General features: G+C 57.1%; 2 protein-coding genes and 3 long non-coding RNA genes across 13 annotated transcripts; 3 read left to right on the top strand and 2 right to left on the bottom strand.

Moving 5' to 3' along the window:
• Positions 1-57,922: 57,922 nt before the first annotated feature.
• Positions 57,923-62,262, top strand: LOC123599883. Its single transcript, XR_006713335.1, has 2 exons — positions 57,923-58,343; positions 61,908-62,262. It is a non-coding gene; the product is annotated as an uncharacterized LOC123599883 (long non-coding RNA).
• A 44,857-nt stretch (positions 62,263-107,119) lies between these two features.
• Positions 107,120-402,529, top strand: HDAC4 (histone deacetylase 4). Of its 6 annotated transcripts, none has more exons than XM_045482343.1 (27): positions 107,120-107,324; positions 144,078-144,302; positions 249,844-249,915; positions 286,132-286,376; positions 305,675-305,825; positions 315,336-315,456; positions 319,430-319,551; positions 328,927-329,058; positions 332,310-332,422; positions 337,355-337,471; positions 337,614-337,761; positions 343,976-344,196; positions 347,078-347,335; positions 349,131-349,317; positions 352,397-352,530; positions 354,943-355,048; positions 361,827-361,873; positions 365,549-365,656; positions 367,527-367,582; positions 369,305-369,392; positions 371,897-372,016; positions 372,777-372,874; positions 381,768-381,886; positions 383,630-383,763; positions 396,700-396,784; positions 397,216-397,357; positions 397,815-402,529. In XM_045482343.1, the coding sequence occupies exons 2-27, from the start codon at positions 144,281-144,283 to the stop codon at positions 397,852-397,854; spliced, it is 3,186 nt and encodes a 1,061-aa protein (XP_045338299.1). In that variant the 5' UTR covers positions 107,120-107,324; positions 144,078-144,280; the 3' UTR covers positions 397,855-402,529. The 6 variants fall into 6 exon arrangements, with proteins under 6 accessions (XP_045338299.1, XP_045338298.1, XP_045338297.1 ...); XM_045482342.1 differs by having other exon boundaries at positions 354,943-355,063; XM_045482341.1 differs by having other exon boundaries at positions 337,563-337,761; positions 347,093-347,335; positions 354,943-355,063.
• Positions 240,802-244,170, bottom strand: LOC123599882. Its single transcript, XR_006713334.1, has 2 exons — positions 243,203-244,170; positions 240,802-242,526 (listed from the first exon to the last, which is right to left on the bottom strand). It is a non-coding gene; the product is annotated as an uncharacterized LOC123599882 (long non-coding RNA).
• Positions 402,530-423,823: 21,294 nt separating the features above from the next.
• LOC123599880 lies at positions 423,824-426,479 on the top strand. Its single transcript, XR_006713333.1, has 3 exons — positions 423,824-423,972; positions 424,319-424,568; positions 425,059-426,479. It is a non-coding gene; the product is annotated as an uncharacterized LOC123599880 (long non-coding RNA).
• A 56,056-nt stretch (positions 426,480-482,535) lies between these two features.
• TWIST2 (twist family bHLH transcription factor 2) lies at positions 482,536-561,018 on the bottom strand. Of its 4 annotated transcripts, none has more exons than XM_045482338.1 (2): positions 560,288-561,018; positions 482,536-484,186 (listed from the first exon to the last, which is right to left on the bottom strand). In XM_045482338.1, the coding sequence occupies exon 1, from the start codon at positions 560,803-560,805 to the stop codon at positions 560,323-560,325; it is 483 nt and encodes a 160-aa protein (XP_045338294.1). In that variant the 5' UTR covers positions 560,806-561,018; the 3' UTR covers positions 482,536-484,186; positions 560,288-560,322. The 4 variants fall into 4 exon arrangements, with proteins under 4 accessions (XP_045338294.1, XP_045338291.1, XP_045338292.1 ...); XM_045482335.1 differs by lacking the exon at positions 482,536-484,186 and adding an exon at positions 509,832-510,528; XM_045482336.1 differs by lacking the exon at positions 482,536-484,186 and adding an exon at positions 540,031-540,987.
• Between the last annotated feature and the right edge of the window lie 1,343 nt (positions 561,019-562,361).

The raw sequence follows: 562,361 nt of genomic DNA, 5'->3' as shown, positions 1-562,361 counted from the left end.
GCAAAACGGCTGTCACCGAGTTGGCAAGTGCGAGAAAGCTGCCTCTGCGGGCGGGGCTGGGGCTGGACCCCGCTGTCCCCACGCTGTCCCCACGCTGTCCCCAGGCAGCTCAGCCCGGCAGGCGGGTGAGAGTCCCGAGAGACAGGAAAGGGGCAGCCGCTTCTCACACCCGGGCCCACAGCTGCCCGGCATTGCCCTACTTTATTGGCCAAGTGGTCCCCGGCCCGCTTTCAAGGGGAGGGAACCCTGACCCCGTCTCTCCACAGCAAAAGTGCCACAGAATCTTGAGACCAAGTTTCAAGCCACCGCATGAGCGTGAAAGCCTCTTTTGACCAGACGCTGAGCAAATCAGTTAGTGTGTCTACACCCCGCGTTGCCAACATTGTTCAATCAGGTTAATACCAGCCAGCGCTTCCGTGTCTATTCCGTGCACATTCCGTGGTCCCCACGGTAACCCTACGGAGCCACTCACATTGCGCACCCGAGCAAACGGGGGCTGAGGCGTGCAGTGACTTCCCGTAGCCACGTGGCCGCTGTGGGGTTTGAAGCCAGGCAGGGAGGCCCCAGGCCAGACTCCGCCCACTCCCCACGCTGCTCCTCCCGCCCGTGCGCAGAGCTCGGGACGCACCACCCGGTTCACGGGCTGGCGGCGCAGTCGAGTGGACGGGTGGAGAATGAACCAACCAGCGCCCAGGGGGGAGCAGGGCGCCTGTGTGGTAGAGACGCACATCCAGGAAGGAGGGGCGTGGCCCTGGGGTGGGAGAAGAACAGTCACATCCCCCAGACAGGAACACGGCATCACCGGGGGGGCGGGGCGCGCTCACTTATCCCGCAGGAAACGTTAACAAGAGCGTCTGCCACCAGGGAGGACGCTGCCGCGTGGACTCCGGGCATCCACAGTCGCCGTGGCTCGGCCCGCCGTTTCCGGGTGCTTTGGGAGGGGTGGCACTGGGGGCCCCCGAAGGGGCTTGGGGAAGGCGTGCTGGAGGAAGGGGCCACGGAGGGGAGGCAGAACCAGTGGAATTTGGTGTCGCTGGGGAGGAGGGAAGTGCGTGCTCCCGCAGACGGAACCGTGTGCCGAGCAGGGTATAGAAGACGCGAGGGTCACGGGAGGCAGGAGACAGCCCCTCGGGGCCAGAGCACAGAGGGCACAGGGGAGCAGGGCCTGAGCGGCGGGCGTTCAGCGCCCTGCCCTTCGCAGGGCTTCGGCAAGCCCACCTTCACATGCTTCCCGCATCTGGGCAAGAGGCACGAACCCGTCCACACCGCGAATCGGCTGAGATTGCACACCCGCCCTCCACGCCTTCGGGTCCCCACCCAGCTCGCCAAATTCCAACTTCAGGACACGTTTTCCAGTCCTTCGACAAACCACCTGTAGTACACAGAAGTAGTAATTAATCCTCTGTACCCCAGATTCTCCAAGCAGCTCTACACACTGGGAAACCCAAATAACGTGAAGCAGTAATGCTGGGGAGACAGAGGGAGGCCACGTGGCCTGGCGCGCTGCCCAAGTTCTGGGTCACATGACAGCACCACGCGGAGAGGGGAAAGTTGAGTCGGGGCTGAGAGGACACGCGCGAGGTCCCCAGGCGGGACGCAGGAAGGGTGCTCCAGGCAGGGGCGAAGCACACGCAAAGGCACCAGGGCACGTAGCCGGGACGGCGTGCCAAGCTTCCAAGTGACCTCGTAGCCCCACCTGAATTCCTTTTGATCCCAAGAATGTGGAGAAGCAGACGGAGGGAAACTTCTGAGCCCTTGATAGTAAGAAGCTGCTCGGGCAGCTTGAGCTCACTGTTCTGATCCGCATCTCATACCAGACTACTTCCCGGGGTCCCCCCGCCCGCCACTGCCTGTCGTAATAGAACGAGCCTCTTACTGATTCTCCAGACACAGTCTCGCACGACTCCCTTCCCAGAAGGGCGCGTGGCCTGCTGTTTGGGAAGAGTGCCTCATGCCAGGGGGGGCTCTTGCTCCACAGAAAGAACCCCCACCCCACCCCCACCCATCCCAGCCACCCCCAGGACGCAGCAGACACCCGGGCCCATCAAGCTCTGCCCGATGAGTGCGAGGCCTTTTCGTGTGCATGTCTGGGCCCGGTTCCCCCGTCTGAAATCAGACGATGAGACCACATCCAGGAATCTCAGACTGTCTCCCAGAGACGCTCAGAGGCCCAGGAGGGAGGAGGCGAGTGGGGGGCAGGTGGGGCCCCACGGACCGTCCGGGTTCTGCCAGCCCAGCCCCTCCCTGATTGCTCTGCTCACCGGGGCCCTGCACGCGCGCACACACACGAGAACACAAGGGCGCTCTGGTTGGACGGCCGCTCCCCGGGACCCCTCTGACCCCGCTCCTTCGCCCTGCGAGGCCGTCTTCCAGTCAGAGAGTCACAGCGCCGCACGAAATACGAAGAGAGGCGAAAGTGCTTTGGAAAGGTTAATAAGAAATGCATAATTCAGGAGCCCGCCTCCCCGAGGGACCCCGGACGGAGGAGCCGCGGTGAGAACAGGAAGTAGGTTTTCACCGCAGGAGGAGACGCCAGCCCCGCCTGCAGCCTCTGAGAACTCGCAGGGGTCCAAGGGCGCAGCCGGGCTCGCTCACCCGGGTCAGCGCCTCGGGCCGCTGGGCAAGGATGGGCGGAAAGCTGGCATCCGGAGGGGAAGCCGGCTGGCTCCCGCCTCCTGCTCGCGCACCCAGCTGTTGCCTGGCAACAACAGCCGGAGACACGGGGTCGGACGGGGCCTTTGCTCTTCCTGGGTAACCAACCAGCTTAAAAGTCGTTGGTGTTGCCTGGCCCGGCTGCCCCCAGCCGCCCAGGGCTGGACCCCCGGGAACTCCGCGCCTCTCGGCTGAGTCGGCACAGTGTGCGGGGGACAGAGAAGGGACCCAGGCCAGCTTTCAGCCAGCACCGAGAGCTTGGGGAACGGACTTAACCTCCTCTGCAAGTCAGCTGACTGATAGCGCGTGCCTCCCTCCCGCGCCCTCCCAGGGGCCGTCCGGTAGCCAGGGATGCGGAGCCGCCGAACGCGGCAGGAGGGAGGGGAGGCTGGCCGCCCCTGGCCCTGCGCCTTCGCCAGCGTCGCCCCTCGGGAGCCGCCACGTGCCCGGCCGGCAGGAGACACGAGGCCCAAGATTTTTACGAACGGGTTGCACTCCACTTTTCTCTGCAACTTGCTCTCTTCCGCTAAGAACGCGCCTTGGGGGTCGCTCCGAGCCACGACCTGCGTGGAGCTTCAGTGTCACAGCTCTGTGGTACTTTCTAGTGGCGACGCCACCAAATTTTCTCCTCTTCTTTGCGATTCAAAGACACGCTGGGGTGTGTTTCCCTTCTGCCGAGGACACACGTTTCAAATCTTCACACACGGCCTTCTGCAGCCAGGCGGTTTTCTTCTGTCGTGTCTTTGACTTTTGTTTCTCCTGTTTGTGGAAGAGGAGTAGCTGACGTGGATGCTCTCCATCGGCCGGGAGCTGCTCTAAGACCCTTACGCCTCACAACCGGCCTAACAGACAGCTATTAACCCTCTCCAGATGATACTCTGCAAGCACAGAGAGGTCAGGGAACTTGCTTGAGGTCACACAGCCAGCGAGTGATGGGAGGGCATCCAGCAACCCCCCCCCTCCCCCCCCCCCCCCCCCCGTCTCGGCCAGGACCCTCTGCAGCTGCGTCTTGAGGGCCAGCCGTGAGCTCCACGCGGGACCCTCTCCCTCGGCCCCTACGGTGGACAGCTTTTCTTCTTCCGTTTTCATCTTTACTCTTCCGCGGGCGCCCTCCTTGGGAGGCCTTCCACACACTGCAATCTTCTCTCCTGTGACTTTATTCCCAAGTGGACCTTCTCCGCCCCCTCGGGGCCACAAGCCACCTGAGGGGACCCGCGGCTTTCCGCCACGCCTTCCTGCTTTGCTCCAGCCTTCTTCCTCTCTGCCCCCGGCCTCTGGCCGGGCCCCACCGGTGTCAGTGTCCTGGGGCTGTCGGGACAAGTTGCCACGCACCGGATGCCTTAAAACAATGGAAGTGCGTTCTCCCACAGTTCAAGAGGCCAGAAGTCTGAAACTCACCCTCCCTCCAGTCGCCCCCGGGGAGGGGGGGCGTTCCTCCCTGTGTCTTCCAGCAACTAGGGGCTCCCGGCGTCCCTGGCTCGTGGCCGCGCCCCTGCAGGCTCTTCCCCCCTCCCCTCTGCATCTGTGCCCCTTCTCTTTATAAGGACGCCAGTCCTTGGATTTAGGGCCACCTCTACCCAAGATTCTTCACTGCTGACATTTCAAAGACCGTATTTCCAAGTAAGGTCACGTTCTGCGGCTTCAGGAGGGCCTGCGCTTGGGCGGGACATCATCCCACACACCAGTCCTTCTCTAGCTCTCCCTGAGCAGAGCCTGGAAAGATGAGAGGGAGGGGTGAGGGAGAGGAGAAGAGCCCACGCAGGGAGGACTCGCCGCAGGTGGCAGGTGGGGAGGCCGCCCCGGAGGCGGGGAGAAGTGCTCCCTGACTCTTTTCAGCGTCCTCTGTTGGTGAGGCGGGGCCTCCCAGGGGCTTCTCCTGCCCGCCCTCTCCTCCTCCTCCATGAGGCGAATCTGCGCCTCCCCACCAGCAGGTGCCCCGGGGATGGGGTGTGCCGCCCCTGGGCCCCCATCCGGGTCACTGCTGCAAACAGGACTTGGGGCGCGTGTTAATGAACTCGTTGCTAACTGTGCTCGCCGCACGGGGATACACCTGTGGGGAGCACAGAGCAGCAGCGGCGGGAAGGGCCCCAGAGCCGCCGAGGGAGGGTTTCCGGGATTCGGTCACTCTGTTTTTGTGGAAGCGGGTAATAGTGACCGCCTACTGTCTGACAGACTGATGCCACCGACTTTGCTCAAAACAGCCCTGGTTCCTATTCCGGCTTCGGCTGAAGAAACAGCTCCAGTGACACAAGCCACTTCCCGGGGCCACGTAGGCAGATGGGAGAGCCCAGACGAGCCGAGGCTCCCCGCACACGCGCACGCGCCCGCCGCGGCTCATGGACGGCCTTCCGGGGAGGGCGAGTCCTGCCGAGGAGCAGCCGGCCGAGGGGAGGCCCCCACACGTCCTCGGGCCTGAGCCCGCCCCGCGCTCTCGCCTCTGCACACCCACCCTGGTCTCTGCAGGAGAAGCGCCCCTGCGTGCGACCTGCACCATCGTCTCCCCGCCTCCAGCCGCAGGGACGTGGCCGCTGCGTCCTCGTCCTCGGGACACAAGGACCTCAGCAGGACGGCAGGAGAAGCGGGGTGGTCCCGGCGCTCGCCCCGCTGGCAGCCTGCCCTGGACATCAGGACCCGGAGGTGAGAACAGCGAGAAGGAACCAGAGGCACTCCCCAGGGGTCACTTCCACGGGAAATGTCTCACCTGAGGCTTGGAGTGAGTCCACGGCCAGCTCTCGGGACGCAGGCTCCCGCGGCCCCGAGCCGGGGGGCGCGTGGTCTCCTGCTCCCTGCCGCCGCCTCTCACGCGCGCAGAGAAGCTCGGGGAAGGCTCGTAGCGGCTTGCACGCCCCACGCTCCCACAGGCACGGGGTCCGCCAGTGTGGCCCGCACAGCACCTTCGCCCCCCGGGGCCGGCAGACGCACCTCGACTCGTCAGACGTCCCCAGGGCGCGATCGCAGGAGTCAGCCCGCGTCGGATGAGGCCCTGGAGACGGCAAGTCCGGGCGCCCTGCGCACCATCGGCGACACCGTCTGCCCATGCGTCCGCTAAGTGAGCCCGAGGCCTTTGCAGGCGTCGACCAGCGATGCCCTCAGAGGGTCGCGGGGCTGGAGCAGGCCCTGAGTCCTCGGATCCCCACACCCTCTCCGCCCGGGACAAACGGGCTGACCTCCCGGTGTGCTCCTGTCCTGATTAGGCTGGGGAGCCCTGCCGCGAGGAAGGTCGGACATCTGGCCACACTGAGCGCGGGTGAGGGCAGGGCAGGAACGTTCGCCCCGTGAAGGTGCACAGGAACCAGATTTCCGTGGCCTCTCCTGACTCAGCACCCGGCTCAGCACCAGGGATATCCCTGATCTGCTGCATAGACGCGGGCCTGGGGTGCAGAGCCCGGAGCCGGACAGGAATCCCACCGTGTGTGGGTCAGAGCCGAGCCTGACCCGTGACGCCCCGTGCCACCCCTGAGCCCCCGTGCGTGCTCCACCCCATCCCCCGTGCTGAAGCCGTGGGGGATGTGCCATCGGAGTGCGCTGGGCTGGAAGAGGCGCGGGGTGAGCCAGGCCGGCCCCTGATTTCACAAGGTGCAGAAATGGAAGCCCAGCGAAGTCCCTGCGTGTGACCACACAACCACACACAGTGTGACCGCACTCCGAGGGCCTGCCAGCGGCACCGGGTCCCGGGCCAGGGCCTGCTCGGTTATGCCTCCATCGCAAGCATCCTGGGAAAACATGTTTGCCAGCTCCCCGAGGAAATTTGCAAGCTTATCACGAGCAAGCATCTTGTCCGCAGAAGGCGCTGTCTGGGGCAGTCCTGAGGGCCACAGGTTCACACGCCCCAGCACCCTGACCCACCCACCCCTGCCTGAGGCCTCCCCAGAGTCCTACAGGGTGGGCAGAGCAACCACCCCGTTTCAGAGAAGGGCCACGGAGGGTAAGAGTTTCTCCCGGGCAAAGCAGCCGGCAACGGGGAGCCGCCACACCGGCTGACAGCCACCAGGGCCGCTTACTCTGTTCCGGGCTCTGTGCCATGCACCCTGCAAGCGTTACCTCTCGACACCCTCAAACAAGCCTGTCAAGTACGCACTTGTGAATGTTTACGCTCATCCCACGGATAAAGAACCAGGCTTGGAGAGGTTCAGTTCCACGCAGCACAAGAGGCAGAATGACTTCCAGCTCTGCAGGGCGGGGGTCCTGCCGCACACATCCTCGGGCCCTCGGGGGCGCGGGAGCAAGGCACGGCGGGACCCTGGTACGTGCAGCTGGGTCACAGGCCCACGGAGACGCCGACGCAGGCTGCCCTGCTCTGCCCAGGCGGGCAGGGAGCTCGAGCTGGAGGCAGGGCTTCTATGAAGGTGAAAATGTCCGAGTGGCGACAGACTCCCGACCCTGCTGCGGGCTCTGAGGCTGGGCGCACGCTCCCCTGGTGTCCCCAGCACAGCGATGCGCCAGGACGTCCGGCCGGAGAGCTTTGTGGAGACAGAGCGGAGTCAGGAGGCTTCTCTCTCCAAGGCGGCAGAGCTCTGAGCCTGCCTGTGCCGCCCTCGGGTTGGCCACTGGGCAGTCGTCTCGCCTCCCTCCTGCCGGGGCGGGTGTGCTTTCCAGAACCCTGGGTGCCCAGCAGATACGAAGCCCTGAGAAAGTCTGTGTCTCCCTCAGGAACATTCCAGCAGCTCTTCCCGGAAATCCCGAAGTGAAATTCCTGAAGCCCCCTTTGAGATGGCTGTTCTGACGGTCTTTCCAAACAGCCTGGGCCACTCTGACTCCGGATGGTTCCGGCAGCTTTTCCCCTCCACCCTGTCCCCAGATTTTACATGTGTACTCCCATCTGCATAGAACATGACACCTGCTCCCTTTGTGGACACAGGCCCCTTTCTGCGGGGGTGGGTGCTGGACAGGACCCCCGGGAGCCCCTCCCACAGAAACTCCAGGGCCAACGGGCCCCTCCCGGGTGGGTGGACTCACAGCGTTTGGACAGACAGACAGCACAAGCCTGCATGAAGCCTGCTCCCACCTAACCACCGTCCTGAGGCAGGTGGGTGATGGCAGGAGGTGGACCCTTGGGAGAGTCCGGTCACCTCCCCGCGTGGCAGCCCCCAGGGCTCCTGAAGGGAGATAGACAGGCCGCCCTCCCCTCCCCGGACGCCAGGCGTGGGGTGAGTTACACAAAACCAGTGAAGAAGGCATCGTGGTGCTGGTGGCTATGGAAAACAGGGGTGTGCCTCCGCGGGGCCCAGCCCAGGCCACGTTCTCGCCCCAGAGGCACACCCACGCCGCTCCCACACCACGGGAAGAGGCCACCCCGTGCCGTGGAGCAGAGCACAGATGTGGGGGCTCAGGCTACAGCCCCCAGTGCAGGGGACGCCCACAGGAGCAGCCTGGGACCCTCAGAGTAGGCCCTGGAGCCCATCGGAGCAGGACGGAGGCCACACAGGCCTTTTCCAGATGGCAGCTGCCAGCTGGGTCTGCCCGCCACACTGCGGGGTGGATGGAGGCTAGCTTCATTATAATTGTTAATCACTGGGTTACAGCTCCCTGAAGGAGCTGCCGTCATTGTGCCCATTTCACAGATGAGGAAGCTGAGGGTCAGAGGGCTGAGCTTGTACAAGTTTATACAAGAAGGGATGGAACCAGTGGACAGGCTGGTCTCAGGCCGCCTCACAGTGGAAGGAAGCTCAGGGCCGACCAGCCCTCAGAAATAGGTCACTCAGAGGCGCCTGGGTGGCTCAGTCCGTTGAGCGTCTGACTCCGGCTCAGGTCGAGATCTCAAGGTCTGTGAGTTCGAGCCCCCCATTGGGCTCCGTGCCCACAGCTGAGCCTGTTTCAGATTCTGTGTCTCCCTCTCTCTCTGACCCTCCCCTGTTCATTCTCTGTCTCAAAAAAATAAATAAATGTTAAAAAGAAATAAAATAAACTTTAAAAAATACAAAAGAAATAGCTCACTCAGGCACCTGCACCTCCCATCCAGCAGATTGGCGGCTCAGGTCCATCGTCCAGCAGATTGGCAGATCAGGACCATCGGACCTCCTGGGACACCCTCCGAGGGAAGGCAGAGACCAGGAAGGGACCTGGAGAGATAGAGACGCTACACAGAGCAGGGTAATTGTCAAGTAATTTGCAATGAAGATCTTCAGCAAAAAAAAGATGTCAAATCCCTGAAGCAAAAAGGATGGCTATAAAAAAAGACATGCAGAGAACAAAACAGGTTTGGGGAAGCAAAACATACAGCTGGATCAAGAAAGGCTCAACAAGGGCGCCTGGGGGGCTCAGTCAGTTAAGCGTCTGACTCTTGGTTCCGTCTCCGGTCGTAATCTCACGGTTCGTGGGACTGAGCTCCACGTCGGGCTCTGTGCCGACAGCGCGGAGCCTGCTTGGGATTCTCTGCCTCTCTCTCTGCTTCTCTCAAAATAAATAAATATTCATTTAAAAAAAGGCTCAACAGAAGGTTTGAAAGAGGAAGTTGGGCTGATGTTGCAGAAAACGGTGATGGGAAAGAGGAGGGAAAGATAAGAAGATGAGAGCCTCTGTTAACAGTTGACTCGTGGAGTCCAGAGGAGGAGACGACAACACGGAGGGGACGGACGGATCATCCAAGAATATTTTTTTCCAAGATGTCTCAGAATCGAAGGTCGTCTGTCTCTGTATTGAAAGGCCCCCAAGCCTCACCTCGAATCGTGCGGGGGACCCACCCCCCGTCGGAATGGAAGAACCTCGGACATAAAGAGAAAACCTCCAAGTCACCACAGAGACAGAAGCGCTCCTGCAGCGGGAGCCTTCTGCATGCCACAGACTTCTCGAGAACCCGGGGCTGGGAGAAGGCCCTGAGGGGAGCGGCGACAGCTTGATTAAATAACCCCGGACGCGCAGCTCACACTCGGCTCCTGTACTAATCAAACACGAGAGGAAAAGTGTCCAGACATAAAAGGACCGTCCGGAAACTAGACCGTCCCCAAGGCATAGACCTCGAGAAGAGGTGGCAGGGCTGCTGCGTGGGGGGCTGGGGCTGCGTGGCCCAGGAGGTGCTCAGGGTGGCCCAGGAGGTGCCCAGTGTGGCCCAGGAGGTGTCCAGTGTGGCCGAGGTGCCCAGTGTGGCCCGGGAGGTGCCCAGTGTGGCTCAGGAGGTGCCCAGTGTGGCCAAGGTGCCCAGAGTGGCCCAGGAGGTGCCCAGTGTGGCCCAGGAGGTGCTCAGGGTGGCCCAGGAGGTGCCCAGTGTGGCCCAGGAGGTGCCCAGTGTGGCCCAGGAGGTGCCCAGGGTGGCCCAGGAGGTGCCCAGTGTGACTGAGGTGCCCAGGGTGGCCCAGGAGGTGCCCAGTGTGGCCCAGGAGGTGCCCAGTGTGGCCCAGGAGGTGCCCAGTGTGGCCAGGGAGGTGCCCAGGGTGGCCAGGGAGGTGCCCAGGGTGGCCCAGGAGGTGCCCAGTGTGGCCCAGGAGGTGCCCAGTGTGGCCGAGGTGCCCAGTGTGGCCCGGGAGGTGCCCAGTGTGGCTCGGGAGGTGCCCAGTGTGGCCCGGGAGGTGCCCAGGGTGGCCCAGGAGGTGCCCAGTGTGACTGAGGTGCCCAGTGTGGCCCAGGAGGTGCCCAGTGTGGCCCAGGAGCTGCCCAGTGTGGCCGAGGTGCCCAGTGTGGCCTGGGAGGTGCCCAGTGTGGCCCAGGAGGTGCCCAGGGTGGCCCAGGAGGTGCCCAGTGTGACTGAGGTGCCCAGGGTGGCCCAGGAGGTGCCCAGTGTGGCCCAGGAGGTGCCCAGTGTGGCCGAGGTGCCCAGTGTGGCCCAGGAGGTGCCCAGGGTGGCCCAGGAGGTGCCCAGTGTGACTGAGGTGCCCAGTGTGGCCCAGGAGGTGCCCAGTGTGGCCGAGGTGCCCAGTGTGGCCCGGGAGGTGCCCAGTGTGGCCGAGGTGCCCAGTGTGGCCCGGGAGGTGCCCAGTGTGGCTCAGGAGGTGCCCAGGGTGGCCCAGGAGGTGCCCAGGGTGGCCCAGGAGGTGCCCAGTGTGACTGAGGTGCCCAGGGTGGCCCAGGAGGTGCCCAGTGTGGCCGAGGTGCCCAGTGTGGCCGAGGTGCCCAGTGTGGCCCGGGAGGTGCCCAGTGTGGCCCAGGAGGTGCCCAGGGTGGCCCAGGAGGTGCCCAGTGTGACTGAGGTGCCCAGTGTGGCCCAGGAGGTGCCCAGTGTGGCCCGGGAGGTGCCCAGTGTGGCCCGGGAGGTGCCCAGTGTGGCCCAGAAGGTGCCCAGGGTGGCCCAGGAGGTGCCCAGGGTGGCCCAGGAGGTGCCCAGTGTGACTGAGGTGCCCAGGGTGGCCCAGGAGGTGCCCAGTGTGGCCCAGGAGGTGCCCAGTGTGGCCGAGGTGCCCAGTGTGGCCCGGGAGGTGCGCAGTGTGGCTCAGGAGGTGCCCAGTGTGGCCCAGGAGGTGCCCAGGGTGGCCCAGGAGGTGCCCAGTGTGACTGAGGTGCCCAGTGTGGCCCAGGAGGTGCCCAGTGTGGCCCAGGAGGTGCCCAGTGTGGCCGAGGTGCCCAGGGTGGCCCGGGAGGTGCCCAGTGTGGCTCAGGAGGTGCCCAGTGTGGCCCAGGAGGTGCCCAGGGTGGCCCAGGAGGTGCCCAGGGTGGCCCAGGAAGTGCCCAGTGTGACTGAGGTGCCCAGGGTGGCCCAGGAGGTGCCCAGTGTGGCCCAGGAGGTGCCCAAGGTGGCCCAGGAGGTGCCCAGTGTGACTGAGGTGCCCAGTGTGGCCCAGGAGGTGCCCAGGGTGGCCCAGGAGGTGCCCAGTGTGGCCGAGGTGCCCAGTGTGGCTCAAGAGATGCCCAGTGTGGCCGAGGTGCCCAGTGTGGCCCAGGAGGTGCCCAGTGTGGCTCAAGAGATGCCCAGTGTGGCCAAGGTGCCCAGAGTGGCCCAGGAGGTGCCCAGTGTGGCCCAGGAGGTGCCCAGTGTGGCCCAGGAGGTGCCCAGTGTGGCCGAGGTGCCCAGTGTGGCCCGGGAGGTGCCCAGTGTGGCTCAGGAGGTGCCCAGTGTGGCCAAGGTGCCCAGAGTGGCTCAGGAGGTGCCCAGTGTGGCCCAGGAGGTGCTCAGGGTGGCCCAGGAGGTGCCCAGTGTGGCCCAGGAGGTGCTCAGGGTGGCCCAGGAGGTGCCCAGTGTGGCCCAGGAGGTGCCCAGTGTGGCCGAGGTGCCCAGTGTGGCCCGGGAGGTGCCCAGTGTGGCTCAGTAGGTGCCCAGTGTGGCCCAGGAGGTGCCCAGGGTGGCCCAGGAGGTGCCCAATGTGACTGAGGTGCCCAGGGTGGCCCAGGAGGTGCCCAGTGTGGCCCAGGAGGTGCCCAGTGTGGCCGAGGTGCCCAGTGTGGCCCGGGAGGTGCCCAGTGTGGCTCAGGAGGTGCCCAGTGTGGCCCAGGAGGTGCCCAGTGTGGCCGAGGTGCCCAGTGTGGCCCGGGAGGTGCCCAGTGTGGCTCAGTAGGTGCCCAGTGTGGCCCAGGAGGTGCCCAGGGTGGCCCAGGAGGTGCCCAATGTGACTGAGGTGCCCAGGGTGGCCCAGGAGGTGCCCAGTGTGGCCCAGGAGGTGCCCAGTGTGGCCGAGGTGCCCAGTGTGGCCCGGGAGGTGCCCAGTGTGGCTCAGGAGGTGCCCAGTGTGGCCCAGGAGGTGCCCAGGGTGGCCCAGGAGGTGCCCAGTGTGGCCCAGGAGGTGCCCAGTGTGGCCGAGGTGCCCAGTGTGGCCCGGGAGGTGCCCAGTGTGGCTCGGGAGGTGCCCAGTGTGGCCCGGGAGGTGCCCAGGGTGGCCCAGGAGGTGCCCAGTGTGACTGAGGTGCCCAGGGTGGCCCAGGAGGTGCCCAGTGTGGCCCAGGAGGTGCCCAGTGTGGCCGAGGTGCCCAGTGTGGCCCGGGAGGTGCCCAGGGTGGCCCAGGAGGTGCCCAGTGTGGCCCAGGAGGTGCCCAGTGTGGCCGAGGTGCCCAGTGTGGCCCGGGAGGTGCCCAGTGTGGCTCAGTAGGTGCCCAGTGTGGCCCAGGAGGTGCCCAGGGTGGCCCAGGAGGTGCCCAATGTGACTGAGGTGCCCAGGGTGGCCCAGGAGGTGCCCAGTGTGGCCCAGGAGGTGCCCAGTGTGGCCGAAGTGCCCAGTGTGGCCCGGGAGGTGCCCAGTGTGGCTCAGGAGGTGCCCAGTGTGGCCCAGGAGGTGCCCAGGGTGGCCCAGGAGGTGCCCAGTGTGGCCCAGGAGGTGCCCAGTGTGGCCGAGGTGCCCAGTGTGGCCCGGGAGGTGCCCAGTGTGGCTCGGGAGGTGCCCAGTGTGGCCCGGGAGGTGCCCAGGGTGGCCCAGGAGGTGCCCAGTGTGACTGAGGTGCCCAGGGTGGCCCAGGAGGTGCCCAGTGTGGCCCAGGAGGTGCCCAGTGTGGCTGAGGTGCCCAGTGTGGCCCGGGAGGTGCCCAGGGTGGCCCAGGAGGTGCCCAGGGTGGCCCAGGAGGTGCCCAATGTGACTGAGGTGCCCAGGGTGGCCCAGGAGGTGCCCAGTGTGGCCCAGGAGGTGCCCAGTGTGGCCGAGGTGCCCAGTGTGGCCCGGGAGGTGCCCAGTGTAGCCCGGGTGCCCAGTGTGGCCCAGGAGGTGCCCAGGGTGGCTGAGACAGTGGGTGGCAGGGTTCTGAATTTCGTGGCCATCAAAGCAAATTAGGCACAAGTTTCGAGTGGGGCTGGGGGGAGTGACAAAGGAGTGACGCATATGCTCACAACCCTTATTACTCTGGCCTCCATACTTGTCCCCAGGGATCCGACCCTGTAGTGCCTGGGCCCTGGGACTTGGGGTGTCAGTTCCACCTGTGACCCCAGGCCTAACCGTTTTCCCAGCATGCCTCTGCAGTTGCAAAGGGCACCGTGACCCCCGTGAGGCAGAAGGCGATGGAGCATGTGGGTGACAATGACGATCAAAACCCTGGCCCTGGGTGGCCTGGTGAACAGGACCCTGCGGTGTCCCGGGCTTCGTACCAGGACAAAGGGCTGGGGGAGGGGCAGCTGCAGTGGGGAGGCTCCGTGGGGGCCGTGGACTTTGGAAGAAATTAGATAGGGAGGTGGGAAACCAAGTGGAAGGGGTGGGGTGGAGGGAAGCACTCGTTCACCACAGAGAACGTGAAATGTGCAAGGAAGCAAACGTCACCGCCTGGTCGGCAACAAACGGCGTTTGGACAGGCGTTATGTGCACACTTCACACGCGTGTGCGGCAGAGGCTGGCCAGAAGCTCCCCCAGCGTCCCACTGTCCTCTCCCTGGGGACCGTGGGTGGACTACAGGTCCCAGCCTCCCTGCACTTAGGTTGGGGCATGTGACTGGCTCAGCCAATGAGCCATGCTTTCTGCAGCTAATTTTCCTGGTACCCTTCGAGATGGATAATCCCTTTATCCGCACTTTACAGATGAGCAGTCTGAAGCATCCAGGTGACTCAGTGGCCCTCAGTGGCCAGCCCACAGGTCTGAGCCCGGCTGTCACAGAGCCCACAGCTGCTTCATCACCGGGGACCTGTGGGTCTCGGCAACCCCGAGACAGACCGCAGGGTGTCCGTTCTCCCCCTGCCCCAGGAAGAGGTGTGGCGGCTCACCCGGGGCCTGCAGGGAGGGCCCTTGACTCCCCCCTGCATTCATTTCCCATAAGCAGCAGCGCCTGGGCTCTCCCCGCCCCCACGGAGGTCGGAAGGCTCGCTTGGAACCGGGCAGACTCCGAGCCCCTCATTTCTGTGTGAACCACTGTAGTTGGAAGCAAGCTCAGCAGGCCACCAGCTCAGAAGACACAGAAAGTGTCTCCCCACCTGTAGGATTTGCCCATTTAACAAGTTTGTGACTCACATGTTTTATGGAATAACTTTGAAATCCCACGACCCCATGACAAGGAATATGAAGCCTCCTCCCGTGTCAGCATTTGTGGCCGTGCTACGGTCTCCGTAAACAGTCCGGCTAATTTAAGCATATGTCAGTCGCATGGGCCTGGCAGGGCACGAGCTAATTCTTTATGGGCCCCAAACCCAGGCCGAGTCCGGGTAATTACACTGTCAGCACCGGGCGACCCGCTCATGGGTCGCCTGCAGCAAGCTTATGACCCAGGCTGCCTTTCCTGTCTCCCAACACACATCTCGCTCGCTCTGGCTCGACAAGAGGAAAAGGTTCTGGGGTCACGCAGACACGCTGGGTGGGAAACACCAGCTACCCGCCGCAGAATAAACCACGAGGGTGCCCAGGGCCCCTCTGAACCTCAGGGTCCCGAATCAATCCCTCAGTGAACGTTGTGTATCAGGGGTGAGTCGTGTGGAATGTGCTCAGATGAGCACAGACTCATATGAGTTCTTGACTGAGGCTTGATTGACGGATTGATTGGTTCCCCTTGCTCCATTCACAAAGCGAGTGATTTAAAGCCACTTACAAGTTGAGGATTTTGACGAGAGACCAACATCTCCCCACTCCCCCCCACCCTCCTGCCCCCCGTAACTACAGCTCCGGGCTCTGGTTCTGTGAGTGGGCCTTTTCTAAATCCCACGTAGAAGTGAGATTGTGCAAGGATTGCCTTCTTTCCGTGGCTGAGTACTGTCCCGTTGTACACGAAGGCCACGGCATCTGTATCCGTCCATCAGTGGACACTTGGGTCACTCCGTCTCGGCTCCTGTGGATGACGCCACAGCGAACATGGGGGTGCAGGTACCTCTCCAAGGTACTGATTTCATGTCTCTGGGTTGAAGACCCAGGGGTGGGATGGCTGGATCATATCGTAGTTCTAGTTTTAATTTTTTGAGGGAACGTGACGCTGTTTTCCACGGCGGCTGCGCCATTTTGCATTCCCGCCAGCAGTGAAGGGTACCGAGTGTCCTCACGCGGGATGCGCGAGTTCTGGAGATCCTTCGCGTGCAGCGTGCTGTCGCTAACAACACCGTCCGGCGCACTAGGAATGTGCCAGGAGGGTAGGTCTCAGGTGCCGTCACCACACACAGAGAACAGCGACGGCATGAGGAAATGGAGATGTTCTCGGTTCTGTCGCGGTGATCATGTCAGAGTGTGAACGTACCGTGGAGCACCACGTTGTACGTCTTCAATATTCACAATTTTCATTTTGTTTTATTGTTTTGGAAAACGGACCTGGATGAAAGGGAAACAAGAACCACAAACAGCGGCCAGGAGGTGCCCAGTGTGGCCGAGGTGCCCAATGTGGCCCAGGAGGTGCCCAGTGTGACCGAGGTACCCAGGGTGGCCCAGGAGGTGCCCAGTGTGGCCCAGGAAGTGCCCAGTGTGGCTCAGGAGGTGCCCAATGTGGCCCAGGAGGTGCCCAGTGTGACTGAGGTGCCCAGTGTGGCCCAGGAGGTGCCCAGGGTGGCCGAGACAGTGGGTGGCACAGTTCTGAATTTCATGGCCATCAAAGCAAATTGGGCACAAGTTTTGAGTGGGGGTGGGGAGGGTGACAGAAGAGTGACGTATATGCTCACAACCCTTATTACTCTGGCCTCTATGCTTGTCCCCAGGGATCCGACCCTGTAGTGTCTGGGCCCTGGGATTTGGGGTGTCGGTTCCACCTGTGACCCCAGGCCTAACCGTTTTCCCAGCATGCCTCTGCAGTCGCAAAGGGCGCCGTGACCCCCGTGAGGCAGAAGGCGACGGAGCATGTGGGTGACAGTGACGGTCAGAGGCCTGGCCCTGGGTGGCCTGGTGAACAGGACCGGGTGGGATGCCTCTGGAAGGAAGGTAGGCAGGAAGGAAGGTGGTTGTGGTAGGAAGTCACAGCTGCAAATGCCCAGCCAGACAGGGTGGGACCCCAGCAGCAGAGGAGGACCCCCAGGTCCCCACTCCTATGGACCTCGGTTCTCCGGCTGCAAGCCAAGGAAATAGGACGAGATGGCCTCAAGGCCATCGGTGCCCTTGCAGAAGCCGCTGTGGGTCAAAGTGCACCATCGGGCGCTGGTAAGGAGGGAATCGGGACGTCAGGGGACCCCTCCTTGTCAATAAGGTCACACAACTCCTTCCTTATCGCTGCAAGACGGCCCAGGACCATCGCCCCCGTCCAGGCGGCACCAGGGCGCGTTTCCAGGAGGCCGGTCCCCCTCTCTGTGACGGGCCTGGGGCCCAGACCTGGCTTTTCCACCACACTCTGGAGGCGACAGGGCTCAGTGGGACGGTGAGAAGGCGCTCGCTCATCCCGGGCTGCCCGCGCTCTCCCCCCACCAGCCGCTGCCTCAGGCCCAGAGGAAGCCCGCCCGATGAGAGTCCTCGCCTCATACTTTACAGTCAGAAGCTATTAAAGATCCAGAACACAGAAGAGCCGCCGTCTCTGGGGGGAGCAGCAGCTTACGTACAACCATCGTAGATCTTTGCTCTTGACAAGAAGAGGGGCAGCTGGGGGCAGAACAGAAGCGATCCCTCCTCGCGCTCGGATGGGTCCTGATGATTCCCTTAGACTCTGTCGGATGCTGAGCCACGGGACGTATCCCTTGACATTATCCTCTGGGGGTCTCTGGAGGTGGCTGCACACGGAGGGAAGCCGGGGAGACAAAGGAGCCCCGGGTCAGCAGGACTGCACGGCCACCCTCGCCCTGCCCACCTCGCCCCGCACATTCTAGCGGCCCTGCCTGCCTTCACCTGGTGCTGCCACAGCACTGGGGACACCTGCGAGTGGAACCGAGGACACATCAGACATCTGGCAGGTCACCGGGCACCTGTCAACTGAAGTGACGTCCCGGGGTACACAGCCCCCCCCATCACTCACCTCTGCATGCCTGCATGGCCTGCCCCCGGTTTTCCCTGTGGTCACTGGACAGCAGCCTTGGGGAGGAGTGAAGTCCTCCAGCCCGGGGCGGTCTTGGGGGACATCCTACAGACGCAGTCTCGGCGGCCTCTGGCCCCAAGCCCAGGGAGGACCTTATTCTTTCTGGGAAGAAGACCGGGAACCGGGCCCCGCCTGGAGGAGCCCGCCCGCTCACAGGCCCGTCACCCCAATTCTCCACAGCATCCCATGGCCGCAGCTCGGGACCTGTGTCGAACTCTGAAGCCCGGGGTGGGTTGGGCAAGGGTGGGGGGTTGCCGCGGGGAGGCCCCAGGCTCTGGGGACCACAGGGCTCACACACCGTGCCCACGGCCTTCCCAATTCACGCAGAATTTCTGTCCACGCCCTCCATGCACGTTGCCGACAGCTCTGAGATGGGGAGCAGGCTCAGGATTGACAGCGAGGGACGGAGGGCGCTCTCTGGCCACATCCCAGAGGCGGGCTGCTCCTTGCGGGGCCCCCGGGGGCCTCCCCACCCCATGAGCCGGGCTGAGCAACTCTGGTTCCACAGATGAAGGCATGGAGGGAATTTTGTTAATCCACAACGCTTTTAAGAGCCGAAAAACAGGTTCTCAGGTTTCAAGACGTCCCCCCACTGCCCTAAATGTGAAACAGGAGTCCTGAGTATAAAACGCACGTTCTAAGGGTTAGGATGACAGAGCCTGTGCCCTGTAGGTCCCACCCCCAGGCCCGGAGCATCCAGCACAGCTGTTGGGCTGACAGGGCGGCTCCTGTGGCCCCAAGCCACAAAGAAGAGTCTGCAGAAGTTTCTGGAATCGGCTGCTTCCTCCTCTGCCCATCTCAGCCATGCCCCTGGTGCTGCCTAGTGAGCAGCAGAGTCCCAAGCACCCCGCTGTCCTGCCTGTGTGGTTGGGGTCTCGTGCCCCTGGGGTGCAAGGAAGCAGGGAGATAGCCTGTCCACTCAAGAGGCCTCCCCAGTCCAGCCAGGCAGGAAGCAGGGGCAGAGGGTCACCTCACCCTCCCCCGAGAGCCCCAGGACCTTAGCACAGCGCCATACCCTTGGCTGGTGATGCTCCTCTCCCTGCACGACCCCAACACACACACACACACACACACACACACACACACACTCCCAGCCTTCTTAGAAATATCTGCCCCACCGCTGGAGAAGGCCATTGTCGAAACCCAATTAACCCCTGTGGTGGTTGATTTTATGTGTCAGCTTGCCTGGGCACGGTGCCCAGTTGTTTGGTCAAACATCTGTCTAGATGTTGCTGAAGTTAATTTTTTTAGACGTGATAAATATTTACCACCGGTTGACCTTAAGTGAAGCAGATTAGCCTCCACAATGTGGCTGAGCACCGTCCACCCAGTTGAAGGTCTTAAAGGAAAAGACCGTTCCCCCCACAGAAGGAGAGGGTCTTGCTTCCGGACCACAACATCAACTCTCATCGGCTCTCCCCTGCCAGCCAGCCCTGCAGATCCCGCTTTCCGGACCCCACAATGTCGGGATGTCCGTGTCTGTCCTGTCGGTCCTGTTTTTCCAGACGACACTGGCTGATGCATCCCAGGAGGCCCTGCTATTCAGTCGTAGATGAAGGCCTAGACATACAGACACTGGCACAAGGAGGCTTCGGATGTTTCTGTTTTCACGAGACGCCTGGGGTGGCCCAGGCGAGAAGGACCTTGAATCCCGTTGGGCCTTCGTGGGAAGGTGCCCTAAGGCCCCGGTGACGCCGGCCATGGAGGCAGGGGTGGGGCCGGTGGGGGGCTCTGTGTCAGAGCAGGGGGGCCGTGTGGGGCTTTCTCCCTTGGGAGGCCTGGAGTCTTGTCCGCACGCTGGTGAGCAAAGCCCGGGCCGCCCCTCCAGTGCCTCAGCGCTCCGGAGGACGACCCCTGCTCTAGGCTGAATGTGTCCTCCCCCAGATTCTTGTCAAAGCCCCAGCCCCCACCGGGATGCTGTTTGCACGTGGGCCTTTGGGAAGTAATTACGGTTGGATGGGGTCCTGAGAGTGGGGCCCGGGATTAGTGCCCTGGTAGGAAGAGGTCCCAGAGCACTTCCTCTTTCTCCCCACGGTGTGAGGACACAGTGAGAGGACAGCCGCCCGCAAGCGGGGAGGAGCCCTCCCAGGAACCGAGTCTGACCTGGGCCCCCAGCCTCCAGAACTGAGAGGTAAACACGCGTCACGCAGACCCGCGGATCCAGGCCGAGCCTCTCAGCCCAGCTGCCACGCGGCAGGAGTGCTGATCCCGGGGTCCAGGGAGAGGGGTTGGGACCAGACTCCGGAGCCCCCCTGGCTGGTGAACAGAGGCCAAGAGCACGTTCTGGGACCCCCTGTCTGCCCTGAACAGAAGGAGGCGAGGGGTCACCTCTCCCATTGTCGTTTGTGGATCAGACGAGGGGAGACGCTTTGTAAACTGGGCTGATGCTCTCCCTGGACACCGCCCTGGGCCCAGAACTGACATCTCAAAGGCACAGAATTTCATCTAAGAGGAGCGGCCAGGAGGCCGTCCTGCTCATCACCAAGGCGCGCCTCGTGTCCAGGGGAGCTGCCGGCCGTGGGAAGGGCCGCCTGGGAGGCAGCGAGCTGTCAAGGGGCCCGTCCACTCCGCCCGGCACCCTCCCCACAGACACGAAGGGGAGGCCATCCCACCCTGGGTTCCTGTGTGATCGTGGGGGACCCTGGCTGGGAACAGCACCTGCCACGTGGGGCCCGGCACCGCGGCTGGCCAGGCAGTGACGAGGGACCATCTGACCCTCTGCTCTCTGACGGAGGAAGCCCTGGAGGTCATCTCTGAGCCCATCACCTCCCCGACCCAAGCACCCCAAGGGCCAGGACGTGGGGAGGGGCAGTGAAGAACGGGACCGGATGGCTAGTGCAGCACAGCCTGGTCCCGTATCGCTGGCGTGGGCACGATTCGCCAGAAATGACGTGCACTCGGAGGCGGCCGGGTGCAGACGTCACAGAATCAGGAGCCACTGCCCCTCGTAAGTACAAACCCGGGGCAGCCAGTGCCCGTGAATTCGCCGTTCGTCCCTCGTTCAGCCTGTCGGGGTCGCGAAGGCCCTAAGGGTCCAGCCAGGGTGGCCGTGTCCTCGGCAAGTGTGGCAGCCGGACGCTGAGTGCCGCGAGCGAGTAGAGGAGTGCAAATTTACACGCTGGATGTGAGCGCCACTAATACCCACCCCAGTCAAAAGCCAGTATTTGCAGGCCAGCCATAGAAGCCCCTGACTTTGGGCAACGCTGTTTCATTCAACGGACATTTTGGAACGTCCGGCGGGCGCTTAGTCCTTGCCCCTTCTTACGTTCTAGTAAGCGAGTCACCAAGGGCATCCGTGACGTCACTGCGCGCTCTGAGGGCGAGGGGAGGTGGCCCAGGGCCGTCCGAGGCGCGGAAGGCCATCACCTGGGTGTTAGAGCCCATGCGAACCGCCACCCCTTGCCATGAGGGCGGACGCCTCCCGGCGCCGCTCCCGGGTTGAGGTACAGATAGAACCCCACGCCCCGTAGCTGCCTTCACAATAATCCCTTTTCACCACGTCGAGGGCGGCCGAAAGCTGCCACCTGCCTCCGGTTACATCTCCCTGTAACGCCGTGGGCGGCCGCATTCCGCAGGTGACAGATCACCCCTGGGGCCCCGGCTGTGCAGTTGACCCCTTTGGGCCGGGGGGACGTCCAGGAGCCCACGGGTCCGCTCTAGGGAGAAGGAAAAGGTTCTCTTCGGATCTGGTAGCACAACTTCAGGCTGAGAGACCAAGCCACTCACTGCTGTGGCTTCCGGTGACCTTCAGGACAAACTCGAACTCCACAAAACGGCATCCACGGTGTGTCCAGGGGCCTCACTGCCTCCCGAGCCACGGGGACACAAAATATCCAGCCTCAGACAAGGTGAACCTGACAGCGTCTGCATCCGACCCAAAACCGTCAGACGTGCAAACAAGCAGGAAAGGAGCGGCCGCTGTGCAGCTGTGCGGCGGGCCAGGGGCACCCCTGGGGTGACCAGGAAACGCCCTGGAGGGAGGCGCTGGGGCGGAGCTGGGAGCCCTAAGAAGCCTCGTGGGCAGGCGGGTCCGGGGCTCTGAGAGCCCGTTGGCCAGGGCAGGGGAGCGGAGGGCCCCTGCCGTTTCGCCTAGAACAGAAAGGCACACTTTCACAGACACGCGCTTCCGGGGACGAGAGGTGCCACACGGCAGTCTTCTGTTACCACTGCTCTCGATCAGACTTCACACTGTGCCCTGCGACAAAAATGGAATTCGCTTCGAATCTCATTTCAGGAGAAACGCACCATGTAAATAAAGAGAAAGAAATGAATTGCTAATTAAATCCTCTTTATATTTAGTATGAGATTAAACGGAAACTTATAGAATCTGCAAGTTGGCACGCGGTAAGTACCCCCCCAACCCCCAAAACTGCTAATTTGGAAGTGATGCATTTACTTAGCCGCGACTCGATATTGCTATTCTGAATAACGCGCCCAGGGAGATTCCGAGTGAGGCCCCGAGGGTGAGTTTTATTCCTGGAGAACGTCTGCCTCCCCCAGAGGGACAGGCTGCCAGGAAGGGGGCCAGGAGCACCCTAAGGTCACAGCAGAAACCCTTTCGCCCCGGAACACGGCGTCCAGAAATAAACCCAAGGGAAGAAACCAGAAGAGGGACAGGCGGGCTGGCTGTGCCTCTGCGAGAGGGGCGGGCAGTGGGGTGTTTCGGGGTGCCACGAGGGGCGATGAGTGCCACGGGGACACCTGCACTCAGGAACGCTAAGGCCACTCCACGCAGACATCATGGAGAGGGAGCTGGTCACTGGGGCGCCTGGGTGGCTCTGTCCGTTAAGCGTCCGACTTTGGCCCAGGTCGTGATCTCACGGTTCGTGGGTTCAAGGCCCGCGAGGGGCTCTGTGCTGACAGCTCGCGGAGCCTGGAGCCTGCTTCGGATATTGTGTCTCCCCCTCCCCTCTGCCCCTCCCCTGCTCATGCTCTGTCTCTGAAAAAAAGGATCCAGTAGCTACACAGCCTCGTGCCCTCCCTTAAGAATTCTAAATGGACACAGGGCTCCCGGCGGCTCAGTGGGTTAAGTGTCCGACTTCAGCTCAGCTCAGGTCATGATCTCAGTTTGTGAGTTCAAAACCCACATCGGGCTCTCTGCTGACAGCTCAGAGCCTGCTTTGGATCCTGTCTCCCTCCCTCTCCACCCCTCCCCCCCAAAAAAATAAACACAACATTACAAAGAAGAATTCTAAGCGGGAGGGGAGTCACGCACCGGGCCCTCCCTCGCTATCCAGCCCTCCGCACCCCCGGGCGACCTGGGCCCCTCGCTCTGGGCTTGGGTCCTCCAGCTCTGACCCAGCTCTGCACACAGGCCCTGCCTTGTGTCTTCACCCCTTCACTCCCTCCGCCGACTCGTCTCTTGTCCGCTTTCGATTCTGCATCAGCCGTCCGGCTCAAAGCTGGCAAAGACACGTGTGTGTGCACACACGTGTGCATTTGTGTCCGCGTGGGGGTGTGTGTGTGCACAGGGTTGTGGCGCTGTGTGCATGGACATGTGCACACACACATTTGATCAGATGCTTTATTTAATCAAATATGTAAATTAGGGGCGCCTGGGTGGCGCAGTCGGTTAAGCGTCCGACTTCAGCCAGGTCACGATCTCGCGGTCCGTGAGTTCGAGCCCCGCGTCGGGCTCTGGGCTGATGGCTCAGAGCCTGGAGCCTGTTTCCGATTCTGTGTCTCCCTCTCTCTCTGCCCCTCCCCCGTTCATGCTCTGTCTCTCTCTGTCCCAAAAATAAATAAACATTGAAAAAAAAAATCAAATATGTAAATTAAAGATAAAAATCAGGCCATATGCATTGTTCAAGGCACTTTTATTTATTTTCTTTTTAATTTTGTTAATGTTTATTTATATATTTGAGAGAGACACAGAGTGTGAACGGGGGAGGGGCAGAGAGAGAGGGAGACACAGAATCCGAAGCAGCTCCCGGGCTCCGAGCTGCCAGCACAGAGCCCGATGTGGGGCTCGAACTCATGAACCGCGAGATCGTGACCTGAGCCGAAGTCGGGTCGGAGGCTCAACTGACTGAGCCCCCCAGGTGCCCCTAGTTAAAGGCACTTTTAATCCAAAAATCTAAATTATCTATTAAAATTAATGGCCAAAAAATTAAATAATAAATAAATAAGTAAATAAATAAAACTGAAGGCAAATCCAACCTACCAGAAATGTTGACAGTGTTTCCTTCTTTGTTGAAGTGTAGTGAACATACCTGAGTTATTATCCGTAGGAGTCTCAGAGGCACCGCGTAATGGGTCCACAATTCTATGCATCACCGTAATCACCCTGCTAAGTGTTCCTTTCGTCCCCTTCACCCATGTCACCCGCCCCCCACCCACCTCTCCTCAGGTGACCACCAGTGTGTTCTCCATATTTAAGTGCTTTTGCGTTTGTCTCTTTCTGTGTTCGTTTGTTTCATTTCTTAAATTCCACGAACGAAGAAATCACGTGGTTTTTGTCTTTCCCCGACTGGCTTATTTTGCTTCACGTCATATTCTCTAAATCCAACCATGTCGTTGCAAATGGCAAGATTTCACTGTTTTTTATGCTGAGTGATATTCTGCGTGTGTGTCTATACGCACACACACGCACACACACACACAACCGCCTCTTCTCCACCCACTCGTCTATCGATGGACACTTGGGTCCTTTCCATGTCTTGGCTACTGTAAGTCATGCTGCAGTAAACATAGGGTGCGCACACCTTTTTGAACTAGTGTTTTAAATATGGAAATCTTGACGGGAAATCATTTCAACAAAGCTGACCTTTTGTTTAACTGTTTGAAAATTAAATCACTCCTTAGAAATGACACTTTGTCTTGCGAAAGTCACTTCCGCTCATGCTGTCTGAGAAGGAAGGCTGGACCAGCTGGGTACTCTGTCTCGTTTGCCTTAGCACTTAGGCCCCCAGGCCGTGCCGGCCCCTAGGAGGGTTCCATCCCCGCGGTCCCCAGCTCTCCAGCCACACAGCTGGGAGGGGACGGCCTCTTGTTCCCGGGACACAGGACAGGAGTGAGGGGAGCGGCTCCTCTGGGGCCTGGCTGCCCAGGTGTGCTTTAATACACGGAGTGTGTGCACGTGAGTGTTCACTGAGTGCGTGTGTGTGCGCGTGAGTCACACAGGGTGCCCGCAGTCGTGCAGAGCCCAGGCCAGTGGCCCCGGTGGCCGGGTGTAAGGGCCACAAGCTGTGCGTGCACCCGTGCACACGTGTGCGAGGACAGGTGCCCGCGTGTGTGTGTGCACAGGTGTGCGAGGACATGGTGCCTGCGTGTGTGTGCCCGCACGGCTGTGGGTGCACGATGTGTGTGGTGCATGCGAACATGTGAGGGGCATCCGTGCACATGTACGTGGGTATTGTGTGCAGAGTTTGTATGGGTCTGGGGGGGGGTGTGCACACTCGTGTGTGCAAGACACGAAAGGTGACGGACGCCACCAGGCAGGACCCCTCCTACTCTGCTCAACTTCACGTCCAGGGGTGAGGACTTGTGTCCCCGGGGCTTTCCGTCCAGCCCTGCGAGTGTCCTGGGCAGTGTGACCTGGGAAGGAGTCGCCTGACCCTGGCTGTCCCCTGAGGGGCTGGGGTGGGGGAGCACCAGCCGGCAGGCGGGCGGGGTGAGTCTCCTCCCCAGCCACCAGGGGTCCCGGGGTGGGGGGGGGGCTGTCTGAACCCTGGGACCCTCCTTCCCCCGCGTTGGTAATTTCAGCCTCGGGGGAGGCCGTGTTTTCTGTTTGGCTTTGTTTTTTAGCTCTTGGTAGTACTTATTAGTGGTTTTCATTTCCTCAAAAATTACAGCTGTTGTGATGTTAATGGAGCTAATTGTTACTATTCAGCAGCTGGAGTGCTAATCTAGCACCTGCTAATAAAGACACGTCCCGGGAAGTTTGGAGAAAATGACCGGGTCATCCAGTGTTATCATGTCACTCTGTGACAAGTGGAAATTATAAAGGCAGAGCATGGGGGGGGGGGGTCGGTGTCTGAGAACCCACAGGGCGTGCGACACGTCCGCTCCGTGTGCATGGCATCTGCGTCGCACGGACGCGGCTGGTCTTGTGTGGAACACTGCTCACCGTGACGTGTTCTACGAGCGGCAGTCCCACACGCTGAAGAGTGTCTCTGTGTGTCGAGGGACAGAAACGAAGCCAGACCCCGGAGAGCACCGTGCGTGGGCCTGCCGGCTGCCCCCAGTCCCGGGCGGGCAGGGACCCCAGACCCAGGCTGGCACCCACCCGTCCTGGCTGTGGGGCCAGGCCCAGCGGGGAGGAAGGCGAGCGCAGCATCCTCCGTGGTCCCGGACAGCTGGCCTCCCCCTCCTGCCTTCCCTGCAGGCTGAGCATCCGCCTGCTCCCTCCCTCCCTGCAGAGGCCCTCCCCTCCCCTCCCCTCCCCTCCCTGCTCAGGGACCTCCGTCCTGAGTTCTCAGGGAAAGGAGGATCAGAGGATGGGCAGAAAAGTGACACGTGTGGGAACGGGCCATGAATTCCCTGGACAACTTTGCTGCCGTCCTCCCAAGGGGCCTCTCTTCTCTGGGGGCGACTCTCCTCCTTCAGACCCCCGCCCGGCTCCCCCTGGACACACGGGCTCTGTGCAAGGAGCTCACCGCCTCACTCCACTTGGCAGGGACAGAAACGGATGCCCGGGGCCGCGGGGGCCACCGGCGGGGGGGGGGGCCGAGTTCGTGCTGGACCCTGCACTCATGCCCTAAGGAGCTACCACAAACAGCGTGGCCGAGACCGATGGGAATGTCTTGTCTCGCGGCTTTCGAGGCCAGAGCCTGAGGTCCAGAGGCAGGGCTGGCTCCTTATAGACCCAGCTCCGTGCCTCTGTCCTGGCTTCTGGGGGCGTCAGTAATCCCGGGTGACCCTGGGCTTGTCCGCTCTCCGCCTCGTCTTCACATCCCCTCTCCTCTCGGTGTCCCTCCCCTTCCTTCTAAGGACACTTGTCATCGGACTTCGTGCCCACTGGGTAACCCAGACGATCGCATCTAGAAATCCTAAATTTCACCTGCAAGTTCACAGCTCAAGTCCCAGGTGGACCTTCTTTGCTGGGGCTCCACCACTCAGCTCACAAGACAACCCCAATGATCAACTGCTCTGGGACGTGGGTCGGGCTGTGGCTCCCCACAGGCCCCGGGATGGAGCAGAAGCCGAGCGAGGAGCCGGGACGAGGAGCCGGGGGACAGGGCTCCGCAGAGTGACCCCCACCCTTTCAGCATGGGCTCACAGAGCTGAGACCCCGGGGCTCTGCGCGGCTTCCTCGCTGTATCGTTCAGGAAGCTCTGATCCAGGACGGCATCCGGCCATGACTGAGTAAAGCCCAGGGCTCCAGAGACAGGAAAGGCCGGGCAGGGGCAGGACCCCGAGGGGCCCAGAGCCAGGCCAGGAGGAAGGAGCAGGTATGTAAATGAATGGCCACAAAGAAGTCACTAACGTGAACCTGGACCCTGTCTAAGATACCTTCAGGCCAAGAAAATCAACAGTTTTCAGAACAGAATTTTGTCTAAGTGAATCCAAACCCAAAACGCTCTGGTCTTTGGATCCTGGTGTCAAGGTCAACCATGACAGGAAGTGGTCTAGTCTGCGGCCGTGGTTACCCAGGTGGGCCAGGACGGGGCCCGCCCACAGTCGTGCACGTGGTCAGGGGTGGCTAGGACCCGGGTCTGCCGGTGGCCTCCAGGACGTGCCCGGAGCCGTCGGGGCCTGGTCAGAACACCTGCTCGTCCGGGCCCCTGCCTCCCCCGTTCTGCCTCTGCTGTCCAGGAAGACTCTCCACAGAAGGTTCTGGAACAGGCTCAGGCCTGCAGCAGCTGCTGCCCCAGGTTAGCCTTTGTCGCCCCCGCCTTCTGAGCCCTCTGAGCGGTGCTGCTCACACACCTAGCCCCGAGGGGACAGTCCTGCCCAGATCAAAGCCACCGCTTGTGGGCCATCTGCCCTGGGACCCCCGGGGGCTGGTGAATCTGGCTCTCAGAATCTGGCTCTCGGTACCTGCTAACAGTCTGGGCTGGGCCCTGGGAACCTGGAGGGCCCTGCCCCCCAAGCCAGCCTCGCTGAGCCTCAGTGCTGTCACCTGTGAGATGGGTACATAGGGAACCCACTTCACAGGCTGTGGTGAGGATCACTGGTGGCCGCAGCGCCCAGAGCTGGCTCCATCCGGACGTTCGTCCCGGGCTTATGGGCAGTGGCACATGGCCTTGTGCCAAAGGCCCCAGATGAGAGGGACATCTCCAGTGCTCCTGTTCCTACTTCCAGTCCCCCATCCGGATGGCTCTCGGGGAACCACAGAGCCCTTCCCTCTCAAGCCCCTAGCTCAGTCTCCATCCACCTCCCCTCCCCTCCACTTCCCTGACTCCCCCTCCCTCCCCCTCTCCTTCTCTCCCCCTTCCCTCCCCTCCCCGCCTCCTTCCCTTCCTTCCCCCTCCCCTCCTCCTCTACCCTCCCTCCCCTCCTCCTTACCTTCCCTTCCCCTCCCATCCCCTTTCCTACCTCCTCTCCCCAATCCTCTCCCTTTCCCTCCTCTCCCCTCCTCCTCCCCCTCTCCCCTCCCCCTCCCCTTCCCCTCAACTTCCCTGCCTCCTCTCCTCTCCCCTTCCCCTCCCCTCCCCTCCTCCTTCCTACTTCCTCTCCCCCAATCCTCTCCCTTTCCCTCTTCTCCCCTCCTCCCTCCCCCTTCCCCTCCACTTCCTTGCCATCCCCTCCCCATCTCCTCCCCTCTCCCTCCCCTCCCCTTTCCTCCCCCCGCCTCCTCTTTCCTGCCTCCTTTCCCCAATCCTCTCCCTTTCCCTCCTCTCCCCTCCCCTGCCCTTCTCCCCTCCCCTCCCCCCCTCACCCCCTTCCCCTTCCCTCCCCCCACCTTTCCTCTCCCCTCTCCTACCCCCTCTCCTTTCCCTCCTCCTCCTTTCCCCTTCCCTCTGCTCCCCTCCTGTCCTGGCCTGGAGACGCTAGCCCCACTGTAGTCCCCCCACTGCCTCCTGGACACAGGAGTGGAATTCACTATCCAGATCAAATTATAAGCACCCCTGAGCAGACACCCCAAGAAATAGGAGAGGAAAGGAAAAGAAACACCAGCACACTAACACAGCCGTTTCTTTCTCACCAAGAACTGGGGCCGCTGCCTTGTGGGACTCCGGGGACAGGGTAAAGCCCAGTGGGGCTGGTGCCGCCTGGGATTCCTGCCAAGGAGGAGCCCCTGTGGGTTGTCCCCAAGCTTGGGGAGGACGGGGCCGTCCTGATGGGTTTCCTGTTCTGAGGGGCCCCTATGTTCCCGTCACTGAAGACACATCCCTATCCCACCACCCACTACCAAAGTGATTTCCAAACAACAGAGAGGCTCTCCGGTGGGGAGGGAAGAGTGGGCTCATTCTGGCTCTTAGATCCGCAGGGCTGGAGATCAGTGAGCTTGCTGCAGAGTGGAGGGGAGCAGGTGTGGTAGGGGGAGGCGGGGCGGAGAGTGGTCTCCCATGCCAACTCCAGCTGGGTCTGGGGTCAATCCTCAGGGCAATACTGAAATGTCAGCTTGAACGCAGCCACGGTGGGCATATTTAAACCACAGACAGAGGTGCACGGCTTCCTTTATGGAGAGCCGGTTGTGAACCACTCAGCAGCACAACACTGGCCCGGCCTCCCTGGAACGTTCTGTGCCTTCTGTGCGGGCATCCTCCACGTAAACAAATGCTATGCCCTCTTCCTGATTTAAAGAGCACGCTGAGCGAAATCGGAGGCTTCCAGGAAAACCAAACAGAACAGGAAAACCAACTTGTCAAATAGAACATTCTAGTTTTCTTGCGGGGTTGATAAGATCTGCCCTCAGCATGATCATGTTCCTGGCTCAAGCCCTGAATGCTCGAGCTTTGTGCAGCGTTCCGGACCACCGGAGGCCCCGTCCCCGTGTCTCCCCGTCTGTGGCTGCGTCCCAAAGGCCAGCGTCGCTGGGACATCAGCAGTGGCGTTTCGACACACAGCAGTTTTTTCTGACAATAAAATGTTAGTGTTAAAAAGCCCTAAGAGGGAAGGTCCATGTTGAAGAGACTATCTAACTTATCACCTGTTAAAGCCATTCTATTGTTTGCACAATGAGGGGGTAAACTTACAATTTAAAATATAGCTTAGACGGCACCTTGGGAGGCTGAACAGCCACGTCTGTGGTGAGTGTGCCTGTGTGTGTCCACAAGCATCACTGAGTCTGTTTTCAGCGAGCAGCATTCAACGCGCCGGCCGGCGCAGACCTGTTTGTGTGGATTCGCTGTGCGCGAGGGTGCTCGCCGCGTGTTCACCACACGGCGCGTTGCATCTCTGAAGGGTAACCCCTCGGAACGCTGCCTGTTAGCACCTTGTACAGGTCTCCAGGAGCGGCCTCCTAAGTAAGATCAAGGCAGGAAGTGCTGGGGAGAAAATTGAATCCACCCCAGCTAAAGCTCGGGCTAGTATTGGATTTTCTGGGTGAATCAGATTTGCTTAGGGCTCCGAGGACTCAGAGCTGTGCCTGGGAAGAAATCTAAGGAGGGAAACTAGCAGCCAGCGGGGCGTGGCGGAGTCAGAAGCCTCACAGGCTGGGCAGGGTCTCCCGGTCACCGGCCACGTGGCCTTGGACAGACCGCGGACCCCCCTGGGACACGGTCTGTGGACACAGGCCATTCCGGGGCAACAGGAGTCGGCCCTCCGCACCCCCCCCAGCCCCGCCCGCTGCTGGGCTAAGGTGCCAGCAGGGGTTGGGGCCACTGACAAGTATAGAACAGTGGATCTGTGTGTCAGCTCAACAGAGCGCTCAGAAATTTGGTCAAACATTATTCTGGGATTTTTCTGGAGGGTTTTGGAGGAGATTAACATCGAAACTGATAGACAGAGAGAAACAGATCGCTCTTCCGAATGTGGGTGGGCCTCATCCAATCAGCTGAAGGGCTGAAAGGAACAACGAGACCGCAGAAGAGAGAGTTCCTCCTGCCCGACTGCCTTTGGAACTGGAATATCGGGGCTTCCTAAGTGTCGAGCCTCCGGCCTTTGGACTGGAACTCACACCGTCTGCCGTCCTGGGTCTGCGGCTGGCTGACCGCAGGTCTGGGGGGCTTGTCGGCCTCCATAATCACGTGAGAGCACTCCTTATAAAAAAAATGCATGTGTCTGTATAATTGTCTGTGTATATACTACGTATATAGCGAATCGCGAATATATAGCTCTGTCTCTCTGGAGAACCCTCATCGACACAGGACCCCAAGGCTGATCAAATGCCCCCTGGCTGTGGCCTCAGCCCTGGCTTCTCACATGGGTGCCAGCAGGACCTGCTTGGTACCCACCTGCTCGGTGCCGTAGGCCCGCCCCTGCCACCCACCGGAGGGTGGACACCTGTCCCTTCGTGCACCCAGTGCCCCTCTCCCAGCCCCTGATGCAGTAGCTGCTGTAAAAATACCCAGCCCGGCCATTCCCCGACACAGACCCACCATCCTCCCACGGGTGGGCACCTGCGCCCCCTTCGGGCCTGGCCTCCACTCGGGGTGCATCCAGCGGCCACACCCCCCATCTGGGCAAGTCCCGCCTGGGATGGGACAGGGTGACTTCGGGGAACGCCCTTCCCTTCCCCCTGCCCAACATAGGGCTGCAGTCCTACTCCTGCTCCAAGGAGCTCGTTTCCTAGAGGACACCCTCCCAGGCAGAGGAGGGCAGACCCCCAGGCTCCGGGCTCTGCCTTCCTCCTTCCGAAGCTACCCCCTCCCCCACATGTGCCCCAAGGTGCTGCGGGAAATCAGGGCGATGTCAGGAGATGCCGATAAGGGTGAACCCCGTGTGCACATCGACCCCACCTCGGATGTGACTCAGACGCAGAGACGGGACCAAATCGGGGTGTCCTCTGGCAGAAGCCAGCCCCCCAGGTTTCCTGGCCTCTTTGGGAAAAGTGACCAGTCACACAAGAGCTGTTTCTGCATGGCTTCTGTCATAGGTTAACCTGGTCACCCGGATCCCTGGGAAACGTTTCTCAGCCTCTGGCAAGTCCTGGTAGAGCGCCCTGTGGGCGGGCACCTCTGGGCGGAGGTCCCCAAGGGGGAGAAGAAGCCACCGCCTGGTCCAGGGATGGGGACCACGGAGACTGCCACCCCCACCCTGGCTTGAGGTCAGGAGGAGGCATGCAGGAGGGGCCGTGGGCTCTGTGCAGAGGGCGTGTGGGCTGGGGCACAGTGGGGGTGCGGGCAATCCAGAAAGTGTCACTGGGAGAGCTAGCTGTGACCCCACATGCGGCTTTAGAACAGCCATGCCAAACCCCTCCCGTCAGACCCTCACCTCCCGCTCCTGAAGCCGATTCCAGTTCTAATCGACAGGTCGCTGATTAGGATTTGCGTGAGCTCCTTCATTCGATTCTTACTCTACTTTGGAGTTGCTGCTGAAGTGAGTGAGCTTCCCGTCTGCGGGAGCATTCAAGCAGCAGAAGGCAGCCAGGATTTCAGCCAGACCTCTCTGCATGGGTCAGGATGTCGGGCCTGGTGGCATGGAAGGGGTCCTCCAGAAGGAAAATGTACCTAGGCCGTCCGTGGGTCAGACGAGGGGTGCTAACGGGCTGGGGGTGGCAGGGGATGGGCAGAGCCAGTCGCCGGGGCAGCGACGGCTGAGTGCTGCTCCCCATGCCTGGGCGGGATGACTCCGGGACCTGCAGACCTGTCCCTGCTGTCCCTAGTCCTCAGCTCAGCTAGTAAGGCATCTCCAAAAGAACGGGAAATCCAGGAAGGAATCCCCTCTTTCACCTGCCTTCTCAACCCCCTGCCAAGAGGTGGCTCCCCTGCAGGGGGAGAAGGGGAAGGGCTGCAGCAGACTGAGAGCCTGCCACCTGCACCCCGTCCCACCTCAACCCTGCCAAGTAGGGTTACTAGGAGCTCCCTCGCCCAAAGTCACCCAACCGCCAAGAGAGGAGAGGGGAGCCCGTGGTGCCTCTGCTGGTCCTGCTGTGCACGACGGGGCGGCCCGCGGGGCTGCTGGGAACTCCCTGGCTCCTGGCTGCTGCTCCTGCCCCGCCCTCACCTCCCACCCTTGGGGCACAGGTCCTCATTTGGGGGCAGGAAGGTTCGAGAGGGAAGTTAAAAAAGTGCTTCCAGTCAGCGTAACGGGTGTGGATTTTCCTTTGGGGAAAGAAGCGGGTTTGGAGCCGGGTAGAGGTGGTGGTAATGTGTTTCGTGATTGTGCTAAACGTTGCTGAAATACACGCCTTGAAACCCTTCGTTTTACCTTGTGTAAATTCCGCCTCAATTTTTAAAAAGAGGGAAGGGGCGCCCGGGGGGCTCAGTTGGTTAAGCGTCTGACTCTTCGTTTCAGCTCAGGTCACGGTCTCAAAGTTCGTGAGTTCGAGCCCCGTATGGGGCTCCGCACTGACAGTGCAGAGCCTGCTTGGAATTCTCTCTCTCTCTCTCTCTCTCTGCCCCCACCCTGCTTGCTCTCTCTGTCTCTCTCAAAATAAATAAATAGGCTTTAAAAAGAAAAAGAGGGGAAAACGGAGACAGAGTAGCAGCCGTGTAAGCGGACGTGGAAGGGGCCAGGCCCGGTGCGTTACATCCCTCTACGTGCACGAGCTGAGCAGGTCGTAAGCCACCTGAGAGCCGGGGCCTGCGGTGGCCGCTCTGCACTGGGGAAAAGGGGATCCAGAGGCCCCTGGGGTCAAGCGTCACCCCACCACGTCCATCAGCGCCCCAGAGCAAGTGACACAGCCCTGGACTCCCTGGGGATAAAGCTCCAGAGGACAGCGGGAATCTCACGAGTCGTCCTTCGGGGCCGAGGAGATGCACGTCGGCAGCCGTGTCACTTGCACCCTGTGACGTGAGGGAGTCATGTGCCTCCAGCACTCGCAGAAAGTCCACCTGCCTCCTCCCCCATCCCCCTGAGACTCACTCAGGCCCAGCCAGGGGCCATCCTCAAAGCTAAGACCCTGGCCCTGCGCGGGGACAGAAAAGGTCTCGGCATCCAGACAACGGAAGAGCAGAGACGGAGTCTGAAAACTCCTCTTGGTCCAGAAATCTGTGCTAAAGAAATGACTCATTACAAACAGCAGAGCCTTCAAGGGAGACAGATGGGGAAAACTCTCTGAAATGTGCCTGTCTGCCATATTTAGAATAATTGCAATCCACTACATTAGGGCATCGGGTTTTCAGCAGCTAGCGAGATGCTTGGGGTAAGAGGGGCGCACTTTTTTGGCAAATGAAGACGATGCTGAAAAGGCCAGTGTGTTGGCTTGTACTCAGTGCCTGTCACTCTCCCTTCGTCTCCGTGTGGCTGTATCCAGCCCCTCGTCGTATACCGCTCGCTGGTCAAAAACAAACGGCCAGCAAATCGAAGCCTGGAACCCTAGACGGGAGAGAAGAGAAGCGGGCAGTCACGGCCTTGATGGGCCCCAGAGGTAAGCACAGCCACCCCGGTGCCCTCTCTGCCCCCGCACGTCCGGAGAGCCTTGGCCCCAACTGGCCCCACGCCTTCCATGCAACGGGGTCTCCACCCAGGGCTTGGCTCTTGACCCGTTCCTGCGATACCAGAGTCGTGTTTCTCCAAAGATTCGTGGAGGGAGAGCTTCACAGCGGGGACAGGACTTGCATGTGCCAACAACCTCACGCTACAGATGGGGCAACGGAGTCCCCCCACTCACGCCCAAGGGAAGGAAGCTGGGCCAAGATCACCAGAATCAGGAAAACCCAGGCTTTCTCCCTGATGGTCTAGCTGTTGAATTCTGCTCCGTGAGGATCCAACGGAACCAGGGGGCTCCAGTCCCGGCCACCCCTTGTTCCCGTTTCACTTGGCCAGATTCCCACCGAATCCCAAGTAACTCAATCAGTGCCGTGGAAATAAAACCAAGATGGCTCACCAAGCCGGTCATCGTTCTGGTAAGCTCCAAGTCCTTCTGACTCCTAGAGACTCGGGGTCCTTCCATTAAAACCCAACGCTAGGGAGTCCCTGCGGCCCGCAGGGTTCATGAAGGGTAGCAGCCACTGACTGGAACGCTGGTTTCAGCAGCTCGGCCAACGTGAGCTACAGGGCAGTCACCTGTGTCGTTTCCACGCACTCAGGGCCCTGTCCCTGTCCTTTCGCATTCCCTTTCAGTCAGGGCTGAGCGGGAGTCTGTCCCTCTCGAGTTCCCACACAGCTGTCAGGTGCTACAGCCACCGCGTCCCAGGCCTCAGAGCCCCCCGGACCAGCCCCCTATAGAGTTCAGCCTTCCTCTGTGACGGGCTTAGCGTCGGGCTCACAAATGTGAGCAAGGCGTTAGTCACACCCGAGTGTCTACATTTCTTCAAACCTTGCTCTAAATTCCTTGGCGGTCTTGTCCAGATTGTTCTCAGGACCCCGAGCGGGGCCTCACGCGTCGCACGTGTTGCATAAACGCCCACTGAATTGAACGTTGCCTTAAATGCATTTCTAATTACCATTCAGTTAAATCATTTAGGGCCCCGTTTAAATTTCATTGTTATGATTCCACCGTCAATAGCTGCCAGGTTGCCAGGCTGGCTCTACCCAGGGTCAGTTCCTGGGAACTGCCTGAATGGGTACTTTTACGCACAGGAGGACGACGCACCCCATCGGCTTTGCCCTCCTCCATCACACGGAACCCAAGTGTGTGTGCCACCCCACCCTCCGCAGCGGGAGCACGGTGCCTCAGCCACAACCCTGGACGTTCGTGCGGCCACTCACTGGCTCCAAAGGGCCCTGCACCTCCGCCTGGTGGACCGTCACCATGAATTTGGGATGCAGGTGGGGCCGGTGGGGCGTCCCCTGGGATGGCTGAGACCCTGCCAGGAAGGAGGCGCTGGGCTGAGGATCCAGGGTCAGGCTGCAGGCCAGTGCCTCAAGGGAGTCAGCGGTCAGCGGTCAGATGACAGACGTGTGGGATGTGACAGATGCGTTCGGGTCTTCAATGCAGAGGCCAGTCCGGGGGGCCACCAAGGCCTTACAAGCACGGCAGGTGCACAGGAGCTCCGCTGGGACATCAGAGTTCCAGTCTCTTCCTGGACTCCAATCCCAGCGAGACTCTCGTCGGCCACTGTGGCTTCCAGACCACACAACGTGGCTACGGTGGTCACAGCCCCCACCTGTGTCTGAGCGTCCCTCAGGTCACCCTCCTGGCTGTTCCCCGGGCTGTCTCAGCCCCTGGACCACTGGGAGCTGCTGCAGCAAACCATCGTGTGGAATCGGAGGACGTGGGAGGGCACCAGGCAAACTACAAACGCCAGAATACTTATGCATGAAGCGGGGAGGAGTTTGGTTTTTGTTTGGGCTTCTACAGGGTGTTCTTTATCACCGGTACTTTATCCTTCAGGCTTTTTGGATAAAATGGAAATATCTGACCTGGTAGATTTCCCTATAAAGCAGGTGTTCGAGCGGCTGCCCCCACCCTCTCTGGAAGCCGAGGGTGCTGGGAAGCGGTTGTCTCCGAGGTCCTGGCCACTAGGAGGAAGGGTGGGGCCGGGGAGCACTTCAATGTCCCAGTTGGTCAGAGCGGGTCTCCCTCTGCCCTCAGCCCTCGGGCACATCCTTTGCTCTGGCCATAGGTCTTCGGGCTTCACCTGAGAGCCAGCCCAGCTGAGAGCCAGCCCCTCCTGAGTCCCACCAGCCCCACCCGGGTCCTGGGCCCCATCTCCAAGCCTGACTTGCTGCCTGCCGGCAGGCCTCTTGGGGTGGGGCCTCAGCATGGCACAGACCCAGTGGAAGAGGCCCCTCAGGGTCAGAACAAACACCTGAATGAAGCGAGGGACAGCAGGCAGCCTCCCTGAAGCAAAGAGCCTGGGTAACGATGTCTGGGGACAGGATGACCTTCAGCCGTGGCATCTCAGCTACCCAAGCGAGACTGCTCCCGTGGCTTGGGATCATAAGAGCTGGGCTGCAACTGAGCGGCTGGCTTTCGGAAGGATGGGTCTTGTCATTTGTTGGCTGCGTTCAGAAGGCAGAGCTGTCACTGGCTGGCTGGCTGGTCTTCAGAAGGAGAAGGTAACCGCTGATTGGCTGGCTTCTGGAAGGGCGGGGCAGTCACTGATTGGCTGGCTTCTGGAAGGGCGGAGCAATCACTGATTGGCTGGCTTTCGGAAGGGCGGGGCAGTCACTGATTGGCTGGCTTTCGGAAGGGCGGGGCAGTCACTGATTGATTGGCTGGCTTTCAGAAGCGTGTGTACCGGTGGGAAGTTGTTAACCAACTAGGTACAGTTTAAATGCAGCCCCGATGGTTAGTTGTTTGCCGTGGCCAAAACATCACCAGACTTTTCCTGGGAGGAGAGCTCTTCTTGTTTACGCGTAGCCTTCCGACAGGAACACCCCAAGCTGGGTCCGTGGACCACCGGGAGAACCGTGAGCCCTCTTGCCCAAGCCCTAAGAGGTACCTTGCTCTAGTGCACACTTGGGCCAGTGCTCACCATGACAGCCATTGGAGTTTGCTCTACTGTCACGGCTGCGGCCGAGTGTGACCCAACACACATGCACTCTGGGAGAAAAGCCTCAGTGTCTCCAGGAACCTGGGTTCCCTCGTCCGCAGGCGGTGAGATGGCATGGATCTCTACCGGGACTGTCACAAGGACTCGATAAGACCACGCGTGTGAGGACTTAGTGGAGGAAGCCAGCGGAAGGCCAAGCCACCAAGGCTCACGTCTTCGGGGAGACATCACCGAGGAAGCAGATGTGGTAGGGCTGGTCAGCCCCGTCTGCCAGAGGCATGTAGGGAATCCTACAGACCCCCAGCTGGCTTGCCCCGAGGAGCTGTTCCTCCCACGAGATGTGCCCAGGATAGGTCTCCTTTCCCTCTCTTTCTGTTGGTGAGCAGTTTGGAAAACACTGGGAATTCATGCCCCGGAACGTGATGTGCAAGGAAGGTCTCTCCTCCCAACAAAGATGTCCCCTTGCTTCCCACCACGCCACATCTGAATTCTGTGTTTGTGTTGGATCATAAGTAAGGCTGATCACGTTTTGTACCTAACGTGGAGTGACATCTTTTGAATCTCTGCATATTGCTGTTTTCACTAAGCCACATGTAACACTTCAGAGCGCCAAATGCTTTTTAAAAAATAGATCTGGCTCTGAGAGAGTGCTATAGAACAACACTGGTGGAATATGGCTTTTATGAAAACACAAAATGTTACCAAAAAAAAAAAAAAAGAAGAAGAAGAAGAAGAAGAAGAAGAATTGAAAGAATTCTTTGGAAAGAGATGTTTTGCAGAGACGTTCGCTCCGGGGCGTACTCCAGGGCTGAGTGCCCCTGGACACGAGTCATTCCCTTCAGCTCTGGATCTTGAAAACCTGCACAGCTCGGTTCCCCAGACTCAGACCAAACCCCACTTTCCACAAAGCAGAAGCGTCCCAGGTTCTTCCGTGTTGCGCAGGTGTGGTCAGGATTAGTGAAAGGAGACGCGACATCAGAGCTCTCACAAGTAGCCCGGCTCTCGCTTCTCGAAGCCCCTGGTCGACCTCGCCTTCCCGTCGCCACAGGCAGCCCTGACCTTGCCCTGTCCTTCTGCCACACCAGCCTGGCAGTTCCAGGCCTGCATTCCAGAGGATTTGGTCCCTTACAAAGCATGGTCCCGGCCTCAGCACGTGCTCCCTGCCGCCCGGCCAGGCATCTGCGTGTTCCTCACCTGCTCCCCGTCCTGTCCCTCCCCCGACTTGCTTGCACCCCCACACCTGCCCTGCAGCAGCCCCACCGCCTTCCCCGAGCCCCTCGCGGGGCCATCGGTGCCCTCCTGGGTCGCAGGCAGCTCTTGGCCTCCCCTGCACACTCTCCTCTCCAGGCTTCCCAGGGGCCTTGCTCCGCCAGGCAGGCCCTCGGACGTGTCTCCTGACATCCCACACCCTCTTCTCTTCTGCTGGCCCCCCGTTTACACACACAATGCATTCTCCCATCCTAGAAGACGAAACTACAGACACAGTGCCTGGACCGGGGGTTGCCAGGTTCAAGGCGGGGCACAGAAGGATATGGAGGAGGCACAGGGCACCTCCAGGAGATGGGCGTATAATAGCGGTTGGCAAAACCCATGCCACTTTGGGGCACAAGGCGAACCCTGGAGTAAACTGTTGACTTCGGTCAGTAGTAATGTCTCTATCTTGGTCCACCCGCGGTTGATAATGGCAACTAGGGCGGGTAGGGAGGACCTACCACAACTCTCTGCTTTCTGTACAATCTTTCTGAAAACCTGCAAATGCTCTAAAAAATAAAATCTATTTTAAAAAGCCCTTCCCTTGCTGACTTTCTTTTTTTTTTTTTTTTTTTTAATTTTTTTTTTTCAACGTTTATTTATTTTTGGGACAGAGAGAGACAGAACATGAACGGGGGAGGGGCAGAGGGAGAGGGAGACACAGAATCGGAAACAGGCTCCAGGCTCTGAGCCATCAGCCCAGAGCCCGACGCGGGGCTCGAACTCACGGACCGCGAGATCGTGACCTGGCTGAAGTCGGACGCTTAACCGACTGCGCCACCCAGGCGCCCCCCTTGCTGACTTTCAAGGAAATGGCACAGTAAGAATAAACGTCTAGCTCACAAAGTCCAGTGGCAAAGTCAGAGCCGGGGAAGCCAGTGCCCTGCGCCCCGGGATCTCTGCCGGGAAGGGGCAGGTGCGTGTGTAGAGGCTCCCAGAGGAGCGGCCTGGTTCAGGTGGACAGATGGCATCGCCCCACTGACACCCCCTGTCTCAGAGGGGTGGGACAGGCGATAAGGGACCGCACAGGGCAGAAGGCGCAAGTGACAGCCAGGAGCCCTCTCAAGCCAAGACAGACGTGAAAACAGCCGCTGCATCCCGCACAGAAAGCCGCTGCTGCTAAACTGGGGCGGGGGGGGAGGAAGGATCCGCGGGGCCAGGTTCTCATGCGCCAGAGGGACACCCTCGGATGTGCGAGGTTCCCCAAGCACACCGCCCAGAGCCTTCCCAGAAGACTCTTCAGGGGGCAAACGCAGCCCTACCCGGAGCACAACCACGGGCCATGCAGGGAGCCGGACGTCACCATCACCGAGTCAAAAGTCCGCTGGGAAGCCCGTGTCCCCGTGTCACCGTCCAGACACCATCAGCACGGCTACACAAATGTTGACCAAGATTCCTTAAAGAGCATTAAGCTTCCCAATTAAGAGGCAAGACTCTGCTAGAAATAAGTCCAGGATCCCTCTCGGCAATAAGTGGGTAAGATCGCTATCAACCTGAAAAACCCCGATAGTAAATTGAAAATTTCCCCAAACGCACAGCTGTGCCAGCTGAAAGACCAAAAACATAAAAATCATGAGCATTTGCATATATTAGCAACATTAGAGAAACCGGAACCCAACATCCTGTTACTGGAAAACGGTATTTAGGGATGAATCTCCCAGGAATTCTGTAGAACCTGTTCATACCTGCCAACGTGACTGAGAGACACGAAGAACATTTGAATCAGCGGAAACCCGTCTTTCTCCCTGTGGGCGAGGGCTCAGTGGTGAGGGGATACCTAGACCCCACCCGGCACGGACGGGTCACATTTTGGGACCAACTTGACAAAATAATTCTAAATTTTATCTGAGAAAAGTGAACTCGTCCGATTGGCCAAGAAACAGAATCTCGGAGGAGGAGGGACGACGAGAACAGTCTAGAAAGACGAAGAACAGTGCCAGCTATCAACTACCAGAGTGCTCTTCAAGTCCGTGATAATTATGTCAGTGGCCCTGACCAGGCCAGCCCTAAATCCAATGCCAGATGTCCTTGTAAGAGACAGGAGAGGAGAAGCCACATGAAGACAGACAGAGACCAGAGCAGTCAGAGTGAAGGAAGCCAGGGGCCCCCAGAAGCTGGACGAGGTGGGATGGATCTTCCCGTAGAGCCTCTGGAGGGAGCACAGCCCTGCCCATGCCTCGAGGTACACCTTTCAGCCTCCAGAGCTGGGAGAGAGTAAATTCGTTACTGTAAACCTCCCAGTTTGTGGCCATTTGTCAGGGCAGCCAAGAAAACTGAGAGCATGGTCTCGGGGACAGGTGCGTGTTAAAGGCCAGCTGGGTGGTGTTCCTATTCTGGCACGTCCCTCCCCGTCCCTCAGACCCTCAAATTCCCACAGAACCTACAGCTGCCTTCTGTCGCGGATGTTTGCTCTTGGGAAGGGTCCTAGCAAGGACCCACACACACAGGGTCCACGTGGGGTCTGTGGACCACACAGTGTCCTGGGGGCCCCAGAAAGCATTCTGCACCCCACAAACACTGCTCACGAAGGCTGCCCCCAACTCAACACCAGCGCCTCCGCCCATGATGGCCTGTTCATCACCTTTCGGGTTTCTCAGGAGGGATCGCTCTGACCCCCACATGCAGGGACACCCTTGAGCTCTCTGAGGTGCCTCCCTGGCTGGACCAGGCTCCAAGCCCACCGGGGGCATTTCCAGACATCCAAAGGTCATCCTCCCAGATCCTCCCACCAAGGCCAGTCTTGCCCTCCTCCCCAGACAGGTGCCCACTCCCTACCAGTCCTTCGGGGGGCAGGTCTAGCCTCAGTGTTTAACATCGACCATCGTAACCGCCTGCAACGGACATAAACTTTCACTCTTGATGAAACTGACATCGGTGAGGAAAGGACGGATTAATCAAAACTGATGCTGGGGAAAACTGCCTTACTTCTTTGGAGAAAAAGTGAAGTCCATCCAGAGACGACAACATAAATCCAGACAGATGCAGAGTTTAACACTAAACATGAAACCACACAAGAAGCTCATAGCACGTAGGTGGGTATCAGTCTGCGTGATCGATCTGGGTGAGAGAAAAGCCTTTCTATTCCCAAAGTCCTAAAAAGAAAACCACCAAGGAAAACACTGAAAACCTGGCTACATAATAACGGAAAAAAAAAAGCCACTGTTGGGGCGCCTGGTTGGCTCAGTCGGTTAAGCAACCAACTTCAGCTCAGGTCATGATCTCATGGTCTGTGAGTTCGAGCCCCGCGTCGGGCTCTGTGCTGTCAGTTCAGAGCCTGGAGCCTTCTTCAGATTCTGTCTCCCTCTCTCTCTGCCCCTTCCCCACTCATGCTCTGTCTCTCAAAATATGAATAAACGTTAAAAAAAAATTTTTTTTAAAAGCCACTGTTAACTTCAAAAGTAAATTAAATAAAAAGGCAAGGAAAAAATACCTTCTGCAAACATAACGAATACAGGTTTAATACCATTAATATCGAAAGAAGCCTCGGACGTGAATAATGTGGTCAGCAGTGTCTAAGATGGCCCAAGCGACCCACACACTGGGGTCCACCTCCTCCTGTCATCTCCTCCCGCTGAGTGCGGGCCGGTCCTGCGACTGCTTAGAAGAAAGATGATGCAACGAATGACGGTGGCGACGCTCTGGTTATGTTTCAAAAGACTGCAACTCCCCCTTGCTAGCGCTCTTGCTGCCGCCCGTCGGCTAGCGTGCTTCCGTGAAGCCTGTGCCACGTCCGGGGCTCAAGGGACTGGGGGAAGTCTGTGGCCAACGGTCCACACAGCTGCCAACAAGCAAGTGAGCAGGGAAGCAGATCCGTCCCCAGTGGAGCCTTCAGATGAGACCCCGGCCCGGGCCTGCATCTCGTCTTGTAGCCTCGTGAGACCCTGAGCAGAGGACCCACCTGAACTGTGCCCAGAATCCCGACCCACGGAAATAAATGTGTGCCGTTTCAAGCCATTCCATGTGTGGTGATTTATTACACAACAATCAATATCCAGTTGACTAGTTGGTTAATTAGAGCCAGACGACCTCCCACTTCCCACCAGGATCCCTCTCGTGCTTTACAGGTGACCCCTCTCCTCTAAGGGAGAGTCCCATGAAACCTGCTTCCCAGAAGCGTCTGTGCCCACCCGGAAACGGCCTCAGCAGGTCAGGGGCATCTCAGCACTCAGTCTCTGCAGAGAGGGCTACAAGGCAGCAACTAAACCCAAAAGGGGCAGATTCCCCCTCTCTCTCCAGGAAGCGGGCCTGCGGGAGCACTTCCGGGCTGTCCCAAGGGCAAGGACTTCAGGGACCTCCCCTCACTATAGGGTACAGAGAGCTTCTCGGCAGTGGCGGGTGGGGGGGTCGGATTCCCAAAGTGGGTGGTGGGGAGAGAGAGACACGGCAGCACGCCCAGGAGGAACCCAGTCCGAGCTCGTGGGAGACGGTCTGGAGCAGCAGAAGAGGAGGGCAGGGGTGGGGGGGCAGGTCCCCGCCTCTGCTGCCCAGGTGCTCTCCAACGGCTCCCCGTTCTCCTCGGTGCCCCAGCCCCACTTTCCACCCTCTTAGGGCAGCGTGTGCCCCTGTTGGCTGGGGTGGGGGGGCAACACGGTGGCGCTCTCCGGGCTGGGAGCGTCGGGGGCTGGTGCCGGACCACGGACGCCGGGCTGGAGGACGTCCCCACGGTGCAGACCGCGTGAGGTTCAGGATTGTGTGTTTGTTGGGGGAGGGAGCAGGGCCGTGCAATGTGAGCTCATCTTCCCAAGATCCTAGGGTGGAAACACATAATCTTTTAATTAATATTTGACTGAATTTTAACTTGAATTTCCCCATCTGCTCCCTTCATTATGCCTAACCCTAAACCTAACTCCAAGCCATCTGTGTTCCTGTCTCATTAGGTTGAGTTGCTGGAGTGTTTGTCCGATTCCTGCAGGCGCCGTGAGCCCCTCGCAGAGAGGAGCTGAGCTGGGGATGCTCTGGGTCTTCGGAGGCACACACACGCCCGCCTCGCCGGGGGTCTCAGAGAGGCTGTGGCACAAAGGCTTTATCAGCAGCGATCGGACGGGTGGACAGAAGCCTGGACCAGAATCAGTGCCAGCAAGGGCTCGGGCTCAGCGTGGATGCCCTGCTCTGATCGCTGAGAACGGACGAGGCAGTGGGTGCGTGACGGCGAGAAGCAGCGGGGTGGACCGAGCTGAGGGTCCTTATCTCACAAACATGACACCGGAAGCCACCCGCCCGTCGTCGGGACGATGCCCCAGAAGCCGCTCGGCTCCTGGCCCGCGCTCCCCGCCGTCTGCCGCGTGCTTGCCCCAGCGAGCGCCCCACGCGTGCCCCCAGTGCGAGCCCCAGCGGGCGATCCTGCCGTCAGGCTGCCGCACAGGAGCCGGCTTGCAACCCCGCCTCAGACCCGCTCTCTCGCCAGGCCCGCGCTTCCTGTCCGAGGCGGGTGGGCCCCTGTGCTGCCTGCTCCTCGCGGGACAAGGGGCTGTGGCGGGGCCCACGGGGCCTTGCCCCCCCGGAGCGGACTCCTTAAGCAGGCAGACCTCACAAGCTCTTGGGCCGGAACCAGAGAAAACACACGCGCTTGCACAAAACTGGGCATCGTGGCTGGAGGATAATCCGACGCAAACGCACACACTCATGCGTCGTGACAAGTGGCTCCCGGAACAGAAACATGTCAGCGAAGAACAGAGCATTTCTGGAAATTCTGGAGACACCGCAGGGAGACCTGGCTTGATCGTGGGCAGCGTCACGGCTCCAACCTGAAACGTTTGTCTGGAGCCACTGAGATGTGGGCAGGAGCAGGAAGGGGAAGGGGTGGGGCTCTGCGGCCTCCTCCCCGCTCTCAGGGGGTCGAGGCTCCCTCCCCGATCTCTCCAGACGCGACAGAATTAAGTGCCGGGCAAAACAGCAGGGCCCTTGACAGGTGCAGCGCGAGCACGCGTGGGACGCGCGTGCATATGTGTGTGTGCCTGCTCGTGGCACTCACCCCGTGCCGGACCGCCTGTAGGCACAAACGCATCTCCCCCCTCTCGGACGCGGGCACCGTCGGGTCCCTGCTTCGCGGATGGAAGGATGGAGACCCAGGAGCAGCCAGGTGGCCTGTGCAGCCACACGGGGTCCCCACGGCTGGGTCCCCACGGCTGAGGGCCGGCCACTGGCTCCATGATGGGCGTGTGGCCCCAAATCCAAGTCTGGCTGATGGCGGCACCCTCCCCCCACCAGGCTCCTCTCCCCGCCCCTCACCACACACACGCACACACGCACACTCTTAATTCAGAAGGGTAACGCAGAACTTCAGGGAGGGAGCAAGAAATGACTGCTTTAAAATCACAAACGCCCATCAGTCCATTAAAAAACAGCTTATCCCCCGAAAGTAGGAAAGACATCACCCAAGAATAAAGATCGGAGCTTTAAAATCAACCCACATCTTTCATGGAGCACTCTTCAGGGTCCTTGTCTACCTGTATCTCACTGCTGCTGGCTTTGGGGGGGTCCTCCCTGTGGGCAACAGGGGTGACTGAGCCTCCAGACAGGCCCGCGACAGGCCAAATGTGCGTAGGAGGTGGCCCTCCTGGCCAGGTGGTCGAAGCAAGTGGGCACTGGCCGGCTGGGTGGGGGCGGCCAGGGACAGACAGGGACCACACAGGCTGCCCTGGCCCGTGGAACCTTGGCGACAGTGGGTTCCAGGGGCCCGGGCCGCGGGCTATGGAGGGGACCCCGTGCCCCGAGGCAGGTCTGTGCCTGACGCCCTCACCACAGCTGCCCTGTTCAGTCCCAGAGGACGATTCAGGGGGATCCGAGGCCACGAGGCCCTAACCCTTGGGCTGGATCCCAGCCCTGTGCCTCTGTGTCCCATGTTGCCCCTGAGAAACCAGAAGTAATTTCAGGCTTTGGCTGAAGAAAACCTCGCTAATTATGGAAGAGGAGAGACCGTTTCTGCTCTCGGCAGGAGGCATATTTACTTCTTTGCATGAAGGTATTTCTAAACACAGGTAATTATAAAAACCATTACCCTCTCGAACCAGCGTGGGAAACCATATGGTCGGTAACACATTCATAAATAATTACCCTGTGCAAGTTCTCTGAAATGATATTTCCTATTTGTCTTACACCTTCTGCAAAAAATGAATCTTTCAGCACTCTCTCATTCGGAAAACAGGCTGACAGCACCCCTCTATCAGAAGAGAAGGGAATGACTAGAATCTCAGGCCCACCCACCCCCTGGAAGAGAAGCTCCAAGGCCTCAGGGCCCAGCCTGGGAGCCTGAACCTCGGCCTCCAGCCCCCCGAGGGCCCGGCTCCTTCCTGCAGGAGTTAAGCCTGATTAGAGCCCGTCGGGACCAGCCACGGGGCCTCTGCTGGTTGTTTTGTAGACGATGTTTGTCATACGTGACGGAGAAACGTCAGGCCTATGCCAGCGTGGCTATACGAGCCTCAGGACCCCGGGTCCCTCCTGCGGTGCCCGGGGAAGGGTCCAAGCGGTGAGAAGACGGTGCACTTGGGCCAGGTCAGGCGCAATGGTGAGTGAGCCACTCGAGGCTCTGGCCCCTTTCCACCCCACCACACCCTTCCCGCCACCTGCCTGCTCCCCACGGTGCAGGGTCCCGCTCTGGCTTTCTTGGATCACTGCCGGGCTGTGTCCTCCTTCTGGCTGTCCCTTCACCTTCCCAGGGTCTCGGTGTCCTGTATTTTTTGCTCAAATTCAGATAGCAAATACTATTTGTAACTCCGCTGGCGAGGACACAGGAGCATTCTGCAAACTTTTTTTTTTTTTTTTTTTAATTTGTTGAGACTTGTTATGTGGCCTCATATGTGATGTGTTCTGGAGAATGTTCCACGTGCCCTTGAAAAGTATGTGCATTCTGCGGATTGAGGGTGGAACGTTCTGAATATGTCTGTTAAGTCCATCTGGACGAGTGTGTCATTCAAAGCCACCGTTTCCTCGTTGATTTTCTGTTTGGACGGTCTACCCACTGACGTTAGTCCCCTCCTGTTATCGTATCCATTAGTTCCTCGTTGTTGGCTCTGACCTGTTTTGTGTATGTGGTGCTTCATGTTGGGTGCACAAACACTCACAACTGTTTTTTTTTTTTTTTAATTTTTTTTTTTTTTCAACGTTTATTTATTTTTGGGACAGAGAGAGACAGAGCATGAACGGGGGAGGGGCAGAGAGAGAGGGAGACACAGAATCGGAAACAGGCTCCAGGCTCTGAGCCGTCAGCCCAGAGCCCGACGCGGGGCTCGAACTCACGGACCGCGAGATCGTGACCTGGCTGAAGTCGGACGCTTAACCGACTGCGCCACCCAGGCGCCCCTCACTCACAACTGTTTTATCCACGTGTAGGGTCATCCCCTTTATGTTTATGTAGCGTCCTTCTTAATGTCTTGTACAGTCTTTGCTTTAAAGTCTGTTGTGTCCGGTGTTAGGGTGACTTTCTGTCCGAAACGAGTCTCTTGTAGGCGGCAGAGAGATCGGTCTTGTCACCCATTCTGCCACCTGACGCCTTTTGACCAGAGCATTTGGTCTGTTGACACTCAGAGTAATTATTGACAGATATGTACTGACTGCCATCTTGTTACCTCCTTTGTGGTTGTTTCTAGAGATTTTCTCTGATGTTCTCCTCTCCTCTTGCTGTCTTTCATGGTTCGTTGGCTTTCTTTAGCGGTATATCAAGCTTTCTTAATTCTCTCTGTAGATCGAGCGTTCACATTTAATAGAATCCCCCCAGCCTGCTTTTCGTGGGAAACAAGTCTGCACCTTCGAGGCTCTCCCGGCCCCTCCCAACACCAGCGCCTGGCCTCCCCGTCTCCTCAGGGCCGCCGCTCAGTGTGGGCTTGTGTGGTTTGCCCGGAGCGTGTTGACCTCTGCCCATCCCCTCATCCGTGGCAGTGTTCACCCAGGAAATTGGCGTTCACGAGAAGGGTCCCTGGTGGATAACCACGTGACAAGATGGCCACCCGGTCTCTGCATCTGGATGACTCCTTCCGTGGGCAGAGGCCCTCTTTGTCCGCATCCTTCCTCCAACTTCTGCTGTTGCAGACCTTTCCAACGGGTTCAGTCTTCACTCCACAAACACGTGTTGCGGGGTGGGCTAGGCTAGGGGACCCAGCAGGGACCAGTTCATCACACATGGCTTCTGGAAGATTCTCTGTGACATTAAACTTTTTACAAGGATGCATCTTGTCCCATCAGCCTCTGCCGACTCAGTACGACAGGGATTCCACAAGCCCTCTTTTCCCAATTCCAAAAAAGTCCCTTAACGATGTCACTATAATTTCTGAGCTTTCTGATGTGGTTCTTTTTTTTTTTTTTTTTAACTTTTTTTAATGTTTATTGTTGAGAGAGAGACACAGAGTGCAAGCAGGGGAGGGGGCAGAGAGGGAGGGAGACACAGAATCGGAAGCAGGCTCCAGGCTCCAAGCTGTCAGCACAGAGCCCGACGCGGGGCTCGAACTCACGAACCACAGAACCCGATGTGGGACTCGGACTCATGAACTGCAAGATCATGACCTGAGCCGAAGCCGGACGCTTAACCGACTGAGCCCTCCAGGTGCCCTGATGTGCTTCTTTTGAAGGCGCAGCCATTATTAGCCGGTTGGCTCTCTGTGTGCCAGGCTCAGAGCGCTTCCAAATGCGGCTCCTTTGTTTAAATTTATTCTGACTCCTCTCTGTCCCGGATCTGCGGCCTGAGGTATCTCCTGTCTCGCTCACTGAAAAGGGGCACTGCTGATTCTAACCACGGTTGTGATGGCCGCCGTTACTCCCATGATGCACCTTTCCCGTCCAGACCCTCTGCTGTTAGCAGGTGCAAAACACACCTACGTTTCTTTTAGGATGAATTATGCCCATCCTCCAAGAGGCTTTTGTTGGAGAAACTTGAGATTAGCGTTGCTGGTTCCAGGTTCCAAGGGACTGCTTTTCTTCTTCCCATTTTACGGGGGAAAATTATCCAAAATTTTCTCCCTCTCCCTCTCTCACTCCTCTCTCTCTCTCTCTCTCTCTTTGAGGTTTCGTTGTTGATTTGCATGTGGTTCAATATTTCAGACACGAGTCGGACGGTCAGATCCTACTGGACGGTCAGATCCTGACGCACAGTAGGTGTGCGTGCTCATCATGGCACTGGGGTTGTCACAGAGCATCTGTTAGATACTCTAAGGTAACTGAAGGTCAAGCTCTTGGCATTATTATCCATTACTCCACCCCAGGGGCCTCTGGGTTGACCAGCTGAAATCCTACTTGGAGAAGGCTCTTATGTGCATCCCTGAACTGTGGGTTTCTCTGGACTCGGTGGCCCCAGCTGAAGATGCTGGAGAGAAGACAGCTGAGGTGGCTTGGTCTTTGGAGCCCCAGGGGCAGACCCCACCAGAGGCGACTATTGGACCAGAAAGCTGCAGAGGGCCCCCACTGTCCGGAAGGGCACATACCACCAGTACCTTAGGAAACGGGCATCTGATGCGTCCGCTGGGCAAGCAGATGTCCTGTTAGCAATAAGCCCGGTGCCCGTGGGTCGCAGCCCCACAGAGCCGTGTGATGAGGTGGTCTTGTGACTTGTAGATTTCTGACTTGGCATGTTTTCCATTGGACACATGGTGAGTCTGACCGAGTGTTGAAGGGGCCTTGATGCCCGTTTCATGTTCCATCGTCTCCTTTCTGCCCTGGTTGCTTTCCTGCAGGTTCGTCTCAGGGCTGAAGATTACGACCGGCGAGGCTGCCCCTGGCCAGCGAGACAGCAGCAGTGTGGCTGCGGGCCACCCGGATGCACCGTCCGTCGCTGACGTGCCATCTGACCTTGCCCTCCTCCTGCCGCGGCCCGCACTTCGTTACGCGGCACATCTGACAGCAAGATCGAGCTACGTGAGCGTTGCTCAGAAAGTGACTCACACCCATGAAAACGAGGGGGTCTAAATAGCACTCATACGCTATTTTTAATGCAGTATGAGCGATACGTCTGCTGACACAGAGATTGTCAGGGAAACAGATTTACTTAAAGTGTTGCGTAAACCCACCATAGCTACGACTTGGCACAGATATTGAGTATCTTGTATCAATGGGACAAAGTTCAAATAACCACCGTAAATGTGAGTTTCGCCAAGACGAATCCATCGAGTATTAGCAGACTGATAAAGCAGGGCAGGACAAGTTGTTTTTCCTGAGAGGAAAGGGATCTAATTGATTGAAAATTTTCTCAAAAATGTTTTTAGTACATTAGTACTATTTTTCAGCTTTTCGAGGTCTGAGAAATGAAAAGAGTGCTCGTTGAAGGGGGGCGGCGTGAGGTTTTGAAGCACATGCACAGAGTGACAGGGTCACGACCACCAAGCTAACTGCCTCTCCATCCCGCCACGCCGCTAACGTTTTCTTTCTGCCCGTCGTTTTTCGTGGTGAGAACGCTTAGCATCTACTCCCTTAGCAAGTTTCAAGTAGACGACACAGGGCTGTGCGCGTCAGTGAGCGCGCTGGCCGTGGGCCGCCCCGTGCGCGCCTCGCACGACGGGAGGCTACACCCTTTGACCAACGTCTCCCGGCTTCACGCCTCCTCAGCCGCTGGCGACCACGGCCCTGTCCTCTGTGTCTGTGACTTTGACCATGTCAGATCTCACAGTTAAGGTGACGGTACGGAACGTTTGTCTTTCTGTGTCCGGCTTATTTCTCTTCGCGGAATGCCCTCAGGGTCCATCCCTGTTGGGGTAAGTGACAGGATTTCCTTCTTTTTTCTAAAGCTGAAGAAAATCTCATGTGTGCTATGACATCTTTTGTTTTGACAGAGAGAGAGCATGCACGCGCGCGTGCACGTGACTGGGGGAGGGGCACAGGGAGAGACAGAATCCCAAGCAGGCTCCACGCTCAGCCCGGACCCCCACGTGGGGCTCGATCCCACGACCCTGGGATCACGGCCTGAGGTGAAACCAGAAGCCGACCGAGCCACCCAGACGCCCCTTTCATGGCATCTCTATCCACTGACCTGCCGAAGGACAGTCGGCGGTCTCCGTGCCCGGCTGTCGTGGATGATGTGCCCCAGCGGATGTGGGGGTGCTCGGCTCTCCGGGGCCCTCCTCTCCTTTCCTTCGGATATGGACCCCGAGTGGCGGTGCCGCTCACATGGCCGCCCTGGACACACTGTTCCGGGACCGCGGCTGTGCGTGCCAGCGGCCCACGCGGGCTGCCCCTTCCCCACGGCCTTGAGGGCACTCGGCAACCTTCTGGCTGTTTGAGTCCCGCCACCCTGACAGGTGCGAGCTGGTGTCTCATCGTGGGTTTGATTCGCATCTCCCGGATGAGGACTGATGCGGGGCATCTCTGCAGAGCCTGCCGGCTGTGGGAGGTCTTCCCCGGAGAAGCGTCTAGTCAGCCCCGTGTCCATTTTTCACTCAGGTTATTTACGGGTTTGCCCACTATTTTGCTACTGAGCTGTAGGAGCACCTCACAGGGTTTGGATGTTAACCCCTTACCGCACAATCGGTTTGCAAGCCTGTTCTCTGATTTCGCAGGCCGCCTTCTCACCCTGTTGCTGCATTTCTTATTAAGATGTTTTATTTTATTTTTGAGAGAGAGAAAGAGAGAGACAGAGAGAGAGAGTGTGAGCGGGGGAGGGCCAGAGGGAGAGGGAGACACAGAATCCGAAGCGGGATCCAAGCTCTGAGCTGTCAGCACAGGAGGCCCACGCGGGGCTCGAACCCGCGAACCAAGAGATCATGACCTGAGCCGAAGCCAACGCTCAACCGACCGGGCCACCCAGGCATCCCACGTTGCTACACTTCTAACAAGTTCCCTCGGTGCTGGTGCTGGGGGCCGGGGACCCCACTTCGAGAACCGCTGGCTCCCGGGGGGTTCCGGGCTCCGTGAGTCCTTACCCCCCACGTGTCAAACACACTCTGTGACGCGTACTCCCTGCTTCAGGTTGTTCTTTTTAAGTTTCAAGGAGAAACTTGCGGACGCGAGTCCCCCAAGGGTCCCAAGAGAGGCTGGTGGCACCTCACACCCTGACCGGGGTGCTCCCTGTGTGCACAGGCCTGTTCCTCTGTCACCAGCAGAAGGGACAACAGGCGTGTCCCAAACAGCCGGCGTCTGTCCTTGCGGGGTGGGAATGGGACCTGAGTACAGAGCCCCCAGGGACACGGACCCCAGCATCGCACGCACCCTGATGGGACCCCATGCCGAAGACGGACCTGGTTCGATCCGGCCCCCAGGGATGACTCTGCCACGAGAGGCAGCAGGGCAGTGTGTTGGGGGGGACAGGGGAGGGGACACCAGAGCCTGTAGGAGACCCCTTGGTGGCTCGGAACCAGCCAGCGGTCATTAGGATCCCTGCCCACCGCCTCCCCAGCAGTGACCCCACACAGTCTCTGCGCCCCAGTGACGCCTCCGTTTGCCCCAAGCCTGTCCCCAGGCACCCCCCCCCCCCACCTCTTCGGTTTCCAAAAACGCTCAAAGAGCCAGGATCGTAAACTGGGTTTGGGGAGGGCGGGTTTTTTTTTTTTGGTAACTGAAGTGAAATTCACACAACATCAAACTCACCATTTTGTAAAGTGTGTGAGTCAGTGGCATTTAGTGCGTTCAGTGCCGTGCGAGCGACGATTCTGTCTGGTTCCAAGACACGTCACCCGGTCCGTTCTCTTCCCTCCTCGGCCCTGAGCGGCCACTGGCTTGCCTTCCGTGCCCACGACGCCTCCCATCGCGCATCCGTACCCTACGTGGCCTCGTGTCTGGCTCTTTGACCAGGCGTCGTGTGTCCGAGGCCCCCCCACGGGGCACCCTGCGTCCACACCTCACTCCTGCCTGTGGCTCAACGGCCGCCCCCACGACGGGCAGTGCGTGTGACACCAGGACCCTCACCAGCCGCACTCCTGCTCCTCTGAGGCGAAGGCAGTCGCAATACTTTTAAATTTGACAATGGGGGACGTGTTAATGACCGACTCGTGCTGCTTCCACTTTTAACTTGTGACAATTAAGGTTAGCTTGGTCGTGAGAGTGACCTGCTTCGGCAGACCCGTTTAGACGGCCCACGAAGCCGGCCGCGCCGCACGGGGACACGGCCCCGCTGCACGCTCGGGCAAAGTGCCAACACACAGGAGCTGAGTGTGAGGGCCACGGCCACGGCCACGTTCCACGCCCACCCCGCTCAGGCGCAAATCCAAGCCTGCGCTGCCGGGCTCTGAACCTTCGCTGGCTCCCCGCTGCCTTCTCACCCCAACCTAGCCGAGCCCTGTAGCAAGAACTTCTCGGGCCGGTCCGGCTCGCCCGCAGCTTTTCACAGAGTCCCCCTTCCTCCCCGCCCTGCAGCCCAGGGTCTCCCCCACATTCCCTCGGCGTCTGCTTGTCCGTGCTTCAGCCCGTCCAAACCGCCAGCCCCCACCCCACTGTGTCGCCACCTCCCTGTGGGTCCCTCCTCCCACCCAGAGCCTGGCAGCGTGGACCCACCGCTGACACGCGTGCCGAGTGTCCACCTTGTCCCACGTCACCGTTCTCCCTGCTGGCCTGGGACATTTCTCTGCCGACCTTGGGCTATGCCCCTGATGACCTGGGACCGCCGGTCTCCTTGCCTCCAGCTCAGTTCCCAGGCTCCTTTGATCCCATAGTTCAGGTGCATCCTTCTGGCTGCCTGAACCCTGCAACCTGGGGAGAATAGAGCGTTTGGGGAGCATCTCAGCTCCCCCGACTCCTGACCAGTGACGGGGGCACATGGCGTTTGGTGGGAGTCAATGACCCTCATGCCCACTGTTGGGTCCACACAGCGCCCTCCAGTCGCTATGTCCACGGGCAGCTCAGTGCCCTGGGTGTGCTGGTCACGCAAAGGTGACGCTGTTGTGCCCCGAGCGCGCTGTCAGCCGCCCCGCCCCCGCCTCTCCAGGGCTCTCTCCTGCCCCGTCTCCAGGAAACCCCAAGTCCGTCAGGCGGGAGGAAGGACCACCCAGGCCCCACGGTCCGGAGCCTGGCGAGCGGGGCCTGCTCCACACACAGCCCGTGGCCACGCTCCTGCCGGAACGCCAGCTGCACGGGCCCCGGGCTTTCTGCGGGCTCCGGGCAGAGCCGGCCCCCAGCGGGCATTCGTGGGGCACATAGGTGCTTGTCCCTGTCTGCCCAGGTCACCAGTCCTGCCAGCTCAGCTGCTCAGCCCGCCGTGTGCCCAGCTCCAGGGCCGCCACGCGGGCTCCACCAGGAGCAAGAACAAGTATGGCACCGTCCACAGTGCGTGCCAGATAGCAGCCAGTCGTGCAGGATCGTGGACAAGGGAAGGACCCCAGTCATAGGAGGCCGCTGACAAAGGAATCTGACCCCAACCGGGAAGCTTTGTGAGGGTCCTCCAAGAAACCAAGACTGAGCTAAGATCTGGAGGAGGAGCAAGACTCACACAGAAGAAACTGAGAGGATGGAAGAGCAGTCCCGCGAGGGTAGCCCGTGCAGAGGCCCTGTGGTCATGGGGAGCACAGCATGCCCCAGGAAAGGAAGAGCCCAAAGTGGCTGGGGTGCCCAGAAAAGGGGAGTCTGGGGTGGGAGATGGGGACAGTCAGGCAGAGACCGCGTCTGCATGGCCTTGTCTATCAGGTCAATTAACGGTGTCAAGCATTTAAAGGAGGACACCTTCAAAGAGAGTTTGGAGAGCCTCTAAGAACCCCACGAGCAGATGTCGCACAGGCGGTCGGGTGAGGGGTGGAAGCCCACAGAAGGCATCTGGGCAGGAGGGTAAATGTGGAGCCTAGCACGCAGGCACAGGTGGGCAGGGGGCACGGGTTAGCTTGCCCAGAGAGACGCTGTCAGGGACGAGGGAAGGATGTGGCCGGTGCCTGGCTGGCCTCCAGCCTCCAGCCACCGGAGAGACAGAGACGAGCCCACGGGAGCACAGAGAGTCGGGAGGCAGGAGAAAAGCAGGGTCACCACTACCTACCCCCCACTAACTGGGCCCCCACTTCAATAGGCTCTTTCTTTCTTTGCTAAGTTTATTTTGAGAGAGAGAGAGAGAGAGAGAGAATGGGGGAGGGGCAGAGAGCGAGGGAGAGAGAGAATCCCAAGAAGGCTCTGCACTGACACCACACAGCCCGATGCGGGGCTTGAACCTACGAACCGTCAGATCGTGACCGGAGCCAAAATCAAGAGCTGGGTGCTCAACCGACCGAGCCCCCCAAGCGCCCCCAATGGGCTCTTTCTACGACCCCCACACCAGCCGGAGTCATCCTCGAAAAACGTGTCCCCCTCCTCAAAATCCTTCCAAATGTTCCCACTGCAGGTGGAATCATTCTCCGTTTTCTTTCCCGGGCCCCCAAGCCCCGCGTGTCCCGCCCTCACGGTGTCGGTGGCCTCGTGCTGCACACCCCGCTCTCCAGGCCCCCCAGCCTGAGGACACAAAGTACCCTCATCTCCCCCAGGCCTCGCGTTAAGGCCTCGGCCGCCACCCCCCCCCCCCCGGTGGGGCTTTGATCTCGCGCACTTTGCGCACGGCAGCCCCCCATGTTTGCTTACTTAATACACGTCACATGCGTCCTTGGTAATGGCAGGCTGCTGTGGCTGCGTCTCACCCGCAGTTGGAAGGTCCAAAAGCAATTACCATGCAGCCCCCTGCGCTTAGGAAGACGGGGGCAATCACTGCTAATGACACAGCACTTACTGTGTGATCGCCCCGCCGCTACGCCGTAATTACTATGTAATTAAGTGGTCACCAGTTGCCATGTAAACACGGCTGGCGCTGGATGCGTCTGTGGCTTAAACAGCCCTGCGCACTCGTTTTAATTGCAAAGCGCCGAATGGAAAACAGTGGGCTGGCATACGCAGAAAACCCAGGACTGGAAAAAACGTAAGGAACCTCGGGAAAGAGGAAGATGTCACTTCGAACATCAGCTCCGCAGGTGTGGGGTCGAGAGGCACAACGCGGGCCCTGGCTGTCCCCGCAAGAATACTGCCGGTGCCATATGCAGAGCACTTTGCAGACTGCAAAGTGCCAGCCAAACGCACGGACCGGACGATGGCTGGGTGGTCCCTTTGGGACTTTAGTTTTAAAGAGAATGCATTCCAGACCGTCCAACCAAACGCCCTAAGAAGGACCCTCTGTCTCCCAGCATAAAAAAAAAAAATTCCTGCGTCGGGCAGTTCGCAATCTCTGTTCCACGTCTTCAAAGCCCCAGGACTTCCAAAGAGCAGAGCAGAGGGTTCTTCCCTACATCCCGATACCCCGTGAGTGCCAGGACGGAGGACGCCCCAGGGACGATGTTTTGGGGGGGGGGGGCAGACACTCCTTGCTCTACTGCTTTGGATGTAAAGAGGCAGCCCCCGGGGATTCTCGGTTCCCACGGCACTCGCCAGGCGAGGAGGGACGCACAATGGAAGCCATCTCCTCCCACGGCACAGGCCACCGGGCGTCCTCCAGGCGGGGGGGACGGAGCCCCGTTCTCCTCCTGAGACCTCCACACCGCCCGTGTGCAGCAGAAACTGGGGTCTCCTCCTGGGGCCTCCGGAATGACAGAGGTCAGAACAGACCCCGGGGGACCAGGTCCTTCATATCCAGGAGGACCTCCTGGGGCCGCGGCACGGCCTGGCGGTCAGTGAGGCAAAAATGCTGGTCAGCGGACGACCTCCCCGTTGGAAAGGCAACGCCAACGGCCACTCCTTGCTTCCCTCCACCCTCTGGGGTGATCGCTGACGTGCGTGATCACGCATCCAGATCACGTGTCCAGGGCCGGAAGCTCCGGCCGGACACACGCCCTCTAGAGGCGGGGAGAGAACTCTACCAAGAGACAAGGGCCGGGGACATCAGTTCAGTTTGTGGGGATCCAGTGACCCGAGCCACGCTGGGACATTCCCTCCAAAGTACAGACCACGGATCCCGTGCCTCCCACCAGGGAGAAGAAGGCCTCTCGGGGTTCTGGTCCTGCTCACGGTCACGGCCGCGGCGTCACTTTGGAGAAGCGTGCGTCCCATCCTCGCAAACTTCCGCCGCGCGTACCGGAGGTCCTGGCCCAGAGCAGCGCGCTTCCCCCAAGGGGCCAGCAGGCAGGGAAGGAGCCACCTCCCACCGGGGACCAACCTTGCCCCTCAGAAAGAGGGGCCCTGCTCTCACATGTGCGAGTCAGGCGCTCAGGCGATGCCCCGGGGCGGCTCGTGGTCTCCCGGCAAGTGGTCTCACGGGTTCATCCTGACACCCTTCCCCTGCGTGCCCCCGGGAAGCGGTGTGGACGCGGATCTTAAGGACGCGTTCCCAAACGGCATGAGCTCAGCCGAGGAAGCAAGGGCACGTGAGCAGCGGGAGCGGAGGGTGGGGAGCGCAGGGGGCACCCCCACGTCCCCGGAGGGCCGAGGCCCTTGCCCAACTGCCGCCGCTCTGCACCCACTGTGCGGAGGCCGCCTCTGCGCCTGGGGACCCGACCTGCTATCCCAGCCTCCCGGGACTGGTTGAGGCCTGACCACCTGGCACCTCCCTCTGCCCCAAGGCTTTCCTCGCCCCCTGCACCCCTGCTCCGGGCACAGACCTCCTGTGCTTTGCAGCCTCCCCGGGCCCTTCCGGGGGACCCAGAGGGGAAATCGTCCAAAAGGGACACTCGCTTTTCCACCCCCGGCCTGTTTCTCCCCCGCATCTCCTCTGGCTCAGGGGGCAGAACCTCTGCTCATCCTTCCGTCAGACAAGACCCCACACCAGTGCCTTGTTCCCCGCTCACACTCGCGCCCCCCCCCACGCCCCTGTGCCCCCTCTGCCCCCACACCCCCCTCACACCCACGTGCCCCCCACATCTGCAGCCCCCCCACACCCACACCCAACACCCGAGCAAATGTTCTCAGGCCTAACCTCAAATCAGTTTGGACCTGCATACCTTTACCTCTGACTCCTCCACAGACCCCCTCATGTCTTACTAGGACCATTGCAGTAGCCTCTCAGCCGGCCCGCGTCCCGCTCTTGACGGGCACCATGCACGTGCACCAGACCAGCTGATGGCAGGGTGTCCCCGGGGGGTTATCTTCCCTTTTCTGGCTCACTCCGATAGTACCCAGATGATCCTGCTACAAATAATTAACACCTTGACGTTTACCGAGGCAGGGACACGGGATCAGTGGCATGGGCACACCCGGGGGACCCCCGCTCCGAGATCAGAGATGACGGTGGCGGCGGGAGGGCACCACGGGCACCCGCCAGTCCACGTCCTGAAACGAAAACCACACCCAGCAGTGGCCGGGTGCCCCCCGCCCCCCACCCTCACCCTTGTAATTAGCGGCCCCTCCCCCCATTACAGGCTCTGCGACCAAGGGGGACCAAGGGGGAGCCAGGTGGGCAGGATGCTGTGCAGCTTACGGGACCAAGAGGAAAGGGGCCATAAAGGGTTAAATAAAGGGGCGCGGGCATCCCGGCCCCTCGCCGGTGTGGACGTTCACAAGCCTTTGTGAGGGGCCCCGAACATGAGAACTGCGGTCCTAACGTACCCCCTGTGGCTCACCTAGCACGGAGAGACCAGAAATGTCTGCCTGCCCTGCTCCCCCACCACGAGCCCTCTCCTCTCAATAAGGAACTGGGTGGTCTGGGTGGGGGTGGGGGTGGAGGGAGAGGTGAGATCTGCAGACGGGCCATCCTGGGGCCTGCCAGGTAGCCAGATCGTGCCCCACAGGTGCCCCTCAGCGGCACCCCGGCAGCCCACCAGGCCCCTGGGCACTGCTTGTCACCCGCCACTGCCGTTCCCAGAGGCTGTTATCTCCTCCGCCCCCCCCCCCCACCCCGGCACACAGAGGTGCATTCCAGAATCTCCTACTCCAGACATGGTTCTTAATGACCAGTGACGTTGCCATCCAGGAGCACGTTAGAAATGCCACCTGTCTACGCCCCCCACCACCGACCTGCCCCCATCTTCCTCCCGCTCCCAGGCAGCAGCACGCACGGGCCTCTCCCGTCAACCCAAGGCTGTGCCCGGCTGACCTGGGACCTCCCAGTGGGCGCTGGCACCGGGCCTCTCCTCGGAGGTCACCCGACGGCCCTGCCCGAGGGCCCGCGGCACCCAGACCTGCTCCCTCTCCGGGCTCCTTCTTTGCTGCGGAGGGCTGTGGTCAGGTCACAGCCGCACCCTCCCCTGCATGGCACGCCCTGACCTGTCTCCTCAGGGATATCAGGATGCAGGCAGCGCCTCTGTCTCTGCTGACATGGCTGACGGGTTTCAACTCGGCTGCGGATTCTGATTCATCGGGAAGGGCTTCCTAGAGCATTACGTTAAGAAGGATTCTGAGGCGGTATCTGCTAGGCTGGCCGTGCACGTCCTGGGACGGGGCTGCCCTGGGGTCCAAGCGGTCCAGCTCTTAGAGCCCATGGCGGCCACAGGACGTTCTCACCTCCGCGGGCTCCTCGCAGGCCCCTCCCGCCTGTCTGCCCAGCAGAGCCTCCAGGTACGTAGCTGAATAGGCAGGAGGGACCAAGGGGCCGCCCTTCGCCATGACCCTGCCAGAGCAGTGGCATCAGCCTGAGACCCCGGTAGGAGTCCACACTTCCTCCATCCAGGAAGCAAGGGGCGGGGGTGTCTCCTGCACCCCTGGGAGACGGGTTTTTCTCCTGGGTGTGCTGTGCTCCCAGGAAGCGAGCCTCACCCTCTCCAAGGAGCAGGTGGGATCCCTACGGGCCAGGCGGGGGGTTCGGGCCTAGAACCAAGTGTCCCAGGGTGGTGCCCAGCACCTAGGAGATGCCTGCACCGGCCCTGCCTCTGTCTGGGAGGTCACTGCCTACCCACCCCACTCCTGGAGCCTCCCTGCTCTCCCGGGACCACACGGCTTTGTGTAAAGGGCGCCTCTGAGACGCTCAGTACAAACCCCTCATTTGACGAGCGGCAGAGGGGAGCTGCGTGCGGTGCAGGCCGCGGGGAGCAGAGCCCCAGAGGCCCAGAGAGCTGCCCACGTCCAGCTCTCCCCGCAGCCGGACCTCCGTCTCCCCGAGGAGAGCACACGCCTCTTGCACACGTACCCGGCCTCCCGCGCGTCCGAAACCCACTCACGCTGCAAACAGCCTCCCTGAGCTCCACGCTGGGAGCCTGAGCGCCAGCCCCGTGTCAAAGAGCCTATTTAGAAAGATGACCTATTTTTAGCTGAATCTTCTGCCGGTTGCTAAATATCTGTTTAAATACATGAATTAACACATCTGTCAACAGTACTTAGAGTGGGACTAAAACACGCTCTCACGGAGGAAGGTAATTTAAAACAAAACACGCGGCATAATGAGCAGCTTGGAGCCGAGGCCCCGGGCGAGGCTCCCGCACGCGGCCCTTGTTCTGTGCTCCTGGGGGCCGTGCCCCTGGCAACCCGGGCCGGGCCGCCCCTCAGACAGGGCCACGGGCGCCACGGGCCGTGCGATGGCGGAGCCGGAGCCGCCGGGGCCCGGTAGCAGCGTGTCTGTGTCACCCGGGGCCATGGACCGCGCAGGAGCCCACGGCTGCCCGGAACAGCATTTGGAGGGCCGGAACATCCATCCCGCCCTGCAGAGCTCGGGCTCATCCTGGCAGCAGGCGTCGGGACGGCCTGGAGCCCGTTGTGCTGGGACCCGACAGGAGCCTGCAGGGGGACAGGCCGGAGCCCTTTCTGGGGACCCCTCCCCCTTGCCTGTAGCCATCTGCCATCCTTCCAAGGTAGCACCTTTGACCACCCCACGGCCAGGATTCTCAAAGGATGGACCCTGGCCGGTGGGGTCTCATCCTGCTCTCGATGGGGGTCCTTCCAAGCACCAACGCAGCCGGCATCCGAGAACCCGACTTCACCCAGACGTGCCACTTCCTTGTCACATGACCTCCAGAAAGGCACTCCTTCACCCGCTGCCTCAGTTTCCCCTATGGGCTGTCGCACTGATTGGAAGCACAGGGAATAGTTCCAAGGTCTTGGAGCGGGCAAATTGGAACATCGTCAGCGTTCCTCTGACAACATGTTATGAAGCCACCTACCCCACCCCTTCCTTGCCTTAATTTCCCTCAATGGATATTGGGGCTGGAGGATGCAAAACGGAGAGGGACAGGCGCGCCTGGTGGCTCAGTCAGTCAAGCATCTGACTCTTGATTTCGGCTCAGGTCATGGTCCCACGGTTTGTGAGTTCGAGCCCTGCACCGGGCTCTGGGCTGATGGCTGGAGCCTGCTTGGGTATCTAAATAAATAAATAAATAAATAAGCTTTAAAAAAAAGTGGAGAAGGACAGACAGCGCCCTTGCATGGTGGGCAGCTGTGAGAGAGATGTGTGGGCCCTGGTGAGATAAAGAAAGACCCAGAAAATCAACAAAGGTGTTCCTGGTCTTCATGGAGGACAAGGGACTCCGGGCCAAGACTGGACAGACAGACAGCTGCTCCAGGGGCTCTGTAGGGACCTGGCCCGTCCACGGGTCCCTAGAGACAGGGGAGTCCCTTGTTCCAGGCTGAGCTTTGAGCCAGTCTGCTGCCGTGGCCCCCACACCATCCCCCCTCTCCGTCCGCCTCCAGCCCCCTGCTGACGGCAGCAAGAAGGCCCCAGAGCCTCTCAGATAGGAGATAGATGAGCACGGGGTCTGCAGGTGCCCCGGGATGGCAGAAAAGTGACCACTCGCCTTCAAGGGGCTGCCAACGTGGCCCGTGGCACCGTTAGAGCTGGCCTCTCCCAGAACTCTGTCTGCCTCTGTCTGGTGCCCGAGCCTTGTGGCAACCATCTGCTTGGTGGGAAGCCCGTAGATCGATACTCCCCAGCTCCCCCCCGACCTAGCTTTGGGGATAATAATCTCGTGACCATTGTCTTCAGTTGATGGGACAGGAGAGATCCGTGAGGCCACCAGGGGGACCGGGGGAAGGTGTGTTCTATCTTTTTACAATTACCTACTGTCATTTCTGAAGATGAGGGGTGATTTCCAGAATTACAAAGACGTTTAGTTACGATGCCAATAGAAGTGACACTGATGGGAGACATCTTGGCTGTGTAGACCTTCGGGAATCCAAAGGTAAGAAAATCCACGTACGATGTTGTCGTCTAGAAAACAAGAAAGCTACACAGCCGGGAGACTGTTTTTGAACAAATATACCAAATCTGATGTGTGTGCGTGATCACGAGAAGAGCCAGGACCGCCCTTGGGAACCACCGTTCTTCACGAAGTTCTACCAAGCGATGAAGAGGCTCCTTCTGAACCTTTCGTGCGGTGTGGTCCCCAAACCAGCAGCATCAGCATCACCCGGGGGCTTGTTAGAAAGGTGGATTTTTGAGCCACACCCCAGGCCCGTTGAATTAGAACCCACATTTTTTAACATTTTCTTTTTTTTTTAATGTTTATTCATTTTTGAGAGAGAGAGAGCACGAGTGGAGGAGGGGCAGAGAGAGAGGGAGACATGGCATCCAAAGCAGACTCCAGGCCCTGAGCTGTCAGCGCAGAGTCAGACGTGGGGCCCAGACTCACCAACCGCGAGATCATGACCTGAGTCGAAGGGACACTCAACCGACTGAGCCCCCCAGGTGCCCCCAGAATCTACATTTTGATGAGATCTCCACGATGCTTGCGTGCACACTTGAGTTTCAGAAACACCAGTCTAGAGGACCCCGCTATGTCTTAACTGTGGGTAACGCCTCACCAGATGGCCTGGAGCTGGCCAGGTCTGGTTTTCCAGGTCTGGGGTCATCTTCTCCCACCTCCCCACACGCCCCTGGTGAACAGAGTCGTGTGTGGACAGTTCTGTTCATCTGTTTCTGTCTCTCCTTGCTGTTCCTGCCCAGAACTCATGTGGCTTCCAGAGACACTCTTTGGAGCTTCGACGGGTTGGCTCCCCGGGCTTTAGATGGAGACAGATATGATCTGAGCTGACAGCTGTCTGTGGGGCTTGCCCACTTTCTTGATACAAAATTTCTTCTCCGATTTCCCCTGTTTCCCATTAAATACCTCTCTGGCAGTAGCAGCTAGGATTGAAAACAGCCTGTCTGGGCTTTGCCTCTTAACTATGATGTTCCCCTCGTGCGCATCTCTGCAGGTGAAGAGACAGGTGAACCGAGGCTCCAGGGAGGGACGCAAGACAGAGAGCTGGTGCTCAGACGGGACTCCCAGCCGTCTCTCCACTCAGAGTCGAGCAGCGTGTTGACACTCCATCTCTCAGTTCGTGTTCGGTGATGGAGGGTTTGTCTATGTGTTGTTTGTTTTTCTGATAAGAAGAGAAGAGGAAAGGAAAGAAGAGAAAAGAAGAGAAAAGAAGAGAAAAGAAAAGAAAAGAAAAGAAAAGAAAAGAAAAGAAAAAACATACCAGACCTCAAACATCTTGTGCCCATGTGTGTGCCTCCCCTTTCTGAAAACCCACTGACGTGATCAAATAAAGGCAAACTAAAACATAATCTGTAGCGATACCTGGAGACAGAGGACTGTCAGTGAAACAGACTTCTAGAAATCCTGGAACGCATGACAGACACGGGGTTGGTTGAGCACAGAGTGGGTCGGGGCAATCTGACCCGTGATTGGGTGCAGGCCCAGAGGGGTGCACGGGGAAATAGCCACCAGAAGACCCCTCAGCCCAGAGCAGGCAGGACCGGAAGCCAGGAGGGGCTGGGGACGGTCTGAGAGATTCACACGGACAGACTTTGTGAGCCATGCCAGGCAGCAGGGGCCGTGGTGGGGGGCTCCTGTGTCCCCAGGCAAAGCCCCCTGTTGAGTGAAGACAAGGCAGAAGTGTGGCCATCCTCTGGAGGAGAAGGCACCAGAGCAAACACAGGAAAAGCAAAAGGGCCTCCTCATGCCTTTGGCCCCCATGTCCGTTCCTCCCTACCACACTTCTGCAAGTACGAGTCATTTCAGACACAGAAGACGGTGAGGTTTCACCAACTAAGGGCAGGCATGGAGGAGGAACGGGGAAGCAGTTCATGGGGAGCAAAGACAGGAAGCAGGAATTCTACCAGCGACCCATGTCCAGGGCAGGTGGCCAGCGTGCTGTCACCAGGACTCACCGGGAATGGATAGCACAGTGAGTGAAGGGAGCGTCCGTACCTTTCCGGCCTGTTGATGAGCTGTTCCTGGCCGTGTAGAACAGCCACCCCCGTAGAAGGTGGAAGCAGACCTTCTACGGTCTAGAAGGTGGAAGGACACCCCCAGCAAGCCCACCCACCCATTCAGTGCATCTGGACACAGTCCAGCTATGCAGCCCACGGCACTGGGGGCAGACGGGGGAGATGCAGCCTGATGGGGAAACGCAGTAGAGCCCACACCACGTGCCCACGTGGGCAGACGAGGCAAACTCAGCAGAAGCACGTGCACAGCAGGAGGGTAAAGAGGGGGCAGGTGGGCAGCGGTGAGACGAGGTCGGTGTGAAAACAGGACAGAAGACGTATAAGGAATGTAAAACTTCTTAATGAAGAAGCCAAATTCATAGTCGCCAAGACATTGGAGAGGTTAGACTAATTCCGAAAGTCTGGCAGACAGGGCACATTTAGGAATCTACTGTTCTAATAGACTACTCTCTTAACTCTGGTTTTATCTATTTTGGGAACTATAAGGAAATTTTGACCAACTTGATGCTACTAATCTTCAATAATACCTTTCTTGATTATTAATGAGCTAATAAGACTAAAGTTAATAGGTGTACGGAGTATTTTAATGCCATCATAAACATGCCTCGTTTATAAGGCACATGTAAAAATCTGTCCTTAACAATTAAAGAAGACATGTTTTCCCCAGACACACATGAAGCACCTATATAAAAATTAACTGTGAATTAAGTCACAAAGCAAGTCTCACCAAATTTCAAAAACTGTCATGTTTCTTAGCACAAAGCAATTAAATTACAAGCTGTTAACCAAAAGACATGTGTGACTAATGGTCCAATAACTTACAATACCAGAAAAGGCAAACTAGGTGATTCTGGAAAATCCTCCCCTCTGGGGACAAATGGTGACGCTGAATAAAATTTAAGAAAAGCGTCTGTTTAGAGACATCAGCAGAATAATGAACATAAGATAGTAATTATAAGAATACGAGGTAATATAGAATTATCAGACTATGATCTGGAAGAAGAAAGACTTCCACAGGAGTGAGGACAACATTTGGATACACTTTCATACTTTTGATGACTCAGGGGCTAGGGATACAGAAATTAGAGACAGGCCAACTGAGAGCAGAGGCATCATTAAGCCCGCCAACCTTTAGAACCGAAAACGCCGTATCTGAAAGTAAGGGTGAATGAGAAGGGACAGAGCCCTTGAACAAACTGCAGGTGTTTCTGAGTCGTCTGGATAGCCCAGGAAATCTCATGCGAGTCCCATTGCTAGTAAGTCTTTCCACAACTTTTCAAACACATGTCTAGCACAACATCAAATATAAGCAGGCACAGGACATAAGACAATAGGAACAAAACCCAGAAGAAAAAACAGCCAATTGAGAAAGACAAGCATGTGTTCCAAACATTGAGATAAAAAGACACAGCCTCTGGGGCGCCTGGGTGGCTCAGTTGGTTAAGTGTCTGACTCTTGGTTTTGTCTCAGGTCACGATCTCACGGTTCATGAGTTCAAGCCCCACTGTCTGACTCTGAGCTGACAGTGCAGAGCCTGCTTGGGATCCTCTCTCTCCCTCTCTCTGCCCCTCACCTGCTCACACTCTCTCTCAAAATAAATACATAAATAAACTTAAAAGAAAAAAGACACAGGCTCTGGAATAGTTATGTTCAAGAAGGGTAAAGAAAACATTGAAAACTTTGGCAGGGAACTGGAAAATATTTTTTAAAGACTTCAGAATTGTGGGGTCCCTGGGTGGCTCAATCAGTTAAGTGTCCAACTTCGGCCCAGGTCACGATCTCACGGTTCATGGGTTCAAGCCCCGCGTCAGGCTCTGTGCTGACAGCTCAGAGCCTGGAGTCTGCTTCAGATTCTGTGTCTCCCTCCCTCTCTGCCCCTCCCCTGTTCATGTTCTGTCTCTCTCTCAAAAATAAATAAACATTTAAAAAATAATTTTAAAAAAGACTTCAGAATTGTAAAAAGTATTGAAAAATCAAATAACCAAATTTTTTGCATAAAAAACAAAAACTAAATGGATGAGTTTGACAACAGTTTAAAAAGCATAGCCGAGAGAATTGTTGAGTTAGAAGACAGACAAGAAGGAAATATCCAAAATGAACTATGAAGTACAAGGCAGGTAGGATATATGGAGAACTGAGTGAGAAATTTTAACATACATCAAGTTTACATAGGAAAAAAAACAGGAAGAGAAAAACAATGGGCAGAAGCAATATTTGAAAAGAATACGACTAGGAATTTTCCCTGATGAAAGGTATCAATTTACAGATAATTCACATGGTTTAGGGAGCTCCAAACCGGATAAATAAAATCGTACTTCAACACTTCACAATGAAAATTCAGGCAAACAAAGGCAAGAAAAACTATTTTTTTTTAGTTGATTTGTTTTGATAAGTCATATGGAGAAAGACAGATACCATATGTTTTCACTCTTTTTTTTTTGTTTTTAATTTTTTTTTCAACGTTTATTTATTTTTGGGACAGAGAGAGACAGAGCATGAACGGGGGAGGGGCAGAGAGAGAGGGAGACACAGAATCGGAAACAGGCTCCAGGCTCTGAGCCATCAGCCCAGAGCCTGACGCGGGGCTCGACCTCACGGACCGCGAGATCATGACCTGGCTGAAGTCGGACGCTTAACCGACTGCGCCACCCAGGCGCCCCTGTTTTCACTCTTATGTGGATCCTGAGAAACTTAACAGAAGACCATGGGGGAGGGGAAGGGGGGAAAAAAGTTAGAAACGGAGGGAGGCAAACCATAAGAGACTCCTAAAAACTGAGAATAAACTGAGGGTCGATGGGGGGTGGGAGATGCGGGGAGGGTGGGTGATGGGCATTGAGGAGGGCACCTATTGGGATGAGCACAGGGTGTTGTATGGAAACGAATTGGACAATAAATTTCATATTAAAAAATAATTTTTAAATAAGGAAAGCACATAGAACAGCTTTAAAAAAGTTTATTTGTTTTCAGAGAGAGCGAGAAGGTACACATGCCTGTGTGGGGGAGGGGCAGAGAGAGGGAGGGAGAGAGTGGGGGAGGGGCGAAGAGAGGGAGGGAGAGAGAATCCCAAGCAGGCTCCGCACTGTCAGCACAGAGCCTGACTTAGGGCTCCATCTCATGAACCGTGAGATCGTAATCTGAGCTGAAATCAAGAGTCAGACGCTCGACCGACTAAGCCACCCAGGCGCCCCAAGAAAAACTATTTTAAAGCAACAAGGGGCAATGAAAATATTGTCGACAAAAGAGCAGCTATTAGATGGACCAGTGGTATCTTGGCAGAAACAGTGAAATGAGAAAAGAAAGGATTCATGTCAAATAACTATCAGCCTGACGTCATAGTTTCAATGAAAAAATCCTTGAAGGATAAACATGGAATAATGACCAGATGCTCTCCGACAAAAACTAGATAAGTCCAAACTATTATTCTTATTAAAGAAAACTGCAAAGTTTTCCTCTGGAAGAAAGAAAATTATTTCAGAGAGAAAGATAGGAATGCAGAGCAGTGAAATTAGTAAGTATGTAGATAAATCTGAGCAAACATTGACTTTAAAGTTAACAAGGAGAGGGGCGCCTGGGTGGCGCAGTCGGTTAAGCGTCCGACTTCAGCCAGGTCACGATCTCGCGGTCCGTGAGGTCGAGCCCCGCGTCGGGCTCTGGGCTGATGGCTAAGAGCCTGGAGCCTGTTTCCGATTCTGTGTCTCCCTCTCTCTCTGCCCCTCCCCCGTTCATGCTCTGTCTCTCTTTGTCCCCCAAAAAATAAATAAACGTTGAAAAAAAAAATTAAAAATAAAGTTAACAAGGAGAAAACGGGATTTTAACTGGAAGAAGAATCCAACGTAAAAGAACAAGGATGTAGGAGATGAGAGGGGAGGAGAGGGGGGTGAAGTAAAATTGCACCCCCCCCCAGGTCCCATCCTTCATGTCCCCAAAGTTTGGACCACGAAAGACTCTGTCCTCCTGGGTACGGAAAACCCAGAAAGGCTTGGCAAGAGAACCACCCTGGTCCTGACCAAAGTGGAGCAAATACAGTCCCTTAGAAATTGTAGCCAAGTCCACATCATCTGTGTGGTTCGGAAAACCTCAAGGTTTGAATTTAAAGTGTTCCTTTGCTAACAACGTCCCTAAATACTGGACAGAAATGGAAGCACATTTTCTCTCTGGACGAGTAATCTTCACCTCAGGCCTCGAGGAATACCCACCCGCATTTTCAAGAAAGGAGTGCTTCCCGTGAAAAATGAATGAAGCACAAAACAAAACAGGTCACCCTCAGTGAGACACATAGAAAAAACATTGCAGACTCAGACCTGAAAAGCTTCAGACCTTGTCATTTTCAGTCACTGATTTAAAAACAAGTCTATGGACTCTGTTTAAATTTTTTAATATTTATGGATTTTTGATAGAGAGACAGAACATGAGTGAGGGAGGGGCAGAGAGGGAGACACAGAATCCGAAGCAGCCTCCAGGCTCGAGCTGTCAGCACAGAGCCCAATACAGGGCTTGAACCCACAGACTGAAAGATCATGACCTGAGCTGAAGTTGGACGGTCAACCGACTGAGTCACGCAGACGCCCCTATGTACTGTGTTTAAAGAAATAAAATACAAGCCTGAGAATCTGTGTAGTGCATGGGAAACTTTACTATGTGACTCAGCAAACTTGAAAAAGATTCAGATAGAGCTGATAGAAATGGAAAATACACTAATCAATATGACAAATACAAGGGACGAAATTAACACATTGTTGGATGCAACCGAGGAGAGGATTAGTAAACTGGAAGAAAACCCAGAAGAAGTTATGCAGAATATACCACAGAGAAACAGAGAGAAAATGTAATAGAAAGGCTGATACACAAACATTAAGCACGGAAACAGGACATGCTCTGTAAAGAGACTGCATTTCACTCCAGACGAAAGAAAAACCTAAAATCTGTAAGAGGAGAAGCGAGGCTAGTCTGTTCCAAGGAACAGAAGTTAGCTAACTTAGTAACAACAAAAACTGAGGCCGGAGAAAAGTGGAATGAAATCGTTCATGTGTTGAGGGAGGAAGTGGCAATATAGAAATCTAGACCACCACGATCAGAAAATACATCTTTCAGGAATGAGAAAGAAATAGACATTTTCAGATAAACACACAAGACACGACAGAAAATTTCCCACCAGTAGACCCCCACTAAAGGAAATTTCAATTTTTTTAATGTTTATTTATTTTTGAGAGAGAGAGAGAGAGAGAGAGAGAGAGAGAGACTGCAAGTGGGAGAGGGGCAGAGAGAGAGGGAGACACAGAATCCGAAGCAGGCTCCAGGCTCTGAGCTGTCAGCACAGACCCCGATGCGGGGCTTGAACCCACAAACTGCGAGATCATGACCTGAGCCGAAGTCAGACGCTTAACCAACTGAACCACCCAGGTGCCCCGGGAAATTTTCAAGGGAAAAGAAAATAATTTCAGATGAGAGATTGGAACCTTCAGGAGTAAAGAATGTGAAGAAAGTGGTTGTAACAGTGTACCGTGGGGTTTAAAAAAAGACAGAAATAATATACCTGACAGCAGAGTATTACATTCGTGTATACCTCACTACATAGTGTGAAAACATGCAAAGAAAAAAGAAAATTTTAATAGAACCTCAGCAAAACAAATACGTACTCGTAGTGGGAGACTCTCAGACACTTCGTTCAGTAACGGGTAAATAGAATAGATTGCTCATCGGGAAGGATGCAGGTTTGTGTAATAACATTGACAAACCCAGTGAACATATACGGAGCATACTGCCCACCCACAGCAGAATATACATTTTTCTCAAATACTTAAGGAACAATTCCCCGCCCCGCGCCCCCCCCCCCCCCAGATTGGCCGTGAAGCGAGGGCTGAATCTCAGAGGTCAGAGATTAAGCCACAAAGTAATAAACAAAGGTAACTAGACATCCCCATATGTTTGGAAATGAGCACACTTCTGAATAACCCATGGGTTTGAAACATCACAAGGGCAATCAGAAATTATTTGTACTGAACAATAACAAATACCACATAATACAACATGTGAGACGCAGCTAATGCTGTATTTAGAGGAAAAATATTGCCTTATGTGTCTCTAGAAAAAAGCCCGAAACTGTACGAGCTTACCATCTGACTCAGGATATTGAGAAAAGAGCACCAAAATAAATTCAAGAAAAAATCAAGAAAAAATAATATTAAAAGACCACAGATGAATGAAAGAAAACAGAAACATTTACTAGAGCAGATAAACACATTGGTTATTTGAACTAACACATTGGTGGGGCGCCTGGGTGGCTCAGTGGGTTGGGCACCTTACTTCAGCTTAGGTCGTGATCTCGTGGTTTGTGAGTTCGAGCCCCGTGTCGGGTTCTGTGCTGACAGCTCGGAGCCTGGAGACCGCTTGGGATTCTGCGTCTCCCTCTCTCTCTCTGCCCCTCCCCTGCTCATGCTCGCTCTCTCTCTGAAAAGGACCCAACAACAGCAGCCCTTGAATGAAACTCATAAATATAATTCTGAATAAAAGAAGTAAAGAACAAAAGTACACGTGCAATCAGATTGCATTGATTTAAAATTCAAAACTCCACCATGATGAACGGAGACGCTTGCTTTCCAGGAAGGCAGACGGCCCTCCCGAGGCCAGGACCGAAGTAAGAGCTTCTTCTCCTTCAGAACTGAACTACGCAATTAATTCTGGGACCGGAAGCCACCTAGGACACTAAAGTGCGCATAACATCATGTGTTTATACCCTGCCTTCTTCCTTCTCCACCACTTACTCGTGGCCTGGTACACAGTAGGCGCTCAATAAAGTTCCGCTGGTGGAAAAAAGAACTACCAGTCACACTCCTCAGACTCGTTACCGGTCCCGATACAGAAGCCCCCAGGCTGTGGCCATTGGGGGCCGCTGAGAATAAGGAAGGGACAGAAACTTCCGAGATACAACCTGGAAGTCTCTCCACGTCCCCTTGGATAGAAATCTCCCATTTGACATTCCTGACAAATAAAGCCCCTCTTTAACTTCCCTTCGGTAAAAGACAAGAATTCCTAGGGCTCGGAACACGTCTCCCGTCAATAACCAGGAAACATCCGTGCCTCCTGTGGCTCCCTGTCACCCACGTTAGTGTGTGTTAAAGATGTGAGGTGCTATCGCAGTACTTGGGAGCAGGCTTTCTGATTATAAATTGGGCTTTTCTCTACTTAGTTATCTAATGGGGAAGTCCCACATTCTTAGCAGATTTTTTAGAAAAAAGCACTCTGTTGCCAAGAAGTTTTCAAAAGTTGCTATTTTTGCACAGCCTATAAAAATGCAGCACATTCTCCCTCCCTGCTGACTCTGCAGAAGCATTTAACTCATGGGCCGTATTTCCAGAGCCTGGTTGCCATCTGGGCCCCGCACAGATGTTTTAGCAGGACAAGAACCCTCCCAGCACAAGTTTTTGTTCATTGTATTAAACAAAAGCAGCCCTGTTAATCTCGGTTTCATTCAGGACCGACTTTGGGGTGGGGGGGGGAGAGAATCAATATTTGCTAAGAGGGGAAGAACCAAATCAGTAGGGGAAAACAATTATTTGCTGGCTTTTCAGAGAATATTACAAATAATGATGGTTCAAAACCATAAAAAAACTGTTCAAAGAGCGGCCCGACATGAGCCCTTTAATCTGTGGTTCAGTTTACCCTCTGGTTCATTCTTTCTATGAACAACTTGAATCCACGAAAATTTTTGTAGCAATACAAACTAATTGGTATGCAAATACCACCCTTCTCGGGCGCAGAATGGTTTCAGTTGGAAGGGCTCACACAACAGCCAGGCTCATCGCAACACGCTCGGATTGGCAAGGGGGCGGAAGACGTTTGCCGCGCGCAGGAGGGAGGGCTTGGGTGCCTCCTCGCCAGGGAACCAGAGCACGTGTCACAACTCCAAACACCAGCCACTCCGGAAAGGGAACCAATCCCAGCGTGCTCCTGCAAGGTCAGCCAAGAGAAATGTGTCTTCCTTCTACGCCCCTACGACAGTCTCTTCCTGAAAACTCAGGAAAGTGTAAGCCGTGTTGGAAGAGAAAGTCGTGGTTCACCGGAGAAGATGGTTTCTAACTGGGGGATCACTCAGCAGAAACCATCTTCTCCCTGGAACGAAGGCGTCGTTAAGCCCAAACAGGAGTCAGTTTATTAACCTTCCTATGTTCCTTCTCACTGTGGACCAGGTTTGAACGCACAGCTTGTAGGCAGAGGATCGAGGGCCAGGACGCAGCCCGTGCGACTCCCAGGCTGGCGTCTGGGCCTCCGTGAGTGGGAACCGGCTGGCCCGCAAGCCCCAGAGGGCGAGCCATCAGTGGGCAAACCCGTATTTCCTGCCTGGTTAGTCACGACTGCACCTGACCTCGCAGCAAACACGCCGGCCTGGGAGATGACGGGGTTATTTCAGCTCTGGGAGAATCTAGGCTCCGCTGGTCAGGGTGAGACATGGAACCCCGGCCCGTGTCAACTCCAGGGAGCACTGGGCAGCCACTGCGGGCCAAGGACTCGGCGACGCGGGAGGGAGGAAAGGCTCTGCCCTCGCTGTGTCTGCCCAGTGGGGGAGGCCAGCTCCTCGAACAAGCGGTGTGAGAGACACAAGGAGGGCTGTGAGGTCACAGGTGGTGCCAGTGGCACCCAGAGCAGCCGGTGGATGGAGCTGGAAGACTGGCAGTCCATCTGGCATTGAAGGATGGCAGAAAGAGGCCCCCAGCCCAAGAGGGCAGCCGGCAAGGGCACCGCGGTGGCCCCAGGTGCAGAGCAGTGGGCCAGAGGCTTCAGTTAGGAAAACGGGGGTGAGACGGTGGGAGAAGCAGCGAAACCAGCAAAGTCAGGCAAAGGACATCGGTGCCAGGGCCCTGGGGCTGCCAGCAGGTTGTGCGAGGGCAGGCCCGGGGTTGAGGGGCGGACAGGAGCACCGCAACGATGCTGGGCTGTTATCATGGGCCAGTCTGGAAGCTCTTTTATTGCAAAAAAATCAATTTCGGAGGGATTTTGAACACATCTCCAGGTTATCGGTGTACGAAAAGGAATGCGTTTAGGTTCGGGAATGCGAAGTCTGGGTTTCCCTAGGGACGCCGTCTTCCCAATCCCAAGGGCCCTATTTAAGCAGGGCGGCGCTCCGGGTGGGAAGAGAGGGGAAGTGAGGAGCTTGGCTGCAGCCGAAAAGGCTCACAGACACTGGAAGCTTCTCGCGGCAAGGAAGGAGACGGCAGTTGGTGGAGGTGACGAACACAGAACAGCAGTGGAAGGGGGGCCGGTGAAGGGAGACGGCCTTGGGACCGGGGAGGAATTTCTCCGTGAATCCAAGTGTCCAGCGACGCTAGGGCCCCCCCGCGAGGCCCAGAGCTGGAGGAACCCACCCCCCAAGAGCGCTCATCAAAAGGAGACCGAGGGATTCGACTTTGACCTAGAGATTGAACAAAACGGCCTCCGTCCCACGGAAGTTTCCTGGTGCCGCTGAGGTGCAGGGTTGGGTCAGAGAGGCTGGGCCCATCTCTGCACACAACCAACACCCGAAGCCCGATGGGCCCCGTGCAGTGGCGGCTGGGGCCTGCTTGCTCCTGGTCCTAGGATGTGACGTGCCCCGTGGACTTTACCCTCGTGAGCCCTGTCCTTGCTTGGCCGGCGTCCCCGGGCCAGCTGGGACTCTCAGCCGACTGTGCCCCTTCCCAGACCTGCCTGCAGTGAGATCACGCTGGCTGCTGAGCGTCTGCCACGACGGGAGTATTTGCCCCAGGGAAAGCGGCACGTGTGACGAATCAGGGCTTTTCTCTCTCCTTTTCGGGGAGCAGGTGGTGAAGCGTGTCCCAGCGGACACCAGGGGAGCCAGGGCAAAGCCCCTGGGCGACCCAAACTCCGTCCTGCTCCTCCTCGACGTCCTGTCCAGTGCTCTCCGCACGCCTGTGCCTGGCGTCTGGGCTCGCGCTCAGCCTGGCTTCTGTCAACGGGCCCTGGGTCCTCTGTCACTCTCTCCCCAGCCATTCACGTTGTCTAATGGCGCCCACTCCACAGGAAGCATCTGCCGAGCGCTCGCCGTGCGCCAGGAGCCGAGGGGAGCGGTATGCACACGCGTGAGCTCACGGACGCCCCCGGCCACCCTTGGCAGGGAGATGCCCTCCTAGCCCCGCCCCCACGCCACAGAGCAGGAGCCGGATGCCCTCCGAGGAGACACTCCCCAGCCCGCTGTAAGAGGCACAACATCCAGATCGTCCAAAGTAATGGCTGATCCAAGGTGGCTTGTCCTTTGAGGAGGGGTGGACCCCAGGGCCCAGTGAACCCTGGTGGATTTAGTGTCCTACAACCGGCACCTTACTCACTCCTCGCTGAGACTGTGCCCAGGGCCAGCGGGAGACCGAAGCCCAGGATTACGACTTGCGGAAGACAGTTGACACAAGGGTCCTTTTGAGGTGGGTCCAAGGCACACACAGAACGTGGCGGAACCCGTGTTCCCGCTGGTGCCTGGGAAGGAGAGGAGGCTCCCTTCAGACGCACTCCCGGGTGCCTCCCTGTGTCTGATGGGATTTGACCGGTGGCGGGAGTGGACTGGGGCAGCTCCAAGTGCCCAGGCTGTTTCTTCACGTGTCAGGTGGGATGACGCCCTGTCCCTCCAGGGCTGCGGGAGACCCGAGAACAAAGTCCACACAGACGTAAACCCTCCGTAGACGTTGTTCCGCGGAACTCGCTGAGCTGCAATGACAGCCCAAGGGACGCCGTGGAGGCTTCCGGGCGCTCCAAACAGAAACACGGTGACCAAGGGCTCCTTTGGACCTCGGGTCCCTGTGGACACTTACGGGAGGCCCAGATCAAGTTTGTCCGGCTTCCGACGGAGTCTCTCCTCCGGGTGCGAGTCGGGAACCCGACAGCTCGTGGCCACGCGATTGTCCTTGACGGGCAGACGGGGAAGCACCAGCAGGTGAGGCCTGAGGTCACTGCATGGCCCTGGGAGGACATGAAAACCCTCTGTGTGCAGGGCTGGGGGCCCCGTCTCCACCTTGGACCCGGGGGCGGGGCGGGGGGGACAGGGCAGGCGGGCCTCCCTCTGAAGGCTCTGGAACACCTGCTTCTGTGCTCACACACCCCCACCACCTCTACCGTTAGCGCAGGCTTCCCGCTCGGGCCGGGAAGAGTGACCCCGGCGAGTATTTTCACAGCTGCCGGAAGACGTGTCCACTTGAGTCTTTAAACAGAGGCTGTCATCTCCCGCGGGAGGAGCGAGCCAGGCAAGGCCCACACCTCCGTCCAAGTAGAAGAGGCTCCCGGGCACGTTCTCTTTGTTTGGGCCTCGTCAGCCAACCAGACAGAACCTAAGTCCCCGTCCGCTCCCAAGGGTCTGATGTGATTCCTGGTACGTTGTCTGTGGGGGCATCTCGGGGTCCCGGGTGGCAGGCGTCCGGCGCCCTTGCTGGAGGGGACGGGCGAGGCCCCTGCCCCTCTGGCCTTCAGCAGCTCAGCTTCGGGGTCGGTCCCCCTCACGGAGCCAGCCGAGGCACCAGGGCCAGCCCGATTCAGGCTCAGCGCAGGTGGGCGGAGCCAAGGAGGGCCGGCCCGGGGCCAGCTGCCCCCCGAGCGCTGCGCCCCCCACCTGCCCTGGCCTCCAGGACCAGAGTCCTTCTCAGGGAGGATGCGCCAATACCTCACACCCCATCCTGCCGTGCGGCCGTTTGCCAACGAGACCGTGTGCGAAACAACCCTGCTGCTCGTGTTGGTCAGAAAACAGAGACCGCGAGGGGCAGCCCCCGGGCCAGCCCGGTGGACCCCAAGGCAGCAGGGATGCCCCTCGCTCAGTCCTCTCTGCCCTTCTCCCAAAGCCGGGCCCCTGGCGGACCACGAGGTCAGATGCTCAGAAGCTTGGGGAGGTGTTTGCTGTGTGTTTCGGTAATTCTCCAGAGCAGCCCCATCGGGTCTCCCCGGGAAGGGGCTCCCCGGCATCTGGGATCTGCCCAGAGGGCCTACCTGCCAGCTCCTCAGGGGCAGGCCTGGGGTGGCGCAGGAAGAAGCCGGGGTCTGCGTCCGGAGGGGACAGAGGCACATCCCCTGGTTGATCAGCTGGCACTTTCGGATCCCGGCCGTCCTCCCACCGCTGCCCGGGAGCTGGGGCTTGGGCGGGGTTCGCACTTGCTCAGGAGCTCGGAGGCCAGGCGGGGAGACCGGCGAACGGCAGAGAGGGCCGGCTAGGGCGCGGGGGCTCCAGCCAGCTACACGTGCGGCCGCGGCTGAGGGCCTGCCGGGTAGAGGGGGGCGCGGTGGTGCGGCCGTAGGGAGGACGGCTCCCGGGGATGACCCAGCACACGGGCAGCAATTTCTGTCCGAAGTCTTGTGCCAGCGCCAACACGGACTGTTTCCATCGCACGGGGGAAACCGAGGCAGCAACGGCTCCGGGTCTTTCGTGAGCTGCCCCCATCAGCTGGCCATGGGCACCGGCGCCCGTGTTAGGGAAGACGTCCTTCCGACCTGAGAGCGGTGGAGACACAGAGGCTCCGGGGAGTCAGCAGTTTTGCCAAAAGTCACCCGGGAGGACAGGGCGGAAAGGGCACCAAGCCAGGCCGGAGCCCAGGCTCTTCGCAGCACCTCCCGGAGGCCCCGGAACCTGGGCCCGGAACGGCCACGTTAAGAGGCCGGGGTGGCCAGTGCATTCCGGAAGCTCTTGCTGCCTCTGTGGTCTCTGCAAACACGCACGCTGGGAGCACGTGGTCTGGTCCTCCCTCCTTTCCAGTGAGGGAAGACGGCCCGACGGGAACAGCGCAGGCCACCCTCCGAGATCGTGCTCTGCCGAGGGCGTCAGCCTCCGTCGCTCGTGTCTGCTGGGACTCCGAGGCCGCCAGAGGCCCGGGGCAGCCTGGCGGTGGACGGAGGGGAGGCCCCGGCTGTGCCCTGTGTGGGGGCCGCGGCCTGGGGGCTGGAGTGGGGCAGCCCGGGGGCACGCATTCGGCTTTCTGGGCTCTGTCCTGAGTCGGAAGTGGGAACAGGCCTCAGGGAAGCTGGTGGGGGGGGGGGCGCTAATCACGTCCTGGTCGTTTGGGGCCGACCGTCGCGGGGACACTGCTGGCTTCCTGGATGGGCGCTGGAGACAGAGGTCCCACCCCCACCACCGTAGCACACATCCGACTCCTGGAGAGCAGGCGGGCTTCCCGGGCTGGTCACCGTGGATGAGGGGGCGGTCCCCTGCGGGTTGTGGGCCAGGGTTCTGGCCGCTGGCCCTTTGCACATTCAGCCTGTCACAGGAGACCCCAGCCCTGAACACAGCCCCGCAAGTCAGGGGCCAGGGGATAACGGGGGCTGCCCACGAGGCAAGTGGGTCTGGGAGAGCTGCCTCTGGGGCCTTCCGCAGCCCCACCGCCGTTACCGAAAGGCTGTGGGCCACTAAGTACAATTTCATCCCGGGGCCTCAGGCACAGGCGGGAGACGTGACGGCTCCATTCTTCAGGCTTGAGACCCAGGCTCCGACGTTCCGGGACCCTCGTCCCGGGCTCCCCGCTCTCCGGGGGCCTCCGTCCCGCACCACATCCCCGGTGCTGCCTGCACGACTCCTCCTGTCTGGGCTCAGGCAGGACAGCCTCTGTCCCCAACGTGAGCCTGTGGCCTGGCAAGGCCCCAGTGGACTCGAGGTTGCCCTGTGGGTGTCTTCCTGCCCCCCCAGCAGCCTCCGCGCACTCCTTGGAAGTCAGGACTGACCACCTGCCCTTCCCTGGGGTCGGCCTGGCCCTTGCCCACTGCTGTGATGCCCATTGCTGGGACCAGGCCGGGCTGGGCTTCTTCAAGGAGCCCTCACCTCTCAGGCTGTACCTGGGCAGTGAGCCACACAGCCTCTGCTCCCCTTGTGAGGCCCTAAGTTTACGGGGGGCTCCCACTGTCAGGGTGTAGAGCCAGCAAGGGGTGGGGTCGCAGGGGCCTCACCTCCTGCTCTGGGCTCTTCTTCCTGACTTTTCCTGAAGCTCCGCCCCCAGCCCCCTGCTGGTGACTCCCCCTGGTTGTTGGCCTGCCTGGTGTCCCCACTAGGAGAGGGCAGCCCAGGTCAACAAAGTGGGGACACGGTTGCCTTTGCCTCCGCAGGGGTGGGGGGAGGCTGAGATGGGGGGAGGAGACTCTGGGACCTTCCACCGCATCACACGCTGCCTCCCTCCTCTGCAGGGACTCACCCAGAGAGTGTCCTGGGTTCAAGTTCTGCCCTGGGGTTTCCGGGCTGGACCCCGGGGGAGCTTTACTTACTGTCCCCACGCCTTTGTCGCTCGGTCTGAACAGTGGAGTGATGTCGCGAGGGAACATCCACCAATCTCTTACTGTAAGTCGTGCTCCATTGTTTTGCGACAGCTTTTTTAAACTGGGACGTTTTCGAGGTAAAATTGTAAAGTGAAGATTGGCCATAGGAGGGCCCCTGTGGGGCAGTGTCCTCGTGTCATCAGGGCCTCCTGGCTGCCACCGTGGTTATCACCCGCCCCGTCCACAGCAGAGCAAAGCATTCCTCCAGGGCGGTCGAGCATGGGGTGAGGAGCAAAGCTGGGGCGCGGGGACTGGAGGCCACCAGCCCTGGGCTCGCCGCTCTGTCCAGTTCCAGCTGGACTCTGTGTTCCAGTGCTCCCCACCCCTCGTTCAGCAGCAGCCTGGAAAAGCCCCACCCGAGAAGCATCTGGGCCCCCACATTTGTCCCACGTGCCCCAGAGTCCCTGGGGATTCAGACGAGTCAATTCGCCTTTACCTCCAACAGCAGCGAGAGTATTTCATACCCAGACTTCACAGTCACTTCTCTGCAAACCCAGGATGGCCTGGGAAATGGCACCAGCTCCCTCCCGCCTGCCGCATTTTCATTCGGGGCTGTGGGACAGGGCGACCTCATTAACAAAACAAGACGGAAGACAGGGGGCTGGGCTGGGCCCATAAACTGTGGCTTGCCACGATCTTCAGAAGTGATCCGTTGTTGAAGGTGAGATGAATACACTCTTACCTCTGTGTGTACACACATGCACACACGCGTGTATCTACGTGACTAGAGATCCATGTGTTTTGAAAATTTAAAGCTGGGGGTGCCTGGCGGGCTCTGTCGGCGGAGCGGGCGACGCGATCTTGAGGTTGTGAGTTCAAGCCCCACGTTGGGTGTAGAGATGGCTTAAAAATAAAATCTTTCATAGAAAAGAAAATTAAATTAACAGGTAAAAAATTTAAAGACCACAGACTTAGCCTAAGTATGTTCATTACAAGGCTACTTATCGTTTAAAAGCTTTGACAAGTAACCTAAAGTCCAACAACAGGGAATTGACTGCGTTAGGTGAGCCACACATTGGGGGTCTATGCAGCTATTAAAAATTGCATGGCAGGAAAGTGCAAATAACATGAAAACGGCTTCTCAATAAGCGTGTAGCAAGGAGAGAAAGGTTGTAGGTGCTGGTGTTAGTGACAGAGCGTGAGAGAGGACAGATAACCCAGCAAGCACCACAGCGTCCCCGAGGCCCAGGGGCCACAGTGCCGGGCCCGCTGGAAGTTTCCGCCGGGGGTCCCTGCTGCCCAGGTCGGCACCCCCGGAGACACGCCCGCCAGGCCTCGGGCCCGTGCTCAGAGGCTCCTGGAGTCGGAGGCTCACCCCCCGCCCCCCGAATCTCCCACGCCACCCTCCCGGGATCGCCCACACGTTAAACCTCCAGAAGAGACACGAGGCAGCACAGCGGTTCTGCGCACATGCAGCACGGCCCCTTCCGAGGGCTCTGGGCGAGGCGGCTCGGCGTTCTGCCTGGTGCGGCTATGAATTAAAAGCTTCAGACTGAACCGTCTCCAAGATAGCTTGAGATTTCGGGGAGAGGATTTTTCCTTCCTTTCCCTTGTTCCTTTTCACTTGCCTTTTTTTTTTTTCTCACTTTTAAAAAACACAGTCATTAAAGGAGGTCCCCGAGGAAATGAAACACAGAGCACTGTGTTAAGATATCATAGAAGTTCTGACTTTCAATACCCAATTCCCCAGAAAATTTTGAATTAAGCCAGTGAGTTCCACATTTACAGAAACGCTGGAAATTTTCTGGGGAAATTATTCAGAATGAAATGAGTAGCTGTAGCTGATAAGAGTCTTTCTCCCTGCTCCCAATCTGCCCAAAGCTGTTCTTTCCGTGATGAAATTTTTATGAATGAAAACACCAAGGCTACCAACGGCTCCAGCAGCCACAGCCGGATCTCAGGTGGGACGAGGCTTTGAAACGTGAGGTGTAGGGACGCTGTCGAGGTCGTGCGAGCCTCGGCCAGATTTGTGCCCTAGGACGCGCCCGGACATTTTGGGGAAGCTCAGAAGGCAGATGTGGCTCTGTGCCACAACAAATGACCTTACAAAGTTCACCTTGTTATATAAGGTCATTAGTTTCTAAAATCACGACCCCCTGCCCCGTTTCAGATCAAAATAGCATATACGATTGTTGCCGGTTCAATAGTAAACTCTCTTGGTGATTATAGGTGACAGGAAATTCAAGTACGTATGTATTTTGAAAATACTTTAAGGTAATATAATACCTAAGTTCAATTAAATATTTTAGTTCAATTGAAATATAATTGAAATATAATTATGGGAATTTACTGCATAATTGCATCGCATAATTGTGTAATATGAGACAGTGATCATTTTAATAACTCTTTATGCTTCATAATTCCTCAGGAAGAATAATCCTCATCATATCAAAATAGGATGTTTATTATAACCAGAATATTTTTCCAAAAGGCACATAGTCATGTAAGTCTAAAAAGACATTACCCGATAGTATTCTGTTGTCATATCCTTGTTTGAGTGTGTAAAATGTATTTTTAATTTTCTAATTAGCATGATAGAAAATGGACTATGGATTTTAAACATCTAAAGAAAAAGAAGGCTTTGCATAATTCGGAAATAATTCTCATCAGGCGTTTGTCAAACATCGATACAACATATACATTCTGAAATTCTGTCTTACCTGTTACTATAGAGTAAGAGATATAATCCTTAATAGTCTAAGGACTGCCAAGAAAACAAAGATAAATGGAGAAAAGCTTAAAAAATGTATTTTTGCAGACAGCTCTGGATCTTTGACTATAAATACAAAAAAAGATAGAGAGGTCGTGGGACAATTTCTTTTATTATCATTGTACTTGCCAACTCTGTTCAAAATCCTTCATGGGTTCATCAACATTATAAAAAATCTAGCTGTGTGCTATCTCTACGAAGTATCCCTTGAAATAAATGAAAATAAATAGGAAAAGGTAATAATGTAAAAATAATTGTTTGAATTTTTTTAATGTTTATTTCTGAGACAGAGAGACAGACAGACAAAGCACGAGTGGGGGAGGGGCAGAGAGAGAGGGAGACACAGATTCCGAAGCAGGCTCCAGGCTCCGAGCTGCTGGCACAGAGCCCCACACGGGGCTTGAACTCAGGAACCGCGAGATCATGACCTGATCTGAAGTCGGACGCTTAACTGACTGAGCCACCCAGGTGACCCTAAAATAATTTTTAACAAGTCCAGAATGAGTGATCTTTCACACAAGTTAATACTCAATCATGAATCTTTCATGGCTGTGAATGAGGGTGTTGAGTCTAAGAAAAGTAATAACTTCCTTTATAAAATATGACCTTCTCATTCTTCTGGGGCTAAATCCAAGATATTTTTTATTTTATCAGACTCCCTAAGATCACTTCAATAAAAAGACGACCAGGCTTCAAGTGTGTATCACAAGAAGGAACGAATACAATTCTCTTGGCAGCTAGAACCAAACCTGTGTTGGGGCCGCCAGGGTGGTTCAGTCGGTTGAGCGTCCGACTTCGGCTCAGGTCATGATCTCACAGTTTGTGAGTTTGAGCCCGCGTCGGGCTCTGTGCTGACAGCTCGGAGCCTGGAGCCTGCTTCAGATTCAGTGTCTCCCTCTCTCTCTCTGCCCCTCCGAACACACACTGTCTCTCAAAAATTTATAAGCATTAAAAAAAAAAACAAAACTGTGTTTAGGACAAAATCCACTTTTATTGTAAATTGTCTTACAGAAGGTGAGTCTTTATGGGAGACGGTGGGACTCAGAATCTCCTGAAAGTCCACCGGGGAAGTAAGGTGTGGGGCCCCGAGGAACCAGAACCGGAGGGGCACCTTTTCTCAGCCCCCATCCCTGCGGGGAGGAAACTGGCCGCTTCTCCCAACGCTCTGGAGGAAATCTAGGAATCTAAGTGTTTATGTGAGATGCCTCATTTTTAAAATGTTTTTTTACAGTAGGCTTCAGGTCCAGCACGGAGTCCAATGTGGGGCTTGAACTCAAGACCCTGAGCTTAAGACCTGGGCTGAGATCAAGAGTTGGGTGCTTAATCAATGGGCCACTCAGGCGCCCCCCAGATCTCTCATTTTTTAAATGCTGACTCAACATTTTTAGAAAAGAGTGGTTTAAAAAAATTTGTTTTCGTGGTTATTTTATTTTTGGGGAAGAAAGAGAGACAGAGCATGAGCAGGGAAGGGGCATAGAGAGAGGGAGACAGAGAATCCGAAGCAGGCTCCAGGCTCTGAGCTGTCAGCACAGAGCCCAATGAGGGGCTCGAACCCGGGAGCCGCGAGATCATGACCTGAGCTGAAGTCGGACGCTCAACCGACTGAGCCCCCCAGGCGCCCCAGCCCCCTTGTGAGCTGAGGAAAGAACCATACGCTATGAGAAGTGAGCAGAAAGGTGGAAGGAGGCTGGGCCTTCAACATCCTACGTGGGTAGCTTCCTGTCCCTACCTGTGTAACCCCAGACTTCTGCTTAAGTGAGAAAAACAGATGCTATTCCTTATTCAAGGTCACTTGAAAACAGAGCTTGAAGCAAGGGTTAAGTGCTAGTGCATAGCTTGCAAGAGTGAACAGAAGAGGCAATAGACCATGGCATGATGAGAAGGGGTCAAGGCAGTGACACACTGCCCCATGCCCTTGGCCTCACCCGGGGACACTGAGGCTGTTTGTCAGATGCTTCTAACTGAACGCATGGGATGTCTCTGGACAGGCTAGACGAATAAATGTGTGGAACATCCTGTTGGAGGAAGGAGGAAAAGGAATCTATCTGCCCAACTCCCTCCCATCTCTGATTGCTCAAAAGCTTCCCCACAAGGTGTTGAGTCAACCTGATTCTAGGTTGCGTCCTCAGACCCTTCTGGCAACTGTCCAGGGCCGGCTCACATGCCCTGTGAAGGGGCAGGGAAATCCCAGGGATACAGCTGGCCACTCTGACTTCACAGACATGAGCTGGGGGTGTCCGGCTCTCCCAGGACGAGTGAGTAGTTAGTCCTGGTGGCAAACACCCGGAGGCTGAGCAGAGTCAGTGTTGCCCAAGGGTGGTGAAGGCGGAGCTGAACAGAAGTCTGCGGGCGGCCGTGCCAGAGGGTCTGAGACCCCACCCGCTCAGATTGGTGACATTTCATCATCCACAGCTGAACACTTCCTCGTCGATGTGCTCTTTGCTCCGTACTACATTTTTAGCCAAGTGTAACAATTCCCAAGATTCTTGGACAAATAAGATTTCTTTGGGAATTGTGTGCATGTGCACGTATGCAGGTGAGAGGCTTTTTGTAAAGCTAAATATGTCTATTTTAATTTTTAAACGTTCATTTTTTCTTAAATAATACTGTTTTCATTTTATCCGTTTTACTATGTCCTGTCTTTAGAGACATGTTGGTGCTGGTAGATGGTCAAATGGATTCCTTATATTCATGTGTATCTTATTAAATAAATAAAAGACCTTTCCTTCCCTACGTTTTTTGCATCTGTGGGTTTTCTCTTCTGAGTTCTGTTTTCTGTTCCATTTATCTACTGTTCTGAACCAAAAATAGAAATAAAAAGAAACTGAATAAACTATAAACACGAGAGAGGCAATGTTTGCACATCACACATTCAACAAAGGACTTGTATCCAGAATACATAGAGCACGTGCAAAATTCGAATGAGAAAATAAATAATCTAGTTTTAAAATGGAAAAAGAATTGAACAGACACTTTACCAGAGAGGATAGACAAATGGAAAACAAGTACATGAAAAGGTCCTCAACATCACAAGGAATTAGGGAAATACCAGTTAAAATTATAATTAGATTCCATACACTCGTATTGGAATGGCTAAAATAAAAATAAACTAAATACACATATGCATATGCAAGCAAGTAATAAACGAATGGAATCTGACAGCATCCGGTACCAACAAGGATGCAGAGCCTCTGACACAGTCACGCACGCTAGCAGGGATGCAAGATCGTTCCACCACCCTGGAAAACAGTTTGGCATTCCTTACGAATTTGAAAATACATATAACATGTGACCAGCCATCTCTCTGTGTTTGTTCTAGAGAAATTCAAATGGATGCCACTCAAAACCCTATACGTAAATGTTTGCAGCAACCCTGTTTATGATTGCCCAAACTGGGAAACAACCCACCACGTAGGGTGGCTTCCACACCGATAGACTTTGACAGATGTGGGAGAGGAGGAGGAGTGTGGTTTGTACATTTCACAGCCTTTCCAGGCTTGGAGGATAATAATTGGGGGCCGGGCCCACCAAGGGCAGAAAGCATAGTAAACAACCGCACATTTTAGGTAGAGACCCCAAAAAGCTGAATTCTAGGAGCACTCATATGGTGACAAATTTTCAGCAATTGGCTCTAGAAGATAAAAAGCCCTGATTTAGAACATTTCCTAATTTCCATGGTGTAAATACTCCCAGAGAGCCAATTTCAAGCTACCCATATGACCTCACTGAACACAGAGCTGGGAAGGTCTGAGCCCAATCAGCTCCCAGGAGCCAGTGCTAGCTGGCTCCAGCAGACCACTTCCTAGAAGTCAGGATGCCCTTGAGTAAGCCGCTGCTTGGATCCGGCTCTGAATCATCACGGTACAGAAAGTCTCTCAAACCCTGGAACTGGATTAAAGTGATCCGTGGCTTGCCGGTGACTCCCAGGGGCCTCACACGCGACTCATACGAAAGACAGACGAGAGCACAGCACTGTTCCCAATTTTCTTCTTAAAAAACAAAACAAAACAAAAAAGAACACTGATCATCACACCAGCCAAGATAACCAGGCAGATAAGTAAATAAGACATCATGAATGAGAACCAACACAAACAACAGGCGAGAGAAACAGGCCTCCAGGTGCTGACAGAGTAGAATGACCAGGAAAGAAGCCAGATACCGAGTCAACACGCTGTATGGTTGGTTCCATTTACATACAAGTCAAAATGGCAACGTGAAATTACAGTGTTTGGAGACGCAGAGGTTGAAAAGGATAAAGAAAGCAGGAAGTGGGTGCAATAAAAGTTGGGATTGTGGCTGGTTTCAGGGGTGAGCGGGGGCCGTGACTTGGAAGGGGCATGCGGGTGGGGGTTCCAGTTGCCTGGATGGTGATAACTCTGGTGCTCAATGCATAGTAGTTTATTAAAGTGGAAATGTGTGTTTTATGCATTTCTCTCTATATTATATGTATGTCACAGGAAAAATGTTAAAAATAATACATCATGCCCGAGTACTCTTAATCCAAGTAATCCAGAGGTGATTCAGCATTTGAGAAATATGTCAGCGTAACTCTCTACAATAATAGATTAATGGAGAAGAGCATCTTAATTTTTATTTTTGACAAACAAAAGAGCCTTGATGAATTAAAACCGCATGTGCGTGATTGAAAACAAGGCTCTTAGGAAACCAAGATCAGAAGAAACTAAAACCAAAACTAAAAGAAAAAGGAAAAATGTGCTCATTCTCCTCACTCTCATGCAGCATTTGCTAGTGGATTCCGCCAATACCAAGGGGAGAGATGGGAGCGCAGAAGAGGAAACAGAAGAGGAAAAAGTATGTCATTCTTTGCCGATATGTGATTGTCCACAGGAAATGCAGGAGAATGAAGCGGTCCCGCCCAGGCGCTCACCTGTCCGCGTTGCCGCTTACGCAGAATGCGATTTGTGATGCTCTACGGGTGGTCCACCAGCAGCCCTCATTCCCAGTATCGACCAAAAACTATAAAACGTCTAAGAACAGATCCGACAGGAAGTGCACTTTGTCTATAGAAAACTATAAGACTGCATGCAAGGGTCTTTGTTTTTTTTTGTCTCTTTGTTTAAACTGACCTTAATAAAATAGAGAAAAAATCACATTCATTGACGAGAAGACTCCAGTCATACAGATGCTAACTCTCCCCTGAATTGATCTACAAACTCAGTGCAATTCTGGCAAAAATCCCAACGAGCTTTCGCGTGAACCCTGGCAAACTGTTCCTGAAATTCATGTGTAAGCACAAGGCACACGGAGGGTTAGGATGATTTGGGAAGAGAACCACGGGACACTCCCCAGCCACATATCACGATGCATCACCTGGGTGACACAGCGGGCGCTCAGCCATGGTCCTGATCCTACTCCTGGGGACCCATGGCAGCGCTGGGCTCTGCCTCCCCAGTGGATGTGGGAGCGGCCTCACACAACAAGCTGAGTCACGGGCAGGAGCTGCTGGCGTTCCTGTGTCTCCGAATCCACAGGTGTGCTCAGAAATCCTGTGGAAGAATCTAGACTTTACCAGAGCGTGGAGCTGGGGAGCAGGAGGAGTGGGTCGTTAGCTGCCAGCCTACGTGGGCGCCTAGCCGTGTATCCCCCTTTACAAGGGACAGAAGGCCACGTGGGACCCCCCGAGTCAGATCATTTGTTAATAATCGCATGGACTTTTTCTGAAATGTATTTTCGAAACACCCATATTGTTTTCATTTTTAAATTGTATTTACTTAAAAAAATTTTTTTTATTGTGGTAAAATGTAAAACTTGGCATTTTAATCCGTCTTAAGTGTGCGATTCAGTGGTATTAAGCAGACTCGCAATGCTGTGCAAGCATTATCCCTACCCTCCTCAGAACTTTGTCCATATCCCAAACTGAGACTCCGTGCCCATAACACACGGACTCCCCAGCCCCTCCCCCAGCCCTAGGCACCTGCCACGCTACTTTCTCTGTCTCTGAATTTGACTCCTCTAGGGACCTCACGGAAGCAGAACTATACAGTATTTGTCCTTTTGGTGGCTGGCTGGTTTCACTCAACATAATGTCCTCAGAGTTCATCCATGTTGTAACAGGAGACAGAATGTCCTTCCTTTTTAAGGCTGAATAACGTGGCCACACCACAGTTTGGTTTTCCTGTCCACCATATTGGACACCTGAGCCGTTGTGAACAATGCTGCAGTAACATGGGTGGGTAGGTATCTCTTTGAGTCCCTGCTTTCGTTTCTTTTGGGTGCATACCCAGAAGTGGGATTGCTGGCTCATATGGTCGGTACTTCTGTGTTTAATCTTTTGAGGAATATTTCAGTTTTAGAAAGCATCGTTAATCTACCACAGTGTGTTGTTGCTGTCAAACGTATCTGTGTACTTTTTTTTTCTTTTCTTTTCTTTTTTTTTTTTTTATTTTTTGGTAGTTTAAAAAGAATCCCAGAGCTTGGGATGGTTGGGGAAAGGAACATTTGTTCCAGATTCAAATAAGGTATCATGTGGCATTTGTGGAACAAATAAACTGCTCAGGGCGGTGGCTGAGGGGGTGTCTCAGCCTATCTGCTTTCTCAGTCTACCTGTCATACTCCAGGAAGCTGAGGACTATACCTGGTGTAGGAACGAAATGACAGGAGGACAGCAGCCAAGGGCCACCTTCCCCCACCCCCCATGGCCTGAGCTGCTTCGTGGCCTCAAAGCCCAGCTACACGGGGGTGGGGGGAGAGGGGTGTCCCCTGCGGAGGTCACCTGCCCCACCCCCGCACCCACCCCCTGCCAGCTCCACCCTGTCCGTGCCCACGTGCTCAGCCTAAGAGGGGCAGCCTTGAGCCCGCGGTCTCCACTGGCGGAGGAGGAAAGAAGGTGGCTTCGACGGTCCCCCCGGGTCTGTGCCCGACGCGGGGAGGGGCCCAGGTTTGCATCTACTTTCCATGGAACCCGCTGTGCCGATTGTGAATCAAGAGTTAAGGGAAATTTTAAAAATTAAATCTGAAACCACAGGATATGTACAAGAGGGTGATGATTATGCCTGGGAGTTTTTATCAGTCACAGCTGTTCCATTATGTTTGTTTACTTTCGGGTAGAAATGGTCCTTTGAAATACATGACCAAAATAAACACACTGGCAGCTGTGGTTGGCATGGGTGAGCGAGCCGGCGGAACCAGACCCGGGAGGCCACCAGCTCGCCAGCGCCGTGTCAACGGCAAAATAAATAACCCCGATGATACCCAACAACAGAAATCGCCTATGAAAAATTCTATTGGAATCTAGGAATCATGAAATTTTGTGGAATGTTGCAATTCCGGCGAAACCCAAAAGTCTATTTTGTTTTTAAATACTGAATCTGGAGTTCAACATGAAATGTGGTGTCACAAAGAAACCACCATGATGGCATAATACATTTCTACTGTCAATAATTACTATATACAAATATTTATTGAGCACTTACTACGCGCTAGGCATTCAGCTCTCTGCTGGGCACCCAGAAGTGGAAAGGAAAGTCAAAATTCCTCTCTCACTGGGACACCTGGATGGCTCAGTTGGTTGAGTGTCTGACTCTTGATTTCTGCTCAGGTCATGATCCGGGGGTCATAGGATCGAGCCCCTAGTCAGTCTCTGTGCTAAGTGTGGAGACTGCTTAAGATTCTCTCCCTCTCTCTCTTTCTCTCTCTTTCTCTCAAAAATAAATAAACATTACAAAAAATTTTAAATAAAAAAATTGGCAAGAAGACCAACAATAACATAATTTCAGGTAACAATTAATGACATCAGAAGTTTCAATCATAGGGGCACCTGGGTGGCTCAGTCGGTTGAGCGTCCGGCTTCAGCTCAGGTCTTGATCTCACAGTTCGTGGGTTTGAGCCCCATGTCAGGCTCTGTGCTGACAGCTCGGAGCCTGGAGCCTGTTTCGGATTCTGTGTCTTCCCCTCTCTCTGCCCCTCCCCTGTGCACGCGCTGTCTCTCTCTCTCTCTCCTTCAAAAATAAATTTTAAAAAACTTAAAAAAAATTTTTTTAAGTTTCAATCATGATTAATTTAAATGATTAAACTTGGTTGATCACACATGTATAAACACACGTTAATTGAATTATGATAGAAACTTTATATATCATACACCCCAAGTCATCTCTAACCACAAGTCCATAGAGGAAAATAAACACAAAGGAATTCCTTAAGGGACTTATGTTCTCCTCATACACATATGAACGTCTGCACTGTTTACAAATTCACAATATTTCACCTCCTTTACATACATTTAAAAAAAAAGTGCAAAGAAGTTTATAGAAACCAACATTTTTCATTTTGAGGAAAACTGCTGAAAAACTAAATTTGAAGAGTTGGCGTTTGTGTCTCCATCTGAGATCACGAAATTACGGTTTCTGACAGGGTTTCTCCTCTGCTCGTAATTGAAACCCCTCTATGAATAACGAACCACATCCAAAAACGTGCGGCACTGATATTTCTGCTTCCATGATATAGGGGATCTCAGCGCCACAACTGTTCTTGGAGGTAACGAGCAGAGAAGAAGTGACGTGTGCTCGTTTCCATTCCCTCAACGTGAACTGCATCGGAGGAGAGAGGACAGACTCTGCAGGGCAGCTGCACGGGGAGACCGTGCAGGGACTTCCCACGATCGCCCCGATTCTGATTCTGGTTTCGCTGGAAGAGGGCTGGTTTCACCGGAGGCAGTGCTCTGCGCACAAGACCGGAAAGTGGACCGGAGGCAGAGAGGTGCTGTTGGTCGTAAAGTTACCAAGAACCAAGTCGAATTGGTGATGCCACACATCCTGCCAAGCGCTGCCGTCTCCCCCGGGGGCTTAGAGGGTTATGAATCGGGCACACACCTGAGCGTTAATATCACTCGCCAAAAAGCAAAAGTTCACTCGCCAAAAGTTCCTGGGAGATGCGGACCCTCGGTCCTCAGGGTGGGATCTGCGTTTGTTCCCATCTGGGATACAGACTTGTCCGCGGGTTAAGGTGTAGACAAGGTGTTTCTTGGCCTAGATCAAAATGTGAGCCATTCCGTAGGACTTTTCTAGAGCCCTGCTGAGAGAGCTAAGTTATATTCACCAGGACCCTGTTACCTCTGAATATACGTGAAAGGATGTGTTTTTTTTTTTTAAATATTTTATTTATTTTTGAGAGAGAAAGAGACAAAACGCGAGTGGGTTAGGGGCAGAGAGAGAGGGAGACACAGAATTCGAAGCAGGCTCCAGGTTATATATTTATTTATTTATTTAATGTTTATTTTTGAGAGAGAGAGAGAGACAGAACACGGGCAGGGGACGGGCAGAGAGAGAGGGAGACACCGAATCCGAAGCAGCTCCAGGCTCCGAGCTGTCGGCACAGAGCCCGACGCGGGGCTCGAACCCATGAACTGTGAATCGTGACCTGAGCCGAAGCCAGATGCTTAACCGACTGAGCCACCCAGGGGCCCCAAGAATGTTTTTAACTATACTTTCTGCCACTTAGGAATGGTTCTGGCTACAGAGAAAGACGGTCCAACCCGGCTGCTTCCAGTCACCCCACACGGCAAGCCTGGAGGTGGAACGGCCCAGAGCTCCTCCTTGGTGCCGTCCAGGAACGCAGGCTCCTCCCAACATCCTGCGCCGCGTCCCTAGCAAACAAGCGCTCATCTTCACGCTGTGTCTCCTGAGGACAGCAGGCTGCAGCACATCCAGCACCACACCCATGTTCAAATAAAAAAACCACACAAAAATAGCGAGGAGCAAAGAGTAAAGGAGGGAACTCTTCCAAGTCTAGTCCTTATTATCTGGAAAGCAAGACGTCCCTGGTGATCGACTAACCCCCACTCACAACCTGTCAGCGCTGGGGCTCCTGCGGATCCCAGACCATCCACTGGCCAAGAGAGAGGAGACGCTGAGGACAGGCTGAGGGGAGTGCAGTCTCCCCGAGACCCAGACATCACAACCCCCACCTGGACAAAATGGCATTCTGTTGTCAGAGAAGAAGGAGACGCAGATGCTGGGGGCGGAGGGGAAACGGCACCTGTCTTTGTGCTCCCGGAGACCACCTGGAGACCTCTTGCGCCCGAGTCTGCTCCGCACGATTGCTCAAAAGGGGACCAAGGGGAGGACTCTTGTGTCAATTGTACGAACAATCCAAGTGACGTCAAGGTAGCGGGTTGTTTTCAGCCGAACCCTCAGGGAGGGAGCTGTGATTTCTGGGAGGGGCTTCCGTAGGAAGGGGGACGTGGGTGTGTGTGGTGGGAAGGCCCCCAGAGAGGCAGGGCGAGAAATGATAGGAAGGACCAGGTCATCGGACTTGCGCCACCACTCGGTGGGTAAGGCCCTGGGACGCCCGCCAGCCTCACAGCCGCCCGAAGGCGGCTGGGCTTCTGTGCGCCGCATCCCGAGGGGGCAAGAACTAGGTGGAGGCAGAGCTCCCCACCCCACGAGGGCCTCCCCCTCCAGCTCCCTGGATCTTCTGCAAAGACTCAGGCCACAGAACTCCCGAGTGGGAGTCGGTGAAGCCAGCGGAACGGGGAAAGGAGAGCGGGCACAGAGGAGCTGTCCAGGGGGGTTGCATTTAAAGTCGTGGGATTAGGGTTTAAATCGCTCTGGCCAGCACCGTGGGGGACCAGGACCCCAGCCGACCTCCAGGCTGTGCCCGGCGAGGACTGTGCCCACGGGACTGTGGGAATGGCCACGGCCTGGGGACAACGGGGACCTTGCCCCAGAACACCGTTGGAGGAGGAGCACGATCACAGCTGAGGCGGACGGGAACGGGTCTTCACATGTGGTGTGCCTGCTAGGAAACTCCATTTCCAAAAGCTGTTGCTGGTACCACACGCTCCGAGCTTCTCCACCTCGGCGTCTCAAGTCTCTTGGGAGCCGACGTAGAAAGATGTCAGTATTGCTGGGGCATCCCGGACAGGGCGGGCTCGGAAGCTCCTAGATGGGGAGCACAGGAAGCCAGACCCCACACGGGGACAGCACAAGCCTCCTGGTGCCTGGGGGCAGCTGAAGAGAAAAGCAGCGAGTGTCCTCGGATGCCGGGTGCCCAGGCCTGGGGGAGTCTGGGGACGAGAACCCTCCACACCCAGACTTCTCAGCAAACTGTGACTCCTGCCGGGGCTGGGAGAGGTTTCTCCGGCCTTGTCCAGAGATGCTTCCACAATGGTCTTCTGGGGCCTCTTCCCAAACCTCTGGCGATCACCCGGAGGCCTCGGAGCAAATGCCCAGAGAACACCGTGTTTTTTCTCTGGACGCTGGCTACTCAGAGGACAGACAGCTAAGCAGCGCTAAGTGAGCTGCGACCTTTGCCCCATTTTGTCCCCAAGGCCCTTTTTCTCCAGCTCGGAAGTCGGCCGTGCTGCGCGAGCCGCTGCTGGGACACGGCTGACTGGCTGACGGCAGCTTCTCTCCCTGTTAAAAATGTCACTATAATGAGTGCAAGAGTTTCCTTGCTCCTAGCAGCTCCCTGCAGGTCTTGGGCTAACCCTTCAGCCTCCGGACACTCTCCGACAAGTCACGTCTCTGTCGCGCACGGTCCCCGTGCAGTGCAGCCCCTGAGAAAATCCTCATTTTCACGAACGTGTAGCACTTAGTGGTCTCAAAACCACCTTTCCTCTCTCCTTTCTCTAAAATTGCCTCCGATAGGGCCGCCTGGGTGGCTCAGTCAGTGAAGCATCCAACTTCAGCTCAGGTCACTATCTCACCGTTCGTGAGTTCGAGCCCCGCGTCAGGCTCTGTGCTGACGGCTCGGAGCCTGGAGCCCGTTTCGGATTCTGTGTCTCCCTCTCTCTCTGCCCCTCCCCCGCTCACGCTCTGTCTTTCTCTCTGTCTCAAAAATAAATAAACATTAAAAAAATTAAAAATAAATAAAAATAAAATTCCCTCTGTGGCATAAACTTTTTCTCTCTTGAGAACTTAGTCTTGGTCTTAGTCTCACAAATAATGCTTCTAGATCTCGTTCTCTCTCTTTTAAAAACACTTAAAGAAAAGTCATTTTCCAGCGGGTTGGACCCTGTGCCCCGGCCCCAGCCAGCAGGCTGCCCGCAGTGTTCTGCCCCGTCCAGCAGCCCTCTCCCTGGCAGGTCCCCAGCCCCCGAGCTGAGAATCTTTGGGGCCGGCTCGTGCTGGACGCTCAGTCTCCAATGGGGGACCCCTGTGTCCCAGCAGCGGCTCTAAGGGTGGGCTCACAGTCGTCCTGTGGGTGAAAAGCCCGGGGCCCTGGGAGAATTTGAGGCGCACAGCCCCTTGGCTGACCAGCGACAGGTGCTGAGCCTCTGAGCTCTGTGGGTTGCTTATTCCGAACCCTCAGAGAGCATCCCCTGAAGGGTCAGGTCCCAGGCGGGGAAGACGCTGGCCCTCTGGGGCTCCCCACAGCCAGGGGCAGTCGCAGTGAAGGCAGAGCCGACCATGGTCAAGGCCACTCTCGAGAAGTCTTCTGAAGGAAATGACTCAGGGCTGTTTCTACACGTGTCCACACCCACTTGTACGGACCCTCTTTGCCTGTTTGATAGTGTTGTCCTGTCCTCTTTCTTGACTCATATTTTGCTTTAGATATAACCTAATACCAAAAACTCCTTATAAACACGGGTAATAATACAGAGTGATTGAGGGTTGTGGGAAGAACCACGTGTCCTGTCTTCTGGGCTTCTGCACTCTCCTCCCCTGCCCAGACGTCTGGGGCCTCGTCTCTGGGGCAAATGTTTCAGCCACACCAGTCCACTGGAGACCAGTTCCCGTCCTATGTCCTGAGCCTGCCTGGCACTTGTTGGAAACCCCAGGGGATTTCCTGACTCGCAGGTCACCTAGCACAGCTGTTTGCAATCTTAGATGCCCATTGGACTCCTCGACGGGCTCCCCAAAGTACTCGATCCCAGGCCGCGCTCCCAGAGGTATAAGGCGGGTGTGCGCTGTTGGGAGGGGTGTTGGGAGAGGGGGAGAACAGACACTTAGTCTGAGAGCAGGAATGCACGCGTGCACGTCACCATCAGACACGACTGGAATCGTTGGGCATGAAAGAAAAGAAGGCTACATTCCCAAAAAGCTGCGACAAGAGACTTCTTCCGGTCGAGGGAGCAAGAAGGCTTTATCAAGACAAGGCGTTTCAACTTGCCTTTACACGTGAGAAAGACGGGGTGTCTGGACACATACGTGGCCTTCCAACCATCTTGTCGTCTCGGGGTACAGGCACACACATCTCCATGGTTTTTTTGCTGTTTTTTTTTTTTTTTTAATTTTTTTTTTTTCAACGTTTATTTATTTTTTTGGGACAGAGAGAGACAGAGCATGAACGGGGGAGGGGCAGAGAGAGAGAGGGAGACACAGAATCGGAAACAGGCTCCAGGCTCTGAGCCATCAGCCCAGAGCCTGACGCGGGGCTCGAACTCACAGACCGCGAGATCATGACCTGGCTGAAGTCGGACGCCCAACCGACTGCGCCACCCAGGCGCCCCTGTTTTTTTTTTTTTTTTTTTTTTTTTTTTTTTATGAGTACTTGAGCATGTGGAGTTGGCATTGAAATACGTTTTTACAGATTGAAGACATCCTAGAAACTCACTCCACAAGACTACAGAGTAGTCTCCCCGTCGTTACTAAGTGCTTCAGAGAGCAAAAGCGATCCCGGCATCCGCTAAGGGCATCTGCTTGGGAAGCGATTTGGTGAAAACAGAGGCTCCATGTAAACAGGAAAGGCAAACCAGACCACGTGTCTTCCCACCCCACGGCTGGAATTGCTTCGTGCCCAGGTAGACAGCAGCAGCTTGCTCAATGTCAGTCACGGGCCGCAACCGCGTGAGGCCAATGGATCCACGCACGGCTCGTGGCACTGACCTGACTACCTGGTGGTCTGAGCATTCTGGAGTCTGGCACGGAGACCCCATTTCACGTTGGACATTTGTGCTTCACCTGGTGTTCCAAATGGCCCCGTCTCAGTTAGAGTGCTGACAGGGATTGCGGCCATATCCTTATATGTGCCTCCCCCCGCCCCCATCCAGACACAGCCCTTGGAAAGGACCGCCACCATTGGCTTGCATTTGTGAGCAGTAATTGGCTATGAAATCCCTTGTGAATCTGTTTTGAGAATAAAAGAAGTAAAAAAATTCAAGGATCGTTCCGGGAGCTGGCAGCCTTTGTCTTCCCTTCTGCCCCATGTTTTGGAGAGCACTCCAGTCCCCATCGTGCTCTGTAGGGATGAATTGTTATCAAGAGGACATGTGTTGCATAGGACCTTCAAGGGCAACAGACAAAACGCACAGTCTTTTAGGGCAAGAGCGAGGATTTATAGGCAAAATGCAGCTATTCTGAGACTCCCCAATAAAGATATACAACCTGGACAAAAGGTAAGTATTTCACTCAGTCTGTGAAAGCCCGTGAAATTTATTTTTTGCAAGCTCTTACAGTCCACGGCCCTTCCCATTCAATCTTGAATAATAGCATTGAATTGAGCTGTAAAAGCTTCCGAAGTTTGAAGCCTTTTGACAAGTTAATTTAGCAGTATGGTAAAAAGTTTTTCCCCAAGATAGAATAAAGCCATCATATCATGAATGTAGCAGTCATCCAGAGGAAAGAAAACACCATTAGGATTAGAAATGATGTGCTTTATGGAGATAGTTTGTGGTTTCGTGTAATCTACCATCAATATTTCAGGAGAAAGATGTTCCACTCATCAGTCAGCTGGAAGTCAATATCTCCACTTAAAACCAACACCCAGGGGCCAGATCACATCTATCTTTTATTGGAAAAATAACATTCTCTCTTAAGTTTTCTTTCCCTACAGTTCTTGAGATTCTAATTGTGGGGTGGTTTTTGTGTGTAGATGGATATATGAAGCAAAGAGGTTTTTCTTCTAGAAAAACACAAGGAAAAGGCAGAAGCAATACTTCCCTTGTGCCCGCCCCCATCTCCCACCCCCATCGCCCCCCTCCGGCTGCTGGAGGGTGCTCTCACTTGACCATTCAAAGTCACACAGAACGAGCTCAGTCCGTCTCACTCGGTAAGACGGAGGCCAGCGGAGGGTGGGGTTTTGGTTGTTGGCTGTTTTGTTGTTTGTTTGTTTGTTTGTTTGTTTTTAAAAATTCAAGCCAGTGACTCAGAGTGCCCGTTCAGGTGTTTTCTCTGTTTGACGTTGTGACGACAGGGCAGACAGGAAGCAGACCCGAGCTCTCCCTTCTGGCATCTCCGTGACTGTTGCTGAGAATCTTTGGGGAAGAGAAATATTCACCTATAAATAGGATGAATGGTACAGATCTGGCTTTGTCATGTAGGAGAAAAAAGCCAAGAAAAATTAATTATATGTAACAAAGAAATGCTTCAGACGCCATTTGGTCTTGTGCCCTGAATATAAATCTCCAAATGTTTCTCACTCGAATATTTTAGTGGGGAAAAAAATAAAATTAAAATTAAAAATCAGATGCCCTATTGTTACGTTTCTATAGTAGTGCAGGGCGGCTGCGAGGCGTGCTCAGTGGGTCTCACGCTGCGAGTCTTGGGCTGGAGGGAGTCTCGGGTGAGGACTGGAGACTCCCCACAAGCCCCCCGAGGACAGGCTCCAAGCTGTGCATCAGGCAGAAGGGGAAACTGTTTCTAAATGATTCCTACCTACGGTGTGTGGAGCAGAGAGTGATTTTTCACTTCAATAAAGGAACGACTATTTAATTATTCCTATTCTACTACATTTTAGAAAGAAAATGCCTAATGGGTCAGGGTTGAAGAAGACAAATAGCCAGATTTATGGTGCTGATTAAAAAAAAAAAGCGAATGCTTTGAATCAGCCAGACCCAAGTCCAGTCTCTACCATCATCGCTTCATAGATGTTTCTAGAATAATCCCCCCAGCCGATGCTCTGAGTGCCTACCTGTGCTGGGCAGTATGCTGAGGGCTGGGGCCACAGCAGTGAACAGAGGACAGATTTGTGTCCCCACCCCTCTCCTACCCACACAGAAGTCCCAGTCTAGACACGTGTCCTCAGGCAGCGACTTCTGTCCCCGAGTTGCCTGGCCCTCGCCAGTACAGTGACTAAGAGCACCTGTAGGGTAATGTTGTCATGAGGATTCAACGAGAGAGACCTCCCTGGGTGCCCTCTATGTAGTAACTGCACAGACATCTAAATTACGAGGAGACAGGTCTGCTCATCAGTCTAAGTTATAAGTGATGGCAATATTTTGGGCATCAAATGTTGAAAAGATTCACATAATAAACAATATTTTCTTTTCTTTTTAAAAAAATTTTTTTTCAATTTTTATTCATTTTTGAGAGACAGAGAGAGAGAGAGAGCACGAGTGGGGGAGGGGCAGAGAAAGAGGGAGACACAGAATCCGAAGCAGGCTCCAGGCTCCCAGCTGTCAGCACAGAGCCCGACGTGGGGCTTGAACCCACGAACCGTGAGATCATAACTTGAGCCGAAGTCAGGAACTTAACCGCCTAAGCCAGCCAGGTGCCCCAAGAATATTTTCTTTTTTGAGAGAGAGAGAGAGAGAAAGAGAGAGAGAGAGATTGCAGGCACCAGTGGGGGAGGGGCAGAGGGAGAGAGAGAATCTCAAGCAGATTCCATGCTCAGTGAGGAGCCCAACTCAGGGCTCGATCCCATCACCAGGTGTGAAGTGGTATGTCATTGTGGGTTAACATGCATTTCCCTAATGGCTAATGCTGTTGAACAATGATGCCAAATTTGTTAATATTTCCCTTCGTGTTTATGCCTTTTGTGTTCTGTGTCATACTGCTTTAAAAGAAGTCCTGCCAGGGGTGTCCGGGTGGCTCAGTCGGTTGAGCGTCCGACTTCGGCTCAGGTCATGATCTTGCGGTTCATGAGTTCAAGCTCCACATCGAGCTCTGTGCTGATGGCTCGGAGCCTGGAGCCTCTTCGGATTCTGTGTCTCCCTCTCTCTCTGCCCCTTCACAGCTCACACTCTGTCTCTTTCTCTCAAAAATAAATAAAAACATTAAAAATAAAATAATAAAAATAAACAAAATAAAGCCCACTTCAGATTCTATGTCTCCCTCTGTCTCTTCCTCTCTGCCGCTGGCACTCTGACTCTCTCTCTCAAAAATAAATAAACAAACAAACAGGCATTTAAAAAAACCAAAAAAACTTTAAAGTTTCACTTTTCACGTATAGATTCTTTTTTCTGGAATATTTATGTGCTTGATGTGACTGTAAATTACAGGAACTGTAATTTTTTTTCAGTGGGGTCAACCATTTGTCCAAGCATCGGCTGTTTAGCAGCACCTCTTCCCTGCTCTGTAATGCAACCTCTGTCCCGGATCAAGTTTAAATTGATATAGCTCCTTGATGGATTGTCCCTCTTGCCACTATGTAGTGATCACCTTTGCCTCTAATACATTCTTTCTTTATAGTCGATTTTAACTGATATTATAGTAGCAGGGACTTCCTTTTATTAGTGTTGACCTAGAACACCGTTTTTTTTGCCCCTGAAGACTATAACTTTTCATGTTTAGGGCTATCATTTAAAAACAGTAGGAAGATGGATTGTATTTTTAAACCCAAACTGACAATCTGCCTTTACCTGGAAAATTTAGTCTGTTTATATTCATTGTGATAACTGATCTACTTAGGCTTAGTTCCGAGTGTTGTTCTGGGTTTTCCGTTTCATCTTCTCTTTCCATGTTTGTTTTATTCTTCTTCCCTACATTCTATCAGACTGATGGTTTTTCTTCCCATCTTTCCTTCCTTTCTTCTCCTCTGCCCCTCACTGCCGTGGAAGCTGTCCATTCTGTTTCAAGTCTTTTAGTACCTTCTTTAAAGTTTGTGAGAAGCACTTGTTGCTTAACCAAATCGAAAGTTAAATTCCCAGATGATACAAGGATCTTAAAATGCTTAAACTCTAACGTTCCCTGCTGCCTTACCAGCTCTGCCTTTTTATTAGACACCAGAAAGCATCCATCATTTGACGCCATTGTTTGCTCTAGCTCATACTTAGCACGCGCTTAGATTTACTTGCACATGTACAATTTCTCTGCTCAGCATTTTCTCGCAGCTGACTTATCATCTTGGCCAGAGCAGTGGGGGCCCATTGAGAGGTTTTCCTCTCGGTCTTTCCTTCTGTGATAACCACTACCCCCCAGGTGAGGGAACAAAAGCAGGGGCTCTGGTGTCTGCCAAGTTCATCCATCCCAAGCTGAAACTAATGTTCACATATTGAAAGAATTCTGAACTCTTAAATTAGCAAACACAACTTTTTCCAGGCAGATATGAAACATTTACGACCACTGGCCATGGCCCCATGCTTGGCCACAGAAGGAATATTAATGTGTACCATGAATTGATAACATCTATGCCTGGGGACTGGGGAAATGACCACAGGTTAGGTCTGCAAACCCCACCAACCCACTGTGAGACAGATGTGCTTCTGGAGGAAGAACTCCTATGTGGTCCCTCGGTTCTCTTCTCCTGAAATACCCTGTTCAGATCAGATGCCCCAGGAGCACAGCTGGAAGTGAGGATTCTTGTGCAAGTTATTTTTGAGGGATTTCTCTCAGGAGGAGGGAGGGTCAGCAGGACACGGCAAGGGAGGAGCCGAGCAAGTTAGAGTTACACTCGGGCCTTGGTTCAGCCCTGTCCCATGGGGGCTCAGAAGCATGCCTCCTACCTTGGGGGTTGGCCCTGTCTACCCCTGTCAGTCAGACATCCCTGGAGGGCCCCCAGCATTTCCAGGTGAGGTGACTCCCCTTTGACCAAAGACAGCTCTCTGGAGAAGGATGCAGCTGTGAGCCATTAGCAGCCAACTCTCAGAGCATCTGGGGCTGAGGCCCCCTGGGGTGGAGAAGACCGGCTCAGGGCTCCAGTGGATCCACCACTCTCCCAGGGATGTTAGCCTCCACCCCCGTCTCTCTGGTCCCCATTTGCATAATTTCCCCAGATCTGTCTTCCCATTTGCGAATAACATTTTCTGTTGTTTCTATGTTCTGATCTTTCTCACTGCATGTTTAAGTTTAATGGCTCCATTCTTCAGGTCTAGAGGTTTTGTTTGTTTTTTGAAAAACTCATCTTTTTTTTTCCCCCCTAGTGCCTTATTCTTTTGTTACACATTCAATTCTTCTTTAACTTCCTTACACCTATCTAGCACATGTGTATTAAACTCGGTTATATTATCTCAGTGTCTTGGGGGCGGTGGGGAGAAGATACGATCCTGATCTTTACTCTTCTGCTGACCCTTGCCCGTGGTGAAATACTTCTTCCGGGTTTTATAATTTTGGGTGGAGAGCTCATTTTGAGTGAGGCTTCATCTGTGGGCTGAGGGCGTTTTCCTTGTCACAGCTGTTTGCTTCTGCCGGGCGCCCCGAGTATCCCCTACCCGGACTACTCTCCGTGTGACTTTGTTGGCCTGAGGGTTCCTAGATCCCGTAGGTCGTATGCACTCAAATCCAACCGAGGGCAGGCCCTGCAACAAGTCTTCGGGGAGCCTCGCCCCACCACCCTGAGAGCCAAGGCGGACAGGAAAACTCTGTCGTCTGCGCCCCAAGGGGCAGATTCCTTCCTAGCCCATCCTTCTGCGAAGGGTGCCATGCTTGAGAACGTCTCACACGGGAGCCTCCGAGCCAGCTCTCCAGCTGGGCATGAAACCCACTCCCTGGGGTTGAGAGGCCGGTAACATCTTCCTCCTAAATGTCCAGTCTAGCCCATTCTAATCTTTGTTTCCTTCCCGGATTTGGTCTCCCTTACTTCCCGGATTTCCCTTACTTCCTTGTGCACTCAGCCACGTGTGTTTTAAAGTGCTACCTTTTAGGTATGTTCTTAGGTCTTCTGAAACGAGAATGTTTTCGGGTGGACCAGTCAGCCACTTTGCCAGAGCCCTGCACTTGGCCCTGACCTCCGCCACTGAAATCTCAGGCTGCGGGTGACAGCCGTCTTCCACACCCTCTTCCAGTCCCTTCCACTAAGCCTGCTGATGCATTGCACCGGAGCCCCCATGCCTCCGCTCTACCTTTCTATCTCCAAGTCCCTTTCCTGCCCCAGCCAGCCTGCACCCTGTGACGACTCTCATCCACTACTGCGGCCAGTACCCTGCGGTCCTCATCCAGCCGCCAATCTTGCATCATCCACCCATACGGTTCTTTGCACCTCGGCTTCCGAGTGCTACCAGAAAAAACAGACCACGCGGCTTTGTGCCACAACAAAGACACTGCCTTTGACTCTGGCTGGGTCCTCGGCACTACTCAGCAACCCTTCTTATACCCCTGCTTGGCTCCCGTTCGGTAGCCCCCCAAGGCCGTTTCCAACACGCAGGGCTCGTAGCCGGAACGTTCAGTGCTGCTGGTTGCTGTGATTAGCCTGTCCTGGCCCGTTTCTCAGCTGCGACCATGTCTACAATAAGGTGCAACCCTCACCTCCTGCCCCACACCGAGAACATGTCTCTATCCGTACATACACTCCCCCTTACCCTTTAGAGACTTCTCCTGCTTAAGGTTTCTTCTGCCTGGGCTTTCCAGCACCTCCCTTAGACCCGAGCAAGACGGCCCCTGGCCTGGGCTCATGCTCTCCAGCGCCCACCCCCTCCCCTAGCATATCCTTCTCCCAGGTGAGGAGTCTGCGGCCCGGGCTCCCTGCTCAAGGCTCTGCTCCACAGAACTGGAGCCCGTGAGTCCCCGTCCAAGTGGTCAGAACCCCTTTCCTGGACCCACGCAGGGGCCCCTTCCTCAGTCCTGCCCTCCAAAGGCAGCCGGCACCACAGGCTGCCCCCCTCAGGGCCGAAGGAGGCCAAGTGCAGTGGGCTGGGGTGTCCAGCGTGTGGGAGTAAAGTGCCTTCAGGTGGTAGGAAGAGAAAGGGGACAAGCCGGGGCAGAGGCTCCCCTCTGGCACGGGAAGCAGGGGGACGACTTGAAATTCCAGTTAGGGAGCAAGTGTGTCAGAGGGGGACACGCGGGGCATATCTGAGGGAACGGTCTGTTGGCCTGATTTGCTCCTTTGAAGTTTTTAGACCTGTGAGTGTGTCCCTCCCCAGCCCCTTGCCCCAGGACCACGTGTTAGGGACAGTCTGGAGCTTCTACCCATCCTCCAGGGTGCCCTCCGGGACCATCTCGGGCTACCGCAGTCTCCTCCTCCGTGGTCACTGACGGGCAGGAGTCCCCTGCCCTGGGAGAAAACAAAATCCCACCCTCACGTCTTCCCGTACTGGCTCCCTGACTCTTCCTCACTGCCCGCACTGGCTGGGTGATCACGTGGCTTATCCTCTGTGCCCAGACACCCTTGGGCCCGAGGGGCTGCTACAAACAATTTCACAGGGACGGCAGGTGACCCTGAACCTCCCAGCTGCCTGCATGCCTGGCTCGGCCTTGCAGTTCTCCGGGGGCCGCTCTCATCCCAGCCACTGCTATGGGCTCCTCAGGTGTCCCCCGCCAGGGCTCCTCTCTAGGCCTGAGTGCCTTTGGTCTCCTGCCAGAACTGTCTCTGATGCTCAGGGTAGGGTGCTCCCGGGACCATCTTGGGACTTCTGCTTGCCTGACCTGCAAGTGTGGGGACTTCTCACCTGGGTGGTAACTCTGAGTAAATGCACCCCCTTCCCCCAGGTGGACGGTTCCGGCCAGCTGGCTACACGGCCCGGCGTTGGCTCTCCCTGGGCCTGGCCCCTGGCCCTAGCACGCCACTCCATCGCTCTCGCCCTGGGATCGCACTCCCGGGCAGCTGCTGGCACCTAAGACCCGTGTCACACTCTGCTGTGCGGGACCCAGGCTAAGACAGTTTGCAGCTAAATTCCTCAAAACACCAGCATGCTCAAAGTTATTTTCTCATTTCTCACTCAATCTGCTGCTTTCCTGGTGCCCTGGCCTCCAGGCGTGGCCCCCCTCTCTCCGCCCCTTGCCACATCTTCCCCTCTGCTCACACCCCGGCCCCCTCCCCTGGTCCTTCCCACAGGCCGGTGACCTCAACACTATCTCAAAAAACAAGAGATGAAAACAAACAAGACCTTCATCTTTGGTAGGTTCGGACCGTCTGCCCGGTCAAGGTCAGCTCCGCCTGGCTGAGGATCCAAGCCCGGCTGAGGATCCAGCCCAGCGGAGGTTCACAGCGGCCGCTCCCCTGCTCCTACCCCTCTCCGTCTTTGCATCTGGAACCTGGTAGTGCCTCTCCCCGCCTGTTGGCCAGCCCTGCACTTCAGGGACCCGTCGGCTGACCCCCTCAGCTCCTCGCCCCACAGCTTCCTTAGTCAATTTCATATCCCTCTAGAGATTTCTTTTTTATACGCAAGTAACCCACGTTTACTGGGGAATTGAGAAAGCTGGGACGAGCAAAAAGTGAACAATGCTGTCTCGTCTCCCGCATCCTCAGAAGGAAGCGCTGGGAACATTCTGATGGGCGTCTTCCTGTCTTTGCTGTGTCTATAAATGTATTCATTTATAAAGACTGTGCCATGCTGTAATGATGTTTTATAGTCTTCCTTTTCACTTAAAATTCTAATGTGGATTTCTTTCCATAATATTAAATCCCCTATTTTTGGAAACTGGGAGATAGATATTCCTACCTCCGTATGGATCTGTACACGAATTAATGTCTCTTCCAATCATTGTTGCTGTGAATCTTTCATCTAGATCTTTACCAACATCAATTATTTATTTCATTCGAAATAACGAACTTCTGGAAGTGAAATCATTAGGTGAGGGAACACGCACGACGTTAAGGATTCACGTACGTGTCCTCTTCGGTAGCTAAGTTTCTACCGGTTGACACAGCTAACGTGTGATAGCGTTTATTTCTCCACATACTGCTTTTATCAAACAGAGAAAGTGCTGTATCTCCTTTATTATCGGGGAATGGAACATCCTGTCGCGTTTACTGGGCAATTCTCCTTTTGTGTTTGCTGTTCACGACTCTGCTTTTGCGACGTTTGCTTCGTGTCAGCTCTGAAAGCTCTCTTACTGTGAAGGAGATTCAGCCTTTATGCAACATGAGATGCCCCAGTGATTTGTCCTCTAAATTGATCTATAGTTTGGATGCACAAGGAGGTTCTACCCCTGCCCCCCAAATTGGGGCAGCTACTGCCTCCCCTGTTGTTTTCTTCTGAGGTAAAATCTCCCCGTGAAAGGCACAACTCTTAAATTCACTGAGTTCAGACACCTGTTTACTCCTAAGTGCCCTCCACCCCAATCAGGACGTGTGCCATTTCCTCGGCCTGAAATGTTCTCCAGACGTCTGATCTCTATCCCTGTGGATCCTTCAGGCTGGCACCTGAATCTCATATTAATGGAGTCACAGTGTATTATTTTCCTGTGGGACTTGTAGACGCTCATCTATCTGTCTCAGCAGCTCATTCTCTCCAACGGTCGAGTAACATTCCTTTGCATGAATGTGCCACAGTTAAAATTTATCTATTTCTTTGTTGATGGTACCCCAAATTTTAACTGAAGCACAAATGTATCAGTACTTCCCTTTACAATTGGTGGCGGTGTCCTATTCCATAATCCTACGGAAGTGCCCGTAACAGATTTTTCTTAGTACTTTCGTGACTTTTCTTGTTTAACACTTGAGCCTTCATCTGATGAGGCAGGAGCCCAATTTTTGTACTCTTCTCCCCAGCTGATGAGCAGGTGCCCGACCACATCACTTTCTAATTTGAAAAGCTGCCTTTATATTCAAATCCTTATAGGATGTGATGTTCTAGCTACTTGCCAATTGCTGTGACACAGGCACTGACCAGCCTGGAAGGCTGCCCGCCAGGAGCTGGGACAGACCACGCGCACGTGCCGGCTACGCCTCAGCTTGTTTGCTTGGGGATGCGTCTTTACCTTCTAGGACTTTCTGTCCATCTCAGCCGGTACCACGTTGCTTTCTTTATGGAGCCTCGGCAGTAGGTTCTGTTTTCTGGAAGCACTTTCTCCCCCATTACTCTTCTTTTTGACTGTTTTCAACTGTTTATTCTTCCAGGTGAACTATTCAACCACTTGTCAAGTCCCATGAACTTCCACTGGGGTTTAATGTTACAGTTAGGTATTTATAATGTTCTTTTGCTGACGTGACTGGAAACTTTCTGCCATGTTTTTCTAATGCATATACAATGCTAACCACAATGCTTGCCATATAGCAAACCTTGGTAAATAGTAGCATTTATAATTATTGATTGAATGTATATCTGAAAGCTACTGGGTTTTTTTTTTTTTTTTTGTATATTTATAATTGGCCACCTTGCTGAACTTCTAGATTTTTTCTTTTTTGAGTCTTTGGGGTTGTCTTTATTTTTGATCGAAGGATTTTTTTTTTTTTTTCCTTATTTCACACTGGGATTCACTTCCTTCCTGAAACCAAACCCTCTGAGTTTGGGACTCTCTGTAAAACGCCTTTATATGAAGCCCCAAGTGGATGTTGGCTGGTGTTTGGACTGTTTTTCCACCCGCCTTCCCGGCTTCAGTGTTAGAGACCTTCCTCTCATCGTGCGGAACTCTACGGTCCTTACCAGGCATGGGTGGTCTCCTTCAGCGGGCGCAGCTGCTCAGGCTCCCACGTTCTTCTTCAGAAAAGGTGAGTGGGGTTCTTGCCTCACTCCTCTGGAGGCGCTCTGGGGACCGGAGGCGAGGCTCCCTGGCACACCACAATGTGACTGCTCATCTCTCCAAATGCAATTCTACCTTCCAATTAGTCCCCCCCTTGGATTATACCCCAGAACTCTTCCATGTGACTCTTTCTTCAGGCACGTGACTCTCATTTTGTACTCGTAAAATTAATTTTAGTAGACTCGTACCCATTTCCCCTGCATTTTCTGATTATTGTACACTTTTAGTAATCCGTGAAATAACTTTGTAACTTAATTTTTATCATCTGAATGTCACGCAGCCACTGACGGTTTCACCTTATATGAACATTTCATAAATGTAGCTCCTCTGTCAATGGCCAGGCCGCTAGTGGAGATCTTCAGGTATGCCTTCTGTTTTAAAATTCGGAAATTCACCATTCGCTTCAAAGGAAAGCTATCTTATGACACACCGTTTCTACTTAGCATGTCCAAGGTTTTCTAACCATTACTTATTTCAATACGTTTAATATATTATAAAATTGCACATTTTCATTTTGAAAATTCTACATTTTTTTCCCTCCAGGCGCCAACGATCCAGAACAACATTAAACACTAATCTCTGCTCATTTCTAAAGAGAAAGGCCCTTAAAACAAGCAGCCACACATCTCTGCCAGCACCCCACAGGCCAGCTTTGTCACAGACACTCCATCAGGCTTCACCACCGTTGCTTCTAGGATTTTTCTAAGATTGATAATCAAACTAACCTGTTTTCTGATTTTAAGTTCTGGAGATTTGACAGGGGGAAAAAAAAAACCCCAAAGTTTCTTTATACTACAAATAATACCACAATGCATTAATTTTCACTAAAACAGAAATCCTTCTAATTTTCTCTCCTGGAAAAACATCTGGGCCATAAAAGCTGGAAAGGCCCAGGTTTCAGTGGATGAGTGAAGTGTACCCATGTCTCTGTTAGATGATGGTGGGCACCGAGGGCGGCCAACGGTGGGGCAGCGCAGGCCTACCCTCTCCTCCCCCAATCCAGTGGGCGACTTCCGAGGACCAAATCACCCCTGGAGATTTCTCCATGGACTTTTCTTCTGTCATGACCACGTTGTCAAGGCAGGTAGCATTCCCGTTCCACCGGACCCGCCTGCGTATCTTCGCGAGAGCTGCAGTATAATGCGAATGCAGGGTCACGTTAGGGGAGCCTGACCAGTAAGTACGTTGTGGCACTGGAGCGGGGAAAAATCCCTTGGGTTCAGTTAAATGATCTATCTCTTTAGAGTCTGCTTTCTAGGGAAGAAGCTGCTTTAGTGATGAGACAACGTATTTAACGAACTTTGATTATTAAGATCTCAAATTTTCTCAGTCCCTATTTGGGCTGAGAAACACCTTGCGAGGTTTCTGAGCATCCTGCCAGCTGCGAAGTTTTCCGGAAGCAAACTAACGTCACGCAAGCTGCAGGTGCCTTGCCGAACTTTGGCTGGAGGAAGCGCCTTCCAAACAACTCCACGGAGCCCGGGCCCTCCGAGGCCTTCGCAGCGCGGTGCCAGCCCGCAGGTGCCGCCCGCGGGCACCCGCACGCTCCTCGCGGGTGCTCCCTCCCACGGGGCCACAAACGCCACTCCGGAAAGCGGGAGGCGCACGCAGGCCGCAGGGCGAGTACCCTGCTGCGGGGGGGGCACAGGCCGGGGGTGGCCGCAGGTGGCTTTCCGCGCCCGCCGCCGGGCAGCCCGCGGGGTCTGCAGGGCCGGCGGGACACGGAGCGGCCACACCACGCGGCCCAAAAAACCCCGACACGGCAGCTCACAGCCCGGAGCGCTGGGTGCGGATAGGTGGCCCGGGACCACCGCGCGCGGACGACTCTGGCCGGCGGAGCGCACCGGGCCCGCTCTCCGCCCGTCGGGGAACAGCCTCCGGCCAGCACCCCCTCCGCCCCGCAGACCGCGTTCCCGCCGCGGGGCAGGGCGGGGCCCGCCGCGCCTGCGCACTCGCCCTCCGCGCCGCCCGTGCGTCTCTCGGAGCACGCCGCACCACGTGACAGCCGCCAGTACCCAAGATGGAGGCCGCGGCCAGGCCCGAGCGGCCGCCTGTCTCAGCCCGCGCCCAAGAGTGCGCTCGCTAGGCGCGCAGTCCCGATCACTAGGCCGGCACAGGACAGCTCTTCGGGGCTGCCGAGTGGAGCTCGCCAGGACGAGGGCCCACGTTTACAATCACAAGCCGCCCGGCTCCCTGCGCTTTCTCAACCGCGAAGCGCCCAGCGACTGGCGCCTGGAGCGTCCTTTGGTAGCCACGCCCCCCAGGATTGGCAATTCGAGCAGCCAACGGGGTCCAGGACGTGTGCGGGAAGGCGGGCAGAGGTGGAGCATCCCTGCCGTTTGTGCGGCGTCTGGCCTAGCGGTTGGCCGCCGCGGGACGAGGGGCGGGAGCACACGGGGCGGTACCCGGGGCCCCAGTGGACCAATGGAAGGACGGCCGGGCGGCTGGGGAGGGCGGTCGGAGGGCGGGGCCGAACCGTAATTGACGAGCTCTTCGTTAGAAATCGGGCAGAAGGGAGGGGCCCGGGAGGGGAGGTGATGCAAGGCTGGCGCAGCCAATGGCTGCAGAGCCGCCGGCTGGGGGGCGGGGCCGGGGCGGCTGACGGGCGTCGGGCGGGACCTATCAGCGCCCGGCTCCGTGCTGGAGGGGGGAGCGGCATCATGGTTCAACGTGGGTCAATTTTTTGTGAATGAGGAGGGGAGGTTGTGGGGCCGCCGCCGCGGAGCACCGTCCCCGCCGCCGCCCGCGCCCGAGCCCGCGCGCCCGCCCGCCCGCGCCGCCGCCGCCGCCTCAGCAGCCTGGGCCCGGCGCGCCGCGGCCGCGTCCTCGCTGTCGCCGCCGCCCGAGCGCCCGCCCGCCCGCCGCCGGCGGTGGTGGTGGTGGTGGTGGTGGTGGCGGCGCAGGCTGAGGAGATGCGGCTCGGAGCGCCCGCGCGGGGCTAGAGCGCCCGCCCCGCCGCCGCCGCCGCCGCCGCGGTAAGCGCAGCCCCGGCCCGGCCCCGGCCCGCGGGCCATTGTCCGCCCCCCCGTCCGCCCCCCCCTCCCAGCCCGCGGGCCGCCGGCCCCACGCCCCCCGCCGCCGCCGGCCCGGCAGGTGGACGCCCGGGTCCGCTCCCCGGCCCGGCCCGGCCCCGGCCCCGTGCGCCAGGCCGCGCGTGGCGCCCAGCCCGTGGGTTTTCCGGAGCGGGCGCCGGAGCCGGGCCGCCGAGGCCGGGCCAGGACGGCCGGCTGGCCTCCGGGGGGTGGGGTGGGGTGGGGAGCACGCGCGGGGCGCCCGCCCAGGCCGAGCCCGCGGCAGGTGGGCCGGGGGCGCCCGGAGCCGGGCGGGCGCCGTTTATGTAACTTTGTCCAGGGCTGTGAGTTTGCAGAAAAACGTCCCTCCCCGGGGCTCGCGGCGCGGGTGCCCCGGTCCGTGACGGGAGGGGTGGGGGTGCTGCCCGCGACCCCGGGAGGGTGCCCGCAGGATTTCCACGGGCCGAGCTGTGGCCCGGTCCTGCCCAGATGGTGGGAGCCGCGTTTCCCCGCGTTGCAAAAACACACCGCGGGATTATGAGCAAATTATCTCGTATTTACATTTAACGTTGAAATATTTGACACTGTTACAGCACGAGACCGTGCGTATCAGTTGGAAAGGCCGGGGGTGGAACCCAGTGTACTCATTTAATGCACATCAAAAATTTGTAATAACTTGCAGCAGCTGATATGAGTGTTTTCTTTATTGCATGTTGTAAATTGACCTGCTGTGACACAATTTTCAAATAAAGCGTTGCAGAAATTAAACTTAAGTTATTTTAAAACTAATGACTTTCTTAACTAAATCTTAATTGCATTACTGTAGAGACCTACCTAATTGCTTGCTGAGGGCGGCTCTGCCCTCGGTGAGGGAGGAAGGGGCCTGGGCAGTTAGTTTGCTTCCTCTCTTTTCTCTACTCAGGCTTTTCTGTTTATTCCCACAAACCACCTAAGCATGGAAGGCCTGGGAGTAAACATGTAAACAGCCCTCACCCAGCGCCAGCCCAGCAAGATCGGGGCAATGCTGGTGGGTTTGCACCTTGGCCTGGTTTCACTTTTTCTTTTGCAATACGATCGAGGTTGCCTGGAGTTTTAATTGCTTCTGGTAATTCCGTGCATTATGTTAGGGATCGTCCTATGAAACTGATGTGATTTCAGAATTGAGCCAGGAAAGGTGGTGGTTAGTGGGGATCGGGGAGAGGAAGAGGCATTGAAGTAGGAAAACTCAGCTGCTTGTACACAAATATACACTACAGCAATTACAAAGCAACAAAAGTTATTGCAGAATTTTGCGGTAACTATGGCAACACAATTACTCCATTATAATTGGAAATGCAAAATGCCACCCTGCTAGAGAAGTTTCATCAGAATGGAGTTTTGGATATCAAAAATAGGCGAGATTTAATTTTTTTTTTTTTTTCCCAGGTAGCTCCTGAGAAATCTAAAATCTGTGTTCAATTATCTATTTTTAAGGCTGATCCAGCTTTCCCAGATACTCTACTCCCTTGGATCTGTGGCATCTTTCCCCAGAATTCACATTTGTGTGGGAGGGAAGTATTTTCCTGCCTTAAAACCACACACCCTGACACATTGTAAGCCTTGTATAGCTTTCTGTGTTCTGGGCTTTTATTTTAAAGATCAAATACCTTCGCAAGGAGAGCAGTCATCAATCAGAAGAGAAGCAGATTTATGCAGCAGGGAGATGTAACACTGCCCTCTTTAGGGTTAGTCCTTTCTCCTGCGAGCTGGCAGCGGGAGTGCCTCTGGGGGAGCCCCCGGGGGGCAGAGGGGGGGGGGATGACTGTGGACTACTGTAGGCCTCGGGACCAAGGACAGATGTGGCCTAAGCAGCCCTGAGCCAGAATGTTCTGTGGTCAGCAGCTTCACAGCCATGCAAAATCAGACTCCACATGCCATGTTCTCCGAGGCCTCGGGGGCTGATAGGGCAGCAAGGTCGACAGAGCAACACGGCACCCTGTCCGCGTGCAGCTGGGGCGGCAGAACTCGCCTTTGCGCGGTCAGAGACCTGCTTTATAAGGGTGCCCCTCTTGGTGTTTACCAGGGGCACTCTAGTTCTGGAAGTTTCCAGAACACGTTGTGGGGTTGCTGCCGTTTAATTTCGTTATAACTTTCCTTTTAACTGCTGCATATTTATGCCCAGTAATCGACTTCCATTTTCCAGCTTCATTGTGAGGCTTCAATGCAGCATGAATGGCTTTGAATTTCTCATCCTTTGATGTTGGGGGTGGCACCAGGGCAAAGGCGACTTTGTGCAGTCTTAATTGCCAGAGCAGAAGAAGCATTTCATCACTCCTGTAGAATCTGTCCATACCGTTCTCTATTGAAAACGGCTGGGCTTTCATCACTCAGAAGCTGCCCCGGGTACTAGATTAATACCTGATGCAGGGAGCGAGGGAGACGCACAGAATGAGAGGCAGCTGCTGGCCCAGAGGCCGCGGGCGACGGGCTGTGGCCAGGCTCGGGCTCCCGGACCCGAATCGGTGCCTGCAGCTGGGGGTCTGGGCCGGCCCGGCCCGGCCTCGGTGTGTGGAGGCCTCAGCTTCTGCCCACGCTCTGTGGCCTGGGAGGCCGGGCCTGAGCCCCCTGCCCCATCGGGTTGGGGCAGGCGGCAAGTCGGGAGGGGTTTTTGTTTCAATCGCAGACAGTGTGCATGGGTTCGAGGCTGTTGTCGGGCTTGACCTTAGGGGAGGGTGTAGCGCCCTTTGGTTTAAGTCAGAGGAAGGGCTCCCTGTCAAAATTGATGCTCCATTTTAACAGACCTTCGCAACATATGTTACCAGAGCGTTTCCTTTGGGGGAAAAAAATGTCCTGAAGGAAGATCTGTGAGTTCTCTTCCTAGGATCAGTTTTCTCTTCTCGGGGTCTGTTTAGGGGTGCGGGGTGGGCTGTGGCATCCGTGGCCGCTTGAATGCCTTTTCTGATGTGCCCCGTCCTGCGTTTCCTGGAAAAGAAATGGTCCAGGGCCCTCCACAGGTGACCTCTCCTTGGGATCCTCCGTGTAACGTCGGGGACAGATCATCTGCCTCAGTGGATGCGGAACCCAGAATGTTTCCTAGTGAGGAGATCCGAACACTAGCGATTGTGGCGTAGCCCGCTAGCTAACAAGTAACAAGGCCGTGTTGTAAGGACCCCTCCTCATGACGCGGTTCCCCTGTACCCGTTTTGCAGAGGAGGAAACGGAGCATCTGGTCCCCGTGGCTGAATCAGGTCCCAGATGCCGATTCCCTCTTCCCTTCCATGCCTCTGCTTCCAGGCCAGCGATGGTCTTGAGGCTGGAGTTCAGCGTTGTCGAGGCTTTTGGGAAGACATGGCCTCTGTGAGAAGATGACAGTTTGGGGTATCTTTTGGGTTCAGTGGGGTGTCGACTGTTGCTGGAGTGGCTGTCGCTGACACCTGAGTTTTGGTAGGGTCTGGGAAGTAATTCTGGCTTTCTTGTGCTGTCTGCTGGGGTGTGTGTGTGTGTGTGTGTGTGTGTGTGTGTGGCATTGTAGGACTGGAAGGGATCTTTTAAAAATTTTTTTTTAACATTTATTTATTATTGAGGGACAGAGAGACAGAGCGTGAGCATGGGAGGGGCAGAGAGAGAGAGGGAGACACAGAATCGGAAGCAAGCTCCAGGCTCCGAGCTGTCAGCACAGAGCCCGGCATGGGGCTCGAACTCACAAACCGCGAGATCATGACCTGAGCCGCAGTCGGACGCTCGACCGACTGAGCCACCCAGGACTGGAAGGGATCTTAACAGTCTTGTTAGCTGGTGTCTGGTATAGCCCATGCTTAAGATCTTCTGAGCCTGCCTGGGGGCTGGTGAGGATAACAGAGAACACCCCGTGTTCCACATCCATTCCAACCAATGCACTTCGGCCTTAACTGTTTTGTTGGCAGGATTGCCTTGGAAGATTTTATTGGAAGAAAGCATTCGAAAGATCAAAAACTCTGAAAAACTACTAATGTAATCTATCCTTATTGTAACACCACGTCAGAAACCTTAAAGAGAAAATGTTGACAGATAGAACCGCGTAAGAATGAAAGAAAATTCTTTTTGGCAAAAGATTCCGTAAGTGAGGTTAAGAGACAACAAGAGAAAAAAAATACATAACAAGATGTGCCTCCATGAGCTTAATAGCCACCATGTAAAGAGCTGTTGCAAACCAGTAACAAAAGGATGAGCATCTCTATTGTGAGATGTGCAAAGCCTATAAATGATACAAATTACAGTAGCTAATGTAGAAAGCTTAGCTTCATTAACAGAGAATTTTAGGTGAAAGATTTCATTTATGCCCATCATATCAGCGAAGGTTGTTTGATAACACCCCCTTGGTGCTGATAACAATAATTCCTATCTTACAAGGTTTTTGTGAAATCGAAATAAGTTATTATGTGGAAATTGCTCAGAATTGGGCCTGGTACACAGTAAGCACAATATAAGTGTTGGTTGTTGTTACTATTTGTTCTCTGGAGAGCAAACTGATTACTTAATTACTCTCCAGAAAAGTTTGTGAGTCGAAAACTTAAATGGTCATGTTTCTGATCCCAGCAATTCTGTTTGTCGGGACTGTTGATTCTTAGGAAAGAACGTGAGAAGTACTTAGGTGTCCAAATGTGTGCGGGAGATCTTTTGTCCGTTGTTCATAAAGGCGATACTTCTTAAAAACATTTCAGTATTTTCTTCCTTGGAACGTGCGTGCACGGGCTCACACGTCAGAAGCGTGCAGTGTGTTAAGAAAGCAGGTCCTGAGCAGTACTCAGGGTATCTATCCATCTATCTATCTATCTTTCTTTCTTAACTACCTGGGTCTCTAAAGTGATGATGGCGGTCCTCTGGGGTGTCAGGGAAATGTCCTGTGAGGGACTCTCGTTGACTTTTCGTAAATGTTAGTGTTGCATACATGTTTGCTCCGAGCATGTGTTACTTTTTAATAGTAATACTTTTTTTTTTTTTTTTATCCCTGCTATTTCCACTGGTGAAAAAAACCCTCTTCAGCTTGATTATTTATAAAGGAGAAAAACCAGGTCCTTGGGAAGTTGATAAATATGCTTAGCATTAGAAGAATTTAGGGGATTTGGTTCTCCGACTCGCCTGCAAGCTCTCCTCTCGGGGAGCTGGCCTCCTGGGTCTGGGCTATTCTGGCACAGTCCGTATGCTGTACGTGGCATCCTCAGTGGTCTCTACCGAGAGTAGGCCTGTACCCTTCCTTCCCTTCTGCAAGACCCTGTTATGGCCTCCCCTTGTTCTCGGGATCCTGGAAGGCCCGCCTGACCCTGGCTTCTGTTTTCCCTGCCTCATCTGGTAGCACCTGTCCTGTTCCCTGAGCTTCGGTCTTTTTACCTGCTTTGCTTCGCAAGCCCCCTTCGACCTGGAGACTTTGTCCACACTGTTGCTGGTCCTTGGCACTACGTTCCCTCGTCTCCCTCTTCCTTGACCCTCATCCGTGCGAGGAACTGTGACACGTAAGCCCAGCATCCTTTTTAAAAAAAATTTTTTTTATTAAAAAAACTTCCTTAATGTTTATGTTTGAGAGAGAGAGACAGAGCATGAGCTGGGGAGGGGCAGAAAGAGAGGGAGACACAGAATCCAAAGCAGGCTCCAAGCCTTGAGCTGTCAGCACAGAGCCCAACGCGGGGCTCGAACTCACGGACCGCGAGATCACGACCTGAGCCGAAGTCGGACGCTTAACCGACTGAGCCCCCAGGCGCCCCAGCCCAGCATCCTTTTGATTGCTTGCTGACAGGGCCCAGCGATGGAATTTCAGTAGCTCGTTGGGACATTGGCGGTTCGGTGTTCTCTCTTCTTACTAGCTGGGGGCTCCAGGGGCTTGAGGGGCTCCGAGGGCCGCGTGCCTGCTGCGTGTGCCCAGTCCTGGTGGTGGAGTTGCTCCATGAGGGAGTGGGGGAGCGGCTGAACAGGGGGCACGGCGTCGGCCTGGGTGGAGAGCCTGGTCGGGGACCGGTCTCCAGGCCTCGCGGCATCTCTGCTTCTGCCCGTGCTCTGGAATCGCCTGCTTCCTCCCGGCCTCAGTCTGGAAACTGCTTGGTCCTGATTTGGAGATGACATACTTTTAAGTGGACACCATAAACACGAGTCAAGTGGATTCTGGTGACGCGGCGAAGTGGCACATGGGGCCGCCGTGTGGGGCCAAGGCCTGTGCGCACAGCCCGTCCCCGGCTGGGTCCGGGGCTCCGGTGTCCCAGAGGGCGAGCCGCGGCTTTTATTAATGACACTTGCCCGTTTGTTTCATGTCGGAATTAATGACATTATTTAAGTCATTTCTTACCTAACCTCATAATTTTAGTACGATGCCCTAATACGAGCCTGCGTGTAAACGTCTTGTGGTCTGCTCCGTTTAGAGCGGTGAATGTTAGGCTGTGTTAGTTTACTGTTGTTTACGAAGTACTCCGTCCGCGTGAGTCAAGTGCTTTTGTTGGACTGAAGTTTGAGCCCGAGACAATAAATCAGTTCTTACGGCCGACCGCCCGAGCTGGCCTTCCAAGTGGGGGTGCCGCGCAGGCGGGGACCCGGCCGTGTGTTCCCGCAGAAGCGGCGTCATCTGGCGTCTGCCGTGCTGTGGCCGGAGCGGGTCTATTTCAGACTTTGGAAGAGAAGCTTCTGTGGCCGCCCCCCCCCCCCCCCCCAGGCCCTGCTTACTGGGGGTGGTTGTGGTTGGCAGCTTGTTCCCTACAAGTTTCCAACGGGTCAGTTATTACCTTACAGGTGCTCAGCCTCCCCCACCCTGAGAACGGGCGTCCCTCACAGGGGTGGCGACGCACCGTGACCGCTCCTTGCCTTGGGGGGCCTCGGGGGCAGATGCAGAGGCCCCCCGACTTGACCAGGAAGCCCCGGCCTCTGCTGCGCGAGCTTAGACGTCGGTGGGGACAGGAGGAAGAGGGGGCGAGCACACACAGGTGCACCGGGGCGTGGGAAGCTGGGGGCGCTGGGGGCCAGTGGGGGCAGAGCCTGAGCCCGGTGAGCCGGAGCCGGAGTTGTGGGGCCGCGGCGGCCCGCTCTGGGGGCTCCGGGGCCGCAGCGTGTGAGGAAGGGCCAGCTGGACAGACCAGGGGGCTTGTCCCCACGAAGGGCGGTCTGCTTGTACCTAATCGGGGAATCGGGGTTTCTGCGTGCCTCTCCGTTCTGGTTCCTGCGAGGTGCCGTGTGTCTGGCTTCTCTTGGTCTAACCTGGTGGAGGCAACACGGTTGGGGAAGCCGGTGTGTGCGGGACCTGCCACAAAGCCCCCCGGGTGGCCCGCTGGCCCCGTGTGCTCCCAGCTCACACTAGGGGGGCCCCGGAGGTCCTTCTCTCCTGCAGCCAGTGTCACTGAGAGGCCTTTTCTGGGTCCAGGACTCTTTAGAGTAGTTGTGAGGGCCCAAGCTCGGTGGGGGTTGATGAAGAGAACATTCTGGAAGGGACCTGAGCCAGCCTCTAATCCAGCTGTCGGTTTCGTATGTGGGGAATCAAAAGCTAACTCTGAGCTCCACCTGGCCCCCTGCAGGGTCTTTTTCCCCAGGTGCTGTGTCCTTAGAGTGTCCCGGCCCAAAGCAGAGCCCCGGCAGGTGGACAGATCACGGCGGGGGTTGCAGGCCCTTCCAGGCTGGCGTTGGAGGCTCTCCCCCTTAGACGTGCTGTTCCAGCCCCACCGGGGCCGAGGGGTTGGAGCGTTCTGGTGAGCCTGGCCCCCACTTCCCCTTTGGGGCTGTGGACGCCTAGAGGAGGTGAAGTCGCCCGGTGACTCTGCGGGGCCAGGGCGTGCAGTTGGGTTGGTGACTGGTGTGTGTGTGAGGGCGGTGGCCCTCAGCCCGCGTGGGCCTTCAGAGCAAGTCATGAGGAGCTGTTGGGGAAGCCGTGGTGCCTGAAGGCCCGCTCTGCTCTCAAAGTCCTGCGTGGTGCTGCCCTGGGAAGGCGCTGGGCGGCTCCGGTCCCCATTCCTTGTGTCCCCGTTACTTGGAAAGCCTCGCTTTGCCAGCACAAGGGGCCGTGTCATCATTCCCTCCTTAGCCACCGGGCTGGAGGGACGCATTGAAGGACGCGTCCCTGGACCCCTCGCTTCTTTCCTCCGCCCTCGTGAGTTCTTTGTCTGAAGTTCATCGTTGTCCTTGCATTTCGAGCACGCGGCTGGTTTTGCAGCCGCCCGCACGCGTGCCCTGTGGCCAGCCCGGCCCGCGGTCCGCCTGCGACACCCCACCTGCCGCGCACTCCTACGCACCCTGAGGAGGCGTGGGCCGGCCGCGGGGACCCCCAGCCGAGGAGCGCCCACTCCCCTCCCGGCCCTGACGGGAGAGCTGACCTCTGGGGACCTGGGGTTACAAACAGCACTGTGAAGTGTGCCCCCGGCTCCTTCCCCAGATCAGAGCGCCCTTCTGTGCGGGCGTGGGTAACGTCTGTGCACGCGTGTGGTGTGTTTTGGGGAAGCTGTCGTTTTCACAATTCTTGGCGTTAAGTAGCAGCCGGGGCTGCGCTCTGGCATCGGGCGCTTGAGTCCCAGGGTTCCTCCAGTGGACTCTTCCAGGTGCGGGCAGGGGTGCCAGCCCCGTTTCTGTGGTGCCCGTGGGCCTGCGGTGTGCGGGAGGGATTTCCGCAGGTGTAGACGTGTTGTTTTCCGCGGGCAGACGTGGGTGTCGGGTCAGACCCGGGTCGGGATCTCCGCTTCGCTGTGGTGACCGTGTTGCCTGGTCTCCACGAGTCGGAGGTGCCGGCTGTAGGCGGGAGGCCGAAGGGGCTGCTGCGGGGTCGGGGAGCCTGTGCCTACGGCTCGGCCCTTCTCCTCCCCCGACCTCCACCGAGGGGGGGTTGGTGACTTTGGTGTCCCTTACGTCACTTCAGGGCCCCCTGAGGTCCCCGTGCCGGCTCAGGGCGTCTCTGCCTTTGTCGGCTGAGGTCACCTCCCCGGAGGACCTCAGTCACGTGTGGGAGCCAGTCGTGTGTCCGGGTCTCCGCAGGTGCTGTCTCTTAGCCTACAGAGCTCTTGCCCTTGACCGCTCACAGCACCCTGCACACAGCACACCCGACACCGGCAGCTCCGAGGGCGCCGCTGTGCGCATCAGGGACCCGGAGGGCCTTCTGCTGTCGCACACGGGGCTTGGGGCATGGCGGCGGCTGTCCCGCTGCGCCTGGGCCTCGGCCACGGTGTGACTCGTCCCCGGGCCAGTGGTGCCAAGGTCCCCAGCCCCGAGGGTGATCCGTGAACATAAGTGATGGACATCTCATGTCAGGATTTCACCGTCCGTGATGCTTGCTGGCGTTCTGGAAAAGGGAGCAGCCCCAGGGCCACCCGGGTGCGTGTTCAAGTCCTGTTGGGGGTCGGCCCCGTCTCCACTTCTCTTCGCTGTTCCACGTGACATGTCAGCTACAGGACTGGGTATCCCTCCCCTCCTGCCACCGTGCCGCTGCGCTCTCCGATGACCCTCTGCTGCGGGCTGGCGGCTCGAGGGGACCTGTGTGGCCTGGGTACGCAGGTTCGGGCAGAGGGGCTGCGGGTGTGGGACGTGGGGAGCAGGGGAGGGTGGTGAAGAGCTTAGCGGCCGGGTACTTCTGGTGCCCTGTGGGCACAGCCTTCCGTAGGTGGGACCGCGGTGGCCTTGTTGTAGGACCAGGTAGCCTGTGGTGAACAGAGGAGCACGGAAACAGGAGACCAGATTATGTCCTCTCGGGGATTGCGGGAAAGGCTGTTTGAGGGATTCTCGGGAGTAGCTCTCAGCCTTGAGCAGGAAGATGTTTCTAGCAGTTGGCCGTCACACGGGATCTCTCCACGGTGGATTCACAGAGCACCGTGTACTGCAGGGAATGGGTTGACTTGCTTTCCCGGGAAGTCAGGTGAAGGGCTGGCAGGGTTCAGGCAGGGCTTGATCCAGCTCCTCCGCCTCGTCATCAAGACGGGCTCGTTCTTTCCCCTGTTTGGGAGCGTCCGTTCCCGGCCTGAGAGGGTCCTGTGAGCTGCTCTCGGAGCTGCAGGCACACTGGTTCATGCCCCCAGGAAAGAGTGTGTTTGTCCCAGCAAAGTCTTGGGTCCATTCTGCTTGCTGTGGCTGAGGTTGCTTGTCCACCTCTGAACCGTCACTGGCCGCGGGTATGGGCCGCACGGAGGGGCTCGGCCTCTTCCGGAAGCTGGTTGGGGAGTCAGCTTTGCTTGTGTGGAAATGGCTGTGGTTGGAAGGAAGGGGAGGGGGCGGGTGCTGAAGAGGGGCCTGGTGGACAGCAGCCGCCAAGGAGCACCCTGCCCTCTGCGGCCCTAGCAGCAGTTCCGGAACAGCCTTCTGTGGGGGTCACGGGGGTCGAAGGGCTCAGCAGGGTCCAGAAACGAGGCGCTGACCAGGACCGCCATGGCAGCGGCCGCTGGGGCACACCGGGTGTACCCTGGGCACCGGAAGTCTGGGGCATGTGGCTAGAGCTGGCCTGTTGGCAAGGTGGGTAGGGGGGATGGGAGTTCATCAGGGAGATTCCTCGACTCTGGCCCTCCACCGGCTGACCGCCACCCCTGGGAGGAGCCCTGGGAGTGGGGACAGTGGAGCCACAAGATGGCAGGGGCCGGGCCTCCCGATGCCTGTCGACGGACTGACCCCCCGCCCTCAGGGGAGTGTTCCCAGGCAACCCAGGAGGACCAAGGCAGGTATCTGAGAACGCTCCGGAAGGCGTTGAACCCGTGTCAGCTCTCCTGCCCAGCACAGAGGCGGGCACACGCTGAGGGTGTCCTTGAGAAGGCAGAGGGTGAGTCCTGCCTGCTGTGGCACACTCGGGCCTGGTGGTTCCTGGAGCCCCTCCGATCTCATCCGCCTCCCTGCAGGCAAGGGGTCCACACAGAGAGCGAGCTTTGGCATCAGGCGGATGTGTCGCAAAATCCCCCTTCACATCCCTCCCACCGTGTAAGTGGCCAGATATCCGGCTTCCCTGTGCCTCAGTCTTCCCATCAGCAAAGTGGGCGTGAGGGGCTCCGCTGGGGAGGACTGTTGTCACGACATTCCGAGGCCAGCGGCCTCTATGGGTTGGGAAGGATGCCCGGCTGCATCCCACGGTATTTCTTCAGCGCCGGGCACCGCGGTGTTATTACATGGCATCCGTGGGTCCTCTCCGCCCCACTTGCTCCCAGCTGACAGTAGAGGAGGCAGGGTGGTGGGACGGTGGGCAGCTTGGGTGCCGGCCAGGCAGCGTCGAGCCCAGGCGTCTTTCCTTACACACTACCAGGAGCGCACAGCACAGCTGTCTGCCCCTCGGGCAGAGGCGCAGGGCTCGCTGTGCGGTGCGCTTCTGGGTCGGAAAAGCAGTAGCGAGGGCCCGGCATTGTGAAAAGGGGGCCGTGTTCAAGCTGCACCCTGGCCGTTCCCGGGTGCGCCCAGGTCTGCTTTCTGTCTGCACAGTCAGCACATCGAGCCCCTGGCCTGGCTGAGCTGCGGGGATTAGCCGAGGGGTGCCCTGACGGCCCGGGGGCCTCGGCCTGGCGCCAGTCGCAGCCCCTGCTCCTGCTGACAGAAAGCTGGGCCTTGTCAGCTCCCCAGGTGGGGAAGGGTCCCGCCCCAGGAGGTTTTACTTCGGTGGCAGGTGCACCCTCTCCCGGCTGTCCTGTTGGTGGTGACGGGCCCTGTGGTCAGGTGCACAGCTGGGTCACGTGTGGTGGAACTGAGCTTGGAGGAGGCAGTTGTCCGGGGCGGGGGGGAGGGGGGGAGTGGGACACCCGGTGCGGCCCCTGCTTGTGGCCACGCTGGCTCCTGAGGGCGGGGCAGCTGCGCCCGAGGTGGCCTCCTCCTGGCCCTTTGTCACCAGTGCCCCGTCTCCCCTCTCTTCAGCTCACGGTCAAGTTCTGGGATGTATGGCCCCGGTGCGTGCACCCCAGCCCCGTGCACGCGCCCACATAACGTGTGCACGTGTGTGCACGCCCATAGACACACGTACGTGTACTTGTGTGTGCGGAGGCACGCACACACACGGGGGCACGTGTGAAGTCTGAGAGTCTGGCTCCTCTCGTGATTCCCGTGGACGGAATTCCGCCGCTCACCTCGGGCCGCCCACCCCTTAGCGAGGAACGGCAGAGCTTCTGGAACGGTGGTGCAATGAGGTCCTCCCTCCGCACCGTGCTGTCCTCACCCCCTTGCCCAGCCCTGAGCACGGCTAATGTTTTCCATCCTCAGCAGCCCGGCTTGCTCAGGCAGGGGCTGCGTGCTCGGGACCATAGCTGTGCACGCAGGAGTTTTCCTGTTAAAGGGGCTAGGGGTCCTTTTGGGCCGGGCTCTCCCTCTTCTAGACTTGATGGGTGCTTCTTAAGGGGGTCCAGCGGTTACCCCTGGAGCCACCAGCTTTCCCCTTTTCTGGGGCCGGGCGCCGGCGTGCTCCGTCGATGGCTCCTGGCTCTTGGTCAGCTAGTGCCCTGGCCCCTGAGGCCTCCAGCTGCCCCGGGGAACCCACAGGACCTGCTTCCCGGGGCCACGCTCGTCTGGAGCCTTTCCAGGGCACGGTGCCCCTTTGTCCACACCAGCCGGTGAGACCTTGAGGGGTGGCGCGGGGCCCGCTCGGAGCCAGGATTCTTGCCTGGCTGTGGCAGTGGCCCCCTCGCCCGTGGTCCCCACCCTCTCCTAGCTGTGCCTCCGCTCCCCGTTCTCCCAGCATTTGGCTCTCCACGCCGGGGCCCTAGACCGCCACCCTGAAGCGTGCTCCCTGGGACCCTTCCCTCTTTTGCCTGCCTCCTGACCTCATCAGTCTTCTCCTCGCCATGTCACGGCACACCTGCGTGGTGGTCACAGCTCCCCATTCCCGAATAAAACTCGGTCCTTTGCCTCACCTGTGGGGGCTCTAGGGCTGGGTCCAGCTTCCGTTCCCCACATTCCACCATCTGTGACCTTTTCCCGGCCGCGGGGATCTGCCTCGACCTCTTTTCCTGGGCTTTCCTGCCCTCAGCCTTTATGAATGCCCGCGTCAGGCTTGCTTGGGTTCCCAGGACAGCGGCAGGAGACTGCCTCTTTTGGGTGGCTGGGCGGCTCCCTTTTGATTCAGTACAGAGAAGGTGCATTCGTGACCTCCTGCTGTCTCTGAGCCTGACCGTCGTCTCTCCTGGACTCTGTCCTCTTCCCGCCTTGTAATGAATAACAGATGAGGCAGCCACGGTTAGGGGCTCCCGAGTCCTGCTGTTGTCATGCCGTCTGGAAGTCCCCAGGGGCGAAACCAATAGAATCGGGCACTGTCTCTGAGCCTTGGCCCCAAGGCTGGGCTGTGCAAGGCGCGGCTCTTTCCTAGGCTTGAGGTTGAGACATCAGGAAGCAGGTGGTGTCTGTGGCCACCCGTCCCCACGTTCCCAGGGCCTGTCTCTGCCCCCAGCTCCTCCCACTGTAGGGCTGGGCTGCGAGTGCCGAGCTCACGGCTGGAGCCCCCATCCTTCGGCTCTTGTCCCCGGCAGCTCACCCCCTGTGCCGAGGAAAGACCGTTTTCTTAGCTCTCCATGGCGCGGACAAGGTTGGGAGGCCTCAGGCTACCGGAAGCTGAGGTTCAGAGTCTCTCCCAAAAGGGCCCCGGGCCTGTGACCACACCAGGCCCACGAAAGACTGGGCAAGAGAGCCGGGGTGCCTGTGCGAGTAGGAGGGGGTCCGGAAGAGGCCTTTCCCTCGGACGCCCGCCCCCGTGGTGTGCACCGAGCGCCCACGCCGCCGTCTCCCGCGCCCGGGCCGCGAGGAGATGCTGAGAGCAGCTCCAGGCTCCTTGACCCACAGGCTAATGTACTTGGGAGTTTTGTGGAAGCTGCAGAATGTTAAACTGTTGTGCAGCTAGGCCCCACCGTTTTCCTGACTTTGCACGGCAGCGGGGGACACCCGTGTTCCTCTTTTCCCCCCGGGGTGTTCCTGGCTCCCCGATCAGAAAGGTGGAGGCGGGCCACGCCCTGTCGCTCGGAGCGAATGCTCAGATGGTCACGCGGTTCGCCTTCCGGTGGCCTCCCCAGCCGGGGTCCCCTTCCCAGTTTCCTCCCTGCCACGGGGCGGCTCTGTCCTTGCCTCCTCTGCGCTCCTCAGGCTAGCGTGGCCTTCAGGTGTTGGGGTGGGGGGGGGGGCGGCAGTGGATGCCGGAACTGAATCCGAGTCCTTGTGGGGTTACTTTACTTGCGACGGAAAGGAATGGGCGGCGGTCAGCCGGCAAACTTTCGGCGTGCTGGATTTGGAAAACGAACTTTTGCTTGTTCCTTCCCCGTGGACACGTCTGGGTTCTCAGAGGCGCCAGGCGTGGAGGCACCTGTTCTGGCCGAGGGGTGAAGAGACCGGCCCTGGCCTCTCCTCCTGTCCCGGCCCTGCCCGGTGCCATCAGGCCTGTTCTCCGAGCTGGGCTCGCTCTCCCAGCTGCCGGCGCGAGTCTCCCTCTTTCGGATTCCAACCCCCCAGACGTCAGACCTCTGAGCTGCGGTGTGCGGGACCCGCCCGACCCGTGCCCGCACCCTTCACCGCAAGAAGAGGGGGCTTGGAGCAGCGAGGGCAGCGGGGGTGCTCAGCGAGGCGGGCACCGGGACGGCCACAGGGAGCGGCCGTGTCTTCCTGGGCACCGGACTGGCCTGAAGGGAGAGAAACCAGTGAGCCAGACAGTTAGTGAGGTTCGGAGCCGCGGGAGTAAAACGCGAACGCGGCCCGTGGCTGTGCCACGCAGCAGGGGCGCACGCCTCACCTGGGTCTGCGGGTGAGCCGCGAGCTGGCACGGCAGAGCTCCCGCCTGGGGTGCGCTGGCCTCGCCCGGCCTGGCCCTGCCCGTGGGAACACTGGTTCTCCCCGCCGTGGGGGAGACCCCCTGCCCGGGGCCCTCCGTGCTCAAGCCCGCCTCCGACCCGTAGCGATGAGAGCCCCGTGGCCAGTCTCTCGGGTGGCCGATCTCGGCCGCTGCGGAGGGGTCCCGCAGTTGCAGATCAGAGAGGCGTCTCGCGCCAAGCCTTGCCCTCGGGTTGCCTGAGAGCTTCGGAGCACAGCGCTCCCGATCTCGTTACCGGGAAGGGAACCGAATGGGGAGAATGGATCAGCTCTACAAACAAGCGGTTACTGTAATTAGGGAAAATACTAATGACTTAATCCGCAGCAGCACGTTTTATGACTGCCTTGATGAGGAGAGACAGGCTGCGTATCACACACATGCGGGCAAATAAATGCGGTGATTCTGCTGTTCATTTAAAAAACGGTATTTCCGGCTTTTGCAGCGACAGTTTAATAATTAGGGTGCCTAATTTTAATCTGCTAACGTGGGTGCGCGCCCTGCCTCGCTTGGGAAGCCAGCTGCTGTCGGTGTGGTTCTGTGTAGTTGATTGCCGTGGGGAGCCAGGGATCAGGGGACCTCAGGTAAAGTCAGGCTGTCGCCTGGTGGGGTGGTGTGAGCTCTGCGGCACTCGGGTCGTCCCTCGGGTCTGGTCTGCCCGGGGGCCGGGTGCCTGGGGACCGGTGTGTGGTGCCCAGTGAGCCTCTGTCAGCTGATGGAGCCTGTGTCACAGGGGAGTGGGCGGTGGCTGCGTGACCGCCCCTTCGGCCCGAGTCCTGCACGCGGGAGGCCACTGCGGGGGTCCTCACCCAGGGCGGCTTTGATGTCGCTAGTGAGGCACTTGTCCTCAAGTGCAGAATACTTTTAGGACGAAAGTAAGCGACCACGTGACGTGCATCTGGCCCGAGATGGGTTTGTTTCCGCTGCCCAGAGATAGAGCTCGAGCAGTAATATTGAAACCACTCAGGGTCAAGTTACATACCTCATTTACCAGGTTGGGGTGAAGAAATGAAATCAGCTTTCATTTGTGTCTTTCGCATGTGAATAAAGCGTACCTTATTCTCTCTCTTTCTTTTCATTTCCCTTTCACGTTTGAAAAATGGGTTTCCATCCCCCAGAACTTGCATTTTCCTGGCTAGACTGTGTTTTGCATGCAGATGTAGTTAGAGACAACAAAGAGGCATGTTTGTGTGGTAGTGACTGCATAAAAAGAAAGGGTATTGCTGAATTGGAAATCGCACGTTTAGAATCTGCTAACACCAAGCGCGAGTCGTTTGTCCTCGGCCCAGCCGGCTAGCTGCGCGCTTCATTGTCCTGATGGAGGGAGGCAGGCCCTTGACCGCAGCCGTCACCCGAGCATTGCCTGCGGGTCACGTGCTCACTCATTGCAGATGCACTTGACACGTCCTGATGGGGGTGCGGGTGGGGGCTTGGGCCAGTCACTTCCCGCCGTTTTCTTGGGCGATGGGGACACGAGTGTCTGCTTTGTCGTAACCCGGAGGTGCCGCTGACCGGGGACCGCCGGCTCGTAGTAAGTGCCCGCTGTGCTCCGGGGAGTCAGCCGGTGCATTTCCTTATTTTCGCAAACGGATTGCGAGGCTCAGGGGAGAAGTCCACTCAGCACACGCGGCTGCGAAGTTGGGGACAAAGAAGGGAAATATGCCATGCGGTAAACCGCCGGGGCAGCTCATTGAATTTGTGTGTATGTGTATCTGGCTCCCAAAAGAGATCTTCATTTTTAACTGCGGTAGGAAGCACGTAACTTAAAATTTGCCATCTTAACCGCTTTTCTGTGTGCAGCTCCGTGGCACCGAGTGCGCTCTCCTTGCTGTGCAGGGGATCTCCGGAACTTTTTCCTCTCGTAAAACCGAACCTCCGTACCCATTAGACGTCACTTCTGGTTAAAGACCGGTGGCTCTTGTTGTTCTGTCGTTTGCCACCTGTGGGGGAGGAGATGGGAAGAGACAAACACTTGCGTGTGTGATAATTACACATCTTTGCGAATATATAAAACGTACGTGTACACGTAAGTACGACACGTGAAATACCGCGTTGCATATAGAAAGCGCAACCCACTGTGTACGATGTATCGTTAGCGTCATACTAACACGTTAAGTGTGCACCTGCACGTGTGTGCACGTATGTGCTCATGCTTAACTCACGGGGAGCCCTTGGAGAATGTCGTCAGGCCTTCTGCAGCCTGTTCCTTCCAGTTACCGGGTTCCACGTTCCCAAGCCTGACCGTGTCATTCCCTTTCCCTAAGGGACGTGGCTCGCGGGCCGCAGATTGGCCCGTGCCGCCTCCCCGAGCCCACCTGTCTTCCTGCAGCACCTGCCAGACTGGTCGGAACCCCTCTCCTACAGCAGCTGCTCTGTAACCGGGAGGGGGCTTAGCTGACTGCACCCTGGCCCTCAACCATCAGCGCCCTGGTTCAGGGGCTGAACTTTGCTCACGGATGTGATCGCACTGAGGCAGGGCTGCTGGTCCAAGGCACAGAGGACCCTGCAGTTTCCAGTGGCAGGGGCGACTCAGGGGCCCTGTGGTAGAGGGGAACCCCGGGGAAGGGCGGCACCCAGCCTGGGGGCTCAGCACGGCTACGTGGCGTTACGGCCAAGGCTGGGGGGCTGGGCGGAGGAGGGAGAGTGTTCTGGATAGAGAGGTAGTGGAGTGGAGTCGGGTGGCCCGACAGCTGGTGGGCGCAGGCTGGCTCGGGCTTTGTCCTGTGGGCCACGGGGAGCAGGGCCCTGAGGGACTCTCTCTGGGGGTGCAGAGGAGTGCAGGGCGGGGGCGGGGGGCTGGCCCCGAAGTTTAGGAACCGCGAGGAGGCCTGCAGCACCAGACAGGTGTCAGGGTGGGCAGGTCCGGGGTGCGTGGGGACCTGCTGAGGGGAACGGTGCTTGAGGACTTGTCCGTGGATAATCACCAGCCTGTCTGTTGTCAGCGCGTCCTGTCTTTTTCCCCGGATGTGGCCGCTTGTGTGTCTCCGGTGCTCCCACGCCTGCTGTGGACCCCAGGACTCGCACGAGCTCCTCCTTCCTGGCCGGCCAAGCCCCCTTTGCCCCAGCTGGCCGGGGGGCAGGGGCACCGGCTGCACTTAGCAGATGGCCTTCAAGCCATGCCCGTGGCGCGGACACTGGTGGGGCAGTGCTCCCCGGTGACGTCTTCCTGGGCTCGACGGAGAAGACAGTGCTCCCCGGTGACGTCTTCCTGGGCTTGATGGAGACGGGGGTGGAATGGGACGTTTGGAGGAAGAATCTTCGGTACCCTAGGCCACCCTCACCCTGGCCGTGGTCCAGCGACAGATGCCCCGGGCCAGGCCGAAGGGTCCTGCGAGTGCCCCCGGCGGCGGTGTCTGGTGTGGTGGCCCAGCCTGTGAGGATGCGGTCCCTGTCCCAGAGGAGCTGACTGGGAATGACCCCCCCCTCCCCCGCCTTCTCTGTAAAAGCCTCTGCTACGAAGCCTCTGGTCCGTGAGGCTCTGGTGCTTTTCTCACTGCTGTCATGGTGCCGGAACATTCTGCCTGGGCTTATTCGTGGAGCCGGGTTCCACGGGGTCCCCCCTCCCACCCCGCACCCTGGTCTGCACTGTCACGTTTGTGACAGCAACACAGTACTCCCTTGCTGTCTGCTGGGGTTTCCTCCAGGTTTCTGGAGGCATCGTTGGCAAAAAGGATTGTACGTACTTTAAAGCGTACAGCATGCTGATTTGACGCAGGTTGTGAAATGATCCCACGTCGGTTAATCCCTGAAGACGTCCCTGCCCCCACACGACGCTCAGGACCAGCTCTCTGCAATCTCCCGTGCACAGCGCAGTGTTACTACACGTCGTGCCTGTGCTGTGCGTCGGGCCCGTCCCATCACGGGAAGGGTGTGCTTTTGACCGACACCTCCAGGGGCCCCCACCCCAGCCCCTGCCTGCTGGTTTTCTTTAACTGTCCCCCAGGCGTGGTCACTCGGGTCGGAGCGGACGAGTATCAGGGTCCGAGCTGGACGGGGCGATTGGGGGCAGAGGAGTGGCACCTGGGCCCCGATCTCTGTCTGGTCGTGGCTGGTGGGCGTTAACCATCTCGGCCTGGCCCACGGGGTGCAGCGGCTTCTGGGGGCAGGTCCCGGGCGTGGCCGGGAGGCGAGTGGCGGTGCCGCAGATGGAATGCCACGTTATCGCCCACGGCGGACACGTGCTGTAGGGCCACGGCAGTCAGCAGAGCGCACCTCCTGCTTCGTGGCCTGGTGATGGTCCAGAGCACTGTCTAGAGGGTTCTGCCGAGGGGGCCGCGACCAGACAGCGCCTTCCTGGGGGCAGCGGGGGTGGGGTACCGGTGCCCAGCATTTGCCAGCCCTGCCAAAGTTTGTGGGAACAGCACGCGTGAGTCGTTGGGGGGGGGAGGCGGGCTGTGAAGGTGACAACGATGTGACCTGCAAGGGGGGGTGAACCCCGGACACACGTCCTCTTCTCTGACACTCCCTCCCCGAGGGTTGGGCCGCGTCTGGGCCGGATGACGGTGCCCGCAGTGCAGGTGGTGGTAAACTGGCGAGAGGTGGGGCCTCCTGGGGACCCGCATCTGCTTGGTGGCGGGGCGTCCAGACCCCTCCGACCTCCAGATGCCGCTGTGGAAACACCTGCTGAAAACCCCTCGTGGTGCCGGGGTGGGGGGCAGCCCACAGCGCCCTCCCCCTTGTAATCTTCCGGATGAGGCCTCTCCTAGGTCAGGCTGTTTGGAAGCTGGTGTTGAAGTGAATGTTTGGAGTTGCCTGGGGGTGGGTGAGGGTGTGGGAGGAGGGGCGGGCAGCTGTGAGGATAGGCGGTCTGCCTGCTCCCGGGGCGTGTCGCTGCCTCCTGTCTCCCCAGGCAGTGGTGCCCGGCCTGGCCGTTAGGACAAGCGGTGAGTGGCCTGGCCCAGGACACCAGGCACAGGGCGGGCGTTCGGGGAACGTTTGGAGGAAAAACGGGTGGGAGGGTGGGGTCGGGCCCGGTGGGGAGCTCAGAGACGGGGTTCTGCCGCCCCCTGGTCAGCGCCGGTCCCCGCGGCCTTCCTCTCACGCCTGTGGGTGCCCCTCCCAGGCCTGGGTCCTGGACCTGCAGCCCCCGGCCCCCTCCTGCGTGGCCGCTCTGTCCCGCTCACCGCGTGGGTGGCCGTGCCCCCAACACGCCGGTGGCCCTCACACCCTGCGCTCCTCGCCGACGGCTCAGCCCTCCCAGGTCTCTGTTCGTGCCTGCGACAACAGGTCCCCCGGTGCGGGTCCAGCTCGCGTCCTTCCCGGCCGCGGACTTGGGTCTCCGGCCGCCCTCCGGATCTCTCCCCTTGGGTTCCCACGGACGCCACACGCTTCCTTCTTCGGCCCTGAGCCCACCACCTCTTCCTGCCCTCCCCCCCAGATCCTTACGGGCGGGCCCCTGCCTTCATCCGCGCTGCGATCTGGTCCAGGGTTCGTGATTCAAAACGACTTCCCTTCCGAGCCGCGAGGCCGGTGCGGCAAAGGCGCAGGAGTCCTCTGCCCACCGCAGGGCGCTTGCACGTGCGAGGTGCTGGCGGGGCGCTTGCCGAGGCCTCTGAGCGCTGGGGCCGCCTCCCCCACCCCCCTCTGGGGTTTTTCGCTTGTTTTCGCCCTGGTCCCTCCTTTAGTGACACTGGGGACGGGGTGGTCCCATAAGACCCGCGCGCGGGCTTGGCGCGCCGCGTCCCCGACTGCACGGCCTTCGAAGCCCAGGCCTCCGTCTGTACTGGCCTTCAAAGCCCTGCCCTGCCTCTACCGGCCACGCCAGGCCAGCCGGGTCTCCTGTGCTGGGCTGCTCGTGTGTGAGTGAGGGCACGCGTTGGCTTGTGGGTGCGGGGGTGCGTCTGCGCGTATCATTGTGTGAAGGAGCGTGCGTGAGCGCGGTCGGTGCATCGAGCAGGCTTATGAGTGGGCGCACTTGCGAGTGTGACTGAGCGTGTGCGCGTAGTCGTGTGCGCATGCATCATTGAGTGGCTGAGTGTACTTTTGTGACCGTGTATCAGTGTGCGTGTGTCTCCACTCTGAGTGTGTGTGTTTGGGCGCGTGGGTGAGTGTGTCTGTGAGTGTGCACGCGTGCACGCACCTGTGCAGGGCCCCGCAGCAACGGCAGGTGGGCCCTGGTGGCCGGGGGTGGGTCGGGACTCAGGCCGATGTCGGCACAGATGCGGCGCCGGGGGCGGAGAGCGGGAGCTGGCGCTGGCGGGCACGCCGAGGGTGCCCTGGGGTCCGGTGGCTTTGTGGGAGGCCCCGCCGGGGACAGCGGCTGCTCAGGGCGAGGGGGGAGCGGCCCACACCACAGCTGTTGTCACTTACCCAGTTAGGAGACTGCGCTGGGTTGACAGTCCTGGAGACGCCGATGATGTATTTGGCTGTCTAACTCATCCCGACGGTGGTTTTGAAGCGATACCTTGGGAGAACGGGACCTCAGGCGAGCGAGGCAGGCTGGTCCCGAGGACGAGGGAAGAGCCCGAGAGCAGCGGGGCTTGCCCGGCCCTTGAGGCCCTGCGGGCACCTGGCCTCCCCGCTAGGCGTCCGGCTGGGAGGCAGATACGGCCGTGGCTGTCCCCAGGATGGCCGTGAACAGCAGGCCACGGTGTCACCTGAGCGTGGCCAGCCCTAGACAGCTGTGCCTGCTGCCTTGGGCGCCTGATCTTCTGGTTCAGACGTTTCCAGAACGTCAGTGTGTTCCTGACGGGGCCGGCGGCAGGAGGGGTCCTCCTTTCCCCTTCACCCTCTGGATGGCTGTTGGTGTTGTATCTCCGCTCTTGAAATCCCTTTCCCTGTGTGGCCCCTGGGGGAGATCGGGATTCTGCTCCGGACCTGCTGGTCACGGGTTTCCAGAGCAGAACGGGGGGCTTGTCCGGTGACACGCGTGGCCTGCCAGATCGTTTTCCTAGAGCAGGGGATGGCAGTGACGAATGGGGTGGCACTGGGACTCTGTCCCCCGGGGGACATGGGAAGTGCGCCCGAGAGGGACGCGATGGCACTGAGGGCAGGTGCTGTCGGGCCCGTGCCCTCTCTCCGCCGGGACGCCTCTGCTTTCGAGTTCGAGACTTAGGCTGTGTTTTATCAAAGGCTAACCACAGTTCTCCGCATGTCCTCTGGCAACAGCCGCAGGCCCACCGAGAAGGGACGCGTCCGTCCCCGGCGTGCCTCACTCTCTGATGCATCGATCTGGCAACAGCAGGTACTAACAGGTGCCTGTACGGCGGATGCCCTGGGAGAAAGCAGGGGTTGACTGTCATTCTGTGTCTTCATTGTCCGTGGCACTTTCTTTTTTTAAAATAAAAACAGCTTTGTTTTTTCCCTTCTGATAAAAATGCTCCCTCTAAACAAATAGCTTCGACGATAAGTAAGTTCAGAAAGTGGGAGTTTAAGGCACCCTCCTCTGCCCTGACAGTCACGGTCCTGGGGAATGAAGCCTGCCCAGAGGCGTTCGCTGGAAGCTCCCGGTGAGAGGTCAGGGCGCCCAGCAAGGCCACCGCGTGGGCAGGGCCCCGGGCATCATCTGACTGCAGCGCGGCCGCTGGGCTGGTGGTGCTGACCCTGGCGGTTGGCGTGGACTTGGGAACGACCGGGGTGACTGGGCCCCCTGCCCTTGGAGACGGTCGCGCCTGACTCAGAGTGGGTTCCCTTGCTTTGAAAAGTCCAGAGGATTCGGGGTTTGGGAAAGCCCCCTCCAGATACAGATACGTCGCCTGTGGGAGACAAGGACGTGCTGCCTGCCTGAAACCCTGTCTCGGGCTTTGTGGGGACCTTGCACAGCCCCGAGGCACCGGCAGAGGAGGACTGTGCACCAGGACCGTGCGGGCCAGTAAAGGAGAGGCCGGCCTGGGGTGACCAGTGGAGTGTCAGTGTCCCTCTTCCCTTAGGTGCCAGACACCCTGCGCCCTCCCCTCGGGGACCCCACTCTCCGGCCAGAAGGAAGCCCGTGGGGCCGCTGGCCGAGCCTGTCCACTTCAGCCCTAGCAAGCAGGTCGGTCTGCCTTGGGGAGACCACGTCCACGTACAGAGTTGGGGGGTGGTATGCACCAGGTGGGGTTCTGCTGTGGAGTGTGGGGCCGTCCACGATCTCCCGTGCCCTCCATCTCTGCTCCCCAAATCCGTCCCCGGCTGAGGGCCTTCGTCTCTGCTGGCTCCCATCTCTTGTATCCGACACCTAGAAACGCAGACCATCTCCTGAGGGAGAGTGTTGGGGATACGTCTGCAGGGCAGAAGTCTGGTCTCAGGATCCCTTTATGTCCTGGAAAATTAGCGGGGACCCCAGAGAGCGGTTGTTTAAATGGCATATGTCTATTGATACCTAGGGTATTAGAAACTGCCACAGAAATTACAAAAACATCCATTTCAAACTAAACCCATTACAGGGTAATATGACAGCGTATTTTTAATGAAAATGATTATTCTGTAAAACAAAAAACATAGAAGAGAGGCATCATGTAGCATTTTTGCCCGTTTCTGTAATGTCTGGCTTGGTGGAAGACAGCTGGATTCCCATATCCGGCTCTAACATTTAATCTGTTATGATTTCTGGAACATTCCACCGTACACCCTTGAGGGAAGAAGAGGGAGAAGGGCAGACAGCATCTTAGTGTTACTATGAAAGCAATTTGGACTTCTCAGACCCCCTGTGTGGGTCCGGGGGGTCCCTCAGGACCTGGTACCACTCTTTGACATCCACTTTCAGAAAAAGTGGTTTCTTGGTGGTTGAGGGAAGGATAAGAAGGAGCTTCAGCCTTTTATTAACGGGAGCCGACCAGGCATTTGGTTGACAGGGGTCTACTGTCACCGAGCTGTTTCTCATTCTCGTGTGACCGTTGGTGGTGGCAGGTTCCTGGCTTGTTGGTGAAGTGAGGTGTCCTTGCGTTTATGGCGGTGACAGTGGAAAGGTTAGGAGGCTGCCTGTCGTCTGCCCTGGGGGGTCCCGTGTATGCCCCGCCCTGAGTCCTGCTTTCCTGCGGGGGTGGAAGCCATCTGCCTGGGGCACCCTGGCCTCGGCCATCTCACGTGCCTTCACAGCCCTTGGACATGAAATGATCCCCTAATTCTGGGGCCCCCTGCCAGAATTTTGTCCTCCAAAATTATTCAGCAGCTACAGGAAACAAGTATTGTCTTATCTGGAGGCTTTATCCATTTGAACCCTTAATCTAAAGAGTTTATTTTATCAAGAAGTTTATACATGTTAAAACGAAGATATGGGGGGCGCCTGGGTGGCTCAGTCAGTTAAGCGTCTGACTTCGGTTCAGGTCATGATCTCACAGTTCGGGAGTTCAAGCCCCATGTCGGGCTCTGTGCTGACAGCTCGGAGCCCGGAGCCTGCTTCGGATTCTGTGTCTCCCTCACTGTCTACCCCTCCCCTGCTCACACTCTGTCTCTCTCTCTCTCCAAAATAAATAAAGATAAAGAAAATTAAAAAAAACTAAGATATGGTTATTTATCACAAAATAGACGTAGCCATCTGGGAAAAGGATCCAGAGGGCTGAGAGGCTGCTTTCCTTTATATTTGAGAGAGAGAGAGAGAACGAGAATGAGAACACAAGTGGGGGGAAGGGCAGAGAGAGAGGGAGACACAGAATCCGAAGCAGACTCCAGGCTCTGAGCTGTCAGCACAGAGCCCGACGTGGGGCTCAAACCCACGAACCGTGAGATCATGATCTGAGCCTAAGTCGGATGCTCAACTGACGGAGCCTCTCAGGCGCCCCATAGGCTATTTTCTTTTGTAGACAGAATCGGGTGTTGTGTTGTTCCTGATCGGTAGTTGTTCTGTGTATGTTTGAGTTACTATGTGACTGTGTGCAGGAACACGTGCGTGTGTGTGCAAGTGTGTGTTCACCAGTGTGTGTGTGCACGAGCAGGTGCTTGTGTGCACATACATGTGTGCTTGTGTGTGTGCAACTGTGTGTTTGTGTGTACGAGTGTGTGCTTGTGTACGCAGGTGCCCTTGTGAGCTCGAGTGTGTGTTTGGGTGAGACCCCGATGACCTGGCGGTGCTCGCTGGCAGTGTTTCTGCCTTGATTGTGCCTCGGGCCATGATCTCAGGGTCGTGGGATCGAGCCCCGCATCGTGGAGCACGCTTAAGGTTCTCGCTCCCTCCTTCTGCCCTTCCCTCACTCGTGCCCTTTCTTCTCTCTCTCTCTCAAAAAAAGAAAATAATAAATTATTTCATGGATGTTTTTCCTGCCTGATACCCTGACCTGGGGTCTCCGTGGGACTTCCGTACGTTCCGTCAGCTTAAATTGCCCATCCTGTACTTGTGTCATCAGGATGAGTCCCTGTCCCTTTTCTGTGAGGTTTAATTGTCTCAGGAAGGGGTAATTTGGCAAATACTTCCTGTGTATGTGCTGATTGTAAGAACATAGTAGCAAGAACCGTGAAATATCTATCCACTGGCCAGAAGATCTAAGTACGATAGTCCGAATGGAATGGGTATTATCTTGGATCTTTGGTGCAAGATGGTCTTTGAGTAGCTGATGCTCCCTCTGTCCTCCCAGCCAGAAGGGTTCAGGTGTGTGAATTGCTCACTGATCTTCACTTGGTTTAGGAAGCAACGTGACCCATACCTGTGTAAGCCCCCCTTCCTCCTTCCACCTGCTTCCCTACCCCTTACTCCCAAGGGCAAGTGTCTTGTCTTCTAACAGCACAGAGTGGTTCTGCCTGCTTCCAAGTTGTGTACACATAGAAGCATGCAGCCTGTTCTCCAGTGTGTCTGTTGGCTCTTTGCCCAGCATTGTTCGTGTGATTCATCTGTGTTGTGTGCATAGGTGGAGTTTGCTCTCGTCTACCTGTTCGATGTTGGATTATGCCACAGTTTATCCATTCTGCTGTGGATGGACTTTTGGGAGGTTTCCAGGCTTTGGCCGTCACAGACAGGCTGCTGTGTCCTTTTTGTGTGCATTTCTGTTGGGTATGCACGTAGGAGTGGCTCTGCTGGGGAACAGGTAATATCACTAAGCCGTTTCCCCTTGTTGTGGTGCGTCCACACCCTCGTGGCTGATATGAGAGCTCCAGTCCTTCCACATCCTTGCCAACACTTGGTTCTGCACGGCTTTTAAGTTTTAGCCACTTGTAATATGCCCTCGCGGCTTTAACTTGCATTTTCCTGTGATCACAGATGCCGAGCACTTCTTTATATGGCGATCGGCCACTTGGAATCCTCTTTTGTAAAAGTGTCTGTTCATATCTCTTGCCCATTTTTTATCTGGGTCGTCTGCCTTTCTCTGAATGATGTATACAAGTTATTAATAGATCATGGACACCAGCCCTTTGTTGGATGTGTGCGTTGGGCAGATGATCCTCTGCTCTCTGGGTTGCCTTTTTCTTCCTCTGCTGGTCTTTGGATAAATGGAAGTTCTTAATTTTGACGCACTGAAATGTATCATTTTCTTTCCTTTATTGTCAGTTTCTTTAAACGTGTTTTTTAAAGATCAATTAAAAAAATCTTTGTCTACTTGCAGATAATTGTCTTTGTTGTCTTTTAGGTTAGGCCTTGTGTGACCCGGAGCTAATATCCGTGGCGGGGTGCTGCCTGGGTCCTGGCTCTTTTCTGTTTCCATGTACTTAGCAGGAGCCCAAGCCTTGTCCGCAGAAAGATCCCATTTCCCTGTGGATTTGGAGAGCAGCCTTTGCCGTAATCATGTTACTATCTTTGTGTCAGTCCATTCTAGAAAATTTTGTTCCTTGTTTTACCTGTTCTTAGGCCAGTGCCTTAATTACATTAGGTTTATAGTAAATCTGGGTCTTGAGTAGTTTAATTCCTCTGTATCTGTCTTTTCCTTCAGGCGTGCTGTTCCATGTCCTGTGTACTTCCATGTAAAAATTAAAATACACTCGTCCAGTTTCAAGAAAATTCTGGTGGGATTGAGATTGCACTGACCACCACTCAGTCTGGGGATGTGGACGTCGTAGCCACAACTGTCTCCCGGTCCACGTGTGTGGTGTGCGTTTGTTGAGATCTGAGATCTCGCGTTTGATGTTCCATAGCTTAGCGGCCAAAGTCCTCACACATCCTTGGGCAGATCTGGGCCTGGATATTTGCCGATCCTGGGTGCTACTGTAAATGGCATCTTTCTTCGGAGCTTATTTTCTATTTGTATTTTTGCTGGTCTGTAAACATACAATAGTTTTTGTATATCGACCTCGTACCCAGCGATCCGGTAGGAATGTTAAGAGTTATTGGTGCGTTATTGGGGGTTTTCTGTGGACACAGTATATTGTCTGTAAGTAATGCAGTATCTTTTCCCTTTCCAGTCCTTGTGCCCTTTGCCTCGTTTTCTTGCCATGTTATCCTGCCTCACGTCTCCACTGCCGTGTTGAATGGACGCGGTGAGAGGGGTGTCCTGACTTCATCCCTGATTCAGGGGCTGGCTCTCTGACGCCTCCAGCTGATGACCCGAGTCCTCCTTCCTGCATTGGGGTGCGATCTGAGCCCTCCCTCCTGCACTGGGGTGCAGTAGGCTGCTCTGCACCGGGTGGCTCTTGGCTCTGATTTTGGTCTCTAACAGCTTGCTGTTCTCCCACCACCTGGCAGGCCGGGGCCGGGGTGGGGAGGGGCCCGGACTTTGAGCTGTGGCCATCCTTTGCCCACGTGACGGGGTGCAGAGGACGCGGTGAGTGGGGAAGCATGTCCTCCTCGAGTGGCCACATTTGTTTGTGGCCACTTAATAAGATTTCGAAAAGAATGTTCCCTTAAGGATTTCTAGTTTCTAAGACTTTTACTCTTTGGAAGGTTTATAGCTTATTTTGTGAAATCGGGTCAACTAAGGTTTTTAAGGGCAGCTGCAGGAGAGAACTATAGGTCATCCTAGATTCTAACATTTTGGTGAAGGAAACGTTAGTGTACATTTAAGCTGTGGTGACGCACTTCGTTTCATTTATTCTGTATGGAGCAGAAATAAAAATAAAGAGAAGTCCGTATATATATATGTGCTTAGTGTCAGAGATTGTCCAGGTAGCAGGGCGCCTGTCTTTCTGAAGGTGCCTGTGAGTCAGAATTGCAGAGTCTTCTCTCCTGCTCACGTTTCCAAATGTGGGCTTTTTTTTCCTCCTTTTTTTAATGTGTCGATGGCTTTGGGTAGTATAGACTTTTTAAATTAATTCATTTATTTTTGAGAGAGCAAGCGAGCAAGCTGGGGAGGGGCAGAGAGAGAGGGAGACACAGACTCCGAAGCAGGCTCCAGGCTCTGAGCCGGCAGCACAGAGCCCGACGCGGGGCTCGAATTCACGAACCGTGAGATCATGACCTGAGCCGAAGTCGGACGCTTAACCGGCTGAGCCCCCCCAGGTGCCCCAAGAATGTGGGCTACCTCAGGAGAGAATGCCGTCAAAAGAGCGGCTGTGTCTCAGGTCATGATATGTGCAACGTTTGTTTACTTTTATAAGGAATACACACTTTAGTCAGTACACACACCAGTTCGAACCACTCTTCCCCAATCGGTTTCAGAAACGTTACGCACCTGTAATTTTTGAGATCTTAGTACCATGTGCTGTGTGTGTGTTTTCTTAGAAAAGCAATGATCTCTTGGTTAGCGAAGTGTCGTTAGATGCTTACGTCCAGATAAAAGGAACTATCTCATGCGTGAATTTTATTTTATTTAAATAGCTCCTGGTCCATTTTTATATCGTGAATATTGCACTGGGTTGTTCAGAAACCTTCCACCTGAAGAGATGCCCATGGCAGGGGAGGAGAAGGGGGGAGATGGGGCGTACATGTCCCACAGCTCTGCTGGGCGCTCCTTTTGGCCTGGGGAGCAGGGGCCTTGCCTCCCTTGTGGGGTTGAGTGGGAGTGTAATGGCGTCCCCAGCTCTACAAGAGTTGGTTCTGATCACCTGGATTTTTCTCCGCTGGGTCCTGCCACCTTCCTGAAGGTGTGCCCGTTCCTCGTGTGACCTCGCTCCTCTGGCGGCCCGAGGGCTCGCCTTCCTCTGTCTTCCTCTCTCAGCCCCCGGCCCACGAGCGTGGATTTCTGGAATCTTCCCTGTCAGGCGCGATCCTTAATCTTGATGTGGGTCTTGCAGTTGGCTTCTGAGCTCAGCCCTTTTGCAGTGATTTCTGAGGTGGATGCAGGAAAACGTTTGGAGAGTTGATTCAGTTCACAACATTTTTGTCGCACGCCTGCCGTGAACCACACCCTCTGCCGTGGTGGGGCCTCCAGCCAGCCTGGAGTGGCCGGGAATGACAGTGGAAAAACGAACAAGTGACTGTGTCAGACAGCAGGGTGATGGCACCAGTGTGTGGGAGGGCTGGGGACTGCCATCTGGGTGCCTAGGAAGTTGGAGGGAGCCCCGCGGAAGTGTGGGGACGGGGCCCCAGAGAGAGAAGGTGTAGGAAGTTCAAGAGCCTTGTGCCTGGCTATTCAGGGCCCCTCGTGTGTGTGTGTGTGTGTGTGTGTGTGTGTGTGTGTGCGCACACACACACGCATGTGAGTCTAGAAGTGCTTTCGGTGGCCACCGAGCCTTCTTCCCCGTGGAGTCTGTCCCGTGAGGGGCCCTGCAAGTTTCAGTGAGCGTGGCCTTACTCCAACCCAGGAATTTCACAGAGGCTGGCCCGGGGCCATACAGCCCGCTGTGGCCTTGCTGGGTGGATGGGGCTCGGACCTCATCGCCCAGTGCTCCCCTGGCAACGGCGGGACAGTGGTGGCAAGGGACAGACGTGTCCTGCTGGTTTTCGTGGAACTCACGGCTGGGCCAGTAGGTGTGCCGTCACGGACCGGCTGGAGCCCGCCTGGTGGGGTCCTGTGGGGGGGATCCTGGCGTCCTGGCCACAGAGAGCCACCGTCTGAGCCCTGTTCCCCTGTGGCCCTCTGTGGCATTTACTGCCCAGTCCCTGCCTCCCCCTGGTGATGGCCCTTCAGCTTTCCTCGGGGGAGTGACTCCTTTTCTGTGAGGTTCACTCTGGCTGCCAGTCGCCATGTCCTGCCCTGCCCTGGCCAAGGGGACTCACACGGCCCCGCAGATGGGGGCCCCTGGGGATGGGAGTCTCAGAAAAGGGTCTTAGGGGGACTGCCTGGTACTTCCCGCCTCCGGGTCTCCACCAGGTTCTCCACCACCCAGTTTGCTTCTGGAAGTTTCCTGTGCTTGCGTGGATCACCCGGTCCGTCTCTCCTGCCCCTGACACAGGTGCCTTTGTTCTCAGCTGCCTGCACCCCAGAGCCCCAGTTCCTACCTCCTGTGGTTCACGCGGGCTCCCCGATGGGTCCGGTGGCCGTGAAGATGCACCGGTCGTGGGCTCTCTCTTCTCGAGCGAGTTCGGCAGCTTGGGTCTCATGAGGTGTTCGGTTCATCTAAATTGTCAAATGTATTGGCATAAAGCTGCTGTGATATTCCCTTACTGTCCACTTAATAATATCTGTTTGGTCTCTAGTTAGTTCCTTCTTGCCTTCTTGATATTGTTAATTCGTGCTTTCTTTCTCTTTATCTTTCCAGGCCGGGTTAACTAGAGGTTTATCCATTGGGTTGTCTCAGAGGATCAGCTTTTAGTTTCATCGTGTATTTTTTTTTTTTTTCCAATTGCACTGATTTCTGCTCTTTGTTATTCTTTTTTTCCTGCTTACTTTGGGTGTAATTTCTTCTTTTTATAGTTTCTCAAGGTGAACCCTGAGGTCGTGGAGTTGAACCTGTTCTGATGTAGACATTTGGGGCTATGGATTCCCTCCAAGTTACACAGATTTTGATATGCGCTCTTTTCATTTTTATTCACCTCAAAAATGCCTTCTAATTTCTGCTTTAGTTTCCCCTCCGACCTCTGACCCATGAAGCGTATCGTTTGATTTCCGAATAATTGGGAGTTTTCCGGGTATCTTTCTGTTTTTGATATCTCGCTTCGAACGAGTCAGAGAACGTGCTTCGTATGTTTGACTTACGTCCTTTTAAATTTATCGAGATTTGTTTCGTGGCCCTGAAGATGGTCTGTGTCGGCAAGCATTCTGAGTGCTCCCAGAAGGCGCACGGAGAACGTGAGTTCTGTTGGTGGTGTTCTAGAAACACTCCTGTGGTGCGGTCCTCTCCGTCCTTGCCGGTTTGGGGTCTGTTTGTTCTCACAGTTCCTAAGAGCAGGGTTGGAATTTACAACTGGAATTGTAGATCTGTCCGTTTCTCTCTACACATTCATTAATTTTTGCTTCGTGTGTGAAGCTCTGTGATCAGGTTCCCAAATGTTTCGGTTATGTCCTCTTCGAGATCGTGAAGTGATCTTCTTTTTCCCGATGATATGTCTTCTGTAAAATTTACTTTGACATCGATGTAACGGTCACAGCTTTCTTTTGACTAGTATTCGCATGATTTACCTTTTTCTGTCTTTTACTTTAAGCCTATTTATATCTTCATGCTTAAAATGGGTTCCTTGTAGGCAGCGCATAGTGGGTCTGTCATCCCTGGGGAGGATCTGTTTTACGGTTCAAAGCGCGTGCCCTTCCTCTCTCCACGCTATGTCAGTCCTACTTGTATGAGTGTGCTGCTTTCCTGTCTTCATTTCCACTCCTGTGGGTTAGGATGTGGGGCACAGAGAGGTCAAGTAACTCACTCAGGGTCACACATTACGATGGTGGTCTGATCATCAGACCCCGAGCCCAGGACTCTGGCAGTCTTGGTTCTCACAAGCCCGTGCTCTTGGCCATCATGCTGTCCTGTGGACCAACAGCTGACCGGAAGTTTCTGGTAAGGCCTCTTTGGCTTCAGCTAGAGACCTGGGGCACAGAGTGTGCTGAGAAGCTCGGTGCGGCCGAAGCCAGAGGCACCTGGCTGGTGATGCGTTCGGTGGCTCACCTGAGAGTGTAAAGGAAACCCTCCAGAACACTGGACAACTGTCCCTGTGCTACCTGGAGCTGCTTGTCCCTGTGCTACCTATGCCTCTGCCTCAGATATATCTCTCGTTGGTACTGGTGGCCTCCAGGAAGACGTGGTCTACATAGATCGTGGTCTGGGTCTGATGAGGGCATTGTGAAGTGATGGGGGCACATTGTCTTCTGGAACCTTCGTTCATACAGCGTTGGATGGGCTGGTGTAGGAGCAGTCAGGAAGAGCCCATGGGCGGTGCCTACCGGCTGTGACAGGCTGAATGGTGTCATCATGGGACACCTCCCCGAGAAGATATGTGGGGGTCCCAGCCCCCAGGACCTCAGAATGCGACCCTATTTGGACATAGGGTTGTTGCAGATGTCATTCGTGCAGATGAAGTCACCTGGGTGGGTTGAGCCCCTCATCCAGTATGACTGCTGTTCGTACAAGAACGTGGCCGTGTGAAGGCAGAGACACAGGGAGAAGCCATGTGGTGGCGAAGGCAGGGTGCCAAGGAGTGTCAGCGATTGCCAGCAACCAACCACCAGAAGCCGGGAGAGGCAAGGAAGACTTTCCCTTCAGGTTTCAGAGGGAGGATGGCCTTGCCGACGCCTTGACTGCAGACTTGTGGAACTTTCATGCGTCCAGAACTGTGAACAATAAATTTCTGTTGTTTTAAGCCACGTGGTCAGTGGCGCGGTGCTGTGGCAGCCCTAGGAACTGGACCCACTTGGTGCACACTCTGTCCCGTGACAAGGCCCGAGTGCCGCTGGTTCTTGGGAGAAAGAGATCTGCAGTGCACAAGTTGAGCTGGGTCAAAACATACTTAGGTTTTTCTGTATGTTGATGATTTCTGTCATCAAGGAATAGTATTTGAATGTGAGGGACTCTCCTGCTGAGCGTGATGGTCCACGGAGGAGGGTCGTGGCGCTCGTGGTATGCATGCGTTCCCTCCTTGGCCCTGCCTCCTGCCTGTTTTGGCCACGTGCTCTGTCGCATGGTTTTCCCGTTATTTTTTTCAAAGCTTATTTATTTTTGAGAGAGAGACAGAGACACAGCATGAGTAGGGGAGGGGCTGAGAGAGAGGGAGACACAGAACCCGAAGCAGGCTCCAGGCTCCGAGCCGTCAGCGCAGAGCCCGACGTGTGGCTCAAACCCACGAACCGCGAGATCGTGACCTGAGCCGAAGTCGGCCGCTCAACTGACTGAGCCCCCCCAGGTGCCCCGGTTTTCCCCATGATTGCATTTTTGTCCCCGATTCCATAAATCAGAGGCTTCAGTTGTACCTTTTATTCTCCCTCATAAAGCCGTTGCCACCTTTTTTTAAAAGAGAAAATTCTACACTTGCAGCACCTTTTATTTATTAGGAGCTTTATGTGCCTTTTTACAAAACCTGTGGTAATGTTTTTATTGGTGTCGTTATTGATTTCTGCAGTGGCCTGGTTATCAAACTGCAGTTTTGAATAGTCCACTCCAATCTTTTTTTTTTTTTTTTTTTTTTTCTTTCACGAGTCCTGGTGTTTTTGGTATAGTTTTGCAGAGTGTGAGGTTCTTCTAGAACTTGTACATTGTACTGTAGCAGAAATATCTGCCTTCTGTTTAATCTGCGGTTGTGAAGAGAGAGGGCATCTCAGTCGGGCAAGACCGCCCTAGGCCAGAGCCTGCTGGGCACCGGGCACTGGGCTGGGGACCGTGTATTTCTGCTGCCAGAGGTGTAGCTCCAAGAAGCAGATTTTGGCTCTGAGAAGCCGCAGACGCAGGATGGGGTAGGAGCAAGTACGCACGGCCTTTTGGCCAAACTCGGGGTCTGGACCAGAGCTGTTCTCATCTGAGGGTAAGTAAACAGAAAATCCCCACATGGGGTCTCCCAGAATATGGTGAATAGGGAGGTACCCTGGCATGTAGAAGACGAATATGCCTCTGAAAATGATTCACAGTCAAAATCAGAAAGAAAAAAAACACCAAACTTGACGAGACCGTGGTGGGGAGAAGACGTGGCTCTGCAGGCGGGACACCCAGGGAGGAGCAGGCGGTCTGCTGGGCAGGAAGGATAAAGGAATGAGTCGCAGAGGCACGCGGCCGAGAACAGGGAGTCTGGGCTTAGTTAAAGCCTGTATCAGAGGCCGTAAGGAATCCAAGCGATAGGGTGGAAAATAGCCCTGCCGTGGAGAACATACTTGAGAAGATGCCCAGGAATGCAGAGTAAACAGCACATGTGCCGGTGGTGGGAGAGGCCAGAGGCGAGGGCGATGCCAGCCGCACAGGATCGGGGTCTCCGAGGAAGCCAGAACAAGTTTAACAAAAACAGTAACCCAAGCCCAGTTGAAGAGCATTCTGAGCAGAAAAGAGACCTGTGTGTATTGAAAGGTTCAGGTTTGGAGCAAAATAAATGAAATGGGACTCTTACCGTGTGCCTTTTTGGATTTCAAGATGAAAGGAAAATGTTGTAGTGGAATCCAGACAGCAGAAAAATGGCAATAGCATCTTCACTGAAACTCAGTCCCCAAAGGGAAGGAAGTGTCCTTAAGCAGGACGTGGGGTTTTGGGCAGGGCTGAGGGTGGGGCAGGGTCTGAAGGTTTCAAGGGAGAAGAGGTGTGCTCTAAGACTTTTATACCCAGCCGAGTTGTGACTTGTGTGCGAAGGATACCGAGCCATTGGAGATTTGCCAGACAAACCATTTACATTGTCTTCAAGACAACAGTGTTTCCTTCTGGTCAAGAGATGAATGAAAAGTTTGAACCTGAGATAAATAATTTACTGTGTTTTCTAAGGAAACAACCAGATACAGAACAATAATTGTGAGGCTATCAATCCTAGAGTTAAGGATAACGCGTAATGGAAACTGCCAAAATGGCTAGCCTTGGGAGAGTGGTACTTCTTGTGACAGACTGGTTAAGATTCTTTGATTATAAGCAATGGGCAAAGGAAGGATCCTTGAATAATTTAATCAAGAGCAGAAAACTGTCACATCATGAAAGGAAGAGATGACAGAGGCCTCAGAGGGGCCTTGAGGCAGGGTCAGTAGGAGACTTGCCATGGTTACCACGTTCTGAGTTTGTCTCCATTTTCTTTTTCTTTTTTAAGTTTATTTATTTATTTCGAGAGAGAGAGAGAGGCAGAGAGGGAGAGAGAGAGAGTCCCGACAGGGTCTGTGCTATCAGCTCAGAGCCTGATGCGGGGCTGATCTCATGAACCGAGATCATGACCTGAGCTGAAATTAAGAGTTGGACGCTCCAGTTTGTTTCCATTTTCTGATGATGCAATCACAGGCGAGTATTAAAGATATCATCCGTGATGCCACCCCAGAAGCCAACAGTTGGTGGTAGGAGTTCTTGTAATTGTCTCCGGGCCCTTCTATCAAGTGGCTATGTTTCATGGAGGAGACTGGGCTTGGGGAGAGGATTCGATGAGTGTGGCTTGTAACACGTGCCAGCCTAGTTGTGAGGAGGGGTAGCCCCAGCCGTAAATGGACTAGGAAGCAGCTTTCAAAGCTGTGTTACCAAGAGAGAGAGTCGCACCATTCCTGGCTGTAACGTCAGTACAGAGAATAAGACACACAACCACAGAGCTAGCAGTCTGTGTGGGCAGAGGGCAAATAAGAACAGCAAGGAAACCGGTCCGAACCTTACCATGTGTTGGCCTCTGTGGCAGCATCATGGATAACTCGAAATACTCAGCTGTGGTGAGCGCGTTACTACTTTTATAATCAGAAAATGGAAATCAGCTGAGAAGGTGGCCGTGACGAAGGCGGAAACTTGGGGAGTTACTGAAGGTGCAGCGTCAGGTGAGGAAGCTGAGCGTAGACTGGGGAATGTGGAGCACGGATATGGGTGTACGGATATGGTGTTTGTGCACATATGGACCGCTGTGCGGATACTGGTGTCTGTATGGATACAAACGTCTGTGCAGATATGGACATCTGTGTGGATACATATGTCTGTATGGATATGGTGCCTGCGTGGATAGGGATGGCTGTGTGGATGCTGTGGACCGATACGGTATCTGTGTGCATACAGATGGCTATGTGGATATGGTGTCTGTACAGATACAAATGTCTGTGCAGATACTGATGTATGTGCAGATATGGTGTCTGTACGGATACGGACATCTATGTAGATACGTCAGTCTGTACGGATACGGTGCCTGTGAGGATATGGGTGGCTGTATGGATACAGTGTCTGTATGGATACGAATGTCTGTACGGATACGGTGTCTAGATGGCTGTGCGGATATGGCGTCTCTGCAGATACGAATGTCTGCACAGGTATGGTGTCTGTGTGGATATGGATGTCTGTATGGATACGGACATCTGTGCGGATACGATGTCTATGTGAATACCTTGGCTATATGGATACAGCGTCTGTACGGATATGGTGTCTGTGTGGATACAGACGGCTGTACGGATACAGTGTCTGTATGGATGTGGACATCTGTACAGATAAGAATGTCTGTATGGATACAGTGTTTGTGCAGATATGGACTGCTGTGCGGATACAGGTGTCTGTATGGATACAAATGTCTGTGCGGATATGGACATCTGTACGGATACCGTGGCTATACGCATGCTGCATGTGTACAGATAAGAATGTCTGTATGGATACAGTGTTTGTGCAGATACGGACTGCTGTGTGGATATGAGTGTCTATATGGATACAAATGTCTGTGCAGATGTGGGTGGCTGTGGATACGGTGTCTGGAAGGATACGAATGTCTGTACTGATACGGTGTCTGTACAGATAATGGTGTTTATGTGGTTATAGACAGTGGTGCGGATATGGTGTCGGCGCAGGTACGAGTATCTGCACAGATACGGATATATGTGCAGATATGGTGTCTGTACAGATATGGTGGCTGTACGGATACGGACGTCTGTATGGATACGGTGTCTGTATGGACGTGGTCTCTGGATACGGACGGCTGAACGGATGCGATGGGCCAGGTGGAAGTACGCACAAATGAAAAACCACATGGTGGGAACAGGCTTGTGTAGATTTTTCTCCTAAAATGTTTCGCGTCGATCCTGCCAAGGCTTAGCGCCGCTGCTCTACAACGTGTTTTCACACCTATTTACTAACAAAACCCCCAGGTGGTTTGTATCTGGAGAGCCGATCCCACGGCAGACCGCTTACCATCCGTAGTAAAATCCATGAGACAACTCAGTTGTTTTCCTCAGTTGTTGCTGTCGGCTGAGAACCTTCACACCCTCACTGACGCTGCTTTTCCTTCTCTAACCACACAGGTCACCCCCTGAGAGCCCGCCTCTTGGATGACCTGGCCTACGACGCGTGGTCAGCAAGACTGGGAGTTCTCGTGGCCGTGTGCCAGCACTCCCTGCTGCTGTCCGTGTATGTGTCCGTGGAACTCGGGGGCTCTTTGGAGCTGTTGTTTACGTGGAAGTTGTGAGCCGTTGTGAACCGCTTAAAGGAGTGGACGTTGCTAGCAATGAGCTCCCAAAGCCATCCAGGTAAGACGCGGCCCTTTGTCTCTTGGCAGATGGCAGGGCCGTCCTTTCGAGATGAGACTGCGTGGCCGCTGCTGGCTCGATGCACGGCCACTGTTGGTTTGTGACCGCCCAGTGCAGAGTAGGTGGTGGGTTCTTCACCCTCAGCGGTTTGGGGTCGTGTCTTTGGTTTTGATTTGCACGCAGCCAAAATGGCGTGTGGTTTCCATTGATGCGAGGAGAGGAGGCTCGTGGTTAGCAAGGTGCCATTTAGGCCGGTCTGTGAGTTGGAGAGTTAATTCCTCATCCAGTTTCTTTGGTTTTGAGGGGACTTGGTGGGGCGGGAGTGCCTCTGTGATGGGACACCTGGGCTGGGTCTGAGGTGCGGCACCCGATCCGCACCTGTCTCGGTGGCCACGGGACTCGCTCCTGGGTCCGTGCTTTGTATTAGGCACTGCACGGAGCATCTGGCTTGCACAGGGTTCTCACAGGGCCCTAAAAATCTCAGACCCGGAGGGAAGAAGTGACTTGCCTGAGGTCACAGAGCTAGTCAGTGGCAAAGTGTCACGGGCACGTGCACTCAGGACTTCTCCTTCCGCCCTTGCGGAGCCACACTGTGTATTCCCGCGTAGAGCCCGTGGTACTGTCCCGTCCTGTCCGCCGGGACCGACCCCCCTCCAGAGCCAGCACTGTCTGCTGCCCAGCCTGCTGCCTCTTCCGGTGCAACATGGTCTCTAAGGGCACTTAGAGATCAGTTCTGTCTTGCATCCGTGTGAGAGAGGACGTGGGGCTCGCCCAGACGGATGCTAAGTGTCCCTGTGGCACCCACGTCTCTCTTAGTGTGCCTCGGGGCTTGGCCCAGTAGAGTGGACGTGGAGGGTCAGGGTCTGGGTCTTCCCCTTTGGGATCGCTCCAGAACATTCTCACACCTTCCTTTGGCTCTGATTGGAGTTGCCAGAAGCCTCAAAGAGCAGGATTCCCGGTTATATTTGGATAGGAAAGCTTTATTGATTTAACTTGTTCGTGTATTGATTGCTGTGAAGCGTAAAACAAAATTAAGCAGTCTGCATCGAAGTAAGGTAGACGCGAGCGGTGCCCAGCTCCCCCTCCCACTCCTCAAGCCACCGCTGTTGAGTTGGGGGTGTGCCTTGTTCCTGTGTATAAACATAGAGGGGTGTGGGTGCAAACATTTTACAAGAGTGTAATCATTGCATATGTGGGGTTCTGTGTTCTCTTTTCAATTTTAATATGTTACGAGCATCTTCTGATGTTGGTATGTCCATAAATCTTATTCTCGATAGCTTATATAGGTGGACATCCATGCAGTTGTAGCACTATTTATAACAGCCCCAAATTGGCATCACGTAATTATTTTGTACAGACGCTTCTGCAAGTCGTCTCCTGTGGATCAGTTCCACGAAGTAGAATTGCGAGGTTGGGGGCATGAGCTTCAGACGCTGGTCCAGACACGGTCTTAACTTACCTTCTTAATTACAGTTTAGGAGCACGCAGAGTGTTCCTTTCTTCATCTGCCCCAGCACTCGGTGGATTTAGTCCATTTCACTGTTGTCACTATGCTAGGGGAAATGATTGTCTGAACTTACATCCCTGTGTACATGGGGGTGCACGTTTTGGTATAGACATGACCTGATCTGGTCCGTGCCACCCACGCGCTTGAAGGGCAAAAATGCTCTTTTGTTCCTGTTTTTGTGTCTAAAGAAGTTCGTATGTGTCTAAAGTTTTCTCATGCGTGCGTATTATATACTTATATACAGGAGCGTACGTAGTCTTTATGTGTTGTTTATCTATGAATGTTACCTTCGGCGAGTGATTTAAAGCAGCATAGCTTCACTCTTGCTCGATTTCTACAAAGATGTGAAGTTTTCTATTACAATGGTAGCTGGCAGTATTCTTTTTGCACTGCTGATCCTTTTGTGCTTTACGTATTTTGGTGTGTTTTTCTGTGCGTAAACATTAACACCAGCTCTTGGTAATTCACTTCTTGGAATAGACTATATGGTATTTTTCTTCGTTTAATGTTTCTTTGCCTAAAAGTTTATTATGCCTTTAATTTTTTTTTTTTAACGTTTATTCATTTTTGAGAGAGAGAGAGAGAGACAGAACGTGAGTGAGGGAGAGGAAGAGAGAGAGAGAGAGACAGACACAGAATCCGAAGCAGGCTCCAGGCTCCGAGCTGTCAGCACAGAGCCCGATGTGGGGCTCGAACTCACGAACCAGAAGATCATGACCTGAGCCCAAGTCGGACACTTGACTGACTGAGCCACCCAGGTGCCCCTAAAAGTTTATTCTATCTTTTAAAAGCGGTTCTGCCCTGGCTTCTTTAACTGACAGACCTGTCTCTACACACTTATCTTAACCTTCCAGGCTTGTCTCACCAAATGGCAGAGTTCTCCTTCCGAGAGCCTTTGCCTTTTATCTGGAGAATTCGCCCACTGATGTTTATTATAGTCGTTGCCCTGTCTGATCGTGTGTGCCGTGTCGCCCACTGACCCCTGTCATCTCTGTCCCTCTCAGAGGGTCAGGGATGGTGTGGGCAGGGCCACCAGGCGAGCCCAGACCTCCCTGGTCCCTCCCTTGTCGGTTCTGGTGTCGGTGGTGTGTGGGGGGGGGGGGCCTGAAGCCCCGGGGATGTTCCCCCTTCTAGCCCGGGTCTCCTCAGGCCTCTGCCCCCTTCCCAGAGCAGCCCTGCACGGCCCGGCACACCGGACGCCCCTTGGCCGCCCTGCTGCCACGTCCTGGCACTGCGCCTGGCACTGTGACTCTCCTTCCCGCCTCGGATGGGATCGTGGTCCCGTCCCCTTGATCCCACGGGATTGGGATTTTCTAGCAAGTACCCCGAGTTCCTTATTACTTTATGCTGCCATTTTCTCATTACCCAGCTTTGCTGTGAATGCTTTCATGTTTCTATTTATGTCAATTTGAGTGGATTTACGGGAGGTAGGGAATAACGGTTGTTCAGTTTGCTATCTTGGATGGGAAACTTCTAGGAGTTCTCTGTCGCTTTTCCCGAGCACAAGGGGCCGAGACCCGTTTCTGGCCGCCCAGTGTGCAGTCTCCCTTGTCTCCTGGCCTTCCCCGCCCTGCCGTGCTCCCCTGTGACCCGGGGACAGCCCAGCTGCCTCCGGTCCCCCCTCTTCATACTTGGCAGTGTGAGTTGGCCTGTGCCCTGATGATAAAATGACCTTTTTGTCTGATGTGTATGATTTTTCTCTCCCCTGTGTTTCTTTAAAACTCCCTCTGGTGCCGGGTGAGGTATGCATTACGATTTTATTGCTGTTTTCTGAACTTTGCCAGAGCCGGGCCCTGGTTCTCTGACGTAAAACTGTTCGCTGTTGGGGTTTTATTGCCCTGGATAACTATTCCTAATGATGTGAGCAGCCTGGGGAAAGGGCCTGGGCAATCCAGCTACAAGGACTCCTCTTTGATAGCGAGAAGAACAGAACAGGTACAGAAATATCCTGCGTCTTGCCTCAGCCAGCGCCGCAAACCCTTCCCTGTTGGGGACGTGCCGAAACAGGCCAGGATGGGCTTATTAGGACACAGGGCGTGTGCTTTGGAGGTGAGTCCCGGGCCCAACACTGATGGAGGATGGACACACGTGGGGTCCTCCCGGCAGGACAAGCAAAGGCGCCCTTTTTCCTCTGCCCTCCTGGTAAATCTCAGGGAGCCCGCAGTGGAGTCCCTGGGACCTGTGTCCCTCCAGACCATGCCCTTGATGGAAAACTGGTTGAGCAGGACTGGAAGTGAGTAATTCAAGTGCCCTATCTCTCTCTGTATCTTTGAAAAGGGTATATAGTGTTGAGTTAAAAACAGAATAACTATTTTGAGGAAAACTCGTGTACGTAAGATCAGCGCTTTAGTTTGGACCGTTCTTTGATTTCTTAATATTTTGTTCAGTGTGAAATACCCCATCCGCATAAAAGCAGCCAAAAAGTCTGTGTTGACAATAACTTAGTGATTGGTGAGTTTCAGCATAGTCTCATTTCTTCGAACTGTCATAAAGTTTTAATCCTGAAAGTCTCCCGGGACAAGGCTCTGCCTCTGGCTGGTCCGAGCTGGGGGTCTGGGCTTCCTTCATCTGCACACTCGGGCTTCCTTCGTTTGATCCTGACTGTTTGTTTCGGCCAGTTTGGCTGCCAACGTTGTTATATTTTAATACAGAAATTATCTCAGAAAGGAACATTTGTATGTCACTTACATCATGCTTTGCAATGATTGCACGTCTCAGGGATATTGCGAAGTTTTAAGGGGAGGAAATGAATTCTGAGGACGTGTAATTAACACAGGGAAGGCACGGATTCGGAGCTGCTGGTGACAGGTGGTGACAGGTGGGCCGTGGACCCTGCGCGAGGCCTTGGGCCGCGACAAGCAGATGGGGAAGTCGGCTGCCGGGAGCGGCCCTGCACGAGGCCCGGGGAAGCCCAGGCCTAGGTTTTCAGGAGCGCTGCTGTGCAGCCAGTGGGCACAGCCGGCCGACGGGGAGTCCTGCCGCTCAGGTCAGGGGACTGGGCCACAGGAGCAGCCGGTGACAGCTGGAGAAGAGCTTCCTCGTGACCTTCGGGGAAGGCGTGAGAGAGTCCACAGCGGCTGGTGGACCTGGGGGAGTTCTGGGCCGGGGGCAGGACCCGGGGCTGGGTGCGGTGTGGGGAGTAAACCAGTTCCTGACGAGGGCCGAATGCAGGTGTTCCAGAGACGGGGGCCAGGAAACGCCTCAATCCTTCCAGCTGATTTTCGGATGGGAGATGCTTGTGCCTCTTGTACTCCGTACTCCTCTGTTTTCTCAGAGAAGGCGTTCAGAATGGCCGGTCCGTCTCCTGTCTGCGTCTCGCAGGCCTTCCCGGAGCGCCCAGTGCGAACATTTGCAGCTCGTGAACCACCACCATCCCTGGTCCCCTGCTATCATTATCTGGGATCTCAATCAGTCAAGGTTTGTTCTGGAAATGATGGAGACATAACGACTTCTTTTTCAACCTACTTTTTTTTTTCTTTCTTTAAATCCTCAAATTGTGTTTTGTCTTTTAAAAATCACGGATACTCAGTCGTTATGAAGAGCTCGGAAAATTCACTGTCAATGGAGCATTGATGGTTTGTTTTGGCAATTCTCTGAAAATTCTTATACAGTATGTGGAACATTTGCATTTATGTCCTTTTTTTCAAAGCCACCATTGTAGAAATGCAAATTTCTGAGTTCTGAGATGCTGAATGTTGGATGATTAATGATATTGAAATTTAAGAATGAACCCCGCGCTATGTATTTGACACAGAAAACCCAGCGCGAGAATGATTAGAAGACATTGAGTGCAGCTCGGCGGCGGAACAGAAGGGCCGTGATTGATGCGCCCGGTGGCGGGGGCAGGTCCGGCGTGGACAGGTGCGGAGCTGTGTGGCGCCACGGATGCGGCTCTGGTTCACGTGTAGAACTCATCATGGTGACAGACCCACGTTGGTCTCTCGCGTACTCCAGGTCAAAACCCGACGTGCTTTTCGGAGGCCGACACGAGCGGCGTCTTCATTCTGAATTGTGCTTTGCAGCTCTCACGTTCGTTTTGCGTGACAGCCCCGTGGAACGGGCCAGAACGCCGTTATTCCTGTTCCGTAGATGAGGAAACTGGTTATCTACTGCTGTCCGGTGCTTAGCCTGACGTCAGGCAGCTGATCGGAGGCCAGCCTGGAACCGGGATGGGTCCTCCGCCCTTGAGGGACGTACGCCCCGTGCTGGCTGGCAGACGTTGTGCGCACTGGACCGGGTCAGGAGTGGAGGCTGCTGGCTTCCGTGGAGCTCGTGGGCCGTGTCGGGCGGTCCCTGTGGTGAGAGGGGGTGGGTGGGGGCACGGAGGCCGCCAGAAGGGATGCGCGAGGTCAGGACAGGGGAGCTCACCTGCCCAGGTGGGGCATGTGGATCTGGGCCTAGGAGCCTGGAGGTGAGAGCTTGGTGTGGTGCAGGGAGGAGACTGGAAGCAGAGAGATGGGCGTGGGGTATGGGCTCTGGGGTAGGGGGCGGCGACAGAGTCCCAGTTCCCTGGGATCTGAGACCCCACATGTGTGGAGAAGGGATCGTGGCTCCTGGTCTCTTGCCCCCAAGCACCGTGCCCCCTCCTGGGACTCACGCTTTGTGTCCCATTGGTTTAAATGAACGTGGTTTTGCCACGGTCGAGCCAGGCTTTGGTGCCGTTTGCGATGTGCCTTGAGTGTATTTCTGAACTTGTTCTGGGCTTGTCTTTGCCCCGTCCTTAGAGCCTGGGGCTGGAAGACTGGCCAGGTGACTGGCGGACCAGGGTACTTGGGGAGATTTGGGTTGAAACTTTTTTACTTCCACTTAAGAGCCTTGTATTTGGAGGGCGCCTGGGTGGCTCAGTCAGTTAAATAACTGACTCTTGATTTCAGCTCAGGTCATGATCCCAGGGTCGTGGGGTGGAACCCCATGTTGGGCTCCCTGCTGGATTCTCCCTTTCCCTCTCTCTGCCCCTCCCCTGCTCATGCTGTCTCTCTCTTTCTCTCTCTCTCTCTCAACAAACAATAAAAACAAGGAACCTTTTATTTACTTATTTTTTGAGGACAAGATATAAAATAGTGACTTTTAGGAAAATAACGATTAAGAAAAATTCAGATCTAAACTTCGAGCTTCTGGAAGCATCTCTGGCTTTGTGTTTTTAAATTGGTCTGCTTTTAGCCACTTAGTAAGATATTGGGAATATTGGCTTTTAATGAGTGATAAGCAGTGTATGATGAAAGGAAACCTTCTGTTCCACATTTGCCCCTCCCTTCCTTCCCCTTTCTACAAAACAAATGGAGGAGAGAGATTCTGCCTCTCACGGATCCAGGGCGCTGGCCGAAGGGAGAGTGGCCCTCGCAGGGCGCAGCTGCTCTCCAGGAGGGCCGGCTTGGGTTCCGGCTCTGGGTCGTCTTGCAGCGTCATAAACCCAGATGTTGTACGGGGGCCTCTGTCCTGTTGGACTTCGGGCCCCCTGCCACCCTCAGTCCTTGTCACCCCCTCCTCCCCCCAGTGCTCCTGCCTCTGTTCTTGAATGCTGTGATCCTTCCTGCCTGGGACCTGGGACATTCCATGCTGAAATGCACCTTCAGAGCTTCAGGGATTTTATCATGGAAAACAATGTTCAAAGTCACAACCATTTTCTCACTTTTACTAAACGGTATCCTTCGGAAAGGTAGTAGGCGAGGGTTGTTAAAAAGTTGTATGACATTTTTTTAATGATTTTTTTTTAAGTTTATTTATTTATCCTGAGAGAGACAGAGAGTGAACAGGGGAGGGGCAGAGAGGGAGAGAGACAGCATCCCAAGCAGGCTCCGAGCTGTCAGCACAGAGCCGGACTTGGGGCTCAGACCCACAAACCATGAGATCATGAGCTGAACTGAAATCGAGGGTCAGATGCTTCACCGAGTGAGCCACCCAGGCACCCCAGAAAAGGGATAACGATTTTTAAAATAAAATACACAGATGTCTTGTATCTAACAGTTCCATTTCAAATAACCTTTGTAAAGAAATCTGCAAAATTGGTTTAAGCCCCTTGATGTTAAGTATTTGGCCGTCACTGATGGGAGCGTGTTTTCTGCGCAAAACTAACTACCTGCCACGGCCACGTGGGCTCCTCCACTCCGTGCTTCCTGTGTTTGTTCAGGGGGTCCTCTTTCATTGGTAAGCCCTCGTCCTTAGAGTTTTTCTGGGGACCTTTTGCGGTGGGTGGCTGGTTGTTCACTTTTTAAAATTTTCAACTCTTAGGCCATGTTTTAGAAGCTTGCCTCTTAAGACCCGGTTGTTGAGGTCTGAAGCCAAGAGGAAACCTTGCGTTTGAAGAGCTGAAGATTCTAATGTGTTCCGTTCGCAGTCATGGCCAAAGCTTCCTCCTTTCAAGATGTCTATGCGTTTTCCTCGGAAATCCTTTGTAGAAACTGGGCTTTTATTAGCGTCTTGTTTCTCATTGACGCGTTGGTTCCGTGGGATCTGTGAGATGCTGTTGGAGTTCCGGAGAATCCCATGGGGTCTGTTCTCACCTAACTGAGGTTTTCTAGGCGCTGTATGGGGAGTCCTTTCTCGCCTGCTCACGCCTCTTAGGGGGACGGTGCAGGTAGCAGAAACCCTCCGCTCGGTATTGAACAGTCTTGGGTGCAGAATTCTCGATGTGTCTCATGTTCACGTTCATGTGACCCAAACCAGGGGCTGACTGGCTGACCCATAAAGCCCCGTCTCCCCACCATGGTCTGACATGCAGAACGCAAACCCGCCTGCCCTTCTTTTGTTCTCCCTCTGGCTCCTTTCTGCTCGAGAAGCCGCATGGCCCCAGCTGTCCCTGCCGGAACGCTGCGGTCGCCCTGTGGCTGTGCGAGGGCACGGGCGCTTTCCATCCTGGGTCACCCGCGTGCAGCCACACGGCACCGGCTGCCGTATGTTAGTCTCCCAGACAGGACCGGGGAAAGGGAGCAAGGCAGGGTTAATGGATTTCTTTCTTAGGTACTAGTAGACAGAAAGAGTTTTTAGAACGTTTGAAATGGTGTTGGGCGAACTGGAGACCTGGGCAGCAGAGATTTTCGTTGGGAGCAAGTTGTCCGCTCTTACATGGTGATGTGGTCCCTTCTGCTACTCCCCGGACATCAGGGGCATTTTGTACAACATTGTTCCTCAAAGAATTGGGGTGCAAAGGTAGGCGGGACCGTGTCCACACGGGCAGGTGAGGGACACAGGACAGCCTCCCCGTGGCCGGCACAGACGTGGTTCTCAGAAGGGCGGGGAGCGTCCCGGGTGTGATGGAGCAGCAGCGCCTGGCAGGTGACACCGCCCGGAGCTGGAGAACCGCGTGTCCTGCGCGGCTGCAGGGACCGTGTTGGAGAGGAAGATAGCGGGATGTGGGGAGCTTCCCACTGTGCCCTGTTCAGCTTTCCGGCCTCTGTGTCACGGCCCATCGTGATCCGTGCGTGTCAGCTGGCCAGCACCTTTGTCGGGGTCAGACTCACACGGCCTGGTGGCCCTGGCTGGATGCGGATGTGACTTTCTCACTTCTCGGTTGGGCTTTCCTTGAACTCTGCAGGGGCCACAGGGCTTGAGGCGTGAGAGCCACAAGGTGGGATGTCTGTGGTTGTGGGTGTTCTTACAACTTCTGATGTTATGTGGGTCCTGGTGGGCGTGGATTTGGCAGACCAGTTTGCGTGAGTGCGGCCTCAACAGCTGTAGCTCCTGGGGAGGTGGGCTTTTTAACCCTTTCCTAGCAGATTCGGGGGGATCTGGCCCGCGCGTGCGTCGTGCCGTGGGATGAGTCTGCTCTGGCCGAGGGATATTGTTTCGACCGTCGGCACCATCCGTGAGAAGAAAAGTGCAATTTGGGTCTTTCTTGACTTGCGTAAGTTACCCGAAAGAACATCATTTTAGCATTTCTCAACAGTTTCCAGTTCTGAAATATTTGGGCTTTCACTGGGGGCTGGGCAGGGGGAGGGACCGGGTGAGCCACGGGGCAGAGGCAGCTCTGTGCCCACTGGCTCCTGTGCCAGTCGTGACCCCTCTGCCAGAGGAGCGTCGGTGGGGCTCGTTGGCCTGGCCCCGTTGTCCCCTCACGGTGGGGCCATGCAGCCCCCTGGCGGGCCCTGACCCTTCAGAAGGGCACACGTGGCTTTGGTTTTGGCCTTCAGGCCAGCGCCTGCGTTGTGGCTGTAGAGGGTGGCGGTATGGGTGATCTTGTCCTTCCCCCTTGAGAGGCCTCCACGGGGGCACTGGGCACAGGGTTCCGAGGAGGGCGGCCCCGTATTTAGAGTTGAAAGCAGACCCTTTGGCAGTAGAAACGGGGCGGACGTTCGGAATGAGCTGGGCCTGGCCTGCCGCTGGCCAGCTGGGCCTGGAGGGATGACCGTCCTCGTTCTCACCTGGACGAGTTTGGATCCACGAGAGCAGCTGGACTTCACCTGGGCAGGGGCGGACAGGTGGCCTGACGCACGAGCCCCCGCATTCGTCGTGGGATGTTGTTTAAAATCATTTACCAAAAAAAAAATAAATAAATAAAAAATAAAGAAGGAAATAAAATCATTTACCAAGAAAACCTCTTTACTGTTGTTTTCCACAAAGCTAGGTTCTATAGTTTCTGGCTTTGTGTAAACTAAAAACATAGTTTTCGCAAGTTTTTGTTAAAAACGGGCGTCCTGTGCCTTCACGGTTTGGGGGGATACCTTTCAAGTCGGTTCCACACAGTTGTTCTTGTTGGAAACAGAACTCAAACACCAGGAAGCTGCAACCAGCCAGGGTAGACTCCGCGTGGGGCGAGAGCTGTGAGGCTCGGGCCGAGAATCCTGCTCTAGAACTTTCCACCAGTGGCTTTGGAAATGTTCTCCGTGGCTGCATCTCCCTTTTGCCTTGGGTGCTTATGGAATCTTCTGGATGCACGGAGCTGAGTCGCACTGACTGCAGTGGTCTCTGTCGGTCGTGGAGTGTGCATGTTGAAGTCCATGCAGTCCCGTGGTGACCGCAGCGGTTAGGAAATAGCCCCAGGAAAAGGAGAGCAGTTCACCTGCTCGCGTTTTCATCGAGTGCTATGGGAATTCTGAACATCAGATTCGAGTTTGGGATTTAAAAGACAAACATGAGTAGACTTTGAATGTGGCTTTGTTACTCAGCAGCATGTGAGTTAGAAAGTCTAGGCTGTGTGACGTTTACACTTGGGGGGTGAGGGGACAGTGAGTTGAGGGTCAGGCCCAAGAATCTTGCAGGATCTGGTGCTTTCTGCCCGGGTTGGAAAAGACAACCCATAAAAGGGGTTTTGGGTCCTTCTCAGGTGAAGGGAAGCAGGGGCGGAGGTCAGGCTCGGGCAAGAGGAGAGGGCGATGGGGGAGACTGCCTGGCCGAGCAGAGGGAGGTGGGGGGGCGGTGAGGAGAGCACCAGTCCTCGGGGATGCGTCAGCTTTGGGTTGCTGGGGTGGGGGGTGCCCTGGAAGGTCACAGGGCAGTTCGCTTGGGGTCAGAGGTGGGACAGACGCAGCTGGTGGCGTGGACCGTCCTGCTGGGGTCAGCTCCTCCCCCCAGGCACTCAGCGTGCTCCCGCCTGTGCTCAGACCCGGCTCTGGGTCTTCCTCTGGGCCCGGCCCCTGGGGTTAGGGATGTGAGGGTGCCCTCCCCTCTCCTGTTTTCTTCTCCTCCCGCAGGGAGAGCAGGAGCCAAGCCGGCATTCCCTGTCCTTGCTGTTTGTCACTTGTCCCGCCTGGGCTGGTCGGTCTGGCCGTGGCCGTGGCCCGTGCTGGTCCTGGAAAGCTTGCTCGCGCGCGGCCGCGGCCGCAGGGTGGATCCTAACCCCTCCGTCGCCGTGTGTCGGAGCGGAAGCTGGCCCTGGGCAGACGCGGGTGTGTGTGCCGTCCATCCCTCCTCCCTCTCGGACGCAGGTTGTGAGCTCTGGGGAGAGGAAGGAGGTTTCAGGCCCGGCAGCAGCCATCTGACCGGGTTGCTGATCACCACAAGGTTTAATTAAGATGGAAACGTTCGATTCCTCCTCCTCATCTGCCACATTCAGGCCTCGTTGTGTTCACTCGACTGAGCCCCGATTTCTTCCTGTTCGAAAGGAGGTGGCAGTGGGAGCACGTCCGGAGCACAGTGGCCACTCCCGGCCTTGCCAGCGTGGACACAGGAGGCTCTGTGCACCTGCCAGTGCGTGTTCGGAGGGCTCCGGGTGTACGACAGCTGGCTGTCGAGGACAAGCAGGGGGGTGAGGGGAGGGATCGTAGGCTGTGGGCTTCAGACGGTGTGTGTGAAGAGACCGGCACGTTGCCCTTGCCGCGTTCCTCCCTCGTCTGAGCGTGAGGGGAACGTCCGTGTCTGGTGGACGTGCGTCCTGTGCTACACCTCCCGGCCCCTGGGACTGTCCAGGCCACCACACACGAGGATGGTCTGAGAACCGCCGTGGCCGAGAGCGGCCTGCGGAGACCCGACGCCTGAGTGCCGCGTGCGACCCCGGCTTGGCTCCTGGCGTGGGAGAAGACGCCGGGGGAAACTGAGGCCGTCTGAGCTGGTGCTCGTCTCTGAACGTCGGTGCGCTGTGACTGGTGCTCCCAGCAGCGTGGGGTGCTCCTGACGGGGTGTTCCGGTCTGCTGATAAAACGTGAGCGAAGAAAATAAGATGAGTTCGTAGCTGGTCTCTTGCTCACGCTGGGCACGAGTGGCTGGTGTGCAAGAGACGTCCCGGCACCCAGCATTTGTCATCTTCCCTTTGTGGATTCTCGTAGATTAGCGCGGAACGCGTTTCCTTATTCTTTGTCACGGTTGTCCATGGCCGCAGTGTCGCTCATCGGACCAGTCCGTGTTGGCAGGTGTGGCCGCGTTTGCAGTCTTCCCGCCGTGGCTGCTGTGAACGGTACTGGTCCGGAGCGCCCGTTCCCGAGCCAGCTTGTCCCTGAAGTGTCACAGGCGTCCCGTGGAGGGCACCTGTGGCGCTTCGCTTGATAGATTCGCACCACGGGACCCTCGGATGGCGTGCACATCAAGGAATTGGAGCCGTCCAGTGCCCAGACGCCCTTGGCGCCCTTCCTGGCTGCCGCACCGCCCCTGCCCCCTGGGGATCAGCGGCCTCGCTCCCGACACCTTGGATCCGTTTTTCCTCTCTTTAAACTTTCTGTTAACACGATCGTCAGACATTGACTCTTTCCGTTCGGCTTCTTTCACTCAACGATGTCTTAGATTTACGGGGGTGGTTCACTTCTGTGGGTTGTGGCATCTCGCCGTGTGAACACGCCACGGTTCACGTGTTCTGGTGTTGAGGGCTTAGGGGAGGTTTCCCATTTGGGGTTCCTACTGGGGCGCTCCTACGGCATTGTCGGGACAGCTGCCGGTCCCCGCGAAGCGCGCGTTTCTCGTGCCAAGACGTGGACGTGCCATCAGTTTTCTCAAGCAATCCAACCCATTTACGTGCTGACGCACAAGAGGCCCCCGGCCCGCCCTCGGCCATGCTTGGTGGCGCTGTCCTCTTTCACAGCAGTGTCTGCACCGCCCTGATGGCCAAGGGTGCCGAGAGCAGCTCTGCGTGCCCGCCGGGCCCCTGGGTGCCTGCTCCGGTGAAGTGCCTATGCGTGTCTTTTGCTCATTTAAAAAATCGTGTGTGCTGTCTGTATTTTTCTGACTGGTGTGTAGGAGTTATTTATATAGACGAGAGGCGAGTTCCTCGCTAGTGATTTTCTTCGCTATTTTCTCCCTTAATTATTTTTTTGGTGAACAGATGTTCTTAATTTTAACACAGTCCTAAGTTTATTGGTGGTTTTATTTATGCCGACTTGAAGGTTGTAGAGATGCTCTGTATTATTTTCTAGAAGCCTCGTTGTTTTTACCGCTCACATTTAGATTTGCAGCCCACCTGGAATTGATTTTGTTTTTTTAAGTTTATTTATTTATTTTGAGAGAGAGAGCACGAGCAGAGGAGGGGCAGACAGAGAGAGAAACCGAAGCAGGCTCCACACTCAGGGCAGAGCCCGATGCGGGGCTCATAGTTTAATGAACTGAGAGATCGTAACCTGAGCCAAAATCAAGAGTTGGACACTTAACTAACCACTGAGCCACCTAGGCACCCCTGGAATTGATTTTGAAAAAGAATATGATGTGAGGTGGTAATTGAAGGTTACTTTTCCCATTTGGCCCAAAAGATAGATAGATAGATTTTTAAATTTTTTTAATGCTTATTTATTTTTGAGAGAGAGAGACAAAGCATGAACAGGACAGGGACAGAGATAGAGGGAGACACAGAATCTGAAGCAGGCTCCAGGCTCCGAGCTGTCAGGACAGAGCCCAGCGTGGGGCTCAAACCCATGAACGGTGAGATCATGGGACCCGAACCGAAGTCAGATACTCAACCGACTGAGCCACGCGGGCGCCCCGGCCCAAAAGATTTATTTGAAAGATTCATCCTTTCTCCACTTCTCTGCAATTGCCATCTTGTCCTCAGTCAGGTATGCGTCTAAGTCTGTTTCTGGAGTTGGTTCTGGCCCGTTGGTCTGTTTGTCTGTCCGCATGCCAGCACAGCACTGTCTTAGTAATTGTAGCTTCGTAATTGGCGCTCCTGTCGGTCATGTGCTTCCTCCAACTTCTGATCATTTTAAAGCATGTCATGGTCCTTCTTAGCCCTTGGTCTTTCCTTCTGACCTAAAATCAGCTTTTTGATTTCAGCCGAATACCTCTGTGATCTCCTTTGGGAATATATGGATGTGCCTTAAAATCAGCTTGTTTCAAATCTTCCAGTCCATGCGTACGATGTATCTTTTTATTTATTGGGGTCTTTAATTTCTTCAGTCACATTTCGTCATTTTCAGGGTAGAGGCCTTTCATTTCTTTTGTTAGATTTACTTCTACTTTTTTTTTTTTTTTGATGCTGCTTTGTTTTTAAAACTTTATTTTCTTGTTGTGCGTTTGTATTTAGAAATTAATTTTTGTAGAGCCACCTTGTCTCTAGACCACTTGCCTGTAGACTCTTTTGGGCTTTTTACGACAACTGTCCATGGTAGCAAATGTCTTATTTCTTCTTTGCTCATTTTTAAACCTTTTGTCTTTTTCTTGCATCGTTGCATTGTCTAGGGCCCTCCGTCAGATGTTGAACAGAATTGGTGATAGTGGCCGTGGTTGTCTTGTTTAATAATCAAGGGGAAAATATCCAACATTTCATCACTATGTACGAAATGTGCTGTAGGCTTGCGTAAGTAGGCTTCATCACGTGAGTGCATTTCTCTTCTGTCCGCAGCTTGCTGAGTTTTTCTCAGAAGTGGGTGTTCAGTTATTAGGTTAAACCATATGATAGTGCAGACATTTGCTCTTTTTTTTTAGTCTACTGAATGGCACCTTTGATTTGGCGGTGCCAAATCTAATATATTAGATTTTTTGAGTCTGTTAATCATGATCTTTTCTCCTTTGCTTGATTCATGTCGTGAATTTTCTCAGTTGAGGCTTGAATGCTCAGCCTTACATGTGTTAATAAATCCAACTCTGGTTTTAATATATTCTCCTTCTATACTGCTGGATTTGTTTTGCTTATATTTGGCTTAATTTCTTTCACGCAGACTCATGAGTGAGATTGACCTGTAATTTTCTTTTCTTGAAATAGCCTTGTCAGGTTTTGACGTCCAAGTTGTGCCGGCCGCTTAAAGTGTGGTAAGCCGGTTCCTTTTTGTCTAATCCTGGGGCGGACAGAGTTTTTCTTTAAAGAGTCAGATGGTAAACATTTTAGGCTTTGTGGACCACATATGGCTTCTCTTATGTATTTTTCTTCTTTAAATCTTTGTAAACAGCCATTTAAAAATGTAAAGACCAGTCTTTCTTAGCAGATTGTGCAAAATCGGGCCACAGATTGTATTTGGCTTCCAAGCCATAGTTTGCCGGCCGCTGTTAAATTCTCCTGAAGAGTTTATATGAGATTGATGTTATTTGGAAGAAGATACTGGTGAAGCTGCTCTGGAGTTTTCTCGGTCTCAGAACCTGTTTTCTTTGTAAGAACGTTTTATTGTACCCTCAACTGATGCAGGACTATTCAGATTTTCCGTTTTTTCTCGTGTCAGTTTTAACATGTTTGGTTTTTCCAAAGAATTTTTTTCATTCTGTCTCAATTTTTAAATGTATTGTATAAAGTTGTTTAAATACTTTTGCATTATCTTTGCAATGTTTTGACATCTCCTTTTTGATTCTTTATTAATAGTTTTCAGCTGCCATGTTTAGTTTTCTTGATTATCTCTATTGGATTAAGAAATCAATTTTTGCTCTTCCCATTGCTTCCTTTTATTCTTTGGATTTATTTTGCGTTTTTTGTTTTGTTTTTTGGTGGTTGTTTTGTTTTGTTTTTAATGAAGAGTTTAGGTCACTGAGTTGTTGTTGTTGTTTTTTTTTTTTTTTTTTTTTTTTCCAGACGTTCTTTTGTAATACATGGATGTAAGGCTATAATTTTAACCTATATGGCTTTAGCAGGATTGCGCGAGCATTTTGGTGTGTCATTTTTTATTATAATTCAGCTTAGAATGATATCTAATGTCCCTTTGGATTTCTTCTTGGATCCAGGGGTTATTTAAGAAGGTCTTTCTTCGTTTTACCTTTTTGTGAATTTCTTATTATCTTGCCTTTGTTATTGATTTCCAGTTCAATTTCACCTTGGTTGCTGAATTTCCTGTGTATAATAATTTCGATCTTTGAAAATTCCGTGAGGTTTGCTTTGCTGCCGTGTGGTCGATTTTGTCTGTTTCGTGTATGTGACCAGAGAGTATGCCAGGAAGACTTGAGCCTCTAGGTCGCCGTCGAGCGCATCAAGCATGCTGCTGGCGGTGCTCGGCTCCCCCTCCCCGCCCCCTGCCCCACTCCACTGGTCTGTGGCCCCCTTTCTGTGCCAGTTGCCACGAGTGGTATTTAAACACCCCGCTGTGATCGTGGGTTAGCGGTCTTCCTCCTGTTAGTTCTGTCTGTTGCTTTTGAATATTTGAAGCTATTTTAAGCCTATCTAGATTTAGAATTTTACACTGTCTTGTTGGAAGAACCATTTTATTTTCATGCACCGTCTGATTTCGGTGTCCGCGAGGGCCAGCCGAGTTCTCCTCGTCCTGACTCCTGGTATGCGAGGAGCCCTTCCTCTCCTTACTCCTAGTACCTGCCTCCGCCGTGGCCGGCTCTGACCCCATTTCCTTTCCCCAGAGTCTGCTCAGCTCCGCACCCTCCGGGGTGAGCGCACGCCTCTGGGGGAGACACGGGCTCAAATACGCCCTCCCCTCGCTTTCTTCCTCTCACGCGCTGGCCCCTGCAGTCCTTGCTGCCTCAGTAGCGCTCTGATTCGGAAGCTTTCACGGTGCGTGCGTGGAACACCGTTGTCAGCCAGGCCTCCTCGGCCTTGGCTGAGAGGTTAGTGTGCCGTAAGCTGGTCTGCCGTGGGCAGAGTGGGGGGTGAGATTAACGTGTCGGTGCTAGTAGCGTGTTCCCAGTGTCACCATCGAGATGTTTATCCCCCCTCCCCGTCCACGTTGGTTCTTATTTAGGTTTCCCAGGTGACCGAGCGGGCCGTATTGATCTTTATGTTGTGGTCAGACAGCTGCTGGCACGTTTTAGGGTGCCTGAAATTTATCTGCACCACGAGCTGCTCTCACAGCACTTTAACTCCGGTATTTCATGAGCTGGTTTCCGTCCCACCTTATAAATGGCGAAGTCTGGCAGATCTGGGCGCGCCGTGCGCTTGTGGGACGCTTCCTGCCAGCCTGCCCTCCCCCGCCCCCTCCCACCTTGGTTTTACCAAGTTGTGTTTTTTCCCACAATACAGATGCAGAGCTCATTGTGGATTTGGTCTGGGGAAGAATTTGTAGGCCTTTGCTTCTCGTGCCTTCCGTGTCATGACTGTGCCGGCATCGGGTTTCCCTCCGGACAGGGCAGAGCTCGAGTGTGTCCCCACGTCTCTCTCGGCCTCATTTTCATCATGCTTTGGGGGCGGGGGGCTGTATTCACTGGTGTCGTCGTTCTTCCCCTTCCCCCGAGATTCCATGATCCTCATGTTCGAGTGGAAGCCAAGGCCAGAAGGTTGGAAGTAAGCCAGAGGCTGGCACATTTTTATCCTGGGGGGTCGGAGGGTAACACAGCTTCTCCTTTTCAATGATTTTTTTAGTGGGGGGGGGGGCTTTGGGGGGGACTCTTTTTCCATGTTAAAATTTACCTTTTCTGTTTTGTAACTCGTGCGTTTCACATGACATGGTTAGGTCATAAATACCATGCTTGGTCTGTTGCGTTTGGAAGTACGTTATGTTCACGTAAGCACTAATTCAAATCATTTAAAAATAAGTACAATTTCACTTTCAAGCGGAATTACAGATTGCTTACTTTTAAGGAAGCCAGCCTTTTCTTCTCCCCGCAGGAGGTGAGGCCTTATGACCAGAAGACCATCTCAGCGCTGCTGTAAGATGGTTTCCGGAATGTGCATCCTCCTTCGAGATAACAAAACACACACAGCGTGAAGTCTGGCTGACTTGGAAACACTTGGCGCTCCGCAGGGTTCATGGCGGTCTGTCTCCCTTGCCAATGGAGAGTAGACGCCGGAGTGGTGGGAGGGGACGGTGGTCACGGAGGCAGGACTCAGGCATGGCTGCTTAGATGCCCTTCTGCCCGGTGCCTTTTGCGGCCCTGGATGCCACGGGCGGGCACTGAGGCCTGTCTCTGGCAGCTGGCAGGGCTCACGGGAGTCCTCGGTCAGGCCTTTGTGACTAGGCAGGATCAGCGGCTGTCACTCGCTGTGCTTGATTGTTCCCGGTGCCTCCTCTCAGACTCAGGGGCCCTTTGGAGCACGGGCCCGGGACCTGCCCCCTCCTCACGGTGTCTTGGGGGGCCTCGGTCCAGGGAATAGTCACCCCTGCAGCTGAGCTCCCACCTGTGGCCTGGGGAGCCGCAGCCTGCGCCAGTCCTGCCTCTCTTGCTCCCCTGCCAGTGTCTGTGGTGGTGGGTGCGGCCCCCATGCCATCGTGACTTCGGGGCCTCTCTCGAGTAGCTAGGAGTTAGTGGGTCTTTAGTTAGCGACGGCGGAGGCAGTGCCCGCTTGACCGTGGTGCCGCGGGGCGATGGTCCTGTGTGCGTCCTTTCTGAGCCGGACGGTGACACTCTGGCAGATCTCGGCGTGACACAAGCGCCTGTCCCGTAGCTGCCACTGCCCCTTCTCAGTGACGTCCTCACAGCCAGCGCCGTGGAGCAAGGTCGTCGGTGGGCAGGTTGACAGGTGGGGGCACGGGGCCAGAGTCTGGACCACTCACAGTGCCCTGCCTGAGTTTCCCCCCTTTGCTCATCACATGCCGCCTGTGCAGGTGGACTGCCCGGCCTCCGCCCCCAGCCCCTCCCCCGGGGCTCAGAGACCCTCCCTCTGGGCTTGGTCTCCTTCTCTGAAAACCCAGGACACAAGAGGCTTCACCGACTGATGTTGGGAGGGTTGCGTGAGGCGGGCACGTCTCCAGGGCCCGGTCGTGCCCAGGATGTCCGCTGCTGTCATCCTTACGGGAATCCAGAACCTCCCAAATCCCAGAACCAGTCCCAGAGCATCTGGCAAGTTTCAGCTCTGTCGGTGCTGTCAGACTCCTGCCCTTTCTGACAAATGTTAATACCTTGTTTGAAGGTGTTCCCACATTTGAGATTTCAGGATGACTCTGACATCATTTCAGGAAGCAGATTTGAGGAGGGGTGTTTGCACGCGTCAGCCACCCTCCCCCAGCCCATGACCTTGCTGAATGGTCTCCACCTGCAGCGGCTGGCTGCTCCGGGCACAGGCTGTGCAGGGGCGGGGGCGGGGGGGGGGGGGGGCGGGGAGTGAGCAGGGAGCCCTGTGAGTGCAGGGATGCAGAGGACACGGCCGGAGAGAGAGAGAAGCCTGCCGCTCTGGGTACACGGCCTGGCCCGGCCCGGCCCGCGGGGAGGCTCTGCTGAACCCACGTGATGGACCAGGATCAGACCTGTGTGTTGTAGGGTTTTGCCCTCTGGTGACTGATGATAAAACAGGACTCTTACGAAAGGGATTTTACCAACAGATGGCAGAGCTTGGGGGCCCCCGTTATTCCAATGGGAAAGTCTCTGCAGGGTCTGGCCAGCTGGCTGGGGTCCACTCGGACCGTCACCGTGAGGCCTTCCGGAGTGGCCTGGGCCCGGAGAGGGCAGGTGCGCGCCCCTGGCTTCTGTTTGGGGAGCTGTGGTTAATGGTGTGGGGCAGGGGGCGGGCCCCGCAACCGGACTCTTCACCCCCGTTCTGGGGGGCCTGGGGCCCTCGTTTCCCCGGCCCGTGTGCCCGTGGCCCGTGAGGCCCGGGTGTGCTGCTGCTCCCTGGCGGCCCGGGCCCAGAGGAGGAGCTCCGCTTACACTCGGCCTTTGAGGCGGGGCAGTGGCCGCCAAGTGGTTTCTTAAAAAGAATTCCTCTTCCCCTGATTAATTTCTGGCGAGCGGCCGCGGGGCGCTCTTGCGTCAGTAAACGTCGTCATAAACCCTCCGCTGTCTGGATCGGACGTAAACAGCAGGCTCCTGACCCCCGGCCCGCCCGCCCGGCTCCATCCCTCGTGTTCTGGGAGGAGCCCTTCTCCAGGAGGCCGAGCTGGCGGGCGCGCTGCACAGATGTGCTCTGTTTACTGGGAGGCCCGTGTGTCCTCCTCCCGCTTCCCGTGTCCCCTTGGCGGGGGACCTTTGCCTTCTTCAAGCAGGTCTCCTGTGACCTTTCGAAAGGCCCTGCGCGGGCGGTTTCAGAACGTCGTCTCGGCCCCTCCGGGACTCCCCGAGGTCGTGCGGCCCACCCCTCGCGTGTGGGGCCCTCAGGCTTCCCGCGACACTCTGTCCCACTCCGTCGGCAGCACGGAACAGCTCCAGAGAGCCGCCGGGCTGCCTGCAGCCGGACCCACCTCGGCGGAGGCCTTTCCATCTGAGGCCCTTCGCAGGCTCTGCCCGGGTCACAGACAAGTAACTGCTGTCCCCACGGCCCTCAGTTTACGGGTCAGCGTGCGGTGGCCGGAACTGAACAGAACGCCCCTGCGTCACGGCTCCTCCTGGGTTGTGGGGAGAAAGAACTTGCCTCAGGTTTTCTCATGGGTGGTCTGGGCAGCCGGCCAGGGGTGATGGAGCCCTGCCACAGGTGGGTGACGCAAAACCCTGGCCTTCCAGGGTGTTTGCGAGGAGCCCACTTGCCCACTGGGCACGTGAGAGGATGGCTCCAGGAGGCAGCAGCTGGCAGATGGTGAGGGACGCGTAGCGAGGGCCTCGTGGATGGGGTCTGGGCCGGGCCTCCACGGACCTTCAGGGGGAGAAACGACGGCCGTGTGGCCCGCGGGGCGGCCGGTAGCAGCCACGCTGTATCAGGCAGTGTGCAGCTGGCCGTCCTGGGATGCTCGCTAGGGTCAGGAAGGAACTGGCTGGGACTTGGCCGTGCCCTTGAACTTGGTCATGGGGTTGCTTTGGGTCCCTGCAGGGCACAGGGAATGCTTTGGGGTGTTGTTCCAGCGCCCATAGATGGCACGGCAACCCCCAAGACCGAGCCCACCTCCGGCCAGGGAGCTGAGCTGACTGCTTTCAGGGTCTTTGGTTTCTGCTTGTTTTTAGCCTGTGCACACGAGCTGTGGTCAGGATCAGAATTTTAAGGAAGAGTCATAAACGACAAACATCAGAGGTGTTGATAATATTAACTTCTGTGTAAAACTGAGAGGAGTCTGCTCTATTCTAGTTGAGCAGCCGCGATCCGAGCCTTGCTCGCTGAGGACCGGGCTCTGCAGAGCGGCCGGAGAGCAGGTGCCTTGGACCCGGGGTATATTCTGTCTATTCTAGCGCAGGATGGGAGGGAGGGCCACCCCGCATCTGTGCTGTATCCCCTGTTCCCTCGGGAAGGAGAGGATGCATACGAGGGCTAAGCTCGCTTCATTTATGCCAGGAGCTCATCTCAGTGGGACGGGCGCTACCTCAGTCCTCTGTTCCAGGCAGGGACGGTGAGGCTAAGCCGCGTGCTTGAAGAAACTGGCAGCTGGTGAGGGCAGAGCCAGCACTGGGCCAGCCTGCAGCTCCTGCCGCTGCCTTGGGGCTCTGCGTATCGGAAAGTCTGAAACACTTGCTCGGGAAGGCCGTTAGTGAATCGTTACAGCTCTAGTCAAAGCGTGGTGTTTTCCAGAAACAGGTGCAGATTGCTAGGAACCGTGAGCGAGTGATGTGGTCTCCCTTGTTCTTTGTGTCTTGCGTTTGAACTCACAGGGCTTGAGAAGGTGGAGTCTGTGGGTTTGAGTTGGCTTCTCTTTAGGAACATTGTGTGTGGGGGGGGTGTCTTCTGTGTGATGGGGGCTGGTGTGCGGACCGCTCACCTGCCCCGCGTCGCCGTTGGGAGAGTCCTCAGGTGTTGTGCTTGTGGTGCTCTGGGGACGGGGCGCAAGCAAGCTGTGGGGGGCGCTCGGTGGAGAGGCCCAGGAGCCCCTGAGTAAACCATGCAGGTTTTAAAGAACGCTGCCTTCTGTCGATTTTTCTCCACTGGTTGCTCTTTTCGTTTGTTACTTCTTGAAGCTTCTTCTGTATCACTTACTTATTAATAAAGCAGTCCCTTCCTCTCTGCTGACACGGGGATGACTGACAGGCCTTCTAATTTCTCTGTTCACGGTGCTTCTGTTGTTGTGAAATACAAACAACATAAAATTGAGCATTTTAGGTATGTTTAAGTGTATGGTTCGGGGGCACTGAGTACGTAAACAGTGTTGTATAATCCGTGTTATTATCCGTCCCCAGCACTTTCTCACCTTCCCAGACAGAAACTCTGTGCCCACTAAACACTAACTCCCCAGCCCTGCACCCCCAGCCTCGAGAAACCTCTGGATTCTTTCTGCCTCTATGAGTTTGTCTATTCTTGGGGTCCCACAGGTGGAATCAGAAAATTTTTGTCCTTGTGTGTCTCCTGACGTAGCATTTTCAAGGTCATCCATGATGTAGCAAATGTCAGAATTTCCTTTCTTTTCAAGGCCGGATAATACTCCATTGTGTGGGTGACCACGTGTCGTCCGTTTCGCCGTTGATGGACTTGCGGGTTGTCTGCACTCTTTGGCTGTTTTGAATAATGCCGTTACAAACGTTGGTGAGTCGGAAGCTGCCTCTGGCACACGCAGACGCCTGGGTTTTGCCCAGCACCTGCCAGGGCAAATACACAATGACAGTGGGCTTTACAGGATTTATTTCTTCTATTTCAACGTGTTCAAGCACCACTGCTCTGTATTTAATGGCAACTACTTAAAGACCCAGGTGGCTCTTGTCCTCTTGCTTTGAGCTTTCGCTCTGTTAGCGTTTCTGTCTCGCGGAGCGTGTGGTGTGGACCTCCATGTCGGAGGCACATTTCTCGTGGGACGCCTCCGGGCCGCGTTTCTTTCGGCTCGTCGTGGTTGGGGTTTTGCCTTTGCACGGCTGGTTGGGGTTCGAAGTTTAGAATCTTCTTACTTGTGCTTGGAGATATTCCTCAAGTACCCGGTTTCCTGTAGCGCTGTCCCCGGGCCTGCCTGCTCCTCCAGTCCGGGCTCGGGAGGAACCCGCGAGAGAGGTCCGAGGCCAGCCCTCAGAAGTGGTTCTTGCGCAGAACAGACTTTCAGAGGACGGGCCAGTCATTGATTTTGTGTTTGTGAAAACGGTTTATTCAATAAATGGGAAGATACGTTCCTCCCCCTGATTTTAAAAGTTAAGGTAGTCTCCTATTCGGACAAGGCCGAAAGATACAGGAAAGAAAAGGAAACACCCTCCTGGCCCCAGTGGCCTACGGGTGGCTGGGGGGGACAGTTCTGAGAAGACTCGCGTTCAATTGCATCTCGATTCTCCACCTGCGCATCTGTGCGCACATGCACACCCGTACCCACACCTGCCGTGTGTGCCGCGGAACCAAGCGGGCGTTGGGATGGCCGCGTGCTATTTCAGTACTTAAAGGTCCTCTACTAGAGGGACCTCAGGGTTTTAGACTGTAGTAAATATACTTCGGTGGGACGTTCTTAGACCTCCATCTTGCATTTGTGGCTGATGGCTTTTATTATTCTCGTTTTATCGGGATAAAGGCTCACAAATAGCACTGTTGGGACACACACGAGTGACACATGTCACCAGGCCACCCCTCAGATGTGAGCGGCCGTGCGGCCCCCGGCTGTGCGTGAGGATTCCGCTCCGATGCCCGGCAGCAGCTGGTCTCAGGGTTCCTTCCTGAGAGACAGAGAGGAGACGTCCGCAGGAGTCTGTCCGTCCCAGGTGTGGGGCTGTGGGGGATGGGGTCAGGAGGCCGGCCCGGCTGCTGGAGTGGGGCGGCCCCGCGCCAGGGCAGAGGGAAAGTCCAGAAATGTCCCAGAGCCTTCCTCTGCTGCTGCTGTCCCCACCTCACTCCTTTGATCGAGGGGCACTGATCGAGCCCGTCTCGTGTGCCCGGCTGTCCTAAGCACCAGGCTCTGCTGGTGAACCACACGGGGCAAGTCCCGCCCGGTGTCGTCTGCGCTCCTGGGAACGTCGCACAGTAGGCAAGTAAATAACTGTGTAATAGTAAAAATGGCTAACGTTGAGTGAGTCTGTGCTGTAACTGATGCGTTTTCTACGTGCCCTCTACGCGTTTGTGGATTTAATTCTTGTAACGGCCCAGGAGTGGGCTTATGATCCCCACGGTATCCCCGTATGACAGGCGAGAAAACTGAGGCGCTGAGGAAGGACGTCGTCTGCCCAGGGAACTCTGCCAGGCGGTCTGTGCTCTTAAGCGTCACGGTTCCCCGCCTCCGGACCTCGTGTGATTTCGGGTGTCGCTGGTGACGGTGAAGCGGGGTGGGAAGTAAGAGCTTGTTCGGGGGAAGCAGTTCGCTGATGGCTCTGAGGGGCTTCGACCGGGACGGTGACATCTCAGTTCTCACAGTCCACGCCTGGTTTAACTCCAGGGAGGGGCGTGAGTGACAGCAGGGCCACCTGTCCGTGAGGTGACCTGTGTGGGCGTGTCCAGGCCAGGGAGCGCCTCTCGGGCAGGACGGAGCGCGGGGCCGGGCTGCAGACTGTGCTCGAGAGCTTGCGCTGGGCCCGGTGGCGCTATTGAACAAGGTTGTGGAGACAGACATCGGCCTGATCTTGACCTGGCCTCCCCTCCGGGTAGCAAGCCGCGACCACCCCGTTTTCTTTTGCATGCAACCTTTTACTTTAGCCGGCGGCATCCTCTTTTCACCTCGCTCGGGGATCCCGGTCTTTACCTCTGTGGAGTGTGTTAGGCTTTATTGTACTTCTGTGCTAAACGAACCGCGCTCGAGGTGTGGCCGCTGGGCCCCTGGGGTCCCCGGGGCACGTCAGGTGGCCTGAGCCGTATTCGTCAGAGGACGAGATGCAGCCTTCTCGCCGAGCTGACCGAGCCTGTCCTGGTGGCGGGCGGGCAGCGGGCAGGGCTGCGGTGCCACAGAGGCCTCGGGCCACGCTGCCTGGCACGCGCACGGACCCAGCCACTTTCGCCTGGGAATGTTCTTGATGAGGCGGGGCGGCTATTCCTTTCATGAGGTATTTCCGTCTCCGCCCTGGAGGTACACGTCTTCGATCGCTCCGTGTGCCCAGGTGGGACGGGCTGGCGCTTCTTCCGCGGACACCGACTGTGCTCCAAGGGGTAACTGACAGGTAACCTGTGGGTGTTCACACCTGGGCACTTGCCAGACACTTTCTTAAAGATGGCGCTAGGCTGTCCCTTTAAGGAAAACAGCTGACGGTGTGTGTGGCCGGCAGTGACATTCTGGCTCTTAAGTGGAAATGGGAATTTGGGATCCCGGGCCCCCCCCCCCCCCCGTTGTCTAATGACACGTGTCAACATTGGGGAGGGCTGGGGCCTTTCCACGTGACCAGGTCCTGATGTCGCAGACTTGGGCGGGGTCAGGAGCCCTCGTGGTGCTGCCCCGGTGCTGCTGGGTCCCCGGAGCTCGCTGGCCAGGGTCACGGCCGCCCTGCAGGTGACTGAATGTCCCGGCCCAGGGCCCTGGTGCTACTGATCCAGAAAGCCCACAGGCCCTGCAGCCTGGGACCCCGCTCCCCCTCCGGCCGCGTCCCTGTGAGCTGGGCCACCTTTGTCTCTTCTGCCTGAACAACCTGTCCCGTTGGACGGCGCACCAAAGCAGGTGTGACAGTCCCACTAACGGCCTGAACCAGACCCCACAGATGCTTACAGACGGAAACAGCACCACCCTGCTCACTAATCGTTTTGTGTTTTTGGAAAAGGTACTTGTGTTTGCATAAAAATAGGTAATTTATGTTAACGTTCAGTGACACTATTATTTTCAAATGAACTAAGTGAACATTTAAAAAAAAAAATCTCAGTTTTAACGAGTAATATGGCAACTGCTGATAGGTATAGCCACCTAAGCAACGCCCTCTGGGGTCCCCAGGAATTGTTTTTGAAGCTTTTTTAAAATGTCTTCTATTGGGGCGCCTGGGTGGCGCAGTCGGTTAAGCGTCCGACTTCAGCCAGGTCACGATCTCGCGGTCCGTGAGTTCGAGCCCCGCGTCGGGCTCTGGGCTGATGGCTCAGAGCCTGGAGCCTGTTTCTGATTCTGTGTCTCCCTCTCTCTCTGCCCCTCCCCCGTTCATGCTGTGTCTCTCTCTGTCCCAAAAATAAATAAACGTTGAAAAAAAAATTAAAAAAAAAAATAAAATGTCTTCTATTTATTTTGAGAGAGAGACAGAGAGAGAAGAGGAGAGAGAGAGAGAGAAGGAGAGAGAATTCCAACCAAGCTCTGTGTTGTCAGCGCGGAGCCTGATGCAGGGCTCGAGCTCACAGATCCTGAGAGCAGCACCTGAACTGAAATCAAGTCGGTTGCCTAACCGCTGAGCCACCGAGGGGCCCCGTGTCTTCAGTAATTTTCAAGAGGGTAGAGGGGCCCCGAGACGAAAAATGATGAGAACTGCTGTTCCAAGCCCTCTAGTGTCGATAGGCGTCTATATTTTAAAAGCACTTAAAATCACTTTATCCCTGGTGTTCTGACCCTCAGGCCCTGAGGAGGAGGGATGTGCTGTCATGGGGAAGGGTCAGTCTTATGGGGGCGGGGGTGTACCTGCGTGGGGGCGGGGCCCGGGGAGGTTGGGGGGTTGGGCTCCGCCTTGGTGGGCAGGCAGGCTCAAGGATGAGCCACGCGCTGAGCCCCCTCCGGCCCACGGACACCGCTGAGTGGGAGTTAAAGTTGTTTAAAACAATTGAGTTTTTTATGTACACGTTGTATTTATGTTACATTTAATTATAAATCATTATGACTTGTGTAAATAAATTGTAGCTGATGAAGAATGAATATGCTAGACTTTTTGGTCTCACTTAACGTTTGTCACTCTGCAAATACCCAGACTTTAGGAAAGACCGTAGACTAGTATGGACCTTTAGGACACTTCTTGTGACCCCAAACTGTCAGGCAAATGCTGAAAATAAATGATGGCAATGTTAAAAGTGTCGAGTAACGAAGAAAACAAACCAGAAGAGCCAAGAGAAATCCAAGACCAAAGAAGAAATGCATCCAATGGGAAATTTGGATAGAAACAGTCTCAATAACTGAACGCTTTCATTGTTGCCGTAAAAGTGAGAATTCACACCGTTCTTGGAAACTTCAAGTGCAGCCTCCGTGGCCTGCACCTGTCCCGACGGAAGGGGGCCGGAGGCTCGCAGGGCCGTTTGGCCTAGGGCACAGGTCCGTCAGCGGTGAGGAGGCGGGTCCCGTGGGCTGCCACACGGAAGGGACCTGGGCATAGTGTGAGCAGTCAGGCTTCTGCGGGAGCAGGAGGCAAGGTCACCTGGAAGGAAGGGTTCTCGGCATTTGGCTGGAAAGGTAGCTCGCTGCCCTCGGAAGTGTGCCAGAGTGTCCGTCCTATCCAGTGTCTCGACCGAACGCAACGGGGGACTCATGGGGGCTTGGGACTGGATGTGTCATAAAAGTGCCTACTCCTTTAGGGAGCGCTCTGCGTTTTCTCAAGTTGGCGTGGCGTCCGTTCTCCTGGCTTCCCACCCTCAGAAAGTGTTAACTAACTTTGTGGGGTGAAAGTGCCCTCATTGTAGAACCTGTAGGAAACAACAAAAAACACAAAAACTATCAGCAAACTTTACTTACGAGCAGAGATACAAGCGCTGAACGGAACGTTGGGGGAAAGAGCGTGAGAGCACATTCTGTAGTTGTTTGTCACCAGGAGTGTCGGGGCAGAAGTGTCATCGTTCAGTGGGAACTACGGCGTTCACGTAAGTACAGGAGAATGTTCAAGAAGAAGGTTAGGTAAATCATTTTCATAATTTAGTTAAGAAATCTCTAAATTGGGAGGAAACACATAGTTCCTATGAGTAGGAGAAGGATCATTGGGAAGCGGCGATAAGCTTCCCCACGGCCGGGAAAGTCTTGAGGCGCTAACAGCGACAGGGGCCTTAACACATGTGTCAGTATCGTTTCAGATGCCGGCAATTTCTTTAGGGTGAGGAAAACCAATGTAGATGGACACAAAAGCCAAAAGACTCCGTAAAGAAACTCACTACAACCCATCCATTTTGTATTTGCCATTCATTCGTAGAAAAGTTCAAGAACCGCGTTGATGGTTTCGACGCTCTTAAGTTCCAGACTTCTGGCTGACGGAAGCCTCGCAGATTACAGGTTACGTTTCCTGTCTCCTCGTCAGCACATTGGGCGGGACTCGGCTGTGTCCTCATCAGCGCTGGTGGCGCTCAGCGCTCCGCTCTGGGCAGTTCAATCCACATTTAGTTTTTGTGATGCTTTATCATTCTCCTGGCCCGCTTTGTCGTCCTCTTTTTTTCCCACACTTTTATTCTGAATTTAATCGTGAAATATTTTACCTCGTAATGAATACATGTACCTAGACCCTGTGGGCATCTTTCCAGTGTCTCCGCTCCGCTCCGGGAGACAGAGGCCCTTCTCAGAGCGTTCGCGTTTGTGCTTGTCATTCCTTGGCTGAAAGAAATACACATGAGCACGTTCCTCAACAGTATGAGTTTCGTTTTGCAGGGTTTTGAGCTGTGTATATAAGTGAAACCACACCGTATGTTTTAATGATTTTTTTAAGCAGAACTACTTTGGAGGACGGTTCAGGGCCCCGCTCACTGATGCTCTGTTCTCTGCACATCCCGTGTGAGGTTCTAGCTGCGCAGAGGTCCCGTTTCTGGGGATGCTGGCCCTGACCGCTTGGTTACGGTGGTGGCACCGGGCTTCTCCCCTGTAAAGTTACTATACTCCCCCCCCCTTTTTTTTAAGTTTAATTTTATTTACTTTGAGAGAGATAAAGAGCAAGCAGGAGAGGGGCAGAGAGAGAGGGAGACAACCCCAAGCAGGTTCCGCACCGTCAGCACAGAGCCCGACTTGGGGCTCGAGCTCAGGAACCGTGAGGTCATGACCTGAGCTGAAATCAACAGTCGGCCACTTAGCCGCCTGAGCCACCCAGACGCCCCTCTGCTTCCCTTTATAGTTGACGAGTATCTCGTGTGAGACGCTCTGCAACCGTGCTGATACCCTGTTGTTTCCTGAGCACTCACCTCTGGCTTCAGCAGCCATAGATGGTTCTTGCCTGCGTCTGTTACCGTGATGGACAGTGGTGCCCCCAGCTTCAGCAGCCATGGGTGACTCCGTTGCTGTGACAGTGGTGGCCCCTAGCTTCCCAGCAGCCATGGCTGATTCTTACCTGCATCCGTTCTGGTGACGATGGCGGCTGAGAGGTGGTCTTCTAGTGCGGTCATTCTCGTTACACGCGGTGGTTGGCTTCCTCCTCTAGAGAAAAGGTTTCCTTCCTTCCTTATTTATTTGCTTATTTATATTAGTTTGGAGTCATGGAAATAAGAATTTCATTCACTGGGCTGTAGTCCTTTGCTATCATGATTTAGTTTGGTGCCCAGAGTGTCCTCTTTTGGCCCCCGGGAGCCCCTTGGTGCTGGCTCCTCTGGCAGGTCCCCCGTGATCCGGTTCTCTCTCTCTCTCTCTCTCTCGCTCTCTCTCTCTCTCTCTCTTTCTGATATGGGAAGGTAGTCTGGCCTCCCCGTGTGTGCCTTCCCTGCCACGCACCAGGAGTCGGCCCTTCCTCCAAGGAAGCGTGCTGCTTTCTCTCAGGACCCAGTATGTAGAAAGCCCGGTGTGCGTGCTGGTGCGTCTGCTGTTTCCCCGTGCCGTGGGCAGGTGGAGTGGGGAGATGCACGCGTGTCCGTGGGCACACGCCCCGCCCCCCCATCTCGTTCCGCGTAGACACGTAAACTGCGGAGCTCACCCTGGTACTTCTAATTCCAGTCCAGCCTCACGGGGTCGACAGACCACCCCCTCTCTTCGATGGTCACCCTCCTCCCACGGTGGGAAACTGGGCTTCCGGTTTCTGTAATGCATTTACTTATTGGCTCAGAAACTGTTCATCTGGGCCTCTGTAAGAAAGAAGCCCGCTAGCCGGCGTTCAGGATTTGTCTGGGGCACATGGTCCGAATGCAGTCTGAATGCCGGGTCCCAACGCCGCTTGGGACAGCCCTACCCCCCGGCCCCTGCCCTGTGCAGTTGTGTTACTCACTTGAAATGTGGTTCGGTTCATTTGTTTCTATTTGTATTCCCTTTTATTACCCTCCTCATGCTTTCTTTATCTCACTTCTTTTATTTTTGAGCGCATGAGACACGAGTGCCGTTCTTAAAACCAGTGGTATCCCTGCCTGGCCTGTGGCCGCCCCCAGCCCCGCCCTCGCTTTCCAGATTTGCCTTCTGGACAGTCAAGCAAATACATGTACTTTATTTTGGATTCTCTCTCGCACCAAAGGAACATCAGACAGGCGGCTCTCTGGCACGCGGTCTTTCCGCACCAGAGCAGGTCCCGGAAGGTCCCGGAGGCCCAGCCATCCCTCCACGGAGCCCCTCTCCTGAGTTTGGGTGGCTAGCAGGTTCTGCACTCGAATAACCTCGTGCCCACGTCCCATCCTCCGCGGGACCTGTGTCTTCAGACTCCACCTACGGAGAAAGCTCGCTTCAGCAGCTCGTATACGGGCTGCACCTACAGAAGATGTGCAGCGATGCAGTTGGGCTCGATTTTGCCGAATTTGCCCGTGTAGAGCTTGGACCAGTTTGCTGCCGTGTTCCCACCCGTGAGGCCCGAGCGCCCGCTCCCACAACGTTTTGCAGAGCAGAGAATGTTACTTTTTGCCAGTCTGGCAGATAAGAAATGGAATCTCAGTGTGAGGGCCTTTTTCTGTCTTTATGCCTTTGGCCTCTTTTTCTATCAGGAGCTTGGTCATTATTCCCACAATTTTTAAGAGTTCTTTGTACATCAGGAATATTAGTTTTTATGCGTGAGATCTATTGCAAATACTTGCCTCCAGTTTGTCAACTGTGTTTTCGAATGCTTTATGGTGCTTCTTTGCCATGTAAAAGCACCCCCCTCCCCCTTTCTTTCTTTCTTTCTTTCTTTCTTTCTTTCTTTCTTTCTTTCTGTTTCTTTAACTGCTTCTGGCTGTTGAGTTGCAGTCAGAAAGCTTTCCTCTGTCCCCTGAGCAAGACGAACCCCCATGTTTTGTTCATTCTTTACAGCTAGGTCCTTGGTGCACGTGTTAGGTTTGGATCTAGTTCTGTCTTTTCCCGGTGGCTACCCGGTTGTCCCAGCACCGTCGGGTAAACACCTCCTCCGTGTCCCTCGCTGCTCCGTCTGTCTGCTCGTGTGCCCGTCCCGCACCATCTCCAGCACAGGGGCTCCCAGAGGGGTTTAACGTCTGGCTGGGCTCTCGGCCTGTTCTGACAGTGTTCGTGACCCTCGTGTGCGTCTGCTGGCCGCCTCTCCCCCGCTGCCGCCCTCGGATTAGCGCGGTCAGGGTGCCTAACTCTCCCCGTGTACTCTTCACCGCCCTCCGTCTCCCCGCGTACTCTTCACCGTGTGTCTTTCCTTCCTGGTTGTTTCCTCTGTGCTGTTTGACTGTTCACCAGTTCTCTCTTCAGCCCTCACCAACTGGTTATTCAAGTCACTCATTTAGCTTTTAGTCATTCAACGGTTTTTTTATTTCATCTTCGGACGGGCCTGACCGCTTTTGATATTAGTGATAACAGGTGATACGTAATCTCGTTTACTCCAGGGGGCAGGTTGTGGCTCTTACTGTCCCTCTTTGGCAGGGGGCAGACTGAGGCACAGAGAGCGATTAGAGGATCCAGGGCTGTGCAGCTGCTGAGCAATGGTCCCCGACAGGCACTCACCTCCTCCCTGGATGACCCCGTTCGTTTCTTCACGCCTGCTGTCGAGATGTATTTTGTGGCCAGATCAGATTTTCCTGTAACTGAAGTCTGTGCTGGCCTGGTTTCCACTCCCGGCCTTTCCCCTGCTTTGTGATTTTAGATTGTGACTTTATGCCTCGTAATGTTTTGCAGACATTCTTTTGGGGTTGATGGCGTGCCCATCAGGGGAGGGGATGTGTGTCTGTGTCTGCCTAGGGCTAGTGCAGCACAGGCCTGGGCCGCCTCGCCTTGGATGCACTTGAGGACGTATTTGCCACGGTGTCTGTCCGGTCTTGGGGCTGGGCGGGGTCTCCCCCAAAGCCCCGCCCGCTGATCCGTGGTCGGGGGGCCCCCAGGGGCGTCTCCTTCCTTGATCTGCTCTCCCAGCCAGTGTCTGGTCTGGGCACGGCTGTGTCCCTTCCACAGGGATGTTCGCCACCTTCCCCGACGGGGGTCCACTGTCCACTCCCCTCCGGCTCAGCCCCCGCCTTGGTCTCCTGGCCCAGGTGGCCTTTACCGTGACCAGCGAGCTGTGGCCGAGTCAGGTGGCAGCCGCAGGATGGGCCCCGGTGTCCGTGCCGTTTCCTGTCTGACTCGGCCTCCTCGAGGTCCTGCCTTCTGAGGGCTTCCTTGCCCTTCTGACCCCTCAGCTGTGTTTAGAGGAGGTTGTGAGAACTGGACACCGCACTGCCGGAGCCCGAGGCTTCTCTTACCACGGGGAGCTGGCTTTCTTTTGAGGGCGCGTGTTTTCACAGGAGACCAACTTTGTCTCCCCTGATTTCAGGCGGAGAGGCTGGCAGATCTGGGGGGCAGGGGATGCTGAGGCCTGAGCAGCCACATCCGCTGAGTGACGTGGAAAACTGCAGGTAATTTCTAACCGCCACTGCCCCTGGAAAGCTTGTGACGGTCCGTGCCGCCTGTCAGAGCTCTGTGCTAACAGCCCCGCCCCGACGTGAAGCGGGGCCGAGGCAGGGCCGGGTGGCTCCTCGCTTCAGCGCCCGGCTCTCTGCCGTCAGAGGACGCGCCCAGGGTGCGATCGCGTCTTGGGCTTTGCCTGAACCCGTCCTTGCACGCTGGCTGCTGCGGGGACATCTATGTCCTCTGGTCTTGTCAGGCACTTCTTCCGTTAACACTATATTTAAAATTACAACATGAGTTCAGGCAGAAGCCAGACCCCGCTGCTGAGTAAGCACGTCTGTGTGCCGCTAGGAGGGCGTCCGGCCTCCCTGCCCTCACGTTCCCGTGCGCACAGGTCGAGGCTGGGCAGAGGATTTCTTACCACCAGCCTCCTTTAGCCCCCGGCCCGTGGGCGCCCTCGGTGTGCTGGGCGAGGAGCGCAGGGGTGCAGAGAGCGCCTGCCGGCTCTGAGGGCCTCTGTCCTCCAAGTCAGCAGCTTCGTTGTGCAGACGAAGAAGCCCAAGGGCACGCGGTTTGCCTAAGGCCACCTGCCCGGGCCTTGGCCCAGGGGCCCTGCCTCCCGCTGAAGCCCTGTGCCCCTGTCTCCAGGCGGCGCGCGTGGGGCCAGAGCAGACGGACAGGCCGCGGATTCGTGTCGTCCGCGCTGCGGTGCTGAGTGAGGGGTGAGCGCCCCGAGGGACTGTCCCAGGAAGAGGAGCGGCACGTCCTTGGGCCATGCTGGCAAACACGGCGCGGTCCTTGCCCCAGCGGCTGCTTTCATTTTTATAGAAGGCAGATGTGAAAGTTTTAATGTAGTTGGGCACAAGGAAAAGTACGGATTTTTCCTCTGAGCAGTAGAGCGGGTCACCTTTCTTAGCAAAACTGTAAGTAACAGTCAAGCGTTCGCTTTAGAATGGAGGGCGACAGGGGAAGTTTTTGCTCCTGGATTTTGATATCCGGCCTTGGCCTCCTCAGTAACGGAGGAAGGAAGGGCAGAATGTAAAATCGCGTATGTGTGCCTGTGTGTGTACGTGTGCCTGTGTTTGACCCCTCGGTGACCACAGGCACAGACGCACGCGCCCTGCCGGGTTCCACGCAGGTTCCGGCTGCAGACAGGGCCTTGCTTGCCTCCTCCCTGCCCGCGGGGGAGGGATGGTGGCGTCTCTTGTCAGCCCCTCGTGGACTCGGAGCCCAGGGCAGAGGGCGCGGTGACGGCCCTGGGGCTGCTTAGGTGAGAGGGAGCCTCTCCGGGCCCCACGCACGCTGGCCTGCGGGTCTGCTGTCCAGCCCCAGCCCATGGTGCAGCCTGCTCGCGGCGGGGTTAGGCCAGCAGCGAGCGTGCGCCGGGGTCTGGAGCCTTTTGACTGATGGTGATGATTTTATCTTACCGCGAAGATCCCTCACGTCCAAGCTGAGAATATCTGTTCATGATTTTCGTGACTTTGGAGTTTTCCTTAGGACTTGTGTTGAGTAGTGAGCACATCACGTGGATGTTTGGGGGGATCTCCTTTCTGGGGGAACACGTAGGTAGTCCTTTCTGAGCTCTTTAGGCTCCGCAGGGGCCCGTGGGGCGTAGTTGGCCCTGCCCACGGTCCCCCTGGTGCCTCCCCCTGGGGGGGAAGCTGCTGGGGGCTTGTTAGAAAGTCTCAGCACGGGAATTTTGTGTGCAGTGAAGTTTAAAGGATACGCCTGAATGTTTGCTTCAAACGGGAACAGGAGTCCTGTCACTTGTGTAGCTGTGCGTGTGATTTGGGCGGGGCCGGGCCGCCCTCCCCCGCGGTGCTCCCCTCTGCCCCTCGCCTGGAGAGAATTACACAGCCCTTCCCTGTACGCGTGGGTTGGGGCCTGTGTTCCAACGGAGTCCTCGGTGTCCAGTGTCCCTTCCTTTCTCGAATCTGTCATTGTCCACCTGCCGGCGACACCCAGGCTTCTCCGTTTCCCGGAGACGAGAACGAGACGCCGGGTGTTGCGTGTCTGTGGATCGGGACAGCTGACGCCGGCCGAGGACACTTCATCCTGCCGCCGGGGCCACGTGTGGACACTCGCCTGACCGCCCACACCGCCCGGCTGGGCCGCGCTGCTCGGCCGGTGCCAGACGTCGCGACATGGTGGAAACGAGCGTGCCGAGGGGTCCGGTCGTCTTTCGCTCGCATGCCGTGGGGGTGCTGAGCGGGAGAACGGGCACCCCGCCGCCCAGGAGCGCAGGGAGCTCGGGGCGGGGCCCGGCGCTGCGACGCCCCGGCAGATTCTGTCTCCTCCTTTGTGAAACAGAGCTACTGCCGCTCGACCCGGCAGAAAGCGCCAGGGGCCAGACGGCCGTCCCACGCCGCGCGCTTTTTTGTAAACGTGGCTGAACCCCCCTGGCGTCCGTGGCAGGGAGGATGGTGGGATTGGCTTGTAATGCGACCCGACGGGCGCCCGTTCCCTTAGTGGCTGTTTGAGGACAAGTGGAGGTGGATGCCAGTGGCTGTCACCTCTGTCCCGAGGCCCTGAGTCTGCCTGGTGGTCCTGCTCAGGCTCAGCTCCCGGCAGTGCCCAGCGGCACCTTTTCCTGGGGACCGGGCCCGTAGGCTCTGTCTCCTCTAGCGTCCTCGAGGAAGGCTCGGACACTGGCTTCTTCTCTCTTTGCTTATTTATTAACTTTTTTTCGGTCTTTATTTTGATAGGGGGTGCACCCCCCACCGCAAGGGAGGAATTGTGGTCTTGGGTGGGGACACCAGCGGCAGTGCTCCGCTCTGGGAATCCTCCAGACCGGAGCTGGGGCAGGAGCCCCCTTCGTGTCTGCTGGCTGCCGGTGTCTGGGGAGCTGCCGCGGGAGGTGGGCGGGCGGGCGGGCCGGCCAGCGGTCCATGGGCCTTGGACGCTTGCCGATGCTGGTCCCCCAGGCTCCTGAGGTGCCCGGAGCCCGCTTTTCTAAAGAGGCATGGCGGTGGGGGGGGGGGGTCCTCCAGTTTCCAGGAGCTGCCCCAGGGGCTTTCCAGCCAATCCTCCTTATCGTGGGTACAGGTGTGGCCTTCAACCTTGGCAACCGACAGAGCCAGACTTTTACCGAATCAGGTGACGAATCAGATGACGAATCTGAACCTGAAGGAGGCAGGAGCGGGAGAGGAAGAGCGTGTCTGTGGCCACGCCAGCTAACACGCAGACACTGCCGCTGGGGTCAGACCTGGGCCGTCCCGGTCAGTGGGGAGGGGGCCCTGCGGGACAGAGGGGCGGGCATGGGGAGGGCCCAGGAGAGCCTGGGAGGGGGAGCTGGACAGGAAGGGCGGGGCACGCCGCTGGGGGCGGGGTTTGCTGCTCTGGCCCCTCAGCCACTTCGGGGCCCGCCCATCTTCCCACGCTGTGGTTATAAGGCACAAGTCTGCGGTTGACCCAACGCTCGAACAGGTGCTCCCGTGCCCTCCAGGCCTGCAAAGCTCGCTGGGGGCCCTGTTCGTGAGGGGAAGAGGGTCATTTACTGATTTGCTTTTGGGGGGGCTTTCCTTTGTTTTGGTCTGACTGCCCCTGGACAGAGATGTCCATAAGACCAGAACCTGCAAACAGTTGGTAACGTTCGAGGAGCTTTGAGTGAAATCGCACGTCGTTCAGCAGACCTACCTGCAGCGGACAGTGGAGGTATCCACGGAACGTTTATAGGCGTTTCTTCGCGTAGGACAGTCTGTTGGCCCAGTAATAGGGCTCAGGCAGGTTAAAGACAGGGTTTCTCTTCTTGAGTGGCCAGTGGCCATGGCCTTGGCAGTGTGTTCGGACCTGCCGCGGGGCGGCGGTGAGTCGGGTGGCCAGTCAGAGCTTTTCACCCGTGTGTCTGCTTTGGAGAAAGGCGTGTTTTCAGGGGCTCCCAGGAGACCCTGGCCGGCCTCCCTTGCTGGCGTAGGTTGGCTCTTCTCTGTTATTCCCTTTGAGGCTGCCCTAACCAGATCACCCCAACAAGCAAAAGACGGCCCGGCTGTGCACCACGTAGGACCCTCCCCCAGCTTCGGAAAACGCAGATCCGTTTAGAGGACCTGTTCCAGAAGTCCCTCACCAGTTAGCCGGGGGCGTGGCCGTCGCCGCGTGGGGCTCCATAATGTCCTCCGTGGCTGCGCTCCTTACGCACGTGCACCTTGTCAGCTCTGTGGTGTTAGGGTGAGTCACAGGCCTTGCGTTTCGTCTGGGGCCTCTCTTTGCGTGTGCCCTTTCACGTGCCGCGGGGGGGCAGAGAGATGGCCCTGCCTGTGCGTGGCTGCCCAACGCCGTTTCCTGGGCCCGGCCTTCCGAGCCTCTGCCCACGGGGCTCAAGGAACGTGCTGGTCAGTAGCCAGGCCTTCCTCCGGCGCCAGCCACAGGCCCTCCGTGACCTTGCGCTCCCGGGGGGACCGGACCGGGCCCTTGCCTGCTAAGTGTTGCCCCTGAAATAGCTCTTCCTCCACAAACATCTGCTGCCCCGGAAGCAGCGAGGAGAGGGAAGTCTGAAGTCCCCTGAACGCCACCGCTGTCCTTCCACATCTGAGGGCTTCTGTGTGTGGGGCCATGGATGCCACGGCCACGTGTGGTGGCCCTGGGGCTTCTGCCCGGACCAGACCGCCAGGTGCACTGGTCCCTCGGGTTTCTTCTTACCAATCAAGTTGGCTTTGCCACTGCTGCGTATCAGTAAGAGAAGGTTCTAAATTCTCACTTCCCCTTGTGCAGAACGGTTCGCCAGGAGGCTGGTGATGGCCCTGGGCCACTTAGCTGAGGAGACTTTCTGTGGCTTAGTGGTTTGATTTCTGCCCTGCATGAAGCCTCTTAGGTGCTGCCAGATGGGGGACCTCCACCCTGGGGTCTGATCCTTCTTGGCCACAGCTGCCGGGCCCCTCCAGGCGACCTTGCAGATACCCTGTGCCCCTGGCACCCTTGTGCTTGACCCTGGCCCACCTGGTGGCTCGGGCGGGTGGAGAAGGCAGCCCGGGGTGGGGGGGCTCCTTGCTCGCACGCCAGCCGTCACAACCTCCGCGGCCTGGAGTGCGCGTGGAATCCTCGCTGCCTCTCGTGTCAGCCGCGGAGGGTCTGCTCCCCAGTGTGGCTCCAGAGCTCCGCATGCCAGAAGCGTGTCTCCGCCCCCTGCCCTGTGGACCCCACCCCTCCCCTTGCTGGGGAGCTCCCGGCCCTTTCTCATTCGGATCCTCTGTTGCCCAGTGGACGGCCACTTCCCCTTCCCCGCAATCTTCGAGGCCGAGGTCTGGAAAACCAACCCCTGGCCACAGATAACTTATGGCGTCCTCACATTTGCATGTGGAACGGGAAGAAGAGATTAGGAGTGGAACTCAGTTTACATGCGAGGTCCCAGGTCCGAGCAGGGCTGCCTCGCATCTTCCGCGGGCATTTGCTGTGCGCGCGGAGTTAAAGCTCGGCCCCGCGGCTGCCAGGGGGCACTCACCGCCCAACGGAGACCCGGTTCTGGGGCGTTCTCCGGGAGTCTAGAGATGGAGTCTGTGGTGATCCCGCGTATCATCTGCTGGTTATGTAATGTGACAACATGGGTATGAAATAGAAACCAGATGTCGGGGCGGGGCGACAGAGTCCTCATCAGTGGGCACCGGCGGGGCCCGGCTGGACTTTCCTCCTCTGTCCCGGGCTCACTGTCCCGGGAGACCCGGCTCTGGAGGGGCTGCTGGGGTCTAAACAAAAGGCTCGACTGAAGGTAAGGTACAGATTCAGCGCGATTAACTCTTTTACGGAGCTTGTCCAGGGTTTTCCGAGCCCTGTGGTGGGACCGCGGAGTGCCGTGCTGCGTGGCCTAGTGACTTGCTGTCCGGGGTCGTCTCAGAACGTTGAGCCTCAGCGCGTGGCGAGCAGTGGCCTGTCTGCCACGTCCTCCGGCCCCCATGTGCTGGGGCAGGGAGAGAGGGGGATCTGCGTTTCACCCGGTGAGGGGCTCCACCGCGCGGGGGGGCCGTGGGGGCAGGTCGCCGTCCAGGCGCTGTCGGCGCGGGGACCGATCACCGGCCCCCGTGTCCTCCCGGGACACCTGAGGCCTCGTGCAGCGCGCCCTGCGTGCACTGCTCCGGGAGCGCTGACCTGTGCTGAAAGCGGGGCTCCTCCCTCGCGGGAGGCCACAACGTCCACGGATGGCGGCTGCATGTAAACCAGAAAATCTCTCCTTTACCATTACTTTCTGTTGGCAGCTGATCTTCCAGAGAGATCGGTAGAGTCCGTACTTTGCTCAGCAGACCTTTTGGAAACAGAAAACCCAGGAATCTTGGCAGTCGTCTCAGCCCCGGGCTGCTTTAAAGCTGCATGGGCTTGTTGAATTCTTGTTGGGGAAATCTGTGCTCGACTGCTGCTCACGTTGTACGGTTGTCCTGTGCCCCCAGGGAACCAGCTCGGTGAGGGAGGCAGAACCGGGTCTGTGGCTCCTTCTGGTCCGAGTACGGACGTCCCCTCCGGGTTCTCAGCTCTCATCTCTGAAGCGATAGCCAGTGTTCACGGACTGCTCTCTGGATGCTAGCCCAGCGCTAAGCGTCTTAGTGAAATTCTTACATAATCCTTAAAACACACCTATAAGAGTAGGTACTTTTATGACCCGTGTCCCAATGAGGAAACTGAGGCCCAGAGAGGGTGGACGCCGTGCCCAAGGTCTCACGGTTGGGGGCTGTGGCTGGGATCCAGCCCGGGCAGGATGTCTTTGGCTTTTTCCCCACTCTTGGCTGTGTGGCCCTGACTTCCCGGTGGATGGACGAGGGGCCGTCTCTGGGTGTTTGCTCCTGGGCCATGTGTGTTCAGCGTGTGCGGGACGTCAGAAGCCAAGGGTGGAGGTCCTTCCCTTGACAGAGCGAGATGTGACGGTTCCTAAGCCCCCGGTCCGGGGAGAACAGGGGAAACACTCCAATGGCCTTATTGCATTTTGATCGTTCTACAAGAGAACTTGCGAGAAACCCACCCAGTGGTGTTTGGAAGGCCAAGTGTGGTTGTTGGTAACTTATCCAAGTAAGTAGAACTTCTGAAATCATTTTCTCAAACAGGAGTTGCCCTTCGACCGTTTAGAAAACCATACTTGGAATCCGTGGTGAGCTGTGAGGGCCTACGAAGCAGCAGCACCCTGTTTTCCAGGAGAGTGTGGGGCTGCTGTGAACGTGCCAGGGACCCGTCTTTCTCCCCAGCCCCCGGGACCTCCAGCTGGTCTGTCTGCGACCTCCAAGGCCGTCTGGTCCCAGCAGGGGCCCCAGGGCATCACAGGGAGGCCGCTGTCTTGTCTGGGTCTCAGACTCTGCCTTGTTTCTAAATATAACCCCTTCCTTGTGTTTCTCTGAGGGTCTGGGGTGTAGACACCGCCCGGTGGAGGACGGCCACTGGGGCACGGAGCCCACCCTAGGTGCTAGACTGTGCACCCAGGGCTCTTGTCCTCCTTCGTGTCAGGTTTGCAGACCCTTCTGGCAAAGTGTGCGTGGGCCCTGCCCGAGAAGGATCTTCCTGACAGCGTGGCCTCTGGAGTGTGTGAGGCCGGAAGATGAGCTCGAGCAGAGCAGCCAGCACTGTGCCCAGGTCGGCGGCCCCCATGGCCCCCGCCGCTCCGTCACACCAGACTTGGGGTGCTTAGCTCCCTAGGCAGGTGGAACAGGAGGAGAAAGGTGTTCAGGCCCTCCTCATGCACCCCCAAACATCCCATGCATATCAGAAGCCCCTTCCAGAAGGTTCTCTCATGGGACAGTCCCCATGCAGTGTGGGGCTGGGTGGGAAACCAGGTGAGGGTCACCCGTACCATCTGGGGTACCTGGGGGCTGAGGGTCCTGACTTTGCTCTTTTGTCACCGCCCCACCCCCATTGCCATTTAAACCAGTTGAGTGCTGGGGCCAGGCTGTGTCTTGTCTGAGGGTCTCGGTCTGCCATCAGCTGGGGCAGCGTGGGGACCCTGCCCCAGGTGGCCTGGCCTGCCCTGCTGTTGAGCAGGCATATGATGGTTTGTTTGAAGTCAAGAGCATCTTTTCCAAATTACGTTTTTTTGTTTTGTTTTCTGTGTGTGTTTGGGGGGGGTCGGGGGGCTGAAGGCCGTGAAGTTGGAGCACGGTCAGTACATGGCTGTGAGGGACACCTGTGAGGGACAAGACTGCGTGAGGGGCCCAGACATGTGTTCACCCAGGACTGCCGGGCCTGGGAGCAGGTGTCAGACAAGTCAGCCAGGGACTCTGAGGACCTCGGTGTCCTTGCTCACAGTCCGTGACCTCTGGCTCCGGGCCAGCAGCCCACATCCGACGGTCGGTCCCCGAGAGTCACCACGGGAGCCGAAGCTCTCCCACACGTCCCTCTAAGTGTAGGAAGAAGTGGAAACGCTAGGAAGACTGCCGGAATTGGGGACTTGTTCCGAGAAGTGACTTCCTGGGGGAAAGAGCTGGGGTGCCTGTGAACCCAGATGCATCATCATCAGTTTCCGGAAGCGAGACTCAACGGTGGCATTCTCTGAGACCTTGAATCATCAACTAATTATTGAAGTGTGCTGATTCTCGCACGTAGGCCGTCTAGAGCGGCAAGGATAATTTCAGCTGTTGGGGAGGTCACCGTAACTCCGAGTCTGCCTACAGTTCATTATGTGCAACACTGGTAACCTGATATTTCTCTGTTTGCTGCCTGCATGGTCATCCCGAACGTCGTTCGGATTCATGGCCCGTGAGGACAGTGACAGCTGCGTTCCCAAATGTGTTTAGGCAGCGGGCTGCAGGAAAGTGTTTGCTCAGGATTTGTCTGCACAGATTTCCCTGTGTGTGCGCACTTGTGTGTATGTGTGCCTGTACGTGTACGAATAGATTTACATTTGAAATGCAAGTTTCATTGGTCCGTTTGTCCAGGGACGGCTAGAATTTAGTAACTAAATGAAACTAGGCTGCACATATGCAAATAATTTGGACGTGATTGAAAACCAGACCGACTTCTTATGTATCCTGCCTGCAAATCTGGAAACTTGTAGAACTTATTTTGGCATTCTTCTTTGAAAATAATTCATGCAGAAATAGTGTTATTATGCAAAAATACAAAGAGGGATAAAGAAGAAGTGAGAGAGCCCTTTGCCGTTTTCCGGGCTCCGGCAGAGTGGTTTCCACGAAGAAAGGGGCAGGAGCGGGCTGTCCTGCCCCCAGCTCTGAGTGCCCCGGGGAGGACACCTGGCCTTCAGGGAGACCCAGACTCCCCGGTAAAGGGGACGCAGACCCACAGGGCACCAAGGAACCAGGCCCCACCAAACAGTGTAGAAGGAGTAAGGGATGTTCGTGTCATCGTCCAGAAAGTGTACCGAGGATAAAGGTTTGCCAGACGGACCCTCCGCGTCAGCTACTGATGCACCTGCTGCCTCCTGGAAAGACCGACCCGCAGACCAGCAGCACGTCGTGTGAGCTCACCGCTGGGTTACCGTCCTGGTAGTTAGGGAACACAGCAAAACCGAAAAAAAAAAAAAAAAAAAAAGAGAAAGGATGAGTGTGGCAGGATCCGTGCTCTTCACATCGATTGCTCGCTCGTGTGTGCCTGGTTTGGAGAAACACTTACCCAGCCTTCGGCCCACTGGGGAATGTGCTAGATTCCCAGGCTGTGTGGGCCTCACCGTAGGCCTCGGGCTGGACCCATGAAGACCTTGGCCCCAGATCATTTTCATCCTTTCTTTTCTTTTCTTTTCTTTTCTTTTCTTTTCTTTTCTTTTCTTTTCTTTTCTTTCTTTTTCTTTCTTCTTTCTTTCTTTCTCCTTCCTTCCTTCCTTCCTTTCTTTCTTTTCTTTCTTTCTTCCTTCTTCCTTTCTCCTTCCTTCCTTCCTTCCTTCCTTCCTCCTTCCTTCTTCCTTCCTTCTGTCCTTCCTTCCTTCCTTCCTTTCTTCCTTTTCTTTCTTTCTCTTTCTTTCTTCCTTTTCTTTCTTTCTTTCTTTCTTTCTTTCTTTCTTTCTTTCTTTCTTTCTTCTTTCTTTCTTTCTTTCTTTCTTTCTTTCTTTCTTCTTCCTTCCTTCCTTCCTTCCTTCTTCCTTCCTTCCTTCGTTCCTTCTTCCTTTCTTCCTTCTTCCTTCCTTCCTTCCTTCTTTCCTTCCTTCCTTCCTCCTTCCTCCTTCCTTCCTTCCTTCCTTCCTTTCTTTTCTTTCTTTCTTTCTTTCTTTCTTTCTTTCTTTCTTTCTTTCCTTTCCTTTCCTTTCCTTTCCTTTCTTTCTTCTTTCTTTATTTCTTTTTCTTTCTTCTTTCTTTCTTTCTTCCTTCTTCCTTCCTTCTTCCTTCCTTCCGTCCTTCCTTCCTTCCTTCCTTTCTTCCTTTTCTTTCTTTCTCTTTCTTTCTTCCTTTTCTTTCTTTCTTTCTTTCTTTCTTTCTTTCTTTCTTCTTTCTTTCTTTCTTTCTTTCTTTCTTCTTCCTTCCTTCCTTCCTTCCTTCTTCCTTCCTTCCTTCGTTCCTTCTTCCTTTCTTCCTTCTTCCTTCCTTCCTTCCTTCTTTCCTTCCTTCCTTCCTCCTTCCTCCTTCCTTCCTTCCTTCCTTCCTTCCTTCCTTCCTTCCTTTCTTTTCTTTCTTTCTTTCTTTCTTTCTTTCTTTCTTTCTTTCTTTCTTTCCTTTCCTTTCCTTTCCTTTCCTTTCTTTCTTCTTTCTTTATTTCTTTTTCTTTCTTCTTTCTTTCTTTCTTCCTTCTTCCTTCCTTCTTCCTTCCTTCCGTCCTTCCTTCCTTCCTTCCTTCCTTTCTTCCTTTTCTTTCTTTCTCTTTCTTTCTTTCTTCTTTCTTTCTTTCTTTCTTTCTTTCTTCTTCCTTCCTTCCTTCCTTCTTCCTTCCTTCCTTCTTCCTTTCTTCCTTCTTCCTTCTTTCCTTCCTTCCTTCCTCCTTCCTTCTTCCTTCCTTCGTTCCTTCCTTTCTTTTCTTTCTTTCTTTCTTTCTTTCTTTTTCTTTCTTTCTTTTTCTTTCTTCTTTCTTTCTTTCTTCCTTCTTCCTTCCTTCCTTCCTTCCTTTCTTTTCTTTCTTTCTTCTTTCTTTCTTTCTTTTCTTTCTTTCTTCCTTCTTTCTTTCTTCCTCCTTCCTTCCTTCCTCCTTCCTCCTTCCTTCCTTCCTTCCTTCCTTCCTTCCTTTCTTCCTTTCTTCCTTCCTTCCTTCCTTCCTTCCTTCCTTCCTTCCTTCCTTTCTTCCTTCCTTTCTTTCTTTTCGTTTCTTTTCTTTCTTTCTTTCTTTCTTTCTTTCTTTCTCTCTCTCTCTCTCTTTCTTTCTTTCTTTCTTTCTTTCTTTCTTTCTTTCTTTTCTTTCTTTCTTACTAGCTTTAGAAAACCTGTTTCTGCCTGAAAACAGACATTAGTGACTGTGTTACTCCAAATCCCTACTAAACCGGGGAGGGGCCAGGTACCATCCGTGTCTGGGCACGAGGGGACAGCCCGGTGGCGGTCAGGCTCCTGACTCCTGGGGCCTCTTAATGGAAAACAGCGGTGTTTCTGGAGCCGGCAAAGGGGAACATCGTCCCCTGCAGAAAACTTTTCCTCAGACCGGGATCTCCTTTTAAACCAGCGTGCCTTTCGAAGCAGCAAGAAGTTTAAACAGATTAATTAATTAATTTTGCTATTGAAGCAGTTTGTTTTGCACCCTGAGTTTTTAGGGTGTTTTCACCAAGGCCGTGTCATTCCCTCCGAGCCTTGCGGGAGCCTTGAGAATTAAGCTGGGCCCGGCCTGTCAACCTGCTCTTTGCGTTATTAGTGATGACGGAGCACCGGGCCACCAGGCGGGATGCGCTCCGCGTTCACACGGCGCATCTCGTTCGACCCTCGAGGCAGGTGATAAAACCTCTGGAACCAGGTGCTGGCCGTCGGCTCCCTCCCCCCGACCCCGAGGCCACCGGATTGACGGCTTCCTGGGCCCCGCTTTGTGCATTTGCCACCTTCATTTCATTTACGTCCAAGAACACAGGTTGAGCGCCTCGTCTGAGGTCAGCACCGGGAAGGGGGGTTTGAGGCACTGGCCCTCCGAGGTTGGTGCTGGGTGGGGGTCTGCCAGCTTGGTGCCCGGTGTCCCGTGAGGGGGGCTGGGGCGGGAGGGGGGAGAGGGAGGGCCTGAGGCAGCCACGGCTTGCAGAGACCAGGATCCGTAGTGGGTGCTCCATGCAGAGCATTGACAGGGGCACCAGGGCAAGGGGACCTTGGCATCGAGGGGCTTCTGGCGTCCCCGACCAGAGGTCCTGGCCCCGGGCCCGCCCAGGAGGCGTGGGTGAGCGCAGTGCCCTGCCGTCCACGCAGAGGGCACAGCTTCTGAAGCTCCTTTGTAAGAATGACGAATGGACGCCGCTTGCCGAGGGACGCGGTTTGCAGATGAGCTGTTTTTAGTAACCTGGACGGGGTTCCGGGCTGACTTGAAATTTTCACTTGATTAGCAGATCACTGAGGCGACACCTCAACTCTTGGTTTCCTCAACTGTGAGTCCCCCCCCCCCAAAAAAAAAAAGCACTGGAAACCTTAGGACCAGAGTGTTTCAAGAGAACACAGCGAAACAGCTGCAGTGAGAAAGCCCGTGGAAAAGCAGCTGGCTGTGCCCGCGGCCAGTGGCCACCTCTCCGCTGGGCTGCGCGTCTCCTGCCGGGGCCCCCCCAGAGATGTTTGGGGACTATTGCAAAAGGCCGAAAGCGCCTGCCTCCCTTCATCATAGACGGCAGGTCGAGTGAGGAGAGGAAACGAAAGTTCACCCAGGCACTGGACAGGGACAAAAATGAATATGCTAGTGTGGACTGACAGCAAGAAGCAGGTGTTTCAAATCACCAGGCCTGGCGGCTTCCCCGGAGCCCCGTCCTTGCTCCGGCTCGGCCGTGAGGCCGGCGTCCCACGCATCTGTCCTGGTGTCCCACTCAGGACGGTGGGGCGATGATCGCTCCGGCCCTTCCTTGCCTCGGGCTCCCCCTCTCTCCCTCGTGGGCATACAAGTTCTTGTACCCCAGATGCCCAGCAAGGACCCTCAGGTGGGGAAGAATTCACCCTGAGAGCCACTTTGGGGGAGGAAAAAGGTGACTTTGCCTTTCTTAAGAATGAGTGATTTCTAGATGATTTCCTCTGACAGTTTCCCCAGAGGGGGTGCTCATTTGAAAGGCCTCCTGTCCACCCTCAGGTCAAGCAGGAGTAGAGGAGGGTCCAGAGGAGGGTCCTGGCTTCTGGGGGGGGGGCTGAGGCCTGGGTTAGGGGGCTGGCCCTCAATGCCAGATGTCGCTGGGTGTCCTGCTTCCTTCCGCTGCACAGCCGGAGAAGGGAAGATTCTGGTTGAGATGCTTGGAGCCCTCGGGCCAGACCAGCACGGGGAGTCCCTCCCGCGAGGGAAGCCCTTCTTCCCAGACATGCTAGCTTGGGTGTGAGTTACCACGAGGACGGTGGACTTGCCCACAGACCTGGACCCCGTGCGGGGGCCTTCACTCTCTGCCCCCCGCCTTGGCTTGCCAAGCCTCAGAGGTGGGCCTGTGGGATGAGGGGTCCTGATTGGAGCCTCGCATGAATTTGCTGGCATCACTCGCACCCAGACCCTGAAGCGGGCTCACCCAGAGGACCCTGGAAACTTCCCCCTGACGGCTCCTCTGGCCGAGTCAGGCACCTGGGCTCTGGCCACCGCCTGCCGTTCCCCGCAAAGGGTCCGCGCGCTCCTTTGGAGAAAACGTTCTCCAACTCGAACGGAGACCGTGGATTTTCAGGGTGAGTCCCGCGGGGGTCACAGCCTCCTTCCGTCAACAGACTGAGAGCCATGGCGTCACAGGTGTCTTCTGGTCAGTTTGGTGAGCTGTCTGCTCAGAGCCTCGTTACCAGGTTGTTGGTGGCACAGAACCTTCTTTCCGCCTGCAGAATTATTCCAGACTCCACAGTGACGATGTGCTGGCAGTGACTCAGAGGCCTTATTTATGTATTTATTTATTTACTTATTTTATTTTTAAGAAGGAAAAGGTGGGTGGCCTCAGTCCCAGGCACAGCCTCTTGGACACTAGTGGTGAGCCAGTCTCCTGTTGGAGGAACAGACCGTGTTCACGTACTCTGTTCAGCAGCCACGGTTGTGGTCGCACCGTGGCATCGGTCACATCTTTCTCACGTGTGTTTCACGAAGAGCGAGGCGAACGGGGCCTCCGCAGGGTTCAGAAGCGTGGGCCTGCGTGGAAGGCCTGGCTTGGCGTCGTTCTCTGGGCTTCTCTCATCCGAGACGTGTGGTTACTCTCAGAGCAGATAGAGGACGGTTACATTTGGGCCAGAAGGCAGGAGGAACATTCCATAGGAGTGAGAAACACATCGACTGTAAAAATACGCCACAAAACCTGTTGCCACTTCTGATAGTGGCTGGAGGGAGAGACTGACTTTTCGGAGCAAGAACACGGGAGAGAGGGGGTGCCCCTTCTCCAGCCGGTGCCTCCGGCTGCTGAGTAGAGGAGGTGGGGGCCCTTGCCTGAAGGGGCTCCTGTCGGAAGGTCTGTTCTCTACGGAGGCTGAGGGAGGAGGTCGGGGAGCAGCTGTGGGGACACAGAGGCACGTGGGGACCCGCCTGCCCCCGGGGAGGGTTCTCCAGGGCCCCGTGGCCACTGGCTCCCCCCCCACCCCCCACCCCCCGCCAGAGCTGCATGGGTTTACTCGGATAGACTGCGCAAAATGAGTCATGGGCTTCTCGCCTTTTCCGTCTCGCTCCTTCGAGCGATATGCGATCATGGAAAAGGAGAAAGCAAGAAAAACGCAGTCTGGAAAAAGTCTGTAAGAACCGGTGTAAAGGCTGGGCGTTTTCACAGCTGCCGGCGTCGCAGGGAGGCCGAGGTGTGCTCGCTCTGCTCATGTGTTTTCGTTCCCTTTCTGCCGGAAGGCTCGGTCCAGCTTCACTCACATTTACAGGACACAGGCCGCTGTGCTTGGGACGGTGGTTTTTCCTGCTTACTTGGAGGAAGAGGAAAAGACCCGGGGACACAAAGATGGCTTTGTGAAGAGGGGACCCTCCTGGGTCCTCTAATCCAGAACTTTCCGAGATGGTGGCGGTGACCCGCAGCTACTCTGCCGGGCATGGTAGCCACTGGCCTTGTGTGGCGATGGAGCGCTCAGATGTGGCCGGTGCGCCTGGGGAGCGGAAGTTTACGTTTTATTGGATTTGGGTTCATTTGAAGTGGCCACATGTGGCTACTGGCCACTTAGAGTGAGCACCGAGGAGGGCTCTAGACCGAGGACTTGAGGATCTGTTCTTTATTCGGTTGTTGGAAAAGAGAAGGCTTAATCCTTTTGAGTTTCCTGGTTGGGATAAAAAAGAGGATTGCTTGTGTTGGGAATATTTCAACAGTGAGTGGCCTGGGCGGTGTCAGTGCGGTGCCGAATTTATGACCCTTCTCGGGGCTGTTTGGAAGATGGCACGAGAGAAGTCCTGTGTCACAGACGGGCACGCTAACGGTTCCAGGCGGGGTTCGTTTGTCCAAGGAACAGACATTCCCTTGGAGGTGCCATGGGGTCTGTTGATGGAATTCAGGAGAAATTCATAGAACACAACTGACGAAGTCCGCAGGCAATATTACCCACTCCCCCCTCCCACTCTCCCCCTGTCTTCCCCCCTGCTCTCCCCGCTCCCTCTCTCCCTCACTCTCCCACTGCCCCCTCCGTCTCCTGTTTTCCCCCTCTCCTCCTCTCCCTCCCCCTCCCCCCTCTCCTGCTCTCCCCACCTCTCCCACTCTCCCTCTCCCTTTCTCTCTCTCCCTCTCCCCCCATCCCTCCTCCCCCTGATGGCCTCCCTCCCTTCCCATCTGCTCTGTCCTCAGCTGTGTCCCTGCACTGGTTTGGCTTGTCTCCTGTGTCCCTCTCGTGTTACACACCCGGTAGCAGCCAGCTCGAGCAGGGCAGGGCAGCTGGACACACAGGCAAACGGACATCCAGATGGACTTCACAACAGCTCGGGGTCTGTAAAGTCAGTGGGAGCCAGCCAGTGTAGACAGACCTCACTCCATGATCCCCCCCCCTTGACCCTTCTTGTCACTCGGGGAATCCTCTTTTGTTGACCTGGGCACTCCTGAACGTTACTCAGCCAATAAGTAAACGCTGGTCGTTAGCTGTTAAACACCAAGTGACTGCGGAGCACTGCCGTCTCATCGCCCCGCGTGCGAGGGCGGCCCCGTGTGAGCGAGTGAGCGAGTCCTTGTTTCGGCAGCCCCGGGCCCGCTGCACCAGGGGGGTCGGAGCGTCTGTCTGGGGCCGGACCGCGTGGGTACTTCACTGAAGTTCAGAGGAGCGACCGCGCCTTCTCTCCAGGTACAGCGCCCCGCCGCGCCCCCCGTCTAAAGCAGCTTTGCTCCACAGTCCTCTTTCTGCTGTTAAAAGAGACAGATTTGATCACCGATGTCTTGACTTTTGGAGACTGTTCCTGGTGACAGGCACCACCACCCCCCACTCCCCGTCCCAATTTTTAAATATTTGACAAAGATCCTGACACGGTATGTTTTGGAGGAGACGATGTTACTCATCGTTAAGTCTGTGAGAGGTTCTTAGTAATTGGATGGAAATAATTCCCAAACGTTATGTTGTGTTACGGTGGATGCTGCCTCCGGCCCCTGGGGGTGACATGTGCGGGTTCCCGCGCCGCTGCGTTCTGGACAGTGTGCTTTGACTGTCATCTCAGGGCTTTGACAAACGTGACAAATGTTTCTGCTCTCCCTCCCGCTCTCCCTGTTGGTCATCGTGTGTGCTCGTTGGGCTTGAGATCAAGCAGGGTTCGGAGCGAGGACGGTGGCGGGGCCGAACGCCCTGAGGGCATCTCCCACAGACCCCTTAGCCCATGGGACTCATGCGTTCTAGTGGCCGGGTTCACAGAGGGTCCTGACGGTGAGGGTGGCTGGGCCCCGGGGGTTTGCCGTGTGTCCACACTCGAACTTGAGGTGCCCCGGTCTCCCGGGGTGAAGGGCTGTCGTGTTTCTGGGTCCCTACTAGGAGTCAGGCTCTGGAAGCATCTCCTCTTGTTCCCCGCGACGCTCAGGTGGCGTGCCAGCCGGTGACAGGCCACAGCTTGTCCAGGGGACCGGCCAAATCCGCCAGGAAGACTGGATTGGATCCCAGCTTTGTCTGCTTCCGGAATGCCCAGACATTCCCCTACTGTGCCCTGAGCCTGCTTTCCTCCACGCCTTTGGTTACAAGGATTATGTGGTTTGGTGTTTCTTGTTTTTGTTTTAGGCCGTTGACTTTTTTTATCGTGTGACTCTGCCGTGTGTCTGCTCTCCCATCACGGTTCCATCAGACCGACCGAACCATGATACTTGAGCCTCTTCATCCCCGCCTCTTCCTGGCACCTTCTCGGCGGCCTTGGGGACAGCGATGTTGGGGGCGGGCGCACGCGCAGCAGCAGCCACGAGGGGCGGGCCGGAGGCAGCTGTGGAATGGACCTTTTGCTCCTTAACTGGAAGAATAACCATTTACCTTCGCGCTGTGAAAATTGGCGGTCATTCACCAGGTCTCCATTTTTCCAGAGTCCTGGGGCGGTGGACGCGGTCTTCCTAAGACTGCCTTTTCCTTTCTGAGGTCTCGAGGAGGCGTGGCCCGAGCCTGTGTCCGTCCCGAGCTAGGTCTTGGGCTACGGTCGGTCGCTGGCGTCTCCGTGGCGCGGTGGGTTTCTGCAGGGAAGGTGCGCGTGCTGTCTGCGTGGCCTGGCGCCTGCGAGCTTCGTTCGCTAGTGGCGAACGGGGTTACCCGTGAGCAAGCCGGCACGCGAGGTGGCCCGGTCACGTGCATGTCTCCCACAGGCAGGGAGTCTGCCGCAGACTCAGGTGACCGCTGTCTCACGGCCACGCAGACCGACCGGTCGGCCTGCACCTGGGCTCCGAGCCCTCCGTTCCGCCCCGGGCTGTCAGGCCAACGTCTGGACCGATCACAGCAGCGCACCGAACACGGGCCTGAGGGCGGAGAGCTCCACACGCGTGTGGACTGCCATCCTGCTGCGCCCCAAGCCGCAGAAGTGGGTGCTGGGTGCTGGGTGGGCTCTGGGGTTCCGTCTGCTGAGCCAGGGCCGGCTGTGGGGAGGGGGCTCCGGACCAGATGGCTGTGCTCCCAGCCCGACCGCGGCACCTGACCGCTTGATCTCCACCGGCCTCTACTTCCTCACTGGATCGCGGGGCCAGCGACCTGGGAGGGGGTCTGCGAAGACCGCGTGGGGGAAAGCCCCGGAAGGCATGGCTTGGCGCCTGCCGGGGTGGCTTCACTCCGCGGGCCCGGCCACCTGCCCTGTGCTCCTCCTCCGTGGTGCCGTCCAGGGTTGCTTCTCGTGTGCGGAGAGCGTGCCTGCCTCTTGGGGTGACCTGGGCCCACGGAGGGGCTGGGGAGAGGGTGGTTCTCAGGGAAACAGTTACGGGCAGGCAGTGGCCCGCCTCAGAGCGACTCTGGAGGGGCCCGGCAAGCGTGGGGCCGGCTCTCAGGGCCCGGCGGCCTCGGTCATACGGTGGCACCTGCCATCTTGTCTCAGGTGGCTGCCGTTCCAGGAAGCGGCCTGGCTTTTTCTTTTTCTTTTTCTTTTCCTTTTTCTTTTTCTTTTAACTCTAAGGAGGATGCAGGGAACTTTAGACAAAAATTTGAATTAAAAAAAAAATTGGGGCCAAGCTCTGAGCCAATTAGACTAGTCTGTGGGCTGCGGTGAGCGTTTGGAAAGGGGCAGCCGTTGGCGAAGAAAATACCAGTGACGCTGCTAGGTCTGGTGGTTTCCCCTTTCACATGCGTGTGTACGTGTGTGTCATTTTTAGATAAATCTTGGGAAGAGCTTTGCCCCTGCTTCTCCCGGGAAGCTCCAGGGAGAGATGCCCCAGGCAGGTGCGGTTGGCAGGGCCCGGCCTCCCCGCCACGGTGCCCGGTGCCCCCAGCCCACTGGTCCTGGTGCCCACAGCTGCTGGGCTGGAAGGGAGTCTGTGCGGTGCCGGGCACAGAGAGGGCGCGGGTGGACTGTCCCCCAGCAGCAACAGGGGCACCAGGAAGAGGGGTGGCTTTTTCTAGAGTGGAATTACCGTTGCTTCTGGAGGGGAGCCCTTCTGTGTGACGGGGGCCCCAGTAGGTCTGCCCTCAAGCCCTGGCACGTGTCGACGGACAAACCGCTTTTCTGTCGCGCTTTGTTTTAAAGTTTGCTCTTGGTCCTGTCCCTTTGGTTGCTTATTTAGAGGCTTCCAATTAGGAAGCAAAATGAGAACAGCTCCCTGACCATCGCATGGCTACCGGGGGCAAAAATAGAATCTCCTGTGGTTTGGACTCATCGGGGGATGGCGTCAGTCTCCTCGAGGAGGCTCAGCAGTGTGGCCGCCCCCATCCCCAAGTGGTGTGGCCGTGTGGCGGCCTCAGTGTTTGGGACAGGGGTGCTGTGCAGCCTGGGACCTGGCCACGAGGGGCCGGCGAAGGCAGGGACATAGGGGCCGCCCTCTCTCGTGGAGGGGGTCACCACGAAGCCTTGGAGGGCTTGCACCTAGCTCCCGGTCACCTGGGCACCTGTGAGCGAGGTGCGTCTGCGTCTTGTGGCGGGTCAGGGGCGCCGCAGACAGCGGGGGCTCCTCTCAGAAGTGCAGGTGGCCTTGGGGTCTCACCCCTGGGCTTCACGGAGCTGCAGTGCCCTCACCCTCATTTTGGAGGTCTGCGTGGCCGCCTACGGCTCGCGGGGATTCTGAGGGTTCATCCTGCTCTGTCCGGGGAGGGGACCCAGGCCCAGATGGCCCTCTCGTGCCCCCCCTTCCCCGTCCTGGCTTCGGGGGAACCTCCCCGTGTCCCTGACATGGACCGGGGCGGGGGCGGTGGGGGCACGCATGGCAGCCCAGGTTTTCTGTTAAGTAGCACGGAGATGATTCTTTTCTTGAATATAAAAATAAACAAAAGTGAAAGTTCTGTTATTTTTTTCCTGTGCCCCAGGGAACATCTTTTGGAAGCCATCTAGATCACTGTTCCATTTCTTTGGCAAGAATAACCAAATATTGAATGTCAAGGGAAATGAGCAAACAGCTCTAAGATCCTCTGATGTAGACCGGCCTGGTGAGCTGGTTTCACCATGAGTCCGGGCTTTCCTAGGTTTATCTGCTCCCAGAATCTTCTGGGCTGTGATGGAAACTGTAGTTCCTCATCCACCTGCAACCCCAGGGAAGCCCCCTGGGCGCATTGGGAAGGACTGTGAGGTTCCTTATTCAGTGACTGTGTTCTAGGAGAAAGAGCCAGAAATCACCAGATAAATGCTAAGTCCTTAAACAAACAAACAAACTCCTGAGGCTTCTTTTAAATGCCAGCCAGTGTTGTGACCCTGATCCCAGGAAGCCCTGAGAGAGTATCTGAGGCCACGGAAATGTCATGATCTTTACAATGTCCTGTGCTCAGCTGGTTGTCTGCATTTGAAGAAGAGAGACAATACCCGCCAGAGGACGAGGAGGCTGGGCCGGACCTTGGGCCTTGTCCCAGGGCAGTAATGAGGCCCCTCCAGGAGACAGCAGCGGCTTTGGTCCCCGAGGCACACCTACGGAGCCCACTGTGTGTGAGTGACGCTCACTCTGCACACACTTCCTGGCCGTGCAGGCACAGGGTCCAGGGAAGGTGCTGGCGTCTGGGTGCTGTCCTTTCCCCCCCGGGGACCTGGAGCAGTAGCCTGGACCTGTGCCTCGGTGTCGTCACCTGTAGAGGAGGGACAGTGAAGATGCTGTGGTCCTCAGCTCTCTCTTGGGCGAGGATTGGGTCCGTCCCTTCCTCGGAGAGCTCCAATTCTGACCAAGGGCCAGGTTGGGGGGGCGGGGCAGGAGGAGGGAGTGTGAGTTTGCCTGGAGCTGGAAGCTTCCAGCAAGGATGACCCAAGTCATTGGCTTCCCTCTTCCTAAGAAGCTCGTTTCCCGGTTTGGGAAGGTGGGAGGCCGGGAAGAGGCAGACGGCCGCTCCTGGGATGTGTGCATGCAGAAGATCGTTGGTCGTGGCTTTGTTGTTGCTGTGGGTTTGGGTGAGGACATTTTACGTAAGAAATAAAATTGAGTTCGGTGGGAAGAGTAAATCGGACACCAGACCAAAGCTTTAGGGAGGCGCAAGCACGAAAGCAGAAGTGACGGGAACGTGCTCTCTGAACTAGCAGGGGCACTTTGCTTTGGTTTGTTTTGAATCATAGAAGTAGGAAGCGTCTGTTTTAGGAGAGCTTTAAAAGGAGACACGTATTTGAAGATGGGGGGGAAAACTCCCTCCTGATGCTCCGTCCGATCGGCCACCATCCGTCACCGCCACGTTAGGGTGTTTTCTGCCGGGTCCCTCTTCGTGTGTTCTGTTGTGACTTGTCGGTTTCTGCGTAACCGGGTTCTTGATGAAGATAAGATCTTGCTGGTTTGCGTTTTACGCTTACCGTTTTTCTATGACCATCTTTCCACGTTGTAAGAAGACCCCGCGTGGACGGACGGTGAGTGGCCGTGGGTCTCGTCCCGCAGGTGACCCGCCCGCTTCTCCCCCGTTGGACAGGTGGAGTCTCCTTGTTGAGTAGGCAGACCTCTTTCCTTCTCTCTCTCTTCGTTTTTTAAGTTTTATTTACTTACGTATTTTGAGAGAGCCAGAGGGAGAGAGTCCCAAGCAGGCTCCGTGCTGTCAGTGCAGAGCCCGACGTGGGCTCGACCCCACGCCTTTCCGGCTTCATGCGGTGCTCCCAGCGGTGCTCCCAGTGTCCCCGAGGAGAACGCGGAGGGGCTGCCCGGGAGGTCGCCTGCCCCGTGCTGCTCTGTGTCCAGCCTGCTCTCTTGCCCGAGCCTTGCACGTGGAGGACTCTGCGGTGCCGGAGAGCACTCCTCGGCACCCCCGTGTGCTCCCGGTCCTCCTCCCTCGCGGGAAAAGACCGCCTCGCCACACAGAGCCCCGGGCCCGGCAGGACCCTCTTTCTTCGCCCTCCACGCTGCGTCTGTTTCCTCTACGCGTCTGTTCCTGCCCCTGAAAATCCATAGAAGCTGTCTGCTGTCTCTGTGCCCACTGCCACCACCTTCTGGAATCTCCCGTCAGCCTGTCCCCTGGCTTCCAGGGACATCTTTCTGGGATGTGGGATTGGGGGGGGGGGCGGTTACCATGGCCCTGCTGTGACTCCCCTACGCCCCAGCCTCAGGGCCTGTCTCACTGCCCTCGGGGCACACATGTGGCTGGCGTGTCCCTGTGTGAGTCATGTGATGGAGCATATGCATGGGGCCTAAACGCCCCCTGCCTTGGAGGGAGAGAGCGCGAGAGCGATAGAGCCTTGCGCGTGCTCGCTTAAAGAGAAAGGGGCATGACTAGAGTGGCCCAGCTCTTTCTGGAAATGTCTTCTAGGAAATTGGCTTCCTGTGTCTCACTGCAAGTGGATGATGTAAAGCCCCCCTGTTGCTTTTAGCACGCGGGAGCCCTCCGCAGACCCTTGTCATTGGCCGTCTTCCCGCTAAAGTCTTCGGAGGCGGGATGGAGCGTGCAGGGACACGCACCGGAACTGTGTGAGGCTGTTGTCCAGTGCGGGGCGCAGATGAACCTGAAGGGGACAGGGCTTGGGGAGGGCGGCGGTCAGGGCACGCCCAGTGGTGCCCCGTGCGTAGCGGCCTCTTCAGGAGGACTAACCTAGTCTGGCCACACCACTTAAGCGACTTGCCCCAAGACCCTCATGTGTGAGGGCCCCCCGGGCCCCACTTTTCTGCCTGGGCTGGGAAAGTGCCGGACACTACTAAAATAGGGTCTTCTGGAACCCCAGGGTGTTGCAAGATGTCAACAGATTCACCAGGAAAGCTAGGCAGGGGAAGGCGGGCCCTGATCTAAGAATTAGGGGAGCTCATTCTGAAAGAGGCTTTTCTGGCCCATGTAGGGACCCGTAGCCTGTGGCCTGGTGGTCTCCTCAGGGGCACTCTTTGGGAAGGACAGTTCTGGGGGGCTCGGCTGAGCAGGGGTCACGACTGGGAAACAGGAAGCTGCTGCTGGCCCCAGACCCCAACCCGCAGGCCAGGTAGGCAGTTCTGTTTTATTTCTAGAAGGAATTTTATAATTAAAAAAATTAAAACTAAACCTCATAGAGTTTCCTATTTATTGTTTGGATGGTAACTGAAGTTGAAAACCCGTTTCCCCGCCTGAATGGGGTGCTGCTTTGAGTGCTAATGGGCTGGCTTTAAAGGGGGCTGTCCACTCAGAAGTCCTGTCAAACAGCCTCCTGGGCCCCGGGAGCCCGCCTCCCTCCCAGCCTCGTTCCGAAGAAAGAGACAAGACACAGCATCCACCCCTCACTCAGCTGTACCTCCCATCGTGGAAACTTGGGGTGTTCCAGAATCGCACAGATTATGTGACCTGACCCGTTATTTTGGCTTTGGTGTTCACACAGAAAACTGTCACCAGCTCTGCTGGAACTGAAGGTCTGCATTTTGAACAAGGGGCGGAGAGGCCTGTGTTTTTCTGACCCTGCCCAGTCCCCAGGCTGCTCTGGTTTCCTGTTGGGACGGCTCAGGGAAGACCCCCCGCCCCCCCCGCCGAGATGGATGGCTCGGGGAAGGCTGCCCCCCCAGATGGACGGCTCAGGGAAGGCTGCCCCCCCAGATGGATGGCTGAGGGAAGGCCGTCCCTCCCACCCCCCAAATGGACCGCTCAGGGAAGACCCCCCCCCCAGATGGATGGCTCAGGGAAGGCCCCCCCCCCCCAGATGGATGGCTCAGGGAAGGCCCCCCCTCCTCCAGATTCCTTGGCCCAGCGCTCAGCTCCGATGCTGTTTACCCTGGCTGTTTACCCTGACTGCCTTTCTCATTGCAGCCGCTCTCAAAGGCCTTTGCGTCACGCCTGGAGCAAACAACAAATGCTGAGAGGGTTTGTGTTCTTGCCGCCGCGGAAGGGCCGCCAGAGCACTCTGTTTACTTGGAGGCCTCTGCGTATTGAGGAGAAGGGGTGGCGGGGCAGGTGCTCCTGGAGACCAGGGCTGTGCCTCCAAGGGCGCCCGTAGAGCACCCCACGGCCAGGGCCCCAGTCGCCTTTACGGTGGGGTGGGGAGGGGTGTCTTGTCCTGTCGTGGGAGCCCCCGCCCCTGCCCTGGCGGGGATGCTATAGACACAGCACTGGGCTGCAGGAGTGGGGACTCTTTACAACAAAGGTTCTGTTTTCATGCAAATGCAGCCACCCCTTCCAGAAGCCTCCACCCTCCAGCCTGAGTTCAGCTGTACCAGGCTATCTGGAGCTGAGGCCCTTTCTCTAGAAGGTGCTGGGGGATGTTTTACATGTTCTTTACGGTATTTAAAACACGTGGCCTGAGAAGAACAAAATAAAAAGCACCCACATAGACATCTCCAGTGCTGCACCCCCCACCTGCCAGCCCGCGCTGCGAAGTAGAAATTAACCTAAATTAGGAAGATAATTGTCCCCGTGTTAATTGCAGGTTGTCCTTTAGAGCTGTTTTCATTTGCGAGGCCTCAGCAGCAGGCTGGCTCCGGGCCCTAGCGGGGCTCCCAGCTCGGTGGCACCCCTTAGAGCCAGGCTTCCTGCAAGCAGCCACTTCCTGAGGTGTCCTCTGTGCCCCGGTCTCTGGGTGACATTCTCCTGAGGTCCCCGTGCTGGCCGCGTGGCCCCCCAGGTTCCCTCCCCACCCCCCAGCATCCCTCCCGAAGGCTGCGAGGCTGTGTCTCCAGACAGGCGACCAACACAAGCTCCCCGGCTATTTTCGGCGCCCCGGTTGGTGTCACAGCTGTTTCGGCTGGCCACAGGCCTGCACTTGGCCCTGGGGGCCCGGGCCAGCTCCGGCAGGCCAGGAGCCGTGACCTCACACCTCGCCCCCTGGCTCTCGGAGTGGGCCTCACAGGAAAAGCGCTGTTGGCCCTCGAGACGGTCCTGTCCGGCTTTTCTGTTTGGGAGAAACGGGCGTCGCTGCCCTGGGCGCACCACCAGGTGGACACAGGGACCCTCCGAGTTGCTTTCTTCCTGTCTCCATCGGTGGTTGTGCTGCCTGGCTCACGGGCTCGTCAGTCACGACTGGATGAAACTTTTGAAGTCAAATCCTCGATCCCCGTCCTCCCCGGTGATGCATAATTGCCGAGTGAGCGATGGAACCCCCTCCTTGTCTCCCCAGTGGCCGTGTAGGCAGTGGGGCAACAGGACGTAGTGTGTGTGTGTGTGTGTGTGTGTGTGCATGTGTGCATGTGTGCGTGTGTGTGTGTGGTGTGCAGGCCTCCATTTCTGCAGCTCACCCTGCCTGTCTGTTGCTCTGAACGTTGACCCCCCCACGTCCTCTGTCCCTCCCACCGCCCTCTTGGTATCGAAAGCCCCAGACTTGTCGGTTTTACCACCCACCTGCTGTCACACACAGAGAAGTGTCCTTCAACAGTGTAAGATGGGGTGCTCATTGCTGCGGGGTGTCCCATGACGGGTGCTGTGTGTGTCCCCATCATTGCTGCGGGGCGGCCCCGTATTCCGACCTTACGGTCGAGGAGGAATGCGCTCAGAAGACAGAGTAAGGCCAGATAATACGGAAAATGTTAGCTCATGTTTGGAAAAGAAAGAATGGATTGAATTTAGTAAAAATTGTTGATCCGTTTGGGGTTTCAAGTGAAGAGGCTTTCTGTGGATAAAGCCAATGTTTGGAATCCAAACCTGTATTAACTTTTCCGAGCTTTGCTCTGTTTGGGTGCTCTGATTAGGGAATAACACATACTGTCTGTAGCTCCGGGCCGCATTGCTTTTAATCTCCCATTTGCTTGACCTAAAGCTGAAATGGTGAGTAAAGTGGCGGGGACCGCCAGAGGGGGGCTTTGGAGCCGTCTAAGCCAGACTTCGCCGCCAGAGCTGTGGTAGATCTGTGCATACCTGCTCAGGGCTGGGGTGCCAGGTGTGAGGAGAGGGTCCCTCTCAAGGCCCCCAGGACTCAGCGTCCCGGGCTCTCGCCTCGCTGGGTGACCTTGGGAAGTCATTGCGGCTCCTTGTGGGCTCCGGTCTCTGAGCAGGCGTGGACGGGACCTGCTTTCAGGGATGCCTGGCGAGGCCCGTGTGGTAACCGCTGCTCACGCCGCCGTTCTGTTTATTCCGTCTACACGTGCTGCCTCTCCTCCTTGACTTTTAAGCGTCCTCTTTCCTTTTTCTATGGCACTGTGCTGGGCACGTGGTTGGAACCAAGTGAAGGCTTTGTGAGCGAAGAGGGAACAAACTGTTATTTGAAACATTTGCGTCAGCTTCCCTTGTCTGGAAACACACAAATGTGCGCATATTTTAATGCAAAGCAAGGGTATGTGCAAAAATTGTTTTTCCTAAGTGACAACTGGCCTAAGCCGAAAGCAACCCTTTCCTCTTATGGCTGATGCTCACCGAAAACAAAGCAGCAGGAGAAACCTCCCAGACAGACCTCCAGGTCATAAAGGAGTCTTGTGTATTTTCTCCTGACTGCCTCAGTTTTGTCTCCTGTTCAAGTCTTTGATTTTTGCGTGTGGTGCAAGGTAGGGACGAGTTTCCTTTCCTTTTCCCATTTTGATAACATTAGTATGAAACTTGCTACCCTTTCCCAGGATTGCCGCACTGCCGGCTTGGGTGGAGGTCAGGTTAGGTCTGCTCTGGCCCCTCTGCCGGCTCAGGTGGAGGAGGAGCCCGTCCTCAGATTAGCGAGGCACCGGCTTCTTTAGGGGCTTAAGCTCAGTACCCGCCTTTCTGCTCCATCCAGCTCCTCCTGCAGGGGACCCAGGGCTCCCCAGGTGTGACCCCTCCAGAGACGGGAGCTCCCTGGACAGGTTCCATCCATCCATCCATATATACACACCCCCCTGGCCAACCAACCAGCCAACCAACCAAAGTGGGAATTTGAGTGGAATTGCATTGAATATATAGGTGCATGTGGGGAGAATTGGCATCTTTACAGTATTGGGTTTTCCCCTTCCTTTGTGTACAAGCTTAAATTCCGTTGATGGCTAAGGTTTTAATGTCTTCCAACAGATTTTTATAATTTTCTTCAATAAAGGCCTTGCACGTATTGCATGAAATGTATTCTTTGGTAGCTTTTAGGGTTTTCTCCCCTGTTGTGGACAGTATCTTGTTTTTAAAGTGAAGTTTTCTTTGGCTGGTGTATGGAAATGCAGTTGAGTTTTGCATTTTGTTTTTATAGCCACTCACTTTCCTAAAATCACCATTTCCAGAAGTTTCTTCTGTAGGTCTTTGGGGTTTCTAAGACAAAGAACATGAACTGCAATGATAACAGCTTTGTGTCTTCTAATTACTGTGTTTATTTTCCTCATCTTGCTGTGTCGGCCGAGGATCCCAGTTCAGAGATGAGCGGGAGTCGGAAACTGGGCTTCCTTCTGTCATCGTTGACGTTAAAGGGAAGACCTCTGACCTGTCCCGGTTTCAGAGGGGTGGGTGGGTGGTCGCCATAGGTTTTTGTGGATTCCCTGCAATGAAGTTCACGGGTGCGTATGTTTTCGGTAGCCGAGAGCTTCCACTGGTTAGCATGGTATTCAAAGTTTGGCACAATTCTTAGACAGTTTGAGGTTCGTGTTTTCTTGGTGGGTTGATTTTTTTAACTACCGGTTTGTTACCAATAGTCTGAATTTCTAATTCTTGTGGTATTAAGATTTTTTTTTTTTTTTAAGGAATTGGCCTATTTCATGTAAACTTTGATTTTTATAGCCACAGACTTGTTCATGATATTTTCTTTTCAAATCTCGATTGGATTCGTAATGTTATCCTTTGTAATTTCATGCATTACTTATCCTTCTTTTTGGTGTGTGTTTATTTTCTTGCGTTTTTGAGAATCACCTCTCGACTTCGTTGATTTGCTAGTCTGCTTTCCAGGTTCTTCGTGTCTGTTCTTGTTTTCCTTGCATTTCCTGAGGAATTGTTGGCTGTCCTTTCTCTCCTGGGGTCAAGTGTGAGCTCGGTGACGCTCAGCCTGCCTCCTCCTGGGATAAGCTGGACAGTTCCGGAAGTGGACGGTGCGAGGTGCAGCCTACAGGTTTGACCCCTGGCACTTGCGTTTTCAGTCCGGTTTTGGAAAGGTCACGTTGATAGTAGACACCTTTGGTTTGCGGTAAGGAAAACGGCACTTGGTCTCGGTGGTCTTCCTTCTGAAAACACGCACCTTCTGAAAACATCCCACCATCCCAGCTAACGGACGTGCAACAAAATACATGGCCTGTACCCCTTCAAAACTCTCCGAGCCATCAAAAACAAGGCAAGTTCGAGGAACTGTCACAGCCAAAGGAGCTTCAGGAGAACTGACACCCAGACGCCACGTGGGTCCTGCGCAGGTTCCGGAACAGAAAGAGGGCAAAGCGGGGGCCTCAGTTGATGGCCATGTGTCGGTGCCGGCTCCGACTCCTAACAAATCCACCATCGCAGCGCGAGATGTCGACAGCCACCGGCCCTCCTCCAGGATGCTCGGCCCCAGAGCCCCGTGTTCCCGGCCGGCGTCGGCTCCGAATCCCCTCGTTGCCCCCAGGCCTCCGCACCCTGGGCCTCCTCCGGGTCACCGTCTCTCCTTCGTGGCACACAGCCCTGAGGAGTAGCCAAGCAGCTCTGTTGCTGGGCAGCTCTGTTTCGGGTTACCTGAAAGTGTTTGACTTGCTTGCCCTCGTTCTAGAAGGATTGTTTTACAGGTTCTTAAGATGATGCTTCTTTTCTCCTTTTGTGCCAGTCTGGCGAGCCTGCCTCTGTCCTCTGGCTGCTGGGGACGCCTTTGCCTTCGGCAGCTCGGGACTGTGTCGGTGCGTCTAAGACACTCTGTACTACTCTCCTGGTGTGCATTTTCCTTCTGTGCCTGTGCCCCGAGGCTCTTACCAGTTCTAGAAATCCTCGGCCACCACCCCACTGTCTGTCCCCTCCCCTCGTCCCCAGCAGGGGTGCTGGGCCTTCCCACTTTGCTCTTCCTGCGTTCTCCCTCCTTTCCAACTAGCTTCTTCGTACCTGTTTCCTAATTCACTTTATTTCATTTTGGGGTTCGCATGGTATCCATTGAGTAAACCACCCATTGGGATTTTTTTTAGGAAATGATTTGAAATTCATCATTCATCAGTTCACTTAAATTATTCTTATTTTTGCAAGTGTGTTTTGTTTTCTTCGGTGACTAAGTTTCACCGTGGTGTTACTTCCTTTATTTCTTAATGTTTACAAGCATCTTAGTAAATGTTTTATTGACTCAAAACACACATGCAGAAAAATGCACTTAAGTGGATAAAACACTAATGGTAGCTTTTCCCTTAAAGTTTCAGAAATAGTAACACTATATCCTGTTCCCAACAATGCTTGTGTCTCAAGTATGTGTTTGACCCTGTGCTTTGATGCTTTGCTGCCTTCCAGTCATTTCTTTGTGTGTTTGCTTGTCTTTACCCGGAGCTCATGTGTGGTCTCCCTTCGTGGAAAATGTAGGCATGGGAATGGAGGGGAGGCTGTTCCTCAGGAGGCCTGTGGGCATGGTCAGGGAGACCCTTGGGAGTGCCCCGCCGGGAGTGCCGTGGCCTTGCCCGGGGGGAGGGGCTGCCTGATAGCACCAGCACCAGGCACCCGTGTCCTGAGCCCAGCACCTCTGGGTGCGCCCCATGGCCTCCCCTCACCCAGCCCATGCGCTCTCTGTTCCAGGCTCTGCCGTCTGCCCAGCTCGAATTTTTATCCGAGTTATTTCTGGCTCCTTCGGGGGTCCCTTCGCTGTGGGTGAACCCAGCCACACCGCAGAAGCTGTACTTTATTCAGAATCTGGGTTTTCCGCAGCACGAGAGCAGGGAGGCCAGCCTGCCTGCCGTGTCCCCACGAGCCTGGCCTGGGGCCCGTGCACACTCGGACCTTTGGATCCTTCTTTGGTTTTCTCCGTGGCACCCTCGCTGGCCTCCGCCCCTGCACCCCACCTCGGTCACGCTCACCTGCCCAGTGCCACCTCCACTTAAATCTTGGGTCTCCACGACGCCCTCCTTCCCCAGGAGGGTGCAGGCTGCGGGAGCCAACATCCACTCCGCTTCCTGGTCTCTCCCCAGACTTTGCACCCCAACCCTGGGGGCTCTCCATGTCCGGCCCCACGCCTTCCCTGCCCCTTCCGTCCTTGGACTTTGAGCCAGGCCTTGTAGGTGCCCTGCAGGCGGCCTTGTCGGGACTGGGGGGTGGGCGTGTTTTGCTTAGCGGTTTTGCTAGATTGCTGCGTAAATTTAGATACACGACGACGTGTTGACTTCCTTCCTGCTTTTGATCCCGTTCTCTCCTTTCCCCATGAATTCCCTCTCATTTGTCTTGAATTTTCAGCCACTTGCTTGTCTCTGGCTTGCTTTCTGAGAAAGCTGGGCCTCTAAATACGCCCTGATTGCTTACATTAAAATTTACGGGGGAGTAGAACTTCCCAGCCTGCGCCCCCTCCTGCTCCCTCTCCGTCACTTCCTGCGTGGCTTGGGTGTTGGCAGGATGCTTTCACGCGTGGCATCCGAACGGAGACGCTCCTCGGTGTGGCAGGGCGCACCGGGACGTGCCGCCGGCCCGTGTCCAGTGCCACCGTGGGTCCCTGGCCTCCCCTCCGCTCCCGTCCCACACCACAGGGCCAGCCACGTCCGCACAGGCACCAGCACGGCCTCCCCTCCCGTGGCCTCTCGTCTCTGCTTCCGTTGCTGTGGATGCCCAGGGGCACCTGCTGGTCTGCCATGCACCCCCCTGGCCTGGGTGGGAGCCGCCCCTCAGCGCCACCCTTGAGCCCGGGCGGCGGGAGCCAGCGGAGGGGCGCTCGCCCCTTCCCCTCCCCAGGGAGACAGTCCTGAGATGCTCACCTGTGGCTTCCGGCTGGGTGCACTCGATTGGGCCACGCAGCGGCCACCTGATGACGCGTCCTTGAGCCGGCCCGCCCTGCCCTGCTTCACGCCTTGCCCCTCACCCCGGCCCCTGCTTCTGCTCCTGCCCCGGGTGAGACTGCTCTGGAGACGCCGGGACACGCAGGCCACATCCGTGGAGAACACGGCCTTTGTGACACCCGCGTCCTCATTTTCTGTTCCCCGTCAGCTCACTGACGTCACGCGCAGGGTCCCCACTGTCCTGACTGCAGCGACCCATTCCGGGGATCCTTCCGGTCCTTCTCAGTCTGGCCGTGGCTCCTGACGAGCCGGCGGGGGCGGGGGGGCCCTGCCACGTGCGCCCGGGGCTGGCTCTTCCGAGGGGGTGGCCGTCCACCTCCACGTCCGGAGGCAGCTCCATGTGACACGGCTGACCCCATGGCTCCTCCCCGTCACTCCGGGCCCACCGTCCAGTCGAGGTGTGCAGGCCAGGAGTCCAGGAGCAGGTTCCGGTTTTCTCCTTCACCAGCCCAGACCCGCTGTCGGTCACCCCTCCCGGTGGCTCCTCCCCCAGGACTCTGGGCCTTTCGGGCGGGCGGCCGCTGCTGCTTCCTGCAGATTGCCCAGCACGGCCAGCATGAGACGAAATGCCCAGAATTCAGGGCTCACACGCGCCAGAAACAGCGGCCCCGAGGACTTGGCCTCACCTCCTCGCGTTTGCCCGCGTTGCTCTCCCATCCGTCTGCGGTGGAAGTGCCGGGCGCGCCGGGCCACCTTCCTGTCCGGCCAGCGGGGGCCGCCCGGCACCCTGACGTGGTCCCCTGGCCTGCGTGCGGGCTGCCGCCGCGGCTCTGAGACCCCTGTGCTCCGGGCCTCTCCCTCCGCCTGCAGGCTTTCCCTTCCCGATTTTGGGGGCTCAGAGGTACCCGCGTGGTTCAGGGCTTAGCGTGAATCCCCGCTCCCGAGGGGGGCCCCTCCAGCCACACCCCTGCACACTCGGTAGATTGTCGTCAGATTCCTGACAGCGCTGCGGGTCCTCTGTGCCCCCCGCCGCGGTCGCACAGCCTGCGTGGACGTGCGTGGCTTCGGTGGGCAAAGGAGCCACCCCAGAAGGAGCGTGTTGCTTTTTAGATGGGGTGCACGCACACCCCTGCGTGGGGACAACGGGAAGACTCTTGTGGTCAGCCGTTACCCGCGGACGCTGGGGGACCGTCGGTTTCCTGGCGCAGGACGGGAGTGCCCCCCGGGTCTCTTGGCAAGAGGGTCCGCAGTGCGGTCCCGCGGGGATTAAGTTCCTTCCCCACCCTCTTCAGGTTGCTTTGCGGCTGAGCGTTTGGAGCGCGCGTCCCCCGGTTTCGTCCGTCCGTGTTCTGTGGCCCAGCTCTGCCCCCCCGGACGGACCCCGCGGCTCGGTCAGTCGCGCTCGCCAAGAGCGCTTAGTGCGATGGCAGCTTTGTGTTCGATCCGCAGTCCTGGTGGAGCTGGCGTGAGGGGCGTTGGGGACGAAAGTGTCTGAGGGTCTGGGGCTGGCTGTCTTCGGCTGAGCAGGAGGCACAAGGCTCAGTGGCGCCTCACTCTTGTCCTCGTCTCGTAGGCTGTTGGCATCCTCACAAGCGAGAGAATGAGTGGAAAATGTAAATTTCCAGATGGCGTGTTTGTTTGTTTTTTGACCGACACGTTTTCCGTGGTTGACAAAACAGAGCGAGCGGGCGTCTCAGGTGACACGCGGCACTTTGGTCAGGCTGCGCCCAGTCCCTCGGCCGCCATCCCGGAACCCAGCGTCCTCGGCCCACAGATGCCCCCGGAGAGCGGGGTCTTGGGGTCTCCATGCAGGTTCGCGTGACGCGGCCCCCCTGGCGGGGGACGCACGTTCTCCGCGGACCGTGGTTATTGATTCTGGAGCGTTGGGGGGACTTCTAAGTGTGGCGCTCAGCGCTCTGCCCTCCGTGACAACACGTGTCGAGAAAGCGTGCCGAAAGCCCGCCGGGGGGTGCCTGGCGTTTGTCGTTTTCCCAGAACGAACACCTCTGGTTCGTGATGAGGCCTGGCCGGCCGCCCTCCCTGTCTCTCTGCCGAGGGTGCGGGAGCACCTTCCACTGACCAGCCTCCCTCCGTGTCTTCCCCGCGGCCCGGCTGGCAGGGCCGGCTCCGCGCCGCCTGTCACCCCCTCGCAGGAGACTGTCGGCCCCGTGGGTGTTCGCTGGAGGTTTTCTGCTTTGCTGCTGCTGTCGTTTGCTTTCTTCTTCAAGCTCACGCTCCCCCGTCGCCCGTGTCACACCATATTCTTCCAGGCAGGCCTGTCCTTCTGCGCTGGATCTGGGAGAGAGGACTCTGGTTTCTGCTGGGGCAGGGAAGACGGACCAGGGTCCGCAAGACTGGGTCAGAGCGCTGGCTTTGCTGTTTGGATGCTGGGGACATGTCTTCGTTTCCCAGAGCCTTGGTTTTTCTCATCTGTAAGATGGGTGCATATACCCAACCCGTGCACGTGTTACAAGGCTTGGAGGATTGAGGATAAGCCTGTAGTCTGACCAGGGAGATGGTCTGCACACTGATTCATTGAGTAGTTCACGGGTTCGCTCGTGGTTTTCGGCACGTGGAGGTGAGTCTCCGCCGCGGGCCCAGAGCTCAGGCCTGCTGTTCTCGAGGCCAGCCTGGCAGGGGGACCACCGGTCCTGGCCTTGCTTTTGCCAGTAGAAGAAGGTGCTCCGAGGCCATGTTCTGAGACCCGGAGGAGGGTGTGCGTGCACGCGGGCCGCGCTCTGGTGAGGTCACCTGACTCCGTCCCCAGCCTGGGGACCCGCGGCCACACCTGCTCTGCCCTTTTCCTTTGCTTTCATCCCAGTTCTTTGTCTTTGGAGCCTGCTGCCTAAGTGGTTACAGGCAGGGAACTGAGTTTTGAGGGAGCCCCTAGAACCTTCCTAGAAGGTAACTTAGAGGAAACCACAGCTTTTGGCAAATGACTTTGATACGTGGTAAAAGGTGTCTCCGTACTTGAACGATTTTCTTCTTCTTTGCAAATCAGAGTGTCAGGTATCTTTAAAACCAGCGTAAATAATTCCTATAGCCTCGCAGAAAACCCTGGTTGGCCGAGGCGCCTCTACCGGGAAGACCCCCCCCCCCCCCCATCGGAGGGCTCTCTCGAAGTTAGCTGACCACACCCATCCTCCCCCAGCTCGGCTTGAAGCTCTCCTGCTGATCCGTTTTCTCTCTCTCTCTTTTTCTCTCTCTCTCTCTCTCTCCTGGAGGGCTGGAAGACTTCAACGGTCTGAGCCGGTGGTGATCGCATGCAAATTGCTCAGAGACCCCTGTGTCCAGGTGACCTTGGCCACTAGCTGCTCTGCCGGGAGAAGAGTCCTCTCACTCATGCGTCTTGTTTCCTCCGGACCCGAGACCCCACGTGCTGGTGGTTCCTCGGGCCAGCGGCCCCCAGACACCATCCCGGCTCCAGGACGGGACTGGTGTGGGGGATAGTGCGCTGTCTGAGCGGCTGGGCGCCCGTAGGGGCGGTGGGAAGGCCTTTCCGTGCAGATGCCACCAGGCCGGGGCCTTGGGGCTGGGCCGGCCACGTGCCCCAGGGCTCCCTCGTGCCTGCAGGGGTTCCGGCGTGCCTGCAGTGTGGTCGGGCTCCGAGGAGTCGGGAGATCTGCCGTCGGCCGTACGATGGGGTTGGCGGTGGGTCCCGGCTGGGCGGTGACGTCACTTTGCAGAGACCCGGTCCCTCTGTCCAGCCTGCCGTGCCCTGGGAGGTGCGGCCTCCCGTGTCCGCCTGGCTCTGCCCGCCTTCCCTCCCGGCACCAGTCCCCCCAGCCCCGTCCCCTGGGGAAGCCTGAAGAAGCCGATACGCTGGAGTTGGGCCCTCAGCCGCCTGGAGACACGGGGATGAAGTTCTACGTGATTTTTCCTCTTACTCCTCCTCTAGCAGACGCGCAGCCCCTGCTGCGTCTGGCGGGGGTGGCCCTGGGGCACCGAGGTCTGGTGGACCCCGCGTCTGCCTTCGGGGGTCCCTGCGCGGTTGAGGATCGCGGGGGATGCCCGCTGCGCACCGTGCCCGCGCTGCCCGCCGAGCTGGCGGCGTCCCAGGGACTGTCGCTGGCAGGGGCGCGGGGAGGCCCGGACTCCTGAATGGTGTGCCCCAGGCACCAGAGGGGCGTGCGTGTGCTTGAGCGCCTGCGTGCGCGTGTGGCCAGGGTCGGGGTTTTGTGGGTTGGTAAGAGAAGGCACAGTGAAGACGGCCCTCAGGCCTGACCACTGGGCCATGGTGTCACCCCTGCTGACTGTTGTCAGGCTCCAGGCCTGCCCTCCTCCGTCCTCGCCGTTCCGTGGCTCACGCGTGCGGCTGGGCCGTGTCCAGAGCGGGCACTTGGCTGCTCAGAGCCTCACCTCCAGCCGACCTGGAGCCTGACCTCGCCATCGCTCGTGAGTCAGTTTTGGGGAAGGCGCCCATGGCCACGTGGGGGCATTTCCCACTTGGCCAGGGGGTCCGCCAGGGCTTCTGTGATGCAGAACTCTCGGGCTACCTTCCCCGTGCCGCCAGCTGCCCCGAGGACCAGGGTCTAGGCAGGCAGGATCGTGATCTGACAGCCCTGCCCGGGGAGAAAGGGAAGAAGGGGCCGGAAGCAGCGTAGAGAGTCAACCCCTCCATCGTGGGTGCGCCTGATCTGGCGGGCTCTCCGACAGGTGTTTTTACACCGTCTCTTCCACCTCGGGCCCCTTGGGTGCCGTGGGTCAGGCCTCGCTGCCGGTCCGTCTGCGTTTCTGGCGTTCCCGGCGTCCGAAGTCAGGCAGGCTCCGTCACACCCTCCGTGTGGCTCTCCCCAGCCGCGGAGGAGCACGTCGAGGGCCCCTGGTGCCTGCGTGCGGTCCTCGGCCTCGTGGACTGCTGCCGCGGGGCTCACCGCCCCGCACCGCGTGCTCTGAGCCAGCTCCGCCTCGCACGTGTGTTCCAGCTGCCCGGAAGCGGCTCGCCCACGCGCCACCCGGGCCGTGCCTGCGCCTTCTCCGAGGCCTTACCTTCCCCGGGACCCTTTCCCCCCACCCCTGCCTCCCCCTTGCCCCTTCCTCAGCCTCTCGGGCAGCACTTGGTGCTGCGGGGCGATCCTCCCCTCCCTGGGGGCTCCCGGAGGGCAGGCACCCTGCATTTCCAGCTCACCTCCACCGCCCTCGGTGTGCGTGGCCCCCGAGGGGCCGAGAAGTGGGCGCTGGTGCACGGGACCCAGCGCACCGGCCACGCGGGCACCGGGCTGCCACCGGCCACGCCCCCCTGCTCCAGTCCGCCCCGCCCCGCCATCTGGTGCAGGGTAGAGTCCGGTGTCGCCTTCTCTGCGCGGTGCCGCTGCCGCCTGCATCCCATCTTCAGGAACCCGTATGTGCCATAGATGTGAAAGTTCAGACCGGCAGGGCCTCCTGGAACTCGGGGACGGTTCTTGGTGACTCAGCAGTCTTGAGCTCCTGCCATTTCTGTGTGAGCCCTGTGCTTGGACGGTTATGAATCATCCGCTCGCCTCTTGATTTGCGTCAGTCAAACCACATGTGAAGAAAGCAGCAGTGAGCGAGGCTTTGCCGGCAGCTTGGCATCCAGCGTGGGGGACACTGGCCAGGGACGGCCTCAGAAGGCCAGCCCGCACTCGTCCCGGTGGTCCGGGCTGCGGGCCTGGGGTGGCTTCCGGCCTGGTCCCCCCGCCCCCTCTCTTCCCCTCCCGAAACCGCTGTTAGCCACGCAGGAGATGGGCGCAGTGGTAATTATGGCTCTTTCTGCCCTTTACTGGTTTCCTATGTGTAATCCTGTGGCCAGCGGGACATATTTACAGTTATGGGAATGTTTACTGTTTCAGGCAAGGCCGCTGGTCTTTTCTCCCCTGTCACAACATCATTTTAGAACATGGCTCTTTGAAAAGACTCCTTGTACGAAGGACTTAATTGAAAAGGGATGTCGCTGGGCCCCCGCCCCCGCTACGCCGGAGAGGGTTGCTCCAGAGTGGGCGGGGGCGCCTCCGGAGGTGACACGGGGCGGCAGGGAGGTTGGCCGGGAGCGGACGGGACTCGCGAGCCTCTCCGGCCGGCCGGAGGAGCGCTGGGTTGAGGGTCACGTCGGTGCAGCTCTGCCTGTGGCCGCAGCGGAGGCCCTGGGGCTCGGTTCCCAGGACGGCCCCAGTTCCCTGGCTTGGCTGGCTCAGTTTGGTGTGAAGTAGGCAAATGACGTTGCCATTTTACCGTCGAGCTCACTCGTATTATGATTGTAGTTGAAATCGAAGCTGACGTTCTAGCTACCTGGCTCATCCCAGCTCGAATAGCATTTCGGGAGAAAGTCAGCCCTGCCCCCGCCTTCCCAACGTCACCGTCTTTCTGGCAGTCCCGTACCTTTGCCCTCGAAGTCAGGTGGGACTTCAGGGCACGTGGGGTTTATCCGGGGTTGCCCCCTTCTGGCAGTGAGCCGCCGTGCGCGCAGGCGCGCTCCAGGGACGTCGGGGGACCTAAGTCGTCCTGCTTCCTGAAGTTTCTCCGCGAATCGGCTTGGAGAGCATGACCTTCTGTGACTGTGAGCCCGGGGTCCCTTTTGCAGCAACAGAGGAGTACCTGATCCAAATCCAGCCCTTTCGTGGGGGAATCTCTGTGTTCTGTACTCTGTAAAATCTCAGACATTTATAAAGGCAGAAGAGAGAACCACGAAACACCAGGTGGCCTTGCCCCGGCTTCCTCGAAGGCAGATCAGGGCCAGGCCTGCCCCGCCTGTGCCCCAGGTCCCTCAGCGGCCTGCCCGGAGGCGATCCCTGCAGTCCTACGGACTCTAGAAGATGGGCCTGTTTCAGCATAGAACCGTCTCCCCTCTGGCGCAGCGGACGCGGACCCTTCGGTGCCGGCAGGCAGGCGTGGCTTCAAATCCCTGGTGTCTCAGATGTGCGTTTTTTCCCTGGTCGTTGGTCAAATAAGTGTTAAATGAGGACCCGCGGAGGCCTCTCCCGCTGTGTCCTGGGCAAAGTGGCTGCTTGTCCTGTTGAGACTGCCCGGCGGGGAGCCCCCTGCCCGTACCCCCTGGTGCCACGTGAGTGCCTCCTCTCAACCCCGCTCCTGGGGGCTCGTGGGGGTCCCAAGGCTCCGTCAGATTTAGGTCTGGGTTCGGCTGCCGTGGGCGGCGTGGGGCTTTCCGCTTCGCACTCGGCGGTTGGAGGTCGTGATGGTCACTGCCCAGCTTCTCTGGTCCTTCCTCGGGGCTGTAGAGTGACACTGGGGCGCCTTGTCCCCGCCTCGTGTGTCAGGTAGGAGATGAGCGCAGAAGGGGTTCGGATAGGAAAGGCTCCTTCATTTACCTGTTTTCAGAGAGACGAGCTCACTCCCTTGTTATCTAAAGGCGACGGGTGAGTTCTGTCAACCTCCCCATCCCTAGTGTGATTGCGGATGCGTTTAGGGGTATTTCATGTATTTTCACCCGAGGTCGTCACTGCCCTTATTGTGGCTCAGCTTGCCCCATCCTTGGCCAGTGGGAGCCCTCAGGTCGGCCCTTGAGTTGGGCAGTAGGACCCTTGTCCTCTCGACAGCTTCCTTGCTCTGCTGTGACCGCCGTCAGCCTCCGACTCCAAGAGCCTCGACTTGGTCCCCTCTTCCAGGTCCCCTTAGCCATCCAGGGTCCCCTGTTTTCGGGTTCTGGAGATGAGGCCGTCTTTGGGGGGCATGCCTTCCCTTCAGACATAAGGTTCTGACCTCCGAAAGTGCTGGCCACCTGTGGGGGCTTCTGTTCAGGCCAGCGGGTCGGTGGGGGGAGCCGTTTCAGGAACACAGGTGCGGCTCAGGACCAGAGGGCACAGCAGGAGCACCGCCAGCCTCAGGGCCCCCCTCCGAACCTGCAGCCTGGCAGCGCACCCACCACCCAAGTTCAGGCGCGTGGGGCAGGTGTGCCTGTGGTGGGGGGGGGGCGGGGTGAGGGCAGCACTGCTGGCCGTGGTAGCCAGGAGTCTGCTCCTTGGGACCCCCGTGTCCCCGATACACTGCTTCGGTCAGGCCGTGCCTGGGGAGGACGGGTTTCCTGTCGCTCTGTCCTCACCCGCGTCGTAGTTGCGGTCCTGCTGTTAACGGTGAGCCGGCCCCGGCACCAGGACGTTCCCGCTGTGTCCGTCCCACCGGCTGCTCCCGCCTCTGGCCCCTTCCTGCCCGCGGGCACCAGCACGGGGCTCCCTTCCGCCGAGGAGAGGAGGGTCGGGTCGGCGCGCTGACGTTCGCGACCGGGTGGTGTTTCTCCCCCGGCCTCCCGTTGGGACTTGACGGAGAACCGTCTCTCCGCGTCTCCTTGGAAGCCGGGCTTTCCTTCTGGGTCAGCTGCTTGGCTTAGGCGCTCTCCCCACGTGCAGTAGGCCGGCTTCCTGAGGGTTCTGTGTGGCAGCCCCCGTCCAAGTCCGAAAGCCGTGGCCCTGGTGGTGCTTTTGGCTCAGAGAAGGGATGACCGAGGAGAGCTTGCGTGAAGTTGGCATTCACGCTGGGCGAGCCTTGCAGCGTCCCGGGCCTGGCTCTGAGCTGGGCCTGGAGATCCCCGCGCCTCGTGCAGGGGCACAGCGGGAGGGTGGGAACGGTGCCCGAATAGGCAGCTTGCCCCCAGAGGCAGGAGGGGTGGCTGGGGTGTCCCTGGGCACCCTGAGAGGACCAGAAATCTCCTGGGCGCCTGGCTCATGCCGGGCAGGCCTGTGTGCGCTCCGAGGCTGCAGGGGGTCCTGGACGAGGGGCACCATCACAGGTCAGCGGGGGGCAGGGGGGGCTTGCAGTGGGCAGAGCCTGTGCCCGGTGCTCTGCGCTCAGCCTTCTCCACCAAGGCGCCAGGCAGAGCGGGTCCCCTCGTGCGGGGCCACTGACTCCGGCCTCTGTGCCAGAAGGAAGGGGCTCCCGGGTGGGAAGAGAAAGGACAAGGAAATGGAGACGTTTATCGGCAGGCTCGCTTCTGCTCACCACTTCACGGAGCCGAGCTCGCTGCCCCGCCACCCCTCCCAGCTCAGGCGCACCGTCTGTTGGCCCCTCAGCCAGGTTTAGATCCACACTGCTCACTAGCCGGGACTCCCGTCTGGCCCACCCTCCCCAGCCCCGGGCAGCACGGGGCTGCCCGCTGCCTCTCCAGATTCGTCTGTTCTGGGCCTTTCATTTCGGCGGAGCGACGCAGGATGGGATCGTTTCGTGAGTGGCTTCTTCCGTGAGCCTGTCCCGTGGGTTCATCCCCGAGTAGCGGGGCCCGGCACCCAAGGGACACCCCGTTGTGTGGAGAGGCCACGTTTCGCTCATTGGCTCGTCTGTTGACGGACGTTTGTTTCTACGTTGTGGCTATTCTGGTCTGTGTTTCTCTGGACATTCCTCGTGCAGCTATGTTGGGAATATGTGTTTTCGTTCATCGCGGGTACATGCCTGGAATTGCTGAATCCTGGGTTAACTTTAGGTTTAACTGTCGGCAAAACCGCCCCCGACTGTTTTCCGAAGCAGCCGCGCACCCTTTGGCATTCCCGCCGGCAGCGTGGACGGTTCTGATTCTTCCACATCCGTGTCGACACCTGTATTGTCTGTCTCTGGCTCTGGCCAGCCTCGTGGGGGTGAGGTCGCATCTCACTACAGTTTTGATTTGCGTTTCCCTGATGACGAATGACGTCCAACATCTTTTCATGGGCTTCTTGGCCATTTGTACATCCTCTTCGGAGAAATGTCACTCAAATCCTTTGCCCAGTTTTTTAATTGGGTTAATTGCCTTTTTACTGTCGTGTCGTAAGCGTTCTAGTGTTGCATATCCTAGTTACTACTCCTCTACCGGATGCACGGGTTGCGGATATTCTGTGGTTTGCGTTTTCATTTACTGGACAGCGTCCTTTGAAGCACAAACGGGTTTAATTTTGACGAAGCCCGTTTGATTTTGTCTTTCGTCGTGCGTGTTTGCGCTCTCAGATCCTCACTGGAGTCAGATGGGGCTGGGAAAGGCGGTGTGGTCCTCCGCCGGCTCCTGGCTCTCTGCTTGTGTCGTGTGTGAGTGCTGAAAGTCTTTTCTTGGGCTGTCACGTCCTTGCCTGGCTAGGTTCTGCGGTGCTCTAACCGTAATTCGCTTTTCCCACAGTTGTTTTTAATTGAATGTCCGTGGGAAAATGGCCAAGCAAATTGAAAGCTTCACAGAGAGAACTGAGTTTCTTTGTTGATGTTTTCACCGCAGTTTTTCATCTTTATTGTGTGCGCTTTGTTGGAATTTGGCATCCTGTTGTGAATTTTCATTGAGACTGGTCTTGCTGAATATCCCAGTGGTAGGGAGGTCCCCCCACTCGAAAGAGAAGTCCCAGAGCAGTCCGCAGGCTCTGGGTAACGTGCAGATGGACGTCTCCCTGGCTCGGGAGGGTGACCGCGGGGCACGGAGCCATCAGAACTCCGTATGTGGAGATGCCCGTTCTCAGAGGCAGCGTGAAGAGTCGGGACCCTGCGGCCCGCCCCCCGGCCCCCGCCGTCACCGGGCCTGGCCGCCAGGCTTCCCGTTTGTCGGGTGGGAGCCCAGAGGATTCACCGCCCGTGGGTGGGGACTCCCCGGAGGGCACCGTCGTCACTGTGAATTGTCACCCTGAAGGCGGGGGCGCTGCACGAACCGTGGGTCCAGTCCAGTTGGGAGAGTGACAGCGTTTGGCACTTGGGATCCGGTCTGTGGACCCGGGGTAACTTCAGAGTAGGCTGCTGCTTCTCTGGCCGTTTAAAACCAGAACATATCACACGCCAACCTTCTCACTGGTTTTAATTTGGAGATGTCACATCCCTCGGATAGAGGAGAAAGTGGAGTTTTGTGTCTTTGCCAAATGAACTCAGTCCTTTGCTTTGCGAGTGGTTTGTGAGCTGTGTGACTGGTGCGGCTGTGTTTGGTATGAGCCCCAAACGCTCACCATCATCGAGAAAGGCTTGCTCTGCATGTTCTCGGCCGGAGCCGGCGCACCGGTGTCCGAGTTGCTCCCTGCTGGCGCTCTCCAGGGTCTGCGCGAGTGTTGGTCTCAGCGAAGAGCCCCAAGGCTACCCGAGCTGATCCCTGGACAGACTCACGTCTGTGTGCAGCACCCGGCAGTTCGCCTTCTCCTTTTCGTTCCGTGACTGGTTTAGTGATTTAACAACACACACATAGTCCCCTCTTTGCTCGCGTGATGAATTCTAGAAACGTTGAGCGAAAGTGGAACTTAGTTGTTAGGGACAAGGGACAGCGGCTCAGTCCCCGGGAGGCGAAAATGCATCCTCGGACCCCTAATTAGGGTACAGATGTGCAGCTGGCCCCCAACAGCGAGCACTTCTCGGTTCTTATTTTCGACGTCTCCTCTCTACCTTGGCGGTTAGCTCTGTCACACGGCCGCCTTTCCTGGTTCTCGCCAGCTTTGCTCTGCCCCTTCCAGTGGAACACGTGAGGGGAGAGCTGGGCGGTGCCCCCCCCCCCCCCCCCCGAGGCTGCAGGCCTGTCCCATCCCCTGGCTGAGAATTTCCCTGTCTCCGTTGGGATGCCATCGGCCTCGATGCATTCTGATTTTATTACTGTTATTTTTCACACATAACCCACACGGGCCAGGCAGCAGTGTGTTCCCAAGGTCGTTGTGGTGCCGCCTCCAGGGCGGGGTTCCTCGTCCAGGGTCGGCACCCTGGGGATGTCCAGGCTCCAGACAGGCGGTGTGGCTCTGTGACCCCCCAGGGGCACCTGCACGGAGCTGTTGCCTGTGTGTGTTTTACGCCAGGACGTCAGTCAAGGGGACAGATCAGGCACGACCGCTGTGCTCGCTTGAGGGGCAGGTGCCTGGGAAACCTTGTCAAGCCCTGAGGAGCGGTCAGGGAAGCGGGAGGGGACACAGGAGACGCATCCGCCATCGCTGGCCTTGTAATGACACCACGGCGCGTGGACCCCGTGCACATTCCAGTCCGGAGGGTCCCCGCGTGGTGGCGGCGTCTGTGTGCTCGGGTCGTTCGAGTCAGCCTCCTGCGCGGATCTCCCACGCAGGAACCCGGCTTCTGAGCACGTGGTGAGTTGGGGGGCTTCCGAGAAGGGGAATCGGGGCCACGGACCTGGGGACGCACGCAGCAGACCTTCTCCCTCCTGAGCTGGCGGGAGGGCCATGGTCCCGGAGAATCAGTCGAGGAAGCTGAGCTGAAGGTCGGGCCGCTCGATGCTTCCCCGGCACCGGTGCTGCGGCTCTCAGATCCCCACACGGGCGTGCAGACCCTGCGCTGTGTGTGTTACACGCGTGCACGCACGTGTGCGCACGTCAACGCCGCCGTGGGCGCCCACGCGAAGCCAGACGCTGAGGATGCTTGGGTGACTTCCGTCTGTCGGGAAATCAAGTGTTGACACGCACCCGAGGAGTGTTTTCGGGCTGAATTTCCCAGAAGCAGCAGCTGAGAATAAAGTGACTTCAAGCTGAGCCGGTCGAACTGGCCCTTGACGCTCTCGCCAGTCCTTACAAGCAGCGGGGTTCTGTCCTTCTGCCCAGCTCTGTCTGCACCGGTTTCGTTTTGGGGGGCTCAAGACAGATGGGGCGCCCCAGGTCTCTGATCGAGTTGAGGGCCTGCCTGGGCTCTGCCTTGGTCCCAAGCCCGCGGGGGCCCCCACGAGCCTCTCTGCACAGATGCCGAGGCTCGTGTCCTCTCGGGCCCTCGTTCCTCCTACTCTTTGGTCCCGTCTTGCTTGCTGGGCAGTGAAGCAACAAGAATGACGGGAGACGTCCGCTGGCCACCCCGTCACCACCCAGCACCCCCCGACTTCCTGGGCCTCCAGGCTTCTTCCTGCTCGGGGTGGGCCCTGTCTTTTCGGGTCTTTCTGAGATAAAGTGTGGTTGTGGAAAGTCAACACGCAGGGAGTGGTTTGATTTCTTTTTCGTGACAGCTCAGAGTTGGGGAGAGCAGCGGGTGGACTTTCGTGATGGCTGTCTTCATTCTTGAGACGTGGCTGATTCGGGCAGCATCGTTCAGACTCACACTTTCCCCCGAGAAATTCTAAACCCTCCTCCACTCTCTGCGATCTCTTGGCCGGCTTGCACTTGTCGCCGTGCGGAGTGGCCCCTTTCTCTGTCCCCGAGAGGCTCGGGCCTGCGGTGGGGTCCCGGGGCCGCTGAGAATGGGTTTGCCTTCTTCCCGCACCCTTTTGCCCCTTGTGAGGAAAGGCTCTCAGAAGAAGAATGAGGGAAGAACGAGGCAGATAAAAAAGTAACAGTGGGATGAGTTATTTCCTGATCCTTTCAATAAACCTTTGGTTTAACTCAGACAAGAATTAGAGAAGATTCTGGTTGGTGCATAGAATTCAAGTACAGCTTACTGCTGGGTGTGCGGTGTTTCGAAAAATGCTCGATAGTCTTTCTTTGTAGGAAAACACCTTCATTCTTAGATGGCATTTCAAGGACTGCCTGTCAGCCACGCGAGAGATCAGCGGCTGAAGTTCCAGGAGCTAGGAACAATGAGGAACAGTAAAAATCGGCTTTGTGTTCCGGATGGGGCCAACTGGAGTGGTCCCTGGTTCTTGGTGGGGGGAGGCCGTCGAGGGCGGTGCAGGAGGCCTGTGTGTGGGAGCGGGCGCCCCGGGGAGGGCCGCTCCCCGCCCGACGCTGTGCACTGAACACATGGAGGCGGGGGGCTGCCGGTGCGCAGGCCCTTTCGTGTGAGAGCCCTCGTGGTCGGCCAGGCCGCTCACACCCCCTGGAGCTCCTCCCGAGGAAGCACTGTGGGCTGTGGTTTGACATTTCCGGCCCGGGGCTGGTGTCTTCAGCGTGCAGCCCTCTCTATGGCTGCTGTAGCGTGTGGAGGCCCTTCTGGGGAGCCGTGGACTTGTGCCTTTTCCCCGTGTCCTGAGGGGTTCGGAACCATGGGTGGTGGCCAGGCTGTGACGTGGCCCTCGTGGCCCTGGCCGGGTGCATTTCAGCGTCCTCAGCTTTTGCGCGAGGCCTTGACCCTGACACGGAGGGGGCCTGGCTGCCCGTGAGAGCCGGACAGCTTGTCCAAGTTAGTACAAAGTGGCTGCCCCGTCTGCTGTCACTCGCCCACCTGGGGCTGCCCATGCCGCGCCCGGAGCTGCCTGGGGAGGGCCAGGCGGCTCAGCTCTGCAGCGGGGAGGCTGCTGCCTGGAGGTGGCAGACTGAGGGGTTTTCTTTGTTTTGGGAAGGCCCGTGAGCCCTTGGCTTCTTGGAAGGAAGGATTTTTTTTTTTTTTTTTTTTTTTTTTTTAATTCACACCCATTGACAGTGTCCCTGATTTCCTGATAAGAAAGTCTGTTGCTGTGTTTGCTGAGAATTCACAAGTTTGAAAAGGAAGCATTTCATGACTTTGGGGCATTGTTAGAAACTGATATTTTCTGACTGGTGCGCCTGACCCTGGGGTCAGGTGGCTGTGTGCTGGGCCTGGGCCTGGTGCTCAGGCTGACCCGGGGCCGTGGTGTCCTTCTCATGGGTGACACCAGGCTGGGAGGTGAGTGCACAGCAGCCCAGGGGAGTGGGCGGGCCCTGGGGCTCACTCCCCAGATGCCGGGCTCCCAGCCCCTGCCTGCCTGAGGCCTGCGCCCTGGTGTCTGTCTGCCCATCTGTGGCCTCCGGCCTGCTGTGGCGGGAGAGGGGAGTCTAGCCTAGGGCTTCGCTGAGCCTGGAAAGTCCTGAGGCAGCTTCCTGCTTGTGGACAAAAGAAACACAAATTCCTGTGCTCCAGTCAGCGTGGGGGTGCCCTCATCAGCATCACGTCAGTTAGGAAGTAGGGAAAGGGGAGGGATTGCCACAGCACCCCCCCCCCGCCCCCCGCCGCCGAGAGTGGTCCCAGGGCCCCCACAAGACACCCCTGACACCAAGGTGCGGCCTTCTTAGGGACACCCCGCTGGGCCTGGAGCCTGTGCCCCTCCATCCTGGGGTGATGACGGGGACACAGGTGCTTACGGAAGGCTTCGGGCTGCACTTACAAACAGGGATTTGTTCTTAGACAAAGCGCGGCCCACGCCCTCTGGCGCACCTGTAGGCGGGCCGGCCTGCGAAGGTGGCATTGACCCGGTCCCTGCTGACCACACGGGGTTAGGAGATGGGTCCGCAGGCCGCTTCTCTCGCCTCCTCACGTGTGGCTGGCCGCCCCGTCGGCACCATGGGTAACCACATTTCGTTTTCTAAGATAAACCATCGCGTCTGCGGGTGACCTTCACACGAGGAGTCTTGCATTAGCACATTCTTAACAGACATTTAAAAACCAGCCCAACAAAGCCCACTCCCTGCCCCCACACGCTCTCCGCACGCTCCGCTCGTAAATGTAAATTGCCTTTGGAAATGCCTGTCTGGAATCTGCAAACCGAAGCCTAATTTAACCTTCTTCAGTGATGCTCCAGCATCTTGGATGGAGGCGAAGTGTAGGCGTCTTGGGGAGCCCTGCCTTCCTCCTCTGGACTTGCAGCGGGCGTCGTGGCGGGTTCCCGCGGGTGCACGGGCTTTGGGAACGTGGGGAGGCCAGAGACGACCCTCAGGTCAGGCCGAGTTGGACCCCCAGAACCTCCCCATGGAGCTGCCCTCCTTCCCAGGACCGTGTCCTCTTAGAATCTTCCGTTAGTCCGCCCTCCTCGGGGTCGCTGGCCAGGAGGGGCTGTGCAGCCCAGCAATGGTGGCCCAGGCCAGCTGCTGGCTCGCTGTCCCCGCGCCCGCCACAGCAGCTCGGGCAGCGTCGCCTTCTTCTCCGCCCCTCGGTCGAACCTTTCAGATGTGGTTGATGCCTGCTGAGGCCCTCCCAGCCACCCTGTTTAGCCTCCTCTGCGGTGCCCTTCCAGAACATTCTTCAGGCCTTCCTAACGCTGCTCCCTTCGCCGGCTCCTCTGTTCTCTGACGGTGGCCACAGGCAGGTGTTCCTTTGGGCCCAGCACTATTTGTCTCGCGGCCCGTACACCTGCCCTGCATGGTGGCCCCCGCTCCGCGGAGTGAGCGGGTCAGGGTAGCTGTTCAGTGGCCCCTGAGTCCCGGGAACAGCTCTGATGCCTGGGTGCAGAGGCTGGCGCCCAGACAGTAAACAGACACGAGGAAGCGTAGTGTTTTTATTCTTTGGCTATGAAGCAGTGACCCGCGTGTGACAGCCACAGGGTCTGTCCGGAGGACGAGTCCTCGGTCCTTGAGTGCCAAATGTGTTCATGCGCACGGCATTTTGGCTGCTCCTGGGGGGTTACCCGTGGCCTTTCGTGGAGCACAGAAGCTTCTAGACCATCGCACGTGCACCGGCCTTCCAATGGGAGAGTCCCCTCCCTAGCCTGACACTTGTCCTGCCCACCGGGCCACCGGCTCATCGAAGGGATGCCGGCGGGTTCCTGAAGCAGGCTGTCCGGTTTCCTTGGCGCGTCAGGCCAGGCCTCAGAGCCCTGCTCCGGCTGTGGACGGGGTGAGGCTGAGTGCGGTCGTGCCGGCACAGAGCGCCTGGGACAAGCCGTGTCGCTCGGAGCTCTGGACTCCACGGGGCACAGAAGGGCCTCCTGATGACGGCGTCACCTCATCTCTGCTCTGGTCACCCAACGGAAAGCGCTGTCGGCAGGGGTCCTAATCTGTTTCTAATTAGATTTTAATCTCTTTCACAAAAGCTTCTCTCTCTCCTCTTCCTCCTTAATTATTTTGAACATCACGGGGAAAACACAACCCTTCGTTTGTAATTCCAAGGAGAACCAAATTGCTACTCTGTCTCCAAAGTGTGCTATTGTGGCCTCTGGTATTAAGGCAAGGTTTTTGTAATCCCGCTGAAATTCTATTTGCATCATGGAAACTTAGGATTCCCCCAAGGAGACCCCAGAGCAGGAAATGGTTGCCCTGGTGGTAGAGCTGGGCAGCGTTCCCTTCCCGGCTGTTCCGTGCCAGCCCTGTGGAGGCACCGGCCATCAGCCTGCGTCCCTATGGGGCTCACGGGCAGCTCCGCCCACCAGGGGGACATTGCCTCTCTAGGGCACCTGCAGACCTTGAACCTTCAAGGGGAAGGTGCCTCCCCTTGGGGGTGGGACCTCACGAGGGGACCGTCCCCCCAGCGCTCTCGTGGCACCCAGATGACCCAAATTTGGGCCCCTCTGCACATGTCACAGGAGGCCTCGGTTGTCACAGGTCACTGGCGGTAGAACATGCTGTTGGGCGGGGGGGAGCCTGCCCCTCTCGTCAGGGCAGAGGGGGAAGTTCTGGTCCCAGCTGGCCGGGAGGTGGTCGTCCCCTTGAGAGCGGCCACCACACACCCGGACCCCTTCTGGCCCTGGGGTAGCAGCTTCCGTCTCGGCCTCGTCAGGACGCCCCTGTGCCCTCGGAGGAGGGAGAGATGTGCCCCCCTGGCCCTGTTCTCTTACGAGCCTCGGGTTGAGAAAGCCACCAGAAGCTTCCCCGTGGACCTGATCTTCCTCGGAGAGGCTGCCGTGGACCGTCCGTGTCCGTGCGGCGGGCCAGAAGGTAGCGGTTTTGGTAACAGGTGAAACCGCCTCATCACATCCTCCCGGGACGCGCTCCCGATGCGCAGAAGCGGGAACCCCCAGGACTCCTACCTTCGTGGAACCCGGCCTCGCCTGCGAGGATGCGTCAGTGCCAGCCTCCAGGGGGTGATTCCAGATTGTGTGTCTTCTTCCCGCTTTTGCTCTGAAGACCTCCCCGTCTCCCTCCCTGTTCTCATCTCTAGCATATTCTGTGCATCCTAATGTCTGCTCAGGAGGGAGTCGAGTTTCTGAGATGCGGTCTGAGCTCACTGACGACTGTCCCAGGACGCTTTTCTCTCTTTCTGTTTAGCCTTGCAGGTGGGCCAGGTGATGTGGCCCTTATCCCTGCCCCCACCTCCTCCCCCAAGACACACGCACAGGAATGGCGAGTGAGATGTCCACTTGAGCACGTGGTGTTGACCCTGAAACTCGGGAAGGTGTGCTCCGTTCTGAGAGGCGGGCCGAATCCCTCGGGCCGCTGGCTTCTCTGCCGCTGTCACTCAGAGCGGCCCCCGCCCTCCTGGCTGGGGCTGCCCTCCAGGCTCCGGGTGAGAGTCCCCAACCCAGGAGGGACAGACGCATTAGCACGGCGCCGTGGAAGCCGCCTTCCTGCTTTCCGCGGGAGGGTGAGGTGGGGCTCGGCCGCACGGTGAGGGCACGTCAGCGGGAGGCCTGCCGGGAGACCACCGTGGGCAGGGCAGCCGTGGCACCGTGGCCGGGTGGGCCGGAAGAGCCTCTTCTGTCCACTGAGGATCTCAGACCAGGTCCTTCAGGTGCTCCCGGGAGCACTCTGCTCTGTCACGCATCACCCAGAGGCGTTGCTGGCCTTAGCGTTGGGACTGTGGGAGAAGAGGCGTGTGGTCAGCGGGCCGGTTTGGGGCGTCCTGTACTCTGTCGAAAGACGATAGCATCAGTCAGTCCGTTGATCTAATACTGCCTCGGCCCTGTTCCAGATGCTTCATCTGTAATGACTTGACTAATCCTCACAGCAAGGCCGGGCGATCTAAGCGTGTCCTCCCCGTTTTATCGTGGAGAGGCCGGGCGCTTAGAGGGCAAGGGATGTGGCTGTGCTGACAGCTGCCAGGTCGGGGAGCCTGGCTCGAAGTCCACGTCCGGCTCCGGAGTCCTCTGTGGCGTGGAGCGGGTCATGACAACCTTAAAACCCAGGAGAATAGAAAATGCCAAATGGCACCCGAAGGAGGATGAGTTACCCTTTGGCGGAATCGGGTTCAGCGGCACGTGGGTCGGCGTGTGCGTGCTGGGTCTCTGTAGGAATGTGCGCGCCGTGGGGCACGGCCAAAGGCTCTGAAGTGCTCCTGGCTTAGAAAGATCACTATGGGAAGAGTTTCCGAATGGGGCAGACCGGAGGAGGAGGTGGGGGGTGCCCGCGTCGATGTGTGAGCGAGCCGCTCGTGAGGAGGCCGCGAGCCGGGCTGGTACCCCATTCGCTGGGGCCTTTTACTTCCGTCGTCGTGCTTCCCGTTCTAGGCACAGAAGGCTGCCACCGCTGCTGTTAGGTTTATTCCCAGGCACCTGATACTTCCTGATGCGGTTACGATGGGTGTCTGTCAGTGCTTTTGATTTTGTGTTTGTTGCTAGTATTCAGCAATACGACAGATTTTTGTGTACCGACCTCTGGTTGACCTTGCTGAATTCTAGCACCGCCTGGAAATTCTTCTGGATTTTCTTCATGCTGACGGCACACAATGGCGGTTTTATTTTTACTTTCGATTTCTTTTGTTTATTTTTCCTGACTTGGTGCGTTAGCTGGGGGCACTGGTGCAGCTTGAATAGTGGGCGTTCTTGTCTGGTTCTCGATCTCAAGGGGACAGTTTTCACTGCATAGGTATTGACCAAGATGTCTGCAATTCGTTCGCGTTACAGAGCACAACCCTGGCTGGCTTTCTGTTCCCAGGGCCCTACCCACCCACCCCCTCCCTCCTCCTGTCCCCCAGATCCCCCCCATGAAGCCGTGTTGAATGTTGTCAAATGCTTCCATTGTCTCTGTTGAGATGATCTACGCTTTCTTGTTTTGTTAATGTGGTTAATTACACTGATTATTTTGAATAGTAAACAAACATTTCATTTCTCGGCTGAAATCTTACTGACTGAGATGGAATATTCTTTCTATATGTTGTTGGATTTCGATTGCTAATATTTTATCATTTCTGCTTTTGTGTTAAAGTTTGACACTTAAGTATTTTTCTTGTAATTATCTTGTCAATTTTTGGTATCGCCGTGATACCGTCTCATAAAAAAAGGTGAGCAGTGCTTCCTCTTTCTGTATTCTTGTTGATTTTGTAAGATTGGAATTCTCTCTTAATTGAAAGTCTAAATAGGTGTTCCTGTGAAGTAAGTCATCTGTGTCTGGGTTTCTCTGTGGGAGGTTTCTTTCTTTGTTCTTTAAAAAATATATTTTTTAATGTTTATTTATTTTTGAGAGAGAGAGAGAGAGACAGAGGGCAAGCAGGGCAGGGACACAGAGAGAGAGGGAGACACAGGATCTAAACCAGGCTCCAGGCTCTGAGCTGTCAGCACAGAGCCTGATGCAGGGCTCAAACTCACAAATCACGAGATCATGACCTGAAGTCGGACGCTTAACTGACTGAGCCACCCAGGCACCCCTATTTTTAATTTTTTTTTATGTTATGTATTTTTGAGAGAGAGAGAGAGACCGCACGAGCAAGGCAGGGGCAGTGAGAGAGGGAGACACAAAATCGGAAGCAGTCTCCAGGCTCTGAGCTGTCAGTACAGAACCCAACGCTGGGCTTGAACCCACAAACTACAAGATCATGACCTGAGCTGAAGCTGGACGCTCAGCTGATCAAGCCACCCAGGTGCCCCTCTTTTTGCTTGTAAATTACAGATTATCTTTCTTTAGAAACTATTGGGCTATTTGGGTCTTCTATTTCTTCTAATGTCACTTTTGGCAAGTTGTATTTTTTTTTAGCCATTTTTCTATGTTATCAATACAGTTGACCTTCGAATAACACGACAACCCTGTGCAGTTGGAAGTCACACGTAACTTCTGACTCCCCAAAACTTACCTGCTAATAGCCTACTGTCCACCAGAAGCCTTACTGATAACATAAACAGTTGATTAACACATTTTAAGGAGAAAGTACATTACGGCACTGTCCTGTATGTATCGAAGACAATCTATTCATAAGTGGACCCATGCAGTTCAAACCAGTATTGTTCAAGGTTTGCTATTTGCATCACGATTCTTATAAGATTCTCCTGTTTCTCATTTTAGTCCCTAGTAAACTCGTAGCAGGACCTAGTAACAGGGTTCCTTTACCTTGTCACTGTTGACATGTGAGGCCAACGAGCCCTGCCTGGGTGTCGAGGTGCTGCCCCGTGTGTTAGGGGCCATGTGGCAGTGGTGCGTCTGGAATCGCCCGCCAGATGGAAGCCATGTTCCCTGCTGCCAGATGTGACCATCAGAATCTTTTTTCACAAGAGGTCTTTCCATTTTAATCTTTGGAAAGAAACAACTTTTGGTCCTGTTAATCCCAACTGTTTATGTGTCTTCTGTTTTATTAACTTTTGCTCTTTACTATTTCTTTGCTTTCTTTGGGCTTTATTTGCTGTTCTTTTCCAAACCCCGGAAACAGAGCCCTAGTCTGTGCACCTGAGGCCACGTTCCTGTCAGCACGACTTTACCTTGCCGAGCTCTCCATCGTGAGAGGAGTCCCGGTGCCCTAGTTCCCCCTTACCTTGCACTTGTGTCTTCTGAAGAAGTCAAGTTTGACCATCAAATATTGACGTTCCAAGTATATTTGGTCAAAAACAAAATCCTCGTTGTATGAGTCAGAGGGAGAGAGGAACAGCAGAAGAGGAGCAGCCATGTGTCTGGAAAATCAGGCTGCTTGAAGTGAACTCATGGCTAAGCTAATTATTAAAAGGGGTATTAGAAGGTCTAGTCTGATATTCACTCAAAGAACAATTTCTCCAAATAGGTATCTTGGAATTGTAATGGCAGATTTACATGTGAGTAGGTATTCACCATCCATCCGCCCGTCAGTCCGTCCATCCATCCATCCATCCCTCCATCCCTCCATCCCACCCATCCACCCATCCAGTCTCTACCGTTGTTGAACTCCTCGTTGTTTTAGGGTCATGCACACAAAAATTAACAAGATTTTGTGCCTTATTAGCAGCTCTCGATCTTAGGGCAGAGTCAGAAAAGCATTAGTCCAGCAGTCTTAGGATGTCTGTGCTGGCAGGGAGCCTTCGGGATCAGCACTCTCATCTGCAACAGGAGACTGCTTCTGGGGTGAGGTGGTAACTTTGTGAGAGGAGCCAGCCTTGGTTCTGGGTTGGGTGCTCTGAGGGAAGCCTGATGCCGCCCAGTTTTCCCTTCTCCTGAGTATATTTGCTTAGCAAAAGAATTTATAAAAAGCAATTCTAATTTTCTCCTTATTCAAAACTGTTAAAAAAAGAAAAATCCCCCACACAAAGTCAAACCTCTCCAGAAGTAAATTCCAGAATTCATTCTTGGATTTGTTTCTCTCTCGCCTCAAGAGTGAAGGAGGCTTCCCAGGAACCCCACCACGCTCGCTTGCTTTCTGTTGCCTTCGGTGAACTTTTCTTGACTCTGGCTCTCTGGAAATCTGTTCCAAACTCTAAAAGGCAGCTGGGACGCACTGGAACCTCTCAGCACGGAACTACAAAGTGAAGGCATTGCCTGCAAAGCAGATGCTGTTTGCATTCAAATAAAAGACAAACATAATATTTGCATTAATAAAGAGCCTTTGCAAAAAGTATTTGCATAAAGTGGTTTATCCTTTTCCAAGAGCTGGTTACTTTTAACTAATTTCTGAGTGTAGCAGAGGATAAGCAATCTTTTGCTGATTATTTTTCACAAAGAGTCGCTTTTGCACAAGCGTAGCTGATTTCACAGAAGGGCTCTCCACATGCAAATGTGGCGTCAGGTGGAACACTGCACTGATTGCTGTCAGTCACATTCTTGGTCGATTTTTGTGTTTAAAAGTGGGATTGATGAGCTCTTCCCCTGTTCTCGGTAGTACTAAACTTCGCTTCTGCAAAGAATTTTGCAGAGTTACTGAAACTGGGCCATATTTCAGTGCTCGCCTCCTTTTTATAATGAAAAGGAGCCAGACGGTTGCGTGAGTGCTTTGGTACGTACGGAGTGCAGTGGAAAAGACAGATAAGTTTAATTCTGACTTAAGTAATGAGGACTGTGTAAGAGGAAAGGTACAGAAACCAGAGCACAGGAAAACTGAGGGTCCACCGAGGGGAAGGAGAGCCCAGAAAGAACATGTCCTAAGTCCCGCGTGGTTATTCAAACACACACTACCCATTTGCCCCTGAATCTCCCAGTTGTCGAGGTGAAGAGAGAACCTTGTTTGTTTTTAGGATTTACATTGTTCTTGAGAGGAAGCCGACCGGGTGTTTTTGACAGCGACTTAGAATCACACACGGATGCACACACACCTGAAACACAAGTTTGAGGAAACGGCATCATACGTAACGAAAGTCGTCTCGGTAACATGGAACTTTGCGTCAGCCTTGCATCCCGTGCTCGTCTGTGCATGTGTGTGTTGACCTGTGGCTTACCTCACAGCCGCTCCCTGCGGCTTACTCTTTCCTTCCGGAAGTGAGTTTCTCCTTTCTGAAATGATACTCTAGTTGTTCATTCAGCAGTGGTTTCTGATTGGTAAACACTCTCACACTTTGTCAGAACATTGTCTCTTTCCCCTTCTTCCTTGAGTGCTAGTTTAGCTGGGCATAAAATTGTAGGTGACACCGATTTCACCCTTTCACGTCTTTGCTTTGAAGACGTTTTAGTGTCTTCTGGTATTTTGTGTTGCCGTCAGCTAGTTAACTCTGGGTGTAATAATTGCTTCTTCCTGGCTGATCTGTCTTCTCTGTCTTGGGGCTTTCTGGCCATGTTTGATGGGTGTTCTGACATTTTGTTACAGTGTGTCTGGGTATGGATTTGTACTTACTTATCCTGCTCTGGGTTACCAAGCTTTTTACATATAAGGACTCCTGTGTCTTTGGGGTTTGGGAATAGTCTCCTTCATTACCTATTTGAATATTCCCTCTTCTGCATTTCCTCTATACTTCAAGAATTCGTGCCAGACCTAGACTGGACCGCTTCATTCTTTCATCCACACCTGTCTTTTCTCCTTTGCATGCTGCATTCAGGCTGCTTAGGGAGGTCTCGCATCCTGGTTCATTATTCCTGTCTTTTGCTAGATCTAGTCTGCTCCTTTCAATTCTAGAAAATTATTTTTATCCTTTTAAAACAACTTTCTATTTTTCCAGAGTTTCCTTCTTTCATTATATTCTTTCCCTCCTTTAATGCCTTACTTTTAAAAAAATGCATGTTTTGTAGTCTTTTCCACATTTTCTTAATATTTGTAGATGTTTTAAAGTCATTTCTCTGTTGGGTTGGCTATTTCTGCTGTAGTGGGTGATTCCCATGCATCAGTTGTGGTTTTCAGTTTTCTATTTTTAATGTTTATTTATTTTTGGGTGAGACAGCATGAGGTGGAGAGAGAGAGGGGGACAGAGGGTCTGAGGTGGTCTCCACCTTGATAGCAGAGAGCTCAATGTGGGGCTCAAACCCACAAACTGTGAGATCATGACCCGACTGAGCCACCCAAGCACCCCGTGATTTTCAGTTTTCTGTGTAGACTCCTTTTATTTAGGAGGGTTTTCCTCTCCTTCCCTGCCTCCCTCCCCCTCCTTTCCTTCTTCAGGTATCTCATGAGAGTCATTTTTCCTTGCTTTCCTGGGGTTCCAGGCTTTCACAATTCTGGACTCGTTTTTGACCCTAATTTCGAGGACCAAGGATTCTAGAGCTGCCTAAGTGATGTGACTTTGGAGCTCACACCCACATGGGTTTGAAGTTCTTGCGGGAGACTCCCCCCAGCTCTCGTCCTCCGTCACCCTGGCCTGGTTGGCAGGGTTTTCCGGCCCCATTTTCATAGTCCTTCCAGAGTTCTGGCTTCTGCAGGGTCCCAGTTCAGCTCTCTGTCTGGGACAAGCTCATGACCATGTCACGCACCTCCTCTGGGCCAATTCTGCTGACTCTTCGGCCACAGGGACGGGCAGCTGGATCTTGGTGTACTTGCCAGAGTACCCTTATTTTGTTTTTCCTTCCTTGTCAGTGGGACTTCTTTTTCTTTTCAGCTCCAGTGTGTATGTGAAATTGGGGCGGTATCGTACTCAATCGCATAGCCACCATTTCTGTATTCTTGTCGTGGGAGGTCAGGGGTCGTTAGTAGAGCGGGATTCGGGGACCTAAATTTCTGATTAGCTCTGCATATCGCTCGCTGTATTTTGGACCCTGGTGGGATCTGTGTCTTCCACACTGTGAACCTGGGTTACACCACAGGTGTCCTTGTTCATTCAGAAAAGCAACCAAGCAGCACAGATTCAACCGCTGTTGTTTTCTGGTTCCTCTTTTTTATAGTCAGGTTAAAGGCTTGCCCCTTTTTCTTATTGTGCGTGGCTATTTCCGTGCTGGATCGGTCATAACCAAGTGCCCACCTAAGGGTGCTCGTGGTACGTGTGTGTGTATGTATTCCCCTCCCCCACTCCTCAGGGGCACTCATTTTAATTAGATTGCCTTCATGCCCGCCCAGTTGGACAGAATCTGTCTCTACAGGTGTAAGAACCAAAGAAACTGGTTAGAGAGTAAGAAAGGCTGCGTTTGTGTTTCATTTTGGTATAATTTCTGTTTCCTTGGTCCCTTGAATCTGTGCATTGTTGCAGCGAATACAGTGGCATGTGATTTTTCATCTCGGTCGAAGGTTGAACAGTATGAAATAAGCCTATTCCTAGAACCATACTATCTTATAAAGTGAAGATACTGAAGATATCCTTCAACTCAACATAATCTATAAAGCAGGTGCACCCCTGGGATGGGAGCGCACCTGGCTCCTGCCATGCTTACGTGGCTCTGGGCGCGCCCGACGGGACGCTCTCTGACCCGTGCCGGGTGCTGACGGGTGGAGCCTCCAGCCGCCTGGGCCACTGGGCTTCTCATCGTGAGACCACGGCCAAGCTGAGCTCGAACTGTTGGTTCGCTTGTAGAGAACAAGAGTGGATGGTCGGAGTCTCCATAATGAGCGTGTGCACATACACGCTTTTTTCTTTCTTTTTTTTTTTTTTAATGTTTATTTATTTGAGTGGGAGAGAGAGAATCCCAAGCAGGCTCCACGCTGACAGCACAGAGCCCGACACGGGGCTCGATCTCAGCCACCGTGAGGTCACGACCTGAGCCCAAATCTGGACACTCAGCCGACTGAGCCTCCCGGGCGCCCCTCTACTTTTTTTTCCCCTTAATTCATACATTACTTGATTATAAAACAGAAGATGAGCGATTATAGTCTAAAAGTGCGGATATAATTTCTGTTCTTAGGACAACGAAGCTTTCAAAGTTTGGGAAATCTGTTTTAAAAAAAGCCACACAAGGGGCGCCTGGGTGGCGCAGTCGGTTAAGCGTCCGACTTCAGCCAGGTCACGATCTCGCGGTCCGTGAGTTCGAGCCCCGCATCGGGCTCTGGGCTGATGGCTCAGAGCCTGGAGCCTGTTTCCGATTCTGTGTCTCCCTCTCTCTCTGCCCCTCCCCCGTTCATGCTCTGTCCCTCTCTGTCCCAAAAATAAATAAACATTGAAAAAAAAAATAAATAAAAAAAAAAGTAAAACAAGCCACACGTAGCACACTGGCCATTTAGCAAGACTGTGCAGCTCTGCACTCTGGCATTGCGGTGGTGTTCGTGCCCTGGAGGCACACAGAAGGAGGGTGGTGGGCACAGACCTGTTGGCCCCTCTCGAGAGGGACTTCTGTAGGACATTGGAGCTCTCGAAGGCGAAAGCTTCCCTCTTGCCCCGTTCTTTCACTCCTGCCTTTTGATGGGCGAAGTAACAACCTTCTGATGACAGTGAAGGTCGGAGCTTAGGTTCCCCGTCGCGCACGATGCTGCCGCCGTTTGTGAGCAGGTCCCGTGAACAGGGTGTCGGGGGGCTGGCATCCTCTCGGTCCTGTGCGGTGAAGAGTGTCATTGGGCCCATTTTACAGATGTGAAGAGTGGCGCGGGGAGGCCCACACTGGTCAGGTCGTTTGTGTGGTCGGGGGCCCTTAGCAGAGGAGCCAGGCATCGGTTCCAGGCACCCAGGCTTCGCGCTCACGGCCAGAACCTGGGTGCCACGCGCCGCAGGCGCCCGGCTCCTCAGTCGTGCAGAAACCGCAGGCCACAAAAAGTGTAGAAAGGACAGAAATTCATGCCCTGTCACTGACGTTAGCATAGTCAACATCTAACAGCCACTGCTGCTCCCGCGAGGGGCTCTATTTTTAGAAGATTAAAATAGAACCCAATACAGTGCAATCACTGTATTTTTAGAAACTAAAGTTGGTGTTGTACGAAAACAGTTATAAAAAGAATAATGATAAGGTTTAGTTAGCCTTGATCTGGGGGAAGTTGTGATTTGTAGAGTGCATCCATATCGTGCAGAACGAAAACGTGATACTGATTTCCGCAGACCGTAGACCAGCTTTTCTGAAGTCCCGGGCGGCGGGGGGGGGGGGGGGGGGGGGGGGGGGGGGAGGGGGGCGGGGGGAGGGGGCAGGGGGACAGGCTAGCCTTGCTGGAACGGGAGGTGTGCCGTGGTGTTCTTGAACTGAATGACGATGACGGGGTTATCTTGAACGCAGGCACAGAGCGGGAAGGACCCGGGGCCCGCGCGGCGGCTACACTCGGGGAGTGTGGAGCCGGAGCGGTGTCGGGGGCTACGGGGTGGCCCCAGCTGCACGCAGAGCTGCCGTAGAACCCCAGGGGGGCTGGTAGGTCCACACACCAGCCCACGTGCCGGCAGCCTGGCACTTGGGTGCTGTGATCTGTGTGTCCCCCTGTTCTAAAATTATGTTTTAGACATTTTAGAAGATAACGCTTTCTACAACGGCATGTTCTCTATTATTAGATAGTACCAAAATGGGAGAAAGTAAACTTGTTTTTTTAAACGTTCATTTATTTTTGAGAGAGAGAGAGAGAGAGGCAGAGGGAGAGGGGGAGAGAGAGGATCCCAAGCAGGCTCCGCACTGTCAGCACAGAGCCTGACGTGGGGCTCGACCTCACCAGCCATGAGATCTGTCTCACCTGAGCTGAGATCAGACAGTTGGACGCTTAGCCGACTGAGCCACCCAGGTGCCCCGAAAATAAAACTTACTGAAATGGTTTAAAGCTTATGACAGAGAAACCACTCCTGCTGAAAGGCCGACTTTCCCTTAGCCCATCACCCCCCAACCCCCCAGACCCCTAGTCCCTCAGCCCCACAGGCCCCCTGCCCAGCACCCCCCAACCCCTGGCCCCCTAGCCCCTCAGCCCTGCAGTCCCGCAGCCCCACGGGCCCTCAGCCCTGCAGCCCCACAGGCCCTGGGCCCCCAGCCCTGCGGCCCACCGCCCCTGGCCCCCGCCCACAGTGGGGCCCTCAGCCCCGGCATGCTGGCTCACTGCTGGCACTCTGAGTGGGCTCCAGGCTCTGGAAAGACCAGGCGCCCGTGAGGAGGCCCTTTGCAGACTCGATGGCTAAGTTGAGGCAGGGCTTGAGATGAAAGGCGGGTCACACGGTGGGCTTTGGTGGGCTTTGGAGGTGGGAGTGCCACCCGGGCGGAGGAAGGCCTTTCCAAGCGCCAGATCCTGGCAGAATGCACGAGACAGTCCTCTCTTGCCCTCCGTGTGCCATGGCCTCCAGGCTATGGCAGATGACCCTTCCTGTTCAGGTTGCTGGCAGGTGAGTCGAGCACGGCAGCGTCCAGGGGGGAAGGGTTGACGTGGCCGGAGAGCCGAGTGGAACGTGTCACGGCACATAGCGAGGGACTTCTGGGTGCTTCCACGCCCGTGGCCTGCGGTTCGGAGCAGTGTTTTGATTCTGCACCCGCTGCTCCGGCCCCACGGTGAGCTTGAAGGGAGGCTCGAGCCCGCGGCAGCCGGCAGGCAGCTCCGGGGTGAGGACAGGTAGGCAAGTGCGTGGAGCTGCCCTCGCTGTCCTCGCTGGGTTTGGGTCTCAGCGACGTGAGTCTCTTGTCACACTGGCGCAGCCTGCGATCCGTCGTCACCCCTGCCGGTTCCAGCCGGGGGGTCTGGGTTCTCCGGGTGCGTCTGCAGGGTTGGAGACCTGGGTGTCTCACGTGCCCGCTCCCCGCGAGGGCTGACTCCCACGCGTCCTGTGGGGCTGGTCTCCGGGTGCCGTGTTGCCGGCGCGCCTGGCTCCTGACCGTGTTTGTCGGAGAAATGAATGAAATTAAACCAGGCCATCGTGTGTAACCAGAGGCCGTCTGTGCATCGCAACGCGAAACACGCAGCCGCTGGGAAATGCGACAGGTGCCGTCACCGCGTTGCATGCCTGAGAGATGCACCCTCATCGGCCGCTCGGTCCCGGCCGCGTCCTGCAGACGGGGCCGCCTTCCGAGACGAGGACCTTGCGCTCGGATGTGGTCCCAGCGAGGACCCACGCCGCTGTTGGGGAGACACCTGAAACCCGGAGGAAGCGGCCCGCCTGGGAGGAGGACACCTGTTTTCCCCGCCGAAGTGTACTTTACGCGCTCTTTCCCGGCGCGAGACGGCAGAGATTTGTGTGCGGGGCGCGTGTCACTTCGTAGTCGGTTCCCTCGGTAAGAGATGCGCGCGTGGTCCGGAAGCCTCGAGCCCCTCCCGAGAAGCTGGGTGCCGGTGGGTGGCGGGAGCTGGGTGGGCAGCAGCCGTAGGGCTTATAAACTGGCAGCTTGGGCACCACGTGCCATGACGAAGTACGTAGTAGGTCGCATTCTGAACCGTGGGCACGATTCCCGAACGCGTTGGTGCCCCGCCCCAGAAAGTCCTAAAGTAACCATCAGAGGTGGCTTGGGAGTTCTGTTTGCTCTTCGAAATGACCCGTAGGTCGCTTAGAATCAGGCTCAGGGCAGCCTGTGCCCCGGGGTCTCCTGTCCCAGCCCGCACGAAAGCGCCCACCCGCCAGCCTTTTCCCTGTCATTTCTGAGTGCTTTCTTTGCCTTGTGACCCCCACGTCTAGGCCACTGAAAGTCCCAGTGGATTAGCCCGCAGCACATATCCCAAGTCAGCGCACGTTTCCTGCTCCATGCCGACCATCCTGTCCAGCCCTGGACGTCAGAAACGGCCCCCTGGGCTCCTCTTCCCACCCCCGTTCCCCTTCTTCAGGGCCGCTGGTGTTGGTCACTCTTCTCCATGGCAGCGAAAAGGAGCCTTTGGAGCAAAAGTCAGAACTTCAGTCTCGAGGCGACCTTCAGGAGCTGTGGCCTGGCGCCTCCCTGGCCTCGCCCGTGTCTTCCCACTTTGCTCCTGCTGCACGGAGCCCAGCCAGCTGTTCCGCCTCAGGGCCTTTGCACTTGCTGTTCCCGTGCCTCAGATGACATGGTTGACATGGCTCCCTTCCTGCGTGTCCCCCGGGTGTCCCCACATCACGAGGGCCCTCTTTGATCACTTTATCGAAAGGAGTCACCCCCGGTCGCATTCTTCCCCTGTGAAGTTTGTTTCCCGCACATGGTACCCCACGATCTGTTTCTGTGGTCGCTTTCTCTTCCCCAGCGGCAGGTTGGGGTACGGGGACTCGACACAGTTCAAGGCTGTATCCCCAGAGTCAGGACAGCTGCTCTATAAGCAGTTGGGTGAAACTTACTGAACACACGAGTGTGTGGTGTGGTGGGGCCTGTGTCTTGAAGGGGTGAGTGTGGAGAGGCAGGGCCGCAGACGGGGCTTCCCACCGTGTGGCCCCCGTCCTCTCTCTCTCTCTCTCTCTTTCCTGGTTCCTCCGTCTTTACAGCGGGGACAGCGTAGAGTTTATGCCCGTTTCCCTGCCGAGGAGCGAACAGGTTACTGGGGTTGCAGCCCACCGCCCGGCGCCTGACCCGTAGCGAGCGCCTGGGACGAGGGAGCCGTGGTTTCTGATCGGGGTGCAGACGACACTGTTGTGTCGAGTGGCTCCAGCAAGGTCCAGGCGAGAACAGCGGCTTAGAGAGACGAAGTCAACTGGAAGGATTGCAGGCACAGCCCTAAACAGCCGGGGGGAAGGCCTTCCCGCGGGGCCGCTGTGGCGTGCTTCCCGCCAGCATCCGCTGGATGTGGCCGCTCTGGCCGCGTGTCCCTCGGGCAGGTGCGCTGGGGGTCAGCCCTGGCGGCCTGCAGTCCCTGCAGGGCCTGGCATGCTGAGCACCGCTGGAGGCTGCTGCTCAGTTCCCTCTGAAATGTCACGTGAGAGGAAGAAAGGCCGAGGACCCTTTCTCCGTACGAAGAACGCGGGAGGCGTTTAGAAGCCGGCGTGGCTGGGGAAAGCGGGAGCGGGGAGCCCGTGGCTGGGCCTCCTGGGGCGTGTGCCTCCTTAGATGCAGTCCGGCCACACGGTTAACATGCCTGCGTGGACGTTCTCCGAGTGGCCATTTTCGGATCGTTGTTACGGGTTTGTGAGTCATTTCTCACGAGCTGCTCATCAACGTGTACCTATTTTCTGGCTTCCTGTCACGTAACCACAGACACCTTTCGGCTCGTTTTTAGTGCCTGGCAGTGTGGGGAGTGCTCTGGGGGCATGGCTTCTCCATCCAGCGCCTTTAGTTGCTGACTCGCGTTTTCAGGAGACGCTTTGGCCGCAGTCGGGTGCCTCGACTTGGGCCGGAGCCTACGTCCCGGGCGCAGACGGGGCTGCGCGTTAGCGTCACGCAAGGGCACGGGCGGTGCCCTGTTCTTCACACGAGTCATTTGGTTTCCTTTTTGTATCCACGCACACATGAGGCAACTGAGGCTGAGTTTAAGCAGCATGACTGCCCATGAGGCCGCACGGGGGCGTAGGAGCCACCAGGCCTGTCTGCCTCCGAATCCCCCGGGGCCGCACGTGGCCTCCCTGTTCAGAAAATAGGACGCCTGCAGAAAGACAGCAGCGCTGGGGCACCAGGAAAGGCTGGCCTTCGGGTTTCCATGCACGTGCAGGGGGAGAACGTGTGCTGTCCGCAGGCCGCCTCCCCGTCGTTGCCAACGGCCACGTTGCTCTGTGTCCTTCCTGATTGAATTCGTAAGGGGCCCTATCTAGAAAACTCCCCCGTCAGTCAGCGGGATGCTTGCGGCTTGGCCGTGTCCCTTTGCAGAGTTCCCCGGGACCGGTGTCTGTTATTCCTTACGTGGACTCCGGGGAGGCGGCACATCGTACATCTGAGGCTACTTCCCCCCCTTCCCCCGCCTCCAGCGGTCTTCAGACAGCTTTGGGGTGACTCACCAATTACGTCCCCCCCCAGGGCAGATGGACAGCCTCGTAGGAACCGAGCCGGAGCTGTTTTCAAAGGCAGGCGAAGACATTTTCTCCTGATCTTCTGAATCGCTTGTTGCCACTTGAGCAGGGCCGGGCTGTCTGGAGGGCGGGGGGGGGGGACAGTGAGGACAGCTTCCCCAGAGGCCCGGCCCAGAGACTTGCTGGGAAGGTCCCTCCAGGACGCATGACCCCCAACCGGGGGGAACAGCTGAGCCTTTCCTGGCCTTCCAGACTGCGGCGGCCTGCCCCCTGCCTCCCCGACGTGGGGACTGCCTCACACCTGCCCCCTGGCACACCTGCCCTCCTGCACTCACACCCTCGTCCTGCTCTGTCCCTTGCTCGCTCGCTGTTATCCAGCTCAGTGCCTGAGCTGGGACTCGTGGGTGTGTGACAGACCCACTCTGCCCTTGGGCCCCCCCCCCCCGCCCCCAGCGGGGCACAGACGCGCCGTCTCCACTCTCTTTCTTCCTCCGTGTGTGTGCCCGCCACGTGCTCCTCCCCGTCACCGGGGCCGTGGACCCTCCCTCAAGCAGGTGTGGCGAGCCAGAGAACTTTCCGGAGAAAAGTCCCGAGGAGCAGGCCGCGACCCTTCCCTGCGTGGCTCTTCTCTTCGGCTTCTCTGCAAGCGGTCCGCGTGCCCGGGCCGAAGTGGTGTGGACGTTTGGGGCTGCTGGCCCTGATCAAGCCCCAGGTGTCGGGGGGCTCGCCTTGCTGGGTGTGTGGAGAAGCAGAGCGTGTCTCCCGGGGAGGCCACGGCCCGTGCCACCTGGACCCCACTTGCGGAGTAGGCGCGGGCCCTCGGCCCTGGGGGCCGAGTTCGGCGCCCTGTTTGTCCCCACGTCTCGGATGCCTACGGCCCGGTTGCTGACGTACACGCAAGTTTGCTCTCGTCTGCACAGCCGGGGCTTGGGAATAACTGGAGAGAGAGCTGCTTAGGGGATGACCTGGCGGGAGTTCAGCAGCGGCAGATGCCGTTCAACAGAAAGGGGGGGCTCATGTTGATTCTTGGCATCTCTTGAAAATACCATGAAAAATTTCAAGCGCGGATGGAAAAGGAGAGACGTTAACGCGTAGAGGGGGCCCCCGTGCCCGACTCCGACCTTCAGAACCCTGTGCTTTGGGGCCGTACACACTTGATCGGTCCCCGGCCCAGCCTGTTTCCCGGAGAATGTGAAACAAATCCCAGATGCCACAACATTTTCCCGTAAATGCCACAGCGTGTGTTTCTAACAGATAGAAGCCCATCAACACACTCAACAAAATGAATAATTCCTAAGTATCATCTCCTGCCCAGGCGATGCTCGGTTTTGGCCGGTGGTCTTAGAAAATGTCTCTTTAGTCGTTTGTTCAGACCCAGGCGCAGGGGTCGGGACTGACGGACGGGTCTGGAAGGGCTCCTGTAGCAGCTCGGCGCCTGGGAGGAGCTGGGTCACTGTCCGGGGCCGCTTCCCACCCTGACTTGACGGGGCTTAGCCTCTTGGTGTCCTTTGAACACGTTCCTTTGGACTCATGTTTCCCACAAACAGGTAGCTAGACATAGTTTTGACTTTTAGGTGGAGGAGAGGAGTATTTCCTAGATGAGCCTTGACGTCTTACAAGTCTCTAAGGGGAAAGACCGTGTGTTCCTTCGTCACGTTCTCCTGATAAATACACATACAGCAACATTGGACACGCCTCAGGAATTCACGGCGTTTAACGCATTAAAGTGTAATTCACACTAACGGGCGGATACAAGCTTTATTGCAGAACTGGGGTACTTTTCGGTCACTCGCGCGGGGAGGGAAAGAAACGCTGCGGCACCTGCTCCTGGAGGCGGAACTCGCCAGGGAGTGCCCGCTGGCTCGCCGTCCGAGGGGTGGGCCGTCCAGGGGGTGCTGGCCTCCCCGGGCTCAGGCACCACCGGGGGCGGGCTGTGCCAGAGCGGGCGGTGCCCAGAGGGCCGGAAGGCGGAGGGGGAGGCCAAGTCCTTTTGGGGAGTGGGTTCAGGTCATGGGGGACCTGGGGGGATTTGAGTATTTTGCCCGCCTGATGAGTCACTTCCGTGTCTCTGAGCGGGGACGTGTCAGCGTAGCGAGCCCCCTTTTAGAATTTCATTGAACAGGGGGGTCCGACTTCCAGGTCACTAATCGCGCAACTCTCTCAGGTTAGGTGCGGGGACTTGCTGGCCTCCCGCTGACGTTGGCACTGAGCCCAGGCCCCAGTGACCCCACACTCTCACGTGTTCCTACCGCGCCCCCCGGAAGATGGGGGCGGGGTTCAGGGGGGCGAGCCGCTCCGGTGGCCCCTCCGTGCAGGCACCTGCTGCGTGCCGTAGGCCAGAAGCTGTGCCGCTCGCGGCCTGGCCTTCCATCCTGATGCAGGCCAGAGACCAGCCGCCCGTCACCAGGCAGGAGAGCCTCCCAAGCTTCGGCCCTCCCTACGGAGGCTCGCCCGTGTCTTGAAAGCCTTTCTCCTTCGTCGAGCTTCGTACCGACACGCACAGGAGCACACGTGTCCCCGCGGCAGGGGTGCGACTTTTCGCGTTAAGTAGGTTTCTACGTGAACCCAGGGCTTCTCTTGTTCAACGTGAGACCCTGGGCACTCGTACGACTCGGTGCCCCCCAACCTGGGGACAAGCCGCCTTTACCCCCACGGCCCCAGTTTCTCGTCGAGCCGCACGCACTTCCAGATTTGGAAGGGCAGGAAGGACCCAGATGCCTCCCTCTCGGGCTGCGGCCCTCGTTCGGAATGCAGCGTGTCACGGCCGCTCCGACTGCAGGCTGCCTGGCGGAATGGCCAGCGGGCACCCAGGAGCCAGAGCCCCCTCGCCCCAGAGCCTCCTGCTCGTCACAGCGCGTGTGGGGCCACGGCAGACCCGGCGGCAGAGTGCAAGCCAGGATCCGGCCAAGACCCAGACTGGAGCTCACGCGCTTTGTAGGGAGGAGCCCCTTCCTGTGCATACATTCTGGCATGTTCCCTCTTAGATTTGAGCTCACCCCAGATTAGATGACGGGGAGGGGGACGGGCGAGAGGGAAGGAATACCGTCATTGTTCCTGCTGGAAAGCCTGCTGACTGCTCCCCAGGCGCAGGGTAGGCCCTGAGACACAGGATTCGTTCTCAGCACGTCTTCAGGGCGGCCCGAGAGAAGCGTAGACGGAGCAGCCCGGGGTCTCGCCTTGGGCGCGGGCGGCACGGGCTTGGAACCAGGCCGGTGGCACTGAAGGCCGTCTCCAGCTCGCAGGGCGAGGTGGCTCCGGTGCGGCTCCGCCCAGCCCTGCCCTCCGCACCGCGCTGCCACCTTCTCCTTCGGGACCCGGGGGCCAGGCTGCCTCTGTGTCTGGTGTTTCCTCGCCGTGTCCCCGGGAGCGCGCCCCTCGTGCTAATCCTGGGAAGTGGACACTACGGGCTGCCCACAGCATTTCAGCAGCACGGGCTCCGCAGAACGGCCTCGTTTCAGAGAGTGCTGTGTGGACAGGGACAAAAACAGCACCTTACAGTGGGGAGGCTGGCCCGGTGACCGAGGGGACCAGCCCCGGCGACCGGTCGTGTTGCTGGTGTGTGATGTCACGTGACGAGGAGAGCATTGGACAAGCCGTAGTGGCGGGCCAGTCCCCAGAGTACCTGACCCCCCTCCACACTGTCCCCTCATCCCACGCGAGAGGTCAGAAGAAGCATCCGAGCGCAGAGGGAGTCCTGTGGGATCCCGGGCTGCGGCTGGGACAGAGAGAGGGCACCAGGGAGCACAGGAAACCTGAGCCGCCCCGTCCCTGTCCCCGGGCTTCAGCTCAGGGGAGCTCGGGCCGCCATGCCCACGGGAGAGGCTCCCCGCGGGGGAGGCGGCAATGTGACAGCTCCCCGTGCTGTGTGTAATTTTTCTGGAAATCCACAACTGTTCTAAAATAAAAAGCTTGTATAAAAAAATAAAAATGGATGGGGAAATCGGCTGGGACGGAGAGTTGAATTATCACTGCCGTCGCATACCTCGGACTCCGTGACCGCCAGTCAGAAAGCAGCTGTGCCGCGGCCGCGCCGGGCGCTGGGTCCGCGGTGGGGGGGGGAGAGTGTGCCGCCCGCTCCCGTGGCTTCCCCGCCCGCATCAGACACCCCTGTGCCGAGCACAGCTCCGGGGGTGCACTTACCGTGATCTTTCACGTTCATGAGAGCATCCCGGCTGTCCCGTCCGCATCGCTGCCGCGAGCCCGTGGGTCCCGGAGGTTGGGGCGCGCGCGGGGCAATCAGGGAGGAAGAAGGGGGAGGTCAGAGACTGGACGGGGGTCTTTCTCAGCGTTTCTGTTTGGACGCACCGTCCGTCCCAGCCAAGGATAAGGCAAGAAAGAGAAATAAAAGGGAAAACAGACTGTCACCGTCATGGGCAACGTGACCCTGCACGGGGAAAATCCAGAATAACATCAGGGAGCGGATGACAGCGAATGTGAGCCTCGCAAGATGCTGGGACACAAAACCAGCGTGTGGCCAGCGATGGCGTTTCTGTGTCCCAGCAAGCAGAAGCTGTCTAGGATGTTGTGCTCAAAATACCAAATACCTGGGCATAAACCCCAAGTGCTCCGATCACGCTGGGCTCAAAATTCTAAAACACCTTTGAGAGGAATGAGATGAAGTCACACTCCCTGTTCACGGATGGGAGGCGCAGTCCAGCCAGTTAGTTCGCTCCCTCCCTTTCTCCCCTCCCTGCCCCTCCCCTTCCCTCTCCTTTCCCCCCTCCCCTCCCCTCGTCTCTTTCTTTTCTTTTTGTCTTTCTGTCTTTTGGAACTTGACAAGCTGATTCTAGGATTTATGTGGTAAAGAACCCATATCACCCAGGATCGTTCTGAAGAAGAAAGTAGGGATTCTTGCCTTGCTGGATATTAAGGATTATTGTAAAATGGCAGTATGATTATTGGCACAGGTATAAACACATCGGCCAGTGGGGCAGAGGATTCGCGGAGCTGGGGTGCCAGCCAGCAGCCGAAGTATGATGAGGCACTTGGCTTCCCATTGAAAACTCACACACACACACACACACACACCCCAGAGAACCCTCACCTTCCTCAGGACAAAAACCAAGAGCAGAGAGAGAGGAGAGACCCACGTGAAAGGCAAGGCCGCGGGACCGCCTCCAGCTCCGGAGGACCGTCCTAAACCTGCCCCAGAAAGCGTAAGCTTTGACAGGATCGACAGATGTGACCTTAAAGACAGACGGTCTCTGAGCTGATGTCCGCAGCAGGCAGCTGCCAGAGGATTCGCCGTCAGGGTTTGTACAGAATTCCCCTGAATCAGGAAAAAAGACAAAACCCGGTTGTTTAGAACAGAGCAGAGGACTTGAATCCAGAACAGCTCAGGGTCAGAGGCCCTCAGGGAAGGGCAGGTGTAACCTTAATGGGACACCTCTCATCCCCACCAAGCAGGACAGTAGTGTGCAGGGGGGACGGGGGTTCTCTCCTCTCCCCTGCCCTCCCCTTCTCTTCCTTCCCCTGCCCTCCTCTCTCTCCTCCTCTCCCCTCCCCTCCCCTTCTCTCCCCGCCCCTGCCCTCCTCTCCCCGCCTCTCTTTCCTCCTGTCCTCTCCCTTGCCCTCTTCTGTCTCCCCTTCCTCTCCCTTCCCCTCCCTTCCCTGCCCTTCCTCTTTTCTGCCCTCCCCGCCTGACTCCAGCCCTCACCCCTCCTCCCCATCTCTCATTAGGTAACCTGTGTGTGGATTTTTCGTGTACTGTGTTTATTGGTCCGAGAAACATAAGTTTTTGTGCACACCCCTTTTAAGTCTATCAGGAAGGGGCTGAACCTTTTTCTTCAGTGTCTGAGTTTGTTTTTCTGTTTGTTTTTTCTTGTTGTCCTGTAGATGATGTGGGACTCGTCACAGAAATTGCCTCAGCGGCCACACTGTGCAGGGGCGGGCCGGCCAGGCTCTTCGGGGTGAGGCGGTGGGGGGGCCCCCGCTGTCCCAGGGCCGCAGCTGCGCAGGCCTCCGCCGGGGTCTTACGGCCTGTAGCCGTGGCTGTGGCCGGTGGCCTGGGTCCTGCCCAGCGTGTGGCTCTGGTACCTGCCTGACCTTCCTCGTGGGTTCCCCGGGAGGCCCCGTGAGCTCAGGGGGAAGAAGGATACGAAAGCGCATCTGGCCAGAGTTCACACCCCCCCTCACCGTGCAGGCCCCGGGTCCACGGTCCCAGACCACAGAACAGGAGCGTCCTTGCCACACAGCCACGTTTCCCGGCACGCCCACTCATCTAGACATGCCATCGACGTCTTGCTGGCGACTCGGGGGGACGTACCCCAGTCTGGTGTCCAGACATTTTGGGGATGGGCCGACTCAGCGAAGCCCTACTTGAACTTAGCACACAGGGGCGATACTTGGGGATGCACTAAGGACCACGCATCTTTGAACTCGCGCTCTGAATCGAGCGCGTTGAGATTGACGCCCCTTCTCCCTTGAGCGTGGACATAAGTGACGTGTTGTTATGCACCGTTTGTGCGTTTGGCTTTGGCGTAATCAGACCTCTGGGGCTCGGGGCAGACATGAACGGCTCAGGACCGCACTCGAGAGGAGGTGATCCCATAAGCTGGGGCGCTGGCCCGGCACGGCCACTAGCCGGTCCCAGGATCCGCAGTTTCCTCATCGGTCAACTGGTTTCTCGGTTTCTAAACTCTTTCGGGTTCTAGAGCCTTGGCTCAGATGGAAGTTGAAGGCGGACTTGGGGAGGTGACTCTGGGGGTCCGTTCCGGGGGACGGGATTGCAAGGTGGGGGCTTCCTGCGAACCTGGTTGAGAGCCCTGAGTGGGATGGTTTTCCAAGCACCGTGCTCCTGACCCTTGTCCCTGGGATTTTCAAAAGGGCCTTCTGGTGTCTCTGAAAGTATTCACAGTGGGATCCAAAGTTTTTAAAAATACATAGTATATGAATTTCTTATTGTTTTAGGGAATGTGTGAGTAGGGGAGAAGGGCGGGGGGTGGAGAGAGAGAGAGAGGGGAGGGGAGGGAGAGGGAGGGAGAGGGAGAGAGGGAGAGGGAGGGAAAGAGGGAGAGGGAGAGAGAGGAAGAGAGAGAGGGAGAGGGAGAGAGAGAGGGAGAGAGAGGGAGGGAGAGGGAGAGAGAGAGGGGAGGTAGGGAGAGAGAGAGAGGGAGAGGGAGGGAGAGGGAGAGGGAGGGAGAGAGGGAGAGGGAGAGAGGAAGAGAGTGAGGGAGAGGGAGAGGGAGAGAGAGAAAGGGAGAGAGAGGGAGGGAGAGGGAGAGAGAGAGGGGAGGGAGGGAGAGAGAGAGAGGGAGAGGGAGAGAGAGAGGGAAGGTAGGGAGAGAGAGAGAGGGAGAGGGAGGGAGAGGGAGAGGGAGGGAGAGAGGGAGAGGGAGAGAGAGGGAGAGAGAGACGGAAGGTAGGGAGAGAGAGAAAGGGAGAGAGAGGGAGGGAGAGGGAGAGAGAGAGGGGAGGGAGGGAGAGAGAGAGAGAGGGAGAGGGAGGGAGAGAGGGGAGGGAGGGAGAGAGAGAGGGAGAGGGAGAGAGAGAGGGGAGGGAGGGAGAGAGAGAGAGGGAGAGGGAGAGAGAGAGGGAAGGTAGGGAGAGAGAGAGAGAGGGAGAGGGAGGGAGAGGGAGGGAGAGAGGGAGAGGGAGAGAGAGAGGGAAGGTAGGGAGAGAGAGAAAGGGAGAGAGAGGGAGGGAGAGGGAGAGAGAGAGGGGAGGGAGGGAGAGAGAGAGAGGGAGAGGGAGGGAGAGAGGGAGAGGGAGAGAGAGGAAGAGAGAGAGGGAGAGGGAGAGAGAGAAAGGGAGAGAGAGGGAGGGAGAGGGAGAGAGAGAGGGGAGGGAGGGAGAGGGAGAGAGAGAGGGGAGGTAGGGAGAGAGAGAGAGGGAGAGGGAGGGAGAGGGAGAGGGAGGGAGAGAGGGAGAGGGAGAGAGAGGAAGAGAGAGAGGGAGAGGGAGAGAGAGAAAGGGAGAGAGAGGGAGGGAGAGGGAGAGAGAGAGGGGAGGGAGGGAGAGAGAGAGAGGGAGAGGGAGGGAGAGGGAGAGAGGGAGAGGGAGAGAGAGGAAGAGAGAGAGGGAGAGGGAGAGAGAGAGAAAGGGAGAGAGAGGGAGGGAGAGGGAGAGAGAGAGGGGAGGGAGGGAGAGGGAGAGAGAGAGGGGAGGTAGGGAGAGAGAGAGAGGGAGAGGGAGGGAGAGGGAGAGGGAGGGAGAGAGGGAGAGGGAGAGAGAGGAAGAGAGAGAGGGAGAGGGAGAGAGAGAGGGAGAGAGAGGGAGGGAGAGGGAGAGAGAGAGGGGAGGGAGGGAGAGAGAGAGAGGGAGAGGGAGGGAGAGGGAGGGAGAGAGGGAGAGGGAGAGAGAGGGAGAGAGAGAGGGAAGGTAGGGAGAGAGAGAAAGGGAGAGAGAGGGAGGGAGAGGGAGAGAGAGGAAGAGAGAGAGGGAGAGGGAGAGAGAGGAAGAGAGAGAGGGAGAGGGAGAGAGAGAGGGAGAGAGAGGGAGGGAGAGGGAGAGAGAGAGGGGAGGTAGGGAGAGAGAGAGAGGGAGAGGGAGGGAGAGGGAGAGGGAGGGAGAGAGGGAGAGAGAGGGAGGGAGAGGGAGAGAGAGGAAGAGAGAGAGGGAGAGGGAGAGAGAGAGGGAGAGAGAGGGAGGGAGAGGGAGAGAGAGAGGGGAGGTAGGGAGAGAGAGAGAGAGGGAGAGGGAGGGAGAGAGGGAGAGGGAGAGAGAGGAAGAGAGAGAGGGAGAGGGAGAGGGAGAGGGAGAGAGAGAGGGAGGGAGAGGGAGAGAGAGAGGGGAGGGAGGGAGAGAGAGAGAGGGAGAGGGAGGGAGAGGGAGAGGGAGGGAGAGAGGGAGAGGGAGAGAGAGAGGAAGAGAGAGAGGGAGAGGGAGAGGGAGAGAGAGAGGGAGGGAGAGGGAGAGAGAGGAAGAGAGAGAGGGAGAGGGAGAGAGAGAAAGGGAGAGAGAGGGAGGGAGAGGGAGAGAGAGAGGGGAGGGAGGGAGAGAGAGAGAGGGAGAGGGAGGGAGAGAGGGAGAGGGAGAGAGAGGAAGAGGGAGAGGGAGAGAGAGAGGGAGAGAGAGGGAGGGAGAGAGAGGGGGGAGAGGGAGAGGGAGAGAGAGAGGGAGGGAGAGGGAGAGAGAGAGAAGCTCACGTAGGCTCCGCACCCAGCACGGAGCCCGGCGTAGGGCTCGATCCCGCCGCCGTGAGATCACAACCTGAGCCAAAAGTCAAGATTTGGACGCTTACCCAACTGAGCCACCCGGGTGCCCCCAGAATTTTGTATTTTTGAAAGTGGAAACTTTTGTTCGTAAACGAAATTCGCCTGTGTATTTTCAGGAAGAAGGGTTCCAGACTGCTTTTCCGTCACCGTCTCACGGTCTCTCTCAACATGGCAGCCAGGGAGCTCACGTGGCAGGCGGCAGGCTTATGGCTCAGCACTCGGGCTGGCGAGGAGTCCGGGCTTTGAGAAAAGGCCCTCGTGCAGGTGTTCGGCGTGACACGGGCTGTCGGTCCCCCCGCCTCGGGGAGCCACGCACCGTCTTAGCCCCGAATGCGCCTGGCGTCTTCTTGTAGCCACGCCGACACGCTGCCAAGTTGGGGAAGGGTTGCCAGTTGAGGGGAGGCGTCCCAGACGCCCCGTGGTGGCTTCTCCCCGTGGCCCGGGGGGGGGGGGGGTCTCGCGGTGGCTTGTTCCTGTGTGCGGCTGCCCTTGAAGGCCTCACGCCCTTCCCTCAGTCGGGGCGGGGGGGTCTTCAGATCTCAGGAGCGCACATCTGGAGCTCCTCCGAGGACTTCTGTCCTTGGACTTGGAACGTGCTCCGAGACACGCGCGGGTTGGCTGACGCAGAACGGGCCGGCCGTGCGAGGCGTTACCCGCTGGAGGTAAAGAGCAAAGCGTTAGTCCCGCGGCTGATCCGATGTCCTCCGTTTGGTCGTGACTGGAAGGTCTGCCTGAGGGAGCTCACGGCTGCTCTGTGAGACTAGCGCTGTCTCCTCCAGGCAGTCGCGAGAGTGACGCCACGTCATGTCTGTCATGACGCGCCTGTCACCGCAGCCCGCTGTGCCCCACTTGTCAGGAGCTAATTTTAAACCCAAAGTGTGATTCCTGGAAGTTTTGCCAGAGTTTTCTGGCTCTCCTGCCCGGGAGGAGATGGGGAGTCTCAGGGAGCGCAAGAGCGGAGGCTCCAGGTTTAGGGTGGTGGCCGGAAGCCAGCTCCGTCTCCGCGCCCAGCCTGGGGAGCCAGAGACGGTTCCCGACTACGGGCCCAAGGGGGCTTCAGGAAAATGATTCCTTAAGCTGCGAGTAGCCGGCCGGGCATCTTTGCGAGAGCGTGTCTGGGCGTGTTGGTGACCTCGGGCGTCCCCCCGCAGCACGCCGCTCAGCTGCTCTCGGCCGGGCCCCCCACCCCCGCCAGGGCCGCGTTTCTGCTGTCACCCCGGCCACCTGTCAGCATCGGGGAGGAGGGCGAGCGGTTCTCCCGTTTCCATCATCTCCGGGCTCCCGGTCTCTGCAGAAAAGCTGTGCTGATGAGCACAAGTAGGTGGGACGTGGCTGGAAACCGAAGTGAACCGGGACGGCCGAGCTGGGTAGATGCCCTCAGGCCGGAAGCTGTCGCCCGCCCTGTTGCAGTCGGGACTCCTCTGGCGTCCTCCAAAGGGGCTCTCGGTTTCTGATGCGGCAAATAAAAATAACCTGCGATGGAATTAAAACCGTCCTCCTGTAAAAATACGAAGGACGCTTGCCTTTCCATTGTCTGCGAGGAGCGTCCTCGCAGACTCTGAGTGTAAAGCATTTTCGTGGAAACGCACGCAGTTTCTGAAACCAAATGCTTTCTCTGTCCTCCAGATGGACTTTCTGGCCGAGACCAGCCTGTGGAACTGCTAAACCCTGCCCGCGTGAACCACATGCCCAGCACGGGTAAGTCGGCACGCCCCGCCTGGCGGGCACGGGCTCATCCGGGGGGCGTTCGGAGGCTCCACCCACGGGGGGTGTGGGGGGGCAGGTGGGCCATCAGATCCGTGGACTCCTGTGCTCTTTTCCGGGGGTGAAATAGGCCAGCCGTTGTGGAAGTGGATTGGGCGTTGCCTTGAGGTTATTTCAGTGGCCAAGGAGTGAATCTTTGCCGTCTTGAGCTCCGAAGGGCGTGTTCTTCCCAGAGGGCCCACCTGCTTCTCTTAGGCGTGACCCCGGCCCCCGTCCGTAGGAGGGCCCCCGGGAAAGAGTTCTGAGCCCAGGCCGGGGCCAGAAGTCCCCGCCCGGCGTGGCCGGGCTGCTGGCCACCACAGGACCACAGGCAAGTCCCGCCTCACCCACGGCCCGGGCTTCTCATTGCTTTAGCTGCTCAGTGACAAGGTCTCCCGGTCGTCTTGTCCTTTCATCAACTAAAGAACGTCAGCCGTGATCAGGAGTCTTTGATTCCATGTATGAGATTTCCAAATATTACGCCTTAAGCAGCGTTAAGCAGCGTTTTCTGAATCTAGATGGCCGTGGAAACATTTTTTCCAGTCTTTTGCTTTCTGTGAAACACCTGCCCCCCATCCGGTGTCCTCCAGGATTTCAGCTCACAGCCTGGGCGCCTTCGGGTCCCCCTCACAGGCCGCTCAGCCGTCCCTCCTCGGGGCCCGGGGTGTGAGTTGGCCGCAGACCCCCGGGCCGGCGTGTCGAGGCCAGCGCCGCCGGACCCTTGCCTTCGCCGAGGCCTGTGTCTCGGTGGTCCCCGGCCTTCGTGGGCGCCACCCCGCCCGCTCCCTCCGTGGGCAGCGCCGGCGGACCCCTGCCTCTGCCCCGGCCCCCGTCGGGCCCGCCCACCGCCGCGCCGTCCCCCGTGCCCTTGAACGAGGCTGGAGGTGCCGGAGGAGAGCCGTCCCTGCCTCTCCTTGGCGTTTCCCCAAACACAGCATCGTGTTGCTTCTCCGTGGTGCTCCTGGACGGTGCTCGGGCGCTCCGTGCCCCTGGGGCCGCTCACGGCCCGCTGCAGCTTCTGCTCCTCCCCCCCGCCCTTTCACTTGTGACCCCGCACGGAGTGGGGGGCAGGGAGGCTCCATGGGAGCACAGGAGGTGCCCCAGTTTTGGTCCGTGTGGAGCAAACCGTGCTGGTTGCGGCTTGCTCTCCAGCTCCTTCTGCCGGTGTTATTCCTGTTTAAACGCGAGTCCCCGTGTGGCCGGGCATTTTGAGACTGGCTCCTAGAGCCACCCAGGGGTGGGACAGAGGAGACTCTGCAGATGGCCCGACGCATCGAAAAGGGGGTAGGTACGTGTCGCTTCCACGTGAGCCACAAAGAGGTGGGCTGCAAATGGATTTTCTGGCTCGGTGAGAGCACGCTGCCTGTTGAGACCCGACTTGGGACTCGGCTTGGTATCAGACGGCCCGTGGGCTTCGCCTTTGGGCTGAGGGGCCCCGGGATCCCGCCGACCCCTCGGCTGTGGCCTGAGGCCGGTTGCTGAGTTTCTGTTTTGTTTTGTTTGCTCATCTCTTAGACGGGGATACTAATGCCTTCTCCGCAGGATTCTCAGAAGGATCGAATGTACAGGTCTGATTTTTAGTAGTTTCTGGACAGATGCCATCCCTTCGCGTCCCATTGACAGACACGGAAGACCGTGTGTGGCGTAGCTGGGACAGAGCCGGTCCCGGGTCCAGGAATGTCCCCCGGGCCCTTCCGCCTCCTCCCCTCCTTTGCGGGGAACCGCCTACCTCGAGGAACACGCCTTGGGGAGTGTGCCCCCAGGGAACCGAAGCAAGTCGTTTCGCCTCCTGGGAGCCAGATTCCCGCGGGCCGAGTGGGATACTGCTGCGTTTTCTGGTGCTATTGTTCTTTGTGTGTGTGTCACCGGTGGTGAGTGCTTGCGGTGGGGGAGCCTTGCCCGTGGGGCGCCAGCGAGGAAGGGGGCGCGTGCACGCGGTGCCAGGGGTGTGACGTCGGCCGTGAGGCTTGCACGCGAGGCGCCGCAGAAGCCGCCGTAGTGAGGGGGCGGGGCCTTCCTCACGGGTCCACGCGCCCGGCCGGGCCAGCCCACAGTCAAGTACGTCGCACCAAAAATGTTGATTCAGGTTAACGAAGGATTTGAAACTTAATACGAAGACTTCCTTCACAGCCACACGGTGATGATGCGGGAGTAGCAACGACGTTCTCTGTACTTCTCCGTCCATCCCGGTCTGCCCTGGTGGGTTTTCTGGCAGTCGAGTTTAACTTCGGCCCTCTTTAGACACGTGGCAGTGTGGACGCAAGCCGATCCGTGACACGGTTTGCAGGAATGACTCCGGCGTCCACCTGGGGAGCCGGCTCCTTGAAGCAGTAGCTTGCGCACGGGGTAGGAAAGGGCTCGGGTGGCCTCCCCCACCGTTGACCTGCACGCACCTCCCGGCTCCTCCAGGTTGTGAACGACGGTGACCTCAGCGCAGGCTTCTCCTGATAATGGTTCTCTTGAAACAGTCCTTACAAAGACTGACTTCAAATAGAAAAGCACTATTCCCATCTTTTGTGTGTCCTCTTGAATCGAGACCTGAGGTAATTCTTAAAAAGAATAATGTCTCATGGCAGAAAAGTCTGTATCGTAGAAGGAAAAGGCCAAACTTCTAGTCAGTTGGGGTTACTTCTGATTTCTTAACCTCCCCTGCCCTGTAACTTCTCATAGGTAAACAAGCCTTTCCTTCTGCTTTTCCTTGTTTTAAAATTTGTAATTGTAGGGGCACCTGAGTAGCTCCGTCGGTGAAGCATCTGACTCGTGACTTCGGCTCAGGTCATGATCTCAGGGTTCGTGAGTTTGAGCCCCACGTCGGGGTCTGTGATGACACTTCGGGGCCTGCTTGGGATTCTCTCTCCCTGCCTCTCTCTCTCTCCCTCTTCCTCTCTCTCTCTCTCCCTCCCTCTCCTCCCCCTCTGTTCCTCCCTTGCTTGTGCACGTGTTCTCTCTCTCTCAAAATAAATAAATAAATGAAGTAGAATTTGTAATTGCAAAGTAGTCGTATCTTAGAAGAAACCATACGGCCGCTTGCCCTCAGGTACAGCAGATCCTGTGCTACTGTTACTCTAGGTGAGCATCGTATTTCTGTTTTCTGAAGTGAAATAACACCGTTACGGACGTGGCGACACCTGTTCGCCCTTCCCGGAGACTGTCATTTTCCTTCCCGGGCGGGGGCCCTGAAGAAGCCACGCCATCAGCTCCGTCGGGTGGGGAGAGGTGTCGGGGATCGAGGGCAGAGGAGAAGGGGAGAGATGGGCGTCTTGGGGAGCGGGAGGCCCAGGACCACACACCCACCTGCATCAGGTGCTTGGGTTCTAGTGCCCTTGGAAGACGTTTAAGTCACTCATTTCTGAATCGTCGTAACTGTTTTGAAGTTACGGGCTTCTCCCTCTGATTATATAAGCGATGTCTATTAGGGGCGAGACACGGGGTGCCAGACGTGCTGGGTGCTGGCTCCCCGAACTGGGAGGGGGCTCACTCGGGTGCTACCGGGGTGGACGCTCAGCAGCCCGACGGAGGGAACGGGGTCGAGGGGAGGCCTCGGTCGTCCAGGAGCAGAGTGGAGGAAGCGAGACCGGAGCGGGAGCAGGACGCACATCTGAAGCACACCGCAGTTAACCGACGGCGTGCGTGGGGCTGTCCACCAGGCGTGTGTGCTCGTCACGGCAGCCACGCGCCCTCGCTGGGCACCCGGCACGCAAGTTATGGGGCAGGACCCCCGTGTTCCGGTGCCGCTGGGGAAGAGACCGCCTCAGACAAGGTCGTGGCCCCCGACCTTACGGGTGCGCGCTGCAGGCCCCCGAAGGTTCCGCAGCTACGGGATGCAGATACCGTCGCCCACGATACACACGCCCCTAAGGTGCGCAAGTGGGTCAGCTGGGGAGGCTCCTTAGGAAGGCGGTACGACAAAAGTGAAATTTAATTTTTCGAAGGAAATTCCGGCCTCTTGAAGAAACTACAGAAACTCCCGAGAACTTACCTAAATGAAGACAAAAAGCGAGGGCTAGCTTTAAACATGGATTCCCACGCCGTGAAGGGTGTTTGACCAGCATGCTGTCGAAGCGGCGACGGAATTTCTTACACACGTCTTGGAGTTTGGAGCAGGAGCCGTCTGGGCTGGCGCGAAGCTTCTGGTGCCTCGCAGGCATGTTGGTTGTGCCGTTGTTTGGTTTCCGTGAGAGGAAACGCATCTCGTGAGGCAAATGCAGACGTGAGACCTATGTGACCCCGTACGACCCGGGGAAAGCGCCAGAAAAGCTCCCTGTTGGCACCTGAGCTGATTAGTTACTTTAACCAGTAGATCCCCTGGGAACAAAGCCCGTGTGGTAATACTTCTCACGTGATGCTCCTTCGTGTGTGTGTGTGTGTGTGTGTGTGTGTGTGTGTGTGTGTGTGTGTGTGTAATGTGAGGACGGGGTGCAGTGGAGGACTGGGCTGCCTTGTGTGGTTCCTACTGGGTGCCAGGTGGGGTCGGGGATTGTGCTCATTGATCTCCTGGTTCTGGCGCCATCGTGACCCTGGACGACCCTGGGGCCGGAGGCAGTGCCCCCCGGGACGCGCTCCATCGTGGCCGAAGACGGGCCGCCCTCCGCCGCAGGTGGGCCCGCGCAGGGGCGCGTGGGGCATATAGCACGCATCTGCCCCGCTGTCCCAGGGGCCTGCCGCACTCCTCCTGCTTGCTTGTCTGCTCTCAACTTGGGAGGAAAAATGAAACCCAGAACATAAAGATGCCGAAGTCAAGTTCTGCAGTTTGAAAATTTGAGAAGAGTCCCAGTTTGATTTGCTCAGTCTAAGCAAATGCGGAGAGTTTTCCTGCTTCCCTCCCCGCACAGGCTCGCCCGAGAGCCCCTGTGAGCAGCCCTGACTTAGCCCGGACCGAGGGGCCTGGGGCCCACGGAAGCCGGAAACCTGAGTGTCACTGGGAGTATCCAGGGAGGCCGCACAGCTGTACGTGTGGCGGGCACCGTGAGCTGTCTGGAGGTGCCGTGGGTGACTTAGGGGAGCAAGTGAATCCACGGCCGGAGCAGTTCCGGGCAGAAGGGTGCCGTGCTGGGGTGTCCTGCTGGGTCGCTGCCTCCTTCCCCGGGCGTGGCGCAGAGGAGTCCTCACGGTGTGCTTTTCGCATCGCGGTTGAAGTTCATCAGCAGTCCCGACTGTGAAGAGGCGTCGCTTCCGAGGCCTGCCCGTCCCCAGCCTCCCGCTCCGGTCCTTTCTGGGCTCCCAGCCCGTCCCCCTGGGAGCGGTCGGTGCAGCCTGGCTTCTCCATGCCGGTTGCTTCTCCCCGTCCCTCCCACCGGGCCTGTGCCTCCCGCGGGCAGTCCGCGTGCGGGGGCGCCGCCGTGCCAGGAACAGCGTCTCCCACGGCACAAGCACGGCGTCTGTCCGGTGTGCTCCCTTCCCTGCCCCACTCCCGTGCTCCCACTTGGACTCCGGATTGAAGGAAGCGAGTGCAGGGTCAGGCCTGGCAGCCCAGCAGCCCAGGGGGTCTGCGTCGCCTCGAGCAGAGTCGTCCTCTGATGTCACGTGACCACTCGGCCTGGCGGAGGCACCGGGGACCGGGCGACTCTGGCACGGCGTGGGGCACACGGGAGGGAGCCTCGTGCGGCTCTCTGCTGTCTTCTGTTTCGTCTCCTCCCGTCTGCTGGTACCCAGGCTCTCGGCTCCGCTCCGGGGTGACCACCTCCCTCCACCAGCCAGAAGCCTTTGTGACCACACCCCTGGGACCTCTGTTTAAAATGAAGCAAAACCACCCCGTGCAGGGGACCTAACGTGAAAACGCTTTGGGGTTACGTCGTGAACGTCTCCCGTGAGGGTTCAAGGCTGCGTGGGCTTTTCCTTTAACTCTGTTGTAGAAGGTTCTGGCCATGCCTGAGGAGGTACCAGACCTCCTCGGTGTTTAGCGCGTGTCTCTCTGGGACGCCGGGCCTGGCGACCGGGTCTGGGCCCCCAGAGGGGGACTCCTGCCGCCACCCGTCACCTGGCAGGCCCCGGCCTCCTTGCCCTCTGCCGTGCAGGTGCACCCGGGGGCTCGAGTCCTGCTCACAAGAACTTCAGAAGCGGAATCCAAAGTGGAGGGCGTGGCTGCTGACCTGCAGGGACAAGGGCGACCGAGGCTGCTTCAGGACGCGGACCGCGGCACGGCCACTTCCTACCAGGCGCCTCCCAAGTTACAGCAGGCCCTGCTGCTTTTCTTGGGCATCTGACGAGTTCACTTTGGGGTGCAATTCACACGAGAGAGTGGATTCTTTCCCAAGGACGGTCCTTTACGGGGTAAAGCTTGGGGTATCGTGCTCTGGTGCTTCAGGACAGTGTTTCCAGAGAAAAGACAGGCCTCCCTCTCTCGTGTCTGCTTTTCTGTCCTGTTAACCTAGCCCCTCTGCCCCACAGTCCCGACCTCACTCATGGACACTGGCCTCCCTACATGACGGAGCACCGGGCCCTGCCCCAAGGCCCTGGGAGCTGAGCAGGATAGGAGCCCGCAGCCCGGCCTCTCCAGGTCCCAGAGCTGTGGGCACATCCAGGGGTCGTGCTGATCAGATTCTCCGGGCTTGTCACAGGACGGGGCACACAGGGCCTGCCCTTCAGCCTCCCGACCCACAGGAGAGAGGGAGCAGGCAGCAGGCACTGCCCGCTTTCCGTCACTCACCCCCCGGCCGCTTCTTCGTGTCTCTTTTCTTTCTCTCCTACCCTCTCTCCTTCTGCCCTGTGCCTCCCTGTGTGTGCCCTCGCCCCTCCCCAGACCAGGGCTCTCGGCGATACGTGTGTGAATGGCCGCCAACTCTGGAGAGAGGGACGTGGCCCTGAGGTGCTGGGGGCTGAGCATGTCACACCTGGGCGTGACACCGGGCCGATGACGGCCGCCTCCTGGCATGCTGCTGTCTTCTGGGATGGAGCCTGCCACGGGGCTGAGGCAGCCTGGGGCAGGAGGGCTGCCCTGTGAGCTCACCCACGGCCCCGGGGCCTCATGTGAGCAGAGGTGACCCGGCACAGCTATGACGTGACATTTGCCCTCAGAGTGACGATGTGATCTACTATCTGGCTTGTGCACTTGGGCTTTGCAAACTGTTTTCCCCCCGAACACTGAGGCATGGTCCCCCTACCTTCCCAAGACTTGCTCTCCATCCCCACGGCCGCCCGGATGGCGTGTCCGTCCTTCTGTCTAGGACAGCACTGTCTCCTTCTGCGTTGCGCCCCCCCCCCTCCCCCCAAGGTCCTGTTGTCCTGTTTGGGTTCTGCCTTGCATGATGACAGTTTTCCTGACCGTCTGGTGACCCCACTGTCTGCTCATCTTTGGGGAAGGCCCCCCGAAGGCTGGGGGCCCTTCAGGGTGTGGGTGGTGCCGGCGGCTGGGGGCCCCCCTAGCCTCACTGGGACGGTGCGGACCCGGGCCGCCCACATCCTGGGTCATCAGCCATTTCCACGCTCTCAAGCCCGGTCGATCTGGGACCTTCGCCCTCTCCGGGAAGGGAGCCTCCAGGCTCCTCCAGCTCTGTGGGGTTGGTACAAGTGCTCCCAGGAGGCAAGCAGGAGTGCTCCCAGGGTAGGTGCTCCATCTCCTGGGCTGTGGGTTCTGGGGCCACAGCGGCTGAGTCCCGGGAGGCTTTGCGGCTAAACGCAGACCCTCCTTTCCCCACCATCGTAGAGTAGGATGGTGGGGTTTCTTGGGTCTGATAAGGCAGGTACCCGTCATTCACCCATGTTCTTTCTGGGCTTTTTTTTTTTTTAATTTTTAAGGTTTAAGTTAAATTTTTTAAATTTAGTATTTAATTATTTAACTTTATTAATTTAATTTTTAATTAATTTTTAAAGTTTATTTCGAGAGAGACAGAGACAGCACAGGCAGGAGAGGGGCAGAGAGAGACGAGAGAGAACGAATCCCAAGTAAGCTTCACGCTCAGTGCAGAGCCCGACGCGGGGGTCGATCCCACGAGCCACGAGACCGTGACCTGAGCCGAAACCAAGGAGTTGTTTGCTCGGCTAACTGAGCCAGCCAGGCGCCCCTCACCCATGTTCTTTCTGACTTGGGGAACTGTGTTCTCTTTCCTGTTTGCATTTTGTCTGCATTTGTGTGGGTGATTTTTTTTTAAAAGCACTCCGTACTGTTTTAGTGGGATCTTGGGGGAGCAGGGAGCGTCCCCGATGGTGTTCAGTGTGACGGTGTTCGGTCTGCCGTTCCTCACCAGAAGTGCCCCCTCGTGCGTCTCCGGTGCTGCTCCAGGCCTGGCCACCCCTCTCCCGGCCGGGCTCTGTCGGTGTCCCCCGCGCTTGAGGGAGGAACTAACGGCCTTTCCTGTCCTGGGTGGAGGGGAGAGTTCTTGGGCTGTCGATGTTTATCATGAGCTGTTCCCACCCCTGAAATTCTGTGTGCTGCCGTCGCCGTAGATCTCCATGCAGAGTCACCACGAGCTTGCCGTGTGGCCCGCGGAAGGGAATGGGAGCCGGAAGAAAGCCAGCGTTTCCTGGTTGCAGCACGGGGGGGACTTGGGCCTCTGAGAGATGTCGCCCTGGGCCCAAAGCCGGCCTCACGTCCACACAAGCCCGGGTGTGGTGGCAGCACAGGGACCCCAAGACCTGGGTTGCTACAGGAAGCGGAGAGCTGCCCCTTCATGTCCTCACAGGACGTTTGACAGTGATTATTAGGTGAAAGGAAGGGTTTTTCTAGTGCTGGCTTCCCTGTTGCTTGTGAGCACAAGTGTCCCCAGTCGCAGATGTGTGCCCGGGACTGACCGATGTGTCCAACATCGGTATCTCTTGTCTTACCAGCTTTGTGTCCTGCACGTCAGGGCAACACGGTGGGAGAGGGACGTGCCCAGAGTGTCCGCGGACCCTCCTTCACGGGCGTCGTCCGGTGCCTTCAGCCAGGGTCAGGGACGTGGCCGCGTCAGCCTTGCCCGCCTGCCGTGGTTGCCGTCTGATCGAGACGGGACTTACCGTCCAGTGATCACGTGTACTGTGCGTGCTGGTCACACCGCATCCACCCGCTTTGGAGAAGGCCCGTTTCCGGAGTCTCCCGGCTGCCAGCACCTGCCCCGGGTGCCCGAGACCCAAACCCAGACCCTTCTCGACTCCGGGCCCAGGGGAGCGGGCAGGTGCCGTCGGGGCGGGACCACGCAGGGGCCCGGTGTCCGTGTGGCTGCCCTTCTCCGGCTCTCCCAGCGGACCCCACCCCTGGGCACCTCTGCAGGTGGCGGAAAAGCCTCGACGCTTCCCTGAGGAGCATGGGGACGTGCAGGTGGGCTGGTGGTGGAGCCCAGCACACTGTCATGTCGTGTCGGCTTTGTGTCTTTACTCTCCCTAGAGTCCCGCCTCTGCCCGGGGACCCTGGTCCACAGTTATTTCCTGTTACGTTAATTCTGCTCTTATCTCCCTTTGCTTTGTTTTTTTTGGGGGGGGCGGGGGGGTTGTTACCCTTAGGTTGGACATTTGGCATTAAGTTTTAACCTTTCTTCCCTGTGATGTGGGACATCCCTAAGCCCGGTCATTTTGTCAAGGTTTGAGAGCTGTGTTCTCGGTCTAGTTCTGGGCGCTGACATGCGAAATGCTACGCTGGGCGGCACCGAGTTGTGTTAGAAGTAGAAGGAGGGCGATGGGAAAAGCAGTGAAGGGCAGATGGCATTCTCGTGGCACAGGGTCTACAGTGTTAAAGAACGTGGCCAAGGAAGACCTCATCACACAGGCCCTGGGCTCCCCGACTCATGTGCTCGTTCCTAGTGATCGGTCCTAGCGTCCTAGCGACACTGCCCTTCGCACTCAGGACGCGTGTATTTGTGGCCGAAACAAACAGCCGTCCCGTTTGCAGAGCTCAGGTTGTACTGGGGGAGAGGACAGCCACCACATGCGGGATGCAGGGCAGGGGCAGGAGTGGAGATGTGGAACCTTCCGTACAGGGCAGTAGGCCTGATGGACGTGACGTGGGGATAGCAGACTCCCCGGGCAGGAGGAGCAGGTCAGGACTTGCCGGTGGGGAGAGAGGCCGGAGCAGAGGCCGGAGGGGAGTGCGTGGGGCCCGCGAGGAGGCAGGAGAGGAGGAGCGTGGTCCGCAAGAGTTGAGGGCAGGGGGCTGTCACAGACCGCCGGGGACTTGCGGCCACCCTGCCAGCCAGGGTTTTGCCCGTGAGTGAGTGAGTGGAGAGCTCTCGGAGGTTCTGAGCAGAGGAGGGACACCCCTCACCTGATGCTACGGACCGTGAGGGTGGTGGCCGCAGGGGGCAGGGCGAGGGACGGGGAGCCTGGCCCCAGCAGGGCAGAGACAGCAGGCATGATGACCATGGCTCAGATTCTAGAAATACTAGAAGTAGACAGCATTAACTGGAGGTGTAGGCATGCCGTGAGGGGAGCAGAAGAGGCACGAATGACCGCAGGGTTTGGGCATTGAGCGTGTGGACCGTGGCGTTGCCGTGGATTTCGGTGGGGACGTGGACGAAGCTGCCCTCGGGGGGCAGAAGAGGTCTGGTCCTGGATTGCTGAAGAGTCGTGCCCTACTGGGGATGTTGAGAGCCCCAGCGTGGGGGGAGCTGAGGCCCAGGCCCTGACGCTGGGACTCGGCCTACGGAGGGCATGGAAATGAACCCTCCCGCGGGAGCGGATCTCCAGGCAGTGTCTGTAAAGTGGACGTTGTTTATACTTCTTTAATAGACGGTGTTTGCTTAGAGTTACCGGTGCATTTTCTACCAAGTCATACTTAGTGGGGTGTCCCTGCTCCTCAGGGGCTCGTGTCCTGCGCTAAGAGCCCGTGTGTGTCCGCACGGGAGACCAGACTTGCTCACAGCCTCGAGTAGGACTCCTGGGCTCCAGGACAGCCGATCGCTGACTGTTGTGGCAATAATGGCGGCAGTGACAACAGAGGGGCGCTGTCCCTGCCTGTCCCCCTTCAATCACGTGGGCACCTCATGCTGCTGGGACTTTAATTCCCCCCACGCGGACGGCAAGCAGCTACCAATCGGAACCCAGGTTACACGCACGGCGAGGAGCAGCCGAATGTCTAACACACACGTCCAGGTGTCTCTTCCAGACGCTCATGTGTGAACCTCAGCGCCCCAGCGCACACCGAAGTCCCACGTCTCCGGCCGCCTGCGATCCACAGACTCTCGAAAGATGCGGCGCTCCTTGCTGGATATGTGGGTTGGGGTGGGCACCTCGCTTTCCGGAGAGCCCGGCTCACCCGGAGAAACGCAGCCCCGCGTCAGGATGGCCTCTTCGCTGCCCTCTTTCTCCTTCTGCCAAGTGGAAGAAACACCTTCTATTTTTAAATATTTCAACTGTCAGTATTAGGGAACACTGGCCCTGCTGCAGCCCAGCTCTTCGGTGAAATACATAAGCAAACGTTTGGAGGTTGCTAGGAAGGAAATTCTGAAATGCATTCTTGTTCGAGTTACGTAAACTTGACCTTACGTAACCGAAACGGCAACGGCAATTGTAGAGATTTGTGGCCTTCCTCGACCACGGGAACTATTTTTAATTTTCAAAGGCTGTATTTTTATCCGTTGAATTTAGGATGATCGAAATGGCTTTCAGAGAATAACTTGCGACGTGTGCCAGCGTGAGCCCAGCCCAGGCCCGGGGTGTGGGGCAGGTAAGGGAGGCGGGGGCTGCGGATTTGAATCCACTTGTCCGCACTGACTGGCGAGCGGCCTGGGCAAGCCGCTAACACCTGTGCAGCCTGGGTTTTGCCGTCTGCCCTAGCTGTTCACTCCTGGGAGCACTTCCCCGCGGCAGGGAGGAGGGAGGGGGCCCTCCACAGCACTGTGGCGAGTGCCGTGCCTGAACCTTTGTTGCGCCCAGTTTCCTGCCGCTGCGACGTGAGCGCGCGGACTTCGGGTGCGTGTCCGGTGACACCGTGTTTACGAACGCGAGACAGCGAACCTTCGGCAGGGTTCTGAGCTGTCCGTCGCTTCCTTCTGCAGTCCCGTTTGTCTCTGATAGCGGCAGTTACGCCTGAGAACTCACAGGACGGTTCGCCATTTCTGCACGGGGCGCTGCCGGCTGCTATTTATAGTTTGCCGGAAGTACATTTGCGCACTTCTTGAAAGCCAAGTTCCCAAGTGCACGCCAGGTTTTATTTACAGCTCTTGCTCAATTTGAGCTTGCAAATATTTCCAAAAAGCCGTTTTTCTTCCTGCAGGACACAGAAAAATGAGAAACATTACAAGGGTTTTCTAAAGAGCTTTCAGGACGGGTCTGAAATAGGGATTCATCGCTAAATCACACAGCCTAGGAGTACAGATGGCTTTGCTCCCTTCAGATAGAGCCCGAGCTGGTGCAGCCAGCGCACAGGAATTTCTGCACACAAGATTCCTTTAAAATAACATCACGGGCTGTCGTGAAGGCCAGGAAAATCGAAGTGAGAAGTGGCATGTGTTTCTGGACTAGAATTAATGCGTGGCAAGGTGGTTGGTGTCCCTCTAGTACCTTGCATAGGAGGGGTCATTGGAGGCCGCCACCCCCCCCCCCTCCACCCCCAGATGGTGGCCTGTGTGGATCGCCATTTGTATTTAAGCAACTTTATTTTCTGTAGAGTCAGGTTTGGAACACGCTTCTGAGCGAAGCGTTCTGCCTCGCGGGTCAGGTTATTACTCTGACGAAAACACCATTTCAGCGGTCTGTTACGGAAAGGTTTCTCTCTCCAGGGTCCGTGATATCTTCAGTACTTTCAGCTTGTCATTTAATAGGAGGTTTTGGAAAACTACTCAGCACAAGAGGATGCAGCCAAGTCGTATGGACAGCGTCGAGATGGCCCCCCACCAAGGAACAGTGTGGCGGGAAACGAGATTTTGAAGCCCAGATACGTTTCACGCAACCCTTGGCATCGACAGATGTGGGACCAGCTGTTCGTCAGCGCGAAGCGTTCACGTAGCTGGCTCTCGGCACCCGCGGCCACCAGCTGTGGGCAGACCTGGCCGAGGGGGCCCTGGGCCCTGGCTGTGCCGTCCTCGCAGCTACCTGTGAACAACGTTATTTCTAAAATTCCTAATCTTAATGAGAAGAATCTGTTTTCGAAAAGAATGTGCCTCACCTGCTTTCCGTCTTTTACCAATTTAAAGTTGAGATACTTTACTCCGTGGGATTACAAAGAGAAACGGATATTAATAGAGGAAACAAAATGGCAGATCCTGACAATTGTTCACGCCGGATGCCCGCCTGCCCGCCACATCCCTCCCCGTCCCGTGCGCCACGGAAGAGTTTCATAACGAAAGCGTGTTTCGTTTCGTTTGGTTTGAAATGCTGGGACTGGTTCCTGAAAGCCTTCGTCACCTGCACCGTTCCCCATCCCCCCCCACCCCTGCCGTTCCCTCCGGTTGCCCCGGGTGTCCGTGTCCCAAACCAGCAGTCCCTTTAATTTCTGTCATCTTCATGATTTTCTTCCTCTTTTTCCTTGAACAGCATATGGTTTAATTTTCTGGTGGTTCTTGTAACTTTTAGAGTCCAGCGCTTAATTTATTTGTTTCGATTCCTTTTTTTAATTACTCAAGTGCGTAAGACTATGCATTACTTTCTGAGCTGGGCTTCAGGCGGTTCCTGGAATTCTCGATATGCGGTGTGTTCATTTGCTCTGTTTTACACATTTTCTTCATTTTCATGCTGGATTTTTGAACGTTTAAGAAAAAAGTGTTAAATTTTCCTCGAGTTGGATTTTTGTGTCTGCGTGTTGTATTAATTTCTCATCCGGTGGCAGTGTGCTCAGGGATTATAGTCTGTACTTTGTGGGGTTCATATGTGTTTGGAAATTTTCTGTGTGCTCCATGTGGCATTGATTTTTGTGAACGTTCCGTGGGGGCTTGAAAGGAAAGCGTAAATTCTTTCACGGTACAGAGTTTGAAGCGTATCGTAGCCTAAGTGTTGGTTACATTATCCCTGTCTTCTGCGTCCTGCTGTGGGCTGTCGCCGATGCCCTACGTGCAGAGGAGCTTCTGCGGCCGGCGCGGTCCCTCTGCCTGGTTTTCCCTGGGTTTCTGTGTGTTCTCTGACCTCTGTCTTGAAGGCACCACGCATCTCTACGACAGCCGTACTCTCCTGGTAAATCGTATACTCCAGACTTGATGAGATGGGCCTGTGCCTTATCTTGCATTTGCTTTGGATTTAGTCTCCGTGATACTGATATTTTGACCTTCGATTTCTTTCTCTTAGTACTTGCCTCTTGTGCCTTTTTGTCCCGTTCAAGCTGAGTCTCGTAGGCCTGGCTGCCTTCCGGGTATGCAATACATTGTTCAGTTTTGTTTTTACCCAGTCTGATCATTTTCAAGAGACTCCGTGAACAGTGAGTGTATTTGGCTGTATGTTTTCCGTCCGTTTTATGTTCTGTTTTCTGAATTAAATGCTTCTGCTCCTTTGGCTTCTGGGATGTAGGCTTCCTCTGGCCTTTTGTCTGGTTTGGTGTGTGTAGTTGTGCTGTTTTTCTGGTCATTCGTAAGGCCGTATCCTCTTTTTAGATCTTAGGGGACCATTTACAAGTTCACATATTTGGAGAAATAGCTATTTCTTGATACGGCAGCTTTGAGCAGAATTTGTTGATGTCGTGGGAGATTAGATAATTCGCAAGCTATGCTGTCTCTGGCCCCTTTCCTTCACTTTCTGATTTCGTTAGTGGTAGTGTTATTTTTAGTTCTGGTAATTCTCTTTGGGCCATAAATAGTATATATATATATATATATATATATATATATATATATATATGTGTGTGTATATATATATATATATATATGTGTATATATATATATATATATATATATATATATATATATATCTCACTACCATTTATTGACTTACTAACCTTAACGTGGTGGTGGTTTTTGCCTGGGAAAGGCGAGAAACTGAACGTGTGCGTCTCTTCTACCACGACTTGGTTTGTTCGCTTACGCTTCCCCTTATAAGTATGAAGCATTTTAAGTTAACGTTAAGGTTCCCAGAAGTTGGGTCTAGAGATGCAGTCCATTTGATCATCGTTAAGGGGAGAAGAGGACCCTGTGCTGAATCTTCAGGCTTCTGGAAATCTCTTCCAGCCTGTTCTGTGCTCGGGCTGTGCTGCTAGCGCCCCGCGGGGCTGGCGGCCGCAGATCCCCACTCCCAGGCCCAGTGACCCGGCCAAGAACGCGCTGGCCTCAGCCACCGTCTCGTGCCGTAGAATGTCTAGTTGCCGCCCCCAGTCTTTGAGACTTCGGGGCAGCCAAGGGGGCCCTGAGTGAGCAACGAGGGCTTTGAATGAGCCTCTCTTGGGGATTGTACGTCGCAGGAGGGGGAAGTATCAGGAAATGGGATACTTACTGCTTACTTCTGCCCTGCCAAGCCAGAGACTGGGGCATTTAGAAATTCTTGAGAGTGGGGGTGCCCAGAAGGAGCCGCCTTCACGGGCGTGTTGTGCACCTGCTGAGAAGGACCTCGGGAAAGGCAGGCGGAGGGCAGAAAGGAGCCCCACCCTTCTTACGGGTGGTACCGACACGAGAAGATGCCGTTTATCTGCAGGTCCCGGTGCTGCGCCCCCTCGTGGGATGGTCACCCCGCAGGGTCTGCTGCCAGATCCCCGCCCGCCGCTTCCTGAGTAGGGACCCCAGCAGTGCAGCCCTCCCTGTCCCCGTCCCTGGCGGGACAAGTCCCCCCAAGGGGGAAGGAGCTCAGGGACGGAGGGAGGGCGGGTGACACACTGCAGGAAGGAGACCTTCAGACGTGGTGTTTTGAAAAGGGCACGGTGTTCACAGACCAACCGCTGAGTGCATGCACCGCGAGCTCTCAGCACGGCGTGAAATTACCTAGATTCAGCCAGCCTTCGCTTCCTCAGGGGGTCTCGGTCAGCGGTGACCCGGTGGGCTGCTCTCTCACACCCCCCGGGCAGGCCTCAGTGCCCCCCCCCCCCACTTGTGGCAGTGTCACTGCAGGGTCATTGCCACGACCTGTTCATGCCATGTCTGTGCTTGACCGGACTGTTCGTGCGAGTCTTACGTGTGCGTGTGCGTGTGTGCGCCTGTAAACACGTGTGTGGTATAGAGATGATCCACCGTGATTACGGGACGAGGGGGGTACCTGGCGTGGCCCCAGCTAAAGCATGTGAGCCACGGGCACTACACGCATACGTGCAGATGTGTGTCCCTAACGCTGTACGTTCAGCTTTTTAAACAAATTAGGGTTTAATGCGTTACAAATAAATTTTAAAAGTAAACGTGGGCGTGTGACCACGGATACAGCACAGCTTTTGTGAGTTGGGCCAAGGGAATAGGTAGGTGTCAGTCAACTGGGGATTTTAGTTCACGTTCCCAAATTGCGTTCCGGAGAGCGGTCGTTTGTTCATGGTGATTTCTTTTTTTTTTTTTTTTTTTTTAACACTTTTTTATTTATTTTTTTTTTAATTTTTTTTTTCAACGTTTATTTATTTTTGGGACAGAGAGAGACAGAGCATGAATGGGGGAGGGGCAGAGAGAGAGGGAGACACAGAATCAGAAACAGGCTCCAGGCTCTGAGCCATCAGCCCAGAGCCCCACGCGGGGCTCGAACTCACGGACCGCGAGATTGTGACCTGGCTGAAGTCGGACGCTTAACCGACTGCGCCACCCAGGCGCCCCTATTTTTTTAATTTCTGAGACAGAGATAGAGAGCACAAGCAGGGGAGGGGCAGAGAGAGGGAGACACAGAATCCAAAGCAGGCTCCAGGCTCCGAGCCATCAGCACAGAGCCCGACGTGGGGCTCGAACCCACAAACTGTGAGATCGCGACCTGAGCCGAAGTCGGACGCTCGACCAACTGAGCCACCCGGGCGTCCGCCCCTGTTCATGGAGATTTCTGACGAACCTACCTTGCACCGAGCTGTCACAGCCCGCGGCGTGGCTGTCTCCGTGATCCCCCCCCCCCCCCGCGCGTGCCAGTGCGCTGGTCCGGCCAGTGTGCCTCTGGCAGCGGGGTGGCTTTGCAGCTTTTTGTTCTTGTTCCTGTGTTGCTTGGCGGGAGTGGGGTGGAGATCTGGAGAGACTTCCAGCGTTTCCTGGGGTGGTGTCTCCCAGGGTCGCTGCCCTTGGCGTTGTTGACCTAGAGAAGAAAGATGCGGTCGAGGTGGCTGGTGCTTTATCTTCCTGCCCCGTGAGCCCTCACCCGCTTCAGATTCGGAGGCTGCCTCACCATTTCCAGGTGAGACCAGCTACTGCAGCTTGGCTGTGCCCCCCGCGACCCCCTCCCAGGGGTCTGCAGCACCTCACAGATAGCCCAGCTTTCCCTGGTTTCCAGAACAGAGTCCCTGTTTTTATGTTCGCAGATGACTCCTTCTTGCCAAATCCCAGAATGCCACGTCCTAGCCCTTATCTTGCAGGGCCCCTCCCCGGTATCGACTCACAGGACTAACCTCTTCTAGAAGTACCTTGTCCCAGGACTACACGCTCCTGGTACCCGTCCACTGCCCTGGCCACTCATCCTCCAACCCCTGGGCAGATGTTTTCCCCATCTCTCCTGTCCCCAGGGCTGGCCTTTGAATGGCTTCTCATTCTTGTTGACTCCTTGCCTTGGTGATCTCGGTGGCCCCGTCTCATCCGTTCGTACCCCCGAATACCACCCTGCTGCTACCGTCGTTCAGAGTTCTTGCTCCCGCCTGGATCTCACGTGATTCCATATCCAAGAGCCCGCTGCTTGTTTTGAGGCCTTGCCTGGGCGTTTAATAGGCATCTCAGACTTCAGTGTGTGAGACTGGACTGTTGGCCGTCCCATGCCAACCCAGACTCAGTGGGGCCTCTGTCCTCTGAAGCCCCCAGATCACCCTTGAAATCCTGTCCCGGGGTGTCTGGGGGGCTCAGTCGGTTAAGCGTCCGACTCCGGCTCAGGTCATGATCTCACGGTTCATGAGTTTGAGCCTCGTGTCGGGCTCTGTGCTGACAGCTCGGAGCCTGGAGCCTGCTTCAGATTCTGTCTGTCTCTCTCTCTCTCTCTCTCTCTGTCCGTCCCCTGCTTGCTCTCTGTCTCTCTGTCTCTCTCAAAAATAAATAAAAAACATAAAAAAAAAAAGAAAAGAAATCCTGTCTCCTATCCCACATTCAGTCAACTAGCAAATGCTATCAGCTGCCCCTTGAACCATGTGAAGGAGGAGTCACCTGAGTGATGGAGACATGCTCACATGGCTTCATGGTGATGCTTTGCACATCTTGGGAAATGTACTGGAAAATCACTGAGGTGTGCATTTCAAAAGGGTAAAACGCACAGTGTGCCTCGGGAAAGTTACTAAGTATTGTAGAGCCCGGCTGCTCACCTTCTCCGTCATCAAGGATGGCGGCCGGCCCACCACTGGCTTGCATGCACACAGCCAGCAGCCGCCTCTCCACCTGTCCCTTGCCTCTGTCCTGGCGGCCCTGTCGGATCTCAGCCTACAAGCCAGAGCCAGAGTAGTGCCCCCCGCCAATGACCACCCCTTAGTTCAGAATCTGTGAGTATGTGACCGTGCGCGGCAAAAGGGACCTTGCGAGTGTGATTAAGGATCTTGACGTGGAAGATGACCTGGGATCATCTGGGTGGGCTCAGTGGAGTCACAAGGTTCCCTCCAGAGGGAAGGCAGGAGGGTCAGAGTCAGCGGTCAGACCGACGCGATTAGTGGCTTTGAAGATAGAGGGGGGCCAGGAGCCAAGGCGGGCGCATGCCCCTGGATGCCAGGGCACGCCGGGAGCAGTTTCTCCCCTAGAACCTCCGGAAGGCACGCGGCCTGCTGATGCCTTGAGTCTAGCTCCCGAAAACCCGCGTTGACCGCTGGCCTCCAGAACTATCGGAGCCGCTGAGTTTGTAGGAACTTGTACAGTAGCCACAGGAAACTAATGCACATGATGCCCTTGTCAACCCTCCCGCGGGGCCGGGCTCAGCTTTTCTACTTCCTTTTCCCTGTGGCCTGTGCAGATGTCTCTGCTTCTCTGTCCCTCCATTTTCCACATCTGCCCCACGGGGACCAGAAGGCGGTTAGGAGTGTCTACCTGTCCTACTTGCCACGTGCTTCCCCCGCTTATTTCGTTTCCACCTGCTTCCCCTCTGGACTGTGTGCTCCGTGGAGGGCGGGCCTGAGGCTTGCGTTTGTCCCCTGGGGACTCTCTGGAGAGGTTCCAGAAGGCCCAGCACCACCGCATCAGCCAACACTCCTGTGCCGTTCTCACTCAGCACGCGAGCCTGCGGGCTGTCCGGGCACTGGATTCTAAGTGTGAGCTAGAAAGTAGGCGGGTCCCCAGGGCCCGGGAGCGGGCAGGTGCACCCGCAGGCTTGCTCGAGGCGAGCCCGGGAGAGTCTGGCCCCGAGGGAGCGTACCGTTCGGTAGCGTCTGCGGAGAGCGGGCGGGTGAGGCGGGGGGCTCACGCACATCTGCAGCTGCAGGTGACCCGGGTTTGGTGGAGCGTGTTCTTGTCAGACTCCCACCGAAGATGAGCCTGTGGCCCGTGCTCCAAGCAGGTCCCCACCGTCCGTGTGGCCGTGGCCCCCAGGTCCTCGTCTGCCCCGGCCCCAGCTTCGCGGGGAGTTCTCGTGGGGTTTGAGCACCTCGCGCTGTCCTGGGTTCTGGGGCGGCCACAGAGAGCAACGGGACCACCCGCCACCCGCAGGGGTGACTGAGGGGCTGTGCGGACAGCGCCCGTTTTCAGTTGTTTCCGTGTTTCACATTAGAGGCTTCGCTAAGTGCTTGGCCAGTATCTAAGGGTGCATCTCTGGCAAGCGGACGTGCATATTCACTGACCCTGCCTCCTGGCCAGGTGCTGGGCAGGGGCCTGGTCCTTCCCTCGGGGCCCCAGATGTCCCGACCTGTTGCCCTTGCCTCTTGGGCTGACGCTTTTACCGTAGAGCTCCCTCCCCGCTCCTTCCGGGGGTGCAGGCCTGGCCCCGCGCCCCAGCCTCCGGTGTCGCCTTCATGGTTCCGTCTTGGGCCCGCGCCCGGCTCCGGCCCTCAGCTGGGCCCTTCTCTGGGGGTCCCTGCATGTGGGGGTGGGGTGTGGTGGTAGCTCGTCCTCCCCGACCTCAGAGGTGCCGGCATCCAGGGGGCATTTCTTTGCTGGGCCAGGTCAGGCTCCCACCCAGCTCCCAGAATCCTGTGGCTATTGTCTCCGTGCGTGGTCATCTGCTTTTTGGAAAGATTTAGGTCTTTTTGCTGTCCCCAGGGTGGAGTTTCCAGAGGGGCCGGCATACCTACCATCAGCCTGTGTTCTTGACGAGCTGTTCTTTGGGTGTCAAGAATGAGCCCCCCTCGGCCCAGCCAGGAGGTGGGGATGGGTGGGGGGTGGGGCGTAAAGACCTTTTAACTCGTGTTTTCACAACGTAAGTTAAAGATTAATTGGACTCCTAATAATCCTGCCGAGATTTTAAACACGTCACTTCACATTGCCTCTTACCGTTTCTCTTTAAAAACCCTGTCCCTGGGCTTCAGAATGGAAATCTGCAGGAAACAGGGGACTGTCCTTCCCTTCACTGGCTGCTTCGGGAACCGACAGAAGCCTTTAAGGGCATTTTTCCTTTGGAAAGGAGGTTACGACGTGCAGAACGACCGAGCTCCGTGAGGTGGCTTCTGCGGAACAGGAGCCCGAGGAGAACGGACTGCTTCACCTTCACACTGGAGTCTGAACTCGGTGCCCCCCGCCTGCCCCCGCGAGGCTTCTCACTGACGCATATCGCCACCGGCTTCTGTTTCGGGGGTTGTCGGCGGGCATTGTCCAGAAATGGCACGAGCAGCCATACGGGTCCGGGAAGACCTGGGTCGTGGGGAGGGTGGCGAGTCCCTGCTGGGACTGAAAGCTGTTTCTGCAGCCCAGCTGCTGGATAATTGGGGTCCGTGACCATGGCCCTGCCTTCAGACCACGCCCCCGAAATGGGGGTCTCTTGCGGCTGGCAAGTGACCGCATCCCTCAAGTTGAGCAGCGTAACTGGAAACGCGGTGTTTTCAAATGCAGGTACTGTCGAAGTTCGTTTTCCAAGCAGGTAAAAAAACAGTGCTGTTGATTTCTTCGTGCACACGTACCCCCGGTCGGGGTGTGGGGGGCCCTGGACCGTCCTGGGGGACTGTCACTCTTAGAAATGGGACTTCCGGGGCGCCTGGGTGGCGCAGTCGGTTAAGCGTCCGACTTCAGCCAGGTCACGATCTCGTGGCCCGTGAGTTCGAGCCCCGCGTCAGGCTCTGGGCTGATGGCTCAGAGCCTGGAGCCTGTTTCCGATTCTGTGTCTCCCTCTCTCTCTGCCCCTCCCCCGTTCATGCTCTGTCTCTCTCTGTCCCAAAAATAAAAAAATAAACGTTGAAAAAAAAAAAAAAAAAAAAAGAAATGGGACTTCCAAGCACCTGAGTGGCTCAGTCGGATGAGCGTCAGACCTCGGCTCCGATCACGATCTCGCGGTCCGTGGGCTCAAGCCCCGCGTCGGGCTCTGTGCCGACAGCTCGGAGCCCGGAGCCTGCTTCGCATTCTGTGTCTCCTTCTCTGCCCCTCCCCCTGCTCGCACTCTGTCTCTCTCTCTCTCTCTCTCTCTCTCTCTCTCTCTCTCAATAAATAAACATTTTAGAGAAATGTTAGAAACGGGGCTTCCAGCTCTTTTGGAGAGGTGGCGAAGCCGGGCCCTCTGGAGGAGGGACATCCTGTGGTCCTTTCTAGCTTTCTGGAAGCTGGATTTTATACTGCTTAGTGATTCCGTATCATGAGGTTACCAGTTCTGTGTTTGTACTATGAAAAGAAGTAAGACGGAAGAAATAATGTATTTCTTTCCTTCTGTCAAAAACGTCCACTCAAAATGAACTTGAGTAGGTCAGTTTAAGATGGAATTTTCTGGGAGGAGGTGGCTGTGGGCGAATGCAGCCAGGTGATTTCGTCACACAGTAGTGCTTCTGGTTCCCGGTTATGTAGCCCGAAGATTTCGTCACCTCGCCTGTCAGGAAATAGGTCTTCACAAGCCAATGTCTGCCCCCTTTTGGGCGACCTATGGAACTATAAAAGACCCCCGCACTTGTGGAGGGTGGCTTAACGGGCCCTGTGTGTCAGGATTCGTGCAGTGAACACTCTGGGACCCGGCTGGGGAAGGGCTACTATGTTTTCTCGTTCCTCCTTCCAGGGCGCCCAGGCAAGCGCCGGGTTCCCCGGGGAGGGTCTAGCCCCCTGCCAGCCTCCTTCCAGAGGAGCGTCCCACACAGGCCGTGTGCAGACATCCCTGTGGCACACATGGAGAGCACTCTGTTCCTGAGTCCGGAAGGTGGAGTTTTGAAATGTCCTTCCTTGATTATCAGAAGACCTTGTAACCCCGCATGAGTCCTGGCTGGTGCGGAGTGGAGCCATGCATTTGCCTGGGCTGGTTTCTGCGTGGCTCACCTCCCCGGGGGGGGGGGGGGGGGGGGGGGGGCGTTGGTCACGGTCCGGTAATGAACGCAGGCTCTGTAGTCAGCCACACACCCGAGGAACCCCGTTCTCACTTTCGTGTTTGCCGTTGACTTTGAAAGGCTAGTTCCGCCACGTACGGATGCTTCCTCGGACAGCGCATCGTTGACAGCGGGGTCTCGCGACGCCGTCTCGGGCATCTTGCTTTCGTCCTGTCCAGTTTCGTGAATCTTCTTTCGCAGATTCACGTGTGGCGTTCTGTGTCCCCGCTGTGTGCCCTGACACGCTCGTGGTCTCCCACTGCTGGTCCGTTGGTGGCCATCCGGACCGTTTCAGTGAGTACCAGACGTAGGACAGCGAATCTCTCACCGGTCGTGTGCACACACGCAGGAATTTTCCAAGTGTGGCCACGCTTAGGAGAGGGATTACTGGGCCACGGAACCAAGATTCAGCTTTATAAGGGAAAGCTGATGATTTTCCCGAAGGCCCGTCCCCACTTATGTGCCCCGAGGCTCTGCTCAAAGCTGCAGGGCGGGGTGGCCGTCAACCAGGAGCTCGCGGAGTCTCCCGCTTTCCTGGGTCACTCAGGTGGTGTGGCCTTTCAGCCAAGTTTCCTCTGCCATGAGGAGCCCTTCTGTGAGAAGCCTATTTTTCTTGACATTTTCTGTTGGTCTTTGTCATACAGAATAATCGGAATCACTTACACGTTATAGATACAAGTCCTTCGTCAGTTCTGTGGTGCCCACCACCCTCTCCAAAGGCTCAATCTTCCACTATGTTTTTTTTGTTTGTTTGTTTGTTTTTTAATGTTTATTGATTTTGGCGGGGGAGAGAAGGGCAGAGGGAGAGGGAGACACAGACTCCGAAGCAGCTCCAGGCTCCGAGCCGTCAGCACAGAGCCCGACACGGGGCTCGGACTCACGAACCGTGAGATCGTGACCTGAGCCGAATTCTGACGCTCAACCGACTGAGCCCCCCGGGGCGCCCCGACGGTGTTCCACTTTTAAACTGTGTCTGAGGAGCAGAAATTCTTAACGTAGCCAAACTGATCAGTTTTGTCTTGTGGTAAGCACTTCTTGCATCTTGAGTTTTTCTGAAGTTTTGCCTTTCAGAGTCTTAGTTGCCGTGGAATTAACTTTGGCCTGTGGTGTGAATGGGGGTGAATTCTGTCTCCTTCACGCACGCGCTCCGCACTCTGTCTTTCCTGGAGGGCCCTGGCCGAGGACTCGTGGCTGCCTTCTTCAGAAGCGCCTTGACTGCTGGGCTCTTTTCTTTTAAAAAATTTTTTTTTTTCAACGTTTATTTATTTTTGGGACAGAGAGAGACAGAGCATGAACGGGGGAGGGGCAGAGAGAGAGGGAGACACAGAATCGGAAACAGGCTCCAGGCTCTGAGCCATCAGCCCAGAGCCCGACGCGGGTCTCGAACTCACAGACTGCGAGATCGTGACCTGGCTGAAGTCGGACGCTTAACCGACTGTGCCACCCAGGCGCCCCATGGGCTGTTTTCTTCCCTGTGGTTTGAGGTCCCTGTTGCGTTCCTGGAACCCTGTGCCTTGGATCCACGGACCAGCCTGGAGAGGATGGGGAGCTGAATGACCGTCGGTCTTCTTGTCCCCGATTTGGTCCATCTCCCCACTTACTTCAGTTGCTTAAAATATTTCCCATTAGTCTTTATAATTTTTATCCATGCAATTTTGGGGGCTTTGTTTTCCTTTAAATATTAGGCCTTCTTGTTTCACGTCGAAATGCTCTGTCATGTTGATCTTACCTAGCATTTCACGGAACGTCCTTGGGAGTTCTCCTGACTTGTCTGTAACTCACTTCTCACGGGCCGAGGGAGGAGCTGTGCCCGGGCAATCCTAAGGCTCTGTGGATCACGATGACTTTGCCTCTTCCCTCTCTGTTTGTGTTCTGATTCTAGCAGCTTCTCTGGGACGGTGTTGGCTAGAATCTTGTCTTGTTCAGGGTTCATCATTAAAACCAGTATTTGCTGGGGCACCTGGGTGGCTCAGTCGGTTGAGCGACCGACTTTGGCTCAGGTCATGATCTCACGGTTCATGGGTTCGAGCCCCGAGTCAGGCTCTGTGTTGACAGCTCGGAGACTGCTTCGGATTCTGTGCCTCCCTCTGTCTCTGCCCCTCCCCCGCTCATGCTCTGTCTCTCTCACTCTGTCAAAAATAAACGTTAAAAAAAATTTTTTTAAGCCGGTATTTGCTGTGGATTTTGTTTTTTGTAAAGATCTTTTTTTTCAGATTAAGGAAATTCTCTTTTATTCCTCGTTTGTTAAGAGCGTTTATAATGTGAATAGTTGTTGGATTTTATAATATGCATCGTTTCATTATTAAGATAATCATTATTAGTGTAGTGAATTACATTTATAGATGTTCTGTATAGATGTGGCATTTCTCAATTTAAAATGGCACTTATTTTTGGCCTATTATCTTTTTTATAGACTGCTGGATTAGGCTTGCTAATAATTTATCTGAGATTTTTGTGGCCATATTCATGACCGAGACTATAATTTTTCTTTCTTATGCTGCCTTTGTCTGTTTCTTTAACAAGGTTTTATACTGGCCTCATAGAAGGGGCTCAGCAGTGCTCTCTCTTTTTCTGTTCCCTTTGAAGTTTTCTTTAAAATTGAATGATCATTTAGTTGAAAGGTTAGTAATACTGTCTCTACCACGGTCCTTATGGGAAGATTTTAAAGTGTCGATTCATTTTAGTTTGTTATGATAGGGTTACTCTGTTTTCTATTTTTTTTTTGTCAATTTGGGAAAGTTACATTTTCCTAGAAATGTGTCCTTTTTTTAAATCTTTAAAAATATTTACCTATTATTTTCAGAGAGCGAGCACACGGGCAGGTGAGGGGCAGAGAGAGGGAGACAGAAAATCCCAAGCAGGCTCCACACTGTCAGCACAGAGCCCGATGCATGGGGTTTGATCTCGTGACCCAGGGATCATGACCTAAGCTGAAATCAAGAGTCCAACACTTAGCCAGCTGAGCTCCCCAGGCGCCCCGAAAGGTGTCTGTTTTGTGTAGGTTTTTAAAACGGATTGGCCTGAAGTTGTTCATTACAGTTTCTTGTATTTTCGGTCTCTGTTGTACCTACAGTCTGGTCACCTTTCTTGTTCCTCCTTTAATTTGCGCCTTTCTCTCTCCTTCTAAACCACTCCCAGACTTTTGTCTGTCTTTTGGGTCCTTTTAAAGAACCCATTTTTTGTGTTGGTATATGAGAATGTATGTAACGACTGTTTTCCATTTCTTCTGTATATTTATTATCTCCTTCCGTTTTCCTGGCATCTATTCCAGTGTTGTTTTTTCTTCTTAGAGACACATCTAGCTCATTAGTTCGCATGCTTACTATTGTCGAAGGTAAGTATTTAGGGCCGTGGGTTTTCCTCTGAGTACCAGAAGAGTACGAGTTTGCAACTGACTGTGTAGACTGTTTTCATGATCTTTCCATCCTAATTCTTCTTGAATGGCTGTTTTGATTTCTTCTTTGACCCATACTTAGGAAATGTGACTTAAAAAATTAACTTTGTATCACAGAAAATGTTAGATCCTTTCCAACGTGCAGAAAATACTAGAAGGATCCTGCTGTTCCCATCAGCCAGCGGAGGCAGTGCCCGGTCACGCCCAGCTGTGTGTTATCTGCGTCCTTACTCACTCACCACCTCTACCCTCATGAGCATTTTGAATTAAATCCCACTCACTGTATCACCTCGTCTGCAGCTACGCCAGTGTCTGTGTCTCTAAACGCTAAGAACTCTGTTTTAAACCTAAGGACGATGCCGTGTTCGTATTCAGACAAGATTAACAATGACCTAATTTTATCATATATTCACCCAGTGTTTATATTGTCTCTGGTGGTGGTTAATATATACATATTTAGTTTATCATCTGCCTCGGGGTCCACTTGACATGCACACGGCGATTGGTACGTCTCATAAAGTCTCCCTCCCACTCATCATACATTCTCCTCCCGGCCTGTTCTACTCGTTTGTTTTGACCCTTGAAGTTCATCTTTGAAGACGCTCAGTTGTGCGTCTTGTGGACTTTTCCTGTGTTTTAAATCCTGCCTGATTTCACCCATCTCCCGTCTTATCATTTGAGATGGACCGCTGTCGTCTGTGTTTCCTGTAAATTAGCACTTAGATCGAGGGGTTTGGTCAGATTTAAGTGTGATTCTTTCTGGCAAGACTTTATAGTTGCGGTGTGCACCTGCATCGGGAGGTGCCCAGCTCTGCAAGTGTGTGTGTGTGTGTGTGTGTGTGTGTGTGTGTGTGTGTATGTGTGTGTGGTTAACAGCCATACTTCTTTTTTCTCCTTAAAATTCTTTTTGATCAATCTCGGACCCCCACTGCTTTGGAAGTTAAGTGGGAAACATTACTGTTACGAAGGCAGAATGTCTGAAGTCGGTATTTTCTGCCCCAAGCGTCTAGAACACTGGTAACTCTTGCCACGCCTGCATACCTGCCTCTTGCCCGGTGTTTTCGTGGCCCTTTAGTTGAGGTGGTCTTGTTCCTACTTTGCGTAGACGGTGTTTGTTTGGACTCCCCTTCTTCACATTCATGTACGTTTCTCTGCTCACCTTCTCCCCTACCGAAGGCTTGATGGCGAGTTCCTAAACTCTCATTTTTCTTCTGACACGTGTCCGTGCGCATTGTGTGCTCGTTCTCGAAAGACAGTTCCCGGAGCACAGAATTCCAGCTTGGCCGTTGCCTTCTCTCGGCACTCGGGGACCCATCGCCCTGGCCGTTACCCCATTTCCCCTGTAGAACAACCACGCTTTGATTTCAAGGTCTTTGGAACTTTTTCTTCAGTATCTTCAGTTCCAGATACTTGTTTGACTCTTGACTTATTTTCTGTTTTCTCCTGCTCGGTGTGCTCTCTGTGTCTGCAGATGGAAGTCTTCCGGCAACTCTGACCCTAGCGGAGGCTCGCGGTTAGGATCGCAGTCTGGAACGGGACACCCAGGACTGAGGCAGGCTCTGGCAGAATCCTGTTTTTAGCAGGCAGACGCAGGGGGTAAACCAGGGCCTAAAAGTGAATGCTGCTCCCTTCTTGATTTCTAGAACCCCGCATGGAAATCCCACGCACAAAAATACAATCCAAAGGGTTCCCTTTAATACACTCTGCACAAGACGCCTATCTCTCCCTGCCCCACACCAGAGTAAGAAACTTTCCCACAAGTACCTCTATGTACTATATTTATTTCTTTTACATTTTGATCTCCGTTGAAAACAAAACAATATAAAACCGAATCACCTCTTCATGTGCCATAATCCTTTTGATTTTTCAGGCATAAGGTGACTTGTAGTAAATTGTTAATATGAGCTTATTTCTTTGCCATTGCATGTAGACGTCTAAATGAGACACACAGAGATGAGACACCCGTATATGCTTAGCCACACACGAGGCTAAGGCCACTTACGCTGTACGCATTCCCTACAGACTATTTTTAAGTTTTTACATCTGAATCTTTACATGTTAAATCTTGACCTCCACACCTCATCTCCCCTTTACACACACACACACACACACCCACAACACGGTGTTAAATAGAATAATTTTAATGCATTTGAGACCACTTTGGGGGAAAGCGGCATTACATAGAAATCAGTATTTTGTTTTTTTGTTTTTTGCTTTTTTTTATAAATCAGTTTTTTTTAACGCAACGGGACTATGCGTGTTCAGTGCTTTGGAATGATATTGTCTACGGGTTCCGCATTCTGACGTTCCACAGCGAGATGGCAGGTTGAACACAGGTGTCCAGTCTTTCTCCCGAAATTCACAAAACCCCCCCGAAAAGACCCAGGTCACAAGCAGAGTTCGCCTGGATGCGACGCGCGGGCGACATGCAGGTGTGGTCTCTAAACACTGCTTCCCACCAGAGGGACCCAGTCCTCCTTGGAGCGGCACCTGATTCCACACAGAGATCAAAAGTGTGCGAGAATTTCCCGGCACGCCCGGTCACGGCGGAACGGAGGGCTGCAGCGGGCGTCCGGGCGGCTTCCGGGCCAAACTGAAGGGCCCTCGCTGTTCAGGGAGGGGGGCTGCCGTGCACTCTATTGACCTGGTCTTGAGAAACAAAACCCCTCCTCGTCGCTCACATACGGAGGACGCTGGGGACCAACTCGTTGTTTTCAGAAATTGGCAAATGAAGGAAGAGAATCAGGTGCTTGCCCTGCCTTCCTTCTGGAAACTGTTTGTCAGAGTGGGAAGATGGTTGGGTCGGGGTCCCTCCTCGGTACTGAAATAAGGTAGCGAATCCCTGGACAGGCGCACCGTACCGCCTGACCACCTCACCTCAGCAGCCATCTGGGCAGAAGAGCCACGGACGCGCGGGAGCCCGAGGAACCTCTGTGGGGAGGTGGTCTTGCTGGGAAATCGGGCTCCAGAGCTCACAGGGCACCACGTTCACCTGCAGCCCAGGCGCTGTCCACGACGTCCAGAGCAGAGCGTACTCCGAGGGACAGATGGGCAGTGTCTGTAGCCCATAAGTTGGAGGGCGTGCCGGGGCAGGGGGGACGGGGAAGCCTTTAGAGCAAAAGGATTGAAGGCACGTATCAGCCGATAGAATGTAAGCACCTTATGTGGGTCTTAATTTGAGTACAGTTTAAAAGGCATGTATGGAACACTCCTCAAAACGGGAATGCTTTGAGGCCAATTGATAATATCATGGAAGACTTGTTCATTTATTTGGGTATATTAATGGGATGTGATTGTGGTTTCAAGTTTTTTGTTTAATGTTCATTTATTTTTGAGAGACAGAGACAGAGCACGAGCAGGGGAGGGGCAGAGAAAGAGGGAGACACAGAATCCGAAGCAGGCTCCAGGCTCCGAGCTGTCGGCACAGAGCCCGACGCGGGGCTCGAACCCACGAACCGCGAGATCATGACCCGAGCTGAAGTCGGACACTCAACCGACTGAGCCACCCAGGCGCCCCTGATTGTGTTTTTTAAAAGAGTTCATTCAGGGATACTTTCCGAACTACTATAGAAAAAAGCGCCTTGACAGCTGGTGTCCCCCAGTGTAATCCAGAACGGAAGGAGGTGGGGGTCACGCAGAAGACACGAGGTTCGCCATTAGTTGGCAGTTGTTGGAACTGAGGGACGGACCCCTGGGACTTGATTCAACTGTCCTCTCCACCTCTGTGTGCTTCTGAGAATTTCCATAAAAAAATTTTTAAAAACGTATTGCAGAGAAAGGTCATAGGTCCCAGGCACAGGCGAGTGGAAGAGGGAGCATCAGCAGCGGCCCGGGATGGGGGTCAGAAGGCAGGTGCGTCAGTCAAGGCCCATCTGCCAGACCCTCGCCACTCCCCCACCCCCACAGATGCGCCGCACACACCCCTCCTGGGGTAGCAGCCCCCATCTGCAACGGGGCTGGGAAGGGCGGCCAGTCAGACACGCTAGACTCCTGGACGTGCTCCCCACTGTGCTCCAGAGTGAGCCCCCCCCGGGGGTGGCCCGCTGGAGGATTTTTCCTCCGGGAGAACCTAATCCAGAGGCCCTGGCGGGGGGACACCAGCAGGTGGAGGGCGTAGGCACCGTAACAAGAGCAGGGGCATAGCTGCGTTCCCCATGAGCGCCGAGCACGGAGACCCTCACTCAGTACCACACCAAGGTGGGAAGGCTCCTCCCCAGGAAGTAAGGCCACCCCACGCGGACAGTCTTCTGGGTGAGAGCCCCACTCTGCCAGCAGCCTGCGTGGGAGTCCCTGCCAACACCGGTACTCGGAGCAGCCTGGCGGCCGGGAAGACGAAGGCAAAACAGACAGATGTGGGAGGTCCGAGACTGTGCAGGGTTATCAGTGCCGTCCTCCCAGACCAGAGCAGGTACCTCGTCCACCACGTGAGAGCACGATGCTCTTAAGGGGCCGTCGTTCTCTGAACGTGGCCGGTGAGTCGTCAGTTAAAAACGTCAGAGCTGAAATGGTGCGAAACCCGATGAAGGGGTGAGAATACGTGTGTAAGGAAGCCTCATAAAATTGAGCACAAGCAAGAAAGAGAGAAAAGCAGAGGATCCTTCGAGATCTACCAAATGTAAGAAGTTTCAGAAGCAGAGAGTGCAAAAAGGAAAGCCCCAAGAAGATAACTCAAGGCTGTCCCTGGGGGAGGACAGAGGCTGCCTCGCTGACCGGGCCAGCTGAGTGCCCCGCCCTGGCCAGAGGAGAGCCAAGCCCTGTCACCGTGAAATTGCAGAACCCTGGGGACCAGGACAAGACCTGACAAACTTCCAGGGAGAAAAATCTCGTCCCGTCAGAGGATCCGGAATCCGGATGGCTTCAGTTTTCAGTAACCATGTTGGGAACAGGAGGGCCAGACAGAGGTGCTTCTAGGATCCTGAAGGAAGTGAGTTTCCGGCTGGAGTTCTGGAGGTAGCAGTGCATGGAGGGGAGATGACTACGAGCAGAACCTCCCTCCCCAGGCCTTCTCTCGAAGGCACCCTGGGAGCCTGAGATCCTGCAGGACAACAGGAGGGGACAGAGACGGAGGAGGGCGTCCCCTGGAGGAGGAGGAGGCCGGCCCCCTGATGGCAGCTGCTCAGGGGAGCCTGGGCTACCTGCCGGGTGGGAACTCTCTGGCTTCCGGGCAGGTGCCTGTGCCTGGGGGACCTGAGCCCGGGAGCCTGCCCCAGACCCTCCTCTGTCGCTGACCTGTCTGGGCTCCTGCTCCCCTCCCTGCCCCGCCCCCTCGCTCCTCTGCGCGGGGCCTTCGCGGTGGCTCGTGGCCGAGGGTGGAGGCTGGCCACCGAGGACTCAGGAGCAGGGACTCTGCGTCCGCCCCACCAGATGCCGCAGTGGGGTGGCCTCTGGCTTCCTGGGGGTCACTCGTGACCTCGTCCCAGACAGACCTCTTTCTGCCAGCTGTCCCGGAAGCCGAAGGCAGACGGGACTCCAGCCTCTTCCCTCTTCCTGGGAGTCTCCGTCACCCTCTTGTGCTCGCTGCTGTCAGCCAAAGAATGGGTGTTTGGGGACACGCGCGTGGATGGCATCACCATAAAGAAAAGCAGGGGATGCGTGACCAAGCCAGAATGTTGTTGGGGGGTGGGGGGCGGGCACACGACTTGGGGCGATTCTCTGATTCTTCGTTCACTCTTGCTCCGCCCTGACTACGCGTCCTTCGGCGTGCGCGAGGTGTTTCACTCTACGTAAGTTACACATTTCCAATAGTCCCCCACCCACCTCCTCCCTCCCCCCGTCACACACAGACAAAATGTCAGAGTAAGAGGAAATCATAGTTACATGCTTGAAATATCTATTATTTTTCCCTGCGTCTGAATGAGTCATTCTTTACTTGAACAGATCCTAAACTTTGGCCACGTTTTCTAGAGAATAGTGCTCGTCTTTCTTTCGCATCTGTATGACGGCGTTTAGCGGAGAGGATCTAACCCACGTAATGGAAAACTACAGTGTCCTTTTTGACGATCATTTATTTTAAAACATAGAGACTGGCAGATTTTTTTTCGCTTTCCGATGGCGAACTTGTAATTCAGACAGCACGGCCTTGCCGTTTCTTATCGAAACGCTGAATATGGTCTTTGTGCTTCTACTAACGTCATGAGTCCGACTGTATTGCTATGTTTCTCAAGGCACAACCTATAAAAGCAATTTTCTACTCCACATAAAATATTCATGAGAATACAGGCTTTTTTGTTTGGATGCTGCATTCTTTAAGTAGAGAAGGTTGTATTGTTTTCTTCGGGGAGCTTTGGGTCAAAAGCTCTGGCAGCTTCTGTGGAGAATGCCTGGCCTGTCAAATGGTTTTTGATACAGAAATAGTACGAGTCGCATATGATACACCCGCCAGCAGCGGGAAAGAAGGGGGACTGTGGCCGTGATTCCCCCCCCCCCCCACCCCGGCTGCACCAGGCCTGGGACAGCGGGGCTCCGGCCATGTCGCCCACCCGCCGGGCCGCCTGACTGGCCACGCAGGAGGGATGAGGAGGTGGCATTTCTCTGGAGGCCTCACCAGGGTCTCCTTGTCCCGCGTCCGTTCCCACACCGCCTCTCGTGTCTACCTGCAGACGGGGTGTTGTTTCCACCGGCAGAAGCCACTTACGGCGCCGCTGACGTAGGTAATGAGTAGCTCTTCCTTCTGTGTGCCCTGCTCTTAGCCTTCTTTAGCAGAAGAACGGAGTTTTGTGTGAGTTTTGTGTGGTAAACCGAGCAGTAGGCCCTCCCTGGCTAAGAAGCGGTCAATGCAAAAGGAACGGTGCAGTGAGAACAGCACGCCGTCCCGCGGACACCCGCACGTGTCCCGGCTCTCACCCTCCGCGCCCCGCTCACGGGCCCCCTCCGTCGTGTGCGGGCCCCTCGCCCCCGAGCATCCTCTGACCTCGGCCTTTCGTGTCTGGGGAAGGACTAGCGGGGGCTGCCGGGCAGTGCTCCCTTGGAAGATTCCCTATGCTTCCAGCCTCAGAAGGATCTGGGAAAGGTTTGAGGAAACGAAACGAGCTCCAGCTCGCATGTGGCAGATGTGCACAGCCCGCCTCGGCCCGCTGCTGAGAAGGAACCGTCCAAACAGCCTGGTCCTGCCCCGCGCCCCCACCTGAGTGCTGCTTCCCCTGCGGTGCCCCCCCACCCCCCCCCCCCGTGCTTCCCCGTGGCAGGCACCCCACTGCCCGCCCTTCTGCGTCTGAGGCCTGGCCTCCCCCGCACGGTCACCCGCTCTGGCCCCGCACGGACGCTCCAGGATTTGCTCGTGAAGACCCTGCCCTCTGAGTGGGGGTTGAGTTTTCCCTCAACCTGCGTCCCCACGCCCCTCCACGTACACCCTGACCTCCGGCCCTTGTTCACGCTGTGCCCCCGTGTGGACGAACCACCCCCCCAGCCCTGTTACAGGCTGGTCTGGGGACGTCCCCGCGCCCAGCACAGAGCCACAGGGCCCCACACAGCTCCCCAGTAAACGAACGTGTTCGTAGAAAAGTTCAGCCCGCCGTGTTTTTGAAGTTACTGAAAAGCTGTTCTGTGGTCAGCACCTAAAGGGATTGACCGCTAGACATTTCTGATGGTCCCCTGAGCTCCTACGTGAAAAATTGCAGTAAGGAGGGGATCTGCTAAATGAACAGCAGCCGGGTCTTCTGCCCGGCGGCTCAGGGCCGGGCTCGGTGCCACGGAAGATCTCGGGTCCCCAGGCAAGATGGGACCCCTCGCACACCTTCTAGCGGGGGGCGCACGAAGTGAGGCAGCGGACACCGCGCAGGGCAGCGTGCTGATGTCACACGCTCTCTGTGGCTGTTTACTTAAGCCAAAACACTGTCGCTTCGCCAGGCAACCCGGGGCTGCTCTCACCTGGAAAGGGAGTCGAACCTTCTCGCCGCGAGGCTTGTGGGCTCAGTGCGTCGGTGCCTGGGTGGGCGTGTGTGACCCTGCAAGACACAGTCAGGTTTATCCTTAGAAAGCAAAGGCTGACTAACCCGGGGAGGCCCGCCCCGTGCTCACCTGTGTCTGCGGCGTAAGAGGCACGTTAGCGGGTCCGCGGAAAACAGCCTTCTCGCTGCACCCGTGGCCACACAAGGGTGAAACCGGGTAGCCATCCGCAGTAACGGTGCTTCCGGGAGGCGTCCCGCACGGTCACCCTCGGGAGCGAGGGATCACACACTCCCTTGAGAGAGAAGAGTGGGCGTCGAGCCCTGTAAGGAGCCCAGTGACGCCCTCTTTCCTCCACGTTTGCTCACGGAGCTGTCCTCCCTGCCCTCGTGTGTGTTCCTTAAAAGAGAGTCTGAAGCAAACGGAGGAAGATATTGAGGTTTTTCTACAACTGCTATTTATGTGATTTTCCCATTTTTCTATATTTCATAATAAAAATGATCAAGAAAGGCAACTGATAAAATCCAGCCTTTCCCAGCTCCGCGCGGTAGGAATGGGTAGGATAACGCTGCTCCCTGGTCCTTCCTGTTCATGAAAAACAATTCATTTGTGTAGATTTTGCTCATGTAAACAGCAAACAAAACCCTCTTAATATATCAAAGCTTGATACGCCATTAGAAATAATTGGTTGCGTATGTTTTCACAGCTGGAGGGTGCATCTCACTGATTGGGGGAAACAGAAGATAAACAGTCCACTGGCATTTTATCCTGGCCTTGTCGGGGCCCAAAGGATAGGACAATGGAATACTTTCTAAGAGGGTCGAATACAGAGTATTTTCCCACCACCCTCTGGGCGGCTCTGTCTCTTCCCTCTGTTCCCTGGGGGTCCAGGGTGAGGCACTCCTCAAGGTCAAGCTGGTCCAGGCCCTGGGGCCCCTGTCAGCCCTGCCCCGTGGGCCTCGGAGAGCTCCAGGCCCTGGAACCTGAATGGCTCCGGGTCCTGGGGGTGGAGGAGACCGAGATTTTGTGTAGGAGCCGGACGCCCCGTCCTGGGCAGCATCCAGGACTCCGCCTATGTGAGCCGCGCCCTGCAGGCTACACGGCCACGTGTCTGTCCAGGACACTGGGGCTCAGGCCAGGTGACTACAACGAGGGCTTCTGCCAGAGCTGGGCCTCTCCCTCAGCAGTGTTTCCTCGCCTTGCCTCATCAGAACAGCAGGGCTGTGCCCGCGCAGTGACCACAGAAATGCTTCGTCCTGAGGGGCGGTTCCACGAAAGCGCCAGTTTACCGGGAGCTCTGGGCTTGTGTGGTTGCGGGGTACCGACTCCCCAAGGAACCAGATGATGGCTGGAATCGGAGGGCCCTGTGGTCTGAGCATCAGGTCCCAGGGCACGTGGGCGGGCCAGTCAGGAGACCCTGGAACAAGGTCAGGTGCATAACGTGGCCCCACCGGCAGAGGATCTGGCCAGAGGTGGCCCTGATGGTAAGGAACTGGGGTGGCCTGCTTCCGTTGAATTTGAATTCCCACCTGACTACTGGCTCCCTGGAGCGGGAGGCCCCAGTCTCCTGCCCCGGGGCCCTGGGTCTGGTGTGTCACTTGAAGAAAAGGGCCCAGAGCGGGTTGAGGGGAGCTCTCTGGAAGGGATGGGGAGCTCCTGGGCCTGTGAGTCGCAGGAGCATGGTGGGGGGGCAGCTGCCCCTGCAGGGGACCGTTCCCCCACCTGGCCGAGAAGCAGCACTCACGGCCTGTGCTTTTCAGCCTCAAACCTGCCGTAGGAGGAGTCCCCCCGTGGGGTTATGGGGTGATGGCCAGAATTTAAAACTTTGTGCACGCTTCTCCTGTCTGCAATTTGGTATTGATCTGTAAGCATCAAGACTGATTTCGCTTCTGTTTCTAATCGGAATCACTTGAGCTTGTTTTCGGCAGTACATTAGTAGGAGGAAGAAAATCCACTCCTTGGTGGAGCGCAGCGGCCCAGGACCCTGATGCACGTGCCGGGCGGGCGCTCACTCGCCGGCCGCGGTGGGGAAACACGTTTTCCGGGAGGGCGCGCGCCTCTCCACGGAAACGCGGGGCTGTCGCGGCCGTCGGGACCCCGGCAGCGGCGCACGCTCTTCTGCGCTTCGCGCACACAGGCCCTCAGTGGCTCCGGGAGGAGGAAGGAGAAAGGCGCAGGCCGGCTGGCCTCTCCGCGCACTCGCGTTTAGCTCTCTTTACAGCCAGCTTCTTTCTCTTTCTCGGGGGACTTTCGGGGACGACGTCAGGGCGGCCGCTGGGTCCCCCCCCCCCCGGGGGGCCTCTCCTTGCCGGGCGCGGGGCGGGGCGTGCGTCTGGCGGGCGCCTGTCGCGGCCTGACCTCCCACTCTCTCTCGCCGTCTCTGCCCTTGACCACCGGAACGCCCCAAAGGCCTCCCGAGCCCCGCATTTTGAGCCGGTCAGGCAAGGGGGGGGGGGGGGCGGGGCAGCGTGCTTTAGCCCAGGGGCGCCCCTGGGCATCGGGCAGGGGGCGGGGAGGGGCCCGGGGACGCCGTGCCGCGGCAGTGACCGGCGCCTCTGTGCTGTGCTCTCTCCCGCAGTGGATGTGGCCTCCGCGCTGCCTTTGCAGGTCGCGCCCCCGGCGGTGCCCATGGACCTCCGCCTGGACCACCAGTTCGCGCTGCCCGTGGCGGAGCCCACCCTCCGGGAGCAGCAGCTGCAGCAGGAACTGCTGGCCCTCAAGCAGAAGCAGCAGCTCCAGAGGCAGATCCTCATTGCCGAGTTCCAGAGGCAGCACGAGCAGCTCTCCCGGCAGCACGAGGCCCAGCTGCACGAGCACATCAAAGTAAGTGGGGCGGCGGGGCGCGTGCGCACCTGCGGGGGCCTCCCCCGCGCCGGGTTCCTCGGGAGGGGGGCGGCGGGGCCCCCGCGCACCAGCCGGACGCCGCGATGACGCACAGGACGCGCCTTACTGTGCTGACCCCAGCCTGCCGGAGGCCCGCCGGTCGGGCTAACTGTGGTGCGGGCAGCGCGTTGTGGGAAAGTCACCGAGGCACAGGGCAGGAGCGGGCTTAAGGGACGCGCCTGACGTTTCATTTCATCCCAAAAGATAACACGTCCCCAAGTAGAAAAGTTACCAGCGAGAAGAAACGCCAGAATCTTGATGGACGAGTGACCACCTCTGGGTGGTGCGTTTATAAATCCTTTGCATTTCCTTCTTGGGACTGGTCTTTTCTCAGTTGTCCCCACTGATCCTTTAGAATTGGAAAGATATGGCACTATTTTCTTTTCATTTGAATTTAATAAGAAAGAACTAACAGATTTATTTCCTTACTTATTTACTGTAGTTAGTCTCTGTAAATATTCATCCTGAGCCCAGGGTTAAAATTAAATACATTGGAAAGAACCACGTGTTAGTAACCAGTAGCAAAGCTGTGCTACATCGTGGACAGATCACTTGTGACAGCTGTGACCATAATAGGCTCCACTGTATTTAGCACCACGGAGAGAAGCACCGTCCGGGAGATACAAACAGGGCAGATTAAAAGCGAGAGAGAGTCGGGGCGCCTGGGTGGCGCAGTTGGTTAAGCGTCCGACTTCAGCCAGGTCACGATCTCGCGGTCCGTGAGTTCGAGCCCCGCGTCGGGCTCTGGGCTGATGGCTCAGAGCCTGGAGCCTGCTTCCGATTCTGTGTCTCCCTCTCTCTCTGACCCTCCCCCGTTCATGCTCTGTCTCTCTCTGTCTCAAAAAAATAAATAAAAACATTAAAAAAAAAAAAAAAAAAAAAAAAAAAGCGAGAGAGAGTCTTACCTTTCCCGGTAGCCAGAAACGAAACGAAACAGAAACCCCCAGGTTGTATAACTCATCTGTTCTGTGTGACAAAACACCCTACCCTCGGTGATTTAAAGCAACAAATGTGCCTTAGCTCATGGTTTCCGTGGTCAGGAATGAGGGGCAGCCCAGCTGGGGGTTGTGACTTGGGGTCCCTCATAAGGCCAGGGCCGTGAGACCCTCTTCCGGGCTCACTCACGTGGGTGTGGACGGGAGGCTCAGGCCTCGTCACCAGCAGAGCCTCCCACAGTGAGCACCCCGAGAGACCACAACGCCAGGTCCGAGGTGCAAGCCCCAGTGTCTCCTGCAGCCGTCTGGGAAGTGACGCGGCCCCTGTCCTGCCTTATTCCACTGGTCGCGTGCAGCCCTGGTGCATCCTGGGAGGGGCCCAGACAAGGGGTGAGTAGCAGGAGGCAGGGATGCGGGAGTACCGTTGGGAGCCTGGCTAGCGGAAGGGGAACGTGAGTGTGTCTTAAGTAACCTCCCGTTTCCAAACTGTTCTTCAACGTGTAATGTGTTAAAGGTTTTGTTTATACGCATCTCGGGACACCATCGTGGACGCTACGCACGGAGCGCGTCTCCGTGTGGACCGGCTGCATTTCCAGCACTCCGGGGCCACGCGTGGTCCGTGGCTACTATGCGGGACGGCACAGCTGTGGGGAACTGAGAGCCCTCACCCTGTGCTACCGGATGCCCCCGAGACACCCTTTCCATGGAGACGCGCACGGCCCGTGGGCGACAGCGCTCAGCCCCAGGCTTGGCTTTGTCAGGCCCCAGCCGGCCCCTGGGCGGTGTGTGCCACGGGGGCCACGCGGAATCGTTGGCGGGTCTGTCTCCTCCTGCTTCCGGCCGGTAGTTTCTTCCGTCGCAGGGTCTCAGCCACCCCTCCCGTACCCGTAGAATACCGTTCGAAGTTTCCATTGAATGGCCGCTGTCGACGGGGTGGGGGGAGACGTGACTGTGCCGGGGCCCGTGGCCTCGCTCTCTGTGTACCCGTGCCGGCGGGACCGCGGGGCGAGGCCGCCCAGCGGTGTCACGTGGCTCGGCGGGCCGCATCACAGATGCGTGAGCACCGCCAGAGGCGCGTCGCGAAGGCTTGTCCTAGGGCCTCGTGGGGCCGGGCCGGGCCGCGGAGCTGCGTGGCAGGCCCTGGGTCTTGGGAGCTGTGACGCGGCTTCGCTTCTGGGAGTTTGGGTTTGCTGTCCCCGCGCCTGCTGCTCTCGCCCTGAGGCGGCCGGCCCCCCGGGGTCAACGCCTGATCAGCCAAGGCCGGACGGTTCCCTGAGCCGTAGGAGTCCCGGCCCCGTCGTCTGGACTGTAGCATTCTAGGCGGCCTGGGGGTCCCGCGGAGCGGAGGGGTCGCTGCGCTCCGTGCCCTCGGCCACCCGCAGCCATCGCGACGGCCGCTTCTGACAGGTGTCCTCGGGTGTGCTGTTCGGGGGCCCACGGAGCAGGCGCCCCGCCCCTGGCTGACCCCACGCGTGCGCCTGCTGGTGGCCACTGTTCTGTGTGGTGGGTGGGCGAGCGGCGGGGTCTGGGTGCGGCGACGTGCCCCTGGGGTCCAGGTCTGTGAGGGCGGCCTCGGGAAGCGGTCGCTTGCCAGCGGGAAGTCACGAGTTGCCGCTCTTCCCGGTGACCGCCTGCGGCCCATAGGGTGGTCTTCCGCGGCGTGGCGGGAAATGAGAAGAGCAGTCTTGTCCGTGAGGCTAGAGCCTCCCCTTTCTGGGAGTCCCAAAGGCAGACTCTTGGCTGTCCTGCGTCCGGCACGCGCCTCCAGCCCCGCCAAGCCCGGGTCCCCCCCGCTCTGTGGCGGCCTGGGCTCGGCCACCTGCGTTGTCACCCCGTCTTGGCATCTGGCGGGTCACTAGTCTGCCTTCCCCCGTCCTTCCAGGCGGGTCCCCTCGTACCCGGAGGCCGGCGGGCCCCGTCGCCGCCCCTCGCCTTTCGAGGCCACAGCGCCGTGTGCCCCGGAAGGTCCTCTGTCCCCCGGTGACGCGGTTTGCGGCCCCGATCTGCTGCCCTGCAGGCCGCGCCCGGCGCCTGGCTGGGGAAGGAGCTCGGGAGCCGCGTCCACCCTGCCCCCCCGGGGCCCTGCGTGCACGTGACGGGGACCTGCGCTGCCCGCGGACCCGCAGGGGTGGCCTTCTGTGCCCGCAACGCCGAGGAAGACCACGTGTCAGCTGAATTTGTAGCTGTGGCCGGAAGATGAGAAACCGAGAATAACAAGCGGCTGAGAAGAAACGAGGCCCGTGCGGGAGAGGGGTCGTCGGGAAGCAGGAGGAAGCAAGAGACGGGAACTCCGGGACCCGTCGGTGCTGTCACCTTGGGGCGGGGCTGGGCTGCCCGCCTGCCTGGGGCCTCCGCCTCCGGGAGGGGGCAGGTCTGGCTTCCCCTCCCTGACCCCCTGTCCCCACCTGGGGCTCTAGGGTTTTGTGTCACTGCTTTGGAGGTGGAGGAGCCTCCCTCCTGAGTCCTCACATCGGTGCCCGCGAGCTCCAGAGCAGCTACCACAGAGCCTGCGCGGGACCCCCGCACCCCCACCCCCAGTGTCGCAGAGCCTGTGCCGGGACCCCCTCGTGCCACATAACCTATGCATTGACACGCCCCCTGGTTCCACAGAGTCTGCGCGGGGACCTCCCCCTCCCAGTGCCACATAATCTGTGCGGGGACCCCTGGCCATCAGGCTGCTCCACATGCCAGGTGTGCCCCTGAGAACTCCCCTCACCCATAGGGCCAGATGCTCTAAGGGGTGCCGGGAGCCCCACAGACATGGCTCTCACAGACACGACCCCCATAGACGCGGCTCTCATAGATGTGGGACCCCCCCCACAGATGTGGCCCCCACAAATGTCAGGTGTGGCTGTCACACATGTGCCTCCCCATAGATGTGGCCGCCACAGATGTGGCTCTCACAGATAATGGCCTCCACAGACACGGCAGTTCAGATGCGGTCTCCCCACAGATGTGGCCTTTATAGGCACAGCTCTCGTAAATGTCCCCCATATAGATGTGGCCCCCAAAGACACGGCTCTCATAGATGTGGGTCCCCCACAGATGTGGCCCCTACAGGTGTGGCTGTCACACACGTGGGCCCCCTCCATAGATGTGCCCCCCTACAGACGTAGCTCTCGCAAATAGACGTGGCCCCCACAAATGCGGTTCTCACAGATGTGTTCCCCCACAGACGTGGCTCTCATAGATGTGGCCTCTATAGACATGCCTGTCACAAATGTGCACTCCGCCCCCCCCCCCCCCCATAGATGTGACCTCCATAGTGTGGCTCTCAAAAATGTGATTGCCACAGGGCTCCTGGGTGGTTCAGTCGGTTAAGTGTCTGACTTCAGCTCAGGTCATGATCTCATGGTCTGTGAGTTCGAGCCCCGCGTCGGGCTCTGTACTGACGGCTCGGAGCCTGGAGCCTGGAGCCTGCTTCGGATTCTGTGTCTCCCTCTCTCTCTCTCTGCCCCTTCCCTGCTTATGATTTTTCACACTCTCAAAAATAAATAAACATTAAAAACATTTGTTTTAAATGTGGCCCCCCCACAGATGTGGTTTAAAAGATGTGCACCCCCCTTAGATGTGGCCTCCACATAAATGTGGTTTTCACAAATGTGCCCCCCCATAGACATGGCTCTCTCTCCCTGTGGCTCTCACAGACATGGCCCCCATAGACGTGGCTGTCACAAATGTGGGCCCCCTCCATAGATGTGGCCCCCACAGATGTGGTTCTCACTAATGTGCCACCCCACAAATGTGGCTCTCACAGACATGGCCTCCACAGACATGGCAGTTCAAATGTGGTCCCCTCATCGATGTGGCCTTCATAGATGTGGCTCTCATAAATGTGCCCCCCTCACAGACGGGGCTTTCACAAACGTGAGCCCCCCCATATATGTGACGCCCACAGACTTGGCTCTCACAGATGCCGTCCCCCGCATAGATGTGGCCCCCCACAGATGTGGCTTTCACAAACCTAGCCTCCCCCCCCCCCCCACCCCACGAACGTGGCTCTCACAAATGTGGCTCTAGGCCCGGTTCTCAAAAGCACAGGGAGAATCTCAAGTTTATATGTTCTCTGCATTTTAATCATGTGTTTTATTTTTTTAAGTAAAATGGAGATCGTAAAAGCTGTTTAACCTCTGTAATTGAATCATTACATCAGTTGGCTTTTATTTGGATGATTTAAACTCTCTTCATGAGCCTTCATATTGTTGGTGACATTCGGCAGTGAAGTTTGTCAGACAGATTTCTTCAACACACAATCTAATTAGTGTCATTAAATCATCAGTGAATTTGAATAGGATTTTATAATTAAAAAGGGAATAATGGTTAAAATGTAACTTAAATTGCTAACTTTGGGTAAATGAGGTCTTCCATGAGGTTTCGGCCGTCAGCATAGCACTCTGTCCTTGATGCGATTCCTTGCCGGTTGTGGCTGATTCGGGTACCGTGTCCCGTGTCCCCTCCTTCTGTCCTGAACAGTGAGTTCTCTCCGGAAGAGGGTCCCAGGTGAGCGGCATAACCGAGGCAGAGGAGAGAGCGAGCTTCCGTGGGGCCAGTGTTTACGCCCGGAAGATTCTTTTTTTTTTTTTTTAAATGTTTTTATTTATTTTTGAGAGGGAGAGAGACAGAGCACGAGCAGGGGAGGGGCAGAGAGAGAGGGAGACACAGAATCCGAAGCAGGCTCCAGGCTCCTAGCTGTCGGCACAGAGCCCGACAAGGGGCTCGAACTCACAGATTGGGAGATCATGACCTGAGCCGAAGTCAGACGGTCAACCGACTGAGCCCCCCCAGGCACCCCGTTGGAAGGTTCTTAACCATTTCATCAACCGGGATCGCATATGTGATGAAGAGACCATTGTCTAGATCCGCCGCTTTGGGGGTTAGTTGCGTTATTTTAATTTGTAAAAATTTTGTCCGAGAAACACACGTTTCCGATGCCTCAAGTTGAAAAGTAGCATTGCGCTAACCAGTTGAGCTGGCCGGCCCCGCCTCCCGCTGGGATTCCCAGGCCTCAGGTTGGTTCTGGTCAGGTGTGCTCCCCATCTCTCCCCGGCCAGCTCTGTCCTTCCATTGAAGATCCCACGTGGTGAGGTCCCCCTCGCGGAAAGGACGTGGCTCTCTTGCCCTCCGTCCCTCAGCACGTGCAGACGCTGCCACCGCGGGCGCCTCCAAGCACTCAGGCCACTCAGGCGACGGCTCTGATTCGAGAACTATCCCGGGTCTCCGTTCTTGTGTCTGCGGCTGCATACACACCACACAGTGACCACGTGCCCTTGGGCTCAGCTCCTGGCTCTTCCGCCCTTCCCGTTGTTGGCCTCGTTTCCGTGACCCCGATTCAGATCCCGTCCTGCAGCGTGGAGGCGTGTGAGTTCTCACTGTGGGCGACCGCTGGTGATCACACTCACGGAGCCCGACCCTGGTTTTAAGTGTTAACAAAGCGGGCACACGATTTCCACGTTTGAAGGTGTCTGCGGTCTGAATTGGGCACATCTTTAGCTCAGGACCGATGATGGAAATACTCATTTTATGCAGAAAGGACAACGGTTGCATCGTCTAAGCCGGCGCAAGGCCCTTCGTGCTCGAGGGGCGACGGCCGCCATTTCAGAGGGGCTGCAAAGACCGTGTCGTGGGGTGTCTTTGCTTTCGCCCTGTAGCAGACCACCCAAGTCCGGCGCTTGGCGCAGCCTCTGTCCGGTTTGCAGAGCGGCGTTGTGGGGGTGCTGCAGGTGTGGGCTTGCTCTCATCCTTCTGTGACCGGCTCTGGCCGGCCGGTGGCCGGCTGACCTGGAATGGCCTCACTCTGTGGCCTGGCGGTTGGCAGGACGTTAGCGGATCATTTGCTGGTCTCAGCGTTCCGAGCTCACAAGAAGACGGCACGTTTTAAGCCTCTGCCGGAGTCCAAAATGCCGTTGCCTGCTGGCCAGGGCAAGTCTTGAGGCCAAAGTGAGGATTCACCTGGAAATCTACCCCAGGGAACGGATGTTGGGGGCATGCAAAGAATAGGGGACAGAAATGCCATGATCTTCAGGAGATCCTGCCCCGTTCAGAGGGTGCCGAGCTCCCCTGAGTCAGGAGCACCGAGAAGAGGAGAAGCGGACAGGGCTGTGGGCCTCCCTGTCTTGGCCGTGGTTCTGGATTCGGCGTGGGTCCCTTCACCTCCATCCATGGGCAGTGGTATTTTTATAAACGTATTTTTTCCCCATGTTTTGCACAGACGCTTTTTTGTATCGGGAGCCTGGCCTTCAGCCTCACTGATGGAAACGCTGTGAGCCTGAATGGGGCGGGGTTGACACTGGTACCGGGGCCACCGTCTCGGTTCCCCAGTGGCGGTCACCGCCTGCTGTGTTGGGGACACGTCCCCGTAGACCCTCCTGTGTGGCCCACCGAGCAGACAACCCTCTGTGCCCCAGGAGCAGCCGCCGACTGGCCCCGGGGCCCAGGCGCCCCTGGCAGGAGAGGAAGGCCTGCGCCCCGGGGCCCCTGTGCCCATGTGTGGGAGAGAAGCTGGGGCCTGTGTTCGCGTGCGGAGGCCACCATTTTCACAGGGAATGTTTCCACGTAAAAAGTCTCTCTCTCTGATCGTGTAAGTCGCTGATGTTAATTATTGATTCACTGGAGATTACAAAGAGGAAAATGTTACTCCAGCGCTGCGAGCTGGGAAAGCTGTCCCATCTGAAGCGTGTCCCTGTCATCTTCTGTAAGTTGTGTGCGTGTCTGTAGTTTCACGGGATTGGGATCACGCTCTGGCACGCGTTTTCCATTTACTGTGCTGTCACCATTCTCTTTATCGTTGCACCTACTTGAGAAACATCGTAATGATTTATTGTGGTATTACAATGAGCCATAATGAATTTAAATACCCCAAAACAGTTGAAGACTTGGACGCGGAGGTCATTTCCAGTTTCTCCTGTTTTTGCATCCCTTGTGCATGCCTCATGCCTCCGTCTAGACAGAACAGAAATGCTATTGCCGACCCAAGGTAAGTACCTGTCTCTGCTTCTCGTTACCTATTGCCGAGTTCTTCCTCCCAAACCTGTTCCAGTCCTGAGTGAATGTGGGTCCGTCTGTCTGTCTGGGTCTTTCGCACCCACACCCACACGATTTTTCGATCGGCAAAATATTAAAGCAGCGTGAACCAGGACAGGGAGCATTTACTGGCCCGTCCTGGAGGGTGGTGCCCGTGCTCGGTGCTTGCTGGCACCCTCACTCCTGCCCGGCCTCTCTCCCACGCACGGGGAGGCCGGGCCACGCGGTGACTCTGCCTCCGGCAGGGGGGGTCGGGGGGGCGGGCACGACGGACCCCCGGCGGCGTGATGCACTGGGCTGTACTTGTTCATGGTACGTTTCCGTTCTGTCTCACATCCTGTCTGCTTCCTCGATGGGGGGTAACCGTATTGCTATATTAACTCCTTTCGTTGTTCCGTACTAATTGTCCTTTTCTTCGCTGTTTTCGTATTGCCGTGCTCTTTCTTTTTGGTGTATGGTACCCTTCGTAAATTAAGGGCGTTGTTTCAGTGTCCCTCATCTGTTGTCATTTGGCTGTCCTTCTTCGTGAACCAGGCGTTTCTCTGAACCATTGAACTGGCGCCTCTCCCCTATGACAAGCGCGTGTTTGGCAGACCGCCTCCAGCACCCCCCCCCCCCCCGCCCCGTGCCGACCCGACACAGCTCTCACCGGGAGCCTTGCGTGGCGCCATCCGCCACCCTCCTGGTCCACACGTTTGTTCTGCTCGTGGACTCAGCGCCTTTTCTCACGGGGTCTCCCCTGGAGACCTGCTTTGAAGGTGCAGCGGGCCAGTCAATTAGCAGGACGTCTTGTCGTAAGTCCCCAGCGTTGAATTCCTAAACCAGGGGTGCACGTCACCCTCTGATGATGCGAGGCTTCTTCCGTCCTGGCGGAAAGCCTTGTTTTGTTTTTCTCACGCAAGGCTTACAGCTTCTGTATTTATTGGGGGTATTTTATAGATTGTGTCATCAGAACGGAGTGTGTTGCTTCCCTTTATTTACTGCCTGGCTACTTGCCGTCGGTGCATAGAAAAGCTCTGGATTTCCCGAAGTGCGTTCCGTTTTCTCGTTAGTCCTGGCAAATGTGTCATGGGTTATCTCACGTGCTCCCGGTAGACGATAACGTCGTCCGCAAATAATACTTGTCTTTTCCTTTTTCTCTTGAGCTGCGTTGACTAAAACTTCCGTGATCACGTAGCGACCTGACCCACTCCATGGCGGCACACGGTGGGGGTCCTGGGCTCGTGGCTGGCGGGAGCAGCCGGGAAGGCGGGACCCTGCTCCTCCTCCATGCCGCGGTCTCCGTCAGGATTGCTCTGGGGCTCCGTCTCCGGGCCACGTAACCCCTTGCCCTGTGCTGTTGAGTCAGGCACCCCCACCGGCTGGCTCCGTGAGCAGGGGGCGGGCGCTCTAAGGGCAGAGGTCTTCCCTGGATCCTGTGTGGAGAGACCCTGGCCTTCTGCTGTTGTTGGATTAAATCGTCTTTTGAGCTATTTTATAGTTTCCTAATGAGGATCTTGGTCATCTCCATTACAGAGGGGCTTTTCCACCGCCTCTGCCAGTTGAGGGTGTCAGGCAGGAGGGAGCGCGAGATCCAGAACCGAGGCTCTGCCTGGGGTCACCCAGCCTTCCTGTGCTGCGTCTGCGGTAACCGCCCCACTTCTGCGGAGCGGCCGCGAGCACGTCTGAGGGCGGGGCAGGCAGCGGCCACGCGCTCACCTGGCAGAGCCAGCGGGGAGAGGGACACTTCCCCGTGGCGAGTGTCTGTTCGCGTTTTTCCTTGTCTTTATTTTTTTTTAACTTTTTTAATGTTTATTAATATTGAGAGACAGAGAGACACAAAGCATGAGCGGGGGAGGGGCCGAGAGATGGAGACACAGAATCGGAAGCAGGCTCCAGGCTCCGAGCTGGCGGCACAGAGCCCGACGCGGGGCTCGAACTCCCGAGCCGTGAGATCATGACCTGAGCCGAAGTCGGGCGCTTAACCGACTGAGCCACTGAGGCGCCCCGCTTTTTTCCTTTGCTTTAATAGAAAATACTTAGTTTCTTCCTCATTCATTTTTTTCATGGTGGTAAAATTCACATATCCTAGGTTATCATTGGCCATTTTAAAGTGTATAATTTATACATTTACAATACCGTACAACCATGGGCACGATCTAGTTCCAAAATATTTTTGTCGCCCCAAAAAGAAGCCCGGAAGCAGGCACCCCCCGTCTCCCCTGGCCACAGCCCCGGCAGACCGATCTGCTTTCTGTCGGTCAGAGTCCGCCCGCTCGGGATATGCCACATACGGGTCGTCACGCGCTACGTGGCCCCTTCACTCAGCGTAAGACTCTCAGGTCTCATCCACGGTGCAGCTGTGTTAGAGCTTCCTTCCTGTTTCAGGCTGCGCGATATTCCTTTGTGTTTTGTCTGTTCATCAGCTGATCTACGCTTGGGCTGTTTCCGCCTCTTCGGTGGCCGTGCGTGGCGTTGCTGTTTGAGCATCTGCGCTCACCTCTCTGGGGTGGGTACCGGGGGTTGGGCTTGCCGAGTCACGTGTAGCCCTCCGTTGAACTCTTAGAGGGACCACTAAACCCGACTCACTTTTGTGTTTCGTGTTTCGGGAAGATACACAAGAGCACAAAATTTACAGTTTTATCTGTGTTTGTTTTGCCACTCAGTGGCCTTAAGCACAATCACGTGGTCGTGTGACCGTGAGCACCGCCCATTCCCAGGACGTTCTCATCTCCCCACACAGAAACGCTGTCCCCATGAAACACCGACTCCCCGTGCCCTCCCCTAGCCCGGGGGCCACCCTTCTGCTCCGTGAACCGGACTCTCCTGGTACCTCCTGTGATCACGTCATGCAGTGTTTGTCCGGAGCAGCTATTCTCCGCGTGGGTTTAACGGTGGAGTTCAAGGGCCCGGGCGCTCAGAGTTGTGTCCTGCTAGCAAAGTAGCTAAAATAGGCAGGGCCGTCCGGCAGGCGAGGTCGCTGCCACGCGGCTGTGTCCAGACCCCTGCATCTGCACCCCTGATGTGCTCACACCTGGGCACAAGTGCGGACCACCGCTGCCACTGTCTCTTCCCATGGCCAGCCCCACACGGGCACTGGGGGTCCCCCAAACTCAGACCGTGGTGTCTTCGTTACGTTGCTGACTTCACATGTGTGTACATAAGTACTCGAGCGGATAAAAGTCAAGCCCGCCGTGTACTCGCAAGAATGTTCTGTACCGCATGCTGGATAATACCGTTAGGGTGGGAAAATAAGATGAACTCTGTTCGGTTTGCTAACGTTTGCAAGCGTTCCGGAGACTGAGCCATGGTCTGTCCTTGGGCTTTTCTAAGAGTATGCACCTTTGGGGACTGATCTTGGTAGGTAAACCGAGAGTTAAATATGAACCCAGAAGTTGCTGACTTCCGATTTAACCACCGGTCATTCTGTTGTGTTTCCTATAAGAAAGACAGACCGAACTGGGGCAGCAAACTGGACCAGACCCCTAACAGACTGCCACTGTGGGGGATCCCCACATCCCCGAGGAGTGCCTGGTTAACAGACTGAAGGAGGTGTTGGCTGGGGACCCCTCTATCCAGGCTGGGGTCATTTTTCTCCTTTCCAAGTGATGTCAGTTCAAGGGAACCCAGGGCCAGCTTGTGGCAGCTGCTAGTGGCACTCCATGCTTCTGGAAGCTTCCCTCTTGCATTTTGGCCTTAATGCCTCTGGGAAGGGTATGAAGAGGGAGCATATAAACCTGTGTGTTTAGAGGGTCTAGGGAGTATCAGCAGGGGCAGGTGTGGGGAGGCCCCCAGTGTAGGATTGCCCCCCCCCCCCCAGCACATACCTGGAGTACGCTGGTCCCCAGTACATACCTATATTATGAAAACTTTCGTGAGCCAAAGTGGCATAACGCAAAGAAGCAATCACCACTAATTTATATGAAAACCTTTTTGAGTGCGTCCACATCGAGAAAATCGCCTCTTAGGCTTTTCTGATACTTAGGACACGTGTTGCTAACGGATGCACAAAATCAATCGAGATCAAGCCCAGATGCTCACAGACACGGTTCAGAGCTCTGGCGGTGGCGGGGCGGGGAGACAGAGGGTGGTTCCCAGGCAGGGCTCGGCGGAGCCCCTCCTGCCGCCCCGGGTGTGTGTGTGCTGCCCCTGGACCAGCTTGCAGCAGAACCAATGCTTTTCACGTATCTGCTCCCTTCTCCTTGTTTCAAGAAAGTGAAAATCTTCACGTTTCTTTGAAAACGGGCCCTAACGGAGGTCTTTCGCAAAAGCCGAGTGACATAGCGCAAACTTTTCAGAAGGAAGGGATACCTGTGCTCCCTGCAAAGGTGCAGAGGCCTCTCGCTTCCTGGCCTCAAAGAGTATTTCTAGTCTAGCAGGTGAAAAATAAAAATTATCCCCACGCGTGCGCTTTTTTCCTAGCAAGGCTGAACTGTGTGTGTGTGTGTGTGTGTGTGTGTGTGTGTGTGTGTGTGCGCGCACGCGTGGAGATGTAAAATCTGTCGGTGTGATCTGTGCTGTTTGCACGGGTAGGAGAGAGTTCTAGAGCCATTCAGCTGACAGTGTGAGTCTGCGCCTTGCAGGCAGAGGGATGAGATGGAAAGGAAGCCTGGCTTTCTGGCCCTCGCAGCCCAGCCCTGATGTTTACTCTCATTATTACCTGTCCCGGTGGCTGCCCCAGGCCAGGGCTCCCAGGTCACCTGAGGCAGCCGCTAATGAGCCGGTAGGACACTCCGGGTTGCTGCAGGCCGGTTCCTAGGAAAGCTCACCCTGCCTGCTGGCCAAGGTCCTGCGTCATCCCCGCACCTGTCTGCACCCGGGTAGCGTGTTTACAGAAGGAACCGCTTGTGAGGCGGCCGCTCTGGCTTCTAGGCGGTCATTACGGGCAAACGGACGGCCTTGCCTGACCTGCTGCTCCGAGGGCTCCTGGCGACGCCCCTGCTTTTCCTTTGCTGCCGGGCGTTTGTGGCACATGAGACCATCGCGCTTTACACAGCAGCCCCTGTGATCGTACCTTCTAGAGTGTAGCTACCTGGGTTTGTAGAGGGGCGGAACCTGCTGTGCACTCCCGGAGGCGGCTGTAGGAGTTTCTGTCCTACCGAGGAAAGAGGCTCCCGCGCTGTGCGCAAGGGGCTTGTGTGCACCCTCCCCCCTCCCCTGTCCGGGCTCTCGCTCCTCAACGTGATCTGGTCCGCGACTCCCCCAGGCTCGCTCTCCTGCCCAGGATGGTGCGCCTGCAGCAGCCAAGGGGCCGGGGGGCAGACACAGTCTGACCTCCACACAGCCCAGAGCCCTCACGGGAAGTGTCTCGGGCAGAAGCCCTGGACAGGAAGGGAGCCAGGGTCGCCTCCGGTGGGGTAAGGCGTAGGCCTCACCATGAGGCAGCTTCTGAGGTCAAGCCTTGACGAAGAGCCCAGGGTTCCGGCAGCAGAGACGTGATGGGCGAGGGCGGAAGGGGTGCGGGCCGCCGGGCTCGACTGGCCCTGCCCTCACCGCCCCCTGCTCCCCTCGGCCTCGGTGCGCAGCCTCTGGGGGGCCCGCTGTGCCCCAGCGCCGGGTGTCTGAGGCAGACCCTCCTCGTGGTACTGGAGGGCGGTGGTACCCTCGTGGGTGCTTTTGACCACTGCTGGTTGTGCCACGAGGCAAGAGGGAAGAATGGTTTTGAACTTCCGGAACGCGCCCTTTTGATTTGAACCGGGAAACCCAGTGAGCTAAAGCTGGAAATGGCCCCATTTTGTGAGGACGCCGTGGGGAACGACACTTTGGCCCCAGATGCTCACTCAGACCCACGGCCGAACAGGATGTGTTCCTGGAGGTCAGCCCCCAGACCCCGAGGTGGGAGGGACACACTCTTTCTCTTGCTCTCGGTCACACGTTGCGTTCTGCGGGTGAGGGTCACGGGGCCTGCCCCGTGCGCGCCCCAGGGGATGCGCGGGATGATGCCCGAGAAGGCCCCGGAGCATCTCGAAGAGTCGACACAACATGCCCCGGGCCCGGCCCTGCTTCCACGTGGAAACGGCCTCGCGGTCTGGCATTCCATACCGCATACCGGGCCCAGTTCTGGTTCTAGATGGAAATGGGCCTGGGCCTTGCAGCCTGGCTTTTCATGCTGGGCCCTTCTGTGGCACTGAGCACACCAGGCTTTTACAGTGTTGAAGAAGCATTTAAGGTCTGTGTTGTATTTTCAGTTTAGCCTGTTCAAAATTGTACCGGGAAGTAGGTGGCAAAGGCAGTTACTCGTGTCCGTCTGTCTGTCCTCCTGTTAAGTGCCGGCAGGTACCAGGCCGTGGGGACGGGCAGGCTTCCTGCAGGGGGCGCTGGGGAGAGGCACCCGCGGGCCTGCACCCTCCCTGTCCCCTTCCTTTTGAAAGCATCTGTCCCTGAGGAAGGTCCAAGGGACTCGCTCAGGGCGAAGAACAGGCCCAGGCCAGCCTCGTGTGCTTGGTGTGGACGTGCCCACCTGGGTCCCGGCCCTGGGCACCAGCCGTCCGTGCGTGGAACCTGGTCCCTCTTCCTTCCTCTCCTGCTGGCCTGGTTGTCCTGTGTTTGGGGCACATCACCAGCCTGGGCCACCGGCAAAGGAGGAAGAGAAACAGAAGGGGAGGCAACTGTCACCTGTGCTCGGGGTCGTGCTGAGCGCCATGAAAAGAGCCTCGGGAGCAGACACGGGGCTGAGGCTGGCTGGCGGGTCCCCGCATGTCCCCCCTCACCCTTCGCCGCGGGCCTGGCATACTGATGGGGGCCGCCTTGCACAAAGCACGTTGGACCCTTAGTGGCTAATAAAAGTCCAACTTAAGAATATTTCTGTTGAGGCCAGTTAGCCTCAGGGAGATGGGAGGATGCTCCTGGTTGGTTGGCTGGTTGGTTGGTTTTTGTTTGAAGCCAGGATTTCGCCGTGTGATTGGCCTGAAGGACTCCCGGGACATCCAGTCCGCGTCTTCTGAGAGGGAGGGTTGGGGCAGTTTCCTTACTGTTTTAATTTTCACATTTGCTGCCTGAGTCTACAGTACGTTTAAAATCAGGAGGCTAGGGGCGCCTGGGGGGCTCAGTCGGTTGAGCATCCGACTTCAGCTCAGGTCCTGATCTCACAGCTCGAGAGTTCGAGCCCCGCGCCGGGCTCTGTGCTGACAGCTCAGAGCCCGGAGCCTGCTTCTGCTTCTGTGTGTCCCTCTCTCTCTGCCCCTAACCCACTCGCATTCTGTCTCTGTCTCTCTCAAAAATAAATAAACATTAAAAAAATTTTTTTAATCAGGAGGCTATCCTCGACCTCAAAAAGAAGCCCACTGTTCGTTCTTGGGGCCCCCAGCCCCTCTGGGGGTCCTGGTGTGTGGGGGGGTCCTGGGTGAGCTGTGGTCCTGGAGACTGTGGCCCACGCTGGCGCGCGAGTGGCCCGTGGGTCTCGCCTATGTGTGGAAAGCCCGGACCTGCCCCACCTTCTCTGGGAAGCACCTGTGGCACAGGGCACTTCAGGCCCCCGGGAACGTGGCTGCTTGGACGGCGCGGCCTCGGCATTAAGTATTTTGCAGAACCCGGGGCTCGAGAGATTGGGGTTTGACCCGCACTGGGAGCAGTCCCCATGTTAATGACAAGAGGGGGTACGATGTGGTTCCATCGAGCCTGGCTGCTGCAGCGCGTGACCTGGCCTGGAGATAGGCGCTCTGAGCGTGTCGGGAGCTCGCTCGTTGGGGCCCCGGGAGCGCTGGCCCCTCGGCAGGGATGGTGCTTGAGTGCCTGGCCCACTTCTGTCCTTCAGCCTGGCGCCTGGGTTTCCACTTCAACGTCGGTAATTAAACTCCAAAACCAGAGTCGAAGAAAACTGAACCCTAGAGATCTAGTATCTTACCCCACACTCGGTGTTGGCTCACGCGTAAATTCGGTGTTCAACTCTGGTTGGAGTAATGGTATCTGTTATTATTGGGGTTTTTCCCTTAGAAAAATTAGGTAGGAGATATCTTTAAATTGCTCAGAAGAGTTTCAATCTACAAAAAAAGCAAAAAACAAAAAAGCCCCCACCTTCTCCACACTTCTCCTCCGCCCGTAGTCTGGCCTTCACGTATGTTGGTGAGGTACCAGTGGCAAATACGTGTGTGGATTTTACGTGACATAAAACTCGGCATTTTTCCAAGTCCTATTTTTCATAGCCATAAGCTGCCTTCCTTCTGCACCGTTGTCCTTCCCCAGGGAGGGACGGCTCGCAGCCTCCCGTCAGGGCCTGACCGCGGGCAGGCACAGAGTGGCCGCGTGGCACGGGGAGCCCCGTCTGCGCAGAGCGGGGAGCCAGCTCGGGAAAGTGAAGCAGGTGTTCCGCACCTTGTCCACCGTCCTTATTTTCCAGAAGCTGGGAGCACAGAGGGTCACTCCGTCCAAAACTCCGGAGGCAAGGCTGAACCGTGTGGTGACACTGGGGGGGGGGGGGGGTGGGGAGTGTCCCAGCCTGGTTCGTTCTCGGCACCTTTTTCGGAGGGGCCTTGGCACACGGGTCACTGCCTTCCGCCTGACCCGAGACTCAGAACGAACACCTGTAGACGGGACGCAAGCGGGACTGAGTCCCTGCAGTGTTGTGGGGGGCGGGGGGCATTCGTAGGGAACCAAGCGCGTGTCTGTTCATGGCTCCTCCTGAAAACCCCAGGGCAGTGTTGCTTCCTGGGAGTTTGGTCTCCCTGTGAATTTTAGTCACCACCGTGTGCGGCTGTTTCCGTCTTTTTGTAACGACGGTTGAAAGATCTCGCTCTCCTTCTGGGTTCTGGCTGCAAAGTAAATATTTTGAGACTATATTAAGTGACTTTCTGCCCCTTCCTCATTTACGCATCAAATGAACACGGAGCAGTTGAAAGGGAACCCAGGGCTGTTCGAGGGCAGCTTGAGGGCGGGGGTGGTACCCGGAGAGGGGGTCCCCTAGATTCTAAGATCCGTCGTTCACCAGACCACCGCGCTGGTTTCCCGGCCTGAGCAGCACCAGGACGCCCCCCGGGCTGCGGGCTGCTTACTTGTGGACACACGGGAGGTGCACCCCTGCAGCCCGGGGAGGGCATTCACCTGTGCCCGCAGCCGTGCGGCCCTCACGCAGGTTCTCGAATCCGCATCCGAATCCGAATGGGTCAGCAGGCGCTACACCAGCGGAAAGACCTTCCTGGGGCCTGTGGAGGAGCGTGGAGGGGGGCGGGGGATCGGGTCCGAGGCCGGGCGTCTGTGCTCCACACTGTCCCCTGACCGCCCAGCTGGTGCCCCCCCCCCAGAAGTCCTCTGGCAGCAAGGGCTGGGAAGGAGCTTATTTCTGATAGTTTTGCTGTCTCCACGGAAGATGGTCGGAATGTAACTTTTTCCACAGGAAGGCTCTGCAAAGTGCCCGTCAGTGTCTGTGGGCCCCACCGGTGGGCACCGAGCGGGGCCCCTTCCGCGTGGCCCTCCCCTCACAGCTGCCGCGTCAGTTCCCTTCCGCCTCACACCGGGCCTGCGTCCCAGGAGCAGCAGGGAGGTGTGCGCCCTGTGGGGTCTGGACGCCCCGCCCCTCCTCCGCCCTCCTGGTTCGAGGCCTAGCCACACCTCACACCTCCCTCTGCTGGCCCACCCCGGTGCCCCTGGCTGCAAAGGGGTCCCCTTCCCCACTGTGGAAGGTAGGAGCTGGCCACTGTGGACCGGGGCTGTGGGTCCCCTGCAGTGAGAAGTGCCACCTGACCACTGGAGGCTCTGTGTGTGTGGGGGGGGGGACCCTCTGGCGAGCCACGCCCTGGCTCAGTCCCGTGTGGCTCTGCCATCAGGCCGCCTCCCCGGGCAGGGCCGCCGTGGGGTGTGTCTCGTGGAGGCTGGCACGGGGCCAGCCGTGTGGGAAGGTGTGGCCCGGCACCTTGCCCCTTGGGCCGCGCACATGGGCCTGGCGTCCCGCACCTGCTTCTGCACGCACGCTCCCCACATACCCGCCGGTGGTTGGTTCCTGTCCTCGTGCACTGTTGCCAGCTGCTTCCGAAGCTCTGCGGAACGTCCTCGTCATTGGCCGGCACGGCACTCCCCCTCCTGGGCTGCAGGCTTTACTCAGAGAGGGAGTGTGGACTTGCATTTTACGAATGTCTGTAACTGCTGTTCTTTTTCTTTAACATTTTTGGCATAACGTGATTTGCACCTCGGAAGAGTCACAGACGTGACGGGTGACATCTCGCGTCTTTATAGAGAAGGGCTCTAAGCAACCTGAAATCCCGTTTTCTTGATTTCTTAATTCACGTGCTCTAGTTGGTGACAGAAACCGGGTGATTTCCCTACTCTGGCGACAGCATGGTGGGAACGGGACCCGGGAGGCCAGTCGAGGGCCCTAGTGGTGGCACTGCTCCCCATTCCCTGCGGCCTCTGTGGGAAAGACATTTGATGGCTCAGATGTGGACACTTGTGCCAGATTTCCTTGCTAGAAAGTTCCGGGGCTGCCCCCACCCCTGTCCCACACCAGAGCAGGATGGCCACCCGCCCAGGAGGGGCCACAGAAACAGGACGGACGATGACAAGAAAAGAGGGCGCGTACTCGAAGCGACTCAGGCCTAGCGCGGACGTAACCCTGGGCTTTGCCGCCGTGTCCCGGGGCGTCCCCCGCCACCACCTCTCATCCGTGGAATCTGAGGGCCGACCCTTTCCCCACGAGCCCGTCGGCACCTGCACACTGGCGAGGCTTGTTCTGGCCCATCTGTGTTTCTCATGGATCGCTGCCTCATTCTGCCTCCTCGCCGGGTGGATCTCCAGCGACGGGTGCGCACAGTTGGCCTGCGTGTTGGGCTCTGAGGGCCGTCGGAGCGTGTCCAGCCCGGGCGTTGGGAGCAGGCCGCCGAGCGCCGGTCGCACAGGCCTGGCACGGACGTGTCTCTGGGGCTCGGGCTAGCCCGGGACCTGCCGGCCGGGGTCTGGGCGGACGCGCACCTGACTCGAGGAGGTGCCAGTGGTCTGCCAGGGGGGCCGTTCCGCGTCGCCCTCCGCTGTGCCATTCTCAAAGCACCGTTCCCGGCTTGCGACATCACCCAAGCCTCCTCTTTCCTCCCGGCAGCTCAGGGGCGTTTATTTTCATAATTTCTAACACGTAGAAAGTCAGCCGGCATCCGGGGCTTCCGGCAGCCACGCTTGCTGTGTGGACCGGGCCGAGCCAATTCCCCCCCCTCCCCGGTTAGGGGTGCTGGCCGTGCAGAGGACAGCCTGGCTCTGGGAGACACGGTGCGGAGACCTGTGGCCTTGGCTGGTCTTCGGGTGTGTGTGTGTGTGTGTGTGTGTGTGTCTTGTCCCGTCTGGGAGCGAGGCTCTGACCGTCTTTGTCTCCTCCTTCCCTGCTCGCAGCAACAGCAGGAGCTGCTGGCCATGAAGCACCAGCAAGAGCTTCTGGAGCACCAGCGGAAGCTGGAGAGGCACCGCCAGGAGCAGGAGCTGGAGAAGCAGCACCGGGAGCAGAAGCTGCAGCAGCTCAAGAACAAGGAGAAAGGCAAAGAGAGTGAGTGTGCGGGGGGGGGAAGCCGGGCGGGCCCCCGGCATGGCTCTTCCCGTGGCTGCCGTGTCCCGGGCCTGGCGGCAGCGGCCCAAGCAGGAGCCCGTGTCATCCGCGTCCTTGCCGCAGCACCTCATCCGGGTCGCCGAGAGCGTCCTGAAGCGCACAGGGCAGGTGGGGAGCGGCTCTCCCCTGTGAGTTCGGTTCCGTCCTAAATGTTTCAAAGTTCTTTCCTCTTACAGGCATCGTGGGAGCGCCTCGGAGCCAGGCCTGGCTTGGGGCTACGCCGGGGGCCGAGCGGGGACGCGGGCGCCGACACGTGCTGTCGGGGCCCTGACGTTCGTTCCTGTGCTTCCATGTCAGAGGACCGGGGTTGCCTCCTAGGAGGGGCCCAGGCTCGATCCTAGCCAGTGCTAGGTCCCCTTTGGGAGATTAGGGGGACTTCCCTCGCGTCCCTTGGGGAGGAGCCACGGCCCCCTGCCGCCTGCCAGACGGAGGGCGGAAAGCACGTCCGGCGGGCGCGGTGAGGGACCCGTGTTTGGGAGGCCTCGTGGGTCCCACACACGGGACTGTGGCTGAAGGGGCACAACCCTCACGTGCGTCCGTGCCCCTTTCTTTGGGCAACTTGCTTCCAGTGACGTGCCCGGGACCTAGAAGGCAGAGTCGATGGGTGACGTATTCGCAGGCTCGGTTTGTGTCCGCCCGAGACATCCGTGCCGAGTCGAGCCTGTTTGCTCCCTGGTGACGATGTAGTCAAGGTGTGCATTTGTCTCCTGTATCGGGTTTTGGTGTGGTGGCTCTAGGGTGATTGACTCTTCCAATGCTCGTGAGTAAAAATACTGGTCTTCACACACTTCAGGAACACACATAACCAGTGTCTTCAGCTACTGAAAATGGCCAGTCATCCAGACAAACCATCGTAACAGTCCGTCATGTGGACTTTAATCTACCTACGCACGACAGCACGAGACGCATTAAGAGATTCTTGTGAAGTCTCTTATTTGAAATTACTTAAGGATCTTTTGTCCTGGGGTGTGATATACATACAAAAGGCACACACCCTGTTCCCAGGCTCACCTCCCAGCAAAGCATCTGGATCAGGACGGGAACCACATCCAGGCCCCTCCCTCCTCCACAGAGTAACTCCTCCCTGGCACCTAACACAGAGGGCAGGTTTGCCTGCTTCTGAAGTTGACGTCAGTGGCTTCATGAATACGCAGGATTTCGTGTTTTGCTTCTGTCACTCACCATCACACTCGTGGAGTCCTTCCTTGCTGTCCTGTGTGGCGGGAGATCACTGATTCAGGCTGCTGCCTGTGCCCCATTCACAGGCGTCCCACCACATTCATCCAGCCTGTGGTTGGTAGGTATCTGGGTGTTTGCTGACCCGCACTGTTAGAGACAGTGCTGGCACGTATGTCCCCGGGCACGTTTCCTGGTGCGGACAGGTAAATGCGAGGTATGCACGTGCCCCCGCCTTTCCTGCGTGAGGCCTGGCCTCCTCCAGCCTTGTAGGGCAGCTCCCGTGTCTGCCTCCCCACCAACCCTGGTTGCCATCAGCCCTCTGAGTCTGGCTGCGAGCGGTCGCCCCTGTGGCTTCAGCCTCACAGTCTGATCACCGGTGAGACTCGGTGCGTTTTCATGTCTCCTGTCAGAGGGGTATATTCCTTTCCTGGGAGAAGTGCCTGTTCAAGTGTCTTTCTCATTTTTGTGGTGGGTTCTCGCCCTTTTCCTCGACTTGGGTAGTTCCCTTGACATCCCCGCACCGAGCTCTCCCTTGGTGGGGTGTGTCCCGCATGCCGTCCTGTGCTCTGCTCTGTCTGCTCTGCCTCATGGCGCCTTTTAAACAGCACAGGCTCCCGCTGCTCCGGCGGCCTGATCAGTCTTCTCTACACTGGGTTCAGGACACGTTCCCACCTGTGTTCTATATACATTTTTATAAATCTTCTCTTTCCAAAGGGCTGTTGGTTTTTTCCTAAAATATGCAGCTAGTGTATCACTTTTGTGTTCAGTTTGTCTCTCCACTTAACTATTTTTAACTTCTTAGTAACTGGTCTTATACATAAAAGTAACAACTTTAATGATCGTTAGTTACTAACGGCGTATTTTGCTTCTGAAATCATATACTTTAATGTGTTTTTATTATAATGGCCTGGTTGAGTTTCGATGTAGAAAGCATGTCAGAAGAGTTTTTACTACATGCGAGATCTGATTTTTGTACCAGTATTTTAAGGTAATTCCTAAAGCTGAATGGTACACCTCATTACATCACACCATTCGGGTAAGACGATGGCTTATGGGGTCCGCGATGGCCCATGACGGAGACTCCGGGCATGAGGACAGGAAGCCGTCAGGAGAAGATAAATTGCAGATTTGGGTTGGCAACATATGCCCTTGGTCTTTGAGGGCAGACCCGTATCTGCGGTGGGCTGATGGAGCAGGCGAGGCGGCCACGCTCACGGGTCACTGCCCAGCCCGCTGGCTCAATGACACCGTCCTCCGTTCCCACCTCCGCACCAGCCCAACCACTGCCTGTATTGTGTGTGTGGACTCCTTTGTGTCCAGGGTCCCTCCTGGCTGAGGTGTGGCCAGGGCATGACCACCTTTGAGTGGTGTGGCATGTGAGGTCAGGAAAATGCCCCAGATGTCCTGATGCACTGGTCTGGAGGGGAGGGTGGGCATCAGCGCTGACATTTCTAGAACTCCCTGGATGATTCTCATTGCAGCTGGGGTTGGACCGTGAGTCTAGGTGAGTCCGCTTGCTGTGTGTTAGGGATCTGTCGTAGGGGCCCCATGGCCTGTCGTTGGGGGCCGCCTTCTACGCTGGAGAGCCGCCCTGTACGTGACAGCACCTGGCGCATATAGGAGCCCTTCTCCTGGGGGCCCAGGTGTGCTTGGTGGGGCCACACACACACAGTGGCCTCTGCCTGGGGGCCTGCTCCTTTCTCCTCTCTCAGGCTTTGCTTTGACCTCGGTGGTACATCCGACTTATGTTTTGCTTTCGAGGAGGGTAATTGTTGTTCATCAAAGGATGGACGTTAAAACTGTAAGCATCAGCCAGTTGATGCGTGCCACAATGAGCCAACAAATCCAGGTTTTCAGATTTGCTAAAAAGCAGCTCAATTGGTTCCTAGTAGTTTACCAGAAGCTTCCAATAAAAATAACATCTTAAGCCTCACAAAATGCGAAAAGATTTGCCTTCGGAAAACATTTCAGATCTGTTTACCAGTCAAAAACAATTTCTTCTCTACCTCCTAAATCCTCCCCCCCCCCCGACCCCCACAACTGGAGCGTTGGAATGTTCTCTGCTTCCCTCCTCCTCACTCGTCACTCACAGCAGCCCTGGTGGTTTTCAATTTGTGGATTTGGGTGGTCAGGTTTTATTATTAATAATAAACTGTGTACAGTGTGGGTATTTGGCTCGCTTGTGTAGGCTTTGCAGCCCTGAGTGTGGTCTTGTGAGAAGGCAGGCCTGGCAGGCCCCTGTGCCCCACGCCACTGGGGGCAGCCCCGCACCTATGAAGGAGAGCCTTGTTCCCACCAGCTTAAAGGGCGTTTGTGGGGAAATGCAAATGGCCTGGGGCGTCTCCCGTTTGTCAGCATTTGAAAATGCAGGGCAAGGCATCTGTTTAGTTTCTTGGGGTTTTTTTAAAAGGGAATTTCCTATTGAATATTTAATTAAAGTTTTGTTACATTGGTAAACATTCACCGTACTTTGAATTTAAATAATTCTGCAGTTTTCTTTTGCTTATTGATAGCAGTCAATGCTGTTAGCTCTGAGGACCAGTCTATTCTTGGCACTTGTGGCAGGTTTCCTCTCGTTCAGCATGAACACATGATCTTTCGTCAGGGAACTTTTACTTAGATTAACTACATTTAAGAATCTAAGACATACCGTCTTTTAACACAAATTCAAAGGGAGAATCAATCGAAGGCAAGTCTTTGTTCTCTGGGCAGTCTGGGACGAATACAGCTACGCTTCTTTTCGCTGTTATTTACAAGCACAGCCCGGGTGGGGAAAACGTGCCATCGTTTGAGGCAAAGTCATTCACTTTATTTTAAAAAGGAAAAAAGAAAAAAAGTGGCTCAAGAGGCTGGAGTTAAAAGACCCAGCACCTGGTCCAGAAGGTGATTCTCTATCCCACGTGCAAAGGGGAGCTTCCTCAGAGCCCAGCGGGGCGTGAGAAGAAGGAGCCACTCGCCTGGTCCTTAGATCCCCTTCCCTGTGGGGAGGGGACTTCATCTCTTGTATTTTATTTACATCTTTATCCCCATTGGCCAGATCAGACCCCGGCGCATAACTATGTCTCTGGAAACCCTGTCAGATGGATGCGTGATAACCAAGAGGAATTAATTTTTTTTCTAAGTAAAAATGAAAGACATTTGGTATTTGTTTATCGAATGTGTTTTACTGACTCTATAATTTTGGTTTTAAGTGGACGAATCTAGGGGCGCCTGGGTGGCTCAGTCAGTCGAGTGCCTGACTCTTGATTTTGGCTCAAATCGTGATCCCAGGGTTGTGGGATCGAGCTCCGCATCTGGTTCTGCACTGAGGTTGGATTAAGATTCTCTCTTAAGATTCTCTCTTCCTGGGGCGCCTGGGTGGCGCAGTCGGTTAAGCGTCCGACTTCAGCCAGGTCACGATCTCGCGGTCTGTGAGTTTGAGCCCCGCGTCAGGCTCTGGGCTGATGGCTCAGAGCCTGGAGCCTGTTTCCGATTCTGTGTCTCCCTCTCCCTCTGCCCCTCCCCCGTTCATGCTCTGTCTCTCTCTGTCCCAAAAAAATAAATAAAAAACGTTGCAAAAAAAATTAAAAAAAAAAAAAAAAAAGATTCTCTCTTCCTCTGCTCCCCTCCCCACCTGTGCTCACTCACTCTGTCTCTCTCTGTCTCTCTCCCTCTCAAACTAAATAGATAGATAAGTAAGTAAATAAAGAAGAGGAAGCCGGAGGAGCACAGAGTAACGTATGGAAGTGTGGAATCGCTATATTGTACACGTGAAACTAACATGACACTACGTAAACTAAAATTGAAATTAAAATTAAAAAAAGAGAGAAGAAAAAAATTTACTCAAGTATTTCGTAAGTGTCAAAAGAAGCGTTTTGCGATGCATGTTGGATTGGAATTGAGGACACAGTTAGAATGCAAAGATTTCAACATACGTGACCAGGACAAACAACCTGCAGATAAGAAGTCAAGGTGGCGGAATCTGTTGAGAGAGGGGTCAGTGACTGGAGGGATGACAGCTCCGTTTGGAATCGTCTTCGCGTAAAGTGCCAAGAAGAGAAGAAGGTCCCTCTGTGGCCCAGCGTCACACACCTGTGGCCCGGCGTCTGCCGTGGGTCCCGCGTGTGTATGGGTGTGAGTCGTGTCCACCGCCCCTGTGAGGAAGGGCCCGGTGCGTCAGCCTCCAGCCACAGGTGGCCTGGGAAGGGCCAGGGAGGGCCCACCCTTCTGACCAGGTCACCGTCTGCCCCCTCTTGGAAGGTGGACTCGGCCCGACGTGCCCAGGAGGTGCTGCGGCACTCGTGTGGTGTATTTGTGTCAGAACCTTCCTGAGCTCCGGGAGGTGGGCTGGTCCTGATTTGTGCCACGAGAGCCTGGTAAGGTGCCCTCTCCCGGCCCGCGCTGGCCGAGGGACCCCATGTCAGTCCCGCAGACGTATGTCCTGCCGTGAGGACACAGCAGGCAGCTCAGGGCACAAGGCCCTGCCGGTGGCTGGCGGGTGCCACAGCCCTGGCCAGAAACAGGGCCAGGGTCTCCTCCAGGAGGGGCCGCTCTCCTTCGCCACGTCCCGCTGTGCTTGCCTGTCGCTGGGATTTGCCGCGTGCACTCCCTGCCTCGGTGGGGCGTTTGTTTTTTGCCCTCCTTTGAGTTCTGGAGCCCGAGACATCAGCCAGGGCTGTGGCCAAAGCAGGGAGAGTCAGAGGCCCCCTAAACCTGGTCCTCGGGGCCAGCTTGTCCCCAGAGGGCCCTCAGGGGAGTCACAAGCATCCCCCCACCCCGTGGAGGGCAAGTGGAGCCACCGGGCCGGTGGTTCTGGGGAAGATCCGGCGAGCTAACGCACGGTTTGGGTTTGCTGGGAAACTTTCGGGAACGGCCTTGCCCGGCCCACCGAGAGTGTCCGCTGCTTGTCTGCTATTTGGCGTGGTCCACTCTTCCGGAAGCAGTTTTGCAGGACCGGGAGGCCATCTGCTCTTCCTCCGTCCGGGTCTTCCTGCTCCCCCTCCTCCCGCTCCTCCTCAGCAGGAAGTCTGATCCTCCCTGCACGGCCAGCAGCCCGAGAGGGAACAACCCAAGTCCTCGTTTCACTGTGGTTTCTTCCATCTCCGCAGGTTGCGCGTATCTCGCCCATTTATTGGCCAATTCGCGTTTCCCCTTCGTCAGCGACCCTCTGCGTCCCCTGTCCTTCGTCTCACTCCTGGTTGCCAGGCCCGCCGTGGACGGTCGCGGTTAGCCCTTGGCGTATGTTCTGCTATCCTCCTGGTGCCCCTGCGCTGTCACGAACGCCACGTGACTGCATGCCCGGGCACGTTGTAGGCGGGACTCTGTGTCTGCACGTGCGATCTTCTGACGCGTCCACTTGCAGACGGGAAACACGGGCTCTGCACGTTCAGAATCTGTGTTCCCTCTGACACTGGCTACATTTTGGGGGACTGAGCCGCGCTGCCCGGAAGCAGGTGTGACTTTGTGCCTCTGGTCACCCCCCACGGCCCGGCCTGTTAGCGTTAGTCGTCCCGCGTGCCCTCCTCACGAGTGTCGCCGGGACACCGTGCCCGCTGGCTGGCACCCGGCACGTAGAGAGCTCTGGCAGGCTTCTCTTCTCACGTGCCCCTGGGGCCGTCTCCCCAGAGCCCGGGAAGGCCCAAGACACAAGTCCGTGTGTCGTGACGGGAGCTTCTGAAGGTGGTTTGGGGTCGGTTTAGTGAACCTGGTTTCCCTGGATGACCTAATTCGGACCCTGTTCCCAGGGGTCTGTGCTGTCTGACTGTCGTCCACGACACACGCAAGGCCCACTGTGACCTAACTGCGGGGGACGCTGCCCTGGAGCACGGCACACATACGTACAGCTGGACAGAATTCAGTGTGCGGATGATAACAGTGGCAAGAAAGATGGTTTCTCTGATGATACTAACAATTCACGAGCAATCTGTCAAAATACCTATAGAGTCACATACACCAAAATCCATTTCACACGCATCAGAAAGAACCGTGAACACATAGCAACAGCAAGCACATAAATGAATGAAAGCCCAACACCGGGGAAACAAGGATAAAATAAAACTTCTTATTTACCAAACCAGCGAAAGGAAGATCAATTTCAAAGCTTCCGGGAAATGGGGAAACCAGACCAGATTACGTGCAAACAAGCATTTGAATATCAGATGTGGGAAACAACCAGTATTTCCCTCCCAAACGTAGACCCACGTGGACCCGGAACGCGACGCTGCTGGGATTGCCCACGACGCAGCGCTCCGTCACCCCCCAGCTGTCCTGCAGTCCGTCTGTTTGGACACTGCTCAGCTGAGGGCTCGGTCCCACAAGTCCCCCCGGCAGACGCCGGTTGCCGATCCAGACTGTCACCCGAGCGTCTGACCAGCCGCTTGTAGGTCCTCAGAGGTTCCCACGGCCCCCTCCTTGCTTGTTGAACTTGCCGGCCGGCTCACAGCACCCAGGGGGAGGCTCCTGACACTCCTCGGTTTAGTAAAGGACGTGGCAGAGGTCAGAGATGAGCAGCCAGAAGCATCGCGTAGGACGAGGTACGGGCAGGTTGCGGGCGCGGGGGTTTCTGTCCCCGTGGAGCTGGGGCGCGTCGCCCTCTCAGTACGTGCATGTGCTTCCCAGTGTGGACACCCTCTGCACCCCATACTGGGACTTCTTATGGAGGCTTCCCGGTGAGCGATTATTAACTCTGTTTCCAGCCCCTCTCCGCCCAATCCAATGGGGCTGAGGATTCCAAGCTTCTAATCACGGCTTGGTCTTTTGGTGACCAGCCCCTCCAGGAGCCATCCGAGAGTCCAGCCAGGGTCACTGCATCAGAACAAGAGATGGCCCTAGTGTTCTTATCACTTAGGAGTTTACAAGGGTTTTGGGAGCTCGGTGCCAGGAACTGGAGGCACGTGCACGTGCGTGCACACACGTAAGTCGCGTGGTGATCCCAAGTACTGAGAGAGACGGGGTCACGTGGTGATCCTGAGAGCTGATAAGGACGCGGGCAGATGATGATCCCAAGGAGTAATAGAGACAGGGTCACGTGGTGATCCCGAATACTGACAAGGGCATAGTCAGATGGTGACCCCGAGTACTAATAGAAGAGACAGGGTCACATGGTGGTCCTGAGTACTGGCAGAGAGACTGGACCACGTGGTGATCCCGAGTACTGAGGCAGACCAGGGTCACGTGGTGATCCCGAGTGCTCCCGAAGGTACAAGGTGCCTGCCTCTGGTGCATGGCCACGGTTGGCTCGTGGTGGTCAGTGTACCACCTTCTAGAAGGGGACACCTTCTAATTGGGGAAGCAATTAGAAGGTGCTTTGAGGGGCTCCTGGGCGGTTCGGTAGGTTAAGCGTCTGACCCTTGATGTCAGCTCGGGTCAAGACCTCACGGCATCTCAGATGAAACCCCGGGTCAGCTCCGGGCTGAGCGTGGAGCCTGCTTAAAATTCGCTCTCTCCCTCTGCCCACGCCCCCTCCCATGCCCCCTCCCTCTCTTCCCCCCTCAAGTAAATGAGTAAATAAACGTTACTATTAAAAAAAGCACCGCTGGGATTCTCGACAATAACGGGAAGCACGGACGCCACTTGCAAGGGGAAGGCAGGCGGTGCTGCACCGGGCGCTGAGAACGGATCGGACGGGGCAGGTCTTGCGTCAGGGTGGTGGCTTTGGACTTGGATCTGTGTGCACACGTCCGTCTCTCCGATCTGCAGCTTTCTGTCCCCGGGGCTGTGAACAGCCAGCCCCCGAGAACCCCGCGAGGCGCAGGCGCTGCCCGCGTGCGGGCTGCCCACACGGGCCCCGGGGAAGCGGCCCAGGAGCAGAAAGCCGCCTTCCCTCGGGCGCGAGGCCGCCGCGGACACGCGCGTGACGGCACATCTGCTCCCGTCCGCTGGTGGCGGTGCGTGCACACAACCTCCGGGGCTCGGCCGCGTGTGCCGGAGTGGGGACAGAGCCGCATGCTGCCCGCGCCCGTTCGCCACGTGCTTTCACGTGAGGGTCCGAGAGTGCCCCCGGCGGCCGATCCGTGTTAGGTGACAATGAGTCCGTCTGCTGGTTACTTCTCCGTGGTCGATGGGGCGCGGTTCTGTGAAATGTTGGTGGGAGGAAGGGCCCTTCTTAACCCTTGTCCTGTCCTTCCCCTTCCTCTGAGAAGCCTTCCTGGCACCAGCAGCGTCCCGATTTCGGGTCGATTTCGGTTCGCAGGCCGGGCTCCCGGCCGCTGCTCCCTCCCCAGCACAGAGCTGCGCGTCCGCGCCGCTGGGCCGCCACCCCCGGTCACCTGTCCGTGCTTTCTCCCGCGCCAGGTGCCGTGGCCAGCACAGAAGTGAAGATGAAGCTTCAGGAGTTTGTCCTCAATAAAAAGAAGGCGCTGGCCCACCGGAACCTGAACCACTGCATCTCCAGCGACCCGCGCTACTGGTACGGGTAAGTGCAGGGGTGCGGGCCCCCGGGCCTCCTGTCTGGGGCCCCAGTGGCCGGGCATCACCCGTAGGCCGGCGCGGTACCGGTCTTCACCCTGAGAGGCGGGGGAGGCTGTGGGCAGAGACTCGCCAAGCAGGCAGCGGGCTCGCGACAGCTGGCGCAGTCCAGCGGCAAATGCCGGGACGGTCACCCAGACAGAGTGGGGCCGGTCTCTGCATGACAGAGGCTGGTGCCTGGCCATTACTCTTCTCCCGTGTATTTTGGCCACGAAAGGAGCCCCCTCACTGGCACTGCGGTCTCACTTGTCCATTTGCACCTGTTGGGTTTCTACCCGGTGTCTCGCTGACTGCTAGGCAGGTCCATAGCATCTGTGCTGTTTCTCATGGTCACGTGAGGAGCCCTTTCGCAGAGCCCACGTGGTCGACAGAGGCCACAAGAGAGCCTCGCACCGCGGCAGAAAAGTCCGCGACAATGCCCGCGCGCAGAGGGATGTCCCCTGAGCACCAGCCCGTCACATGGGAGCTGGCCCCGGCACAGGCCACGTCTGGAGCGGAGGAGCGGGTTTATGTGGCCTTAAGCAGTGATCAAGGGTGCTTTGCGGCTTTTTGCTTTGAAATCTAGTTTTCTCCCCCGTTTTCAGGGCCGATTTCATCTCTCACAAAATCCATAAGCTGGTTTTCATAAACCAAAATATGATTACCTTCTGTTTCATCGGGGGAAAATGTATTATTCTCAAGCTCCCAGCGGACAACCGTGTGGACTAAATAAAAACCCCACCACCTTCCGCTGAGATGATCCCGAGGACCTGGCAGGTGACACCAGTGACCAGTCAGAAAGTACTTTGATTCCGAGGCAGAGACGGCACCCTCGTTCTGTGTGCAGCCATCGCTCGCTGCTCGGTCCCTTAAGCTGCACTCATCGAAGCATGCTGCTGGCGTGCACGCAGCTCAGCCGGGGACACGACTCACACGGACGAGCAAAGGCAACAGCGTCCCCGAAGAGCCACGGGTGACACCGTGAGCCCCAGAGCCACCACGTGGAGGATTCCTTAGAAGCGCTTGTAGCGGCCCCCGGGGGCCCACGTCTGGCTGGGGTGCTTGTTGTGGGAAAGCTCCATCCTCCCCTGGGGTTGGGGGCTATGCGCTGATGCCCCACGGAAGGCAGTTTGGGGAGCGGGTGAGACGGTGTCCGCGGGGTTTGCGCTGAAGATGGCAGGAAGGGGAGCGGGGGCGGGGGCCTCAGGCCAGGAGGCGCTGGGGGAACCCGGGACCACAGGCCTGTGGAGGCGGCAAGAGGGCAGGGGCTCTTGGGCCTGCTGGCGGGAGGGAGGCTCAGATCGCGGGGCTGCAGTGTTTAGCAGCTGTGGTCGGCGGGCGGGGAAGCGCCAGGTCTGGGGAGGTAAGGCTGGCGAGGGGCCAGAAGACTGTGAGCCTGGAGGAGGTCACGTGGTGGCAAGCAGGAGTCGTGGGTTGACCGCGTCCGAGTGCTCGGATGGTGGCCGCGGTCGTGGCGGAAGATTGGGGTGGCCGGTGCCAGGCTCCCCTGTGAGTCGGGGGGATCCTGGGGTGGGGAGCCCACTGGCAGGAGCGGAGGCCGCGGTCACGGGTTCATACGTGACGGGACAGAGCCTGTGGGCTGGGAGAGCACGTCACCTCCCGTCCCGGAGGCTGCAGGGAAGGGGGCGGTCCCGGCAGGAACAGAAACAGAGCACTGAGGAGGGAGCTTGGAGTTGAGGGAAGGGCCGCAGGGTTGAGGGCAGGTGAGGGTCCCAGAAGGGGTTGACAGGGACCGCTCCCTGAGCAGGGCTCCCCGAGGTGGGGCCCCGACTGGACGAAGCTTGCTTGCTCTGGGTTCAGGTCCCTCGGAGGGATTTGGGGCACACAGGCTGGAGTGCGGAAGAACGTGGTCTCAGGGAAGTCAGCCAGGGGACAGCGCCGTTTGCACGGAACTTGGCCGCTGTCTTGCTTTGTCACCCCGAGGCCGACATCGTGGAGTGACTGTCATGTTCACTTGCTGTTGTGGCGGTGAAAACTGGGTCTTCCTGGAGAAGGAACTGAGCTTTGACCCTAGCTTCGCTCCACCCACAACGATTAGCACAAATGTGAGAGCGCGTCAGTGTGCCGTGCCCGTGCGGCCAGGGACCGGACCCGGGCCTGGAGCGACCACACGTGCACGGTCCCCAGGAGGGTGTGACGGGGGGGGGGGGGGGGTTTGCCCTGGAGGGGCCCCGGGGGCCTGTGCGGCGGGCACCCCAGGGCCGCAGGCGCGAGGAGCTGAGCTGTGCTGCCGGGACTCACTCCCTCGAAGTCTCCGGCCCGAGACGGGGCAGCACCAGCGGTGGCACGGGGGCAGCCTGCACTCGGACCCTCCTGTCGAGGCTCCTCCGAAGGCTGGAGCGGGAGTCAGGAGGTTTCATGCTGACAGCGTCTCGAGACAGCAAACCGGAAGAGAAAACCCGCTAGGTCTGAAGCGTAGCGTTTCCAGCTTCTGGCCTCAACGGAAACGACCTACAATTGAAGTCTCGAGCGACACCAGATATTTATAGTAACGTCCATTTACGCGATACCCTGTCAGTAACCGTTACTTCGCTCTCCCGTCCCCTCACGCACACACAGGTCCTCCCGTGTTTCTCACGGAGGAAAAGACGAGTTCTTTCCCGCGTCGTGGCTGGGCCCTGAGCGACTTGGAGCTGACCAAGGGGATCCCCTCTGGGGATGTGAGTCCGTAGAGAGACAGTGCTGCCCTCAGACCTTTCGGGAGACCCTGAGAGAACGGCCCCCGAGGGGAAGCCTTCCCACCCGAGGCGGCGACCCCCCGCGCGGTACCGGTGTGTGGGTGCACCTGTCCCGGGAAGGCGAGCGCGTCCTGAGGAAGGAGCCGCGCTCTCGCTGCTGCTGGCAGGCGCCCGGCGGGCCGTGTCCGGGGCTCTCTGAGCACTTTGCCGCCACGTAGCCCGGCCGGGCCCCACGGCGCCCACGTGTCAGGGCCACACTCACAGGGCGGGTCTCTGCGAGCGGCACATTCTCCGTGAGCAGCGCCCGTCTGCGCTCAGATATTTAAACATCCACCTGTAGGCATTTAAGAGCCCACAGTCTCCATTCAGACAACGCCAGGTGTGTGGGTCCGCGGTGCTGTGGATGCAAATAAACAGGCTACCAAACGCCAAGTAAGTAAGCTGGCAAATCGTTTCAAATCATTAAGTAGATTACGCACTTGAAAGACGCAACGGGATTCGTCACGCCTCGCGTGGATGCTTCCAGCAGGGCCCAGCCGGCCGTCCCACCGAAGCCCCAGTTGGCCGATGGTCTGGCTGAGGGCCAGTGGCACCGCTTCCCCAGCCCCGACCCCTGCTCCCGCCCCGCTGCACCCCCTCCCGGAGCCCGACCCTGTCTCCCCGTGTTAAGGATTGAGTCGTGCCTGGCTGGTCGCTAGGGGCGGGAAACTGCACAGACCGGCTTCCAGGCACAGGGTGCCTCTAGTCCAGACCCGTCGTCCTCAGAGAAGGGGGCCAACGGGGTGGCTTTGGTTCCTCTTGAGGTGCAAATGACGGTGTTTTCTGCTGAAAGGACGTCCCTCTGGGGACCCCAGACCTCATCATCACCAGCTCCAGACACACCCCCAGATCTCAGTCACCTCTAACCGCCTTTGGTTCTGTGCACACGCAACCCCCCGCCCCCCCCCCCCCCCCCGTCTGCCCCAAGGACAGGCCCTGTGTGGCTGGCGGTGACCCGGTGGGTGGCCAGAGAGCAGTCAGTGCAGGGAGCCCCCAGGCGGGAACGGGGTGACGGTGGGGGGTTGCACGGGCCCTCGCCCCTCCTGCACCAGGGTCCGGCAGCGGAGGTCGTGCTCGGCCTGGGTTCCCGAGTTTGGTCTGGCCCCCGCCAGGAGGCCGGTCTCCATGCGCGGCCACAGCTGATCCGGGGCTGATGTGACACCCTGGCTAACTCGGCCGTCTGTCTCTGCCTCTTCTCTCCAGGAAAACACAGCACAGCTCCCTCGACCAGAGCTCCCCGCCCCAGAGTGGGGTGTCGGCCTCCTACAACCACCCGGTCCTGGGAATGTACGACACCAAAGACGATTTCCCGCTCAGAAAAACAGGTCAGTGCCCTGGTCTGCTGCTGCCTGAGGGCGGGGCTCCCAGCCGGCCCCTCCCACATCCCCAGACGCTGAGCCAGGCTGGGATGCGCACTCGGAGGGAATCCCAGCTCATTTTTAAGTATTTGGGGTTTTTTGAAATTATTATTAGAGCATCGTGTTAAAATAATCCTTAAGCGCTTCCTGACGGTTCATCCCAAAAGCAGCGAACCTCACGTAAGTACAGCTGCCCTTTAACACTCAAGCTCATTCGTGAACAAGAGCCTAGCTCATGGCGTGCTGCACTTTGTCACAGCTCGGAGCATCCCCTGGTGGGCCCGGGACACGGCAGCTCCCGCTCACGGACCCAGGGTCCTGCCGGACCAAGCCAGCCAGCGTTCGGCCCTCAGCGCCGGCTCTAGGCAGGGCCTGGGCAGCGGGGGCGGCCGGGGGCCCCAGGGTAGGAGCAAATGTATTCAAGAAAGGACCTCATTGTGTCCCGCGAGGACATGTCAGCACGACGCCTCAGGGTGTGTGCGGCTCTGTCGCCAGAAAAGAAGGGCATTCAGACTCAGGCTCTCTTGGACTCTGTCCAGCGGTGATGGTTTCAGCGGGCAGTGGCTTTTAAGAAAGATCAGAGCGGCTGTGGCTGGGGCACGAGGGTGGCCGGAAGGGCAAAGGCCAGAGGAGTGCCTTCTAGAGGCTTTGCCTCGAGAGGTGAGGGCCGGCTGTGGCCGGCCCTGGAGCACGGGCTACCCTGGTCGCAGACGCGGCGCATGGAGCCCGCGGGTGCAGAGCATTGTGGGAAACTCCAGGGCGCCCTGCTTAGTGGAAATGAGGCCCTTGTGGCACAGCCTTTTCTTTGTAAACACAAATCTTGTTTTATCCGGAGGATCTGGGTTGATTTTTGACAGATACGCTTTGAGGCAGTCACATCAGCATCTTTACGCGAGTGATGAGGCTTTGGGGGACGGGGCTGGACGGCTCCCCCGCCGCCCCACCCTAAAGACAGAAGACTCGGGGCCTCTCGGTAGTCAGAGCTGTGCCCCGGCGGAGTCGGTGTGGCACGCGGGGAGCAGACCCTGAATCCAGAGCCAGAAATTGTGGGGAGGCCCCTCAGTAGTGCTTGACTGACGGTCCAGGTGTGTGAGATGGAAGGACCGCACCACGAAGGCCACGGGCCACGGGCCTGGAGCTGGAGCCCAGAGTCCCCGAGCAGCACCTCGGTGGGGTTGGCCGAGCCGAGGCGAGGACCCTGCAGGCACGGGCAGGGTTTCCTTTCTTGGCGAAAGGAAGGTGCCACTGCGGTCCTCTTCTCCTCAGTTTGGGGTACGTGGCTCTCACTCGTCCGCCGAGAACGGTTGTGGGTTCGCCTAGAGAGAACCCACGCGCTCTCCAGAAGCGCGCGGTGGCCGGTTCTCCCAGGCTGGCCCCCCAGGCCCCCTTCTGGAACCTGGTGCTGTGCTTAACCACACTCACATCCGCAGAGCGGGAGGTCACGGGCAGCAGCGGGCACCGGGCCGGGAGAGGGGCCGAGACCGGGCCTGCCCCAGGTGCTCGGGGCCCAGAAAGAGTGGGCCGCCGGAAGCTCCCCTCACCCGAAGTGCGTGGGCAGGTTGTGGGCTCCCCCGTCCAGCAGCTCGGGTTGGATCTTTTCTCTGGCTTTGAAGCTCTGTGTGCCCTCTGATGGATTCCTTAGGTCCCCTTGGCCTCAGTTTCTCATCAGTGACATGGGGCCCTGCACCCCCATATCCTCCCCGCCGTGGATACACTGAGCAGGCAGGGCTTCCTCCTGCCCCGGGTGTGGCGAGCGTGGCCCCCAAGGTCCCGACGGCGGAAGCAGAAGTCCGGGGACCTGGCCGCCAAGCAGAGCCACCCACCTCTGGCCCAGGGGCCTCGCCTCGCCTCTTCCCCCGGATGTCCCAGGAAAGGACAGAGAACGTCACCTGCCTCTGGTGGCACTCACGCAGCTCCCTGGCCTGAGCCCACACGCCCCACTCTGAGCAGAAGTGGGGGTGCCCGTCAGGGGACGTTTGCTCTGGTTCTTTCCGTCTCCCAGCCGAACGAGGCCGGCACCACCCAGAGATGGGCCCCTGTCACAGGACACAGAACCCGGCGGTGACCTCTTATAGCCAGGGTCCCGGAAGACTCCGGAGGCGGGACGGTGAACTCCACTGCTGACCCCCTGCCGTTCCCCAGAGCTGCGTGGCCCGCGACCTTTGCCTCACAGGCCCCGTGACCTCCGGTGTTTGTGCGTGCTGGCTCCCGTGCTGCCTCGGGCTTCTCGGGGGTCTGGAAACAGGGCCTCTAACACCTGCTTGCTCGGACCTTGTGCTACAGCAACCCCCCAACCCCCGCCCCAGGTCCTGTTCCGCTGAGAAACGAAGACTGTCCTGGTCACAGTTGGGGAGGTGCCGCTGAGCACGCGGCGTTCCAGAAGAACTTAATTAAGATTTGATTGCGGGATCCACTTTTTAAAAGGGCGTCACCAGCACATTAATAATATTAATAATATAAAGATTTCAGTGGAAACATTTAAGCCACTTAAGGGAATAGAGTGTAGTTAGGTGTCCTGTATCATCCTAAAAGTGTCTTTCCAACACTCGATGTCAGTAATTCTAAATAATTTATAGCTGCGTTTCTGTAAGAGTCGGTAAGAGGAAAGACTACAAAAATGGGACTTTGAGCGCACCGACTCACCCACGCCCCTGCGCGTTCAGGGGGTGACTTCGCCCTGGCTTGGGGGCCGTGGCCTGGGTTCAGATCCAGCTTCCTTACTCGCTTCCCAGAGGCTGGGTCATCACGGGTGGGTCTGCTCTCCAGAGCAGAGGGAAGAAGGTGGCGCCTGGTGGGTCCAGCCCCGGGCAGGAGTGCACGGTTCCCCTGGGTCACCCACCCGGCAGGGGGCGAGGTGGGCCCAGCACCGGCTCCCCTCCCCCGCCCGCCCAGGCAGTGTCCGTCCTCACACAGCCTGTGCTGCTGTCACATGAGCATCATGAGGGTCTTGGTGCATCGCCCCAGGACTGCACCCAGTCGCTTGGTGCTCCCCTGGTGCCTCCTGAGGTGCCCTGACACCCAGGGGACGCAGTCCCTGTCTGTGGAGAGCCTGCGTGTCCTCGAGCGGCTCCCCAAGGCTGGCGATGACCCCTGGGGGCAGATTCTGAGGCTGATTGCCTTGCCCAGTCACACCGCAGTGAGTTGGGATCTAGACTCAATTTCCTGTGCTTGACCAGCAGCGCCCTATGCCTGCACCAGGGCGACATCCGCTCTGCCCCCCGATTTCTGCAGGGCGGTGACTCGGTGAGCATTTGCCCCGTGCATCCGGGGTGCTGGGCTCCGAGCTGCTGTGGTGGGCGGGGAGCAGGCCCCCCCTCAGCACAGGGGCCAGGCCAGGGAGGGGGCCCAGGCATGTGAAGGGCAAGGCTTGTACCCCAGACACAAAGCAGATGGATTCAGGCCCCTTCTGACACGGTCGTGCTGGCCTCTGGGCACCAGGGTCCCGTTCCGAGCCTGCAGCCCAGCATGTCCCCGCCGCCTTACGGAGATCTGCCAGAGCCTTCCGTGGCCTGTGCAGAGCCAGGTGGGTTCTCTGTGCCCTCCGCAGCCATGAAACATACCAACGAGCCAGCGAATTTTCCCGTGTCCTGGCGAACCGAATGACGTTCGTGGCATTTGGTTCCGTGTCTGTGTGACGAGTAGGCTGAAGTTACCAGGACGCGGAATGGGCGCGTTTCATACACGACGCTCAGCTCCGCGGTTCGGGAAGGGGCTGCTTCCCGCACCGCGTGCCGTCGGTACCTTGTTCTGAGCCGCTTCGCAGAAACCCCTGTGCGGGTCGGTAGCAGGGACAGGAGGGGACGATGCCCACGCGCTGTGGCCAGTCGCCTGTGATAAATGGCCCTCGAGCTCCTGCTCGGGGCTGGGGCCGCTGGCCTCCGCCCTCTCCGAGCCGTCTCCGAGCAGGGTGTGGGAGGCCACCGCGGCCTGGGCAGTGCTGGCCCCGCCGAGCACCAGCTGCCAGGTGGGCAGCCTCCCTCGGCACTCAGGGGCTGTGTGCTCTTTAAAAACCGGGTGTGAGTGTTCAGAGAGCTCTTCAAAAGGCTTTATTGTGTTTCCAAAGGAGAGAGAGGGTGGGTGTGGTTAAATGCCAGGCAGCTTCTGTGCAAGGAAGTTGGCCCACGTGTTCTGTGCTCCAGCCTTTCGACCTTGACGACCATCGCCCTTGGCCCTCTGATATGCAGAGCACCAGCTGGGATCTCGGACCAGTCTCTCCGAGAGCCACGTCCCACCATTCGGTGGTATGTCCACACTGCTCCCGGTGGCCAACGGAAATCAGCTGGGGGACACGACACCTTCAAGCAGCATGTGGTGCTTCTTTTCTTTATTAAAAGATCACAGAACGTGTGCCTGTAACAGATTAAAACACACATTACACACACATCCTGAAGCTCACTTCCCAGAGGCTGCTGCTATTAGCTTGGTATCTGTCTGTCCAGAGACCTTCCGTCCCCGCGTGTGGCAGTGTTGTCTGTGTGCACCGTGAACACGCAGGCCCGTCTTTTTGTTAGGAAAAACGCTTGCTTTGCATTTTGTCCTGTGATTTTATCTTTCAGGCAGTATGTGTTGCTCACACGATTCCATTTCGGGGTAGAAAGATCGATACCTGTTTCTGTGTTATTCTCACGTGTGGGTATAAATTGGAACTCTTTTGTAGCGTAACTTGGCCAACAGATGTGGGTACCTTTGCTCGCTCGTGCTGGTGTCTCTGTGGGATGGGTCCCTAAGGATGGGGCTGCCCGCCTGAAGGGCTGCGCGCTCTGAGCGACGGGGCGGATCACACCACATTGCTGCCCGTTTGTCCCCATTTCGTCAAGCAGGCGCTACCGTGTCCGTCCTGGCCCACGCGACGGATGAGTGCACCCTGCTTCCTTCGACGTTTCCAGGAGCAGTTCCGTCACGGCTAGTAAAGCTGGAACATCTTTGTGCTTATTCTCCATCCTTCCTAGTAGAATGTGAGCTACTTGCAGTGGGGCCCTGGGTGGCCGTGTCATGTAGCCGGTGAGCTGTGCAGAGCTCAGAGTGCCTGCTGGCCAGGCCGGGGCTTTCTTGTCCGTCCCTTGGGCACAATGTCTAGAACCACACTAGACAACGGGCAGGGTTCCTAGGTGTTCAGTGGATGGAAGTCCAATGGCCGATCTCTCGTCCATTTTCCTTTGGGTGTTTTCTTGGGACTTTGTAGGAACTCTTGATATGTTAATATCAATCCTACGTCGGATACGTGTGCTACAAAAGTTATATTCCAGTTATATTTTGGGGGTTTTTTCTTTGTCGTTTTCAAAGTAGATAAATGCACGTCAATCAGAGAGCCCCACTAGGCTCAGGACAAGAACACCTGCCCCTCCCTGCCCTGTGACAGGTGACTTACAGAAACTATGCACCAACATGAAGTGGCCCTGCCTGCATTTCTTTATTTGCACAACTTCTGTTTGTCCTGAAGTGGCTTCGTTTTCTGTGTGCCTGTTATTAATCCACATGGAGGAGCCCCTGCATAGCAGGCAGTCCAAAGGCCCCCCTGGGGCCTGGGGGACATGCTCCCGGCCCCCCACCCCCCTGGGGAGGCTCCGCCCCTTTCCCAGGACCCCAGGGGCTCCTGCGCAGCCCCTCCTTCACCTCGCACGGGCACAGGAGCTTGCGCCGGACGCGAACGTGAGTCCTGGCATGCTGGCGGGTGTCCCCACTGGCTCACATCTGACCGATGACGTGGTCGGGTGCAGAAGCCACTTTCCTGCAGGACTTTCGCGTCTTCGTCTTGCGTCCGAGTGACCGTTGGGGAACCCAGCACCGCTGACGAGGCCCACCCCCGGTGCCCGGAGCTCCAGAACCCTGCGGGCCTGCCTGGCGAGGGCCGCTGTGAGGCCTCCTGGGCAGCAGGCCTTCTTCAGATGGAGCACAGTGTCCCTCCAGTCACCTTGTTAGCGACCTTCCCCGCTGTGCCCTGTCTTGGCTCTTTGTCAATCCGATGTCGGACCTTTGCACTCCCGTTTTCCAAATTTCTCACCTTTTTCTCCAGATGTCTTCTTCCCACACCTGCACTTCCGTCCTGTGCCTTGTCCTGGGTCAGGAAGGGGCAGCTGGAGGCACACGCTCCGTCCGCGTGCCCGGCCGGGACGGCGTCGTGGGCATCCTCGGTGGCTCAGGCCCTGCTCTCCTTGCTGGGTGTGGGGGCAGGCCCACACACCAGTGACTGCTTCCAGAAGGACCCTCCTCTGGGCACGCGCCACGGGCACGTCCGGCCCCTGTGCCCCCCCGGCTGTTAAACAGTAAAGTGTTCCCACCCTGAAAGCGGTTTACGCTGTGACCGACCCTCAGGGAGAGCGCGACGTTCGTAAACTGGGTGTGGGTTAGGGCTCGTCGAGAGCACTCTTCGTCTCGGCCGAAGGCACTTCCTGCCCAAGGAGGGGCGGGTGCTGGGGAGGGGGTCGAACTTTAAGGCAACATGAGGATAGCTTACTTCGACTTAACCTGTCATTTACCTGATCGCCTTTGAGGGGAAACCTCCCGGCTCCCCACGTGCCCCTGGCAGAGCGGGCACCGTGTCCGTGGATCCGGTCAGCGTCCTCTGTTCCGTCAGCACACGGCTGTGATCCACGTCTCCCAAACACCTCCCTCAGGCTCTGGCTCTCGGTCTGCTGCGGCTCTGTTCGAAGGAACACATCCAGCCGTATCCGTACTCCACCCGGCCCCGTTGGGAGCTGGCATGCGTCCTGAGGACCTCAGAGGCCGGCAGGAGCTGCTCGTTGGGGCCTGTGGGGGCCGCGCGACCCTGCACGTGGCGGGTGCGGTCTCCAGGGTCCCCCGTCTCGCCGGTGGCCTGCCGTGGAGAGCGGCCTGGGTCGCACGCTTTCGGCAAATCTCAGGAAACATGCTTAGGAACGGCTGGAGTGGGGGTCACCGTGTCTCCTCTGTGGGGTCCGCACGATTCGTTCGAGCTCGTGCAATGCCTGGACCCGCGGCTGCCGGAGAACGTGCCTTCTCCAGAGCAAAGGAAGGGCAGGAGGGCCTTTGCTGCACCTCAGAGCCCTTCGCAGCCCGGCCAAGGTCCCGGGGCAGGCGCGGGGGGGAGAGGGGGGAGGGAGGCCGGCCCGGAACCTACACTGCGAGGTGACTGCCTCCCTTCCCGCCTGGTCCCCAGCCTGCTGCTCAGCCCCTGGTCCTGCACCTGGGGGTTCCATGGGGAGGCGGTCCCGGGCGCCCCAGAGGGACAGGGAAGGGCCCAGACCGGTGTGTGGAGCCCTTCTGGTGCCTTAAATTGGGCTGCGGGCGGGGCACACCCCGCTCAGTTTAATGCCCTGCTTTCATCTTAAACGAGACGCTTGACATCTTGAACACAGTGTCCCTCGTTTCCGTTCTGCACTGGGCACCGCACATGAGATGGGGGCCCGCGGAGGGGCGGGCGGGGGAGTGTGCCGAGCTCCCAGGAGGCAGGGCAAGTCCTTCAGACTGGCCTGACTTTCATGTTCAAGCACAGGCAAGGGGGAGGCCAGCAAAGAGACAGATGAGCAGAACTCTTTCGGGGGCCACCGTGAGGGGAGTGTGGCCTCCCACAGTCCGGACAGGGGGGCCAGCGGCCGCGTGCGGTGGGAATGGGCTTGGGGCCTGCCCGGCACAGGCTGCAGGTCACAGGGAACCTGGGGTCCTCGGGGAGGATGGTCCCGGCCGGTGCCGTCGCTCGACCAGGTGTCGGGAGCGTGGTGACCCTGCCATCCCCACCCCCACACCCCATGTCCCCAGGCGCTCCCCGCCGAGGGCCACGCTGTCCTGCAGTCTCGGGGGCAGCTGCCGACCCCTCCTCGGACAGAAGGTTGTCGAAAGGACCGTTGGTGTCCTTCCAGCAAAGACCTGGGTGGCATGGGAAGAGCTGCTGTTTTCTTGCCTGTTAGTCACATGGGGTCGTGGCCTTTTTCTCACGTCAAGTAAGGCTGAGAAGCTCCGCGCAAACCCAGAAGTGAGTGAAACACATGAGTCTGCAGTGCCCGCAAAACGAGTGTGAAAGCAATGAACGTAGATCCCCCCGCCTGTGGAGAAGGTGAACCCCTCCCACTTTTCTTGGCCGCGGAAGTCCTACAAGCGGACGGGCACCCGCTCCAAGCCCAGATACCGCAAAGGGGAAAGGGCCCCGTCCCTGCCTCACACCCTCCAGAGCAGGGGGGCCATCGGGAGCATTCTGGCAGCTTCTTCAAACACACCTTCGAGTCCTCCGGGAGGCTGCACTCAGGTGCCCGGCCGCGCCCTCCGCCCTCCAGGGCCCACAGACCCGGCCTCCTTCGGGGAGTGGGGTCCCCAGGCCACTGCCCCGCCCTCCACGCTCCCCAAGGGTCGGAGTCACGGTGCCCCTGAGATGCACGCGTGGCCTGCTTCTTAAAACCCAGTCGTCTTAGTTCTGATTCCAGAGGGAAATTCGATTGCGTTGCGTGGCACTCTGGAGAGCAGTGAACTTCCTGTTCCAGAAAGATTAAAAACAGCAGGGGTGCTGATTAAAAACAAACAAACAAAAAGGTAAAAACGAGCTAATTTGCAAACGCACAAGTCGTAGGAACGTGAAAGCAGTCAAGTAAAACCCCAGAACGCCAACGTCTCCCAGTGGTGCTCTTACCCCTGTCCTGGCCCTGAAAGCTGGTGGCCTCGTGGAGTTGGAGATTCCTGCCCAGGCGTCCGGACGGGGCACCTCTGGGTGCAGTAAGGCACTGCCCAGGCAGCTCGCACTAGGGTGCCCCCCACTTCCCCAGAGGTGCGGCTTGATTGGTACGCGGGGTGGTCTGGGCTCCGGGTGCAGAGGCTTGGGAACCACCGTGGGCTCAGATTTGCAGGTCTGCACAGCACAGGGCCGTTAGCAAACCAGACCAAGCCGAAACACCTGTGTCCCCCGTTCAGGCGGACTCTGAGGGAGATGGGCTCGTTCACCTACACGCAGGTGTGGAGGACTGGTTGGCCTTAGGACCCCATGGCGGCCCCTGGCAGAGGTCGCCGGGAGCCCCAGCAAGCAGCTTGTTTCCAGGTGGTGAGACGTGGGAGGAATTTCTGATGCGCAGGTGAATGAGGAAGCGGAGACTATAGAAGCCGTAACAACGTTTGTGGGCCGACGCCCCGAAACGACCAGCACAGATAGGTAACCCCGTCCGAAGAAACGTAGCCGAAGGCGTCCGATGGCCTTTGTGCGTCTTGTGGGACTGAAAAGATGCTGCGTAGGCCTCAGGAACGCTGCCTTCGCTCTGCCCTGCAACAACACAGCAGGGTTGAGTGGATATTGACCTGATGCGCGTGGTTTTTTTTAGCTGCCAGTGAGATAAACTTGGTCCCGTCGTGAGTGTCTGACTATAACGACGTCTCCTTTTTGTGCAGCCTCTGAACCCAATTTGAAATTGCGGTCCAGGCTAAAGCAGAAGGTGGCCGAAAGACGGAGCAGCCCGCTGCTACGCAGAAAAGACGGGCCCGTGGTTACCGCTCTAAAGAAGCGTCCATTGGATGTCACAGGTACGTCCCGTGAGTCGTGGAAGCCCGGCCACCGCCTTCTCCGCGAGGCTCTGCTGCTGCGAGCCTTTCCGAGACCTCCTCCGAGGCCCTGCGTCTCTGCACGGCACCTTGTCCCCGGGGCGCCAGCCGTCCGAGAGCCACAGCCAGTGCCCTGGCAGGGGTCTCTAAGCACGCCCCCGCACCCCTTGTCTGCTCCGGGCCTCAGCCACGGAAAGTGGCGTCCACCGGCCCGGGTACGGTCAGGGCAGTCCTGTCTGACGTGGCACCGGGTATTTTCAGGAGTTTTGAGTTGAGGTTCCCCGATCCTGCCCCGTCCGTGGTGAATCACACGGTTGTGAGCTGCTCACCGCCCATCACGGTGTCTGGGCCACGGGGCAGGGGTCCCACGGGTGGGAGGGGGAGAGAGGAGGGCGACCGCTCGTTTCCACTTTCCTGGTGAGCGTTGCTCTCGGCCCCCACCTAGCGGTGGACACGCAGAAGTACGCCCCCGACAGAGCCCGGGCCTGAGGGGCGCCCTCCTTCCTGCGGGTGCTGCTCCCCTCTTCCGGGCCGCACCCCCCACTGCAAGGGTGCACCTCGCTTCCAGAGGGCCCACCCCGGCCCCAGGCGCATCCTACTTCACGAGGGTGGGCCCCACCCTGAGGCTGCGCCCCACTGCAAGGGCACACCCCAGCCCGGAGTGTGTGCTCCGCTTCCTGCGGGCGCCCATCCACGTGCCCGAAATCAGCACCCCGAGAGAGGCGCCGCTCAGAAGTGGCTTGGGGGCGAGGCGGGCGGGAGCCGTGTTTGCGGCAAGCACGGGGCCTCCTTTGAGAGGCGAGGCTCTAGGTAGCGGCCTGTCAGTGGTAGGTTCTCAGGGCCCGAGGAGGGGGGCTCCCCGGGGCTGGTCCCCGTGTGGAAGTGGCTAGTGCCGCGCACACGGGTCGGAGCTCCAGCGCCTCTGAGTTCAGGTGAGAGCTTTGTGGGGCCCTCCTGCCCTGTCCCGCTGCGCTCCAGGGCCCGTTAGCCAGGAAGACACCCCCGACATAAGCTCCTGCCCCTGAGCGTTTGTGGGAAAAGCGGAAGCTCTTCGTGTTTCGGCGCAGGGTTCTGTGCTGGGTCTGTCGAGGACAGACGGGCCTCGTCTGAGGAGAAGAGCGTTGTCACTCGGAGTCCCGGAGTCTCCCCAGCTGGGGGGTCCCCTTCGAGGCTGTGAGTGCAGCTGTGTTTCCTCTGACGGGTGCCTGGCGTGGGCCGGCCGCCCTGATGGACGGAGGAGCCCGTGCAGTTATTTCTGGCCACGGACTTGGTGAGGCGGGGCCGTGGGCAGGCTTCTTCCTGAGCGCCGGCTCTCGTGTTCACGTGGTCAGCCCGTGACGGTTTCATGCTACCGTGAGTCCGCACCAGGTTACACGTAAAAGTGGGGGCACGGGTCCTCGCCTCCACGGAGCTCAGGATCCGACTTGAGAGGCCAGACCGTGCCCGCCCCAGCCGACGGGTCCCGGGTTGTGCTACCGCAGAGGAGTCTGGGGCGGGCAAGGCCCGGGGGGGCGCTGGCGGATAAGTGCAGCTGGCAGAGAGACGAAAGGAGATGGGCTTCTGGGCCCCACAGACCCCAGGCAGCCGGGGTAGAGCTGACTCTCCAGAAGGCAGAATAAGGAGTTCAAGGAAGGTGGTGAGGGTTCTGCAGCAGGGGCGCGTGGCGGTTCAGAAGGAGGCCCACCGGTGTGTGTGTTGGGGGGGGAGGCTGGGGGCCCAGGTGGGGGCAGGGCCGGGCTGCTTCTCCCCGGTGGCTAAAGCCGCGCGTGCGGCAGGAGCAGAGATCTAGCCGGAGCCGCTGCTGCTCACTGTGGGGCGTGTTTCCTTCCGGTCTGTCTTCTGTGTGCCCGTCCCGCCGCCCAGCCCATGCCACACGGTGCCCCGCTTGTGCTGATGCGAATAACACGATTACACACTTGTGTTCGTTTCTTACACCGCTTTCCCGCAAGCGGAGTGAACGGTAATCCGCGTAGTTGAGTGGGAAACGGTTGAAGAACTGGACGTGGATCTTTACTGCCCCAGTTGCTCACCCGCTTGCGCGAGAGGGTCTGTCTGGTGACCCTGCAGGGGACACACGTTTGCAGGAAGTCAATGGAAGCCGGCGTGTAGTCTGGGACAGGAGCAGCAGGGATGGCGTCCAAGGCGGGGCCCCGGGGACCGCCCCCGAGGGCCAGGCGGCCAGGAGGAGGCGGCTCTGCCTTGTGCGCAGAGTGTAGCAGTTCCTCCCCCCGGGCCCTTGTCAGCGGCTCCCAGTCCCGTGACGTATAAGGAGCCGTGACCCCCGGTGAAGAAGCAAGCCTTGAATTTGGTGTGGGGGCAGCAGGGACCCGGTCTGAGCTCACGTCACTGTCTGGGAGGCCTGACCGTGGCCAGGCTGCCGCGGCGAGCCCGAGCGGGTGTCGCCGGGCCGACGGCCGGTCGGTCGAGAGAGCCAGGGACCCCAGAGGTCACAGTCCGTGGTGAGGCCACTGTTGCGATGCCCACAACACAAGAACGCAGAGAGAGCGAAGAGACGCTCCCACAGACACCGGTGGCACGGCGGCTCCGGTGGCGGTGAGAAGGGGGCAGGGCGAGCACGTTCCTCGGTCTCGGGCAAGTCGCCGTGAAGCCTGGGCCCAATTGGCAGGGCGGATCCACCGTACCTTTAAAGTCACTTGCAGGATAAACTAGTGTGCGATTCCAGGGAACCCCGACCAGTCACAGCAACCACGGGCGGCACCTGCCCTGGGCGTCTGATGTCGCCCAGGAAAAGCGAGAGGCTTTCGTTCCAAAGGAGCCCGGCGGCCCGTGGCTTTGCTAGCGAGCACGGTAAATCTGACCTCTCCCTATTCAGAGTTCCTTGCCCTCTGTGGTTCCCGGTCTTCTGTTGTCGGGTTATTGCTGAGCGTTTAAGGGCTTATCTTTTTGGTGTAGAGGATCATCTCGAGGTTCAAGAGGAATAAAGTCGGTAACGTGCACAGCTTAAAAGGCTCAGGCGGGGCCTCCACAGAGCCGTACGTGTGCAGAGCTCGCCAGGAAGTCAGTAGCAAAACCGAAAATAGGGAATTAGCCTCACAGCCCCTGTTCGGGGACCGCGGTCAGGCTCTTTCATGATGTGACTTGTGCCAGTCAGCAGGTGGGAAGCAGAAGTCCCCGGGAGGCCCTCGGCGCCCAGGCCCGGGTGGGCACCTGCCACGGCCTCGCCCAGAGCCTCTGCGCGGAGCGTGGCTCACGGATGTCTCTCCGCCCCACAGACTCGGCCTGCAGCAGCGCCCCGGGCTCCGCGCCCAGCTCGCCCAACAACAGCTCCGGGAATGTCAGCACCGAGAACGGGATCGCGCCCGCCGTCGCGAGCATCCCCGCCGAGGTCAGTGCGGGCTTTCCGTTCCTTTCTGTTCCCTGCGCCAGCCTGGCGCATTCAGACAGTTGGTTTCCTTGAGGTGACCGAGGTTTGCGGGTGCCCTTCGGCCTGGATGGTTGAGGTCGGGAGGCACCCTGGACGGGGCGCCGTTGGGACGTCATCCCTCTTTCCTGCCACTGACCACTGCTTCTCCTGCAAACGTGAGCCCCGTGTCCAGATGGGAGAGCAGCTTCGAACCCAGCCTTTCCTCCTGGCCTCCTTCATGGCACGTTTTATCCGGCCGATGCAGAACACAGACGCGTGGGCCCATGGGGTCCTGGATGCCTCACTGCCGTGTGCCCCTGGGGCTCCGCACGGTGGCCGAGAACCGTTGTTGGAAGAGAATTGAAGTGTTTATTGTGCTTTAGGAATACACAGGTTAAAACATCAGCCAACAAACACACATCCGTGTGTCGTGGGGGAGCAGAGTAGCACGGGCAGGTGGTCAGGAACCCCAGAGCTGGCGTTTCGGAGGCGCCTGGGTAACTAACCACCAGCCTGAGACACACGGTCAGGCCCCTGCCCCCAGCTGTGCCACAGGTGGAGAGGGGCGTGGGCACAGAGAGGGTTCTGGAAGCACTTGGCAGAGAGGACGGCTGCTCCAGGGGAGACAAGGGGCCCGGGGCTGGCTGCCGGTTGTGCCCTTGACCAGACCTGGGTGACTTTCCGGGCAGTGGTTTCCAGGACCTTCCTTCCGTGCTTTCTTTTTCTACCTTGTTCTCTTTGCCCCAGCTGCTCATTGCACAAGTGTCCCTGGAGCTCCTACCTCGGGCCAGCCCTGCACCAGGCCCCGGGGCCAGAGGGCCAGAGGGCCGGCCAGCAGCCTGCCTCCACACAGCAGGCTGTGTGGCCTGGGAGAGGCAGGCTCTGGCCGGTGCCCAGGAAGAGCAGGGGAACTTCACGCTATCGAGCGAGGCCATGGGCTGGGGGTGCCCTGCGTGGGGAGCCGCCTTGCTGCAGGGTTCACGGAGAACGGAGCCCAAAGGGCCGTCTGCTTCATGCCGCAGACGGCCCCGCCGAGTGGAAGGTCTTTCTGAGTTCTTTTTGAGTTCCTGCTGACTTACAGGAGGGTACAGTTGAGTACATATAGTCACTTAACGTGCCCCCTAGATATTTAGCAACGGGTCCTCCCCTCCCGCAGGGTTGACAGATCTTACTCGGGGTATATGGGCGCCAGGGCTGAGCCTTTCCACCCCCCCGTTGTAGACACCCGTGCGCACAAACACGCGGCAGAGCTAAGGTTGGCACTGGCTCCTCCGCTCCCCCCCAGGTCTCCCCCTGCCCCTGCCGAAGTACAAGTCCCGTGTTCATGTAAATTGAGCTGCTGCAGACTCACCGATAGGAAAGGGCCATCCCGTTTACCGTCCTCTGGTGGGCAGGGGTGGCCTCTGACGGTCAGGTCCGCCTGGGGGACCTCTGGGGGTTTCGGGCGCTGTTAGAAGCTGACCTCTCCTGAGAACTCGCGGGCCTCGTGACGCCCCCGCTGGCTGCAGCCCCTCGGGCGCAGGGCGACGTGGGTCCTCGCTGGAGCGCCTCCTTTCACTGCTGTTCTGCCAGGGGCCCCGGGCCGGGACAAGGTCCGCGGCCTACACACGGCAGAAGCAGGCGCCCCGGGCCTGGAAAGGCAGCTCCCTCCAACCCAGAAGGCCCGGCGTGAAGCGGGGCGTGAGACCAGGCCCCGATTTTGTGCGGAGCGCGTGGGAGCTGTTGAGCCTGTCGCCCTGCGGACGGAGACCGCCAGCGTCGCGCACACGGGCAGTCAGCCTCCGAGCAGTTCTCAGAAGGCTGCGTTATTTCTAAAAATAAATTAGGTAAAAAAAAAAAAAAAGAGTGATTATAAAGAGGAAATTATAACTTTGTAGACATTAGGACGTTTGCTCGTTTCCTCCCTGGGTGATTACAGCCCAGTGGTGCCTGCTTTCCTTGGCCGTCTCCATCACGTTCTCCTCGGCACAGCGTGTTGGTATTTGTTCTACTTGGACCAACGGTTTTTGTGTCTGGGGAAAGTGCTTTCCACGGTGGTCGTCAGCTCGTGACTGTGCAGGGTCACGGTGAGCGAATGCTTGTAGCCCTGTGGTCTCTCCAGGACAAGATACACCAGGCACCCCTGCGCGACAAACGCTTTTCTTCCTGGTTTGCACTCATGGCGTCCAAACAGACCATAAGGTGTGTGTGTTTCCAAAGGACGCTGAAATACGACCACGTTAAACAGCACCTCGGGGATCCTGCGAGTTACGGATATTTGCACACACGCCATGAGGCGGTACAGGCACACGTCTCTTTATCGCGCATCACAGGTGTTGCCCTTTCTTACGAACCGAAGACACCAGCCTTCCGTGGAGGAAGTCGCTGCCGATGGGGTGGAAACAGCAAGAGAACCAGAATTGCAAGCGGAGCCTGATGATGGGACTGAATGTGTGGCCGCGGTCTTGGGGGAAATCTTGAACGGAGGAGGAGTTGCTTCTTGGGGAAGTGGTTTCTTGAGGCGGAATCTGCCGCTGGTGACGATGCCGTGAAGACTGTTGACGGGACCACAAAGGATCTGGAAGATGCATACGCTTAGTTGATGGAGACGTGGCTGTGTTTTTTTTTTTTTTTTTTTCAACGTTTATTTATTTTTGGGACAGAGAGAGACAGAGCATGAACGGGGGAGGGGCAGAGAGAGAGGGAGACACAGAATCGGAAACAGGCTCCAGGCTCTGAGCCATCAGCCCAGAGCCCGACGCGGGGCTCGAACCCACGGACCGCGAGATCGTGACCTGGCTGAAGTCGGACGCTTAACCGACTGTGCCACCCAGGCGCCCCAACGTGGCTGTGTTTGAGAGGACGGACTCCGGCGTCGAAAGATTCGTACTGTGCGTAAAATGGCGTCAAACGGCATCACGTGCTCCAGAGAAATCGTCCACGAAAGGAGGAGTCACTTGATGTACCAGACCAACCTCGTTGTTGACTAATTTAGGAAACTGGCACAACCACCAAGCAGCCGTGAACATCGAGGCAAGATCTTCCTCCAGCAAGAGGATTCTGACTCACTGAGAGCTCAGATGATGGTTAGCATTGTTTAGCAATAAAATACGTTTTAACTCAAGTCTGTACATTCCTGTAGACGTGAAGCTGTTAACACACCTGACACACTAAAGTATCTCGTAAACACAACTTTCACGCGCACGGGGAGACCAGTGAGCTCACGGACTGGTGCTGTGGTGTCTGGGACCATACCCAGCGTCTCCGAGGCAAGCCGCAGGCAGCCCCTCCCCACCCCCCCAACCCCCAGCAGATGAGGAGGCTGTTTCCTCCCCCGGGCCGGCACCCGGTGCACCCCCACGTACGGCCACTTGATGATAGCTTTCAGCGCATAACTTTCCCCTCGGATGTGACATTTTAAGGCACCCGGACGTTTCTCGTCGTTAGTTACGTGCCCCACTGCGAGAGGAGCTAAGAGGAGACGGTCACACGTCCATCACTCCAGTGATTTTCTCGTTACACAGACTCCGTCTGCCGCCTCCCACTCGCCGGCCTGGTGGCCAAGTCCTTTGTTCCTTCTGTCTGTCTGCTCCGTGGTTCAGCACACTGACCAGGTACCTACTCCACAGGGGGCGTTGCAGCAAACAAAACAGCATCCTTTGGAGGGAAGAATGTTCTTTCTAGAAGCAAAAAGATGTTAAATAGCACGGTAATTCAGATCCTCAGAGAATGCTCCCACTCCCCCTTTTCTGTCTGTCCTTCCAGCCCTCACTGTCTGCTTTTGAACGACCAGACCATCCTGTACCTTGTTTTTCCAGCCTAACAACACATCATCGGTGGGACTCCAACCGATCCAGATTTTTCCCGGCCTCCCAAGGGCCCGGTGCATAAGTGTGGTTCATTTGCTCCACCCGGGACACGGACATGCTGCCCTTCCCTGCCGTGGGCACCATGGCCACGACATTCCTGGGACCGTCTCTGGTTTTGCCTTGCACCGTTTCATAAGAGCCACCCGAAGAGTGGAGTTTTAGGATCAAAGTTAGATAAATTTTTAAGGCTTTTGACACGGATTGCCCAGTTTTCCTGCAGAAAGAGTGCACCGCTTGATAAACCTGCCCGGCAGCGTGTTTCTGTTCCTCGGGGCCAAGAGAGTATTCTCAGTTTTAAAAATCTTTGCCAACTTGATAGGTGTTTAAACATGTTTTTTGGTTACTGATGGTTTTGAGTAAGTTTTTCAGGAGTTCTCCCGTAATACTCATTCTTTGTCATTTGCCTTTGACGAGCACTTTTGCTAATTATTACCTGATCTGTGAGCTCTTTACATAGTTACCGTTGTCTTTCCTCCATGTTGCCCGTATTGCCGTGACCATTATTTATTATTTGCCTTTTCTGGGAGGGGATTTTTTTTAGGGGAGAGGGGCGGAGAAAGGGAGAGAGAGAGAATCTTCAGCAGGCTCAGCATGGAGCACGACGCGGGGCTCGATCTCACAACCGTGCGACCATGACCTGAGCTGAAATCAAGAGTCGGATGCTCAACCGACTGAGCCACCCGGATGCCCCAAAGGGATTTTTTTTAAATCAATATCGTCTCTGGTTTCTGCCTCTGATGTTATATTTAAAATGACATCCCCAACCAAGAACGTATTTTATGACACGTTATCTTAGATTTTCCTGATAGTCTACGATGATTAAACGATGTGAATAAAAACGAGAGCGTCATGGATTGTGCATCCATGTTTCGGGGCTTGCGACCCGCTTTGAAATTCTGTGCCACCTCTGTGCTGTAACCTGTCACTGTGTTTCTGTACTGTAGCGTCTCGGGACTCCGCGTGGCCTGCCCTGAGGCGCTCTCAGCTGTCGTTTCTCGTGGTGTCTGTGGCCCACGCTTGTCGCTGGCAGACTGTGTGTGACGGCCGTCATGTGTTCTGTCTGCAGACCAGCTTGGCCCACAGGCTCGTGACTCGAGAAGGTTCCGTGGCCCCGCTCCCCCTCTACACGTCACCGTCCTTGCCCAACATCACGCTGGGACTGCCCGCCACTGGCCCTTCCGCTGTGAGTAGGCGTCGGCGGGTCTGCGTGGCCAGCGGGGGCGGGGGGCTGTCACGGGCCCTCGGCCCCGGGCGTCACAGTTGTACCTCTCCAGGGGACGGCAGGTCCGCAGGAGGCCGACAGGCTCACTCTCCCCGCCCTCCAGCAGCGGATCTCCCTCTTTCCCGGCACACACCTCACCCCCTACCTGAGCACGGCGCCCCTGGAGCGGGACGGTGGGGCCTCACACAACCCGCTGCTACAGCACATGGTCTTACTGGAGCAGCCGCCTACGCAGACGCCCCTCGTCACAGGTGAGCACGGTCGGCTCGGGGCCCAGCGGGGAGGCCCGTCTGCACCCCCGAATTTCTGGCCATGTCCTCTCCCGTGTTAAGGCGTGGGAATCGATAAATCGAGTCTCACTTACAAAACTAGGTAGAGTAAAAGCAGGTGTCGCTTAGACCTTCTGGAAGCTTCTCCAGAGAGACGGCTTCTCCCGTCTGCTTTTTCATCTGGGTCAAGATGAGGGGAGACGACTCTGGTAGATCGTCCGTTCCCATTCGTGGTGGAAACGTCTGTCGTGTGCCCCGCGTAAGGGACGCTCGCACTTAGGAATAAGTCAGGAAATGTGGCCGGAAGTTTGCACGGCAACTGTTCCTTTGGGAGGGACGAAGGTGTGGGGTCTGCTGCGGAACAGGGAAGTACCTGCTGTTCGTCTGCAGCACCCGGCCTCACGCTCGGCTCCCTGGAGGTCTGCTGATTTGTTTGCGGTCGTGATCTAACGTGACCTCCTTGACGCTTCGGTGGGAAGTGCCGGTGTGAGCGGGTCAGAGTCCCGACCTGTGGCCACGCGGGCCGCGGGCACGTGAATGTCTTTTGTGCCCACCGGTCTCTCTCCAGCACTTGGTCCTGAAGAGCCATGGGGCCGGTCTGGGCGTGAGGGGCCCATCCTGCCCTCTGTGTGTGTCCGTGTGGATGGCGGGCTTCCGTCTGTGTGTGTGTGTGTGTGTGTGTGTCTGTCTTTCTGTCTGGGCCCCCCAGTGCTTGAATTCGGGTCACCGCCCTCTTCAGAGTTGAGGGGGAGCAGAAGCGTCACCAGGCATCTCCCCGCCTTTCAGATGATGGGTCATGAGCACCGGGGCTCAAGGGTTCCGTCTGAAATCGCATCTGAGTCTGTGTGACACCCAGAGTCAGGGCCCGGGGTCAAGAGCAGTGAAGGATGCCTGAGTTTCTATCCTGTATCATTTATGTAAACCTACAGCTGACCCTCCTTGTGACCCCCGGTCCCCGAGCGTCTGCTCGTCACCCACCGTTAAAGAGCATTTTTCGGGCACATCCCTGAGCTTCCTGTGAAGTAACCTTTTTTGTTTTTAAGTAGGCCCCATGCCCAGGGTGGGCTTGAACCTGGGATCAAGAGTCGGCCACTCTACTGACTGTGGGGAGTAGCCTTTTTCCACAGGACTTGAATGACAGTCTTAGGTAAATCTCACCTCTCTGATAAACTTGCTGAACCTGACTCCTTCGTGATTGGCCACGTTGCTGCTTCTGCCCTTCGTGTGTGATCCGGTGGACCTTTCTGTGACAGCAGCTGCCGACAGCTTGCCTGTGGCAGTGAGACTGGCTGGGGCACGACTTCTGGTCCAGCACCTGTTAGCACTGCCCTCCCCGCCCCCGAACCTGCAGGCCCCTCCCGGCCCCCGGACACCGGCCGCAGGTGCTGGAGGCAGGGCCGTGGCCCAGAGCACAGGCTGTCTCGTCTCTGTCTCATCCCAGCTCAGTGACCTGGGCAGCCTTCCCTCGTGCCGTGCCCCAATATCCCCGTATGTGAAACAGGGGTAACGCGAGTGTCTGCCTCGCTGAGTTTCTTCGGGATTAAGTGAGGTGTGTGTTGGTGCAGGATGGGCCTGACACTGGTGAGCCCCCTTCAGGTGTTAGTTGTGTCGTCGTGGTGGTGACTTTTGGTTTTATCGCTTTTAACCTTCAGCTTGGCAGCCTCCCTCCTCTCCCCCAGGCTGCGCAGTCGGTCCTTCCCAGTTCTTGTGGCCCCTCCCAACCCCCTCCCCATGAACTTGGCCCCGATTCAGGTCTCTGGGATCACCCTCCAAGCTCCACCCCTGCCTGGGTTTCCTGCCCCTCAGGGCCTGAGAAGCCCTCTCCGCCCAGAGCACTGCCGTCCTGAGCTGGAGCACTGGCCGCGTGTGGCCCCTGATGTTTAAAGTGGACGTTAAGACCCAGAAGCAAAGTACCCACCTGGTTTCTCAGTCCCACGTGGGACATGGTGGGTGCCCATGTGGCTGGTGGCTGTCAGGGCACGTGAGCGTGGCCTATCAGGTGGTGCCGGCCGGCCGTGACGGCCTGGCTGCCAGCGGGCACAGGAGCGAGCCCTCTCCTTCTGGTGTGGCGCACAGGGGTGTGGCTCCCTCTTCGCCCGAGGGGGCCGCCCTTTCCCCGGCAGGCCCGGCTCCCAAGCCGGCTGTCCTGAGGCCTGGTCCCGACCTGGGCCCTGCCCCCGCCGGACGAGGCCCTTCCCCCTCCCGTGTGCTCTGCTGAGCTTTGCTTCGGTTTCGCTCCCCTCCTGCTCACCTTCCCTCGCGGAGGACAATCTGCACATCCGCGGCATCGCCCCGCTCTCCAGGCCCCTGTACGGGGGCGGTGCACTGCAGGCCCGCGGTAAACGTCTCTGGGGGCAAAGCGAGGGACACTCGGGGTTTCTGAGGTGGCTTGTGTCTGAGCAGGATCAGGGACAGTCCCCAGGTTCACCTGCCAGTGGCCCTGCTTTTCCGTGAGTGCTCGTGGGCAGATGGACACACGGACAGAACGGCTGAGCCAGAATAGCTGTGTCTCACGAACACTGGAAACAGGCCGCAGATGCAGAGGGGTCAGGGGGGACGGGCGCCAGGGCCGTGTCCCTCCCCGAGCGGGTCCGTGGGATGTCCCACCTCCGTGTGGCACTCACCTTGCTCCCCACTGCCCCAGGAGTTGTCCAGCCGAATCTTCTCCTGAGAAGAGTGACGTGCCCTCATACGCTCCCAGAGGTTGGGTCTCTGAGCGACCACCCGAGGCAGCGGGTGGGAATGGAACCGTCACCTCGGGGTGAGAAGGACACGTGTGTTGTCCAGGCCTCCTGCTGTGTGGCCGGAAGGCACGCTTTCAGCCCAGCGTCTCCCCTGGGCTGGTCCTCCGTAGTCGGTCTGGACGCTCAGCCGTGCAGCAGGGAGGGCGTAGGGAAGGCTTCCTGGAGAAGTGAGTGGCATCATTGCTGAGACCTTAGGTGAGGGTCTCTGGAGAAGGACAGGTGGAGGGAGCGGGTGTTGCACCTGGTGGTTGCGGGGTCATTCTGGCCTTCGGGTCACTCGCTGGGGCTGCCCCCCGCGGGCTGGCGGAACTGGCCGTCTGCCCGTGGCTGTGCATCTGAGCACGGGGACGGCGGCTGGCTTCCGCAGCAGTGATGGCATGCTCCCCTTGGTACCTGACCTCTCCGAGGAGGCGCGTGGGGCTGCCGCGCCTGGGGCCTGGCCCGCGATTCCCAACCCTGGCCAGGCCCCCAGAGCTCCAGCAAAGCTGACTGGTCCAGGCGGGCCCCAGCTGTGCGGGGATTTTCTTGCAGCGCTCAGGCTGTGCCGATGTGCAGCCTGGCACGCCCCTGGCGAGAACTTAGCCTTGTCCGGCTGACTGTCACTTGGAGGGCCTTAAAGAGTCCCACCCTGGCGCATGGGGCAGTGGGATGCCCCATACGGATTTCTAAGGGCACAGGCCATACTCAGCAGTGTGAATTCGCCTACTTCACCCGAGCCCCGCAGCACCAAGGCCAGCACCTCAGATCTGGGTCCGGAGCGCCAGGACAGCCTGACTCTTCGCCCGTTTCCCTCTTGACCCCCACGCTGGCTGGGGAATGTGGATGTGGTGCCTTTGTTTGCAAACTCGCCAACCCTGGATGGCCGAGCGAATGCCGGGGATTCCCACGTGATCACCGTTGTGCGGTCACTGTTGTGCGGTCCTGCGTGGGCTTCCGGTCGCGCCCCCCCTCCCCCCGGTCCCTCTCTCAGGACCGACATGAGGGGCAGGCGGGTGTCGTCCGTGTCCTGGAGCCCCGACAGACTTGCGCCAGCCCTATGGACGGGAAGAGCGAAGCGTCTCCCGACCTGCCAGGTACTCAGGAAAGGAGGCCCCCGGCAGCCCTGTCCTCCCTGCCCAGAGCAGGGTCCGCCGGGCGGCACAAGTCGGGCTCTGTCCCTGCACGGTGCCCATCTGGGCCCAGCGGGCCTCTGCAGGCAGCTGGGTCACCCAGGACAGAATTGGATCTTCACGTGGTGTGTGTTGTTTTTTTTTTTCAACGTTTATTTATTTTTTTTGGGGACAGAGAGAGACAGAGCATGAACGGGGGAGGGGCAGAGAGAGAGGGAGACACAGAATCGGAAACAGGCTCCAGGCTCTGAGCCATCAGCCCAGAGCCCGACGCGGGGCTCGAACTCACGGACCGCGAGATCGTGACCCGGCCGAAGTCGGACGCTTAACTGACTGCGCCACCCAGGCGCCCCAAGGTGGTGTGTTTTTATGCACAGAAGTCTTTTACGTTGTATATACCAAAAGCCAAATAAGGGTCTGTCATCAAAAGCCCTTGTTAATGACCTGAGGGGTCAACTTTAGGTTCTGAATTGGAAACCACCTGACCAGTAATGGGTTTGCCACTCAGAGGTTAGGAGTCCGTTTTCTGCAACGCGACCAGTCCCCGAGTGGGACAGCACTGGAGTTCTGTGCCCCAGGGGGCCCATTGTGAATTTTGGGGTGAGTGGGGTGGGCCCAGAGAGGGTAAAGGTGGGGGCGGGCCAGAACGGGGTCCTCCCGCTGTCTGCCCACGTCCCCATGGGGATAGTGGCCTGTGTCCTCAGGGCAGTGTCCACCCCGCGTGAAGGCTCACATTCATGCATGTTCCTGGAAGCTGCTTTCCTTCCGCAGAGCCAAGAGAAGTTTCTGTGCGGAAACTGGGGCGGCCGCCCAGCTGACCGCGGCGGCCCTGCGGTCCCAGTGTCCTGCGGAACCTGAGAAGCAGCTGCTCAGGAAACCCTGTTTTAGCTTTGTGTTTTCTGAGGCGGGACCCTCTTGGTGACTATGTCACCTTTGATCCCATAAATGCAGCTTCGTATGGCTGGCTTCCGAATTTTCATCCTCACGACACCTCTGTCAACAGTGGGTGAATTCTGAAATACCTTCTTAGGATCATGGGGTTTTTTTTACCTTTTTTTCTTTTTTTTAGCTCTTCTAGAAACTTGAGAGGGAATCAGTCTAGCGTTTGAGTTACTAACTTGAACTTAGCAGCCAGGCAGATAATGGAATTTAACATAACTTCTCCCAGAAAACAGCGAGCTGGACAGAAGGCGATGGCAGTTTAGGGGGCTGGAGTTGGCTGACTTCTTGAAAAGCTAATCAGGGACAACTTTGCGAGGGTTGAACCTTTTCTTGGCGTCTGCTCTCTCTGTCTGCATACAAAATTGTGGCTGTAATTTTGAAATCTCCAACCCACGAAGGGACAAGGGAAACAGGCTGCAGTGCCCCCAGGGGTCTCAGGGACCCCCTAGGGGGGAGGGATGGGCAGGTGTGCCTGCCTGTCGGGGGGCCGGCCACTTGAGCAGTTTCCGGGGCCGTGCTTTTGGGGAGGCAGGCATCTGCTAAGGTCAGGTACGTGCTGTTCCCCCCTCAGACAGGGGACCATGACCCGCGTCAGGTTCAGCCTGAGCTTCGTGGGTTAGTGTGCATCCAGCTCGGGCCGCTGGGGCAGCCCGTTTTCCGTTAGCAGGGAAGGGTGTGTTAGACTTTTGCCCAAAGAACCCCGGAAAGATGGTCAACTACCTAAGCCCACAATTCGCAAAACAGAAAGTACAGGTGGGTGGAAAGTTGACAGAAGGAAACAGGGTCGGCATCTGTGTCCCCTGCTGCACAGGGTGCATTTGAAAAGGAGACTCAAATGCACGTTAAAGCAGGATCACATACCCATCCAGATTCTTGAACGCTCAGTCCAGGGGCGGGTGCGGGGGAAGCAGCTGGTGGGCATGGGGGGAGGCAGCACCTTTGCAGAAATTTGTAGAAGATTCTGACCGCAAGCGCCAGGATTGTGACAAGTGTTAACACCCCCTTTGTGAATAAAGTCACCGCTCGAAGAGACCTTTAAAGGATTTGATCCCTCAGGACGGGTTTTTTCCCTCACAGCTTGGTTTCCGTGTCGGTTAGGGGAAGAGCCGTCTCCATGGTCTTCTAGAACGCGCCGGGCCACCGGGACCTCCGCAGCCCTGGTCAGTGTGGCGCAAGCCGCTCCGGCGGCCCCGCGATGCCGCTCGGACCGCAACCAGTCGTTCTAGGGCCCGGGCCTGTGCGAGGGGTCGTGGGGCCACTGCCGGGCGGACCGGCCGCTCCGGAACCTGTGACTCGGAACGCCTGCACAAGCCCACGCCGGCGGCCCACGGCGGCCTGCGCCCCGGGCTTCGGGGTGGAGCACGGGGGGCCCCCGCGTCACCTTCCGACGGTGTCTTTCAGGCCTGGGCGCGCTGCCGCTGCACGCGCAGGCGCTGGTGGGAGCGGACCGCCTGTCCCCGTCCGTGCACAAGCTGCGGCAGCACCGCCCGCTGGGGCGCACGCAGTCGGCCCCGCTGCCCCAGAACGCGCCGGCCCTGCAGCACCTGGTCATCCAGCAGCAGCACCAGCAGTTTCTGGAGAAGCACAAGCAGCAGTTCCAGCAGCAGCTGCACATGAGCAAGGTGGGTCTGCGGGCGCGGCCGGCGGAGCGCATTGGGGGGGGGGGGTGCATATCGCATCCGCGTGCGGCCCCGTGTCCCCGAGCTCCCTGGGCGCCCCTCCTCCCGAAGCGGACCCGCCTTTCTGAGCCCCTCGGCACCTGCGTGGGCCTGCCCGCCGGGACACCCTGCTCGCGGCGTCTGCGCCCTCGCACGGTCCCAAAAGAAATAGGGAAGTTCGGTGTGGTGGTGCCGGTCATCAAAACCGGAAACGGTCAGCGTCCCGTGAAGACGGCGGCCGCCAGCCGCCTGAATGCAGCCCGTGTGACCCCGCTGCAGGGTTGTGGGGACACGGTCCCCCAGCACCCTGCCCCTGAACAGCCAGATGCCCAGTGCAGGCCGAGCTAAGGCCCCCGTGGGAGGCGGGCACCCCCCCCCCCCCAACACGCAGGGCCAGCCAGCACGCCCTCCCCTGCACAGGAAAGGCACCTACTTACTTCCTGTGGGCGAGACAGGCTGTCAGTCTGTGCTCCCAGCTGTAAACCCCACTTCACGTTCGTCTCCCCAGTGCCACCCGTGGCTTCTTAATTTTATCGTGTCACTGTCTGACTGATAGGGTAGGAGGTGTTAGGAAGACGGGAAACACCCATTCACTCCTGGTACAGTCTTGAAAAGAATGATTGAGAAACGGGGTAACCTCCCTAGACTCTATTCCATGATTGATTATGAGCGTGAACGACGGGTGATTGAAATGTTTGTACAGCGTGCTCCTGGGATCTCGGGGAGCCGACGACGTTGACTAGTGCCGTCTGGCACCAGTATTTCTGCTTTTCGCCTGGGAGACGCTGTTCCTAAGGGGCTCCTTACCCGAGGGCACGAGGGCCCAGCTCCCAGCAGCCCTGAGACCTCCCATCCCGCAGCCCTGCTCGGGCTGCGTTGGGGATCGTGGCCGTTTCCTGCGTGATCTACGGCTCGTTCAACCCCTGCCTCCGAGTGCGTTCACTTCACTGACGCCCCCCCTTAGGGCGAGCAGCCGTGCACGGCCGCTCCGGTCTTCCCAGGGTCGCTGGCCACGGGAACCGAACCGCTGGGCGGCGGAGCCTCTGAGAACAGGAAAGACGCACCCGGGAGCCAGCTGTGCTCACCTGTTTTGGCCCGAGGTCGGCACATGGTCACCGGTGCTCTGCGGCCGTAGTAGCGTCACTTGTGAGAGCCCGGCACCTCGTGTGCCGTGGTGTCTGGTGAAGGTCCGCCAGGTGAAGGGCCTTTCTGGAGAACGCATGCCGCCGGTGGGCGACGGAGCCTCGAGCTGTGCAAGCGGCAGCCGCCCCCTGCAGGCCAGCGAGTGCGGGTGCGCCCTCTGGCGGGTCTGGGCGTAGTGACGTGGGAAATGTGGTGGCGGGACGCGCTCTCCCCCCTCTGTGGGGACGGTGCTCCAGGGCACCTGTTGCCCCCGCAGGACAGAGGCTTTGCTGGGGGAGGCTGTTCCTGTCGCGGCTTGAGCCCCGTGGTCCCCTGGGTCGGGCTGCGAGCCTCGCCGCGGACTTTCCTGGTCACCTCCGCGCTCTCGGCGCTGACCCTGACATCCGGGTCCTCCGTCCGGGCGGTCTGACCAGGGGCACGCCCACTCATCTTCCAGCCCTGGCCTCTCTACGAGTTTGGCTTTTCCCCCGACCCGTAGTCTGGCTTTAGCAAGGGCCCCGCTCCAAATACAGACCTGCGTTTCTTCTCCTGCCGTGTGTGGCGAAGGGGCTCCTGGAGTCCAGAGGGGGTCGCAGGACACAGCTGGTTTGCGTGTCGCCGACAGTGTTCGGCCAGCGCGCTGGCTGGCGGGAGCCTCGCCCCCGACGTTGGCTCCACTGTGCCGCCCGCCCACAGCCCGGCTAGCAACCCCAGAGCTGCATTTCGAAGGCGGCGACAGGCCTCTGGCCGCGGCCGTGGCCCAAGGACACTGACCGCACAAGCCCCCTGCATCACGGGAGTCTGCGGCTGTGGCCACGTGCCTCCCAACTCCCTCCGCGCTGCGGCCTGAGAGGCCGAGGCCGCCTCGGGGGTGTGGCCTGCGCCCCAGGGGTTGGTGGCACCTCAGGTGCCTGTGCTCCTGCCCCTGCCGGGAGCTCCCCGGGACAACGGGGCCGCTCGATCCGGCCTCCGGGAATCCTTCACGGAGCTGGGCTGTGTCTCGTGAAGCCCGGGATGGCCTGACTCCCCTGGAGGGACCTGGAGGCCTCTGCTCAGATGCCCTCACTTCCCAAGGAAGCGCAGAAAGCCAGAGAGGGAGTCCGGGACCCTCGCCCCGTAAGAGGCGGGTCCATGCTTCACCCCCTAGCTGTGCCCTCTGAGGGCCTCGGGGAGCTGCTTGGGAGGGCTGGGCCCTGGGGACAAGCACACGGAACACTGACCCTTGCACACAGGCGTCCGCCCAGTCCGACCCTCGTCACACCCACAATGTGGTGGTGTGGGTGGTGAAGCAAACGGTCTGGGAGGACTTGCGTCCAGACGTGCGGTGGCCAAAACGTGTTAGGCATCCTCGAAAACCTCTCCCCTTCTGGAAACCGAGTCAGAGCGTTCTCCACGGCAGCATAGTCAGGGGCTTTGCAGACGGTCACATTTTCTCGGAGCCACGGCGCCGGTCCCCCAGGAGCCTGGCTTGACCGCTGTGACTTTCATACCCCGCGTCTCTGCGCTTGGCACACGGGTGCTTGTTAACAAATGCGCACGAGGTGCTGGGCTCTCCTTCCCCGGCCGGCCCAGCGCTCAGGGTGTTGGGGGACAAGCAGTGCCTGCCGGCTCCAGCTCAGGCCCGGCAGCATCCGTCCAGGTCGTCCGTCCCTTTGCTCTGAGGCACAGAGCTCGTGCTGTCACGTCGTCTCCGCTGCCCTCATCCCTTACCTCTGCCTTATAGATTATCCCCAAACAGAGCGAGCCGGCCCGGCAGCCCGAGAGCCATCCCGAGGAGACGGAGGAGGAGCTTCGTGAGCACCAGGCCCTCCTGGAGGAGCCCTACCTGGACCGGCTCCCTGGGCAGAAGGAGGCACACGCTCTGGCCGGCGTCCAGGTGAAGCAGGAGCCCATCGAGAGTGATGACGAGGAGGCGGAGCCCCCGCGGGAGGTAGAGCCGGGCCAGCGCCAGCCCACCGAGCAGGAGCTGCTCTTCCGACAGGTGACCGCGCTGGCGGGGGCCAGGCGGGGTGGGAGTCGATGGACCGGGCGGGCCAGGAGGGACAGGCCAGGCCCTCTTTCCTCAAGGGGCGGCGCCGTATGGCCGGCCGTCGGTGGACACGGACGGGCGTCTTCCTCCCGGCCCTTCCCCGGGTGGTGTGGGAGGCGGGTGCAATTTGCTCTCTCTTTTACGTTAGCTGTGCCTAGAGATATAGACCCTCTGTCCACGGTGGGCATTTGTGCACCTGTATTCCGGCCAAATGCCAGCTTCGGAGTCCCTAGGGATGGTTTTCTTTCAGCTCTGTAAACTGTAGGCTCACATAAATCCAAGCGTTAGTAGGATTCAGCGTAATCATTGAAGGTGGAGGGGGTTGGAGATTGATTTATTTTTGTTGTTCTTTTTTTTAATTTTTTTTTTACTGTTTATTTTTGAGAGAGAGAGAGGGCAGAAGTAGGGGAGGCGCAGAGACAGAGGGAGACACAGAATCTGAAGCAGGTTCCAGGCTCCGAGCTGTCAGCACAGAGCCTGACGTGGGGCTCGAACTCACGAACCGTGAGATCAATACCCGAGCCGGAGTCGGGCACTTAACCGACTGAGCCACCCAGGCATCCCAAGGGAGATTGATTTCTTAATTGATGAAAAAGGTAGTCAGGGCCTTTGGGGGCCCACGAGGCAGTGGTGACCAACTTTACAGATCTGGAAAAACGGTGTGACGTAGTTCCAGGCACTGACACACAGCGACCAAACCCACTAGAGACTGATGAGTAAACTGATGAAAGATTTATCAATTTATAGTGAAAAATAAAACTTCCACGCCCACGAAACCACTAGGGCAGCCGGCCAGGGGTGCGCAGGAAGTGGAATCCGATCGTAGCCTTGAGCAGCGCAGCTACGTCTGGAGTGTGGCGGCTCCCACGGTCCGTGGGGGGCGTGCTGCAGGCAGGCGGCATCTCTCATGCTTTTTCCGTCGCTCCTTCGGAGGGGGTCCCTCTGTGGCTTCTGGGTCCACGTTATCAGCACCCCAGGCACCAAAGCGCTGCCCCACAGAGGTGGTCTGGACGAGGGGCGGTCTGGACGAGGGGAGGGGCTGCCTCTTCTGTCGTGCAGACTCCTGGCATCAGTGAGCCCGGCTGGCCGGCAGTGCCCACACCACGCTGCCCATTTGGGGCCCTTGTGGTATTGAGCCCTTACCAAAGCCGACTCCTAGAAATAGTTTTGTGAAAAAGAGGCATTTGTGAAAGTATGTTTAACCTCCTTGTGGTGGTTTTTGCTGGAAGGCAGCCAACGTGGGGTCCCGGGCATTGTCCACCTGGGTCCCCACCCGTCCTCAGAGAGGCACGTCCGCCCATCCCTGCCCCCTGACACCCGGTCGGTGGGTCGGCCGGGCCCCGGGCACCTGGAACCTGAACAGAACATTTCTTTGCCTCAGTGGAGCCTTCCTGCCCTCGGGCCGGGGTGTGGGACGCCGGGAGGCCGGGGAGCAAAGGTGGCAAATGGAAGAGTCAGCCGTTCCGCCCTGAGGCGCGCTCTTCTCTCGCGTCTCTGGCTGCGCATCAGGGACTCTTGGTCAGGGCAAGAGCACAGCAGACTCGCCCGGGAGGGCTGCCTGCTGGTGGGGACTCCTCGGGCGCCAGGCAGCCCGTCCCGGCAGCCGCCCCAGCGAGTTCCTGAACCGTGCGCTGCATGCGGGTGCCCAGAGCCGTTAGAGAAGAGATCCGTGTAGCCCTTCGGCCGGGGAGGGGGCAGGTGACGTGGGGGCAACAAGAGCCTGTGTCTCCCCCCCCCCCCCCCCCAGCAAGCCCTCCTACTGGAACAGCAGCGCATCCACCAGCTGAGGAACTACCAGGCGTCCATGGAGGCGGCCGGCATCCCCGTGTCCTTCGGCGGCCACCGGCCTCTGTCCCGCGCGCAGTCGTCCCCGGCGTCTGCCACCTTCCCCATGTCCGTGCAGGAGCCCCCCACCAAACCGAGGTTCACCACAGGTACCGTGCACGGGGGCGTGTGGGTTGGGGCGGCCGACCGGCACCTGCGGGCAAGACTGGGGCGCAGCCGGGGCAGACGCGGGAGGCCCGCCCTGGGCGGCACTGTCCAGAGGGCGAGGGGATACCCCTGACCCGGTCTGATCTGCGCCTGGGCAGAGCCCTGGCCGGGGTACTGGATGGGTTGGTCGCTGAGGCTCCCCACCCCCTTCTCTGATGCTGCGGTCTCTCCTGGGTGCCAAAGCCCATCTCCCCTTTGCCGGAGAACCCGTTGCCTCCAGAGACCGCCCACCCACAGGCCACCATGGCCGCCCCGCCGGGTAGCTTCCCCTCCACGGTCAGCAGAGACCGCGACCTCGTGCTTTCTCACCCACCCTTCTGTGAACCGAAGCTTCAGGTGGGGCCTCGGCTGTGAGGCCCAGGTGGCTTGTGGGTACAGTCGGGACAGCTCAGGCAGCCTCCGGGTCTCGCCTTCTGGAACCAGTTGTCCTCCCTGCCCCACCCCTGCGGGAGCACGGTGACACCTGCCAGCAGGACTGTTTCTGCTTGACCAGCACCGCCCCCTGCAGGCAGGGACGAGGACTGTCTGGCCGGGCAGGCGCCCCCCCGGGCCAGAGGCTCTGGGCTCTGAGTCGGGCCCTCCCAAGGCAGGCAGCGGGCTGCACCCCGGGCGTCCACGCTGCCCAGCCATGCCCGGCCCGGGACAGAGGGCGGCCAGAACGGCTCTTCACATCCTTCTCGGCTGCTGGTTCTTTCTGGTGACGGACAAAGAGCACAATCCCTAAAAACACAACGGTTTCATCCTTCAGACAGACCTCTAAGACGTCCTGTCCGCACGCTGTAACATGGAACGTCTGAACGTGCCCAAGTTCTCCTTGTTAAAAGGATACTTTTTATATTCAGAGGAAAATTTCATTAGTACTTATCCAGAGGCTGAATCATTGCTTTTCAGAAAGAAACCAGGAAACTGCAGAGGGTCACAAATAGAGTCAGCAGGTGACTAAGATGGGCACGTCCCTAAAAGACCCCAGAGACCCCAGTCCCTGTAACCATGGTGGAAATGTGCCCACTGTGGGGGCCGGGGAGGCCCCCGGGGCGCCTTTGTGCCTGCACGTCCCCTGCAGCGGCCTGGCCAGTGGCCTCATCTGCCTTACTGCTTTTTGAAAATGTATAAAATAGGACGAGCTCACCGAAAAGAAACAGGAGAGAAACACCGAGGAATTGACAGTTGCCTGGAATCCCACCCCCCAGAGGTAGCCACCCTCAGGATCGGGTTTAAGTCCTCCAGATCTGTTTCTGTGCACAACTGGACGGACAGGTTTCCAAAGACGGGACGCGGCTGTCGCCGTGGGCTTGGCAATTCTCCACGCCCTGCCTTGGCGGCATCCCGTGCACGTGGTCCTAGCTCGCCCTCGTGGCGGCAGAGCATCCTGGCTCCTCGGCTCTGCAGACTCGTGCGGTTGCTGTCCGGATTCCAGGTTCCTGTCTGTAAGCGGGAGTGACCTGGGGTCACCTCGAAAGTTCCCGCCACGGGATTAGTGAAGACTAGCCGACTGTTGTGTGGGGATGATGCCATGTTCGTCTTGTTCGTGTACACGCATTCCACACGTGCACGTGCGTGCACACGTATGTATGTATACGTTGCCATTACGAACTGCTGAACGCACCCTCTCGGGTACACGTGTCTTGTACACGTACTTTAGCACGTGGGTGGTGAGTGTGCTTGGTCCCATAGGCCTGTTCTTCGCCAGCTGCTTTTTTTACCAGAAGTCCTCCCTGCCCCACCCAGTCTTGCTGGTATAACCCAGGAATGCTCCAACACGAGGGGACCGACTCCCGTTAGCCTGACTCACGAGAGACTGAGAGGCAGTACTGGGCCCAGTACGTCCTGAGGCCAGGCGTCCAGCTTGGCCCTGTAGAAACAGGCTCATCCTGCAGCCCTGTTCCTGTGTTTGGTGACGCTGCCTCCGTTCTCCAGCATCAGGAACATAGAAGTAGCCGTGGGTCTGACAGCACAGCTTGTCTCACAGGGTCCCCACCTTTCTCTGCCTGCGGGAGCAGGTCTTAGCCACACATGCCCCTTCCCAGGCCCCGGCCTGCCCGAGCGGGTCCATTCAGCCAGCCTGACCTTCCAGTTGTGCCCTGGGAGACCAGGTACGGGGGGACTACAGACAGTGCTGCGGCAGGGGCAGCGGGACACCCCTCCCGGCAGATGTCACGTGGGCCCCGAACCTTCTCCACCCACTGTGGGGGGGGCGGGCATAGAGCAGGTGCGCTCAGCCCGCCCCTGCCCTCCCCTTTCTCCAGCCCCGTGTCCAGATGCACAGGATACGTCCACCTGCATGAGATTTTCCTGGCCGTGACATCAGTCACTCTGGTCTGGGAGTGTCCCCATCCCGTCTGGGGGCCGGCCGGACGTCGCTCCTCAAGGGCCACCCCATCCCCAAGGCTCCCTGGCACCCCGCTGTGCCCCCAAGGACGCTGCAGACCAGGCAGTTGGTTACCCGTATTCTGTGTTAATTCTCACCACACGTGCTTGCCCGTGTGTCTGTGTCATCGCACACGTGTCCCAGCCAGTCCGGAGGGTTCTGAGAGTAGGAAACAAGTCTTACCTTTTTTCTGAGCCCCCACAACCTTGGACGGTCCTCGGAACTGCTTGATAGGCTGCTCCCCGACAAGAGGGACTTGGATTCGGGGCCTAAAGCGTCTTAGTTGGGGGAAAACAGCACCATCCTGGAACATGAGTGCCACATGGCTTAGGCTTGGGAGCGGGCTGGGGCATCTTTTCTTGTCTTCCTGACTTGCCCCGCCACCCCCCACCCCGGGGACCCCTGGGCATGTGCGGTGAGCCGGCACACAGCCCCTGTTCCCATTTCTGTGAACCGCACTCGGCCTCCAGTGAACTTGCAGTTTCCAGACAAATCGTCCTAGGGGGCGCGGGGCTACGCTGGCCCGGTCGCTCCCAAGGAAGTGGCAGGTTGCGCCGCCGGGCAGCTCTGTGGGTGGGTGGAGGGCGGCGGGCCTGCTGCCAGAGGCCCCCGAGGGCCCCCCTGACCGCGGCCAACTCCGCTCCTGTCCCCAGGCCTCGTGTACGACACGCTGATGCTGAAACACCAGTGTACCTGTGGGAACACCAACAGCCACCCCGAGCACGCTGGGCGGATCCAGAGCATCTGGTCTCGGCTGCAGGAGACGGGCCTCCGGGGCAAATGCGAGGTAAGGCCGCCCCCAGGGCAGCTGCCGGGCTCTGGGCGAGAGGTCGCGACAGGCTGGGGGCCCCCGTGAGCGTTCCCGCCAGGGCATCGGGCACCGGTGTGTGGGCGGGAAGAGGCTCAGTCTGCTTTCCTGAACACCCAGGTCCTCCCTTGGGGGAGCCTGCCTCTGTCCTGCCTCCTTGTTCCCCTGTCACTTCTGTCCCCTCTATCCCCTTGCCCTTTCTGTCCCTCTATCCCCATCCCCCTCCAACCCTGTCCCCCTGCTCCCTCTATCCCCGCCCCCTCTGTCCCCCCTTTCCCCTCTGTCCCCCTGTCCCCACCTGTCCCCGTGTCTCCTCTATCCCTGTCTGTCCCCGTGTCCCCCGTTTCCTCCGTTCTCCTGTCCCCTAGCCTCCCCTGTGCCCCCCTACTGCAGGACAACGGCGGCCGGCCCCCCATATGCCCATCAAGTGGGGACCTATGTCCATCCCGCAAAAGCAAGGACGGGATGCGGGTGGCACGTACTTCCCTGCACAGTGACCCAGGCAAGAGCCCTAGAGCAGGCACGTCAGGGCCGTGGGGGCAGCAGCACCCCCTCTGTGTGTCCATCTGTTCTCCTTCAGAAGCTACAATATTTGGGGATCTAAATTCGTCTGGTGATACAGGATTTTGGGAGGGGAGAGGGGCACGAGAGCCCCACAGTGCCCTCTGGGGAGGACGTGACCCTGCCTGGTTGGGCAGGACGGAGGACGGCACCTGCTCTGGGGTCTGGCCGGAGGCTGCACCACCGGGGGGCAGCAGCGCCCTGGCAGGCACCCCTCCGAGGAGATCTTCCAATGCCCTGGTGTCCTGTTCGGCGGCCCTCATGGGACCAGGGCCCCTGCTCCTCCTTCAAGGACCGCTCCCCGTGACTGCTCTTTACCCTCTGGCCTCTCCTGGAGGGTCCCCTCAGTCGGGGGCCTCTGGGGGCCTTTCGGATAGAAGACTGCACACGATCGGTAGGGATAAGACCATGAGACAGAACACGTGGGGAGAATGGGGCCCTCGTCTGCCCCGAGGCGGAGTGCTGCCACTTGGTGGCCGGCGGCTGTGGGGCATCCTTGGACCTGTGGACGTGGACACCAGGGAGGAGGGGGTCTGTCAGACGTGGGGTCAGACCTGAGTCAGCAGGACGGCTGGGAGGAGGCCCGTGCGAAACACACAGTGACACGCGGGACGCAGAGCCCGGTGTCCCTGACGTGGGGGGACACTGACCTCAGGGCACACCACCTGCTTCACGCAGCCCCGAGGGATATGGCGTCCCTGCCTCCACAGGCTCCCACACGGGCCCCCAGGGCAGAGCGCAGGGCGCAGGTGCTGCACACGGGTGGTGGGTGTCAGCCCTTGACAACAGAGGTTAGAGGGACTGGCAGTGCCCGGACTTCCCAAGGTCCCCGGCCACTTGGAGACCAGAACCTCCTGGTCAGGTCCCCCCGATCCAGTGGACGACTGAGGGAGCCCCAAGGGCCGGGCTCCCCTCCCTGTGCTTCCGCGTCGGCCTCTGCTGGGCAGCGAAGGGCGCGGGCTCACGGCCCCGTCCACGCGGGGAGGCCCGGCTGGCAGACGTGCGGCCGCCGGCCTGCACCTGCCCGCTCCGCTCCCTTCGTCTCCCGTGTCCACGGCGTCCCTCAGGAAGCTGTCACAGCCAGCAGGAGCAGCCCCAGGCCTGCCTCGCGCTCGGGAACCCCACCAAGGCCCCCAGGGTCGTGTAGACGCCCGTGGGACTGTCGCCCTCAGAAACGTGAACTTTAATCTCGCTCCATAAACTGCCCTCCTCTTAAAAATTTAAGTAAGCGGAGCTCGTGTAAAGAACAGTGAATTTGATGTTAATTTCTGGGGGAAAACGTGGACATCGCTGTGGAGTCTTGATTTGAGGAATTTCCAGACCAAAGGAAAAGCAGAGGGGCAGGCAGGTGATGAGTGAAGGTAGCCGGAGGGCCCAGCGAGGATGGCAGGAAGGGTGTCTTTGTCGTGCAGGGGCCTGGTGCCCCGCCCCCCGCATGGGCGCTAGGGGAGCAGCTCCGCGGCTTGTGGCAAGCCCCACCCCCCACCCCCCGACAGGGGCCCCAGCAGTTAGAAGGCAAAGTGGCAATTTGATGCCAAATCATGTGGGTGACAGGGAAGGTTAAAGCGTCGAAGGCTGGAATTATCTTTCTAAACGGTTTCAAAGTTATAATTAACCCGTAAAGCCTCCAAAACATTTTTCAAATATTTTTTAAACGTTGTGCTGGGTGCTGTTTCCTTTTTGTTTTGCGAGGACCAAATAACCGTGTGCCCGTGCACGTATAAAATTCAGTTTCCTCCGGGGTGACGGTGTTCGTGGAACTGCCTTCTGTTGACACGAAGCCCTGCAGGCACAGGGAGACGTGCGCACCTGTTCCTTCTGTCCCCGCAGTGCATCCGCGGACGGAAGGCCACCCTGGAGGAGCTGCAGACGGTGCATTCGGAGGCGCACGCCCTGCTCTATGGCACGAACCCCCTCAACCGGCAGAAACTGGACAGTAAGAAACTTCTAGGTATTTCAAGGCCTTCTTTACCTTTACCGCCCGCGCTCGCCGGCCCCGCCCCTTGAGCGCCGCCCACCGGGCGTGTCCTGCGCCTGCGCGGGGCCTGCACCAGGTACTGAGGGGAGGGCGGGCGGAGGCTGCTGGTTTCGTGCCTGGGCCGGGGGTGCTGCGACCACGGCGGGCGAGAACCGCCGGTCTTGCGGAACGTTCCGTGGCAGGGCGTAGACACTGGCGGCGGATCGGGGGATACCCCAGCCGCGGACCTGCTGCCAGCCCTCTCGGGCAGTGAGCCCGGAGTCCGGGAGGCAGGGGCAGCCCCACGCGGGCTCCCCGCGGGGTGGGGGGCTTCCGCACTGGTGGGCCTGAGCGAAGGGGTCTCCTGCGTCAACGCCCCAGGAGGTGGGGGGGGGGGGTCTGAGCAGGGACCTCCAGCACAGGCCGGTCCGGAGCCTCAGGGCCCTCGGGCTCCTGGGCGCAGACCCCACCCCCGTCATGACCTGTCCGGGGCACCTTGACCCCAGCCTCCCAACCACCTTGAACCTGGAGGGACGCGGGGGGGCGGCCTCCTCCCCCCTGTCACCGAAGGCTCTGCTCAGGCTGTGCTGGGCGATCCCACCACGGTGTGGCCGGTCACTCCCTCGGTGCACGCGTGGGTGTGTGCCCTGCTTCACGCGTGCGTCGTTTCCTCCCTCGGGGAGCGCGTCTTCTGTGCTAGAAATGCTGTAGGCGTTGAGGTACCTGACACGAATGAAGCGCTTTAGTCTTTGGAGGGGGTGGAGCTGGTGGCCAGGAGGAGATCGGGGTCCTGTCCTAGGGCGGCCAGTCACATTACTCCCTGAGCCCCATTGCCCTGTAGTAACAAGGCTTTCGGACGACATGAACCCTTGTTCTGGGGACATAGGAGCCAGCAGCACAGGAGAGCCTGGGGGCTGGACGGCAGGGGGGCGGCAGGTGCCAGAAAGTGCCCTCCCGAGCTAGGGCTGGGGGTGGACGCCCCCAACTTGGGGGGGTTCGGCATGGCCACTGCAGAGACCTGGGCTCGGGACAGAGGGCGGGGAGGGGTCACATCTGGGGCTGGCCAGAGGTTCTGAGAGGCCTCCCCTGCCCCGGGCAGACATTGCCGACACCTCCTCAGAGAATGACCCGCCCTACGGAAGCTGACGGGATCCCAACGGGGAGCCACCAGTTCGTGAGCCCACCGTGTGCCCGGAGCTCCCAGTGGCTCTTAGGTCCTCAGTCTTATGAATAGATGACCAAGGATTATTCCCCAGGATTATTCTAGGGGCTCCATCTCCTAGAAAGCAGAGAACAGGGGCAGGACCTAGACAACAGGGGGAGGAATGAGAAAATCCAGGGAGTGTTCCTGCTGTGCAGAAGCTTCCGGGGGAAGTGAGAAAAAGGGAGGAGGGCATCATATAGCAATCACGGGCGAGCCACGGCTGCCCGGACCCTCTGAGGGGTGGCAGGGACAGTGTTGGAACGGTGGGAACAAGGGGACATGAGGAGGTGCGTGAGATTCCAGGGCGAGCGCCCCACGACGTGGGTGCCGCCTCGCCGGTTCCAGGCAGAGCGAGACCTTCCCCACCTGCAGCCGTGGCCGAGCCAGGAAGGGCGAGGAGGAGCTGAGCGGAGGCCTTTGCAGACACCCTTTCTCCAGGAGGACACGCAGAGCGAGGTCGAGGGGCCACCAGGCCGCGGGTGGGAGAGCCCGCTGCGTCGTCTGCTCCGGCTGCTGTAACCAGGCACCACAGACAGAGGCCAGAGTCTGTCGCTTACAGGCCGGCAGCGGGAGGGCTGGGATCGAGATGCCACACGGCGGGCGCAGTCTCTTTCAAATCACAGGTCTCGCTGCCTCCTCCCTGGGGCCCGAGGGGAGGGAGCCAGGCAGGGTTTTCCAAAGGCACTGACCACGCCCACCAACGCGCAACCCTCGTGACCTGACTGCCTCGAGCCCCGCTTGTAACACTGCCCCCCTGGGCGTCAGGGTCCCGTTGTGTGAGTCCGGTCACAGAAACCAGCCCCCAATGGGATTTGTTCCCCACGTGGAAGCATCCAGAACACCCTGGAGCAGTGTGGCTGAGGGCTTGTGCCAGCGTCTTGTTGGGCTCCCTCCTGCCCTGCTCCCCACACCTTGCTGCCGGTGCTGGCTGGGGGCTCGCTTCTCCCACTGGGAGGGGGAGCCGGGGCCTGGTAGGCTCAGAACGACACCAGAGCTGCTTGTCCTTCTGGCCACATGGTGGGTCTGGTCCACGGCCCGGCCAGGTGCTCTGGCTGCCGGGAGCTCTGCTCCCCAAGACCCCCTGGGAACCCCAAGAGAGCTGACGCCAGATGTACCCCAGAGACCCTCCCACCCCGGCCTGTTCTGTCACAAGAGCCATCACCCCACAGAGGTACTTGTGTCCTCTGTTTACACAGCAGGGTTTGTCCTTGCTACTCAAGTCGGATTTTCAAAGCCCGGCCGTCGTGGTTTAGGGTACGCTGTAGGAGGTGACACCGTAAGATGTGTGGGGACAGTTGGCCAGAACGGGAGGGAGGTTCTCCCAGCTCCCTGTGGAGAAGGGCGTGCTGTGTGCTCTGTCCCTCAGTCGCGGGGTGTTCGTGTGTGGACTGCAGTGTGCCCAGGGCCCCGGTCCCGGCGGTCGTGGAGTGGGACTCAGGCAGAGGGTGGAGGTCTGAGCTGCTAGCTACAAGGGCAGGACTGCAGGTGCGGAAGGACAGGTTGCTGGTGGAGGGCTTGGGGACCGGCGGGGCCAGAAAAGGTGGGAACCCGGGCAGAGCATGTCCAGAGAGGGGAGCTTCAGAAAGGAGCCTTCCGGGATGCGGACGGTGGGGAGGTGGCCAGTGGCCTCAGGGACGAGCTGAGCAAGGAGGCTGCGTGAAAACAGGCCAGTGCGGCGCGACAGGCAGGGCGGCCTCCGGGACCCTGCGGGAAATGCCACTCCTTCCAGGGCGGCACCTCGGCTGCCTGGAACATCTCCAGTACGGGAGAGGATCCTGTGGGCCCCGTCGGTGCCACCAAGGCACAGCACCAGTAAGCCCCCAACCTCACGGTCCCTGGGGCCGGCTGGACAGCCCCACAGCGGACGGCAGTGTCTCCTCTGTCCCAGACGAGCGCACTGAATGGCCCCCGCGGCTGTCCCCACTCTTAGCAGGGGGCTCGTCCCAGCTCAGCCCCTGCTTCCTTGCCTGCCCCCAGAGGCCCGTGTCAGCTGAGCCGCCACCAAGGGGCCTTTTGCACTCGTGTGTTGTCTTCTGACCGTGAAGTTGGGCGGGGAGAGGCGGGTCACGGGGAGAGGCGGGCCCGGACGCTCCGGCAGCGGAACCGGCCAGGTCCGGGAGCTAGTTTCACACTCGGTTTAGGACGGATGGTGAAGGAGAGGCGTGGCGTATGCGGGATCTTCAGGGAGGAGGGCCTGGAGCTCTCCTAGTGGCTGGCCCTGCAGCGGTGCCTCCGGGGCCGGGGTCCGTGTGGGGTTGCCCCTCCTCACTCAGGCCCCCGAAGCCCCCCTCCTGTTTGCGCCGTCCTCACACCTGCTCCTCCCCCGCCGCGATGCAGCCGTCCGAGTGAGCTCTGTGTGTCTTTTGTGGTGGCAGAGCCTGTGCCGGCAGCGCGTGAGCGTGTGTGCGTGGGTCACGCCGGCGAGGCCCTAAATCGTCACTTCCTTTTGCTTCCCCGCTACACGCTGTTTCGAAACCCATTCCCATCGCTCCGGGGACACCTAACCAGCTACCTTCTCTCCACTCGGGATCCGTTTTGAGAGTCCCGGTGGGGGCGCCTGGGTGGCGCAGTCGGTTAAGCGTCCGACTTCAGCCAGGTCACGATCTCGCGGTCCGTGAGTTCGAGCCCCGCGTCAGGCTCTGGGCTGATGGCTCAGAGCCTGGAGCCTGCTTCCGATTCTGTGTCTCCCTCTCTCTCTGCCCCTCCCCCGTTCATGCTCTGTCTCTCTCTGTCCCAAAAATAAACAAACATTGAGAGTCCCGGTGATTGTGCTGGTAACCAGGCATCCTGTCGTCAGTCTGACTGTTCCAGACCCAGTACAGTTGGCCGTTATCTTGTTGCTACCAGAACCCTAATCGGGCACGTGAACACCGCCGTGTGAGTTCCCTCCCTCTTCAAAGCGAGTCTTCTAAGCCGTGTGCGAGAAGACCCGCGTGGGCACTGAGGTGCAGGGCCGCTCGGCTCGGCCGACGCGCACCGTGGACGCTGAGGGGTGTGGGTCTTGGCCTTCTGACGGCCGGCCCCTGGAAAGGGAGCCTGGTCAGATGGCCGCGTGGCGCCTGGCAGCGCTCGGGAGGGGTGAGACCCCGTGTGGGGAGCAGCGGTGCCTTCCCCACGCCCGCGGGCCCACCAGCCCGCCTCTCAGCAGCTGCGCCGATTGGAAAAGCAAGGTGGCCCTTCACGCATCCGCGCCCGCTCCGCCCGGACGTTTGTGGCTTTGCCGAGGTGATGGTGGCCCCGGACCACGGGAGGCCCGAGTGAGCCACAGGCAAGGAGGTGGCTGGGGACAAGTGAAAATGAGCTGTGCTGAGAGCCGGCCACGGTTCCTCGGGAGCTGTTTCCGGAACCGCTCTCCTGTCCAGAAGCGCATGCTTAGCGCCCACCCAGGAATGCACGAGGGTCCTACCTTTTCCTTCTATTTCGGTCTTTGGTTGCTGGCTAATGAGCAAAGTCAACATATTTAGGTGATTTATGCTTTTAACGTAGACAGTATTGGCTCTAATTTCAAAAAGAGAAATCTAGTCTCTTAGCAGAGCCTCCTTCCACTTGGACTTAGGCACACAGATGTGTCGGAACGCATACACACGGGCCTGTGGATTATCCGGGAGGAAGCTCTTCAAATCCCACACGTCGTGTTCCTGTGTTAGAATCAGCCACGGTGGGCAGAGAGCCCGTCATGAAGCCCCAGGGCCTAGCGAGGACTCCGCACCGGTCCCAGGACTCAGTCGATGACCTAGGCCATTCGGGGGGCCTCTTCCCGGACACGGGGCAAAGCAGGACGGCAAGAGGCCCGGCATCCGTGCCCTCTGCTTCCCCGGGCCCGCTCCCCCAGCCCACCTGCTCCCTGCGGCATCTCCCTGCAGAGGGTCCCTCACGGTGCCGGCCGGGCAAGCCCCTCAAGAGCCACCCTCCCCTGCCCTGCACGTCCTGCCTGCCCCCCTACCCACTCACACATCTGTGTGTTCCTGGCTGTGGGCCGGCCGCGGGCACGAGGGGAGGCAGGCAGACGTGTCCCCACCCTCACGGGGCAAACTCTCAGAGTATGTGGCAGCGGGAGCCGCGGATCCAGGCAGTGGCAGTCAGCAAGACGTGGCACGAGGAGAGCAGGCGGGGCGCAGGGAGAGGCCGGTCTGAGGTCGGGACCCCGCGGCCAGGCGTTTCAGAGGTGGGAGGGGACGGGCGGCTGTAGGGTGCGCCGTGGCCCCGGGTGAACGTGAGCATTGTGTGTCATGTGAGCAGCAGGAGGGTGCAGGCCGGGGCTGGCCCGTGACGTGGCCCCCGGTGGCTCAGTGCCTAGTGTGGTCCACACCGGGAGTCGGGATGAGGTGGGCACGGACGAGGCCAGAGTCCGGCCCGGGCCTGTGGTCCCAATGGTATGGCTCACGGGCATCTAGAGCAGAAGCCAGTGTTCTGGGGCAGGCAGGGGTGGGGGGGGGGGTGGGGGGCTCCCCGCAGTGGGCGCAGCCCTGCCACGTCCAAACAGGAGGCCAGGGGTGCCTGGTCGGCTCAGTTAAGTGTCCGACTCAGGGTTTCTGCTCAGGTCGGGAGGTCACGGTTCCTAAGTATGAGCCGCATGTTGGGCTCTGTGCTGGGCACGGAGTCTGCTTGAAATTCTCTCTCGTCCTCTCCTCTCTTCCTCTCTCAATCTCTCTCTCTCTCTCTCTCTCTCACTCTCTCTCTCTACCCCTCTCTCCCTCCCTCTCTCAAAAAAAAAGAGGAGTCCGAAGCTGGCCTAAGGAACCCGCCAGGGGAGGCCTAGGGGCCACGGGGGCAGGGCGCATGCGGGAGCAGCGGGCAGCCCAGAGCGGGTCTCCTGGGCCACCTCCCCAGGCACGTGGCCACATGGAGCCCTAGGGGGGCGGGTGCTCTCTGTCCTTTGTGACAGGGGAGTCGTAGGCTGGTTGCCAGCCAGCGCTGGATCACCCTGAGGAAGACAGTCCCGGTCTTCGTCACCAGGGCTCAGGCCCGAGCCCCGTGGGAGAGGGGACTTGCCCCGGTGCCGCTGGCCGGCGTGGGCCTTCCGGGTGGTTTCCTAGCTGTGTCCGTGTTTATAAGTGGGGAGGGGGGTGTCGTACTCACATCCCCCCGGGATGCTCCGTGTGATTCCGGGCCCTTCTCTCTCCCTTGTTTGTCGCCAGGGGGCGGGTGGTGCTGCCGGAGCCGCGAACCCGGGAGGACGAGGGCCGGCGGGGGGGCCGGGTCAGGTTGCTAAACAGCGAGAAGTTCTTGGGACACAGCCTTTCGGCTCGTCCTGTGCTCGGTGTGCCGGCTCAGGCTGGAAGGAGAGCCCGCCTGTCGGTGCAGACCCCCAGAGGGGTGACCGTTGCCTCGGGGAGGGGGAGGTCTGTCCACGGGGACTGTCCCCCAGCAGCCACACGGTGATGCCGAGGTACCTGTGACGCCAGCGGGCCCCTCGGAGCGTGGCTGTGTTGTGCGCCTTCCGCAAGTGCCAGCGCCCCTGGGCACCCCGTTCCCGGAGCCCGCGCCGCGCTCCCTGTAGGCGGGGCGCCTGTGACCTTGCCCTCCTGACCTTGAGTGTCCTTCTCCCCGCAGGCTCGCTAACCTCGGTGTTCGTCAGGCTGCCCTGCGGTGGTGTCGGGGTAAGTGCTTCTTTAATGTGTAAATAATGTCCTGCTTGTTCTCGGGCCCCAGTGGCCGCAGAAACCGCTGCCCTGTTTTCCGCAGAGTGGATAATTGCTGCCAGGTGCTTTCCGTAAACAGGGTCTGGCGGGTGGGGCCGCCCCCCCCCCCCGCCGGGCCCTCCCCCACCCCCCACCCCCCACACACGTGTGGCTTCAAAGGCCCGGGGCCTGGGAGCATTTGTAGGCTGGAGTCGGGCACCTTCCTCCGGGAAGGCCGTCTGGCACGCAGGCGCGCCGTGGGGAGCAGGTCGGTCTCGCCTCCCAGCCTGCGGAGGAACGGCCTGTCTCGGCTCAGGCTGCGGTGGCACAGGGGTGTGTGAGGTCACTGTGTCCGACCGCCAGCCGGGGGCCCCGGGGAACCTCTGAAGGCCGTTGTGTTGGGGAGGTGGGGGGGGCTGCTGCTTTTCTGTGAGCGATAACGCCCTCAGGCCGGCCTGCTCAGGAGAGCCAGCGTCTCTCACGATTTCTGGTCTGGACGTCCACCCTGCCCGCGGCGCAGTGAAGGTCAGGTGTCCACGGCCAGCACTTTTTGTTAACGGGGAGAGGCCCCCATCCCAGCCCCCGGCTCCCGTCGCCCTGGATGACAGAGGGGTGGGGGGGCGAGAGCGGGGCCCGGGGCTGCTGGCCATCGAGGCCGCGTAGGCCGTGAAATAGCGCAGTCGGCCGCGGAGGGAAGGGGCCGGCAGACACCGCGGACAACAAAGCCGCTTCGGCGGAGGCCGCGCAGGGGCAGAGTGTGAGCCTAATTACAGATCGCAGGGTGAAGCCCCAGGTCTGGATTCTGTTATGGAAATGAAACAAAATTGTTTTCTTCCTGAGTCTTTACAAAACTCGCTGCTTTGAAAATTATCCCGTCAGAAAGAGAATAAACGGCATTTACTCATACCACCACCAAGCCCCCTAGAGTTATTTTATTTTATATTGTAAGTAGGCTGCAATCTCTTAATTCGGGGCAAATTTTTGGCGAGACTTGAAAAGGCTTGGATTCGGCTGCCCTGCAGCCAGCGCGCCGTGCGAGGCAGGATTTGTAATTTGCAAAAGGGAGAGGGAGCTCAAGTCGGGCCTGGGGCCTGGAGCCAGGCAGCCCCCGCTGAGGGTGCATCCAGATCTGAGCCCCTGCAGACCAAGCAGCACCCACCTTCACATCGGGGCATGAGAGCGCTGAACTGAGTAGAGGAGGCCTGGGGACTCACTGGTAGAAGGCGTGAACCGTAGGGTCTTTCGGGGATGGCTGTCTTTCGAGGCCTCTCCATAATCCCCGCTCCCAGGAGGGCGGAGAAGCACTTTGCGTGTGTGGGCTCGGCGTCACTGGTGGGGTCTCGGGAAAGCCAAGCAGACCCCGGGAGCCTAAGTGTGGGTGGGAGTGTGCGTGTTCTGGGTGCTGACGCAGGTGAGGAGGGGCCTCTCCGCTTTTCCTGAAAGTTATTCTGAATTAACATTTAGGGTGTGGGATGGTGTTTTCAAGTTGTTTGCAGACCCCTTTTCCCTTAACTGTGCCGAAAAGAGAGTTTGAAGTCAGCGGAAGCTTCTTTCAAACCAAATGAAAGGATCCGCTGTTTTGCTCACCTCCTGATCTTTTCCATCTTCCCCTTAAGGGGACGTGGTGTGGGTGAATCCCCCTCCCTGCTGGCCCTGTGGCCCCCTCGCTGGCCTGGGCGCCCTGAGCAACGTGGCTCCCCAAGGGCCGTGGTGTGCCCGGCACCGGCCGCCTCCGGTACGTCCCTTCTGAATCTCTGCAGGAAGCGTCCTCCAAGTTTTCCTCTGCTGGAAGAAACGTAGCAGCCCATTTGCACTTTGGTTCCTCGTTCGAGCTCCTGCATGGCAGTGGCCCTCCTGCCCCGCCCTCCCCGGGGCTCTTGCCCCTGGAACTCAGGGCCAGAAGGCAGCCATCCCAGGCTGGCCCAGCAGTGGCAGCCTGGGACTCCGTCCTTCCCTCTGGACAAGACATCCCAGGGCTTCCGCCCTGGGGTCACACACAGAGACCTGTCAGAGCATGTACCGGGCTGGTTCCCTGGGCTCAGAACCCAAAATCCTCACGTTTTGAGGAGAAGTAACCTGAGTGGTTTTGCGTAAACTGCCTTTGGTCCTCGGGGGCAGCATCCGCGCCAGCCTGCCCTGGACACCCTCGTCCTCCCTCCCGGGAGGCTCAGCAGCGGTGGTGGGATGCCCCTGCCACTCGCCCAAGGACCGTCCCCTTCGACTGTAATGAATCGGTTCTGCAGCTGACGTAGGTTGGCCCGGGCCAGCTCTGTTTGAAAAGCTGCTTCCGTGACTAGCGGGACGGTATCGTTTACAACAGAAGCCGCTCTTTGAAAGTCGAATATTAATGCCGTGCAGAGTCGGCAAAGTGCAGAGCATTCTTTTGACATTTGGAAACTGTTTAAAGAACACAGAGGTTTGCTCACTGCAGAGAATAGCCGTCCTCCGGAAATGGCTTGAACCCCTCATAAATGTATTTTCAGTCGTCTCTCTTTGAAGACGAAGCTTCACGAGTTCATTGCGGGAAATGCAACCCCTGCATAACGGTCGGTGTCTTGGCCAGGCGGGCAGGAGCCCGGCTGCGCCTGGACGGACCTGGGCAGGCCCCGACGGGACTGTGTCACCTCTGCGTGTCGCTGTGTGGGTGGCCTCGGTCTCTGGAGTCCCAGAGCGTTCAGCGCTCGGAGGGGCTGATTTGTTGCGGGCGGGGGGGGTGGGTGGCTCTCAAATAGACTTCGCAGGCACCACGCTGCAGGTAACGGGCTTGTGACTGCACCGCTCCTCCGAACCTTCACCGGGCGGGGTGCGCCCCCAGGAAGGGCACATGAGCCCTACGTGTGCGCGGCCGAGGCTCCGGTCGCCCCGCTGCAGATGGCGGCTCGGGGGCCCTTGGCCTGGCACCCGGGGGGGGGGGGGGAGGGGGGCTGTGTGCTCCCTCTTGGCACTCCAATCCCGCCCAGGCCCCCACAGGGTGACTTCCGGAACTGGCCGCTCCAGTTTCTTGGTCGTCTTCAATGCCCACATCAGCCAGACACGTTGGACGTGTGTCTCCGTAAACAAACAAGCCAGGACGCAGATGGGAATTACCTGACCACGTTTTCCCGTGCGGGGTGCGCGGCCCTCCAGAAGGTCCCTCGCGGGCTGGCTCCTCCCTCCCCACCCCACGCTCCCGTCAGACACGCGGAGTGGCTCATTCTCTTCAGCACAAAGTAAAGTCAGACTCTGGAGGGACCTCTCGTTCCAGTTTTTCTTAGGTTTCGTTTTGCTGTTAGCATCGCTCACCTGCCATGAAACCAAACAGGAGCAGAGCTCGGTGCGCGAGACGCCCCTGCTCTGAGGCTCGTGTACATGGGGGCGATGGAGGAAAGCAGGGGCACCTCGGGTAGGGGTAGAGGTGCGCACGTCCCATTCCTGCTGCGTTTATGGTTCTTTTCCCGTTCGGTATTTTCTGGCGTATCTTAAAAAAAAAAAGGTGAGGCCGAATGTGAGCTGGGTGTGATAATCAGTAAAAGAGAAGCGAGCAGCCCCGTACTGGGATTTTGCAGGGAGAGCCCCCAGACTCCACAAGCCCCCAGCTGCACGGCCCCCACAAGAGTCGGGGGACAGGGGTGACAGGCCGAGACACGCCTCACCGCAGGGCCCTTGTCTCCACAGGTGGACAGCGACACCATATGGAACGAGGTGCACTCGTCGGGCGCGGCCCGCCTGGCCGTGGGCTGCGTGGTGGAGCTGGTCTTCAAGGTGGCCACGGGGGAGCTGAAGGTCAGTGGGGACCCTGCAGAAACCGGCCCGGAGGAAGGCTGCCAGAGGCTTTCCAGGGTGGGGGTGGGAGGACAGCCCCCGGTGGGTCCCTCCAGACAAGGAGGCAGTGACTGGGGGAGGGTGGCTCCTGTCCCGTGGGTCCCCACTCATCGACGGGAGCACCTCCGGCCTTGGTGAAAGTGCGTGATAGCACAGCGGCTCTCGAAGCTTCGGTCTCGGGAGCACCTTACACTCCCAACAACTTTGAAGAACTCCGAGAGCTTTTGTGTATGAGCTGTGTCATCACCCCGACCATACGAGAGATTCAAGCGGGATTTTCAAAACTGCTTATTAACTTGACAATAGCAGCGACGCCTGTCTTAGCGGATCAGGCGGTCTCAGACCTGCTCCTGCACGAGACTGTGGCCCCACAAGGCGTGGGCGTGCGAGAGGGCACGGCGTTCGCATAGCTTTCTCAGACAGCGGTGCAGATTCCTCCTTGATGCTCCACTGCGGTTCCGTACGTGGAAGTTTCTGGAAGATGAGTTGCAGTGCAGAACCTGAAACGGTAGCAGTGGGATCCTCTCCTTGGCATGGAACCCACTGGTCTGTTGCAGGTTGGACAGGGCGCCCGACCCAGTGCGGCTCATTTGGAAGTCCTGGCTCATGAGTTAGGCAGACACGCTTTCCAGAATCTCGACACAGTTTGTTGCATGGTATTTAAAACATCACTGATTTTCGAAACCGTTACTCTGGGCGCCCATCTCCTCAGGAAGGTCGTCTGAGCGCAGGCAGGAGCTGGCCGTGGGCTTCTCAGATGACGCTACGGTCTCGCCCTGCACCCACTTCCCCATCCTTCCCTTTTGTTCATTCAACGGGGGAACTTTCACGAAGTCCATACGTTTGATCCCGGCATCACACGTCCTCGGGCAGAGCTGCTGTCCCCTCGAGCCTGCTGGAGAAAAACGGGCGGAGGGCCTATGCGTCCCTGGCATTGCCGGCTCCCGTGGCACCAGCCGCCTGCCTCCCTTGCCCTGGCACCATGGCGATGGAGTCTTAGGATGGGGGCACGGAGACCCCCAAGGGGGTGCCGCCTGTGCTCGGAACCGGGTGCGGGCCCGCGCATAGGACAGGGTTGAGAGTGCGCAAAGCGGGGGCTCCCGTGTGAGCGCGTCCCTCCCCGAGCTGGTCCTGCAGCAGGCCCCGTCACCAACGGTCAGCCCGCCCCGGGGGTCAGTCCGCCCCGGGGGTCAGTCCGCCCCGGGGGCTGTTCCCAGCCTGACCACACAGCTCCCCGCGGGCCGCACAAGAGGTGCCCGTGCACATCGTTTTCCGTGGCTGCTGAGCAGTGTATTATGGTTCTGTAAAGCACACGTGACTTAGGGGTCCTGGGGGAGGGGGGCACCCTGTAGCCTCTGAGCTGTTTCCGCTGAGTAAATGGGTCACTTATTTTCTGCAGCGCCCGTGCCCCCTGGATCTGCGTCCTTCACGTTCAGCCCAAACTGGGGCAGGAGCCCCTTGCGCTCTGTCTGCACCCAGGGTTCCCATCAGGTGGCTTCTTGGGGATACCGGTCACGAACAGAGGGGGCCCCAGGGTGCCCTGCCCACTCCAACCCAGATCCCAGAGCTGAGCAACTCCAGGCCTTGTCGTCGGGGAGCCGTTGAAGGTCAAATGTCAGGGGTGAAGTCACCTTTCATCCTAGTAACCATGACAACCAGTAGACCTCCTTAAGGGCAGGACCAGACGCCTGCCCCGTATCCTGTCCCACGGCCGTGTGCCCAGCTGTGCTGTGACTCTGTGTCCTCGTGTGTGGTCTGGGCTCATCTTCTCACTGACGTGAAACCTGTCTTTCCTCCCTGTTTGTCCCCACCTGTCTGGTGCCGTGTGCAGAACGGCTTTGCCGTGGTCCGCCCCCCAGGACACCACGCGGAGGAGAGCACGCCCATGTAAGTAGGCGCGCGGCCATGACGGGCAGGGGCTGCGGGTTTCCGGTTCCTCTCGTGGGAGGGCTGGGCTGCACTTGAGTGAGAATGGGGCCCCAGCTGGCACAGCTCCAGAGCCGTACAGGTGACCTTCACCCACCAGCTGTGGCGAGGTGGTGGCCTGAACCAGAGGGGGCAAAGAGAGGAACCTGCAGACATCTCTAGACATCTTCAGTCTTGTACAAAATTGGCTGGGGACTTAACCTGCACCAGAATGAGTTCATGTGGTGCTTCATTGTTGTAGAACATTCCATCCAGACCCCTCAGGTCATCTCACGTGTGGCCTTTTAGCTGGCCTGCTTGTGGTTTGATACCAAGGAGACTGACGTTTCAAGGTCATGACCACAGGGGCCAGCTAGGTCTGGACTCCGTTTGGGGCTAGGGGTGCCTCTGACCATGCACACATCTGAGGCGCTGGCCGAGGTAGCGGGCGCGGCACGCAGATTGCCCCAGGTTTACCTGGGAGAGTCGGTGGCAGATAGGGACGGACCCACCTGGGGCAGAGTCACGGGGACCGGACCCTGGGCCTCACCAGTCGTGTACCGAGTGCCTTGGTGCCTGGGGGTGGGTTCGCCGTGATGCCATCTCGTGGGATGTGGGAGGGAAGGGCCCTGACGCCGCTGGTGTCAGTGGAGGTAAGAGAGGGGACGTCTGGGCTGTGCCCCAAAGAGTAGGGTGGGTCAGACAGCACAGCGGGGACCGTGCAGACGGAGCACGGCTGGGAAGCCGGGAAGCGCGGGGAGGCAGAGGCAGACCCTGTCTTCAGGAGCAGCAAGAACAGGCTGAGGAGCCGCAGGCCAAACCCACACTCGTGAAGGAGCCTGGGGTCTGGCAGACAGGCGAGCGGGAGCCCCGCGTCCTCTAAATCTGGAAGCGAGGGCATCAGACCGCGGTCTGAGAGGGAATCTCCTTCCCGCGGCGCAGCAGCGCGGCCTCACCTGAGCAGCCCTGTGGCCTGGGACGCCATGACCCAGAACGCTCCGTGGCGTTTGGGAGCAAGATCCTCCTTCCCCTGGAGGCCCTGTTCTGATTGGGGTCTAAGTGGTTGGGTGTCCTGAAGTGTACGAGCCGCGTGGGCTGGAAGGAAACGGGCAGCGGCGTGCTGGGTGGGCGCCCCGCGGGTGTTCGCACGAGCCGTGGGTCGGGTCCCGGCCCTGGATCAGCCCGGCCAGGGGAGGGCTTACAGGTGGCTGGCCCGGATTCCAGAAACAGACCCCGCTGGGTTTCCCCACCTTTGTGGAAATGTAGGTGGAGGGGGCAGATGTGGAGAGTTTCAGATTTACTCGAATTGGTTTGCTTTCTCACCCTCCTGAAGACCCTCAGAGTCAGTCACAGGATCGATTCTTGTGTCGTCGTCACATGTCTGAAAACGTGACACATGTGCAGTAAGCAAGTAACCTTTGTGACCTCTGGGCCTGTGCGCCGTAGGGCCCCCGCAGAGGCCGGCCCGTGCGCGTTCTGCGGGGTGTTGGTACGTCGAGGGAGGGGTGCCCCACCCCGGGGCACCTCGGTCCGCGTGCGGGAGACCCGTGGGGGTCCGTGTGTGCCTCCACGGCGTCAGTTAATGGAGCCGTGAGTTCACCAGACCCTCTTCAAATCTCACAGGGCTCTAGATGGTTCTGTCGCGTCTTGCGTAAAGGCGGGTGAGAACCTGTGTTTCCTCTCCGTGTCTCCTCTCATCTGCAGGGGGTTCTGCTACTTTAATTCCGTAGCCATCGCAGCCAAGCTTCTCCAGCAACGGCTGGACGTGAGCAAGACCCTCATCGTGGACTGGGTAAGTGGGACCCCTTCCCCGAGAGGGGCTGGGGGCCGTGCGCCCCCCTGCTTCCCCGAGCAGACAGCGTCCTGTGTGCGTTTCTGCCTCCTTTGACCTTGCATTTGGGGACCTTAATTTCCTGGAAGCTACCTCAGAGACGCAGGAAGTAAAAGCTCAGACTTGCTCCGAGTCCGTTTTACAGGTGCCCTCTGCCCGTCCTGCCAGTAGCCGGTTCCTGAAATGTCTCGAGCTGTGCCCGTGACTGAGGGCAGCGGCCAGAAGAACTCGTGGAGAGGAGGGTTCAGGGGGGGCGGTGCCGGCCTCGACCTCACACGTCCACCACAGGGCCTGGGCCAGGCTCTCCCACAGCCAGATGTGGCATGTGCGTGTCAGACCCTCCTGACGGAAACTGGGTGATTACGCCCGCGTAGCCGCTGCCCCGTTTTCCTGCCGGGCCTGCCGCCTCCCCCCCGGCCCCACTGCCTGGGGGGTAAACTGCGGTGTAAGAGCTGTAGGTCGCGGCTGAGCTCCAAAAGCAGTTACGCAAATGTTTGTCCCGGGGATGGACGTGGACGGTGTTTACTTTTTAATTCTCCTTCATTCTGTTTGGCATTTATGATTTATTTTATAAAATTTTTAAGGGAGAAGAAAAGCAGATAGATAGATACCCAGGGGGGATGATCGTTTGTGCCGCGGACTCCTTCCCAGTTTGGGAAAAGAAACACCAAACCCCAGCCCAGCAGAAACCGGCCAGCTCTGAGGGGCCGGGCACTGGCCAGGGGCGCGTAGATGGCAGAGGCCGTGCTTAGCGTGCTCGGGTCCTCGTCCCTGTGTCCCCATGAGCCTGGCCTCCACTCCTCCCAGAGGATTAGTTAGGGGTGCTGCGGAGGTGTTAAGTGTGGAGCGGTGCATGACCACGTGGCTAACATCCCCTCGGTCCACGACGCAGGCGTGGCCAGGACGTGGGGGGAAGTCAATGGTTGTAGGGCTGCTGACCCCGGGTGTGCGCCCCCACGGGAAAGGGCACACGCGCGTGCAGGGCTGTGTCAGGTGCAGAAGGTTCCCGTCCCCGCAGCCTTGGTGCACGTCTGCTCAGCTGTGGTGGCTTTCTGGTTGATGGGATCAGGTGTCTGTCCTGCCACATCTCTTCTGGTGAGCACAGATAGCTTTTACTTTTTTTTTTAATATACTTTTTTTAATGTTTATTTTTGAGAGACAGAGACAGAGTGTGAGCAGGGGAGGGGCAGACGGGGGGGGGGGGGGAGACAGAATCCGAAGCGGGCTCCGGGCTCCGAGCTGTGAGCACAGAGCCCGACGTGGGGCTCGAACCCACGAGCAGTGAGATCATGACCTGAGCCGAAGTCGGACGTTCAAGCGACCAAGCCACCCAAGCCCCCCTCACAGACAAGTGTTATAAATAACAAAGAAAGCAAGCAGTTCCCAGGCTTTAAAATCACTGACTTGCCCACAGCTTCTCACGTGTGTGAAGCCGGCCGCCCATCCTGGTGGCCCTCTCCAGTCCTGACCCGGGCCGTGCATGGCCTCAGGCCTGGTAGGAAGCCTGGCTGCCCTGCCCCACTTTTGTGCTTAAAAACATGCAGGCATTGGGGCGCCTGGGTGGCGCAGTCGGTCGAGCGTCCGGCTTCAGCCAGGTCACGATCTCGCGGTCCGTGGGTTCGAGCCCCGCGTCGGGCTCTGGGCTGATGGCTCAGAGCCTGGAGCCTGTTTCCGATTCTGTGTCTCCCTCTCTCTCTGCCCCTCCCCCGTTCATGCTCTGTCTCTCTGTCCCAAAAATAAATAAACGTTGAAAAAAAAAAAATTAAAAAAAAAAACATGCAGGCATCGTGATCAGAAGCAGTTTGGGCCTGGGCGGCTCAGTCAGTTAAGCGTCCAGCTCTTAGTTTCGGCTGAAGTCATGACCTAGTGGTTTCGTGGGTTTGAGCCCCACACCGGGCTCTGTACTGACAGCACGGAGCCTACTTGGGATTCTCCCTCTCTCCCTCCCTCTGACCCTCCCCCTTCATGCTGTCTCTTTCTCTAAAGAAAGAAAGAAACTTAAAAAAAAATTTTTTAATATAAATAAAAATTAAAAAAAAAAAAAAGCGGTTCGTTGTTCGAGCCTGGGGCCCAGGACCTCCGTGCTGTGTGCACCTGTCCCTCCCGGCCCCACGGGATGGCCTCCTGCTGCACCCCAGTGTCCGGCACAGAGCCGACACCTCGCACGTGCTCGAAGGGGAACGGCTGCAGTCCGCTCCCTTCTCACAGACGTGGCAGTGGCCGGACGGTTTTGTCTGGGAAACCGTGGCCTCTGGGTGGGGCTGAAACGCCGGCCTCTTCCCCCTTGCCGGAAGCTGCACTGTGGCACGGTGCCGAGGGCGAGGGAGGCAGACGAGGACACGGCCTGGGGCTCTACTTTCTGTCCCCGGGTCCCGCTCCCTCGGGGCCCTGCGCAGGCGCCCGGCCACGCCGGGAGCCCAGAGGCGTCCCGCTAGCGCTGGGTCCTCTGCTCCCTGCTCTCCCAGGACGTGCACCACGGAAATGGAACCCAGCAGGCCTTCTACAACGATCCCAACGTCCTCTATATCTCCCTTCACCGCTATGACGATGGCAACTTCTTCCCGGGCAGTGGGGCGCCAGACGAGGTGAGCAGGGGCCACCCACCCGCTCGTGTGCCGGGCCGCTCTGCAGGTGAGAGGGCAAGTGCGCGCAGCCCCTGCACACGCACAAGCCGGGCCTCCCTGCTCGCGTTCATCCCAGCGACGGCAGGCAGGCGTGGGCTGAATTCCATCACATGCCCACGGGGGCTTTATCTGGCCTGCGGTTCCGGTGACAGACTGGCCATCACGTCTGGCTCCAACGTAGGCCACCCTTCCTCCTGCCCATTCCTCTCGTCCGTCCGTTGGGCAGGGCGCCGTGCTGTCCCTCAGCTGTCCGGGGCCACACGGGAGGGGGGATTGGCGGCTCACGGGCTCCTTCACGGCGCCCGAGCCCCCCCTGGCAGAGCCTGCCCTCGCTCTGAACACAGAGGCCCCGACACCCAGGGGAGAAGTTTAATCGGACTCCGGGCCTTTTTTCCTGGAAGGAGGTAGGGAGGGATAGCCCCCTGTACTCGCATTTCTGTGCCTCTGTTGGTGTCTGTGCCGCAGAGCCACAGGCCTTCAGACACTGCTGGGCCGTGGCCAAGGGAGAAGGGCGGCTCCACACCCCTCCAGGCACAGGTGGCCGAGAGCCCTCTCCCCGTTGTTCGGTCCTCGTGTCAGGGGCCCTGGGAGCGCATGCTGGGGAGCACAGGACTCAGGCTTTGCTGCCGGGCCACTGAGCCAAGAGCCCCAGGCCTGTGACACCGGGGCCGGGTGCCCTCCAGTTGAGGGCCTGTGACACGAGCTTCTGTCTCCCACTCAGGTGGGCACAGGCCCAGGTGTGGGCTTCAACGTCAACATGGCTTTCACTGGCGGCCTCGATCCCCCCATGGGAGACGCGGAGTATTTGGCGGCCTTCAGGTAAGTGTCCCGGCTTCTTGTCCCACGGGGCACTTGTCAGACAATCGGGGGTTCCACACCAGTGTCCCCAGCTCTTGCTCGGTTTTACTGATGTTCTTGGACCTTCCTCTTCCTACACACACACACACACACACACACACACACACACACGCACACCCCGAGGCCCCTCTCGGGCAGGCCCCTCCCCCGGCATCCCTAGGGGCCCCGCCCAGGGGGGCATTTCTGTAGCAGCCTTTTCTCTTAGTTGGTTCTCAGAGCCTCACCTGGAGTCTGAGACTGTCTTGTCACCTCTGTTCGGCAGCGGGTCCGTCTCGGGCTTTAAGAGAGACATGGGAACCCTTCTGGGTTTTGACGGTAAGGAAGTGACTGAGGCCCCGGGTGAGGACTTCAGTGCGGGGCTCAGAAAGGTGGATGCTTGCTTCGGAAGGATTTCATGATCTCCCAGCTGTCCTTCCAGTGAAGTCCTTGTGGGACAATGAGAGGCAGGAATCTGTGTCCCGCCTTCCCTGCTGCCTGCGGTTCTGAGGAGGCGCGTGGCCGCCGTCTGCCCCGCTAGGACAGAGCTGTGCGACGGTTCCTTTAAACAGAGTGTTTGCTTTTGTCGTGAAGTGGCGATTTCTCCTTTGATCTGGGCCAGGTTGAAGTAGTTCCTGCGACCAAACACAGACCCTCAGCAACGCGGGCTTTCTGCCGCTCGTTTTAAGCGGCGGCCTCTCCCTTCTCCCCAGAATGTGGGGCTCTGGGGCCCCAGGGCCCCGTGAGGAGAAGGGTGCTGTTCGGCGTGCTAGGTCTCTCGGTCGTCGGTAGAAAACACTGTCGGTGCGCTGGGAATTGGAGCCCCGTGAAGCTTCCTCCCTGCCTGTTTCTCGAGCTCCCTGCTCTCCTTCTGCCGTACATCTAAAGCACACGTGTGTACGCGTGATGCCTGTGTCTCTGTGGACATGCGTGTGCATGTGTCCGCGTGCACAGGGCTGTGAGCGTGTAGGCGCGTGTGCATGTGTGTCTCTGGCGGGGGCGGCTCCGTAGGAGGACACGTCTCTGCGCGTTCTGCCGTAGCATCCGCCCTGTGCTCCGGGGGACCCCGCGGGGGCCACGGGACCCCTCGCGCTCGTCTCCGAACACGGTTCCGCTCCCCAGACTCGGAACGGTTGTTGGCTCTGGCACAATGCATCGCTGTGTGGATAGAAGCTCCTTCCCAGCTGCTCGTGGTTCACGGAAGTAACGGCTCAAATTTGGTTAAGTCGAGGCAGCAGGTTAGCTTCTCCCGCAACGAAGTTGGTTTTTACAATCGCGTCCGTCACCTCCCCAGCTGGTTTCTCTGCCCTGATTTCCCTGAGTCACTTTTTCCTTTGATCTTATTGACTTAATTTTGATGTGTCTTCCTACCCCTCATCAGATATAATGTAATTTTGACAATCGCGTGCCTAATTTAAGGGAGAGGGACTCCCCCAGTGGGTACGGGATCTGGCAGTTTGCCCGTGTGCCTGGTTAAGAATCCACGTCACAAAATCCGAGCCCGTGCAGCGCCAGCAGCGGGGGCCTCACTGCCGTCCGCGGAACGCCTGTGCCACCTTGTCACCCCGCGGCCCGAGAACCAGCCCTCGCGGAAGGCCACTTGGAAAGTAAAGTGTCTGGGCACCTGCCATGAGGACCGTTGGTTGGCTGGGGACCCCAGGGCACGCCGCGGGCAGAGGGCGGCGCTGTGCTCGGCTGGGCTGGCCGCAGCAGTGGGAGCAGCTCTGTACTTCATGTCACCCCTGCTCTCGGCCGGGCTTCAGCCACACTGGGTGCTCTGGGTGCTCTGGTCCTGAGACGGGGACGCCCAGCACCGGGAGGTGGCCCTCCGGCCGCGGGCGACCCCCCTCCCCCAGCCGCCCGCCTGGGGCCAGCCTTTAAGATGAACCTTTCTCTCCGAGTTGCTGTTGACATTGTGTTTTAATCTTCTGCCAAGCGCGTACATGATGATACCTTATCAAATGAACTTTTTAAAGCTTAAATAGCCTCTTTGAAAACGAAAATTGTTTCAGGGTTTTTTTGTGTTTTTTTTTTTTTTTTTTTTTTTTTTATTGATTTCAATGTAAAGTAGCACTTTGAAGTTTACAATTTATGGTTCCCTGGGCATCGATCGCTAGGGGAAAAGGGGTCAGGATCCGTCTTCCCCTTTCTTCTGTGCGTCTCCCCCTTTCTGGGGGCCCCTGGGGACAATGAGGGCCTTAGAGGCAGCACCTTGTTACTCAGACCCATGGCCTGCCACGTTGCGTTTCAGGAGATCAAGCCTGGGATGAAGAAGAGATAAGAAAATTGCCCCTAATGAAATCCAGAAGTGGCCTCACTTTCTCCTGGGGCTCAGACTTGAGGACAAAAGGCAACCCTAATTCAAACCAGCCCGTGCCAGACGGGCTTTGAAGTGCCGAAGCAGGGGCCGAGGGCCCCGTTGGACGGAGAGGATGCGCTCTCCTTCCCCTCCCCTACCTGCCATCCGGTGTCAGCGCTCGGGAAGCAAAACTGGGATTACGTGTGCTTTTAGATCACAGCGTTGCCTTAAATGTGCTTTTATAAAGTGTATCAGAGATGTCAGTGAAACCGGATATTTTGAAGTGGTTAACTTTAATCTTCTAACGAGTCTCGATTTGCCTTTAAATTGAGCCACTGGGTAGATTCCCGTCCTTTTCGCCAACCTTTCAAGCGTGACCCAAAGACGGAGGCTCTCGGAGCTTATGTTCCTTCAGAAGCTGTTTTGTGGGAGTTTGTTCCTGTTCCTTCCTCACGAAAAATTCTTTACAAAATCGTTTTTAATTTTTATTTATTGTTGTGAAACGTGCTTGGCGCTTCCCGTGTTAGCCATGGGGGCGAGCACAGCTCGGAGGCACCCACCGCGCGGGTCTGTCCACAGAGGCTCTAAGAGTCCGGGCCTCGCTGTTGTGAAGACGTTGGATCCAAACCCCCGGACCTCGTTTGCTAGAGGCAGTGACGGCCCTGGGAGGGCGTCCACACCCCTTCCCGTGTGGAAACTTGCCCAGAGGACGTTCCGTGGTGACTTAGAAGCGGAACGTGGCAGGTCACGTTGAGCCAGCCCTGGTGCCTGCCCTCAAGGGCGGGGCAGAACCGGGACAGCAGGGCCCCTAGGCTGTGGGGCTCGCAGGCGGGTGCAGCGACAGCCGTACTTGGGCACCTGCCCACGGGGGCCTCCCTGCGGGAGCACACCTCCCAACACAGACCTGCCTGTGTCGGGGGCCGCCTCTGGGGGCCGGGACCATGGCCCCATCGGTCAAGCATGTCAAGGGCTCTGACCAGGTGACCAGCACGGCGGGTCTGTGTGTTCCACGGCTGTGCTGCGGGAGCCCCGATGAGGACTCGGCCGCAGAGCGGTCAGCTCATACTTGTGGCTCGGAGTCGGGTGCCGGGGTGAAGCCGGAGTCCTGCCCAGAGCGAGGCGGGAACCCGGGAGAGAGCACAAGGGTGCTGAGCCAGAGACCGAGGTTGGCTTTGCGGCAGGAAGAGGGGGGCAGCTGGGAGAGGCCTGGGCCGCGGTGCCTGAGGGGACGGAACTGTCATGCGCGGCCCGGCAGAGACCTGCTCCTCAGGCCGGCTGTGGGTCTGTGTGGCGTCCTCAGCAGCCCCACCGCCTCTGCTGCTCGTGCCCAGGGATGCCCCGTGCTGGGGAGTTGCAGGGGAGCGCTGAGATGGGTGGAGGTGGCCAAGAGTGCAGGCCCGGGGACAGGCCCCAGGAAAGGAGCAGGACAGAGCTGGGAGCACATCGGGATGGGACATAGAGCTGGGAGCCCGTCCGTCGGGGTGGACCAGCCATGGGGAGCACGTCGGAGCAGGGCAGCCTCGGGGAGCGTGTCAGGACAGAGCTGGGAGCACGTCAGGGCCCGACAGCCTTGGGGAGCCCGAGCACAACTGGAGACGACGGTGGCAGTGGGCCTGTGGGCAGCGAGGGACGGGTACCGTGTTGGCAAGACCCTGGATGGTGAGGGGTGTAGAGAAGCCGGCAGAGCTGGGTGCCCCACTTTGCAAATGACAGCCAGACACGAGCAGCAGGGAGGGGCAGGGCTCAGAGCAAGGTGACCTCCCCGCCCTCTGAGGAGGCAGCAGGGGGAGTGGAGGGACATCCCCACCTCCTGAGGGCAGAGTCTGGGTTAACAGAGCGCAGAGAGCCTGGAATTGGGCGGGGTTGCGGAGCTGGAGGTGTAGAGGAGACGGGGGCGGGTGAGGGCCCGGCCTCAGTGCCCAGCTTTGCCCTAGCCACCCACTCACTCCTGCTGGCCATGGTGCCTGTGGAGTGGAAGGAGCAGGACGCGGCCGTGGACGTGACCGTCAGGGACAGCCAGGCCAGAGCCCGTGGTTCCCGTTGTTATCGTTGCTCTGACCCTGCCTCCCAGCAGTGTTCGAGTACTGGATGGGCAGGCACTGCAGCCGCGTTCCGGGTGACTTGGTGAAAATGACAGATCTCGGTGGCTCTCAAAACATGGAGCCCTGACGCCCCGAAGCCCCAGAGGCCAGGCCCAGCGTGCAGGTGGTGGCAAATCCAGATGTCAGAGCAGACACGCCAGCCCTCACGGCAAGGACGGGCACGGCATCCAACAGCAGGAATCTTCAATTATCAAAATGCCACGGCTATTAAAATCGTGTCATCGGACACCCAGGGCACCGAGCTCCCGTGAAACTGGTTCGGGCGATTCAGCAACAGCTGTTGTGTGTCCGTCAGGCGGCTCCCGCTCACGTCAACTCGGGCTGCGGACCTTTAACTACAGGACCGAACCCAAAATACGCGACGAGGACAGAGCAGAAGGCGTCGCGAGAGCCCTCGGGTGCCACGTGACAGGGGAGGCGTGTGGGCCGGTGGTGTGGACCAGGCTCCTGGGGCACATGGAGGCCACCCCCCAGCTCCCCGGGTGCTCTCGGGCACAGGTGGGCACGGCCCCTGGAGGCAGCGCCACTGGCCCGAGGCCCGTGACCACCGCGAGCTTGGTGGGTTTTGCGGGGGCCCTGGTTGGGGGACAAACCAGAAAGGCCATTTCCTGCCAGAAGCAGGAACCAAGGGCAGAATCGGTTACTGCATGTGGACTCCCCTGTGGGGTTTGCAGGTGGCGAGTTCACATGCCTTGCGGAACCAGACGTCACGGGGTGGCTTACGAGGAACGTTTCTGTTAGGTGTAAGTGCCCCATAAATCCACCTGGCTGTCGCTCCCACAAGGCAGCCGGGACTGGGAGCGAGCGTCCCCCATGGAGTTCACGCTACCCCTCCACGCCAGCTTGCGCCTATCCTGGGCACGCAGCCGTCCTCTGCGGAGATCCGCGGTGCGGACACGGACAGACGTATGCGCCAGCTGGTGCGTGCAGAGTGGCCGGTGAGCCTCAGGCTTGAGGGAGGGCGCCGGCCTCGGCCCTGCCGAGGCCTCGGGGAGGGAGCGGGCGGCGTCCCAGGGCCTCCCGTGGGGCTGTGCTCGGGGCGAGCGTGCAGCGAGGCACCAGGCTCTGTCACTCAGCACTGCTCCGACCATCTGAGCTCCAGCCCCCAGCGCCAGGCCATGCCGAGGGGGCTCTGGGGCCATGGGACCCGGCGGTGTGGCTCCTGAGAACCGGGTGCCCTCTGCTCTCCCGCAGTAAGGGTTGCACCAGTCACGGGCACGTGCCCATCTCTTCTCTGGGAGACGCGCCTCCTCCCGCGTCTAAGCAGACGGTGGGGAGCGTGCGGCTCTGGGAAGCTCCCCCCTCACCCCTCCGCCTTCACGTTGCCCTGAGGAACGTCCACAGTGGCCCCACAGGAGCGCTCACCTGAAAGTGATGATTTGACAGAAGGCCTGCAGTAAATATTGACATCTTGTTTTCAGAGACCAAGTTGCTTGTTAAAATTTCATTCTAGAAATGAAACCTGAGGCCAGATTCCCATTTTCTTTGCAACACCGTGAAACATAGATGTTTTGCACGGGGGTGGGTCCTGGATGGGATGATGACGTGGGGGTTCTAGAAGGCCGATGGGACCGTCAGGAGGGCACATTCAGCTCCTTTCCTAGAGGCCAGGAAGCAGAGTCCCATGGAGCGGAAGTGACCTCCCCCAGGGCCTACCTACCGAAAACCGGCCTGGAGACCCGCCGTGCGCCCGCCTGGCACTCACCACGTCTGGTTTTCGTGGCTTTGGCAGGTGATTGAGATCACAACCTGCGGGGCTCCAAAGCCGGAAGTAGAGCGAGAGTGTGTGCTCGTACGTCAGCTGCCCACGCTTGCGCGTGGCCGATGGGCCTGTGCCCCCCACACCCACACAGACACGTGGGGTCAGCCTGTTTCGCGTCTTGTTTTTCACTGGCTTTTCAGTGATGCCACACAGCCAGCGTGGGCGCCGGGCGCTCTCTTGGTATTAACTTCCTTCCGTGCTGTTTTTGTTAACTTTGTGGCGGGGGGATTAGGAACACAATAGCTCAGCAGTCCTTCAGAGCAGAGAACGAGGCCCATAGCACGCGCTGGCTTCAAAACGGCTGCTGGAGCCCTTTGCGAACGAGCCGGCATCTACAGAAAACGTCCGTGGTTCTCATCGCCAAGATGAGCCAGGCACGTGGCTGAGACTGTTCTGCCTGAAGACAAGTTTAGCGAGAGCCGCTGGCAGGCGGGTGTCGATCGGCCTGGGGCCGCCGAGAGCCACCGCGGGCGACCCGGGTCCTCAGAGGGGACCGTCCTGTGTGGGCGGGAAGGCGGAGTGCGTCCCCGGTCGTGACGTGGACACGGGACGAGCACCGGGACCTCCTCGCCTCCGGCCTCCGTGGCAGGGCGCCGAACCCCAGCTGTGGCGCGTGTGCTGAAGCGGACGGTTGGTATAAAGACTGCGGTTTGCACTTCGCGTTCACGGAATCTGAGGGCTTGTGCTGCAGCATCCCGGTGGGCACAGAGAAAGGTGCTCAAATCCAGGGCCGGCGTCTGGTGTGAAGGATGCTAGCAACGTCATCGCGGCAGAGTCTGAGGCGGACGTGGGCCAAATCCCACCTCGTGTCTTTTTAAGTTCGAGAGGAACAGGCCACGCGCACGTGTTCCCGTGTGGCTGTGGCTGTTTTCGCGCGACCAGGGCCGTGTCGGGTGGTGGCGACGGGCCCCGTGGCCCAAAGACTCCGTTTCCTCTCGGGCCCTGGGCGGGAACACCTGCTGGTCCAGACTCACATGCGGTGCCCCGCAACCCCTGACGGACGGCCCCCACGGCGCAGAACCTGCTGCCCTCACCAGCCCGTGGCTGAGGCGGTCCGGGCACAGCTGTGCGAACGGGGCCCAGCCTCAGAGGAAGGAAAAGTAGAAGCCGAGAGAGCCCCCAAAGCCTGCCCAGTGGGAGGTCCCAGAAGCGGGCTCCCGGGCAGGCCAAGGGCCTGGGGTGAGGTCGGTGGCAGACTCTCTCGGTGCCTGACGTGATCAGAGGGAAGCCCGGAGGCTCCTCCCGCGTCACAGACGCCCTCCTCTCAGACGGGCTCGCTCGCTGGGTCTTTCGGCGCCGGCCCCTGCGCGTCCAGCGGGTCTTAACCTCGTGCGCTGGGGTTTTCGTCACTTCCGCTGCCTGAGGTCAGAGGGACGTCCCCGTGCGATCACGTCCGAGAGTTGTTCTCGAACGGAGCAGCAGTTCATTTTTGGTTCTGCTGGCCCAAGCTGGTGCCTTATGGAGTTGACTTTGCTGACTTAAGTGGCGCATTTCGTGGCAAATTTTATTTTATAACACGAAGCATGAGAGACTGGAGGCTCTCCCACCAGCCCGGCTGCCCTCTGGCCGTGGTGTTCCCGCTGAGCAAGCGTGAGAAGGGCCCGGGTGGGCCTCCGGAGACCCGTTTGACTGAGTTGAGAGTCCGAGATGAGCAGTGGGGCCTGTGGGCCTTTGGAAGGTGCAGGACAGGAAGTGGCCTTTGGTGCAGCACAAATGTGGTCCGGCCTGCGCGACCCTGGGGGAACCCAGGTGACGAGTTCCGCGGACGCGCACCCAGCCTGCTCTAGGCACCCGGGCCCCCTGTGTCCGCAGCACTGCCCGCCTCGCCCAGAGGGAGGAGGGAGACCCGGGAAGTCTGGTGATTGATTCAGAATCGAATAGAGCAAGCTTAAGTGACGGATGAAGTCACACAGCTTCCTGTTGTGACGCGTCCTGCATTGTAGCCCGGCGGATGTCATTAGACCACGTGCAAGTGGTTGTTTTGTGTTAAGAAGTGTTTTTTCCACTGTTCATGGGGCCGTTTTCCTCATTTCCCTAATGTAACTAAACCACTGGACCTCTCGCTGGGTGTTTACACCTTTAGCCCGTCCGTTCTCTTACATGTGCTTACCTGGCCTCCCCGTAAAGATCCCAGGTGTCGGATTAACCCACTGACCGCCCCGCCCGTGTGCCTGCCGGCCATCCAGTCGCTTGTGGCTGGCATGCAGGAACGAGCAGGGGCCCCCTCCGGGCCGGGGCTGCTCGGGGGCTCCCTGTCCTCTCAGCCCCACAGCTGTGGGTCCCTGGTGCCGGGGGCAGTCGGTGACTGTGCCGGTCTTGAATCCGGACCACGTGAAGGGAGCATGGGGGGAACAGAGGCACCCCCACCTACAGGAGCGAGACAGGACCTACAGGGAACAGAAAATGAGGCGCGGGGAAGATCTTTAGCAGTCTGGACGGCTGGTGCTGCGGGGGTTTTAGGCCCCCCAACATAATCAACCAGCCTCCTCCAGAACCCCTGTGCGGTGGCTTCCCTGGGCATTCACGTCGGGGCTTAGTGGCTCAGGCTTTGAGGGTGCTGTGAAATGAGCCGTGATCACCTTCTGGGTGCGAGTCCTCCGATCCCGGCCCCCGTGCGGAGCCCTTATTCTGCTGAGCTGGGTGGGAGATGGGCCGGTCTCCTCCCGGCCGTGCCCCCTCAGCTAACCCAGTGTCGCCTTCTCCTGCCCTTCGCAGAACCGTGGTCATGCCCATCGCCAGCGAGTTCGCCCCAGACGTGGTGCTCGTGTCTTCAGGCTTCGACGCCGTGGAGGGCCACCCCACGCCGCTCGGCGGCTACAACCTCTCCGCCAGATGTAAGTCGGGTCTGCAGATCGCCCAGGAACACAGTCTGGATTCTGCTGGGTTTTTTTTTTGTTTTTTTTTTTTTTTTTCAACGTTTATTTATTTTTGGGCCAGAGAGAGACAGAGCATGAACGGGGGAGGGGCAGAGAGAGAGGGAGACACAGAATCGGAAACAGGCTCCAGGCTCCGAGCCATCAGCCCAGACCCCGACGCGGGGCTCGAACTCACGGACCGCGAGATCGTGACCTGGCTGAAGTCGGACGCTTAACCGACTGCGCCACCCAGGCGCCCCAGGATTCTGCTGTTTTTACGGTTAGGCGTGCTCTGCATTTCAAGCCTCCCTTTAGCAACGATAGGAGGAAACTGTCTGTGTTACATCTTCCTAAAAACGTGACCGTGCCTGCCGCCCCCGAGAACACAGGGCAAACGGTGGATGCACAGGGTGGCCCTCGCGGGGGCCGTGCCCCAGCACAGACCTCAGGGCCCTCCCTGATGCCAGCTCGGGGCCCGGGGCCCACACGCCGACCGGGCAGAGGGCCAAGCGTGGCATCACGCCCAGCGCCCCTCCGTGCGTGGCCAGCCTGCTGCTGGCCGTGTTCTGAGCTTCTCCACTTACAGGCTCCCCTTGGAGACCATGTGGGTTCAGGCCCAGGCCTCCGCGACAGAGCAAGGCCGGGGAACGTTTGGGTTTCCCGTCGCAGATAAAAGTTAGTTTACACTACCGTGTGGTCTGTTCGGCGTGCGATAGCGTCACGTCTAAAACCACGTGTGTGCCTTAATTAGAAGTTATTTTATTGCTGGCTTCGCGGGAGTTGTGACCACCGATCGCCATGACAAACGTGACGATGATGAACAAGGTAGAAATACTGCAAAAATTACCAAAAGGTGACGCAGAGACACAGAATGAGCAAATCCTGCTGGAAAAACGGTGCCCACGGACCCACGGACTTGCCCGACGCAGGCTTGCCCCAGACCTTCCCTTTGTAGAAAGTGCAGTAAAGGCTGAGGCGCCTGTGGCCCTCAGGGCAGCCTCGGGGCCCCATCACCGTTCCCGTCAGAGATGTAGCCGAGGCTCTGGGAGGTCATGGCCCAGCGTTGGGCCCGGTCCGCGGATGGCGGCCTGTGACGGGGCCGCTGAGGGCGGCACAGCCTTTGCCAGCTTGAATAAACATCAGCACGTGCTGGTGAGGACGGTAATCACCACTACCCGTCATGCGTTTTCTGCTGGTGGGAGGGGAGGTGGGTGCAGAGGGCATGCTGTGGCTCTTGATGAAATCCAGACTCGCCAGACGTGGTGTGTGAGTCCGGGAGGGGCCCGCACCATGGCGCGTGTGCCCGTGACTGTACGTGCACACGCGTGTGCCCAGCACACCGGCCGACCAGACCCCTGCGCCTCTCCCTGGCCCCGAGGCTCCCAGGACACAGCCTTAGGGGCACATTCTTGGTGCCTCTTCTGTGGCCCCAGCCCGACAACCAAGGGGCTCCTCCGGGGGCTCCTTCCTTTCCTCCAAACGAGATGATTTGCGGCATTATAAAATCAAAGCACCAAACCGTAATTCCTACTCTCGAACAGATCAAACAGAATCCCAAACCGAAATTCTTCAATGAATTTATTACAATCAGACCTGGCTTCTATTATGTGTTTCGGAGCGCCAGCCCCCTGGGTCTCTGTAACGTGATGTAATGCGTCTCTGGGTGCTTTGATCCGCGGCCCGCCCTCGCCCTCCGCTCACGCCTCCCATTTCCTGTTGCAGGTTTCGGGTACCTGACGAAGCAGCTGATGGGCCTGGCTGGCGGCCGGATTGTTCTGGCCCTGGAGGGGGGCCACGACCTCACGGCCATCTGCGACGCCTCGGAAGCATGTGTTTCTGCTTTGCTGGGCAACGAGGTAGGAGGCGCAGGGCGTCCGCGGCTGGTCTGTGCACAGGCTCGGGGCTCGGACCTGTGGGCTCTGGTGCATCTGTACTCAGGCCGGGGTCATGTCCGCCCCTCCCCCCCCCCCCCCCCGCACCCCGTAGCAGGACCGCTGAACACTTGCACAGTGCCCTGGTCGTGGCTGGAAGGGTGGGAGCTGAAGGGCTACCCGGAACCCTTTTCTCTGTAAAGGTGGCTTGGGATCCTGTGTTGTAAAGGTACCCGCCTCTGTGTGTGGGTTTTCTCATCTCCCCACTTCCTCCGTGGACAGTCCCTTCTCAGAGGGGTTCGAAGGTAAATTCCGGGGGCAGCGTCACCGTGCAGGTTTGCAGACTGGGGCATGGGGTCCCGGCAACACCCAGACTTGGGGCCCTGTCCCCACCCAGGCCACGGGACAAAGTCAGGGGGATGCTGGCTTGCACAGCTGAGCTCGGAGGGTCTGGACCGGAGAGGGAGCTTCTCAGGGCTCAGGGGAGAGTGTCCCCGGGAGCGCTGTGTCCCAGGGCGATGCTGGGCCGAGCTGCCCCGGCCCGGCTGGGGCCGCAGGTGGGGAGAGCTGCCCAGCTGTGGGTGGACGGAGGGCGGGCGGGCAAGTGCCGCCTGCAGCGTCTGAAGTGTGACCCGAAACTGTAGTTCCCACTTTGATTTTCCGAAATGTGCTCTTCCTGAAGTTTTAAAGCCATCCGCTGGGGTCACACGCCTGTGTCCTGACCGCCTCGGAGGAGCGCGGGGCGGGTTCCGGTTCCTCACAGCACAGCTTGTTCTCGTCGCTCACTGTGGCATTGCCGCGCGGTCTGAGGCCAGCCCGCCGGTGTCTAGGGGAGCACAGGCGGGGCTCCCTAGATCACAGGCCCGACCTACAACAGCGAGGGGCCGGGGTCCCAGGCTCACCAGACACAGGGCCCACGTGGGGGACGTCCGGAGGCGACCCACGAGGTCTGCAGTGTGCGAGGACACGCTCCAGCCGGGCGGATTCCCTGGGCGTCCGTGGGGACGCCGCCGTCCCCGTGTGGGTCTCCCTCCCCCTGCTCGCCTGGACTCAGAGGAGCCTGAGTGACAAGGCCCCGAACTGCGGCTGGAGGACGCACGGCTCGGGACTCCGCCTGACCGGAGTGGTGCCTGATCCCCAGGCCACTTGTGGGCGCTCCCAAGAAGATCTGGAAGGCAGGGTGGCCCGGAGGATTGGGGCGGGAGGCCCAGGCGGAGACGGCCCCTATGGCTGTCGGGCTCTGCTCTGGGCTCCGGTCAAGCAGGCCCTGGTGGGGAGGGCGCCCCTCCCGTTCCACTGAGCCCTCTGTCAGGAGGCCCAGAAGCCCAGGGAGAGGGTGGTGCTGTGCGGAGTACCGGCCAGTTCCCCCGTGTGGGGCTGCCTCTGCCTGGCCCAGGAAGGCCCCTGTTGAGGCCCCTTTCTTGTGCTGTAGACGCCGCGTCTCAGCCTGGGAGCTTGAGCCAGTTAGGGCTCCGCCAGGAGGCACGTCTCCCAGAGCGGGCTCTGGCCCACCGCACGTCTGCCCTCCTAGACCCCCGTCGGGATCACGCAGCGGGCAACAGGGCCCACACGGCGTTTGAGGAGGGCTCCAGTGGAAGGTGCAAAGTGGGGCTCAAGCAGGCACTTGAGGGCGCTTGTGAAATTTGACTGCATCCCACGGGACACGGTGGGACGGCAGAGCGCAGACAGGTCTCCAGTGACAGAATGCAGGGCTCTGTCCTCCGGCCACTGGCGGTCAGTACTGTTCCGTTTGACTTGGGTGAGCCGTCAACAGCACGCTGTGGACACGGCAGGGTGAGACGTGTGGCCTGTGCCCCTCCAGGCTCGGGGTGGACGGGGCTGACAGGATGACATTTGGAGGCAAACGTGAGGTCTGAACCCCAAGGCCTAGTTGCAGCCACGCGAGCTCAGGGTCACATGTGAGCACGGCCTGTCGGGGGTTCGACCTCGGGCAGCCCTGTGTGTGTCCTCCGGGTGAGGTGGCCAACAAGGAGAGGAAGGCAGGTGACCCTGGGGGGTGTGGCAGCAGGGAGGAGCACCACAGCGTCTCGGTCCTGGGCCCACACACCCGGAGGAGGGCGCTGGCCCAGGGGGCTGTCCTAGGACCGCAGTGGAGACCCTCCCATGCTTCCTGCCCAGCAACCCTGGATGGCCGGGCTCAGGGTCTGGAGGAGCAGGGTCTAGACCCTCGGCACCAGGGGCACCAGGGTGAGTAGGACCAGGAGCCAGAGTCACCGGCACCCAGCTCCCGGAAGGACTTGCTCCCACGTGCCCCGTGGCACCCGGGCCGTGGCCAGCGGTGGGGCGTGGGCGGGGGGCTTCAGGGGGCTCTGTGTTCTCCTGACGGCCTTTTGTCACGCGTGCTGTGTAGACCACGGAGCTTGGTGGCAGACCTCCTTTCCGGTCAGGTTGTTAGCAATGTGCTGGGCTGTTCCGGAAGAAAAGACGGGCCTGCTTTTTAACGTGTCCACACGTCACCACCCTCTCTTCACAGAAAACAGCCCGCGCCCCCAGACTTTGTGCGAGAGTTTAAGAACAGCTGAGTAATATACTCAGACCATCCTGAAGCTTTTCGATTGTTACAGCTAGTCGTTTTACACAACGATGAAGCCCAGGCCCGCTCCCGCTCCCGCTCCCAGGGCGTTTCCCTTCTACGAAGAAAACGTTTTCCTTAAGCACGAGTCGTATCGAGGTCTCTTGAAAGTCTTTCTCCTGCAAGGAAGCTGCACTGAGCCCCGCTCCTCCTCCCTGCGGGCTTTCCGGCCTGATGCTCCGTGTGTGGGACAGTTTGGCACGCAGCCGCCGCGGCCTGCAGACAAGCGGTCGGACCGTCACCTGGGCCACCGGGCGACCGCCGTCTGAAGTCCGGCCTTGCTCCTGAGAGCCGTTTTACGTGATGGTTCCAGCTTTAGGTTATTTGCAACCATCGGTGACAGTTGACGATGGAAAATCATTGGAATGTGCCGCTTAAGTATTATAGAGCAAGCAGTGTGGGCAGACGTGCGGGGAGCCCAGCAGGTGGGCACGGAGGCCTCCGGTCGGACTTGCAGCAGTGAGGGGCCCGGGGCACGGGCCCCCACGGGTAGGGTTTATTTGGGCAATTCCTGCTTGATCATGGGGTATTTCACAGTTACGTACTGCCGCTCGGCCCAAGTCCAAGATCGGTGGAGAATTGTAGGGTATCAGGTGAGACCGGCGTCGGGGAAGGTGTGGGGGGATCTGGCCCCTCGTTGCACCCTCACGCTTAGGAAAGGAGCCGGCGCGACCGCTCCCAGTGGTCACAACAATTGCGAGTGAGAGATGGGGACACGGAGAGACACCGAGATGGGAAGAGACACATAGGGAGACCAGGAGAGACAGAGACACACAGGGACAGGGACGGGGAGATAGTGACAGCCTGACAGCCAGTCTTCATTCTCTCACGTGCACCCTCACCTGCACACGCCCTCACACACGTGTTCACGCTCCCAGTCAGGCCCCCTCAGGCCCGCAGTGACCATCTGTGGGGGACACAGGATCTCAGATTGTGTGCACCGGGGCCAGGGTGACGAGTCACCCGCTGACCAACGTTTGGAAGGGCGGGCCCGCGCCGTGTTCTAGAAGTGGGGAGAGCTGTACCTGCCCTGGCACAGAGAGCCCTCCTCGCCCCATCATCGTGACAGTGGGATGAAGGGCGTGTGGTGACAGGCCGACCCTCCCTGGCCCCCTTTGTAGAGCGAGGATGAGGGTCCACGCGGTCGCAGGCTGCCTGGTTCCGCTCCCGGGGTGGCGGCTGAGCAGGGCCCGTGAACTGCCTGTCCGGCAGGTTCCGTTACTGACCGCCACGCTCCCACTGTGGCCCTGCCAGCAAGAAACACTGTTCACGGGGCTCACCTTCGGGGGGTGCTGTTTTCAACGACTCCCCCTCTTCCGGGAGGAGCCGCAGCTACGAGGACAGAGCCAGACGGAAGGCGGGGCGAGGGTGCGGGGAGAGGGGAGACGGGGGAGCTCTCCGGGGTCAGTCCCAGGACACGGGACCGGGTCCTCCGCACGGCTGGAGGGACCCCCAGGGGGCTGCCCCGCACGTGCCTGGGGAGGGGGCCACCAGCAGCTGTCAGAGAAGGCTCCGCGACATTGCAGGCACGGGGACGCTCTGAGCCCGTAGCCACTGCTTCCCCAGGACGATGGGGCCGCTGCCCGGGCCTGACACGTGGTCCCCCAGCCCCCTGCAGGCGCCATCCAGAGCCCACTAAGCTCCCCAAGCCCCACTGCCGGGCCCTGCCGCCCGCTGTGTAGACCAGACGTGGTGAGCCCACCTCACCCGGGCTGTGGGTTAGCGGAGGCGGTGCTGGCTATGCGTCTGAGCCCTTGACCTTTTCTCAAAAGGAATTGCGATTTGTAGTTCTTAGTCCTCCTATGGCTTGTGTTTGCATTTCAAAAACTTTGCTGGAAACCAGCCCCTCGTGTTCTACAAGCCTTTGTGTTTTCCCCGGAAGAGCTATGGAAAAGGCCGCTGACAGAGACGGTTAGGGAGTTGTGGCTGCACCCCTGCCATGGTTCCACGCACCACGGCTGCCCAGCCCGAGCGGGCAGACAGCAGCCCTCCCCACGCTCAGCACGGCCGAGGAACCACCGCTGACTTCTCAGGTGACCCCCAAAACAGCCACAGTTGGGGACAGCCCTGGGGAGCGTCCCCCCTGGGCCCCAGCCGTGAGCAGCTGTGGACGTGCTCGGGGACAGCAGGGATCTGGCTGAGGATGCCACTGGCACATGACTCCCTTTAGCCTCAAAGAGTGACCAGAGAGCGACCCAGGGCCCCTGGAGGCCCCTCTGGAGGCGGTCGGCAGGGAGCCCCCTGGGGCATGGCCAGGGTGCCTGTGTCCTTGGAAGGATGAAGACTGAAATCTGTTCTTGGGGAGCAGCCCTGCTGAGGCCAAGGAGGCTGGAGTCTCCCTCAAGAGAAGGGACCCACCGCACTCGGGGAACAGAGAGGCGGGAGCCTGCTAGCGGGCACACTGCTATGGGGAGCTGGGCCCGGGAGGGGCCGGCAGAACAGCCAGGGCCTGGTGTGGGGGTCAGAGCTACAGGTGGGCCCCCTGTGACATCCTCTGGCAGGAAGGAGGCCTGGGCGTGCCTGCTGGGTGCTGGCAGTCTGGACTCAGAAGCGGGAAGGAGACCGCGAGGGCCAGAAGGCTGCCAGGCTGACCCACGCGGCCGGGGCCCTGGCCGGGTGGCTGCGCGGGGGCTCTGGCGGCCCGGTGCGGGCTGGAGAAAGGCTCCCAAGTGTGGACGGGACGGGCGCACCCGTGGACAGGCCCCGGTGCCTCTGTCGTGGAAGTTTTCCCGGCCGACGCAGATCTTCCCACGTGAGGAAAAGCACGAGCAACGACCCAAGTTCTGCCAGGACGTCTTGAGCACCATTTTCTCAGGACGTCGGAACCTGTTGGTTCTTGAGCGGCACTTCCAGACTGTGGAGCAGAAAAAGCCTTTCCCCTCCCAAAGAGACTCAGGAGCTGAAGCCCTGAACAGCTGTCATCAGACCCAAGAACGGTCTGCAAGGGCCAGACGTTTGTCATCCTCAGAGTGGGACACGGAGTGTTGTTTTCCTGCTCACTTGTGCTGAGGCCAGCATCTTAAAGAGTAAGCTTAAGGTGTGCTTCTCAAGTGTTCCGGACCCAGGCATCAGGGCGGCTTTGGGGGTCTCCTGTCTACAGCCGGCCCATTTGCTCCCCCCCAAAAGAGCTGTCTCCCAGAGGAGGCCTGCAGTGCGAGCACGAGGCTTTGGGGCTCAGTGACACATCTCCCCGGCTGAGCGCCCCTTCCAGGACACAAAGGCCCGGGGACTCCATGAGTCTGGCACGTGGGGGGCAGGGCCGCCCTCCCTCCGCTCGTGTTGGACGGCTTTTCTGTTGGGGGGGGGTTCCGCCACCCATTTCTCTGCTCCCCACCTCAGCCTCCCGATGCCTGCACCCCCACCTGGCCCCGTCTCCAGAAAGGTCACTGCTGCCCCGAGGGTGGACAGGGCAGCCCACCCCCACACCAGCTGCCCTGCCCTCCCCTCCACCACTCTGCCCCCTCCCCCTGCCCGGCCACGCCTGTCACGTCCCCAGGGCGCCGCGGCTTCGCCCTCCCGGCTTCTTCCTGGTCTTTGCTCAGAGGGCACCTGCTCAGGACCACCCTGGCCGCTGCATGGACACGGCAGTCCCCCCACCACACCCTGCTCTCTGTTGGATCTACTCCTCCAGTAAGGCTGTAGCTCACCTGGCGGTCTCTCCCCATCACTAGGACGGCACCCTAAGGCTGGGGGATGGGTGGTGTGTGCTTTGTTCACCGACGTAGCCCGGGTTTGTAGAACAGCGGTTCGCACTTAGCGGGCCGCCCCGCAAATAGTAAATGAAAGAACAAAATCCCAACTGGTCAGGGGGTAACACTCTGAGTCCTAAAGTTTCTCCCGTTTCCCGGCCCTTTGTCGCCACGCCAAGGCTGGAGGCAGGCAGCCCCGCATCTCCGGCCCCGGAACAGAGCCCGGTACCGGGTGCTGCCGGGTGGCTGCTCGGGGCCCAGCTGACCAGGGGCCAGCCTGCAGGGCGATGCTCTGGGCCGGCACTCTCTGCCCCTCAGCACGGCCTCGCGCTGGCCTTGCAGCTCTCCGCCGGTCATCACGGGAACAAACCACGTGCCGCGGGCGACACGCTGCGTTGTCACCTTGCTTCCCTTCTGTCCCTTTACCCCTTTCCTCCCGGAGACCCCACAGGAGCCACCCACTCTTCCCAGGGGCGTCCCCTCGGGCTTCTGTGCAAGCCCACGACGCAGGCGGTGCTTTGCCCCGAGGTTTCTCGGGATCTTTCCCCTGAATTCCGCGTAACTTCATGACAGAGAAGGGACAGGGTGGCCAGCACGGGGGGGACACGTCCTCCCCGTGTGCTCCTCATGCAACCACGCAGACACCTCACCTTCCAGAAGCCTTCGCCAGGAGCTAGGACAGAGAACGAGCCCCAGGCCACAGTCGAGCCACAGGCTGATCCCCTGGGGTGCCCGAGACAGGGAGCCGCCGCGGGAATGCGGTGGGGACAACGCAGGGACATGCGCACCGCAGCGCTTGGAGGGGACGGTGGCAGAGGCTGTTGTGAGGGGAGGGTGACGTAAGCCCCTGGAGGGCCAGCCGGCCCCGGAGACTGGCCGTGAGGAGCCCCCCACCCCGAGCAGAGCCAGTCACGACTTCCTCGCCCTGATGCAGCCCTCTGTGTCAGAGTGAGACTTTACGGAACGAGTTGGGTTTCTGAAACCATTTTTCTCTTAAAAGCGGGAGATCGAAGTTTCTGACGATACTGGAGTCGGGCAGGACAGTCAGGGCTGCGTGGCTGTGAAAACCCGAACCCGGTGCCTGGAGCCCGGGCTCCGCCCCTCACTGCCGTCCACACAGGACCTGGCCGAGCAGGCTGCCCGCGGGGATGCTGCTGTCTGCACACGGGGGCCCGGCCGGAGGGGAGCGGCTGGGGGGACCGTCCCGCTGTGGCTCTGATTCCACATCTCCCCACCTGGGACCCACCAGGTTGTCACGGGTCGGCGGTTCCCGCGAAGTCCCCGCGCGGGGCCTCGGCGGCACTCGGCATTCTGACGTTCGACCTCTGCCCGCCCGAGGGGCGAACGGCACCCCGGGCAGGGTGGGCCGTTTCCTCATCACCTGCCGGTTCCGAGCCTGTCCTCGGGGACCTGTTGGCAGCCCGTGCTTTCTTCTCTGGTGAAGCTCATGGCTCTTGCCCAGTTTTCTACTAGGCCAGTGTTTTCCCGTTTATTCGTAGAGGGGAAGATAGACGGATGGGTGGATGGCAAGACGGACGGATGGACAGGGGATTGGACGGGTGGTCAGCTGGACGGATGGATGGGTGGGTGGACAGATGGACACTTAGGCATCTTCTCCTTTTCTGTCCTCCGGAAGAGCGAGGGCAGGATCGGAGTAATCTCTTGCCTGGAGGGCTCTCCTGCGCCCCGGGTTTCCTTTGCAGGAAAGTTCTAGGTGACTGACTGCGTCACTTCTGTCCCTTCTCGAGTTAGTGGCGGGAGGTCACGCCGTAGCAGATTCATCCACCTCAGCCAGGTTTCTTCTTGCCTGTGGCACCCCAGCCGTGGCCCCCTCACCTCCCGGCTCCGCTTCTGTGCCTGGGTGGCGGCCTCGCCCAGTCCCGCCACGACCCGTCCATTTAAGTTGTTTCAGAGAATCAGCTTCAGCCCCAGTGTCCTTTTTCTTTTCCAGGATCTGTTTCTGCCCCTTTTCTGTGTGTTTTCTTCACGTCTTTGTCCGGGCCTGCTCCGTGCTGTCGCTCACCTCTTAAACTGAGCACCTGCTTTTTCTGACCTGTGTGTGCCTCAGACGGATACGTGGCACTTTGATTGCTTTTTATTTCTGAGCATTTCCTGAGTTCCGTCGATGACTTCTTTGACCCGTGATTGGTGGGCGTGGGGGTTTTTGTTTGTTCGAATTTCCCAACCTAAAGGCTCACAGCTCTCGTCTGTTACCGGCTTCTTCCGGCTCGTGCATTGGCAGGAGCAGGGGGTGTGGGCTGCAGGGACGCTCGCTCCACGGCCAGAGTGCGGTCCCTGTGCGAGGACGCTCCCGGTGTGTCGGAAGGAGCACGCCTCCTCCGCCGTCTCCCAGGGCTCCGTCCTGTCCTCCAGGCCTGTGGTAGCGTCCACATCTGGTGTTCTCTGTTGACTTCTGCCTGCTCTTTCTAAGGAAGACGGGCCACCCTCTCCTCCCACGGCGCGCCTCTGTCCACCCACTTTGGTTCTGGCGACATTCACCTCCTACATGTTGAGCGGATTTCGCCAAATGTGTACACATTTTAAGTCCTGTCCTTTCGGTGAATCGAAAGTTGTATCACTTCGTAGAGCCCTCCTTTACGTCCAGCCACGGTTTCCCGCTCACGCACGTGGTGTGGACCACTGACCGTGTCCTGAGGCTCCTGCTCTGGCTTGTCTGTCTCTCCTGCTGCCTTCCAGCCCCCTCCTCTCTCAGCATAAGGCTGGATTTCAGTCTGACTTTTCTAGCCAGTCCGAGGTGTGGCCCTTAAGTGGAGACTCTGGTCCTTAAATGTCCTTTGTTGCTCTGCTGCTTTTTCCAGACTCGGGTCCACATCTCGCCCTGCCCTGCGCTCCCCCGGTTTCCTCAGCACTTTCTCACCAACGGCTTCCGGCCTCCTCTCGCCGTGACGACCTGACGGGGGGCTCCCCGCGTTCCATCTGTCCCCGCTGCGTAGGAGGGCTACACAGCCGGTCGTGGTTTCCAGTAGTGATCTTTACACACACTAGCACGTACCCGTGATGTGGTCGGTGGCCTCTTCCCTCCCCCTGCCCCCTGGACCCAAGCGGGGCCGTGGACTAAACGACACCCTGTTGGACGTAGTTGTACAGAAAAGCAACATGCTTCCTGTAACTGACCTGTGCCTGGTGCCCTGCGTGTTTATTTGCTCTGTTGGGAGCCCCCCCTCCAGCCCCCTCCCGGGTCACGTGCAATCCCTGACCGGCAGCTCATGCCTCTTGCTTGCTTTTTCTTTAGCTTCGCCGGGATGGCACCATTCCCGTGGTTTTCTGTGGTCCCTGTTTCTGTGGCCTTTCCTGCATTCATGTTCTTGGCTCATTTCTTCTCGCTTCTCAGACCGTCACCTGGGACCACTGTGCCTTCAGCACGAGCACGCCCCTTACGTTTCCCTGGAGAAGGGCACGGCCGTCACCTTCCCCCGTTTGCCTGCTTTTATTAAAGGCGTGATTTTACCCTCACGCGTGAGTGAGCAGGGGTGCCCTCTGGGTTGGCCGTCACTTTCTCTGGGCGCATTGAAACAATCACACCCTGTCCTGTTGCTTTCTTTGCTGTGAAGCAGCCAGTGCCTGGCTCACCGGCTCCTTTGCACACCGTGTTCTCAGCTGCTATCAGAGCTCTCTGCTGGTCTCTGATGTCGCACAGCCTCACTGGTGTGCACAGGGGTGGGTGTCTCGTATGATTCTTCCTGCTCAGGTCTCATCCCCCCTTCTGGACGGGGGATCCTTCCCATCAGTCAGTCCTGGAGACGCCTCGGCCGTGGGCGCCCCTAACGACCCCTCCCCACCCCCTGGACACTGAGCAGATGAACGGAGCCCTTCCCCCTCTGCCCGCTCCCCTCGTCCCTGGTGCATTCAGGCCACCCCTTCCACTCTTGCTTCCTGGTTACCAGGTTTCTCTTTCTCTGACCCGAGTTTCCAATTTCTGCTGTTATGTTTTCGTTTCTAGAAGTTCTGTTTGGCTCTCTTTCAAATCCTCCCGGTGAGTAATGCTATGTTAGTGTCTTACTTATTTTTGTTACTATAAAAGTCACCTTTATTTTTCTATTATTTGTTTTTTAATTCACATCCAAGTGAGTTAGCATATAGTACAATAAAGATTTCAGGAGGAGTATCTTATTTTTAGCGCATCTTAAACCTACTTACTGCATAGTTTAAAACTGATCATTTCGGGGCGCCTGGGTGGCTCAGTCGGTTGGGCGGCCGACTTCGGCTCGGGTCATGATCTCGCAGTCCGTGAGTTCGAGCCCCGCGTCGGGCTCTGTGCTGACAGCTCAGAGCCTGGAGCCTGTTTTGGATTCTGTGTCTCCCTCTCTCTGACCCCCCCCCCCCATTCATGCTCTGTCTCTCTCTCTATCTCAAAAATAAATAAACGTTAAAAAAATTTTCTTTAAACTGATCATTTCAAGAACTGTGGTCTTTGAGGACATAAATCTGTGGGTTTTTTACTAGACCTTTAATCCTGGATAGCTGACCCTTCAGATGGTTTCCTCTTGGCCCGTCTGACCTAAGCCTGGGAGCCAACCCTGGACAGCACTGCTCATGCCCAAACATGCCCAGCATTCACTCGCCTTCCCACGACTGCCCCTCCCGCATCGGGCTCTATGCGGGACCCCACCGTGCGACCGGCCATGCCCTGGCCTTACCCTCTCTGCGCTGTGGGGGCCTCTCAAGCTTCCCTTGGTTGTCATTTTTGAAACGTTGACAGTTTTCGGCAATCGAAGAATGCTACTCAGGTGTTTTGTAGAATGTCCTTCAATTGATATTTGCCTGGTTTTTCCTTACGATTGGACAGGGGAGGAAGACTGTGGGGTCAGGTGCCCCCCTGCTTCTGTCCAGGGCAGTGCCTTCCCCGGGCCTTATCTCTGCCGAAGTGAACCGTGAGCCTTGTGTGAAGTCCCCTTTCTCCACTTCCACACGTGCTCTGTGGTGGATGTCGGGAAGAGGGGCTCAACTCGCACTCGAGGGGACAGATGGGAAAGTGTGAAACTCCACGTCTTGGAGAGGGGGCGTGTGCAGAAGTTACTGAAATCGCTCTTCAGGAACATGTCTCCTCCCCACCCCCCCATCGATTTGTTCAATCGCTTTTTCCATCGGTACGGACTCCTGGACACGTTCGTGCTCTGTGTGAAGTCCAGTACCCCCTGTGTGTCTCCCTCCCGATGGGCCTCGTGCGCATCCTGTCGGCACCACCTGCCATCTGGTCCCTCGAGACCACCAGGCCCTTCTCAGCCCTGCCCTGCGCCAACCTTGGAAAATCCCATTTCCCCAAGGAGCCTGGTGCCCTCTGCTGGAGAGTGATGTGCGAGAGCTTGTTCTCCTGACCCCAGTCCACGTGGGCTGGCTGACCTCTGTCTTAACGATGTTTTGACTGGCCACTCAAGGAGCTGAGCTGGCATTCCTGGTCGGCGGCCTGCTTTGGGGACGCGGTCCTCACGAGAGGGTCTGCAGCTGCTCTGCCAGGCACCTGAGCACTGCAAGCAGCGGCCTGTAAACCGGGCTGATTCTCAGGGGGCGGTGTCCCTTCTCCGCAGAGCCCAGGCCAAGAACCAAATCCTGCCCTGCAGTTGTCCACGTGAGGCCAGCTCATCTTCGGGGGGTTGGGGGGCTGTCCCAGGACGTGTGACTGCCCTGGGCAGGTTCTGCTTCCTTCTGGAACCCAGCACATCTCTCTGCATTTTAAAGGCTCGTCTAATCCTTTAAAGTTTTTTAGAATTACTTTTGTGTTTTCGTGATGCATTTGAACCAGCGTGCTTGGTTGTCATGTTGGGGACGCTCCAGTCTGCCCTGTGGCCCCTCTGGTCGTCTTGTGTTTCTTCCCTGATTATCTTCTGCTGCCTGCACTGGAGGAAAATCTTGCAGCGAAAGGTCCCTCCCCTCTGAGAGATTCTGTTCACTTTTCTTCCTTTTACCCTTTCCCCATTTTTGGAAGAACATCGTCAATGGGGCGTTCAGGCATTCTTTGTAAGACTAGGGACATGAAAACAGTATTTCCGAAAAGTAGCCATGCTTTCCCCTACTGATGAGCCTGTGGTGCAGTGTCCCAGGAGGCCCCAGGTCTTGTACACCAGCCACTCGTCGACACGGTGCCTCCCGACGCAGCAACTCACAAGTAGACCCGACGGTCTCCTACAAAAATTACCCTAAAGAAAATAAACCTAGGGGCAGGTGTCCGACTTCAGCTCAGGTCTTGATCTTACGATTCGTAAGAAAAAAAAAATCTACCTTTGTTTAAAACAAAAATCGTATAGGGGCACCTGGGTGGCTCAGTCGGTTAAGTGTCCGACTTCGGCTCAGGTCATGATCTCATGGTCTGTGAGTTCTAGCCCCGCGTCGGGCTCTGTGCTGATGGCTCAGAGCCTGAAGCCTGTTTCGGATTCTGTGTCTCCCTGTCTCTCTGCCCCTCCCCTGCCCATGCTCTGTCTCTCTCTGTCTCAAAAATAAATAAACGTTAAAAAAAATTTTTTAAACAAAAATCGTATAGTAAATAGCAAAGGTATATTTGGGTTTTTCTTCTTCTCTGTTAGCAAGTACGCTCAGCAAACAGGTGCTGACTTTGAGCGTCCTGCTTCAACACACGTGGGGCTATATCTGTATTCACAGTGTGTTTCTATTTTTTTTTTCTAGCTTGATCCTCTCCCGGAAAAGGTTCTGCAGCAGAGACCCAATGCTAACGCTGTCCGGTCCATGGAGAAAGTCATAGAAATCCACAGTGAGTTGCCTGGGCCAGCGCTCAGCAGGAACCTCCCGGTGGCACGGGCTGACCCACATCACCCGGACTGTCTTGCGGGCAGCCTACGCCCTGCGCTCCCTGCGCAGACACTGGGTCCCCGCCAGCCTCCCTGCTGGGAAGCCCGTGTGTGCCAACAAACGCTGAGGGGGTCCCTTAGGCCCACCACCCCCCGCCCATCTCAGAGGGTCTGCGTGGGAGGCCCCTTCGCACGGGCAGTGCCCGAGTCGGGGGGGGAGGCCCCCCTCCCGAGGACTTGGCTGGCAGTGTGGGGGAGCCCAGCGTTTGTGAGCCAGGGGGTACCCCGGCTTCTGTCCCCCGAGAGAGGTGCTCTTCAAGGCGCCCGGGAGGAGTGCGGCTCGAGACCCCGGGAAGACGGGTGACTCCCGGTAACAGCTCTTCCCTTGCCCCAGGCCAGTACTGGCGCTCCCTGCCGCGCCTCTGCTCCACGGTGGGACACTCTCTGGTAGAGGCCCAGAAGTGCGAGAACGAGGAAGCCGAGACCGTCACCGCCATGGCCTCGCTGTCCGTGGGCGTGAAGCCCGCGGAGAAGAGGTGAGCGCCTCCACCCTGGCCCGGCGGGCCCTTCCGGGAACTGTGCCCCCTTCTGCACACCGCCCCAGACCTGGCCCTTGTGTCTGAGGCGCGCGGTTTCTCCCGCAGGCCCTGCCTTATGCACCGGGCCTGCCCCGGAGGGGTGGAGGGCGGGGGTCCCCACGCGCACGGCCAGCTCTTAACGGCGCCAAAGACCCGGAGAAGCACTTGGAGACCCTTCGCTCGGGAGCGGGGGGCCCGCCACGACCGCCCTTGGGGGGCAGGGGCACAGGGAGCGCGGAACGGGCAGCAGGAGGGCACGGGTGCGGGAGACGAGGAGAGGGGCGGCCAGAGAGGGCAGGAGGGCGCGGGTGCGGGAGACGCCCCGAAGCAGGTGGGCACCCCCCCGACCCTCCCCGCTTCTCTCTCCCTCTGCCGTGCCCGCCGCACCCCTGCTCCCCCCGGGGTGCCGCCGCAGACCGGACGAGGAGCCCATGGAAGAGGAGCTGCCCCTGTAGCCTCCCCCGGAGCTGCGGTTCTCTTGTCTGTTTGTCCCTGTCTTGAAGCTCCGCCAAGAACAGCTCCTGTTTCTCTGCGGCCTGCCCGCGATCTCTGGCCAGGGCTTGAGCGGCAGCGGGGAGCCCTCCCTGCCCGGCCCCTGGGCCCCCCCCCGGGCGGGCAGCATTGCGCGGAACCGGGACAGACGCCGGCCGCGCAGACACACGGACACACACGCGGCCAGGCTCTCGGCCCCCGGAGGGAAGCCGCGGAGGAGGGAGGCCCGTGCGGCTCGCGGCACAGCCGCCCACTTCGACGCCACGAGGGAAGGAAAACGGAAATCAAAGATCTGATAACACAAAACGGACTCGATTAAAACTGGTGCTTACAGTTGATTATCACCCACAATTCCACAGTCTCCGTGTAAACCACTCAACTCATCCCGTAGCTTCTTTTTTTCTTTAACGAGAACGTTCTCTAGGCCCTGGCCGCCTCCGTGGCCCGCAGCGGCGGGGTCTGCGGCCGGGCGGGGGGGCGGAGTGGACACGCGCAGGAACGTGAGCCTGCGGGACCCGGCTTTGCTCTCTCAAAGCCATCGGAAGATGCGAGTTTGTGCCTTTTTTTTTAATGCTCTGATGGATTTTTGTGGCTGGGTTTTCTGAAGTCTGAGGAACAATGCCTTAAGAAAAAAATAAACAGCAGGAATCGGTGGGACAGTTTCGGGCCTGGCGGGGGAGGGGGGGGTGGCCCACGCGCCCCGAGGCCGCTGCGTGCTGGCCAGGGTGGGAGGGCGCTGCTGGGGGTGGGGGGCTGCCGTCCCGTGGCCCCTGTTTTGCTTTAGTGCTGTTTAAGAGACGTGCAGGTAGTTCCAGCAAAGTGGCAAATACTGTTGGGGGTTTTGAAGTCCGACAAATTTTAAATGAATCCAAAGTGTTCTTTTCTCGTACGTCATTTAACAATTGAGCATCTCCATTTGGTCGTGAAGCATGTCCTAGGCTCACTTCCAGTGTTACGACCGGAATGCTTTTCATTAAAAGCAAGTAGCATGAAGTATTGCTTAAGTTTTAGGTATAAATAAATATATATATGTATAATATATATTCCAATGTATTCCAAGCTAAGAAACTTGATTCTTATGAAATCTTGATAAAATATTTATAATGCATTTATAGAAAAAGTATATATATATAATAAATGCAGGTCGTAAAGGTCCCTGGCGAATGAATGACGTGTGGACTAGACATCAAGGTGCTTACGGAAAGGGATCTAGTTTGAAACTCAACGTATTTTTGAATTCCAGATCGGATAGCTTCCAGATCGCCAACGAGTCCGCCACTGGACGGCTGCCTTTGGGTGTGAGCTGTCCTTCCCGCTCTTTCCGGACGGGACCCTCCTGGTCCGAGCCTCCTCGCACATATTTACCTAATGAGTTTTTATAGCAAAGGATAGACATTTGCTGTTGATTTTTGTATGAATTTTCCACAAGGAGATCCTGAATAAGCATTGTTTTGTGAATTTTACATTTTGTTCTCACCATTTAGCAGTTTCCTGAATGGTAATAATGTCTAAACCTTTTTTCTTTCTAAATTCCTGCTTGTACATTTTTTTTTTTTAACTTTTAAAGGTTTTTTTTTTATTATTATTATTTTCATTGTTGTTTATTTTCGTACAGCGAGCAGTTTGCTGCGGTGCACGGAACTGCCCTCCGTTTGTTTTCAGAAAGTGAGCTCGAGGTGGGGGGGTTGGCGTGCAGGCTCCTGGCGGTGACTGGCTGTCCCAGCCCCGCCCCCCACGGCTGCGCCCATTAGCGAGGGGCTTTTCTTCCCTCCACACCGGTAGTGTTACAGGGGGTGCTGTGTTTTCCCCTCGGCAGCCGCGCGGGGACGATCGCAGGGTCACTCGCCAGACGCCTCGGGCCGTCAGCACTCACGAAACTCCTGTTTCAACTTGCCTGGCCACGTTGTCAGGATAGGATTTTAAATTCAGTTTTCCAAAGACCTTTTAAAGCATGTCAGCAAAATGCATGGGGCCGGAGTGAGGCCCACACCTGTTCTGGGTTTTTCCGCCGCGGCCACACGGCCGGGGGCCGGCCGAAAGCAGCAGGCCCCGGATTTTGGAGCCTGTGGCTGCGGGAGCCTAGGGGCCCCCGCCGCCTGGCGAGCCTGCAGGGACAGCACAGATTCCTGACCAGGGCAGCCAGTCTTTGCTCTTTTTGTCTCGGACAGTAACTGACCGTCACTTTTTACTGGTAACTTATTTTTCAGCACTTGAAGACACCAGTTTCATTCCAAAGCATGTAGTGAGTTCAGAGCCGCGGGGAGAGTTCGGGCACGGCGCTCCCGTCAGGAGGGAGCCCCAAGCCACGTTTCGGAGTCCGGTCGCATTCACAGGGTAGCTTCTGAGACACTGATGCAGGCGGACTCCTGACCGAGCGAATCCAGATTCTTAGGTTGGCTCTGTCACGGGGGCGTTGGTGGTCAGGTCCAGGACAGCGGCCTGAGAGTAGGACAGAAAGATCTTGGGGCAGGTGTGACTGCGCCCCCTCCCGCCGGCCCCTCCTTGCTGCGGGGCCCAGCCCACCTTGGCGGGAGGAGCCGGTGCGCGGGAGCCAGCTGGGCCATCCGGGCCGGTGCGGAGCGGCCCATGGCCAACCGGGGCCCTGCTCCGCATGGCCCGCGGGCCCCCCCCCCCCACACCACCGGCCGGCCCCGGCTCTCGGAGAGGAAGAGGTCATCTCACGCTTTTTACAGTGACTGGGTCAGGGAGCCGTCCGAGGGGGGCTCGCTCCCCGTCTCCTGCGGGGAGACCCCTCGGCAGAGAGGCCTGGGGGGCGCGGCTGCTGTGTCCGCGCGCCCCAGCCCCACAGATGTGCTTAAAGCATTACCGTGTAGCCTTTTCTTTTCTTTGAAGACACACTCGGCCCTTCCCCGCCGCCGGCTGCCAGGGTCTGCAGGACCCCCGCGCCGAGGGGGGTGGGGGGCGCCTCCCATCTCCCTTCTCCGGTCCTTGCGCCTAATTTAGCCTTTTTCTTCCTTTGCAAAGGCCTCGGGGGCACCGGCCGGGGGTCAGCGAGCGAGCACTTTAGGTCCCTCCGCGGGACTCCCCACGATGCTGCCGGGGACGCGTGGCGCCCGCCCTTTCGGCTCCCGCCGCGCCCCGGCGTGCCCGAGCCCCACCAGCAGGCGGCCGCCCGGCTCCGGAGGGCCGCTTTGTCCGAGCGTTTCGGTTTTTCTCCACTTACTTTCGAACACCTGTTTCCGGAGGAAGGACCGCCGGGTGCTGCTCCGCCCGGAAGCCAGGGCGGCAGAGTTTGTCGGTTTTAATTTTCGATCAGAACATTCCTCCTTCGCTGGTCACAGCCACGTGCTCATTCCATTCTTTTTGTAGACTTTCGGGCCCACGTGTTTTATGGGCATTGATACATATATAAATATATATATAAACATATATGAATCTATTTTTTTAAGTTCCTACACCTGGAGGTTGCATGGATTGTGTGGCCGGCATGTCTATATCGTATACAGATTTTGCACGCCAGACTCGGCAGCTTTGGGGAAGAGGAAAAATGCCTTTTTGTTCCCCTCTCACGACATTTGCAGATTCGACAGATGGGAGTTTTTCTGTAAAACAAAACCTTGAAGGAGAGTCGGTGGGGAGGGGGGGGGAACGTTTGCGTCTTACTGAACCTATTCTTAAGAAATTGTACTTTTTATTGTAAGAAAAAGAAAAAAGGACTACTTAAACATTTGTCATATTAAGAAACAAAGTTTATCTAGCACTTGTGACATACCAATAATAGAGTTTATTGTATTTATGTGGAAACAGTTGTTTTAGGGAAACTACACAGAATTCGAGGTGAACTGCCCGTCTCTCTTCCGTTGACTCGGAGGCATTTGCCTCGCTTTGTTTTGTTTGTTCCTTGGATCTTGCACAGGGCCAGGCGCGCGCGCTGCCCTCCGGCCGGCCCGGTGGCCGCCGACGGTGACGGCGCACAGCCCCGGAGAGCCCCTTCCCGCACAGCTGTGGTGACTTTCTAGTTAACTTGTAGACCACGCGTGGCCAAGATGTCACTTTAAGCCGAGAGTCGTGACCTGTGTGAGCGCCGCGGGTTCAGACCCTCCTTTGCCTGGAGAGGAGACCCCTTCTTCCTCGCCACGACGCGGAGCTCGCCCCCGGCCCGGCTCGCCTCGTCCGACGTGACGACAAGTCTGCGCCCGGAGAACGAGCAGGCGAACACTTTTGTTTGTTCGGGTTTTCGGTGTGTGTGCCCCGCAGGGGAGGCGCTCTTTCCCAGTTGATGAGAACGACCCGTATTGTAACGTATACAAGGGGGGCTGACCCCGTTTACCCAAGAGCTTGCACAGAGCTGCAGCGCCGCCGCGGCCCGCGTGTGGCCCGTCGGCGCGCTCCGGGCCGGGTCCTCGCCGCGGCAGCCTCCCGTTTCCTTCTGTGACGTAATCCGTTCTCTCCGATCGTCTGGACCTTCCAGTGGTCCTTTCTTTCTTTTTGCTCCGTGGAGTCGGAGATTCTGTTCCCGGTTTCCTCATTCTCGTTCTGTTCCGTGTGGGCGGGTTTTCACCGACGGCCGTGTCCCCTCCTCCGACTGCCGACTCCACTTCGCCCGGACTCCAGTGTTTTGTACCTCATCAGACAGCTCGTTGCTCTTGTGGTGTAAATAAAACAGCATCTCTGGTTTCTGCCGTGTGCTCGCGTCCTCTCTGGCCCGCCCGCCCCTGCCCCGGGCTCCCCCATCGTGGGACGGGAATCGCCGCAGCCCCCGCGGGCGGCCCCTGGGACCCAGACGCTCGGACCTGTCGCCCTTTGCCCATTCGGGCCGGTCCCGTGGGCAGATCTTCGCTTTAGATGCCCTCCTACCATTCCCTGAGAGATTTGGCCGCTTCCCCCCAGCCGGCAGGCGCCTCCCCAGAGGGGGCGAGTCTGCAGACCCAACCACAGCCACCGCCACCCCCCCCCGGTCCCCCAGCAGCATGTTGCCTCCCCCGAGTGACCACCCCACTTCCGGGCCCCCGTGCTCAGTGACTAATGAGTCGGGATGGGGGGCGGGTAGAGGCTGGCCACTTGGGCCCCCTGAGGACAGCTGGGGCCATTCCCCTCCCCGTGGGTTGTCAGCCTGCTTCAGGGTCTCCCTGACTGTCACCAGCCCGCGTCTGGGGGCAGGAACCTGGGCACAGCTCCATGGGAGGCCTGTGGCCTGAGGTCCCTTCTGCAGGTGCAGCCACAGTGTCGGTAGGGCTCACGTGGGGGACCCGCCTCCAAGCCCCCCCTCCCTGGTGGTGGGCAGGCCCCCTTCGCCTGCTGCACCGACCACCCCGCGGGTCGCAGCCACCAGCCCCAGCGCAGGAGACGCAGGTGAGGCAGGGAGACCCTGAGAGTGCACCCGAAAGCTGCCACAGGCCTTCTCTAACCTGATGTCACAGGTGAGGTGCTGTCACTTCCCCGCCTCCGTCAGCCGTCACTCGAAGCCAGCCGGGAGGCCGGCCCACACGCCCACCCCGGGAGGCAAGGGCCATGCAGGCTGCCCACACCACTCCCGCCTCTGGCTTCGTTTGGTTTCTCTCAAATCCCGACAGCTTTGCCTTCAGAATGTGCCTGTCATTCACTCAACTACCTCCCGACCCAGCCCCCTTCTCCACGCCGGTCCCTTGTGCCCCCTTCCCCTTAGCCTCCCCAGCACGGGAGCCAGGCTGACCCTCCCAAGGCTGGATGCTGGGCAGGCTCACCGACGTGGTCCTGCTTCTGTTGGCCTGTCTGTCCCCCCACTAGAGTATAAGCTTTGCACCTGCTACGGTCACTCCCATCTCCCCAGAGATTAAAACCTACTAGTAGCTTAACAAACAGGGTGGAATGAATGTTTCTGGGGCTCAGTCCTCTTGGCCCATTTACCTGTTGGTTATCAGAGATGAGAAGTAGAGTTTTAAAGTCTATTTTGGTGCTAATCCCTGGTCGTTTCTAAATTTCAAGTATCTTCTCACCTGGGGATTCTTTCCTCTCTCTTGTTAATGGAAACAGTCCGAGATGCCACCGTGCCCCTCCGCCTGTTTCGGCGGCTGTGAACAACATCCCCCCCCCCCCCCGGTCCAGGTGAGTGTGGTCTGAGCCCCTCCTCACAAGCAAAGCCCAGATGGCCTATCATCCATCTGCACACGTTTCCATGGACATCTCTTAGAGATGAAGACTTTTTCCTTAAACGTGACATAATACCGTATCATGCTCTAAAAATTGGCGGTTCCTTAACAGCCAAGATCCAGCCAGCACAGATTTCCCCAGGTGTGTCACTGGTTTTCTTGTTTGTTCGTTTTTTACACTCGGTTTGTCTTCATCAGGATTCACACAAGGGCCTCACATGGCATTTGACAGGTGTGTCCCTTACGTCTTTGGCTCCAGCCCCGGGAAAGGCCCCTTGGACGCAAGCGTGACCACAGGACCCACGATTTCAAGGACAATGATGCTTTTCGCCATTCCTTCTCCGCAAACAAGACATTTCAGGGTGTTTACATAGGCAGTAGGTAAGCAATTATTACCAAGCTTCTAGCCCCAACACCTTTCAGAAAAAGTAAACACTCAAAGGCCAAAGTTACAAATTAAAAGACCTTCCATTCAGCATCCCAATACTAAATCTTCCAACCAAGAATTCAAGGGTGGTAGAATTAAATAGTTTACATAAGTAGGACTTGATTTTTACTTTTAAAATGCATTTAGCATTCCTATTTAAACCCTTTGGCAGATTAAACTATTTTGTTGGTTGAAATGTAAAAGGAACATCTTTTATTTCTTGGAAGCAGTGAAAGTTCCAGTTTTTAACACCGGATAGGAGTGTGGCATTTTGATCCGTACAAGTGTTGGGATTTATGCACAGAACCTAAAGCAGGTGCAACTTCCTCAGTTTCTCCTACTGCTTAAAAGTCCTTTGATAGTTGAGCATTTGAACATGTAAGCTTGGATTTACAACTAAATTGTGTTATAATTTAAATACTCAGGTCTTTTTTAAAAATTTTAATATTTGTTTTTATTTTTGAGAGACAGAGAGGCAGAGTGTGAGTGGGGCAGGAGCAGAGAGAGAGGGAGGCACAGAATCGGAAGCAGGTTCCAGGCTCCGAGCTGTCAGCACATAGCCCAACGCGGGGCTGGAACCCACGAACCATGAGATCATGACCTGAGCCAAAGTCGGACACTTAACTGAGCCACCCAGGCGCCCTGTCTTTTAAAAAAATTTTTGAGTGTTTATTTTTAAAGGCGAGAGAGGCAGAGCATGAGCAGGGGAGGGGCCAAGAGAGAGAGAGGGAGACACAGAATCGGAAGCAGGCTCCAGGCTCCGAGCTGTCAGCACAGAGCCCGATGTGGGGCTCGAACTCACAAAACATGAGATCACGACCTGAGCCGAAGTCAGACGCCCAACCGACTGAGCCACCCAGGCACCCCAAGGGCTTTTAAATCTGATTATTGAAAGCTGTGAGGACCCATTTGTTCTGCTGACCCCTGGGTGCAGTTTGGGGTGTTACGTTTCCCCAACACATTCTTGGTACCAACCTGAGTTCAGTCAGCCTTTGAAGTCCGCTAGAATCCCTGGTGAAGAGTTGGGACTTTGGGCTGCCGTAGCGTCGAAGTTCAAAGCGAAGGCCCCTTGGAGATTAACCGACTGCTGGCAATCGGCCGTTGCACGCATCACAAAGTGCTTCCTGGTGACAACGCTAAAAGGCCTGCACGGCCAGGCAGTAGGCATCGACCCAGCCCTCTGCGGACATTTGCACGGCCTGCGGCCACTGTTCAGATGGAGACTCACATGTGTCTAGATACCCAGAAGGTACAAACAGGTTCAAAAGGTGTTAAACGGAAATATATTCTATCCCCCCCAACATATACACCTTGACAAATGTACATCCTTAAAGACCAAGGAGGGCCAGGCTAACCGCACTAAAGTGTCCTAGAAGTCCTGTCCCTGCTGGCTGGGATTATCCCTCACCCCTCGTGGGGCCTCCTAGGGCCTCATCGGGCCTCCCAGGACCTCCCAGGGCCTCACCCAGCCTGCCAGGGCCTGCCCCAGAACCCAGAAGGCCTCCTCTCTGACATTTACCAGGCTCACTCTGCACACACGTTTTGTGCTTAAACCTCCAGCCATAACGTGGCCACACGTGGCTGTGGGGGAAGCTGGGACGTGTAGTCTGCACAGCCAGTGAACGTGTGCCCAGCGGGTTCCGATGCTCAGTTTTGACAGAACACGGGGAGAATAGTTACTGAGAGAAACAGCCTCTCTGCCACACAAGCCAGGCACAGAAGGGACATCGTGTCACCGGGGCCTGGGGACGTCAAAACGAAAATGGTGCAGGAGAGGACAGTCCTGAAACACGAGGTCTGCTCACTCGGAGCCCCGATACCCATGGAGTATGTTAGGCGAATCGTTACAGAAACACAAAAAGACATTTCAAAGAGATGTCACAGCGGGGTCTAGAGGATGTCATAGAGAGGAAGGAAAAAGCGTCTAAATGATGAGAGGCGTTGACTCTCACAGACTCAGGGGCAGGCGCTGCTGACCAGGCCACTGAAAGGGAATCAGAGACACAAGCCGCCAGCCGGCACCAACACCACACCAGCCAGCCCCGAGAGGCCACGGCGGCTGATGCAGAGGAACTTAGAATCCACAGACCAATGACCATCCAATTTCCTTTGAATCCATTCTTACTCTGTCTCGAACCAGAAGACAGTTTTCATCCAAGCCGAGCTTACTAGGAAGGAGAGAAGTTTCCCACAGCATTAAGGTTTGCTCTGATCGTGCCCTGGACGTCGGCTTGAAACCACACAAATAGACACGTCAGAGGAACATGCTTCTGCTGAGTGTGACGTAGGGAGGCATGTCCGTGTGCTGGCCACCCAAGGTCCTCGTGCCCCCTGGGCGTGCCCGCCATCCACGCGACGCTGACCGCCGGGGCCGTCACTGATCTGGCGAGCTCGCTGCGTGCAAACCGCCCGGGAGGAACGTACCCAACGGCTTAAGGTCTGCCAAGCCAGACGTGTTCCCGAGGGAGACGCCGAGACTGCTTGATTGCGTTCCAAGCACACGGCAGAACGTGGCTTTGTGGGCAGTCTGGCCCACGGGTGAGTGGCACTGGAGGGGTCAGTACGTCCTCCAGGCCCGTCCTGCTGCAGACGGGACCACCCACACGGCCTCACTGAAACGTGTGAGATCCAAATAGACGGAGTTAGGAAACGAAGGCGTAACTTCTCCTAACAGAGAGCAGGCTCCTGGATCCAGGCCTGTGGCTGGGGGCGACACCCAGCACGGGGGCCAGGCGGCGACGGGGACCTTGGTGGCGGTGGCCCCGCCCTAGCGAGTGCTCACGTGTGAGGCCCTGCGTTAACTCTGCTAAAGTCTAAACCCACACGAGTCCATGGGGAGTGTTCTCACACCCACTCACACCCGAAGAAACTGAGGCTCAGCTCACTTTGCCTAAGCTCGCACAGCCGGTGACAGGGGGAGGATCCAAATTCAGGGCTACTTTGATGCCGGGCCCCTCGATCTAATCAATGACATCTGTGTCCCAGGCCACACTGTGACTCCCAGACCACAGTGACTTTGGAGCAGGACGGGCCGCACCAGCACCACTTACTGAGGTGTCTGCACCGGGCCTTGTCCGCGCGGCACAAGGGACATTCAGGGCCAGGTCATCCTCGTGGTGGACTCTCCTGCCCCCTGGACGGTGTGTGGCAGCATTCCCGGCCTCCGATCTCCCCTGGCACGCATACCCGGCCCACCCAGGGGGAAAGGGATGGGTGTCGGGATTCTCTCTTCTGCCCCCGCCCAGCATCCTCAGTACAATCCGATCAGAAAGCCGAGCCTCCTGGATGGAGCGTTCTGGCCTCACCCTCCTTCCTAGCGCCCGTTCAGAACCAGATGCCTCTCAACTCCAGCCTCTGGTGACGGGGGTCTCTCCTCACCTCTGGACAAGCCCAGCTGGGAGGAGGCCCTTCCCATCTCCCCCGGCCTGGGGCCCAGCGTGTGGAGCCCCTCCCAGGCACCCAGGGTGGGCTGGATGCAGACAAGGTACAGGTGGGACCTGTGGTCCTTGGGAGCCTCCAGGGACACAGAGCAGGGCCACTGTCCCTGCCCTGGGAACTTCCCTCCGGCCCTGCCCCTTCCCAGCTAAAGCTTCCCGGATCCCATATTGGGAAGGGAGAGTCAGGCAGAGACGGCCTTGAACCAGGGCAGGACCTTTGACCTCACGCAGCCTCAGGGGGCAGGTGGCCCCTCAGGTCCTCTGTGTCCCCACAGTGTAGAGGAAGCTCCCGGGGTGTGATTAGAAACTGGCTTGTTTTCAGTTTTTAGCGGAAACTACACCCGCACTCTTAACTACTTCCCACAATATGTTGCTAACGGGGGAAGAGGGGGCGTCTCCGATGCGATCTCAGCTCAAGACTTGAATGAAAACTGGATGTACGCATTGGGGAGGCAGAATAGCAGATTCCCAGGGTCCGAGAAAGGAGAATGAGGGTGTCCCCTGGGCAAAACTCAATTCTTAAAAGCCACGGACAAGTCACAGAAGGTGCGACACAATTGTTCGATACACAGAAAACTAGTAACCCGTGTGAGCCATCTAAAAAGTCACTGGGAGAGAAGCACTCTTTGGAGGGCGTATATATTTAAAGGACTCAATCCATTAGATGCTGGGGCCGGTGCGTGGACACCAGCGAGTCACAGAGCCATCGTTGGCGGGACGGTCGCGGCTAGAGACAGACGTGAACATTTTTGTTAAGAACCTTCCAAACGGCCGTGTCTCCACCCGGTAATTTCACTTCTGGGAATGTGTCCCTGGGACATAAATCTAATTACAGAAAAGGTTCTGTGTCCAGAGTTGCTCACTGCAGCATCGCTTAATGAAAAGTGGGAAACTCGCGGAGCTGGTTCACAGTCGGGAGCGGCCGGTGCCCACGCGCCCGGCCAGCGGGCGACGCCCATCAGGGTGGGCTCAGCACGGCCGGCTCCGCGCCCGCGGGACCGTGCGCTTACGTGGCTGTGGGCGGCGACGGGGACGAGCGCGTGCGCGGCTGAGAACCCGGATGGGAACGTGCGCGTGCGTGGCTGTGGGCGGCGCGAGTGTCCTGTGGGCGCGCACGTACCCGCACCCCAGGAGACAGGCCTCCGGAGAAGGTGCCCGGAGGGGAAGGCGAAGGCGAAGGGTCGCCCTGCAGTGATGCACGGCGGGCGTCGGTGTCCTTTTCCGAGAGCGAGAGCGACAGGTGTGCGCTGCTGTGGGCTCGTTTCTTTCCGTCGGTGGAGATCGGCTCGAGCCGCCCTTCCCAACCTCGGTCCCGCAGAACGCGGGTCTCAGCCTCACAGCCGGTCCAAAGAAAAATGTGAAATGCGGGTGTTTTCTAGCACATTCCGCGGAGCTCCCGCCCCCGAGCCCGGAAAGCGTCCCTGTGGCACTGTCCTGGGTGCAGGCGACGCGCGGAGGCGCGCGCCCAAGTCAGCTGGGCCGGAGGGCCCCTTCCGGGGGAGGGGGGGAGGGGGGGGCGGGGGGAGGGGAGGAACAGCTGTCCGGGAAAGCGCTCGCAGGGGTGTCCTTTCAGCGCCCCCACCCCACCCGACACTGGCGCACAGCGGGACGCTCGGCCCGGAGCCAAGGGTCAGGTGAGGCGGCCGGAGCGGAGGCCGGCTGAGCCCCACCTGTGATGCCGAAGGTCAAAGTACCGAGTCAAAGTACCGAGTCACCGCGGCCTTACCCCGTTGTTGCCCCCCCCCCCCAGTCTTTTCAGTTCTATGACTTCATTGTAAGAGGCTCGGTGTAATTGAAAGAATTTAAAACAGCCCCTGGGAACAGGGGCGCTGTGGGCCCTGCAGCGGGCATTGCAGGACCCCTGCAGCACTGAGGGAAGGAATGACCCCCACCCTGCTGGAAGCGAGCCCCTCAGCCCCCACCCAGGGCCGTCATGTGCGGCTGGGGCCGGTGGGCCCCTGAGATGGGGCGGGAGGTTCCCTGCTGTGGGACAGGGATCCCAGCCGCAGGACTCCCCACAGACTGAGGCCTCTGTGAGCCCAGCGTCCCCTCCGCCCAGCCCTGCCGCCTCCCTCCCTCTGCACGGCCCGGCCCAGCCCACAAGCACCTCCCAGCAGAGCCAGCACCCCAGCTCTGCTTCCTGGGGACCCCAAACTGCCACTGCCGTGACATCCGGTGCTGTCGTCCAGGAATCCATATCAGGAAGGGGGACAGGTGACGAAGGTGCATCGCGCAGAAGACAGCAGAGTGACGGCGTCTCAGGCCACAGGGCCAGGAGCTCACGCCCGCGGGGGCAGGTGGGGAAGGGGTGCTGGATGCCGACACAGGTGACTCTGAGGTCCCCCCCGCCCCGGCCCTGTGTCTTGCCTCCGTCCCCCTCCTCCGCCCGCCCGCCAGCTTCTTGCTGTTCTGCGCCCACCTCCTCACCAGCGGCCTGGCCCAAGGGCCTCCCAAGACACGGCCTCTGGCCCAAGTGCCCACGGCCCCTAAACACAAGGTTCCTGCCAGGAGAGCACCTGCTGGGCCCGTCCAGCTCTGCCTGGGCCCGCTTCGGCCCAGAACACAGGCTGTCACACACATGAGCCCCACCAGACTCTCAGGCACGGAGGGACCCCCACCCCCACCCCCGGGCTCGGAGGACGTGCTCCATGTTGCTGACGGGGCTCCTTGAACCCACCACAGGTCTGGCCTCCCGGCCTCCCCGAAGCCGTGCCCTCGCCTGGAACGCTTTTCTTCCGCATCTTCTCGGTGACCCTCTCCGTCCTCTGATCTACCTCGTAAGTGGGGCTTTCCTTCTCCCCCACCCCAAACCCTTTGCAGAGACACAGAGACGTGGCAGGGGGAGGCTGGGCCATCTGCTTCCTCCAGACCGTGGCTTCAGGCCCAGCCCTACCTTCCGGTTTCCCCCTGAGAGCACGCCCCAGACCCTCTGGGGGGCACACGGGATTAAGCAGGGTCGTGTGGCTGGTCAGCAGCGGGGATCCGTTCCGAGCTCCAGACCGCTCTTGTTCCCAGATGGCCAGAGACTGCTGGTGGCAGCCAGAGCCATGAAGGGGTGACCGGGTGTGGTGGGGGCTGGTGATTCACGGCCTGGGGCCGAGCCCTGCATGTTCTTGATCCTCGACCCTTGATGCAGCCCCTGACTGGACCGAGCTGGGTGGGGGTGGGCACTGCGTCCTGACAGCCAGCCCTCTGTGGTGGCCCCCGAAACACATGCCCACATCCTAAGCCCTGCTAGCCATGAGTGTGACCTGAGTTAGAGAAAGGATCTCTGTGGGTGTGATTAAGTCATGGGTCCCAAGACCAGTGGGCGATACACCCAATGACAAGTGTCCTTACGAGAGACAGAAGAGAGACCCAGGGGCAAGGGGAGGAGATCGTGGGTCGTGTAAAGGTGGAAATACAGACACTGATGTTGGAGGGAGGCAGCCACAGCCCAGGAACCCCCAGGGACTCCCGAAGCTGGAAGAGGTGAGGGTCCTCCCCTGGCACCCTCGGAGAGAGCGCGGCCCCGCCACCCGTGGAGGGGGCTGGGTGCCGTCATGGGCCTGTGTGACGTCCGTGTGCTGTGATGGGGTGAGAAGCCAGAGAGGAGTCAGGGCGGGCAGCCAGATGCGGTGCCGGAGGCCAGAAGGGGGTGTGGCCCCCAGAGTCCAGGACCCCGGCCTCGGGCCAGGGTGCGCCCCAGTCCCTACCGGTCAGGTCTTGCTGTGGGTCTTGATGGGAAAACCCTCTCTCCTGCAGCCGGCCAGATGCCAGGCTGAGTGCCAGGACCCGGCCGCTACAGAGTCTCTAAGGACGTGTGGGTGGCCAGTCTATCCAGTCTGTCCCACCAAGAGACGCCACTGACAGGAACATGTGACTGCTGCCAGGCGCCCCATTGAGGATGCTGTAAACCTGTGCATTGGGGGCTGTCGGGGCGGGGAGACACCTGCCAGCCCCCCTTTCCTGCAGGTTCCAGGCCACCTGGCAGAGGGGCTGGGACACCAAGTGTGGGATGTACCCCAGCACGTCTGTGTCGAGGTGACCAGGACCCTGCCTCCACTCCCTCCTGGGCTGGGCCTGCTAACGTCCCATTCCTCCTGACCCCCCAGAAACGCTGGCTCGGGGAACAAGGCTGCTTTCCAGGCCTTGGGGACTTGGAGGTTAATGTCGTCGATCTCAGGCAGCTTTCCTGTAATTCAGTATGTCCAGTCCCTTTGGCCAACTGTGAAAGACACTTTCACACATTGTTAACTTTCCCTGATGGATTTGCACAGGTTGCAGCCAGGGCCCGGTACGTGGGGATGTCCAGGCTCCTCCGCGGGGGTGGTGTGGGACCCTCCCCTCCCTCACCAGGGGCAAGAGGGCAGCAAAGGGACAGCGTGGACACACTCAACTCCCCAGGCTTCCTGAGGTTTGGGGAGACTTCATCCGCCAGAGGCGCCCGGGGGAGAGGAGGCTGCAGTGTCTGGGGGGCAGTGAGGAAGTGGGGGCCTGCTGGGAGCCCCCCACCCAGCAAGGTTCTGCTGCGGAGGCCTGTGCGGCCCTAGCGCCACCTGGTGGTGCTGCCCAGAACTGCAGGCACATCAGCTGCCCCGAGGCCTCCGCCCTGGAGGTGACGGGGGCGGCCGAGGCACAGCTCTCACCGACCGACACCTGGAGTCATTCCCCGACACCGTGGCGCACAGAGAAACTGAAAACAGTCTCCTTACCACCCTTGGGAGAGCTCTCCTGTCCCCAGCTCAGCTGGAGGACCCCCGGCGGTGCCCCCCGCCCCAGGGTGAAGCCCCTCGTTTCCAGGCAGCGAGGACCCCGGGAGCTCTGTGTCGGGCTGGACCGAAGGCCGAGCCCTGGGCCCTGAGGCCCCACAGCACGGGGCTGGTCTCCGCCATCCTCTCTCCAGCGTAAGCCGGCTACTTGTGGGTGGACGGGACAGATGTCGGTGCAGGGCTGGCATTCCGGCGGGGATGGGAAGGCAGACGCACAGCAGAACGGAAAGGTAACTTGTGTTGCGTGCCGCAGCACCGGCCTGACCTCTCCCCTGAACGGCGGGAGGCCTGTCCCACGGCCTGTCCCCAGGTCCCCCACGTGGCTGGGTAGAGAAGAAGGACAACAAAACTCGTGTTTTCTGTGGGGAGAGCCGCGTGGCGAAGGCGGGGCCGCTGCCGGTAGGAGGAGGGTGCGGTCAGGGGACCAGAGCGGGGGCTTCCGCGGGGCAGGTGCGCCGGGAGGCCGTGATTCACGGTCATGCGTCACTCAGGGGCACGGGAACGAGCCCCTGGGGCCCCTCCTGTTGGTGGCCGTTAGTGCTAATTCGCTTCCCTCAGCAGGTCCGGGACGCGGCACCGCGTACGACTGGCCTCTGAGACCGCAGCGCAGGCCGACCCTGTGGATGCAGAAGGGGACAGAGGCTCCAGAAGCCACCAGGGAGCCGCCTGGCTTCCCTGACGACATCCACCCATCAAGGGGAGTGTTTTTCTACTCCGTTGAGCACACTGGGCCCACGGGACCCTGGGGGAACGTTCTGTGCACAAGCAGGGCCTCTGTGCAGCAGCCCGGCGTAACCCCTCCGTGGCTGCCGTGTCCCCTTCAGCTTGAGCTGGAGCCCCAGCAAAGCTCGGCCTGCGCCTCGTTTCTGTTGTCGTTGGTCCGAGAACCTGACTCCGGTAACAGTCAGATGCTGGATGCATCTCGAACGCTGTGGGGCAAGCTTCCCGGTGACTTCAGTGTGGGGCAGGTAGGAGAGGGAAGTGGGCTGCCGAGCGGGGCAGGGGGGCGGGCATTGCCAGGCAAGCCACTTGGAATGAGCTGAGTTTGCCGATCCTGTTGGGTTTCCAGTTGGGGACAGTGACAGACACCCGGATGCTCGATTCTCGGGCTTGAGAGGAGCTCAGTAAGCTGTTACAGCCCAGCACTGGGTGAGGTCAGCGGGGGATGAGGTCCCCAGAGACGAGAGCGAGGGACTTGGAGGCGACAGGAAAAGAGAGAGGTGGGGGACCCACGGGTGGTGTCAACACGCTTTCACCACAGGTCCTGTTGTCTGAACCCCTTGCGGTGAGTTAAGTGGTGGCCAAAAAGAAGAAGACACGTCCCGTCCCTCCTGCCCGGAAACTGAATGTGAAGTTGTGTGGAGAAGGGGTCTTTGTTGGTGTGATGAAGTTAAGGGTGTGGAGGTGCGATTGTGCTGGGTTGGCTGGGTGGACCCTGAATCCAGTGAAGGTGTCCTTACACGAGACACCAGGGGAGGCACACAGCAGAGAGAAGAGAAAGCCACGTGGGGACAGAGACCGGAGTCATGAGCCGAGGGTCGCATGCAGCCCCCAGAAGCTGCAAGAGGTGGGCAGGACCCTCCCCTAGAGCCCCTGGAGGGACCGCAGCCCCGCCAGCCTTGATGTGGGACTTCTGGCGTCCAGGATGGGGAGAGAATAACCGTCTGCGGGTTGAAGGCCCAGGTTTACGGTACTTTGTTGTGACAGCCCCAGGACGCCAATGCGCCCCTCCTTTTAACCCCGAGGAAACTGAGCCCCCAAGGGGCTGCTTGCCTGCCCAGGTCCGCCCGCAGTCAGTGGAGGAAAACCCAGTCACTCTCACACCACTGCTCTGCCAGGGGCTTGGCTACGACGGGCAGGGTGTGACCCTCGCCTGGGACATTTCAACTGTGTAGTTGTGGATGTCTGTTCCAGCCTGCCAGGATCTTTGGGGATCAAGTTCCGTTTTGCAGCTACTACTGTATTCGGGGCCATAGGCACCCCGTTAAAGGACTGTATCTCCCACCCTCCCTTCCAGATGACTGCGTCCAGGAGGCTCAGTTCCGCCACTGATACGAAAGAGAAGTGAGTGTCAGACAAGGGGGAGTGTGTCAACCACAGGTTCAGAGCAATCGCTTCAGGCATTAAAAGCAGAAAGGGAGTTAATATAGGCAATAGAATTTAAAACTCCCTGAGGGTCACAGGGGTGAACGTCAGGGCCCAACTTGCACCGTAGATTTAGATGTCCCGCCAGAAGCCAAGACCGAGGCCAGGAACCCATTGTTGCTAACACCGCCACCTTGGCCAAGTTTGCCTTTCACCCGCTAAGCTGGCATGCAGACACTGAGAGGCAGACTCTGGTCCCCAGGACGTGCACGCTTGCTAACCTTGCCTGCAGCGGTCACAGCCGCTCACTTCTGTCTTCCAGGTCTCACCCGAGTCCTTGCAAGTAGGACTTAACCTGGATTCCAGCCGGAAGGGCACGTGCAAGGGAACCTGGGGGTGTAGTTTTCCAGGGCATGGTGGTGAGGCCATGATCGCTGCAGGTTGGTGTTGCTACCAAGTGGAGGTGGGGTAACTCACAAAGGAGGGGAAAGAGAAGGGCACAAATCTACGCGGGAAGCATGTGCCCAGGGCAGGGCGTGAATATAATTGCCACGGGTGGTGAAGAGTCAGCCCTGTCAGCATCAGTACGGGTGGGCAGTGAATGCCACTTTCAGGATCCTGGGAGTCAGCTTGTTGGACCTGAGGACAGGCACCCCCCCCCCTCCTTGCTGCCAGTCAGAAGGAAGGACGTCAGGAGCACTGGGGTAGAGTTCCACAGACCCAGCTGCATGAGCCAGGCAAGGGGTGTCAGATTCCTCAGTCGCTTCCCTTACTCTTGTCACCGCTCCCTGCCTCCGAGTTTAGTGTGGTTTCGGAAGATACCTGTTCCCTTTCTCTTAAATTTCTCCATATTTTCATAAATTTTGTCCATATTTTCCTCGATTTTACTTAATATAGTTATACTAAAGTCCTTGTCTAAGTTCTGCCATTGATTCTAGATTATCCAAGGGTCTGCTTCTATTGGCTGTTGATTCTCTTGACTGTGAGTGCATTCAGCCATCCAGCCTGGCAGGAAAACGGCTGCCTCTTCCTTAGGGTTCCTGACATCTTAAATTATTACAGTGCTCCACACAGCCTCTGAAGACTTTTCTGGATTCTCCCCCCCTGGTAACACTACTTAGAACTGTTTGGTGTACCTGTTACACACATATTTTGAATGACTCCCATCAGTGTGTATGTACAATTTTCTGTTCAGTTTATTTGATTCAACATTATTTTGTATTCTCATTTTCATGTGTTGATGTATTTGGTATATTGCTGAGGTGATTTTCTCTCCTGGTTTTTATTAGAAACAAATATATATAGATAACTATTGACAGTTAAATATTGTGGTTGATGTGAAGGGTGCTAATTTTATTTATTTATTTATTTATTTATTTATTTAATTTATTGTATATTTGTGATTTTTCAAAAGAAGCCACTCACAACACAAATATCATACCATTAAATAAATTACCAAAAAAGTTAAAATTTATTCATAGTGAATAGGCCTATGAAAAGTAAAGTAAAAAAAAAAAAATTAAAAAAAAGTTAGTAATTACAGATCTTCCCACAAAAAAAAGCCTGGTTGTTTGGTTTTCTGGTCAGGTGGTTTCACTGGTGAATCTTATTAAATATTTAACCAAAAATGTCCTAATCCCTCATAAACACTTTCAGGAAATGAAGGAAGAGGCAAAATCCTTATTTTATGAGTATTACTCTTGCACAAAAGCCAAGCAAAGATAATCACAAGAAAACTCCAGACCAGTATTCATGAACGTAAACTGCAAGACCTTTAATATCAACAAACTCAATCCAGTAACATATAAAAAAGATTATAAACCATGACCAAGTGGGGTTTATCCCAGGTATGCAAAGTTGGTTTCACACTTGAAAGTCAATTAGCATAACTGTGAAGCTGTAAGAAACGTGTACATTGGTCTTTGCTCTGAGTTTCTGCTACTACTTGATCTTTGACCCTGGTTCCTGACACAGAGCTTCTAAAAAGCTCATAATTTCTTGAGTAATAGGAAATATCTGCCAAAAGCTCTTAAATCCCTTGGAATTTTCTAGGTGACAGGAGCATCTTTTTCTCCTAATGAGTCAGCTCTTGGTGGAGGGGCCCTGGATGGGGCCAATGACCAGAAAAATCAAGCCATATGAGTGGACGTCTGCCCCATGCCTTTTCCCTGGAGAGGGGAGGAGACTCCAGATTGAGTTAACAGCCCATTATTTACAGACGTTGTATGTGATGAACCCTCCATAAAAAATCCTGAAAGGGTGGCGTTTGTAGGGCTTCCCAGTTGAGCACATGAAGATCCTGGAAAGGTGGCCTGTTAGAGGCCCTGAAAGCCCACACTCCTTCCCCCATGCCTTCCTTGCCTTATGCCTCTCTTCCATCGGGATCCTTTATTATATCCTTCTTTAAAAAAGATTTATTTATTTTGAGACAGAAAGAGAGTGCAAGTGGGGGGAGGGGTAGAGAGGGAGAGCGAGAGAATCCCAAGCAGGCTCTGCACTGTCGGTGCCAAGACCAGTGTGGGGCTCGATCCCACGAACCGTGAGATGATAACCTGAGCCGAAAGCAAGAGTCGGATGCTGAACCCACTGAACCCCTGGGCGCCTCTCATGTCCTTTTATAGTGAACCAGCAAATGTAAGTATTTCCCCGAGTTCTGTAAGCTGTTCTAGCCAATTATCAACCTGAGAAGGGAGCCAGTCAGGAGCACAGGTAACAGGCATCTGAAGGGGAGGGATCTGTCTTGTGGGACTGAGTCCTTCCTCTGTGGGGTCTGTGTTGACTCATCAGTGTCAGAATTGAGTTGAACTGTAGAACACCCAGCTGGTGTCACAGAATTGTTTGATGTGGGGAAAACCCACACATCTTGTCACAAAAGTGTTCTGTGTGAGTGTGTAAAGGAAAACAGTGAGTCTTTCCAAGGCAGTAATACATCACGTTACTAGCATAAAGGGAAAAAAACCACACGGTCATCTCGATATACACGTAAAAAGCACATGAAAAGATAACAATGCCCATTCATGATAAAAAATATCCCAGAAAATTAGGAATAGAATGGATGCTTATTATTCCTATAAAGGGCACTAAAAATCCTACAACTAAGATCATACTTAATGGTGACTGACAACGCTTTCCGCAAAGGATTAGGAAAAGGGCAAGGATATCCATTCTCTGCTCTAATGAAATAGGCTAGAAAAGTTAAAAGCATCTAGATTGGAAAGCAACAAGTAAAACTATTATTAGTCCAACTGACATAGTAGAAAATCCTCATGAATACACATAAACTGGTATATCTAATAAATGAGTTAGGCAAGGTTATTGGATCAAGATGCAAAAACCATTTGCATTTCTATATACTAGCAACAAGCTATCCAAAAATAGAACTAAAACAATTCCATTCACAATTGCCTCAAAAAAGAATAAAAGTTCTTAGGAATAAATCCAACAAAGGAAATGCAAAGACTATTACATAAACTCTAAAATATTGCTGAGAGAAATTAAAGAAGATCTACATAATTGGAAAAACATTCCGTGTATATATATTGGAAGGCTCGATATCCTCAAGATCATAATTTTCCCTAAATTGATTTATAGAGTCAATGAAATCTTGTAAAGGTCCCAGCAGGATTTTGTTTTTTAGAAATTGGAAAACTGACTGTAAAATTTATTTGAAAATGCAAAGGATTCAGAATAAGTGAAATAATTCTGAAAAAGAACAAACTTAGAAGGATTTATACTGCTTCTTTAAAGCTACAATGATTATGACCACATGGCTGTTGGCATAAGGTAGACATAGAGGTCAATGGAATGAAAAGAGTGTATAAATAAATGCTTACATTTATGATCACTGATTTTCAACAACGGTGACAAGGAAATGCAATAGGGAAAAGAGCGTTTTCAACAAACGGTACATCTTAGGCCTCACACCATACACAAAAATTAACTCAAAGTGGATCTTAGACCTAACTTAAAACTCTGAGAACAAAGCACAGAAGAAAATCTTTGGGGGCTTGACTTAGGCAAAGAGTTCTTAGTTATGGCCCCAAAAACATGATCCATAAAAATGAGAAAATGATACATCGAAGTCCATCAAGATTAAAAACTCCCTGTCATAGGACACCATGAAGAAAATGAAAAGACAAGCCACAAGGCTGGGAAAATTTATCTACAATTATGTATCCTGCAAAGGACTTGAATCCAGGATACCTGAAGAGCCTTTAGAACTCAATACAAAGACAATCCAATTTAAAAATGGGAAAAAGATATAAATAGCTATTTCACCAAAGAAGACGTATAAAATGGCTAAGTACATGAAAAGGTGTTCGATATTGTTAGTCATTAAGGTTAATACTATCAAAATCACAGTGAGAAATTGCATCCACCAACATGGCTCTCATCAAAGAGGTAGACAACCACAAGCGACGACGAGGATGCGGAGAAATCGAGACCCTCATTCATTGCTGGCGAGAATGCAAAATGGAGCAGCTGCTTTGGAAAACACTTGGTGGTTCTTCAGAATGAAGAAGAATGATGTCTGTCACCGTGGGATCCGAAGATTCCCCTCCTAGGTCCATACCTGCTATGGTCTGTTTGCGTCCTGCCCACATTCATACGTTGAACTCCAGACTCCCAAGGTGATGGTTGTGAGCTAGAGCTCTCAAGAAGGGGATCAGTGCTACTGCAAGTGCTCTTGCAAAAGGGACCCCAGTTTGCTTCCTCACCCCTTCTGTCCCGTGAGGCCACGGTGAGAAGACCGTCATCTATGAACCAGGAAGTGGGTCCTCATCAGACACCACGGTTGCCAGCACCCTGATCTTAGACCTCTGGCCTCCAGAACTGCGAGAGGTAAGTGTCTGTTGTTTATAAGCCACTGATTCTGTGGAAGCTGTCACAGGAGCCTGAACAGGCGAATATGGTACCCAAGAGAAATGAAAACACAGGCCACACAAGAACGTGGAGGACAGTGCCCAAGTGGCGTTTTTCATAAGAGACTGGAAACAACCCAAATGTTTGCTAACTGGTGCCTGGACAAAGAGTGTGGAATAGTCGTACAACAGAGTGCTATTCAGGGTAAAGGAAACACGGTACCACCACATGCCACAGCGCAGGTGAATGTCAACAACATCCTGCTTGGCGAAAGAAGACACATGTGGAAGCTTTCGTACTGTGTGATTCCGTTCATATAAAATGTGCAGAAACAGCAAATCTATGGTGACAGAAAGCAAATCAATAGTTGCTTCAGGCTGCGTGTGTGGGAGCAAGGATTGGCTGCAAATGGGCACAAGGGAACTTTTTGGTTTGGGGTGATGAAAATGTTTGAAAAACAATTGATAATTGGAGTGTGGCGACAGTTGCACAGCTCTGCAAGTTTACTGAAAATCATTGAATTGTACTCGTACCGTGGGTGACTTCTCTGTACGTAAACTGCCTCAGTATGAACTGTGTTGTAAAAGCGAACTTCTCCATGAGGTTTTACCCAAGTGAAACCACTGTGCGGTTTTTCTAGGCTCTGGCATGATCCGAGTGCTTGCTTAAAGAATTCAGACAGCAGATCGGAAGCCCTTTTCTCTGAGGATGTGCAATTCCATGCCACCGAGGAGTCTATCATAGTTCAAGGCAGGAAACCAGTCCCCTCAGATGCTTCAAGAGGCAGATTTACACCCAAGGAAGGAGATGCTTACAGTCGTTGGAGGGGCTCACGCCTCAGGTTCCAGGGTGGACCTCCTGCCCTCTATCTCCGAGGCCAGCTCTCGGTGGCACAGGTCACCGGGAGCTGGGGGAGGCAGCACAGGACACTGCAGCAGAGGGTCTGATGCTTCCAAACCCAGGCACCTGCACAGACCTCATCTCCACAGCCTTCCTTATTCTCCAGGGGATTCACACTCCAAACCCAAGCTGCAGGGAGCTGTGTGGCCTTGAGCTCTTTGACCTTTCCCAGTGGAGCTGACCCCCCGGGAGCCTCTACGTAAGGGGAAAAATCGTCCAGCACACGTGGGAGCTGCCTCACACCTTGATGGGAACCTCTATGCTGTGGAGCCTCCTCGGGAAGCTTATCGGTAAGGGCATTTTATTTGGGGAAAATGACTTCTGGGAAACATCAACAAAGGGTTCGTTTATTCGTTAACGACACACTTCCCTGGACCGAGTGGGGTCTCTGCCCCCTGCAGCCCCGGCACCCCCCATTCCAAATCCCTTGTGATTCGCACTTTTAACGGCGTGGCCAGGGCTGAGAGGTCAGCTCCCAGCTCACCGCGTGTTCGGTGCAGCCTCTGGGGAGAGGGTCACCCTGCACCCCCTCGTAACATCGGTGTTTAACGTTTGCACTTAGGTTTTCAAATCCTAGGTGTATGCTGCTTCCGTAGGGTTGTTCGGGGCTCAGTTCTTTGCTGTCTGGGACATATTGCCTGTTCGGGTAAGATGCCCACTCACACATGTCCGTTCTCACCGGCTGTTTCTTCTTAGTGCAGGTGACACCTGGTCACTAATGGACACAGTCGATAACTTGCATCAGTAGCTTATTGACATGTGTGACGTTCCCCAGTAACAGCTGTCAGTTTCATTCATGTGTCTCGACAGCTGCTCACATTCTTGAAATCCCGTGTTAGAAAATGTCTTGACTCTGACCTTTTTGTGGCATTTTCAGTGAGTCCTCTGGGGTCTGCTTTGTCTCTGGCCACAAGTGGCTTTTTAAATTCGATCCGAATTGATTAAAGTGAATGGAATCAAAGGCCACGTACCTCGGGCACACTAGCCACCCGTGGCTAGTGGCCACTGCACCAGTTACCGCAGTGCCACTGGAGGCTCGTACCTGCCGTGCTCGTGCAACACTGCACAAGGCTTACCTCCAGCTGCGAAGTCCATTTCTCTTTGAGAAGCGACTCTTTTTTTTTCTTTTTTTTTAGTGTTTATTTTTCAAAGACAGAGCATGAGGGGGGAGGGACAGAGAGAGAGAGAGAGAGGGAGACATAGAAATGGATGGAGGCAGGTGCCAGGCTCTGAGCTGTCAGCACAGAGCCCGATGTGGGGCTTGAACTCCCAAACGGTGAGATCAGGACCTGAGCCGAAGTCGGACGCTCTACCGACAGAGCCACCCAGGCGCCCCAGAGATGCACCTTTCTTTAGGACAGTGAGAGTGTCTTGCCTCGTGGGGCACAGAGCAGATACTTGTCTGTGATTCCCGAAGGAAGGAATGGCTTGGGGGGTGGTTGGATGGAGGAAGGCAGGGGCTCTGCGAGTTTCCAATTTGGCAAGAGGACTCCTGTGTCCCGGAGAAGCCTGGGGATAGATAGAAGGTGTGAGAAAGGGGGCTCAGGCTGAAGGGAGGGGCTACTTGTTTCTGAGGGCCTGCCGGCCGCCACCCCGGGAGTGGATCTGGATCCGGGATCTCCAGGCTCTGGACCCCAGAACACCCCTTCCAGACTACGGTGTTCCTCGAGTCCTGAGGACAGCCTTCCGACGTGCTGGCCAGCAACCCTGACCCTGTGACCCCATAGCCGGGCTCACGGTGACGTGCCGGATGGGGAATTTGGCAATTGGAAACCAAGGGCTGAGTCAGCCACTGGGAAAGCTGAGCTGAGAGATCATGAGGCTGTGTTGGAGCTGGGAGGCTTTGGGGAGCACCGGGCAGAGGGACAGAGGGAGCGACGGAGCAGAGCCGGGAAGTCAGAAGGAGCCCGAGGGTGGCGTCACTGGACCCCCGTGTCTCAGCCTGTGCCCTGAGCCAGCCTGAGTTCGGCCCCGTGCTGGCCCTTCCCCTGTTTGGAGAAACAGCCAGTTCTGATCGTGTCATCCTAGAACATGGAACTCTCCTGGGTCGAGGAGGGAAGAGGGTGGTGGCCTGGTGTCCTCGCGTCCCCACCCCACGGGAGCGGACCTTCCAGGGCTGCTGAGGGCCACCTGCCTGGCAGGACCTCACCCAGCGTGGCGGCCACGCCAGGGAGCCGTGCGCACGCACCAGCCTGAGAAAGTGAGAAATGCCAGCCTGCACCAGCAACTGAGACCCGACACAGTGCTGACCGGATCGGAGGCGGCCGAGGGCTGGGCCGGACCCCCTCGTACGCACGGGGGCCTGGAAACCCGCCTGTGACCCCGCTGGTGTCCTTAGCTAGTGGGGGAGGTGGGGACAGTCTCTGATCAGCCTCGCGGAGCTCGTCCTGAAAACCCCGAGACCTTCCGTGTCGGCGTCCCCACCCCCCGAGCGTCCGCGCAGACAGGGGGCCGGGGGTCCTGGTGGTTCCATCGAGAGGGTAGCTCAGGCCAGTTCCCTCTTTTTCTCTGTTCTTTGTTGTCTAAACCCTTTGTTGTTGTTGTTTTTCTCATTTTTCCCAGTGTCGTGCAAGTCCTGCCAGTGTTTCCAAGCACACTGCCTTGAATCAGATCCCAGCTCTCCGAGGCTCGGCCAAGCGGAGCTGTGTGTCCTGGGGAGGAATAGGAAGGCGGGGGCGCTGGCAGCGGGGAGGGGGCGTCCGAGGCCCGTCGTCCTGCTCCCGCTCCCTGGGGTGCACGGTTCCGTCGGGGACGACCCGCGGGCACAGGCCCCCGGGAAGGCCCTTCACGTGCTCTCTCGAAGGATCGGTGTGTCCTCGCTGCTGAAAGCGGCCGGAGGAATTTTGTCCTTCGGCATATATTTAGCTGTGTAGTTTCCTTTCCTGTCGCCACGGTCGAGGTGACATTTGCCTGAAGCCGTGCAAGTCAGTGCCGCCGGATGGTAGGCAGTGCCCGGGCTGGGGGTGGGGGGACGCTGCCCTGGGCCCTGGCTGCACGTGGAGAAGCGCTCCCGCCGGTGGCGCTCGCGCTGGGGGTGGGGACCGCGTGGCGGGCGAACCGGGCAGCACCTCGCACGGCCAGGACGTGCGGCTGTCTGTGCTGGAGGCAAACGCGGCCTGCGCGTCTGCCGTGGCTTTGACCTGCCTCTTGCTGAGGTTCACAGTCCGGAAGGGCTACGGGGCCTTATTGCAATTACTAGGGACCCATCTATCTTGTTGAGAAGGTCTTACTTACAAAGTCATTTCACGTAACACAGATTTTTTTTTTTAATGTTTGTTTATTTTTGACAGAGAGAGAGACAGAGCACGAGCAGGGGAGAGGCAGAGAGAGAAGGAGACACAGAATCCGAGGCAGGTCCAGGCTCCGAGCTGCCAGCACAGAGCGCGATGCGGGGCTCGAACTCATGGACCGTGAGCTCGTGACCTGAGCTGAAGTCGGCTGCTTAACTGACTGAGCCCCCCCAGGTGCCCCTGCACAGATTCTGTTTCACCAGAGACCCTCACCCACTCTGTGGCCCCAAGTCTCAGGGGTGTGCTCACCGCCCCTGGGGAGAGCCCATGCCCGGGGACTCGCGAGGCCAGGCCCTGGGACGCAGGGGGTCCCGGAGCCTGGGGGGAGCTGGGGGTGGGGGCCCGGGACAGCCCCGGGCCGCCTGTGGGGCTCGCACACTTTTATTTACGAGGCTGCTCTGGGCCTGCCAGAGCGGGAGGAGCCCCCAGGGTCTGACCCCCGGCCCGGCTCTGAGCGAGCCGCAGGGATGGACCGGCCGCAGCTGCAGCCACCCACGGCGGAGGCCACGTCCAAACGTCGGGGGAGGCGAGCATGGTGCAGCGGAACGCATACTTCGGTCCTAAAATAGATTTTATCTGAAAAAGAAAACAGATGGAGACAGAGGTGATGTCGTTTTCTTCTGTGGAACGCACAGGAAGCAGCATCGGGGCGCTGGCCGCTGCCCTGCTGCCCCGCCCCCGCCCCCTAGGGAGCTTGGCCCCGGCGGTTAAGGCCCGGCCAGCGGGTCGGGGCGCTGGGGCTCGGCCGCCGTCAACCGACCCGGCCCGTCGCTTTTCCCGTCTTGGCTCTCGGCGGGACCCTGCAGTGCGGGTGGCTTGGCCAGGTCACCGACAGGTGAGGGGTCTGCTCTGGGCGGCAGGGGTGGGGGGCCGGGGGCCCGTCCCTGCCGCGGCCAGCGGCCAGGTGGGCAGGGCGATCCCGGCCGGGATCCAGGCCCTGGGTTCTGCCATCGGGGGGGGGGGGTTGGGGTGCCGAGCAACATGGGTGGAGGGAAACTTCCAGAATGTGACAGAGAATGATTTTGCCAATAGGCTGACTTTTCTGGCTGCCTTTTACAACTGCCGGTAAATTCCTGTTTGGGGAAAGTCTTAGAGTGTTAACAGGTCTGTGTCATGATTAATGTTATCTGGGTAAAGCCTCGATTCAGCAAAAGTTCCTCCTGACTCAATTTGTTGTCATATGACTCACCGTGTGACCACCGAGGGAGGAAAATCGTTAAGTCTCTCACTGCCATGGCTGCACCTCTGTGTTAAACTTGCTGTATTTACCTGGGATGATTACGAGGGTGGGTCATAAACATAACTCAAGATTTTATGGCCGGCAGTTAACCAGAGGTATGGGTTTCCCTCGCTTCAACGGATTATGGATTTGTACCGAGGAGATGAAGTTCAGCACACATTTCCTCTCAATAGCGCCCCCCACGGGTGCGACACTGAAGGCGTGTCTGCAGCAACAGAGCTCGAACCGCGTCTCGCCTGCAGACAAGGGGTCTCAGGATGATCTCAAGAAATTCACGGTCGTTTACAAAGCTCTGCCCGGGGATGAGAGCAAACCAGCTTCCGAACAAAACGCCAAAAAGCAAATACCGTGAAGCTTTCCATAACGACGCCTCGCAATGGCATACGGCGTATTTTTGTCCCGCGTGCCGCGACCAAAACACAGCCGTGTGGCTGAGGCTGCAGCCTGGTCCCACGGCCAGGAGGGAGGGCCCGGGCCGCCGTGCCGGGGACAGAGATGTGCTTTCACACGGCCGTCTCAGAGGGGTGCCAAGCCCGGAGACACATGATTTTGAAACTGCAGGGCACTTTTGTATGCACCCCAGACGGCCTGAGCTCCCTGCCGGCCACCAGGAAAGAGGAAGCAGAACCCGGTGATGCGGAAGTGTGAGGGCCGAGGCCCCGGGGCCGGATTCTCTTGTCCAGCCCGTGGCCCGATTTTTGCTCTGGGAACAAGCACGTCACGACCGCAGTGGTGATGGAGGCTTGCCTCCCCTGGAACACGGGGTGCACGGCAGGACCCCGTTCCTAAGCAGCTGAGAGACGAGTAGGGCTCCCCTCGATGCACGGAAGACGGGGTAGTGTGCAGGCTTGGGGAGGAGGGAAGCTCTCGGCCTTCCCGCCGCACACGGGAGCTCTGCCCAGACGGGAGCAACCAGGAATCCAGCTCCCACGAGCCCCACGCCTGGGGGAAAGGGTGGGGCTTCTTTATACACGGCGGGTGTTGCCATTTGGAAGGACCTGGAAGAGGTCCACGGTTTCCACCTAGGGAGTGCTCACAGACCCCGAACGCCCTTGTCCTGGAACTGGACTCGGTCACACCCCCACTGGTGGGGGAGGAAAGCCCGAGGCAGACCCAGGGTCCCTCGCAATGGTCCCAACTGCCGCCCCAGACGTCCCTGCGCCACCAGCCGACAAGATGGATACTCTGGATGACATGGGGGTGCAGAGGAAGAAAGACGAAATGATGAGGAAAAGAGTCACAACAGAATCCAACATGCACACCAATGGCCCTGCTCAGTTGCTAGGAACGGGGTGGGCTCTGAGCTTCCTAGCAGTCAGAGCAAAGAGGAAAACTAGCTTCTGCCCATTTCCCCAGAGCCTCCAGGATGATCCTCGAGGGCCTTGGGGTCCTGACTCATTGTGCTTAGGTCTGGGGTTTAAAAGAAGGAACAGGGTGGGGCGCCTGGGTGGCTCAGTCGGCTGAGCGTCTGACTTCGGCTCAGGTCTTGATCTCACGCTTTGTGGGTTCGAGCCCCGCGTCGGGCTCTGTGCTGACGGCTCGGAGCCTGGAGGCTGCTTCGGATTCTGTCTCTCTCTCTCTCTCTCTCTCTGTCTCTGCCCCTCCCCCACTCACACTCTGTCTCTCTCTCAAAAATAAATAAATGTTAAAAACCATTAAAAAAATACAAGAAGACATGTGGGGCAGCGTTTCCACGAGGTTCCATCAGTGGGCAGTGATCTGGACGGATTTCCTCACCTGCACCCTCGCCCACGGTGGGTGTTCGTCACTGAAAGGCGGCTCGGGCGCACCTGGTGCGACTTCTGGCTGTGACTCACCACGTTCCGGACGGGCGTTTATCAAACGGGCTGTGATGGAGGACCGGCGGGTTAAGACATCTGATGCCGCCACGACAGTGTCATGGCCAAGTCAAAAGGGGACAAAAGTCTCGAGGACCCTCGGCCCTGTCCGACCTCAGGCGGCTGGCTCACACAGCCCCCCCCCCACCCCCGCAGGGCTCTGGGGAGCGGCTCCGGCTCCTCTGGGGACAGAAGGGGGCTCCCGTGAGCACCGTCTGAGCCAGAAGCCGAGCTCGTGCTGAGGAACCGGACAGCCGGCCGGACGGGGATGCGGTGTGCGTCCCCTGACCCTCTGGCCTCTCGGTGCCGGACTCCGGACATGTTGGGTTGACTCAGCTCTGAAGCTCCAGGTCCAATGCGCTCCGGGCAAAGTCGGCCACGAGGACCCAAATGTGAGCCCACAAATGGTGGCCTTTCAGACATTTCTCCCTCCCCAGCTCGACGGCTTCTCCTATTCGTGACACACGCACGCGAATGCAGAAACTTTTCTTGCTGACAATATTTCCAAGCGAGAGAGAAGGAACGGGCGGCAGGAGCAAGCCCGGGAACCCCAGGCCAGCCTCTGGGTTCTGGGGGACAGAGCACAGGCCAGCTCCACGGGCTCCCCCTCCAAGCTCGCCCCTCACACGCCGTCCCAGGGGCAGGCAGGAAGCTGTCACCTCTGTGACGGAGACCCAATTCCGGGTGGTCCGGCGCAGCTATGTGTGAGTCACTTGGCCAGGGACTGAGCCAAGCTGGCTCCCTGACACCCACATGTCCCCACAGCCCGATTGTTTTCTGTATGGCTTTGTATTCGTAAGCAAATCTGAGGGACGTTTATGACCTTGTAAAAATACAGCGGTCCCCTACAGACATGCACGTCCAGGTTGAAAAACTATGTAAATGCAGGATGGCTGGGCCCCGGGGGGAGGGGGGGGAAGGCGTCACCAGGAACCAGCCCCCCGTTCGGTGAGACTCGGGTTCCGGGCTCTCCCTACCGGTCCCACCTCCCCGGGTTCGGGCCCTGGGCCGCAGCCCCACACCAGCCTGCCTCACTCAGCGCCACAGTCCAGCGTGCTGGTCTAACAGCGACTGCATCTCCTGTGTCCCCCGGGTGGCCTCCCCGGGTGCGGGGTCTCCGGGGGCTCCTGGGTCTCACGGAAAGGCCGCTTCCGGCACCCTTGGCTGGCCACCTTCTACGGCTTCTCTTCCCAGCTGCTAGTAGGCCCTCTTGCTGGCAGAAATTCCTTGCCATCCTGGTGTGGCGGGAGGCGGGGGGGGGGGGGATGTTTCCAGCCTGGCCAGGGGCTGGTTATGTTGGTCACCTTTCTGCCATCTCAGTGGGGCTCGGGGGGACGGAGAGGGGACACATGAACTCAGCCCACCATCCCCGTCTGGGCTCCTGGCTGTGCCACTCACCAGGGCATCCACAGCCCCGCACTGTGGAAACTCCACTCTCCCAGCACGGGGGGGAGGTAAGGAAAAATAACCCGCCCCCCGCCCCCCTGCCTTACGGGGTGGGCCAGTCTCACTGCACAAACTGGGCCGCCCCGCCCAGACCTTCCCAGCAGAGGAGACAGGAGACCCAGCCATTCCGACGCCTACAATGTGATCGAAGGAAAAGCCTGCGGGTCACAACTCACAAGCAGATATTAGCTCCTTGTTTCCAATGGCAAACAAACCATCAGGTTTTGCAGAAGGATCAGCTGGGGGGGGGAGGGGAGAAGGGGGGAGGGGGAAGGGGGGGATACTATAGCTAGTGGTTTGCGGATGGACAGAGGCTTGAAAGTGGACAGCACCCGCCTCTGAACGCGCAGGCCGTCGGTCCACCCGGGTGTCCCCATTTTCGTGAACTCTCACCAATAGATGCGCGCTGCTTTCTAAGAAGAAGAGAGGCTATTAGTTAAAAAACAACCACTGTTTGAGCGAGGTGGTGGCTGAGCTCGGACCGGACCCTAGATCGTGTTGGACCAAGTTTATGCACAAAATCCGAGCAGGCTGCGGCTGGGTGGCGACCCTCTGGGCTTCTCCACCTGAGGCCTTTCCCCTGGAAAACGTTTCCCTTCGGGAAGGCGCCCGAGCGCTGGCCGAGGCTTCCTGGGGGCCGGAGTTCACTGGGGTCCAGGGACAGCGGGGCGGAGGTGGACTCAGAGCCTGCCCTTGGGGCGCCACCAGCTCAGGAGAGGCCAAGTGTGGGAAGAGCAGAGCCCGGGGAAGCAAACAGATCGGATGCCTCCTGCGGTCACGGCCACACTGGCCCGTCCACCTCCGTGCCCAGGGTCCAGCCTGGGCCGACACAAGGAGCTCCAGGCGTGTTTGCTGACTGACTCACGGACAGACCACCCTCCCAAGCCCTCCCCTGCCCACACGGCTGACCCCTGCCCAGGAGCGCCTTGCACGCGGGAACGGAACTCTGCCGCCCGGACGTGCAAGGTTAACACGGCACCTGGCAGGGCGTGCCCGTCCCCCGCCCTCAGCTCTCTGGGACCCTCTCCCTTCTGCCTTCCCCTGAAGGGACACCCTGGACCCCGCTTGGCAGGGGGCTGGGAAAACGAAGCTCCAAGTGCAAAGGGGAAGCATCTGACCCAACTTTGAACTTTTCTGGCAAGGAAGTGAAATCCATGAGGAAATATGGGGAGTCTGGGCTTCTTCATGCTCTGCAGGGAACCGTCTTGGGGGCGGTAAATCAGCGTGGGAAGGAGGCAGGAAGGTGGGGAGGAAGGGGTGGGTGCATGGGGGCTTTGAGTCGAAAAGGTTTGCTTTCTGGGAGCTGTGACGTTCTGAAGAGTGTGTGTGTGCGTGCACGTGGGCACATACGTGGTGTGCACACGCGTGTCCTGAGGCACACACATGACAGCCCGTGTGCGTGCATCTCTGTGCAGATGCATGTGTGCACGTGCACGTAGGTGGCTGTCACGCACGTGTGTGCAGTCGTGACGTCTCTTGCACAAGCTGCTGGCGCTGGGAGAGCGGACATCCCCAAAGGGCTGCTAGATCCCTCTTTTCATCCCTTATCCACAGGAGGGGCCCCCAGATTTCTCACCCCTTTCCGGGGCCTTTGGGGACAGACAGTCCACAGGGAGGGTTTTGTGTGGGGTCCCCATGGAGGGTAGCCCCGTGCCCGGGGACAGATGCCTTTGGGAGTGCACCCCCCACGCCACCCCGTCTTCTCCGTCTCTCCCCCCTGCCCCTCAACCTTCCCTGCCCCCACCCCACCTGGGAGCAGAAATCCTGGCTGAGGGCAGGGAGGGGAGGCATTCCTGGGTCAGTGGTTTCTGGGCCTTTGTTTCTCCTCGGTGTGGACTGGCGGTGCCCCTAAGGCAAGGCAGACTCAGAAAGAGCCCCGATGGACTCTTGGGGACACGACCTGAGATGCTCCCCACCCCGTTCCTATGTGGCCCAGGGGCAGGCCCGGTCTGGCTTTGAACCTGATCTCTGGCCCTTCCTGCCCCTGGCGGCTTGCTTCCGTCAGCAGAAGCTCAGGCCTCCCCTCAGGGACCGTGGTCACGCCCACTCGGTGCCCAGGGCCTGCTCTGTGGGCCTGTGCCAGGGCAGCTGGTCACTCAGCCGGGCGACAGGAGCCATCCAGGCCCTAGGGCGCCCCCCACGCCTGGACTTTCAGGACCCAGCACACAGCACCCCCAGGCCCCCACCTCTGGACTCTCAGGACCCAGTGCACAGCACCCCTGTGCCCCCCCACCACTGGACTCTCAGGACCCAGCACACAGCACCCCCAGGCCCCCACCTCTGGACTCTCAGGACCGAGCACACAGCACCCCCAGGTCCCCACCTCTGGACTCTCAGGACCCAGCGCACAGCACCCCCAGGTCCCCACCTCTGGACTCTCAAGGACCGAGCGCACGGCACCCCCAGGCCCCCACCTCTGGACTCTCAGGACCGAGCACACAGCACTCCTGCAGGACCCCCACCTCTGGACTCTCAGGACCCAGTGCACGGCACCCCTGCGCCCCCCCACCACTGGACTCTCAGGACCCAGCACACGGCACCCCCAGGCCCCCACCTCTGGACTCTCAAGGACCGAGCGCACGGCACCCCGGCAGGGCCCCCGCCGCTGTGCCCTCCGCTCCTGGAGGCTGGGGGTGCCCTGCCTGTGGGGTCGGTCCTCCTGCACAAGATCCCTGTACCAGTTAGAGAAGACCTTCCCTGGGGAGCCTTCGTGAGGCACCTCAGGTGTTTCCGGGATCAACGCTGGTGAGCATCCAACCTGCAGGCACAGGCTGGCGATCACCTCACAGCCCAGCAGCCCCAGCGCCTGAGATAAAGGGCGGCCCGACTGTCCGATTCGATCAGAATCTCGCGCGGCTGGGTAATAGGACGAGGTGGGCGCGGGGGGCAGGAACGCCTCCCGTGGCCACACCCCAGGTTCAAGCAGATGCCGTGGGCTGGGGTCTTCCTGTGCCCGGGTGTTCGGTCTAGAGGATGCGGTGCCTGGACAGACAGCCCGCCCATGCCCGGCCTCATGCACAAAGCCAGATGTTCCCGAGGAGACGGAATGCTGGTGTGGGCAGGGGCAGGGGCGAGGGAGGCCGCCGGGACCTCCAGCCAGATTTCTGACATCCTCGCAGCAACGTTCAAGACCAGGGCCAGACCTCCTCCCTGGGGAGAGAGGATGTGGGAGCGGCAAGGGAGGGCAGGGGAGCCGGCGGTGGGGGACCGGCCAGCGCGCGCTGGGCCCTTGGCGTGGCTGGGAGGGGGCGGTGGGGTTCGACCGCTGGCCTGGACTCTATCACCGCGAGGAAGGAGGGAAGTCCGTGGGAAGGAGGTGGGTGGAAAGAAATTTAATGGGAGTTCTTAAAATTCCCTTCCACTTGCGAGGGTGTTGTCCCTGCCCGCAGGGAGAAGGCATGTGCGTGGGCCCCGCGCAGGCCCGGCTGGAGCCCTAAATGGGAGGGGAGGGAGGTCAGCACCCCACCTCCGCAGCCCGCGTGTTGAGCAGTGTGATGTTCACCCCTCCCCAGCGCGCCTGGCGGCGGCCCGCCTTCCTCCGAGGAAGGGACGGAACGGCACTGCGTCCACCACACTCACGGCAGGTGACGTACACAGACGTGACACCGACCGCCCCTCCCCCACACCCACAGCACACGGGTGGCCTTCTCCCCCAGCGTCTGTTCCCATGGTTGCCACTGGAACACAGCCCTCGAGGCAGAGGGACGGAAGTCCCAGTCCCCAGCGAGGGGACTGATCCCCTGTGTCCACCCACCCGTCAGCCAGTCCCACCTGGTGCCAGACGCGCACGGCTCTGCCCTTCCGCGGGCTGGCCGCTGCCGTGTGACGGTGCCCACCCTCTGTCCGCCTCAGGGTTAAACTGTTATCAACACGAGAGGGGCCCCAGGCTCTCCCTCTGCCTCGGTCTGCGGTTGCAGGGTGGCCCCACGCGTGTGGCCCCTGAACTCAGCACCAGGAAGAAGCAAAGGCTCCCCAGGGCTAGTGATTGGCCTTTGGTCCCATTGCTGGAGAAGGAGCCTTGGTCAGAAGCTCAACATGTACAAGATGCTGTGACAGGGGGCTGGGAGCCACGGTCCCTGGCTCCCGTGGGGACGGTCATCCCAGGGGTCGTCGAGTGGGCCTGCGCGGGGCCCAGGCATCGCGGGGTGAGGGCTTCTGGGCTGGGCAGCTAGGCACGTGTGCGTCTAATGTGATGCTCCACACTGTGTCTGGTTCTAGAAAACCCGCTGACGGTTTCTAAGGGCCGTGTGACGTTGCTTTGCACAGATGTTCGACGGTTTGTGCCTCCGTTAGAGCTGAAAATTTAAGTTGTTTCCAGGTTCCCACTTTGGGGAGGGGGGTGTGCTTTTTGCTAAACCTTTACATGCATTCAAGTTTCTCGTTGCTAAAGAGACTTTAAAAACGGCCAAATAAACGTCCGCTCTTCAGAATAAATGGAAGCAACTTTGAGGTCACACATAACCCTCCTCCAGCCCCGATCTCAGCAGAAAAGTCAGTGTGTGTTTGGATTTGCCCCATAAGTCAAATGCTGAGAGCTCAGCTCCCCTCTGCCTCTTTTCTGACTCATCCAAATCCCAAAGGTGGAAATGCTTTGCTGAGCAGATTAAAGTGGTTCCAGACTAACGAACCTGCGTTGGCCGCCACGAGCTGCTGGGAAGAGAAGGTGAGACCGAGGGCTCATTCAGAGCCGTGCCCGCCGCCAGCCAGGGGTTGGGGAGGCGGGAGGCGGCCTCGCAGGCATCAGGACGAGCCTCTGCCCCGGTCCCCAGCCACTCCCCGGCTTGTCCCGGCCCCGGTGGGTCTTCCCCGGGAGTGGCTCCCATGGGCCCTCTCCGTTCCAGAAACTTTCTTTCCTCAGCTTCGCCCGGGACGGCAAGGCCTGGTCCTGCAGCGAGGTGTCCAAGGCCTCTGTCCGTGATGAGGCGCGGGGAGCTCTGTGCGCTTCTGCCACCGGCCCGGCCAGGCCGCGCGCGCCCGAGGCACGATTCCGGTTTGTGTCCCACGGAAGCTCTGGCTCGGGCCCCCTGCTTGTCAGAAGCAGAGGGGGTCCTGAGCCCCGCTTTCCATTGCTGGGGCGCCAACCTCCTTCCCAGCTTGCCCCCCCCCCATCCAGACTGCAGCCCCCGCACCCAGACGGGCTCTGGGCGGCAATAGGGGCCGGATGGGGGCCTGGGGAGCAGGTCCCACCTGATTCTGGTCCCTGAAAATGGTCAGATGTTTGAACTTCACCAGAGGAATGTGCCAGATTTCCCCGTGAAGAGACAGAAGCGGAGAGATGCTCTCTAGGTGGGTGAGACCGTAGAGATATGGGAGGGGGGCCTGTGTGCATCCGGGCATGAAGGCCAAGGACGCTGCCAGAGGCTCACGGGTCTTAGAGCATCACTAAGCCTTCCCGGGAGTCAGGTCTTTGTGTCTGTCTCCTACCTGAGTTCACAGCACTGTCTTCTCCGCCTCTCTGTGTGCCTCTGTCTCTGTCTCCCTAGGTCTCTCTGTCTACCTCTGTCTCCCTGTCTCCCTCTCTCTGTCTCTCTTTGTGTCTGCCTCTCTATCTCTGTCTCTCTTCTCTGTCTCTGTGTCTCTGTCTCTGTCTGTCTCTGTCTCTCTTTCTCTGTCTCTGTCTATCTCTGTGTCTATCTCTGTCTCTCTTCTCTGTCTCTGTGTCTCTGTCTCTGTGTCTCTATCTCTGTCTCTATCTCTGTCTCTCTCTGTGTCTGTCTCCCTATCTCTGTGTCTATCTCTGTGTCTGTCGATCTCTGTCTCTCTTCTCTGTCTCTGTGTCTCTGTCTCTGTCTCTATCTCTGTCTCTGTCTCTCCCCTCACTGCCTCTCTTGCTGCGGCTCTGGAAGAAATGGCTGTGAGTGTGCCTACGGGACGGCGGCAGGTCAGCTCGGGGACGGACGTTGTCAGTGAAGTGACACCATGCCGTTGCAGCTGTGAAGGCGGACGTCGCCACGGCCGCCTGGTCTTCCCGAGGTGTTCGAGGCAGTTCTCCCCTGAGACAGACGGACGATCCCCACACACACCAGCGTTTTCCGAACTGGGCTCCCCAGCCGCCGGCCCCCCGCGGCGTCGGCGGCTCTGCTGCCAAGCGAGGAAGTGCCACGTGTCCGGACGGGTCCGGAAGCGCTGCCCCGGGCCATCTGGGTGACGCGCGGCCACGTGTCCCAGGACATGGGGCGCATGGCAGTGGGTCTGGGGAGCCGCCCGGGGACACGGTGCGAGGTGTCCCCTGAACCGACTTCACCAAGGGCCGGCCCTCCCGCTGCCCTCCCTGCCCAGAGCATCTGCTGGGACGGTGCCCCGTGGGGCCCGGCATAGGAGAGCGGGGGCCACGGTGCGTTGCCACCCAGGCACGCCACCCGAGGAGGGGCCCGTGCAGGGACTCACAGGTCACACGCCAGCCGACGACTGGGCCCCGGACGGCACGACAGAAGCTCTTGTGCCGGGACCAAGCCTGAGGCCCCGGCAGGTGTGTTGCCTTTTTAACAGAGAATCTGGCCTCACCTGGCAGCACCTGATGGTACCCGTCAGCACCAGAATTTCCTGTGTGCACCTGGCAGGCCCCAGCAGCACCCAGCAGCACCCAGAAGTCCCCAGCAGTCCCCAGCAGCACCCAGCAGTCCCCAACAGCACCCAGCAGTCCCCAGCAGCACCCAGCAGCACGTAGAAGCACCCAGCAGTCCCCAGCAGCACCCAGCAGCACCCAGCAGTCCCCAGCAGTCCCCAACAGCACCCAGCAGTCCCCAGCAGCACCCAGCAGCACCCAGAAGTCCCCAGCAGTCCCCAGCAGCACCCAGCAGTCCCCAACAGCACCCAGCAGTCCCCAGCAGCACCCAGCAGCACGTAGAAGCACCCAGCAGTCCCCAGCAGCACCCTGAAGCACCCAGTAGTCCTCAACAGCACCCAGAAGTCCCCAATAGCACCCAGTAACACCCTGAAGTATCCTACAGTCCCCAGCAGCACCCAGCAGCACCCAGCAGTCCCCAACAGCATCCAGCAGTCCCCAGCAGCACCCAGCAGTCCCCAATAGCACCCAGCAGTCTCCAGAAGCACCCAGCAGCACCCAGCAGTCCCCAGCAGCACCCAGCAGCACCTAGCAGTCCCCAGCAGCACCCAGCAGTCTCCAGAAGCACCCAGCAGCACCCAGCAGCACCTAGCAGTCCCCAGCAGCACCCAGCAGCACCTAGCAGTCCCCAGCAGCACCCAGCAGCACCCAGCAGTCCCCAGCAGCACCCAGCAGCACCCAGCAGCCCCCAGAAGCACCCAGCAGCACCCAGCAGCACCCAGCAGTCCCCAGCAGCACCCAGCAGCACCCAGCAGCACCTAGCAGTATCCAGCAGCACCCAGCAGCACCCAGCAGCACCCTACAGTACCCATCAATACCCCGCAGTACCCAGCAGTACCTGGTGGTACCCACAGCACCCAGCCCACCACGGTCGGTCAGCCAGGGGTAACTGGTCTGCATCTCTACTCCTTTGCCCAGCTGGGAGGGAGGGTGGCCTGGATCGGCCCGGGCACACGGTCTTCAGGGGTTACAGCTGATCGCCGTGTGGTGCTCGCAGGGACTTGTGGCTCCCCGTGTGGCCTCTCCATTCTGGGCGTCCCCCAGGCCCTGGAGGACACTGCACTTGCCTGTCAGAGGCTTCGGGTCTGGCCTGTTGAGAGCCTGCGATCGGTTAACCCTTTGGCCCTGGGTTCTGGCTGTCCTGGTGCAGGCGTGCAGAGCTCTGCCCGTGAGCCTCTTTGGTCCGTCCCATCCACTCTTCCCCAGTGCAGTCCAGGCTGGCCACATCTGCTGCACCCCCGAAGTCCCTCTGAAGCGCCTGCAGGCCAGGGCGGCCCGGGCCGGCCACACGCAATCTCTCTGTGGCTCTGTCCCCCTCAGCCCCCTCCCAAGCCCACACTCTCCCTGCTGAGGCTCCAGAGGAGGGGTCCTGGGGAAGAGGCTGGGAGAGCAGGGCGGGAGGGATGGTTGGAAACAAACCGGAGGCAATTTTCCCGGCCTGGGGATAAAGCAGCGAATGTCGGTTTGAAGGGACACCAGAGAGAGGGAGCCCAACCACTCTGACCAAGCCTCACGTGCTAGAGTGAAATCTCCGTAAAAAAAAACCACCAGCACTTGGGGCGCCTGGATGGCTCAGTCGGTTCAGCGTCCATGAATCACACAGTTTTCAACCCCATCCACTAATGATGCAAAGATCTTGGTTGAAATTTTGCCTAGTCAATGTCCATGTTCCCCGATGTCAATAATTGGCTCCTGCAAATTGGGAGGAGTTGTATTTAAATTTTTTTTTTTTTTTTTAGTCAACGGATTTACAGCTCACTGGATCTTGTTGTCATTTGGAAGGTTTTCAAGTGGGTTAGAAAATTCTGTCCCCGAGTTTTTAAAGTGTCCAGATATGAGAATTTTTGTAGATGACAGATACTGTTTTCAGTCACGAGAACACGGAACAGTGAAAAAACGTACAAACCCTAGTGTTCAAAATACAATCTCCATAGAATCACTTTCTTAAAAGAATAAGAAAGAGAAGAAGCCACTTTTTCATCCTTTATTAAAATGTCAACTTTACCTTGAAAGGCAGATTGTGTTTAGTGTTCCAAAAAACATCTGCAAATAGCATACAGCTGTTGGCCACTGGTCATGCAGAAAAGGCCGGCAAACAGAGAACGCTTGTATTTTATGAAAGAAAAGTGTGTCAGTTCATCCCAGTGGTAGAGAGGAAGATAGGAGGGTGTTGGGGGCTCCAAGGCCCCAGCCGGCCCCTCGCCCCTCCCAGCCCCTCTGCAGAGCCCAGTGACTGCTGGGACCCCGGCGGCTGTGTGGACGCACTCCCCCCTGCGAGCCGGGGGTCGGCTAGCAGAGTCAGGGCCCAGGGGGTAAACCGAGGAGCTGCGGAAAGCTGGCCTGAGAACGAGGCCATGAAGGCCATGCGGCGAGATCCAGGGGGAGCTGACTTGTGTGTTCAGTCTTCTCTCCCCTTGATGTGATGCGTATAGGGAGACATCCTCCAGGCAGGAGCCCAGGAGGGGCTGAGGGCCATGGGAGGGAGAGTCCTTTGCTTTTCCTACCTGTTGGATATTAGAGCTACCCTAGCAGCAGACCTGAGCCCCGCATTTCTGACAAAGGGGATGGGGTCATCCAAATCCCAAAGGTGGAAATACCCTCCCTGTGAGATGGGGTGTGTGAGGGGAGAGCTTAGCTATCAGGAGGAGAATATCAGAGCAAACCATCCAAAAGACGTGGCCAGTGAAACAGCAGGGGAAGAGTCAGACGAACCTGAACGAACGGTTGATGAGGGCATATGTAAAAAGGTCCAGATTCCAGGGGCCCCTGGGTGGCTCAGCGGGTTAAGTGTCCGACTTCGGCTCAGGTCATGATCTCACGGTTCGTGGGTTCGAGCCCCGCATCGGGCTCTGTGCTGACAGCTCAGAGCCTGGAGCCTGCTTCGGATCCTGTGTCTTCGGATCCCTCTCTCTGCCCCTCCCTGCTCATGCTCTGTCTCTCTCTCTCTCAAAAATAAATACATGTAAAAAAAAAAAAAAAAAAGAAGGTCCAGAATCCAGCACTGAAAAGAATCCCAAAAGCTCATGAACACGACCCCACACTGAAACGGCCAGCAGACGGATTAAAGAAGAGAGGGAGTGAGGCAGACCCCAATTCGAGTCCCCGGAGGAGGAAGGACCAGGAAGGTCTCCGGAGGCAAAGCGGAAAAATGAAGCGGCGGGAGCCCCGAAGGAAAACACGAGGTCTAGTATGGGACCAACGCAAAGCAGAAGGAACACATGGGGGAAAGATAATAACGAAACACTAGAAGAAAAGGCCCCAAGCTGAGCAAGGTCTGGAGCTCACACACGGAGCCCAAGCCTGGACTGATGAGGGAGATATGGTCTGTGCTACACCATACAGCTCTATTAAGCTGCAGACACGCTGTTATTCCACTTCTATGAACTTTCTAGAAGCAGCATGTCTAATCTATAGAGAGAGAAATCAGGCCCATCATTGTCAGGGCCAGGAGACGGGCTGGGATTACAAAGGAAACTTGAACAAATATGTGACGTGTGGATTTGTCAAAGCTCACGGGAACAAGCAACTTAAATGGGCCCACTTTATGGCGTACAAACTTAAAGCTGAATAAAAAATTACAAACTGTAGGGGCTCCAGGTTGGCTCAGTCGGTTGGGTGTCCGACTCCCGATCTCAGCTCAGGTCTTGAACTTGGGGTCATGAGTTCGATCTCTGCATTGGGCTCTGTGCTGGGCACGAGACTACTTTTAAAAAATTGCAAACTCTAGGGGCATCTGGGTGGCTCAGTCAGTTAAGTGCCGACTTCAGCTCAGGCCATGATCTCTCGCCGTCCGTGAGTTCGAGCCCCGCGTTGGGCTCTGTGGCGACAGCTCAGAGCCTGGAGCCTGCTTCAGATTCTGTGTCTCCCTCTCTCTCTGCCCCTCCCGCACTCGAGCTCTGTCTCTGTCTCTCAAAAATAAACATTAAAAAAATTTTTTTTAATTACAAACTCTAGTTTCTCTGTAAAAAGATAATCCAACTAATTTCCAATCGAAATGAATGTTACCTAAATAATCAGAACAGCGTCAGACTTCATATCCACGACCTAGACTCTGAAAACTGGGCAGGACCGTCCACAGATACAGGAGCAGAGAGACCCAGGAACCCCTGTTCCCAGCAATGCCGTTTTCTTGCTGACAGAGTGAGAGAAATACAGAGAGAGTAAAATATCTCACGGAGTTTATCACCTAACAACACCACCTGAGAAATGAGCTACCTTCTATTTAGGGAGGTGTTAGTCATGTCGTCCGTTATTTGCCACTGAAAGGGTTCCAAATGGATGTGATCTTTAACATGGAAGTTCTTAGGAAGCTAGGAAGGAGACGGGTTTTTTCTTATCAGATAGAGAAGCTCTCCACCATGCCCACAAACAATATCATATGTAGTAGGTGGGAATGACTGAGGGTTTTCTGTAAAAGTCAGCAACAGGACACAGGCACCCATGCTTCTTCATGGAGACGTTCTGGAAACTTAGGCAATACAACAAGACTAGCAGAACAAAGTGGAATTAATAGCGAGGATGGAACGCAAAAATCCTCATTTCTTTGTCCAATGGAAATCCAAAAAAAAAAATATTATCTAAAATTTGTTATAATCAGTGAGACAATTTTAGCCTGCCACGTATTAAATTGATAAAAATCATTTGCTGTCTTTACATCAGGAAAAATACTTTGGAATATACAGTGAAAAATTATATAGGCAACAGTAACAAGAAAATTTCAAATTTAGGGATTCGTTCCATCGGAAAGACAAAGATTCCTGAAAGTAGAAAACCACAGCATTTTTATGAAGGATCTCAAATAAAATTTTAATACACGGAGAAATAGATCATGTTCTTAGATGTGAAAAATCTTCATTATAAAGGTGCAAAATGCCTCTGAGCCTCTTGATTTATATGTTTCATTAAATTTCACTAAAGTCTCATAGAATTTTTTTTTTTTACAGGAAACTTTATAAAATACTTCTGAAGGATCCCCACACCCACTGGGATGAAGAATGGAAAAGATCAGCCACAACTTTTTTAAGTTCAGATAATCCGGGAAGAGAAATTTGAAATCTATGTATTGAAATACGTTACGAAACTATGGTAGTTAAAACCAGGTGCAGCTGGTCCATAATTGGCAGGAGGTGCCTCTGGAACACTCTGGAACAGCCAGGAAAGTCCAGCGATGCGTCAGACTATGCATGTCTCAGTACAGTGTTGGATAGACTCACAAGAAAAGAAAAGCTGGCCTATGTCACAAATGGGACACGGACTCTAAAATGACTGGAAGAAAATGTGTGGGAATATTTATCTGATATCAGGGCAGAAAAGGCCCTACACGATTTTCTCTAAAGGAAAATACTGCTATATTCGCTGTGGTGAAAATGAACAAAAGCCTCTTACGTCTCACACAAATAAAACTAGCAAGCTAAAAAGTGGCCTGATTTGCAAAATCGGTGACAGACAAGGGGGAACGATGCTCGGTGGGTATGACTTTCAAAAGCCAGGAAAAGACAAGCTTCGGTACGAGCCGACGACACTGGGGCTTGTAGCTAAGACCCCACACCCCGGGCGGGGGGCCCCGCCTGGAGCGTCTCGTGCTCACTCACCCCACGGCCGCCCTGCGAGGTGTGCGGGATTGTGAGCTCTGGGCTCAGTGAGGGAACTGAGGCACTGCGGGGTGGGGGGCTGCTGAACCCCGAGACTGCCCGCCTTTCCGGTACATTGTTCTGGCCCCAAAGACCATGGGTTCAGATCAGAGAGGGAGACGTAAAAACATTTCCCATGAAGTCGTGAAAACCGGCCCCGTGCTCATCAGACACATCGAAGGAAAAGTGCTGAAACGTCACCTCCCACGGCTCACACTGGCCCCACGTGGGGAGCCCCCTGTCCCGGACCGCGGCCCGAGCTGGCCTACGTCTTCCTCGATGGCAGGGGCGGGTCCAAGCCAATCAGCAGTCCTCAGAGCTGCTTTTGGATCCACGCTGCCCATCCAGGGGCGAGCTCTAGGAGACATGCTGGGACCTACGGGGTCGAGGCTGACGTGCCGGTCTCACCGAGATGTCGAGGCACGATCGTGAGGCACCCTGTTTTCAGTGTCAGCCGGCACCCTTCGGCCTGGCGGGGTCTCCGTCCCCCCGGCGTGTCCCATCCTGGGCTCTTCTGGGCACACCCACTCCTCCTGCTTCCTGGCACCTGCTCTCTCGTGACAGCACTCACAAGCGTGTCACTGGGTGACCATCTGGACAGATGCCAACCGGGTCTTGTCCCTCCTCTGCTCAGTGGCGCACAACTGGCTTTCCATCTGCCCAGAGCAGACTGCCAAGTGTCCTCAGGAGCCTGTCCACGCAGCCACCTGCAGCCACCCTGCGGCCACCAGCAAGCACCAGCCGCGGGGGCCAGCTCTGGGCTCATCCCTCTTGGGCCCCACACACAGGGGCACCCCCAACCCAGGCCCATGACCTCCGTTGCCCGCTCAACACTGTGAGGTCTCAGATTCCGTGTCATCGGGAGGCCTTCCTACAGCCACACCCCCGGCCAAAGCTAGATGTGCTCCCTCTCGTGAAAGTGGCTGCCACAAGTTCCTGTGCTTTGCCTGGTGAACGTGTCCTCCCCACAGGACTGTGGGAGCCGGGAGGGTGGAAGCTGCCTCCAGTGAGCTCACTGCTGCGTCCTGGTCCCAGGACCAAGCCTGATGCGCAACAGAGGCTCACCATCTACTTGCCGAACAGAGCGGGAGCTCCAGATACGCGCTGTGTCGGGTTGGGGGGGACCCTGGTCGGCCTCGGCAGGACACGGGAAGCCAGCGAGGGCCGTGGAGCAATTCTGGCGGCAGGACGGCCTGAGACGCTGCCCAGGGGCAGGATGGAGAAGGGAGGCCCGGAGAACCTGGGCGCTGGGGAGCAAGGGCACGAGCCAGACAAAGGGCAGCATCCTCGAGTCTCAGCCGACCTGCAGGGACGTCCTGTGGGGCTCCTGACCCTTTGTCGACGTCAGGCAATAGTGTGACCTTTGACGGAGACAGGAAGAATCGTTCCCTGTCTTGAAAACTTAAGGAGCGTGTACATGTTACTCGTCTAGACAGTAAAAGTGCAGACGTGCTCCCATCCCGCCCGGACACGGTAGAAGGGACGATGCGCTGCTCTGTGGCTGGAGGGGGTGTCTCTGGGGCCCCGGGGGGCTTTCGTTTCCCTTCTCCGTGAGAAATCCTCCAGGATGCGGCTGTTTCTCTCCAGAGCATCAGTTCACTGATTCCGTGATTGAAGGAGGAGGGTTGCCACGATGCAAAGCTGTCCCCGACGGGAGCGTGCTGGCAGTCCTGCCCCTCCAGGGTATTTATCCTGGACTTTACACAACAGTAAAAGCCCATCTGGAAGCCATGCAAGGCGGACGAAAGCTGCCAGCAAACCCTACGGAAAGGCGTCGCTACCCCCTCGGCCGTCACCACTAACATCGCACGTTGGCAGCAACCTACTGTGTGCAAGGGGAGTGAGGCACCGAAAGAAAATAGGAGGGGAGGGAGAAAAGTCGTCTCTGTTCTCAGGGGGTTGCCGTCCCCCGGGCCGGACAAACCACGTGCCGAGAGATGGGTCACAATGAACAGCAGCGCCCGCTCCCTGACAAAGAAGAGTGTAACCGCAAATTCTGATGCACTTTCTTATTCGAGTGACGATTACCGAGGGCCACGGCAGAGACTGCCGGTTGTCCCCATATTTACTAGAAATGGAACCCTGTGCGGCCAGGGGCGTGGCTACCTCGCAGCCACACTTCCCGCCCCCACCGTGCGGCCACACGCGGCCACGTGGCTAGGGCCCCGCCGATGGGATGTCCGTGGCAGTGCCACGTGCTACTTCTTAGAGGTGTCCCCATGGGAGGTGGCTGTGTGTGCTCTAGGTCCGCCGTTCCCCGTCTTGCTGTCTGCCCCTGGGACATACTGCCCGGGAATTGGATGCCATCTTAGCCCCCGAGGGCCACCCGGTGACGGTGCAGCAGAGGGAGGAAGGAGCCTGGATCCTGGGTGGCCGTGTGGAGCAGAGCCACCCAAGCTGCCCGCCCCTGGAGTGCTCACCCGAGAGGCCCCGCAGCGTGCCGGGAAGCTATGCGATCTGGGGGCCCCTGATACTTACAGTTAAACCTGATCTTCACGGACGCAAGCACCCACTGAGCGTCAGCACCCCCCGGGAAGGACTGAGCTGGAAGAATGAACACGACAGAGGTAGTTCCTGCTGTCAGGGCGTCTGCAGTCTGAGTGAGAGAGACAGAGACAAGGTCGCAAACACACAAGCACATTTACAAACGCCGGGAGGTTCGGTGAAATAAGGAAACACCGGCAAGATGGACGGGGAAGAACAGGGAGGAAAGATGTCCTGAAGGAGGCCAGTCTTAGGAAAACCGGGATGAGGAGAACGGGGCGTTTGTTATAAGAAATGGTCTCCTATCACTAACCCTGGTCAAAATTCGGAATCCGGGAACGGCAGAGCCATGGTGGCATTTATTGAAGGGATGGGCCACTACCCCGCGGCTGGGAAAGGGAGGCGCTCTCGAGTCTGGGCAGAGGGTCCTGGGGGCAGTCCTCTGCCAGGCCCAGCTGTCCCTGGGGTTGTTGTTGGCTTTGGCCGGGGTGTGCCCAGATCAGGGAGCGCCCGGTCACCGGCCGTCCCCAGGGTGACACAGTAGCTTTTTGTGAAAATGCACATTCCGGGCCCTGCCAGTGGAGACGTCTTTCGTGGGAGGGGAGTAGTGCTGATGGGGTCTAATAGCCCAAGGATTAAGGGGTCTCAGGAGCTCAAATTTGGGGGCATGATGGTCACCTAGTCCAAGCACCCGCTGGCAGAGCCCGCACCCCCTCCCGCCCCCTGCAGCTGCCCGGAGAGGGGACCGCAGCCCCGTCCCCAGTAGGAAACTCTCTCACAGTGAACCGAAACCTGAGCCTCCTTCTAGCGCTCCTCCTGGAACTACCGAACAGAAGATGAATTTCTTTTCCAAACGAGAAGCCTTCAGCTCCGGAGGTCACTTAGCGTGAACTGTAAACTCCTCTTTTTCTGGCGAACATCCTCGAAGCCAGCAGCCCTTTCTCCTGCGGGCTTCCTTGGCCACAGCTGCTTCCTGCTGCGGCCTCTTCCCCGAGCCAGCTCGGGGTCCGGACGGACGGAGGGAAGAGGGTGGCCCTGTCCGTCTGCGTCCGGCCTGCGACGGTGGCTGGTAATCCTTGGGGGTCGTGGCGTGGACGCAGCCCGGGACCCGTCTCCTCCACAGCCTTCTGCCCAGGTCTCTGCGTCTTCTCCCCTTCCCTTCCATTCTAGGGACGCTCACGGTTGGATTGAGGGCCCGCCTCAAGCCAGAAGGATTACTTCCCGAGATCCTAAGCTGTGTCTCCAAAGGCCCAGCTAAGAATCACGTTCCGACGTTCGTGGTGGACGCATCTCTTGGAGGTGACACCATTCAGCCACTAAACCTTTGTACCTTACAGACACATGCAGTCAAGTGCACAAGGGGACAGGCTTGCCGGTGTCCCCAGCGAGCCGGCGAGGACACTGCGAAACCACGCTGTGAGGCGGTGGGACAGACGCAGTCCGACGTTGTTGCAAGCTGTGGTGTTTCTGGGAATCTTCCAGATCACCGGGGCTCGCCTCTTTAAGAGACAGCGTGTAGAAACAATCCTGTTTTGATGACAAGGGTTCTAAACCATACGAACAAACTCCCCCGACTTGCTAGACAGAAGACAATTTAAGAGACAGTCACCGCTTTGTGATCTTTGGCAACTCGAGATCATCGCTCTGAGCTGCCGTGGGACGCCGCAGGCCCGACTCGGTTGGGTGGGTTGTGGCCCTTTGCACGCAACGTCCCCACCTTCCTGAGCTTCTGGACCTCCAAGTCGTGACTGTCAGATTTTCCCGGCAAGAATTGTCACTTCCCAAAATGGCTGCTCATCCAGTGACCAGCTCTCACAGGATGTGTGATGGGATACTCTGGGTGGAATATTAATCTTTACTGCGCTTTCTGTGTTTCTCTCCCTCATCCAATTTCAAGCGGATCTCCCTGCTCTTTGTAATTTTTCTTTTCTTTTTTCTTTTTTTTTTTTTTGCCTCAGGGATCTTTTTTTCCAGGCAGAAAGCCAAAGCAGCTTGAAGCCAAAGTCTCTTTCTGTCTTTTGTAAAAACCTAAACCCATTTCATAAAACCCTAAACTCGGCGATGGAGGAGGAAGGAGAGTGATTCCCTGGGACTGTGAGGAGGAGACCGGTGGTCCCAGAGGGCCCAGGATCTGAGCAGAGCCCACAGCAGAGTCCAGGAAGGAGGGAGCTCGGAGGGCTGACCACGCTGTGCCCCCAGGGATGCCAGCCCGGGCACCAAGGTGCTTTTCTTTGGCGAGGATTCCTGGACCCCTAGAAGTGCTCGGAAACAGCCGCGAACCTTAGGGCAGGAGGATGCGGCAAGCAGCCGCTGTGGGTGGGGGGTGTGGGCTCAAGGCCCTCCAAGGTCTTTTGGGCACCACGGAAGCTTCTGGATTCTGGAGTGCCTCTAGGAGAGGAGGGGACTACATTTTCCGCCGGCCCCACAGGGTGGGGCTCAAAGTCGGATTTAAACGGACTTAAGGAAATAAAGGAGCCCTCTGGGCCTCGCAGGGTCATGCTTTGAGGCCTCTTCTCTGGTCCACGTGGGGAGCAGCTATAGACGAAAGGCACTGTAAGAAGCCGTGGTCACATGACAAAACAAGACCAACATCTCAAGACAGACACAGACACAAACCACTGAGTGGGGTGTCAGGTGGGCACTGGGCCCGGAATCGACACGGTGGGGACAGTGCCTGAGAGAGCCCCACCTGACGACGGTGGGAAGGCAGGGCTGGCTCACTGCTGGTAGGGCCCCCCACCCGGGAGGGGAAAGAAAGTTCCAGTTGTGCTTCCTGGGGCTTTGGCTTCCACAGGGTTGAGGACCAGGGAGGCATGAGGAGTGGCCTCCCATCCCGGAGCCGGGTTGGGTGTTACCTCCTGCATCTGGGACATGTCTGGTGCTCTGTGGGACCAGAGCTCAGACACCCGGCTGCAGGAGGCTGGGTGGGGACATGGAAAAGCGCTAGGCAGGCAGGGTGTGGTCGGAAAGAGAAGGAGGGAAAGAGAGGGGAAAGGTGGGGAGAGAGAAGAAAGACAGTCAGTGGAAGCAGGGTCAGAAAGAAGGACAGAGACAGAGAGAGAGAGAGAGAACCTCCTTCTACCCAAGACATCTCCAGAAATCTCAACACACAAGTCGGTTGGGATAACGAACACCAGAAAGCAGTATGTAGCTAAATAAAATAAAACCCACAAGGCCATTCCTTGTTCAATTCACTACAGCAACCTTACGATAAGATTTTATTTTTTTAAATGTTTTTATTTATTTTTGACACAGAGAGAGACAGAGCATGAGCAGGGGAGGGGCAGAGAGAGAGGGAGACACAGCATCGGAGTGCAGGCTCCAGGGTTCGAGCTGTCAGCACAGAGCCCGATGCGGGGCTCGAACTCACGACCTGCGAGCTCATGACCTGAGCCAAAGTCGGATGCTCAACGGACTGAGCCACCCAGGTGCCCCATTAACATTAATTTATTTTGAGAGAGACAGCGAGTGTGAGCAGGGGAGGGGCAGAGTGAGAGGGAGGGAGAGAAACCCAAGCGGGCTCGGCACTGTCAGCACGGAGCCCGACTCGGGGCTCAATCCCACAAACTGTGAGATCGTGGACTCATCAAGAGCCAGACATGTAACCGACTGAGCGACCCAGGCGCCCTGAGATCTCAGCATCTCGAACAAACAAAACAAACCAGGGCAAGTAATAGCCTAAGAAGAACAATGAGCACCAAGCACATACTGGTAGGAAAAACGTCAGAACCGATAGACGTGGACGCCGTCTAATTAAAAGTCTGGAAATGAACAAGATGTTCTCGGAGCTAGGAAAGAAGCAGAAGCCGGGAGCCAGCGGGTGGATGTGGAGGTGGGCGCGGGAGCTCACCAAGGGCGAGGCACGTGGAAACAGAGGCTGGAAAGGCGGCCACGACGCCGGAGCCACGAGGGGCTGTGGGACCAGTGGGCAGGGGCAGCCCGCACGGGAGGAGGTCCCGCGGGAGGAGCAGACAGAAGAGGGAGGAGCGACATCATGTTTAGCAGACAATGCCAAGACCGGTCCCGAGCTGAGGGGGACACGAATCCTCAGACGGAAGGCCCTCCAGGTGCCCAGCAGGTGAGTGAACATACGCCCTCTCTGGACCAGCTGCACATCCGTAAAACCGCAGCTCACGGTAAGAATGCTATTCGCTCACGGGGGGCCTGGGGGGCTCAGTCGGTTGGGCGTCCGACTTCGGCTCAGGTCATGATCTCGCGGTTCATGGGTTCGAGCCCCGCGTCGGGCTCTGTGCTGCTGACAGCTCGGGGCCTGGAGCCTGCTTCGGATTCTGTGTGTCCCTCTCTCTCTGTCCCTCCCCCACTCGTGCTCCGTCTCTCTCTGTCTCTCTTAAAAATAAATAAACATTAACAAAATTAAAAAAAAAAAAGGAATGCTGTTTGCTTTCTTTGCATTTATGGACAGTAGCAGCAACAAGCAGGTGGTAAAATGTACTGAACATCTTTCCTCATTGAGAAGGAAGGTTTACATACGTTAGACCTCTTTAGGAAACATTTAGTTAGGAAAGTAGGCTGACCATGAAGGGTAACCACGGCAGGAATAGAAATGAAACCTAGAGTCCCCGCACCATTTCAGAGAAAAGAAGGGTTCAGGCAACTCTATCCTGCTGGGGAAAGGCCAAAAAGATAAGAGGAAACCACGGTCAGCGAAGTTTCCCATCAGATAGTAGAAGTCGCTTCAATCATGTTAGCATCCACCGTAAATATAAAGGGGTTAAATTCACGTGCCACACCCGGAGGTGATGGGATGAATCCCCCGTCCCCAAACCCAGCTAATGCTGCTTGCAAAGGTGCATGTAAAACACACGACATAGGCAGGTTTAAAAAGAGTGAAACATGAGCGCAAAGCAAATACAAACGAAGGGAAGCTGGACACAGGAGCCCTTCCCAGGCCTGTGGCCAGGACGTCACGCTCGGGTGATGAGTGAGCCCCCGTCCAAGGCTGGGAGCTCACGACACCTGCTGGTCCACGTCACTGTTGCCCTGGGACCAGGACCCGGGCCTGCGAGGGCCGGCCCCGAAGCGTCCCATGCCACTTTGCCTATGTCTCTCGAGCCAGAGCAGATTCAGGGCAGCGTCCCAAGGCCCGCGGGGGATGGGGTTGTATGACCTCACGTTGGGGAGGGGAAGCGAATCCCCGTGAAAGGCGACGGAAGGGCGACCCATCGAGAAGGCTGAGCTGTCAAAGCTTGTGTGCAATCAAGAAACAGGCATTTCTTGCACAAACGCTCAGTGTGGGCTCAGCGCTCCCTGGGGGTTTGTCCCCTCTTTTTGTTCCTACCGCTGACCGCTGAAGGTCCCCATCAGGGGAAGTTAAAGCAGCCACTGTCATTCTTTCTGGGTGCCCACCCCTGTCCAAAGCTTCCTTCCGAGGGTGTTGACCCTGTGATCGAATCACGCTGGCCCCAGTCATCTGGCGCAGGGACAGGCAGTCAGCTCAACGCCGTCCCTGCTGGACTTCCTGATGACCTCTGGCCTGGCCTGACCCGAGAGCTCCGCTCGGCAGGAACGTTGCACAGTGGATGATGACAAAGAGGCCATCGCCTCCTTTCTCCGGCGGACTAAGACACAGTCAGAAGCCAACGGCAGGGCAGACAGAAGCCGTGCGCTGAGACCGAAGGCCAGGGCAGGAGGTCAACCCTCGCTGGCCAGGTCCTGGAAGGGGTCCCCTAGAACGTGTCCCGCCCTCTGGGAGGCTGCTCGGAGCTAGAGGCCAGTCTCTTCTTCCCGCTTCCTGTGCCTCCAGCACTAACCTCGTTAACTCGTTAACTCGGAAGCCTGAGCCTTGTTTGTTCCTGGGCTTGAGCAAGCCTGAGACGTCCACCACCTTAATATTCCATTTCGTGCAGCCCCGGGCTCTCAGGCTGGAGCTGCCCGGCGGGCAGGTATTTTTTACAGCCGCCCAGGGGACAGTACGAGTTTCTCTCCTTCATGGTCAAATTGCAGGTGGTCGGGATTTCTGCAAACTCAAGTCCTGCCTCAGGATTTGCTTAAGGCTCGGAGCTGGAGAGCCTGGCTCCTCCCGGTTTTAGCCGGTCCCTCCATCAAGACTTAAAGTGTCTGGCTTCATTTTCTTCCACGGTGAGGGAGCCTCCTGCCCTCTTGAACAGCTCACCCATGGGCGGGCGTCCTGCCCAGCTGACTCTTCCCAAGTCCGGAAGCCGCTTTGCCTCAGAGCCTGCCGTGCCCACCTGCCGCGCCCACCTGTTCCCAAGCTCAAGGCTGCCGGGTGGTCATTTCATTTCTCTCTTCTTCCGCCTGCCTGCGCCGTGGGTCCTACGTCTCCCAACGCACACACAAACCCGCGGAGAGACTCTCCTCGCCCCCACATCTGAACCATGACTACACTTAAAACACGGGTCGGGGCGCCTGGGTGGCGCAGTCGGTTAAGCGTCCGACTTCAGCCAGGTCACGATCTCGCGGTCCGTGAGTTCGAGCCCCGCGTCGGGCTCTGGGCTGATGGCTCGGAGCCTGGAGCCTGTTTCCGATTCTGTGTCTCCCTCTCTCTCTGCCCCTCCCCCGTTCGTGCTCTGTCTCTCTCTGTCCCAAAAATAAATAAACGTTGAAAAACACGGGTAGCGCTTCAGAAATCCAACATTTAAAGGCACTTGTTTAAAAACCATGAATCCGGGGCGCCTGGGTGGCTCAGTCGGTTAAGCGTCCGACTTCAGCCAGGTCACGATCTCGCGGTCCGTGAGTTCGAGCCCCGCGTCGGGCTCTGGGCTGATGGCTCAGAGCCTGGAGCCTGTTTCCGATTCTGTGTCTCCCTCTCTCTCTGCCCCTCCCCCGTTCGTGCTCTGTCTCTCTCTGTCCCAAAAATAAATAAACGTTGAAAAACACGGGTAGCGCTTCAGAAATCCAACATTTAAAGGCACTTGTTTAAAAACCATGAATCCGGGGCGCCTGGGTGGCGCAGTCGGTTAAGCGTCCGACTTCAGCCAGGTCACGATCTCGCGGTCCGTGAGTTCGAGCCCTGCGTCGGGCTCTGGGCTGATGGCTCAGAGCCTGGAGCCTGTTTCCGATTCTGTGTCTCCCTCTCTCTCTGCCCCTCCCCCGTTCGTGCTCTGTCTCTCTCTGTCCCAAAAATAAATAAACGTTGATAAAAACCATGAATCCAAGACTTTACCAGGTGCGGCTAGGCCCCAGAAGGGGTTTCAGGGGTGGGTTTGCCTTCTTCCGTGGGGAAGCTGCAGACACCCAAAGAGGCCGCCTCCTTCGAGGGGACGTGCCATGAGCACGGCTGGGGGTCCGGCTCCCCCTCTGATGGCTGGGTCCAGATCTGGAGAAACTAAAGAATGCGGCCTGGCCGGGTGCCCTGTACGCGGGCCGGGCCTGGGTCCTCTGACCCCCTCCACGGACTTGACTCAGCTGACCTTCCTTCCTGGGGTCCTGCCTTCATGGGAGGTTTTGCCATTTAGTTGCTCAAAGTTTACGAAATGTTTTAAGTCTTTGGCTGGACTGCATGGGGAGTCCCTGCCGGGGCCTGCGCAGCCTCAGGAGCCGCGGTCACAGGCCGCTCGGCAGAGCTGGGGTGGGTGGGGCGCCGCGGCCCTCGTAAAGGGCCCTCCTCGCCTTATTAAAACGGCTGTTGTTTTCCTAAGTCTCCGGCCCTCCATTAATTACTCTTAGTTCGCTGTTCCGCAGCCAAGAGCAACAGTTTTGGGTCCAGGGTGGGATTAAAAGTTTTCATCTTTTCGGTGTTACTGGAGAATGGGAAAGGCTCTGAGTGCGGGCGAGGGAAGCGCCTTCCCGCGGTCCTTCCCGTGACCGGGAGCGACGGCCACGACGGTCACCGTGGCCCTCGCGGTGTGCCAGGCCTGACCCCTTGTCCCTGACAGAGAGGCAGGCCAAGGCTTCAAGGGTGGAGGCGAAAGGTAATATTTTAAACAAAGTTCGAGCTTTCTGACTTGATTTTAGGTCGTAGAAAGGTCAAGCAAGCCCTTTCCAAAACAATAAAAATGTTATGAAATCTCTCTTCTGCACATGCCGACCACAGCAGCGAGGTTGGAGGGTGGGCCTCAGACGATGTTTTGTGAGTTGAGAAAGTTTTACTGTCGAACGTCGTTTGAGCCGCGTGCCTCCGGGCCCTGGCGGGTCTGCCAAGAGGCTGGTACCATTTTTACAAGGGCGGCCTGCAGGGAGCAGAGGACCAGCCCCAGGAAGAAGTTGTCCCTGAACCGTTGATTAAAACATGCTGTCGCGGAACGCCGGGCCCAGTGCGGAACCTGCAACAGAGGTGTTCCGATGGTGTCTGTGATGCCGCTCGGCCAGCGCTGAGCCTCCCCAGGTGACGGAGGTGCAGGGAGGGGCGGGGAGACAGCTGTCTGGCCCTGAGGGGACCGTGGTCTGCAGAGGAGGGGACAGGCGGGCTTGGGGTAAAAGTGCCAGCTTTCCCCGAAGTGTGGCGTTTTCAGGAAAAGAGAACTGGGGGCATGCCCTGCTTCTCTAGGACCCGGACCACCCGCCTCTTGTGTGTGTGAACACGTGGGACCCCCAGGAGCAGCCCACGGGTGCCCTCGGCAAAAGCCAAACCCCCTGGTGTCCTTCGGAAAGGCTGGCACTGGTCGGCCGGCCAGGAAGCCCAATCTGGGCCCTGCTGGACTCTGCTCCCCAGGCTGTCTCCACCGCCCCCGCTTTCAGGGAGTGACCCTGAGTCTCTGCTCAGAAACCGCCTGCGTCTCTGTGGCCCTGGTGGGACCGGGGGCGGGCGGCAGGTGGCTGGCTTTTCAGCGACTGTCTCCGGAGCGAGCTCCCCGTCTAACCCGACAGCGGCCTCAGCCTCGGGCCGAGCCCTCCTCCGAGGTCCAGCCTCACTGCTCGTGTTCCTCCCCGGAGGCTGTGAGAACTCGTTGAGCTCAGGAACGTGCGGCTCTAGACAGACACACAGGGCGCTCCCGAGGGATGGACGGAGACGAGGTTTGCAGGGCTTCCCTGGAGCGGGCGGCACCCGTCCGCCTCCCCGTGGCTGCACAGAGCTGGGCGGGACCGCCTGGGTTCTGTCCGCCTTTTGGCTGTTGCGGATAATGCTGCGGTGGCATGGGTGTGTCCTCTGTCCCTCATGACAAGGACATTTTTAAGGAGCGCCAGTTAGTTGTTTGGTGCGATGTCCTTCTACATGAGTTTGTCTGACGTTCTTTATGCTCTGACGTATGTCTTGTATTCGGGGTAAAGATATGGCACCACTGAGGTGTCCCCAAGGCCTCACTTCACAAGGCGCGGAAAGTCCCTCTGCCCCGCGGTAGGTGATGTGTTTTGAGCACTTGGCTAGGAGACACTGCCAGATTTCTCCATTATAAAAATACTCTTCCCCTTGGTAGTTAGGAAATAGTCTGTGTGTGGGGGGGGGCGGGGGGGAGGGTACACTGAAACTATGGAAATAAACTGTTTCCCAATACACTTGGCCTCTTGGTTTTAGCATCCGTTGGTGATCCCCGCATGAACCGTTCGTTACTATGTTGGTTGCAAAGTTTCGATGCCCTGACTCTTGTCATTCCCCCCACATTCATTGGCTGGCATTCTACTGTACGGGGGACATTTCCCTTCTCTTGTTTCCTTTCTAAAACCAGCATGAAACATGGGCTCCTTCTTTCTCCCTGTCTTGATGCGTTCTAATTCATTGCCATCATGACTGTTCATTTCCGTGCTCAAATTGTCTTAGGTTCGACCCGTGGGAGCCCCTCCCTTCCAATACGCTTTCCCGGTACTTTGAGCACTTTTTAACTTTCTGGCAGAACGAGACATTCTAGGCTCACCTTGCTTATTTCAGTCCTGGAGTTGACCGGATCCCTTCAGAAGCCTGGTTTCATTTAGTGGAGAATGGATGGGATTCAGGGACCACGTCTGGCTGCTGATGTGCTCACTGCTGATGGGCATCATTGTTCCCAGGTCCTCTCAGGGGCGGAGACAAGATACCCCATAAAGAGAAATACACACATGCACACACATTTTTATTTTATTATTTTTTAATGTTTATTTATTGATTGAGAGAGAGAGGGTGTGTGCAAGTGGGGGAGAGGGGCAGAGAGAGGGGAAGGCAGAGAATCTCAAGCAGGCTCCGTGCTGTCAGCGCAGAGCCCGATGCAAAGCTTGTCCGTGAACCGTGAGATCAGGATCTGAGTTTAAATCAAGAGTTAGACGCTTAACCAACTGAACCACCCAGGAGCCCCACCACACACATTAAAAAAAAGCTTTTTAAAAATGTTTTATTCATTTTTTTTGAGAGAGAGAGAAACAGAGTGTGAGTGGGGGGAGGGACAGAGAGAGAGAGAGAGTGAGAGAGAGAGACACAGGATCTGAAGCAGGCTCCAGGCTCTGACTAAGCCACCCAGGTACTCCCCCAACACACACTTTTGGGTTTTTTTGCTGGTAGGGATATATGTGTGTGTGTGTGTATGTGTGTGTATACATACACGTGTTATGAAATCTCTCTTCTGCACATGCTGACCATAGCAGCGAGTTTGGAGGGTAGGCATAGACACACACACACACACACACACACACATATATATATATATACACACATATATATATACATATACACATATATGTATTTGTGTATATGTATATGTGTATATATATGTATATATAAGTGTATATATGTGTATATATATGTATATATAAGCATATGTATATATATGTAATTTGGAAGTTATATGCTGAGACAAAAAATATAACATTTAAAAATCAAATTTCTACATATGCTTTTTAAAAAATTTTTTAAGTTTTTAAATTTACATCCAAGTTAGTTAGCATATAGTGCAACAATGATTTCAGGAGTAGATTCCTCAATACCCCTTACCCATTTAGCCCATCCCCCCCCCCACAACCCCTCTAGTAACTCTCTGTTCTTCATATTTAAGAGTCTCTTATGGTTTGTCCCCTCCCTGTTTTTATATTATTTTTGCTTCCCTTCCCTTATATTCATCTGTTCTGTGTCTTAAAGTCCTCATATGAGTGAAGTCATATGATATTTATCTTTCTCTGACTGACTAATTTCACTTAGCATAATACCCTCCAGTTCCATCCACGTAGTTGCCAATGGCAAGATTTAGTTCTTTTTGATTGCCGAGGAATACTCCATTGTATATATATACCACATCTTCTTTATCCATTCATTTGGGCTCTTTCCATGCTTTGGCTATTGTCGATAGTGCTGCTATAAACATTGGGGTGCATGTGTCCCTTTGAAACAGCATAGCTGTATCCCTTGGATAAATACCTAGTTGTGCAATTGCTGGCTTGTAGGGTAATTCTATTTTTAATTTTTTGAGGAACCTCCACACTGTTCTCCAGAGTGGCTGCACCAGTTTGCATTCCCACCAGCAGTGCAAAAGAGATCCTCTCTCTCCTCATCCTCGTCAACATCTGTTGTTGCCTGAGTTGTTAATGTTAGCCATTCTGGCAGGGGTGAGGTGGTATCTCATTGTGGTTTTGATTTGTATTTCCCTGATGATGAGTGATGTTGAGAATTTTTTCATGTGTCTGTTGGCCACCTGAATGTCTTCTTTGGAGAAGTGTCTGTTCATGTATTTTGCCCATTTCCTCACCGGATTGTTTGTCTTTTGGGTGTGGAGTTTGATAAGTTCTTTATAGATTTTGGATACTGACCCTTTATCTGATATGTTGTTTGCAAATATCTTCTCCTATTCCATCGATTGCCTTTTAGTCTTGCTGATTGTTTCCTTCGCTGTGCAGACTTTTCTTTTGATGAGGTCCCAGTAGTTCATTTTTGCTTTTGTTTCCCTTGCCTCTGGAGACATGTTGAGTAAGAAGTTTCTGCGGCTGAGGTCAAAGAGGTTTTTGTCTGCTTTCTCCTTGAGGATTTTGATGGCTTCCTGCCTTACATTTAGGTCTTTCACCAACTCACTTTTAAAGTTTGTACTGACACGTGTCATGTAGGTCCAGCGCCACCGAGTTGCTCCTTGTCTTCTGCTACTCCACATTTATTTCTCCGGTCCCCCAAAACATAAGTACAATTACTCATTTACACAATCATAGAACACATTCAAAATAGTTTCATAATAAACGGACTAAGTAATGTTCAAGATTTATACCCAGCAAAAATATCTTTTTCTCTTTAGACTGAGGTTATCCTCAAAAGTTACTTAAACAAGTTCTTTTTCTTCCATGTGGTTATTGTTCTGAGTATATGTTGCTATGTAACAAGGCACTCGAACTTGAGGCTTAAAGATTTTTATTATTGGGGCACCGGGGTGGCTCATTTGGTTAAGCGTCTGACTTAGGCTCAGGTCATGATCTCACGGCTTGTGAATTCGAGCCCTGTGTCAGGCTCTGTGCTGACAGCTCAGAGCCTGGAACCTCTTCAGATTCTGTGTCTTTCTCTCTCTCTCTGCCCTTCCCCCGCTCACACTCTGTCTCTCTCTGTCTCTCAAAAATAAACATTAAAAAATTTCTTTAAAAAAAGATTTTTATTATTATCCCTGACTGTTCTGTGGGCTGGTCGTGCTCAGCTGAGTGATTCTTGCTCAAGGTCTCCTCTGGATGCAGATGAGGCTAAAGTCATCTGAAGACTCAACAGGACTGGCCATCCAAAATGGCTCCAGTGATTTTTCTGGACATATGAAAGTCCTCTACTGGCCTCTCTCCATTAGGGGAGACTGGGATTCTTACATGGAGGCTCTAGGCTCTGAGAGAGGAGGTAGACACTGCCAGACGAATTGGGGCATATTCTTTGAGCTGGCCGAGAATCACTTCTGCCATATTGGGTTCATCCAAGCCATCACAGGAACCTCTCTGATTCAAGAGGGTGGACATATAGATGCTACCTCTTGATAGGGGGCATGTCAAGGTTCATTGCAGAAGAATTTGTGGGTCAGAGATAAGGTCACAGTCATCTTTGGAAAACACAATCTGCCACAGTTATGCCAACCACTTGATGTGTAGATGGGTTCATTTTTTTCTGTTTGTATACAATTTTAGCTTTTCTCCTTCCTTCTTTGTTGACCTAATTTAGTGTTTTGAATATGTTAAAAAAAAATATTAACTTGATTCCAAAAGTCGAAAGCTAAGCAAAAGTGATATGGTATACTCAGAGAAGTATCAACCCCCCAAAACCCCCTGATCCCCACCCCAATGCCACCCCTAAGGATGTTGATTTCATTAGTTTCTGGTTTATCATGGTTTCTTTCTGCAAAATGAATATACATATTTTTTTTCCTTATTTCCCTTCATTTTTTTACAAAAGTTAGCATACTACATACTAAGTATGTATATAAACATACTACACTTATTCTAAGTTTTAGACAATATTCTAAGTTTTAGACAATATTCTAAGTTTTAGACAAAAAACTTATTCTAAGTTTTAATGTTTATCTATTTTGAGAGAGACAGAGACAGATAGAATGTGAGTGGAGAAGGGGCAGAGAGAGAGAGAGAGAGAGAGAGAGAGAGAATCCCAAGCAGGCTCCTTGCTGTCAGTGCAGAGCCTGACTCGGGGCTTGAACCCATGAAGCCGTGCGTTCATGACCTGAGCTGAAACCAAGGTCAGATGCTTCACTGACTGAGCCCCACAGGTGCCCCTTCCATGTGAGTTCTTCATGACCTTCCTTACCCCACAGCTGCATGGTACCCCACTGTGCAGATTTTTATTCAAAACATTTATGTGTGGGCATGTAGGTTGTTTCCAATGTTTTGTAATTAAAAAAAAAAGCCGCCCCCGCCCCTGCAATTTGAAATAACTCTGTATAAATGTGTATATGTATGGTTGGGGTATCTTTGCAGTAAATTCCTGGAATAGGGATTGCTGGCTCAAAGGGCAGGTGGGTACATAGTCTTGTTAGCTAGTGCTGTTTTCCCCTGCAGAAGAATGCCTGTTTTGCATTCTCACCAACAACGTGGGAATGACTGCTTCTCCACGGTCTCACCAATGCTGTGTGTTATTAAGCTCTTGACTTTTTTCTTTGCCAGTCTGATAGAAAACAGATGGTAACTAGTCTCATTTTAATGATTGTTTTAATTGTCGTGAGTGAAACTGAACATCTTTTCATATGATTCAGGGCTGCGTATTTTATCTTGAGTGAACCGTTACTGCCTTTGCCCACTGTTCCACCAGATCTGTGGATCTTTTTTCTCTTGGATTTTGACAAGCTCTTTACATATGAAGGATGCTGGTCTGTTAGCTGGGATGCATGGGGCAATTTCCTTCAGTTAGCTGTTTATCTTTTCAACTTTTCTTTAATTGCATCTGGATTTTTTAAATGTTTATTTTTGAGAGAGACAGACAGAGAGACAGAGCTCAAGCAGGGGAGGGGCAGAGAGAAAGAGAGGGAGACACAGAATCCGAAGCAGGCTCCTGGCTCTGAGCTGTCAGCACAGAGCCCAAGGTGGGGCTCGAACCCACGAATTGTGAGATCACGACCTGAGCCGAAGTCGTCGGACGCTCAACCGAATGAGGCCCCCAGGCGGCCCCGCATCTGGATTTTTAGTCATGGCTAGGAAGCCTTCCCTCACCCATGGTTGTAAAGGAAGCCACATGGAGTTTTTTCTAAGACATTCAGATCTTTGCTGATTTCACTCCTTTTCTCCATCTCCCTTCCCAGGGTGAAGACAGAAGTTTGAGAACACCTCCCCCTGGGACCCTCAGGAAGCGGGAAAGGCCCTTGGAGAGGCGTGACACAGTTCCTGCACCAAGAGCCCACGCCTCCTTGGACAGAGCCCGTGGCCCTGGCTGTGTGTGGGACACTGGCGGGCCTGAGTCTCTGGACGGACGGCTCCTCGTGGAGAAGCAGCGAGCTGGAAGGGAGTGTGCTGGAATCAGCAGCAAGCAGCGTCTGACCACCTGACACCCACGTTCCCCCTTGACGGCAGGAAAAGACACCCAAAACAGGGAAAATAACCAGAAGTGTATCATGAACATTCCCAAACCCATGTAGAAATAGAGAATGCCACGAACCTGCACGTACCTACTGCCCGGCTGCGGCAGACGTCAGCACTCTGCTGGCCTGTCTCCCAGAGAGGATCCGTCCCCCGAGGGCTCCAGAAAACCCCCATCGGTCACTCAGCGCCGTGCCTCAGTCCAACGGAGCACTGGGGTTCCGGCTGGTGACCTCAGAGAGGTGTTCGGTTCACTTCCTTCAGTGGGAAATAAAGATTCCGACCACAATGCATCAAAGTCTTGGCGCTAACAGCGGTGGCTGATGTCCAGGGCAGAAGGTTCCGGCACAACTGAGGCGTCCCCTGGCTGGTCCCCTGCAGGTGCAGGAGTGGCTAGAGCTGTGGCATCCAGTCCGCCTGGCATTACGGGATTTGCATTAACGTCGGTTTTCCGGGCTAGCCTCTGACAAACCTCAGGTTTGAATTGAACAATAAATGACACCAGAAAACAAACAAGAAAGAAACCAAAGCCAGTGTTGACATCGGAGAGAACAATGCTCGCCAGTTCCAGAATTAAAGCCCCGAGAGACAGAGGCGCTACGCTCCATTTTCACTTTTGTGCGAACGGCAGTATGACGATTCCAGGCACTGGACGTCGGAAACTTCCGTCTCCCCCCGCCGTCAGCTGCTAGAAAAGAATACCACCGACTGGGTCGTTTGTAAACCACCGAATTTATTGCTCATGGCTCTGGAGGCCGAGGACCTGAGATCACGGGGCCAGCACGGCCGGGTCCAGGGGAGGACCCACGCCCTAGTTCATCGTCAGTGGCCCTTGTGGTGCCCTCACGTGGTGCAAGGGGGCGGGGGTCCCTCTGAAACCACCATAAGGGCACTAGTCTCATTCCTGGGGGCTCCAACCTCATGGCTTAAGTGTCACAATGGCCCCGCCCACTAATACCCTCACACTGGGCACTGTGCCGCTAGGATTTCAGCATATGAATTTGGGGGGGACACAAACATTCAGACCAGAGCACGCTCACTGAACTGCTTTCACGTGTTCTCCCAATTCCTGTCCCCACGAGCACAGGACCTTTACGTCACGGGCACCACATAAAGGCCGTGGCATTCCCCACTCTCTCTGGGCCCGGCCTCTCTGCTGCCATCCAAGTCCCCACGAGGCGGCCACAGTCTGCACGTGTATTACCCCTGGGACCTCCCCTGGCTTCTGGCAGGGAGCAGAGGGTGTCCGTCTCCAATGCAGGGGCTCCAGAGCCACCACCCCAGGGGGACAGTGTTGCAGAGGGAAAATGTGAAAACTCTGGTGTCTAGGAGGGGCAGCGGGAACGTGTCCCTCCCTCCCAGGTCCGAGGAGGAGAGGGGGAAGGAGCTGCCAGAGCCACAGAAATCTGATCCCCAAAGCCAGGGTGTCCCCACCGCCAGGGACCACGCACGTGGCCAGGGCGGGTGACCTCGGTAAGACCTATCCCAGGACCTACGGAATTGCGACTTGAACCAACATGAGGGCCCGGTGTCTCCATGCTTTCCAGGCCTAGAGAGCATGTGACGGCAGCTGACATTGGGTGCAGTTAAGGCCCACGGGTGGCCGAGGGCGAGGGCGTGAGCAGATAGGACAGGGCCAGTCTGTGGGAGCCTGGGGGGCAGGATGAGGGGTCTTAGACGCAGGCTCTGCACGCACGGGGGCTCCCGCGGGGACCTGTTCCTGTGCCTACAGCTCTGCCTTCCAAAGGGACAGACCCTGAACTTCCAATCAAGGCGGCAGCAGCCCGCCCTTGGCTTTTCCGTTACTTTTAAATCCTGCCGACGCGGGATCTGCTGATAGGAGTTGATGCTCTGGTTTCTTCTTTGAGCTTCTGCAACTTCTTGAGCCTGACTGGACCTCGCAGAAGAGGGACACAAAGGAAAGGGAGAGACAGAGGACCCGAAGCAGCTTTCCTGCTGGAACGCCCCCGGCGCAGGCCAGCCTGGGGGCCCAGCGCGGGGCAGGGCCGGCCCTCGGGTGCTGTCCCCGGGGGAGCGGGCTCCTGGCTCCTTCTTGCATTTTGCTTGATGACAGACCTCGGAGAGTTTCTGGAGCGGAGGAAAAGAGCATAATAAGCTTAATTTCGGAATCGTGAACGTTATTATTATAATCACTTCCCTCTGAAGGATTGTAAATAATTCATTTGCAAAACCCCAGTCGAGGCCTCTAATTAGACCCGTGTTGGGCACTAACGAAGCTCACTTCCTCCTGCAGTCGCGAAGTATATTTTGTTTGGGGTTTTTTGTTTGGTTTTGACCCCCTCTCCACTCCACAGGCTAAGAAATCAGCCTCGCATAGATTTTTATGTTTGCAAATTATGTTTCAGTAGGGACCCTGCCTCTCCCTGCACCGCTCCCTCGGGGTGGGGGGGCCCTACTGGGGAGTGGGGGGACCCTATTAGTCCAGCTTTTTGCCCTTCTCACGTGGCAGACATAATTGCACAGGGTCAGGGGGACACGGGCACAGCTTCTCACAGTGACTCCAAGCGAGGAGGCATTGGGCCTCCAATGAGACATAAAGTCCCGCCCAGGTGACTGTCCCCAGGCACACTTGGGGAACGATACAGGTGATGCCGCACTGGGGGTGGGGGAGAGACCTCCTCAGGTGTGCCTCACCCCCACCAGCTCCAGCTCCAAACGTCACCACCTGAGCCTGGGGCCGGGGGCACTGGAAGGAGGTGACACACAGGACAGTCTTGCTTCCAACCAAAGAGGACGCACGTGGAACAGGTCCTGCTGACCCCAAGGCACAGGAGTCCCAAAGGGGCTCTTGGAGGGCCTTCCAGGGACACTACCCATCCTGGGGGGCCAAGCACCCTCGGTGTCACCTCTGTCCTCGCCCCGCACCCCTTACCAGGTACCCTCTGACCGCGCCCCACCCTGACCCACCCCACCCCTGACCCCATCGCGGTCTACCCTTCATCCTGGCTTTGCCCCTCCTCTGACCCCAGCCCACCCTGACCCCAGCCTTCCTCTGACCTCACGGCTGAGAGGGCAGGGGAGGAGGGAGTGGGGCCCTCACCAGGTGCCTTCTGTTCTCAAGCAGAGAGTTAGAGCTGGCGGGGACCGGCCAGCGGAGGGTGGGGGCGGCAGAAGGGCTGTGGGGAGGACCGGCGTTTCCAGCCTGGCCGCAAGCCTGCGGACCGCGTCCCGGGTCCTAGGAGCCTCTCAGGAACACTGTCCCTAATGGCCCCTTTTGGGCTGGCGTGCGGTGAGACCCTGTGGCGGACAGGGACTCCCTGGGACCCTGCAGGACCACTGGCAGCAGCTCAAGGACCCCACTACTGCCCTGCGGGCTGCTGAGCTCTCCCGTGTGCAAGGGACGGCCTTGCCCGGAGCTGCTCTCTTCATGGCGGAGCCCGAGTTTCTGTGTGACGCAGGTGACTTTAGACAATCGCCCAGGAGACAGCCATGGGAGGACCACGGTTTTCCAAACACAGGCCGGCAGGGGGCCGCTGGATTCTAGCATCGGTGGCAGTGACAGTGGATCAGAAGCCTCGGATCTGGTGGAAACAGGTGCTGCCCCCGGAGGAACCTTCTAGGACTACGTGTGGGCAGCAGCGTCTCCCAGAGCCTGGCCCTGGGCGGCCCTCGGTGGGCCCCTTGGGGACAGGCTCCAGGGTCCCTTCGTGCGGTGGGGGTGGTGGAGGAACCGGGGCCTGGGCCTCCCTCAGTGGAGATGGGGAGGACCCTCACCCCGGAGCGGGTGGGGACAACCTGGGGTAACGTGTGGGCTGAGGGCTGGGCCCCAGCTCCGTGGTGGGGCCTCGTGCCCGCAGGCCGGGGGGGGGGGGAGCGGGCGGCCCAGATACCCCGTGTGCTGCCCCGTGTCTGCCTGGACACTTGTCCTGGTGTGTTTCTCACGAGGTCCCCTCGACCGGACAGCCCGCTTCAGGCCAGGACTGGCTGCGGGGCTGACGTTCAGAAGCCGGCTCCACATCTTTCGGTTCGAAGGCAGTGGCTTGTGGGGTAGAAAGCACGTACACCTGGCCCTACAAACTCCGGCCACTCCACGTTCCTCACGGGGTGTCACCTCTGTGTATGCACATCTGCCTGAAGTCACATACACAGAAACAGCCCCCGGGCAGCTGCCGTGCAGGGGAGGAAAGGCCCCTCCGGGAAGCGTGCTCGTCTGCTGTGAGGAGGGACGACGGTGCCTGCTCTGGAAGTTTCTCTGGCTGTCCCGCTCTCTAATGACCCGTGTCCCTGATCACTGTTCTGGAGGTCCCTCGGAGGAGTCCTGGAGGGACTTCTCTGGGCCGATGAGCTCCAGGAAAGTTCGATGAAAGCTAACGTGAAGGAACTCAAGCTAGACTTGTAGAAAGAATGTTGTGTGATGTGTAGAGAAAAGCAGATGGTGAAAGCCGTTAGCACAACTCAAAAGACGTATTTTTGAAGTGATGGTTAAGCACATCCCCCTTTGCTTGGATTGTGGCAGTCTCAAGGTTCCTGTCCGTGTGTTCTTAGGAAAACTAGCCTTTCACTTGTTTTGCACAAAAGTGAAGCTTGGGTCGTGCATTAGACGTGCCACATTAGAGCTGGCTGCGAGACGGGCGACACGCCTTCAGGACCGGTTTCCTCAAACCATGGTCTACGCTATCCTAAAATATCTTCTCCCCAAACAAACTTCCTCTCTTCAAATCACGCAGACCCTTCTTGGAAGCCACGTGAAAAACCTCTAAGCAAATCTGGATCGTTTAGGAATTACCTTCTCCTTCCCCATCTCTGAATCAGATGCCTGGTCCCGGCTTCCTTTTACGGCTTAAAACACATCAGCCAGGTTAGGAACCGCGTGAGCCTCAGGCTTTAGTTTCCTGCTGCGGCATGACAGGCTGAATGTGCAAAGGGCCAGCGGCCAGAACCCTGGCCCACAACCCGCAGGGGCCGCCCCCTCATCCACGGTGACCAGCCCGGGAAGCCCACCTGCTCTCCAGGAGTCGGACGTGTGCTACGGTGGTGGGGGTGGGACCTCCGTCTCCAGCACCCATCCAGGAAGCCAGCGGTGTCCCCGCGACGGTCAGCCCCGAACGACCAGGACGTGATTAGCCTCCCCCCCCCCCCCCAGCTTCCCTGAGGCCTGTTCCCATTTCCGACTCAGGACAGAGCTGAGAAAGCCGAATACGAGCCCCAGGGCTGCCCCACTCCAGCCCCCAGGCCACGGCCCCCACGCAGGGCACAGCCGGGGCCTCCCCTCCGTCCACCGCCAGGCTGCCCTGGGCCTCTGGCGGCTGCGGAGTCCCAGCAGACACGAGCGATGGAGGCTGACGCCCTCGGCAGAGCACGATCTCGGAGGGCAGCCTACGCTGTTCTCACGCTTGGTCCGTGTTTATTTCTGCAGGAAACAGTGCTCTGAGGGAACAGGGACCCACTGGTGACAGCAGCGTTACCTGGTTCCATAAGAGAAGAGTGGACGAGTTAGAAAGGAATTGCAGGAAAAATGCCTGTGCCGAGTTTGGTGCTTCATTTTACAGATCAGGTGTGCTGGGCCCAGGGCTCCCAGATGCGTGTTTGAGCAAACATTATCCTGTTTCTGGGAGGGTGTTCTGGGCTACATGAACATTTAAAAACCGATAGACGAAATAAAGCAGACCGCCCTCCCTAATGTGGGCTGGGGGGGGGCTCGTCGAGTCAGTTGAAGGTCTGAAGAGAAAAAGACGCCTGACGCTCTCCCAGGGAAGAGGGATTCCTCTTGTCTGACTACTGTTGAACTGGAGCATTATTCCCCCCGCCCCCCCTGCCCCCAGGCCTTTGGACGAAAACACTGGCTCCTCCTGGGACTCGGACCCCCCGCCTGCAGACTAGAACTTGCATCACTGGCTCCCGGGTCTCCAGCTTACTGACTCGCCCTGCAGATCTCGGGACTTGCCATCATCCAAGAGCGTGTGAGGCAATTCCTCATCACAAATCTCTCACGTGCACACACACGCACATCCTTCTGGGGGATTCTCTGCAGAACCCTGGCAGGAGTACCGAGGCATATCTTGGAGAGCATCCCCAGGCAGGCCGAGGCGGTCACAGGGGAAGGCGGGTAGACACGACGTCATCCACGGTTTCATGAGGGGCCACTCTTACGAGATGGGAATACCAAGGTGGGTTTATCTCAGGAAGGTAAATTTGTTTGTTTGTTTGTTTGTTTGTTTTCAACGTTTATTTATTTTTGGGACAGAGAGAGACAGAGCATGAACAGGGGAGGGGCAGAGAGAGAGGGAGACACAGAATCGGAAACAGGCTCCAGGCTCTGAGCCATCAGCCCAGAGCCCGACGCGGGGCTCGAACTCACGGACCGCGAGATCGTGACCTGGCTGAAGCCGGACACTTAACCGACTGCGCCACCCAGGCGCCCCAGGAAGGTAAATTTGTATTGACGTTAGCAGTTTAAAGGGGACGATGACCACGTCATAGACTAGAGAGCAGTCATGGTAAAATCCAACAGCCGCTTAAAACCGTTAGCAAACTCCGAGTCGGGGGAAATTTATTTTACCACGACAGCAGATTGGCCTGCATTTAAACACCATTCTTATTGGTGGAGAAATGAAAGCCTTTTCCTTAAGATCGGGAAACAGGCAAAAACGCTGTCACTGCTCCCAGTGGCCCCGTCCTGGGGGTCCAGCCGGCTGGGGAAGCCGGAAGCAGACAAACCACGGCTGGGTGGGAAGACAGAACCGTGAGGCCCCAGGAGCATCATGATTATGCCCAACAGCGCACGAGAAAGTGTCGGGTGGACTTATTAGAATTAATACGACTCAGACAAAGTCGGGTATAGAATCAACGGAGAGGGGTGCCTGGTGGCTCAGTCTCCGTTGATCGTCCAGCTGAGGTCATGATCTCACAGCTGTGGGATTGAGCCCCGCATAGAGCTCTGCACTGAGCTTGGAGCCTGCTTGGGATTCTCTCTCTCTCTCTCTCTCTCTCTCTCTCTCTCAAATAAGAACAAAATAAGATAAAATCAACATACAAAAATCAATTACATTTCTACATTCATACGTTTCTGAAAAGACAAACAGAAAAAATATATTTTAAAGTAACATAAAAAAAGGCATTCCCAGGAGGAAGCTAAAACAAAATGGGTAAGAATTCTATGGAAGGAAAACAGAAACTTTTACAAGGATATTTTTTCAACAGACACAAGTAAGTGGAACGATACTTTATATTCATGGATCTGAAATACCTAACATGTAACGATGTAAATTCTTCCCAAATGCGTGTGTAGATTTTATGCAATCTCCGTCAAGATGCCCACAGGTGGTTTTTTTTCGGGGGGGGGGGAGGATGTGGAATTTGACACCAAATGACACTGAAATGTATATGCAAACATGAAGAGCCACGTAGATAAAGATGTTTTGAAAAGCAACCACACAGTAGGGACTTGCCTTCTGAAACCCCTGTACTCACCATTGTGCTGTCATAATTAAGACAGTGAGGGGCGTCTGGATGGCTCAGTCAGTTAAGTATTCGACTCCCGATTTCAACTCAGGTTACGATGTCACGGTTCATGAGATTAAGCCCCATGTCGGGGTCTGCACTGTCAGCACAGAGCCCGAGGTGGGGCTCGATCTCACAAACTGTGAGATCACGACCTGAGCCGAATCGAAGAGTTGGATGCTTAACCAGCTGAGCCACCCAGGTGCCCCAGGAGTGGTAGTTAGGATCACAGAGCAAAGATGAACCATAGTGGGTTGTATTTTTCAAAGGTGCTGTACCTCTGTATCTCCCAACTCCCATCCTTCCTCCTGGGTAGCACGGGTGCTCTTGGCTGGGTCCGTGTTCTCCTTCTGTGGGCCAACATATGCAGAAGTGACTCGGGGTGACTGCCGAGGCCGGGGCATAAAAGCCCTCACCACCTCCACCAGCCTGTCACTCTCTCTCCAAGTGTCTGCCCCCAAGACCCAGCTGCCAGCACGCACGAAGCCAGAACCACCCCTCGGGAGAGAGCCACCCCACGCGAAGGGACAGACCTCCACCTCACAGCTGGCATCAGATGCCAGATATTTGAGGGAGCGCCCGCAGACGGTTCTTCAAAACCCAGACACTTCAGGACATCAGCCAAACCCACCGACAAGCCATCAAACAGAAAACCCTTCCCTGCTGTGCCCTTTCTGAGCCCCTCACCCACACCATCTGTGAGCACGATGTATGGCTGTTTTACGCCACAAAGTGTTGTCACATGGCCCTAGTAACGGGATAGACTCCTACCCCACATCACACACAAAATTCAGTTCCGGGAAGATCCGAAGCCAAAATCCAAGGTCAGAGTATTGGGGCTCCTGGGTGGCTCAGTCGGTTGAGCATCTCACTTCAGCTCAGGTCATGATCTCACGGTGCGTGGGTTCAAACCCCGCGTCGGGCTCTGTGCTGACAGCTCAGGGCCTGGAGCTGCTTCGGAGTCTGTGTCTCCCTCTCTCTGCCCTTCCCCCGCTCATGCCCTGTCTCTCAAAAATAAATCAACATTGAAAACAAAATAAACACGAAAACAGAAAATAAGGTCAGACTATAAAGTTTCCAGAAGGGTACATGGGAGATAACTTTCATGACCTTTGAGTAGGAAGCAATTCCTTGAATAAGATGCAGAGAGAATTACGCATTAAGGAAAAGGCAGTTCTATCAATCAGTCTACAATAAACGTAGGGCCCTTAAGCTCATCACAAGTTTTCACTATGGGAGGGAAAACACAAGCTACAAAGCGAAAGATGGTATTTGCCACACGCGTGTGCGCACACACGTTACAAAGGACTTATGCCTTAGATATACAAAGCACCTCTACAAAGTAATAATCACAAACACCAGAGGACAGACATAGATGATGGCACTTGGTGAAGGAAGACATTCAAATGGCCAATAATGAGAATGTGGCCAGAGAAATGCAGATGAAGCCACAGGAAGACACGGCCGCACGCCCGCCAGACTGGCTGGCATAAAAAAGTGTGACACCCCCAAGGGGCGCTGAGGGTGGGGCCCAGAAGGGGCTCTCATGCACAGCTGAGGGAGCGCAAATGGTTGCACACCCTTGGGAGATGGTGGCATTGTCCAGTAAGGTGCGGACGTGCATCCCCATGAGCTTGTGCCCAGGGGCGCTGGAGGGCTGCGGGGGTCTTCCCAGAAGTACCCCTCACCATCCCCCCAGCCGCATTCCAGCGCGTAGTGGACGCATTGTGGTCTATTTATTCAAGGGATAAAGAACTTACCCAAGTACAGTTGCCGTTGAAAAGAGGGGGCCTCGCTGGGGCGTCTGGGTGGCTCAGTCGGTTAAGCTTCCGACTTCGGCTCAGGTCATGATCTCACGGTTCGTGGGTTCGAGCCCCGCGTGGGGCTCTGTGCTGATGGCTCAGAGCCTGGAGCCTGCTTCGCATTCTGTGTCTCCCTCTCTCTCTGCCCCTCCCCTGCTCATGCTCTGTCTCTCTCCTTCTCAAAAATAAATAAACATTAAAAAAAAGGAAAGAAAAGAGGGGGCCTTGCAAACATGTTGAGTAAAAGGGGCGGGATCCTAACAGTAGAGTTCCACTAAGGTACATTCAGAACCAGGTGCACTGTATGTGTTTAGGGATAAACACGGAATGTATTCAAATACAGAAAGCAAGGGATGGGCAGTACCAAAGTTAAGGCAGCGGCCTCCCTAGAGGGTGGGTGGAAGGGGAAGGATGTAACCAGGAAAGGCTTCTGGGGGCTGACGGTGTTCTAGTTCTTGGTTGCATGGAATTAGCTTTGCAATTTTTTTTTTTTGCAATTACATTCATTTTATTTTTTTATTTTTTTAATGTTTATTTATTTTTGAGACAGAGAGAGACAGAGCATGAATGGGGGAGGGACAGAGAGGCGAGGGGGAGACACAGAATCCCAAGCAGGCTCCATGGTCCGAGCCGTCAGCACAGAGCCCAACGTGGGGCTCGAACCCAAGAACTGTGAGATCATGACCTGAGCCAAAGTCGGATGCTTAACCGACTGAGCCACCCAGGCACCCCGAAATTACATTCATTTTTTTTTTTAATTTTTTTTTCAACGTTTATTTATTTTTGGGACAGAGAGAGACAGAGCATGAACGGGGGAGGGGCAGAGAGAGAGGGAGACACAGAATCGGAAACAGGCTCCAGGCTCTGAGCCATCAGCCCAGAGCCCGACGCGGGGCTCAAACTCACGGACCGCGAGATCGTGACCTGGCTGAAGTCGGAAGCTTAACCGACTGCGCCACCCAGGCGCCCCGAAATTACATTCATTTTTAATGACAATTAGCCTTTGCTTTTTTTTTTTACAAGAGCAGTGTATGCTCATTATAGAAAATTAGTAACAAAAAATAAATGGAAATGTCGTATTCCCATCACCTAGAGACTGCCACTGTTAATATAGTGTATCATATATCCTTCCAGATTTTTTTTTAAAATATGTCACACACAAATGCACTTTCTACCAAAACGAAACTATACTGTACATAATGTTTTCACCCATTGAAGCGTACGATTCTGTGGTTCTTAGTATATCTGTGAAACTGTGCAGACATCACAACTATCCGCTTCCAGAAAGGAGCCTCATGGCCATTAGCGGCTGCCATCATCCTCCCTGCCCCCAGCCCCTGGCCACCATCCCCTTGGGTTCTGTCTCTATGGACTCTCCTGTTCTGGCGATTTCATACGAATGGCACCACAGTTTGTGGCCTCTTGTGCCTGGCTCATTTCACTCTGCATAGTGTTTTCAAGGCTCCCCCATCCATACTGTGGCAGATGTCGTTGCTTCACCCGTTTTATGGCTGACTAATATTCCACTGTATGGGCAGATTACAGCTTATTTATCCATTCCCCCAAATGGTGGAGAGTTGAGTGTTTTCCCTGCTTGGCTGTTATGAATAATGCTGCTATGAACATACACGTACGAATTTGTGCGTGGACACGGGTTCCCATTGCTCTTGGGTATACACGTGTAAGTGAATTTGTCTGGGTCATATGGTAATTGTATCTGTAACATTTCAAGGAACTTCCAACCTGTTTTCCAAAGTATTGGCACCATTTTGTATCCCCGTCACAACATACAAAGATTTCTCTGCATCTTCACGGACACTTGTCATTGGCATCTTTTTTTATACAGCCATCGTAGTAAGTGCGGTATCTCGTGGTTTTGTCTTGTAACTCCCAAAGGACCAATGATTTTGAGCATCTTTTCATGTACTTATTGGTCATTTGTACATCTTCCTCGGAGAAACATCTATTCAGATCCTTTCCCCATTTTTAAACTGGGTTATTTATCTTTTCATTGTTGAATTGTAAACATTCCTTATATATCCTAGATACTAGTCCCTTATGAGATAAGTGATTTGCTAATATTTTCTCCCAATTTGTGGTTTGCCTTTTTACTTTCTTTTTTTTTTAAGTGTACTTATTATTTTGATAGAGCAAGCAGGGGGTGGGGTAGAGACAGAGGGAGACAGAGAGAGAATCCCAAGCAACGCAGGGCTCGATCTCACTAAATCTAGATCAGACCTGAGCCGAAATCAAGAGTCAGATGTTTAACTGACTGAGCACCCCAGCCTTTTTAATTGCTTAGTAGTGTGCTTTAAATTGAAAAAGTTGTAAATAAAGTCCAATTATCTATTGTTTTCTTTGATTGCTTGTGCTTTTGGTGGTAATAGCTAAGAAACCATTGCCTAATGCAAAGTCATGAAGGATTCTCACCTACATTTTTTCTAAATGCTTTATAGTTTTAGCTTTTACACTTAGGTTAATTTATTTTCAGTTAATTTTTTTATATGGTGTGAGGTAGGGGTACAACTTTATTCTTTTGCATGTGGCTATCTGATCGTCTCAGAACCTGCTGTTGAAATGACTGTTCCTTCCCTGTGGAATTGTACCCTTTTTTTGTATCCTTTTGGAACTCTCTATATATCTTATGCCTTTTTTGTGTCTCTATTCCTGCCTTCTTTCACATATTTAACAGGTATTTCCCAGCGTGCTATTTTAGTTCCTTTGTCCTTTCTTTTGCAATGTATTTTTGAGGTCTCTTATTAAAGTGATTACACTGAGAATTACAATTAACCTCTTTTTTTTAAATTTTTTTTCAACGTTTATTTATTTTTTGGGGGGACAGAAAGAGACAGAGCATGAATGGGGGAGGGGCAGAGAGAGAGGGAGACACAGAATCGGAAACAGGCTCCAGGCTCTGAGCCATCAGCCCAGAGCCTGACGTGGGGCTCAAACTCACGGACCGCGAGATCATGACCTGGCTGAAGTCAGACGCTCAACCGACTGTGCCACCCAGGCGCCCCTTAACCTCTTTTTTTAACTAAAAAAAATTTTTAAGTTATTTATTGATTTTGAGAGAGACAGAGAGAGTGCGAGGAGAGGAGGCGCAGAGAGAGAAGGAGAATCTCAAGCAGGCTCCACGCTGTGAGCACAGAGCCTGACGCAGGGCACGATCTCTTGAAACTGTGAGATCATGACCTGAGCTGAAATCAAGAGTAAAGACGCTCAACTGACTGCGCCACCCAGGTGCCCCCGATTAACCTCTTAAAGTACAGCAGTCTTGTTCAGGTTACTAGACACTTCATTTCAAAAGTGTACAAAACTGGGGCGCCTGGGGGGGGGGGCTTGGCTAAGCGTCCGACTTCGGCTCAGGTCATGATCTCGCAGTTCGTGAGTTTGAGCCCTGCGTCGGGCTCTGTGCTGACAGTGCAGAGCCTGGAGCCTGCTTGGGATCCTGTGTCTCCCTCTCTCTCTGCCCCTCCCCCGTTCATGCTCTGTCTCTCTGTCTCAAAAATAAAATAAAACATTAAAAAAAATTTTTTAAGTGTACAAAACTGCTCTTAAATAGAAGTGCTACTTTCTCCTGCCTTTGTGCTAGTATTGTCATACAAATTATGTATTTTTACAGTGCAAGCTCAATTACACAGATTTATAATTGTTGTTTTGTGCAGTTATTTTAACAATCAGAAAAAAAAAAGAGTTACAAAGATACACACCCACTGTCTCTTATATTTACCAATAGGGTTACATTTATGGGGGTTCTGTATTGTTTCACATGGATCCCAATTACTGTGTGTGGTCCTGACATTTTAGCCTGAAGCGTTTCCTTCAGTGTTTCTTGTAAGGCAGGCGTGCTGTGGTCAAATTCTCTGAACGTTTTCTATCTAGAAATGTCTTAATTTCTCCTCATTTTTGCAGGCTGTTTTCGTTGCATGTGGAGTTCTTGGTTGGCAGTGTTTTCTTTCAGCACCATGAGTATATGTCCTCTTGCTGTCTTCTGGCCTCCGTGGATTCTGATGAGAAGCCAGCCACCAACCTCACTGATGATCCTGTGTTTGTGATGAGTGGGTTCTTTCCTACTGTTTTCAAGATTTCTCTTGAAATGAGGACTTTGATTATGATGCATCTGCTTGTGGATCTCGTCCAGGATAATCTACTTGGAGTTAATTAAGGGTTTTCATCAAGTATAGGAGCTTGGCCCATTACTTTTTAAATGTCCTCTGTTCCTTGCTCTTTCTTGGGACTCCCACTACATAGATGGCGCTCTATAGGGGCCTCTGAGGCTCTGTCCCCTTTTCTTCCTTCTTTTTTCTTTCTGTCCCTCAGCCTCGAAGAAGTCCATTAACGCATCCCCAAGCTTGTTGTATCTTTCTGCTTCCAGCCCAAATGTGCTGGGTCCCTCTGGGGAAGCTTTTATTTCCGTTTCTGTACTTTGCAACTGCAGAATTTTGTATGCAGCTCTTCCTTTTAAATAATTTCTGTCTCCTTGTTGTTCTTCTCTGGTTGGTGAGACCCAGTTCTCATATTTACCTTTCGATCTTTAGATGTGGTTTCCTCTGGGTCTTTAAACATCTTTAAATTTTTTTTTCAACGTTTATTTATTTTTGGGACAGAGAGAGACAGAGCATGAACGGGGGAGGGGCAGAGAGAGAGGGAGACACAGAATCGGAAACAGGCTCCAGGCTCTGAGCCATCAGCCCAGAGCCTGACGCGGGGCTCGAACTCACGGACCGCGAGATCGTGACCTGGCTGAAGTCGGACGCTTAACCGACTGCGCCACCCAGGCGCCCCTTTAAACATCTTTAAAATAGCTCACTGGAAGTCTTTGTCTAGTAGGTCTAACATCTGGGCTTCCTCGGGGATAGTAGAAACTATCTAGTAGTAAAAACTGACTAGCAGTAAAAACTGACTGCTTTTATTAGCTTTTACTAGCAGTAAAAACTGACTGCTTTTATTCCTTTCTCTGGGTCATCCTTTCTTTGCTGGCCTCATGCTTCTTTGTTGAAAACTGAACACTTCAGCTAATTTAATACGTCAACTCCGGAAGTCAGACTCTGCTCCTTAGGATCTGTTGCAACCACTACCGGCTTGCGTAGTGACTCTTCTGAACCAAATCTGTATTCTCCGCCACGTGTGACCACTGCAGTCTGTGCTCAGTTAGTGGGCAGATCATGCCTGGAACCCCCCGGAACCAGCAAGTCCCCCTTCCTCTGCCAGGCGCTCTGTCTGTGTTGACGGCGATCCTGCAGGCCTCAGGCAAGCAGGTCACAACGCCGCGAAAGCCCCAGCTCCCCGCTTCCACAGAACCTCAGTTCAGCCAGTGGTGAGACCCACGGCCTCATCGGTCTTCCTCGTGAGCGAACCCACAGCCTCACACTTGTGCACAGCCTTCCGGACTCCGGGGAGTATGCCGGAGTGTTTTCAAAGCCCCCTCTAGACATCGCTTTCTCCAGCATTTCCTTTTAAGGGTTTTGGTCATCTTGTTGTTTGCCCTAATTGTCATGACCATCCCGGGCTGCTGCAATGATCCACAATTGTCCAGGGAACTGGAATGAGCAGGCCAAGTGATGACAATTCTCCGGCAACGGGGCTTTGGAGGGGCTCCAACTCAATGCTGCGGCTCGCAGCGGCTGCCAGCCGGTCTCCGCCGTGGTCGTGGGACCGTTGACTTTCAAGGCTGCTGCAGAAGTGGGGGGCGGGGGGATGGGGTAAGGCCGGTGACAGTGCCACAGCGCTCAGGGTTCTTCCTGAGATCCAGCCCTTTCTTCTGGAAGAAACGCTCCCGGGATCGCCGCAAGCCTCTGGTTAATTTCCAGAGTTCTGAAAAAGTTGATTTTGACCATTGTGGCCAGTGTTCTCATTGCTTACACAGAGAAGGTTTTCAGAGGCCTTTACTCTGCCGTTCACCCTGCAATTATTCTTAATTTTACATATGGTTTATGTAGTCATCTGTATTTATAAAAGAAGAACAAAAACAAAATCAGCATTGTGTCCTCCTGTGCCAGCCACGGTAATAAAGCGCGTCTTCTTGCCCTTGGAGTGTCCAAGTGAGTCTGAAATGTCACACGGTAGTCGATCCAAACTTCATCATCAGATACTTACGCCAATAAGTAACCCAGACGGACAAAAGGCCGTGTGTACAAAGATGCTCATTACGATACTGGTCACGAAGTAAAACATTACAATCAATCTTAAATCTGAATTAGGGAAAGGGTAGCTAATGACTGTGCATTCCCTCCCTGGTACGCAGCCGTTCTCGGAAATAATTACAAAGACTAAGAATTAACACGGAGAACTTTTTAAGATGCATTTATTGGAAAAAACAAAGCATAGCCTTCCATCTGCGCCGTGGTTCCAACTGTGGAACAATTATATAGAAGCTTGTACAAGAGCCAGGAGGGAAGAGAGAAAAATGAACACAATTTGGTAGGGTGGAGAGAATTGTGGCTGTTTTTAAATCGGATTTTTTTCCGTCTTATTGTTATGCCATGAGTACAATAAATTGAATGTTTACAAAAATAGGCCAGTGTGTCTAACAGGAAAGACAAATTCCCCACGGCCCCTGTGTGCCAGTCATGGCACAGGTCAGAGGCACCCGTGGCAGAAGCTGACGGCAAGAGCCCAGGGTGAGTCCTTGGTGATGTCACTTGGGGACAGATCTCTGCCTCGTGAGTCACAGACATGGGCTCCAGGGGCCAGGGAGGGGGATGGAATACAGCTCCCTGCCAAGCTGCTTGGAGACAGGGAGGAGGAGGAGGAGGAGGGGGAGAAAGGCCCTCTTCCCTTCCCCTCCTAGTAGAGAAGATATTTTTCCAATAAATAACCGTGGAATCTCAGCTGAAATATAAGCCTCATGAATTATTCGGCCCTTTCGGGATCCAAGAAACTTTCAGTGTCTGGACAGGGTCACAGAGGCTTCTGACGGATGCCCGCATCTCCCCCGGGGGGCACTCCCTTCCTGATGATAATGAAGTGACCACCCCATTCCACCCCTACTCCCGTCCCACTCCCTGCCCCTGAACTGGAGGGCTCATAGCTTGGCTCGATTCTCCAGCAGCTCTCATCCTGAGTTTTTTTTTTTTTTTCCTGTTTTGTGTTTTCCCTCCTTTAAGCAGCTGAGGGAAGGAAGAATTAAGTGGAAGTAATTTATCAGAGCAGTTTTCCCAACGTGGGTTGCGTGCAGCTTGACCAACCGTCCTGGCTTGCATGGGGCTGGAGTTTCCTGGGATGCAGGACTTTCACTGCCAAAGCCAGCAATGTCCTGGGCAAGTCTTGGGCAAATCCCAGGGTAAGTTGGGCACGATAGTTCCATGAACCTCTAGTTTATTTTTATTTATTTATTTTTTAAAAGTTTATTTCATTTAGAGAGAGAGAAAGAGAGAGCACATGTGCGTGAGCAGGGGAGAGGTAGACAGAGAGGGAGAGAGAGAGAGTCCCAAGCAGGGTCTGAGCTGTCACTGCAGAGCCTGATGCAGGACTCCATCCCACAAAACGTGAGATCAGGACTGGAGCCGAATTCGAGAGTTGGACGCTTAACCAACTGAACCCCCAGGAACCCCCGAATCTCTAGTGTAGTAGGATGCTCATAAGTATTGTACGAAAATTGTTCCATGATCACATAGGCCGAACACATTGATTGAATCCATGAATCACATGGACTGAACAAAATGAAGTAGATATATTTGTGGTAGGACTTGTCAGAGCCTTTATATGTTAACATGGTATGAGCCTATACATACAAGGCTCAGTGCTAATATAGGCACAGGCCCACACGTACTCGAGGCAAGGTGGCTCTGGCGTGACAGAGCTTAAAATCTCTCTCTTTGTGAATTGAAGACAGCAAACGCTGATCCGAGGAACTTCAAGGCTGCTGGGGCTGAGCTGCGGACATCTCGTGGAAGCAAGGGAATCAATACCCTATCGCCCCCTTCGCAGGAGTCAATACAGGCAACCTGCCAAGTGCCAGGATGGTCAAAGTGCTGTTAGGGGAGAGGAAGTCCTGGGGTTAGCAGACGTAAGGGCTCATTCCACTTCTGCGCGGAACGGGGTGTGCCAGGGGTGAGGCTCCAGGTCTCCGATGCCCAGAAAGGTGTCCTGACGGCCCCCCTCAACCCAGCCCATCAGACGCAGGGCAAGGGTGTGCTCCCGGAGGGAGCAAAGCCGGCCCGGGTCTCCTAGAGTGGGCTCGGGAGAGGCACCCGCCGCCTAAGTGCCTGGGGGCTTTCGGTGGTCATCGTTGTACAATATCCCTACAGAGATGTGCCTACACGCACCTTCACGGGGTGGGGGTCCCCTGACTGACCACGCGTCCTCTCCTGTCTGCGGAAGACATGGTAATCCCTTCTCTCCAGGGGTCAGGCAGGAGCTGGGGAGGAGCCCCGGCAGAGGCCCAGGCACAGCCCCCCTTTGGCCCCCACGTTTCTGCACCTGGAGCCCACGTGGGGGTCTGGGGACTGGGCAGCAATCTGATTCAGCTCCCAGAGGCAGGGCTGGGTGAAGGGGGCCCTCCCCAGACGAGGAACTCAGCCCTGCAAGGTTAAGGGATCCACAGGGGTTTCTGGGTGATTATTTCTAGGCAGCCGCCGGGCTACCCCTGCCCTGCCCTGCCCTGTCATTCTCCTTCTCCTGCGTCGGGGGTTCTGGAAACTGCTCAGGAACAGGCTGAGGTTTGTGCGCTCCTCCAGCGGCTCCCGCCGAAGAGACATACACCAAGAGGCAGCTGACAGCCTCACAGAAGGCTCGTGGGCCCTGAGGAAGGAGCAGATTCCTGGGGCTTTGGGGACCCCAGCCTGGCCTGCGGGGGGCAGGGGACAGCTAGGGGACAGCAAACGGCTACCACCAGGCTCTGGCCTGTGAGCCTTGGGCCTTCGCAGCCTCCAGCTATAGGGAGGAGACCTGCCTCTGCCCTAACTCCGCTGGGCCCACCCCGGTCCTTGCTAAGTGGCCGGTGACGCCCGATGTCCTGGAGGGGGCTGCTGGGACTTAGGGTTCCAGCCCTAAAAGGGAGGCGGGGCCGAGTGGAGGACTGGTTCAAGCAGCCTTACAGGAGGGGCTCGCCGCCAGCGGCGGGGGCCCCGGGGGGAGTGCAGCGCGTGGCCCACGAGTCCCTGAAACACCGGGCCGTGCGGTGACGACCTCCGAAGGCCACGGCACTTGAGGGGACTCCTGTGTCAAGAATTCTGCCCTTGGGGGCATTCGATGGCCCTGGCAGGACCCGTGTGATGGCGTCCTGGGGCTGCCGACTGGAACTACGATTTTCGAGGAAAGCAGAGAAGTCACTGGCCTCTCGGGGCCTTCCTGGGTGGGTTGGGGGCCCCAGGGGCACAGGCACCAGCTGTCCCTGGAGGTGGTCCGGGAGACAGGGGCCCAAGGTGTGCACTGGGAGCCAGGAACTCGTCTACAATTTGTTCAGCAGGAAGTCCTGAGACACACGACGGCGGAAAGGGCGAGGCGCGTCTTTTTGGGCCGACAGGACAGCGTTAACATCAAGGACAAGAGCCCCCCCTCCCCAATCCAAATCTGGGCGGGGGGGGGGGGCACACAAAAGCAGACAACCTCTGTCGGCAGCTGAGGAGAGGCCGGCAAAGTTTCGCAAAGCTTCACAGCCGGGGTGAGCAGAGAGCTCCCCAGGGTCAGCCTCCGGGACCCGAAGGTGGCTCCCAGGGTCAGGCCCTTGGGCAGAGGGCGAGGCCTGCCGCAGTTGCAGATGGCAGCCACCAGGTGGCACAGGAGAGTCCAGCACCAGCCCGGGTTTCCAGGGCGGGTGGAGGACTGGAGAGCCCAGGGCCCCCTCGGGCAGGTGACCTGCAGGGAGGAGGCGTGGCAGGCACCGGTAATGATCTGCAACAGGCATACGGACCGAGGCAGGGGTGGGCCTGGCCCCCCACCTGGCGAGGCCAGTTGTGCCCGCAGTGAAGGCTGGCTAGGCGCTGGCTCAGGGGGCAAGCGGCAGCCAGGGCTCCAGGGACCGGGGCGTCCAGCGTGGCACGGTGCACCCGGAGCAAGGACCCGCCCGGCCCTCAGCCTGCTGCATTCTGGGGGTGCAGGGTCAGGGAAGCCCCGCGTGGGTGCCCTTGCCCCACCCCACCCCGCCTCAGGTCACGCTCCCCAGCCCCAGACCCTCACGGACTCGGGTCAGCCTGTGGCCCCGGCTGCTCTGGGGAGGGACCTCTGCTTGTGCGCCCCTCCCTGGGGTGCCACTTCTGTAGCACCCCAACTTCCCCCAAGCGCTTGCTGCCTTCCTCCCTTTCCCGCCTGCCCCTCCCGTGTGCTGACGCAGGGAAGGTCTGTGGGGATAGGGTGCGTTCCAGGTCAGCGTGCCCCACTGGAGGTTCCTGGGGGCCCCGGGCTGGGGTCAACAGGGGCGGGCAGCAGGTGGCCGTGAGGTTTAGCAACTGTCAGTGTGCAGGTGGGAAGTCACCAGGCGGGGAGGGGGGGGGGGTAGCGCTGGGCAGGTAGAAAGACACTGAGCAGGTGGGGTCAGTGTGCAGGGGGGGGTCTGTGTCCCTGTCCCTCTGGACGCAAGTGGACTGTGGCACAGGACAACCAGTGGCTGCACCCGGTTGACATCGACAATAACCATGACGTGATCTGGTCGTGTTCGTGGACCGTGTGCCAGGCGTCCCCTTCTGGTGTCATGTCATTTGATGACCGTAATGACCTATGAGGAAGGTGCCGTCGTGCCCGCGTCACAGGTGAGGAAACAGGGACAGTGAGGACTGTTCTTGTCTAAGGTCCGGACACAAGGGGAGAACCAATGCGTGAGCCCGAGCCACCTCGAAAGGCACCTGGGGTTGAGGGTGGCCACGCCGGCCCAGTGGGTGCCCCAGGAGGCCTCCCCGGAACCCCGGGGCACCTGCCACAGAGCAGGAGGCCGGGGACACTGCCTGGCTCACAGGGGTTTGTTCCCAGCCCCTCTCTCCCATGGTGACCGGCCACACGTGGGGTCTGAGGCAGCAGGGACACCCTCCTTGGGGTCCCAGGTGCAAACCATGTTATCCTCCTGTCCTGCGTGCAGGGAGGGGTCAGAGGAGTCCGTTCCCCTTTGACATTGACCTTCAACCTTTTTTGTTCATGCCCTTGGCCTGGGGCTCGGCCCTCTGGCTTGGCCTGGGAAACCCCACGGCCTGAGCGTGTGAACTCCTGTGAGCCCTGAGTGTGCCAGGACGACCTGGAGCCCCTCCTCCACCTGACCCTGACACTCACCCTGACACACAGCCCACACTCACCACACTACCCCCCCACACACGCGTGCACACCACAGACATGCTCACCGCACACACCGGCCTTCCCTCCCCCACCTCCTGCCTCAGGCTGACTCAGGTCCGTCTCCCCCATTTCTGTGCCCACCTAAATAAACCGTCACTCGGAGGCCCAAAGCCCTGCCGGGACCCCACAGTCCTGGGGCTCCAGACCTCATTCCCCTGCCCTCACCCACCCCACGCCAAGGTCCAGGTGAGGTGAGGCCACCCACCCTGGGCACCTGGGTGCCTTCTGGGGGCGTCTGATTGATTCTGGGCGCTGGCATCCTGGGGGGCTAAGGAATTGGTGAACGCAAATGTTTTGGAGGGACGGCGTGGGGTCCTGAGACGTGGATGGGCCTGAGCCCCCCACCTCCTCTCACATGGCACCAGAGCGACACAGAAACCCCCAAAGGGAAAGGGAAAGAAAAGGGGGGGCAACCTGGGATGCTCCTTCCAGGTGTCTATATCCCGCACCCGTGTTCTGGCCGCTTGGACAAGTCCTGCGGAGTCCTTTCCCGATTTTCCACATTGTTCTAAGTAAGTTATTGAACATTTTTCACTTATCAAAGAGGCATGGCACATATGGGCACAAACTGTCAATTCTGCAAAAGCAATCTTGGCTCCAGCCTGAAAAGTCACCACATGGGCTGCAAGCCTGAGGAGGACGCCTTCTGTGAGGGAAAGGTCTGGGGCGGCAGGGCCGGACGGGCAGAAACGCAGGAAGGGATCCGGGAAGCAGCCCGGGACCTTGGCCGGAAGCCCGGGGAGGGTCCCACCTCTGCTCTGGGGGCCCGAGCCTGGACCAGCTCACGTACCCCCCCTTTGGGCCAGCTCAGTGGAGGCGGCCGGTCAGGCCCGGTTCCCTGGAAGGCCCCGTCGCATAAATTTTCATCTAGTGCCACTGCATTTTCATCCAGGGAGCTGTCAGGGGTGTTTTGAGAAGGAACAGAGAGGTCAAATGGTCACGCTTCAGCAGCAGCACAGAGGGCGGCTCGGGCCGGGTGCCAGACTTGGCCGGGACCTCAGGGCCCTGTTCCTGCGGGTCCTCGAGGCTGTGCTCCCCGAGCTCCAGCCGCCGCACTGGGTGGAGAGCCCCGGGCTGGACCCAGGCCACTGCGGGCTCCAATCACACCCCTCTTTTCTCTACGGCCTGCAGATAGGAGCCCAGATGAAGGACGCCTCCTGTTCCCATGAACGTCCTGTTGTCAAAGCACCTCCTCACACGGTGTCTTTGGGTCTCACGGCCACCCTGCGAATGAAACAGGAGAGGACAGGCGTCCCCTTTGTACAGATCTGGAGACTGAGGCTTCCTGGAGCTGGGAGAGCCCCCAGGGTCATGTGACGGACAGGAGCCAGAAGCTTCCAGCTGCCCCCTCACCTATCTACAAGAATTTCCTCAGGGTGGGGCGCCTGGGGGGCTCAGCCGGTCTAGCGTCCGACTTCGGCTCAGGTCATGATCTCGTGGTTAGTGAGTTCGAGCCCCACGTCAGGCTCTGTGCTGACAGCTCAGAGCCTGGATGGAGCCTGCTTCGGATTCTGTGTCTCCCTCTCTCTCTGTCCCTCCCCTGCTCGTGCTCTGTCTCTCTCTGTCTCTCAAAAATGAATAAATGTTAAAAAAAAATTAAGAAAAGAAAGAGTGATGCTCACCCGAAGTCACTGTTTCACGTACATTGGTAAAACTGGACAGCAGTCTGCAAGGCGGGCTCATTTCTCCGCAGGATGGTGAGGCAGCCACAGGCTGGAGGGAGTCCGTCCTTTCTCCTCGGGGCCCACGGCCACCTCATTAATGAGGGAGGGTTCCCTCAGCGGCCACGGCGCTGGCTCTCTCTACGACACCCCACCAGCCCTCCTGCTATTTGATGTTGGGGTCTGTGCTTGCCTGGAATGCTGGGTTTGTTCTAGAACAGGGAGTCACACGCTGTGCCTCTTCCACACAGGAGATGGAATTCACCAAACCGTACGGACGTGAACATACCGGACGGGCTGGGGTCAGAGCTGGATGGAAACGCCCTGTGACGGGGAGACGGAGGCTGAGGGAGCGTCTGCCCCAAGGAACCCAGGAGGGTCTCACGGAGGAGGCGTCCCAGGAGCCGTGCAGGGAGCCTGGGCCGCGGCCGGCGGAGGCGCTGGGGAGGGCTGGGCTGAGTGTAGCGCAGAGAGCAGGCGCCGTGAGAAGCCGTGTTTTTGTTGGCAGAAATGCTACTAAAGCCATTTTCAATTTGGACGGCTGCATGATAGGGGAATGTAGGTCAGTGGGTTTAAAAAAACACTTCCCCGGACTCTGTGTATGTGTGAGTGTGTGAAGAGAGACTAATTGGCTTGTCTAAGAGTCGATGGGGATGACATCGTCTCTGCTTGGGACGAGTGGAACCGTCCAGGCCTCTCGGCCGTCCTGGCGGGTGGAGGCGGATGGACCTGGAAGCCACAGGCTCAGCGCTCCGACCCAGGAGCCAGGCGGTGTGGACGTAACGCTACGGGCTCAGGCACCAGCTCCGGACGCCTCGGAAGGAAGGGAATGTCCCGGGTGAGCACATACAAACAACAGAAGGGCAGAGTCCCCGGGCATGGAGGGCAGGAGAAGGCAGGGGCGGGGGGGTCGCGGACCACGGACAGCCCCAAACCCGGCCACAGGCACAGAACCGCACGGCAGAGCCACCTGGGCCTGCGTCAGAGGACGAGCGGCCGGCACCGCCAGTTTTAGGCGAAGACAGAAGAGACGTCTGGACAGAGAGCCCAGCCACGCGCTTAACAGAGACATCCGGGCATCCTTTCAATTCGGGTGAACTTTCTAGTCCTGTCCCGGCACCAGCTGTCTCACTGTCAACATGCGCCCCCCTGGAACCGAAGGCTCGAAGCCCCTGGCGGCCTCGGAACCCGTGATCAAACAGCCGGGCCAAGCGCCCCGACCTCCACAGTCAGCGAGCGAGGGAGACAACCCTGCCTGTCCAGGACTCCGGGCCCAGTGGACACTGGTGACCTTATGATCCCTGCAAAGCGGGGTCGCAGGGAGCCGATCCCGGCCGGGCCACCCACCATGCAAGCCAGCCTCTGTCTCCTCACCTTACGTCGGGGTCACGGGGGTCCCCTCCCGGGGGGCCCGAGAGGAGGACTCAGCACAGAGCCTGGCTCTGAGGAGCGGGACCGGTGCCGGATGCTCACTCTGCCTCTGGGACACGAGGCCACTTCCCTGCCCCAGACGTGGCTCTGCCCTCCGTCCCCGGCCTTCCCCTTCAGAGGAATTTCTCGGCTTCGGATGGGAGATGCCATAGATAAGAAACACGCCTCCCCGAATACCGCGAATAACCCTGCGAGTTAAATCACCTTGGTGGGAGTGCCGCCCCGGCTTCCCCGCTGAAGTAATTAATGGGATGGGGAGAGGACCCCGGCGAGCCAGGCCCCAGGCCCCGCGGCCGCGAGCACCGGCGATTTACAACACATTATTTCAGCCGTAAGGAGCCCTCGGGGCCCTTCTACTGCAGGTCAGCTGGCACGGATGCCGATCCCGGCCCGGCACCGTATTTACTGAGAAAATATCACATGCCTCCCCATCTGCTATTGCACTTAATATCTGAAACCGATCCACGCAAAAACAAGGGGATATTCAGTAACGGGGGCGGGCTTTCCTCCGCACGCGAAGGGTGTCTGATCTGCGGTTCCAGGAGCCTCCCGAGGCTGATTCCTTCCCCTCCAAGGAGGCGGGAGGGGCCACCAGGGAGAGCGCGGGGGGCTTCTCCCCCACCCAGCCCACCCGCACCTCCAGCCCTGGCCGCTCGGCTGCCCTCCTCTCTGTCTGGCACCCTCGCCCACGAGCCTGCTTTCTGCCCTCGGACTTCTCGTTCGTTCGTTTGTTCGCTCGCCGATAGTTACTGTGTGCCTACCTACAAGCTGGCCTTTGTTCCAGAAACTAAAATAGACCAAGATCCCTGGCCTGGTGGACTTTACGTTCTGGCGGAAGAAGGGGGGAGGCTAATAAGCAAGAAAGTCAGTGAACCACAGGCTGTGTTACAAGGTAGGGGGTGGGCACGGTGGCGGCCTGGGGCTCCGGGGAAGGTGACGTCTGAGAAGAGAAAGTTCTTCCTTCCTCCTGGAAGGAAGGCCCCGGGTGGATCTCTGAGAGCAGCATTCGGGCTGGACGCTGGCTCTGCCTGGAGGAAGAAGCGGGAGCTGGAGACGGGGAAGAGTAGGACCACGAAGGGCCTGTGTGTTCCTTTCCTGGGGCTGCCGTAACAAATTACCACAAACCGGGTGGCCTAAAACAACAGAACTTTATTTTCTCACAGTGCCGGAGGCCAGAAGTTCAAACTCAAAGTGTCGGCAGGGCCGTGACCCCTCCAGAGGCTCCAGGAAAGAGCGCTGCGCTGTCTCTCTCCAGCTTCTGGGGCTGCGAGAAATCCTCGCGGACACGCGGCCCAGGCTCGGCCCCCTGCTCGCGGCCTCCATCCTGGTCTGTCCTCCGTTGCGTCTCCTCTTGTAAAGACTCGTCCCTGAGCTTAGGGCCCCCCCCCCAAGTTAATCCAGGATGATTAAGATTCTTAACCCACATCTGCAAAGCCCCCCTTTTCCAAATATGGTCACATTCACACACACCAGGGATTAGGACTTGCACACATCTTTCTGGGGGCCCAGGACACGGGATACGCAGTCTTCTGGAATGAATGGGATTGGAAATCTGTGTGTCCGGGTTGGTTGGAGGTGTTCCGGGGCAGCAAGGTGGGAATCCTCGATTCTCAGACGGGCTGTAGTCCAAAATGTTACAAGCCCACCCTAATCGGATCTTTGGATGAGCGTGGGTGCTGAGTCCTGTCTTGGCCTCCCCTACCTGCTGGACAGGTGCACTCAGGATACAAGGGGGGCCTGTGCCAGCCACCTCCCATCCTCAGACACCCCTGGAGGCTTCTGTGCAGTGAGATCACCCGTTCACACGCTCAACAGACAGCAGCAATGGCGGCCACGTGTGGGCACTTTGGTTATCAGAACGGGTGGAGAAGCCCCGTCCGGCAGGACAGGAGAGCCCATAGTCCAAAGGGGCGGTGATGGGGAGGGCTTGGGGCAATGAGGGGAGTGGGCTGAGCCTGCAGAAGGCTGGGTGGGGGCTCAGCACGGCCCCACACAGGGGTCCAGGGAATGGAGTTTGGCCTTGTGTGGGACACAGAGGTGAGAGTGGTGATGAGGGGTGAGGCTAGAGAGAGGAGCAGGGGCTGATCTCAGGGAGCAGGCCTGGCAGGGCTGGGGCGACCCTACTCTGGAGCCATGGATGGGCTCCAAGGGGGCGGCGGTGATGTGGTCAGGTTCGCTGCTTAAGAGTATGGTCGCCAGGAAGGACTGTGCAGCATGCATCTGAGGTTAAGGGCACCCGAGGTCCGTGGTCACATCAGGAGTTTCGAATCACAGTACGATGCAGCATGGCTGATGTCCAAAGCGCTTTCCCACTGTGGTCTGACCTTCCCTCTGAAGCCGTGCTGGGAAGTGAGGAGGGCTCCATGCTCTTCATGGGAAGTGGGGAAAGGAGAGGGGTCAGAGGAGTATTTTTTCATTTTCCTGCTCAGATACCTGGGTGTTCCGACCACGTGCAGAATGTCAAGAAGTTGGAAGTCCCATCCGTGTTTGTGGCCAAATGGCTGAATGGAAAGTGGGGTCAGGAGGCTCCCAGGAAAGGCCCAAGGCCTGGAGGTTGGCACAAAGGCCTGTCTTGGGCAAAGTGCAGATTTACTTCCTAACAGCTGAAGAAGCAAACTTGAAGGAGACAGAGGAGAAAAGTCCACGGGTGGCCAAGAAGCACTGAGCAAAGAGCTTCCTGTCGTCATCTTGCATGAAGCCAGGACAGAGAACGACCACTTGTTGTGTCCTTTTCCATCAAGTTCTTCAAGCAAGTGGATGAACCGTGTCTTTCCCGCTTCCTGCAGGGCAAGAATCAGTTGACAAAGTGGGAAAATTTCTCAGGGATCACCCAGTGCCAAGTGTGGAATAGGACCTATCACCTCACCTGTGGACGTGGGGACCATTAGGACAGGTAGCTAGGATCCTCAGCTGGCTCAGAACCCCAACTCACCAGCCCCAACACCTTGGGCACCTCACGCACCCTGAATCTTGGTTTCCCCCTCGGTAGGAGCGCCACCTTCTCAGTTTTGGAGACTAAACGAGACAACACATGTAACAGTCGTAGTGTGTTGTCTGGAAAGCACTGAACAAAGGCCATTATTATTATTACTACCATTACTATTTATATGCCAGTCACCGTGTCAAGGTTTAAGGCACACCAATGACCCGAACTTCCCCCCAAGAGTTTCGAAATTTAGTGAGGTGGACAGACATGAAATAAATGAGTACATTTATGCACAAGTCACTCTGGGCTTTCAGATGAGGAAATATTGAATTCCTTACCGTGAGGCCAAGAAAAGGCTCTGTTGCAGGCTATTGAAAGAATAATGAGGTGAGAACAGCACAATCATTTAGGCATGGCGCGTATATAAACGAGCCAACTATGACCCTGAATCCTCAAATTCACTACTCCCTGCTGGGGTCAAAGCTGCAAACAGAGGAAAATTCATAGACTTAAATACTTTATATATGAAATAAGGAGGATGATGATCTAATACAAAGAAATTGAACATTGGAATGAAAAGAAGACCAAATATGTCAAAAGTAAGGAAAGAAAAATAAAAGAATTTAAAAATCCCGAACAGGGAAAAAAAAAAACAGAATTGACAGATAAAATTCAAGAGCTGGTTCTTTCAAATAAAACCAACAAAACTGATAGAATTGTTGGCTAGACCTATTTTAAAAAAGAGAAAAAGGGGGTCACTTGGGTGCCTCAGTAGGTTAAGCAACTGACTCTTGATTTCAGCTCAGATCATGATCTCACAGTTCATGGCTTCGAGCCCTGAGCTTGGGACCTCTCTCTCCCTCTCTCTCTCTCTGCCCCTCCCCTGCTCTCTCACTCTCAAAAAAATTAATTAATTAGTTAATTAATGAACTTTTTTTAAAAAGAGTAAAAAATCCAAGATAAGAAAAATTAAGAATGAAGGAAACAGTGAATTCTTTTAAAAAGTGGAAAATGGTATGCTAAAAAAATTAAATCTTTATGAAATGGATGATTTTAAAGGAATATACAAATTAAAACATCAATTTCAGAAACAGCAAAATTCTAAGTAAACCAAAAGCATTAAGATCAGAAAACATCGTGAAAGTGTTATCTCCAAAATAGGTACCAAGTTCAAGTGGTTCAAGGGAGAATCATTTCAAATAGTAATTAGACATACATAATTCCTGTGTTATGCACGATGAAATGTTAGCAACAGACAAAACCTTCCCCAATATATTTTACAAGCCCATATAATGTTACTCCTCAAAATTGACAAGGATAGTGCAAGAAACAAGACTACGTCGCTAGTGACGGGAAGCCCAAGCATATGAAACCAAATATTTGCCAACCAACGTCTCAGTGCGTGAAACAAATATCACACCCTCAGCAGGAAAGGTGTGGTGCAGAAATGCAGAATGATTTTACAGTGGAAAACCTGCCTGCTTCCCTTTATTAAAAAGTCAAGGAAGAAAAAATGCAATAAGGAATCCGTTCACCATGGACAGAAAAAGCCACGAATAAAAATAAGAAGAAATGTGCGCAACCTTGGCGAATAGGACCTCAGTTCTTTATTGTGAGCTAAAAGAACGGGGGGTACCCTTGTCCTTGAGTGGGAAGACTCCATTTTGAACACATTAAAAGTTCCCCCCAAATTAACCAATAGAGTGTTTGCTATTTGAATTTAGGTCCCAGTGCATTTGGGGAGAAAGAGAAAAGGAGAAATTTGATAATCATGTGAAAGTTCATTCATCAATTTCCCCCCCCCCCGCCCCAGAAAGGGCTCACTGCACATCAAGAGCTGAGGGGTTTTGCTAAAGGAGCGTGGGGACTGGGACCACGGGTCTCTGGGGCAGGGAGAGGGCAGGCTATGGAAAGCGGTCAGGTGGTGCCTGGGAGCTCTGCGGGCGGTCGGTGGCCATGGTACCCGCCGTCTGGCCCTCCACCCAGATGAGCTGGTCTCTGCCCACACCTGCCCCTCCCTCCTGTCTGCACAGCCTCACCCCCACCCCCCAGGCTATGTATCTCCGCTTTCCCGCTTCGCTGACCCCCGTGTGAATGTGTGTGGTTAATCTACGGCCAAGGCTGTGGGTGGGGATCAGCAAAGCACCGTCAGAAAGGGGCTCATTGTCACCTGTTGGGATGAGCACTGGGCATTGTGTGGAAACCAATTTGACAATAAATTTCATATTAAAAAAAAATATATATATATTAGATTTTTAAAAAAAAAAATTAAAGAATCACCGTGTCTCCTCCATACCCTAGCATAAAAATATAAAACCTGTGAATAAGTTTAACAAAAAATGTACAACACTGTTGTGCTGAAAAGCACAAAATATTCAGAAGTTAAAGGAGCTCTACCTTTTGGAATATTATATTAGGTTCATAAACCCGCAGATTCAATAATATTGAGGTGGAGATTCTCCTCAAACTGATCTATGATTTAATGCAATCTCAGTAAAAATTCTAGCAGCTTTTTTTGAAATCACAGAGCTGATTTTATATTTTTAAAAAAATTTTTTTAATGTTTATTTATTTTTGAGACACAGAGAGATAGAGCATGAACGGGGGAGGGTCAGAGAGAGGGAGACACAGAATCTGAAACAGGCTTCGGGCTCTGAGCTGTCAGCACAGAGCCCGATGCGGGGCTCGAACCCACGGGCCGCGAGATTGTGACCTGAACTGAAGTCGGCCGCTTAACCGACTGGGCCACCCAGGTGCCCCTGATTTTATATTTCTATAAAAAGTACAAAGACCTTCAATAGCCAAAATAATCTTGAAAAAAAAAAGAGTGAAAAGAACAAACTTGGAGGACTGACACCACATGATTTCAGGGCTTTCTATAAAAACACAGAAATTAAAATGCAACATTGGCATAAGGTAACCATACGGATACAGAGAACAGAATAGAGAACCCAGAAAAGGCTCAAGCAGAAACGGTCGCAATTCTTAAGAGACACCAAGACAACTCATTGGAAGAAAGGGCGGCCTTTTGGCAACGGTGTTGCAAAATTGGATCTCTCCATCTAAAAAGGAGCCGTCCCCTTACCTCACACCATACACAAAGTTTCTAGCGTGACCAGCCAGGTTTTGTGTCTTTGAGTATTTCCATCTCTATTTCAGTGGGATGCCTGAGGAAGTCCCCCCGCAGGTTAACCCTGGGTTTCACCCCGTGCCCTCGACGGGGAGACTGACGATCAGTGAGGTCAATGAACTTGTCTAAAGGGGAGATACCCCGCTGGACATTCAGTGTCCAGCTTCCCGCCTCCAGGGTCAGCAGGCTTTCCGGTGGGTCATTTTGCTTTCTGGGACCCTTGCAGTTCAAAGATGACCTCATGGGGGGCCAAAGAGGGCCAAAGTCCGAGGGGAGTCAGTGAGAAGATCTGCTGACATGGTGTCTCAGGGACCAGCAGGCCACGAGGCCTGGAGTGCCAGAGGGGAGAGTGTCTGCTGTCCCAGGCAGGTGGGCACGGGGGGCGAAGAGGAGGCAAGGTGTGGGGAGGGGCCGATTCTGAAACTCGGCCGTGGAGACTGCTGGTGGGGCCTGCGGCCTGGGGCCCTTGCGTCAGACCCCGGACGATGCACCCTGATAACTCTAGTAAAGAGATCTTCAGAGCCCAGGCTGGGGACCAGCATCCTCACCCCCAGGGGACCCTCAGTGTCCCAGCACACGCCTGCAGACCCCAGCAAAGCCTGGACAGGCTGGAAGGGGACACCGTTCTCAGGGCTTTGCAGGGCTCCAGGGACCAGGTCATGGCAGACGTGGAAACCAAGTGTGTGTGCATGTTCCTGAGCTGTCATGCCTCTTGGAGGAGACATTTATCCACCCTAGAAGGAGAGGGGAGGGTAGACATGTTCCAAAAGAGCTGAGTGCCTTCTCCCTGGTGGGAATTTAGGGCTGATTTTCCATCTTGGTTGTTTTGTTTTTTTGTTTTTTTTTTTTTTAAAGGAAGGTACTTTTTTATTGTGTTCTTTGAACATCGCAGTCAGCTGGGGAAAAAAGAAACAAAGTTTGCACTAAAAGCAGGAATGTCTTTTATGACAGGAAGAGGACCCGAGAGAAGTGACTGCCAAGGATTTCTGCCACAGGGCGGAGCTGAGGACCAGAGACGAAGGAAAAGCCAGCGGCCGGGCCGGTGTGGAGGCTGGAGAGGTGCGGGGTGGGGGACACGGCTCCTGGTCCTGCATACGGAAACTCCAGTGGACGACTGGCCCACAGGCTGGCGTCCTCGGTCCGGTGCCCGAGGGGCAAAGATGCCCGGGTCGGCACAGATCGGCATGAAGAGTCCCTCTGCCAGAATGACGGCCAACATTCCCGAGAAGCCTTATGGTTTTCAAGGTGTTTTTAGTAGCCACATAGAGCTGGAGAGAAAGGGTGTCACGTGAAACCTTACCCGGGGTGTCAGTGGGGGGAAGGAGGGTAGGAGTGGGCCAGGTGGTGGGAGGGGTGGGGAGGTTTGTGGAGCAACCCAGGAAGTAGCCATTGAACAGCTGAGGCTGAGTAATTTGGAAGGTTCTCTGGGGGCAGTGCTGGCCTGCCTCAAGCCGGCAGAGCAACAGCTTCCAGGGATCATCCCTTCCTGGGTGCTTCTGTAGAGGGCAGCTGCTGGGCATGACCCGGGTGCTGGTTCCCAGGGACCCAGAGTTAAATCTGCAGACACCTGAGACCTGGGTGGTTTAGTCAGTTAAGCATCTGACTTCGGCTCAGGTCATGATCTCACAGTTCACGAGTTCAAGCCCTGTGTGAGGCTCTGTGCTGTCAGTGCAGAGCCCGCTTCAGATCCTCTGTCCCCCACTCTCTGCCCCTCTCCCCCCCTCAAAAATAAATAAACTTAAAAAAAAAAAAAACCCTGCAGACATTTGGTTGGCAGTGAAGGGCCCAGTCTGAGAACTATCATAATCACAGAGAAGGATCGATTTCCCACGTCAGTGCTGACAGAAGGTGATCGTCAGTCCATTGGGAGACAGTTTGGATTCATGAGCGTCACCAAACATAGGGGGTAAAGCTGGGACATCAACCACACCAGCAAAGAAGACCCTGGCAAGGCAGGTGTCTTAGTGGCACTGCTGTTCTGTTTGTCCGTTTCATGTGTGTGCGTGGATGTCAGGGTCCTGGGGTCGCTGTGATGAGTGACCGCAAGCCGCACGACTTACAACGAGAGAAACCCATTCTCTCGAAGTTCTGGAAGTCAGAAGCACAAAATCAAGGTGTTGCCAGGGCCACGCTCCCTCCAAAGGCTCTGGGGGAGCACACATTGGATGTAGGGCCCAACATATACTCAACGTGATCTCCCCTCAGGATTCTTACCTTAATCACAGCTGCAAAGATCCTATTTCGAGATAGAGGCGTAGTATTCTGGGTGAATAGGAATTTGGCGGCGCGGGGAGGGGGACGCTATTATTCAACCCATTGCAACAAGGTCCCTGAGTTTGCTGAGTATCTGTCTCGCCTGTCTTTGTACCAAGACAGAGAAAGTGGTATATACCCAACCCTTCCTCTGGGCCGTGTTCATGAGGGCTGGATGGTAAGATTCTTGGGCCATGTTCATCATCAGTAACCAGTAACAATAAACTGCTGGTTTAAGGGGGGCTGGCGAGGCTTTCTCCAGGGTTTTGCGGGGCTGAGGTCAGAACCCTATCCCAGGGCCCAGGAAGCAGTGGATGGCAGGGTCAGGGAGGGAGGGCTGGGAAGGGCCCGCCTGGTGGTGGCACCAGAGAGCAAGTCGGGAGCGGGGATTCCCTGCACTTGCCCCCGGAAAGGAGCTCGGGAGTTGGCAACCTGCACCCAGGCGTGGGGTGCACGCAGGGGTGGGGTGGAGGGTGGGGGGGTCAATCCCTGCCAACCTGTAGCCCTCACATTAACATAAAAAATACGCAAGGGGCCTTTGGTCCCTGAGAGACAAGCTCTGTGAGCTGCCCAAGCCCGTGAGACCTGCAGGCGGGATGCTGGTGGGATCTGTCCCCATCCTGGGGTGTCACGTCACACAGCACCATCGAGAACTGAATGTGCTTGTGGCAACAGCTGTCTAGGGAAGGTGGGCGGTGGTTTTTATCGCCCCAGTACTCCGATGAGAGCGCTGAGGCTGTGGGCCCCAGCGCAGCCCAGTCGGGAGCGGTGGGGCCAGATTACGTGGGATCTGCCTCCTCTCGCTTCTGAGTTCTCTGATTCTCCATCTGGAGCTGTTTCCACGCTGGTGCAACGTGCCCCCTGCCTCATGGACGCGGGGCGAGGGATGGTGGCTTGCGTGGGGAGCCCGCCTGCTTTGCCCCCGAGGCGCCGTGTTCTCTTAACCACTAAAGCTCCCAGCGGGACAGGCCAGTCCCCACATACCTGTGCCCACCTAGCTTCTAACGCTCCAGGACTCTGCCGTCCCCACTGCTGTGGGCAGGCCCCCGTCCGTAATGGTGTCTCCTCCCACCACCCCTGGCCCACAGGGGACAGCCGCCACTGAGCCTCCGGGATGCTGGGCCCTCCCCGGCACGTGCACGTGGCTGTGGTAAATGCCTCGTGGTCGTGGCCTTCTTGCTTCTTCCAGACTCTCGATGCCCTTTCTCTGTCCACCACAACCTTCCTCACCTTCCCCCTCTCGTGTGGACCAAGATTTCTCCAAGCTTCCAGAGGGCACATCCGTGGTCACTCCTGAGGGAACACACGCCCCCTTCGCAGACCTCCCCTCCCCACCCCCATCTGGGCCCGCAGGGCCCTGCCGCTCCTGTGGGAACGTGGGGCGAGGTTCAGACCTCCGCCGGGTGACACCGCAACTTGGCCGCATTTATGGCACTGGTGGCAGGAGGGAGGAGGTGGGTTCTGGGACGCACGTTGTCCCCCAAGGAGAAGTCTGTGCGTCCCCCTCAGGCAGGGAGACAGCTTTGGTTGTCCAAGAGGAGGGCGGGGCCGCTTGTGCAGGCCCAGGGGCTCAGGGGAACCCAGCCGCCACGTTTTCTAGGGCGTCCACTTGGCTGTCCCCATGCACGTCTGAGTCCCAGTGCTTTGCTCCAATCGGGGCCCCGACCTCGGCTGACAGGAGGGATGGCCTAGGTCTAGGCCGGTTGGACCGGGCGCGTGACAGGTCCCGGGAAGGACTCAGTCACAGTGGGAGCCTTGGCACAGGGAGAGCGGTGAGGGTCTGAAAAGTTTCGACTCTGCCCACTGACATAGTCTCATGAATTCTAAACTAAAACAACCTCCAGAGCGGAATGAGTGACATTTGAGGGAAACGAAATGGACAGGAACAGAGGACCCGGGATGGCCACGTGCGAGGACACACCGACACCGGCAGGCAGAAGGGCCGCAGCCCTCGTCACTTTCTCTGGTCACAAAGCAGCAAGATGCGCGTTAGTGACAAAAATGTGAACTCGGCGCCCGGCCGCTTGGTGACAGAAGACACGTCCCCTGGCAACAAGTGGATGGAGGAGGAAATGGCGACTACCACAAAACACGTCTGGAGTCAGGAAACGGGGAAGAAATTGCAGAGAGGTAGAGGGACCATGGCTACGGCAGCACCAGGGAGCATTTTCAGGATTTGAAATGCCTCCTTTACCGAAACGGGAAGTTGAGCAATTGGGTCCCCGATGTCCGATGTCAAGAAGGCCTGAGGAAATTGGAAGGAAAAATAATAAAAGTGGAACTAGGTGGCATTGGCAGGTCACATGAACAGCAGAAATAAATGCATTTAAATATGAAAAGAGCCGGGGCCCCTGTGGCTCAGTGGGTGGGGCATCCGACTTGGGCTCAGGCCATGATCTCGCGGTTCGTAAGAAAAAAAAAAATCTACTTTTGTTTAAAACAAAAATCGTATAGGGGCGCCTGGGGGGCTCTGTCGGTTAAGCGTCCGACTTCCACTCAGGTCACTATCTCGCGGTTTGTGAGGTCGAGCCCCGCGTCGGGCTCTGGGCTGACGGCTCAGAGCCTGCAGCCTGCTTCGGATTCTGTGTCTCTCCCTCTCTCTGCCCCTCCCCTGCTCATGCTCTGTCTCTCTCTGTCTCAAAAATAAATAAACTTTAAAAAAATTTTTTTAAATATGAAAAGAGTTGAAGCCAAGAGCACATCCAAACAAAATAAGTTAGAGGCACGTTTGGAATTCATCCAAAGCATCTCTCAGCCTCGGCACTCCTGACATTTGGAACTGGATCATTATTTGTGGTGGGAGCTGTCCTCTGTGTTATGGGGGTGTGGCCACGTTCCTGCTAACACCCATCCCCAGACGTGATCACCAAAACTGTCCCCAGGTATCACCAGATGTGCCTGGGGAGACATGGCCCCTGGCCGAGGGCCACTGCTCTAGAAAACACAGATCAGAAGCCCACAGACCCTTGCATCTGATGGGTTCCTGATTGATCCTAGCCTCTCAAGGAACACATCATTTCTATGGTAGGTAATTTGCTTCTGAAAATTCTTTGCGCATCTCACGTAATAAGAGAAACTGAATGAGTTTAAGGTACAACATTTTTATGTGGGGACATAGAGACAGCAAAGGCCAGCTGGTAAAATGTGCTTCATTTCCAAGCAGGAAAGGACGCAAAGCTTTGGAATAAGCAAGCTGGGAAGAGTGGTTTCTTGTTAATGAGTAAAGACAATAGAAGTTCTGCTAACACAACGTCTTCTAATTGATCACCTTTGGAGGGAAACACCATAAAAATGTCACCCAAACGAGGCCAGAAGTGAGTGCCCTTGGGCCCCAACAGAACCACATTACTGTGAGTAGCACCAAGTTCCTGCACTCGCCCTGCTCTGCAGGGGGACCCGTGACTCTTTCCGGAAAGACCCTGTCTGGTCCAGGTGCCCGTGGCGTCTGTCTACCACGGTTGTTATCTTCTGCTCTGGCTCCTTCGTTGGAGGGACCTCCTTCCCCATAGCTGGGAGGGCTTCCCAGTCCATGCTGATGCACCGAGCAGAGCTTTGCCTCCTGTGTCCAAGGAGCTCTAAATCCTGCCACCTCCAGGAAGCCATCCCCAGAGCCCGGCTGTGCTGGGCAGAAGTGGAGATAAAGAGCTCCCTGCCTAAGCTAGAGCGGCTACAAGCTCTCGGGACAGGGGTTTCCAGTCCATATAAGTCCATCAGAAGGGACCTCAGCAGGTGGCAGGCAGGGGAGGCCCCCTGACCTTTTCTGCACTCTGCCCCGTCTGTGTGGCCCTGTCACAGCACTGCCAACAGGCAGACACCAGCACCACCGGCTGTTCTGCACCCTCTGCAGCCAACGTCAAGGCGTCAGCCTCCCTTTAAAGGAAAGTCGTTTGTTCGTTTGTTGTAACCATCCTCATAATTAGTTTAACTGCACAAGCAGCAGTTCAGCTCTTACTGGGAGCATCAGATAGGTAGGGACCGTGACTTTGGTCTATGTCCCGTTCTGGTGTGATCGTTAGTACCGTCACTCTTAAGAGTGTCTTGCTTTGTTCGATCCTCTGTGCCCACCCTTACCATTCGTGTGGACACACACGTATGTCACCGGCTGCCGAAACCCTTTCAACACATCTAGCAAACTTGGTCCTTTTAAACACCAAATCATGCAGACGGTTTAGGGACGTTTGGGGTAGAAAGCCAAAGGTCGCGTGGAGTCAATCTTTCTAAAGGGAGCACCTTTACGAGGCACGACCTTGATGACCCCGGATCCTCAACCTTCCTCTGCCCCATCCCAGCCCCTGCAGCTCACCCGGGTCATTGCAAGAATGTCTTCTCCTCCAATATACTGCCTGCGTCCAACTCCTCCATCCACCACACCTGCCAGAGTAATTTGCAAAGCAGATTATATCAAGCATCTCCCTGTGTAAAGCCGCAGCATCTTCCCTGGCTGGCTCGGCAGGTCCCGCGCTGTTCCACCCCCCACCCCCGCAGGTGCCTCATGGTTCCACACCCCCCACGGTGGGTCTTATGTGGCTCCACGCCCCCAGCAAGCCTTAGGTGGCTCCACCCGAGCCATTCCCACGTGGCTCCACCTCGCAGGAGGTCCCGCATGGCTCCACCCCCCACCCCTAGCAGGTCCTCTGTGGCCCCACCCCCAGCAGGTCCCGCGTGGCTCCACCCCCAGCAAGTCCTCTGTGGCTCCACCCCCAGCAGGTCCCCCGTGGCTCCACCCCAAGCAAGTCCTCTGTGGCTCCACCCCTAGCAGGTCCTCTGTGGCTCCACCCCCAGCAGGTCCCCCGTGGCTCCACCCCCAGCAAGTCCTCTGTGGCTCCACCCCCAGCAGGTCCTCTGTGGCTCCACCCCCAGCAGGTCCTCTGTGGCTCCACCCCCAGGAGGTCCCGCGTGGCTCCACCCCCCACCCCTAGCAGATCCTCTGTGGCTCCACCCCCAGCAGGTCCCGCGTGGCTCCACCCCCAGCAAGTCCTCTGTGGCTCCACCCCCAGCAGGTCCTCTGTGGCTCCACCCCCAGGAGGTCCCTCGTGGCTCCATCCCCCCAGCAAGTCGTCTGTGGCTCCACTCCCAGCAGGTCCTCTGTGGCTCCACCTCGCAGGAGGTCCCGCATGGCTCCACCCCCCACCCCTAGCAGGTCCTCTGTGGCCCCACCCCCAGCAGGTCCCGCGTGGCTCCACCCCCAGCAAGTCCTCTGTGGCTCCACCCCCAGCAGGTCCTCTGTGGCTCCACCCCCAGGAGGTCCCTCGTGGCTCCACCCCCCCAGCAGGTCCCGCGTGGCTCCACCCCCCACCCCTAGCAGATCCTCTGTGGCTCCACCCCCAGCAGGTCCCGCGTGGCTCCACCCCCAGCAAGTCCTCTGTGGTTCTACCCCCAGCAGGTCCTCTGTGGCCCCACCCCCAGGAGGTCCCTCGTGGCTCCACCCCCCCAGCAGGTCCCGCGTGGCTCCACCCCCCACCCCTAGCAGATCCTCTGTGGCTCCACCCCCAGCAGGTCCTCTGTGGCTCCACCCCCAGCAGGTCCTCTGTGGCCCCACCCCCAGGAGGTCCCTCGTGGCTCCACCCCCCCAGCAGGTCCCGCGTGGCTCCACCCCCCACCCCTAGCAGATCCTCTGTGGCTCCACCCCCAGCAGGTCCCGCGTGGCTCCACCCCCAGCAAGTCCTCTGTGGCTCCACCCCCAGCAGGTCCTCTGTGGCTCCACCCCCAGGAGGTCCCTCGTGGCTCCATCCCCCCAGCAAGTCGTCTGTGGCTCCACTCCCAGCAGGTCCTCTGTGGCTCCACCCCCAGGAGGTCCCGCGTGGCTCCACCCCCAGCAAGTCCTCTGTGGCTCCACCCCCAGCAGGTCCTCTGTGGCTCCACCCCCAGGAGGTCCCGCGTGGCTCCACCTGCCCCCAGCACAGATGCCAGCTGGCCCTGAAGACACGGGCTCCCGGGATGGGCGACCCTTGCCGGGGAGGGCTTCAGGAGGGGCTCTGTGCCCAGAGGCAGGAGTGGACGGGGCCTCGTGGAGACCCACCAAGCTCAGGCAGGCTTCCTGGGTGGAGGCGGCAAAGCACCGCTAGTCTTGGAAGGTGCGGGGAGTGGCCAGGCAAGAAAGTGCCCGAGGGGGGACCGACGGAGCACAGCCAGGTGAAAGCAGGGTGCGTTGGGCACGCGTATGGGAGGGGCCGGCTGGGGCTGGAGGCTGGGACTGGGGCTGGGGTCAGATGTCCCCACTCTCTGGTCCCATGCCACCAAGTCCGGTTTCCCATAAAGCCACAGATTGCCTTCCGAGAACGTTGCGGACTAGGGTAGAGCGGCCCGCCCAGGTAGGCAGGGCCCTCCCAGCCTGAGACACAGGTCGGCTTCCAGGCGGGGTCTGAGGGCTACCGAGGAGCATTGTGGGGCAGCAGCCAGAGTGGCCCGTCCTGAGGGGCACCTGGCGCCGCCTGTGTCCTGAAGAAATGGGGCTCATTCGGACGCGAAGCCACCACAGGAGGAAAACCAGCGTTCGCCACGCCAAGGGGGTCGGCCACGGCCACTCGCAGTTTGCTTGGTTCTGAGTTGGCAGCCGAGACAGGTAGGCAGGCAGTCAGTTCTGAATCCATAATCCCGTCCTGGTTGTTGGAGGCCGATGGTTACAGACGATGTGTGGCTTTCTGGGCTGTTACCAAGAGATGCTGGTCTGACTTTCTGCGGGCTGGCTCCCCGGCTGCTTTGGGCAGGGCGTGGTCCAGGCTGCTCTTTGTGCTTATGGTCTGACCATTGCCCGTTTGTATTTCAGTCTTTCAAGTGAAATTGGGGGGGGGCGGTATTTTGGACATGATGACCTTCACACCAGAGACACCGGTACAGAGCACCCTGTGTTTCCGCACCTGCTAGGCTGGGGTTGGCTCGGGGCCAACAGGGGGCAGGTCTAGCTCAGCGGCGGGCAGAAACCCTGTCTTGGATGCAGCACGGCCACGTCTCAGGGCGGCACGGGTGCACGGGACCGTGCCAAGAGAGGCATGCGCCCGGGTCCCCCCGGGCCCAGGTTCCGTGAGAATCGCTTTATTGAGACAGATGGTATGCAGTGGATTGAGAAACTGCCACGGTCGGGGAAACAGCGAGAAAACCTTCCAGAAGAAAACACTGAAGAGGCAAGTGCCAGATCGAGGGAGGAAGGCAAGTCTGGAGCATGTGGGAAATTGCAAACTAATTTAAAACAATGTGAGAGGTGGGGAGGCTTGCGCGGTCCCAGCGCCAGTGCCGGGGGATCTGGCCGGATGGTGGTTCTGACTGCGTTTCAAGTGTAAGATATACTTTGATTAATTTCTCTAGACTTCACCAGAGTTACACCAGCAAGTCCCAGAACACTAATTAAGGCGAAGAGGCGGACAGTGACTCACGCTGGAAAGAGCCCAACTGACGAAACCCTCCCAGCCCTCGGAAAGCATCCACGGTCCTCATGCGATGGGAATTGCCTTGATCAAGACAGCTCTGGCACGAGGTCAGCACGATAATGGAGACAGAGCTCTGATTAATGGGCGTGTGTGTGTGAGTGCGTGCACGCATGCGTGCGCACACACACACGTGCGCAGGCTCTGGGTGTGTGTTCCTGGGAAACGCTGGCAGGGCCATCTGGCCGGCGCTTCCTCGCGGGGTCACCCCGCAGGAGACTGATGGGGTGGCCGGGCGCTCTGGGGCTTGGATTCCCGGGAAAACAGTGGAAGCCCGTGCCGAGGGAGATGCGGGGCTCCCCGGGGCATCACCTCCTCCAGCTGGACGCCACCACCCAAGGCCCCCGCTGGCTGACCAGACTCTCGCTTCAAGGCTCGAGTGGTGGAAGACAGATCGGCTTTCACCCCCCGGAGCACGGTGGGGAAAGCGGACGAGAAAGCATCTGTATCCTGGCACCAGAAATGGGTGTGTAAGAAAACAGAAGGGCACCCAAGCAGGTATTTTCTCTCCAGGGGCTTCAGGCTCTGCCGTGACCGGCCACTGTGGCTGCGGGGCTGAGGGCCACCCGGCGGGGCCACCAAGAGCCCACGGGCTGGGGGTCACCCACGTTCATTGTTCTCAGTGCAGAGCGGGAGGAGACACGTGGCGAGATGCCGTGAAGGGCGCCTCGCGTGCGGACGGCCCAGCGGAGCTCCGCACGGGCAGTCCGTGGGTGTGCACAGGAACCCACGGCCCTCCGTGTGGATCTTAATACCCGATGCATTATGCCTGCGCGAGGCGATTTATCTTCACCCTGGGTCCACGTGCAACGGTTTGAGGGCAGATAAAAACCAGCTCGCTATCCCGAGGTAACTTCTTCTCCAAACCTGTGAAGGCCCGAAAATGGTGGGTGCGTCTTTCACAGCTGCAGGGTGTGTGCGTGTTAAAAACGGAGGCAGGAAAGCCTGCGGGTCAAGAACAAGAACTCTGAATCTCTCTTCTGCCTGTCCTGCAACTTCGGGCTGGTCGCAAGCTGCGTGGGTGGCCTCAGTTCCTCTGCCAGAGGACGGCGAGTGAGAGCACCTGGGCCAGGGGCCACGGGAGCCGCCGCAGGAAGCGGATGAGAGAAGGCACGGCCCAGAGCACTGAGCCATCACTCTGGGATGTAGTCAGGCTGGCGGGACGCAGCAGGGCGGACGGCTGGGGGCGGCAAAGTGTCACAGCGCACGGGGCGCGAGGAAGCCCCAGGGGCGCGTGGCCCGGATTCAGGAACGTTTTCCAGTTTGTAACCAGAGCACCGACACAGGAATAAAAAACGCTAGCACAGCTCCTGGGGCGCCTGGGTGGCTCGGTCCATTAAGCGCCTGACCCTTGATTTCAGCTCAGGTCATGATCTCGTGGGATTGAGCCCCGTGTCGGGCCCCTCGCTGAGCGTGGAGCCTGCTTGGGATTCTCTCTCTCCCTCTGTCCCTCCCCCCTGCTCATGTTCTCTCTCTCTCTTAAAATAAATAAACCTTTAAAAGGTATTTTAAAAACCACTAGTACGGTTACAAAGACATCTTAAATTCTCAACCTGTGGAGAGGCTGTGAGAGTTGATTTCATGTGTCAACTTGAAAGGACGCACGGGGACCTGCCAAAAGCAGGATTTCTGGTTGGGTCTGGTTGCGTATCCTGAGGAGATCGGCTCTGGAATCAGCAGACTGAGTAAATGGCCCTCACCAATGCGGGCGGATACCATCCCATCCCTTTAGGGCCCAAATGAAACCAAAAGGCAGAGGACCGGTGAGTTCCTCTGTTTGAGCCGGGACCGCTGTCCCCTCCCGCTCTCAGACGCTGAGGCTTCTGGGTCTCTGGCCTCGATTTGCGTGGAGTGACACCCCCAGCTTTCCCGGGTCTCCAGGTTGCGGACGCGGACCGTGGGACTTCTCACCTTCACAATCACGTAAGCCAGTTCCTGTAACTATGTCTCCGGACGTGTCCCATCGGTTCTGTTTCTCTGGAGAACCCTCATGCAGAAATACTACGGTAAATAAAGGAGTTCGCCTTAAAAGGGGAAGGCGGCTGGATGGGAGCGGTCTGAGAAATGTGGACACCCGTCGAATGACGGGCACAGGACCAAGACGGAGAACTCAGAGGAAGCACTCCTAAGGCGCCACCTGCGGATCCTGGGTCGCGACGGGGACGTTAGAGTGCAAGGTGTTAGAGTGCACCCGTGCCTCCGTGCTCCCCCAGGCCTCACTGGGTACCCCTGCGCGCGTGCGCTTTGAATTCAGCCGATTTGATCTTGTTGGTGCAAAACTCTACAACCTGGCGTGAGCGTGACAGAGGGGCACGCACTGGTTGTGCAGGCAGAGCAAATGCACGCTCGGCCCGCCGCCCACGGTCAGCTCTCCCGGGAGAGGTCGAGCCCCTCCCTTGCATTGGGAGCGCCCGCCGGCACACCCGGCCGGGTCACACGTGCGTGCGAGCCCACGGAGTCACCCCTCACGAGCGGATCCTAGATGCCAAGGGCCGTGCCAGGGCCTGGAGGGCCGGCGGGGAGCAAGGTGACAATGGCCGGGCCCTTGCGGAGCTTAAGCCGCACTCGGGAGACAGACCAATCAGGCAGAAGAGCGCACTCAAGCTCCACCCCTCGTCCCTTGTGCCCCACGAAGGAATGTTTCTAGTAAAGAAACATTGCTGTGACGTCACCAGCGCCGACCCTGACGTCACCAAGCACAGATGCCTAAACTGCTCCCGACGTGGCGGAAAAACAACCGAAAAACGTTGGAGGTTTTTAAACTCGTGATGTCTTCCACGTCTCGCACAGAAAGGGGGTCACCCAGACTATGACAGTGACCAGCGGAGGGCCGTCCCCAGGGTGCAGCCGTGGCACACACAGGGCACGCCCGCTTGCCCCCGTCAGCCTCTCTGCAGCCTGCTGAGGGCTCTCGGCCGCCCCACCCCTCCCGAGCCCCCACGGGGGCTGCGGAAACACATCCTTCTGGCTCTACCCGCCCCCCCCCCCCTGCCCCGGCCAGTGAGATCAGGCTCCACGCGCCCCGACCCCCAAGGGGACCCCGCTCGCTCGGCCCAGCTCCTCGTTCCGACGAGGCCACCCGGGCCACGGCCGCGGCAGCTCAGAGGTTGGCTGCGTTGGGTCCGGCATCCACCCCCCTCCGGCCGGCCGGGGAGGGGGACGGGGTGGCTGTGCGGAGACCAGGCTGTTTACTCGGAAGAGCCGTGGGCAGGAAGATACTATCGACACGGAAGACATAAAACTGAAGGCAGGGAGATTTTCCTTTTGTTTCTCGTGAATCCTTACAAGTCCCCGAATGGACAGTGGGAGGGGCTGGGTCCTCAGGGTCAGCAGGACCATCCGACAGACAGCATGCGCAGCTTTTTCCAAAGTGATTGGCTTTGCGGTCTTTCTCTCTCTCTCTCTTTCTCTCTTTCTTTCTTTCTCTTTCTTTTTCTTTCTTTCTTTTTCTTTCTTTCCCTTTCTTTCTCTTTCTTTTTCTCTTTCTTTCTCTCTTCCTTCCTTTCTTTTTCTTTCTTTCTTTTTTTTCTTTCTCTCTTTTTCTTTCTTCCTTCCTTTCTTTTTCTTTCTTTCTCTTTCTTTTTCTTTCTTTCTCCCTTCCTTCCTTTCTTTTTGTCTTTCTTTTCCTTTCTTTCTTTCTTTCTCTTTCTTTCTTTCTTTCTTTCTTCCTTCTTTCCTTTCTTTCTTTCCCTTTTTTCTTCCTTCCTTCCTTCCTTTCTTCTTTTCTTTCTTTCTTTCTTTATCTTCCTTCCTTCCTTCTTTTCTTTTCTTTCTTTCTTTCTTTCTTTCTTTCTTTATCTTCCTTCCTTCCTTCTTTCCTTTCTTTCTTTCTTTCTTTCTTTCTCTTTCTTTCTTTTTCTTTCTTTCTCTTTCTCTTTCTTCCTTCCTTCCCTCCTTCCTTCCCTTCTTTCTTTTTTTCTTTCTTCCTTCCTTCCTTCTTTCCTTTCTTTCTCTTTCTTTCTTTCTTTCCTTCTTTCTTTCTTTCTAATCTGTGAATTGTTGGGTCAATACCAACATCACAAAGAGGCAGCTTTTGTTAATCTTGGCATCAAAATGATGTGCTTTCAAAATATGAACCAAACCAAAGAAGTAACAAGTTAGAGAAGTAAGCCTGAAGAAGCAGCATACTGTTTTGTGGGGAGTCTGCAAAAGAAAACAAACCACAACCATAATCGGGGGGAAAAGCAGTCTGCTGCGGGCTGAGTAAATGTCTCGCCCCACACTGTGGGAAGCTTGGAGGCTTTCGTCCGAGCTGAGCACGGGAAGATGTGGGTTTTGAGACGGATGCATCAGCCAAGGTTCTGGCCCAGCCGCGCTCTCCTCATCTGGGATGCGGTTCCCACCCTCCCAACAGAGGGCTGCCGTGGGGTAGTGTTGCCCGCCCACAGATCAAGAGAAGTGTGGGAACAGCCTTCGAGGACCTTGACCCCGAAGAATGTTTGAGTGTGTCCATCAGAAACGGAAGACCTGCCCACCTGTCAGTGGACGACCCCGAGCCAAGTGACCTAAGCTGGGGCACTTGAATCCAGGAGCACGGAGATTGCACTTAGCTTGTGACACCCATCTGACGTTTCTTCCCATCTCTGGGGATTGAAAAGGGGGCACATCAACACAGCCCCAGGAATGACGGCCGACGTCTGACTTGCTCCTGTGTCATCACATGTACGTTTCTCAAGAGCCCTGCATGTGTTTTTCTTCTTTGGTTCCTTCCTCGCAGAGGGGGAAACAGAGGGAAAACGGGTCATTTGTTGTGGTTCTTTCTCGTGCTGGGTTGTGTCAAGTCAGAAAACTGTCTCTCTGTTCTTCTTCCAGCAGTGGAACAGGAACACAGGGAGGCCTTTTCAGCCCCGGTGGCTGTGAAGGTGGCCCTCGTGGTCACCTGGATCCCTAGAATGTTACGCCTGGCGGTTTCCGTTTTCCTCAATGTCATTGTAAAGGTTACTGTTTGAACGTGGGTTGTCATGATGTCAACATATCAGAAAAGGTTTCCCTCTCCTCTCATAAAGTTCTGCACGCGTGACAACTGTTAGCAAACAATGATCTAATTCCTGTTTTGGTGGAAGTTTTGAGCGCATTATCTCTTAGGGCTTTTTACATCATGAATGGGCAGGCAATCCAGTTTAAATGGATGTAAACGACTAGGACAGTGTACTTTGGGGAGGGTTCGGGAACCTTCAGGAGAAGTTTGGTCCAGCAGCTCTGTGATGCAGAGGGACAGAGCTCCCTCAGGCCCCCGGCTCCCCCTGCAGGGCAGGTGGAACCACAGGCTGACCACGCCCTGCTCTGAAGGAAGGGAGTCGTCCCCAGCTGGATCCCTGAGGCTCACTGAGCCACCTCTGTGTCTTTCTTGACCCTGTGCTATTTTCTTCAAGTGTCCTGGGGCCCCCAGGTGACGGGCTCTGGTAGGGCCACGCATCAGAAGGCACCTGTCTGGAAAGCCACTTGCTGAAGGGCTCCCTGGGAAGACCCCAGGGTGGATGGCTCTGAAGAGGCATGCGCCCCGCAAGCCATTCCCCTCTGGGCCCGGAGAATTCCCAGAGAATCCCGAGCAGGGACACCTCCAGGCCAGCTGCTGTTTCCAACCCCATGGGCCCGCTGACCCCATCCTCAAGTCACCAGGTCTCCACCCTGGCCAGCTCAGCCACCCACAGCCCCCCGTGCGCAAGCCCACCGCTCTCATCGGTCTTTCTACGGCGCCCTCCGAGCTCTTCAGGCCCAGACGATGGAAGACAGAGAACTGTCCACTCTCCTCTCGGCGGAGCTCTGTGCCTTCCCCTCCCCTTACCGGTCTGTCCTCCTCCCGTGCCTCTCCTGTCCACTCTTGTGCACCACACAGCACAGCCGGGGGCTCCCAGTCCCCCCGCCACTGGCCACACGCGGACTTCCCTGCGGCCCCCACCCACCCCTCCTGGGGTCAGGCCGCCTGCCCTCTGCCCTCCACATCCCAGTGGCAGGTGGGCTCTCCGGGGGTCAGAAAGCCCCCACTCCTCTTCGGCCACGCACCCTGCCCTGCGGCACGGTGGCCACTCCTCCGTGTCTGTCTTGTGCTGCCACTGCCTCGGCGGCTTCTTTGGAGCACAGCCCCAGGTTGCTTGCTTGTGTAGACATTCATCTGAGCTGCGGGCTTTGTGCCCCTGGAGCCTCAGCCCTGCCTGCTCCCAGCAGTGAAACCACCCTTGGGGAGGCTTGTGGGCTGTTCCCCTGAATATGGGGATGCCAGGAAGGTGGGGGGGGGGGGGAGGAGGGGAGGGCAGTGGAGGCAGCTGAGAGGCATGGGAAGAGGTGGGGTCTCTGCTGGCCTTTCCTGTCTTCATCACTTTGAGGACCGAGGACGCTTGGCTTAGCTAAGCACGTTCACTGTTTTAAAACAGAAACCAGTTTGGGAGTTGGGGTGTGCCCAGAGAAAACATCGCCCCTGGATCTCCGCGCTGCATGGGTGGGTAGTCTCGTGAAGGGGGGCCGTGAGGCTGGTGGCCCTGGTGTAGCCCCAAAACCTGCCACAGGGAGCCCTCGGCATGTGTCATCCACCGTCCCTTGACCCCAGGCCACCGCAGGCTGTGTGGTGCGCCCGGACAAGCAGGCGGGTCTCCCCTTCTGCGCACAGCCTGTGCGGACGGCCCTACTGTGCGACGACCCTATTAGGAGTCAAGCCACAATGACACTATGAGAGAACGCAAATACGCAGATTACCTTCCTGTCATGAAACCCCGGGAGAAAGGCCTGACGGGGGTTTCATCCCACTTTACAGCAGAAGGAATCCAGACCACAAACCCAGCTTCTGACGGGACCCTGCCCCGGCTCGTTCCAGGAACACGATGTGACACAAACCACAGACGACAGTTGCACCAAGAGGGCAGAAAGAAACCGCTGGTAAAAACAGAACGGAAACCAAGCCACGTCTCTTCAAGGCCCAAACTGCTGGGAGCTTGGGACGCGGCGGGAGAACGTTTCTGATGCTCGAAGGGAAGGTCGTAGGGGGGTGAGGCCGGCTGGGTCCTTCAGGGACGAGGGTCCTGCCTCCTCTGTGGCCTCTCTGACCGCCCCGCCGAGTGTGCATCCGGCCCCGAGTGGGAGGGCTAAGATGTTCTGGGTCCCAGACAGGCCACGCCCCTGGCCCTGGCCGGCGGTGCCCTCCCCGCTGGGGAGCCCGGGATATCTGGAGGGGTTCCCTGCCGTTGCCCCAGTGCCCGTCACTGGCCTGGTTCACCTTGCAGGGCTTCCCCGCCGCCCACGTGGGAGGCACGCCGATGCCAGGGAACAGCCCCAAGCCCCTGGCCAAAGCACGCGGAGTCCTGCCCGCGCCAAGCAAGTGAGGAGCGTGGCCTGGCGTAGAGTTTGCCTCTGTCGTGCAAGGTCCAAGTGCCCACAGCCCAGCGAGGAGCGGCGATCTGGTCCCTGTCCACCGCGGTGGATGCTGTCCTCAAGGCCACGTCAGTACCTCTCTGGGTTGACCCTCCTGAGCGCCGAGGCCAGGCCATGGCTGGTGGAGGGGCCGGGAGGTGGGTTTGGAACGACCGGTGGGGCGGACCCACCCCCGTCTTCAGGAACACCTGCTGACGCTTTTCGTTCTCACACTGAGGGGCCGCCCAGCCAGGCCCTCAGAGGGTTTCCCAGCCCAGGCCCGTCTGGCACACCACCCTGAGCCTCTTCTCTGCGAGTGGTGTCTGAGACCTCTCAGGACTGAGCCCCAAGTGGGCAGCTGCACCCGACATCCAGTCCAGAGAGAAGTTCAGGTGGCTGGCGCTTCCTCCTCCCCCGAGCATTCCTGAGGCTTCGGCGGGGAAAGTTCGTGCACAAGGAAGGGGGAGGATTAGCGTCCAAGAGCTCACGGGTCACAGGGGACACCACACAGGCAGGCAGGTGGGGACCGCAGCCTCCTTCCTCCTCCTCTGACGTGGGGCCTCGGGACTCCGGCAGGCTGCTCTCCGAGTGCCTTTCGATTTTGGAGAGGGACCCAATCTGCCGCATTCCAACTAGAAACATCGCGAGTGTAAAAATACCTGAAGGCAGTGTGGGGTCTGATGCTACTGGACCCGCAGCTAAAGCTGGCCGGCGGAGTCTCTGCGGCCCCTGCAACCACAAACCTTGATTCTGAAGCCCGAGATGAGTAGATTTAATTGACCCGAAGGGGCCAAGAAACCAGTCAGAAAGGCCAGCGGTCCTCCACCGCGGCTCTGAACATACAGCGGTCAAGGCTCAGATGGCTCACGCCATCTGCCACCCCCAGAAAGGAACTCTGAGCCGCGGTGACCTTTCCAGAAGACTTGAGAAGCAGGAGCCCTAGCGGGCGGGGGTAGGACTGTGCCTTTTGCCCCCAGTGGCGCATCGTTAAGTAGAAGCCCGGCTTGTGGAGGGTTTGTGCATACGCCCGGCTTGTGTTTGCTCTGAGCCGGGCGGCTCGCTTCTACAGGAGCGGGGCGCAGTCAGGTGGCGGCTCACCCGGCTGGGCGCGGCATCCCAGGTAGAGCGGACACCCAGACAGAGGCCCTGTCCTTTGGGCCGTAAATCGGCAATTAGCCGAGAGCCCCGTACTCCTTCCATCCGGTCTCTGTGGAGGGTGGCGGTCTGCAGGCAGAGGGCTCCCAGGAGGGGCCTGCCCCTTCCTTCTCACAGGCGGAGGGGGGAGGGGCAAGAGGAGGGGCCGCGCGTGCCACCGTCCCTTGTGTCCCCGGGTAATTGTGTCCCCAGGGTCGGCACCACCGGGGAGAGCGAGAAACCGCCTCCCCATCATCCGTTCTCATCACCGACGTCATTGTGCCGTCCTGTCCCCGTCTGCACCTTCCCTCCGCTCCTGTGGGGAAGCCGGCCACGGGCAGTGACTGGTAGAACCCGAGAGTTCTGCCCCCCCTGCGTTTTTAAGCTTGGGAAGTAAGGCCAGCCCCCCTGGCTTCTGGCGTTTCTGGTCTCACTTCACTTTCCCATTTTATTCTCAACAAAGCAAACACGCGGGCAGCCCTTCGTCTAGGGCTGCCCTAACACACGGGGCGGCTTAAACGGTGGAGATGCGCCCTGTCTCTCTGTTCTGGGGCAGGGAGGTCCCAGACCAAGGTGTGTGGGGGGTCGTTTGTTCTCAGGCCACGAGGGAGAACCTGTTCCAGGCCCCTGTCCTTGGTTTATTGATGGCCATCGTCTCCCTAACTTCCTCTTCTTACAAGGACACCTGTCATATGGGATTGAGCTCACCCTAATGACCTTTTACTTGATTACCTCTGCAAAGACCCCAGCTCCAAGTAGAGAGTCACCTTCTGAAATCCTGGGGCCAGGACTCCAACGTATGATTGTAGGGGACATAATTCAACCCGTGACAAACCGGAATGGCTTTTACAGGGCACCCCGTCCACCTCTGCGGTTTATAGAAGGAGAAACTGAGGCAGAGAGAGAGAAAGTGACCACCACCAACAGCTCTCTTTCCGGATGATCGCTGGGTGCCAGGAAGCACGTTGGGTGTCGTTCACGTGTGGCCCCACCCAAGCCCGCCCTGGAAGCAGGTGTGTTGGCTCCCGGACGCAGATTATCTGGGGCACCGGCATCTGGAAGAGTGGGGAGCAGAAATGCATCTATGTCTCCTATCGTGAGTTCTCGTTTCTATTGTTATGGGAATCTTTGTCTCTTTGTTCCTTTTTAAAAAACGTTTATGTCCTCGTTTTGAAAGAATGGGAAAGAAGAGAGCAAGCATGGATGGGCAGAGAGAGAGACAGACAGACAGAGAGTGGCGAGCCCAAGCAGGCTCTGAGACGTCAGCAGAGAATCTGGCACAGGGTTTGAACTCACGAACCACGAGATCACGACTTGAGCCAAGATCGAGAGTCAGACGCTTAACCGACTGAGCCACCCAGGCGCCCCTCTTTGTTCCTGAACATCACTTATCACTTGCTTGTCTCCTCATTTGGTAAAGTCTTCTGTGGGGTGACAGCTCCCTGAGGCCTTCCCCGGGTCCCAGCCTGGCTTGTGTTTTTCACGTGCACCCCCAGAGTCGCAAGATGTCTGTCACGGCCCCCGCGCATGCCCCTGGCCTAGCACCTGCCCGCTGTCTCCGGGACTTACCTGTGATGTGAGAGTCATGTCTTAATAAAGAAACCACCTCATGCCAAAATAATCCAGGTGGCCAGTAGAGTTCCAGGAAGCTCGTGGCAGGGAGCTGTCTCCCCAACGCGTGGCAAGAATCTTGACGCTTCCCTGTCCACGGCCGCTTTCGGTATCCTTGGCAATGACTGCCACTGCTGCCCCGAACTCGGTGCCCCTTCCTCAGCCCTCCATCCCAGGCCGTGTCTCCCCACTGCCCCATCCCTGACGCTCTGCCACGAAGTGTAGGCACTGACAACACCCAGGACTTTCACTCCAGACATTTCTACGTCCCAGACAAGGAAATAGAGGCTCCGTTGCTCTACTCGGCTTGGGTGGGTCACCGAGTCAGGACGGCCTGAGGTTCTCAGGACTCCCGAGTCGGGCCCTCCCACCACCCTCAGGCTGGGAAGGAGGGGATCGGGCAGGGTTTCTGATTCTCCTGGGCCACAGTCCAAGGCAGACCGCATGTCGACAAAAGGAGTATTCAAGCGGATGGACCGAGAGCAGACGGTCAGTGAATAAAACACGAATGGAGTCAACGTGCTGACCCCAAGCTAAACGCACAGAGTGTAAAGGTGAGTATGTTGGCTGGAAAGAAGTCCGCGGCCCCACTGCTCCTCAGTATTAACGATTGTTTCTGGTCAGTAGGGGAGGAGTTAATCCAATGGGCTCTATTCCTTGCACGAGGCCAGAGCAGTTGGAAGGGGAGTTCTCCGCTCATTTTTAAATGAGACCTGGGGGGCGCCCGGGTGGCTCAGTCGGTTGGGCGTCCAACTTCGGCTCAGGTCATGATCTCACAGTTCGTGAGTTCGAGCCCCGCGTCGGGCTCCCTGCTGACAGCGTGGCGGAGCCTGGAGTCTGCTTCAGATTCTATGTCTCCCCCTCTTTGTCCCTCCCCTGCTTGTGCTCTCTGTCTCAAAAATACATAAAAACATAAAAAAAATTTTTTTTTAAATAAATGAGACCTGGGAACGTAAATGCTTTATTCAGGGCCTTATGGGGTCCGGGGACACAGTGGGGTGTCCCAGGTCCCAGGATATGACTTCGGTCCTTTCCTGGGGTGCCCTGCTGAGACCCCGAGCTCCGTCCCCGACTCTCCCACGACAGGCAAGGTGTCTTCTCTGGTCTTCCCTCGGCCCCAGCACCCCGCTGTGGTCACACCCGGCCAAGCCCTCTGCCCCGCATCGGAGGCAGCACGAATTTTGCAATTTGGAAGTCAAGAAAGAAACTCTTTGTGGCCACCCCATCTGCACACTTGATGTGATAGCATTTGCTATTGTTTTCCTTTTGAATCCCTTCAAGGCAAGGTGCCGGAGTATCTAATGGCCTCTGCTGGACCCGGCAGGACAGCGAGGGGCAGCTCTGGACTCTCACTGCCAGGGCCCCAGCTGCCCAGCTCTGTCTTCCCGAAACCTCTACAAGGGATATAGTTGTGTGTGTGTGTGTGCACGTACACGTGTCCACTCTTGTCTGTGGTCAGTGCTGGGGCTCGTGCTGCAGGGACCAGGTCCCCAGACAGGTGCCCAGGACCCCTCTAGTTGGTGCCAGTCCTGGCGGAAGCTGGTGCGGCCTCAGGGTCACTGCAAGGAGCCAGCCAGGTGATGGACGTTGAGGTCTGGCTGGTGTTCTGAGGGTCTGCCCTTCTAGTGGCCCCGGGCAGTGGCAGAAAGGGAGGAAGAAGATTCACAGGCCGCCACAGCCCTGCTCCCGAGAATCCTGTCCGGGCGCTGGGTGGCCTCCGGGTGGCGCCGAGTCCTCAGACAGCTTTATCCAGCAGACCTCGTATCAGTGTCCCCTCGACCCATGCCACTGGTGGTGCAGGGAGGTGACCTGGTGACGTGCGGCTGCCCAGCTGGAAGCCCTTAACCTGGGGCTACCCACACCCGCCCTGGTGCCCCCAGATGTGGCCAAAAGCTCAAAAGGCCAGCACGTGGGGTGCGGGGCTCCCCGCCCCTCCCGGCGATGTGTCTGCCCTGTTACCCCGCCCACATGGACCGGACCCCAGCCAGACTCGCCTTCTTAGCTGCAGACTGTGGCCCTTCTGGGATTTCTGGGCAAGGGCTCCGAGCTCCCCTGTAGATACAGGTGCTCCTTCCTTAACCTCCCCCTGCTGTGCGCACAAGGCTCTGGGGGGCCGGACAGCTGCACGCAGGGCCCAGGGTTAGACGTATTCAGAGCAGTCTGGCCCCTTCTGGGAACGTGAAGGAGGGGCATGGGTGTGGGGGTGAGGCTGTGGGAAGGCTCTGCAGGGCCAGGGGTGGCGGGGGGTGAGGGGGGGTGCCGGCCTCGGCCTCAGAACGGGGATGGACGCAGGATGCACGGTCTCCACGTCACAGGCAGGAGGAGGTCTGGACAGCGGTGCTGTCTAGCCCGGGGGGCTTCGGGGGAGGCCAGACGCACGGAGGGGCCCAGGCCAGCCTCACCCGCTTTCCCAGGCCTGCGTCCATAGCCCTCTGCACCGCGTCAGGGATGGCAGCTTCTAGAAAGTTGTGCGACTACCCGTGGCACACTGCCTCACACCCTCTCTTGTCCCTTCTAGAGCGAAGCAGTGGTCAACTCTGTGACCTGGTCCACGTTTCTCGGGCCGATTCCTTGCTGCAAAGTACAGAAGAGGAGAGGGAAGGCCGGGCTGCAGGGACATCTTTATTATTCCTGGGAGGGGGCAGGGTACACAGCCACGTTGCAGTCACCGAGCTTGTTAAAAACATCTCAATAAATAAAACAAATAAGCAACATATACACTGAAACAGAAAATACTTTAAAAAATGGTTAGCTGAGCAAATCACAAGAGAGAGAGAGAGAGGCGAGGGGTGAGAAGGAGTCCAGGCTTGCTTGGAACGATCATGCAGAGGCTGGGGTGGGGGGCGGGGGGGGGGGCATGCGAGGTTCTTTGTCTGAGAGCCTTGGTCCAGTTTAAACAGAGTTGTACAGGAATGCATTTCTGTTTTATTAAAAAAATATACATTAAAAAGGCACTTAGAGGGAAATACAAATCCAAAATTTAAATCCTGGTAAATATGTTCCTGAATCTAGAGATTTTCAGAAGGAACAAATCCCCCCTCCCCGCCAAAAAAAAAAAAAAAAAAAAAAAAAAAACCCAGAAGGAAAATCCAAACAGTGGCAAGGACGATAATGACCATGTCACCAGCAGGGACCGTCTCGGGGAGGAGGTGTGCGGCCCGGGGTCCTCTATCCAAGCCGCTGCTGTCCCCGTGTCTGGACGCTGTGCCGGGAGCAGAGCTGGGCCCCTTGAGGTTGCACAGGTGTCAGAAGTGACAGACGTGGAGGTGCCCCGATTCCACTTGGGCCTCGGCCCCGCAGGACAGCCTGGAAGACAAGGGAGAGGGAACATGAGCCCTCACCGCATGCAGGTGTGCCTGTGTGTGTGTGTGTGTGTGTGTGTGCGGTCCTAGGCCCTCTCATCACATGTGGATCCTGGCGCCCCCCACTGTGATCAGGGCACACAACCGTCCCGTTTCTGAGGGCCCGCAAGCACGTGTAAAGGTCTGCCGGAGCACGCGTGTGACGTGCACAGCGTCCTGTTGAAAGAATGTGTCCAGGGGCCACCCAGAGCGCCCCCTCCCAGCCCCCCTGCCTGACCGTGGGGCTGGCCGGCGAGGCGCCAGGTCAGGAGCCCAGCCCACGGACGAGGGGCCACGCTCTCCCAGAACCGCCGCGGCCTTCCTGTGAGGAAGGCGGGCTTACCCAGGGGGCCTCGTCGCCTGGAACGTGGCGGGGTTAGGACAGAGACCCGATGGAGAGGCAGTGAGAGGGAGCGCGCGCAAGGGACCCAGCGGTGGGGTCCCCAGACCGCGCCCACGAGTCCCGCTCGAGAGGACGTGCTTCCCAGAAAGAAGCTCGGGCGGGATGTGATCTCCAGACCGTAGACAGACAGGGCCGCTGTGAGCCACGGTCACCAGTCACGGTAGTGGGAAGCCCAGGAAGATGGGGGTCCTGCTGCTGGGCACGGGCGTCTGCTCAGGGCCTGTCCGCCTGTTGCAAAGGTGCTGCAGGTGCCAAGGGCGAGGACGGCTGGGCCCCACACCTCGCTCCACGGGGCAGCTCGCGGCTAGGGCCACTTCCAGCCGTCGCCGGCTGTTCTGGGGCCGAGGGCTGCTGATGGCCTCGTCCCGGAGGACCCCCGTCCCACAGAACACTTGGCAGCTTTCAACCAATCCCGACCTATGCCATCCTTCCCAGGAGCCCCTGAACTTTGTGAGGGATTCTTTAGACTGGCTGGTGGGCACTCCGGCTCCCCGTGATCTTTACCGCCTACCCCAGGGCCCGGTGCGCACAGCACGCACCTCCTCATCTGGAGAACAAACAAAGAAATAACCAGATCAACTTCATAACCAAAGGAGGCAAGTCCATTCATCAGAGTCGTCTATGTGCTGGGGCCACCTGGTCCTGGGGGCAAAACGATGCTTGAGGCAGGCCTTTCCCCTGCCCCCGATGCGCTGTGGCCGGGGGTGGGGTGGGGGGCTGCCGGACCCAAGTGCTGAGACAGAAGGATGAGGTTTGCAATGAGGCCGGCAGGGGCTGGGGGTGGGGAGGAGTCAGGAATGGCTTTACCACGGAGAAGCCTGAAAGGAGGGTCGCTGTAGGAACTTCCCTCCAGGATAAGAAGCCAAGGACAGGCACCCCAGGTCCTGGGACCATGATGTGTAAGGGTACAAAAACACAGAAGGATTTTTGATCCGGTGATGGGTGACAACTTCCACAGTGTGTTGTGGGTGTGCACGTGAGTGTGAGTGTGTGTCCCTCATACTACTGGGCAGTTGCAAGCAGGAAGCTTCCCCCTCTCCCTGCACCCCCAACTCCCTTCCCCCAGATCCCTAGAGAATTCTAGAAAGCCCCGCTGGGCCAAGACAAAGGGCTAAGAAGTTTAAGACACATTTTCCCTGAAAGAAACTCATGTGTGTGAAAACATGCACACACACACACACACACACACACACACACACTTCTTTTCTTTCAAGCCCAGAGCACTCCAAATATGTACGCCTTTCTAAGTGGTCCTGGGCAGAAAGTCAAAGGCTGCTCTCTCTTGGAGAATGTGGTTGTAATTAGATAATTAATAAGGGGGGCAGCTAGAGAAAGGTAAATGGAAGCCTTCCTCAGAGGGAGGAAATAATTACAACAGTTTTTGATATATGAGCTGCACCAACCCTCCAAGGGGAAATACAGTATCATCCATGAAAAGCCAAAAATGACAGAGGCCGTCCCCCAGTAGTGGTGAGTTTCAGGGCTGCTTCGTGTACCCGCGGGGCCCAGGGCTCAGGCAGAAATGAGCAGGTTCATTCGTCTTCTTGACCGAGAGCCTGTGGGCCTGGCCCCCCTGATGTCACCCTGACCCCAGCCATGTCTGCTGACATGGGCAGCGTTCTCAGCAACAAATGTAAAACATGTGGGGCCCAGGACTGCCTCCGCGTGTAACAGCCACCTGAAACCATATGCGTGTGCCCTGTCTGTAGTTCACTCCCCACATCTGTCTGCCTTAAAGAGATGGGGGGGGGGGTGACGGGCAGAGCGGCGGGGCAGCGGCTACACTGAGAGGGTGACTTTACTCCTCTCTGCCACACCAGACCCTTGGGCACGAATATGCAGTGAAGGGTCTTAGTTGACTATTAATTCCAGGACCTAACCCAGGGAGTGAAACACCAATAAAAATTCTCCAAAAGGTGAGGCAGGGGCTTCAGGGGGAAGATTTTATTAAAAGGCCTTCCATCCATCCACCCATGTACCCACCATCCATCCATCCATCCACCTTTCACATATCTACCCCCCCTACCCTTCCTTCCTTCCATCCATCCGCTCATCTATCCACCCACCCAGCCAGCCATCCATCTACCCACCTACCATCCACATATCTACCCCCCACCCTTCCTTCCCTCCACCCACCCACTCATCCATCCATCCGTCTATCCACCCACCTACCATCCACCCATCCGTCCATCCACCCACCCACTCATCTATCCTTCCCTCCACCCACCCACTCATCTATCCACCCACCCACCCATCCATCCGTCTATCCACCCACTTACCATCCATCCATCCATCTGTCCATCCACCTACCATCCACATATCTACCCCCCCCACCCTTCCTTCCCTCTACCCACCCACTCATCTATCCACCCACCCATCCATCCATCTATCCACCCACCTACCATCCACCCATCCATCCATCCGTCCATCCACCCACCCATCCATCCATCCACCTACCATCCACATATCTACCCCCCCCCAACCTTCCTTCCTTCCATCCACTTGCTCATCTATCCACCCACCCAGCCATCCATCCATCCATCTACCCACCTACCATCCACATATCTACCCCCCCACCCTTCCTTCCCTCCACCCACCCACTCATCTATCCACCCACCCATCCCTCTGTCTATCCACCCACTTACCATCCATCCATCCATCTGTCCATCCACCTACCATCCACATATCTACCCCCCCCACCCTTCCTTCCCTCCACCCACCCACTCATCTATCCACCCACCCATCCATCTGTCTATCCACCCACTTACCATCCATCCATCCATCCATCCACCCACCTACCATCCACATATCTACCCTCCCACCCTTCCTTCCTTCCATCAACCCACTCATCTATCCACCCACCCATCCATCCATCCATCCACCCACCTACCATCCACATATCTACCCCCCACCCTTCCTTCCCTCTACCCACCCACTCATCTATCCACCCACCCACCCATCTATCCGTCTATCCACCCACTTACCATCCATCCATCCATCCATCCATCTGTCCATCCACCTACCATCCACATATCTACCCTCCCACCCTTCCTTCCTTCCATCCACCCACTCATCTATCCACCCACCCATCCATCCATCCATCCAATTACCCACCTACCATCCACATATCTACCCCCCCACCCTTCCTTTCCTCTACCCACACACTCATCTATCCACCCACCCACTCATCTATCCGTCTATCCACCCACTTACCATCCATCCATCCATCTGTCCATCCACCTACCATCCACATATCTACCCTCCCACCCTTCCTTCCTTCCATCCACCCACTCATCTATCCACCCACCTATCCATCCATCCATCCATCTACCCACCTACCATCCACATATCTACCCCCCCACCCTTCCTTCCCTCTACCCACCCACTCATCTATCCACCCACTCACCCATCCATCCGTCTATCCACCCACTTACCATCCATCCATCCATCCGTCCATCCACCTACCATCCACATATCTACCCCCCACCCTTCCTTCCCTCCACCCACCCACTCATCCATCCATCCGTCTATCCACCCACCTACCATCCACCCATCCGTCCATCCACCCACCCACTCATCTATCCACCCACCCACCCATCCATCCATCCGTCTCTTCACCCACCTACCATCCATCCATCCATCCATCCATCAATCATCCATCCATCATCCATCTTCTTAACATGTATGGAGCTTCTATCATGTGCCAGAAATGCTAGTAGTTATTTAAAAAGCTCAGAAATGAAACAGAGAAATCTAACAGGGGAGAAGAAACCTGTTTGTAAGCAACTAGAACACACAGTAGACAGTGGCAACTTTTTAAAGAAAGTACAAGGCAGACTGTGCAGCCAGAAAGAAAGGGACAAAGTACCTTGAACTTTGTGGGACACTGCCAAAAAAAGGCAGGGTAGGGAGTAAGGGTGGAGGGGAAATGGGCACAGATGTGTGGTCTCTAATCAGTACAGCACACGCACACACACACACACACACACCCCTGAGATTTTGCCAGTGGAGATGGGGGGGTTGTTGAACGTGAGTCTCAGGAAGGCAGGAACTGCGCACAGAAACCCCGGAGCATGGCCACCTTGCAGAGCGCGGAGCAGATGCCCTGAGCCTCACCCAGGCCCTCGTCACCCCCTTCGGCCTGAAAAGGGGAGGAGTCTGCCTCCCTCAGACCCGACATTGCCCAGCTCACTCGAAGGAGCCACCACCGGCCAGTCCGCACTTGCTGCCACTTGTTGTGTCTCCCCTCCCAGTCACTATGCCAAAAACAAAGACCCCCAGCTCCTGGGCTCCAGAACACCGGGACTGGGGGGACGTGCCCTATGCAGATGGACAGTAATGAACCCAGCGGTGGAGCTGACGGCTGCCACCTCCCTGGAGGGTCTTGCCCATCCCACATGGGCCAGTCCCCCTGCTTGGGCACTCATCGAGCACCGTTGTTCAGCTGGGGCCCCCCGTGCCCTCGCCAAGCCTGGACACAGCCTCCTGACCATTTGAACATGGCTCCCCGGGGTTGGCTGGGGGCACAGAACCCACTTACTAACACCAATCAGACGTGCCATAAATACGAGTGGAAACCACGTGATGCCTCACATCGGGCAACTGGGGACCACGGCGGGGAGATTAGCAAGCCAAGCGCCTCACAAGTGGCCCAGAGCACGAGGATCAAACTTTCCGGACGGTGGAATTTACCATTTGGAGAGAAGCCACGGGGAGTCTGCACGGAGAAAGTAAGGCTGCTCTGCTTTCAGAGAGAAGGAGCAACCAGGAAGTAAGAAAAGGGCTCTTGGAAATCGCAAAACGTCTGGAAGTGGAGTATTTCTCAAGTAATGGAAGCAAACTAGCAAAACAGACTTGATAAAAAATGATCAATAAATCAGAGACTGACTCATGGAGGTCTCCAGCATCTGAGCAAAAGACAAGGAATGTGGAAGGAGGGAGGAGAGGCGGCCACAAAAGAGATATGGGGGAAGACGTCCCCAGGCTCAAGGAAGATTGACGGTCCCAGATTAAAGGGACAGAGAGTTCTGGAAAGAAGAGCTGACAACACGGGTAAGCATGCCACATCACAAGGAAAGTTCTGGATTCTGAGTACAGAAAGCCTCCTGCAGGCTTCCAGACAGAAAAAGAAACAAAGAAGCACCCAACGAGGGCCACCCGCTGACAGCCAATCCCAGGATGTCCCGTGTTCCTGCGGAAAGGGGTCCATGGACCACATCGGGGAGCAGAAGGAACATGTTGAGGCATATACGGCTCAGAAAATGCACCCCCCCCCCACCTCCAGGAGCCACTTCTGGGCAAATACTACTTGAAAAGGTCTTTCCACCCAGACGAAGGGTCATTAGGGCTTCTGTCTCCACAAGTAGCAAATAAGGCGACAATCGTCCCACCGCAAAATGAGCAGGAAAATAGGAACTGGGGGAGGAAAGCCTCAGAGGTCAAAGGTAAAGCAGAGGCCACATCTGCGGGTCCCCAGCCAGCCCGAGCTCCCGCCCGGCCAAGGCCACAGGACCGCACACCAGACAGCCCCATTCATTCATAACCACCACACCCTCCGATTTGCCACTCTGCTTACCAACCTCACTCAAGAAAAGGCAGGAAATCTGAATGTATGAACATTTGTAAGATAAGGTGACCAGGCTACCCAAGATCCGTATCTGCCCTACAAAGAACCCGGGGCCAGATTCGTTTACAAGAGCATTAAATAGAACCTTCTGTGACCAGGTCATTGCCATCTGTATTACTCGAGCTGTTCCAGAATGTAAAGACGAGGAAACACTTCCCATTTTGTTTATTTTTATTATTTGCTTTTCTGGAGGTTATGTTTTAGAGCAGTTTTAGGTGCCCGGCGGAATCGTGGGATTCCATGTGCCCCCCTCCCCCCTTCCCCTGCCCCACGCACGGCCTCCCCCATAAAACGCCAGCGCGACACAACTCGGGCCCCAGTCCAAACGGCATCAGAACCAAAGGCCCGCTCATGCCACCCGTGCCTCTGAATAAGACATCAGCAAGCCAAGTCCCGTTATGTAGGTGAAGAACCCCTTCCACATAACCAAGCAGGGTTTACTCCAGGAACGCTGGCCGGTTAACACTCGGAAGCCCGGCACAAGACAGGGCCGTGAATGAGCAGCTCAGTAGACACGGAGACCTGTAGTCAAAATGTCATAAGCATTCTGGAAGCTCCCGGTAAGACAGGAACCAAGAACACGGCCTTGAGCCAGATCTCAGTGCCGCCATCCATGGGCAGTCCAGCCTTAGGAAAGCGGCCTCGCCTCTCTGGGCGTCACCCCCTCCCGCCGAGGGTCACGCCAGGCCTGCCATCTCGGTGCTACGGGGGTCCAAGGAGCCACAGCAGACAAAAGGCCTGGGGCCTCGCCTGGCTCGTGCCCGACTCTCTTGTCACCTTGAGAGGTGAGGATGCTGCTCCTTCCCCAGCTGGGTCTCCACGGTCTAGACCAACACCTGGCACGGAGTAAATGCTCAGTAAACCCCTGTCCAAAGAGGCCACGGTGAAGAGACCGAACAGCCACCCCGTGCAAGGCTTGTGCAGGCGCAAAGTGCCAGGTCCACTAGAATCACTCTCACGCCTTCTAAGTTCCTGCCGCTCTGACGGTGGCTGCTGGCCAGCGGCACCTGCATCAAACCAGAGCTCGTGAGGAATTCGGGGGCAGGCCTGGCCCTGAACCCGGGAGTCCACCTCTGCACCCTGGCACGTCCCCAGTCCCCAGCTCGTCTGAGACGCTTCTCGAGAATCGGGAACGGGAGAGCACGCTCAGTCCGCGTCGTTCAGTCCCCGGTCAGCAAGGTCAGCCGCAGCCTGGACACGCCGTGACTTGCCAGAGACACGGCAGGTTAGAGACGAGGCTGGGCATCCTGATGCCCCTGGTGGGGGGCCGTCCCCTCTGCAGGCAGCCAGGCCCCGAGGCTGTGCCCGCCGGCCGCAGTTCTGCCCGACGCACAGGCAGGCGGGTGCGACGCAAAGCGGACACGGCTGGGCAGCCGGCCTAGGCCTCCCGCCATCGGTCACCCTAGGGGTGCCAGTGACAGGCCCTGGAGGCTCTGAGAAGGTCACACTGCCCAGCTCACTGGGAGCTCCTTCCTTCCTGGTGAGGGCTCTGAAGACAGCCTTGGCTCTGGGTGTAGGCTGGCTCTGCTCCGCCCCCCGGCCCGCCAGCCCGGCCGGCCTGGGCCGTTGCCAGTGAGCGGCCGCCACAACGCTCGCTCTCCCGGAGCCGCCTTGCCCCAGGGGCTATCTCTGCGACTTGTCCACAGACAGAGGAATAAAACAATTTGCCTTCAGAGGAGACGGTGTGCAACCTCCTTCCAGGTCGGATGTGCGGGCAGCCCCAGTCAGGCCGCAGGCAGGACCGTCCCCAGCAGGCAAGCGGCCAACCCCTGCCAGCCTCACCTGACTGACCAGAAGGGCGGAGACCCAGCTGCCCTTGCTGGGTGCTGGGTGGGGTGAGGGCAGCACGCGGGGGCCCCCAGGGGGGCAAAGGGGGGCTCAGGCCCCCTCCCCTGCCTGCCAACCCCTGTGCACCTGTCCTGGAGGGGCAGAAGGTTAGAGGCAAACGACAGAACATGCCCCCGCCCCCCGCCAGCGAGTGCGGAAGGACCCACGTCTAAGTGACAGGGCAGGAATTACCACTGGTCCTCCAGGGGGCTCGGACTCTATCGCCTACGACTGGGTTTCCTAAGGGGTGTCACGGGACACAAGGAACAGTCTGTGGGATGCTGGTGGAGGCAGGAGAAGACAGACAAAGGCTAACAGTCGTGACTGAGACAAACGCAAGTCAAGAAGCCATCGGACTTATAAGATTTTTACCAGGCTCCTCTGGCTGCCCGCCCGTGCCCTGGCCACCCCACTCTCCCAGCCACGTCCCGCCACCCCCAGCGTCCCTGCCCCGTTCAGGAGGGCCTGTGTCCCATCCCTGGGTCCAGCAGTGGCTCTGACAGGCAGGATGCTCTGGTCCCTCTCTGCTGGTCCTGGGGCCCTTTTTCTAAGAGTTAAACAGAGGCCACGGCCACGGGGTTCTCCTAGGCCATGGCGCTCTCCAACGCAGGCCAGAGTCCAGACCCAGGAGCTTCTGTGCTGGGCAGGGCCTGGCCCATTCCCCTCTGGAGGGTCTGCTTTCCCAGGAATGGGTGGGTGGGCAGGTGGGGTGCCCCCTGGCACCCACAAGGCTCCCAGGACACCAGCGGGCTGCTAGGCTTCTGCCGCCGGGGCAGAGAAGTGGCCGAGGCGCTGCGCTCGGTGTGGCCCTGGCGGGACCTCCCGGATTCCCGGGACCGGTGGCCCTGTGCGTCCAGCTGGCAGTGAGACCGCTGGGAAGGCTGCCGGGAGGCCGGCGCGGGCGGGTGTCCCTGTGTCCCCTGCCTCTCTGCTTCCGCGGCAGGCCCCACGCTTCCAGACGCCAGGGCCTAGGCTCAGGGCCTGGGGCCTCGGGGCAGGGGGCAGGGGGCAGGGGGAAGGCGGGTGAGAAGACACTGTGCCCCTCCCCCCTCACCTCTGGGACTCGGGAGTCTGACCCCCGGCCTGCCTCGTGCCTGAGAAAGAGGAACCCCGTCTACGGTGACTGTATTTATGATGCGGGGGCTCATCTTCCACGGCTCCCCACCGTCCACGACTCCCACCGTCCACAGCTCCCTGGTGGCTGGCGGCCGAACTGTTGGCCTTGCTCCTTCAGGGGAGCGAGAGGCTCCCGCCAACTTGGAAGCAGGGCTGTCTCTCGGTCCCTGTGTCTCTCTCCTTGGGGCTTGGCTTCGGGGATTCAGGCTGACTGTGTCTGGAGTGGCCCGCCTGCCAAGGGGCTGGCCTGAGAGCGACCTGGGGGAAAAGGCAAGTTTGCCTCCGCTCGCAGATGTCTCCTCTGCGAGGTGCCTCCCAGGCTCTGGGCCCCGGAGGGACGCGGCCCCCGGCTCTCCTGGCCAGCGCTCTCGGATCCGAGGGGGCTGGCGCAGGAGGCCCAGTGTTCACCCTCAGGATTTACCCCGTCCGCCTTCCTCTGAGGGAGGCCTCCCCACTCGTCCTCCGTGAGTCATGGGACACTGCAGAGTAAAGCCCCAAGCTCAGAGGTGGTGAGGGACAGCAGGCCTGAGTCACTAGGTGACAGGAGGGTGCGGCCTCCTCCAGGGACACGGGGCCCCCAAACTCAGGAACTTCCTGGAGCAGCGAACCGTGATTTCTCCAGATGGCACCAACCTTGCCGACAAATAAAACCCATCGGCCGAAGAAGGCGGTGTTAAAAAAATCACCCTGTAGGGCCCTATTTCAGGCGCAGGAAGTGCCTGTCGCAATGACCCATCCAGGGACGTCACCCCAGACACGAGATGGGGCCCGTGGCGGCGGAGGGGACTTGCGCCAAGCCACCGGGCAGGTGCAGCGTCGTCACCAGAACTCAGGTCAGCGAAGGCCCGAGGCCCGAGGCAGGAATCCCCATCCCACGGTCCTCCGTCCCACAACACCGGTCACGTGGGTCCAGACCCGCGAACGCTGACTTAGTAAATGTCTTTGCACACTTGACAAAGGAGTATGTGAGGACACACCCCTCCCCGTGACAGCAGCGGCGGCTCAAGAGGAAATTCACCGAAGGTCCACCCATGTCAGGCCCTCTGCTGGCCGACCGTCTAAGGCTGAGGACAGCTCGGTCCCTGTCCTAAGCCAGTTCACTTGGGGACAGACGGCAGAACACGTTCTTATAACAAGTATGTGCTAAACGTTCTAACAAAGGCACAATAAAAGCACGTGGGATCTACAACTATTTTGCTACAAACGTAAATGGTTAGAGCAAAATATAGTAAGAGTTAGAGTAAAGGTATAAAAAGGCGCATAATAAAGGCACAGAGAAGCAACAGTTAAACCTCTGGTCAGGTGGGTGGGCTAGCTAAGGGGGCTTCGGGGGCAACGGTGAGCCGTGACTCTGGGGAGGGGCCCGGGGTGGGCAACGGGGGTCCGTGAGAAGCGCAGGGGGCACTGGCATGAGCGGGCCGGCTTTGCAGGGGTAACTGTGGGGTGGGCTCGAGGACCGAGGCTCGAGGAGGTGAGACCCCCCCCACCCACCCACCGACAGCGGGCTTCGGGCGGGGCACGTGGGTGAAGCGACAGGAGGGGTGGTGACCCGGAACCGAAGAGGGAAGAGGAGGGAAGGAGCCTTGGGGGGAGCCAGCAAGAGCAGAGCAGGTGGCAATGAGCTGGAGGTGGGGTTCACTTGGCAGGATACCCAGCTCGGACCCCAGAAGGGACCCACGTGTGGCGCCCCCTGCTGGAGGGAGAGAACGGGGCGGGGGTGGGCGGTCCCCGCACGGGGCAGGCAGGGGTCACCAGGCCCAGCAGAGCGCCCACCGGTGCTGCAGGTCAGGGGGCAGGGAGGGCTCCGAGGGACGGTCTTGAGGACCTCCGCGAACGGAGGCGGCCCGCACCAAGCCACGCTGGCCGCACGGCGAAGGAACCAAGACCTGGGAATTGAACCCAGAGCCCCGGGCTCTGGGTGCCACCTCGCCTCAGTGCGAGAGAACGTCTCTCAGGCTATTTCCTCGAGCAGTGGGCAACGGGGGCGTGCAGCCACTCCCGGCAGTGAGTCGGCTCTGCCCACGCGCACCCCCTGGCAAGGGCCACCAGCATTCACTTCCCAAGATCAATCTCAGAAAAAGACGCAATTTTCAAAATGCAAAACTGCTGACAGAAATAAATCTATTTTCTAGACCTATTTTCTTGGACACTCTTTTTAAAAATACTTTGTATTTATTTTTAAGAGAGAGGCAGAGACAGAGCATGAGCTGGGGAGGGGCTGAGAGAGAGAGGAGACACAGAATCCGAAGCAGGCTCCAGGCTCCGAGCTGTCAGCACAGAGCCCGACGCGGGGCTTGAACTCACGAACCAGGAGATCATGACCCGAGCCGAAGTCGGTTGCTTAACCGACTGAGCCACCCAGGCGCCCCTGAACACTCCTCTTTTTTTATTAATGACCCAGACAAAACATGCTACTTTAGAAATCTCATGCACACGCTCGTGCATGTTCGGAAGAATGCTAAGTCCCTACTTGGTAATGGGAAGAGCCCTACTATGCTCCAGTCATCAGCCCTCACAGCTCTGGGCTCCCTGGTTTCGGCAGACGCTGCAGGTGTGGGATGCGTCTCGAAATGCCAACAGCACACGGGGTCTGGTGCGAAGTGCGCGTTTCCAGGCACCGCGGACATCCCAGTTTTCAGGAGCGCGGACGTGGCCTTGGCTCACACACCCCCTGAGAAGCAGGCCCAGAACCTGCTGCTCCCCAAGCTCTGGACTCAGTTACTTTCAGCCTATGTCACATCCTCAACCTCCAGCACCACGCGAATAAAACTGGCCTCTGCGTGGAGACACATCATATTTAGAAACCAACGAGCACACACTCAGGCGTCGAAGACTCTGTCCAGTACGGCTGCGCGTCTACAGACGCAGGCAGGGTGGCACGGGCCACGGGGCTGCGGGGGGTGCGTGCTGAGGCCGGAGGAGGACCGGCCATCCTGGAGGTGGCCTCGCGGCAGCTCGCTGGAGCCAAGGCTCTGGGGTCTCGAGGGAGGGGGCGCGTGGCTGCCGCGGGACGGTTCCACGAGCGAGACAGAACGCGCCCGGGTTAGCAGCCAACGAGAGCTGAGACTGGATAAACCGTCCAACTTCACGGACACACGGAAGAAGAAAGGATAAACGGTCCACAAACAGACCTCAGTGTCCCATTGCAGCTGCACGACCTCGCTCACACGCGTCCCATACGTTTCCCGTGCTCAGTGGCTGCGAATTCAGAGGGACATCTTGCAAGTGCTCAGGTCTCTCTAGGGACAGACTGGAGAGGGAGAGAGGCAGCGGGGACCCAAGAACGGCAGGGTTTGCTGGACCGGCCATTCCGCCTGGAAAACGTGCACACCCTTGACCCCCCCGGCTCCCAGAGTGACGGTACCATCAGCCAGCGGAGCGTGACCCCTGGCCTCTGAACTTCCACTTTTTGTTATCTCGGGGCCTCCGCGCCCTTTTCACGACCTCGCCTCCTTCTTGCGGAGTGAAGGGGTCCCTCTCCAGTATCCACCTCTCTCTCACCCTGCAGCGGACCTCACACCTGGGAGCCCGCATGCCACAGGGACAGCAGACAGGGAGACAGAGTCCAGGCTGAGATCCAGGTGGCGCAGAGAAGAGGGTACGGCCCCGACGTGAACCCTGCAAGCCCCGAGTTAGGGCCGGGGAGATGCCCGCGTCGGTGCCCCGGCTCAGCACCAGCCAGGACCTCCAGGGCCCGTGGGGGGACACAGAGATGCTCCCCTGTTGGCTAAGAAGGGGCCCCAGCCCTGCGGACACAGTCAGGGTCGCCCTGCCCGTCTTGAAGCACTTGACCTTGGCATCGCCCCTGGAAGCTGTGTTTGGTATTCTCTCCCGAAAACGACGTCCGTCAGACTCTCTCAGACAAAGAGCTGTGATTCCCAACGTTTTATTTCTGAGACTTAACGCTTCTAATTTCACGGTCCGCCAGTCCACGGGCTTCCCTTGTCTGCGTGGGATCCTGAAGGCTCTGGGAGTATGGGTGGACGTGCACAGACCCGTATTGGCCCACAGGGAAGAAGCACTGTCCCCTTCCGTGGTGGGTGGGTGTCGCAGGGCCTGAAAAGGAGTCACGTGTCCTGGTGCTGATCCGACACGGACGGGGCCAGGGCAGGAGATACAGGAACATGGTCTTTATCGCTCAAGTTTTCCAACATTCACTATCCCTGGGTTGAAATTTCCCATACTCAAATCTACGGACTTTTTTTTTTTTTTCAAAATAATTTTCAATAAGAAAAAAATGAGAAATGACTGTGCATGCACGTTTCTGAAAAAAAATTGGGGCGCCTGGGGGGGCTCAGTCGGTTGATTGTCTGACTTTGGCTCAGGTCATGACCTCGTGGTTCATGAGTTCGAGCCCCGCGTCGGGCTCTGTGCTGACAGCTCGGAGCCTGGAGCCTGCTTCGGATTCTGTCTCGCGCTCTCTCTCTCTGCTCCTCACCCGCTCACGCTCTGTCTCTCTGTCTCTCTGTCTCTCTCTCAAGAGAAATAACGACATTTTTAAAAATAGTGAAAAAAAGGGGCGCCTGGGTGGCGCAGTCGGTTAAGCGTCCGACTTCAGCCAGGTCACGATCTCGCGGTCCGTGAGTTCGAGCCCCGCGTCGGGCTCTGGGCTGATGGCTCAGAGCCTGGAGCCTGTTTCCGATTCTGTGTCTCCCTCTCTCTCTGCCCCTCCCCTGTTCATGCTCTGTCTCTCTCTGTCCCAAAAATAAATAAACGTTGAAAAAAAAAAATAGTGAAAAAAAAATCCTAAGGGAGACACCATTTCCTTGATTGTGCAGTGCGCAGAACGGGTTCCTTCAATTTGACAGGTTTCGTGAGATCCCTGGCTGGCTCCTGACCCCTCCCCCACGGGGACTGTGGGAGCAAAGCGTTTGAAAATAAACAAAAGCATTCCCGGGATGTCATGATGAGGGAGCCCTGACTTTTGCCTGGCTCTCGAGGGCTCCCGTCCCGCTGCAGCGGCTGTGACCCAGACCAGATGTTGCCACGTCCCGCAAAGACCCGTGACCAGCGTCTGTGAGTGCACAGCCTGGCCGTGTCTCCCTTCCAATTGGTGTCTCACCTATAAAGCGGGCTGGGTCCACCTGTGCCCCAGGTGAGTGGCCAGCGGGCGCGGGGCAGGTGCTCGCGGAGTGTTAAGAGATCCGCACGGAGGGCACTCAGACGTGCGGCGGTTACAAATGAGGGTGGAGGGGTGTGAGGGACAAGATCCTACTCCGTGTCACATGCACTGACTCCATCTGGGTTTGGGGTGTCTGGACGCTGCAGGCAAATAAATCAGGCAGCCCGATTTATGGCACAAATATAGACAGAATTTTCTTTGAAATGATAGAAAAAATAGCTATCGTGTGCAGTGTGGCTGGCTCTGCTTAGACTCGGGAAACACAGGGATGGACAGAGCACAGCTGGTTGGCAGTGACTTTAGGGCCTTTGATGTTTAGATATATTCGCTATTTGTGCAACTGGTGCACTTCTAGAGTAGGTGTGTATGTGTGTGCGCGCGTGTGTCTGTCACACTATCACATGCCGTACGTATGCACATACACGCTCCAGACACACATCACATAGGCACACGCCGCATGTAAACACACGCACACCCCCGCCATTCTTCCCTAAGGGTCACCTTCGTCCCAAGTTTGCTCCAGTCCTTACTGGTGTCCCCGTGTGGGGGCGGAGGTCATACACCCATGCTGTTTCAAACTGGTCCGTCGCACAGGAGCCGGTGTGGGCGGAGGGTATGAAATGACGCTTCCGCCACACCTGGCTGGTCCTGCCGCCTGGCTTCTGTTTGCCCCCACGACCCTCTGCTGAATACGGCACCTTCAGGATGGCCAGGATTTGGGAACGGACGGATAAGGAGCCTCTCTGCACCCTGGACCTGCCATAGCACCAGGAAGCAGGTAGCCAGGAGGTACCCAAGGAAGGCACTGGAATCCCTCTTCTTAAAAGAACATTTTTCTTTGTTTTTTAATTTTGTTAACGTTTATTTATTTTTGAGAGAGAGAGAGAGAGACACAGGGAGAGACAGAGAGACAGAGCGCGAGCAGGGGGAAAGGCAGAGAGAGAGGGAGACACAGAATCTGAAGCAGGCTCCAGGCCCTGAGCTGTCAGCACAGAGCCCGACGTGGGGCTCGAACCCACAAACCGTGAGATCATGACCTGACGGGAAGTCAGCCGCTCAACCGACTGAGCCAACCAGTACCCCAATTAAAAGAACATTTTTCATCACCCACGTGTCAAAGAACACTTCTGGTGTCTTCCTTTCTGGAAGCATCATCAGCCTGAGCAGTCACTGGGGGGGCTCACAGGTGCACAGGTGCCTGTACAGCTGTGTATGTTCCCAAATTTCCCTGTGTCTTTTTTCATGGATTGCAACAATATTCCCGAGTTTGGAAGCCAGAAGCGACCGCTTATATTTGAAAGACAACAGAGCAACCCCCTGGCAATTATTCTCAGAGCTGAGTAGCTACGTGTCCAGATACTTGCTGGGGTATTTTTCGGCTAAATCCAGGCCTGCTGTTTAAGTGCAGACCCCCCTTCCACATTGTTCATGCATTTAACTACCATCTGAATTCCAGCTTAACATCCCATAATAACGTCTTTTGCCAAGAAAGACCCCCAGTGTCGATGGCAGTGTTTACAAGGGGATTGGGACTTCCACTTTCAATCCTAAATCCAGAAACCCACTTTCCCTTCTAGACCCTCTTTAATGGAGTTTTGTCAATAAATAGATGTGATGCAGATGTTCTGCTGAGTCTTGAAGAATTCAAGGTGAATCCACTTTAAAATAAAGTGCACGGGAAGAAAAGTCAGTAGACACAAGGAAGTCCCAACAAAACCCAAAACGGCGGCAAGGGCCTCGAAGACAAGCCAATAATACACCTTGAGCCAAAGATCAGAAGTCAGATAACGCTTAGGGGCAGTGCAAAACGATGAAACATTTTCAACATCGACTATGAGTTATTTCAAGGAAATCAGGTATACCGAGACCCACGTTTAGTAAAACAAATAAATGATGCCATGGTTACACCCTTTGTAAAGTTTTATGATTTATAAAAAGCTTCAGGGAAAAGTGCCTTTAGAAACCGGGCTTCTCTAAAAATGAACGTGGAGCGACTCACTTTAGATAATTTTTCTAAGCACACATCCATTTTACAGAGCAGGGCATACCTGTCTAGGGCCCTGCGGCCACACAAGGGAGACCCATGAGCGACGCCAGATTATCTGCCCTCTTTTCTCAGGGTGTTTCCATCAGGGCAAGCGAGGCTTTGCTGCAATGACAAACAGACCCCCACAACTCACTGGGGTAACACGGTGGTCATTTACGTCTTGTCCGTTCTTGCTTGTTCGGGTCAGCGGGGGCTCCTCTCCACACAGCCTCCCAGGACCCAAGTTGGCAGGGTCTCTGCCATCTTGTAGATGCGTTGTTTGGGACACACGCCTTCTGGCCCCTTGGGGCGGCAGTGGGGAGACTGGAGTTGCACACTGGTTCTTCCACACTTCGGCCTGGAAATGCTATTGTCCCTTGCTCCCAAAGCTCATTGGCTGGAGCTAGTCACATGGCCTTGCCCAGCTGCAGGGGTCCTGAGGAGCATGAGGGAGATAGCCACTGAGTCTGCCTCAAAGGCCAAAGCAAGGTTTTTTAATAAAGGCTTGTCCAAAACACAAAATAATTTCCCTCGAGAAGCTGTCTGATAATTTAATTTCACTAATCTCTACCAAATGTTGGGATCAGACTTCTGAAAATTCACAGGTGGCAGAAATAATGGCTGGGGACGTAGGGTAGGGAGAAGGTGCAGAGAGCAAGATGCTAAATCAACCAGTGAAAGGACTTAACTTTTAAAAAAAGTACTCATTAAGATCAACAGAAGGGCACAACACCGAGATGAATACGGTGATATGTATTCGACCTTAAGTTGGTGCCAGTGGGGTCCTAGTCGCTAGCCTCGGTCCTTGTTTGGTTGGGGAGAGGTGGGGCACTGAGGGAAGGCGGGTTATTACTGGAAAGTGCCTCCTCACTCTCCTCCCCCTCCTCTGAGTGATGGGCCACCCGGTCCTCAGGACCGCGGCATGGTGTCCTTGGCGTGAAAGTTCCACTGGGACCCGTGGCTCCGGGAGGCCCGCCATGGTGCAGTGAGCTGCCATGTTGCATCTAATGGCACCAGACTTCCGGCGAGATTCCTGTGCTGCCCTTGGAAGAAAGCTCCAAGGTGCCTCAGTGGACTGGCCTGTCACGGAGTCTTCTTGGCATCTGTACCCAGGATTGCTGGGCACTGTTCAAGCACATTCTTGGATGTGGTGAATCCATCTACTCCAAGTTCCGTCTTCCAGGGCTGCCTGGACACGACATTTCTCCCTCTCTTTCCCGGGTCTCTTTCGGAAACTACACTTCCACCACGATAGGAAGGTTTGGCAACGGGAGGTCACTCGGAGCCTCCCTCGTGGAGCAGCTTCTCTTGCTGCTGGGAATCCGCGCTGAAGACAGAGCTCCCGCTGACCCAACACACAACCCCTCCACTGCCGCACGCCTCTCTGCCTTCCCTCTGGACCCGCTTGCCCCGTTCAGCTCATAAGCATCATACAGTCACACACCAAGATGGCGGCCAAGAGCACCGCACACATGCAACAACCTAGGGGCTCCAGGAAGCATTCCAGAGGATTGCTTTCCCAAATGTTGAGCAAGGTGAACTCAGGGCTGGATGAGGGATTGGAGCAAGGTGAACTCAGGGCTGGATGATGGGGTTGCCACGTACACTGGGCTCATCTTTGCTGCACCGGTGACCCTACGGCACCCTCTGGGGAGAAATCTGAGTTCTTCCGCGCACCTTGTGCTGTGGACCAAAGAAGCAGAAATGGAAACGTTTCAGTGAACCAAAAGGATGTGGACAGAAACCATTTTTCCCTCCGGTATAGTCTAGCTTGAGTTTTAGATATTCATTGTGGAGTCAAAGACATAATTGACACTAAGCAAAGCTGTGACCTTGGATATTTACAGGGGCGCAGGGGCTAATGTTTCACTAGTGGCTGGGGACTCAGACCCCAGAAGAGGGTCTTGGCAGGCGTAAAACATGGGTGCCTCTCTGTTGCTCTTCAGAACACATTTCACGTCTTAGTGGGAAACTCATTAGCGATATGATTGCGAGCTAAGATTACCAGCATACTCGAAGAATGTAAAAACCACCTTGGCTGCCTTTCCAAAATGATCCTAACATATTCCAAAAGCCCCTTCATCCCCCCAGGGTGGTGCAGAGCCGTTACGAGGAGGTTTTGCAGGATTCCTGGAGATCTCGAGGGGGAATTCTCGCCCTTACTCCCAATTCTCAGACAGAAGCTCACCTGCTTGACAGATACCAACCCCCCAGGCCCCGGGCAGGGAGGGTGCCCACACCTCCGCACGCTCCACGGGGCCGCGGGCTGGTGCGGCAGACAGAACACCAGACAGCCGTGACGGGCAGAGTCACAAACAGAACACTCTCCCCAGGTCAACTGTGCACAACAAACCCCCAAGAGGCCAGTTTTTCATTGTCCATCCCTTCGCCGCGACCCAATAAAACTGGGCGAACCAGGGCCTCGGCGGGGTGCCGCGTGGGCCCTGGGAGGGAGAAGGTCGGGAGGAGCGGGGGACCCTCCAGCCCTGCAGCACGCCCTGAGATGGCCCGAGCACCAGAGGGGACCCCGAGAGGGAGGCGGCGGCCCCACGGTGTCCCGGCCCCCGTGCCGTCTGCGCTGTTTGGGACAGACCTGAGAACTGACGGGCCAGGAGGCTGGGGAGGCTCCCGCGGGCTGGACTGGCCCCAACCTGCTCCCAGCTTCTCCGGGAAACGTGTCTTCATGTGGGTCCTTCACTGCCACGTCTCCTCCCACAGAGAGAAAGCTCAGTTGATGAAACCCTGGCCTCCCCCTGCCTCCTCCCCCGCCCCAGGGAAGCTGGAGAAGTGGCCAATGACTGACTTGGGAAGAGAAAACAGAGTGCATTCAGCGCAGGGTCTGGAACCCTCCGCCAGGAGCTGGAGCTGGCTGCAGGGACCAGGCGTTCCCCGTGCACCCTTCCAGCAGGTTCCCCACCCGGCGGACCACGAGGGGGGCCCACCTGGGTCCAGCTCCGCCGGCACCACGGGGGAGTCGGCCTGCATCTGTTTTCGAGAAAGGTGATACTGCACCGGCCTTGTCTGTCTCCGGTCTCCACGCCCGGGTCGGGGGAAGGGCACTGCTCATCCCACCCCTGCCCTGCTGGGGGGCACGTGTGAGGGAACCACACCCCTCCAGCCTGGTAAGTAACCAGCCCGGGGCCCAGGATGCTCCTGGCACTCACACCTGGGCACCCGTGGTGTGGCCAGCAGGGAGTGGGGTCCACCGTGCACCAGCTGGGGCTCGCGAGACCTTCAGCTGTAGAACTTGCCATGGGGCGTGAGGCTGCTTCGGAAGGAAGCTTCCATCGGGCCAGGCTGAGCCCACCTGCCTCCCCTCTGCCACCTGCCGTCTGAGTGACCTTGGGCACATCTCTCCAAGCTGGTCCTCACTTCTCCCAGGTAGAAATGGGGGGGGGGGGTGCCTGGCTCAGGGATCTTCATGGTCCCTGGGGGCCTCATGACTTTCTAGAAACTCAAGGAGACTGGAGGGCTCCCTCACACGTTCTGTCCAGGGGCACAGATGGCATCCGATATACGTGTTCCAGAAAACGGGGTGAAGGCATACCGTCCGTTGTTGGCCCACATGCTTAGCTCGGAAGGTCCTCACGGTCCTTTTTGGGGAGGGGCCTGGTGTTAGCAGAAGGATTTCTGAACAGAAGAGGAGGCTGGGAGGGAATTCAGAGACACCAGGCCGGTCCTAGGTGTCCCCCCGCCCCGCCCAGGGCTGGGGGACAGAGCGGCTGCGACCAGACCCACCCTGCCCCCGGCTTCGTGGACTGACCTTCCCCAGCCACGTGATACGAAAGTGTGGCAGGTGCTCCAGGAGAGAAAGCCACAGTCATGCACATCATGCAGCTGGGAACCAGCAAAAACACAGCCCCGTCAGGTTTTCGTTCCCCAGGGCCACCTCCCTCTCCACAAGGCAGAGCCAGCACGCCCTCCGCTGTCCTTTCTGAACACCCCGGAGGCTGGGGTCCACTTTCCTCCACCTTCCTCCACGCACTCGGGGTGCCTCCCTGGCCAGGCTTCTAGAAAACTCTGCTGCTCACACACTGTCTTCCCTGCTCTGTTTTCAAATTCCCATTCCCTCCCTCCTATTGGAAGGAAAGGGCCATGTGGTCGAGGAGGGCCGGGCCATCCCGCCTCCGTCACTTCCCTGGTGTCTCCTGCCCCTCCCCCTCCACTGTGCTCCCCCCTCGTCTGCCCTGTTTAATGTCAAGAGAGCCCGCCCAGCTCCTCAGGAACAGCAGCTGCAGAAGCGAGCACGAGTGGATTTCACATCAGAGGAGTTTTCCCAGTGAGTAATGTGGTGAAGCCATTGTCTACACTCGCATGGGTCCTGCTGGCCCGGCCTGTGCTCTCGCTCTCGGGACAGTGAGAAGAGCAGGCCAGGAGAGGCGGCTCCCGTGGGCAGGAAACGTCCTCTGCCCCGTCCTCACAAGCAGGCAGGGTCCAGTGACCGCCACGGTGCCCCTCCGAGGTCCTTGAAGCACGACAGGCAGAAAGTGGAGGTCCCAAGTCCCTCCAGGGCCACGCTGACCACAGGCTGCCCGGCCCTGTCTGAACACCCTCAGGCTCACCGTCTCAGGATGGGGAGACGTTTGCGCTCGGGGCAGCTCTGTCCGGCGGACATCGGCTCAAGCCTTCCCCGGCTCTCTGCCCCCGGGGCCACGGTGGACAGGCCACCCCCAGCACCCGGCCAGCTGCACACCAGGGCAAGAGGTCAGGCACCGGGAAAGCCATGGGGCCCAGACGCTGGTCATCCCGGAGCCCGCTCTCCCCTGAGCCCTGCCCATCGGGAACCGGGTCTGCCCGGCCCTCAGCTGCCCTGGGCGGCCGGGCCTGCCCGGGTCTCTGCAGCGCTCAGAGAACACCCTTCTCCTCTGTAAAAAGCAGCGTTTTGTTCGGCCAACACTCAGAAGTGGGTTATCAAGGCGGTTCGGCTGCCGGAGGGCCCCCTCACCAGGGCAATCTGAGTCGCACACAGCTCTGCCCCGCAAGAGGCTTTCCTCCCGAACCTAAGTGTTTTCACAGCCCATTAACCCCGGTGGCGAGGCCAGGGCAGCGCGGAAGCTCCGTGGTGGCCGCTGCCTCGGACGGCCAATCACCGCAGAGGCAGAGAGGCTCTGAGATCATAACAACATGAGTCAACGCGAACCCAAATTAAATTCACACATGCTTCGCGAGCGCGGTCTGTTTTGCAAGGCAGGGCACACCGGCACGGCCAAGGACGCACGGCCAAGGACGCACGGCTCCTGCATCTGTCGGGGCCGCGGCGCAGCGGGGAGAGCAGCGCTGGTGTATTTCCCAGCCGCCAGGGTGTCGACTGCCTGTGCGGTCCTGACCAACCGAGCACGGCACTGTGTGTGCGCGTGCAACAGTGTGCGAGGGCAAGGGTGTGCGTGGTGTGTGCATGTGTGAGACACAGATGGACCCAACGACAGAAAGAGATGCGTGTGGCCCAATGGCTCCCACGGTTGGGAGACCCCAGGCGGGAGGTGGGGGGGGGGGCGCTCCTGGGGTGCAGCGCTCTCTGGCGCTTCCTGACACAGATGTTCACAGATGCAGACCACAGACCACGGACTGGGGCGACGCACAAGCCTGGGCTGCTGAATGGAACTGAGCCGGGACAGGGATGTGAGCTCACAGCCAGGAAGGCAGGCTGGCCAGTCCAGGGGCAGCCCCGGCACAGGTGAAGCCGGCCCGGGAGGGGGCCCTCTAGGAGGGAGGTGAGTGAGCAGGGGGGCCGAGAGGAGCACAAAGGGGACCCTCACTCTGCTCTCTGTGACCCCCCTGTTAGCCAGGGCTCGCTGAAAGAGGCAACACCAGAGATCACTGCTCTGGACACAAGTGTCCCTGACATTCAGTAATAAAATCTCCTTGGGGCGCCCGGGTGGCTCAGTCAGTTAAGTGTCCGACTTCAGCTCAGGTCATGATCTCGTGGTTCGGGAGTTGGAGCCCCGCGTCGGGCTCTGTGCTGACGGCTCGGAGCTTGGGGCCTGCTTTGGATTTTGTGTCTCCCTTTCTCTCTGCCCCTCCCCTGCTCGCACGCTGTCTTTCTCAAAAATAAACATTAAAAAAAAGTTAAAAATAAATAAATAACGCCCCCATTCCTTCCTTAACACACCATAGCTTGACACATGGTCCCTGGTTCTGGGGGTGAGAATCACGGGGGAGGGATTTTCAGCACATGCCTCCCAATGGGGAAGAGGCAGCAGGGAAGAGAGCAGAAAACCCCACGAGTAATTCTAAGGCACAGCCTTCCCTAGAAAGCAGCAGAGCTCATGAGTGTGTGCGTGTGTGTGTGCGTGGACCCTATGATGCGTCCCCTAAAGTGAGCCAGTTTTGAGAGTGAAGGGGGCAGTTAACAAGCAGACTCAGACACGGGAATTAACCAGGACAGTCCTAGGAAGATGGACAGGGACGGTCACATTGACGGGGCGCTCTGCACCCCCACTCAGTCCAGTGGAGCCCCGATGATGATCTCTTCATCACTGAGCCCCCATCTCTCCAAGATGCCCGGGCTGGGGTAAGACAAGGGCAGAGACCCCCCCCCCTCCGAGGGGGGCACAGGCTCAGCAGGGAGAGAGCCTGGAAGCCGTGTGTCCAGGCTCCCTGCCTCCCTGTGCCTCCCGGAGTCCGTCTCTGCATGAAGCGCTCACTGGACTGGATGTCGTATGATCAGAATTCTCGTTAAATTACGGTCTCACTTTTCATTACTTGGGCGTCAGCCTTTCTATACGATTACATGCCCTCCGTTGGTATGTTTAATGCGCGAATTCTTGCCGCGGCCTCCAACATTAACATTTAACAAAACGTTAAAGAGAAAAGTCAGCTCTTGGAGGCGGCCGGCAGTAGCGAGAGCAGGTCGCGTGTCCAGCTGGCGGCCCGGCCGCCACTCGACTCGGCTCCTGGGCCCGGTTCTAGGATTCAGTCTGCACTGTCACTCCTGTCTGGGGGGACATGTCTTCATTCTGTGTTATCTCCTGGAGGAACAGACGCCACGTGACGCCGGGGGTCCTGGCCTCCCCTGGAAAACCCATCAGGCGGGTGCTGTCACCTGCACCGTGTCAAGGTCCCTGTGAGCTGCTCTGCCATTGCATTTAACTCCAGATTCACTGCAGAAAAGTGTAGCTCTGTCTACAGGTGTCCACGTGGACTCTGGTAAGGGGACCCGCCTGCGCCCCTCTGGCGGCAGAGACCCGCGCATTAACAACTCACTCGCTGGCTCATGGAGAAGGGAGGGGTGCGGTCAGGGAGGGGGGCACCCCAAGAGTTAGGGGCCGCAGCTGCGCACAGAGAACTCTGGTCTCTACGACCTCGAAGGCTGTTCTTGCACAGACCTGCCAGACCCCAGCCTTTTTGGGGTCACCCTGGGAATACCGCTCGCGAGAACCGTCCCCTTCACCTGCAGCTGAGTATGACACAAGTGCAGGTTCTTCCAGAAGTCTCTCTGGCACCACTGCGTTCCGTTTCCTTCTAGTCCTCACCCTGCCCCCCACTTTCCAGTGATTTCCACGCCAGGGCCCGGAGACAGACAGCACCTCTGCCAGGGACGGCCCTCCCGTCCGCCCCCCTGCTTTGTCAGACATTCTCCGACATGTCTGCGGTCTTACTCTGCCATATATACTCCAGGATAATTGTGTCCAGTTAAAAATCATACTAAATACTTGAGTTAACTGGGGAAGGAAAGGTCACGGCCATGGTAGTAAGCATTTCCAAACAGCGTCACAGGCACAGAGAGCTCCTCATTCAAAACAACATTCTGCTGGACTCCCCCCATCTCATAGTTTTCATGAGGGATTATACACTTTTGTTTTCTGGCCCCTTGGACTTCATTACACGGTCTAACGGGCTATTGCTAGCATGCATGAAGGTGTTCTCAAAAAGCATCTTCTCTTAGTAACTGGCCTCCATTCTACATGGTTTCATCAGTCGTAAAGGTTTTGGAGGGACGTTTTTGGTGATGGGGTGGGGGGCAAGGTTCCTGGCAGACAATATCTTTTATTGTTCTGTTTTCTGGCAGACCTCATCATTATTTCTTTTTCTTGTTTTATAGAATCACTTAAAACGTTCAAAGCAATGTTACAGAACAGTATGTCGGGGAGAACAGTCTTGACTTTGACACAAATGACTTGACTGTCACTTCGGCTTCCGAGACGCACACTCTAGGAAGGGGAGGAAGAATCTTTTTATTGTAGCTTCTGAAAATCCTAAGTACGAGAGGTTAATGTCAGAAATATGTTGAATTTTCTCAAATGCCTTTTCAGCATCCACCGAGATGATCCTTTCTCTTCTGACCGTGGATGTGACGAACGGCATACAGAGCAGTGAGGGTCACGAACAATTTCAGTGCTGTTGACAAATACTGCCCGTGTGTCAACGCCCAGGAAAGGACCCAAAGGTGAAATCACCCTCATCGTCCATCAGTAAAACCTCCATGTCATGGGTCTTACACTTTTGAAACATCACAGAATTTATTTTTTTAAGTTTATTTATTTTGAGAGAGAGAGAGACAGAGAGAGAGAGAGAATTCCAAGCAGGCTCCTAGCTGCCTGCACAGAGCCCGACGCGGGGTTCGAACTCATGAACTGTGAGATCATGACCCGAGCTGAAGTCAACTGATGAGTCAGAGGCCTACCAACTGAACCACCCAGGCGTCCCAGAGAATTAATTTTTCTTGTACTTTACCTGGAATTTGGGTTAAGTTCCTAATGAGATGGGCCTGCTTGCTTTGTTTTGTTTTTCATGTTTCACGGGTTTTGGTATCACAGTATGACAGATACCCTGTGTGTTGGGGGCTGTCCCCAAAGGGGGGGGGGCTTTCCACAGTCCCCAGGAGGAACGGACCCACCAGGGGTGCCTATTTATTGCCTGAGTGATCCTTGAAAGAAGAAGGGAGTCATCCAGAGAAAACATACTTTGAGGCTGATACCACTTGAGAAGTAGTTCATGAAACATTTTATAGTCATTTCCCCAGGGCTTTGTTCTTCCCAGTTTCAAAATTCTTAGGAGTACAAAAAGTTACGAGCCACTGAGAGTCCCCGCCTCGGTTTCCCTTTGGTGAGGGCCCAGCGGCTGCCGGGCGCCCTCACACGCAGCTCAGCACCGGGGCCCTACTCTGCCAAGGCCCCACGCCCACAGGCGGCGAGGGGGTGAGGATCTGAACCTTACCCTGCGGGCCTCGGGGCCCCCGCCCCCCAGCCCTGCCCGACGGGGGAGCCCCACAAGGGGCCAGTTTCCGTGTCTTATACTCACGTTTTCTCTGTTGCACCCGAGTCTCCCGCAGTCAGCCTTCGTCGGGGCCTGAGCGGCGCTGGTCCAGAGGTCTCGGCCAAGGATCTGTGAGGTGGTCTTTCCATCTGTTCACCTGTGGTTTCGATGCGTGGGGACAGGGGAGACATGCGCAGAGGCCTGTGGTCCCCGGCATGGGGATTTGTCTGGCTCGATCTACGGCATTCCTGTGACCCTGGTCAGGCAGCTAAAGTTCACAGCGCTTTCTTGGCTCCCATCTGTTGCTGGACGTCCAGCTCGGGGGAAGCCAATCCCTGTTTCAAGGTGACGTGCAATTCTGCGGTTTCTAGCAAACGACAGATGCCGGGCGTAGGAAAAAGAAAGCGTTGGGGACGAGCCCCTTCTCAGAGTGCTTGGCCGCCATCACATAGACTTCATTCTCTCTTCTCTGTTCTTTTGGCCAAATCCATTTCCCCCCACGGAGGAAGCTGCCGGAAGAACGGCAAGGAGCCTCTCCCAGGGGGTCACACTGAAGTGGCCTTCTCGGGAGGACCCGCAGCTGGGTTCGTCCCTCTTATCTGTCATCTGGTCTCCTTGAACGGCCAAGCGTCCGCCATGCCCACTCCAGAGCAAAGAGCTGGGTCCACTGTGGCCTGAGACAGTGATGTCCTCCAGATGTCCCCTGTCCCCAGCCAGGATTTGCCCGCTTAGGTCAAACCATTTAAGAGGCGGGAGAGCCAATGAATGTATTTCATATTTTCTGCATCGTTTCCTGAGTCTTCTGGTAGTAAGAGAAAGTAAATCCACCCAGGCTGCGTGAGCTCCGCCTCTCCCCCGTCTGACTTTATTTATTTTTCTTCCTTCGTGCATTCTACCCGAAGTCGCTGATAGAGCCTAGCTGACTGCAGGGGCTCCACAGCGGGGTGCATGGGGAGGGTATCTCCAGTGTGGTAGAGACAGACAGACGAGGACACAGAACCCCACTCATGCAGCCTCGCTTGCTCCCGGGGGGGCTCGGGGGCCGGGGGGGGGGGCCCAGCGCAGGCACGTCTCCTGCCTGAAGCACAGCTGGCACCCAGGGGGTGTTCACCTCGATCTCCAGGGGGAGAGATGTCTCTGCTCCAGAAGACGAGGAAAGGGCCGGGATTTATGTCCCAAAAACAAAAATACCTGCTGGCAGCCGGAGGAGGACCGGGCCAGGGCTGGTGCGGACCAGCGTCCAACAGGGAGAAAGTCAGCGGGCTGCTGTCCAACCGCGACACAAATCATCGCGAAATGTCAGCGTCTTGTAGCAGCACGGGGGTCCGGGGCCAGCTCCTCTGCTGGCATCCTCCCATTTTCCCCATTCTTTTGCAAAACAAAGACACTTGGTAACTATATCGCACATCTTCAGCTCCGAGAACGTGGGACTAAAGAGAGACGCTACGTGTGCAATTACGATAACCACAGCAGCAGGCAGGGTGGGACTTTTAGGCAACTCTGGTTTCCATTTTCTCGACTTGGTCACAGACCAAGTGTCTGGGCCATCGTGTTCCCCAAGTGGCTATTCCCCTTGACCGATGACGGCCGCCACCCCCCCAAGGTGCCCACCTTGGTCTGTGATTCCTCTTTGGGGTCTCGTAACTGGGGAAGATGGTCCCCACCCCTCACCGCCCCACCCTGGGCCTGGGCTCTGCCTGCTTTGTGCCCGGTGTCTCCCAGACAGGTTGTTAACTTCCCCAAGACATGGGCCGTGTCTCCGCAAGATGCAGAACTGCACGTGAACCATCCTGGTTTTCCTCAGCAAATATGGATCAGTGAGCTGAGACAGAGTCACCAACACGGCTTTGAGCCCGTGCAGCCCGTGCACGACACAGTCCCCGTTCCCGGGCTAGGTTGGGGGACAGGGACAGCAGACCGGGAGATGAATCACAGGCTTCCAGCGTCTCTTGAGCAAGACCTGAACAAACACATTTTATTATTTTGTTTTTTGGAGCTGAGATGTTCCAGAACATTCCTTACAGGCTCACTTATCAAGTCTTTCCAGACAATGTGACTTTGGGTCAAGTTTTGCTTCTGTCCTGCCCTGACAGGGTAGCTTTGCAGGACGCTACGTTGTGTTTGAGAATGTGTACCTACGGACGTCCAGCTGTCTTTAGCTCCCGGTCTCCCCCTGCTCCCTCCAGCCGCCTCACCCGCCTCGGCCCCATGCACGGCCTCGCAGGGCAGAGCCCTCACTGCCTTCAGATCCACTCAAGAGGAGCCACGAGCAGGTGCCCGGGAGGCGGATGAATCCACGCCTTCCTGGTTTGCAAACCACCAGGGCCCAACACTGATTCGTGGTATCGTAACCAGTGGCTTAACCTCCTTGTCTCCGTGGCTGGACGGCAAACCCCCCACAGGACAGACCAAATCACCCTCACCTTTATGTGTCCGGCACCAAGCATAAGACTGCAAACAGTCAGTGCTCAATAAATGTGAGCACCGCATAACGGAAAAGCTCGGAAAGAATAACTCTGTCGCGTCAGACCAGCTATTTGGAACCACCCACTGAGTGGGTCCTGCTGGAGGTACGTCCATGACCTTCAGATTTTCCTTCTTCAAAAGGAGGAAGCACTGGTCATCTGTCCACCAACCTGCTCAGGTGCCTACGGCCAAAAGGGCATCTGTTGGGTGTGACGTGCCCACGTCCCCGGTGAGGCCCACCTCCCCCCAGACATGTATGTGCTATTTCATAATTCACGGTTCCTAGAGCCTCTGGGAGCTTTGTGTGCGTGACCTTGAAGATGCAGTTATCAAATCGGCAGATGTGTAATCCAACTCCTAGAAAAGAAAGACCGTCACCTTTTCCTCCACAGACCGGCCAAATTAAGTTACTAAGTCTAAACACAGGCAAACAAAAAAGGGGCTCTAATTTCTGTAAGGCTTTGGACTCAAGCCTGTCTCTGAAATCCGTAAGAATCACTTGTACCTGGAGGGTGCTGGAAGCCCTGACATACCCAGGGCCCTGCTCCTGAGACCGCTTCTCAGACCTGCTGAGCCCCGCTGGGCGGCCAGCTTGCTCAGGGAGTGGGGGCAGAGAGGGCCTGGAGTGGGAGGTGTCCAAGAGTTGTTCCCCTCTTCCAGTTACTATGGCAGGAACACCTCCTGAAAGTTCTGTTGGGTTTGTTTTTTTTTTTAATGTTTATTTATTTTTGAGAGAGACAGAGAGAGAGAAGAGCAGGAGAGGAGCAGAGAGGGAGACAAAGAATCCGAAGCAGGTTCAGTACAGAGCCCGACGCGGGGCTCGAACTCACAAACCATGAGGTCTGAGCCAAAGTTGGATGCCTAACCGACTGAGCCACCCAGGCGCCCCCTGAAAGTTTTAACTGTAAGAAAAAACACAGGTGCGGCATTATTTACTATCAGCAAGAAACGGAAGCAACCTAAGCATCCAACGATGAATGAACGAGTGAATGAAATAAACGTGGAATATACACACAATGGAATATTATTCAGCCATAAGAACAATGAAGTCCTGCCATTTTTGATGATGTGTTTGAGTCTTGAAGGCATTATCCTCAATGAAACAAGTCAGAAAGGGAAAGACACATACAGTATGATCTCACTTACTTGTGGGATCTCAAACAAAAAACACCTCACAGATACGCAGAACGGATTGGTGGCCGTCAGAGGCCAGGGGTCAGGGGTCAGGGGTGAGTGAAATGGGTGCAGGAGGTCAGAGCCCAGAGTGCTCACCATTACACGATGGAACCGCTGGGTGCGGGAAGTCAAAAGGTACAAAGTACACAAATCCTGGGGATGTCACGCACAGCATGGTGACTACAGCTAACAACACTGTCTTGAATATTTGACCGTGGCTAAGAGGTAAGATCTTAAAAGTGTTCATCGCCAGAAGAAACAGTGTTGTAACTATTACCGTGGCTGATGTTAACCAGACATACCGGGGAGACCATTTCACAATATTCACAAATATCAGATCGCTGTGTCCTACACCTACAACTGATACAATGTTATATGTCAATGACGTCTCAACAAAAAGAAAAAAGGCCTACATCTGAAAGTTGTAAGTCAAATGAGATGATGTATTTAGGGTACCTGGACTGAAAATATATGTATATTCCTACCTTAAAAACACACACACGGCACAAATTTTACCACCTTTGTCATTTAAAAAAAATTTTTTTTTTAATCTTTATTTATTTTTGAGAGAGAGACAGTATGTGAGCAGGGGAGGGGCAGAGAGAGAGGGAGACACAGAATCCGAAGCGGGCTCCAGGCTCTGAGCTGTCAGCACAGAGCCTGACGTGGGGCTCGAACCCATGGACCACGAGATCATGACCTGAGCCGAAGTCGGACGCTTACCCCTCTGAGCCCCCCAGGCACCCCACGTCTTTATTATCTTCAAGTGTACATCTCAACAGTGAATTGAATGTCCACGTTTTTGTTCAACCGATCCCCAGAACTTTTTCATCTTGCAAAACTAAAACTCTGTTTCCATGAAACATTCCCCGTTTTCCTCTTGCAAGGCTTCTGTCTCCATGCATCCGACTCCTCCAGGGACCTCATGTAAGTGGAACCATGCATCATTTGTCTTTTTTGTGACTGGCTTGTTTCACTGAGTGTCAACGTCCCAGGTCCCCCCACGTTGTGGCGGGTGTCCGAACATCCTTCCTTTTAAGTTGCTCTACTGCAGGGGTAGACCGCGAGGGGTTGATCCACCCAGCCCTCCAAGAACATTTCGGCTGCTTCCTCCTCTTGACGCCTGTCATGAACGCGGGCACACACATCTCTCTGGAGAGACCCAGCTTTCCATCTCTTTGGGTGTATGCCCAGAAGCAGGATAGTTCCATGTTTAACTTTTTACGGAACCTCCACGCTGTTTTCCGCAGTGGCTGCACCAGTCCGCATTCTCACGCACACCACACGAGGGTTCCCCTTTCTCCACGTCCTCGCCAACACCTCACCTTTCTGTCCTGATGGGTGCGAGGGGATGGCTGTGGTTTTATTTGCATTTCTCTTGCGTGTACGGACGTGAAGCACCTTTTCTTGTACGCGTTGGCCATTTGTAGATGATCTTCGGAGAAATGTCGACTCAAGTCCTTTGCCCTTTTTAAAAATCAGATTGTCCGATTACAAATCAGATCACAAATTGTTAAGCTGTAGACATTCTTTACGCGTTCTGGATGTTAACAAATTTGCAAAGATCTTCTCCCATTCTGCAGCCAGCCGTCGTCACCCTGTCCATTAGGGTCGATAAGTCCCACTGGTCTATTTTTGCTTTTGTTGCCTGTCTTCTGAAAATTTTCCCGAGAGGGCCCAGACTGTTCTTTCTGCAATAAAGTTCCAACCCCATGGTGGTGAACAAGTTATGGCAGTAGCCTGTGGCCATCACCTCTCTGAAAGAGCTCCTCACTGCCGAAGACATACCTTCCCGCCCTGGGTGGACAAATCCTCATCACTCACTTTTCGAGTGGGTCTGGCACGCATTGGTATCTCTCTGTGGAGTCCTCCCCGGCCACATCCTTGAAGGAAAACCACTTGAAGCATCAGACATCTGCACCCCACTCTCCCCCCTAACGTGATCAGACAGCACCTCCAACACAGCCTCGTCACGCGGCATTCCCTCAGTCACATGTCAGTCCCCGCGCCCGCCACTCCCAGCAAGGCAGGATCGCTGTGCACGGCATCCAGCTGTGGCCGTGCTGAGCCATCACATTTGTTCCTTCTCTACGTCCACCCCCACCCCCCCGTCTCCAAACCAGCCGGAGTCTTGCAGATGTCAGACACCCCTGAGAACACAGGTCAGGGAACGATTCTCTCTTCAAGATCACAGGCCCCTGAAGACTGGGGGAGAGGCACCACCGTGGGGTCAGAGCGCATAAATTCAATCCCAACCAGCCCCCAGCCAGCACACGGACTGGGCCTGATGGGTAATGACCCCTCTGAGACCCACACTCGGGTCTAGAAAATGCAAGGAGTAGCCCCCACCCCAGTCGCTGGACTGTGGTGGGGACTTCATGGCTGCTTCAGGCCCCTGTACTGTGCCTGACATGCAGGGAGTTCCTCAGTAGTTGCTGAGCCATTAGAATACGTCCCCTCTGGGGCGCCTGGGTGGCGCAGTCGGTTAAGCGTCCGACTTCAGCCAGGTCACGATCTCGCGGTCCGTGAGTTCGAGCCCCGCGTCGGGCTCTGGGCTGATGGCTCAGAGCCTGGAGCCTGTTTCCGATTCTGTGTCTCCCTCTCTCTCTGCCCCTCCCCCGTTCATGCTCTGTCTCTCTCTGTCCCAAAGATAAATAAACGTTGAAAAAAAAAATTAAAAAAAAAAAAAAAAAAAAAAGAATACGTCCCCTCCACGCTGTGCCAATCGCCACACCGAGCCCGGTTGGCCATGTCTGTGCCAGGGGGCACCCAGGACGGTGTGGGGAACCTGGTACCGGAGAATCACCAGCTCGGAACGCGGTGATCCAGTCTCAGCCAGGGATGCTCAGCTGCCCACCCTGGAAACAGCATCTTGTATCTCATGAGGGGCAGCTAGGGGCCCTGTGGTCCAGCCCAGTGATGGCGTGACCGAGTGATGGGGGTGGGGGTGGCTGGGTCTGTGCTGGCCACGCCCCCAAGTGCCGTGTGCCTTAGACGGCCTCCTCACCTCTCCTCGGAGCCAAAGCTATGGGTCGTGTGTGTGTTAAGTCTCGCTCGGCTGCAGAATCACCGGGAACACAATGTGCACCAGAGTGAGGGGTCAGATCCGGGCAGATGGTGAGCTTGCAACCCGGGGCACCCCCCAGCCTCAGCCCTGACCCGGGAAGGCCCCGGGGCCCCCCCAGAGCTCCTTCCGAGGTAGCTGTTCCGGGGTCGGCCGAGAGCCTCCAGTCCTCTGGGAGCCCCAGGCTGGTGCACCCAGGGGCGCGGTGGCTCGGGCTCAGGTTGGGGGGACGGAGCCCATGATGACCTCCGCCCTCCCCTGACCACAGCTCCCAGGGTTTCCATTACCTTCAGCCTTCCACTCAGCCACCTGCTCACGCCCCACGTGATGGGACAGCCCCCCTCAGCACCCCCCCCCGGCGGTGCGCGCACGGGTCCCCGTGGTCCACCTCCCCGCGTCACCCGGCCCTTGGGGGTGCAGGGGAGGCCTCGAGAGATCCCTTGCCCCCAGCCTCCCAGCCCACCCAGCAGCTCCCTTCTGATGAGGACACTACTTCATCTGCAACACGGGCCCCCGTGCTGCACTCAGTCCTGGGATGTGCTTGTTGGCACGCGGTGGGCAGGCTGGGGGACGGCGCTCTTTCCTGTTTTATTGAAAAGTACCCAGCCACGCCTCTCCCATCGGGGCCCAAGCACCCCAGGAACCAGGCTGGGTTCTTACTGACCCCCCACCCCCAAAGCCACTAAATAAAGCCTGGTGAGACACGGGCACTTCACTGAAGAGTGTGTGTGTGTGTGTGTGTGTGTGTGTGTGTGTGTGTGTGTTGAGGCCAGAGGAGATGACATCGCACAGAGCACAGCATTTCACTCCACAAATCCCCCCCCGCCCAGATCGACGTGTGCCTCTACCCCCAAAGATCACCCGTGTTAGGACGCACTGTGCCAGGTGCCCTGTCTCTCTCCACCCTCTTCTTCTGCAGAGAGCGATTTAGGGGACACGGCCCCAGGAGCCCCCGGCCTGCAAACTGCCACTGGCTTGTAGAGCGGACAAGGCCCTCCCAAGACGAGGCTGACTCCACTCTCAGCAGCGAACTCAAGGCCCGCAGGCTGCCAGGAGTGTTCTCAGAAGCAGCCGGGGAAGGATAAATCACCAACGCTCTTTCCTGCCCCAGAGAAAATGTGGTTTTGGATCACGGACCCTGCACGAATCCCCACTATTGCATTTCTGCAACGTGCAAACACGTCCCACGTACAAACCAGGTGCCTGGCTGTGGATCGGACCCGGCGGTCGTAACACGCAACCAAGATGTGGTCCCAAAGCCGCTCCCAGGGAAACGGGCAAGCAGGTGCCTAGAGGTCATTACTAGGGGCGCACCAGACCCGGGGAGCTCGGGGTTCACCTGAAACACTGCAGGAGGACTGCCAGGGCCACCAAGAAGGGGATGCCGGGCTGGGTACCGGAGGGAGGTGCGGAGGTGGGGGCATGCTGGTGGAGGGAAGGCCGCACAGAGGCACCGAGAGCCAAGAGGCGACGCGCAGAGAGGCAGGTGCCTGGATGGCTCATCCACTCTGCCCCTCCTTTGGACCCCTGCCCCCTGCCGGTCCCTGCTGCAGTGCTGGGTGTGCTGCGAAAGGGCAAGACCCCTTCCCCGCCCTGGGGAGCTCATCTGGAGGATGCCTGGGGATCAGAAGAGCAGGGCCCGCAGCCACGAAGGGACCCGGGCAGCCCCACGGTGGGGCTGGCATAAAGGAGCCGGCATTCGACACGGCCCAGGGTGCCACACACCATGAGGGGCACGTGACGCACGTGTTCCACCAACCGCTTACGTGGTCAAATCAGACGTGGCCTGGGAAGGGGCCACTGGCCGCTGGTGTAGAGAAGGCACCGCACACCTGTGGGAAGAGCCTGTACCCGGAACGCCGACAGGACCGGCTGCCAGCGAGGGTGTGGGGCGAGGGGGCCAGGAGGGACGCGCCCGGGACCGCACGTGGAAGGCAACCTGACGTTTCTCACCGAAGGAAACACTCTCGCCACGCACTCCAGCGCATGCACTCTTTAGCAGGTACCCACAGGAGTTGCATGCTTACATCCACACAAAAACCTGCACGCAGATGCTTCTGGCAGCTTTATTCATAACCGCGAAAACTTGGAAGCACCCAGGGTACCCTTCGGTAGCTGGACGCACGGACGGTGGCGCACCCAGATGATGCTAGAAAGAAATGAGCCATCGAGCCACGAGAGGCCACGAAGGAACCGGAAACACGTGTCATCAAGTGAAAGAAGCCAGTCTGGAAAGCCTGCAGGCTGTATGATTCCAACTACGGGATCTTCTGGAAAAGGCAGAACTACAGAGACAGTAAAAAGGTCAGTAGTGGCCAGGGGTCGGGGGTGGGGGGGAGAAGGGGAGGAGCAGGGGAGGCGCAGAGGATTCTTGGGGCAGCGAAGGGACTCTACGACAGCACAGTGATGGCTCCGTGTCACTACACGTTTGTGCACGACCACAGAGAGCACACCACCAGGAGTGAGCCCCCGTGTGCACTGTGGACTCTGGGTGACCGAGACGCGTCTGTGTGGGCTCATCCACCGTAACACGTGGACCCCCCACCTCTGGTGGGGTGCTGCTAACGGGACAGGGCGTGCCTGTGTGCAGGCGGGGGGTGGGGCGCAGGAAATCTCCCTACTTTCCCGCCATTCTGCTGTGAACGAAATTACACTGCTCTGAAAAAGTCAAGTCATAATAAAATATTAATAAATTGCAATTCACAGCACGGAGGGACGGGAGATGTTCCGCTATCGGGAATCACAGGCAATCGCTCACCGGTGTAATACAGACGGGGGGTGGGGGGGGGTGACCAAGAACACTGAATCTGCGTCCTGACTTACGCCGCGTATTTGTAAAGGGGGTGTGGTTTCTTTAGGCTGGAAGAAGGCTCCAGGCCTCCTACGGGAAAAGAAGCTCCAAACCAGCAAAGTCTTAATAGTACAGACCCCGAGATTCCCCTTCTTCCCTGGCCCTGCAAGTTCAAAGGTTTAATCGCTGGGCATGAAGAGCCAAGAGATGCCCGGGAGAGGAGAGGGGCAACCTGCCCATTTCTGGCCCCGGGGACCCCGCTGTCCAGGCTGAACAGCACCCGGCCCGCCTCACCGAGTCCTGCCAACAGCAAGATGCACAGCTGCGGGGGGCACGGGGGGTGAGGTCAGCCCCCACTCGGCAGCGTGAGCTGGCTGGGCTGCCCACGAGCAGAGGCCCAGGGCCTAGGAAACGCCACATATGCTGGGCGGGGCCTCTCCCCTCTCTCTCCGAGGAACTGCCCTGCTACATTTGGGGACCACCGACCACCTTGGCTGAGCCAGAGACGCCCAAAGGAACAGCACGGCCCCAGAGCAGGAGCTGGGCCATATTTGACATAGAAGGGAAATCTTCGCTCCTAGACAGTCTGCTGAAGACGCAGACGGCCTCGGTTCAACTCCTGCCTCTGCCCGCTGCTGGCTGGGTGCCCTTAGCTGAGCCACCAAAGCCCCTCAGTTTTCCCACCTGGGGAGTGGCAGTTAGAGACCCAACCGGACTGGGTTGTTTTCAGGATTAAAATAACACTACAGGCCAAGTGCTGTGGTCAGGAGGCGGGGTGGGCCAGAGTCTCAGCTGCGGGCACTCAGCGTCTCTGCCCATCTGCTCTGCTCTGCGCACCCCTGCAGGGCAGAGTGCTTCTGCCATAGTCGCTTACCCCCGCTGCCAGTCTGGAGCGGGACACGGGAGCTCCTAAGACCCCTCTGCAGCCAGGTCTGGGTTGGGCGAGACCACCTGGTCCCCCCTGAATCTAGGTCACCCCAGCTACACCCTGTGAGTTTTCCAGAGCCCCCAGCCTTTCCCCCCTCCCAGATCCTGAGGCCAGGCCCCGGTGCATGCCTGACACTCTCCACCTTACAGAGGGTCCCAAAGGAGTTGGGAAATCCCAAGGACCGCCTTCCTGAGTGCACAGGAGCTTACTGAAGGGCAACTTTGTGCAGGAATGTCCCCAACAGGCATTTCTGAGGGGGGGTGGAGCGCAACATGGACCCCGGGCCAGGGTGGACCCTGGCCTGGCATCTCTGAGCACCCAAGGCCTGCACTCACCACATACACCCCCCCACCCCCGACCCCTCTGGGCCCTGCCGTGGCCCCATGGGCACCAGCCTCCACTCCAGTCCCACGAGCGTGTGCCCACGCCCCCTCTGCCCACGCCCGCCCTCAGGAGCCGGGAGCCGCCTCTGCCCTGCACTCCTGGCCTCCCATTCAAGCCTCCCTGCTGTTTACTTGAACAGCCAGAAGACACAAAGCCATGGCTCTGAGTCACCCGCTTTGCTCCACGGTCGGCTCTGATTCAGGCAGGAGGCCCACGGCGGGGACCAACCCGGCCGTTAACCTCCTGGTTTCTCTGTGCCGCGACAGCAGAAGGTATCTGTGGTTTCGGGTTGAGGATTAACGCACGGCTGGCTTGGCAGCCACAGCGTGTGGACGGGTGTACGGACAGGAGACGACCTCGAGCACGCACACGCGCGGGGCTCTCCCTCCCCGAGCCTCGGGCCGCTTCACCGGCCGCGATGGAAACTTACAAATATTTCAGTCATGTTTCTGAAGAGGGTTTGGTCATCTGGCAAGTGTGGTCCCAGAACTTGCCAGAAGTATGCCTCAAGCGCAGCCCAGGGGTGAGAGAAGGCAGGCCTAGTGCAAATTAGATTATGGCTGAGGATCCGAAGGGGAACGTGAAACTAGGAGCCGGGGGCTGTGCCTGGGGACCCGCGGCTGGTGTCAGGTCCCCAGGGAGGTGGAGGTGTGATTCAGGCACTAGGGGCGGGCAGGGCTCTGCACAACCGGGCCTGCTGGTGGGGGGACGAACGCCCTGGCCCACCGGTGTCCCCTCCAGTCCCGAGCGCTCACGGGCCACCACAGAAGGCCAGGGGCTGGGGGGGGAGTGGTTTTAATTTCTCATTCCGATCATCAGTGAGTACAAACGCCTCCAGAAGGTAAGGGGGCTTCTGTCGTATTTCTCCTCCCAGTTTGGGTTAGGAGAACAGTCCGTGAGTTCGTTGTATTTCTTCCACTTACTTCTATACATCTGAAGTGGTTTGTGATTAAGAACATACATCCCCAAATACATGGAGACGAGTTTACAAAATAAAGACAAGTGAGGGTGTTGTTAGCAAATGGGGGAGGGTACCACTGGGGGGCAAGGACAAGGACAAGAGAATTCCTGAATTCCCGTCGTCGCAGGAAACCCATACACAGCCCTGCTGCCCCCAAACAAACCTGCAGTTCCTCTAGGGAGTCAGGCTGGGCCATACTCAGACGTTCTGGAAAAGTGTATCAAATTAAACTACCATTAAAGGCACTGCATAAAAATAACGGTCAGGGTCTTGAGCCGAGGGTTGCAGAAGACAGAAAAACAATTATTTTTTTCTTACGTGACTTCAGGTGGCACCAAACCTGTAATATTGAGAGGAGGGTCCAGCGAGGGTAACAACAGGCTGGTCCCTCAGGAGCGGGGCTTTGCGATGGGCACGCAGGGGAGGGGTCAGCAGAGTCCAGACCAAAGACTCGCTTGTGCACACCCTCGACTCTGCCTTTAAAAAGCGCCGTTTTCTTGGAGTAAGACCCTGGCATTTGCAGAAAATTTGGGAAAGAAGGAAAACCAATGAGAATAAGAAGAAGGAAAGGAAGATGTCTGACTCCCGCTTTGGCCGAGAGGCATTCGCTCTTGTGACAGATGCACCCATGCCAATGCACACTCTGATTCTGCAACCTGGGGTCAGAGGATCTGCTCCACTGGGGGGCCATTTCCCTCGATGACCAAGTATTTGCTTACAGGACACAGTTTTCTGGCTGTGTCGTGTTTCAGTGGATGGATAAACCACAATTCATTCACCCTTTTCCCAGGACATTTGAAGGATCTCACGAATATTAGCAAAGCTGATAGGAATCTTTTTGTTGCTGGTCAGATTCGACCATCGTTCGCTCAGGATAATGCCTAAAAGCGGCCTTGCTTGTCTCAAAGGGCATTTCCAAATTTTAAATCTTCTCCTATCCATTGTCAAAATCTCTTCGCAAAGATTTTACAATTTACCTTCTCACTGTCAGAGACGAGATGGCCTGGTTCCTCACGCTTTCCTTAATACGGAGGGTTCTCGTCTTTCCAATGTAATTAAAAAATGGTACCCACCTGCTTACTTTCCATTTCTTGGATGATTGCTGAAGTTCAACACTTGTCATGTGTTGACCGGACAACGGGACTTCTTCTTTTGTAAATTCGTATTATGACCCTTATTTTCCACTGGGTTTTTTTAAGTTTATTTATTTATTTACTTACTTAGAGAGAGTGAGTGAGCGAGCACGAGCGAGGCAGGGGCAGAGAGAGAGGCAGAGAGAGAGAATCCCAAGCAGGTCAGCACAGAGCCCAACGTGGGGCTCTATCCCACGAATCGTGAGATCATGACCTGAGCCAGAATCAAGGGCCAGACACTTAATGGACTGAGCCACCCAGGTGCCCCATTTTCTTTTGGATTTTTAAGGGCTCTTTGTCTAGTAAGATTCACTGTACCAGACATTGGTAAGTACTTCCTTCCTGGCTCATGAAAAGTTTCTGATTGTCGTAGTTTTTTGATATATAAAATCTCAAATTTTAATTTAGTCGGTTATTTTTTCCTTCGTATCTTGGGCTTTGCCACGCTTGGAACGATCAGCTTCAGGAAGCAGAGGCCGTGAGGGGTCCCCATTAGTGAGTGTCACTTAGGTCCCCTGAATGTTCACTGTTGGCTTCTGTGGGACAGCGACCTGGGTGTCCCCACCGCACTCCGTCTGTGGCCACACACCGCAGGTGATGGGTGCCGCACGAAGCATGGGCTTCGATGGGGTAAAGTGAATGCATCCCCTTGGGTTCACCAGGAAGCCTGATTTTCTATTAGCTTCGACAGCAGATGCGGCCAGGGAGCTAGCTGAGTGGGTGGACATCGGGACACCGAGGCCTGACCTGCTTTGGGGACAGTAAGAAGGGCAGGTGAGTGGGAGGGAGGGGGCAGTCTGTGTGTTGCTCACCCAGGGGCACCAAATTTGGTTCACGTCACCTGGATGGTATGTCTGAAAACCAACTGCACAATCAAGGGCCAGAGACCCCCGCTTTGTGCCCTATCCTGACCGGAGCGCGGGCCCCAGCGTCCCGAGGCTCGCAGCGCATGTGGGTATGCCCGAGGCTCCTGTTCAGGTACTCGGAAGCAGGAGAGAGGAGAGCAGAGGGTCTGGGTGCACAGCAAGGGTGCGTAACCCGCTGACAGATCAGAGTGTGGCCCCTCTGCAGCCAGGAACCCACGCGGGGCTGACGGATGGGGACCCCGACATAACATGTGCCGGCTCGAGGTGACCCAGGCTCCCGGCAGGACAGGCGCCCAACCAGGGGTGCGAACAACCAGGTCCCCTCCTGCTGTCTCTCCCTGGAGCCCTCCTTGTCAGCACGTGGGGACTCTCTGTCTCTCTCCCTCCCTCCCTGGTGGCCGTCCCTCTAGTGGGGCAGGGGACCGGGAATGGACAGACAGCACCGTCCTTTGCTCTGGGCAACCCCACTCTCCCGGGAAGGTTCTCTGGGACCTGCTCCCAGTTCTGAGCCCTTCTGCCTGGATTCCCTAGACGCTAACAATCCATGAGCCCAACACGATCTTTGTGGTTTCTGTGAGTGTCTCAAAGTGCTGACTGTGCAACACCATGAAGGTGAGAGTGTTTAAAAAAGAAACAGAGCTGGATCGTGGCCACGGAAGCCCCGGGAAAGCCACTGTGCCGCCCCCTCCCTCCGGCGCGGGTCCCGAGGGCACAGGAGGCTCAGGAGACACAGCAAGGTGGACAGATCAGGGGAGGAAGGAGAGGAAACACCGCCCCATTGGCCGGAATGCCCTCGTGCCACTGTCCTGCCTGCACCGTGTCTGGGGACAGCACAAGAGCACACACACCACCCTTTGTTCTATTCCCAGCCCCGGGGGAGAGGGATTCGCTGAGAGGAGCAGCCCTGAGCCGCAGGCCCCGCTTTTCAGGAATCATCATGTCCCTGGTGGCAGCATCGACCTCTCCAGGCTCTCTCTGAGCCTGAAATGGTCTGACCCACCGCCAGGCCCGGGGTTTTGGGGAGACCACTGCTGGATGGGTCAAAATGTCCATGGACCGCCCCCCCCCCGCCCCACTACCCATGGGGAAAATGCCCCCTGCTTTCGGCTGGGTGCACTGCAAACGACGCACAAGCTGGGGCCACCCCTTCCCCATCCGTCACCCCCAAAAGTGTGAGAAGACTCAGTCCATGGAGGGGCTTCCAGAGAGATAACTGACGGGCCACCAAAACCAAAGGGTGGGCAACGAAATGTCAAGTGTGTTATCAGAGTTCTTGGGCGTATTTTTTTTTAGGACCACATTAGGAAATAGCTTTCCAAAGAGAAAGAGAAACGTTTTCAGGCAGGGATAACTTGAAGGGAAGGATAATGTGATAAGCACAGAACCACGCGGATAAACCGAATAGCGCCTCTGGAAAGGGGCGAGAAGCTGAAGGTTTAACACCTCCCCCCCGTTGGCCCCACTGCAGTCCCACTTGTTACCAGAGAGACCCACGGTCTGTGGCACAGGATATTTTGGGGTTTGCAAAATACACATTATTCACATTCATCGTTTTGACCATTTTAAAGTATAAAGTCCAGCAGAAGTAAGCACACGGTCCTCACGCTGTTGTGCAAGCATCATCACTATCTATTTCTAGAACTTTCTCATCACCCCGAACAGAAATCCCACACCCGTTAAGCAATTCTGTCCCAGGCCCCCTCCTCCGGGCCCCGGAAGCCACAGATGCACTTTGGCCTCTTCCGGATCTTTCGTCCAGATGGAATCCTACCACATTCGGTCTCCTGCGCATGACTTCTGAGACTCAGCGTCGCGTTTCCAGGGTCCGTCCGTGTTACAGCAGGTGCCAGCGTCTCACTCCTTCGTACGGCTGAACAACATCCCACCGTGGGGCTAGCCCGCATTTTACTGACGCCGCAGCCGGCAGACGCCCCTACTATTTTCACCTTGCGGCTCTCGCGAGCAGCGCTGCAATGAACGCACACGCGCACGTTTTTCGGCGGAGACCCTGCTTTCGATTTTTGGGGGGCGTACAGCCAGCGGGGAGTGGCCTGGTCACACTGACTCACAGAATACTGACAGCTGCAGGGCATCAGAAACTCACTCCCTCATTCACATAGAGGGAAACTGAGTCCCGGAGAGGCGACGCCTTACCCAGGCCACGCGCAACCGCGGGCTGAGAGCGGGAGTGTCCTCCACCCCACGTTTAGCTTCAGGAAAGTCCCGTTGATCCCCTAGACCCAAGACAATGGGTTTGCCCCACAGATTAACTCGGGGGCCCAGCCGGCTCCTACAGAGGCCACAGACTGTGGTTTCCGCCTAATTAAAATTTCCCCAAACAGAAAAATGCCACGCAGGAGGAGTTTACTAAGGGAAAGTATTCCATACGGTGTCTTCTGGGAACAGTGACTTCAATAAATCCCAACACCCACCGTGGAGAGTCACGCTGGTTACACGGAGCCACGGGCGCTGGAAAGCCCTCCCAGCGCGCGGGTTATTGGTTCCCGTCGTGCAGGATCACGCAGGGGAAAGCAGGTGCGTGCCCCGGGGACCCAGAAAGGCACCCCAGCCTCGCCCTCTGTCTGCGCACACTGCCCTTCCCCTCGTGCTGCCTGGAAAAAGGAACATGATGTGACTAGCAGCAAACGAGATTTGCTGCATCTTTCAAGAAAGAAACGCACACCACAAGAGATGGGTTTGGAGAATCTGCACACGGCACTGTCGTGCCAGTGACAGTGGCCGGGCACTTTCCTGACGCCCCTTGGAACAAAGTCAGAGGCGAAAACACTTGTAAAGTCACTGTGGCCTGGGTGGCCTCCTGCCTGGGGCGTGGAGGCAGAAGAATTGAGGTGGCCTTGCTGGGTGCGAATGCAGCGTCCTTTTTCCGGGAAGGCGGGCAGCGTGTTTATTCTGATAAAGCATTTTCCGCTCCCTCCCGAGGGGCCCGGAGGGAAGAAGTGATTCGTGTGCCCCCAGGAAGCAGCACACGGGGAGGCATCGCGGCACCCAAGCCCGGGCCTTGCGTTTTCTCATCAAGGGGCCTCCACCCGCTCGGTCGCCCCGTCACCTTTTCCCTTTAATACATCGTGAGACGCTGGATTCACGTGCGTGGAGCCTTCGGAGACCCAAGAGGAGAGCAGATGGCTCAACGATGAAATTATAGGAAAGCGTCCATTTCTGAAATGTCACTAAACAAAAGTGGGCGCAGCATAAGAGCTATCCTGAGATGAGTCACCAGGTACATACATCACGGCCCTCACTCTGTGCTTATTGAAGTAGGAGAGGATCCCTATCCTCAAAAAGGAGTCCACAGGGGAGCTTTGGACCTGGCAGTGATTTAACATCCAGCAAAATCGCCTTAAGTGAATTCTTCCCTCCGAGTGTTTCACCGTGTGGACCCTTCCTCACACCTCAGCAACTCCACGAGAGATGAGCTCTGTGCGCACGGAGATCCACCTCGGCCCTACCGACGACGCCACAAAACACCGTGTGCGCTCATGGGGTCACCACACGGTCCCCGGGGGGTTTGGGGTGGCTGAAGTCACTCAGGTTGCACGAGAGAAAAAAAAAATAAAAGCAGGATACATCAGGTTTCCTGGGGTCCAGATCTCTGGCACACTTCTGTTCTAGAATCATTGGAGCAGCTTGCTTAGGAAATAGTGATGATGGGCAATTAAGGTCAGGGAGTCACCGAGCCCGGGCGGGGGGGGGGGGTGCTGGGTGGACCTCGTTCACGAGCTGCACCAAACTTCCCAGACCCACAACCGCCCAATCCCGGCGTGTTTCCTCGCCATGTGTGGTTGTGCTGTCGCTGGAACCTGACGATGGGCTTTCTGTTCACCCTTTATCGCTTATCATAATATGAAAATGTACGTGGGCTTCGGATAACAGTAGTAACAACACAGAGGAGCCCTCAGCTGAAGAAGACAAGAAGGAAAGCTGGGTGTAGGGGTGGGTGGTGAAGGGCACGGCTGGGGAGGAAGTGCTCACCAGGCAGGAAAAAATGTGCAAAGGATCAAATCCTTCTCTCCGGGTTTCCCACCCACGCACGCAGACATCACGAAAGAGGAAAATCAGTTTTGATTATAGTTAGGGACCCATTTCTATGTGGTTCGCGTTTGCGGACGGTTTAAATTCGGGAAAACCCGTTTTCGGTGAGGATGCTGTTGGTCTGTGGGGCTCCATCACGTGAAGGCAACACGTCTGAATTGGAGACAGAAAATCACGCCTTCCCCTCTCTCCTTTCCTTCCCAATTTGCAGGAAATCAGGCGTTTAAATCCCAGAGAAAGGACAGACACCTCACAGGCGGTCTCGTAAGAACGGGATTCTCGGTCCACGCAGCCTCCTGGAAGTCGGCGCAGGACCTCCTAACCCCGCAGGCCAGCCTGCCTTCGGTCCTTCCACTGAGCCAGACGTCTCTGGCTGACAGGCACTGTGCGCCCCCGGGTCCGAAAAGTCAAACAACGCGAGTGGCTTTTGGTTTCTGATTCCCCTGCACACGCTTCACGAGCCAAATCTACTTTAAGAACCGAGATCAAGGAAAGGAAATAGCAGTTTGATCTTTTATTTCTAGAGCTCTCGTTGGAAGGAAGACGCTGCCTGCTTGCATTCTGACTTCCAGAACGTTAAATCGAAGGAGAACACACAAAGAAATCCACTGTGGCAGTAGACAGAGTCAGAGACTGTAAACTATGGGCCTGTGTTTTCTTTTAGGGAGTTTGTTTATTTTACAAGCTGTCCCTTCTGGAGCCCCCACTTGCCACGGAAGCAGGGAAAAAAAAAAAGAAAGAAAGAAAGAAAAGAAAAGAAAAAGATGTCTTGAATCTCTTAAGAGACATGCTCAGAGTAAGAGAAAAGTTAGCGTGGCATTTTGTTTGCTTAGCAGTAGTAAAGCAGCATTAACAACAAAAATGTGGGCATTTTTTTTTTCCTCCAGGAGGAAACCGGCTGAAGTTTCCCTTCCCGATTCCTCCCTCCTCGAAGCAAAAGGCTAAAAACCTGCCCTAAGTTGTTCTGTGCTGAGTGGCCCCGTCTGGTGCTCGGGAAAGTCTCAGGGTGGGACCACAGACCTCGGCTACGGGGTTGGGATTTGATGTGTGGTCACCACCAAAGGGTTAATGAAAACCAAGGTTGCTGCCCAAATCTTTCCTGAGTCAGTCACACACCAGATCTCCACGTTCAGAAAAACAAATGTGAACTCTGTCAAAAACGAAACAGTGGGACATACAAATCTAATGCCAGACAACATAACTAAATTTACCATTTCCACCCCCCCCCCACCAATGATGCTGATGACTATTTTTTTAAAGGCCGAATGTGAGCTAAAAAGAAAAAGTATTTTCCAGTAACTGAAAGCTCTTTGGGTTACTCTTCATTTCACTGATGGGGAAATTGTGATCAAAAGAGAGGGGGATGTGCCAATTTTAAAGGTATTGGTCTTAGAAGTTGAGAAGTAAAGTTACGATTCTATAGAGGAGGTCACGAGAAGCCGGGTCCTCTCCATCCCCGCCCCCCCCCCCCAGTCAAGTAACAGAAGAAAGCGTATCGGGATGGGAGACCGGGTTCTAAGCACCAAGTGTCCACAGACCCCACGCGCTGAGCTCCCTCAACCACGGGCTTCGTACACATAATCGCAGGTGTCTGTTACTCTGAACCATCGAGCCGTACGAAAAGCAATTCCGATATTCGCAGCAGGCAAACACTGTTTTGGTTCAAAACGACCCTATCTTCAATTAACCATTAGAAGTTTCTCTCGTGCCGGAATGAGGCTGCCTGCTGGCTTTCCCAGTTTCTGACTCAAGTCTCCTAGAGCAAGACCACCCTTAGTAGTCACTGAAGAAAAATCCCATTGTGACCTAGTTTACATCAGCATGAAAATCACATCGTTAATGTCACTGTATCGCATTCCAAAACAAACATTAAATTAAGGCACATTTAATATAACTAAATTGCATTCGAAGGTTTACCACTGAACCAAACACAAAATATGTTCCTAGAACAAACAAATATTACTTTAAAACAACCATGACTGAGTTTAGGGTTTGATCTCTCCCTCTCCTTCTCTCTCTCTCTCTCTCTCTCTCTCTCTCTCTCTCTCTTTTTCCTCTTCCTCTGTGTATGGCTCTAAATACTAAAACTTTAATCTCTACACCTCTTGGTGAATAATTTTTACAAATCGCGGGCTTTAGAATTATGTGTGTGTTTCACGCGTGTCAGTGTAGATTCAGTATCTTAAAAGCAAACGCTGGGTCCGTTTGGGGTAAATATTTCATAAAATTTATTTGAACAATATTTTGTTTCTGAGGATAGGAATAAATACCAGGATTGATTGGTATTTCTCCTCTCAGATTTCCCGGGATTCCACTCTAAGAATTACAAGGAACCGCCTTTAACTCTACATTGGAAACACACAGGGGTTCTACACATTCTGGAAACAGGTACAACAGGCAAATGGCATCAAGAAAAGAAATGCGCTCAGACCACATTTTTAGTTTGTTACCCCAAGACGAGGCATAATAATTCCTTCTATAATGTGCTTGTTTGGATATATGAACAATTTTAAATTCTTGTGGAATATCTTTCCTTGAAACTTTTCATTCTGAGGTAACTGTAGATTCACATGAAGTTGTAAGAAATAATACAGAGAAATTCCCTTATACTCTTTACTTAAGTTTCCCCCAACGGTAACATCTTGCAAAACTATAATGTAATATCACAACCGGGAAATTGACACTAACACAACTTCCACGACTTAACTCACATCTCACCAGTTTTACGTGCACTTGTGCGTGCGTGCGTGCGTGCGTGCGTGCGTTTCACTCTATACAACTTTATCCCACGTGGACACTCAGGTGACCATGCGGAATATCTTTTTAAAGAGTTTCTGTTTGCAGTGTTCCATCTGGCCTTTACTTTTGAATGCATCCTGTCTGTATCTCTTAGGTTAGATCCTCCTTCTCCTTTATGGCTGCTTCTTGGCTACAGTAACTTACTCACCTCTTCTTGGAGTTTTATTGCCTCATTCGTGAACTCTTTGCTGGTGGAGAACTTTGTATTTGGTTTGCTTTCTGCAACACATTTATCCTTTCCCAGGAAGAGACACATACATAAACAGACATTCCAGCATGCATTCATGGAGTTTTTAAAGACACCAGTGAGAATAGATTAATATAAATACTAAGCTTAAAAACTGTCATAAAAGTTCAGCCTTTAAAATTGGCTTATTAAAATATTTGTTTTTTTTTTAAGCCCAGATTTAAACTAAACTTATGAGTTATAGTGCTCTGCTCAGAGAGAGTTTACGTTATGGTCTTTTTGCCAGGCTAGAGGAATCTGGCATCTGTAATGTCCGTCCGGAATAGAGTGGAACAGGGAAGATGGAAACTCCGTTCTTTCGGGCTCAAGACTTGTCTGAAAACAGTATGGTTGTCAGAAAACTTCAATAAAATACTATATTTCAAACGACCTCAAGCAGCCACTCTCAAAGCCCCATCCCACCAGCCCCCGCTCCGGCCAGATGCATCAGGCAAGGTTGAAAGCGTAGCTTCAGATACTTAGACAATACCCACATCTCGGAGGTCAGCTCCCTACACTGCATCTTACTGACGGCTATTTTATAACAAAACATCACTTCTATTTCTGGGAGCTCAGTCTTTCGGTCCACTTCTTCTGATCAACCAAAAGCCCTCCTGGGATTCTGCACATACATTCTCCACGGGGAATTAATTTTGAGATCGGTTAGCATTCCAAATAGAGCGGTTAACAAACACCTCCAAGAAGGAAGTGCCCAAGAGGGAGGATTTTCAGATGGTGAGAGGGTCATACTCTGTTCTGCAAAGAGAGTACAAGTTCTCGGGGGGCAGGGAGCAGGGATAAAAAGTAGTTTGTTGAGTACAGTAACCTACTGAAAATCTGCGTATTGCACGAGTCAGGGAAGATGTTTTCTTTAATGACAAAGCAGAGAATAGGAAAAATGTCTGCAAATCGTCCCCTTCCTCCAAGCCAGGTGCCTCTGACCCTGCTTCTAATGAGAATATTAAAAGTTTCTTTTGAGTTTTGTCCGATTCGATGAACCCAGCTGACCGTCCAAAGACACCTGATTTATTGTGTATTTGTGTGTTTAAATACCAGGCCGAAGAAGAAAGCCAGGGTAAATATTAGCACCAGCTGAACCCTCCACCATTTTCTGTGCTTCTCTTTATATCAAAGGACAATTTAGGCTTTTTATGGTTGCTGCTGTTCGTCTGGACACATGTGAAAGCATCTCATGTTAAGACATTAAAATCACACGCGATTTACTGAAAAGTCTAGAAACTGTTTGCTGATACAGATAACTAACACCCTGTCAGTTAAAAATGTTACAAATAAATAACAAATGTCATTTAGCAACATTTTCAGGAAATCAAACCAATCATGGTTGTATTTCTATTCACAGACAGTGCGATAAAAACAAACAAAAAATACAAAAACGCTTGCCTAACGAGTCTGGGTAAGTAAAAACGAGGTGTATCCATAATTATTAGTGCATCAAAAATTTACACGTGTCCCTTCTCTTCTCGTAGAGCGTGGTTATCTCCCTAAAGAAACTGGTTTACTAGAATTAGCCTGTTACATCCAAGTATATAAAAATAAAAATACGTGGGCCCCCATGTGATCATTTGCTCTCTAGCTGAATGTGTTATGTTATATTTTAAGCATTTTCCCCCCAAAAATCAACAACTTTTAATGAACAAGGTGCTGCCTTTTATTTTTATATGATCTTTACTTGTGATCTATGTCTGATTCTCTAAGTTGGAGGAATGTAATTATTTTTAAATGAATTTTAAATGATTTTACTAAATTTTTCATTAAGGTAATATCTCCTGGAATATGCTTTCAATAATTTTCTGGAGGGAAGTCTTAATGATAATTCTGTTGACATTTCCCTTAAACAAAGCTACGCATGTATGTTTAACAAAGATGACATTCCTCATCTGTTTGTCCTTTCTTCAGATGTGATGCAAACTGTGGATGGTAAAAAGGGTAAATGGAATTAGCTAATGGAAGCTCATAATTTAGGCAGCAAAACCCAGAATTAATGTATTAACCCCCTGTAGCAGTTTACTGCTCAGCCAATCCAAACTTTTCTTCCCTAGAAAAATATGTGATTGAGAAACTTTCCATCTGTTTTTGACAAAGATAGGAGAAGATACCCGTGTTATTCTCCACTAAAAATCCTTTTTAAAAAAACCTATAAAACAATCGTTATCTTAGGGGGCTGTTTCAGCAAAAGAATTTTCAGTGACACAGAAATAAGCACTTTTTAAAAATCCACCTGTGCTGAATCGGCCTTGCGTGGCCACAACAAAAACATTTGGAGATATTAGAGACCCACATAAAAAAAGAAATAGATATGTTTGGGAGCACGGGCGGGGGCACGCTCAGGATTAATCTAAATTCCTTCTGTGTGAAGGAGAGACTTAGAAAAACACTGCGAGATGAACAATGAACACGAAACCAAAGCATACGAGGTAGTGAGGATTTCTACCCTCGGCCCCCCCCCCCCCCCCAATTGCACCCTCCCATTGCCCAAGAGGGTCCTTTGGAAGGGAGATGCCCACCGGCCTCACCGAGCCTTCTGGAAAGGACGGCGCCTCCGGAGTTAAGCTGGTCTAAAGGGACTTCCGAGGTGTCTCCTGAAAGGGAGCCGGTGCAGGGCGCCCTGAGCGCTCTTCCGGAGCAAACCAGAATTTCCAAGGCTCTCGGCGGCCGCGTCCCCTCCGCCTCCTCCCGCGCGGGGCCTGGCCCGCCCCGCCTGTCCCTTCCCGCAAACCCGCTTCCCAGCCCGGCCCCGTCGCGCGACGCTGCGAGGCCGGGACGCAGCGCGGGCAGAGCCCCGTCCCGGACTCTCCAGGTTCAAGGCTGGAACCAGAGGCTCCCGGCTCCACCTGCCTGCGGGCCACGGGGTTCCGTGGTCTCGGCGCCCCGGTCCCGGCCCTGTCTCCCGCGCTCCCGGGCAGGGCCGCCCCGGGCTGTCCCGCCGCAGCGGCCCCGGAGCCGACAGCGCAGGACAGCGTCCTCCCGCCCTCCCCGGGACAGCCTGGCCGCCGGCCCGCGGCTCTGCGCCCCTCCCGGCCGGCCGGGCTCCCGAAGTCTGCGAGAGCCGCGCGTCCGCACCACGAACGCGCCCCGCGGCTCCGCGGGCAGAGGGCGAAGCCGCCGCCCGGCGCAGCCCGGCTCCGGCAGCCTCCCGCGCGGCCTCGGCCCCGCAGGGCGCACCGGGCAGAGGCTTCCCGTCCCTCCGCCCCTGCCGGCCGCCCGCCCGCGGCTCCTCCGATGCCCTCTCCCCCGACAGTCACCCACAGGCGCCAAGGATGGGGAAGGACGCCTGTCACCGGCCGCCACCCCACCCCACCGCCGACTGACACCCAGCGGGGAAGTCTGCAAGAGGCCGCAAGGGTGCCCCTGGGACCCGGGAGCTTCCCGGCCGACCCCCATCTGCCGCCGCGAGTCAACACGCACCCCGAGCACGCGGCCGCGGGCCGCGGGGCCTCCCCGAGGAGGGCGGCCCGGGCCGCCCGCGCCCCCACACCCCCTCCCCGCCCCACCCCCACCCCCCACCCCCGCCGCGGAGGGCGCCGGTCGCGCGCGCAGCACCTACCCTGGCGCGCGGGTCCGGACGTGGGTGGCGCGGCGCTAGTGGGAGGCCGACATGGACCACGCGCCCTCCATGCGCCACACGGAGAAGGCGTAGCTGAGGCGCTCGTGGGCCACGTAGCTGCAGCTGGCCATCTTATTGTCCATCTCGTCGCTCTGCAGGACCTGGTAGAGGAAGTCTATGTACCTGGCGGCCAGCTTGAGCGTCTGGATCTTGCTGAGCTTGTCCGAGGGCAGCGTGGGGATGATCTTGCGCAGCGCCGCGAAGGCCTCGTTCAGCGACTGGGTGCGCTGGCGCTCGCGCACGTTGGCCAGGATGCGCTGGCTCTGCAGCTCCTCGAAGGACTGCGCGCTCGGGCTGCCCTTCCTGCCGCGCTTGCCCGGGGTCGGGCTGCCATCTTCGCTCGACTTCTTGCTGTAGCGCCGCTTCCGGCCGAAGCGCTTGGGCTGCCTCTCGAGCTCCTCCTCGCTGGTGCCCAGGCTGTCCACGGGGGACACGGGCGAGCTGGAGCCCTCCTCCATGGCGCCCGCCCGGCGCGCTTGGGGCTGGGGGCGGGGGGCGCGGGGCGGGGGGGGGACGGGCGGGCGCCGGGCGCCGAGCGCGCGCCGCTGGCCAAGCCCGCGGTCGCCGAGCACACGCTCCCGGAGCTGCTGGAAAGGCTCTGATTTCAAGGCCGGCTCGTGCAAAACCGAGGTCTCCGGGAGAGGAAGTTATTCTAACTTTTTTGGAAACTCTAGCCGGGCTGGGTTGCTAAATAGTTGTCAGGAGCGAGGGCGGCGCGCTGATTGGCCGCGGCGGCCGGGGGCAGGACGAGCTCTGGGGCCTTCGCCGGCCGCCCCCGCCCCCCGGCGCGGCACTTTCAGTTTTGCCTCCCCCTCCGGCCCCGGCCGCGGCGGGCACCCCGGAGGCCGGGCCCTCTCGCGCGCCGCGCGCGCCCCGACCCCGGGATCCGACCACCCTCCGGCCGCCCGGCGCCCTGGGCATCGCGGACCCGCTTTGTCTGCCGCTTAACGTGCAGATCCGGCTCCGCCGAGGTTGCGGGATCTCCCGGGGGCGCGAGGGCGCGAGGGGCGCTCCCAGGAGGTGAGGACCAGGCGGGGAGCCCCGGGGGGTGCCCCGGCCTGTGCGCTCCTTGGCTGCCCAACCCCCGCCCCCGGGCGCGCCGCGAGTCCGCGCGGCGACCCTCACCGTCAGCCCGGGGTGGAGGACGTGCGCGGCCAGGGGTCCCGGCGTCCGGACTACGGGCGTGCGGACACCCGGGAGCCCGCGGAGATGCCGCTGGCCTCGCGCGCGCCGCGGGAATCAGGCCACGCGCGCCGGCTCTGCCCAGGCTTTGTGTCCGCTGTGGTTTCCCACCCTGACTTTCTGGGGATCCCCGGCCCCGACGCCCTTTGCAGACCCTCCTTCTAAGTGCTTTCTCACTGGAGCGCCGCAGCAGCGAGCCTCTGCGGGAGCGCCCGGTGCCCACCGCGCCCACCTGCTCGGCCCTGTCCGCGATGCCGGGTGCGGGGCGGGCGCGACCGTCAGGCCCCTCGCGCGGGGTCCCAGCCTCTGCGCTCCCCTTCTGCTTCGCGCGCCGGCGTGGGGACGGAGGGCAGTGTGGGGAGCTGCGCCGCCTCCCCTGCGCCGGGCGCCTGCGGGCAGGAGGGCGCGGGGCGGCGGGAGAGCGGGGCCCGGCCTCGGCGGGCGACACCGCGGACCCCGGCCCCGCGCCATCTGGACGCCGCGCGCGGGCGCGTTTGAAGTGGTCCGGGGGGCTCTTTGTTCGCCAGGCCGCTCTGGCTCCGGGCCTGGAGGTGGTTTACGGCTTTGATGCCTTTGAACCTATTCCCAGGTGACCCGGGCTCAATTAGGCCCGGGCCTGAGCCGGGCTGTCAGGCAAGCCGCGTGATCAAGGGCGGGCTGGGCCCTTTTATTGAAGTTGAACTCGGGGCGGCGGAGCGCTGGGCCTCCGCGGCTCCTGGGCAGCCGGGCGGGCCGCGACCACCGCGTTAGGAAACCCGCGGGCCGCTCAAGGGATCATTTCCCTAGCAGTGAGCGGAGCAGAGGCCTGGGAAGTTCAGGCCCTCGCACAGAG

Source organism: Leopardus geoffroyi, chromosome C1 (assembly GCF_018350155.1).
Source record: "Leopardus geoffroyi isolate Oge1 chromosome C1, O.geoffroyi_Oge1_pat1.0, whole genome shotgun sequence".
NCBI classification, from domain to species: Eukaryota; Metazoa; Chordata; class Mammalia; order Carnivora; family Felidae; genus Leopardus; species Leopardus geoffroyi.
The sequence above is the reverse complement of the archived record's forward strand: the minus strand, read 5'-3'. Positions and strand labels throughout refer to the sequence as shown.

What these genes read in the sequence shown, in the direction of transcription:
- TWIST2 (XM_045482338.1), bottom strand. Translation starts at nt 560,805, where the DNA reads ATGGAGGAGGGCTCCAGCTCGCCCGTGTCCCCCGTGGACAGCCTGGGC.
- HDAC4 (XM_045482339.1), top strand. Translation starts at nt 144,281, where the DNA reads ATGAGCTCCCAAAGCCATCCAG. An exon ending in TCGCGAGCATCCCCGCCGAG is followed by an intron (nt 332,423 to 337,354) that starts GTCAGTGCGGGC and finishes TTCTGTCTGCAG; the next exon opens with ACCAGCTTGGCCCACAGGCT. An exon ending in TGGCCACGGGGGAGCTGAAG is followed by an intron (nt 365,657 to 367,526) that starts GTCAGTGGGGAC and finishes TGCCGTGTGCAG; the next exon opens with AACGGCTTTGCCGTGGTCCG.